This window comes from Anomaloglossus baeobatrachus, chromosome 3, assembly GCF_048569485.1.
Source record: "Anomaloglossus baeobatrachus isolate aAnoBae1 chromosome 3, aAnoBae1.hap1, whole genome shotgun sequence".
Classification (NCBI taxonomy): domain Eukaryota; kingdom Metazoa; phylum Chordata; class Amphibia; order Anura; family Aromobatidae; genus Anomaloglossus; species Anomaloglossus baeobatrachus.
In genome coordinates this window covers 318,721,281-319,195,127 of record NC_134355.1, presented here as the reverse complement: position 1 = coordinate 319,195,127, position 473,847 = coordinate 318,721,281, and the positions used below count along the sequence as shown (strand labels likewise).

Below are 473,847 nucleotides of genomic sequence, written 5' to 3'. Positions count from 1 at the left end.
ACCACTGCCCCTGCCTTCTGCAATAGGTGGCCACTGCAGAGCATCTCCCAATGGCCCTCACCACTGCCCCTGCAATAGGTGGCCACTGCAGAGCATCTCCCCATGGGCCCTCACCACTGCCCCTGCAATAGGTGGCCACTGCAGAGCATCTCCACATGGGCCCTCACCACTGCCCCTGCAATAGGGGGCCACTGCAGAGCATCTCCCCATGGGCCCTCATCACTGCCCCTGCAATAGGGGGCCACTGCAGAGCATCTCCCCATGGGCCCTCACCACTGCCCCCGCAATAGGGGGCCACTGCAGAGCATCTCCCCATGGGCCCTCACCACTGCCCCCGCAATAGGGGGCCACTGCAGAGCATCTCCCCATGGGCCCTCACCACTGCCCCTGCAATAGGTGGCCACTGCAGAGCATCTCCCCATGGGCCCTCACCACTGCTCCTGCAATAGGGGGCCACTGCAGAGCATCTCCCCATGGGCCCTCACCACTGCCCCTGCAATAGGGGGCCACTGCAGAGCATCTCCCCATGGGCCCTCACCACTGCCCCTGCAATAGGTGGCCACTGCAGAGCATCTCCCCATGGGCCCTCACCACTGCCCCTGCAATAGGGGGCCACTGCAGAGCATCTCCCCATGGGCTCTCACCCCTGCCCCTGCCTTCTGCAATAGGGGGCCACTGCAGAGCATCTCCCCATGGGCCCTCACCACTGCCCCTGCAATAGGGGGCCACTGCAGAGCATCTCCCCATGGGCTCTCACCACTGCCCCTGCCTTCTGCAATAGGGGGCCACTGCAGAGCATCTCCCCATGGGCCCTCACCACTGCCCCTGCCTTCTGCAATAGGGGGCCACTGCAGAGCATCTCCCCATGGGCTCTCACCCCTGCCCCTGCCTTCTGCAATAGGGGGCCACTGCAGAGCATCTCCCCATGGGCCCTCACCACTGCCCCTGCCTTCTGCAATAGGGGGCCACTGCAGAGCATCTCCCCATGGGCTCTCACCCCTGCCCCTGCCTTCTGCAATAGGGGGCCACTGCAGAGCATCTCCCCATGGGCCTTCACCACTGCCCCTGCCTCCTGCAATAGGGGGCCACTGCAGAGCATCTCCCCATGGGCCCTCACCACTGCCCCTGCTTTCTGCAATAGGCAGCCACTGCAGAGCATCTCCCCATGGGCCCGCACCACCGCCCCTGCAATAGGTGGCCACTGCAGAGCATCTCCCCATGGCCCCTCACCACTGCCCCTGCCTTCTGCAATAGGTGGCCACTGCAGAGCATCTCCCCATGGGCCCTCACCATGCCCCTGCAATAGGGGGCCACTGGAGAGCATCTCCCCATGAGGCCATTCACAATTGCCGCCTGCCTTCTGGAACAGATGGCCAGTGTGTGACCGCCACAACCAACTTCTTCCCATTGGGCCCTCAGCACTGCTGCCTGCCTTCTGGAATAGGTGGCCAGTGTGTGACTGGCAGAGCTTCTCTTCATGGGGCTCACACCCTGGCCACCCCCACCTCCATATAATCCTGTGATGCTGCGTATTCTTTAGCATGATGGCACACCCACAGATTATTTCACTCATCTCTCCGCCGCCATTGCGGCCCAACGGGGGATTTTGGCTCATAGCACATGACCCCAGAGTTTGTCATGCGCACTATGAAGCCGGGTGTACGCGTCCTGGCTTCAAACTGAAGTAGTGCACATGACCCAAACTCCGGGGTCATGGGCAGTGAACTGAAATCCCGTCGGACGCGTTGGCAGCGGAGAGGTGAGTGAGATCATCCTGTGACGCTGCGCATTTATTAGCATGATAGCATGCCCACAGGAACGTACTAACATGCTAATGGGGGCGACTGGCTGGTGAACTAACGCCCAGGGGACTAGTGCCCTCGTTCATTAGCAAACGATAAAAGATGTTAAGAAATGCTTTTTCTAAAGATCTCTTTATCTATGCTAGTGTATATAGGGACGGTTAGGCAGGGATTAGCAATATGCACCCAGAACTGCTCGTGGCTCTGCATATTGCACCTGACAGGTTCCCTTTAACTCTGCTGCCTGATCCTCCCCTTCACTTGCTCCTCGTTTGCTCCTCCGCTCCGTCAGTCCTTTCGCTGGCTTCCTGAAGGTCCCGTGGGCTGCTATGAATTCTGAACTTTAGTTCCTTTCATAAACTTTCTATTAGATTCAGGTCAGGTGATAGAATGGCCCAGTCTATCAGCTTTATTTTCTTTCTCTGAAACCAGTGGACAGTTCCTTGGCTGAGTGTTTGGGGTCTTTGTCTTGCTGAAATGTCCATTCTTGTTCCATCTTCATCATCCTGATAGACTATATTCTCCCATTATTCTACAGGCTTTGTCTAAATGTTGTTGAGAAAACTTTAAAGTCACTTAAATATGATTTTTATTCAGCCGTGGAGTCTTGCCTGGTGAGTGTGCATAAAGGCCATATATTGTTTTCTTTGAAAGAATTGTACCTGATGATTTCAGGTCTTTCTGTAGCTCTCCACTGGTGGTCCTTGGCTCTTGAATAAGTCTTCTTCTTCTTATAATTCTTTTTACTCTTCTGTCTGAAATCTTTTGGGGAGAAGCTGGTCATGGCCAGTTTATATTACATAGTTACTAAGGTTGAAAAAAGACCTAGGTCCATCTAGTTCAACCTTCCTCCACCAGTTCGATATTGAAATTATGTTCTTTCCACTTTCTGATTATGACCCCAACAGTTCTAAACTACTAAAATGTTCCAGTCAGAAGTTTTCTGTACCCAATTCCATCAGTATGTTTTGCAACAATAAGGTTGTTAAGATCATGAGACAACTCATTGGTTTTACCCATCATAGGATGTTTCTTGTGCTGCACCTTTAGTAATGAGACACCATTTATAGGCCATCAGTTGAACCAGCTAAAATTATCCTCTTCACGACACATGACGTACTAGGTATGTCATGTATCGTGCCTTGTGAGATTAATCCCAGTGGGCTGCCGTGGGCAGTCCGCTGCGATCCGCGCACATCTCAGCTGATTTCAACAGATAAGATGTGTGCCTGCCAGGCGCGAGTGGAATCGCGTTCCACCCGCGCCTATTAACCCTTACATCTCTCTGCCAAAATCTGACAACGAGATGTATCAGCACGCTGCCATTAGCATAACTTACCCACCCCCATCGGAAGTCACATGACGTGATCACATGACTTCCAGTGGTTGCTGTGGTAGCACAGGGTCATGCAAAAAACAAGCTCTCATATGGGAAGATTGACTGAAAAATAAAAAAGTTACGACTCCCGGAAGAAGGGGAGCAAAAAAAAAAGGAAAATTGCCTGGGGGTGAAGGGGTTATTTTTCACTAAGGCTACTTTCACACATCCGGATTTTTGCTCTGCGGCACAATACGGCGTTCTGCAGAAAAACCGCAACCGGCTTTTGTAACGCCGGTTGCGTTTTTTTTTGCATAGACTTACATTTGTGCCGTAGGGGCTTGCGTTCGGTCCGGTTTTTGCCGCATGCGGCAGATTTAGCCGATGCCGCGGCCGGATCGAACGTTCCCTGCAATGTTTTTTGCTCCGGCAAAAAACACCGCGCCGCATCCGGCCGCTGCGGCGCATTTTTCAATGCATACCTATGGAGGCCGGATGCGGCGCGATGCGGAAAAAAACGCATCCGGTCGCCGCATGCATTGTTTTCCACTGCGCATGCTCAGTAGCATGCCGCAACCGGCAAAAAACGGACGGGCCGCATGTAAAAACTTATGCAACGGATGCAGTGTTTTCGTCGCATCCGTTGCATAGTTTTCACAGCCGGATTGAGCCGCAGTGCTAAAGCCGAAGGTGTGAAAGTAGCCTAAGTGGCAGGATTGCTTACCGTACTAATTAGTGATAGATTTCAGCTGGTGTCATGACTTTCAATGGCTTTTTGCACCTCGTGTTCAATACTTTTTTTTTCCTGTCATTTCTCATTATTACACCTTTATGGACAACTATTGTTTGATTTCTTTGCCTGTGTTAATTGGATGGATTGTTTCTGACATCTGGTGGGAAATTCATGTCAATAGCACCTTTTATAAACATATTTACTTAGAAAATTGGGGACTTGTTTTAATACTTTTCACCCGCTGGATGTATTATATCTACAGTACCAGGGGATTAATGGTGCCTTAAATTAAATATTAACAGTCGCATTCTATAATTTTGCCACTTGTAATTTAGTAGTAAATGGAGAAATGTAGGGAACTCCGAAGAGTTACCTTTTACTTTGCAGTTGCTGTACTCAGTAGTCAGCTCGCGTTAGTTTGTATGTGGAGAATTAGCGATTCTGTGTGATTTCTATATTTTTTTTTTTTTTTTTTTATTTACTTCATAGTCCATTGTAATACAAAGATGCAGTGTGTGTGTGTATATATATATATATATATGTATGTATATAATATGTATGTATGTATGTGTGTATATATATGTATGTGTATATATATATATATATATATATATATATATATATATATATATATATATATATATATATATATATATATATATATATATATATTATACCACATAGACATATATATTATTATTATGTCTATGTAGTATAATATATATATTATACCACATATATATAATCAGTGCCTACAAGTAGTATTCAACCCCCTGCAGATTTACCAGGTTTACACATTCGGAATTAACTTGGCATTGTGACATTTTGACTGTAGATCAGCCCGGAAGTGTGAAATGCACTGCAGCAAAAAAGAATGTTGTTTTTTTTTTTTTTTTTTTTTTTAAATTGTGAAAAGTTTATTCAGAGGGTCATTTATTATTCAACCCCTCAAACCAACAGAATTCTGTTTGGTTCCCCTAAAGTATTGAGGTATTTCAGGCACAAAGAACAATGAGCTTCACATGTTTGGATTAATTATCTCTTTTTCCAGCCTTTTCTGACTAATTAAGACCCTCCCCAAACTTGTGAACAGCACTCATACTTGGTCAACATGGGAAAGACAAAGGAGCATTCCAAGGCCATCAGAGACAAGATCGTGGGGGGTCACAAGGCTGGCAAGGGGTACAAAACCCTTTCCAAGGAGTTGGGCCTACCTGTCTCCACTGTTGGGAGCATCATCTGGAAGTGGAAGGCTTATGGAACTACTGTTAGCCTTCCACGGCCTGGACAGCCTTTGAAAGTTTCCACCCGTGCCGATGCCAGGCTTGTCCGAAGAGTCAAGGCTAACCCAAGGACAACAAGGAAGGAGCTCCGGGAAGATCTCATGGCAGTGGGGACATTGGTTTCAGTCAATACCATAAGTAACGTACTCCACCGCAATGGTCTCCGTTCCAGACGAGCCCGTAAGGTACCTTTACTTTCAAAGCGTCATGTCAAGGCTCGTCTACAGTTTGCTCATGATCACTTGGAGGACTCTGAGACAGACTGGTTCAAGGTTCTCTGGTCTGATGAGACCAAGATCGAGATCTTTGGTGCCAATCACACACGTGACGTTTGGAGACTGGATGGCACTGCATACGACCCCAAAAATACCATCCCTACAGTCAAGCATGGTAGTGGCAGCATCATGCTGTGGGGCTGTTTCTCAGCCAAGGGGCCTGGCCATCTGGTCCGCATCCATGGGAAGATGGATAGCACGGCCTACCTGGAGATTTTGGCGAAGAACCTCCGCTCCTCCATCAAGGATCTTAAGATGGGTCGTCATTTCATCTTCCAACAAGACAATGACCCAAAGCACACAGCCAAGAAAACCAAGGCCTGGTTCAAGAGGGAAAAAATCAAGGTGTTGCAGTGGCCTAGTCAGTCTCCTGACCTTAACCCAATTGAAAACTTGTGGAAGGAGCTCAAGATTAAAGTCCTCATGAGACACCCAAAGAACCTAGATAACTTGGAGAAGATCTGCATGGAGGAGTGGGCCAAGATAACTCCAGAGACCTGTGCCGGCCTGATCAGGTCTTATAAAAGACGATTATTAGCTGTAATTGCAAACAAGGGTTATTCCACAAAATATTAAACCTAGGGGTTGAATAATAATTGACCCACACTTTTATGTTGAAAATTTATTAAAATTTAACTGAGCAACATAACTTGTTGGTTTGTAAGATTTATGCATCTGTTAATAAATCCTGCTCTTGTTTGAAGTTTGCAGGCTCTAACTTATTTGCATCTTATCAAACCTGCTAAATCTGCAGGGGGTTGAAGACTACTTGTAGGCATTGTATGTATGTATGTATGTATGTATGTATATGTATATATGTATATGTGTATGTATATATGTATATATATATCGTATATTATATTTAATGATTTATATATGATGTATAGATGCATGATTTATTACATTTATTTCTTTTTTCTTTTCATTATAAAAACCATGTGAACTATACCCATATTATAGTAGTACCTTTTTGCTGTGCCTATGGTTTTTTGTGTGTGTATATACAGTATATATAATAGTTTATTTTGCGTTCTGAAATGCTCCTGTCTCTGCAATGTCCGTTTCTTCTATGATCAGATCCCTGTGTGACTCTTGTAGGTTACTAAGCTGTGTCCGGCGTTCTTCACCAGTACAGTGAAATGGAAGCTAATGGGAATCCAGCTAATGGAAATGCAGTCAGTGCAGAGGATAATGGAAACCCACCTCTTCCTCCAGTAAGACTTCCTTCAGCACATATGGCTCTCCTAGTACTATTGGCAAGGAGAAGAAAACTGAGGAGACAAGTAAGTTTTGGACCACTTTTATACTAGCAAATGTAGAATTGGTGTTAATTTATTTGCATGTTCCATTCCATTTACCACAAATGTGGTCTGTGACTGCTGCATGGAAGTGGGAGTACCACCTCTTACCTGCCATCATCCGTGGTTTTTCTTTTGATTAGCTGGCCTGGCATGATGTCACACATGAATCAACCTTGACATTGTGCCAGGCCATCTAATCAGAAGATTTACTAACATCAACTGGTAAGGCCCCTTTCACACATCAGTTACTTGCTATCATCTCACAATCCGTTTTCTCCACAGATCCGTTGGTTATTGTGGCAGAACTGATGCGACATATTTGTTTTTTCGATGGATCAGACTAACTGGGGGCGAAATAATAATTGGAGCATGCTCAGTTAAAAAAAAAAAAAAACTGAATCCGTCGCTGGATTCTGTCATGTGACGGATGTCGACATATCCTGGCCCATAGGCTTCCATTCTACCAAACGACAAACTAAAGTTTTTTGACTGCGGCGAAAAAACGGACAGCGACGGATCCGTCGCTGTCCGTTTTTTCGCCGCAGTCAAACATTAGTTTGTCCGTTGGATCCGTCGAACATTTTTTGTCCGTTGGACGGAGACAACGACCTACGGATGAAACGTGAGGCCATCCGTCTCTAATACAAATCTAACAGGTGAAGAAGCTGTTAAAAAAGCGCAATAATGGTCTTACCCCAGTATGTACGGGGTGAGATCAATGAGCAGTACTACTCACCAGATGGAGTTGTGAAAGTCACAACTACTGTAAAGGCATGAAAATCCTGATCACAGCAGCAGCAACCCAAGCGGCAGATAGCAGAGAGAGGTAGAGACGGGTTTTCATATGCCGCGCCAATGATCACCGATCAGAATGATAGCATTAATGTATCTTTATTTTGCACAGGTCTATGCGTTTCTGGAGACTCAGCTCCCTTCCTCAGGACCGTCAGGCACAAGAAAACATCAAATCACATAAATCACATTTGAGATTTGATGTTGTCTTGTGCCTGACGGTCCTGAGGAAGGGAGCGGAGTCTCCAGAAACGCGTAGACCTGGGCAAAATAAAGATACATTAATGCTATCATTCTGATCGGTGATCATTGGCGCGGCATATGAAAACCCGTCTCTACCTCTCTCTATCTAATACAAATCTATGAGAAAAAACACAGATCCAGCGGCATCAGTCGCCGGATCGATGTTGTGTTTTTTTGTTTTTTGTTTCCAAAAGTCGACGGATTGTGACTGATAGCAAAAAACTGATGTGTGAGAGGGGCCTAAGGCTAAGTTCACACATCCTGTGTTTTGCATCAGTCACAATCCGTAGCCTTGAGGAATTACGGAATCCTGCAAAATATTTTGCAGGAATCCTGTATTTCCCCATAGACTTCTATTAGTGACGGATTGCGACTGATGACCCTGCGTTGCATCCGCTGCGTCGCGGTCCGTCGTTTTTGACTGACCGCCGAGCGGGGAGCAACGCAGAATGTAACGTTTTTCGGGCCGTCAAAATTAACGCGCCGCGCAGGAATCCGTCGCCATCCGCCACACTTGCAATGTATGTCTATGGTGCTGGATTCCGTCGTAATCCGTCTTACGACGGAATCCAGCGCTGGATTCCGCCATGCTCTACTGAGCATGCCCAGAATGTTTGGCACGCCCACTGGGCTGTCCCAAACACAGACGGATCATGACTGATCCGTCAAAAAACGGATGCACAGCGGATGTAACGGACGCAACTGATCAGTTTTTTCACAGGATTCCTGTGAAAGGAATCCTGTGAAAAACACATCAGTTGCATCAGTTGACATCTAAAAAACAACTGATCCGTTGCTGACGGACCTGACTGATTGAAAACAACTGAAGTGTGAACTTAGCCTAAGAAGCCTTACTGGCGCTTCTGGGCAGCGGCTGCAAACCAAGTTGAGACTGATAGAATGGAACAAGATTTGTACCTAAAATTTAGGTCAGTAATTTGCATTGGATCAAGAATATACTTACGCACATCTTTCAAATCTGGCTTGGTAATCTCCTAAATTGTGTATCTACAGGAGGCTTCTAGGCAGAAGCGACTGTGGATTCATCCAGAAATCAGAATGAAGCAGGAGAAGGGTCATTTTGCAATGTTGTATGCAGATCTTCGCAGGTAAGGTGACCTTTTAGAATAAGCTGCAAGTGTGTGTACATGTACATAACGACAATATATCTGACTTTATTACTTTGATCCTACATTTATAACCAACTTTCCCCTTTTGTAGGTTTTATCTGTCACTGACTTTTTTAAAAACTCAGCTCCGACTTCACTTCCTTGATTGTTGGTGGCTCAGTACTTGGGCTAGTGCTCTCTGGACTTAAACTACAGTATTTGCTCATGTTTAGAAGATGGCCAGCTTCAGGAAAAAGGATGTTCTGTGTATGTCCCAACACTTATAATCCATGCATCAGTGTTTCATTCCAGCCACTGCTGATCGAAGCAAAGCCTGCCCTGTCAATCAGAGGCAGGCATACTGGGGGCTACCTGGGGATAACCCTTGACTCTGCTCTCTTCTTCAAGCCACATATCTCAGCTATTTCAACCTCCTGCCGATTCCAAATCAAAACTGTTTCCTGGATCCGTACATTTCTTGACCAAGAATCTGCAAAAACACTAGTGCATGCTCTTATGATCTCCCAACTCAACTATTTCAACCTCTTGCTTTATGCCCTCACTTCTAACACTCTTGCACCCCTACAATCTATCCCACACTCTGCTGCCCAACTAATCCACCTCTTCCCCCTACTATTCCCCAGCCTCTCCTCTCTGCCAGTCCCTTCACTGGCTTCCCATTGCCCAAAGAAACCAGTTTAAAAACACTAACCATGACATATAAAGTCATCCACAACCTGTCTCCTCTATATTTCTGTGACCTAGTTTCCAGGTACTTACCTGCACGTAACCTCTGATCTTCACAAGATCTTATTCTCTACTCCCCTCTTATCTCCTCCCACAATCGCATACAAGATTTCTCCCGTGCCTCCCCCCCATACTCTAGAACGCTCTACTCCAACATATCAGACTCTCGCCTACCGTGGAAGCCTTCAAAAGGAACCTGAAGACCCAACTATTTAGACAAACCTACAACCTGCAGTAACTTTCAGTCCACTATACTGCTGCACAACCACCTCTACCCTCACCTACTGTATCCTCATCTATCCCTTGTGGACGAGATAACTGTGGAAAGATAAGGCGCAAATAGGGTCTTACCCGGTATACACGTGGAAGTGAATACTGGCAGGTACACTCACCTGGTTCGGTTGTGCCAGTCACAACCCCTTTCAAAGCATGTAAATCACAATGTGATGGTGTGGGAGGCAGCGGTCCCGCGGTGATGAGACAATTCAAAAAAGTGTAGGAAAGCAGGTTAATATACCGCGCCACACCACAGAAGTCAAAAACTGTTAAAAGTAAATCCCTTTTTCTTTATTTTCACAGGTCTACGCGTTTCAGGGACATATCCGTCCCCTTCCTCAGGACAATGTACAGAAAATACTATATCCTAATACTATATAGTATTTTCTGTACATTGTCCTGAGGAAGGGGATGGATATGTCCCTGAAACGCGTAGACCTGTGAAAATAAAGAAAAAGGGATTTACTTTTAACAGTTTTTGACTTCTGTGGTGTGGCGCGGTATATTAACCTGCTTTCCTACACTTTTTTGAATTATCCCTTGTGGACGGTGAGCCCTTGCGGGCAGGGTCCTGTCTCCTCCTGTATCAATCTATGCCTTGTATTGTTCATGATTATTGTGCTTGTCTATGTATGTTCCCCCCCTTTCAAATGTAAAGCGCCATGGCATAAATGGCGATATAATAATACTGCTTGAAGGACTGTACCTTGAACCACATGGCCCTGTGCAATGTGCAGAGATCTGTGTGCTGCTTTAACCACTTTACCCCTGGGTGATAATCAATTTTTCATTTTAGTTTTTTCTCCCCTTCTTCCGAGAGCCATAACTTTATTTTTCTGTCAATATTACCATATCAGCTCTTACCTGTTACGCGACGAGTTGTACTTTTAAAAGAAATCATTAGTTTTACCATTCAGTGTACTGGAAAATGGGAAAAAATTCCTAGTGCGGTGAAATTGCAAAAAAAAAGTGCAATTGCACTATAGTTTTTGGGATATTTTATTCAGTGTTCACTATATGGTAAAACTGAGGTGTCTGTATGATGCCTCACTTTGGTATGAGTTCATAGATACCAAATGTGTGTTTTACTTATTTTGTGCATAGCACAAAATTGTTGGCACCCTGAACTTTAATATATGATTGCACACCCTTTGATTACCAGTTATGTATTCCCGTTACTTCCTATAACCATCAACAAACTTCTTAAGGCCGCTTTACATGCTACAATAAATCTTACGATGTGTCTTCGAGGTTACGTCGTAAGTGACGCACATCCGGCATCGTAAGTGTGATTGTAGCGTGTAAAACCTCCGTGCAATTGCGATTGAATGAAAATCCGTTCATCGCATGCACGTCGTTCATTCCTCAAAGATTGAACGTGCGGTTGTGCAATGTTCCCGAGGCAGCAAACATCGCAGTGTGTGACACCCCGGGAACGTTGAGCGACAGCTTACCTCCGTCCGCAGCTCCCGCCGACAATGCGGAAGGGAGGAGGTGGGCGGGATGTTTACGTCCCGCTCATCTCCGCTTCTATTGGCCGGCTGCCGCGTGACGACGATGTGACGCCGAACATCCCTCCCACTCCAGGAAGTGGATGTTCGCCGCCCACATCGAGGTTGTATGGACGGGTAAGTACGTGTGACGGGGGTTAATCGTTTGTGCAGCACGTTCAACAAATTGAACATGCCACACATACGATGGGGGCGTTGCAAATCGCATACGAAATCGTATGCGAAATTGCAACGTGTAAAGCAGGCTTTACACAACTCAACTGGAATTTTGGGCCACTCTCCTTTTGCAAACTGCTCCAGGTCTTTCATACTTGAAGGGTGCCTTCTTCCAACAGCAATATACAGGTGTTCAATGGGATTTAGATCCATTGGCCACTTCAGATCTCTCAAGCGCTTTGTTTTCAACCATTTATGGGTTCTTCATGAAGTATGTTTGGGATCATTGTCCTGCTAGAAAAGCCATTATCTAGGATGCAAACCGAGATTTCTGACACTGGGCACTACATTGTGACCCAAATTCCTTTGGTAAAGTCCAGATTTCATTATGCCTTGCACAGAGTCAAAGCAACCAGTGCCAGAGGCAGCAAAACATCACCATATTTTACTGTAGGTACTGTATTCTTTTCTTTTGTAAGCCTCATTCTGTTTTTGATTACCGTAACTATAGAATGATGTGCTTTTATCAAAAATCTCTGTCTTGATCTCATCAGTCCACAAGATGCTTTTCCAGATGGATTTTGGCTTGCATACATTTTGGCAAACTGTAGTCTAGCTTTGTTTCTGTGGCAGCAGTGGGGTTCTACTGGGTCTCCTGCCATAGCGTTTCATTTCATCTAAATGTGGACTGACACTGATGCACCCTGAGCCTGCAGGACAGCTTTAATTTCTTTGGAACTTGATTGGGGCTGCTTATCCACTGTCGGGATTATTCTGTGTTGCAACCTTTCACCAATTTTTCTCTGCTGTCCACGTCTAGGAAAACTGGCTACAGTGCAATGGGCTGTAAACTTCTGGATTGTGTTGCATACTGTTGACAAAGGAATATCCGATCTCTAAACGTTTTTTGATATTTTGGTTCTCAAGTCCTTAGACAATTATTTTCTCCTTTCTGTTCTCCATGCTTCATGTGGCACACACACACACACACACACATTGTAAAGATTGAGTCAATTTCTTACCTGAAAATTGTAGATTTACATTGAAGGCATCAAAACTATGAATTAACCAGGGCTGTGGAGTCGGTAAACCAAACCTTCGACTCCGACTCCTCAATTTGTCTTGCACCGACTCCGACTCCTACATATATTGCTTATAGTTAGGTGAAAAATTTATTGTAATACATGAACATGTGTATGTGAACATCAGACATTTAATAATTTTTATGATACAATAATCAAGATATTTGGATAGAACATAAAATGTATTTATTGGAATACAACTTTAGAACACAAACTGTAATAAATTGTAAATATGTAATCCACTATGTAATATACAGCAGATTACATATATATCTGGTGTGTGTGTGTGTATGTGTGTGTATGTATGTATGATATATATATGTATGTATATATATATATATATATATATATATATATATATATATATATATATATATATATATATATATATATATATATATATATATATATATATATATATATATATATACAATTATGTGTATTACATATTTACAATTTTAGTTTTTTTTGTGCTCTAAAGTTGTATTGCAATAAATATATTTTATGTTCTATCTAAATATCTTGATTATTGTATCATAAAAATAATTACATGTCTAATGTTCACAGTGTGCTACAATACATGTTTCACTTAAATATAAGCATTATACTAAATGTTATTATTTAGTAAAATATTCAGCATATTCTGCATTGCACTACTGTCCCCAATTTATTATATATTTTAGGAGTCGGAGTCGGTACATTTTATACCGACTCCACCAAAATGAGCTCTGACTCCACGACTCCGACTCAACAACCCTGGAATTAACACATGTGGAATGAAATGCTTAACAAAAAAGTGTGAAACAACTGAAAATGTCTTTATATTCTAGGTTCTTCAAAGTAGCCACCTTTTGCTTTGATTACTGCTTTGCATACTCTTGGCATGCTCTTGATGAGCTTCAAGAGGTAGTCACTGAAAATGGTCTTCCAACAGTCTTGATGGAGTTCCCAGAGATGCTTATCACTTGTTGGCCCTTTTGCCTTCACTCTGCGGTCCAGCTCACCCCAAACCATCTCGATTGGGTTCAGGTCTGGTGACTGTGTAGGCCAGGTCATCTGGTGTAGAACCCCATCACTCTCCTTCTTAGTCAAATAGGCCTTACACAGCCTGGAGGTGTGTTTGGGGTCCTGTTAAAAAATAACTGATGGTCCAACTAAACGCAAACCGGATGGAATACCATGCTGCTGCAAGATGCTGTGGTAGCCTGCTGGTTCAGTATGCCTTCAATTTTGACTAAATCCCCAACAGTATCACCAGCAAAGCACCCCCACTCCATCACACCTCCTCCTCCTCCATGCTTCATGGTGGGAACCAGCCATGTAGAGTCCATCCGTTCACCTTTTCTACAAAGAAACCTTAGTTTGATCCAAAGATCTCAAATTTGGACTCCTCAGACCAAAGCACAGATTTCCACTGGTCTAATGTCCATATCTTGTGTTCTTTTGCCCAAACAAGTCTCTTCTGCTTGTTGCCTGTCCTTAGCATTGGTTTCCTAGCAGCTATTTTACCATGAAGGCCTGCTGCACAAAGTCTCCTCTTGTTGTTCTAGAGATGTGTCTGCTGCTAGAACGCTGTGTGGCATTGACCTGGTCTCTAATCTGAGCTGCTGTTAACCTGTGATTTCTGAGTTTGGTGACTCGGATAAACTTATACTCCGCAGCAGAGGTGACTCTTGGTCTTTTTTTCCTGGAGCGGTCCTCATGTAAGCCAGTTTCTTTGTAGAGTTTGATGGTTTTTGCCACTGCACTTGGGGACACTTTAAAAGTTTTCCCAATTTTTCGGACTGACTAACCTTAATTTCTTAAAGTAATGATGGCCACTCGTTTTTCTTTACTTAGCTGCTTTATTCTTGCCATAATACAAATTCTAACAGTCTATTCAGTAGGGCTATCAGCAGACTTCTGCACAACGCAACTGATAGTCCCAATCCCATTTATAAGGCAAGAAATCCCACTTATTAAACCTGATAGGGCACACCTGTGAAGTGAAAATCATTTTCGGTGACTGCCTCTTGAAGCTCATCAAGGGGATGCTAAGAGTGTGCAAAGCAGAAATCAAAGCAAAAGGTGGCTACTTTGAAGAACCTAGAATATAAGACATATTTTCAGTTGTTTCACACTTTTTTTGTTAAGTATTTCATTTCACATGTGTTAATTCATAGTTTTGATGCCTTCAATGTGAATCTACAATTTTCATGAAAATAAAGCAAACTCTTTGAGGTGTGTCCAAACTTTTGGTCTGTACTGTATATCCAATTAGCTTTTTTTCTTTTCTATTTATTACAATACACACAAACTAAGCGTGTTAAATGAAATATGTTTAATTGCAATAATTTTCTGGGAGATATACTTCTTTATTTTCTGGAACAATTTCAGTGGCGCCAACACTTTCGGCCATAGCTGTAATTGTACACATAATGCGAAATGTAATCTTTCCTCACTCAGTCTGACAGAATTTGAGAGCATTTTGCAAGTGAATGGAGGGAGAGAAATCTCCCACTTAGTGACATGCTCTTATTCCTTTAATGAACCATGACTTGAGACTGACACTATGGCCGGGGCCACACGGGGGACTACTGCGATCCTCGCATGACACTCTGCTCACGCTGGCAGCACAGCGGGAGCCAAGTGTCATGCGAGTGTCACTGCGACTGAGGTCCGATCATGTGATCGGATCTCCGCTGCGGGAGGCGGGATGGCTCTGAGGATGGGTGGGCCAGTGCTGAGGATGTGAGAGGTATTTATCTCCTCCGTTGCTGGCTATTGCCATTCTTGCCCTGCACTCACGGTATATGGGTGTACTGCGAGTGCAGTGCAATTTTTTATTTTTTTTTCTCCTCCACCCGCCCCATAGACTTAAATGAGTGCGAAAGACCAAGGAACACATTAGTCGCCACATGATGCGATTTTGTTTTTTCGGTCTGATTAGGGCTGAGAAAATAATACGCTAATATTGATCCGAGTGGAATGCAAAGTTTTATCGCATTCCACTCTCTCCGATTTTCATGCCATGTGTCTTAAGCGGGCTTTACACTCTACGATATTTCTAGCAATTTGTAGCGATATCGTACGCAAAAGCACCCGCCCCCATCGTTAATGCGATATCGTGTGATCGCTGCCGCAGCGAACATTATTGCTACAGCAGCGTCACATGCACTTACCTGGTCGGCGGCGTCGCTGTGACTGCCGAACAATCCCTTCCTCAAGGGGGAGGTGCGTTTGGCGTTATGGCGACGTCACCGCGACGTCACTAAGCGGCCGCTTAATCAAACCGGAGGGGCGGAGATGAGCGGGACTATCATCCCGCCCACCTCCTTCCTTCCTCATTGCGGGCGGGACGCAGGTAAGGTGAAGTTCCTCGCTCCTCCGGTGTCACACACAGCGATGTGTGCTGCCGCAGGAACGAGGAACAACATCTATAAACAACCATTACATAGTTCCATAGTTACTAAGGTTGAAAAAAGACCTAGGTCCATCTAGTTCAACCTTCCTCCACCAGTTCTACATTTGGTCAGTCATTTATAACCAACAATGTTGTGTGTACTGAGGAAATCATCCAGCCCTTTTTTGAAAGCTGTTATAGTATCTGCCATTACTACCTCTTGTGGTAGGGCGTTCCACAGTCTGACTGCTCTAACTGTAAAGAACCCTTTCCTATTTAGCTGCTGGAATCGCTTTTCTTCCACTCGCAGTGTATGCCCCCTGGTCCTTAGTATTGTCTTTGGAAGAATTAAGTCATGTGCCAGTCCTTTATATTGACCACACATGTATTTATACATATAAATGAGATCTCCTCTGAGACGTCTTTTTTCTAAGCTAAACATATCTAACTTTTTCAACCTGTCATCATATGGGAGGCCTTCCATTCCTTGTAGTAGTCTAGTCGCCCGCCTTTGAACTGACTCTAACTTTTGAATGTCCTTTTTAAAACAATTTTTGGTTTTAGGACGACCTCTCCATGGTGAACGAATTTCACCACTTTGGAGGACGTTTAAGGTCACTGGTAAGTGTTACACGCTGCGATACCGTTAATGACGCCGGATGTGCGTCACTAACGACGTGACCCCGACGATAAAACATTAACGATATCATAGCGTGTAAAGCCCCCTTTAGGCCTATAAGCTAGAAAAAATAAAAGTTGGCTCCTCCTCTGTAGTATAGACCCCCTGACCGGAGACGAGATGATCAGTTTAACCTTAGTGTTCGTAGGAGGCTGACACGGGGCTGCACTCAGCCCCGTCTCTACCTTAGGTTTGTATTGTGTGTTACTTAATAATTGCACTTTATTTTTCAGATACAGCTGTGTGGAAGACAGGGTTTAACTGCTCCACCTGCTCCCCCCCCCCCCAAAAAATGTATTTTTAGCTTAAAGTATAGTCGTTTTTCTCTGTGATACGCTCCGCCATCAATAGAAATTGGCACATTCTAGAGGGCGATTGGGATTTAAAAGAAATTAGTGTCAAAGCCCTTGATCACCTACCGTAGATGTAATAGTATAGAAGACATTCTGGTTTGAAATCGCCTACATAAAGGAAGAAGTTGGTTTAATTCTGCCAGTCCGGTAGGCAATTTTAAATGGGGGAACTGCAGTTACTGAAAATCCAATTATGATGTTGACTCTATCCGTATCGGCAACCAAGTTCATCTCATGCAGAACGAAAACTGCAGTGTATGTAGGTTGTTTTTTTTTTTTTTTTGTTTTTTTTTTATTTGTCCTTGTGGGAAGTATTACTTAGGCAAACAATTACACCCATGTATATAAGATTTAAAGAGCATTTTAAATCTATAAAATCTGGTATAGGGTCTCCTCGCTTAATAACTCATTTGAGGAAAATGCATGATGGTAATCCAGAGCTTTTATCTATCACTGGTTTAGTTAAAATTCGGCAGTTTGCACAAACTCCTGCTGAGAGCAGAAGCTAAACTAATTATTAAATACTAGAAGGTGGCCCGATTCTAACGCATCGGGTATTGTGGAGCGTTGTGTGTCTGCAGCGTTCTGTGTGTGTGGTGCTGTGTGTGTTGCGCGGTTTGTGTGGGTGTGGAGTGCGTGTGTGTGTTTTGGGGGAGATATGTTTTGTGCAGTGTGTGTGTTGCGCGGTATGTGCGTATATTTATGTATGCTGTGGTGTTTGTGTGTTGGGTGTTGTGTGTGTGTGTGTGTGTGTGTGTGCGGCATTGTCTGTGTATGGGTGCCTGTGTAGGGCGGGGTTTGTGGTTCCCAGTGTGTGTGTGGTGTGTTGTGCAGTGCGCGTGTGGCGCTGTGTGTGTGTTTTGGGGGGAGGTGTGCACCCCCATCGTGCTCCATCCCCCATGCTGCGCACCCCCCCATCGTGCTCCATCCCCCATGCTGCGCACCCCCCCATGGTGCTCCATCCCCCATGCTGCGCACTCCCCATCGTGCTCCAACCCCCATGCTGCACACCCCCCATCGTGCTCCATCCCCCATGCTGCACACCCCCCCCCCCCCCATCGTGCTCCAGTCACACATCAGACAGTATACACGCACACATCTGATCGCATACACTCACACCCCACTTCTCCCTGTGCCCTCCGGTGGGCGGTCCCAGCAGCTGTGCTGCACGCCGTGCTCCTCTGCCTTCTGCCGACACTCACAGATCCGATCGCATACACTCACACATCAGAACACAGGCACACATCCGATCGCATACACGCGCACACACACACACGGACGATATCGCACATACGCGCTCACACACTCACAACATCAGGAGATACCACATGCTTCTGGCCATGTGATCCTCCGGCAGGTCCTGGAAGGTCACTGCACGCACAGTATCGCCGCCGAGAAGTAAGCGATATCACTGGATGTTGAGTGTGTGGATGCGATCTGATGTGTGTGTGAGGTGTGTGTGTGTCTGTTCTTATGTGTGTGTGTGTGTGTGTTCCGCCTCTGCAGGACCTTGATGCGCTCACCTGCTCCCGGTCGGCGTCTGGTGAGTATGACTGCGGGGTCTTCTCTCTTCTGTCTTCTCTCTTCTGGGGGTGCCCGCTGCCTATAATGAAGTGTCTTGCAGTGTCTTTAACTCTTTCACCGCTGCATGACACTTCATTATTGACCGCAGCGTATGCTGGCTCCCTGCACATGTGTACCGGGAGCCGGTGTTCGCTGGTAACCATGATATACATCGGGTAACTAAGGGAAGCGCTTCCTATAGTTACGCGATGTCTATTATGGTTACCAGCGTACACCGGCTCCGTCACGATCCCAGCATCGCAAGGGGGCCGAGTGTGCCAACGTGTGGTGGGGGTGAGCGAGCGAGGCGTCAGAGTATGCCGGCTCCCTGCACATGTGTACCGGGAGCCAGTGTACGCTGGAGCGGGGCTGAGCGGGCGAGGCGTCAGCGTATGCCGGCTCCCTGCACATGTGTACCGGGAGCCAGTGTACGCTGGAGCGGGGCTGAGCGGGCGAGGCGTCAGCGTATGCCGGCTCCCTGCACATGTGTACCGGGAGCCGGTGTACGCTGGAGCGGGCGATGCGTGTGGAGGGCCGGGGCGAGCGGCTAATCCATGCGGGAGGCGGGGCCAGGCCGAGGCGAGCGGCGGGGCCAGGGCGAGCCCAGCGGCCAATCTGACAGTTGTCACTTTTATGACACTGTCACGGTGACACAATTTTGGAGCAAGACAGACAGACAGACAGAATAAGGCAATTATATATCTAGATAAGCGCAAGGAGGGTTAGGTCTCAACGAAAAAAATGATCATTATCTCTGGTTGATTGCACTGATTGAATCACGTGATTCACTTCAAAGGAATTGAAATTTTGTCATCAGGGGAAGGACCCATTGAAGCCATTGTTCGCTTGGTGCCTGCACAGCTATACCACCTGTCATTTACATGAAGAATTGTACCCCGCTTATTTCTTCCTTTCAGACTTTGCAAAAGTGAAAGCCCACACACAGCTGTAGATCCCAAAAATGTCAAATGTTATGGCTTCTGGAAAGTTGTGAAACAAGGAATTTTTTTTTCTTTTTTTCAGAATCCTTTTTTTTTTTTTTTTTTTTTTTTTAAACCATCACTTACTTTAACAAAAACTATACATGTCTGGTATCTCAACATGTGATATTAAAACTTAACCTTTAATTGGGTTATTTAAAATAGATATAGAAACTGTGATCCAAACACCATTAAAAACCTGGAAATGATGGGACCAATATGTACTGTGTGTATCTATGGCACCATCATTTACAGAAAAGGGGGGAACGAGTAACGTTCACCTAAATGAACAGCACCGGAGACGTGCTGAGTTTTGCAACACACAAATAGCTGATGTGGTATCACTGATTAGACGGATGCTGTGTAAGTGCAGCCTTCAAAGATGAGTGTATATACAGGAAGTAGCATGCCACTCAACAGACAGAATATTGTCACTCAGCGTCATCAACACCAGACCAAAAAGTAATGTGAATGTCCCACTATAGAGCTAAACTAGTGAGATATGCTCCAACAGGGGACAACCAATACTCATGCACCATGACAAACAATGCCCAAGAAATAAAGACCTCATAATATATATACCCTGCTCGATACCGACAGCGGCAGGGGGTCAGGGACAATAGGATGTCATATACAGTGTAATATTAGGACCACTTGAAGTGGAACCATCTCACCCAGTCCTTTTGTCGGTGAGGTGTCGTCCTTCTCCAGTGCTGCTTGGTCCAAATACCGGCACGGGGGGAGCAGTGGCTTGGTCACTGGCCCTATCTAGGATACCACTGACCCTTAGATAATCCACAATAACTCCCGCCCTTACAAGGGCAGTCCACAGCTGGCCCTGTTGTGGCTGACCCTAATAACCATCAAGCAGGTGACTCCCGACGCGTTTCACAACAACTGCTCATCAGGGGAGGCTTGGAACACCTGAAAATCGTGGTTTTGGCTCAAACTTGGAGCTCAAACCTGTGTGGCCTGGTATCATTGAAGGTGTACGGTGTACTGAGGTAACTCCCCCAAACACACCCCCCCCCCTTTTTTCATCAAGGTGATTGAGGTGCGATTATGCATTTCCCTTTATGATATAGGAGTATTGCAACTTGTCTGAGTATCCCGTAATGTGTATCCATACGGGTTTTTCCCAATCATTTAATGCGGCCTACAGTGCTGACAATGCGCGCCCTATTTTGCGACCTAATACGCACTGTTAAACATGTAGTTTCGTGCTTTATCTGTCCGGCCGCTATCACGTGATGAGCACTTTGTGCGTCACGAAGTGGGCCGGGAGACCGATATCCTGTAGACGCCCCCTTCCTCTGTTGGTGACGTCACCGGCCGCGTGACTGATCATGTGACCGGCGAACCAGGAAGTCCTGCGTTCCATAGGCCGCCGCATATTGATGACGAGCGGTCGGGTTCTGCATGACGCGACCGATCTCTATTGGTCCTCACATCTCCGATCACGTGACTACTCACGTGATCGGACTACCAGGAAGCACAGCGTCCTTCAACTGGATTATCAAATGAGAGGGAAATAAACGTGTGTCCTTTCTGGTAAGAGCTATGTCTCTTTATACTTAACGGATTGCATCTTACTGCATCTTATTTTGGTTAGCGATCATCATATCGCCCTCACGATTTGGGGTTGAGTTGTTATATATCATCCAGGTTTTCATTTTTGCCGCCGCATCATTTACATAATCATGCTGGGCGGTTCCTTCAATTTGGGGAAGGGAGGTGGGACTACGGTCCCCTTTAATTACCTCAGTACACCGTACACCTTCAATGATACCAGGCCACACAGGTTTGAGCTCCAAGTTTGAGCCAAAACCACGATTTTCAGGTGTTCCAAGCCTCCCCTGATGAGCAGTTGTTGTGAAACGCGTCGGGAGTCACCTGCTTGATGGTTATTAGGGTCAGCCACAACAGGGCCAGCTGTGGACTGCCCTTGTAAGGGCGGGAGTTATTGTGGATTATCTAAGGGTCAGTGGTATCCTAGATAGGGCCAGTGACCAAGCCACTGCTCCCCCCGTGCCGGTATTTGGACCAAGCAGCAGTGGAGAAGGACGACACCTCACCGACAAAAGGACTGGGTGAGATGGTTCCACTTCAAGTGGTCCTAATATTACACTGTATATGACATCCTATTGTCCCTGACCCCCTGCCGCTGTCGGTATCGAGCAGGGTATATATATTATGAGGTCTTTATTTCTTGGGCATTGTTTGTCATGGTGCATGAGTATTGGTTGTCCCCTGTTGGAGCATATCTCACTAGTTTAGCTCTATAGTGGGACAGTCACATTACTTTTTGGTCTGGTGTTGATGACGCTGAGTGACAATATTCTGTCTGTTGAGTGGCATGCTACTTCCTGTATATACACTCATCTTTGAAGGCTGCACTTACACAGCATCCGTCTAATCAGTGATACCACATCAGCTATTTGTGTGTTGCAAAACTCAGCACGTCTCCGGTGCTGTTCATTTAGGTGAACGTTACTCGTTCCCCCCTTTTCTGTAAATGATGGTGCCATAGATACACACAGTACATATTGGTCCCATCATTTCCAGGTTTTTAATGGTGTTTGGATCACAGTTTCTATATCTATTTTAAATAACCCAATTAAAGGTTAAGTTTTAATATCACATGTTGCTATATCTATACTAATTGTACATGTTGGAATTCTTTTCTAATACCTATTGGTTTTGAATTGGTGCTATATTCATACATGTCTGGTATCTACGTAATCATACTGACCTGGAGAATCATACTGCCAGGTCAGTTTTAAGTTTGAAATGAAACATTTCTGGTATGAGATTATCGTGTGTTATTGTGGTTTCAAGCAACTATCTGGTTGCTTCTCGAGTTCAGATCTTTTACTAGGTATATAGGCACTTCATTGGTGGAGAACCTGCACTTCAGGACCCTGGTGTCTGTGAGATCAAGACAAACAGATAAGACTGCACAAGACATGCAAAGCTTTCTTTGAAAGTCTGATGATTTTCTTTAAACTTTTCGTTTAGGTGCCCTGAGAAATTCCAAGAGTTTATCCAAATGTCCACATCTGCATTTGATGGATTGCTCGACCTCCTAAGACCTCAGCTTACTATGCAGCAGACTTTACTAAGAAGGTGCATCAGTCCTGAGCAGCGGCTGCTCATCACTTTGAGGTACTTTGACGACTATATTTTATGACCATATGAATATTTGTCCTTTTCTGTTAAAAATTCATCCATATAGCTGAAGTGTAAGATGCGGTACTGAAAAGAACACATGACTGCAAATCTCCAAGTGGCAACTCTTGACTTATTTTACTGTTAATTTTCTCCAACATATTCACAGCACTTAATTCTGAGTGTACAAGTATAGAATTGGTGCTATGATACTGCTCTACCTTGTAGAAAAGACAATTCTGATCATATACAGTATATGTCTGAAGTATAAAATAAAAAAAAACAAAAACATAACTCTCAAGGGGGTCGTGGTGGCTTACAATTGAAGTCACCAAAGCTGAATTAATAATAAGTGACTTCTAATGCTGTTGTGTGCATGCTTCTCAAAATTAAGATAAAGCTACAGTCCCTTGTGAGAACTTTCATTTTTTTGCAGGTGTCCACCTCAAACCATGCTCTGACGTTTGCAGATACAGTGGAACCTTGGTTATCGAGAACAATCTGTTCTGGGAGTGTGCTTGTAAACCAAGTTACTCATCTAGCAAAGCAAAATTTCCCATAGGAAATAATGCAAGCTCAGACAATTCGTTCCACAACTTGATCAATGTCCCATCCTGGTCCCCTATTGTGCCATTCCACACACACACACACACACATTATGCTCACCTTACCTTCCGTTCCATCGCCGGCCTCCCGGTTCTTGTAGTTTGCCGATACAGGATGTGTATCAGGTAACCATCGCGACCGATGCAGGAGTGGTAACCTATGGGTTTAGTGAAAAGGGCTGCCAGTACTGTAAAATAACAAATTGTGTAATACGTCCCTACTGTCTTCCCCTGGGAATCATCACTGACCCACCTGTAGTGTTCAGTCTCTGATACCATATCTTCATCTGAAATGTAATGCATTCTGTTGTAGCGTGTAGACCTATTTGGCAGCCCTTTTTTGGCTTTGTACGTGTCTGACCCATAATACAACCATGTAAACTGGTATTTCTTGTACTGCAGTGAAATCCTATGTCAGAAGTCTCCGTCCTCATTTTGTTCTTCTACTTTTACAGCAGGTGAAATAAGTATTGATCAAGTCATCAATATTCTAAGTAAATATATTTCTAAGGTGCTATTGACAAGAAATTCTCACCACATGTCTGTAACAACTCAACCAATCCACACAGGTAGAGAACTAAAACCATAGATGTCCATAAATTAAGTTGTGTAGTAATGAGAAATGACATGGGGAAAAAGTATTGAACTTATGCAGAAAGAGAGCTGAAAAAATCCATGGAAAGTCAGGATACCAGATAAACTCTATCAGTAATTACAAAGCAATCCTGCCACTTGGTGAAAACATCAGCTGGTTCAACTGATGGCCAATAAAAAGGGGTCTTATTATCAAGGTGCCACACAACAAACCTCTCATGATGGGTAAAACTAATGAAAGCTGAAGGAAGAAGAGTACCAGTAGGGTGTTACCAGATATTATAGGGATATGTACGTAGAGAGACACTCACCTGAAGAGGTTGTGTAAGTCACAACTCCTATGCAAACCTGAGATAAAGGCGGCTGCTGCAGCCCCTCATAGGTAAAACTTCAATGCCGGAGAGGAGAAACAAGGTTAATGCCGCACTGCTGTCGAAGTATTGGACTGTTGATTTTTATCAATTCTTCTTTATTTTACAGGTCTACACGTTTCAGAGATCAGAGCCTCCTTCGTCAGGACAAACGAATGTCAAATACAAGAACCGCCCAAAAAAAAAAAAAAAAGAACCAGTGACCAATTATAGAGAAAAAAACACTTAATACATGCACATACAGAAAATAACATGCTTGGGTATCAAAAAACATAATTCTTTCTTTTACAAAAATTTAAAGACTGTAAAAAAAAAAAAGTGCTGGAATTTTCTGGAAGAAAAACAGGAAGAAATTTAAAAAATGTGGGAAAGTAGGATTCAAACCCAGAAATTTATTTTTTATTTTATTTTTTTTTTTTTTAATTTTGGTCAGTTCCTGTATTTGACACATGTGCATAAATAGATGTTCTGAGATGTATGTCTATACATTGTTTTTTCCTTTGTCCTGATGAAGGAGGCTCTGATCTCTGAAACGTGTAGACCTGTAAAATAAAGAAGTATTTATTAAATCAACAGTCCATTACTTCGGCAGCAGAGCGGCATTAACCCCGTTTCTCCTCTCCAGCATTGATGGTTAAAACTAGTGAGCTGTCCCAAGACCTTCGCAACCTTATTGTTGAAAAACCTACTGCTTGCCTTGGTTTATAGAAGAATTTCTACTCTACTGAAAGTTCCAGTGACCACTGTAAGGGCCATAATCCAGTAGTGGAAAGAACATAATTTCATCATAAATAGTCTGCAATCAGGTGCCCTCTATAAGCTTTTAGACAGAGGAGTCAAAAGAATTGTCAGAAGAGTTGTCCAAGAGCCAAGGACCACCTGAGGAGAGCTACAGAAAGACCTGGAATCAGCAGGTACAATTGTTTCAAAGAAAACAATAAGTAATGCACTAAACATCCATGGCCTGTATGCACCACATAAGACTCCATTGCTGAACTCCAAGCATGTTCAATCACATATCAAATGAACTCAACAACATTTAGATAAGCCTGAAAATTGAGGCCTTAAACATAGATTTGATCGAGTACCTCACTATTCATACTCACTATACTCATAACGAATACTGTCTAATACTCGCGTATTCATTCCAAATAGCGTGTGCAATGCAAGTCAGTGGGTAAAAACTCTCAAAGTAACGAATAACTCGAATGCCGCACTATTTACTACTCGCACGAATAGTGCGGCATTCAGGTTACTCGTTACATTGCGAGTATGCCCCATTGACTTGCATTGCACATGCTATTCGGAATGAATGCACAAGTTTTAGACTGTACTCGTTATGAGTATAGCGAGTACGAGTAGTTAGGTACTCACCCAAAGCTACTTAAAACACCATACCAACAGTGAAGTGTGGAGGTGTGAACATCATGCTGTGGGGCTGTTTACAGCACTGGCAAACTTCATATAATTGGAAGGATGAATGGACAAATGTACTGAAACATTCTTGGTAAAAATCTGCTGACAGCTATAAGAAGGATGAAAATGAAACCGGGACATTTTAGCAAGACAATGATCCCAAACACACAGCCAAGGAAACTCAATTGGTTTCAAAGAAAAAGCTTCTAGTATGGCCCAGCCAAACACCAGACCTGAGTCTAATAGACAATTTATGGAAGGAACTAAAGCGGAGTTCATAGGAGCTCACGGGACCAACAGGATTTGAAGAGTGTTTGATTGCATCAATGGTCCAATATCACGCCTGAGCAATGCATGCAATAAGTTTCTCCATACAAGAGGCGTTTTGAAGCTGTCATCACTAACAAAGGACCTTATAAAAATTAAGTACATTTCTGTAGTATTATTCAATACTTTGGGGTTTTGTTTTTTTTTTTTTTTGGGGGGGGGGGGGGGTTTCCCTGTGTAATTTCTTATAATTGCACACAACTTAATTTATGGACATCTGTGTTTTAAGTCTTTGCCTATGTGGATTGGATGGGTTGTTAGCACCTTTTTAGAAATAAATTTACTTAAAGGTAATATGTCGCGTTTTTTATTTTTGTATTAATAGTGATTATGGCATCAAGTATTCTTAATACGAAATTAAATTCACTGTTTTAGTTTTTATTTAATTTAAATTTTACTGAAACACTGGGGGCTGCCATCTTGGTTTTGGTGTGTTTAACGACCGCTACCTCAAATACGGCAACACCTGTGTAAAAGAGACAGTTTTCGCGCTGCAACTGTATTCTCTAACACTGACACTACTTCTGGTGTGAGCTGAATGCATCCCCTTGGCTGTCCAGATCACAGCAGAGGTAGGAGATCAGCGCCATCTTTGTGGCGCTCACATCGTATGCTGTGGGCTGTACTTTCCCCCTGTCACTCATTAGGGCCGCCACGACTCCCTTCCCATCCCCCCCCTCTCTCTCTCGGGCCTCCACTCCTAGCAGCTCAGCAGAGCATAGTATACTGAGTGCGGTATACAGTGGAGCACGAAATACAGCTGGGCGCGATATACAGCGGACCACAGTATACATTGGGGCGTAGTATACAGTGGCACACTATGCCAGCGGTCCTCGGTGATGCTTTAGAAATTAGGTTCACTTTGCGGTCACCAACAAAATGGCTCCGCACTGTGTCCCTAAACTTCATTTTCCTCTATCCTTTTGGAAACGCCCAGATTGGGAGGCGGAGGTGTGATATCACACAGGAGAGCAGATTCCACCAACATTTACTACAGCTGTAATGTGAGCTAGTTCTACACTAGGATTTTAGCAGCTGTTCCCCCTAGTGTTTGAGTGGAAAATAACAAACTCTTTTTTTAAAAATGTTTCTATATTCTGCTCAATTAAAAACAAATATTTAAACAAATCATTAACAGTTTTTTACATTGTTTTCAGTTTGATTTTGTTTTTTTGTTTTTTTTTTTTGGGTTTTTACATCTTCCCTTTTAAAATCAGTGACGTGTTGAATACTTGTTTCACCTGCTGTATGGGTATAATGTCAGCTGTTGGTAAACCCTGTTATATTGCATTCATTTTTAACATTCTTTGTCATTAATGTGCTTAAAATTCTACTGCTTTCCCTTGTTAGGTTCTTGTCAACCGGGGAGACGTATTCTTCACTCCATCAGCTATTCCATGTGGGAAAATCTACAATCTCTGGCATTGTAAGGACCACGTGTGAACTGATCTTTCAGAATTTGCGGACTTCTGTGATGGCTGCTCCCACCCAGGAGACGTGGCTGCAGGTTGCTGAAGGTTTTGAAAGTTTAGCTTCGTTCCCCAACTGCATAGGGGCGGTAGATGGAATACATTTCTGTGTGCACCAACCACCACACTCTGGATCAAAAAGCTTCAACAATAAGAAGTTCTTTTCAGTGGTTCTAATGGCTGTGGCAGATACAAAGTATAGGTTTCTTGCAATTGATATTGGTGCCTATGATAGTTCTGGAGATGCCAGGGTGATCGAGGCGTCACAGATTACACAGAAAATGCTGCATGATGAGATGTCTTTGCCATCCCCAAGAATTCTTCCAGGTACAGATCAACTAGTGCCCTTTGTTATGGTTTCAGATGAAGCCTTCAGTGTGACACCTTGCCAGCTGCGACCATTTCCGAGAAAAGGCCTGGACACGAGGAGGAGGGTCTTTAATTATCGCCTAAGTCGGGCAAGAAGGTACACTGAGTGCACCTTTGGAATATTGATTAAAAAGTGGAGGATCCTTGGCTCTTCCATACAGTTGGATGTAGCCACAGTTGATGCAGTTGTGAAGGCATGCTGCATTTTGCATAACTACGTACTAGATCGTGATGGTCCTTGTGTGGATGCAGAGGCCAGCATACCTTCTCTTGGCACTGCCATTAACTGGCAGACATCTAGGCCTGATGATTCTGGGTTAGATGTCAGGGATCTCTTTGCTGATTATTTTATGACACCCGAAGGATCTGTGCCATGGCAAATGGCATGTGTTAGTGCTAAGTAGGAATGATACACTTTGTTTTTGTTTGTGTAACCTTTTTTTCATTTGTAAGTATACATAAGGCACATATTGTGCAAATACTGTTCTCTATCAAAGAAAACTGTTTAAGTCTAGTGATGAACGAGCAGTACCATGCACGGCTGCTTGGTACTCGTAATGAGCAGTTGGATGCTCAGATGGGTGTGACTTGAGTACCCGCATATAATGGCAGTCAATGGGGAACTCTAGCAGTTTACTGGATGATTTTCTAAGAAAAACGCTCGAGTTCCTATTGACTTCCATTCTACTCAAGTTGGCCCATCTAGGCATCCAGCTGCTTGTTAAGAGTGCCGAGCACCCGTGCATGATAGTGCTCACATCACTATTTAGGACCAATACACCTGGCAGTATTTGAAATGTAACATGTTTGTGCTTTTTATTAAAGAAGGTGCTGTTCAAATTCATTGTCAATATTGTTTATTTTATGTATGTATTTTTATAAATGTTAAATATGTCTGTCAATATAAGTAGGTGACACACTTCAGATGAATTTCCAGATTTGCTTAGTAATTAAGAGACCATCCATTTAATTTGGTGCCTTAGCATAAGAGTAATAATCATATGTAGTTGTTTAACCCCTTAGATGCTGCAGTCAAGAGACCATGGCATCTAGATAGCTAAATAAAAAAAAGTGACCTAACATGATGTTCCAATGGTGGCTAGTTTGCCCTGTACCATGGATTGATTTCTGGTGGTCACATTCTGTGTCTAAAAACTTTCTTCACCCAGGTATAGTTTTTCAGAATGGTATCATATATTGGGGGATTACTTACGGTTTCTCCCCTCCACCCATGATGGTACCTGTTATATGGTTTTTTTTTTGTAGCTGCTTAATTTACAGGAGCAATGTACAGTACAGAATTGTAGTGTATCTGTTAAAATCAAATGCCAAATTGTGGCATGAGATTTTTTTTTTCTCTTGCACCCATGAATGAATGAGTCTTATCCGATTTGAGTCAAATTGCCGCATTCCTAAATAAATAAATAAATTAAATATCTTTTAAATATATGGTATGTAAGTATGTTTTGAGATTATGCCAGAAATCTCACTCCAGTATCTGACTGTAGTGAGATTTCTGGTGCACACCACTCCTCAGACGCTTGAGTTTTTTAGAGGGGTGTGCACCTCTTCATGAATCGGGAGCGTCTGACTACAAGAGAAGCATGAACCTGATGAATCAGGCCATAATCTCTTAATGACCTCTACATAAATGTAGTTCTCTACCATTCTATCTTGGTTGAGAGGCTTTGTGTATACTCGCCATTCATGTCAGTATACCAGCTATATCGGTGGCCTCTACTGTGGCTCTCTGTCCTAGAGAGCAATAATGGATTTATTATTGAAAGTATTCTGGTTTTCCATGGTTTTCAAGTTTTCTTTTACATGAATCTTGTAGGAAGAGATTTGGGGAGCTCGCTGGCTGACACCCTGCTCATGGCTGGATGCAGAGGCTACCCTGCTGCGACTGCCTGTATTGAGAGAGCGGGACATGCACTCTCTTTCTTGGGTGCAGTACATCTGTTGGGCCTGTGGGGCATACTGTCCTTGGAGAGCTGCACCCAGTGGTAGGAGTGAGTGAAGGTCCCACTGCTTTCGGAGAGTTTGGGGCAGGACATACTGGTGGAGAGGAGACCGCGGGAGAGAGCTCTTGACTGGGAGATCTCTACTGCTATGGGATCAGGTGGTCGCCCAGGATAACCGAGGACTGAAGATGGGCATGGGTGCTTGTACTGGCTGCAGGCTCTCCTTTCCCCACTGGCATCCTTTTCTTAAGATGCCAATTGGCCCCATTAATGATAATGGCATCTCTATGAGCTGGGGAAAGAGACGGCTGAGGTACTCACTTGTCTCCCCCCGCCTCACTCACTTGCAGAAGTGATCAAAATATAAACACAACATAAAAACCTGACCGTGCATAATAAGTTACATCTGTTAGAAAATAAATGAAAGAATCTGCGCAGCATTGTAGATATTTTATTTATTTATTTAACCGTGCCATCAATCTGTGTTTCTTAGCTGCTGAAATATATTGGCTGCTGTGCAACATAGCCTTATTAGACTTGTCATTTATCACCTAATAACTCCTCCTGTGCTGAGATTATTCCCGGATTTCACAGCCTGTGTGCTACACTAGACCTCAAATTTCCTGGGCGATTTCTACTATCCTAATGACAATTTGTAATATTTAGAGATCACCTGCCACCTTGTGGCTAAGACAGATATTGCAACTGTTTCTTATACTTGCATCTTTACTTGCACCCTGACATCAACTAAGTTAGTAGCGAATTGAAGAGTAAATGATGATCTTGTGAACTATGGGCTCTGAATGCCTGGCAACAAAATAGGCTACCATTCAATCCTGTACTAAACCGGATGGGGGGGGTGTTAGGGTCTGTGGAAGAAAAGCTCGCTCCATTTAATCTTCTATATCTGGCTCCAAGACACTTGCTAGGTTTTTGTTTTTTTTTTTTCCTAAAGACCTCTGGGGCGATATCTTGGATTCTACCCTCTCTGCTATTACTCGATCACCACGATCATCTATACCTGAAGAACTACATTCCTATCTTCAGCGTTACCAACAAGAGATGATTTTAAAGCATTCATCTCAGAAGTTAAAACCTCCTGCAGATCTGAGATCACTCTGATGTGTCAAGACATCAAATCCATTGCAGACTGAGTGGACTCATTGGAAAAGACCCATGATGATGCACCTAAACATGTGCCTCTCATACAGGTAAAAAAAAAAAATAATAAAGTTTTGGTACCGTGACATACAGGAAGCTTGAGGATCTGTAACAGGGGTAAACATTATAAAAGTGCATCTCAATAAATTAGAATATCAAAGTTTATTTCAGTTATTCAATACAAAAAGGAAACGTATATATTACATAGTCCTTACAAACTTAGGGAACTATTTCAAGTGTTCATTTCTGTTAATGTTGATGATTATGGCTTACAGCCAATGAAAACCCAAAAGTCATTATCTCAGAAAATTAGAATTATTACCACAAAACACCTGCTAAGTCTTCCTAAGCATTTAAAATGGTCCCTTAGTCTGGTTCAGTAGGCTGTACAATCATGGGGAAGACTGCTGACTTGACAGATGTCCAGAAGGCAGTCATTGACAAACTCCACGTAGGGTAAACCACAAAAGGTCATTGTTCAAGAAGCTGGCTGTTCACAGCATTTTAATGGAAACTTGAGTGGAAGGAAAGTGTGGTAGGCAAAGGTGCACAAGCAACGAGGATAATCGCAGCCTTGATAGGATTGTGACAGCAGTGCCACAGGCTGATCGCCTTCATGCCACACCGCATTGATGCAGTAATTCATGCAAAAGGAGCCCCGACCAAGTATTGAGTGCATTTACTATACATACTTTTCAGTAGGCCAACATTTCTGAGTTTAAAATAATTATTTCAATTAGTCTTATATTCTAATTTGAGATAATGATTTTGAGTTTTCATTGGCTGTAAGTCATAATCATCAACATTAACAGAAAGAAAAAAATAAAAGCATTTCCCTTTTTATATTAAATTACTAAAATAAATTAACTTTTTGATGATTTTCTGAGTTATTGAGATGCAATTGTAAGACACCACAGAGGCCTTCCTGAACCTGAGGGAAGTGAAAATCTCCAAAATATCCTGGTATCCATTTTTAATAAAATCCTAGACTTGCCCCATTCCAAATTAATGCAACTCAAAAGAGCTCACCGTGCTCTTTCGCCAAAGGGGTCCTCAGCTCTTCACCAAGATTTTATATGTTGTGTTCATCACTTCACAATCAAAGAAGCAATTATGTCTAAATTGTGTACAATGAAGAACCTGGAGTGTAAAGGAGCGCCCTTCCAGCTCTTCCTAGATCAACTTACAGAAGGGACACCATCTACGTCCCCTCCTCTCTGCCCTGAAGGACCAACAAATTACATATAGTTGGGGTTTCCCTTTCTTTCACTTTCAGAATTTAGGGAAAATTGGGTTCCCGAAGATCTTTTGAGGACCTCTGAAATTTTAGCAAGATTTTAGCCATCTCAGATTGGGAATTTGAGTCCTTACCACCTGCCCAGTCCCTCCAATGTGGCAGTCAAACAAACAAGAAACGCCAAACTCTACCCAAGCTACCACTGCCTATGGGAAAAACCACCCCCCACCCTCTATTAAAAACTTCCAATGCAGTACATTTTTCTTGTTGATCTTTGTGTTTCATTACTTTTGTAGAGTTATTAATAATTATAAAATGCTGTACAATAGCCTTTCTACATATATTAGCAGCTGAATTGTGGCAAGGGCACTTAACCCCTGCCGTTGGATTCTTCGTTAAGACTACTGATTATTTGTTGCTCCTACTTGATTGTAGTATACTTATAACCCCAACTCTCCCATGGAGACCCTCCTAATTATTTTGGTCCTCAGAGCCCACCAGGAGTTGGTTATCCTACCTCAAAGATTATGTCTATGTAAAGTTGATTTAATATGCCTGATTTAAACGTGACCACTGTCATTATATGCTCCTCATATCCTTGTGTTTTATCCACTCTCTGCCTTTAGACCTTGTAACCTCAATAAGGTCCCAAGACGTTCTTCCAAACCTCTGACACTGCATCTACAACAGCTATTGTGCTCCTTTTACAGCTAATATGATTTTGTGTATCTTATTAAATGTAAAGGGGCTCAACTCAAACGTCAAGAGACATTTACCATAGCGCTCCCTGAAATCCCTTAAAGCAGAAGTAGTGTTTTTACAGGAAACCCAGTTAAATAATTCCGGCTCCTTTCACTTTGCTCTTAACTACTTTCCTAACGTATTTTCGGCCACACAAGACAGTAAGAAGGCTGGTTGTATCTTTTTTTTTTTTTTTAACCACTTCACGGTACCCATACTCAAATAGACTACTTCTTTGGGAATACCACTGTGTTGCATATTTTGGCAGGTGCAGAGATGGGCCCTGTGACGTGGGATGATCATGCCACAATGGAGATCTCAATCAAGGACCCCTTAATATTTACTTGATCTTGTTCCTGTCATTGGAGACTTATTGAGACTCTTACGAAAACCGTTCCTAAGGGAAGAACTTCGCTCACATCTAAATTATTGCTTTGAACTTAATAAGGGCACAGTCTCTTCTGAAGCAAAACTATGGTAAGTCCACAAGGCAGTATTCCATGGACCATATATAGCCTGGAGTACTAGACTCAAAAGGGATTATAATGTAAAGTATGACACCCTAACCACTGAACTAAAATCCCTAGAAACCAGTATGCTCTCTAATCCCTCCCAGAGGATCCTACAAAAACTTATAGAAGTTAGAGCCCAATTAAATTACATGGCTTTGAAATGAGTAGACAAACAACTCCTTTATACATGTCAGCAATACTATGAAAAAACCCATAAACCCAACACACGACGAGTATTAGCTAAACATCTTAAAGATCATAAGGAACAGTTCTCTCCTCTCCTTATGCTTTGCACAATAAAAAAACATAACCTACTATGCAGAAGAGCGGATTTCTTCCACGAATATTTTTCGCAGCTTTATTGTCTTCCTAGTACTTCTGCGTCTAACCTCCCAGCGAGCATTAATCTCATCATCTCCTTTTTGGAGTCTTGCCACAATCCCTCTCTGTATACAGCAGCCATTACGCTGTTGAATTTTCCAGTCACGGATGAGGAGATCAAAGATATAATACAACATCTTCCTAACAGGAAAGGACAGCCCAGCCAGTCCTGGTGTTATTTAGATTCTAAAACCTTTCAAGAACGCTTTTCTACTGTAACTTCTCTTTTTTTAATTCTTCTTTAAAAGGGTCTCCACTACCAGAATCTATGCTGATCTTTTACATACCTTTAATTCCTAAACCAGGTAAGAACAGGCTAGACTTCAAGAATTAAAGACCAATAGCCCTTCTTATATCTCAAAATCTTTATTAGGCACTTTGCTTCATGTTTATTTCAGAGTTTTCTCTGTCTCAACACACTTTGAAAGACTATGTAGGACTGGCCCTTCAATGAAGGGCTTCATTTCTTATGTCTATACCATTTCACAAAATCCTGATGGAGACTCCCTGAGTAGACCACTATACATGCTCAGTTGGGAGAGCTATCTGGGTACAACTTTAGGTGATGCTGACTGGAGGGTTGTGTGGCCGAGAGCAGCTGCTTCAGCATCTTGTATAACCTATAAAGAAAACCAGTACAAGATCCTCCATTTTTGTTATCACACTCCTGAGTTTTTACATAAGTTGAATCCTTCTGGCTCTCCCTTATGTTGGAGATGTGTGTCATTGGGGGATCAATCTTCCATGTTTTTGGAGTTTGCTCTTTGATATGACCATTCTGGACAAATCTTCAAGCTGTGGTCAAACAGATCTTTGAATTAGGCCCTACCCCTAAAACCCAGTCTTCACAGAATTTTTCTGAGAAGACGATTAAGCTTTTGTTATATGGTATATTTTGACGTCTGCGCGATGCTTGATAGCTACTCATTAGAAGCAAACCTCTCCTCAGCTCTGTCCATATATGACCTCTATACAAGAATTAAAGATATTAGAAACTTTGAATATCGCGCTGCTATAAATGATGAAAATGTGGAGCGATTTAACCTTATCTGGTCCCCTTGGGATTCTTTCTGGACACTTCTGTGTACTTGGGGCCTAGTTCACTAGGTCATACATCCTCTCTCTCTTCCCCTGGCACACTTGTTCATCCCTTCCCTCCCCCTGTCTACATGTCTGTGTTATAGGTCGTCCAATTCTTTTTGGAGATTTTATCTGTGTATAGGACATTTGGATATTGTATTATTAATTTCATTTTTTTACATGAAACTGTTATTGCATTTCTATTGAAATTTATTGTTATCTTTGGCATATGAAGCATATTTTTCTCAAAAAAAGTACAATCTAAGTTAAGACTACTAGTTGGAGATATAACATGGCCAAATCAGGATAAATTCTCTTTAAAATTCTTTGGTTTCGCTTCTGTTAAAATGAGAAGTTTAACAAGACATGGCCTTGTCTCTTAAAGAGAATCTGTCAGCAGGTTTTTACTATGCGATCTGAGAGTACTATGATGAGTACCATGAGGTAGGGAAAGAGACCCTGATGGCAGCAATGGGTCACTTAATAGGCTGTTTTGGTGTTCAATACAATCCAGTGTTTTATCAACAGGAGAATATCACTATAGGTACTCCAACCATGCCGCCAGCACTAATTAGCAGCTTTCTGTCAATGGGCAGCTTTCTGTGTACTGTGTATTGTAATAGCTGTCAATTCGTGGTGTGGGTGGGGTTATTTACAGCTCAGCATTTAAAGCTCTACTCGATCTGCAGCAGAGAAAACTTTAATTTTAAGTGATATACATTGTTGGAATTAGGGTTTCTGTCCCTATATCATGCTGGTGTTAGAGTACCTAGCAAAAACCTGCTGACATTCCCTTTAAGGCTAATCCCAGAATTTTGGCATGCTTCTTAATGAATCGGGAGCATTGCACAAGTGGCATGCACCTCTGTGTGCGCCTCTCCACATATCATACTCCAGTCCCTGCTGGAGTCAGATTTGTGGTATAGACAATGTCGTTGCTCGCCACACAACTACTTCTTACCCAGCTCCGCACACTTCTGCACAGCTTAGTTTGCGCCAGAGTTGGGACAAAGCTTCTTTCGCCGGAATACTGGTGTAAAAGTTAATGAATCCAGTCTGCAGCATTTGGTTCAGAAATGGCATTTTCTAATTTCTGGAAACCACACTTCTCATTACATTCTCAGGCCAAATTCAGATGTTCATGATATACGTGACATTGTTGAGTTTGGGTCTGAAGGTCAATAAATTGTGGCTTGTAGAAGTACCATGAATCACGGATATCTAAATTGGCCCTTTGATGTATTAAGGGGTGTAATTACCCAATGGGTCAGTTTTTGAAGACTTCCACTGTACTAATACCTCATGGGCTCTGCAGTGCCTGAAAACTGTTCAAGATAAGACAATCTGTGGGGTCTAAATGATAACTAAACCCCAATATATACTCCTAGAGGAGGTGCAGCCTAAAATAGTCATTAATACAAAAGAGGCCCCAAATCCAGTGTGCCTTCATTTCTTAGTCAAGTAGCACTTATAGGATATTTCTGAAAATTGCACAATCAGCATAATAAATATTGAGTTGCATTTTCCTGATTTAAACTGCTGCATAATAACAAAAAACTAAAAATGGCCTAACTTTTTTTTTTTTTTTTTTTATTATTATAACATTTTATCCACATTGCTTTTGACTTCTGTGAAATACCTAAAGGATTAATAAAATCTCCTTAACACTTTTTTTTTTATATTTTTGAAAATGATAGTTTTTGGATGGTTTTTTATATATACACTACAAAAACAATGAAATTAGAAAACGAAGAAGAAAAAAAAGCAAGTACTGTCATGTCATTATACACACAATGATGACCATGCAAACACACTCTGAAAAACGATGGGGAAATTGCAGTTGTTCACAATTTTACTCCACTTGGATTTTTTTTTCCAGTACATAAATAAGTCTCGAAAGTCACAATTTACCCCAAGTCTGATATTAGCTGGGTAAAAAACTCAAACTTAAGTTTTAATATTTAAGGTAAAAGGGCCAAACACAAAAACAAAGTCTAAAGTGGCACAACCGCAACACTAAACAGACACACATAAAGGACACATATTGGGCCCCCTGGATTAGACGAAAAAATGTGTCAATGAAACAAAACCAAAGTTCCATACAATTGATGTGGCAAAAAAGACTAGATAACTAGAATAACCACAGAAAAACAATTGAGGGTGGCATTGAGTGACAACATACAAAATCCCTAGGCTTGGAGCACGCTAGTTGCGGATCATCTTTGAGGGATACTATGTAGCTGATTGATATGGCTTCTCCCTGGTGATCCTGCACCTCCTATTGAACCATCTCCCCTTGATCTACTAATACGACTGGTGAAACCGTTCCAATTTTTTCCCCAGACACTTTATTACAATTAGATGGGGTAATTCTGAGTATCCATCCATGTGGGATTTTGTATGTTGTCACTCAATGCCACCCTCAATTGTTTTTCTGTGGTTATTCTAGTTATCTACTTTTTTTGCCACATCAATTGTATGGAACTTTGGTTTGGTTTCATTGATACATTTTTTTTCTATGCACATTTTGAATTTATTAATAATTTTGATACAGCTGTGGTCAATTATTGCCTATTTGCACATTGGATAGTATGACTGGGAGTACTTGGTGGTAAAATAATTTTTATTTCCCTGGTTACCCATGTTAACCCCTTAAGGACGGAGCCAGTTTTGTCCTTAATGCCCAGGCCATTTTTTTGCAATTCTGACCAGTGTCACTTTATGAGGTTATAACTCTGGAACGCTTCAACGGATCCCGGTGATTCTGACATTGTTTTTTCGTGACATATTGTACTTCATGATAGTTATAAATTTAGAACGATATTTTTTGCTTTTATTTGTGAAAAAATCGGAAATTTGATGAAAAGTTTGAAAATTTTGCAATTTTCAAACTTTTAATTTTTATGCCCTTAACCCAGAGAGTTATGTCACACAAAACAGTTAATAAATAACATTTCCCACATGTCTACTTTACATTAGCGCAATTTCTGAAACAAAATGTTTTGGGGTTAGGAAGTTAGAAGGGGTCAAAGTTCATCTGCAATTTCCCATTTTTTCAACAAAATTCACAAAACCATTTTTTTAGGTACCACTTCACATTTGAAGTGACTTTGAGAGGCCTAAGTGACAGAAAATACCTAAAAGTGACACCATTCTCAAAACAGCACCCCTCAAAGTACTCAAAACCACATCCAAGAAGTTTATTAACCCTTCAGGTGCTTCACAGGAACTAAAGCAAAGTGGAATGAAAAAAAGCAAAAAATAAAATTTTACCTAAAATGTTGCTCTACCCCAAATTTATTCACTTTTAGAAGAAATAACACAACAAAATGAACCCCAAAACTTGTTACCCACTTTCTTATGAACGCGCCAACACCCCACATGTGGTCAGAAACCTTTGTTTGGACAAATGGGAGGGCTCGGAACAGGAGCAGCAATATTTGAATTTTGGAAAGCAAATTTGGCTGAAATAGATTGCGGGCACCATGTTGCATTTACAGGTCCGCTAAGGTACCTAAACAGAAGAAACCCCTCACAAGTGACGCCATTTTGGAAACTAGACCCCTCAAGGCTTCTATCTAGGGGTATAGTGAGCATTTTGGATCCACAGGTACTTCACAGATTTTGATAACGTTACATTGTCACATTGAAAATTTTCATTTTTTTCTCAAAAATGTTGCTTTAGCATCAATTTTTTCACTTTTTCAAGAGGTAATTCCAAAAATTTCACCCCAAGGTTTGTTACCCACTTTTTTATGAGCGCGGTGATACCTCACTTGTGGTCTGAAACCTTTGTTTGGAGAATTGAGAGGGCTTGGAACGGAAGGAGCAATATTTGAATTTTGGAAAGGAAATTTGGCTGAAAAAGATTGCGGGCACCATGTCGCATTTGGAGGACCCCTAAGGTATGTAAACAGCAAAAAACCACCACAAGTGACCCCATATTGGAAACTAGGCCCCTCAAGGAATTTATCTAGATGTTTGGTGAGTACCCTGAACCTCCAGGTGCTTTACAGAAGTTTATAATGTTGAGCCATGAAAATAAAAAAATAAAATTTTACCACAAAATTGTTACTTCAACCAGGTAGCTTTTTTTTCACAAGGGTAACAGGAAAAAAATCACCATGAAATTTATTGCGCAATTTCTCCTGAGTTTGGTGATATCTTGTACGTGGTGGAAATCAACTGTTTGGGCACACTGCAGGGCTCGGAAGAGAAGGAGTGCAACTTGACTGCAAAATTGGCTGGAATCAATAGTGGACGCCATGTTGCATTAGGAGAGCCCCTGAGGTGCCTAAGCAGTGGAGGTCCCCCACAAGTGACCCCATTCTGGAAAATAGACCCCACAAGGAATTTATCTAGATGTTTGGCGAGTACCCTGAACCCCCAGGTGCTTCACAAAAGTTTATAATGTTGAGCTGTGAAAATAAAAAAAATATATTTTTACCACAAAATTGTTACTTCAACCAGATAGTTTTCCGTGTACTCTTGTTAAAAAAAAGCTATCTGGTTGAAGTAACAATTTTGTGGTAAAAATATATTTTTTTTTATTTTCACAGCTCAACATTATAAACTTTTGTGAAGCACCTGGGGGTTCAGGGTACTCGCCAAACATCTAGATAAATTCCTTGTGGGGTCTATTTTCCAGAATGGGGTCACTTGTGGGGGACCTCCACTGCTTAGGCACCTCAGGGGCTCTCCTAATGCAACATGGCGTCCACTATTGATTCCAGCCAATTTTGCAGTCAAGTTGCACTCCTTCTCTTCCGAGCCCTGCAGTGTGCCCAAACAGTTGATTTCCACCACACAAGGTATCAGCATACTCAGGAGAAATTGCACAATAAATTTTATGCTGATAGTTTTCCGTGTACTCTTGTTAAAAAAAAAGCTATCAGCATAAAATTTATTGTGCAATTTCTCCTGAGTATGCTGATACCTTGTGTGGTGGAAATCAACTGTTTGGGTGCACAGCAGGGCTCGGAAGGGAAAAAGTGCCATTTGACTGAACAATTGGCTGGAATAATTAGCGGACGCTATGTCACATTTGGAAAGCCCCTAAGGTGACTAAACAGTGGAGGTCCCCCACAAGTGACCCCATTCTGGAAACAAGACACCTCAAGGCTTTTATCGAGGTGTATATTGAGCATTTTGAATCCACGAATACTTCACAGAATTTGATAAGCTTAGGTTGCCATATTGAAATTTTCATTTTTTTCACAAAAATGTTGATTTAGCGACACATTTCTCACTTTTTCAAGAGGCAACAACAAAACGTGTACTCCACAGGTTGTTATCCAATTTCTTGTGAGCGCAGGGATACCCCACATGTGGCCAAAAACCTTTTGTTTGGATAAATGGGAGGGCTTGGAATGGAAGGAGCACCATTTGAATTTTGGAAAAGTTGAAGTAAATTGCGCGCACCATGTCACATTTGCAGGGTCCCTTGGGTACCTATACATCAGAAACCCCCCACAAGTGACCTCATTTTGGAAACTAGACCCCTCAAGGATTTTATTCAGGAGTATAGTAAGCATTTTGAATCCACAGGTACTTCACAAAAATGTTGCTAGTACACAGTGTCAGCCTTCCTGCAGAGATGTGAGTGTTGTCCACGGGAGAACGCAGCTGCCCATGCCCACGATTTGGGTTCAGGCTGCTGTGGACTTTGGCTCTATTCTACCTGCAGAAAACACTCATCTCCGCAGCATAAATTGACATGCTGAGGCTCGGGAAGCTGCGCCACAGGTCGGTTTATGCTGCAGAGAAAAGAAACACAGTGGGCACGGGATTTCTAAAAATCCTTCCACTGTGCTTCCACTGCACAACGCAGCGTTATGGGCGCAGGGAAAACACTCTGCGCCCAAAACGCTGCAAACCCTGATTGTGGGCACACAGCGTAAAATGCTACAATGGATGAATGGATAGATGTCAAACATATATATAATGTCCACCCCCTCTGCAGATTCTAAGCTGGCGCCCTTTAGTGCCTTTCATGTGACACTAAAGGGTGCCTAGCCTTGTATTTAGCCCAAAAGAAAAAAAAATAATTAAAATAAATGACGTGGGGTCCCCCCTATTTTTGATAGCCAGCTAGGGTAAAGCAGACAGCTGTAGCCTGCAAACCACAGCTGACAGCTTCATCTTGTCTGGTGGTCAATTTGGAGGGCTCCCCAAGCTGTTTTTTTTTTTTAATTATTTATAAATAAATAATTAAAAAAAACAAAACAAACGTGGGGTCCCCCCAAATTAGATCACCAGCCAAGGTGAAGCTGACAGCTGGGGTCTGGTATTTTCAGGATGGGAAGAGCCATGGTTATTGGACTCTTCCCAGCCTAAAAATAGCAGGCCGCAGCCGCCCCAGAAATGGCGCATCCATTAGATGCGCCAATTCTGGCGCTTCGCCCCAGCTCATCCCGCGCCCTGGTGTGTTGGCTAACGGGGTAATAAATGGGGTTGATACCAGATGTGTAATGTCACCTGGCATCAAGCCCAGCAATTAGTTATGTCACGGCGTCTATCAGATACCCGACATAACTAATTGACAGTAATAAAAAAAAAAATTGACAACAAAAAAAAATTTATTTGAAAAAACACTCCCCAAAACATTCCCTGATTAGCCAATTTATTGAAAAGAAAAAAAAAAAAATCTGCTGTAATCCATTTGGACGTCCCACGTCGACTCTGGACCTTCTAGAATATGGGGGACACGTTCAGGGAACGTATCCCCCATTTTCTAGGTGTGAGGACCCTCCATTTGAGGAGAGTGGGTGCAATGAATCTGCACCCACCCTCCCTGGGTCACAGCTGCACACACAGTGCCGAGCAGCAGCAGCAGCCAGCGTCCTGAAAACAGGAAGCTGTCAGCTGCTCGGCACATGTGACCGGCGTCTGCTGAGAAGGAGCCGGAGGAGGGGGCCGCGGGGGATCAGAGCTGCGACAGGTATGTATGACACCGGGGGGGATAGGGGGGGACCCGGCAGGGCCTGGGGAGCAGGTTTCTGTCGCATGTGTTATGGCACATGCGACAGAAACCATAGGAACAGTGTGAATGTGGCCGGTGCGCTGCTGTGATCGGCGGTGCGCGCGGCCATCTTGGATTTTCGGGAGGGGGTTGGGGGTCGGGGGGGCACTTTGGGGATACCGAGGGGACCGGAGGGAACCGGGAAAAAGATTTATCTCCCATCTGGCATGTTTGATCATGCCAGATGGGAGATAAATCATTTTTTACCGGCGCGGTCATTTACTATAACTTGATGATCGGTATACGGTGTATACCGGTCATCACGTGACTGGGGACCGGAAAAACCAGCCCGAATCATGATCTCCAGGGTCTCAGCTACCCCCGGTAGCTGAAACCCCGGAGATTTTCTGACGCTGGGGGGCGCTATACACTTTTTTTCTGCCTGCCGTTTTAAAACGGCAGAAAGGAATAAGTACCCTTTTTTGGTGCCGTTTTAAAACGTAACGCGGTCGTAATGGGGTTAAGTTGACTCTGGGTTATTTACACTCCTTCTGCGCCTCTGTGTAGCAAGATATCTCTATATTACTATAAAAAGTTTTGATGTGAATGACTGCAGGGCTGCCCCTCTGGTTATTAGGATCTCAGGTTGGATATAGTAAAACTCACCAGGGGAATGTTTTTCTTCTAATCTGCCCCTGGTTACCCCCACTATGTGTCATTTTTTTTTTATCTGTTTAGCAGTTATGCCACTTTACATCATGTTCCAAATTATTATGCAAATTGGATTTAAGTGTCATAGAGATTATTTTTTATTTATTTTTTTCAGTAAAACTCATTGATGGTATTGTGTCTCAGGGTTCTTTGGATCACTGAAATCAATTTCAGATACCTGTGATAATTAGTTTGCCAAGTGAGCCCAATAAAAGGAAAACTGGATCTTCCATAATATTAAGCAGGCCACAGTTTTCAAGTAACATGGGAAAGAAAAAGGATCTCTCTGCTGCCGAAAACCATCAAATAGTGCAATGCCTTGGACAAGGGATGAAAACATTAGATATTTCACAAAAACCTAAGCGTGATCATCGCACGGTGAAGAGATTTGTGGCTGATTCAGAGCACATACGTGTTCGTGCTGATAAAGGCAGAATGAGGAAGCTTTCTGCCAGGCAAGTCCATCGGATTAAGAGAGCAGCTGCTAAAAAGCCATTACAAACCAGCAAACAGATATTTGAAGCTGCTGGTGCATATGGAGTCCCTCGAACCTCAAGGTGTAGGATCCTTGAAAGGCTTGCTGTGGTGCATAAACCTAATATTCGGCCACACCTAACCAGTGCTCACAAGCAGAAACTGTTGCAGTGGGCCCAGACATACATGCAGACTAATTCTCAAACAGTCTTGTTTGCTGATGAGTGTCGAGCAACCCTGGAAAGTCCAGATGGATGGGAGTAGTGGATGGTTGGTGGATGGCCACCATGTCCCAACAAGGCTGCGACATAAGCAAGGAGGTGGAAGAGTCATGTTTTGGGCCGGAATGGGGAGAAATCTGGTAGGCCCCTTTAGGGTTCCTGAAGGTGTGAAAATTTACTTCTGATAAGTATTTAGAGTTTCTGACTGACAACTTTCTTCCATGGTCCAAAATTGTTTAAAAGAACTGAAGTCCTCAGTGGTTGATACCTTTTTAATGGCTAAAGGAAAAGATGGTAATAATAGCAAGCTTTCGAGGCTACTCAGGTCTCTTCTTCAGGCGCTCAGTATAACACAAAATCTGAAGAGTCACATATTTATACACAACAGGACATAGAATGGACCAGTAAAAAGACAAGTTATGTGAAGCAGAACTATCAGTATGGCAAGAGGACAAATTATTGTGGCCATAAATACTGCTGTAGTTCATAGATAAGCAGTGTGAAAGTTTTATTGTCCTCTGATTGGTGTCTGGTCCGGGCTGTGATGCTCCCAGATGCTCTGAGGAACACATTTCTTAATTGTTGTAAAAAAGCAGAAACGTGCCTTCAGAAGCAAAATCATCTTCATGCATGACATTGCACCATCTCATGCTACAAATAATACCTCTGTGTCATTGGCTGCTACGGGCATAAAAGGAGATAAACTCATGGTGTGGCCACCATATTCCCCTGACCTCAACCCTATAGAGAACCTTTGGAGTATCATCAAGCAAAAGATCTATGAGGGTGGGAGGCAGTTCACATCAAAACAGCTGTTCTGGGAGGCTATTCTGACATCATGGAAAGAAATTCAAGCAGAAACTCTTCAAAAACTCACGTTCAATGGATGCAAGAATTGTGAAGGGGATATCAAAGAAGGGCTCCTATGTTAACATGTAACTTGTCCTGTTAGGATGTTTTGGATTTAAATAGCTTTTTATTTCAGTGAACGTGACCTCCTAATGCTGCAAATTCCACAAATGAGCATTTTCAGTTCTTTAAAACATGTAAAATGTTTAGAAACTCTACTGTGCCTAATAATTTGGAACAGTGCATTTTGAGTTTTTTTAAATTTTGAAGATTATACTGTTATCATTGGAAGGTTTCTTCAATAAAATTCAATGTATACTCTAACGGGTGATGACTTTTATTAGACTGACTGTCATTTGCACCGACCATTTAGGAAATTCAAAGAAAAATATAATTTGCATAATAATTTGGAACATCGTGTACACTCTGTTTTTTGTGTGTTTGTTCCTTTTCACTTCAATATTAAAAGTTAAGATTTTGTTTTTTACCCAGCTAATTTCAGTCCCTTTTTTCAGTACATAACAACATTACAAAATAATGGTATCATTTAAAACTTTATAGGTTATGATTAAAACCATATAATGTGTGAAAACAGGGGTGATGAGGGATACACGAGTGTTTTGGTATACCCAAATTCTTTTTATCTGCAATGTCATAAAGAAAATTTTTTTTATATATTTTTTTTTTTTTTACCTAGTTCTGAACTGCGCATGTTTGGCTATATATTTCTATCAAAACTACAACACATCCTGCAAACCCAAACCTTTATGTGACTGTCGATGGAAAAATTAAACTGTTATAGTCATGGCTCTTTTTTATTTAAAAAAAAACAAAACTGTCTGGCCCCAAGGGTATTTAAAATCCTAAATCTGTTAAAAAAAAAAACACAAACAAAAAACAAAACAAACCTTTACATGGCTATATTAGCAGGATATTAAAAAAAAGTATATATTTTTAAAGAAAAGGCTATAAAAAAAGAAAAAAAAGCAGCACTGTGTTAACTGAGTCTTTGAAGAATTAAACTTTCTTATTTTGACTATTATTTTACATTACTATTTGACTGGAGCTGAAACCAGGATTGGAGCACACAAAAGTGGGATGTTCACTTTTCTCCTATGTATTTTAGGTCTACTTTTGATTTTAGTTTACCAATATTGATCCAAAATACTGCCTTGGGAAAGTGGCCCGTCAGGCTGACTCTGGTTCCTACAAAATAGCGAGAACTTTTTCTTCTGAAAAACTGTCATGCCAGCATACTAGGGATGCCGGCATCTCTCTGTACCTTGAGAAGTGTACCTGCTTCCCTCTTCTTTGCCGTCCACGTGTAAGTGCATTCTCCGGCTGATGCCCCCGTGGATGCCCATGTGATTGTCAGCTCTGCTCCCATCAGGCTCTGCACATGTTGTGTGGGGTTTCTTGCTTTCCAGCCTAGGGGGGCGTGGCCGCACACTTCCTCTTCTTTTATAGAGAAATGTGCGTACCTTGCAAAGGTGTCCCCTTCCCCACCAATAAGAGGCATTTTGTATAATTTTTGTATGTGACGTGATCTGTGTTTCCTTAGTCCAGTTAAGTCCCGGAGCCTGGTCACCTGTTTGAAGCTGGTATCTTGTTTGCAGTCCAGTTAACCATTGTCCCGGGTCTTCAGGTATCTCATACCTCCCAACCGTCCCAGATACAGCAGACCTGTACCGGTTTTGAGCGGGTGTCCCGGTGTCATGGCCGTGAGCCATGTGTCCCGTGGCTCCGCCCACCCACTCACTCCCCGTCTCGATTTCTCCCCATCTCGCCTTCTCCCCCTCCTATCCACATGAGCAGAGCCGAGCGCTGGATTTTCTAGATAAATCCGCAGGTTTTAGCAAGTACAGATACTCCCCATGTTATCCTGTGGGATTTGGGGAGTGCTGTGTCCATGCTGTGGTATGTGCGGCTGCGGAATATGCTGTGGATGTCCCGCAGCCGCACCTAACTGAATGTCCATTATTCCTGCGGAAATACCTGCGGATGTCCCGGCCCTCCACTATGGAGGTAGAAGCTGGGACTTCCGCAGGTAAGTCGCATGAATATCCGCAGGTTTACCGCAGATATTTTGCTGCAATCCCGCAGCAATGGATAGCTGCGGATTCAGGGGAGCAGCTTCGGTGAACCTGCGGATAAATCCACAGGTACATAGTCCCGTGGGCACATAGGCACTGACAGGGCGATTTACTATAAGGCTATGTTCAAAACTCGTTCCGCGGGGGGTTCAGACCAAAGCCCCTAAGGGACCACTGACCGGAGATCAGAACGCAGTGTGAAAGCGCATCTCATGATTTCAGCAACCTAGCAGAACAATAAGTGTACAGTATTCTCTAATTGCTTCTATTAACCAGAAGTACAATATTATTAAAGATATTTTATCTAACAGAGTAGACCAGAAAAGTAATGCACAGCCTTTACACAGTGCAGATTTAGGGGTCAGATCTGATTTAAAATAGAATTTTGTAGTTTTAAAATATTCAAATTTAAAAGAAATACAAGAAATACTACAAAGTTTGCATTAAGAATATAATTCAGTATTGTAGATATTTTTTCTGTTTACATTTATTGTTTATAAGGGTATGTGCCCACGATCAGGACTCATCGGGTCCTGACCTGCGGGGGTTGTAAGTCTCCGGCGCAGGAGACCTCAGCTGCCTGTGCCCACGATCAGGACTCACTGTGTCCTAGACGCATCGGGTCCTGACCTGCGGGGCTGTAAGTCTCCTCCGCAGGAGACCTCAGCTGCCTGTGCCCACGATCAGGACTCACTGTGTCCTAGACGCATCGGGTCCTGACCTGCGGGGCTGTAAGTCTCCTCCGCAGGAGATCACAGCTGCCCGTGTCCACGATCAGGGTTCAGTGTGCTGCGGTCTCCTGCTTGTTTTCTCCCTACGGAGGACGTATGCGACTGCAGCAAACAATTGACATGCTGCAGTCTGGAAAGACGCACCGCAGGTCAGTGTTTGTTGCAGAAAAAACAAGCAAAGTGGGCACAGGATTTTTAGAACTCCTTCCACTGTGTTTGTACAGTACAACGCAGCGTTTTGGACACCGCAAAAACACGCCACATCCAAAATGCTGCAAACACTGGTCGTGGGCATTCAGCCTTAAACAATGTGATCAGCAGTGCTGAAAAGGATTGCATGTGGGCGTGACAGATTGCAAAATGGGTGTTGTTAGGGCGTGGCCTAAAATTGGTGCGGCGTGCGCAGACTTTGTCCATCTTTCTCATCTGTAAAAGTTGGGAGGTATGGGTATCTGCGTATTCAGGGATCGACGTATCTGGTTACTGGCATTCCCGCTGGACTCCAGCCTGGTCCGGTGTCCTCTATTTGTGTTCCTGCCTTGTGATGTACCCTGATATCCTGCTTTATGTTCACTGGTATCCTGCCATGTTACCTGTTATCCTGCTGTGTGATGTACCCTAATATCCTGCTATGGGATGTACCTGAAGTCCGTCCGTGTCCTGTGAATAAAGTCGTGTTTTATGTAACCTGAAGTCTGGATGTACCTGCTGTGCTGATATTACTCGGCTGTGGTCCACGCCTGTGCCTGGACTGTCCTGTTTTAGTCCGTGCTGCTGTACCCGATGTTCGGTGACTGAGATGAACTCTGCTCAATGTCTGGAGCCGAACCCGATATCTGGTGTCTGATGACTTCGACCCAATGTCCATGACCTATGTCTGGGTCCTACTCCTGGTGTCTCGTGCCTTATGTGTGCTGGTGCTTACCCTGCCCGTTCCTGTTCAAGTTCCTGCTCTTTATTTCTGGTTCCCTGGCCCGCTCAACTGCCAGAGTTCAGGTTGCTTGCCCTGGGAGTGGAACCTGGTGTCCCGCCTTGCAGCGGGGGCTTGGTCCAGCCCTTCCTTATGCTAAATGGTTGGTCTGGGTTTCCCCCTGTGGTCCAGTGGGTCCACTCTACTCTCAGACACTTGCTGCCTTCCTGGGTCCGCAGGCAGTGAGGTCGTGACAAAAACCTACATGTATTGTACATTTGTGATCAAAAGGATTTTTTTTTTTCACGGGGAAGAAAAAGCCATTTGGATAGTCTTGTTACAATACTGCAACTCCTATTGAACTGATTGAAAGATTAATAATAAAGTTTTGAAAATATTATTTCTAAAAATGGACTGGCCATATATATTTGAAATGTTGATAAACCTTTGAAATTGCTTTAAGAATAAATGCTAAGGCCTCATTCACACGCCTGTGCTTCATGTATATCTAGTTCATGTTCTCTTCAGTGCAACGGCATGTTCACATCCTGACTGAGTCCTGTCCCATTATGATCCATTTTGCTGATTGCTATCAATCTGTTTGTTTTTATTAGAAACAAAACTTTATATATATATATATATATATATATATATATATATATATATATATATATATATATATATATATATATATATAAATTATACACACACAGTAGAGACCAGAAGTTTACATATGCTATCTAAATAGACACATATGCATATTTGTCTGAATGTCTGACTTGAAATCGGCATAAACCTTTCCCATTTTAGGTCAATTAGGATTACTAAAATTATTTATATTTGCCAAACACCAGAATAATATGAGAGAAAAAATGTTTTACAACATTATTACCTTCTGCAAAGTCAAAAGTTCACATATACTAAAGGGTACTTTACAAGCGATCGCACCTGCCCCCGTCTGTTGTGTAACACGGGCAAATCGCTGTCCGTGGCGCACAACCTCGCTTACCCCCGTCACACTCATTTACCTGCCCTGCGACGTTGCTCTGGCCTGGCGATCCGCCTCCTTTCTAATGGGGTGGTTCGTGCGGTGTCATAGCGACGTCACACGGCAGCTGTCCAATAGAAGCGGAGGGGTGGAGATGAGCGGGACGTAACATGTCGCCCACCACCTTCCTTCCGCATTGCCGGTGGAGGTGATTGTCGCTCCTGCGGTGTCACACACAGCGATGTGTGGTGCCGCAGGAACGAGGAACAACATCGCTAATAAGCAGAGAACGAATTTTAGTTTCAGGACGACCTCTCCGCGGCAAACTATTTTGACCGCTTTTGCGATCGTTTAAGGTTGCTCTTACTTGTCACACTCTGCGATATCGTTAATGACGCCGGATGTGCGTCACACACACTGTGACCCCGACAATAATTCATTAATGATATTGCAGCGTGTAAAGCCCCCTTAAGAGTACTATGCATTTAAACAATATGGGACAGCCCAGATGATGATGTCATGTCTTTGGAAGCGGACCCGTGGATGTATTTGATTTCACACCTGAAACACACTGCTTCTGTGTGTAGCATCATGAGAAAGTCAAAAAAATCAGCCAAGATCTCCTAATATATAATGAAAAATGAATGAAAACAGGGGTTCCCTTGCAGTTTGAACTCAGGTTTGTACCAGCATGGGGTACCGGCAAGGGAACCCCTGTTTTCATTTTTTTTTCATTATATATTACATGTAACAGGGAGGGATGCTCTGTTTTGCTGGATTAGCACACCAGCCCCCGCCAGTTTCATAAGCCTTTTGTGGTCACCTGCTGATCTTGTGTAGGTTTTTAAGAAGCCCAAAAAAGGATGCAGTTTAGAGTAGGACCCAGCAAAGGAGGGTGCCGTGAAGAGGGGCGCTGGGCTAGTATTACAATGGCCATTATAGTAGTCTAAATACCTCCAAAAAATTTTTAGAGTATTTTTGTCGTTTTGCAGTGTGCGACTGATTTTTCTTTTTCACACACACATCTATACTCTGTGTGTGTGTGTGCGTGCGTGTATGTGTGTGTGTGTGTGTGTGTATATATATATATATATATATATATATATATATATATATATATATATATATATATATATATATATATATATATATATATATATATATATATATATACACACACACACTGTGTGCAGAGAATTATTAGGAAAATGAGTATTTTGATCACATGATAATTTTTATACATGTTGTCCTACTCCAAGCTTTACCAATTAAGTAAATCAGGTGATGTGCATCTCTGTAGTGAGGAAAGGGTGTGGTGTAATGACATCAACACACTATATAAGGTGTGCTTAATTATTAGCAACTTCCTTTCCTTTGGCAAAATGGGTCAGAAGAGACATTTGATGAGCTCTGAAAAGTCCAAAATTGTGAGATGTGTTGCAGAGGTATGCAGCAGTCTTTAAATTGCCAAACTTTTGAAGCATGATCACCGATCAAGCGTTTCATGGCAAATAGCCAACAGGGTCGCAAGAAGAGTGTTGGGCAAAAAAGGCACAAAAATAACTGCCCATGAATTGAGCAAAATCCAAGCGTGAAGCTGCTAAGATGCCATTTGCCACCAGTTTGGCCATATTTCAGAGCTGCAACGTTACTGGAGTATCATAAAGCACAAGGTGTGCCATACTCAGGGACATGGCCAAGGTAAGGAAGGCTGAAAAACGAGCACCTTTGAACAAAAAACATAAGATAAAACATCAAGACTGGGCCAAGAAATATGTTAAGACTGATTTTTCAAATGTTTTATGGACTGATGAAATGAGAGTGGCTCTTGATGGGCGAGTTGGATGGGCCAGAGGCTGGATCAGTAAAGGGCAGAGAGCTCCACTCCGACTCTAGCAAGGTGGAGGTTTGGTACTGGTATGGGCTGGTATCATCAAAGCTAAAACTTGTGAGACCTTTTCGGGTTGAGGATGGAGTGAAGCTCAACTCCCAGACCTACTACCAGTTTCTGGAAGACAACTTCAAGCAGTGGTACAGGAAGAAGTCAGTATCGTTCAAGAAAAACATGATTTTAATGCAGGACAATGCTCCAGCACATGCATCCAACTACTCCACAGCGTGGCTGGCCAGTAAAGGTCTAAAAGATAAAAAAATAATGACATGGCCTCCTTGTTCACCAGATCTACAGGGAGGGAAAACAGTACACCTCTCGGAACAGTGTCTGGGAGGCTGTGGTAGCTGCTGCCCGCAATGTTGATCGTAAGCAGATCAAGCAACTGACAGAATCTATGGATGGTAGGCTGTTGAGTGTCATCAGAAAGAAAGGTGGCTATATTGGTCACTAATTTTTTGGGTTGTTTTTTTTTGCATGTCAGAAATGTTTATTTCTAAATTTTGTGCAGTTATATTGGTTTACCTGGTGAAAATAAACAAGTGAGAGGGGAATATATTTGGTTTTTATTAAGTTGCCTAATAATTCTGCACAGTAATAGTTACCTTCACAAACAGATATCCTCCTAAGATAGCGAAATCTAAAAAAAATCTAAAAAAAAACACCCCAACTTCCAAAAATTTTAAGCTTTGATATTTGAGTCTTTTGGGTTGAGTGAGAACATAGTTGTTGATCAATAATAAAAAAAATCCTCAAACACAACTTGCCTAATAATTCTGCACACAGTGTATGTCTGTGTTTGTAGACATAAATATATCTGTGTTTAATGGAATCTCCGGGTATGTTCACATGGCCAAAAAAAGTATTTTATTACCAACATCGTGGAAGAAGTTTTTTTTAAAGCTCATCCCCACACTGCAGGGATAATCCACAACATATACTGAGTGATTCTATGGATTAGACATCTTCAACCTGAAAATAGTTCCTGCAGATTTTTGGTTCCCCATTGACTTCCATTAGAGCCCATCCCAGCGTTTGACATCTCATTACGAAGGCCAACACCCGAGCATGACATACTATTTCTTTGTTAATTAAGTCAAGGGATATGAGCCATTGTTTCATGCAAGACTGTCCAGTGCCCCTTTTTGTATGCTAACTTCTGTTATGATTATGGATTACATCAGCCCATTGCGGTGCATTAGTCTGCATCATTTGGAGGACAATTATGCAGTCTAATTGAACTAGAATCTGTTTTAGGGGGATTCAGGCAGAAATGCTGGAATTTTTTTAGCACTTTTTACCACACAAACCACAGAATTAAATGTGCAAAAAGGCTGCAATTCTAATGTTTTCCATTCTTCGACTGAGAGTGGTGTTGTTTAAATATTTCAGGATTGGGGCACCACTAAGAATTTGGGCTCCAGTCTTTCTAAAACCGGCTCTGATTGCACATTAATCACATGTCGTTAATTCACTGGGTATCACCCTACAGTAGCCACCAGGTAAGCCATTATCTGAAGGCTACCTTATAGAAAAATTAGAAAAATGACCAGTACTTGCAGTACCGAGTGAGTTTTCCATTTAATGACAAGTAGCAGAGACACCATAAAACACCATAAATAACTGATCGAGAAAGAATGTTGTAAAATTATGCATCGGTTCCTTTAACCCCTTAAAGACAAAGCATATTTTGACCTTCACAACCAGCAAAATGGCATGGCTATTACCAATAAATACTAAAAAAAAATGTTAATGATCAATTTGAAAGCTGCAATGACTTGCATGTCTACCTTTTAACTTTTTTGGGGCACAATTGTGAATTTTTAGATGTAAATTTACTCAAAGTCCAGTATACTCCCTGCTGTTTAGAATATGGGTTCATTGATATGGTAAGCTGTGTTAGTTTCCACATGTGTCCATACTGCCATGTGTAGCCGTACCGTGTTTCTCCTAAAGCATGTCACTAAAACATGTCATCTGATGGAATGGGGAACAAGTTTTCGATTAGATCACGATAGAACCACAAGTGCAAGAAATGTACATTGAGTGATTTTAATTCATTCCATGTTAAGTTACCACAATAAAACTTCTCACAATAATTTAAAGAGTCATACTCAGTTTTACAAAATATAATTACTTAATGTGAAACAGTATGTACAATAAAATATACATTATTTACAGTAGGTCTTTTCGGACAAACACGCAGTGAGGGGGATGGTCAGGCCTCTGTTTCCTATTGTCAACATGCTACAAGTGAACGGTACCGGTACAAGAAATTATAGTGCAAATCCACCACAGTAACTTTGGAACAAGAATAAAACGAGCACTGGTTTTCTTTATATGAAAATAGGTGAATCTCTTCACAGCGGGGGTTGTCTGTCCATTTAAAAAAAAAAAAAAACACTCACAATGGAGTAAAATAATTACTGTCTTTTTTTGTTTATAAGACACACCGGATTATAAGACACACCCAAATTTTAAGGAAAAAAGGTACAAAAAAAAATGGCATTCGTCTGACAAGCCGGTGGTGTCTGACAAGGAGGGGGCGGCAGCAGTGGTGAAGCGGGGTTACAGTAGGCAAGTAGCGATGGTGGAATAGGGCAATGCTGCAGAGGGCTGTGCTGGAGCTGCAGGTGATGTGCTAGAGCTGCGGACAATGTGCTGGAGTAGCGCTGTGATGGGGCTGCAGGCCGAGGGCGCTGTGCTGTGCTGGGGCTCCGGGTGCCATCCTGAAAATGTCGGTGGTGCAGACTTCAAATAATGGTGCAGATGGAGTCACCTCTGGGCGCCATTTTCTTTAATTCCGCTGCCGGGAGAGCAATGGGACAGAGGCGGCACGTGTGCAGATGAGATCTTGAGCTGAGAGCTCCATCTGCACACTCGCCAACTCTAGGTATCATTATTTTTAAGTCTGCACCTCCATTTTTAGAATGGCTCTCGCAGCCCCAGCACAGCAAAGCGCCCTCATCCTGCAGCCCCAGCACAGCAAAGCACCCTCAGTCCGCAGCCCCAGAACACCAATGCATCCGCGGCATTGCTCCTGCGACCCCTCTCCATCATCCTCGGTAAGCAACATTTGGATAAGACGCACCCCTCATTTTCCTCCCAAATTTTTTAAAGGAAAATTGCGTCTTATAATCAGAAAAATATGGTACCTTATTAACACCCCACTAGTTCCATTCCAGCAGTTCCTGTGTCCCCCACTAGTCTCTGCACTCCCTGCTCCATTTGAATGAACATGTGACCTCTGCAGCCAATTACTGACTTTAGCAGTGATGCGTTGTTTAGTGATTGGGCACAGCAGTCACATGTCTATCCACATGCAGCAGCAAGAACAGAAGGGAACCCAGGAAGTGCCTTACGGGTAGTGGAGGGCACTGCTAAAGGCCAGTTCTACATTTATTATTATTTTACTCTATGATTAGTATTTTTTTTAATTTAGTGGTAGACCTCCCCTTTAATGAAAGAGACAATAAATTATTTTAATCTCCAACTTATGTATAGCTTTCATGGGCACATCTGACAGTGTCACCTATATGCAGATAGAAAATGTATATCTAATGGATGCCGCTGATGTGTGTATTACAGTTACACAACATTCATTATTTTGTAAAACTTTTTCTATTATACAGTTTTGCATTTACATTGCATACTTTCTGGGAAGATTTGTGTTTGCATTAGTTTGGGAAGCATTCTTATCCACATTAGTCACAAATCCCTAAATGATTCTAGTGTGTTCTGCCAACAGCAAACCCAATTTGTGCTTTCTGATATAATGTCTTTAAAAAAGAGATGCAAAGCTAATGGGCATGTACATTTGGTCTTAAAGGGTACTCCCACCTTTGTTACCATTTTTACTTCTTCAGTGCATCTAAAATGTGACTATAAACCTGCAATTTCGTATCTTCAGTTCCTGTACAGATCCATGTGACTTTAAATTACCTTGTGAAGTCTGATCCTGCCGTCATGCTTCCTTTAATCAGTCCATCAAGTTTGCAAGTGGTAGGACAGATGTGAGCATCATTGAAGGATCAGACTTCAAAACAAATAGGTCTGCAGAAAAGCTGTATGCACAAAATCAGAAGGATATGTTTAATCAAGACTATTTGCAAAGTTGATTCATTTTTCATTTTAACATCTTACATTTCATTCCTAATAAAATTTGCAGAAAGACCGCCAAAGACAAAACACACTAAGGGGGGCTTTACACATTGCGACATCGCTACCGATATATCGTCGGGGTCACGTCGTTAGTGACGCACATCCGGCGCCAGTAGCGACATCGCAACGTGTAAATCCTAGGTGCGACGATGAACGAGCACAGAAGTGTACAATATCGCTGCTCTGTGTAACGTCGTTCATTTTCATAATGTCGGTTCGACCGCAGGTACGATGTTGTTTGTCGTTCCTGCAGCTCCACACATCGCTGTGTGTAAACCCGCAGGAGCGACAAACATCTCCTTACCTGCGTTCCGACGGCAATGCGGAAGGGAGAAGGTGGGCGGAATGTTATGTCCCGCTCATCTCCGCCCCTCCGCTTCTATTGGCCGGCCGATTAGTGACGTCGCTGTGACGCTGAACGCACCTCCCCCTTGAAGGAGGGATTGTTCGGCAGTCACAGCGACGTCGCCGAGCAGGTATGTGTGTGTGAAGCTGCCTTAGCGATAATGTTCGATACGTCAGCAATCACCACATATCGCATGTGCGACGGGGGCAGGTGCTATCGCGCTGGACATTGCTGGCAATTGCTAGCGATGTCGCAACGTGTAAATCCCGCCTAAGGGTGGCTTTACACACTACGACATCGCTATAGCGATCTCGTTGGGGTCATGGAATTTGTGACACACATCCGGGCCACTTTAGCGATGTCGTTGTGTGTGACACCTATGAGCGATTTTGAATCGTCGCAAAAACGTTCAAAATCGCTCATCGGTGGCATGCCCCCCTATTCCCACTTATCGTTGCTGCTGCAGTAATGATGTTGTTTGTCGTTCCTGCGGCAGCACACATCGCTGTGTGTGACGCCGCTGCAACGAAAACATCTCCTTACCTGCATCCACCAGAAAATGAGGAAGGAAGGAGGTGGGCAGCATGTTTCGGCTGCTCATCTCCTCCCCTCCTTTTCTATTGGGCGGCGGTTCAGTGACGCTGCTGTGACGTCGCTGTGACGCTGAACGAACCGTCCCCTTAGAAAGGAGGCAGTTCGTCGGTCACAACGACGTCGCAGAGCAGGTATGTGCGTGTGATGCTGCCGTAGCGATTATGTTCGCTACGGCAGCCATCACCACATATCGGGCGTGCGACGGGGGCGGGTGCAATCGCGCTCGACATCGCTAGCAAATGCTAGCGATGTCACAGCGGGTTAAGCATCCCTAAGACTAGAGGAGCACACCATTTAGACATATATTGAGTCTGTGCTAGTAAAGTATGCTTGGTTTGTGGAGAATCCTATCAATGAAAAAAGGATAAAGCTGAATAAAAGTACCCATAGGCATAAGATAAGGTTTATTTAGCCAATTTTCATTCTTTGGGTCCCATATACACCGGTATATTGGCAGGCTTTATGGGGGCCTCCTCACTCTCCCTTGAAAGATAAAAATTAAGCATGTTCGGTTACAGGGGACAGAGCCTTTTTGTCAGAGATGTCTTATAGAGCAGTGTTCCCCAACTCCAGGCCTGAAAGTCCACCAGGTAATCATGTTTTCAGGATTTCCTTAGTATTGCACAGTTGATAATTTCGTCACCTGTGCAATACTAACGAAATCCTGAAAACATGATCTCTTGGTGGGCCTTCAGGACAAGAGTAGATGAAAACTGTTGCATAGAATACAGGAGCACTCAGCAGAGTTAGTGTTCCTGTGTATTAAGAAGTGGAGGAGATTGCTGTAGGCCCATATCCATCTATTGTTTATGAAGGGGGCTTTATGTCTATGGAAACTGATAATGAGGAGCATCAAACCAAATACTTATGAATTTGCTTTATAATGACCTATCATCAGAGAAGTTTAGCTATAGTCTTTCTTGTGTCTACTTGGATATACACAGTATGTTTAATTGGAACTTCACTGCATTGTTGTAGGCACATTTTCTATTTTAAGTCATACTTTAGAAAGCTTATGTTCTTGTGAAACAAAACTATCCAAATTGTTGTTTCCAGTTATTCAACTAGGGACTCAAATGCCCCAAACATCTGCTGTTAGGATGATTAGTGGCACAGACTTGTGACAGCACCCATAGATGTATGCTAGACGCTCTTGAGTTCGGTTGAATTAGGAGATACTTATATAATGGCTGTAGATATGTAAATGACATACATGATTTCTTGAGGCATCTGTGGATAAAGTAGTATAGTAATGACATTTCGTTTTTATTAGAATGCTAATCATACTTTTAGGATTTTGGAGGAGTCTCTGCTTCATTTTCAGTAAAGATCTCCCCTTAAATATTTGGTCACATACATAATTTATTTTTTTTTTACAAGAAATTAAACATTTTCTCTATTAAAGGTGTCCATGAAAGTGCATAATTGTCCTATTATAGACTTTACAGAAACCAATGTGCAACACACGGTGTTGTAGACAATAGTAGCAGTTAGGGCCAGTTAAATGTCCTCCCGGTGATCTGGTAAAACTTCTGATTGAAAGGATGAAAAAACTTGTGCAATTTGGTAATGACTGAGGGGTCAACCTCAGGATGTATGCGCCCCTTGCTACCCGCCAGGCACTTGTTAAAGACAATGTTAAACCGCAAGCAATAGAAGCCTCTTGTAGCATTAAAGTATAGGTTGTATTGACTGATCCTGGGTGGTAGGTTGAGAAATTTTTCCACCAGTTGCAACTCTGGCAATGGTTCGGTTATTAGCCGATCCCCGTCAACAATGTGAAACTGTTCAATGGGGAAGTACTTTAACCACCTTTCCAGATGCTTGGTATAGATACTGGTCCTCACAGCCTTGTACTTAGTGTTCACCTCACAGGTATTTGAGTCCATAGCCATTTTTTCAAACTTGTAGTAGGTCTTGTTTTTCCTTTCCTTGCCCTCCAAGACCTGTGTATAGTCAGAAATGGCTCTGGTCGTTGGCTCTCTAACAATTATGAGTAATTTAATAGAGGAGTTCATTTTATAAATCCTTTCAGGGACCTCATCTGTAATAAAGTAGGCAGGGCTTTTTTCTATAGTGATTTGGTGGGGGTGGGAAAAGGGCATCTTTTTTCTGTACCACTCAATACCCTTTGCGTAGTTTTCATCATTGTCAAAAAAATGGATTTCTTGAGAGGCCTTCACCACAGCAGGATGGAGATTTAACATTTCAAGTAAGGCTCTAGTTCCTCCTTTTCTCACACCAATAATAATCGCCTTTGGTAGCTGCTGGACCAAGTTATGAAGGAGAATTTGCTCTTTAGTTGCATTTCCTTTCCGAAATTCATGTAAGAGTCCTCTTTTGTACTGCATAGCACGAAGAGTGATTTCATCCTGATTTTGTGGACTGAATCTACCTTCGACTGAACATATTGGCGGCAGTCTGCAATGACAAAGGTTTAAAAAAATCAAATCATACTTCTATATAATAAGAATAGCGAAATAGACAGGAGGAAGTGACCTCTCTATGTCAGACAAAATGTAATAAACTAGTACCAATAACAATGTCTGATTTGGATCCTGGACCATTTTTGTGCAACTGATATGTCAGAAATGGTCTTACAGAAAACAGATCATTGACTGTGTTTCTATATCACACTGGAGTAAAAAAACACAGATCGTCCACATATATGTGACTCCACCCTTAGAGCACATGGAAAAAATTACAAAGAAGGTGGATCTTTAAAGGCCTTGTTCCTTTTCACTTAATCAATCATTGGGCCTAGCTGCCATTGATTGAAAAATAACAAACCATGCTGTACTTACCTTCCCTGGTTCCACCGGTCAGTCTTCGCTGCTGCTCCCAGTGTCTTGCATTGGTTGATGAGTTGATGTCACGTCGATAGTGTAGCAGCCAATCAGTGAGCTCAGTGGCCCTGAATGGGGCATTCCATCTTCAATAGCAGAGCCACTGAGCTCATTGATTGGCTGCTGCATTGCCAACGTGATGTCAGTGTCGCAGCCTATGCCAGACACTCGGAGTGGATGCGGGGAATGACCGGTGGACCTGGGAAAATGAGTCTAATGCAGCTTGGTTTTTTTTGTTTTTTTTTTACCAAATTTGCAGGGGGAGCTGAAAATTGTCTGAATGGAAACAACCCTTTTAACTGGAAATAGCCCAGCTAGGGTTTTTTTGTCTAGCCAAGCAATCTATATATATAATTGCCTTATTCTGTCTGTCTGTCTGTCATGCTCCAAAATTGTGTCACCGTGACATGTCCTTACGGTGACACAAAGCTGATTGGCCGCTGGGTTCGCCATGGCCCCGCCCCCCCACACGGATTGGCCTCTTGCCCCGGCTGCGCCCCCACACGGATTGGCCAGCCGCTCGCTCAGGCTCTGCCCCCCCCCACAGATTGGCCTCTCGCCCCGGCACCCTGCAGGCATTGGCAACTCGCCCACCACACGCCCCGCCCCCCTCACGCAATAGACGTTAGCTCTCGCCCCCCCCCCCCCCGCATTGCCCGAACTGACACGGTCACGGAGCCACGAATCCCAGGTGAGTACTGTACTCCCCCCCCTTTCCCTCCTCACCAACGGGAGCCCACATCAGCGTACGCCGCCGCCGTATGCTGGTGTTGGCTCCCGTGCGAGCGGGGGACGTGTTGCGCTGGTAACCATGCTTGCATAGTTACCAGTAAATCAAGGTCCTGCAGCGGCGGGACTTCCACACGCACAAACATAACAGCACACGCACACGCATACACACACACATCAGATCGCACTCACTCTCACAAACACCTCACACACACCTCACACACACCTCACACACACATCGCATCCACATACTCACAGCATCCGGCGATATCGCTTGCTTCTCGGCCTCGATACTGTGCTGTTGTGATCTTCCAGGACCTGACGGAGGATCACATGGCCAGAGGCATGTGGTATGTCCGGATGTTGTGAGTATCAGCGCGTATGTGCGATATCGTCAGTGTCTGTGTGTGTGAGTGGATGCGATCGGGTGTGTGTGAGTGGATGCGATCGGGTGTGTGTGAGTGGATGCGATCGGGTGTGTGTGAGTGGATGCGATCGGGTGTGTGTGAGTGGATGCGATCGGGTGTGTGTGAGTGGATGCGATCGGGTGTGTGTGAGTGGATGCGATCGGGTGTGTGAGTGTCGGCAGAGGAGCACGGCGTGCTGGAGGAGGCTGGGAGCAGAGAGGCTGATCATGGGGAAGGCTGGGAGGAGAGAGGCTGATGATGGGGGAGGCTGGGAGGGGGAGGCTGATGCTGGGGGAGGCTGGGACGAGGGAGGCTGATGCTGGTGGAGGCTGATGCTTGGGGAGGCTGATGCTGGGGGAGGCTGGAAGGAGAGAGGCTAATGCTGGTGGAGGCTGATGCTTGGGGAGGCTGATGCTGGGGGAGACTGGGAGAGGAAGGCTGATGCTGAGGGAGGCTGGGAGGAAGGAGGCTGGGAGGAGAGAGGCTGATCCTGGGGAAGGCTGGGAACGGGAGGCTGATGCTGATGGAGGCTGGAAGGAGTGAGGCTGATGCTGGGGGAGGCTGGAAGGAAAGAGGCTGATGCTGGTGGAGGCTGATGCTTGGGGAGGCTGATGCTGGGGGAGACTGGGAGCGGAAGGCTGATGCTGAGGGAGGCTGGGAGGAAGGAGGCTGGGAGGAAGGAGGCTGGGAGGAGAGAGGCTGAACCTGGGGAAGGCTGGGAAGGGGAGGCTGATGCTGGGGGAGGCTGGAAGGAGAGAGGCTGATGCTGGTGGAGGCTGATGCTTGGGGAGGCTGATGCTGGGGGAGACTGGGAGCGGAAGGCTGATGCTGAGGGAGGCTGGGAGGAGAGAGGCTGATCCTCGGGAAGGCTGGGAAGGGGAGGCTGATGCTGAGGGAAGCTGGAAGGAGAGAGGCTGATGCTGGGGGAGGCTGGAAGGAGAGAGGCTGAGGCTGGGAGGAGAGAGGCTGATGCTGGGGAAGGCTGATGCTGAGGAAGGCTGGGAGGGGAAAGCTGATGCTGGGGAAGGCTGGGAGGACGGAGGCTGGGAGGAGAGAGGCTGATCCTGGGGAAGGCTGGGAGAGGGAGGCTGATGCTGGAGGAGGCTGGAAGGAAAGAGGCTGATGCTGGCGGAGGCTGATGCTGGGGGAGGCTGGAAGGAGAGAGTCTGATGCTGGTGGAGGCTGATGCTTGGGGAGGCTGGGAGAGGGAGGCTGATGCTGAGGGAGGCTGGGAGGAGGGAGGCTGGGAGAGGTAGGCTGAGAGAAGAGAAGCTGATGCTGGGGGAGGCTGATGCTGGGGGAGGCTGGGAGAGGGAGGCTGATGCTGGGGGAGGGTGGGAGGAGGGAGGCTGGGAGGAGAGAGGCTGATGCTGGGGAAGGCTGGGAGGAGAGAGGCTGATGCTGGGGACAGAGAGGAGAGGCTGATGCTGGGAGGAGAGAGGCTCATGCTAGGATGAGAGAGGCTGATGCTGGGAGGAGAGAGGCTGATGCTGGGAGGAGAGAGGCTGATGCTGGGGGCAGAGAAGCTGATGCTGGGGGCAGAGAGGCTGATGCTGGTGCAGCATGGGGGATGGAGCACAATGGGGGGTGCGCAGCATCGGGGATGGAGCATGATGGGGGGGTGCGCAGCATCGGGGATGGAGCACGATGGGGAGTTCACAGCATGGGGGATGGAGCACGTTTGGGAGTGCGCAGCATGGCGGGTGGAGCACGTTTGGGAGTGCGCAGCATGGGAGATGGAGCACGATAGGGGGTGCGCAGCATAGGGGATGGAGCATGATGGGGAGTGCGCTGCATGGGGGATGGAGCACGATGGGGAGTGCGGAGTATGGCGGATGGAGCACGTTTGGGAGTGCGCAGCATGGCGGATGGAGCACGTTTGGGAGTGCGCAGCATGGCGGATGGAGCACGTTTGGGAGTGCGCAGCATGGGAGATGGAGCACGATGGGGGGTGCGCAGCATAGGGGATGGAGCACGATGGGGAGTGCGCTGCATGGGGGATGGAGCACGATGGGGAGTGCGCTGCATGGGGGATGGAGCACGTTTGGGAGTGCGCACCTCCCCCCAAAACACACACACACACACACGCGCGCGCGCACTGCACAACACACCACACACCACACATCACACACACACACACACACACTGGGAACCACAAACAACTGCCCTACACAGACACCCACACACACAGACAACGCTGCGCACACACAGCACCCAACACACAAACACCGCGGCACACACAAATATACGCACATACCGCACAACACACACATTGCACAAAACATACCTCCCCCCAAAACACACCACACACACACAAACCGCGCAACACACACACAACGCTACAGACACACAGCGCTCCACAAACAACGCAACACACGCAACACACATACAACACCGCTCTCACCCCCCGTCACACCCAGACAACACCCAGAACATGTACAGCCCCTACACAAACACTTGGTAACTACACACAACAACATCTATATATATATATATAACAAAAATCATACATGAACTACACAATACGTAAATTCTAGAATACCCGATGCGTAGAATCGGGCCACCTTCTAGTCTATAATATCTTCTTTGGATGCTGGTCATGTCAATAGAAACAGGAAATATCAGCATTCAAAGAAGGACAAAGCTCCAATATCTATTGGGGAGTTTTCAGTTTTATGAATAATGCTCTTTTAATTGACAATACGCAAAAAGAAATTACATGAATAAGCTAGGTTGCATTTTATAGATTAGGCCTTGTTTCCATTTTTCTGGCTATGCAGTAAACTGATGGGAGTACAAAACCATAGCTTGCTATGGGTGTTGTTCACACACGTCTGATGCATCAGTTGTGCCAGATCCTTAAAAAAAAGCAATATGTTGCATTTTTTGATCTGCCTCATGGGTTTTGCAGTAGAAAGTAATAAAAAGCACACAAAACTTTAATCAAATGGCCTAGAGACAGTCATGGCATAACGTGTTGGCACCCTTGAAACTGTTCCATAAAATGAAGTATTTCTCCCAAAATTATTGATATTATATATTTTTCATAAACAGCTTTAGTACCTTTGTGTGTTTTGGAACAACACACAAAAAAATAGAAAATGAGGCAATCTGGACAGAATTTCACACAAAACTGACACCGCGCAGTACATTGCAACACCAAATTCTTTGGTAATCTTCAGATTTCCTGATGCCTTGCACATAGTCAAGGCACCCAGTGCTAGAAGTAGAAAAATAACCCCAAAACATCTTTGAACCTCCACCATATCTGTCTGTGTTATTTATTTTGTAGGCCTCATTCTGTTTTCAGTAAACAGTAGAATGTTGTGCTTAACCAAAAGATCTATCTTGGTCTCATCTGTTCACAAGATGTTTTCCCAGAAGGATTTTGGTTTACGCATGTCATTTTTGGCAAGCTGCAGTCTAGCTTTTTTTATGTGTCAGCAATGAGGTCCTCCTGGGTCTCCTGCCATAGCATTTCATTGCACTCAAATGTCAACAGATAGATTGCACTGACAATAATGCACCCTGAGCCTGCAGGACAGCTTGAATTTCTTTGGAACTTTATTGGTGTTGCTTATCCACCATCCGGACTATCCTATGTTGCAACCTTTCATCAGTTCCTCTTTCCATGTTCAGTGACATTAGCTACAGTACCATGGGTTATAAACTTCTTAATTATGTTTTGCATCATGAACAAAGTAATATCAAGATCTCTAGAGATGGACTTATAATCAGGAGATAGTTGATATTTTTGAGTAATTTTGGTTCTCAAGTCCTGAGACAGTTCTCTTCTCCTCTTTCTGTTCTCCATGCTTAGTGTGGCACACACATACACACAATGGAAAGATTGAGTCAACTTCTCCACTTTTTAACTGGTTTCAGGTGTGATTTTCATATTGCCCACACCAGTTACTTGCCACAGGTGAGTTTGAACGAGTGTCATATGTTTGGAACAAAGTTAACCCACAATTTTGGAAAGTGGCCAACAATTTTGTCTGGGCCATTTTTGGGGTTTTGTGTTAAATTGTTTCCAACTTGCCTTTTTTTCTCTTTTTTTTTGTGTTGTTCCAATATACACATTTATTTACTTTGTGTAAAACTAAACATGCGTAAATGCAATAATTTTCTGGGAGAAATACTTCATTTTCTAGAACAATTTCATGGGTGCCAACACTTTCGGCCATGACTGTATATGAAAATCAGGCTTTAGATACTTAGAAAAAAATTGTCATAAGAGTTGTATATTGCAAGTTATACCTGCACCAAGCATACACTTTCAAGTAATTATTCATCATTTAGTTTGCAGGAGGTACTATACTAGTAAAATCCATGTGATTATGAAAAGATCTAAAAAGGCAATTAATGGTTTACAAATTCAATATAATTGACCTGAGTTTACTTCAATTTCCATAAATATTGCTAATTCCCCATAAACAGGGATTATTTTCTAATTCCCTTTTAGTAACCAGTCTCATGTTTATCCTGGTATTTAAATGCATGAGTGTTTCATCATCTACGGTGAGTACTTGGTGTCTCCAGGGATAATCAATGTAAAATAGTATTGTCATGGCTGGCTGAGAAGTCTATATAATCCCGAGCCTAACATGATACATTCACACTGTGGTTAAAATACAGTGATTTGCATTTATATGTCAGATCGAGGCTTATTTTTAGAAGAAAGGAGCACAATGAAGGACACATTGTTGATGTCAAGAGATTTTTACAAAATGCTGGAAGGGACTTCTTTGCCTGTTTAAATTATTCATGTAGGCTAATAAATGCATTGTAATGCAGCCTCGCAGTATGGATTGTGAACACTGAGGGAACAGTCTGTAATCCTACATAAGATGATGAACACCATGTCGTATTTTATAGCTTGAGCAGCCAAGGATGCTGCCTATTCTACAGAGCAAATCAAAAAGAAATGTGAGGCCCGAAAGCATCAATACCTTCAGAAACGACCATCTACCATTAGACCTCAGTTACTAATGTGGTTTTTAAATGTTACTACAGATCTTATATATTGGGGTCTTATACTTTAAAGGGAAGGTGTCATCCAAAAAAAAAAGTTTCAATAACTGAAAAAAAATGTAAAGTATTATTGTTTTAATATTTTTTTAAAATATTATTATTTGTTTTTAATTGATCAAAATATAAAAAAAAATTAAAAAGTTTGATATTTTCCATTCTTAAACACTAGGGGGAGCAGCTTCTGAAATCCTACAGAAATCCTACTGTAGAACTAGCTCACATTACAGCTGCAGTAAAGTGGGCAGAATCTGCTCTCCTGTGTATGATGTCACAGCTCCCCCTCCCAATCTGGGTGTTTCCAAAAGGATATGGGATGAGGAAGTCTAGGATCACAGGGCGGAGCCACTTTGTTGGTGGTCACAAATGTCTAAAGTGTCACCAAGGACAGCTGCATAGTGCTCTCCACATAGTGCTCTGCAAGCCCCGGTCCAGCAATGCTCTGTGGTATGCACGCACACACACAATGCTCTGCCATGCCACATGCACGCCTGCAATGCTCTGCCCCACGCACGCACACAATGCTCTGCCAGACGCATGCCTGCCTGCAATGCTCTGCCACATGCGCGCACATACACAGTGCACGCACACCCGCAATGCTCTGCATGTGCACACGCTCGCACACAATATTCTACATACACACACGCAATGCTCTGCATCCACGCACACAATGCTCTGCATGCACGCACTTCTGCACGCAATGTTCTGCATGCACGCCCGCATGCAATGCTCTGCATGCATGCCCACACGCAATGCTCTGCATGTACGCAATGCTCTGCATGCACACCCTCCACGCAATGTTCTGCATGCACACACGCAGTGCTCTGGATGCACGCATACCACACGCAATGCTCTGCATGCATGCCCGCATGCATGCATGCCCCCATGCAAATGCTCTGCATGCATGCCCACACGCAATGCTCTGTATGCACACCTACAGCCAATGGCATAGCTAGAGTTTGATGGGCCCCGGTGCAAAGTTCAGACCTGGACCCCCCTCTCCACATACACCAACACTTGGGGTATGGGATAAAGACACTGACACTCGGGCTGTGGGATAATTACACTGACACTTGGCTCTTACCCTCAGCACGCAGGTATCCATGATCTGAAATGCCTCTATCAGCACTCAGCTTTCCTATGTTCTGATATCCATCTTGTCCTCGGCACTCAACTTCCCCATGTTCCCCATACATCTTTCCCTTAGCACCCAGCTTTCCCATATTTCATGGGAAAGCTGGGTGCTGAGAGATGTATAGGAGAGCATGGGAAAGCTGGATGCTGAGGGAAAGAGCCTTTTTCCTTCAGCACAAAACGTTCCCATCCCCTGCTTGTATCTTTGTCTCCCCTTGTATATAGTTCTCCAAATACTATAATGGCCCCCACATAACCTTCCATATAGTATAAAGGGTCCCACATAACCTTTCATATATTAGAATGCACCTCCATAGTCCTCCATGTATTATAATGCATTTCCCATAGTTTTCCATGTATTATAATTCACCCCATAGTCCTTCATATATTATACTGCACCATAGTCCTCCATATTTTATAATGCACCCCCATAGTCCTCCATGTATAAAGTAGCCCTCATAGCCCTCTAATTATTATAATGAATTTCTCATAGTTTTCCATGTATTATAATTCACCCCATAATTCTCCATATATTATAATTCACCCTATAGTACTCCATATATTATACTACACCACATAGTCCTCCATGTTTTATAATGTACCCCCATAGTCCATGTATAAGGTAGGCTCCATAGTCCTCCATATATTATAATGTAGCCCCCATAGTCCTATATGTATTATAACGCAATGTATTAAAACTTCATATTGTATTATGCAGCCCCATACTGCTCCATGTATAATGCACCCCTATATTCCATGTATAAGGTGTCCTTCATTTTGTATTATGCAGTCCCATACTCCTCCATGTATAATGCACCCCTAGTCCATGTATAAGGTATTCTTCATGTTGTATAATGCATCCCCATAGAACTCCATGTATAATGCAGCCCCCTAGAACTCCATGTATAATGTACCCCTATAGTCCATGTATAAGGTGGCCTTCATGTTTATTAAACAGCCCCATAGACCTCCATATATAATGCAGCACCCCCAGACCTCCATGTATAACTAGACCTCCATGTATAATGCAGCCTCCCCAGGCCTCCATGTATAATAATGCAGCCAGCCCCCCCAGGCCTCCATGGCGACCTCTGCGACTGCGGTCATTACGACCCTGCCTCCAGCGGCTGTGGCAAGTAGAGTGGGGGGAGGGTAGCTTTGGCGGTTGGGGGGAGAGAGGGAGAGGGTAGCGGTGGCGCGGTGGGGAGAGCAGGGGGATGTCATTGGAGACGGTAGCAGCGGCGGCAGGGGGAGGGACGCTGGTACTCACACAGGCCAAACGGATGACAGGGGGAAAGGGCAGCACACAGCATAAGCTGTGAGCTGCACAAAGATGGCGCCGATCTCCTCCCTCTGCTGTGATCTGGACAGCCCAGGGCGCGCATCCAGGTCACAGCAGGAAGCTCTCCTGTATTAAGTATAGGGTCGCAGCGCGACTATCAGAGTGAATGCATAGAGGGCTGCCATAAAGGAGGTAACGGTCGTTACACACAGCAAATCCAAGATGGCAGCCCCCAGTGCTTCAGTAACACTAAAATTAAATAAAAACTATATAGCGAGTTTAATTTTATATTAAAAGTACTTGATTTCATAATCACTATTATTAATAAAAAAAAATAACTCAACACCTTCCCTTTAAATAAAGTGTAGCAAAAATTCAAGCAAAAATGTTAGAGAACACATTCTATGACACTTAGAAGAGGTGGAGTGCACGGCACATTCCTCATATATTATTGAGACACTTTTTGTGTGGTGTAGACTTCATACCAAGACATTCCTTTACAGGAAAATTAACAGATATTTATTTAGTATAGGACACCCCTCTCTCAATTTTAGACATAGAACATACCCAACCTTAATTACAAACCATAGAACTTTAAGGCACTTACCTATCCAAGCTCCCAACTCTGGCAACTAGATATAGGAGACTTCCAACAGCAAGGCTGCCTAGCACTAGGAGCTTTTGTCTCAGCAACGCCTGCTGTTTGAATAGCATGGCCCTCCATCAATCTTCAGGACTTCTTCAGTCTGAGGAAAACAGCACACAGAAAACATTTATCAGCAAGTGTACCGGGCCGGCTGATGTTTATTAACAGGCACTCAATCAATGCTCCGCTACAAGGGATTAAGACACGAGGAAGAAATCCTGGCTGATCATTATTTCCCTTCACATAGGCACCTGTGGAATTGACTAAACCATGTTAAAAAAACATTAAAAAAAAATATATACACACAGTACAGACCAAAAGTTTGGACACACCTTCTCATCTCTAGAACAACTGTTAAGAGGAGACTTTGTGCAGCAGGCTTTCATGGTAAAATAAAATAGCTACTAGGAAACCACTGCTAAGGACAGGCAACAAGCAGAAGAGACTTGTTTGGGCTAAAGAACACAAGGAATGGACATTAGACCAGTGGAAATCTGTGCTTTGGTTTGATGAGTCCAAATTTGAGATCTTTGGATCCAACCATTGTGTCTTTGTAGAAAAGGTGAATGGATGGACTCCACATGGCCGGTTCCCACCGTGAAGCATGGAGGAAGAGGTGTGATGGTGTGGGGGTGCTTTGCTGGTGACAGTATTGGATATGTATTCAAAATTGAAGGCATACAGAACCAGCATGGCTACCACAGCATCTTGCAGCAGCATACTATTACATCCGGTTTGCGTTTAGTTGGACCATCACTTATTTTTCAACAGGACAATGACCCCAAACACACCTCCAGGCTGTGTAAGGGCTATTTGGCTAAGAAGGAGAGTGATGGGGTGCTATGCCAGATGACCTGGTCTCCACAGTGACCAGACCTGAACCCAATCGAGATGGTTTGGGGTGAGCTGGACTGCAGAATGAAGGCAAAAGGGCCAAAAAGTGCTAAGCATCTCTGGGAACTCCTTCAAGACTGTTGGAAGACCATTTCCGGTGACTACCTCTTGAAGCTCATCAAGAAAATGCCAAGAGTGTGCAAAGTAGTAATGAAAGCAAAAGGTGGCTACTTTGAAGAACCTAGAATATAAGACATATTTTCAGTTGTTTCACACTTTTGTAAGTATTTCAGTCCACACCTTTTAATTCATAGTTTTTATGCCTTCAAGGTGAATCTACAATTTTCAGAGTCCTGAAAGGCGTGTCCAAACTTTTGGTCGGTACTAATATATATATATATATATACTAGAAGGTGGCCCGATTCTACGCATCGGGTATTCTAGAATTTACGTATTGTGTAGTTCATGTATGATTTTTGTTTTATATATATATATGTATATATATATATATATATATATAGATGTTGTTGTGTGTAGTTACCAAGTGTTTGTGTAGGGCGCCGTACATGTTCTGGGTGTTGTCTGGGTGTGGCGGGGGGTGAGAGCAGTGTTGTATGTGTGTTGCGTGTGTTGCGTTGTTTGTGGAGCGCTGTGTGTCTGTAGCGTTGTGTGTGTGTGTTGCACGGTTTGTGTGGGTGTGTGGTGTGTTTTGGGGAGGTATGTTTTGTGCAATGTGTGTGTTGTGCGGTATGTGCGTATATTTGTGTGTGCCGCGGTGTTTGTGTGTTGGGTGTTGTGTGTGTGCAGCATTGTCTGTGTGTGTGGGTGTCTGTGTAGGGCAGTTGTTTGTGTTCCCAGCGTATCTCGTCCCCCGCTCACACGGGAGCCCACACCAGCATACGCCAGCCAGCCCCAGCAATGCGAGGGTATGTGTCGGCTGGTTTGGCGGCGTACGCTGATGTGGGCTCCCGGGGGTACAGGACTCACCTGTGAGTCGTGGCTCCATGACCGTGTTGATTCGGGGAATGCGTGGGGGGGCGGGGCCAGAGCTAGCGTGCATTGCGTGAGGGGGCGGGGCGTGGCCGAGTTGCCAATGCCTGCAGGGTGCCGGGGCGAGAGGCCAATCTGTGGGGGGGGAGGAGCCTGGGCGAGCGGCCGGCCAATCCGTGTGGGGGCGCAGCCTGGGCGAGCGGCCAATCCGTGCGGGGGGAGGGGCCATGGCGAGCCCAGCGGCCAATCAGCTTTGTGTCACCGTAAGGACACAATTTTGGAGCAAGACAGACAGACAGACAGACAGATAGACAGACAGACAGAATAAGGCAATTATATATATAGATATATATATAATATATATGTTCTACAGCTAAAGATATCGTTGGTTATGGAAGCAGTTACCATTCTAAATATTATTGGTAATTTGTATTGTTTGCTACAAGAAAATCCATAAAGAAGCATTCCTTTCCTTAGTACCTATGGCATTAGACTGGGTTACATTGTAGTATTTTACTGATGTGGAGAAATCAAGGTATCCCAATGCACAACACAAATGTTTAAATAGTGACCAAGATAAAGGGGTGGCTTTACACACTGCAACATCGCAAACGACATCGCTGTAATGTCACCGGTTTTGTGACGTTACAGCGACCTCCCCAGCGACATTGCAGTGTGTGAAACCTATCAGCGACCTGGCCCCTGCTGTGAAGTTGTGATTGCTACAAATCGTTCAGGACCATTCTTAGGTCCTTTGTTTCCCGCTGTGCAGCATGCATCGCTAGAAAGTTTCAGTGTGTAAAGGGGACTTTACAGTGACTTCCCTTTCAAAAAGCTGCTTTACAACGTCCCCAACAACCAGCTAGGTCGCTCTGCAGGTCCGGATCGCTGTTGCGTCGTTGGCCAGATCTGCCTGTTTGACAGCTCACCAGCGACTCAACAGAGACTTGGGAGGTCGCTATAACGTCACAAAACCGGTGACGTTACAGCGATGTCCTTTGCGATGTTGCAGTGTGTAAACCCAGCTTAAGTGACAGAGCTGCTAATCAGTGCTGGAGTGTGATTGGACTAGGAGGCATTATGGCAGCAAGTCCAGTGGTGAGAATCTTCCCTTGTTGATAAAGCATCGATTGTATTGAAACAGCAAAACACAGCCCAGTAAGTGACACATCACTGTAATCAGGCTCTCTACTGCTACATTATGGTGCTCTCAGATTACATATGAGTATTGAAACCAAGCAAAGCTGCTTGGTTCACACTTGACATAGCAGATCAGTGCAGTGTACCTTCCCACATACTGTTCTTCCTATCTATATCTGCAGTCCTCTGGCTTCTGTGAAGCCAAAACTTTCAATCAAGGAAGAGGATGGTGGTAATAGATGGAAAACAAGTAAGTGGAAGGTGCAATGTGTTGTTTAGGCCATGCCAAAGTTTTGGCCATGTTTTGTCATGCTTTTTCTTGGTTGAATTGTCATTTTGTGTTGTCAAATTACCCTTTACAGCAAATGGGTTCAATATTTAGGTTGTCAATAGTGATGGGTGGACCCACAGATGCCTGGGATCAACGGGTCCAACCAGGTTTAAAAAAAAAAAAACAAAAAACCCTCAGTTCGGGCCCAGGATTAATCCCAAATATCTAGCTGGACGCTGATCGCCATATACGTCTATGGGGACCCAAATCAGGTGCTTAAAAATGTTGGTAGAATGGATATGGGGCAAGCGCTTTATACTTACCACGTCTCTCGCGAGGCTGTACACTGCTTCCATGCCGCTTACTCTACTACCAGGGCTGCTCATTATCTTCTTGCATATGCACTGGTTCCCTTGCCCACCAGCAGTCCCGGCGTTTCTGATTGGTTGCAGTCAGACAGCACCCCCAGCCTATGTGACAAAGTGCCTGACTGCTATGAATCACAGATGCTGTGTGTGAGTCTAGCTTGGTGTAATTGGCATAAGGTACCCCTGTATTATGATGCACAGATAAAGCATACGGCTACAGGCTGCAGCCCTAGCTGTGGAATTATTTTGGCTGTGTATCAAAATAACAGGAACGTCATGTAGTTTTAAAAAAATAAAATAAAATAATAATTAAAAAAATAACTAAAAAAAAAAACAGCATACAGTCCCCCAATTTTGATATGCAGACATAATAAAGCCGACAGCTGGAGCTGGAAATCTTAGGTTGGGTTCGGACCATGGTTATTGGGACTCCTGCAGCTGCCCAGGATTGTCGCATCCATTAGATGTGACTGACCTCTGTCAACTGTCACTCACTCTGACTGAAAGGTCTCATTGACCAGGCTGGTTCAAACTGGTTCTCCAACTACCTCACTGACTCCTCCACACTCCCTCACTCCTGCCAGGCTCCACCCCTCTAGGACAGTGAATGGGACTAAGGCTCCATAACCAGGTATACTGGTCGCTGCTTTTCAGCATTAATGGAGTACCTGCCTTAAACCCTGACCCGGTATGTGACCTAACAATTGGTGTGTGCAGGTTTTGTCTGTGAACCGGTGGATGACCCCTTTCTTACCCAGGATGGGATACCACACCTCTGGCTGAGGTGCAGTACCTCTGTGACGACGGAAGCCTCAGGGGCACCACACAACGTAGCAGTAGCACCTGTCATGCCATGTCAATATACATGGTGGAACGTTTATCCTTCCATGAAATAATCCGTGATGCCGTCCACTTACATATAAAGCAGTAATGTTGCATCAACTTTAGTCACTTGATATTTATTGCCTGTACTTCATTTTAAGATTTAACATAAAATATTTTTTAAAGAATTTTGCATGTGAGTAAAGTAATAATTCCAGATGAAACAACAGAAATGGTGTAGATCTGAAGCAGAATGAGATGAAGTACCACCAGCAGGTGTCACTAGCTGACTGCGGTATAGCCAGCTACATTATAGCACCGCGGGATTAAAGGCATGGCTTGTAGCTTGTGTTTGATAGATCGTACACTTGGTAAAATCTGCTTTACTGTTTGGATAATTTCTCCATTTATTCCAAAAATCAGATTTCATACAAAAATATCTGACTAAATGTCTATGTTGGTATGTGGAGCTGATGTCAGTAACATTATGCTGACAAACGGTATAGATGGGCAATGAAATGTGCATAATTTGACATTGAATGTAATATTTTACGGATACCAAGGGACATTATTACTTGTGACTACAGAATGAAGATATATTATTGACTTCATTTTCTGCAGTTCAGGACTTTTATCCAAACTGCCAGGATCAGTACAGGATAAGTATATTTTCTTAAGTATTTACTTCATCTATTAAGCTGTAAGTAAGTACCTATCATGATTTTAGAAATTACATTTATTTTAATCAAATAATGGCATCTCTGTATTTAAGGGGTTGTCCATTACCGGACAATCCTAGGTCAATCAAATCAGGACTGAGAATAGAAGCAAAGGATACTCACCTCCTGCAGCTGCGCCGTAAGGGGAATGTTGGCACCATTGTAGGGTGCAGCCAATGAGTGGCCACTTGTCATCTGTAGCCTTTACTATGTCAGAGTGGCCATTCACCCTGAGTGGCCTCTTATTGGCAGTAGCCGGCACACGGTAGAGCAATGTCACGTCACCACCAAGAACAACGGTGCTGACATTGCTGCAACAGCTCTCTTAAACATTTTCATTGATAAGAACATTCTATAATATTTCATGAACAACCATTGTACCTTTAACTCACAGCTACATTTTTAATATAGTGAATCTCAAGACTACACAAGCTCACAAGATTATTTACAGTACATCTGGTGCTGGCCTTCCATAAAACTTAAAGGGAACCTGTCATCAGAAATTTAGCTATAAAGCTAAAAGTTCCCCCCTCTGCAGCTCCTGGGCTGCATTCTAGGAAGCTTCCTATAGTTTTTGTGTCACCTTTTATCCCAAAATAAACACTTTGTAAACTGGTACCTTTTCGTATGTAAATTTCTTAAATTTTCCATGTGGGCGGGCTGCCTGACGTACGTTGCTGTTCCTCCATCATATTTACGCCGCCCCCGAACGCTGAATTTGAAAGTTCAGGACACCGCCCCTGGGTGCCCGTGGTCCAGCGCATGCACTGTTCCACTGTAGCGGTGCCGTGCACTGTGTGCACGTGCGACCGCTGTGACGCTTTGCGCGGGCACGAGGTTATGGGCGGCGCTGTTAGTGTCATCAGTAAGTGCCGCCCATAACCTCGTGACCGCACTTTCCCCTATTCCTCCAGCGTTATGCGCAAGCGCTGGAGGAATGATGCCCGGACGTCCCCTCCTTCCCATCATGCTCAGCAGCAGGAAATAGATGGGAGGAGCGGACGGAGCAGGAGAGCTTAGGTTACGGGGAGGAATAGGGGAAAGTGCGGTCACGAGGTTATGGGCGGCACTTACTGATGACACTAACAGCGCCGCCCATAACCTCGTGCCCGCGCAAAGCGTCACAGTGGTCGCACGTGCACACAGTGCACGGCACCACTACAGTGGAACAGCGCATGCGCTGGACCACGGGCACCCAGGGGCGGTGTCCTGAACTTTCAAATTCAGCGTTCGGGGGCGGCGTAAATATGATGGAGGAACAGCAACGTACATCAGGCAGCCCGCCCACATGGAAAATTTAAGAAATTTACATACGAAAAGGTACCAGTTTACAAAGTGTTTATTTTGGGATAAAAGGTGACACAAAAACTATAGGAAGCTTCCTAGAATGCAGCCCAGGAGCTGCAGAGGGGGGAACTTTTAGCTTTATAGCTAAATTTCTGATGACAGGTTCCCTTTAAATTAGATTCCTGTGAACTTTAGCTTCAGCCCACTGTACTTCAGAAGACGATGTTTGTGCAAATGAAATTATTTTTTGGACACTGAAAAAAATACAACATAGAGATAAATATTGGAGAATATTTCATTTTTAAAAGGAACTTGTCATCAGGTTATGTTCCCTTTAGAGCAAAGATGCCAGACTCTCAACAGGCAAGACTTCCCTGTCACCACCAGGAGGATGACTCCACATCTCCTCATCCCTCTACTTCTCCTCCTCCTCTGCAGCCCATCCACTCTGAACAGCCGGGATGAAGCCGGCGTGCTTAGTACCTTCTGTAGGGAAGGCAACCATCTCATGTTCCTTCTTCTCCTCAGCCTTTTCCTCCTCCTTATCACGCAATCCAACTTGCTGATAAGATGAGATGAAGCTGGGTTGTGTAGTATCACCCTGTGTACTGTCTTCCTCTGCTTATGGCGTCATCGCCATTCACCATATTGATTGATTCTTCAAAGTTTTGTAGAACCTCACAGATGTCAGACATCCATGCCCAATTGTCGGTTCTTTTATGCGGAGGCTGATCTGAATACCTACGGGCATGTTGTAGCTGGTATTCAACTACTGCCCTCTGCTGCTCACAAAATCTTGCTAACATTTGTAATGGGGAGTTGCAGTGTGTGGGCACATCGCACACCAGTTGGTGAGTTGGCATTTGCAAGTGCTGCTGTAGCACTGCCAGACTGGCAGCAGCTGTCGCTGACTTGCGGGAAAAATGAGCACACACACGACGTACCTTCACAAGAAGCTCAGGAAAATCTGGGTAGGTTTTTAGAAACTGCTGAACCACTACGTTGAGCACATAGACCAGGCATGGTACATGTGCGAGATAGCCAGCCTTCAGAGCTGCCACCAGGTTACAGCCATTATCACAGATGACTATGCCTGGTTGTAGGTTCAGCAACGAGAGTCAAAGGTCTTTCTGGTCTGTTAGAGCTTTTCACAACTCTACAGGGGTGTGCTGTTTGGCACTTAAAGAAATTAATTTCAGCAGAGCCTGTTGCTGCTTCAGTAAGGCAGTGCTGCAGTGCTTCCAGCTTGTGACTGATATGCATGGCAATTTGAAGATGGAGGATGAGGAGGAAGAGGGGATGCAGAAACTAGTGTAGGAGGTGGAGGAAACCCTGTTGGAACTAGGACCCGCAATCCTAGGCACTGGTAGCATGTGTGATGTTATGGGACACGTGCTTCTGTAAGGCGGGGACAGCACACCCAGTGAAATAGTGGCAGCTGGGGATGGTTGCCGCCATAAGTTTGCGGAAAGCTTCAGTGTCCAAAAGGTTAAAAGGCATCATTTCCAGGGCTTGTAGTCTGGAAATGTGCTCATTCGGTGTTTGGAGTGTTTGAGTCTGTTGGTGGGTGGCTAGTATTTCCGTTTGCGTTCCAAGGTCTAGGGTAGGGACAGCTGAGCGTTGAGCTGAGAAAAGGAGGTGGACATGGTTGCTGATGGTGGTTGCAAATGTGTAATGACAGGTGAAGGGTGAAAGGCATCCATACCTGCAGCCTGGACAGACTATTGGCAAGGACGTAGCACAGGGGTGAGATAGTGGTATCACCCGCAGACACCACTGTTGGCGGGTGACACCCCGATGGCCTCCCGAGGAATCCCAACACGAAACGCGTGTCGGGGCCAGTATTTGTTTACATTCCTGAGGCAGGATAACATGGGTAAGTTGGATCATATCATCTATTGAATTTATATTTTTGTGGTACTGGACTGCCCCCTAGTGACCGTGGGTAGTTACTACAGGCCTTATCACTACTAATTGTGTCCTATTGGGTTTTGTGCAATATTGATATTTATTATATATTTAATCTATTATTGCTGCACATGTAACCAGTCTCAGTACAACATTTTTTGAGATATATATATATATATATATATACTCTTTTTCTGATCCATACTTTACACCCCATCCGTACCATGCCCTCAAGGTTTTGTTTACAATTCCTTTCTGCACTTCATACTCCCCCATTTTGTTATACATAGTATTTGATGTTTTTATATATGTAAATTTTTTATATTTGCTTAATAAAATTATTCTTGATCAATAAGAATTTTGACTCCATTTTTTCTGAGGTTAAATTATATAGGAGTTTTCCATTATTTTGTTGAATATGTTTTTTTGGATGATTCTGATTACACATATTAAATTAGGTACTGATGTAGGTCTACAAACCTTATGGTGTTGATTGGGAATAGAATAGATGTAGCACTGACAAGGGACTTTTGGCTTTAGGCTGCAGGGCTTATGGTGAGGGCATTGTGGTCTAGTAACCAACTGGTCGGCTGCAAAAGGTTGTTGTTTCCAATCCCAGATGTGACTGAAATGCCTTTTTTGAAGGAGAAACCCGGGTGTTCTAATTTTTGGTTTTACCTCTCTCTGAGCCCTCTGGGGTTAAGTGAAGCACCTTATGCTTTGTCTTCTATTTCCCCTTGTTGGTCTTGGGGTATGATTCTCTCCCTGGGTATGAGAAGTCCCAGGTTCAAATTCAAAACGAGCTCTTGTAGCTGAGAGCTTTGCTGTAGGGCTTCTCTCGGTGGGAACATTGTGCTCTGGGATCAACTGGTAGGCTGTAGGAGGTCATTGGTTCAAATCCCAGATGAGCCCGAAATGCCCTCTTTAGAGGACAAATCTGGGTGTTCTATTTTTTGTTTTTTCCTCTGTCCGAGCCCTCTGGAGTTAAGTGAAGCACCTTCCACTTCCACTTCCCCTCGGTTTTCTCGGGGTTTGATTCTCGCCTGGGGTGCAAGAGGTCCCAAGTTTGGATCATGAATGAGCCCTTGCAGTGGGGAGCTTTGCTGTAGCGCTTCTCATGTTGAGTACATTATGGGAGCATTGTGGTCTGGGAACTGACTGGTGGGCTGTGAGAGGTCATCAGTTTGAATCCTGGACGAGCCCAAAATGCTTTCTTTGGAGGAGAAAAGTGTGTTATTTTGTGTTTTTTTCCTCTTGTCCAAGCCCTCTGGGGTTAAGTGAAGAATCTCTAGGTTATGTACACATAGCATCTTTTAACCCCAGAGCGTTCGGACAGAGGGAAAACAAAAAATATAACACCCAGGTTTCTCCTCCAAACAAGACCTTTCCATGCAGGATTCAATCCCACAACCTCATGCAGCCTATGAGTTGGTTCTAAGACCACAATGTGCTCACCAAGAGAGGCCCTGCAGCAAAACTCTCCACCTCAAGGGCTCATCCAGGATTCAAACCCGGGACCTCTCACACATGGGGCAAGAATCATACCTCAAGACCAACGAAGGGAAGTGGAAGAGAAAGGGAGAGGCGCTTCACTTAATGCCAGAGGGCAATAATGCCTTTTAATTGCTCCCTTAATAAGTAGTAATATCCAGAGTATACCCTAATTAAGTACGGTAATAATACTCATAGTGCCTTAACTGAATAATAATGCCCAGAGGCCCTCTTCTTATGTAATATTATCCTGACTGCCCCATAAAAAGTAAGTATGCACCCTGACTACCCCATTAATATTTAATAATGGTACTAAGTACCCCCAAATTTTGTGCCCTAAAATGTAATAATGCCCCAAGTGACTTTTTAAAAGTAATGCTCCAGAAAAGAAAATATTCTCACCCAAGCACCTGAAGAGGTTGTGTACGTGCCTCTGCTGGTCTGTAAATCAACTTGTGGCCTACGAGACGGAGAGTAGTAGTACATAGACCCCATGGCTCACTGCTCTACCACAAGTTTACTGTATTGGCATTCTGTGAACACTGGTACAGATGAAAGAGGCACCCACCTGGGGATTCATTTGTGCTCCACCACGTGAATGGGCCCGAGGCGATCACCCTCCAGCCACCCTGCACCAGTACACTACTGCTCTTGATGAATGCTCTCAGGCAGATGTGAAAAGAGCCTAAAGGCTGCTTTACACCAGACAATCTATCGTGCAATAGATTGTCGGGGTCACGGTTTTTGTGACGCACATCCGCCATCGCTGGCGATGCCGGCCTGTGTGACACCTCCTAGCGACGCAGTATCGCTCACAAATCGTGAGTCGTGTACTGGTCGCTAGGTTCCATAATATCGTTTAATTTAGTTGTTCATCGTTTCCGTGGTAGCACACGCTGCTCCGTGTGACACCCCGGGAACGATGAACAGCAGCTCACCTGCGTCACGCGGCTGCCACCGGCTATGTGAAGGAAGGAGGTAGGCGGGATGTTTACGTCCCGTTCATCTCCGCCCCTCCGCTTCCATTGGCCGGCGGCCGTGTGACGTCGCTGTGACGCCAAACGTCCCTCCCACTCAAGGAAGTGGACGTTCGCCGCCCACAGCGTGGTCGCACGAGAGATAAGTATGTGTGATGGGGGTTACCGACTTTGTGCGACACGGGCAGCGATTTGCCCGTGACGCAAAAAGGACGGGGGCGGGTACGATCGATTGTGAAATTGCATAATCGGTCATACCGTGTAAAGCAGCCTTTAGGTCTAGCTTTTCACTTGCCACCCCAGGCAACAGAGAAATTAGAACAGTCCTTCTGAAAATGAACAATTTAATAATATCTGTTGATGTATCATTAAAATGAGAAAATATGATATTTGCTGCACTTTAGTGACAAAATGCATCCTTTAGCTTTACACATACAGCGCCAGAGCAGATTGTGTTTCTATGATAGCGTGCCATATGCGGGAGGCAGAATCCAAAACTCCCATTTAAATACCATCTTACTGATATATCTTTGCTAATCTTATTCATTACATTAGCATAGGGAATGCTTTAAGATTTATTCCGAGCAATTTTCCCAATATACCATATGTATAGAGCAAATCCTTCTTTTGATTCTGTGTATAAAATATTTATCATTTGGCGCAGTCGTCCTCTGGCGCAGTATTTGCAGATTCATTTCCATTTATTCTGCGAACATGCTAAATTGGATAGAAATGAGGGCCATTACATCTGCAATAGCTGATTACCAGGTTCTGTTTTTGATGCCGGATCTACAAATTGATGAAAGTCAGTGCTAAGATTACTAGGCACTACATTGTATACCCTACCTGTAGTACTGAGGCCATACACTGACTGATCGGAATAGTCTGACCAAATCCGTAATATAGTTACACTAGGTGTCACTTGAAGCTGCCAATGACAAACTGGTGCATAAAATGCTAGAAAAGTATCTGGAATTAATCTACTGTGCATCTTCAGGAATGTCATTGAAATGTGTCAGAAGATAGCCCTGGAGGGGTCTGCGAGTTGGGATTGACACTCATATCCACAATAGAGGGACAACTAATACTCTATGGCTTTTAACATTCACATTACAATTCCATTGAAGTTACTGGAGCTGCAGTCAACATTACAGAAGATACAGAAACTTACAGTTAAATGCCGAAGGGAAGCAGTGCTTGACAAAGAATTCCTTGCTCCTTTAGTAACAATCTCTAGGGGTCCCAGCTCATATGAACCCCCACCGATACTGGCTTCTTACATATCTCAAAGATATAGAACAGCAGAGGTACTCCAATGTGAAGTCCAATACCTTAATATATCTTAAAAGCATTAAAAACATAGAAAATAGGCACACTTTTTTTTCAGATTATTCATAGAAATACATAAAGGTGCACTTTATGGCTATACATTATGTGATGCACAGCCTTCTTTATCGTATGCACACAGAATTTTTATTTGCCACAATACAGCAAACCCTAGCCATGATAAATTGCATATTTCTAGGTCTCTTAGAATTGAAATGATCTAAGGGAGAAAGATGTTTATTCGCTGGACAGAAATCTTGGTGTAAATTTAGCTTTTTTAAATTCACGGCTGTTGGTCTTATGGCCCCATTACACGCAACTAAAACATGTAATGTAGACAAGATCCTGTACCCACAAGTTTATGATAATTATAATAATACAACATTTGCAGTAATATAGCCCCGCCACAAGGGGAGAATGAATTGCAGCCTGGTGTACCACCTGCAGAAAACAATCCAGGGATATCGCATATAATAAGTGTATGAACAATGGCAATAATGAACAACTGGAGGTCAACAACCAGGTACCAAGCAAATTAGATAGCTCTATATGAGACCAAGGAGAGTCGTAGTGCCCCTGAGCACGCAGTGTAGGTCACTATGTACTCCTAGGGGCATCATAGCCCTGCTGAACAAAAGGACACAACCTCCACTAGGTCCCTGGCAATCCAGGAATATGGCCAATTCCCAAGTGAGGGAGGAAGGCTCACCTGAAATAAAGCAAAGGGAATCGGTTGTAGAGAACCTGTGTATGCCCTATAGGGCAGCAAGGAGATGTGAAAAAAAAGAATACACTGCAGAGTCCAATGAAGAGCGTATCCACAATGTGGCAGGGGCACACACCCGGGGTACAAGGATAACCCCACGCGTATCGCCGCCGCTGCGGCTTCGTCAGCGGCGGCTATATTACTGCAAATGTTGTATTATTATAATTATCATAAACTTGTGGGTACAGGATCTTGTCTACATTACATGTTTTAACTGGTTTTAAATCTTATTAGTGCACTGTTAATAAAGGTTTGTTTTCATATTGTACTATGGGTTGTGCGTTATATGCAATGTCTTTTCTCCTTTTTTAACCCCTCACGTGCTCCATTGCATTATCAGCACCCCTTTGTTTTGTTTATCTGGCTATTGTGGTGCATTCTCCTCCCCTTGCTGCCCATTACACGCAACAACATCATTAACGAGATATCGCTGGGATCACGGAATTCGTGACGCACATCCGGCGTCGTTAGCGACGTCGTTGCGTGTAACACCTAACTATGCGAAGAAGGGCAAATATCATTGATTGTTGACACATCGTTCCTTTGTCAAATATCGTTGATCTTTGTGGACGCAGGTTGTTCACCATTCCTGAGGCAGCACAAATCGCTACGTGTGACACCCCGGAAATGTTGAACAACAGCGTTCCTGTGTCCTTCGGCAACGAGGTGGGAGTGACATTAATGCCGCTCCTCTCCGCCCTTCAGCTTCTATTGGCGGGCCGCTGTGTGACGTCACTGTGATGCCGCACAAACCTCCCCCTTAAAAAAGAGTTTGTTCACCGGCCACAGCGACGTCATTCTGAAGGTAAGTATGTGAGATGCGTATTACCGATATTGTTCGCCACGGGCAGCCATTTGCCCGTGACGCACGCATGATGGGGGCGGGTGCGATCGCTAGCGATGTCGCAGCTTGTAAAGCGTCCTTCAGGCTTTAACCCTAGGCTATTGCAAATTTAGTGTGTGGGTTAAAGCTCCTACTCCAGAAGTATAGCAAGAGCAGATCAAGTCTCTAGCTATCAGACATAGGTAGGATCCTAGAGAAAAGACAGAAGCAGTTTATTACCACTTCTGCCTTTTATGTGCTACATAGCACTCAGTGAGTTCTATATTGTGTACAGAAGCACTGGCATTGCTGATGATTCTGTAGGACTTGGCATTGCTGGAATAGAAGAGCTGCTGGATCTTATATGAGAGTAATACCACTGCACAGATGGCTCTCCTGCTGAGGTCAGGCACAAATCATATGAATTAACAAACAGTGGAGCACCTTAGAGAGTTGTATCAAAGTAAACACGTATATTTCTCAGCCAAGGGAACACTCACTGTGACCATACGTAACCGGAGGTACAGATCAGGAGGGCTCCATATTAAGGCTGGTTGCAAGTCGTTTACTCGCAGGAATTCAATTCTAGAACTATGTCTGAGTGATCTCCAGTTCCGGAGTGCTCAGAATAAAGTAGATCTCCTTAAACTTGCGCTAACCTCAGTATGGCTCCTAGGTGTGGAGTACTGTGAGAGTCTATCCCAGCACAGTAGAGCAATCCCCAGATCTGCTGGGCGCGATGCCGCTGCTGGACGCCTCGGCCGTCGGCGTCCCAAACACAGCAAGGTACTCTACACAGAACGCACAGAAGCAGGTGGGGTGATGTGTTTCAAAGCTACTTGTTTCTTCCTCAGGGATCCATCAGTATAGCAGGAGCAGATCAACTCTCTGGCTGTCAGACATAGCTAGGTTCCTTGAGAAAAGACAGAAGCAGTTTTTTACCACTTCTGTTTTCTATCTGCTACATAGCACTCAGTGAGTTCTATATTGTGTACAGAAGCATTGGCACTGCTGATGATTCTGTAAAACATGGCATTTGCTGGAATAGAAGAGCTGCTGGATCCTAGTACATAGGATGTCTGCAGATTTTCTTTGAACATTGCCGTAAACAATGTGAAAGCCCTTCATAGATTCAGCTGTATCAGAAATCCTTGGTATGACTAGTCAGTTATTTCCTATCCCTAAAGCTATCCAATTTTCTAAATTTACAGAATAGGTATTCGCAAGTGTTTCTATGATAAGGATTACTATTTTGCTATTATTAAAGTGGTCTGTCACAGATTCTGACCCTTTATTGGTCAATTGATCACAGATTACAGATATGTCAGGATGTGAAGCTTTAGAATTCAGATATGTCACAGTCTCCACAGCGGGAGTATCATTCTAACGCTGATAATACTTAAGAATTAATGGAGATGAGGTATATTGCAGTGACGGATCTGGAGGGTAACATCTGACAGATAGATGATAAATGGTGCACTTGAGCTTTAGAGCGGTGATCAATTGAAAAGAGATTATGTCAGTCTGAGAGAAGGCTACATACATTCAAGCCAAATTTCTTGGCAGATGGCATACTAAAATACTCGTTCGGTAGACCCTTGTACAAGAAATGACAAATAGCTGTCTTTGTCCCGTGTTACTTTGTATAGTAAAATATTTGCAGAACTTTCTTCCGGTATGAAATCAGATGATGAAATGTGGAGGCACCTGGTGTCATTGCCAGGTATTGTACACGCTGTTGGCTCATTAGATTTGCATTATCATCTATCATAGCAGCATCGTCACCTCTTCTCTGAAATAGATTTCGGATTCCCTTTCATCGCATTAGAAATGTATCCCTTATAAAGTAAAGCACTTCAATAAATGGATTTAACTCTTACAGCCAAGTATCAGTATATGTCAGGAAATATCATTGAGGCCAATACCAGACCCCATAGGTTTGTACTGAATTATTTTAGTGATCTAAGTTTAGTTCAGAAATGCATTGCTGGCATTAATCATTCCCTCTGCAGCCAATTGTCATTTTTGCGCTTTTGTTTTTTCCTCCTTTTTCCAAGAGTTATGTTTTTTTATTTTTCCTTCCACATATCTGTATGAAAGCTTGTTGTTTGTAGTAATATTGTAAAAACATGTAATTCCGTTATGTTTTTATGTTTACTGCATATAGTTGAGCTTCTTAGAAGTACCAAAATTGTAGCCCATGGCTGCCATTGTAACCCACTGGCACCAGGGCACTGGGGGGAGTCGGTAAGCTTGAGCAGTGGCGTGCTTTCCATTTAACACTAGAACTACTGAGGTAGTCATTTTGACTACTTTGCACCATGTATTTCTATATAGGTGTCACGAGTCCAGTAGTTCTAGTGTTAAATGCCACTGTCAGTGGTGTTTAAATGGTTAACAGCCGAAGCCAGAGCTCATCTCCAACCGCATCTGCTGGATATGTAATATAGCCGATATATGGGCATGGAGAGAGCTCAGCAACTGAGTCCTCCTCACACACAATCAACTCTACAATCACATAGGAATTCTCACTATAATGCTGCGCTCACATGTTGCAGCCACAGCCCATTTTATTCTCCCATTGGAACAGAAATGCACCATTTTGAGACTTTTTTTTTTTTAATTGCTGCAAAAACATTGGGGTTTACTGTATTTTCATAAAAAAAACACAGTGCAGCTGTAACATGTAGGAACAGCTTTAATGTAATAAAAAATATCTTCAATTAGCAAATCAAACTTGTTTTGTTTAGGGAGGTAATCGCTATAGAACTAAAATGACTTCTTACTCTGACTGAAAATTCTCCTATAATGTGAATAGAACAAATGTCTCTGAGCATGTGTGGTAAGACATGTATTGTAAAGCTCACAGTAGCCACTTAACATTCAGAAAAATAGGGTGGACAGAAATGTGAGCAGCTTCTTCTTACCCCAGCAACCCTGGTATCTCCAGTATTAGATCAGAAAGAGAGTATGGACTGCAGAGTGAGCAGCCTCTTTTTAGCTCAGCATCATTTAGCTCCGTATCTCCAGTGTTAGACCAGATAGACATGATGAACCGCAGTGTGAGTGCATTCTTTTTATGCAGGAGTCACATTAGCATATGGCATCTTAGTTGAGAGCATCGGATGTGATATGCTAACGACCCTCGCCTCAGGCTCTGCTGTGAGCGTGAGCCGAGTGTCATGCAACTGTGATCCGATCTTGCAATCGGATCACAGCTGCAGAGGAGAGGGAGAGAGTAATCTCTCCATTTCCTCCATTGCCAGCTTTTGCATATATGGCACTGCACGTGGATGACATCCGAGTGCAGTCTGATGATTCAATCAAACTCATAGACTTATAGATGCAATTGATGAGGGGATCGCAGAAAATCGCAGCATACTGTGATTTTTTTCCTCATTCCGATTAGGGCTGAGGAAAAACTCACAGATCTGAGCTGCAGCATTGTCCTACATGGGGCTGAGTACAATGCAAAATTTTCTCACATTGCACTTGCGCGAGGCATATGCCAGTGTGACTCTACCCTTACCTTAGCACTCCTGGTATCTCCAGTCAGAGAGAAAGAGTTAACAGCAGTGTGAGCAGCTTATTCTTACCTCAGCAGCTCTTGTATTTCCAGAATTAGATCAGAAAGGCAGCGTGACAGTATTTTCGTACCTTAGCACCACTGATAGCTCCAGTAGTAGATCAAAATGACATGGTGGAAAGCAGTGTGAGCAGCATTTTCTTAGATAAGTACTCCTGATATAGCCAGTGTTATATCAGAAAGACAGGCTGCACAGCAGTATGAGCAGCCTTTTCTGACCTCATCACTTTCTGATATCTACAGTAATAGATAAGAAAGATAGGGTGTCGAGGAATGTGAGCAACGTCTTCTTAGCTCAGCACACCTGCTATATTTAGCATAAGATCAGATAGACAGAGAGGACAGCTGTGTGAGCAGCCTCTTCTTACCTTAACACTTTTGGTGTCTCCAGTAATAGATCAGATAGGCAGGGTGGAAAGTAGTGGAAGAGGCCTTTTCTTACCTCAGCACCTCTGTGGCCTAACTTCCTACTGCATATGCCTATAGGCATATGACCTACTAACATTCTCAGACAGGTTTCTGTCAATGTAATAAAAGACCATTTTAGTTTTGTAATAATTACCTCTTTAGCAGTGACGGGCAGACCCGGACTGTAGAAGTCTGGATCCGCAGGGGGTTCACAAGTATTCATGCACTGGCCTTGAGTTCTCCGGGTGAACTCCGGGTACCTATACAGATCTGGTAACTCAGATAATTAAAAAAAAAAAAAATGAAAAAAAAAATAAAATAGGGAAAATCAGGCGTGTTATACTTACCAGTCTCTCACGCAGATGTAACACTACTTCCAGTGCCACTCATACTACTTCCGGGGCCACTGATTATCCTTCATACATATGCACTGCTTCCACCGCTCACCAGTCAGACTGTGCCACCCTGTGTAACAGCATGTCTGACTGTCGTGGTGTAAAAATAAATAAATGATTTTTTTTATACCCAGCCATGACAAAGCCGATAGCTGGGGGCCGGTATTCTCAGGTTGGGGAGGCGCATGTTGTTAGACCTTCCCAGCCTAAAAATAGCAGCCTGCATCTGCACAGAATTGTAGCATCCATTAGATGTGACAATTCTGGAACTTTACCCGGCTCATCTCGATTGCCATGAGGATGCTGGCAGTTGGGGTAGTGAGGGGTTCTCACAGCTGCCACTAAGCCCTAAATTAGTAATGGGAGGCATCTATGAGACCCCCCAATTACTAATCTGTAAGTTAAAAAAACTAAAAAACAAACGTCTAAAAAATCCTTTACTTGAAATAAAATACAAAAAACACCCATTTCCACCCATTTATTAACTCCAAACTCCCAGATCCGACGTAAACCACATGACAATTCCAGCTCTGCTACATACTGAAGTGACAGTGCGCTGGCACAGAATGTGTCAAAACGCTGTGGGCTTCAAGCAGATAATGATTGAGCCGCAGCGATGAGCGGTGACATCACTCAGTTTATTTGCTACTTTCTGAGAGTCGTAACATTTTCAATTTTTGGGATACGGAGTTGTGTAAGGGCTTGTTTTTTGTGCCCCGAGCCATTATTTTTATTGCTAATATGTTGGGGTATATAATATTAATTTGGGGTGTATACTATGTTTTGATTGCCTAGTATTACATATTTTCTATTGTTGCGGTGGGCGATAAACTGCAATTCTAGCATTTTGATATTTGTCTCCTTATGCTGTTTACAAAACGGATTAATTTATTTTATATTTTGATAGATTGGACTTTTACAAATGCTGTAATGTTAGATATATGTATTTATTTATTAATTTTCATGTGGTAAATGGAGGATGATTTTAACGTTGACAATTTTAAATATTTAACATTTTTTTCTACTTTTTAGTGTATTTACTAGTCCCCTTACGGAACTAGAACCTGCAGTTGTCTGATCACTTGTACTATATACAGAAATGCCACAGCAGCGATTTCACAGGAGTAATGTGATTCCAGACATGGGGGTCTTCAGCAGAAAGTCTATAAACAATAGTTGATCAGCTCACCAGATCCAAAGTTCATTCAACATCCTGCAGGATAAAGTGTTGTGCTCGGACAAAGATCTCTGGGCCGACAACCAGGTAACAGAGAGTAGTATACTTAACTCCCAAGTGTCCGGCATCCAACAAGAATATAGAACGAAGAGGACTGTTCACACCAAAAGGATATTTTCCGTAGCTTTTATTCACATTAAAAGCATTGCTGACGCGTTTCGAGCTGACAGTAGCTCTTAGTCGTAGCATGCTACAACTAACAGCTCCTGTCAGCTCGAAACGCATCCACTATGGTTTGCCTTGGTGGAAGGAAGCTGTTACAGATTGTCCTGAAGTCGTATCCTCTCCATTTTGGTTATTTATCCCCTGTTTGTCTCTCTTACCCTCTTGTTTCTTTAGTGCAGTGGTGGGTCTAGTGAACCTCACCCAACTCTCACTAGTCAGGGCCTCTATAGGGTTTCTCAGGGACCCAGGGTGCAGCTTCGCGACAGTTGCGAAGACTGTATAGGGACTGGCTAGGAAAGTAGGGACAGCTGCAGGTGAGGTTAGGAGGTGGCCATCTACCCTCTCACTAGTACCAGAGCCCACCGTTGTTATTATGGCCCGGTGTTCTCCCCTTGTCCGTGGTATTTTTTAGGTGTGTTTTTGTTGTGCATCAGACCTCGGTTGGTTGGAACATACACACCACGCGCATTGCGTGACAGTAACACACTGAGTTATTAGGGAATATGAGAACAGGTTGTAATTTGTAATATACAGGAAGAATTTATTTTTCCAAACACCAGGATCAAAACTGTAACAATGCAGTGACATGACAAGTCAAATTTATTTATGAGATGGCCAAGATGATTGTCTATAAAATGAAGGTAGTCTCATGCTCAAACCTGTAGTGGATGGTGAGATATGGAGCCTGAAAGTCAAAAGTTCAAAACATAGTTATCATTTTTCTTGTCACTGTAGATAACTGAGCACTGTCCCTAAATATAACATATACAGACTACTAAATTATAACTGTATACATTTGTGAGCTAAAATATCTGCAAGTGTTTTTATTTCACTTATCTAATATTTCATTAGCGGGAGATCTTCTTTATCAAAAGCTTCATGCTAATTTTTATCCTATTATCTAGCTTGATTCAATTTAGATTCCATGCCTGTATTTGATTAATTTTAGTAATATAACTGCAGTCAGGGATTAATTGTATTGAGAACTACTATGTATGTATATCTGCCTATTCATATATCCATTTACTAAATATTCAAAGACTAAATTGAGTTTTATCTAAATGCAGAATAGTCACTATTGTTCCATTAAATTTTTCTGTCTGGATGCTCTGTCTCTGCCCCTTTCACCCCGAGACCTAAATCTTGGACTTTGTAAATTCAAAACTAAATTTGGTAGCTGCATATTTGAAGAGCGGTGCAACTAATTGTTCCATTAAAGTGATTTAGCACGTAGTTTTCTGGCTAATAAAAGCATATTCCCCAGGCTTCATTTTACAGAAGATGATTAAGACCAAAAGATACAAAGTACAAGAGATCTAACATATTACAAGAAACTATATTAGATAACCTAAGCACTGAGACTCAGTGATAGCCTGCTATTTTAGTGAGAACAGGCTATGCTGTAAGTGATGGTACTCACTGAAATCAATGGCCATTCACTGCATTCAAAGAATGCCAAAAGTCTCAAAGAGTGAAGATAAGATTGGAGGACCCTTCTGTTACATTAAAATTTCCCAAAACTGCATGGTCAGGAAAAAAAAGACTTTAACCCCTTCACCACAAGCCCATTTTCACCTTCCTGACCTGGCCAATTTTTACCATTCTGACCAGTGTCACTTTATAAGGTAATAACTCTGGAACACTTCATTTCCCAGTGATTCTGATTTTTCATGATCCATTGTACGTCATGTTAGTGGTAAGTCTTGGTAGAAAATTTAGCAATTTTCGAAGTTTGAATTTTTATACCTAATACAATATGTGTTGGAAATCAATTGTTGGGGCACACGACAGGGCTCGGAAGGTAAGGAGCGCCATTCAAATTTTTGAAAGCAAAATTAGCTTAACTCATTAGCGGACGCCATGTCACGTTTGCAGACCCCCTCAGGTGCCTAAACTATGGAGTTCCCCCACAAGTTACTCCATTTTGAAAACTAGACCTCTCAAGGAATTTATCTAGATGTTTGGTGAACACCTTGAACCCCTGGGGGCCTCACAGAGTTGATAACGTTGAGCTGTGAAAATAAAATTATTTTGTTTTACCACAAAATTGTTACTTCAATCAGGTAGCCTTTTCTTTCACAAGGGTATCAAGAAAAAGTGCACCATACAGTTTAAAGTGCAATTTCTCCTGAGTACCCAGATACCTCATATGTGGTGGAAATCAACTGTTTAGGCACATGGCAGGGCTCAGAAGGCAAGGAGCGCCATTTGACTTTTCACATGCACGGATGCCAATCAGGGATGTGCATCACTGATCAGCCACTGCAGGATGCAGACATCGATGTGGTGCAAAAAGCGACAGGGTGTCCGAAAAAAAAAAAAAAAGTCCTGCCCAAAATTGAGCACAGATGCCGGTGCGTGATTTACATCACTGATCAGTGCTCGGCCACTGCAGGATGCACACACAGATGTGGTGCAATAAGCAATGAGGGATACGGACAAAAAAAGTCCTGCCCAAAATGTGCATCACGGATCGCCACTCGCAGGATGTACGGACGGATAAGTTGCAAAAAGGGACAGGAGATGAGGGACAAAACAACAAATTATGCTCACGGGACCAGAGATGCAGCAGAAAAAACACTGACAAGAGCAATGGCAGATGGAAATGCAGGTAGAAAGATGGATGGCTTATTACAGGACGCAGCAGGAGGCAGTAAGATGGATGGCTCAAGTGCGAGAACTCAGGAAGGACTCAGCGATAGAGGCAGATGGAATTGGACCAATGAAGACCTCGGGCGACCGAGTGGAAGCAGATAGGGGATGTCAGAGGGTACAGCAGATGCCGAAGGGGAGACAGGGGAAGATAGAGAAATCACAGATCGGGGGGAGAGAGATCGCAGATCGGGGGGATTTAGAAAGCTTGCAGATTGCTGGGGGGGATAGAGAGATTGCAGATCAGCAGGTGGGAGATAGAGAAATCACAGATCGACGGGGCAGCAGGATGTAGGAGTAGCAATAGGACAGCAGCGGTGGTGTGGTACTACAAATACCAGCAGGGGCACGGCACACTGGTGGGGCAGATAGCGAGAATGAGATTGGGCAGATAGATTGCAGATCGGCAGGGGGCATCACGGGAGAGTGAAGGGGCAGCACAGGAGCGCGGAGGGGCAGCACACAATACTTTCAGTGGCATCAGGATGCATGAGTGCTGGTCGGACAGCGGCAGTGGCGTGGTACTACAAGTACCAGCAGGGGCACGGCGCAGACATGCTGGGGGAGGGCTCTCCAGGTCAAAACAAGCCTGAGGAGGGTGATCACTGCCAGGTGAGACAGCTCCCCCTGGAGTAATTGCGCGTCATGGCACGATCGCTCCAACCAGTACAGGAGGGAGGGGCGCCATGTTAGCTGGCCTCAAGCCTATGGTTTGCTGCAAGAAATCATAGCTGGATCTCACCAGATCGCACTGTTTGGGGCATTTTTTTAGCTGAAAACAATGTGATCGCTATGATTGGTGGTTCAGATTTGAACAGCCAATCCCAGAAAATGTGGATAAGGGGTGGCGATGCCACCCTCCTGGGGTCAAGCAAAGGTTCCCTGCTTTAAGAAATAGCAGAGGGCATCATTTGAAAGCCGTTCCTATAGCTACGGCAATCAAATGAATCAAATGAATTTTAGACTTCATCACTCACTCAGCCAGTAATTTTTCATAACGGACAATTCCACCTGTCACACAGCAAATTGGGTAAAGCAGTTCCTTTAAACAGAATACATGGAAGCAATGAAATGACCAGCCCAGAATCCTGATCTAAACCCAATAGAAAACCTCTGGAAAATCCTTGATGACAAAGTTATGACCAAAAAAAACCCCAACAGTCAAGGAATTGTGGAAGAGACTGGAAGAATAATGGACCAAAATCACACCAGAGCAGTGTGAGAGACTAATATATAGTATTCTGTTACCTTCAGAAAATTTAGTTATAATTATTCTCTGTGCTACAGGCATTGTTGTTCTCTAATTATGATCACGTTTTAGGCAAAATAAAGGTTTTGTGTTGATAAACTTTGTATCTTTTGTAAAACACTGTTCAAATAGCATAGTGTACCCCTTACAAAAAAACTTTAAATGTTGATCAATGTAGATTACATTATTTCTGAAAAAAGCAAGTGATCATACATTGTTCTCTAATTTTGATCTCCAGTGTGTATATGTCTTTCTTCTTACACTAAAGGGTGCTTTACACGCTGTGACATCGCTAATGATATATCGTCAAGGTCACGTTGTTAGTGACGCACATGCGGCGCCATTAGCGACATCGAAGCGTGTGACACCAATGAGTGACGATCAACGAGCGCAAAAACATGAAAAATCGTTGCTTGTTGATACGTCGTTCATTTCCTTAATATCGTGCTGCTGCAGGTACGATGTTGTTCGTCGTTCCTGCGGCAGCACACATCGCTATGTGTGACACCGCAGGAACGACGAACATCTCCTTACCTGCGTCCACCGGCAATGTGGAAGGAAGGAGGTGGGCGGAATGTTCCGGCCGCTCATCTCCGCCCCTCCTCTGCTATTGGACGGCTGCCGTGTGATGTCGCTGTGACGCCACACGAACTGCCCCCTTAGAAAGGAGGCGGATCGCCGGCCAGAGCGACGTCGCAGGGAAGGTAAGTCCGTGTGACGGGTGTTAGCGATGTTGTGCGCCACGGGCAGCGATTTACCCGTGACGCACAACCAACGGGGGCAGGTACGCTCGCTAGCGATATTATAGCGTGTAAAGTACCCTTTACTCTCCATTCTCTTGGTCACTTTTAACATACTGCACAGAATCATAATAGACACTAAATTGTCTATCTTCCTTTTCAATGCTCTAATATTTCTCCCCAGCATTTTTCTTATTTTCCTTTTTCTTATTTTATTCAATTAGCTCATCCTTATATTTATAAATTCTACTTTAATAATGTTGTAATACTTTATTTGTTGTAATGTTATTCAACCTGACAATTGTTTCGTCACATGACGCTTTCACTCTCCAATTCAAATGGATCCGCTATTTAATAGTCGTTTATTCCTTCATTTACTATACGTAGTTTTATGTTCTGAAGAAGATGTTATTACTTTGAAATGTGTAGACCTAATAAACTACTTGGCTTACAGTTACCTGGCTTGTCCTCCTTGTACGTGTTCCAACATGGATTATTAACCCCTTACCTCCTGTTAAACTCTCCTTCAATTTGAGGAGCCGCAGCAACCGCACATCAGGTAGTTTTCCCATAGTGGGCAAACAACCCTAACCAGGTAAGCACACTCTCTTCCAGCACCATTGTTTTTCTTATGAAATTCTCAATAAGTTTGATGTGTTACATGACCCTTTTCCCATTAGAAAAAAACATTGGATCCAAAATGTCTGACTTCAAAATGGCCGCCATGGTCACCACCCATCTTGAAAAGTTTCCCCTCTCCCATATACTAATGAGCCACAAACAAGAAGTTGATATCACCATCCATTCCCATTTTATTTAGGTGTATCCATATAAATAGCCCACCCTGTGTAATATCCTGCTTGCAGATCAGATACAATTTCCAACATGACAAGTTTTCTTTAGGTGCAACTGTCAGTCTAAAATAAATTGAAGAAACGACCTTTGACTATAATTACAATGGTGGCTATTGTTTTAAATGATTGTCCTGGTAAAGCTGCTACACAATGAGGAAGCATGACACAGGCGGAAATAAAACAATTCTGGGAACATGCTCAACATTTTTTGTATTTGGCTAACCATACCTTCCTCCTTTCTACACTAGCTCTCACTCCATTTATGTTACTTTCACATAAAAATCATCTATCATCTGTTATGATTTATGCCTATATTGATTCTGTCATAACTGCCACTAAACATCTGCATATATTACATTTTCATTTTTGACGTTACAAAATTCAATATATCCAATATATAATTTCATGCTTAATAACCTCAAACGTAAAGTGTAGCAATATCCCTGCAGATGCAAAATGAGCTGAATACGTTTTGTTCTTGAACTATATATTTTTGTGACACATATTTTGTATTTTCACATACACATAAAGCGTACATATGTTTATACTGTATATATACACATATACGGTGTATATATATATATATACACACATATATGTGTATATATACAGTATATATACACTGAACAAAAATATAACTGCATCACTTTTGTTTTTGCTCCTATTTTTCATTAGCGGAACTTTAAGAGCTAAGACTTTTTCAATGTACACAAAAGGCCTCTTTCTCTCAATAATTGCTCGCAAATTTGTCTGAATCTGTGTTATTGAGCACTTCTCCTTTGCCGAGATAATCTATCCACCTCACAGGTGTGGCATATGGAGAAGTTGATGCACAGGCACACCTGTGCAATAATCATGCTGTCTAGTCAGTGTGTCGCCCACGCGTGAGCAGCCGGGCTGCTCGGATCCGGATCCGCGGTGGCTCGAGAGGGCTCCGGGGGGTCGCACGGCTCCTCAAACCAAGGGGGGTTATGTACAGGGAATTGTGTGAAAAGTTCGTGACGCCACCCATGGCGCGTGGTAAGATGGAGTACCACCACTGCTATTGGGAGTACCTGGTGGCGATGGTGTGGGCAGCCAGGTGTTTAAGCCCTCCACGGGTAGGGGGGAATGCCCCGGGGACTCGGTGATGGTGACGGGGGTAAGCCGTTGGAACGGTAAGGGTCACTTGCGTACTCACTCAGTCCAATGATGCTGACACCGACAACTGTAGTAAATCAAAGTTCTGGACACCGCTGCCGCTGAGAGGGAGCACGCCTGGGTCCCGTGCCCATTGGTGTTGCCTGTTGGCCTGTGACCTTTTCCCGTGGCACTTTGTCTTCTAGTTGGACCCTTTAGTCTGAAACTAATCGGGTCCCGCTCCCCAGTGTGGCTAACTGAGGGAGCTTGCTCTCAGGGTTTACTCTTGGGATTTTCTGGACCATGTAGTGGAAAGTCCTATCCCCCTCGTTGCGCTAGTACCCCGATTTTAGAGCGGGTGGAGAACGGATCTTGAAGGCTCCGTCCTCGTCAGGTAAATTGTCAGGATGCCTGAAGCTGCTCCCTGACCTAGGGTCCATGTACCCCGTCATGCCCTGGCCCCTGCCCAGTGATAGCACAAGGCCACCAGCTGTCCTCCTTGACAGTCCGTGCCCCTTGTCACGATCCCTTGTGACTGGGGTCCAACTCCTACCAGGCCCAGACCAACGTCTGCCATCTAGTAGTTCACGGAGCCCTGACACTATGACCCCCCCTCAACCAACCCCCCCAAGTGGCCGACCCTATTCCATTGCAGTCCTGCGCAGGCACACATTGATCTGCCCTGCTGAGGGCAGATCAAAGTATTGTAATGTGCAGACACAAGGAAAAGTTAAAGACCGCTCGTGCATATGCACTACAATACTTGGATCTGCCCTAAGCACGGCAGATCAAAGTGCGCCTGTGCAGGACTTCAATTCCGGCCAGTGTGAATGACATAGGACGTGTCATGCACACGGGCCTTAGAAGAAGGAGGACTGAGATCACCACAGAGACAAGGCACAAGACCGGAGAGCACAGACACTCATAGAACCAGACCGCCCCTCCATGTGAGTTTTATAAAAGTGCTTTTTGCTTTCTACACAGCCGCCAGGGTTCTTATATATAGTATTCTGGAATGCTGTATCTAAGAGCTGAGTGGTGGTGGCCGCAGCTTATAGTTGTCAAATCTGGTGACAGGTTCCCTTTAAGAATATTTGAAGATCATAGCTTAAAAGTCCGATTCATAATCATGTATCCTGCACATGTAACAATACAGTCACATCTACAAGGTAAACACTGGAAGAAAATACATGAGTGATCTCTTGGTATTTCACTCTTATCTAGGTGCAGATAATCCTATAAATATCAGTTTCAACAGTATACAACCATGCTGAACATAACTCACTTGGGATTTGGCAAAGGCAAGCGACAAATGACTCTATTAATGGTCAGAGTTTTGATGTTTGCTATAGAGCACTAATATACAGTTCCTCCCAGATGCTGAAAATCTCAGCGTACCACAGTCATTACTAAGTTATCTGATCATGTACAGATGTGTGAGGTCAATAGCAGCCATGCATAGCCGTACACACATCTAACACCATTGAGGCAGCAGGGGAACCCCAACATTTTTGCAAGAAAGCATCTGGGAGATCTGTTGTGAATATAGAAAATATACAGAGCATAAATCCTAACAGAGTATGCAATCAAAGGAAAGTTTAGAAACATTAAAATTCTGTTTTCTTTTTTTAAAAAGTCTAATTCTTTCTCATTACAACTGTAAAAAAAGGCAACATGTGCTTTTAGCCCCACTTTTCAACAGCTACAACTCATATGTCTTTATAACAAGCTAGCTTTCGTACCCAACGTTGCCCGGGATAGTAATTAAGTGTCTCTCTGTCTATCACACTCTCCCTCTCTGTCTGTCTCCCCCTCTGTCTGCCTCTCTCTCTCTGGGTCTGTGTGTGTGCTTCTCTCTGTGTCTGTGTGTCTCTGTGTGTACAGTATTTGTGTGTGTGTGTCTGTGTGTGCCTCTGTGTGTGTCTGTCTCTATGTGTCTGTCTGTGTGTCTGTCTGTGTGTCTCTGTGTATCTTTGTGTGTGTCTATTTTTGTGTGTCTGTCTTTGTGTATCTGTGTGTTTCTGAGTGTCTCTGTCTGTCTCTGTCTCTGTGTGTGTATTTGTCTCTGTATGTGTCTGTCTCTGTGTGTCTCTGTGTGTCTGTCTCTGTCTCTCTGTATCTCTCTGTCTCTCTGTGTCTCTCTTTCTCTCTGTGTATCTCTCTCTCTCTGTGTCTCTGTCTCTTTGTGTCTCTGTGTGTCTGTCACTAATAAAATCATATATTACCTCACACATAAGCTTCTTATACTAAGAATGTCCTTTGTTGCCTATAGCAACCAATTACAGCTCCTATTAATGACCTGTAGATCCCAGTTCCATTGACTTTAATGTACGCAGGTTTTTTGGTGAATAACTGTAAAGCGTGGGGTTAAATTTTCCTCTCAAAACATAGTCTATGACATTCTCTGAGTCAAATTAGGTGTCTGTGAAAAATTGTGCGATTGTAAATGCAACAGTGCAAATTCCTTTAGCACACACACACACACACACACTCAGCTTTATGTATTAGATTATCTTTGTGTTGTCTCACAAACCATCAGACAAATAACTTGATTATGCAATGAAACTATTATAGGCATTGGCTAAAATGAAGTGACATTGGTGTGGTGCCATGCCTCTTTGGTTCCTGTTACTACCAGATGGCTTTTCACAGGCAACATATTTGGCCTATTATAATTAATGTTAGTATCCTGTTTTCTAAATGTTTTTCATCCATAATTTTATAATTCTTCAAACTAACGTAATAGCAAATTATGCAAAGTAATACATTCCTATTAACAAGAAGTGACAATCTTTGCATTGTGACAGTAAACTGAAATAATCAGTCTCATAGTAGAAAACGTGGCTTGGTATATAGAGATACATGGCAGTAATCAGGACATATATTCTCTAGTAATATCCTTACAGGAGTTGTCCGGGACTTTAACATTGATGACCTATCCTTACGAGAAATCATCAATGTCTTAGGGGGGCTTTGCACACTACGACATCGCAGGTGCGATGTCGGTGGGGTCAAATCGAAAGTGACGCACATCCGGCGTCACAGTTGATATAGTAGTGTGCAAATCCTTTTTGATACGATTAACGAGCGCAAAAGCGTCGTTATCGTATCATTGGTGTAGGGTCCGACATTTCCATAATGCCGGTGCAGCGACGGTACGATGTTGTTTCTCGTTCCTGCGGCTGCACACATCGCTGTGTATGAAGCCGCAGGAGCGAGGAACATCTCCTACCGGCGTCCCGGCTGCAATGAGAAGGAAGGAGGTGGGCGGGATGTTTACATCCTGCTCATCTCCGCCCCTCCGCTGCTATTGGCCACCTGCCGCGTGACGTCGCTGTGACGCCGCACGACCCGCCCCCTTAAGAAGGAGGCGGTTTGCCGGCCAGACTGACATCGCAGGGCAGGTAAGTGCATGTGAAGCTGCCGTAGCGATAATGTTCGCTACGGCAGCTATCACAAGATATCGCTGCTGCGACGGGGGCGGGGACTATCGCGCTCGACATCGCAGCATCGGCTTGCGATGTCGCAGCGTGCAAAGTACCCCTTACACTCAGCACCCCGGCCGATCAGCTGTTCCGGTTGCTGCTGGAACTGCTCTGTTGCGGCGTTGCACAGTACCGGTCCGTCAACTGTATAATGGCTGCGGCAGTGTACTTAATATCCGTTCCTATTAGAATCAATAGGGAACTGATGGATGTGCAGTTCCTGGCTGCCGCCACTAGTCCATTTGGTGTGTCCCTCAGCAACTGAGCAATTCTGACTGGCAGCGGCGTCACTGGGAAACTGGGAGTGTAGGATCCCCACTAATCAGACACTGAAGACCTTTCCAAAGTCCCGGACAACCCCTTTAAATGTGTTTGCTATAAACTACAACATACAAAAAAAAATTGTTAAACCAACTATATTAGATTATAGAGAGAAAGAGAAAAAAGTATTTTATTCCCATTTCTTTAGAAGGTGACATTCCAAAAGCTGAATTATTTTTTAGTCACTATCAAGTTCAAAAGAATCCACTAATGAAAGGGTAGAAAAGGTAATTATATAATGAAACAAGATAAGTAGAAATAAATGAAATATTTTCATTACATTCAGATAGTTGTGATTTAAAGGGAAGCTATCATCAGAAAATCACCTATTGATTAAATCACGTTTTGGTGTTAAATATACATTTTTATGTTGATTGTTTTTCTTTTTACATATTACAATCTATTAAAAATAGAAATCTTGCAGTTTTGACACTGGCCACAGACTTTTATAAACACATGCCTTTGTTTCAGGAAATAACACATGCACACAGCCGCAATCGTTAGATCTAATGAGCTAATGGGAAGGTAATTGTGATGGGAGTGGGATTAGCGAGGTCAGGTGTAAGGGTCCCGTCACACGGAACGATGCACCAACGATCCCACCAGCGATCGAACCTGGTAGGGATCGTTGGTGCGTCGCTACATGGTCGCTGGTGAACTGTCAATCAGGCAGATCTCACCAGCAACCAGAGACTAGCCACCAGCGACTCGTGTACCGATGCTGCGCTTGGTAACCAGGGTAAATATCAGGTAACTAAGCAAAGCGCTTTGCTTGGTTACCCGATATTTACCCTGGTTACCAGCGTACACCGTTTACAGGCTGCCAGCGCTGGCTCCCTGTATACATAGCTAGGGTACACATTGAGTTACTAAGCAAAGCGCTTTGCTTAGTTACCTGATATTTACCCTGGCTACGTGTGCAGGGAGCCAGCGCTGGCAGCCTGTAAGTGGTGTACGCTGGAAACCAGGGTAAATATCAGGTAACTGCGCTTTGCTTACTTACCTGATAGTTACCCTGGTTACCAGCGTACGCTGCTTACACAGAGTCGGTGCTCGTTGGTCTCCCGCCGTTAAACACGCTGATGTGTGCTGCACAGCAGGAGACCAACGAGCAAAAAATGAACCAGAACAGTGTGTAACAATCAGCGATTTCACAGCAGGGGCCAGGTCGCTGCTTATTGTCACACACAGTGAGATCGCTGATGAGGTCACTGGTATGTCACAAAAATCGGTGACTCAGCAGCGATCTCGCTATGTGAGATGTACCCCTAAGGGGTGCTTCACACACAGCGAGCTCGCTGCCGAGATCGCTGCTGAGTCACGCTTTTTGTGACGCAGCAGTGACCTCATTAGCGACCTCGCTGTGTGTGACAATGAGCAGCGATCTGGCCCCTGCTGCGAGATCGCTGCTCGTTACACACAGCCCTGGTTCGTTTTCTTCAAAGCCGCTCTCCTGCTGTGACACACAGATCGCTGTGTGTGACAGCAAGAGAGCGACAAATGAAGCGAGCAGGGAGCAGGAGCCGGCGTCTGACAGCTGAGGTAAGCTGTATCCAAGATAAACATCGGGTAACCAAGGTGGTTACCCGATATTTACCTTAGTTACCAGCCTCCGCAGCTCTCACGCTGCCTGTGCTGCCGGCTCCGGCTCTCTGCACATGTAGCTGCTGTACACATCGGGTTAATTAACCCGATGTGTACAGCAGCTAGGAGAGCAAGGAGCCAGCGCTCAGTGTGCGCGGCTCCCTGCTCTCTGCACATGTAGCTGCATTACACATCGGGTTAATTAACCCGATGTGTAATGCAGCTAGGAGAGCAAGGAGCCAGCGCTCAGTGTGCGCGGCTCCCTGCTCCCTGCTCACACTGGTAACTAATGTAAACATCGGGTAACCATACCCGATGTTTACCTTAGTTACCAGTCGCCGCAGCTTCCAGACGGCGGCTCCGTGCAAGCGCAGCGTCGCTTGCACGTCGCTGCTGGCTGGGGGCTGTTCACTGGTCGCTGGTGAGATCTGCCTGTTTGACAGCTCACCAGCGACCATGTAGCGATGCAGCAGCGATCCTGACCAGGTCAGATCGCTGGTCGGATCGCTGCTGCATCGCTAAAGTGTGAAGGTACCCTAACACCATCCATTGTGTGTTATCAGCATTGTAGAGAGGTGTTATCTCTCATTGTACTTCTGCCTCTACTGATAAAAAAAACCCTGCAAACTCTTCCATTAAGGGCGGGAAGTATGATTATAAAAGAGCCCTATTGGGTAGTGTGAAAATTGCAACATTACTATGTTTCTTTTTTGTTAAATAAAGATCGTGATAGGTAAAAAACATTGCCACTTTAAAATAAATAAAGAAATAAATCAATGAATAAAAAAAAATATATATATATATATATACATACACCTTCATATATATATATATATATATATATATATATATATATATATATATATATATATATATATATATATATATATATACAGTGCCTACAAGCAGTATTCAACCCCCTGCAGATTTAGCAGGTTTACACATTCGGAATTAACTTGGCATTGTGACATTTGGACTGTAGATCAGCCTGGAAGTGTGAAATGCACTGCAGCAAAAAAGAATGTTATTTCTTTTTTTCTTTTTTTTTTTAAATTGTGAAAAGTTTATTCAGAGGGTCATTTATTATTCAACCCCTCAAACCACAAGAATTCTGTTTGGTTTCCCCTAAATTATTAAGAAGTATTTCAGGCACAAAGAACAATGAGCTTCACATGTTTGGATTAATTATCTCTTTTTCCAGCCTTTTCTGACTAATTAAGACCCTCCCCAAACTTGTGAACAGCACTCATACTTGGTCAACATGGGAAAGACAAAGGAGCATTCCAAGGCCATCAGAGACAAGATCGTGGAGGGTCACAAGGCTGGCAAGGGGTACAAAACCCTTTCCAAGGAGTTGGGCCTACCTGTCTCCACTGTTGGGAGCATCATCCGGAAGTGGAAGGCTTATGGAACTACTGTTAGCCTTCCACGGCCTGGACAGCCTTTGAAAGTTTCCACCCGTGCCGAGGCCAGGCTTGTCCGAAGAGTCAAGGCTAACCCAAGGACAACAAGGAAGGAGCTCCGGGAAGATCTCATGGCAGTGGGGACATTGGTTTCAGTCAATACCATAAGTAACGTACTCCACCGCAATGGTCTCCGTTCCAGACGAGCCCATAAGGTACCTTTACTTTCAAAGCGTCATGTCAAGGCTCGACTACAGTTTGCTCATGATCACTTGGAGGACTCTGAGACAGACTGGTTCAAGGTTCTCTGGTCTGATGAGACCAAGATTGAGATCTTTGGTGCCAACCATACACGTGACGTTTGGAGACTGGATGGCACTGCATACGAGCCCAAGAATACCATCCCTACAGTCAAGCATGGTGGTGGCAGCATCATGCTGTGGGGCTGTTTCTCAGCCAAGGGGCCTGGCCATCTGGTCCGCATCCATGGGAAGATGGATGGCACGGCCTACCTGGAGATTTTGGCCAAGAACCTCCGCTCCTCCATCAAGGATCTTAAGATGGGTCATCATTTCATCTTCCAACAAGACAACGACCAAAAGCACACAGCCAAGAAAACCAAGGCCTGGTTCAAGAGGGAAAAAAATCAAGGTGTTGCAGTGGCCTAGTCAGTCTCCTGACCTTAACCCAATTGAAAACTTGTGGAAGGAGCTCAAGATTAAAGTCCACATGAGACACCCAAAGAACCTAGATAACTTGGAGAAGATCTGCATGGAGGAGTGGGCCAAGATAACTCCAGAGACCTGTGCCGGCCTGATCAGGTCTTATAAAAGACGATTATTAGCTGTAATTGCAAACAAGGGTTATTCCACAAAATATTAAACCTAGGGGTTGAATAATAATTGACCCACACTTTTATGTTGAAAATTTATTAAAATGTAACTGAGCAACATAACTTGTTGGTTTGTAAGATTTATGCATCTGTTAATAAATCCAGCTCTTGTTTGAAGTTTGCAGGCTCTAACTTATTTGCATCTTATCAAACCTGCTAAATCTGCAGGGGGTTGAATACTACTTGTAGGCACTGTATGTATATATATATATATATATATATATATATTATATATATATATATATATATATATATATATATATATATGTAAAACACAAAAACCTGATGTTAACAATAGTTCATTTTCCAATCATAGGTTCCCTTTAGTTCTATTTGGACCATTCTCCTACTGTCGTATTACAAAGATTCCCTTTAGTGGACGTTTTGTTCAGTAAAATGCAATTAAGTAGCTCTAGCAGATTTAAATATTAATGACGCCTCCTAATGCATTTTGTCCTCTGAGGCAGATGGCAGGACTATTGCTCTTCTAAGTTTAATGTAGGCTTCATTGTGTAGGGAGAGGGTTTAAACACAATTCAATCTACATTTTCATTCAAAATAATGCAAGCATTACTATTCTGATAGAGAGTGTGATATTATTTTTGCACCAAGATCATGTACTATAAAAGCATATAGTCGAAAATGGGGAAAAACTAACAAAGTAACGAGTAACTGGAATGCCGTACTATTTGTGTGAATAGTGCAGAATTCGGGTTACTTGTTACTTTGCAAGTTTTTCCCCATTGACTTGCATTGCACACGCTATTCGGAATGAATACGCGAGTATTAGACAGTACTCGTTATGAACATAGTGTGTACAAATAGTTAGGTACTCGCTCAACTCTAGTCATAATCCTAATTTAATAAAAGGCCAAATTAATTCACTGTCTCACGCAAAACTCTAAATTGGCATAACTATTAAGGTAAAAGACGAACTATACCATGAGTCACTTACGTAGAAAAAAGTAAAAGAAAAAAAGAGCTAAATGCGTGGGAAAAATCCCTGTGCCCCCGGATTCTGCCGCTTTAATCCATTTTGTTCGGTTTCATTCCATTGCAAAGACAGTAACATTTATTCCTTTAGGATGTAATATGTGAGACCTCTGCTTTGATGTGGAACTCGGTGTCTCTTCAGACTCTTCTCTGAGTGCACTTTTACTCCAACAACCACTGAGCAGCATCTGAGAGTTAACCACTGCTAGAATTGCTGTTGATCTGTGATTGGCAGCCCCGGGGTGGGAGGGGGGAAAATGCATGAAGTGCAGAGAAGACTGAAGAATCGCTAAGATGCACTGCAAAGTAGAAATTTCACATAATCCGCTATAGAAGAAACCAATGTGAACATCTCTGCAATGCAGAAATACAGAGCAAAATGGAGAAGACGTGCAGAATCAGGGGAGCTCAGGGACTTTTACAAGACATTTAACATCATTTTTGGATCAAGTGACAGTTTCTACTCAAGGCCCACTTAGGCAGGTAATTTGCTTGTAATAAGCAATATTGTAGCATAATAGCAAGTCAACCAGTGCTTCTGTGCTAAAATTATGGTGCTTTTATATGATCAACTGATTGCTTGAGTAAACAGATGAGCTGCCAACAAACAGTGATTTTTTTTTCTTGTCCAGATAAAAGATGCAATCAATGACAAATGAGGGTTTTGTTATTTGATAAGAGAAGAAAAAGAGTATACCTATCAAGGGATCACCAGGAGATTATATCATGTAAAAGTGAAATCTTTATTACAAAAGGACAATACACGGATCTCCACACTGGGAGTGAAGGCACACAAAGTGACAATTAAAAACACTAAAAACAGACATGCATCCCCAAGCCAAAAAAACCTAGATAGTAGATACACAAATAGATCAATATTATTCAACACCCCTCTTATAGGTACCAAATAAAGAAATAATGCGGCCTGCTATGCAACATGCACAGTAATATTATCAAAAATGCGGTTAAGGTACCGTAAAATGTGCACATTTAATCAACATCCGATGGTAAATAGGACAAGAGAGAAGGCTGTAAGGCCCCTTAGGTCACAGGATTAAAGTCACAGGTATATAGGGCACTCTTAAAGCATCAGTAAATTAGACAGAGCCAGGAAGTATAAACCTTACCCAGGGCTAGCGTGTTGTAGTATACACACAAGGTGCGACAATGGATAGCAAATATAGACCCCCTGATTCTGCCACAGTTTATAAGTGAGATAAGCACAAATGTAACAGACCCCTAAATGGGGGAATCACTCAAATTAAAAGGACACCAAAAGGCATCCTCGGCTCCAGAATATACAGGGCTATTCTAGATGAATGTAAACCGCCAGAGGGCTCTACAAGCCTATTTCTTGTCCACTGGTGTACACATAGGCAAGGGATCAAGGGGGAGGGGTCAAGTCGTAAAAATAATAATACAATCCCACAGTTAGGGTCATTGTAGCTCCAGATGGTGCTTAAGGTTATATCCGACACAATAGGTCCCCACAAAAACTCCACTGGCCTATTTTTTGAAGATTCAAGGTCAAGGTAAGTTTGTACAAAAGTACTATACGTGTAGGGTCGGCGTAGAACAAAACTTTTTATCTCCCCAGAAGACACCGCTGCTCCTGTCAGCTCCACGCAGCTAATGAAGGGAATAGCGTGATCAGCTGTATCCAGCGGTGGCCGCGAGTAACCTCAGTGACAGCTCAGCTGATCGCGCTATTCCCTTCATTAGCTGCGTGGAGCTGACAGAAGCGGCGGTGTCTTCTGCAGCTCCGGTCACCTTCATGCAGCAGAGCTGGAAGCGACGCTGGACCATCCTGGATTATGCCGGACATGGAGGGCTTTTTTGGGCTTATAAAATTGGTAAACAAGGCAATTTGTTAGTGTTTTTTTTTCTAATAAAGGATTGTTCGGGTGTGTGTGTTTATTTACTGTAATTTACAGATTAATCATGGAAGGTATCTCGGGGAGACGCCTGACATGATTAATCTAGGATTTAGTGGCAGCTATGGGCTGCCAAAAACTCCTTATTACCCCGAATGCGAATGCACCAGGGCAAATCGGGAAGAGCTGGGTACAGTTCCAGAACTGTCGCATATAATGTATGCGGCAATTCTGGGCGGCTGCTGACTGACATTGTTAGGCTGGGGGGCTCCCCATAACGTGGGGCTCCCCATCCTGAGAATACCAGCCTTCAGCCGTATGGCTTTATCTGGCTGGTATTAAAATTGGGGGGACCGCACGCCGGTTTTTTAAATTATTTATTTATTTATTTTACTGCACAGTATAGACACGCCCACCGGCTGCTGTGATTGGGTGCAGTGAGACACCTGTCACTCAGCGTGGGGGCATGTCTGACTGCAACCAATCATAGGCGTCTGTGGGTGGGGAAAGCAGGGAATACGAGATTGATTAATGAGCGGCCGGCATATTCAAAGTAATTGTTGCCGCGTATTCTCTGCACAGCTGTTCCTCGCCGCGCTGGTGATCGGGGGACGGTGAGTATGAGAGAGGGCTGCTCACTTCAGTCACTCGGGGAATTAGCGGTCACTGGTGAATCCTTCACAGTAATCAGTACGCGGCACACAGACAGAGCCGCGGCATGACAATGAAGTCGGGTGAAGTTCACCCAAGTTCATTCTCATCGCGCAACTCTGTCTGCTGTCAGCCGACATGTATCAACGACATTGTGCAACACACAAGCGGACATTCCACACGGACATTCCACGTACACATACACGGCATTTTACACACAAACACGGACATTTTACACGTACACACGGCTCGCATACGCCATCACACGGATGCCATACGTACCGGAGAAACGCCCCAAAAAAATGGAACACGGACCCAAAAAACAGACCGTGTCACACGGACGTTTTTTATGCAGAAGTGTATTTTAGGCCTGAGAGGGAGTAATGAAAGCGTCGCCAAAGAAAACTGAGGAAATGCCTAGTTGCATTACAGCAGAAATTTCACATACTGAGCTCTAAAAGCATCCAATAGAAATGGATTATTACAAGTTATTTAACCTAATTTTTCTTAGCAAATGATTGGTCCTCTTTAAATAAGATGAAAATATGCATTTATTGCATGGCTGGAGTGGTACTTTAAATCTTAATCAACTGCCCCGTGTCTCAAATTTACCCTTGGCAGCTTCATCTTCTATCACCACCGCTCCTGTTGTGTTCCAGAGATTTGTGACTTGCCGGATGCTCCAATGTTTGCTACAGCGCTCCAGAGGTCACAAATCAATACAACTCTGAGAGCCTTGTTCTGGCCTCGTTCTGGTTCTCAGAGATACATTGGGAGCTTGTAACGTAACATATGACTTCCGGACAATCAAAAGTTACAGACACAACAAAGCATAGCAGGAACCAAGCGGAGCCAAAAAAGCATGAAAACACCTGAGGGTAAGAATAATACAGTAGGCAGGGGACTTTCATTTAAAGCCAGGGGAAAACATAGAAATCATGGGGCCTCACAGCCAAAGTCTGCATGCCTCCTACACCCCAAAATAAAGTTAAATAATCAACAGGTGTTCTTAAATCCAGTCATGCATGTATTAGTTAAAGGACAAACACTGTCCAAGAAAGACATTGCCCTGAAATAGAAGTTCCATAATACATCGTACCATGTGCCAATATATATCAAGCCGTAATACATCCTGCCATGTGCCATAATACAAGGTGCCATGTGGCATTATATATCATGTAATAATACATTGTACTATAATAGATTGTGGCATGTGCCATTATACATCCGCCATAATTAATCATGACATAAAACATTGTGCCATCTGCCATAATACACTGTGATAATACATTGTGCCATAATACATTGTGCCATGTGGCATAATACATTATGCTCTAATACATCATGTCATAAAACATTGTGCCATAACAGATCGTGCCAAATGCAATTACACATCAAGCCATAATATATCGTATCATAAAACATTGTGCCATGTGCCATAATACACAGTTAATTATACATTGTGCCATAGTACATTTTACCATGTGCCATAATACAAGGTGCCATGTGCTATAATAATACATGGTGTCATAATACATGGTGCCATAAATTATTGTGTCATATTAAATTGTACCATATGCCATTATACATCATGCCATAATACATTGTGCTATAAAACATAGTTTCATATGCCATAATACATGGTGCAGCTTGCCATGCCCTCCAGACAAAGTAAGCAGCTGGCTGTCAATTATTATTATTATTATTATTAATAAGATTTATTTCTAAAGGGAACCTGTTACCCGATGTCACTACTACCATCCGATGGGCCCCGGTGCAAAGTTTCGGCCTGCACTCCTCCACATGTTGATCAGATGTATGGGCCACAGCATTCTAAAGGCCGCTTTACATGGGACGATTTATCGTGCGTTCGCATGTGCGATTGCACCTGCCCCCATCGTTTCTGCGTTACGGGCAATTTGTTGGCCGTGTCGCACAAAGTCGGTAACCCCCGTCACATGTACTTACCTCCCGAACGACCTCGCTGTGGGCGGCGAACATCCTCTTCCTGAAGGGGGAGGGACGTTCGGCGTCACAGCGACGTCACACAGCAGCCGCTCAATAGAAGCGGAGGGGCGGAGATGAGCGGGACATAACATCCCGCCCACCTCCTTCCTTCTGCATTGCTGGCGGAACGCAGGTAAGCTGCAGTTCATCGTTCCCGGGGTGTCACACGGAGCGATGTGTGCTGCCTCAGGAACGATGAACAACCGGCGCGCAGAAGGAAGATCGTTTTTTTGAAAAAGAGTGACGTGTCAACGAGCAATGATAAGGTGAGTATTTTTGCTCGTTCACAGTCGCTCGTAGCTGTCACACGCTACGATATGTCAAACGATGCCGGATGTGCATCACTAACGACGTGACCCCGACGACATATCGTTAGATATATCGTAGCGTGTAACGGGCCCTTAAATCCTATAAAGATACCCTTCTCCATTCATTATATCCCCCATCTTGTACTCATGTCCCCCTTCCAAGACCAGTTTCTTTTAAAATGTCCCCCAACCTTGAATATGAGCCCATCATGGCCCCATCCTGGCATATGTCCATATCCTGGCCCCATCCTGGAATATATTCACATTGTGGCACCATCCTGGAGTATAGCAGTATCATAGTCCCATATTGGTATATATCCCCATTCTGGACCAATCTTTGTATATGTCCCCATCCTAGTATATGTCACCATCCTGAGCCCATCCTGGTGTATGTCCCCATCTTTGAGGCCATCCTAGTATATTTTCCCATCCTGGTATATGTCACCATCCTGGTATAGGTCCACATTATGGTCTGATAATGGTATATGTCCCCATCCTGGATCCATTCAGGTATATGTACACTTCATGGTCACATCCTGATATATACCTCCATCCTGATATATGTCCTCATCCTGGTACATATCCACATCATGGCCACATCCTGGTATATGGCTCCATTCTGGCATATGGCCTCATCCTGATATATGTCCACATCATGGCCACATCCTGGTCTATGTCCCCATTCTAGTACGTGTCTACATCATGGTGTATGGCCCCATGTTGGTATATATCCCCATCTTGGTACATAAGATCCCCATCATGCCACACAGTAAAAAAAAATAAAAGATTATACTTACCTTCCCGCCTCTCCCTGGGTGCGGGACGTCCTCCTCTGATGTCGGCAACTGACTTGATCATGTAAGTGGCACAGCACCTGATGTCACTGCCATGCACTCTCACTTACACAGGTGTCTGTTGCTGGCATATTAGTTGCTCCCCAAGTCCAGAATTTGGGGCATGGGGAGCAGTGAATATTCATTCTCTTTAAAAGCAGCACATGTGATTGAGAATTAGCTGCAATAAGCCAGCTGCTGGGTAATCACGTGTGCTACTATTAAAGAGAATGAATATTCACTGCTCTAGATGCCCACAATCCCGCCCACCTCTCAGCAGTGGCTTCAGTACGAAGAGGTGGACGGGATTATACATTTGAAGTGCAGGAACCCGACGGTCTCTGTACTGCAATGTATTTCAGCTGGATGAATGTCCTAGGATGCACATCCAGCTGAAGTAGGCACTAGGGTTCAAAGGCCCCCTTAGCTCACAGGCCCCATAGCCGCTTGGCCCACCGCTGTTGGTGGTATGCCACTGGTTAAAGCGCCACTCCAGTGCTTATAAAAAAAAACTAATGCATCTACTGCCTAACAGGTAATGGTGAGAGGCGGAGGAGCCAGAGAAGTGAGCGGTGATGTGAGCATAAAGATACTATCATGGCTCTGCTGTGTGGAGCATTTTGCATTTGAAAATGCTCTGCTATGTGTCTTGTGCACTTGCTGACAGGTTGTCTTTCAGCACTAGGGTCCACGCTAGTTTTGTAAGGTGCCTTCACAGATGCATCTGATTCCTGGTAATTACTCTGTTTCTTTACTGGACTTGCTCTGTCTGAACTTTGCCAGTTGTACTTCCTGTTTGTTCAGTGTGCTCTTGGCTTCTGTCTGGTGTAAGTGTCCTGATCTTAGCTTCTGACCTTGAACCTCTTCCAGGTCACGTCTCTCTCTGCTCCCTGAACCTTATACGTTACCTCCCAGCTTCTGACCTCAGACCTCTTTCTGACTACATCTCTGTCTGCTCCCTGAACCTTATACGTTATCCCCCGGCATCTGGCCTCGGACCTCTTTCTGACCACATCTCTATCTGCTCCCTTAACCTTATACAGTACGTTACCTCCCGGCTTCTGACCTCAGACCTCTTTCTGACCACATCTCTGTCTGCTCTCTGAACCTTATACGTTACCTCCCGGATTCTGGCCTCAGACCTCTTCCTGACCACGTCTCTGTCTGCTCCCTGACTCCTATACATTACCTCCTGGCTTCTGACCTCGGACCTCTTTCTGACCACATCTCTATCTGCTCACTGGACCTTATACGTTACCTCCCGGCTTCTGACCTCGGACCTCTTTCTGACCTCTGTCTGCTCCCTGAATCTTATACGTTACCTCCTGACTTATGATCCTGGCTTGTCTGACTACCCTTCTATTCATACTGCTTGTAGTGTCTAGCATCACAAATACTTAATATTTTTTAAGTTTATGGAGAATAACTTCTCCCAGAATCAAATTTCCCAGGAAAAACCATGCGAACAGGCAAATTGGAATGTTGCCAAATCTGCTTATCACTTGTATTGCCGCATCTGTTAAAGTCCAGTCTACTGAATTATAAAGTCAATCAACCTGATTTATTAACGTCGTAAAAGAAAAAAAAAATCAAAACTTTTGAATTTATTTATTTTTTTACAAAATAGAAAAAAAACAAAAATACAATAATGAAAAATCGCCCAGTCCTAAAGGGTTGTAATAAATAGATCGTGACAAAGATGGACATATACTTGGCTGTTAAGATTAAAAAATAAAATATTGGCAGAAAGTAAAAAAACTAGTAAAAGAAAGTTCATGTATGCGCTATAATCTTCTGAAATACAAGCGCCATAAAAAAGGTTTGTCTGCAAGCCACCTATGATGGATGTGAGCCATTTTCTTAGCTTCTCTGACAGAAAGGAGTAATTATTCTGCATAGTTTAACAGGAGCAGGAAAAAAAAAATCAGGAGGAAAAGTTCATGTATGGACATGTGTAGCCTCGTGGAAAAAGTCTTTTTTCATTCACTGACAAGCACTGCTACTGTGGTCAGCAGTATTTCCCATAGGGCAGCCATGTTAAGGAAAAAAAATCAATATTGACTCTTGACACATTTTCATTTACATGAGAGCGAGGCTTTCAGTCCGAGTACAAATCAATACCCGGCTTTTAATGCTACTCAGATGGTTGTACTCTGGAAATACAAAAGTCTTTTCCTTAACAAAGTTTAGAGTCTTGGAATATACTCTGGGTACATATTGTCCTTATCAAACATGAAGACAATACTAAGGATGGATCGTGATCAGAAAAGTTTAGACATAACAGAAGTCACTTGATATTTTTACATTGCAACTAATAGATTTTGTCCTTAATATAGCATTCCCTTCAAAATTTTTATCCTCTTAATATATTGCAGTCATCATATTCTATAGCACTGTGTACTTACAATTGCTCATTCTATACAGTTAGTTTTTCTTTTTTTCATTAGCCCTATGAAATTGTGTGATTAAAAACAGACTAGCTGAATCCTTCCAAGCTCTATGTAGAAATAGGAAGTCTCTTTTCCCTGCATGAATCATCATTAGAACTACAAATATACTTCACTGCAAAGTCCCTGGCAGCTCAGTTCCACCTCCTCGTCCCCTCATGACCCAGCTGCTACTGCCCCCTTTGCTTTTATCTCTCTTTCTTGTTTTGGTTTTCCCACCCATCATTTTGTGCCAGTAGTGATGGGCAGTACGGCTCTTTTTGGTGATCCAGCTCACATCATAATAATAATAATAATAATATTTATTCATTTATATAGCGCTATTAATTCTGCAGCACTTTACATACATTAGCAACACTGTCCTGGGGGGCTCACAATCTAAACTTCCTATCTGTATGTCTTTGAAGTGTGGGAGGAAAACGGAGAACACAGAGGAAACCCACGCAAACACGGGGAGAACATACAAACTCCTCACATGGCTCTGTTCACCAAAAAGAGCCCGATCTTTCAGCTCCTAAATGGATCCCTATTAAATATGTGTTCAACCTAGGTGATCACATATTTAAGCTGGTGTTATTGCAGCCAAAAACCCGCCCACCCACTTCCAAAACCACACCCTCTTGCAACTGACCAATTAAATTGTTGAGTGGGCAGTGTTTTGTTTAGGTGGGCGGGGTTTCATCTACTGAACGCCCAAATTTGACACCCAATAAAAAGCCATTAAGAGGATTTAGCAGGGAGCCGCCTCTTTGTGTTGGATCGGTTGCGACCAACACATCACTAGGTGCCAGAAAGAACAGTCTCCTGGTCAGTGAATGTCACCGTCACTGTGTCAGCCTCTAGTTGCCTCCTTAAAGCTAAACCCAATACTCTTCTCACTGTGGTGTAAACTAGGTATTAGGTCTAGTAAGTGCACATCTGCATATCTACCTGGACTTTTAATTCAAATAATAGTTTTTTTGGAAGAGAATAAGTTTGTCCCCAGATCAGCCGATTTTATATGTTCATGTATCATCTTATTTTATATGAAATCTTGCAAATGTATTTTGATCTTCTGGGTCAATGTGTGTATTAATATAATATATCCTAATATGTTAAAACATACAATTCTTTATTCTGACTGACATCTAGCAGTGCTGAACATGTTAGATACAGCAGAGTTTTATGCATCACAGCCCTACTTCATCAATAGTAACACATTCAGCTGTGCTTTGTCCAAACTAACATACTATAGATGAAGCCGAGCTGTATGCTTTAGGCTTGAGTCACACTTGCGTATTGCTTCTGATGTGAGAGCATCGGATGTGATATACTAATGACTCTTGGCTCCTGCTCTGCTGCAAGTGGGATCCGAGTGTCATGCCACTGTGGTCCGTTCCTGAGATCGGATCACAGCTTCAGAAAAGAGGGCAGCATATATCACACTGCACTTGGATGATATCCGAGTGCAGTCCGATGTTTCTCTCGCACTCATAGACTTGTATGGGTGTGAGTGACATGGCTCTCACACACAATGGCGGCATGCTGCAATTTTTTCCTCTGTCCAATTAGGGCTGAGGAAAAACTCGCAAATGTGAGCTGCAGCATTGTCTTACATTGGGCCGAGTGCAATGCTAGATTTTCTCACATTGCACTCACGTGAGTTATACGCAAGTGTGACTCTACCCTTAATATGGATGAAGCAGAGTCTATGTGTTTGTTTGAGTCTAGCAGAGTTGTATGTTTTACTATGGATGAAGCAGGATTGTATGTGTTACTTTTGATGAAATAGAGCTCTAATGCATAAAGCTCTACTAAATCCATACTAACACATTCAGCACTACTACATGTCAGTCAGGATAAAGATTGTATGTACTATTACAAAAATGGAATCGCAATATTCTCACAGGGACGTCCACAGAAGTTAACACTTATACAAGAGCATCTTCTGAAGAGAAAGGCTGAAAAAAAAAAAATCGACATGCAAAGTCACTGCAGTTATCTAAAGAAGTGGAAAGCCAAAACGGGGTGTTTCATGTGACACAGGACATCATATAGTGCAGTAAAATAGCATGCATTGGTGCTTTTAACAACGGCTGTTTCCTAAAGCCCATGCACAAAAAAGCAAAAAAATTACAATTTGCCAAGGCCCACGCTGAAAATTTTCAATACTACTGGCACCTATATTCTGTAGTCATGAGACCATAAATGTTTTTTAATCTGATTTTTTAAAAAATGTATAAACTGTATGGGGTTGCAAAAGTTAAGAGTACAAAGAAAAATGCATGGTGCCTACAGTGAAACATGGTGGGGACAATGTCCTTATGTGAGGCTGCATGAGTGCTGCTGGTGAGCTACTTTTCATTACTGGTATAATGAATTCACAGGTATACTGCTTTATATTGAAATTGTACTGCTCTATCTCTTGGTGGACATGGCAGTTCCAACATAACAATGATCCAAAACACATATATATTACATTTCTGAAGAAGAACAGGGTGAAGGTGATTTAATAGCCAAGTATATCTCCTCCCCTGAACCCCACCAAAACAGCTAATGGAGAATTTTGAAGAAACAAGTTGAACATCACTCTCTTTCCAGCCTCCAGGGCCTAAGAGGTCGTTCTTACAGGATGGAAAAAATAGATCTTGCAATATGTCACCAAGTTGTTCATACCATGTCTAGAAGATTTGATGTTGCCCTTGAAAATTATGGAGGTCATACAAAATACTAGATGTAGTAGTTTTTGATGTTGGGTGTATTAATTTATTCAACTAATTTGAGTAAAACTGAAGATTTTGTAATGAAAATTATATTATTAACCTTACTTTCATGTTAGGCCCCTTTCACACATCAGTTTTTTGCTATCAGTCCCAATCCGTTTTCTCGACAGATCGATGGATCCGTTGCAGCTTGTGGAAAAACTGATGCGACGGATCTATTTTTTGACGGATCTAACTAGCTGAGGGCTAAATAATATTTGGAGCATGCTCAGTTAAAAAAAACGGAATTCGTCAACGGATTCCTTCATTTGACGGATGACGACGGATCCTGCGCCCAAAGGCTTCCATTCCATCAAACGACAGATGGCGATGGATCCGTTGCTCTCCGTTTTTTTGACGTACACAAAAAATGTTACTGTGGACATCATCTCTGTCCGACGAACAAACATTTCTCGACGGATGCGTCAAACGACTGATGAAACGTGAGGCCATCTGTCACAATACGTCGCTAATACAAGTCAATGAGAAAAAAACAGATCCAGAGGCATCAGTCGCTGGATCCGTTTTTTTCAAAATTCGACGGATTGTGACTGATGGCAAAAAACTGATGTGTGAAAGGGGCCATATGGGTTAAAAAAAGGTTTTATGAAACTCAGTCTTGTTGTAACACTAGTCACTACATGGCTAATCATAAGGCATTCCTGGTTAGGTACCAGGAGACCACATCAAGTTAAAGGGGATAGGCAGAGGCGTATTCATGTCATAGTCTGGAGTCAGAATTCATGGAGGGTAGCAGATCAGAGCAGAGGGAAAAGGTAAACACATTGTCAAATAAAGTCAATGGTCAGTTTCATTTTTGCTCCTCTTCTTCCGCAAGCCTTTTTTTATTTTTCAGTCAATTTTGCCATATGAGGGCTAGTTTTTGCGGGACGAGTTGTACTTTTGAAAGAAATTATTAGTTTTACCATATAGTGTACTGGAAAACAGGAAGAAAAATCCAAGTGCGGTGAAATTGCAAAAAAGTGGAATTACATGATTATTTTTGGTATATTTTATTCACAGTGTTCACTATATGGTAAAATTGATGTATCGATATGATGCCTCACATCGGTAAGAGTTCATAGATACCAAACATGTACACTCTTACTTTTGTCTAAGGGGTTAAAAAGAATTCTGAAGTTTGTTAAAAAAAAATAAAAAGATTGCACACTTGGCCCCATAGCGTTCTCATTTTTCGGGACTTTTTTAATAATACATTTTTGTGTAGATCCTATGTGTTGATCGCCTATTATTGCATTTTTAAAAAACTTTACGACCACTAAAAAAAGTAATTTTGGCGTTTGGAATTTTTTTCTTGCCACGCAGTGTACCGATCAGATTAATTGATTATATATTTTGATAAATCGGGCATTTCTAAACATGGCAATACAAAATATGTGTATATTTTTAATTTTTTGAACTGTTTTATTTTCAATAGGGCAAATGGGGCGTGATTTGAACTTTTATTTTTTAATTTTTTCATATTTTTTAATACTTATTTATACTTTTTTTAAACTTATTCTACCAGTTCCCCAAGGGGACTTTACCACTGCAGTGTCTGATTACCTGTGCTCTTGCTGCACAGCTCTGATCAGCAGAAATGCTCCTTTCCTGTCAGTGCCGGCGCTCTGTTGGCTCTGATAGGAAATATATCATGATAGCGACAGGGGTCATCATGACCTATCACTAGCATGGCAACCATCAACTCCCCGTGGATGTGTCATGGAGCCTCTGATGGAGGTGGGGAACGGCACATTCCCTGTTGTGGCCATTTAAATTGCACTGTCACATTTTGACAGCGCGATCTAAAGCCTGCTTTACACGTTGCAATTTCGCATACGATTTCGTATGCGATTTGCAACGCCCCCATCTTATGTGTGGCACATTCAATTTGTTGAACGTGCCGCACAAACGATTAACCCCCGTCACACGTACTTACCTGTCCATACGACCTCGATGTGGGCGGCGAACGTCCACTTCCTGGAGTAGGAGGGACGTTCCGTGTCACATCGACGTCACGCGGCAGCCGGCCAATAGAAAAGGAGGGACGGAGCTGAGCGGGACGTAAACATCCCGCCCACCTCCTTCCTTCCGCATTGTGGGCCGGGAGCCGCAGGACGCTGGTAAGATCTAAAGATCTGTTCATCGTTCCCGGGGTGTCACACACTGCAATGTGTGCTACCCCGGGTACGATGAACAATCTGACGTGCAATTCTAGAGAAAGGTACGATGTGTATGCGATGAACGTTTTACCGTTCAATCGCAATCGCACGTACCTGTCACACACTGCAATGTAACTTACAATGCTGGATGTGCGTCACTTACGACGTGACCCCGCCGACACATTGTAAGATATATTGCAGCGTGTAAAGCGGGCTTTAGGAGTAAACAGGGGAGGGAGGATGGCAGATCAATCTGCACCTGTAAGCCACACATGTCTGCTGTTCAAATCAGCAGACATATGCAGGGATCACCGCTGGCTCCCTGTAGCAGCCGGCGGTGATTACCCTGACATGACCAATGTTGCACCAGCACATCTTTGGTCATAGAGGGGTTAATAACATAACTTGCATTACAATATCTTCAGTTTTACTCAAAATTAGTTGATGAAAAAATGAACACACCCCACATCAAAAACTACTACATCTAGTATTTTGTATGACCTCCATGATTTTGAAGGATACCATCAAGTTTTCTAGTCATAAAATTAACAAAGTGTTGTTATATTGCAACATGTATAAAATAAGTTAGGTCTCTAGTTTCGGCTCTGTATTGCGCTGCCCACAGATCAGGCATTATGAGCGTAGCTCAGCTTTGGAGAACTGGTGGTGAAGGACCTATGGTGATTTCATGATCAAGTGACCGTAATGGGTAGAGCTCAGAATTGGAGAATTGGAGAACTGGTGATGACGGACTTGTGGTGATGGCAATGAATTACAATTGGGGGGCATGAGTAAGTTAAAAAAAGATAGTGACTGAACTTGAGTGACAGTGACTGAACCAAGCAAATGTGTCACCCTCATGACGGAAACCTAAGGTATTTACTGCCTTCACCTAAGCATATAAAGTCTTTTTTTTTTTTTTTTTGTTAAGAAAACCATATTAGTGATGCACATCTCATTACTTAAAACACATTGGTGGTGGTTTGACATCGAAAAATGACATGACCGGTTCCCTTTAAATATCTCAGGCACCAAATTTCTTGTTCCCTAGATCATGGTTGGAGTTTGGATATTACTCGGATAAGAGTTTGATATTCTTGAGGTTCACTGTCTCTTTCGTCCATGCTAGTAATGAACGTTTTAAATGTTAATCTTTGCATCTTTCTCTCCATGTGTTGAACTGAATATTTCAACTGCAATGTGTTGAAAGCAGCAAGTAAATTCTCCAGCTTTGCCTTTATTTAAATTATTCATTTCGTTATATAACAACTCATTTATTTAACATGATGCTTGCCATCTGTGTTCATTCTCACACTAGACATGACTTTTCGGGCACCACTACATAAGATTAAAATCTGGGATTCTATATGGGTTAAACGGTGCATACTTTCTGTTACTGTACAGAAACATGAAAAACTACTTAGTTTATATAATCATGAACTAGAAAAAATACACTCATTCTTCAGATCTTTAATTATAGCTGATCACTTTGAATGTATTGTTGAGAAACAAAATCGAAAACACTGATACAACACATACGTGATACACAGATGTCTGAATGAGGCCTTAAGGCCCAGTAACACACAACGACTTACCAGCGATCCCGACAACGATTCGACCTGATAAGGATCGCTGCTAAGTCACTGGGAGGTCGCTGGTGAGATGTCACACAGTCAGGCCTTACCAACGACGCAATAACGATACAGGTCGCAGTAGCGACCTGTATAACGATCTCAGCAGTCACTGTGACCCTGTCACACAGCATCAAATACAGCGATGTGTCTTGCCCAGCAGGACATAGCCTTTGAAGAAAATGGTCCGGACCATTCTGCAATGACTAGCGATCTCACAGCAGGGGCCTGATCGCTGGTAGGTGTAACACATAACAAGAACGCTGGCGAGATCGTTACTGTGTCACAGAAACTGTGACTTAGCAACAATCTCGTTAGCGATCTTGTTGTGTGTGTTGGGGCCTTAATGGTGGTGTGCAATAACAGTACAGATTATGGCCTCCCTCACGTCCCCGGAATCCGACTTTCCCTCTTGCAAGACTCCGGAAAAGTCGGATTCTGATTGTGCCGAGGGGATGCCTTTATATATTTCATTGTTTACAATGAATATTTTTGTAGTTCCTCTTTGACAAGACTCAAAAATACATTTTGTGGTATGGCCTGCAGGAGCGCTAATCATCAGGCTCATCAGGCTCAGTATAACACAAAATCTGAAGAGTCATATATTTATACACAACAGGACATAGAATGGAGGAGTAAATAAGACATGTTATGTGAAGCAGAACTATCACTATGGCAAGGGGGCAAACTGTTGTGGCCATAAATATTGCAGCAGTTCATATATAAGGAGTGTGAAAGTTTTATTGTCCTCTGATTGGGGTCTGGTCCGGGCTGTGATGCCCCCAGATGCTCTGAGGAGCACATTTCTTAATTGATTTGAAAAGACATAAATCCATGTGACACATTCATTCCTCCTCTGAATGTGTCAAAGGTCATCATAAGTTTGTATTCTCATAGTCTCCTGTCTCTCTGGGATTTGATATTTCCTTTCAATACCAGCAATTTCATGTCCATGATGCTGTGGTTTGGGATACAAAAATGTTTGGCCACAGGTAGATCTATCCTTTTTTTCTCTAATTGTATGGCAATGAAAATTCAACCTTGTTCTGAGCTGTTGTCCTGTCTCCCCTACATACAGGCCCCCAGTTGGATATTTGGTACATATAATTAAGTACACCCCATTAGTTGTGGTGCAGCTAAAAGTACTTGGATTCTTGAAGTCTTGATGTGATCTGGGAATCTTTAAATCTTTATCTTGTCAGTATAAAACTAAAGAAGAAAACAACTGGGTACCTCTTTGTGATCACCTACAATCCAAATCTGGAGGTGTTAAGAGCAGCTGCACAGAACCTACAACCATTACTGCAAAAAGATGCCCGATTAAAATCTATTTTTCCAGATCCCCCACTTCTGTGTTTTAGGCAGCTCCCTATCCTCTCCAACAACAACAGGAATATTTCCCTGCAACCAGAAAAAATGTAAGACCTGTCCATTTATATTGACAATGGACAAGATAAAGATTCACAGTTCACATCAGGACTACAAGATCCCAGGTATTGGCCATCAGTTGAACCAGTTGATACAATTTTTCACTAAATGGCAGGATTGCTTTCGAATTACTGATAAATTTCAGGTGGTGTCATGACTTTCCATGGCTTTTTGCACCTGTCTTTCTTCATGTGTTCAATAGTTTTCCCTGTGTAATTTCTCATTATTACTCATTACTAACTTAATTTATGGACATCTAAGGTTTGATGTCTTTGCCTTTGTGAATTGGGTTTTTACCAACATCTGGTGAGAAATTCATGTCAATAGCACCTTTAGAAATATATTTACTTTGAAAATTGGTGATGTGTTCAATACATAATATGGCAAAGAACAGGAAACTGAACAAGGCTTTTTCTTCATTAGCAATTAGATGGTCTACCGAGATCAGCGAGTTTGCTCTGCATAAGTCCAATGTGTAAATCAGTGTATTATATCTATATTATCTCCTATGTAAAATGTCGCATTCCTACAGCTAACACTATTGATTCATCTCTCTGAACTGTGTGATGTGACATCACAAAAAAGGAAACTATGAAAAGAAGCTCTGCAAAGTTACATCTTAATTAAAATAACCTACAAACGTTTTCTGGGACAGTTACTTGAAATTATTTCACTGCGAGCATCAATCATATTACAAACATCATCTTATCTCTTGAGCCAAAAAGTCTAATTAGTAGCAATCATTAATCTTGCTATAAGCACAGTATAAAAAGTGCATATGAAGCAGCAGCTGAAAAATATCTTATCTAAGGGAATCTAAATTATGTATGTAAATTTAGAACCTCTTCTGTTTACTCAGGGGAAACTAAAAAATACTTAAACTTCAAGCACTTAAAATTACCTTTTTTTTTCTTATTTGACTGTTGTTGGTTTTACGTCACTTGCTCTTTTTGTCTTTTTTTAATGAATTTTTGCTGCCATATGATTCAATTAGCAAAAATGCATGTAGTAGATGTTTATCAGTTTTGTACCAACCTCAACATTTTTCCGAAAGTGGGTGAGGCCATGTAGAGAGAGAGGGACTATTGGGGCAGCTCTAAATAATAAGACTTCAATGGACAGATTTTTGCCCTAGTCACTCCATTTAGAAGGTGCCAGAGGCACCATGGCTTTCACCAAGTTAACCTCTAAATAGGAAATTGTACTTAAAATATGTCCCCTTGGGTTTCATTCAGTGAAGCAATTTGGAGTAAAATTGTCAACTACCCAGGTCAGTAACAGAGGAACAAACCAATTTCAAAAAAATATTTAGGGACCTAATGAAATGTGAATCCAAGATAAGAATCACAAAAATTGAATCAGAGCAGAAGTCGAGGGGCAAGCAAAGGGTTATCTTAGTGTACGGTCAGCAACAGGTACAATCCTAAGAATCAGAGTTAAGTCAGGCATCAGAATTTGTACGACAGAATATAGATCACCGGAGTGGTATAGTACCTTTAACTAGCAAGGACAGAGTGACAGGGGAAGATTAAAATAGTGTGCTATGATCTCGATGGCGTAAGAGGCCCTTAATATAGTGAAGAGTCCGCATTCCCTACCAAATGTGAAAAATTGGGAAAAAGACTTAGATACACATTACATGGAGGAACAATGGTCACATGCTTTCCAACTACATAAGAAAATGTCGCATTGCATTAACCATTTAGAGATTTCTAGGAAAATCCTTTACAGGTGGTAATATATGCCAGTAAGACTCAATAACATTTTCCACACTCCTCAATCATGTGCTGGAGGTGCAATAGATTTCCAGGCTCTATGTGTCACATATGGTGGGAGTGCGGGATAACACAGCAAGTATGGAAAGAGGTGCAACAAATGTTGAGCAAAATTCTGGGGTATGAGTGGGTCTTGGGATGGGGAGCAGCTCTATTGTCTTTAGGGCTAGAAACAATGACTCATGATGATTCAATCATCACAGCTCATCTGCTAACGGTTGTGAGAGCAAGCATTGCGAACAAGTGGAAACAAACACTAGTACCGACCATCCAAGAAATCATTAAGAAAATGCAACATAATTGAACTATGGAACGCATGGTCACAAGTAGAATAAATAAAGGCTTTCAGTTTAAAATTAATTGGGGGAAGCGGCTGGCCTTTTTCAGACTTTCATGTTAATGAGTGACCAACGATACACCGTGTGCAGAATTATTAGGCAAGTTGTGTTTTAGAGGATTTTTTTTTCATTATTGATCAACAACTATGTTCTCAATCAACCCAAAAGACTCATAAATATCAAAGCTTAATATCTTTGGCAGTTGGAGTGGGTTTTTTTTTAGATTTGGCTATCTTAGGAGGATATCTGTTTGTGCAGGTAACTATTACTGTGCAGAATTATTAGGCAACTTAATAAAAACCAAATATATTTCCATCTCACTTGTTTATTTTTACCAGGTAAACCAATATAACTGCACAAAATTTTGAAATAAACATTTCTGATATGCAAAAACAAAACCCAAAAAAATTTGTGACCAATATAGCCACCTTTCTTTATGATGACGCTCAACAGCCTACCATCCATAGATTCTCTCAGTTGCTTGATCTGTTTATGATCAACATTGCATGCAGCAGCCACCACAGCCTCCCAGACACTGTTCCGAGAGGTGCACTGTTTTCCCTCCCTGTAGATCTCACATTTTATGAGAGACCACAGGTTCTCTATGGGCTTCAGATCAGGTGAACAAGGGAGCCATATCATTATTTTTTCATCTTTTAGACCTTTACTGGCCAGCCACACTGTGGAGTAGTTGTATGCATGTGATGGAGCATTGTTCTGCATGAAAATCATGTTTTTCTTGAACGATACCGACATCTTCCTGTACCACTGCTTGAAGAAGTTGTCTTCCAGAAACTGGCAGTAGGTCTGGGAGTTGAGCTTCACTCCATCCTCAACCCGAAAAGGTCCCACAAGTTCATCTTTGATGATGCCAGCCCATACCAGTACCCCACCTCCATCTTGCTGGCATCTGAGTCGAAGTGGAGCTCTCTGCCCTTTATTAATCCAGCCTCTGGCCCATCAAGAGTCACTCTCATTTCATCAGTCCATAAAACCTTTGAAAAATCAGTCTTGACATTTTATCTTATGTTTCTTGTTCAAAGGTCATTGTTTTTCAGCCTTCCTTACCTTGGCCATGTCCCTAAATATAGCACACCTTGTGCTTTTTGATACTCCAGTAAGGTTACAGCTCTGAAATATAGCCAAACTGGTGGAAAATGGCATCTTGGCAGTTTCACGCTTGATTTTCCTTAATTCATGGGCAGTTATTTTGCACCTTTTTTGCCCAACACGCTTCTTGCGACCCTGTTGGCTTTTTGCCATGAAACTCTTGATTGTTCGGTGATCACGCTTCAAAAGTTTGGCAATTTCAAGACTGCTGCATCTCTCTGCAAGACATCACAATTTTGGACTTTTCAGAGCCCGTCAAATCTCTCTTCTGACCCATTTTGCCAAAGGAAAGGAAGTTGCCTAATAAGTATGCCCCCCTTATATAGGGTGTTGATGTCATTACACCACACCCCTCCTCATTACAGAGATACACATCACCTGATTTACTTATTTAGTAGTTGGCTCTCAAGCCTATACAACTTGGAATAGGACAAAATGTATAAAAAGTATCATGTGATCAAAATACTCATTTGCCTATTAATTCTGCACACAGTGTATAGACATCCTAAAAAATAATAAAATAATAAATGGATTAACGTTTGGTAGAATGCAAGAAGGTTTGGAAGAGAGGCTGCAGGAGGGAAGAGGCCTAGACATAAATGTGAATGGTAACAACCGGGAGTGTGGAGGAAATATCCACATTTATTATGATCACGAGTGTGAGTGACCCTTGTTGATGGGGTTCGTGGGTTTTGAGTGCACACGTCCATCCATCCAAATATCCAAGTTTACTTTATAGTTTGTCTATTTTTATTCATAGCTATAATTAATTGCTAGTGTTTGCAAATGATTTAGATTTCTACATTCTTTATAAATGTGTCAATTACTGTTTGGCAATAAGAGATGACAGAACATGTACTTTTCTCTGTATAAACAATACCAATAAAATATTTGTTACAAAAAAAAAAAAAATAGTGTGCTATGGAATTGGTTTATTGACCTACTCTTCAATTGGCTAATCAACAAACGCTAATGTGCATAAAGGGTAATTGAGATAAGCGTATAAAATAAGGGCGTGTGCTGTTCAAGTAAAAATGGGACCACCATCTGGCCAATGTAACTTAATATGGCTGTTCAGATGAAACCTCTGGAGACAGAGATGGCACATGGATAATATGAATGAAAATCGAAAATCATCTTGAAAACTCAGACTATTTTTCATATACTTGTCCCTAGCCTAATGAAAAGCCAAAACAGCTGAGCAACAGCAAATGCTGTACAGCAGAAAATGCCAAACCAGCTTCTAACTTTTTGCTGGCCGCTGTGTGTGTTGCTCTGCAGAAAAGTATGCTGCACAAATTTACTAAAATTTACACCATAAAATTGACATAAGTTATGTAAGGAATTTATGATAGCTCATAGCTGGTCTGGATTTGATTTTTTTGCTGCATGGACATGGATGTGCTAAACTAGGGCCTAGTGTTTACATCAGTATTCTGCAGTAAAAAGCCTTGAAAAATTGTGAAATTTTGGCTCAAAGGTAGGGTTCGCTTAAATTTTCCGATCTTTCCATTTATCTTGCTATTTTTGAACAGCTGGGACAAAGAAGACAGAGCTATGGAGGGATGAGGTGTAGGAATCCCTGTTTATCAAAGTAATGACTAACATTGCATTCCTTATGCCATAAATGTTACTTTAGTTACCGACTGGAGTAAGATTTGTAGCAATGTGCATGCCAATTGTCAGACAGGCTGGAATCATTAAGAAGTGTGCATCTGGAAAAGAATCAGTAGCGTGTGACTCCATCATGCCCTCTTGTCGTCACCCATCTTGATGAGTCGGGCCTTAAATGTTTTGTGTCATGAAAAAGTACTGTCAACTAAAAAAGTTTCTTGCTAATCTTCGCTTGCTTTTATATTAGATAATTCTCATCATAATTGCTGGAAAATAAGCAAATCATGATTAATTGGTTCCAGGTGGTTAACTTAAAGCTCCTGGGCCCCATTATTATTTCTAATACTGGTGTTTTCTTATGTGTGCTTTGTCATTCTGCATCCTGGCTGCTTGCACATGCGCATAGGAAGCTGATACAAGTATACTTTACTGCGCATAGTCGGAAAGGAGTATTTTTAGATCTAGTCTTGTGGTTTTGGACAATTGTTTGCATGTTAAAGAGGTGGTTCACTACTTTGCAATAGTGGCCACATCTTTGTGAAACTGATAGGGAAGGCTTTTTCTAAATACCTTGTTCAGCCAATTTTGCCTCTGAGCGGCACTATTGTGGTCCGCTCATCTCCATAAAGTGACCCCTGGGGCTCCGTGACATCTGAGATTTGGTGATGTCACATCAACTTCCAGTTGACCTGACATCACCGAGGCAGGCCCCAGTCTTCCTGAATGACTGGGCTGCGGGCAAAGTTTAACTGCTCGTCACAGCCCAGCATGGCTCCTGCTTGTGGTGCTCTGCAGTGAAGGAGAGTGCACGCAAGATGCTGGGCTGTGATACTGGGCTGTGATGAGAGGTGAAACGTCGCCCACAGCCCAGTCACTCAGGAAGAATGGGGTCGGCCTCGGTGATGTCAGGTCAACTGGAAGTTGACGTGACGTGACATCACTGGATCCCAGAGGTTGCAGAGCCCAGAGGGTCAATTTATGGGGATGAGCGGACCGCAATAGCACCACTCAGAGGCAGAATTAGCAGAAAAGGTATTTAGAAAAAGCCTTCCCTATCAGTTTTACAGGGATGTGGCCACTATTGCATAATCGTGACCCACCCGTTTAATCATGGCCACATTTTCTGTGGTTGCAGCCCTGGCAGTGTGACTATCCTAAGGACAATCCATACCTTGGTATGACTAAAAGAGGGTTTTAAATCATTACTTTTTTACACTGTACCTTTTCATACAATTTATAAGAAGAAAATAGAAGTCAGATTCGCTACACAGAAATAGTTCTAGCAACAGAAATTAGTGAGGAGTGGACGAATAGCTAAAACCAATGTATTGTAAAGAAACCTACAAGGTTTTATACCAGGCATACAACTTTCACACAGATTATATTTTGTCTAAAAGTAATTTATTTTCTTGCTACAAGTCCTCACATTAAGACATTTAACCGTAAGGTCATAGGGCAGGCTTCCTCATGTAACCCAGTATTCGTTATTTTTCAAACTGACAGACACATTAATCACAACTGGGACATTTTCAGCACATTTGTCTTAGTCCTAAAGGTTTGCAAGATCCAGTTTCCAGTGTAATAGTTGGATCGTATTAGTAAAGTAATAATTTTGCACTGTTAAGATAATTTACCGTTACATTTTGTATCTTCTTGCTCATTTTGCACTTTGTTAGCTATATTTTCTTAACCAGTTCAGGATTGGGCCATTTTCTCCTTTCCTGACCAGGAACATTTTCGTGTTTTATTGTAAATGCACTTTTAACAGCTCTAAAAAAAATTCTTTTTTGGAGATTTTTTCTTGAAACATTGAGCTTAATTTTTATGACGTTTTCATATTCCTTTTTTTTTGCTAATATTGGAGAAAAATGTAAAGAAAAACAGGAAATACATAACTATTTTTGAAATTTTTTTTCATGACTACAAAGGACGAATAAATGCATTTTAAATTGTGATCCGATATCCATAGAAATTATTTTATATATTGGACATTTTTTTTTTTATGTGGACAAAGCTAGAAACAGATTCAAACAGGCAGTGTCTCTTTTTTAATTTATTTATACTTATTTTATTTTAGAAGCACAAAATCCCTCAAATGCATAGCATTATATTTGGGTCAATTTGCCATGCAGTTATGGAAAAATGCTACAAAATACATGGCCAAGCACAAACTCCTGAAACATAATGGACCGGATGAAAAAAGGAGCAAAATCCAATTTCTGCAAAATTAGACAAATGTTATTAGTACAATTAAAAGAACATACAGTGATGGATCCACAGAGGGTTAAAAACAACAATGGCCACCCAAAAAATATTTTTAAAAAAGCACCCAGAAAAAAAAGTGTAGATCTAAGTTCATAATAACCTCTGGGGCAACTGTTAAACGTTCATTATAATAAATACTGACTGGCAAAACAGTCACATATGGTGGCAGTTGGTGAAAAAGAGGAAGTAGAAAAAAGGGGGGGAAGGGAAAGAAAGAAATAAGGAAAACACTGGGCCCCAGTCAGCTGCACCGTCAAAAGCAATACTGCAAAGAATTGTGTAATTAGGCCATCACAGGAAATGCAATAAATATCAAAAGAAAGGGAATTTAACAGGAAGATGGTGTAAATAGTTATAGATAATAAACAGGAAAATCTCAACTAATATGAAAGAAAAAAAGACCATCTAATTCCCAACAGAAGACCCACAATGCTTACAACTGACAAGGTGGCACAGGTGGGGAGGGGAACCCAAAGTACGTTTCACAAAGAAAGTGTTTGTAGCTTTATCAATGGAAAGGAATCAAGGACCTACTAGTTGAAAGACCTTAAATAGTGATGTCAGTGTATCACATGACCGGGGAATCCCATCACCTGACCGCTTGTACAGGAACATGCGTACATGGACTTTATCCCTACGAGACAGGCGCCCTGATAGAATGGAATAACATAGAGGAGATCACAATTAACTAACCGGCATTTGAAATGAGGCAATACATCATAATTATCAAAATATACCACTATATAGAGTGTTCCAGAAGAAGGTGTACATAAATATATACCCAATATGGGCAAAGAAAACAATTTTTTATTACATCACATACAAAATCGATCTTAAAGATGTAGTACTCCCAAGTACATTAATACATAGCAATATAGTAAATAGCAATCAAAAGCCAGCATTGAATTAATACATTTTATATAAATGATGGCCATTGACCGCTATATAAAAACCTAACAGACACCATAATTATACCTAGATCAAATAATAATACATCTCAATAAGATATATATCAAATATAAGCATAAATATATAAAACATGCTAGATATAATTGTCAGCTGAATAAATGTGGCGGAAGTTGATGGAAATGATGATTAGAGATTTTCAATGGCATATCAAATTAATCACTTTCCCGGTCTTTGAACAATACAAATAAAATTGCAATAAGTATTAAAGTCTAGACATCACCAGGAAAGGTGGGTAAACAAAGAAACAAGGGAAAAAAGAAAAAAAAATCCATTAATCCACAAAACATCCGTGGACTACTGTCGGAACTCTATACTCTAGTACTCAGCGTGTAGCCTCACTGTATTGGGTCAATGATCTTTGCCCCACCACTTGGATTTTGTCAGGTTCATCATAGATTAGGCCTGAGGCATCAAAAAGGTGTCAATTGATGACAGTTCTAGGGCTTGAGAGGATAAAGGAAACACCTAAGGCTGGTTTCAGACGTTCGTGTTTAATCAGGTACCAGTCACACGCATGGTTATGGTCATACGTGTGTCATACGTGTGACATCCGTGTTTGTATACGTGTGACACGTACCGGGTAAAACATGTGTCTCTGTAATGAAAAGATTTTCTATATTTACCTGTATCCAGTGATGTTGTCTCCGGCTCTGCTGCGTCCCGCTCCTGATCCCCGCTCATTATTTTCATTGATTATTCACTGCCTGAGGATCTGGAAGCCGGAACATCGCGAGGACAGGCTGGGTACAGCACAACAGAGGACAGCACCGCCAGGGACATCACCGGGGCCATCGCCGGTGACAGGTGAGTATAGAGCAGTTTGTGCAGAGACATCCTGGGACTCATCAGGGTTCCGAATGAACTCTCATAAACCCCTGGAAGTCACCATCGTGACACTCGCTGTAACGCAGTTGTCGCAGGGGTGTCATCAGGAGGTCATCAGAGTTCATTGGGAAATCCGATGACCTCCTGGACGTCCCTGAACACACACTGCTGGCAGGATACTCACCTGTCACTAGCGATGTCGCCAGCCATGCTGTCCTCGGCGATGCTATCTCCAGTGCTGTCACCACGATGTCCCTGCTCTCAGCTGCTCAACGCGGTGAATAATCAATGAAAATAATGAGTGGGGGTCAGGAGCGGGACGCAGCAGAGACGGAGACATAATCACTGGGGAGAGGTAAATATAGAAACTCTTTTTATTTAATAACCCGTGTTTTCTCCGGTACGTGTCACACTGATATCACACGGATCACATCAGTGTGCGGTCCGTGTGACATCCGTGCTGCTGGAGAAAAACCGGGCACGTATCCATGTGAAATAGCGGGGCCACACAGTCCATGTGAAAACACGGCCGTGTGAGAGTGCACAATAGGGTAACATGGGTACGTGTGACATCCGTGTTAAAAATGGATGTCACACGTACCTAAAACACGGACGTCTGAAACCAGCCTAAGTCTGAGGAGCCCCTAGCAGCAGGGACATGATTATTCAAGATTGCTGGGACTCATTCAATGGTGACTGGGGTTGCAAAATAAAAAATAGCCTGCAGCTTTCCCTGAAAACTCTAAACTGACTTTTCTCCCCAGAAAACTTGTCTGGAAGAGCCATTACTGGTTTGAGAGAAACCAACAACTGCACATCAGAAAATACATGTGTCAAAGCTGCTGCCGGCAGTCAAGGGCTCAGAGAGGCACCCATCGCACTAGATAACTTACCCTGCAACTGGGGCTGTGATGTCTCTAGTTTCTGGTATTCCATGGCCAGATCCCAATTCACCTAGGTTAAATATGTCACGTAATTGCACAGTGTATGAATAGGATTCATACTGGTGGGGGAAAAAAAATGGGCCAGTCTTAATGTGACACTAGTCACTATACAAACAAATCAAGAGACAGGATAGCTAAACGTTCCAGAGTCGGGGACCAGGAGAGCACATCAAAATTAAGGGAATAGACCGAGGATAGTCCGGATACCTGGAGGGCAGAAGATCAGAGGTCTGGAAACAATGATCAGAACACCAAGCATAGATACAGGCCTGAAAGCACCACAGAACTGAATGCTAAGACTGGCAGTAATCAAGGATAAACTGCTAAACTGGGCAATTACCAGAAACAAGAAACACCTGTAGAAACCCAGCATCTCCCAGTATGAGATTGGATGCCTGAGCTGTCACCACCAAGCTTGACAGCTCAGCACACTTTGATCACAGAGCGGAGGAATCGTGACAGTTATCCTGGACTTAGGGTTTCTTTTCCTATTGGGCTGAGAAGATACATGCAGGTATTTGCTAACTACCTGCCTAGTCTGCCCTACGACGATCTGTTAAAAATGGTCATGGACCTCCACTCCTGGTGATTCGCCTTCATTGGGTGATGTCACATCAACACAGCAGCTTCTTCTCTGTTCATATAACCTCTCTGTTGATGTCATGCTGATTGACAGCGGACTCCCTGCAATAAGGCAGGAGGGAGCCAGGTGTTAATCAGTATTACATAGGCAGTAATGCCCAAATGATAGATCTCAGTGGGAGAGGAAGAATTGCTCAGTTGTTGGGAGGTCAAAAGAAGCAGAAGAATCATCATTGAGTAGGGAGAAATATCTGCAGGGCAGAACAGGTACCTACCTGTTAGTAACTATCTACCTGTATGTTCTTAATCTCATAGGAAAAAAAAAACAAGTGAAAATAACCTCTTTAATATCCAAGTCTGGGACTTAAAGGGAGTGTGTTGCCAGAAAATAACATTATTATCCCAAGGTTATTCTGTTAAGTTAATTTTTAAAAGACTGTGCAGAGAGCTGCCCATTCACTGAATTAGTGCTTTTCTTAAAGGGCTAATCTGGTCTTATGCTACGAGTCTGCAGTCACTTGGACGTGTCTTGTGACCTTCTATCAGAGCTGAATGTGGCTCTCAAGGTCAGAAAGTTTGGGGACCTCTGCTTTAGGTTAACTGCAATGGGACAATCAAAAAGACTAGCAGAAAAAAAAGAATTTTCTTTTAATAAATCCACATTGAGGAGAAGTATGCTAGCTTTCTGTAGGCTGCATTCTTCAGTAATTTAATCAATTTTTATACAGAATATGTGACAGTCACTTATTAGAAATTAATGACAAAAAACACAGCGATTTGAAGCCTGTGCCTTGATTAACTCTGTGCCACTAACATGACAGTTCTGCATTTTCTACTTTGGTAACAATAATAGCAGAATGTGGGATTTCAATTATGCAAAAGAAAAAAGCAGTCTCTGCTGAGATAATTTGGGACATTTACATTCTAGTCTTATCGGGCAGGATTATTCACAATATCATCCTGCAGCTATTTGATAATCATCAAAGGACTGTGGAGGTCATTTGGGCATGGTCACATAATCATATCTCTAAAATCTTTAGTCATTTTGAAAATTGTACACTCCATGATTAGAGAATGATTTTACAATGATTTCTTGATTACTTTAGAACTTCATAGTCACCTCATTTCAATAATTTGGTCCATGACATACATATTAGGGTTGTTTTGGATGATGCACTTTTTTCAACTAGACTTAATTCACGACCGGCCGATTTTTCGCTTTCCGTTTTTTTTTTTTCGCCATTCTTTTTCTGAGACGTAACTTTTTTATTTTTCAGTCAATATGGTCATGTGAGGGCTCATTTTTTGCGGAACGAGCTGTACTTTTAAATGAAACCATCAGTTTTACCATATAGTGTACTGGAAAACGGCAAAAAAATTCCAAATGCAGAAAAATTGCAAAAAAAGTGCGATAGCACTATTGTTTGTGAGATATTTTATTCACTGTGTTCACTATATGGTAAAACTGATGTGTGGGTGTGATGCCTCAGGTCAGTGCGAGTTCATAGACACCAAACATGTATAGGTTTACTTTTATATAAGGGGTTAAAAAAAATCGGAAGTTTGTCCGAAAAAAGTGGCGCACGTTTTACGCCATATTCCGTGACCCGTAGCGTTCTCATTTTTCAGGATCTATGGCTCAGTGAAGGCTTATTTTTTGCGTCTTGAGCTGACGTTTTTAACGGTACCATTTTTGCGCAGATGCTACGTTTTGATCGCCTCTTATTACATTTTGCGCAAAAGTTGTGGCAACAAAAAACCGTCGTTTTGGCATTTGGGATTTTTTTGCCGCTACACCGTATACTGATCAGATTAATTGATTTTATACTTTGATAGATCGGGCGTTTCTGAACGCGTCGATACCAAATGTGTGTATATTTTTTTAACCCTTTAATTTTCAATGGGGCAAATGGGGGGTGATTTGAACTTTTAGTTTTTTTTTAATTTTTTAAAACTTTTTTTAACTTTTAATTTTTATTTTACTAGTCCCCCTAGGGGGCTATTGCGATCAGCAGTCCGATCGCTCTGCACTATCTGCTGATCACAGCTACATAGCTGTAAGCAGCAGATACGCTCACTTTCTTTTTCACTGTGCCGCGGGCACAGCAAAAGTGAAAGCAATTTATGTGTAGTACAGGAGTCATCACATGACCCTGTGCTACCATGACAACTACCGAAAGTCACGTGATCTCGTCATGTGACTTCCGGTATCGGGCGGTAAGTAAAAGTTTACCGCGATCGCGCTTATAATGGCGCTGTCACATATTGACCGCGCCATTTAAGGGGTTAAACGGCACAAGCAGATAACGATTCTGCTCGTGCCTAGCAGGCACACATCTCAGCTGTGAAAATCAGCTGAGATGTGCGCCGATCGCAGCATGGTGCCGCCGGCAGACCGCGGGCAGTAACGTTATGACCGCTAGGACGTAATTTTACTGCCCGCGGTCGTTATACTCATCTTGATACTCATCTCTGCGACCGTCCATGCCGTCATGTCACATCTCTGGCTTGGTGTGTTCACCAAGTAGGCACAATGACTTCTGGGGAGTGAGTGTAGAAATTCACTCAAGGCAGGATTTCCGGCACCGGAGATGCAATGCAACGGAAGTGACAAGGACCAGACAGCTGGCAAGGAGCAGCTTGAGAGGCTGGAGAGGTCAGCAGTGATGTGAGTATTTTTTTCTCTTTTTTTACCTTTAGGTAGAACTTTACTCTTCAGGAAGATATTTATGTGTTGGTGCCAGGTAGTAGATAGTTTTATTTAAGTCTTACCCAAGTTTATTTTATTTACCATTACATAACATTACTTTATATAAAGTGATTACAATGTTTTTGCCGTATTTTTTTTTTGTAAAAATGAACCGTTTTCCAGTGCTTGATTCATTGTATAAGAAGACATTTCTGTATATGTAACGATTTGCTTAGCCTTTAACTGAACAGTTTCCTCCGGCAAACAATATGAAAAAATGTATTCATGTTAAAGATATAGAAGTAGAATAAAAAGGACACTTCTATTTTTAAAAGGAATCAATACAGTATAAATCTCAAAATCTCAATCGCATTGGCAATCAATGGCTAACCTCCTCATTATCACAAGATTTTTCTTTTCATTTAATAACAAGTGTTGTGTATTCTCTAAGAGAAGGAAAACCAGAACAGAAGGAAAATAATAAATATGAGTGAACAAATGTATGTAGCTGATATTGAGAAAGAAGGTGGCATAAAAGACACTGCAAATAATCAAGCTTGAAATACCCTTGTTCACACAGTCTGTATGGCAGCACAATTTTAGAGCTGTAGGCGGACCATATGTTGACCTATATTGTCTTGCAATGCACAGTGTTGTTGTACTATGATATTACCTTAGAAGAAAATCTGTTGTTTCAGCTTCATTCAATGAAACAAACAGAAGGTCCTATAACCTACTATGAGCGTCATATGGGAAATTGTGCGGATCTGAACTATTGCTGTATACATAAAGCGGGCTTTACACACAGTGACATCGCTAGCGATGTCGCTGGTGAAAGCACCCGCCACCGTCAGTTGTGCGTCACGGGCAAATCGCTGCCCATGGCGCACAACATCGCTCAGACCCATCACACATACTTACCTGCCTAGCAACATTGCTGTGGCTGGCAAACCTCCTCCTTTCTAAGGGGGCGGTTCATTCGGCATCACAGGGCGTCACTAAGCGGCCACCCAATAGAAGCGGAGGGGCGGAGATGTGCGGGCCGAACATCCCGCCCATCTCCTTCCTTCCTCATTGCGGGCGGCCGCAGGGACGGTGATGTTCCTCGTTCCTGCGGTGTCACACATAGTGATGTGTGCTACCGCAGGAATGACGAACAATCTGCGACAGCAATGATAATCGAGATAAGAATGACCGGTCAACGATCAATGATTAGGTGAGGAATTTTGATCATTTAACGGTCGTTCGTGCGTTTGACACGCAACGACGTCGCTAACGAGGCGACACGAATTCCGTGACCCCGACGACATCTCGTTAACGATGTCGTTGCGTGTAAAGCCCGCTTAAGTCTTAAACAGGTTTTCCACTACCTGGACAACTCCCTTTTAAATGAAGTAATCCCCCTTGTGAAATAAACATAACATATACTCACCTCCTGCAGCGGCGCTGTTCCAGCGGTCAGTCCCGCGGAGCTCACGTGACAATAATATGCCACATAAGCCTTGCAGCCAATCTGTGGCAGCTATTGGGCTGCTGCACTTTCATTTCCCTCAAATAAACCTCAGACAAATGGAAGAAGTGAGAGCAAATATTAATGTTAGGATATTTTGTAGGGACCACAAAGTTATACAGAAGTGCTGCTGTCTATGTGTAGGATATAACTTAGGGAAAAATGGGCTCAGATGCTTTTTTAAAAAAAACCCACACCTTTATTTGTTGCTTTTCAATGGCATTTGTGCCATGCAGCTCTGTACTAAATCTTTGAGAAACTGAACTAATAGCTAAATATTGGCTAATTATATATCAATAGTGTGGTGCATATTTGTATTCAGTGGCCCGTAACATGAAAACATGGGGTGTGTGGACTGTCACTAATAGTGAGCTATGCCCTTGCAGGCTGCATGACGCCTACATTTTTGGCTTTGCCAGGGCATGATGTTAACCTATTCAAGAAGAGAAACTATCAGCTCCTTAAAAACAACTAAGTAATTTTACTTAGCAGTCCTTTTCTGACAACTATGTACACAAGATAATGGGCACACGACTTCTCGGACATTTCATTGTCACAGAGAAATTTCAAACACACTTTCTTTACTTCCAGCTTGATCATTCTTGTCGCCAAAGGTCTGGTTCGTTTCACCACTACCCAGCCTAGCATCACAAAACAGTTCCACGTCTGATTCTCCTCATATAGGAGAAAATTTGCTAATATGGCAGGACTTAGGCTTCCAAGCAGTCTGACACCTAGGCAACTCCCGCCCAGGGCACTGTCATGTTCAAGTTTGTCTTGGCCCATTAGCTTTAGAAGCCGTAAGCTATGTGGAGCCTTACTACTAAACGTCCCTTATCTGAACCCTCCCAAATATGTTTCTCTGTGCTATGGTCAGTCTTTGGACCTGACACTGTCCTTCACACTGTGTCTCTACCACTCTCCTTCAGTCTCGATTGGTGCTTCAGAATGACGCCATTATTTTCCCAGTCTCCTTTCTCTTTCTTGCCATAGAACACTCATTTATTACAGTTCTATTGTACTCTCTGCCCAATGGTTTCTTCAAGCTGCAAGCTAAGCCCGGTGTGAGCATCCAGAAGGACACTGTCTCTGTCCCTAGACCTAAACTCCTCCAATTATAGGCTAGTCCTAACAGTTAACTGTTTCCTACCTTGTTAACTCCTTGTTGCTGAGCAGAACATATTTCTACCTAACAACATTTATATACAATACAGTTTACATGACACATTACCGTGACAATAGCACACAACATAATTCAAATTACACTTGACATTATATATCACATATCATCACAACAATATTGGTGTCTTCAGGGGGAAACACGACCATAATTCCACCTCCTTACAGCCTGTTTACACAGCCAGACTGCTGAAAACGATGAGCAGTGTGCAATTTATGATAGGTTGCATAGTGTACATAGGCTGCCATAGTTTTTACACACTTGCTGTGTAAATGATCATTTTACTTTATGAATGAGTACGATCAGCAGCCTGTTTACACTGACAAATTATTGTGAAACAAAAGGTCTCAAGAACGATCATTCATTATCGTCCAATGTAAATGCAACTTTACTCCACATTAATGATGGCAGTATGAGTTTTGTTTGTAAAAGAAACTGCCTTATATTGTATAGCACTGTCACTTAGTATATAGTATTCTCTCTTATGTATAGTGCCATATCCTTAGTTTATAGTGTCCCAATTCTTTTGTATGTCCCTTATGACATACCATCCCCTCTTGTCTTGTATAGTGATGTCCTTTATTAAACAGCATTCTATCTTGTGTATAATGACGTCCCTTATTATATAGCATTTATATAGCATTCCCTACTATTATGTATAGCACTGTCTCTTATTACATAGCATCCCTTTTTGATATATATAGCATCATCCCTTATTATGTACTATCCTCTGTTGTTATGTATAGCACTAACCTTTATAAAATAGCATCCTCTCTTGTTATGAGTAGCGCTGTTCCTTTTTACACAGTGCTACTTTTTGTTATTTATAGTGCTGTCCCTTATTACAACGTATCCTGATATTCCGCATAACATGGTACATAAGGGAAAAAACTGTGCAGTGTGCTATGTGCTGCTTTCTCTGTCTCCGTATTTTACAAGTGTGCACCAGAGCACCCATATATCACTAAACGTCCCAAAAATTACATATGACATATCACTTGATATGAGTTATGGGGGCTCCACACACTCTTAACTCCCCCTGGCCCTGTCTACCCTTAATCCGCCACTGGGCGCATACTACAACAGGTGTGCGCCTTTGTCAGAAATTTTAGGTGCTAGAGTACATTTTTTACAAAATTTACTCTCCGCTATGCACACCCTGCCACACTACTGCTCTGCCTATTTTGGCAAAGTTATCCAGGATAGCCATTAAAAATCCAAAAGGTTTTGGAAAAAGTTTGCAACATTTGAGACTGTACTACGCCAGAAAACTGGTGAAAAAAATCAGTCATTGAGACCCTTCAAGATTACTTAAAAAAATGTTTAGCTGCAATAGATGACTTTATAAACTAGAAGCCAGCTAATAGTGGGGCTACACAACAATTTGACACCTGTCTTTGGACCAAAGTTGGCTAGGTGTCACTCTGCTACATTGCATAATACACCCAAAGACGGAGAAAGATACACACATAGAATACATTTATGAAGACTATCCAACAACAAACATCTAAAAACAATTAAAAACAGCCATGTGGTAAAAAAAAAAAACAACCATATAGCAAATAACTTAAACTTCTGATCTAGACAGATATAGACCAGAAGGATCCCCCATATGAGTAAAATATATAACAAGGATGTCAAGAATATAAAGAGAAAGCAATACCCAGAAAAAAATATACGGTACTAGCTGCTGATAACTATAAAAAAAAATAACCATGTAAATACCAGGAAGTATAAAAAAAAGCAGTTTTTATCTAGAAACAAAAAACACAAAAAGTCAAAAAGACGATAAACATGCATGTAAAAACCACATGTAACAAAACTCACTTAAAAATCTAATGAAAAAAACACAAGTAACCTAATTCCACTAATTAAAAATGACATTCTGCAACATCAAAAAGGCACCAAATACTCATTGCGGAATGCAGAATTAAGTTTTATTTCTCTGGAGGGTTAATTTTTCATTCTTTTCTGTGTACAAGAAAAAACATCCAGTGATGATTATTAGTAGGGATGATCGAATACCTAAATATCTGCCTTCGCGAATATCCGACGAATAGGTCGGCACTAGTCGACTATTCGCGCATATTTGTTGTGCAATGTAAGTCTGTAGGAAACTCAAATTATTTCACGTTGGACCTAACGGCGAGCTGTGGTGATGGAGGAAAAGGCTGAAATGGATGGGAAAAGGCAGAAACAGTATGGGTACATCCTGTAGAAGGTGCGTGATCCCCCTCTCTCTCTCTCTCGCTCTCTCCCCTAGCGGCGTGTACATTTCCAGGCTGTTAGATCGCCTTCCTCTGACTCCCGATCACATGACTCCAATGCCCACCCATAGCCTGTTATCCGTCGGATACCGAATAGTGGCGAATACATTCGCTCATCCCTAATTATTAGATATTCAAAAATCTTCATTTTTTATTATGTTTGGCCCAAATGTTTGGGAAACAAGAAGCCTATGTAAGAGTAATGTGCACATAAGGTCTTTTTCGAATTTGCCACAAAACCACCACGAAATTTGAACATAGTGCGCCGCAATGTTATCACATTACTGAGCCTATGCTCAGTCTTCTGTTACTCCTTTTCCTTCAGGCGGCATCCACTGGGAGACTCGCCACTATAGAAGAAAGTACAGAGAAAAGACGCCAATGAAGCCGCTTCAGGAAAAAGACCGTTGGCATTTTTCCTGTAGCGGCTACACCTAGAAAAAGTCAGGGGCTCTGCAGAAAAATAACGTTGTGTGTATATATGCTAGTTTTTTGGCAGAGATATATGAACATTTTATGTGGCTGGTATAGAATTGGAACACGACGCCTTCCCCCTGCCAACCACAGTTACTAATTCATAAGCATTGAAGTTGCTTCCAGTTTGATATGGAGCGTATAGTGAGCTAACATGGAAAAACAACATGATGGAAGTGAAATCATCATCTTTTAACAGGTGCATCTCAGCGGGAGACCAGCCGAATAAAAACAAAGGTCGTGTGGAAGACTTTTTCATGCACATGTTCTCATTAACAAACAGCGTGACCTTTAGATAATCTTTTCCACTCTCTCTTTCTGTTTATATTATCAAAGGCAGACACTAAGAAGACAAGATAAAAGACTACTTCACATTTTCACTTTAATTATTTTACTTGAATTCTGTTTTGATTCATCATCCTGATAGGAAGAAGAACTGTCTGCAATTTATTAAGAGCAGAGATATAACCAGAAAAGTCTGATGCTCTGCTGAAGCAGTGAATTTATGCGATACATATCAATTCATAGCGCTGAATTGTAATACTCTTAGATAAGAAAAAGTCCTCAATATTCTGATGGGTGTAGTATTAGGAAAAAAAGTCAGATGTTTCATTAGAGCCATGTCTAGTTGCAGTCCTCGGAATCTGTCAGTAGAATCAACCCTCCTAAGCCTTCTATATGGGGTCATAGGAAGTGGAATAAAATGATACCTTGATATCTGTGATCTGATGTCTAATTCCACATTTTTCTTAACATGTAAATTTCCTTAAGGCCCCCTTCACACTCACGTGCCTCTGGTACGTCCTAGGTCCATTCCCGCATGTACCGGAGACATGGGCACACGTATACTCATTAAAATCAATGGGTTTATGTGCACGCACGTGTTCAGCCATTGGCCCGTGCCTCCATGTGGAGCAGACGTGTGCCCGTGTGCTCCATACGGAGGCATGTCCGTATTTCTCTGGCAGCACGGGTGTCACGCGGCCCACGCCCATACCACACGGATGTAGTGTGGATGCGGTCCCACGTGACACGTGCCGGAGAAACACATGTGTCATTGTAAAAATAAAAAAACACAAACTCACCTCCACCAGCCCTGCAGTATCTGCCGTGGCTGTCACCTGCATCCGACCGCCAGTGAATTTGAACACCGCATCTTCTTCACTGGGGGCCGGAAGCAGCATCAGCGGGGCGTGGCCTGAGCCGGACACTGTCATTCAGCACCACAGACAGCTCCGGAAGAATCAGGTAAGGCGGGACTATCCATTCTCTGTGTTTTATTACATATAACACACGGAGAACACGCATGTGCCACAAACACGGCACACAGGAAGCAAACCACCCCTTTAATACGTCCATAAAAAAACGGTACATTTTTTTCACATGCGTGTGAAGGGGGCCTAAAGGGTATATCCGGAACTTTTTCTTAAAAAAAAAAAAATGTGCCTTAGCAATATCAGGTAGGTAGTTGATAGCCATCTACCAATTGTGCCCGGTTGCCATTCACCACCGGCATAGAGCAGTCACAGACTGCAAAACAGTGGATTCGTCAACAGAGTGGAGGCTTTTTTCCCGCTCTGTTCTGTAGTTGTGATGGGACAGCCGACATCAGACTGATTGACAAAATACTCCACACTGCCTGTCATTCAGCGTGATGTTGGTTGTCCCGCCCCATCTACAGATGAGTAGATAAGAAGCCACTGCTCTGTTGTCGTGACATCAGCAGAAGTAGCTGAATTGCCGGTAGGAGTGGTCTGTGACGGTGAAGAACGGTGCTATGCAGAACAGGCAGGTATGTAGCAAGTACCTACCTGCCTGTTAGTAATTAGGCACATTTTTTTTTGTAATGTCCTGCATTTACCCTTTAAATCTGACCAAATGTCATTCCTTGCAGAACAAGCTTTAACTTAAAAGCCAAGATCTTTTAGTGTATCTATGGCCGGGTTCACAAGATTGTATGCAAAATGGTCCAGATGTGTTTCCATCTATATTGCTCTCTTAATGTCCATTTTTCATATTGGTGTTTCATTCATATTTTTGTTTTACACATGGCATACTGTTTCCTATCTATAATTGTAATGGAAGAGTGAAAATACATGACATACGGATGGTAACCAGGACTTATAATGGTTGAGTCTGATCTGGAATACAGATCAATTTAGTGCATTCTTAGATACCGTGGGTCTGAGTGTACAAGCCACATTGACTTGTATTGGTTAGTATATTGTCTGTATGCTACCCTTTTTGCATACGGACATTCAATACGTTCGTCTGAATAAGTTCTAACGGTGAATATACACCCGTCAGAATTTTTGTTTGCAGATATTTTAGCGATTGTCCCATGCAATTTGTTTATTAGCAGATATCCAAGTGGTTCCTGCTCAAACAATCCCAAGGAAGGAAGTACGTATCTTTATTTGCCGAAATTGATGCATGTGAGATTGAGGCTGCCATGCTTTTCAATAGGAGCCAGCATGGTGGTATAGAATTGTTGTTGTATTGGTTCATCAGAATGTATTCTCCAGTGTCAGCACTGTTTTTGTGTTTCAAGTGCTCATCTGCCAGGGGCACAGCTAATAACAGCTGATTGAAGACCTATTGTAGGTCTTCATTATGTTGTGATTGGACAACCCCTTTAAGAAGAGGTGTTAAGTATTAAAACCTGAACTTCTTTGTGATTTCTGATTTTCTAGGTGCTGGGTAAATTTATTTTCCTTTCTTTCTAGTTTGCTTTATAAGCAATATAGAATAGATATATTTTCACCTTGAAATAATGTATTGATTTCTTGCTACGTAGGTCCATAAAACATAGCAAATGGCAATGTCTTGCTGGAATAAATTTCGGTAAAGCATCGCATGGTTAGAATTGATGCTAACTATACTTTGCAAGTTGTTGGTGTGCACTTACAAGTAAACAGGAAAACTAATGGCCTGATGGGTAAATCACCACTACATTACATTGGCTAAATCACTTTGCAGGCAATTTAAAGGCTCCTTCTCAGTCTAATCACCTTGCTCAGATGGACTTTGCTGATAATGCACTTGGGGTTTAACTGCCTCGTGTCAAAGCAATAGTTGCTTCTACGGACCAGGGGCCACGGTGTCATCCATTATTTAATGCACCAAACCGAGACTCTATGCGCTATTTTATGTGTATTAATATATCCAGATTATGAAAACATGTGATACAATCCAATTTGGCACAGGGATAAACTGTTTTTCCCTATGTCTAGTTTCCAAAACTAGAGGTGAGTGCCCATCATTGAAGCTGAAAGCTGCAGCATTTCCCTAGGACACTACAGGACAAATGTATTACATATATTCCGGCACTCAATTTGATAGAAGACTATGACCTCTATTCATCATTGGAGTTTCTATAGTTTTCTGGAACAATTGCCCTTTTTTAGTGGTGGTAATTTGTGTACCTAATTCTTTAGACGTTTTGTGCTATATTGTTACATTGTCTTTATGTTTTTAGGCCTTTTTTTATCTTTTCTTGAGGCCTGAAACACACACCCGTTAAAAACATGCACGTGCCGCGAGACACGTATTTACCCTGCGTGTTGCGTGTGCTAAGTACGTGTCTCGGGTACGTGCGGGCCACGTGTGTTCTACGTGTGTTATCCGCGATAGCACACGTAGAACCGGTAATTTGCATACTCACGTGGTCCGAGCTGCTGTCCGTGGTGCTGATCTTTGGTCTCCAGCCCTGCCGTCTCCCCGCTGCTGCAAGTGACAGCAGCGGCAGAGACAGAAGGGCTGGAGAAGGTGAGTAAATGTTTTTTTTTTTTCACTGACACGTGTGTTTTCTCAGGCACGTGTCACACGGGACCGCATCCACACTACATCCGTGTGGTACGGGTGCGGGCCGTGTAACACCCGTGCTACCGGAGAAAACGTGGACATGTCAGCGTGTAGAAAAACGCACACACGTACAAACACACACGGACACACGTTCCATGTGGTTTTACGTGTGTGTGCCTGCTACAATAGGGTAGCATTGCTGAACGTGTCTCTGTGCCGCCGGTACGTGCAAAAAATGGCAAACACGTACCGGCGGCACGGATGTGTGTTGGGGCCTGAGACATATTCACTACAGTCCCTGCCTAGAGTAAGGATTCTGGTGGAGTTTTCAATTCGGCACATGTCTTAAGACAAACGTACAATTTTGCAAAGGATTTGTAACTTTTGGTGCTAAAAAAGTCATAAAAAATGGAAACAAAAATAAATTGTATGACAAATTCATGAAACACATGCGCAATTTTAAAGAATTTGGTGCAAAAACAATATAAAATACCACAAGACACAAAAAGAAAAGGGACTTCAACTAATCGCAACTGATGCATTGGGACCTTTGGGATTACAATTTGATACAAATGAAATCCTCACCAGGTTTGGATGCAGCACTGTTTTAACCCCTTCACTTCCGGAAGATTTTTCGTTTTTCGTTTTCTTTTTTGCTTCCCTTGTCTTCCAAGAGCCATAATTTTATTTTTCTGCCACTATAGCCATATGAGAGCTTGTTTTTTGCGGGACGAGTTGTACTTTTGAACAACACCATTAGTTCTGCCCCATATTGTATTGGTAAATAGAAAATATCCAAGTGCTGTATGGGTGGCATGGTGGCTCAGTGGTTAGCACTGCAGTCTTGCAGCGCTGGGGTCCTGGGTTCAAATCCCAACATGGACAACATCTGCAAAGTGCTTGTATGGTCTCCCCATGTTTGTGTGGGTTTCCTCCCACACTCCAAAAACATACAGATAGGGAATTTAGATTGTGAGCCCCAATGGTGACAGTGTGGCCAATGTATGTAAAGCGCTGTGGAATCAAAAGTGCTATTTAAATTAATAAATATTAATATTATTATAGAAATTGCAAAAAAAAGTGCAATTGCATGATTGTTTCGGGTTTTTTTTATTTACTGTGTTCACTATTTAGTAAAACTGACCTGGCCAGTGCGCGTTTGTACACACCAAACATGTATACTTTTACTTTTATCTAAGTGGTAAAAATAAAATTCTGAAGTTTGTCAAAAAGAAAAAAATTGCGCTTTTGTCACCATTTTTTAAGACCCGTAGTTTTCTCATTTTTCGGGATCTGGGGTCAGTGATGGCTTTATTTTTGCGTCTTGAGCTGGCATTTGTAATTATACCATATTTGGGTACATGAGATGTTTTGATCGCCAGTTATTGCATTTTAATGTAATGTTGTGGCAACCAAAAAAAAGTGCAGTTTTGACGTTTGGAATTTTTTTCATACTACACCCTTTATCGATCAAATTAATTGATTTTATATTTTGGTAGATCAAACATTTCTGAATGCAGTGATACCAAATATGTTTTTCTTATTGTTTTATTCTCAATGGATTAAAAAGGGGGTAATATAAACTTTTCTTTTCTAAACTCTTTTTTTTTTTACATATTTTATTGAATTTACTATTCCTCCTATGGAACTCTCTGCTTGCACACACGATCTCTGAAGCATCGCTCTGATCAGCAGAAATGCTGTGTTGCTGTGAGTGTCAGGGCTCTGCCGGCATTCACAGGAAGTGATTCATGACAGCGATAGAGGTCATTATCTGACCCCACACTGCCATGACAACCCATTGGTGCCCAAAGATCGCGTCACGTGGCCACTGATGGTGCCGAGGAATAGAACGATCCCCGGGAGTGCGTTAGATTGCGCTATCGAGTTTGACAGTGCAATCTAAGTGGTTAGCAGGCATAGGTGAATCTCCGATCCATCTGCGCCTAATAGTCGCACATGTCTGCTGATCAGATCAGCATACATGTGCGGGGGGTCTGCGGTAACCAGAGGGAGGCAACCTAGGATGTATATTTACATCCTAGGTCGTAAAGGGGTTAAAGAGGACATTTCACAGGTTTTTATGTTTATAAACTGGGTAACTCCTCCAATTGGTGATTTTCACTCATTCTGGAACAGTTTTTCTTTTTCTAATGTGCCAATCTGTTCCAAAGGTATGTCCCACAGTAATAATGATGCAAATTTTCTTTTTTCTCAAATGTATGCATGCCACAAAACTTCTCTGTGGGTGCAGCCATGTTTTGATTAGCCAGCAGAAGAGGCGAGAAAGCAAAGACACGTAGAGAAGTTCTGTGGTATACTCTCAGGTGGATGAAGTGAAAATTTGCATCACTATTAGGCTATGTGCGCATGTTGCGTAAATTCATGCAGTTACGCTGCGCTTTGCAGCGCAGCGTAACTGCATGCGTCCTGCGTCCCCTGCACAGTCTATGGAGATTGTGCAGGGGCCGTGCGCACGTGGCGTCTCAGAGCGCAGCGCTTCGGCTACTGCCGAAGCGCTGCGCAAAAAGAAGTGACATGTCACTTCTTTCCTGCGCTTTGCCGGCAGCTCCTGCTCTGTCTATGGCAGGAGCTGCAGGCAGAGCGCATGGAATCGGCGCTCACTACGGACATTTCTGCAGCGATCTAAAGCGCACATGTGCTCTTCAGATCGCTGCAGAAATATCTGCAGGGCTAGTACGCAACGTGCGCACATAGCCTTACAAGGAGATCACAACTTTGAATTGAAGGGGCACAAAACAAAAAGAAAAACTTTTCCATAATACTCCCTTTGCCTTTGTGTCTAGGTGGGTAGAAGGGGAAGGCATATGAAAAGCCCAGTGATATTAAAGACCCATGATATCTGGGAGCCCTAGTGGAGATTTTGCATTGTGGCCTACAAGATTCAAATTATATCATTACCCAAATTAAATGGGTCATTTTAGGTAACCCAGAACATGAGTGGTAAAGACTAGTGATGAGCGCGTGTACTTGATAGAGAATAAAGGTGCTCGAGATGCTCAATACTCAATCTAGTATTGTGTGAGTGCTCGATATGCACAATTTGCTAGCCAGCACATTCTCTTTCACAATCATTTTTCTGGAAATCCCTAACCGGAGGGTCAGTCTGGGGAGAGAGAGAAATCATAGATGGGCCTCCTGTTAGGAGTTTCCCATTGACCTCCATTATATTCGAGACGAGCAACTGAGAGGTCCGATTTGCTCGATTTGAGTAACGTGCACTCAAGCATTTTAGTGCTCTCTCATCACTGGTAATGACCATTCTATATAATGCAGTCCAAACATGCACAATTAAAGTAAGTTCATTTAGAAATTGAATGAAGTGAACTACATTTGGTTTTGACGGCATAGAATATGAGTGACGCATATGCGAAGCCCTGGCAAAACGAGGTAGTTACAGATGACTGTACCCCCCACCAAGGGTACAGGAATCGCCTCCTCCTTGGGAATTAACAACACACATCCCACACATTGGAACATCAGCCACAAATATTCCTAGTCGCCCCCCCCATGACAGCCAGGACACACCAGTGGGTGGGACCAGGCAGATGGGAACGCCCACCTAGGGGTCGTGAGGTGACAGGGGGTGGGAACAGTTAAGTTTTGTCTAGAGGAGAGTTCATTCCAGTCTGGAGTGGAGTGGAGTCAGTGAGGAGCTGAAGTGCAGCGTGGTCAGGGTTGGAGCCTTTGGACCACGGGAGGACCGACAAGGTGGCAGACAGCTTTGTAGGGCTACAGGCGACGGAGATCCGGTCGCGGGAGACCTGAAGTGGACCGGGGCAGGGTTGTAGCCCGCCGGTACCGACGATGGGAATCCGGTCCGGAGGCCGTGCACAGGCAGGGTACCTGGACCCTAGGACGAGGCAAGCTCCAAGCCCCTTGTTAATTGACAAGCGGGAGAAGGTACCAGGCCTTGTTCCCGAAGAGAGAAGCCCAGATAGAGCAGACCAGCAGCCCAACGCGGGGGGCAGGGTGTCCGCCAAGAACCCATTGAAGTCCCACGGGTCAGCGTCTGCGGGCATCGGCTCCCTCTGCGTCCAAAACTGCAGGGAAGCGGATTTCTCCCATTCCACGTGGGGTTAATCCATACACCACAAAACACGAGTTCAGGAGGAAGGGCCCCTACACTGCCAACCCGTGTGCGGGCCCATCACACCCCTCCAGAGGCAACCGGCATCCGGCCTTGGTTTACAATACAGACTTGGTGTGATTTCTTCCTAATTGTGAGTACACCGGTGTCATCCGGTCCAACCTGCCAACAGCACCCCAGCTCTGCTCCTTACCTACACCCGGGCCCCGGGACTACACCTTTCCCCTACGCCGGCCCCGAGAGCCAGCGTCGGTGCCACCATCCCATCATCGCAACCCACGGGTGGCGTCACAGACAATCTCCCCTGTAAATACCTCCCTTTTTCACTGTGTGCGAGGATGGGTGGTTGCACGAGCCCCAGGTCTGGCCACCACTCGAGCCCAGGACACGATCCCGGATCCGAGCGCCACTCAAGCAGCCCCGGTTGCCGCAGTGGAGGCAGCCCCCTTCAGTGACACATACTGTATATCAGAGTGTACAAAATACTATAGTAGGAGAGTTCTTACAGGAACATTCTGAAGAGAAACATTTGTGGGATATCCACAGTATAAAGGGGGAGGGATGTCAGCAATGTCCCCAATACACCTCTAAAGATCTAATGAGAGGAAAGGACTGAAGAGTCTTCACTATAGTCTATGGAAAATAGCCAAGTCTCGACACTCTGCTGTTTGTGTCTCTTGACCCGGACTGGAACCATTTTAGTGCATTTTTATTCAATCAATAGCTGTGCAATTCAACACATCAGGAGACATGCAATCAAAATAAGTTCAAACCAACACATTCGATGTCTAGAGCCTTAGATCTCCCCATCAGACAGAGCATTTGCTTGGCACACAATGACAATTATTTTTTTTCTGAGACAAAACAAAATTAAAATGATATTGATTGAAGGAATTCCACCATTAGATTTTGTGACCTGCAGGTCTGGAATTGCTATTCTGAGATTGAGCTATAACAAAAGGTGTAATGGGCCTTTGTCCACAAGTAGCAGGTCACTGTGTAACTATGTTACATTGAGTAGCAGCTGGCCATCACTTACATGTATGGAGTAATTGAATACATCCATCATGTGATGCCTCCGTTCAGCTTTAGCAATGTACACATCAGCTTATCAACCTCTTTAACCCCCAACAAATGCTTTCATTAGCTCTGGAGTTTAGGACTAGTCATTTCTTTTGTATGTCACTTAGTATAGCGTCCCCGCCGGATTGGAGTCAAGATTGCCATCCATTACGTTTGTTTGTGTGACATTCTGGTAGCCGCTGGTAAGTCACTAAATGCATTTTACACAGATGACCATCATGTTACCCTGCCTGATACCTTATGAGCAGTTCCATCAGCATCCTTCCAGTGCCATATTGCCTTCATTATAAAATTGCACAATTATTTAGCTGTAGCATATTTAGCAAGCCATATAAAAAAAATCCCTTTTATGCCACGGGTGGAATTTATGACTTATCGTATTGAGTGTGCAATATGTAGGAGATATAAAGACAGTAAAGCAATGTGCTAATACATTATTAATTATTGACTTAACCACTAGATGGCTCTGCAGTCCGCTGCCATCAATATATTAATTTTACTTCCGCTGTCTGAACAATGTGGCATTAAATGTTCATATGAATAAACATGTTGCTATTTGTAAAAACCTCTGCTTTTTTATTAGCTTTAATAATTTGAGGAATGACATGAAATAAAATGGAAACACAGATATACTATCACTGAGCATGGAAACATCACTAACATTTTTTTATTGTTATTGCACTATACAGCTAAATGTATTTACATGCATAATTTGTTTCATCAGCCGATGTTTGCATTATCTGTATGAAATTTCTGAAAGGGGTTGTCCACTAACGGGAAAAACTCCTTAAAGAGAAGGTGTCAGTAGGTTTTTGCCATGTAATCTGAGGGCAGCATGATGGTGGGGTTAAAACACTGAATTCAGGGATGTGTCACTTATTATGCTGTATACTGTTGTTTCCACACAATGAAAGTTTTATCACCAGGTGATTATCACTGCCAGGAGTACAGGGCTCATGAGCAGTTGTCTGACCTTGTTGCCTCCTGTGATAAGCAGCTCACTCTTAATAGACATTGTACAAAGAAATATCAAATATCTTAAAATCTGTCACACTGTAGAGGGATCAGCCTTATTCTCATTTTCACAAGGAAAGACTAGAAGAAATGGGATGAAACTGATGGGGAGGAGACACAGATTAGATGTTAGAAAAAAAACGTTTTGACAGTGAGGGTGATCAAGGAGTGGAACAGGCTGCCACAAGAGGTTGTGAGTTCTCCTTCTATGGAAGTCTTTAAAAATGGTTGGACGGACATCTGTCTGGGATGATTTAGTGAATCCTGCTTTGAACAGGGGGTTGGACCAGATGACCCAGGAGGTCCATTTTAACTCTACCATTCTATGAAAGTAAGCTGTGGTGTGTGAGGGGATAGCTATATGAGTTCTACTACATCTAAGATCTCTAATATTGCCACAACTGGTACATCCAGTAAACTAAGTGATACATCATTGGAATCAGCGTCTCTTTTTCTACATTATGCTGTTCTCAGATCAGGTAGCAAAAATTTAGTAACAGATTCCCTTTAATAATGATTGGGAGAAAGGTGGGGGGGGGCTAAAAAAAATATAATAACCATGCTCACCTCCCGGACCAGTGCCGCTTCTTTGTACTCAGCGATGAGCTCCCTGCTGCTCTCCTAGGATCAACATCTGATGGGGGCTTCACATTTTGTCTGCAGCACTGAATATGGAGGAGGGGCACTTATCTAGGAGATATTTTTTACCTCACTGGGGCCCATTTATAAAGGGCTGTCCAGTAGACTGCTTAGGGGCTGTATGTGGGCCGCATCTTTATTGCATCTGTAGGAGAGGATTTCTCGCTATACACTATATATTCATTAGTCACCACAAATGCATTCCTACACTTAGAAGCTCATTAGAGAAATCTTGTTCCTATATAACATGTTACTCTTATTTTCCAAAGCATTTTTTTCTTTGTTTAGAGTAAATGTCAAAACAAGACTGCAAAAACCAATTAGGTAGAGAACAAACAAGATTAGAGCTGTGCCTTGAATTATGTATGGCTGAGCTGTGCTGCGGAGCCCTAAATAAGCACTTCCTGTGCCATTCCCTAACTCTGTTAGCCGGCCACTTATTTGTTTTGCTTTTCGGCTAAGTTGATTTCAGCTCTAAATGTGTAATGTCTTTGTGTTATGTCTGGGATATTTTTAAAATGAGCCATGCTGGATTCAAAATAAAGACCAAAAAACAAAGAAAAGGATTGACTTTTATTGATTGAGTAACAGAGTATTAACATAATAGACTTACATGTTGACCATTTAAAGGGGTTTTCTATTACATTGATATTGATGACCTATCTGTTAGATGGGTCATCAATAGCAGATCGTTGGCGGCCATCTCTAGTGTACGGAGCAATATTCCGCTACTGTGACCTGTAGATTAGCTCCCGCCATTTGAAGCTCATGCGCAACCCCCGGCAGCAACCACCGAACGGTGTGACGGAGAGGCAATATTTAGTTCTGCAAACTGTTTACATCTGGCTGATTGATGGGAATGTTTGTTGTCAGTCTCCACCAATAGTCTGATATATATGAAATGGAAATAATATAAGTACGGAAACCCCTCATAGCAAATTATCAATTTAGAGGAAATAGATTACTGTCAAACATGTTCCATTTTTCAATTATATGTGCATTATTTTTCTGTCTTGTTTTCCAGTAATAACAAGAATAAAATTATAAGTAATTATAGTTGTGATAAAAATAAAGGTGGCCATATGAAAAACATAAATTACATGTATATCTTGTACTTTTGATGTTAGTATAATAAAATACTTACTTAATATATTACAAAGATTGTGTTTCCATGGCATAGCTTATAGCATTGTACTATACCTGTTCTTTCTGTAATAACTTATTTTTTTTACATTAAAGCAGTTAATCAGACTGTGATTGGCTGTCAATGGTTGTTAAGAACTGACGGCCGCCATACAGTATCTCTTAAGGCTATGTGCCCACGGGGACAGTGTCCCGCGGATATATCCGCAGGACATTCCGCAGGTGCTCCCAGGAAACAGCACCACAACTTCTGTCTGTTTCCATGCTGCGGAATGTCGTGCGGATATGGTGCGGGCATTCTGCATTGAGGATACAGTACCATGGCTCCGGCACTGCATCCTCAATGCAGAACAAGTGCTGCAGTGATCGGGGGAGTTCATACTTACCTCCATCATGCAGCACCTCGCTTTCCGGCAGCCGGGTCACTCTCTCAGCGTCTGCAGGAGAAGGTGGGCGGGCCTGAACTAGCTCCGGCTGTCACATGACCGGAGCTCGTGCAGGCTCCGCCCACCGCTTTCTTCCTGTACCTGGATTCACCGCGTTCCTGTACACCGGACAGAGAAAGTGACTCCAGTGAGGCAGGTAAGTATATGGGACCCTGCAGAGAAATCCGCAACAATAATTGACATGCTGCGGATTTTTCCGCACGAAAATCCGCACGATTTCCGCTGCGGAAAAATCCGCAGCCCAAATGCCATAGATATGGCTGGGGAGTAGCTGTGCTGCAGATTTCTAAAAAATCCGCGGCTTTTCCGCGAGAAATCCGCGGCAAAATCCTCCCATTTTCCACAGCGTGGGCACATAGCCTTATACATTTCTATGAGTGATGTGATTACAGGTTAAAGATATGATGTGATCTATCAATATACATACTCAAATTCCACCATGCAGTGCCAAAATTATACTCCCATAATATACCCCAAAACACTGCCATTCAAAAATAACAATGCTACAATACAGTCCTCATATTATATTACTCATATAATTCTTTATATTACAGATCTCATGTTATATTACTCACAATACTGCCATTTAACCCCCCCCCCCCAAATGTCCAGTCTATACTGTTTACAGATATCACCACAATGTAGTGACCTAATACTACCATACATTCATAGAAATAATGTTCTGGTAATTTTAGTATTAATGATGACCTAAAGTAATTTAAAGGCTAATAGAAATATTTCTAAGGTCATCCCTGAATTGAAGAGGTTATTGGTAAGTATCTTTGTCAGGCCCCTTTCACACGTCAGTGATTCTGGTACGTATGTTGCTATTTTTATACATACCAGAATCACGGACATATGCAAACCCATTATAATCAATGGGTCTGCTCCCACATCAGTGATTTCTCACTGACCATGTCTCTGTGCGGCATACACGTGTATCCGTAATTTCCACACAGAAACATGTCAGTTATTTTTCTGGCATCACTGATGTCCCACGGATCACACAGTGGTGTGATCCACGAAACACGTAACAGAAAAATACATACATTTAAAATAAAAGCTTTTTAAACTCAACTTCTCCAGCGATGCTGTCTTCAGCCGCTGCTGTCTCCTGCTTCCAGGCCAACTAATTATGCTCATACATATGCACTGCACAGCCGATCCGGAAGTAGCTGCAGAGGGGAGACAGCGGCGGCCGGACACAGCAGCTCGGGAGACTTCAGCACCACAGAGAGCAGCGGCGTGGACAGGTGAGTATAAGTGCCTGATCTCTGTGTATTATCACCGATAGCACACGGAGATCACACGTGTGCCCAAATCACGGCACATGGAGGGCCATACGTGCCTTTATCACGTCAGTAAAAACGTGTGTTTTTCACTGACGTGTGAAGGAGGCCTTACCTAGAGTCGTCAAAAAAATGTGTTCCCTGCTGGGCTAGGGGAGATTTTTAAACATCTAAAGGTTTGCTCACTCTGGCCTATAACTTAGACAAATGTAATGTGAGAAAAAAGGGACTACACTTGGACCCTTGTAATTCATTGAGGCAGTGGAGATCATTGTTTTTTTTCTCAGTTGTATTTGGCCTCAGAAAAAAAAAAATGCAGCATGCTGCGAATGGACCCATGAATCAGATGAATCTCACCTATTCAAGTCTATGGGTGAGAGAAAAAAAAACATGTCACAAGGACCATCCTAGTGGTTGCCATCTTTTATGGATACATTACCATTTTGGAGTGTAGGACACTGTAAGTGATTGTAAATGAACAATAGTTGCTGAGAAAAAAAAAACATAGCACTCAGATGCTAGGCTATGACTTGTATCAGTCCAAAGCTATTAATAACTACACTTAGGCAAATCTGTTACCAGGTTGCTATGTAAACACACCATAATGATGGAGCAGAGACTCGGATTACAGCAATGTGTTACTTACTAGGCTATGTTTTGCCGTTTCAATATAATCAGTGTTTTATCAATAGGTGAATATGTTAACACGACAAAGTCCAACTATACCCCCAGTACTGATATGCAGCTCTCGGTCATTATATAATATACTCAGAAAGCTGCAGTGTGAGCCTAAGAACTGAGCTCTGCGACATCGGCAACAGGCAAAAAACTGTGATTCTATCAGAACTGCTGCACCCAGTAAACTAAGCAATACATCAATCAAATCAGGGTCTCGGTCTCTACCTCATGGTGCTGGGAGATTACAAAGCAAAATCTGACAAATTCCCTTTAAAGGGAATCAGTCACCAGGTTTTTTGCTCCCCCATCTGAGAGAAGCATAATGAAGAAACAGAGACCCTGATTCCAGTGATGTGTCACTTACTGAGCTGTTTGCTGTCATTTTGATAAAATCATTGTTTTCTCTGCTGCAGATCTAGCAGTTATTTGAATATGGAGCAGGGTTATAACAAGATCATGAATATGCTGGACTACCTGGCAGCACGCCAAGTAATTTTCTAAGGGTACCCTCACATGAGCATATGACTCGCACAAGTGCAATGTTAGAAAATCTCACATTGCACTCGATCCAATGTTAATCCATGAGGCAGCTCAGATCTCAGAGTTTTTCCTCAGCCCTAATCAAACTGAGGAAAAAAAATAAAAATCGCAGCATGCGGCAATTGTCTGTGATTCTCAGATAACTCGCACCCATACAAGTCTATGGGTGTGAGTGAAACATCAGACTGCACTGATGTCATGTGAGTGCAGTGCGATATAAGCATCAGCTGACAATGGAGCAGATGGGGAGCTTAGTCCCTCTCTTTTCTCCGTAGCTGTGATCTGATCGCAGGATCACATCACATTATAATGACACTCGGCTCACGCTTGCAGCAGAAAGAGGGCCGGGGGTCATTAGCATATCACATCCGATGCTCTTACTTCCGATGCCATACACTGATGTGACTCCAGCCTAATGGTAATCTCCTGCTACTTAAATAGTGGTTTTATAAAAGCTACTCTAAATAGCCCAGTAAGTGACACATTGCTGGAATCAGGGTCTCTGTCTCTACATTGTGCTGCACTCAGATTAGGTGGCAAAAACCTGGTGACAGATTCCCTTTAACCCCTTCAGCCCCCGCCTTTTTTCACCTTAAAGACCCGGCCATTTTTTGCAATTTTGACCAGTGTCACTTTGACAGGTTATAACTCTGGAACGCTTCAACGGATCCTGGCGATTCTGACATTGTTTTTTCATGACATATTGTACTTCATGTCAGTGGTAAATTTAGCCGATATGTTTTGCGTTTATTTGTGAAAATTTTGGAAATTTGGCGAAGATTTAAAATTTTATGCCCATAAATCTGAGAGATATGTCACACAAAATAGTTACTAAATAAAATTTCCCACTTGTCTGCTTTACACCAGCGCAATTTGTGAAACAATTTTTTTTTCCGTTAGGAAGTTAGAAGGGGTCAAAGTTCATCAGCAATTTCTAATTTTTACAACAAAATTTACAAAAAAAATTTTTTTTAGGTACCACATCACATTTGGAGTGATTTGAGAAACCTAGGCAACAGAAAATACCCAAAAGTGACCCCATTCTAAAATCTGCACCCCTCACTCTGCTCAAAACCACATCCAAGAAGTTTATTAACCCTTCAGGAGCTTCACAGCAACCAAAGCAATGTAGGAGGAAAAAATGAAAATTTTACTTTTTTACACAAAAGTTACTTTAGCCATAAAATTTAGCATTTTCACAAGGGTATCAGGAAAAATGCACCATGAAATGTATTGTGCATTTTCTCCTGAGTACGCAGATACCTCATATGTGGTGGAAATCAAATGTTTGGGCACACGGCAGGACTCGGAAGGCAAGGAGCGCCATTTGAATTTTTGAGTGCAAAATTAGCTGCACTCATTAGCGGACGCCATGTCAGGTTTGAAGACCCCCTGAGGTGCCTAAACAATGGAGCTCCCCCACAAGTGACCCCATTTTGGAAACTAGAGCCCTCAAATATTTTTTCTAGATGTTTGATGTGCACTTTGAACCCCTGGGGGCTTCACAGAAGTTTATAACGTTGAGCCGTGAAAAGAAAAAAACATTTTTTTACCACAAAACTGTTGCTTCAACTAGGTAGCTTTTTTTTCCACAAGGGTATCAGGAAAAAATGCACCATAAAATGTATTGTCCATTTTCTCCTGAGTATGCAGATACCTCATATGTGGTGGAAATCAATTGTTTGGGCGCACTGCAGGGCTCAGAAGAGAAGGAGTGCCATTTCACAGCAAAATTGGTTGGAATTATTAGTGGATGCCATGTTGCGTTTGGAGACCCCCTGAGGTGCCTAAACAATGGAGCTCCCCCACAATTGACATTTTGGAAACTAGACCCCTCATGGAAATTATCTAGCTGTTTAGTGAGCACTTTGAACCCCTGGAGGCTTCACAAACGTTTGTAATGTTCAGCCGTGAAAACATATATTTTTTTTTACCACAAAATTGTTTTTTCAAACAGGTAGCTTTTTTTTCACAAGGGTATCAGGAAAAAATGCACCATAAAACGTATTGTGCAATTTCTCCTGAGTGCGCAGATACCTCATATGTGGTGGAAATCAATTGTTTGGGCGCACTGCAGGGCTCAGAAGAGAAGGAGTGCCATTTCACAGCAAAATTGGTTGGAATTATTAGTGGACGCCATGCTGCGTTTGGAGACCCCCTGAGGTGCCTAAACAATAAAGCTCCCCCACAGTTGACCCCATTTTGGAAACTAGACCCCTCATGGAATTTATCTAGCTGTTTAGTGAGCACTTTGAACCCCTGGAGGCTTCACAAACGTTTGAAATGTTCAGTTATGAAAATATTTTTTTTTTTTGCCACAAAATTGTTTTTTCAAACAGGTAGCTTTGTTTTCACAAGGGTATCAGGAAAAAATGCACCATAAAACGCATTGTGCAATTTCTGCAGGGCTCAGAAGAGAAGGAGTGCCATTTCACAGCAAAATTGGTTGGAATTATTAGTGGATGCCATGTTGCGTTTGGAGACCCCCTGAGGTGCCTAAACAATGGAGCTCCCCCACAATTGACATTTTGGAAACTAGACCCCTCATGGAAATTATCTAGCTGTTTAGTGAGCACTTTGAACCCCTGGAGGCTTCACAAACGTTTGTAATGTTCAGCCGTGAAAACATATATTTTTTTTTACCACAAAATTGTTTTTTCAAACAGGTAGCTTTTTTTTCACAAGGGTATCAGGAAAAAATGCACCATAAAACGTATTGTGCAATTTCTCCTGAGTGCGCAGATACCTCATATATATGTGGTGGAAATCAATTGTTTGGGCGCACGGCGGGGCTCAGAAGAGAAGGAGCGCCATTTCACAGGAAAATTGGTTGGAATTATTAGCGGACGCCATGTTGCATTTGGAGACCCCCTGAGGTGCCTAAACAATGGAGCTCCCCCACATGTGACCTCATTTTGGAAACTAGACCCCCCCATACAAAAAAATTTGTTTGGCGAAATAAAAAATACGGACGTCAGTAAAAAACAAATATGAGCGCCTGCAACTGACACTAAAGGCAGCTTTACATGCTGCGATATCGATACCGATATCACTAGCGTGCATTCCCGCCCCCATAGTTTGTGCGACACAGGCATATCGCTGCCCGTCGCGCACAAAATCGCGCGGACCCGTCACACTACTTACCTGCATAGCAACATCACTGTGACCGGCGTACCGCCTCCTTTCTAAGGGGGAGGTCCGTTTGGAGTCACAGCGACGTCACTAAGCGGCTACCCAATCAAAGCGGAGGAGCAGAGATGAGCGGGACGAACATCCCGCCCACCTCCTTCCTTCCGCATTGCTGGCGGGACGCTGGTAAGTAAGTGGAGGTTCCTTGTTCCTGCGGTGTCACACGTAGTGATGTGTGCTGCCGCAGGAATGAGGAACAACATTGTTACTGCAGCAGCAACGATAATCGAGATTAGAGGGGCATGTCACCGATGAGCGATTTTGAACATTTTTGCAACAATTCAAAATCGCTAATAAGTTTCACATGCAATGACATCGCTAATGCGGCCGGATGTGCATCACATATCTGTGACCCCCAACGATATCGCATTAGCGATGTCGTAGCGTGTAAAGCGGTCTTTAGGCAAGTGCCACATGTCAGAGCGATGCACGAATCTCGCATCGCATCATCCGGCACAGCCGCACACTCCTGTCTGGAAGAGAGCGACCGTGCCGGATGATGAGATGTGAGACTCGTGCATCGCTTTCGTGTGTGGCACTGGGCTGACCCTTACAATATTCAGTAAAAAATACTGGAGTTGAAGATTACTACAGTATAATTTTACTGGCCCTAAACTAAGTTTATTTGTATTTCTTACTTAGTTTACAGAAAAAAAAAACCAGGACACACGCATGGATGTGCTGCAAAAAGGGTGGGGACTAGGTGGGATGGAAAAAAATCTGGATTGAGGTTGGGAGAGTGCACGGCGGAGGATGGGAGAGTGCGCGGCGGAGGATGGGAGAGTGCGCGGCGGAGGATGGGAGAGGGCGGCGGAGGATGGGAGAGGGCGGCAGAGGATGGGAGAGGGCGGCAGAGGATGGGAGAGGGCGGCAGAGGATGGGAGAGGGCGGCAGAGGATGGGAGAGGGTGGCAAAGGATGGGAGAGGGCGGCAGAGGATGGAAGAGGGCGGCAGAGGAAGGGAGAGGGCGGAAGAGGAAGGGAGAGGGCACGGTGGATGGAGGAGCGGCGGAGGATGGGAGAGGGCAAGCAGAAGATCAGGGTGAGAGCTTGTGGAGAGGGCAGCAGATCAGAAAGGTGAGATGGGGGAGGGGGCAGCAGATCGAGAAGGTGAGATGGGGAGGGGGCAGCAGATCGGGAAGGTGAAATGGGGGAGAGGGAAGCAGATTGGGAAGGTGAGATGGGGGAGGGGGCAGCAGATCGGGAAGGTGAGAAGGGTGAAGGGCGCAGCAGATCGGGGGGTGGGAGACGGTGGAGGGGGCAGCAGATGAGTATGGGAGAGAGCGCGCAGCAGCTCACGGAGGGTGGCCAGCAGATCGGGAAGGTGAGATGGGGGAGGGGGGCAGCAGATCAGGGGGGTGGGAGATGGTGGAGGGGGCAGCAGATAAGCATGAGAGAGAGCGTGCAGCAGCTCACGGAGGGCGGGCAGCAGATCGGGGGGGTGGGAGATGGTGGAAGGGGCAGCAGATGAGCATAGGAGAGAGTGCGCAGCAGCTCACGGAGGGCAGACAGCAGATCGGGGGTGGGAGATGGTGGAGGGGGCAGCAGATGAGCATAGGAGAGAGCATGCAGCAGCTCACGGAGGGGGGCAGCGGCTGATGGGGGAGAGCGGTGGCAGATGGAGGCGGCTGCAGGAGATCGGCGGTGGATCGGCAGCGGTGGCAATGGATCGAGGGATCGGGGGCAGGGGCGGCCGATTGGAGGGTCAGAGACTTACCAGGGCACTTGCAGAGATCGCTCCCCTCGGCTTCCACGGACGGAGTAAAGCTGAGGGGAGTGGTCTGAGGTCCCAGATCCACGGTGATTGGAGAGATCGGTCACAAGGCCGATCTCTCCAATCAGAGCTGGGGGCGGGTGAAGACTGATCACCCAGCTCCAGCCAATGATCAGAGCTACAGCTGCTCTGATCAGGGCTGGAATTCAATGTTTCAGCTATTTTCAATAGCTGAAACATTACAGTGGCTGTGATTGGCTGAGCGGCGTTCGTCAGCTAATCACAGCCTCCGTAGGTCCGGGGAGGAGGCACCACCCCTCCTGAGGTCAGGCAGAGGTCCCCTCCTCCCCGAATCTAAGGTTTGTGTGCACCGATTGCACTCACCGTGCACCGGGGCTCCGGGACCGCGATTTCGTCATGACGTACTGGGTACGTCATGGGTCGTTTAGCACCATATCACCATGATGTACCCAGTACGTCAAGGGTCGTTAAGGGGTTAAACCTTTAAGGCTACTTTCCCATGATCAGTATGTATTCAGATGTTGAAGATGCAGAATTTCTAAACCTTATAGTTTACTTGTGTTTCTTCATTGTGTTTTTGTGTATTTTTGTAACGTGCGTTTTTATCATATTTTTTGATGCTGTGTTTTTTGTCTTTCTTGTATGTCATGATTTATATAACATTTCTTTATTTTTGAAACCTCCTGGTGTTGACCTTCTTAGGAGCAGATTATATGGGTTTTGATGCATTTCCGCAGCAGAAACGCACTAAAAACGTGTGCGTTTTTTACCTGATTTTCCGCAACCAGTACAAGTCTATGAGGAAAGTCCGTACAGAAAACTGAGCATACCAAGAAGAGAAAATGGCATGCTGTGGATTGGAAAAATGCACTGCAGGTCATTTTACGCAGTGGAAAAAAAAGCACAGTGGAAATGAGATTTCTATTAATCCCATCCACTTTGCTGGAACTGTAAAACGCTAATGAAGAGTCAAAAATGCGAGTAAATCTCATCATGTAAACATACCCTTAAACATTTCTTTGGCATCCATGTGCTTAGATATTAGGGGGCCTCCTCTGTCATTGAATTGGACCCCTCCCTACAATGTGATCACAAGATGGCAGCTGGAGGCCTATTGAAGGCACTGTATTTGCCAGGTTGGGGCTCCTAAAAGCTCTGCAGAGGGAAGTGGTTAATATAAGTATGAAATGTAATTAATTGTAATTTGCCTACAGCCATACCAGCTTTCACCTTCTAACATTGGCTTATGGTCAATGTGGCTTTTCATATTTGCATTCATTATAAATCCAGCATTATGTCTTCCACAAATAAGACCCAAGCACACCCTGTGCGCACAGACCGCTCAATGTCACGTTTTACTAAATAATGCTGAAAAAGATCATCCGCTGACTAACGCTGCTAAATGAGCTGTATTAGCTCGCGGTACAGAGGAAGCCCATCAATCAGTCTGCCGTGTGTGATATGTATCTATCAGCAAATGCAGCAAACATTGTAGCACGGAAATCTGTCAGCCATCCAGCAGAAACTGGCACAAAAAATGTAATCTGATTTCCACGCGCTGCTTGTTTTCTCAAATAATCAAATTGAATGACTGTAATGTCTTGGTGCACGCTACTTGGTGAGAATATAATGTCATTACTTAAAGCTATTCCAAACTGAAAGTTATTTCTATACATTTTTAGAGAAACAAATTCCTTTTTTTTAAGTATCATGAAAATGTTATGCATTTTATCTAGGGCAAAGAAAGAATATGAAAAATTATAAAGCAGAAAGCGCCATATTGTTGGATCAGGATCGCTGCCCCTACGTTATGCTGCTCTCAGATTAGGTGGCAAAAACCCAATGACAGATTCCCTCTAAGCCTAGAGTCACACTTGTGATTGACCCGCACATGACTCATGTGAGTCTCGCAGTGCATCACCCAACACGTCAGCTGCTCTCTGGACAGGAGCGGGTTACCTTCATGTATTTCTATGCAGCTGAGACACTCCTGTCCAAATGGTAGGCGGCCGTGCCAGGTGATGCAATGAGAGACTCGTGTGATTCATACGTGAGTCAATCGCAAGTGTGACTCCAGCCTAAAGGCCCCATCACACACAGAGATAAATCTTTGGCAGATCTGTGGTTGCAGTGAAATCATGGATATATTGTTCCATTTGTACACAGCCACAAACCTGGCACTGATTGTCCACAATTTCACTGCAACCACAGATCTGCCGCAGATTTCTCTCTGTGTGTGACAGGACCTTAAGACATAGAATTACTTCCTTTTTGCTAGGCACTCAGAGAGGAAAAATAGGACTAGACACCTTCAGATATTTTAGTACTTGGTATAATCAAATATTACGAGCAGATAACATAAGTCAATATCTTTAATGTTGGGTACTTGCTGACGCATATAAGTCCCCTATACACATTAAACTAATATTGACCAAACCTGCTTAATGGATGGGTTCAGTTAACAGTCTATAGTGTATAGGGGTGTCACGCTAGGTACGGGGAAGTACCAAGTGCACGGCAAAACGGAAGGGAAAACCTGTGTCTATGTAGAGGGAAGATGGTGACCCCTGACCGAATCTACTGCTGGTCCCTGGGGTTCCTCACCACCCTAGATAGTTTCCACATCTATGAGCTGAGCCAAATACCTGACCCTAGGTATCCCTAATGCTGGGCCCTAAAGAAGGAACAAATGGGATGACCTCTTCGTTAACCCCACTAAACAACTATAGAACATGCAAGGGAAAGAGCATGAGCTACTTATCATTACATGACTCAGGTAGACGTTCAGCAGAGCTTTCAGCAACGATACCACAGAGGAGTACAAACCATCTGCTTGCAACCTCAACTTGAAGGAACTGAAAATATCACTAGCACAGTCCAAAGAAAAGTAGGGGTATATGGGTATATAAACACCACGTGAATACTGACAATCAACAACTGGGTGGGAATCGAGTTCCTGCTGGGTCCAAAAGGGGGAGAAATGAATCCAGCAGGAAAGCTATCTACATCAATGAATAATGACAGCAGGAACAATGGAAAGTCAGGGAGCAGACGCTGTGACCTTTTTGATGGCCAGAAACCACATGACCGTCTGTCACACGTGACACACCCGTTACACATCCGTGACAGGGGGCCTCCTGACTGTCCCTGACAGATGATATATGGGGACAAGTGATCTGGCATTTCCAAATTTAGTGATCCTTTTGTTGTCTAAAACAGTTTTCCTCAACTCCATTCCTCAACCACTACGAACAGATCATATTTTTAGGATTTCCTTAGTTTTGCACAGGTGATGAAAATCCTGAAAACATGGTCTGTTGGTAACCCTTGGACAGTGGAGTTGAGGAACACAGATCCAAGAATAAGCCACCACCAGAGATGTCCAGAAGCATCTCTCCCCTAGAGAACACTGTAGAGCTTGGCCAGTTGAGTGCTGATGTGTATAGGAAAGTTGGGGAAGATGGAAGCCAGTCAAACCAATGTTTGGCCGACTGCTATCTAAACTGAGCAGTGAGCTTTAGTTATTCTCTAGATCCCAGTTTGAGAGCAGTTGAATAGTTTTCCATAGTTTACTTGTGACCATGAAACCATCAAGCCATTGAAATCTTTTCATAAGCACGACGTTATTGAGATTTTCTATCAGAGTCACCAAAGAGGTGTCCATTTCTTATGTGCTACAATACCTTTTAGGGATCTCAATTCCCAGATGTAATTTTCTGACACCTCATGAAAAGTGGAAAACTCTTTTAGTTACTCTACTTTCTGACAATATTCAATTGTCATATTATAATGCAAATAGCACAAGAATATAAAAATAACTAGAAATGAGCAGATCAGACACATTTCAAATTCACCTATTTGCACAGATTTTATCGGGAAATTTAATTCCCTTAATATACCCTGGAATGTAAAATGTAAAAATTAAAAATGCTTATGTCACGTGCACACATTGAGTATTTGGTGAGGTTTTCTTACCTCAGTATTTGGGGGGAGCCAGCACGATCAGCATGAAAGTGGCATGCATCATATAAAAACTGCAAATTCCTAGATTTATTCTAACTGTACAATAATACAAAATGAGATTGTTAGCAAATAATTAATTGTGAAGGTCAGTTCTTACATTGTCCTGGTGTGTGTGGTGTCTGCTGCACATGCTGGGACCTGGGCTGCCTTTTATCTGCAGTTGAGTCTTTTTGCGACATGGAAGTGGTTATATATAAGTTACAGGTATGTGTTGCACTTATATGGTTCTGCTTTTTAATTTATCTAGGAGGCCACATGGCACATGAAATACAGAATATAGAGTAGGACCTCCCTATTGAGATTTGCTGTGACGTGGCAGGGGTGGCTCAAAAAATTGATCAAATATTTGCTAAAAATCTCATTTTGTATTATAGTACAGTTGGAATAAATCTGTGAATTTGCACTTTTTATATGATGCATGCCACTTTCAGATCGTGCTAGCTCCCCTCTCTTTTACCCCAGTATTTGTAAGGCCATGTGCACACATTGCATATTGGGTGAGTTTTTTACCTCAGTATTTGTAAAGCCATGTGCACACATTGAGTATTTGGTGAGGTTTTCTTACCTTAATATTTGTAAGGCCACGTACTCACATTTAGTATTTGGTGAGTTTTGTACTTCAGTATTTGTAAGACCACGTGCACACATTTAGTATTTGGAGTTTTTTACCTCAGTATTTATAAGACCACGTGCACACGTTGAGTATTTGGTGAGTGTTTTACCTCAGTATCTATAAAGCCACGTGCACACATTGAGTATCTGGTAAGTTTTTTACTTTTTACCTCAGTATTTGTAAGTCAAAACCAGGAGTGAGTAAATAAATAAATGGTGACATGTTTTTATTATACTTTTCCTCTGATTGTTCAACAACTGGATTTGGCTACAAATATTGAGGTAAGAAACTCACCAAATATTCAACGGGTGCATGTGTCTTCATAGTCACCTTTTGCAGACACTCCTACAGCTCTCTGCCCTCTGGTCCTCTGTGTCTCGTGGCATCTCCAGCCTGGTATTCACTCTAGGCTGAGTCTTTCCTCTGTGAGTAGGGCCCCTAGCATGTGTGGTGGACTCCAGGGCCTGCTCTGTGGCGGTAAGGCTATGTTCACATTTTCGTTTTTTTGCATCAGTCACCTGCGTTGCTTGACGCTTGTGACTGATGCGTTGTACAACGGGTGATAAGAAATGGAATTCATTGTAATGAGAAAGTGGATTCCTTTGGTAGAAAGAGAGAAAGAATGATCAGCTGATCGTTCTCAAAAGCCGGAGGACGGCAGATCAGCTGATCGCTCTGTAAAGCTGTCCGCCGGCCGATCGCTCTCAAAAGCTGGCTGCCGGCTTTTCAGAGCGATCAGCTGATCTCCCTGCAGTCGGCTTTTCAGAGCGATCATCTTGATCTCCCGGCAGCCGGCTTTTCAGAGCGATCAGCTTGATCTCCCGGCGACCAGCTTTACAGAGCGATCAACTGATCTCCCGGCGGTTGGCTTTTGAAAGCGATCAGCTGAAAAGCCCGCTGCTGGGAGATCAGCTGATCGCTCTGTAAAGACGGCCGCCGGGCAATCAGCTGATCGCTCTGTAAAGCCTGCCGCCGGGAGATCAAGCTGATCGCTCTGAAAAGCCGGCCACCGGGAGATCAGCTAATTGCTCTGAAAAGCCGGCGGCCGGCTTTTGAAAGTGATCAGCTGAAAAGCCAGCCGCCAGGCGAAGCTGAGCATGCTCAGTAAAATGTGATGGATTCCTGCACTGGAATTTGTCGCGTGAGGCAGGATAACGTAATTCTGCACCGTAGACTTACATTATGCCTCCTGACGGATTCCAACGGAATCCCGTGGGGTGTGTTTTTTTGCCGCAACAAAAAACGTTGCATGCTGCGTCCCTCTCGCCCGACAGTCAGTCAGTAAATGACTGATGCGCCGCACGGCGGATGCAACACAGGGTCATCAGTCACAATTCGCCGCTCATACAAGTCTATGGGAAACAACAGAATCCGCCAAACGGATTGCGTTGTTTATCAGAGCAGCGGATTGTGACTGATCCTAAACAACGGAAATGAACATAGCCTAAGCTCTAGCCTAGAGTGAACACTAGGCTGGAAACACAACACTCTGGAGGTGCAGATGACTGGAAAGCCATGAGGGAGCAGCAGGGGCAGCCAAAGATCTAATCAGTGAGGTGAGTATTGTTTTTTCTTTTTAAACTTTTTTTAACCCTTCAGCAACAACTTTACAATAATGCAATATTATGATGATACCAGGCTTATTTCCAGAAATGAATAACTAACATGCAGTACATGCACCTCAGTGGAGCACAAACTGCACAATCTGTTGACATTCTCAAGAATACACAGTGTATGGTTTATAATGAAGGAGCGAAAGCTGAAGGCATATACCCGCGGGGTGAATCGGTTGTATATTAGAGTACCAGCATTATGAATGAAATTCTAAGAAATTGTCATTCATACACTGCATAATTGACCACAAATCCACTGCAAAAGGCTTGTTCATTGGAAAATCATGAAATCATAATATAAACTTGTTAATTACTAAGGTCTAAGAGTCCACAAAACCATTTACTCTTACAAAAAAGTCATATCATCATGATCATGACTAAAGTGACCAAGTGACCTAGTAAAAGAAATGACCATTACCGGTTCTAAAGAATAAAGCTCCCCATTCTGAGAGGGATATAACAACTCCATTGTGAAATAATCTATCTCCCATTCTCCTCGGTGCTTCGGCATTATGCTGTGCTGAAACGCTGACACGGAAAATAAGGGCCTAATAAACTAATTCATCATAATGCATAAAGTAAAAGCAATGGAATCCCCTGCAATAACCTCTCAAAAGCAGCAGCTTTTAAAAGTATTAATTTCTACTTGGGATAATTGGGTCGGACTCCTCGGCGGACAGGCAATATTTTTATGGGATTGCTCTGTCAGCAGCTTAAAATTGTCTTTGGAGTTGGGAACAATTTCTTAGCACTGAATGACAGTGAATCTTGTAAATAGTTCATCGATGACAGAAGTCACCATAAATTCCCAAACCAAACTCTCCTCACAAGGTCAATCATAAAAGCAGGTATCACATGGCCTTCACCGGATCCTAAGGAGACAAGAAGGCTTCAGAAAATGGCCACTGCTCGTGTTAGATGCCATAAAATCAACCGAATAGACTGCCACAATAAATTTCAATCACGCCTTGTTGCTGTCATTTTCCCCTGACCAAGGCCTTAGAAATGTAATTTCTGCATTTCTTTGAGTGCTGCGATGATACACAGCTCGGGAATCGCAGGCTTGTGGTTTCAGTACACAGCGTTTCTGAGATAAGCTTATGGGTGAACGTTAGAGTAATTTAAATGGGATCTGAAATCACTGTTGTGGCAAATGGAAACAGTGGTCATCTGTGAAAGCGTATCTGCCATGTAACATGCAATCATATGAAATGCACAAAGAAAAGCTTGTTCTACACGCAGTAAAATGAACGGACCCATCCTGATATTTATTTCATTGGCATTTTGACAAGAGAATATATTTTTATTGATTAAGTAGAAACAGCTGGATCAATACTTATACAAATGCATTCAAAGAAATGCGATAATTGGATATCAGATCTTAAGATTAAAGGAAAAGTGGGAAGCCTTAGGCCATGTGCGCACTAGAAATGGACTTTTTCTTAAGGAAAATCCGGACCCTCTGAAAAAATCCCACACCTGCGGTAAAAAACCGCACCAAAACAACAACGAAATCCACATGCGGTTTTGCTGTGGTTTGATGCGGATTTGCCGCGGATTTTCCGCAGGTTGGTCCCTGTGGATTTATACCATTATCTATGGCAAAAACCGCAGGTACCTGCGGAAAAGAAGTGACATGCTCATTAATTCTGCAGCGGGAATTCCGCGGGTAAGTCCGCAGGTAAAAAAAATACGCAGTGTGCGCACAGCATTTTTTTATACCCATAGGTTTTGCTGGGGAATGACTGCAGAAATGTTAGACACATTTTCCGCAGCAAATCCGCAGTAAGTCCGCAGCATGCGCACATAGCCTTAGAACTCAAAGGGTATGTCCACATGTTGAGGGTTTGCCGCAATTTTCCCACATTTTTGCGGCAAAAAATGCATTTTACACTTTACCAGCAAAGTGATTAAGATTTCTACTGTTTATTTTTTCCTTTTCTGTTGCAAGTACTGAATGTGCGCACATATACTACATTTATGTTCCCATGCAGCATTTTTTCAGTTTTTTCTTTCCTGCTATTTTATGCACATAAGGTCTCTTTCACATGTCTGTGATTCCGGTACGTATTCACATGTACTGGAGACACGGACATACGCAGAACCATTAACATAAATAGGTTAACACATTTCAGTTTGCTCCACACAGCGACATGTCCGTTTTTATTCGGCAGCACGGGTGACACATGGCCTGCACACTGTTTTGATCCATGTGACATCAGTGTGACATGTACCGGAGAAAACTTGTGTCTTTGAAATAAAATGATTTTCTACACTCACCTATTTCCAGCCCTGCTGTCTCTTGCTTCTGGGCCCGCTCATTATGCTCATGAATATTCACTGACCGTGGACCCGGAAGCAGTAGCAGCACCGGAGACAGCCGGGGATAGGTGAGTATGTGAGTATAGAAGTTCCTGCTGTCCATGTGCTATCACAGATAGCACACCGACAACACACACTGAACACGCACACACATATGCACCCACAACACGGACCGTACAAAACATGCATTTTGTCTACACACGGACGTGTGAGGGGGCCTCAGAGGCTGCTTTCTATACTACGAGCAAAAGCTGTGAGATTTCAGAAACCTCATTCACAAGCTTGCTTCTGACTGAATTTGAGCACTGCAGCATTTTTTAAAATCTGTAGCATATTATTTCTTTCATTATTTTTGCAGTGGTTTTTTTCACCCAGAAAAAGCAATAAGAAAGTAAAGAAATGCTGCAAAAAAAAAAATTGCAGCAAACAGGTTTTTCTGTGTTTTTGCAGCATTTGTGCTACGTTTTTGGTGAATGAAACTAACATTAAACATGTACTGTGAACAAACCACACATGTAATCCACTAAAAAAGCAGCAAAACCTGTGTTTTAAATGCAGTGTTTTTTATTTTCTAGAGAGCAGGTTTTTCCAGCAAAAATGCTGTGATAACATAGCAGAAGAATCTCTCCACCAGGGTAAGACATGGTAAATAAGTGTTGCTGCAATATTTACAATGAGGAGATTGTGCAATTATTGTCTGACAACTAATCATTGGCTGACTATACTGGTTATTGGCTGACTATACTGGTCATTGGTTGACTATATTGGGCATTGGCTGACTATATTGGGCATTGGCTGACTATATTGGGCATTGGCTAATTTTTGGGCATTGGCTGATTTCTGGGCATTGGCTGACAATACTGGGTATTGCCTAACTACTGGGCATTGATTGACTACTGGTCATTGTCTGACTATGAGTCATTTGCTGACTACTGATCACTGGCTGACTACTGGTTATTGTGTGACTACTGATCATTTGCGGACTACTGATCGTTGGCTGACTACTGGGCATTGGCTAACTACTAATCGTTGGCTGACTACTAATCATTGTCTGACTACTTATCATTGGCTGGCTACTGATCATTGGCTGACTACTGATCATTGGCTGACTACTGGTTATTGTCTGACTACTGGTCATTGTCTGACTATGAGTCATTTGCTGACTACTGATCTCTGGCTGACTACTGATTATTGTGTGACTACTGATCATTTGCGGACTACTGTTTGTTGGCTGACTACTGATCGTTAGCTAACTACTAATCGTTGGCTGACTACTAATCATTGGCTGACTACTAATGATTGCCTGACTACTGGTCATTGGCTGACTACTTATCATTGGCTGGCTACTGATCATTGGCTGACTACTGATGATTGGCTGACTACTGGTTATTTTCTGACAACTGGTCATTGACTGATTACTGGTCATTGCCTAACTACTGATCATTGTCTGACTACTGATCATTGTCTGACTACTGATCATTGTATGACTACTGATCATTTACTGGCTACTGATACAATGGATAGAAAAATATTCTAAGTGCTAGAATGTATTGAATTCCCATCTAGAGGCGTTAACATAAACCATTATTGCTATAGGAGAAAAAGAAAAGTGAGAGCTAGAAGTCATCCTTATTAATGAAACTCCTATCTATGACACATACAGAATCATGTCATTAATACTTGTTTTATACAAACAATAAAGCAAAACAAATTTTGAATGAAAAAGGTGATACAAATTAAGTGAATGCGTAAATTGTGCTCTACGGCTAATGAAAGAAGAATGTAATTAACAGGTATTATTATCTCTGGAACCCACAATAGTCATTTGATTGGTCATTGACCCCAAGGTGAAGATTGATTTTTGAGAGCTCCCAAGAAAGCGCATTTCCAGCAGAAGTTGGAGTTGCAATCTGCATAATTACATTAATATTCTGATGTATCCTCCCACTGCTCGAGGAATATTGTCTTGATTAATTCCTTCTACATATACCACATGTGTTCTATTTAAAGGGTATAAACAAAACATGGCATCAGAATTATTTTTTTAAGGAAGTGACAATGACTTGTCAATCTATAGCTGGGGTTACATGGAGACTTGTCCTGCAACAACAATTCTCTGATGAGTCGAGGGGCAAAAAACATTTGTACTCCTTGTTGCCGCGTGACTATCTTAGAGCTCTGGCAGATAAGTGGCACACAAGACGCATGCTGCTTTTATTCACGTCTATGGCAAGTGTGTTGCGTGTGCCTTGGACAGTGATAGAAAATCCAACACATTTGGAAACATTTATGACTCTGTGTCGTAATAAATTAGAGGTCACAATAGGAATTAATTGCATCCAATTTTGCCATCCAATCCCAGTGTCGAACAACATGTGTAGACCTAACTAATGTTTACTATATTTTTGAGGGGTCTCTTGGCTTTGGAGAATAATTAAGAAACACATGGACATAACATATAGAGGAAGAGTTGAGCAGGCAATCTATTTTGTTAAATGAAATGAATGTGGATTCTTCCGCAGCCTTCCTAATCTTCTTATGTTAGTCTGGGCAAATGTAATCCACTATAATACAGACTAGAATTTGTTAGTTCATTGCCCGAAGAGACAACGCGGACACATGTTGCCTAAATTTTGACAAATCTGATTAAGCAGATTTCCATTAGTCAGACACAAGCATTGTGTTATTCTAGATGCCCAGATTACTAACGTGAATGCTGATTGCATGTGGAATCGCTTAAATAACTTATAGCTGGCTTTATTTCCCATGGAATTGACATTTCGGGCATGTTGACAGCAGCGTATGGCAGGACTAGGCCTCTTCTGAGGTTATTAGAGCTAATGTGAAACCTTAGATCACAACAAAATCAAGGTTTTATAAGGCCAAATGCACCCGTTGAGTATTTGCTGAATTTGTTTTACCTCAGTATTTGTAAGGTCACGTGCACACGTTGAGTATTTGGAGAGGTTTTTTTTACCTCAGTATAGCCAAAACCAGGAGTGGAACAATCAGACAAAAAGTGTAATAGAAACACAGGCACCACTCCTGTATTATTTTACTCACTCCCAGTTTTAGATTACATATACTGAGGTAAGAAACTTTCCAAATACTCAACGTGTGCACGTGGCCTTACATATACTGAGGTAAAAAACTCATCAAATACTCAATGTATGCACGTGGTCTTACATATACTGAGGTAAGAAACTTTAAAAATACTCAACATGTGCACGTGGCCTTATATATACTGAGGTAAGAAACTCACCAAATACTCAACATGTGCACGTGGCCTTACGTATACTGAGGTAAGAAACTCACCAAATACCGTGTGCACGTGGCCTTATATATACTGAAGTAAGAAACTCACCAAATACTCAATGTGTGCACATGGCCTTACATATACTGAGATTAGAAACTCACCAAATACTCAATGTGTGCACGTGACCTTACATACTGTATACTGAGGTAAGAAACTAACCAAATACTCAATGTGTGCACGTGACCTTACAAATACTGAGATAAGAAACTCCCCAAATACTCAATGTGTGTACGTGGCCTTACATATACTGAGGTAAGAAACTCACCAAATACTCAATGTGTGCACGTGACCTTACAAATACTGAGATAAGAAACTCACTTAATAGTCAAGGTGGCCTAATAGTTTACTTTTTTCACACAATATTTATACAAATAAACAAACAAATGAACCTCAGTAAGATAGTACAAAGAGACTAATCAAAAACCTGAAACGAGTAGAAAATGCCTTTTCATATAAATGGTTAACCCCATATAAACAAAATGAACCAATAGCTCTAAATACAATCCCAGGGCACACCATGAATATTTTATCGATGAAGTCCAACTCTTGGGTCCCCAGGGATCAGCTGAATAAAGGGGACTGGTACCTCTCTCACTGTTTATACTGGTGTAGCCCAGTAGATAATTGTGGCTGTGCATTGTACACTAGATCAGTGCCATTCAGTTAGGACATGCTACACTGTAAACAATGTTGAGGCTTTTGCACTAATTTGAAGGGGTCCGGAAGTTTGGACCCCAATGATCAACTATTTATGGCCTATCCAAAGCATAGGTGATCAATGTTTAAAGGCCTCTATACACATTAGTCAAGATGTCAGTCAATATCGGCGACTTCGGCTTAAGATCTAATATGTATGGGGGTGCCCCCTGACTGTCGGGGAAGATGGCATTTGGGCATGTCCAATATTGGTGTCATGCATGGACTTGGGGAAGGTCTGGCATGAGGCAAGACACACAACCAACTGCGGTTTCACCATAACAATTAAGGGATTCGCCGGGGACACTTAAACAACGGTGGACCCTGGTGCAAAGGAGGGGGGTGAGGGGACACCTACTGCACTCACCTGCAGCTGCACCTTGGACTCCTAGCCAGTCCCTATACTAGTTCCACACCTGTTGCCAAGCCAGATACCTGAGGCCTTAAGAGACCCTATGGTAGCCCTGGCTAGTGAGCTGGTATTTAAAGATCACTAGTCCCAACGCTGCACTAAAACAACATGAAGGGAAGGTACAACAGACAGGGAAAACAAAAAGGAATAAAGCCCAACTTCGCGGCTGCAGTCAGACACCAGGCCTGCAGCCAACACTGCTTCACTGGAACAAGAGGCTCCAGCAGTGCCTTCCACCTTGAGGCCTAGCTACAGAATGGAGTGGTTACCAACCGGAAACACTTGAGGCCAGGAGTTAGAAGCTGCTGGAAAGTAAATCTGACATTAACTTTTTCAGCCCCAAATGAAAGAGAATATGTTTAATGTGAGTAGTCACAGATGGCAAAGAGAAACTTTGGCCCAAATCCTGTCACAAGTCTCTACTAACAGAGAAATGGCTGTGACAATTGGACTGCCAATCATAGTTTTCTTCTGAAGATAAGCCAAGAGCCAGTATTCAGTCAGCAACTTTCTCCTAGAGAACACAGGAGTGCTCAGCAAGATGGCTGAATGATCAGCCTAAACATCATACAGCCAACAGCCTCATAATGTCTATGGGGGCCTTATACCTTGAAACCCCTTTAATGGTTTAGTTATGTACAGAATAAACAATGTATAGAACTACATAACTAAAATTGCTTTTTTCAATAATATTATTGCTCCCTGCTCTCCAAAAAATTGTTTTTTTGTTTTTACTATAGAAGTCAGACTTTGTTCACATGTCTAGTGTCTTCTGGTTGTAATGGATCCAGTATTAAAAAAGACAGATTAAATGTTTAACAGTGCAAAAATGAATGCTTACGCTGCTTTCCGTTTTCCATCCATTTTTGTCTTGTTTGTAATGTATGATTTTACTAGTTGTCTCTGAATACATCCAGTGTTCTGGCTATGTGCTGTGCTGAAAGGGAATCTGTCAGCGACCTTTTGATACATCATGTCATAACAACATAATGTAGGCAAAGAGATTCTGAATCTAACGGTGTATCACATAGATTACTGGGTGCAGCCGTTCTTACACAATCAAAAAACTGAGTTTTAAGCATGCAGCTGATCTGGAAGAGCTGTCCCGCCCACATCAGGCTCTCAATAGAGACTGCACACCAGGGGGCGTGTTGGACTGCAGTGCGCCGGACTTTCTAGTCCTGTAATGTTAATCACAGGGTAATAAAGCCATTAGATTACGTAAACAATAGCTCACACACAGGAGAGAAGCACAGTTGCTTTTTGTTTTTTAACAACTACATCATTCGGTCCTCAGCTTACATAGCAAAAACCTGCTGACAGATTCCCTTAAAAAATAGATCCATTAAAGGATGACCAAACATAGGAGGATCTGTTATGATCTGCTACCGATAGAATTCAATGTTAAAAAAGATCCATTTGCCATCTGTTTTTCTTTTTTCTTTTTAGACAGTTGTGGAGATTATGTTTTTTGATGCAGCTGAAAAGCATCTGGATTGCAGTCAAATTAAAAAAAAAAACTAAAAAAAAACCATTTTAAAACATTTCCCTTTTTCCTTGTTCATTTTATTTTAGTTTTTGTCATCCCAAAAGAGACTCAAAAAATAACTACTGAACAACATGTAAAAAGTCCCCATAAGGTGAACATCACTATGAACTCCGCAACCAACAATCCAGGATATTTTCTGATTATAATTATTAATAAGTAGGGATGATCGAATACCTCAAATATTCGGCTTCGCGAATATTTTCCAAATAGGTCGCTGCTATGCGAATATTCGATGCGCAATGTAGGTCTATAGGAAGCCCGAATAGTTCTGAATAGTTATTTGGGTTTCCCATAGACTTACATTGCGCATCGAATATTCGCGAATAGTCGAATAGCGGCGACCTATTCGGCAAATATTCGCAAAGCCCAATATTTGAGGTATTAGATCATCCCTAATAATAAGGAATATTGTGGATATGTTCCTTATGACGGAATACAGCCTAACCTAAATCTGTACAAATATGTTGTGTCCTCACGACAATGTGTAGTTTGTGTAGGTTCCCCGTATACCATGGCACTGAACCGTGCATGCGTTAATGATGACACCTATACTTATATTACTACCACTGTATGTTGTTAAATTATACTAGCCTTTTGTAATCTAGAATGAGACTTTTAGAAATCCATGTTCCAATGTCTTGTGTTCCAATGATTAAGCCTGCTGTAGCAGACTCACAGGGGATAAATAGCGTGGTGCTGAATTGGATCATTTTCTCCTGCTACTGTAGGTCACACTAGAGCCTACAAGATTGAAAGCCCGCAGAGCCATGTAGCAGTTCACTTAACTCCTTTCAGTGGCATTTATTTGTCATCTTAACTCTAATCCAAAGGAGGAGTGACCCGGAACAGTAGAAAGGTAATTTTGTCTAGCACATCTTGATATGTCCCATGCCAGCTCTCTCAGTTGGCAATGATTGCCCTGATTGCCGCCAGTGTAGCTAAATAAAACCTGGCTCGCGAGGTGGATGAAATTGGAAGAAGTTATAAGTTAAAGACATTATTGTAGATATTCTGTAATTAAAGAAAAGGCCTTGTATCATCAGAATGAGAAGTGACACTGAGTATTTGTAAAATGGCTTTTATCGGGAAATCTACAATATAGACAAGTGATTCACAGATAGGACTGGTTACTATTATACTGGTACACAATATGGAGAGCATTCTAGTGGCTACTTTATCTGCCAAGGTGAATGCTGATGACTAACTGCACTGGGAAAACTATCTGTTTCACCATTATACAATAGTATGAGAATAGCATGAGAATATGGTATTCTGTGAAGTCATCGTGGTGACACCCGCTGTAGCACGGGTGTCGCGGGGGTGTCATCAGGATGTCATCAGAGTTCATTGGGAACACCAATGACCTCCTGAGCATCACTACACACACACTGGTTGCTAGCTGGATACGCACCTGCCCCCGCGATGCTTTCCCTGGTGCTGTCCCCAGCGCTGTACTCAGCGATGCTGTCCTCAGCGGTTCCAGCTTCCAGCTCCTCAGTGCAGTGAATAATCAATGAGTATAATGAGCAGGGGTCAGAAGCAGGAGGCAGCAGAGCCGAAGACAGCACCGCTGGATACAGATAAATATAGAAAATCTTTTTTTTTTAAAGACCCGTGTTTTCTCTGGTACGTGTCACGCTGATGTCACACGGATCACATCAGTGTGCGATACGTGTGACACCCGTGCTGCTGGAGCAAAAATTACTGCGTGTGTACGTGCGGGGCCATGAGGAGTCACACAGTCCGTGTGAAAACAAGGCCGTGTGAGTAACAGCAGAGAATAACATGGGTACGTGTGGCATCCCTGTTAAAAACAGATGTCACACGTACCTGAAATACGGACGTCTGAAAGGGGCGTTAAAGGGAGTTTTCGCACACAGTATGTCCATTATCAGAAATAAGCTACATTTGTAGCACTTGTCAGTACTTGTAACACAGACATGAATAAAGCAAATGATTTACGGATAAGTTCCCAAACACCCCAAAGTTAGCTTATATTCTCATGCTATTTTTCTACTTTCCCCAAAGAGAACCCTAACACTTTTCCATAGAGAATAAATGACATATTGTCTAAATCACTAACTCCAGACATTAGGTGTAATAATCACATGCTCTATGATGCCCTCCACAGATGTGAAATATATAGATGAATCCAAATTGTGAGCAGATTACTACACAGATGCAGGTCTAAGGGACAGCAGCATGGACGTCATACCTATACAAAAGGAGTATGTTGCTAAGCCATAATGTGTCCAACACAAAGTATACATCCTTCTTAGGCCCCCTTCACACGTATGTGCCTTTGGTACGTGTTTGGTAGTTTTCTCACGTACCGTAGACACGTACACACGTAAACCTAGGTATTCCTATGGTTTTGGACACACGTAAGTATTTGCGCACGGAATGTGTGTCCGTTCTGTACTTACGTGTGTCCGTGTGTTTCTCATGCCGACATGTCCGTTTTCTCTCCGGCATCACGGGTGTCACAAGGAACGCAAACGTGTCACACGTAACACACACAGACCACACAGACGTGTCTGTGAGAAAAAAACCCCAAAACTTTACACACCTTCTCCAGCCCTCCTGTCTCTGCCGCTGCTGTCACTTGCTGCCGACCGCCGCTCATTATGCTCATTGCATATTCACTTCACTGCGGCCGGAAGCAGAAGCAGCAAAAAGTCGGCAGGACCGGAGACCGAAGATCAACACCACGGACAGCGACGCCAGGGACAGGTGAGCAGAAAGTTCCCGTTCTCCATGTGTTATCACGGATAACACATGGAGAACACACGTAGCCCATAAACATGGGTCACGGAGGGCAAAACGCACCTCTGACACGTCCGTGAAAAACTTTATCAGCAGGAGATTATATTTAGGTGACTAGTTGTCATGCTGCCATATTGTCCTCCATATTAATGAGCTTTGTATAACTCAGTTTACAAGACTAATTGGCAGCTTTCTGCCTATGTACAGTATACACAGACAAGTATCAATCAGTGAATTATAAAAAAGGTATATCGGCAATAATAATAATCTTTATTTCTATAGCACCAAGATATTCCGCAGTGCTTTACAATTCAGAGGCTCATATACAAGCAAGTAACAGTTAGGCTATGTGCGCACGTTGCGTACTGTCCCTGCAGAATTTTCTGCAGCGATTTGAACAGCACACGTGCGCTTCAAATCGCTGCAGAAAGAGTCCGTAATGAAAAAAAAAAAAGCTGATTCCATGCGCTCTGAGTGCAGCCCCTCCCATAGACAGAGCGGGCGCTGCATGCAGAGCGCACGGAATAAGTGACATGTCACTTCTTAGAACGCAGTGATTCGGGCAGCAGCCGAAGCGCTGCGCTCTAAGACGACACATGCGCACGTCTCCTGCACAACCTCCATAGATTGTGCTGGGGACGCAGGACACATGCAGTTATGCTGCGGTGCAGATCGCAGCGTAACTGCATGCAATTACGCAACGTGCGCACATAGCCTTATAGAAAATAATATAATTATAGCAAAAAAGACAACCTCTACAATGAGGTGGGGGGGACAAGGTACAAGTGCACTGCTTATTTACAATGACAATCCAGCTATCTCAAAGAAATGGGGGATAGATAAAGGCTGCTTGAACTAGTCAGACAATCTTTGAGATGCTTTTGGGTGCGGTGGAGTTTGATGGAGAGTTATGTTCTGAGAAGTCATGGAGGGTCAATGTGAATTCAATGCGATTTGGAGTGTGATACGCCACCCTAAAAAGATGTGTTTTTAGGGAGCATCTGAAGCTATGTAAGTTGTGGACCGTTCTCGTTTCTTGGGGTGGAGCGTTCCAGCGGATTGGTGCAGCTCGGGAGAAGTCTTGAAGCTGGGTTTGGGAGGTTCAGATTAGTGTGGATGTTAGCAACAGATAAAACAGTGATTTTCTCAAAACTGCAGCAAGCAGCTAAGTAAGTGAAATATCGTTGGAATACAGATATCTGCCCCTACATAATGCTGCTCTGAGATGGGGTAGCAAAAGTCTGGTGATGGATTCCAGTTAACAGTGTTGTGGTGCAATAACCCAAACACATTTTGCTAAATATACCTTAAAGGGGTAAATTCTTCTGTGTCCATATTGGGTGACACTTATATTTTCCAACTCAACCCAAATGAATCTATGAGAAATAATCCTGATTGTTGAAACACATGAAGTATTATGTCCTTTTTCTCATTAGAAGCATTGCTTTTATGAGCGAGTATGTCATCTTTTGAAAGCACAGGAGTGTTGTAAAAGCCTGCGAGTCCCCATTACAATGCTGAACAGAGGGAATGGCATGAAGTAGAAACCCTTATTTTAATACAATTTATGAAGTACGGGTAACAAATCCCTGAATAAATCATTTACACAGACAACATATCTTTTGGCAACTGAGAAGTAAAGTATATTGTCAAAATAGGTTACAGACGACTCTACAGAGATATCAGTGGAAAGTTGTGTTCATTTTATGCTTTACTGCTTCTTTAAATAACCAGGGAGAGACAGAAACTGTTACATAAACGTCCAACACATTGTATGCAGAAACTCCCATTATAACTGGCTTCAGAGACTGAACCTGCCATTGGGTACAATGATGGCACAATTAATCCCTTATTGATAATTCACCTCATTTTATAAGAGAACAATTTGGGGTAAATTTGCTTTTAGGAAATAGGAATTCACGAGAGGGAGTCAATTGTATGACACTATAGAGACATTGAATCTCTGAAAGCCAATTCAGCCAAAATGATGCAATTACAGACTCTTGCTCTCACCCATTGATTGCCGTTTGCTTCGAAATACTCTTTTCTCCAGCAAAGTAACATAATTTATTGACCAAACAGACTTGAGGATCAGCAGTACAATGGCTGTTAGATTTCTATTTGGACAGAGAAAGGGCAGATGTTATTAAAGTAAACTGATGGTTTGCAGACACAGCAAATAGCTAGTACTGTTACTATCCAGGTTTGGGTACTCACACCTTAGGCTGCATTCATATATCTGTGTATTATGGCCATGTTTCACAAACTCTCTGTGTATCACCTGACCTGAACTTAACAGCCTCATATATGAGGCTGTCAAGTTCAGGTCAGAAGACAGAAGACCTGAGGCTGGGTCAGAAGACCTGAGGCTGGTTCGCGAATTATGGACCATGCTTGGACTGTGACACGTGGATGGGTACATGAACTAAAGGGAGTCTGTCTCCTTCTAAACTCAATTTAAACTATTTATACAATCCTTTATGGAACTTAGCCCTTAAACAAACTTCATACTGGCAGTATAGCTTTCCCTTCTTTTGTTGTACAGACAGGGTATTATATTTCTTGTGCACATGAGGTCCCCTCACTGGTATGGCCAAGAGCTCAGTTCAACTGTTCTTTATTACTATATGCCAAAGGCAACTAAACCCCTCAACTAAAGACCTAAAAATAAAACTTAACTTTTATTCATTCTATTGTTAACTAACTTCATAAAGTGAACTGTACACACATTTAAGAACACAGTGCAGGAACAACTCATCCAATCTCTTTAGAAAGATACCCAGTCTTATCTCACATGTCCCCTGATGAAGCCTGCATAGGTGAAACAGCACCCTATTTTCTCCTTGGGAGACAAGCGATCCAATTATGCTAATCAGACTTTGAATTGAGTCTGATAAGGGTAAGATATATTTTTTAAGAGGTGGAGAATTAAAAAAAAAAGTTTCTCCATCTTCTACATTTTGTCAATCCGTAAAAATCAGGCCACGCTCAGATGTCATTCACACAATTACAGTAATACATTATTTAAGGAAATTTCTATGCATATAATTTCCTATGACATATTTCCACCAAATCTGGAGCTTGAGGTTCAGTTTAAAGATATTTGCTGTGTATCGACAGCCCACGTTTATATAATACCACTTTTCTAAATGCATCCTCACGCCTATAATAAAAAGTGCAGCCGATTCAGACATCCATTAAGACGAGAGTTAGTTTCAGGGATAGTGATCTAAGACACACACGGGGAACCATTCCCTTCTTATTTTGTGATGAGGCAGGCTTTTTTCTAAAAACCACAGAACAGCAATTACAGCTACTTTAACAGCCACTGCAATGTGGCAATTATAACAACATTACTGGCTCATTAAGGTTCCTTAATGTTATGGTGACAGTTCATTCTATCTTCTAGAAGCTATTGTCTAGCAGGAGGAGAACACCCGTTAACGTGATCTCTTAGAGCTCCTACACAAAACACATTTGTACATTAGGAGACACATTAGTAAATAGAGTTACTTTATAATGGGGGAATGGTAATTAGAGTCTTATCAGCTTCCATAGGAAACAATCAAAAATCCCCACATATATAAATTCAGCAATCTTGCCTTTATTTACTATCGTCAGAAAAGGATAAACAACATAAAAAAAAGTTTTGTAGGAAGTATTCATTATTCCAGACAATCCTGCTAATAAACCAGAGTTAAAGGGGTGGTCTGAAGGCGAAAGTAAATTTAATTGTAAACCCCTATTTATTTGATGCTATATTCTAATATACTTGCATAAAATATTCCCTACTGTTTCCTAACTACATTATTTAACTTTTTTTCTACTTCCTGTCTGAGGACGTTTTGTTTGAAAATTTCTGTGCATGCTGGGATACTGAAACAAATTGTCATCAGGGAACAGAGTCTGTGGGAGTGACCACAGCCTCTGTCCCGTCCCTGAAACAAAGCGTCATCAGTGATGCTCATTTCAGGGGCTGCTCTGTCCCTGCTGTATCCCTGCTTTGTCCCTCCCTGCGCTGTGCACTGAGGAACATGCACGAGGACAGCGCCTGCTCTGCTGTTAGCCACCATCAGTAATAATCAGCAAGCAACAGAGGTGTGTCGATACTCAATATATAGAATATAGAAGACTAATATTGCCGTAGTCACTGGCCTCCTGCATGCTGAGTATGGATTGAAGAATAGAACGAGAGACAAACTATGTAGTGCACTGCGGTAAATTTTAGCCACGCCCCAGCCACCCCCCCAAGCCACACCCATTTGGCAGTGAGGGACATTCAGCAGATGCCCCAGACTGTTTATTCATGCATTCATTCATTCACTTCATTCACTACATTCGCTTCACTACATGACATCTTCATTTCAAGTGCAGAATCAAAGCTTTTCTCTGGTATTAAAAAAGCATTAAAAATCTGGATTTACATCATACATTAAACAAAGGTTAAATGCATAAAACAACCAGAAAAATCAGAGAAGATTGTTATTGTGCTGTGTGGTGTGGACATCTGCAGAATAAAGGCAGTAGAAAAAAAGCAGCATTTACGCTATGTGAGAACAGGGCCTCAGCGTTACATTTTTGTTACATTTTTTAATGGATGTAATAGAGAAAAATAATCAAGCCATGTTTTACGCCATTTACATTTACCGATCACCATAAATAAGCTGATTGCTGTGTTGCTCAGGTTGTTACGATTACAGGGACTCCAAATGTGTATGTAATGTGCTGACTTGTGATGTTTACTACTTTTTTAAAAAGTGTTTTAAAATGTCATTATTATAATTGTTTTTTTTATTATTATTTTTTAGGCATTTTATAGGAATAAAATATCTCTTTTATTCTTGCTCTAGAATACAGGGACATAGAAATGTACTATGTACAGATGTATCTCTATATTCAGTATAATCTACCTGTGCAGGCAGATCCTGCAACGCAGCTTCAAGTATACAAAATTGTCGCTATCACATCAACTGAAGGTGGAAGGGATTAATATTCATTTGCCAGTAACACACGTTCCAATCACTGACGTTGGTGCAGGGAAGGGGTGAATATTAATTTTTCAATAACTATTGACTATAAATATCACTATCACTCAAGACGCTTCATTTCAGGCCTGAAACACACTTCCATTAAAAACATGCACGTGCCGCGAGACACGTATTTACCCTGCATGTTGCGTGTGGTAAGTACGTGTCTTGGGTACGTGCGGTCCACATGTGTTCTACGTGTGCTATCCGTGATAGCACACGTAGAACCGGTAATTTGCATACTCACGTGGTCCGCGCTGCTGCACGTGGTGCTGATCTTTGATCTCCAGCCCTGCAGTCTCCCCGCTGCTGCCGGCCGCAGTGAAGTGAATATTAAATGAGCATAATGAGCGGCGGTCGGCAGCAAGTGGCAGCAGCGGCAGAGACAGGAGGGCTGGAGAAAGTGAGTAAATATTTATTTTTTTTTTTCACTGACACATGTGTTTTCTCCGGCGCATGTCACACGGGAGCGCATCCACACTACATCCGTGTGGTACGGGTGCGGGCCGTGTGACACCCGTGCTGCTGGAGAAAACGTGGACATGTCAGGGTGTAGAAAAACGCACACACGTACAAATGCACACAGACACATGTTCCGTGTGATTTTACGTGTGTGTGCCTGCTACAATAGGGTAGCATTGCTGAACGTGTCTCCATGCCGCCAGTACATGCAAAAAATGGCAAACACGTACCGGCGGCACGGATGTGTGTCAGAGGCCTCAGAGAAGAAACACAGACTCTGCCCCCTGTTGACACTTTGTTTGAGTATCCCAGCATCAACTGGGACTTTTAAATAAAGCGTCATCAGACAGGAAGTAGAAAAAAGTAGAAAAAAGTAGAAAAAAACAATAGAATACCAGAATTAAATTTACTTTCACCTTCGAACCACCCCTTTAAGATATAGAAAATGGATTCTTACGTATCGTAAATATGTGTAGCTGTTATAAAGGCACAGAATGAAACACTGCAGTCCTGTGCTACACATTAAAAAAATATGTAATGGTATACTAATAATTTTTTTTCTATGATCCTGTTATTTTATGTGTCCTCCCAAAGTTCCACACACTGCGCCACACTCCTTTTTAACAGGGCTTTCTTACACTTCTCATACTGTTCTTCCTGGTTCATAAATATAATGCAGGGACTAATAACATTCATTAAAGAGGTTGTCTGGTCTAAATCCATAAATCTGCAGTCACGCTAGGTTGGATTTGGGCCAGGAGTATTCATATTGCATACTCGTGATCACATGACCTCCGTTCCCAGCTCCAAAACCGAGTAATCCTCATAGTGCACAGTGTGACTTATGGATTTAGACCGGGCAACCAATGTAATGAAAGCCCCTGCATAGACTATGCTTCAAACATATAGCTGTATTACCCCCTTTTTAATTCATCCAGATTGTGGGGAAGGCCTTCAACTAATAGAACAGTTGTGAATCATTGGAAAAAGACGGTAGAAATGTTGAATAGGTTTTATATTGGGTCATTCTTACACGCACAGACTTCAGCACCTATGGCAAAAGGGGAAGAGCTGTATTATAACTTTCTATTATCTAAGTTATATTTAAGAACTTCACATAGGACAACAAAGGGACATGCTTTTTATATAAAGTTATCAGTGCAACCAAGAAGAAATACTTAAGTTTTAATAATTAATTATCCTAATTAATACAAGACATATAATTCCCACCACGTAGATGCCTTCGTAACAATCATTTTCTGATCAAGTAATATATTGTAATGACTCCTTGAGTCATCTAGAATATGATGCCCCAGTGGAGCATTTAAAAAAGGTCTAATATCAATTAAGTAAATGACTGCCAGGTGCAAATAATCGAATGGGCCATGAATACTGAGATCTAATAAATACTAATGTGTTAAATATGATGAAAGTAAAATATAATCATTAACTGTCCTTTAATAGTTTCTCTCTGCTAAACTGTCTACTGGCAGAGGGCCACGAGCCATTAACATGAGAATGTTTTTCAGTGTTAGTGTTTGTGAATCTACTTTTTAGGATCCAAAGTGTAAAGAAATAAAAAGGTGTACATTTACATAACTAAGATGTGTTAAAGGCCTAGCAGACATGGAAAAAACATGCATGGAACTATATAAGGTACAGTGTTCCCATAAAGTACAGTATTCCACCCTAGAACAATACTCTATAATATATACATCAAGTCCATATAAAGCTGTAAAGAAAACAGCTATATGCCTCTGTATGAAATTAAAGGCACCCAAGATGTGTTATGAGCGCAAAGATTTCCAAAGAGATGGTATGCATGGGCTTGTGTGGTCATTGACATGCAATATGTTTGGTTCAAATTGTAACTGGAAATTTATGACTAAGAATATACAAGGAAAATTATATAAAATATAGCCACATGAATTATGTTTAGAAAGTCTCTTCCTGAAACAACCAGTATGTATATCTACACACATATATATATATATATATATATATATATATATATATACAGTGCCTACAAGTAGTCTTCAACCCCCTGCAGATTTAGCAGGTTTGATAAGATGCAAATAAGTTAGAGCCTGCAAACTTCAAACAAGAGCAGGATTTATTAACAGATGCATAAATCTTACAAACCAACAAGTTATGTTGCTCAGTTAAATTTTAATAAATTTTCAACATAAAAGTGTGGGTCAATTATTATTCAACCCCTAGGTTTAATATTTTGTGGAATAACCCTTGTTTTCAATTACAGCTAATAATCGTCTTTTATAAGACCTGATCAGGCCGGCACAGGTCTCTGGAGTTATCTTGGCCCACTCCTCCATGCAGATCTTCTCCAAGTTATCTAGGTTCTTTGGGTGTCTCATGTGGACTTTAATCTTGAGCTCCTTCCACAAGTTTTCAATTGGGTTAAGGTCAGGAGACTGACTAGGCCACTGCAACACCTTGATTTTTTCCCTCTTGAACCAGGCCTTGGTTTTCTTGGCTGTAGGCTTTGGGTCGTTGTCTTGTTGGAAGATGAAATGACGACCCATCTTAAGATCCTTGATGGGGGAGCGGAGGTTCTTGGCCAAAATCTCCAGGTAGGCCGTGCTATCCATCTTCCCATGGATGCGGACCAGATGGCCAGGCCCCTTGGCTGAGAAACAGCCCCACAGCATGATGCTGCCACCACCATGCTTGACTGTAGGGATGGTATTCTTGGGGTCGTATGCAGTGCCATCCAGTCTCCAAACGTCACATGTGTGGTTGGCACCAAAGATCTCGATCTTGGTCTCATCAGACCAGAGAACCTTGAACCAGTCTGTCTCAGAGTCCTCCAAGTGATCATGAGCAAACTGTAGACGAGCCTTGACATGACGCTTTGAAAGTAAAGGTACCTTACGTGCTCGTCTGGAATGGAGACCATTGCGGTGGAGTACGTTACTTATGGTATTGACTGAAACCAATGTCCCCACTGCCATGAGATCTTCCCGGAGCTCCTTCCTTGTTGTCCTTGGGTTAGCCTTGACTCTTCGGACAAGCCTGGCCTCGGCACGGGTGGAAACTTTCAAAGGCTGTCCAGGCCGTGGAAGGCTAACAGTAGTTCCATAAGCCTTCCACTTCCGGATGATGCTCCCAACAATGGAGACAGGTAGGCCCAACTCCTTGGAAAGGGTTTTGTACCCCTTGCCAGCCTTGTCACCCTCCACGATCTTGTCTCTGATGGCCTTGGAATGCTCCTTTGTCTTTCCCATGTTGACCAAGTTTGAGTGCTGTTCACAAGTTTGGGGAGGGTCTTAATTAGTCAGAAAAGGCTGGAAAAATAGATAATTAATCCAAACATTCATTGCTCTTTGTGCCTGAAATACTTCTTAATACTTTAGGGGAACCAAACAGAATTCTGGTGGATTGAGGGGTTGAATAATAAATGACCCTCTGAATGAACTTTTCACAATTTAAAAAAAAAAAAAAAAAAAAAAAAGAAATAACATTCTTTTTTGCTGCAGTGCATTTCACACTTCCAGGCTGATCTACAGTCCAAATGTCACAATGCCAAGTTAATTCCGAATGTGTAAACCTGCTAAATCTGAAGGGGGTTGCATACTACTTGTAGGCACTGTATATATATGTATATATATATATATATATATATATATATATATATATATGTATATATATATATATATATATATATATAAATATATATACAGTTAGGTCCAGAAATATTTGGACAGTGACACAATTTTCGCGAGTTGGGCTCTGCATGCCACCACATTGGATTTGAAATGAAACCTCTACAACAGAATTCAAGTGCAGATTGTAACGTTTAATTTGAAGGTTTGAACAAAAATATCTGATAGAAATTGTAGGAATTGTACACATTTCTTTACAAACACTCCACATTTTAGGAGGTCAAAAGTAATTGGACAAATAAACAAATATTTTTATTTTCATTATTTTGTTGCGAATCCTTTGGAGGCAATCACTGCCTTAAGTCTGGAACCCATGGACATCACCAAACGCTGGGTTTCCTCCTTCTTAATGCTTTGCCAGGCCTTTACAGCCGCAGCCTTCAGGTCTTGCTTGTTTGTGAGTCTTTCCGTCTTAAGTCTGGATTTGAGCAAGTGAAATGCATGCTCAATTGGGTTAAGATCTGGTGATTGACTTGGCCATTGCAGAATGTTCCACTTTTTTGCACTCATGAACTCCTGGGTAGCTTTGGCTGTATGCTTGGGGTCATTGTCCATCTGTACTATGAAGCGCCGTCCGATCAACTTTGCGGCATTTGGCTGAATCTGGGCTGAAAGTATATCCCGGTACATTTCAGAATTCATCCGGCTACTCTTGTCTGCTGTTATGTCATCAATAAACACAAGTGACCCAGTTCCATTGAAAGCCATGCATGCCCATGCCATCACGTTGCCTCCACCATGTTTTACAGAGGATGTGGTGTGCCTTGGATCATGTGCCGTTCCCTTTCTTCTCCAAACTTTTTTCTTCCCATCATTCTGGTACAGGTTGATCTTTGTCTCATCTGTCCATAGAATACTTTTCCAGAACTGAGCTGACTTCATGAGGTGTTTTTCAGCAAATTTAACTCTGGCCTGTCTATTTTTGGAATTGATGAATGGTTTGCATCTAGATGTGAACCCTTTGTATTTACTTTCATGGAGTCTTCTCTTTACTGTTGACTTAGAGACAGATACACCTACTTCACTGAGAGTGTTCTGGACTTCAGTTGATGTTGTGAACGGGTTCTTCTTCACCAAAGAAAGTATGCGGCGATCATCCACCACTGTTGTCATCCGTGGACGCCCAGGCCTTTTTGAGTTCCCAAGCTCACCAGTCAATTCCTTTTTTCTCAGAATGTACCCGACTGTTGATTTTGCTACTCCAAGCATGTCTGCTATCTCTCTGTTGGATTTTTTCTTTTTTTTCAGCCTCAGGATGTTCTGCTTCACCTCAATTGAGAGTTCCTTAGACCGCATGTTGTCTGGTCACAGCAACAGCTTCCAAATGCAAAACCACACACCTGTAATCAACCCCAGACCTTTTAACTACTTCATTGATTACATGTTAACGAGGGAGACGCCTTCAGAGTTAATTGCAGCCCTTGGAGTCCCTTGTCCAATTACTTTTGGTCCCTTTAAAAAGAGGAGGCTATGCATTACAGAGCTATGATTCCTAAACCCTTTCTCCGATTTGGATGTGAAAACTCTCATATTGCAGATGGGAGTGTGCACTTTCAGCCCATATTATATATATATATAATTGTATTTCTGAACATGTTTTTGTAAACAGCTAAAATAACAAAACTTGTGTCACTGTCCAAATATTTCTGGACCTAACTGTATATATATATATATATATATATATATATATATATATATATATACACTAAGGAGCAAAAGGGTAACAATGTTTTGAACTTTTGAGTGACTTTCAGGCTCCATTTCTCACCATCAACTACAGATTTGACGGTTAGACTACCTTCATTTTATACACATCATCTTGGATATCTTGTACATAAATTTGACTTGCAACTATTTAGCATAATAGTTTTGCAGATTCTTGTCATATCACTGCATTGTTACTGTTTTGCTATTAAAAATCAAAATTTTACTTTTTATTATTTTGCAATTATTTTGTAAATCCATCTTTGGCTGAGCAGGGCAGATCATAGTATTGTAGTGTGCATGCGCAGGACCACAGAGTGTGTATGACGTAGAACGCATCATGCACACAGGCTTCAGAAGGAGGACGAAGATGGCCGAAAGAGGCAGCGGCGGCACCAGAGGGCGAAAACGCCCATCTGAGCCACATCCACTGCAGCGCGACTATTAGATAAGTATTATAAAGTGTTTTTTATGTTCTACACAGCGGTCTGGGCTCTTATATACTGCATGTTAGAATGCTGTGTATAAGAGCCCAGTGGTGGTGGCTGCAGCTTATAGGGCAAAAAACTGGTGACAGGTTCCCTTTAAATTCGGTGTCCAATTATTTGCTACTTCATGTGGTTGTAATTACCTATTTATTATTATGATGATGTATTATGCTGCTTTACTTTGTTAAATTTCTATGATCATGCATCCATGTTTGTCCTGAACTCCTTTGTCCATTGTTTAATGTTGGCCTCATCATATGCCCCCCAGAGGTGCGCATTGGTATGTCCTTTCCTGGTCCCTTGGCTCTCTCCGGCATCTCTGATTGCATCTGTGCAGACTCGGGAGCCATGGTGATTTTTCCTTTCTCCAGCGCATGTGCAGAATGCATAGATGGCTGGGCCATGTAATGAGGAGATGGGCACGACTGCGCATGCCCCGCACCACTCCGCCGGGTTTAAGAAGATGGTGTCTTTGATACTTCCGATCTTGGAGCTGTTTGAAGCGTGCTCACAGGATATCTACACCTTACTTAATCCTCCTCCACGATGAAGTGGATCACTTTAAATTCTGCGAAAGGTGCGTTACGGATCCCCCCTGCTGTTTTTTTTGTAAAATTCCTGTGGGCCCTTATAAATACAGGTATAACTTCCCTTGATACTATGTAGTCTTTGTGCTGCTCTTACTCATAGTATTAAGTACTAAAAAGGGTGACACGGTGGCTCAGTGGTTAGCACTGCAGCCTTACAGCTGAGGTTCTGGGTTCAAATCCCACCAAGGACACCATCTGCAAGGAATTTGTATGTTCTCCCCATGTTTGCGTGGGTTTACTCCGGTTTCCTCCCACACTCCAAAAAAACATACTGATAGGGAACCTAGATTGTGAGCCCCAATGGGGACAGTGTTACCATTGTATGTAAAGTGATGTGGAATTAATAGTGCTATATAAATGAAGAAATATTATTATTATTAAATTACTTGGTAGAATCTATATCAATTTGTGAGATACGGTATATCTCTGTTATCTTTGTGTACCATGTTCTTTGTGTTAAACAGCACAAGAATCTAACTTGTGGGCTTTGTCAGGATTTAACCCATATCTACCACTACTTTCCTACTTTTTTTGTATGTTTTTTGTAAGTCTTTATGAATGCACTTTGCACATTGTATACCATAGTTTAATAAAGAATACATTTATAGTCAATCATTAACTGTGTCCTCTGCATTTCTCAAATATGTACAGTTCTTTCAGTCACCTATGAGCATGATTCTAGCTCTATTATGGTATATGTAATTAATTCAGATAGATATAAAATATCTAATGACTGAATGAAATCTGGAAGCCTAGATGTCAACAAATGCTGGGTTTCCTCCTTTGTTATGCCTCACCAGACCTTTACTGCAGCTGACTTCAGTTGTTACTTATTTGTGGGTTTTTCTGCCTTAACATTTGTCTTAGGCATGTGAAATTCATGCTCTAGGGGGTTGAGTTCTGGTGACTGACTAGGTCATTGCAGAATATTCTACTTCTTTGCCTTAAAAAAAACTCCTGGTTGCTTTCGCAGTATGTTTTGGGTCATTGTCCATCTGTACTCTGTAGCAAGCAATATTGCTACATTTCGTTGAATCTGAGCTGAAAGAATAGCCCTATACACTTCAAAATTCATTCATCTGCTTCTGTCTTCAGTCACATCATCAATAAATACTAGTGACCAATTGCTATTGTAATCCATACAAGCCCATGCCATCACACTGCCTCCACCATGATTTACAGAGGATGTGTCATGCTTTGCATCATGAACCATTCCAAGCCTTGTGCATACTTTCATCTTCCCATCATTCTTGTACAGGTTGATCTTAGTTTCATCTGTCCAATGAATGCTTTAACAAAACTTGGATGGCTTCTGAAGACTTTTTTTTGGCAAAGCCTAATCTGGCCTTTCTTTTTTTAAGGGTGAGTAATGGTTTGCACCTTTTGATTAATCCTCTATTTTTGCGCTCATGAAGCCTTCTCTTTATGGTAGACTGAGATGCTGAAATACATACTTTATAGAGAGTGTTCTTCACTTGGGTGGATGTTGTGAAGATGTTTTTCTTCGGCATGGAAATAATTCAGTAATTATCCATTACTGTTGTCCTCAGTTGGACGTCAAGGCTTTTTGTAGTTCCCAAGCCCACCAGTGCTCTCTATTTTTTTTTTTTTTTTTTTTTTAAGAATGTGCCAAACTGTTGATTTGGCCACTCCTAACATTTCTGCTATCTCTCTGATGGATTTCTTCTTTGTCCTTTTTTGTCAGGATAAGCATGGTCTGTTTCTCTTCTGTTGAGAGCTCCATTGACCACATATTGTGGGTTCAAAGCAACAGCTTCCAAATGCAAATGCTACACCTAGAGTCAGCTCCAAACCTTTCATCTGCATAATTGATAATGGATTAAAAAAGAAAATAGCCCATAGAGTCCATTAAAAAGCATTTAAGATAATTGTCCAATTGCATTTGGTCCCTTGAATAAGAGGTTACAGAGCTGTGATTCCTAAACCCTTAGGCGGGCTTTACACGCTGCGACATCGGTAACAATGTGTAACCGATGCTGCAGCGATAGTCCCGCCCCCGTCGCACGTGCAATATCTAGTGAAAGCTGCTGTAGCGATTATTATCGCTACGGCAGTTTCACACGCACATACCTGCCATGCGACGTCCCTCTGGCCGGCGACCCGCCTCCTTCCTAAGGGGGCGGGTCGTGCGGCGTCACAGCGACGTCACACGGCAGGCAGCCAATTGAAGTGGAGTGGCGGAGATGAGCAGGATGTAAACATCCCGCCCACCTCCGTCCTTCTCATTGCAGCCGGCGGCAGGTAAGGTGAAGTTCCTCGCTCCTGCGGCTTTACACACAGCGATGTGTGCTGCTGCAGGAATGAGGAACAACATCGCACCTGTCGCTGCACCGGCATTATGGAAATGTCGGAGGCTGCAGCGATGATACGATAACGACGCTTTTGCGCTCGTTCATCGTATCAAAAAGGATTTACACGTTGCGATATCGACTGCGACGCCGGATGTGCGTCACTTTCGATTTGACCCCATCGACATCGCACGTGCAATGTCGCAACGTGCAAAGCCGCCCTTACTCCGATGAACGTGTGAATATCCTCAAATAAAAGCTGAGTCTGTACTTTAAGGTCAAATTGATTATATATCTTTATCTTTGATATGTTTTGGTAAACAGCTAAAATACCAAAACCTGTGTCACTGTCCAAATATTTCAGGACTTAACTGTATGTCTGCTGATCTGAACCCAAATACCAATGGGGAATTCTGAAGAGACAAGTTGAGCATCACTTTTTCCTCTAGCATTCAGGTTGTAAACATTTAGTTGTTGAAAACTGGAAAAAGGTAGTTGTGGGAATATGCCGCAACTTGATCATTCATTGCCTAGAAGACGTGGTGCTGTCCGTAAAAATGATGGAGGTCATATAAAATACTAAATGTATTAGTTTTGATGTGGGGTGTATTCATTTTTGCATCAACTAATTTGAGAAAAACTGAAGATCTGAAGATCTTGTAATGAAAATGATATATTATTAAGTTTCCTTTCATGTTATGCATTAAAAAATGTTCACTGAAACTACGTTTTGTCAAAAATTTTTAAATTGTTTTTGTGTTCCGTGAGATATTAATTAAAATTTTACTTTTCAAAGTGGCGTATTTATTTATACATACCCGGCAGATTTTTTGCTTTCTTGGCCTTTCTTCAGAGAATATGAAAGATAACACAAAATCTTTTCTTCCACTCATGGTTAGTGGTTGGGTGAACCCATTTATTGTCAAACTACTGTGTTTTCTCTTTTTTCTCTTTTTCAATCATAATGACAATCAAAAACATGTAAATGACCCTGATCTAAATTTCACATACCCATGTCCTTAATACCCTGTATTGACACCTCTAACATCACTGACAGCTTGAAGTCTTTTGTGGTAGTTGTGGATGAGGTTCATTATTTTCTCAAATGGTAAAGCTGCCCATTTTTCTTGGCAAAAAGCCTCTAGTTCCTGTAAATTCCTGGGCTTTCTTGCATGCACTGCGCGCTTGAGTTCTCTCCAGAGTGGCTCAATGATATTGAGGTCAGGAGACTGAGATGGCCACTCCAGAACCTTCACTTTGTTCTGCTGTAGCCAATGACAGGTCGACTTGGCCTTGTGTTTTGGATTGTTGTCATGTTGTAACGTCCAAGTACGTCCTATGCACAACTTCCGGGCTGATGAGTTCAAATTTGCATACAGTATTTGCTGATAACGTGCTGCATTCATTTTTCCTTCAACTTTGACCAAGTTTTTTGTGCCTTTGTAGCTCATACATCCCCACATCATCAGTGATCCACCTTCGTACTTTACAGTAGGAATGGTGTTCCTTTCAAACAAATGCCTTGTTGACACCTCTCAATAAAAATCAGCAGCCAAACCCATTGCATTATGATCATCAAATGTTAATATAAACATAATATATGCTGCCAAAATGACATGCAGGTATTATGGACCTGGGATTAATCGCTGCACAAACGTGACCAAGGAAGGATGGAGAAAAAAATGCGATCTAACACCCATATAATGAAAAAGTGAAATTCTTTATTATGACAGATGAAAGTGACAACGTGTTGAAGTCATTTCTTGGATTATTACATCTACAAGGGAAGTTGTTTATGGCTTTTCTCTTTGTTTATATTCTGATCTTTAGCTCTTGTTTTGCATCCCTTTGATTGGGGGTTCCCACTTTCATCCCTGCTGAGCACTGTGGTGCACACCAGTAGCCCTAGTGGTTTGAATGGGATTTTCATGCTGGATCTATCAGGATTCAGCATGGTATGTTGCTGGTGGATATATTTGTTGTTATCACTTCTTGAGCGTGGTTACTTAAACCCTTGGGCAGACTTAAGGCTGCTTTACACGCTGCAACATCGCTAAAGTGATGTCGTTGGGGTCACGGAATTTGTGACGCACATCCGGCTGCGTTAGCGATGTCGTTGCGTGTGACACCTACGTGCGACTGAAAATCGTCGCAAACACGTGTAAAATCGCTAATCGTTGACATGCTCCCCTATTCCCAATTATCGTTGCTGCTGCAGGTACCATGTTGTTCGTCGTTCCTGCGGCAGCACACATCGCTATGTGTGACACCGCAAGAACGAGGAACCTCCCCTTACCTGCGGCCGCCGGCAATGAGGAAGGAAGGGATTGGGCGGGATGTTCGTCCCACTCATCTCCACCCCTCCGCTTCGATTGGGTGGCCACTTTGTGACGTTGCTGTGACGCCGAACGAACCGCCCCCTTAGAAAGGAGGAGGTTCGCCGGTCAAAGCAACGTCGCTAGGCAGGTAAGTATGTGTGACAGGTCAGCGCGATTTTGTGCACCACGGGCAGCGATTTGCCCGTGACGCACAAACGATGGGGGCGTGTACGAACGCTAGCAATCTCGCTAGCGAGATCGCAGCATGAAAAGCGGCCTTTAGTATTTGTGGATAACATTGTTTGTCAGTAGAACTCAAATTAGGGACTCATTAGAGTCTCCAAGGGCAAGTCTTCAATGAGCGGGTGGCCAAAGCAATGTAAAAAGGTAAAAATCGACAATGCCATAAATAAAAAGACAGATAAAGACAGAATGGAAAAGTCTAAGAGCTTACCTATCTAAAGACAAGGTTGGTTAATGCTAGCAGGAATGGCGTCTGCCCCAACGTCCGTTTCGGCTGCAAAGCCTTGACATCTCTCAAAATGTAACGGTTATGATTGTGGTCAAAAAGTTCGATTTTAGTCTCATCACTCCAAATTACCTTGTTACAGAAGTTTAGAAGCTTGTCTCTTGTTTGTGTGGCATATTATAGATGAGAAACTTTGTGGCATTGGCGACTCGACTATGCAGCTTATTTTTCTTCAAGTGCCTCCTTATTGTGCATCTTGAAACATCCACACTGCTAGTTTTCAGTGAGTCCTGTATTTTAGCTGATGTCATTTGTGGGTTTTTCTTTGAATCCCAAACAATTTTCCTGGCAGTTGTGGCTGAAATTTTTGTTGGTCTGCCTCATCGTGGTTTGGTTTTTACAGAGCCCCTGATTTTCCATTTGTTAATCACAGTTAATCACACTGTTTTATACAGTTCAACTATCTTTTCCCGTAGATCCATTTACAATTCTTTTGCTTTCCCCATGACTCCCAATCCAGAAATGTCAGTGGCTGAATGAAAGATGCAAGAGTCTGCCTGGATGCTAGAAACTCACTCAACTTTTATGCACACACACTGATTACAAGCAAACAGGTCACAGGTGCATGTTATTAGGCCAAAATCACCAGGGTATGTGAACTTTTGATCAGGGTCATTTTGATGTTTTTGGTTGCCATTGTGATTTAAAAAAAGAAAAAACAGTAGTTTGACAACAAATGGCTTTACCCAACCACTAACCATGAGTAGGAAAAAAAGCCAAGAAAGCAAAAATTTGCCAGGGTATGCAAACTTTTTAGCACAACTATATATATATATATATATATATATATATATATATATATATATATATATATATAGCCAAGATGATTGTCTATAAAATAAAGGTAGTCTCACATTCAAATCTGTAGTGTATACTTTTTTACCCTTTTGCTTGTCAATAATATATAAAATGATATAAAAAGTATATATATATATTGTGATATAATCACTGGTACTATGCTGAGAGGGTTAAGGTGTGTTACCTGGGCCGGCTCTGTTGTGGATAGCTAATGAGATAGGTGGGACGGCTGTTCACCATATCTCCACCTCGGGGTGTGGTCCCAGGAATGAAAGTCAGGCCTCTGGACACACCCAGGGCCCTGCACTGAAGTTCCTGTGCTGGAGGAAGTAGCTGGGTGTATTGATGGGTGGAGGTAAGGAAACAGCATCTGATAAGGCTCTGCAGGGACTTGTGGACTGAACATAACCTGAAGGGCTGAGGTTTGGGAATGTACCTGTTTTCCTGCCTGTACATGCCATGTGATGTCCGTACCAGCGCGGTGCTTTATGAAGTGGAATAAAGCAGGCTGTGATCTTAAGAAACTGTGCCTCCTGTGTCTACCTGAAGCCCTCATGCTGAGCGAGTAACCCCCTATGTTGCAAGGTGCAACGTCACATATGGTGGAGAATGCGGGCAGCGTTCCCAGGAGCACGTGGTGGATATACACAGCTGTGGATCGGCGGGTCCACGAACAGTGACAGCGCCCTCAAGCACCTGGCGGCGAAACAGCAGGTGGTGGGGTTCCGTGCTGCAGTGGTGAGAGTCCAGCGACTGGAGGTTCCAGGCCAGCCCGGAATTGCGGGGCCCTGCTTGGTGAGCAGTGATACACCACAAGCTGGAGATCCTGGTTGTACGGGCGGTACAACCCGGAAAGCATGGAGGGGCTCCTGAAACAGCTGCTGCAGAGCCAGCAACACCAACAGCATGTGGCAGGAGGGCCAGTGACAGCAGTGGGGGCTGAAAGCCGAAAAGAGGGAATGGTCCCTGCAGACGTTGTGGAGGAGCTGTACCAGTTCCTGGTGCAGGGACAGCAGGAGCTGTCAGTGTGCAGCGATGTGGCAGCCATGGACCAGTTTGAGCGTTCCCTTCGGGGGCCGGTATGGACACTGGGTGCCCAGGGAGATAAGGGCGAATGCTGTGAACTGGGGGCTAAGGACGTTGCATGGAAACCCCAAAAGGGGGCGGAGTCCCAAAAAGGGGTGGTTGCCCAAAAGGGGGCAGAGTCCCAAAAGGGGTGGTTGCCCAAAAGGGGGCGGAGTCCCAAAAAGGGGTGGTTGCCCAAAAGGGGGCGGAGTCCCAAAAAGGGGTGGTTGCCCAAAAGGGGGCGGAGTCCCAAAAAGGGGTGGTTGCCCAGAAGGGGGCGGAGTCCCAAAAAGGGGTGGTTGCCCTAAAGGGGGCGGAGGCCCGGAACGGGGTGGTTGCCCTAAAGGGGGCGGAGCCTCAGAAAGCGATGGTGACCCACAAGGGGGTGGAGCATTTACAAGCCAAACAGGTAGACTATAGCAAGGGGCAATGGGGTTCACCTTACATATGTCCTACCTGCGGTATAGGCTATCCATCCAGTATGAGGCCACAGAAGTGCTCCGTGGACTTGAATGGGCTACGTGTGTCTGGTCTGTTAGACTCGGGGAGCCGGTTGACCTTAGTTAGACCCATGCCTGATCTCCATGTGATGGTGGGTAGGACTATAGAAGGAAGTTGTGTGCATGGGACCACTAAAGTATATCCTCTGGCCAGGGTGATGATTCAAACGGCCAAACGTTTAGGACGCCCTGATGTGGGTGTAGCACCAGATCTGTTATATCCAGTTATCATAGGACGGGACTTTGAGCTCTTTCAGGATTTATGGAAGACAGAGGCCGGGACCGATTGCACAGGAATGAGTCGGCCCTCGCCTAAGAAAGCCTCTTTTCCGTATGAGGTTATACAGATTCCCTGTGGGATATTGGGGTGCAATGAGGAGATGGTACCTCCACATAAGGACTGTCAAGAGTTAGGGGTGACCATGACGTCTCCAAAAGGAAGTGACAGTGTGACCACTACAGTTATAGTAGCTCCAGAAAAGGGGGCCGACATCTGGTTAAGTGGGGACGTGTTAGTCCAGGACACCAGGGGGAGTGACGATGACTCCAGTAAAGACACTGACTCCAGAAAGGTGACAAGCAAGTACAGTGAGGTACAGAAGTGTGAGAAGGGGAAAACTTCCTCCCGACGCCGAAGACGTAATAAGCGCCGAGAGGTGGCACAGTGTATGTCGCCTGACGGTGCAGAGAAAGTGAAATACCTGGGTAATGACAACACGTTGCCAGTAGCAACTGCTACGGTAGAGTCAGACAGTGATATCCTACAAAAGAAAGAGGAATCAAAGACTGAACTGACACATTGTCACGACAAAAATCAGCAGGGTGAAATTGCAGGGAAGGAACCGACCAAAGAAGTAATGGCGGTGTCTCCTATAATTTCCAAGCATGAAGCTGGTGGTCTGTCGGATGAAAGCACTGTAGGAGATGAAATCCAACAGAGTAATACAGGAGACGGAATCCTGGACAGTATTGGTGGAGTACAAATCCACAAAGGTCCTGGTGAGCAGACCGGTAAGCCACCCAGTGTTGAAGTGATATATGTTGAAAATAGTGCCAAGGTTCTAAGAAGAACGGAGTGCCGTGCTGAAGGGCGTAACACCCTGGTAGAAGGCGATGCTGTAAACTCCCAAGAGAAGGCAGAGGGTGACACTGCAGAGATCCAAGGGGAAGTTGGAGGGAATGCAGTGAAGTCCCAAGACACAGCAGGTGCTGTAAAAGCGGAAAGAGCCTCTGAGGAAGAGGTGAAGTCTGGACATGAGGTCTCATCAGAAGCTGAGAGCCTGACTGACTCAGTGGGTAAGACCAAGATCGCAGACAAGAAGATTGGCTCAGCTAAGAGCCTGAAACCCGAAGGCTCTGAGGCCGGGGCGGAACCTGAGGCGTGTGTAACTCAACAGGTGAAGCCTTTGGCGGAGAATATGGAGGAAGGCAAGAGACCTGAGAAACAGTCTAGTGTCCTTGACAGTGAAGGAAGCAGACCAGTCTTCAAGTGCCGGATAGACGTGCCGGAAGACTTAAGAGAAGCCTGTGCCAGTGAGAAGGTGCATGAGAGATTCCAGAAGGCAGTAGGGGCCTGTAAAGTGTACTTTGCCGCAGAGACTAATCAGTTGGTGGTGTGCTCTTTCAGTGATGTCACAAAGAAGCGAGTGGCAATCCTGAGTGACATGCACCTACGGTGTCTTCGTACGAAGTGGCTCATCACTGCAAAGAAGGATGAAGACACCAGACGCTTGGTGCAGCTGACCACAGGCTTTCAAGAAGTGGTGGTTGTGAAGAAAGCATTAATTGGACTGGCTTTGAGAGCACTAAGAAATAATATTAAGCAAGCCAGGAAGGTTCCAGGTGTCACAGCTGTGCATTTAGATAAAGACAGTGGAACATTTCGTATCTATGGGACAACTGCAGAAGCGGTGAAGACAGCTCGTTGGTTGTTGGAGTTTGTGGAAGAGATCATTCAAGTGCCCAAAGAGATGGTTATGAGGCTTATTGGACGACATGGAAGAGCCATGCAGGAGATGGTTGATAAGACCGGTGTGACGACATTAAGAATTGATATTCATAACGAAGCCAGGAGGCCCTGTGAAGTCGGTATGGTTCCATGTGCCATTGTGGGCACAACTGGATGTGTTGAAGATATACGAGCCCTCCTAGAATACCGTTTGGGATACCTGGAAGAGTTAAAACAATTGAATCGAGAAAGACGGAGGATTGCAAACCAACTTCGCCAAGTTGGTGTGGTTTGGCGACCATATAGGGGCTATGGCCCCGAAGAGAAAGGTGGCCCGCTCGATGAACGTGTTGCTTCAGAGGGCAAAAGCAAGTCCAATGGTAAAAGGAGCCAGGGTCATAGAGGACCCAGGTATTCATCGGGCTATAGCACAGACTCTGAACGGTCTCAGTCCTGTTAGACACAATCCAAAGGACTGAATGAAAGTAGCGATGGGTCGTTAGCCAATGTCGTTGACAAGAGAGTGCACAATCCGAGAAACAGACGACGATGCCCGGGTAGAAGAGCCCACGATAGATTTATACACAGACCCTGCGGAGGGCCTGGATATGGCGCCTCTTCTGGCAGTTCACCGCTGAGGCCCCTCGATAGTGACCCCTCTAGTGGTCGGGATAGCTCAGGGTTAGACAGAACGGTAGTATCGACTGGGAGAGAGACTCTCTCCTACACTGACCGTGGGTGGCAGCTTTGGAGAGCTGGGACTGACCAGGGGGCGTATGAGAGAGTTCGCTGGGGAGGGTCCGGTGACTGTGACGGACGGTACGTCAATGGCTGTAGTCCGGGGCGGACGGAGCGGGTGCTCTTGTCCGCTATGTCAAGGTGCCAAAGCCCCCCGGCTTTGGGCAGAGGGGGAGGATATGTGATATAATCACTGGTACTATGCTGAGAGGGTTAAGGTGTGTTACCTGGGCCGGCTCTGTTGTGGATAGCTAATGAGATAGGTGGGACGGCTGTTCACCATATCTCCACCTCGGGGTGTGGTCCCAGGAATGAAAGTCAGGCCTCTGGACACACCCAGGGCCCTGCACTGAAGTTCCTGTGCTGGAGGAAGTAGCTGGGTGTATTGATGGGTGGAGGTAAGGAAACAGCATCTGAGAAGGCTCTGCAGGGACTTGTGGACTGAACATAACCTGAAGGGCTGAGGTTTGGGAATGTACCTGTTTTCCTGCCTGTACATGCCATGTGATGTCCGTACCAGCGCGGTGCTTTATGAAGTGGAATAAAGCAGGCTGTGATCTTAAGAAACTGTGCCTCCTGTGTCTACCTGAAGCCCTCATGCTGAGCGAGTAACCCCCTATGTTGCAAGGTGCAACGTCACAATATATATATATATACAGTATCGACCAAAGGTTTGGACACACCTTCTCATTCAAAGTGTTTTTCTTTATTTTTATGACTCTTAAAATTGTAGTTTCACATTGAAGGCATCAAAACTATGAATTAAAACATGTGGAATGAAATACTTAAAGTGTGAAACAACTGAAAATATGTCTTATATTCTAGGCTCTTCAAAGTAGCTACCTTTTGCTTTGATTACTGCTCTGCACACTCTTGGCATTTTCTTGATGAGCTTCAAGAGGTAGACACCGGAAATGGTCTTCCAACAGTCTTGAAGGAGTTCCCAGAGATGCTTAGCATTTGTTGGCCCTTTTGCCTTCACTCTGTGGTCCAGCTCACCCCAAACCATCTCAATTGGGTTCAGGTCTGGTGACTGTGGAGGCCAGGTCATCTGGCGTAACACCCTATCACTCTAATTCTTAGTCAAATAGCCCTTACACAGCCTGGAGGTGTGTTTGGGGTCACTGTCCTGTTGAAAAATAAATGATGGTCCAACTAAACGCAAACTGAATGGAATAGCATGCTGCTGCAAGATGCTGTGGTAGTCATGCTGGTTTAGTATACCTTCAATTTTGAATAAATCCCCAACAGTGTCACCAGCAAAGCACCCCCACACCATCACACCTCCTCCTCCATGCTTCACGGTGGGAACCAGGCATGTAGAGTCCATCCGTTCACCTTTTCTACAAAGACACGGTGGTTGGATCCAAAGATCTCAAATTTGGACTCATCAGACCAAAGCACAGATTTCCACTGGTCTAATGTCCATTCCTTGTGTTCTTTAGCCCAAACAAGTCTCTTCTGCTTGTTGCCTGTCTTTAGCAGTGATTTCCTAGCAGCTATTTTACCATGAAGGCCTGCTGCACAAAGTCTCCTCTTAATAGTTGTTCTACAGATAAGGTGTGTCTAAACTTTTGGTCTGTACTTTATGTATATATATATATATATATATATATATATATATATATATATATATATATATATATATATATATATATATATACAGTTATTGACAAGCAAAAGGGTAAAAAGTATACACTACAGATTTGAATGTGAGACTATCTTTAATTTATGGACAATCATCTTGGCTATCTTATATATAAACTTAAGTTGCAACTATTTAGCATATGATTTGTGTTATTAGGTTTTGAAAGTCTGAAAGTAAAAAGTTTAAAACATTGTCCCTTTCGCTCACCAGTATCTATCTATCTATCTATCTATCCATCCATCCATCTAGCTGTGTGTGTGTGTGTGTGTGGGGGGGGGGGTGTATATATATATATATATATATATATATATATATATAAAAAAATGTAATGTAATGTAAAGCAAGAGTGCTTTTTTCAAAGTGTTAATTTATGTTTATCAATTTAAATGCAAAGTGACTGAATATATATCAAATGTCAAATCAATAAATCAATATTTGGTGTGATTGCCATATGCTTTCTAAACTGCATCATTTCTTCTATGTACACATGTATAACGTTTTGAGGAAACTGAACAGGTTGTTCCGAATGTCTTGGTGAAGTAACCATAGATCTTCTGTGGATAGTGGCTTGTGCAATTCCTTCTGTCTCTCCATGTAATCCCAGACAGACTCAATGATGATGGAGTCCATATTATCACTTTCAGGACTCCTTGTTTTTCAGCCCTAGTGACCATTGTGGTCATTAAACCAGGCCTCGTCTACCTATCCTCTTGTACTTATAAACAAAATAATATGAATAAACACTGTATGCCTACATATGAATATATCATTTTTCTATACATATACGTTCACTTAAGTAGAGGATAAGAAGAGACTTTTCAGCTGAAGTACATTGTGATATTTGACATATTGTACTGTGCTTCTTGTCAGGTACAACACCACTCAACAGCCTGTCACAGAATGTTCCTGTGGTGCCTCCAAATGAACGCAGAGCAGAATGACTAAAATAAGCCATGCAATTAAATTATAATATCTGAATAGAGGTAAACTTGCAGAAACTCAATGAAGTGAAGGCATTTCTATTGCTGGAACAATGTTCTCCACGGTGCAATGAATTGTATCTACATCAGTAAAACAGCTAGTAATGTCACCGGGGCACTTTGCGCTAGTGCTGGTCACTGACTAACAGAATATTTCAAAATATAGCCAGCTTTGTCGTGGGGAAGTACACTTCTTGAATGTTATTATTGCCAGAAAGAAAATTATTTTACTTGATTAGATCATTTAATGGGAAAAAAGACTCTAATCAACGGTACTCACGGCTGATAGACTAATGTGAAATGCAGGCTAATGACACAATGTGCAATATAAATGTAAGTGGAGCCGCGAACAAAAGAAAACACACTGACTTTTTGTTGTCTCCTAATTGAATTTCACTTATTAAATTGTTTAGATTAATTGTACGAACCAAGTTTGATAATGGGAAGGGAGAAAATATCCATAATGGCTCTCTAACTTGAAGTACATGTTTTGTAGTGAGGTAATTGGGGTAATTTCCAAAATGCATGAGTTTTGAAACTTTTTATTATGTTAGTCAGAGTAGTCAAAATCATTCATTACAATTTGCACAAAAATAATGTATATTCTACCTGCTAATTCAAACTTTACTACAACTTCTATAGGTAAACCTAAAAGTGCCAGTTTCTAATGAATGTAAAAAGTAAAGCAATGCTAAGGCTAAGGACACACATCCGGCTTTTCTCCAGTTTGTCGGATCCGGCGCGCTCCCATACAGTGTATACAGTACAGTGGCTGCACTGCAACTTCCTGGTCACATGCTCTGGTCACATGACAGCACGTGACTGGAGCTTGTCCCGCAGCCACTGTACTGTATACACTGTACGGGAGCGCGCCAGATCCGACAAACGAGAGAAAAGCCAGATGTGTGTCCTTAGCCTAAGACATGAGTCTTCTCGGTAGGAACCGCCTCACTCACCAAGGTGGTGACCAAATTTCCACATTCTGTAGCAATTCCGTTTCCTTGCTCCAGGCACCAGTTCACAGAATTCTTTAGCAAGTAGAATGTAATCTTCTAATGGTATTCTGTAGATATGCTCATTTATAGAATGATTAAGAATTTCAGCAACAAACTATGTGTAAAGGAAACAGGGCAGCAGAGTTTACTGCTATAATGTGTTAAGAGGCTTTATATCAGCCTGCTAATATCGTTCTTAATGATCGCTGTATTGTCCATAAACATTACGGAGAGTTGTTTAAAAAGGGTGCTTAAAGGGAATTTGTCAGGTGCAATATTGCTAATCCCTGCCTAGCAGCCCCAGCCTGTAGTAGCATAGATAAATGGATCTTTAGAAAAGTATTTAGAAAAAGAGCCATATGATATGCTAATGAGGCCAGCGACTAGTCACAAGGGCGTTAGTTCCTTTGGCTAGTTAGCCCGCTTAACATATAAACACGCCCCTGTGGACATGCTAACATGCTAATAAATGCACAGCGTCAGAGGCATGATCGCGCTTACCTCTTTGCTGCCATTGCGTCAGATGCTGGACTTCATCTCAGTACACATGATCCCGGACTTTCGATCATGCGCACTACACGAGTTTGAAGCCAGGACGCGTACACCCAGCTTCATAGTGCACATGACAGAAAAGAGGGGTTTACACGCTACGATATCGTTATTAAATTATCATCGGGGTCACGGTGTTTGTGACACACATTAACGAGATCGCAGCGTGTGACGCTTTTGAGCGACCTTAAGCGATCGCAAAAGCGGTCAAAATCGTTTGCCGCAGAGAGGTCGTCCTGAAACAAAAAATCGTTTAATGCTTATTAGCGATGTTGTTCCTCATTCCTGCGACACCACACATCGCTGTGTGTGACACCACATGAGCAATGAACATCTCCTTACCTGCCTCCACCGGCAATGCGGAAGGAAGGAGGTGGGCGGGATGTTACATCCCGCTCATCTCCACCCCTCCACTTCTATTGGATGCCTGCCGTGTGACGTCGCTGTGACACCGCACAAACCGCCCTCTTAGAAAGGAGGCAGTTCGCCGGCCTGAGCGATGTCGCAGAGCAGGTATGTCCATGTGATGCTGCCGTAGCGATAATGTTTGCTACGGCAGTGATCACCACATATCGGCCGTACGACGGGGGCGGGTGCTATCGTGCTTGACATCGCTAGCCGATGCTAGCGATGTTGCAGCGTGTAAACCCCCTAAAATCCGGGATCATGCGCTCTGAGCCAAAATCCAGACATCGGACATGATGGCAGCAGAGAGGTGACCACGACCATCGTCTGATGCTGTGCATTCATTAGAAGGTTAGCATGACCAAAGGGGCGTGCTTACATGTTAAGGGGGCCGACTAGGTAAAGGAACTAACACTCTTGTGACTAGTCCCTGGCCAAATTAGCATATCATATGGGATCTTTAGAAATACTTTTTCTAAAGATCTCTTTATCTATGCTACTATATGCTGGGACTGATAGGCAGGGATTAGCAATATGCACCCAGAACTGCTCATGATTCTGGGTGCATATTGCACCTGACAGATTTACTTTAATCTTTCCTGCTCTCCCTGTATTGGCCTAGTCTGGGGCCACAGTCGTTCATTGCAACTGCATACTGGTATCACACATATAGCAGTATGTGCGAGCTCCCCCAGGACTACGGCCGTTTCACACTAACCATGCGCTTCTACGGGTCCAAGTGCATGGTTAAGCACAAAACAGCTGTAGTCCTGGGGAGCTCGCACCCAACTCTGCCATTGCCTTTTTTATGCACACTTTTTTGTACCAATAAATCCTTTTTATGGACCTTGGAGTGGAGACACTTTTTCTTCTTTTCTGGATTATATATTATTTTTGTTCATCAGTAAAACTCTAAACTATAAAAATGATTAAAATCATTGTACAGGGCCAGGGTTCCTGGGGGATCTACAAGGTGGAGTGGTTAGGGCCAATTCTGCATGAGGTACATGATTTGGAGCTAATGACCTCTTTTGTGGATTATATATTATTTTTGTTCATCAGTAAAACTATAAAAATCAATAGTACATAAAAGACATGAATATGAGTCCAGACAGTAAGATAAATATGCAGAAGGTTCTACATGAGTATACAGTACTCACCTAAACCAATATACTGACTTCAGAATGAAGTAGGGCAATCAATAATATGGTAGAATAGGTATGCTAGATGGTATAAATACAAACAATATTGTATAGGTGTCTTTTGTGTAAAACCATCACTACAGAAAAATGCAAATATAATAAATGCATAAATTGAATATCCTTACATATACTGTACAAAGGGTTTACCACTTAACCTTATTCAAGTATACCAGAGCAAACACTTTTATAGATGTGGATGGTCCTCTGATGTATTTGCAGTGATGGTTAGGTAATTGATCAGGAAACTAGCCTAATTGTAGTAATAAATCTCCCTAAATACCACTGGTATTTAGGTCTCATTCAGTAATTCATTATCATTGTCCATGTTCTATCCATGTTTTTATAGAAATTGTACTTATTATATTCTTTGGTCATGTTAATATGCCTGGAAGTGTTGTATGGGCCAAGACATGGGGTCATCTGAGTGTGTGTGATTATGGTATTTGCTGTAGATACATTATATCCCACTAATTCAGTATACCCTCAGATGATACAGTAACTCCAGATGTAAAGCAATATCAAAGAAGGATTTAGTTCATTTTATGAAAATAAAGTGAACTTCACTGGTGTAACTTGTGAAACATATATACAGTATACAGGAGGTAGCAGGTACAAAACCAGTTGTCCATATCTTCTATTTTAAACAGACTCACATGCATAATGGTTACATGTAGCAGTACATCACTTTGTCAGAAACATATCCACAATGCGGCATGCCTGACTTTAATAGTCAACTTCCACTAACTGTCCTTCGCTGACCACAGCCCACTTCTATGTGGTTCCCATGCCCCGGCCTGGCAAGTCCACTATTTCGTCACTAAGACTCCCAGGTCTGGTCTACACATTGACTCTTCAGCACCACTTTGCCTGTACTGTTTCAGGGTTACCCACAACCCACAGCTATACATATGGTATTTAAGTTCTCCTTCCTTGTCTGTTTAACTTCCTAGGATCCAGGATATTCTGGCCTTATTAAGATCTAGACTGAATTTTATCCAGTACAGTTACAGCACTTGCTACCTTGGAAAATCTCATCCTTGCACACACACCCAGTATGTGGTCTAGTCTGTCACACATCCTATGACTGGTTTCAACATCTTCACTTCACTATTAACTACTAACAAGTCTGACCAGGAAGAAATTCTCTTCTTATTCCCAAAAATTCATCCCATCTGAAGGACTGGACAAGTGTTAAGTCTCCTGTGGCATCTTCACTGTAACTTTCACACAAATGCATAGAAGGTCATTAATCACACTTTGAACAATTGCATTAAATATCAACATGTGGAAAATCCAGCAATATAACACATATCTGGACTATAAGGTCTTCAAGAGGGTGATTCTTCTCCTTTCACTCTCTTACGTTTTACATTTTTGTGGACCTATTGTTTGTTAAAAAAAAGACATTCATTTTTGATCTGATTTGTGGAGTAAATTTGCCCATTCAAGTGACTAGGTCAGTAAAAAAAACAGATAGCACTCAGATGCCATCAGTGTGTAATTGGAGTCCTGTCTGTTTTTTAGTAGGAATTTTAGGAAGATCTTTGAGGAAAAACACTATACATTTTTAAATACGGACTGTGAAAACTAAAAATGGACCCTGCACACTGACAACGTATAGAAACAAATATAGATGTTTGAATTCCACCTTATTTGTTGCAGCAGAAAGCGGATCCACCCATAATACAGACCTCAAGAAGCGAAATGGTGGTTGGTCATTGCCTACACTGAGTGCAACAGCCAAAGATTTTGTTATATTTTCAAAAAGTCCATATTTATGTGGATTTATTATGTAATGTTAAAAAGCATAGTTTCCTAGCACACCACCAACAAAGATATGTATATATGTACTACATAAATACCGGGAAATTCATATATGTATAATGTGCAAAACAACATATATCGTATAATGTATATCATATATCATTTACATAATAGTGAGATTGTATCCAATACAGAAGAATGAAATGCCTGCACTTATCATTTACAGTATATATGGATTGTTTATGGGTCTAATTTCTCAACATAATGACTACCTTTTTGACAGACTAAGTGTAATGGCTTACAGTGTGGGTGTATGCATGGACATATACTACAATCTATTGTGATTTATCTCACATAAGCTGTGGATTCCTACAATCTCTTGCTTTTTACCTTTGTACCTATAACATGATACTATAAAATTCGCCGAAATACACCATTTTAGTAATGTCAGCACTTGGTCTCCTCAGCCATTGGTCTCCTTATGCTCGCTTGACAATGTTATACTATGCGAACCCTGCAATCATGCACACTTCGGATGAACCGGTGGTAAGAAATAGAAGCACACCAGTCCAATAGCCGCTGCCAATTGACTGTAGGATTCAGATGGCAAAACAATGTCATGCAAGCCCCAGAAGGCCTGGTACCAGCATCGCTAACGCTAAAAGGACACAGGTTTGGGTGAATTACATTATTTAATGAGGGGTTGTCCAGGTAGTGCAAGTGCTTATTATAGATCTACACATCACACAATATCACACAATGCTGTACATGATCTATGTATGCCATTAGCAATAAATATGGGGGTTAATGATAGTATTAACAGGTTTGTATTCAAGTTTTCCTCTATCTGAGCAGTGTCTGTATGTCTATATCAGGCATACTTAAAGGGGATTTTCTGCAGACGCTGCACCTCACCTATATATATAGTCTTAAAAGCGGGTTAAATATTTAGTACATTTTATGTTAATGACTACATTCTTCATTTTATGGGTCCATCTCTGTTTTGTACATTGGTGGCTTCAATAAGGATTGGATTAGCTCTATCTTTGCAAACCATTTCATCCAGTATGCCTCTGACCTCTCCCTCTTCTACTTACTGTCAAGTTATATAGGAATTGCTAAAATGGCTAAATAACTAAACATTGGCTTGTCCAACAGCTACTTCTCCTAACCCTACAGAGAAATATGTTCTCAATGGGGATCGAAGAATAAGCTGCTGTCAGACACCTTTACTCCTCCGGACTACACTTGCAGCAGGTCTTTTTCGGTGAGAACAAATCCATCATGCCCGATCCCTTTATCCTCTAAAAATCCTGTTTTCAAAACAAAAAAAAATGTAATATAAATCATGAGTGGGAAAAAAAGCCAAGAAAGCAAAAATTTGCCAGGGTATGTAAACTTTTTAGCAGAACTGTGTATGTATATATATATATATATATATATATATATATATATATAGCCAAGATGATTGTCTATAAAATAAAGGTAGTCTCACATTCAAATCTGTAGTGTATACTATTTTACCCTTTTGCTTGTCAATATATAAATATGTCTATCTATCTATCTATCTAGCTATCCATCTATATATATATCTATATATATATATCTCTATCTATCTATCTATCTATCTATCTATCTATATATATATATATATATATATATATATATATACACCAAACATTTGGTCTGTACTGTGTATATATGTGTGTATATATATATATATATATATATATATATATATATATATATCCATATATATATATATACTAGCTGTACTACCCGGCTTAGCCTGGGTTAATAACTGCTGTTAACAAAATAGAATGTATTAACAAAAATGTATTCTGCACACAAAGACCACAAAACAAATAGATATAGATGTAATTATAATGTCTGTCTTCCCCTCTGTATATATCTCTCTGTCTCTCTCTCTATCTCTTTCCCTGTCTGTCTCTTTCCCTGTCTGTCTCTGACTGTCTCTGTCTCTTTCTCCGTCTGTCTCAATCTCTTTCCCTGTCTGTCTATCTATCTCTTTCCCTGTCTGTCTATCTCTGTCACTTTCCCTGTCTGTCTCTTTCCCTCTCTTTCCCTGTATGTCTCTTTCCCTGTGTCTGTCTCTTTACCTGTCTTTGTCTGTCTCTTACCCTGTCTTTTTCTTTCCCTTTGTTTCCCTGTCTGTCTGTTTCCCTGTGTCTGTCTCTGTTTCTTTATCTGTGTCTGTCTCTTAACCTGTCTCTCTCTTTCCCTCTCTTTCCCTGTCTGTCTCTTTCCCTGTCAGTCTGTCTCTTTGTGTCTGTCTCTTAACCTGTCTATGTCTGTTTCTTACCCTATCTATGTCTGCCTCTTTCCCTGTCTGTGTCTCAAAAGTTTTCTTCATTTTCATGACTCTGAAAATTGTAGATTCACATTGAAGGCATGAAAACTATAGGCCCTGTCACACACAGAGATAAATATGCGGCAGATCTGTGGTTGCAGTGAAATTGTGGACAATCAGTGCCAGGTTTGTGGCTGTGTATAAATGGAACAATATGTCCATGATTTCACTGCAACCACAGATCTGCCAAAGATTTATCTCTATGTGTGATGGGGCCTTTAGAATTAACACATGTAGAATGAAATACTTAACAAAAAAGTTCCAAGAGGTAGTCACCGGAAATGGTCTTCTAACAGTCTTGAAGGAGTTCCCAGACATGCTTAGCACTTGCTGGCCCTTTTGCCTTCACTCTGCTGTCCAGCTCACCCCAAACCATCTCGATTGGGTTCAGGTCTGGTGACTGTGGAAACCAGGTCATCTGGCATAGCACCCCATCACTCTCCTTCTTAGTCAAATAGCCCTTAAACAGCCTGTAGGTGTGTTTAGTGTCATTGTCCTGTTGAAAAATAAATGATGGTCCAACTAAACGCAAACCGGATGGAATAGCATGCCGCTGCAAGATGCTGTGGTAGCCATGCTGGTTCAGTATGCCTTCAATTTTGAATAAATCCCCAACAGAGTAACCAGCAAAGCACCTCCACACCATCACACCTCCTCCTCCAGGCTTCACGTGTGGGAACCTGGCATGTAGAGTCCATCCGTTCACCTTTTCTGCGTCGCACAAAGACACGGTGGTTGGATCCAAAAATCTCAAATTTGGACTCATCAGACCAAAGCACAGATTTCCACTGGTCTAATGTCCATTCCTTGTGTTCTTAAGCCCAAACAAGTCTCTTCTGCTTGTTGCCTGTCCTTAGCAGTGGTTTCCTAGCAGCTATTTTACCATGAAGTCCTGCTGCACAAAGTCTCCTCTTAACAGTTGTTCTAGAGATGTGTGTGCTGCTAGAACTCTCTGTAGCATTGACCTGGTCTCTAATCTGAGCTGCTGTTAACCTGTAATTTCTGAGGCTGGTAACTTGGATAAACTTATCCTCCGCAGCAGAGGTGACTCTTGGTCTTCCTTTCTTGGGGTGGTCCTCATGGGAGCCAGTTTCTTTGTAGCATTTGATGGTTTTTGCCACTGCTCTTGGGGACACTTTTGAAGTTTTCCCAATTTTTCGGACTGACTGACTTTCATTTCTTAAAGTAATGATGGCCACTCGTTTTTCTTTACTTAGCTGCTTTTTTCTTGCCATAATACAAATTATAACAGTCTATTCAGTAGTACTATCAGCTGTGTATCCAGCAGACTTCTGCACAACACAACTGATGGTTCCAACCCCATTTTATAAGGCAAGAAATCCCACTTATTAAACCTGACAGGGCACACCTGTGAAGTGAAAACCATTTTCGGTGACTACCTCTTGAAGCTCATCAAGGGAATGCCAAGAGTGTGCAAAGCAGTAATCAAAGCAAAAGGTGGCTACTTTGAAGAACCGAGAATATAAGACATATTTTCAGTTGTTTCGCAATTTTTTGTTAAGTATTTCATTCCACATGTGTTAATTCATAGTTTTGATGCCTTCAATGTGAATCTACAATTTTCAGAGTCATGAAAATAAAGAAAACTCTTTGAATGAGAAGGTGTGTCCAAACTATTGGTCTGTACTGTATATATATATATATATATATATTATTTATTTTTTTGTGTGCTGCTTACTAGGAAATATACATAGCGTCTGCAGTAGCATGTCAGTAGAGGTGACACTTTTTCCGTAGGTTAAGTTAGAACGGACTATATTGTTAGGAGGTAGAAGGAAAATTAGCACAACCATCCAATTATAAAAAGTATTCCTTTATTCTTGCATATTAAAAAATGTCTTCAATTACATTGATAAAACAACAGAAATGGATCCATGCCTGCAGTCAAAAGTCTGATGCGTTTCAGGCAATTGCCCTTAGTCGTAGCCTGAGTCGTAGTCAGGCTACGACTAAGGGCAACTGCCCGAAATGCATCAGACTTTTGACTGCAGGTATGGATCCATTTCTGTTGTTTTATCAACATAATTGAAGAAATTTTTCAATATGCAAGAATAAAGGAAGACTTTTTATAATTGGACGGTTGTGCTAATTTTCCTTCTACCTTCTATATTCTGCTACACCATTAGTGCTGGAATACTTGCACCCGCCCTAATGAATTCTATAGCTGGCAATCCTATGGACTGGTGAGCTCCCTCTCTCTCTTTGGACTATATTTTTAGCTGCCAGAGGGTGAAGGATATCGATTCTATGCAGAGGATATCCCCAATAGTAAAAATTGACAACACCAAGGCAAACTGGAAGCAAAAATTGACAAACACAATAATGCTTTAGCAATCTTGAAAAAGGGAAAATTACTTAAAACAACCTTTCGAGATTTTTCTATGAATATGAAACATGAGATATGTTTTTTTTTAAATCCAAAATGAAGAAATGTGACTTAAATAAATTGAGTATAAAGGCTTTTCTACTTTTGTACTGAAAACACTGTAGTCAGTATTCATGAACGGCTTTATTGCTTTTGTTTCTTCAGTGGCACCGCAGGTTGATATCAATATATAGCAGATTAATAGTAATATCTAGTTATAAAGGAAGCACTGAAAGTTCTCTGTGTCACCACCTTTACTATTATTGACAGCTCTCTTTTTTATTTACCTGATCCCAATGCCTCAAATACAGTAGCTAAAATAATAATTTCTATATAAACTAATAGCTTTGTATGACACTACAAAAGAAACACTGCTTTATAAAAAAAATAACCACACTGGAAATCCAATTTTCGGTACATTGCCTTTAGGCACATTTCCTAATAAAACATGAAACTCAATCAACCTTGTAGTTCACACTACAGAAAAAAACCCATAATCTAATATATAGCTATGATAAAGAATGCATAAAATATTTATATACCCTGTTAATTACAAATATAAATTGTATCTGCGCTGAAGTGATTAGAAAACATAGCTAGGCTCAATAGCCTCCAGATATTGTTTTGCATTTCATTGCAATGCTATGTCTTAAAAAAAATGGACTTTAATTATGTAGGCAATAGCTGGCAATTTTCTAAACTGTGATCTTACATGGTTCCTTCAGGGGTTCCGGTTTTAATTTGAATGATCAGAACATCTGCTAACGTTAAGGATAGCTTGCTTGGAAGATGCACAAAACAACGCCAGTATTAACCAGATGGAAATGGCCACGTGATTAATAACATATATGAGTGGATCTAGTGGCAGTCGGCCTCATTGAAGCAATATCATTCGTCAGGACCCTTATTGAAAATAGTAATTGTAAGAAAATATTCTTCGAATGGCTACAAGCCTCTCTAGAAATGACATTCACACTTCAGCAACCAAGCTTCCATGGATCAAAACTCAAACAAAACTGTTTCTTTACTGCCTGAAGATAAAAACAGCGTGTTCTTTCCAGTGTAATTCTATAGTGCGAAACTAGAGCTGCATGTAACATTTAAGGTCATTATTGATAGCAACACAATGTCAAAAGTATTAATCCTAAGATTTCTTACGTTCCCAAAATTGACAGTAGGTTGGACATGCTCACATGAAACTTAAATATACACTTAATATTTAAGAAGAAACCTAAGTAAAGGTTAGTCGCAAATTGAAAATCCAGTGTTGATTGGATATACAGTATTTGAGGGATAACTATTTTACGGGATTTTCCCACTAAGTTCATTTTACTCAATACACCTTGGAATAAAAATAAGTTCCACAATTGGATGTGATTAAAAAATGTTCCCATGCTGAGATAATCTTATATATGTGCCCACTATGTACTGTGTAATGGCCGTGCCTGATCATTCAGGGACATGGTCTGGTCATAGAACATCTACTGGGCAGGTGGGGATGCAAAAGAAGTACAGATAGCATACCTTGGGATCACCACTAATTTTTTTTGTAAGATAAAGTATTTCCCTGCCTCTTTGTAAGCAATGTTCTACCTCAAAGAAAGAATTAGCTGTAATCTCATGCTGTAATGTTTGCATACTTTTTTACCGTATTTTTTTGGATTATAAGATGCAGTTTTGCTCCCAAAAATTTGAGATGAAATGAGGGGAGCGTCTTATAATCTGAATGTAGCTTACCAGGGTGGTGGAGAGGGGTCACAGGAAGCAGGGGAGATGCCGCTGACCACAGGTGCTGTCCAGCGGGCCTACTACGGTGCGGTGCGCTGTGCTGCGGCCTGTGAGGTAGGGGCCACCTTTCTGAAGCGTTGTGGGCTTCAAATAATAGCATTAAGAGTCAGCGCATGCAGAGATGGAGATCTATGCTCTCTCTGGATCTCTCTGCAGCAGACTTAAGGAAAATGGCGCTCAGAGAAGGAACATGCGCAGATGAGATCTTGGCTTGTCAGTGAGCCGAGAGCTCCATCTACGCACGCGACGATTACAGGCACAATTTCTTTGAAGCCTGCACCGCTGACAGTTTCTTGATGTCTCACAGTGTCCGCAGCGAGCATCTGAAATACCCAATGCACCGCCTGCATTATCGCCCTACTCCACCACCGCCCCTGCCTCCTGTGACCACGCTCCACCATCGCTGCTGCTCCCCACTCTGGTAAGACAGCACCAAATTATAACACGGACCCCATATATTTTTCTTCCATTTTTTTCCCCTCTAAATTTGGGGTGCGTCTGATAATCTGGTGCGTCTTATAAAATGAAAAGCATGGTACATCCTCCCTGGCCCGGGGGATGTGGTATGATCAGACCATGTCTCTGTACAGTCAGACACGCCCATTACACAGTACACACATTGTACATTGCAGGGCGACATATATAAGATTATTTCGGTACAGGAAAAAAATGTTTAATCCCATCCACTTGTGGAAATTATTTCTATTCCAAGATATAGTGATTAAAATGAACTTTGAGGGAAAACTCTTTAATAATATAGAATATATTGTAGGGGCACTTTCTTTTCTATAGCCAATAATCATGATTGCTTGGCTTAAAAGAAATCATCTGTTTGGGAATTCGGCACTTATAATATAATTGTATCTAATCTACATTGTAATGAGGTTCAGCGCTTTGTAGTGTTATAGCCTCTTGTCATCAACAGTGTTTTTATTCTGATGTGTGAGTGACAGTCTGACACATGTGGGGCTGTTAATTTATGTAGTTGAAACACAAAAGAAGACAAGCTCACCAGATTACACCTGGCTTGTAAAAGTCTTCAGAAGATCTTTAATAATATGCTTCCCTATACTATATAATGTTATATTATGCTTAGACATGATTGAATCTTAAAAATTCAATTCTCCAATTGACCCTCAGAAATGAAGATTGCTTTGATTTTCTTAAACTCTTGAAGTAGTAAAACATACAGTAATGCGTGCATAATATAATTTCATTGGCTTGCTATGGTATTTTATGCTAAATCTATGTATTTCTGCAAGGAACTTTTGGATTTCTTTTGGTAATATTCAGACCTAAGGCCTCCAAACACACCATTAGGCAGTTTCAATTTTTCTGACCAATAATTTTGTTCTGCAGACAGATAAGCCAATGATACATGACTTTAGAAGCAGCTTACTGAGCTCTCCACATAGAGAACACATAATATGAGATAGCTATTAGGTGAACAGTTATCTAAGGTTACATTCAGACTTCTGTCTTTTTGCATCAGTCACAATCAGTTGTGTGACTGATGTAGCGGATGCGTTGCAGATAGTGGCACAACTGATGTGACTGATGCTGCAAAAAAAACTGATCCATTTTTTTTAAATTACTGTTTGAAAGGGTATCAGCTGATCATTCACAAAGCCGGCCACTGGTTGATCAGCTGATCGTTCACAATAGCCGGCCACCGGGCAATCAGCTGATCGTTCACAAAAGCCGGCCTCCGGGCGATCAGCTGATCGTTCACAAAAGCCGTACCCCGTCCAATCAGCTGATCATTCACGAAAACCAGCCGCCAGCTGATCAGCTGATCATTCCGGCCACTGTAACTGGAAGTGAATTTACAGTTGATCATGGTTTTTTACTGTGAACATGCTCACAGTAAAAAACCGATCCACCGCACACAAAAAATGTTGCATTGTGTGTTGCTCCTGCCTGACTGTCAGTCACTCCGTGACGGATCTGTCGCGGGATGGATGCAACACAATGCCATCAGTCGCAATCTGTCGGTAATAAAAGTCTAAGGGGAAAAACCGTATTCCTGCAAAATATATTGCAGGATACCGTATTTCCTCAAGGCGACGGATTGCAACTGATGCAAAAAGACGGAAGTATGAATGTAGCCTAAGTTTTATGGACACCTATAGACCAACAAGGTCCATGCAATATCATATAGTGGGGGTCAACAGCCTGCACCACTTTAGCTGTCCCATGTCACAAACATCGCACACGTAGATGAAAATTTGGTTATAAGAATATCATTTAGTTCTTTAGGTTAATCATTGGGATCATTTTCTTGGCTTTCTGAAGTAAATGATAATGTTTCATTTGAATAGGTGTGGATCTATAGTACTTTGATAGTGGCCACTACGATGTTGATTGAGCTGTGCAATTCAGTTCCAGAACTGTCAACATCCCGCTGCCACCAGCACTGAGAATAGCTATTTGTTGAGCGTGTCGGGTGTCCAAACCCCCAAGATCGCATATTGATATCCTCTGTATAAGTCAATAAGTCATTAATATGAAAATCACATATCTAAGTCATCAATATCCAAGCTCTTTAACTTGAAAATGTGCAATATTAAGAACTCAAAAGGGGGAGCAAATTTCTAAAATGTTTACTCATACTCGATTCTAGCAAATCCCAATTTCTGTTTGTCATATAAAAGGATGGCTGCAAGTTTACTGGATTCCTGTGGGCCTGAAAATATTTAAAGAACAATAAAATCCATACTCATCTACCTCCTCACCTGTCACTATATCTCCCCTCCCATCACCAGCTGTCTTCCTGGGCTCCAACACCTATTAACTCTTAAAACTTCACTGGAGCTGGCTAGGCCTAGGCGAGTATTCTGACATCCTGACACAATCATGTTACATGTGCCACCGTTTGTGACCATGGTTTGTGTCAGGACAACATAAAATCAAAATGCCTGTTGAGACTTAGCCGATGCTAGAAACACTGATGCAGAGTGAGGAGGAGACCTGCACCAAAGCACCAGGTGGAGGATCTGGACAGCGATGGAGGGCTAACAGGGAGCTGCAGAGGTAGTGATAAATAAGGGGATGAGTACAAATTTTTGTTTTTTTAACACCTTCCAGGCCCATCCATTTATTATGCTTTGGAGTTTGGAATCCTTAGAGCATAATAACAAGCTTATTTTAATGACAGTTGGAACACATTCAATGCAAATCGAATTTCTCATTTGAACTTTAGCTGATTCACTCATCAGTCATCTCTACTAACTAAGCTGCCAATAAGATTAAAGAAGATTATCAAGAGTGACTTTAACTAAAAATATGTAATAGATTCTGTCACTAAATTGCCCAAATGCTGACCCATGTTAACCATACCTTAAATATTAATGTTGGATCATCTGCACTACAATGTTATAAGCTTCCTGCTAGCATTGAAGTAATTAAAAAGGTTTCCACTACTAATGTGACCACCTTTCTTTTATCCTAACTATTCCTAAAGGTGGCTTTACCCACTGCAACATCACAAACGACATCGCTGTAACGTCACCGGTTTTGTGACGTAATAGCGACCTCCCCAGCGACATTGCAGTGTGTGAAACACATCAGCGACCTGGCCCCTGCTGTGAAGTTGCTGATCGCTACAAATCGTTCAGGACCATTCTTTGGTCCTTTGTTTCCCGCTGTGCAGCATGATCGCTAGAAAGTCTCAGTGTGTAAAGGGGACTTTACAGCGACTTCGTTAGCGACTTCCCTTTCAAAAAGCTGCTTTACAACGTCCCCAATGACTAGCTAGGTCGTTCTGCAGGTCCGGATCACTGTTGCGTCGTTGGCCAGGTCTGCCTGTTTGACAGCTCACCAGCGACTCACCAGAGACTTTGTAGCGATCCCGGCCAGGTTGGGATTGCTGGTGGGACCGCTAGAAAGTCTCAGTGTGTAAAGGGGCCTTAACACTTTCCTAATATACTTCTGCTATCTACTCTGTTCCTGTAAGCTCATTACTAAGAGGCTCGTAAATACCTTTATTTTACTTGCAGCTTTGATCCTTCTGGCTGCAGACCAGTATTGAACTAACTGAGCAGGGCACGTGACTGGTGGGGGCTGAGAAAACAGTGAAGTATGATCTAGGCATGCAAACCCAGACTGCTATCACTGACAGAAAGGCAGCCCTGTCCTCACTAGTGATGCACCCTGCCCAGTTGGTCAAACTCCAATCTGCAGCCAGAGGGTCAAAGCTACAACAATAATAAAGGCATTTACAAACGTCTTTGAGAACAAAAAGCAAAAGTATATTAGGAAACTGTTAGTTAGGAAGAGTTAGGATAAAAGAAAGGGGGTCACCTTAGTAGTGGAAAACCTCTTTAAGTGGCCAGAGGAGGAGTCTGGAAGAAGCAGTACATTTCTGACTACATTTTTGGCAATGCCTAAAATCTACGTGCCTTTAAGAGCATTGTCATTGCCTATGCTGATATTTTTTGCAGATTCAGTTTTCTTCAGTCTTTACAAAATGTCTGTGTAAAAACACAAAGTGAATCTATCTATTTGCCTGATCAGTGGGCCAAAAAAAGAAAGCTCTCTGGACTACGTGCATTACAATAAACACTGTATATTGCTGGGGATTTTTAAGCATCGCTAGGTATAATTTATATCCAATTTCAGTTATATTTAAAGGCTACATGTAACAGACAAAGACATTACTAGAGCCCTGTGGTACAGACTCGGCCAATATTCTATTCTGCTGATTACTGCTCAAACCAATACACATTAAATAAAAGAGAGCATTGCTTTAAATTCTACAGTTGATATTTCCTTACCTGCCATACAGCTACAGATGCTGCCTGCCTATGTCAAAAGGTGCAGACTGGAGTGGATGCTGGTAGCAAATGTTGCATACCTTATGTGCATTTAACCATTTGGTGTGTGAAATAATCATACTGCATAATTCATGTAGGTATCTACCAAGGTGAGGGCACAAGACATTTATAAAGTAAACCCCGGCATTTTATGGCATGTGTCAGCAGCCGTGTGCCTCATGCATTCATTAAACACTGTTATTTTGTCCAGTGGAACAATATTAAATGTGGAATGGAAATGCAATTGATCCAGTAGGATATGAAGAAATTGTCTGACTCTAAGCCAGCAGTCGTAGACAGAGCAATGCATCAAACTCAGGAATATGTGAAACTCAATTACAATCTAACTGAAAGTAAATGCTGATGATTGTTGAAATGAATCAAATTTTAATTTTAAATCCAGATTATGAAGTTGTTATATGAGGCTCTGGGGAAGTTCTGTGTTTATGGGAAGATGGCATTTATCAAAAAAAGATTTTCAACAGAAATGTTCAATGCAGCTTTATCTCTGATATACACCTGAACAAATAGAGTTATGTATATAATATAGGTAGAACGGTGACTGTATACAGGCATTCAAATGATTGTTGATTAAAAAGCTTACAGACCGGGGGTCCTTTTGTGCTGCCGGTCAGTCTGTGCAAACGGACCCTTAAACTTCCCTACGGAGGGGAAAGTGATGAAACGAATTTGAAAAGTACAGACATGCACTTATATTCCAAAATGTGAAAAAATCGAGCATCAAAGTCCAGAAAATATAAAAATCAGTAAATATTTATTGTAAAATTATTAAAAAGTCCATTGTGAAAAAAATAAAGTCCATAATAGGAGCAGAGTACGCGTTTCGAACTTTGGCATCCTTACTCTATCTCTGTCCTTTTTCAGTATGAGATTAAGTTCAAGAGTGTATAAAAATCAACCACTTGTCATCCAGAAAAAAAGATGATTTTTCATCCATATTGTCAACCATATGGCATTCACTTTTCTACTTTAACAGTCAATATAACTTACTAGACCAATTACAGTATCCTATGTTAATACCTGCGATGTGACGGGAAAAATCGGACACTATATCGATGAATATAGACTTGAATATGTGATTCTCATCTGAAATACAGAAAAGAATAGTGTACACTGCAATTTATTTTATGTGGACATGCAGATATTGGAAAAAAAAAAATCTACGGAACAGCCCAATTAAATAATATTGGCCCGAGTGCTCCTAGCTTTTTTTTAGTGCATAGAACTTGGACCAAAAATATGGTAGAAAATTCAGAGTCTAGGGATGAGGAAAATAAGTGGTCAGTATCTGCTCCCTTAGGTCAATTTATTCAGTCTATGTATCTATAAAATAATAAAAACATAATTTGTTAAATTAACCCCTTCACAACCTAGGACGTATATGTAAGTCCTAGGTCACCTCTCCCTAGTTACTGCGAGCCTGTGGTAATTCATGCACATGTCTACTGAACAGATTACCAGACATGTGCGCGTGTTAACTCCTTACGCGCTGTTGCCCTTTGCCATTGTTGGCCCCCGGACGGAATCACAGGGTTGCCATGGCAGCGCGAGGTCAGATGATGACCCCTGTTGCTGCCATGAAGTGTTTCCTGTGAATGCTGGCAAAGCACCAGCACTCACAGGAGAGCAGCTTTTCTGCTGATCAGCACAAGCGATCAGGCTGTGCAGTCATAAAGTAGTAAAATCTGTGTAAGGCCCCTTTCACACGTCAGTGATTCTGGTACGTTTGTGCTTTTTTTTAAACATACCAGAATCACTGACATACGCAGACCCATTCTAATGAATGGGTCTGCTCACACGTCAGTGATTTGTCACTGCACGTGTCTCCGTGCAGCGTACCCGCGTGTGCGTGATTGCTGCACGGAGACATGTCCATTTTTTTCTGGCATCACTGATGTTCCACGGACCACGCAGTGGTGTGGTCCATGAAACACGTGCCAGAAAAAAACGTGCTTTTAAAATAATAAACATTTTAACTCACCCGGCGTCCAGCAATGTCCTCTGCAGCCCGTCCTCCCTGCTCCTTCTGTGCCGGCTGATTACTGTCGCGCATATTCATTATGCGCGACACAGCCGACCCGGAAGCAGCTCCTGCAGGGGTCACCGCCGGCCGGATGCTGCGTCGCGGAGGATTCAGCACCAAGGACAGCGGGAGCGGGCGCAGGTGAGTGAATCTCTAAGTGCAATCACGGGCCACGGAGAACGGAGCCCGGATTGCACTTAGACAACCCACGTGTGCCGTGATTTTTGGCACATGCAGGGACATGTGCGTGTTTTACACGCCAGTGAAAAACGTCTGTGTTTTTCACTGACGTGTGAAACGGGCCTAAAAAGGTAAAAAAGAAAAAGCTTTAAAAAATATAAAAAAATAAAAAAACGTAAAAGTTAAAATCACCCCTTTTTTGCTCCATTGAGAATAAAACAATAATTATAGAGAAATACACATATTTGGTATCGCCGCATTTTGGAAATGGCCGATTTATTAAAATATAAACTAAATTAATCTGATCTGTACAAGGGCATAGCGAGAAAAAAATTCAAAACAAGAAAATTACGGATTTTGATTGCTACAACATTGCCTTAAAATGCAATGCCACGTGATCAAAACATCACATCTAAGCAAATATAGAATAATTAAAAACACCAGTTCAGGACTCAAAAAATAAGCTATCACTGAGCCCCAGAACCCAAAAAATGAGAATGCTATGGGTCTTGGAAAATGGTGATAAAAGCGCAATTCTTTTTTTGGACAAACTTCTGAACTGTTTTTCACCCTTAGATAAAAGTAAAACTAGACATGTTTGGTACTTTCCTGGGGAATTATACTGCCAGGTCAGTTTTACCATATGGTGAAAACAGGAAGTCAATAAAAACCCCAAATAATTGTGCAATTGCACTTTTTTTCACCGCACTTGGACTTTTTTTTCTAATTTTTCAGTACACTATGTGGTTGATTCAAAAGTACAACTCACCAAACAAAAAAAGAGAAAAATACTAAAGTTATGGCTCTTGAAAGAAGGGGAGGAAAAAATGAAACCGAAAAACACCGAGGGTTGAAAGGCTTAATGATAGCATCTTGTACACTGCTTCAGTTTATATATACTGCATCAAGATACATGTAATGCATGAGCTAAATAGCTAAACACTGGGTAGCGCTGGCACAAAAAAAAGGATTTGGGTGTATTGGTGCACATCAAACTCTTTTAGCAACTAATGCCAGGAAGCTGCTGTGAACAGTCATATTTGATCATGACAAGAACATAGTTTTACTTCTATATAAATCACTAATGCAATCAAACAGAATACTCGCGCACTAGGGGTAACAATAGCGTCATGACATGTAGTGAGCAACAAGCAAAAAAAATTTGAAGAAGCCTCCCCATCCTCCCTTGGAAGTGATTTGCTTACAGCTGGCTATATGTAGGCGGAAACTCAAACTGCCAATCAGTGTTTTCGAACTGCACTCGGGCCGAGTTTGAACCAGTGGAGGATTGGTTCGATGTCTGCTAGGAAACCGAACCACCAAAAGTTTGCTCATCTCTAATCTAGAGAGGGTGGAGAGAAGTAACCAAGGTTAAGGGAATGGGTGGTCTACTAATCAGTTGGCTATGCCTGAAATCAGAAAGGAATCTTTCCCTTAATATTCAGCAAATAGTATGTTTTACATTGGGGTATTTGTCTCATAATAGGTTGTATGCTGAACTCGAAAGTTTAGGCTGAACTTTTAAAACTATAAAGCTAGTAAATGTTCTCTTTCAAGCACTTTTTAGAAAGCGTGGTGGGGCCCAATTCTTCACAGAGGCCCTCCCTTAAGGGAATTCCTTAGGTCCTGGTCCTACAGTCATGGTTGAAATGTTGGCACCCTTGAGATTGTTCCAGAAAAGTATTTGTCCCAGAAAATTATTGCAATTACACGTTTTGTTTTACACACGTTTGTGTCCTTTGTGTGTGTTGGAACAACCCACAAAAAAAAAACAGAGAAAGAAGCCAAATTTAACAGTTTCACACAACATTAAAAAAATGGGACAGACAAAATTGTTGCCACCCTCAACTAAAGATTTGGAATAAATAACTTTATTCAATCGTTTACTATAACCATCAACAATCTTCTTACACTTCTCAGCTGAAATTCTCCCAACTGCAATTTCAAGATCTCGACACAGATGTTCAATGGGATTCAGATCCAGACTCACTGCTGGCCACTTCAGAACTCTCCAGAGCTTTATTTTCATCCATTTCTGGATGCTTCTTGAAGTATGTTTGGGGTCATTGTCCTGTAGGAAGACCCATGACCTAGGCCGCAAACTCAGCTCTCTGACACTGGACACTTCATTGTAACCCAAAATCCTTTGGTAATCTTCATATTTCATGATGCCTTTAACACAGTCAAGGAGCCCAGTGCCAGAGGCAGCAAAACAACACACCTTTGAACCACTTTTTTTGACTGTAGATACTGTGTTCTTTTCTTTGTAGGTCTCATTCCATTTTCAGTAAACAGTACAATGATGTGCTTTACCAAAAAGCTCTACCTTGGTCTCATCTGTCCACAAGACGCTTTCCCAGAAGGATTTTGGATAAGGTACATTTTGGCAAACTGCAGTCTAGCTTTTTATATCTTGTGTCAGCAGTGGGGTCCTCCTGGGTCTCCTATTATAGCATTTCATTTCATTCAAATGTCGATGGATATTTCACAATGACACTGATGCACCTTCAGCCTGCAGGACAACTTGAATTTCTTTGGACACTGATTGGGGCTGCTTATCCACCATCCAGACTATCCTTTATTGCAACCTGTCATCAATTGCTCTGCCATCCATATCCAGGAAAATTAGCAGTGACATGGGGTGTAAACGTCTTGATTATGTTGTGCACCATGGACAAAGGAACATTAAGATCTCTGGAGATGGACTTGTAATCTTGAGATTGTTGATATTTTTCCACGATTTCGGTTTTCAAGTCCTTAGACTGTTCTCTTCTCCTCTTTCTGTTCTTCATGCTTAATTTAGCACACACAGATACACAATGCAAAGATTGAGTTAACTTCTCCCCTTTTTTCTGGTTTCAGTTGTGATTTTTGTATGTCCCACTCTTTTTACTTGCCACAAGTGAGTTTGAATGAACATCACATACTTGAAACAAATTAGTTTACCCTCAATTTTGGAAAGGTGCTAACAATTTTGTCCAGCCCAATTTTGGGGTTTTGTGTAAAATTATGTCTAATTTGCCTTTTTTCCCTCTGTTTTTCTCGTGCTGTTCCAATACACAGGAAGTAAATAAATGTGTATAACCAAACGTGTAATTGCAATAATTTTCTGGGAGAAATACTTCAATTTCTGAAACAATTTGAAGGGTACCAACATTTTCGGCCATGACTGTATGTGAATCAGTCCAAGCCTAGTAGTGGATAAATATTTTATCTACCCCTTAATTTTGTAAGATTTGGTGCTCTCATTGAGTTCTTAAATCTGTACATTACAAGTTAGATGTCACATGGAGATTTGCACAAACTTCGCCGACTGTCATGGTGGCGTTGTGCCCTGTTCAGATTGCAGATTCTGACACTCTGACTGATGGTTTCTCTGGTGTCTGGGATCAACACAGGCAGAATCAGGCATTGACCTTCTGTGTGCTGATTCATAGGCAGGCTAACAGTTGTAAATATCTGTGGGTCTGCTTGCTCCTTTGGTCACATAATGTGGGGAGGCCTATCACATCTGCTCCCCTCCTATTTGTGCTGGTGGAAACCTTCCACCCATGCCAGCTATAGTTTATTCTTTGGTGGTCTCTGAGGTGTGGTGTTCCAGAATAACTGGTGAAAGTTGTGCTCATTATTTGGTGCGATTATGGAGTTTACCCCTGTTGTTTTGTAGCTTCCTTCCTGATCCTGTTTTTCCTCCTGAACCTTTTAATGTCTTTACGATTGTGTGTGCGTGACAGAGTTTTGGTTTCCTCCACTCTGTCTTTATCTGTTTGTTTCATCAGATTCCTGTCCCGTCCCTCCCTGGAGGGAGGGGGAATCAGATCAGGACTGGTGAGGAGCAGGGCCAGGAAGTAGACTCAGGCTACTCCACCATCAGGAGTATCTCTGAGGTTAAGGATAGCATAGGGCCCCCTTAGCTTGAGGGACAGCCTAAGAGCCGCGGTTCCCCGCTGTGCCATAGGCATTGTGACAATAGAGTACAGCAGGAACATGAAGACTACAGGATGCAGCTGGTAATTTTTGAAAGGCATGTGTTCGCCTGCACTTGGAGGCAGCATCCTATATCTGATGTTCTTGGCTATCCCAAACAAAAGTATTGACTTATTTGTTTTATTGCTTTGTAAATATGGCAAGCCACAGATGTTGCTGTAGTTCATACAGCAATATTTTCACTCCAAATTTTTCATGGAGACATGGCCTACATTTCAACAGATATATTTTTCTTTACATAAGTAAAGTCATTTTTTTTAACTGGTCTAATGTTGCAACAAAATAAAACATCTTTTTGTGGTTTATTACAATACTGATGTAAAAAACCTCACCAAATACTCATTGTGTGCATGTGGCCTTACAAATACTGATATAAAAAAAAATCACCAAATACTCAACGTGTACATGTAGCCGTGCATACACTGAGGTAAAAAATGCACAAAATACTCAATGTGTGCGCATGGCCTTACATATACTGAGGTAAAAAACTCACCAAACACTCAGTGTGTGCAGGTGACCTTACATACACTGAGGTTAAAAATTCACAAACTACTTAATGTGTGCACGGGGCCTTACATATACTGAGGTAAAAAATTCACCTAATACTCAATGTGTGCATGTGGCCTTACATATACTGAGATAAAAACTCACCAAATACTCAACATGTGCACGTGGCCTTACATATACTGAGGTAAAAACTCACCAAATACTCAATGTGTGCACATGGCCTTACATATACTGAGATAAAAACTCACCAAATACTCAACGTGTGCACGTGGCCTTACAAATACTAAGGTAAAAAACTCCCTAAATACTCAACGTGTGCACATAGCCTTACAAATACTGAGGTAAAAAAACCTCATCTGGCTTTAACAGGAACTTTGTCATGACAGCGACCACTTTAAAACGACAACAGATCAGTACCCCATGATCACGGGGCTGCCAATGGGCAAGGGGAATAATGCGCTCCCCGCCGGAGCATGTGTTAGATCATGCTGTCAGAGATTGACAACACAATCTATCTAGTTAACAGGCATGAGAGGATCTCTGATTCATTGGCACCTGTTAGCTGCACCTGTTGGCTGATCAGATCCACTGACACATGCATGGAAAGATGCAAGCTCAGTGAGTGAGCTCGCAACAAAGTAAGGGACACCACCAAGGATGTAACGGTACATCCTTAGTTGTGAAAGGGTGAAAGAATCATTACGTGTCCCCCTGAGTAAAATGCTCTGGGGGTCCTTGGCGTTCTTCCTCCCTATTCTACCTTTTTGAATGGTTTCCTGTATTCCGTCATATAGACACTCAAATTTAAGAATATTTACACTATTTATACAATTAATAAAGTAAAATTTCTATTCGGGCTTGTGGGTTATATGCATGCCGTAAAATAAACCGGGACACCTGCAACCAATACATACACTCATGAGCAGAGAATTCTCAGTGTAATTAACATTTATGTGCAGACAAAATGAACATTCTCTGCCTTTTAAAATGCAAAATAACAAAATTGAGATAATCTGAATCAATTCTATGACAAAAAGCAGAAATAATATCTTCTCTGACAACATAATTCACTGACGGCGTCAACTGGAAATAAAATGGAATATTAGAAAGTCACCTGAAATGTTAGTTGTATGTAACAAAGAGAGGTAATAGTCTCCCTTACATTGTAATTATATTATTCTCTGCAAACCCAGCTCCAGTAGCTGCAGCTGAAATGTAGCATATTACCAGCTAATAGCTGCAGTACAAACCTCTGGCATCCTTGGCAGGGGAATGTATTCAGAAATAATGCAGTCACTGAACCAGGAACCTGTCATTTCGAGGCCATTTTCTACCCTAATAAAGCTCAATGGGCAAATCTTGGTGCCACACTGTAAGCACAACACTAAGTATTTGGAATCCTTCCAGGCTAGAGGAGAATATATAAACATATGAAGTGTAGTTATACAGGCATTAACATAACATGAATACATAATACATGGCAAACATAAACATAAATACAGAATAAATAGCTTCAATGTAACACGAGTAGCAAGGCACAATGGAATTTATTAGGACAAAAGGCATCAGTAAATCTCCATAACAGAGATAGACAATGCTATTCAGGCATTCTCTACGTATGCTTTGTGATTTCCATTATAAACACAAACATTGATGCAGTGCCTGATCATTCACCCGAGGAACCCCGGAACTGACCGTCTGAACCCATGGCTTATTATGTGGCCTAACGTGTTTCTCTGAAGTGTTCATCATTTTCATGCAGTTTGTTAGGGTTTTTTTGTGTCAAAAAGGAAGGAATCTGTAATGCAAATGTGAACAGAGCCTTTCATGGTCATCCAGTCTACACACCTATTCCTTTTATGGCCTCACTTCCACTTGCGTTTTGCACGGACGAGTGCAATCCGATAAAATTTTGGATTGCACTCGCACCAGTGCAAAAATATGGGGCAGAGTCCATCTGTCATTGATTTGTCATGCCATATCGGCTTGAGAAATGAATCGTAGCATGCTGTGTTTGGCAGCGAATCTCAGCTCATGCACCCCCATACAAGTCTATAGATGTGTGTGAAATATCGCACTGCACTCACATGTCATCCGACTGCAGTGCGATATACACAGACACAGGCAGTGGAGGAGAGGGAGAAAGTGTACCCTCCCTCTTCTCCACAGCAGTGATCCGATCGAAAGATTGCACCACAGTCACATGACCCTCGGCTCACACCTGCAGCAGAGGGTCATTAGCATATCGCTTCCGATGCTCTCACATCGGAAGCCCTGCCTAACTGGTATTGAGGCCTATATCAACTACTGAACATAGCACACAAAAACTGCATCAAAAATGGATGTGTTAATCCATCGTAAGGCACATTCACACATTTTGGCACCAATTCATCAAAGCTTTTACACTATAAAATTTACAATAACGCTTAAAACATTTTCAAAAGTTTTTGCGCAAAGATTTTGATTTTTTGGGTGTTTTCAAGAAAGTTTGAAGCAACTTTACCAAAACGGGTGGATCTGTGACGGAGACGTGGTGTGGATATGCCCGACCATTAAATTCAATAAAAGTGACAGCATTTCTTACCCCAGAAATGCTACTTCAGCCTCATGAGCTCTTAATGAATTCATACTCCAGCAAGCCCTTCATTAAGACTGGGATGCGCAACCCCAGTCTTGATGTATCTGACCCTTTCTTGTAATTTTTGCAAATAATAAGAAATTATTATTGTCTAATTAGTACTGAATATCAGTATTTACTACAAAAAATGCATTTTGGAGACTGTACATTTTTTTGTAGCACAATTTTAATAAATGGCATATTACAATATACTGGTAATTTATAATACAATTACGTTTTCCAAGGAACAAAAACTAATCATTGATCTTTGACAAGGACAATTGTATCTAATCCAGAGAATACATTATCAGCATCTGTAAATATATTAATATAAAGCTGTCACTGAAAGCCTCATTAACTTCCCAACATTTAGCCTGCACTGAGTCCCTTTTCCCAATCTACATTCATTTAATCAGATAGGTTTATCATTGAGACAGTTGCAATTTCCAGTTTCCATCAAGTGGTGAAAATTAGAAGAAAATGCTATAATTACAAAGATACTATTTTAGTTTTAAATAATGTGCTGTCAGTACGTGAAATAATTAGAAGACTTGTCTAAGTAACTCAGCCAACAGGACACTGTCTGATCTTTACAAATGTGACGCTGGCTAGAGCTGGAGCAAACTCTTTCAGTAATTTCCAACTTCTGCCGTTAGATGTAGATTGAACGCCCCAAGCTTGTCCTTTTACGCCAATTTTAGATTTCAGTTTTCTACTAACAAATCCTAAGAGTTCTTTTCTTTTTGGCCATAGGCAAGACCTTAACATTCGAAAAGAACATTATGCTAATGATCCTCAGGAAGAAAAATCTTCTAAATCTCATATTGTGTGCTTGAGTCATTATGTACCTTTGTATTTATTGCATTTGTTTGGCTAATAAGAGTATAATAAATTGTCAACATTTTTTGTATAAACTTGTGTCACTGAACCATTTATCTGATCCAGACCTGAATGGGTTTTTCTTCCAAACATCCTCATTCAAATGAATGTAACATAAATTTCAGTCTAAACAATTTTTGAGACAAATTTGCCTTAAGCGGGCTTTACACGCTACAATATAGTTAATGAATTATTGTCGGGGTCACGGTGTTTGTGACGCACATCCGGCGTCATTAACGAGATTGCAGTGTGTGATATGTATGAGCGACCTTAAACGATCGCAAAAGCGGTCAAAATCGTTTGCCGTGGAGAGGTCGTCCTGAAACAAAAAATCGTTTTCTGCTTATTAGCGATGTTGTTCGTCGTTCCTGGGGCAGCATACATCGCTGTGTGTGACACTGCAGGAGCGACGAACATCTCCTTACCTGCGTCCACCGGCAATGCAGAAGGAAGGAGGTGGGCGGGATGTTATGTCCTGCTCATCTCCGCCCCTCCGCTTCTATTGGACGACTGCTGTGTGATGTCACTGTGACGCCGCATGAACCACCCCCTTAAAAAGGAGGCGGTTCGCTGGCCAGAGCGACGTCGCAGGACAGGTAAGTCCGTGTGACGGGGTTAAGCGAGGTTGTGCGGCACGGCCAGTGATTTGCCAGTGTTGCACAACCGACAAGGGTGGGTACGATCACTTGCGATCTCGCTAGCGACATCGCAGCGTATAAAGCCCGCTTTAGTTTTAAAGAGGTTTTCTAGGGAATAAATATTGTTTTGGCATCCATTTGCTGATGTCAGGACATGGCTACTTCAAGAGGTAGCCTGTAGTGATGGGGAACATATATACCAAGATGGGAACATATATACCAAGATGGGGACCTGTATACCAGGATAAGAAACTAGCGATGAGCGAGCACTACCATGCTCGGATGCTCTATAGTCAAAACGAGCAGCTGTATGGTCGGATTGACACAACTCAAGTACTTGAGTATAATGGAAGTCTATTGGAGACTTGAGCCTTTTCCGGAAGATTTCCGAAAAAATGCTCGAGTCTCCGATTGATTTCCTGTCAAAGTCTCCACCAGAGCATGCGGCTGTGATTTCTGCTCCGGCCAACAGGCGCCATTGCATTCCCATGGTGGGTGGTGGCGGTGATAGAGGCGGAGTCAGAACCAGCAGCTCTGGTGAGCGCAGTCTCCGCCCATCCACCAAGCTTGATAGGTCTCGGACTTGCAGTACCACTGGCTAACTGTGGTGGTGTGTGCCTTCCAGGTGAAGTTATCAGCTTCCATCTCCAGCCTATTGAAGACACAACACTCTTCCTATACCTTAGGGGTCTGTGCTGCTCCTTGCCAGATATAATCTAGTTATTAATGCTTGCCTCTGGTTCACACCCTGCTCTGTATATTTGATCCCTGTGTTTTGACCTCTACCTGCTCAATAATGACTCTCCTACCTGCCGTGTTTTGTACTTCGCTGCCATCTTTGGTTTGACCCTAGCCTGATTTCCTGACTATGCGCTTGCCTGCTGAATTTGTCTCTTTTCTATACCTTCTGCTTGACCCTGCTTGACAACTATTCTTCTCGGGATTTCAGCCTTCCATAGGCAGCAACCTCCTGGGCCCTGTAGTAATTTCAGATCACTGTATAGGGGTTAAAAGGTTTCAGGGTTCTCGGACTCCTGCTTAGTGAGTGAGTGGGTGGCCAGCTTCTAGTCTGTCCATGACAGCTATCATGAGACTGTGGTCCCGGGCAAACATTACACTTCCATTATACTTGGGTGCACAGGTCGCGCTTATCTGAGCATCCAACTGCTCTTAACGAGTACCGAGCTCACAAGCTTGGCATTGCTCGGTCATCACTAGTAGCCTCTTAACATGTATGCATAAATTATGCATAAATGGAAAAGGCAATCAATCAGCAGAATGTATTAAGTACTATGTAGGTATGTCCACAACGTACTGACCATGTGGCCTGTTATAGAAAGTTTGAACATGATATTGCGGGAAGGGATGCCTCCTCACAGTACACAGAACAATGCAGCAAAGGAGACCAGAGAGCTACGGGGGCTGGGTTCCATGCTCCTTTGATGTCTCAACACAGATTTATTTCCTCTTGTGTTCAGACAGAAGAAATTACAGAACATATGGCACTCAGATAAGGGTACAGAAAGTGCTAACAAATTGTGAATTTTTAATGGAGGTAAATTACAAAATTGATTTTTTAATAATTCTTTGGAAAGCCCTTTAGGTCAAATGATCTATTATGTCCAGCTGTTGGCTGGGTACATTTACATTCACCAGTGATAGCTGGTGAGCATATGAATGCAATGTAATCTGAAGACATTGGTGATTTGTATTTTAGATAGTGGTGCCAAAAATAAGAACATTTTTCCATAAGCAAAATTCTAAGCTATTGACTGTCAAGTGAGAGAGCAGTTCATGTCTATTATTGAGTTTTCATTCATTGCTCAAGAAGATGAATGTGTGACCAACCCTTATGAATAGTATATGATGACCACTACTCAAGTCTACAGTAAATTGGTTGCAATTCAAAATGGTAGCTTTGGAGATCATTAATGTTCGGATAGGTTCAAATCCACAACCTGACCTGCTCTTCAGGATATATATTCTGTATATTCAATAAGAATCAATCATATGATCACATCTAAGTGGTTTTTAGCTCAGCAGAAGTCATTCCTTCTCTTGGTATTGAAGAAGGGAAGAAGGGAAGAAATGTAACTTAGACAAACAAATGTAAGCAGCAACATACTCCTTGGGCTCATAAAAAATTGCTAATATAAAAAATACAGTTTTTGTTCTTTAAAGGGAACCTGTCATTAGTTTTTCCCTATTGAACCAAAAATATCACCTTCTGCAGCTCCTGGGCTGCATTCTAGGAATGTGCACCTTATTGCTGGCCCCCCTTGCAGACCCCTAAAAGAACTTTATAAAATCTTACCGTTTCCCATGCAAATGAGTTTGGTTGGCCAGATGGGCAGGCTCTAATTTGGCTCCTGTCCTCCCTCCTGCTGCTGTTCACCGTCCCCCAGTCATGATTTACATGGATGGTGCCGCATTTCACTGTGCCCCTATCACAGGGCTGATCATAAAGTTTCCCTTGCGTGAGCACCGGTGATGTAGTTGCGCAGGCGCGAGATTATGGGCTGCGCTGTGTATGACCTCACCAGCATCAACCTCGTATCTGCAATAATCTCGAACCTGCGCAACTACATCACTGGCGCTCACATGAGGGAAACTTTATGCTCAGCCCCGCGATAGGGGCACAGCGAAATGCGCCTGCGCGAGACTCCAGCAGCATGGATGATGATGGGGCGGCATCACCCATGTAAATCATGACTGGGGGACAGTCAACAGCGGCAGGAGGGGGGACAGAAGTCGAATTAGAGCCCGCTCATCTGGCTAACCAAACTCATTTGCATAGGAAACGGTAAGATTTTATAAAGTTCTTTTAGGTGTCTGCAAGGGGGGCCAGAATCAAGGTGCACCTTCAGCCCAGGAGCTGAGAAGGTGATATTTTGTGTTTAATAGGGGAAAAATGGTGACAGATTCCCTTTAAAAGAGATAATAGTATAAAAAACAACCACAGAAAGAAATAAAATCTTACCAAAATAGCTACATTGGAGAATGCATCCTATGAGCGCTCTAAAATATTCAGTTTGCATCTTAAATTAGTTTGAACTATTTTACTGTCTGCACACTGATGGCAAGACACCTGCTGAGGGTAAGACTAGAAAATTATTGTAATCTGCATTCCCAAACTGATTAAGCGATAGGCACAGTCGAAATCCGCAGACTACAAACATACTTAAATTACTTCCTGCTGCTTTAAATTCCTGTTTTGTTTCTGCTCCTATGTATAAGACCACCCTCGTTTGACTCTCGTAATGCTTAAAGTCATACATGAATAAAATTATCAAGATGAACTTCAGAATAATAGAACATCAAGATACAATCAGTGGATAACTTACAGTGAACTCCAACACAAAAAGGGCAGTTTGATAAAATTAGACTACTGAGAGGAAAATGCACCTAATTTTCTTCAGGACTGGATTAAAAGAGCAATTTATTGTAAAACACAATACGGTACAGCAAATCATGTCATTTATAACGCAGCACTTACTGGGAAAATACAAGCAGGACTAATACAAAGTGAGGAAAGTGCTAAATGATCATTTATTATATTAACCAGCCTAACCCATACAAACCTCCTACTCAAACAAAACTGTAAATGTATTTTTTGCATTTTCCTCTTACAAGTTTAACATTTTAAACACCTTAAAGTGTCATTGTCATTTAAATTTTTATTTCAGAAATCAATAGTACACATAAAGATAAGTAACTTTGTAATATATCTTATCAGAGATATCTCCATTTTTTTCTCCTGGTGGATTGATCATTCCCTCTAAATTCATGGGTAGAAACTGTAAAATCTGTCTTCAGTGAATATAAACTTTCACATTACTGAGAAAGAAGATGGCAGTCACTGTTGATTAAATTGTATGGAAAGGAAAAGAGGAAAAGAAAGGAGCTGAAGGAAGACACAGGCATTTTGTCATGGGGTATGAAATGACAAAACAGGGGCTCCTAGTCTGGCCCTCAGACTTGAGACCCTGTTCTGTCCCTTATCTCAGAGGTAGGCTTGATGGTAGCCAGGTATGAGCCCCCAGCGTGATCCTCACTCCTGTCCAAGCCCTGAACTCCCTCCCCCTCTCCCCCATCCTTGGGCGGACCAGAAAAACAGTAAAAAAAACTTCACAGAAATTATACAGACAAGGGAGAACGAAAACTCGTACACACTGCACTCAAACACACTGCACTCAAACACAAAGAAGACAATACATGTACAGCGGAATAAAGAAAAATGAAGAAAGCAAACGCACGACAGGGAAACATCCACACCACTCTAAATCGCAACTACAGATCACCAAGGACTGGATCACCACAAAGACCGGAATCGCTAGAGCTAATCTGAAGCTAATATCAACTCTGAGTAGCACACTCCAGACTCTTATATAGGAAGGATACGGCAGTGATTGATAATTAGCAACCTAAGCTCCAAGCAGAGTTTCCTAGGTCATTAGGAACTAACTCTTGCAGAACTGAGGGACAGGGCACATGAAACAGCTGACGCCCAGCTTTGTCTGAACAACTAGAAGACATCAGGTTGCCTGTCAGGCTCAGCAGTGTGAACAGAGCCTGAAGCCACCATGACACCTAATGAGTCTGGAACCGATGGAACATCGCATGACACATTCTGCTTGTCGTAAAATGACAGTTACACTTTAAAACTATGGTAAAAAATAAAAAAGGTCAAGTGTAATGCCTGCTTTACACGAGTCGATCTATTGTGTGATAGCATGAGCGATCGTACCCACCCCTGTAGTTTTTGCGTCACGGGCAAATCGCTGCCCGTGGCGCACAAACTCGTTTAACCCCCGTCACACGCACTTATCTTCCGGACGACCTTGCTGTGGGCGACGAACGTCCACTTCCTGAAGTGGAAGGAACATTCGGCGTCACAGCGACGTCACACAGCAGCCGGCTAATAGAAGCGGAGGGGCGGAGATGAGCGGAATGTAAACATCCCACCCACCTCCTTCCTTCCACATAGCCGGCGGGTGCCGCGGGACGCAGGTAAGCTGTGTTCATCGTTCCCATGGTGTCATACGGAGCAACGTGTGATGCCACGGAAACGGTGAACAACCGGCGCCATTTTAATTAAACAATTTTATGAAACCTAGCGACGAGTACACGACTCACGATTTGTGAGCGATACTACGTCGCTCGGAGGTGTCACACGAGACGACATCGTGTACGATGCCGGATGTGCGTCACGAAAACCGTGACCCCGGCGATGCATCACACGATCGGTCGTCTCGTGTAAAGCCCACATTACTGTCATTGTAGGAGAATCTGCAGCAGAATGTATGTGTCTGCTTTCAGCTCCTCCCTATTTCTTCCCTCTCCAATCTCCATTGGATCTTATAAGCACCAAATGTCATCAACTGTATACTTGTATAACTGAATATGTAAGTTAGGGTGCACAAATATCAGAACTTATTGTGTATTTCACAAAAATCAAACAACATGACCAGATCATACAACGAACAAGCAAAACATTGGGAGAAATGATCTTTTCAGCAGCACATCATTCTGTGTAAACAGGACAACTGCAGCCTATGCACAGAATGATCTCTATTGATTATCCTGTGAAAATATTATTATGATCTCTCTTTCTAAACAGGCTACTAAAAACACTGGCAACAGGCAAATACATACCGATGGGCGGTGATTTAAGGCAGCAGATGGGATAATGTAAAACACCTCTAGTTCCCTGGTATTCGTAGCATAGCTCTGGGTTTGTATCGAGTATGTTTAGACTTTATGTCAGATATAAAAAGTAGCTGCATTAATGCAGTCCATTATAGACAACAATGCAATGCTTCACTCGATTCCATTAACTAACCTTTGTGTTCTTCTGTGCATCCAGACAGCCCAGCTCATCTGAATAAGATCAACGGAAATCAGTTTTCATTCATCTGAAAATCTCCTGTTATTTCAAGCCGCTTTTGCTCACAATGGTTTTCATAGGGCCATCTTGTAGGTCGTTCATGCTTGCTTTGAAGCTCTTATATTTGGGAAATCTGGAAAAGAAGTACAATTTAATTGTATTTTCATCTATTGCAAACGCTGGAAGTTTAATAATGTTTTGCAATGTACTGAAAAATGAAACATTTCAGTACTGTTAGGACGTAGTCACAATTGCATTTGTCTGGCACATATTTTTCAAAACCCCCCACATAAGGATGGAACCATTGTCAGACCCCATTCATTTCTAAAGGATGCCAGATCTTAAAAAACATTCTTAAAACACGTGACGTGTGAAAAATCTGAAACATTATTATTGTTTTATAGTATGAATCACATATATGATCAGATTAGATTTTCCCTGGAATTCTATTACTGAAATATTTGTAAATACACCTTAATAACATAAAAGAACCTACTCCGGTGGCTACTGAAGCGACAAGCTGTAATACAAGGCCCAGCCCGTGAAAACAAAAAGAACTATTTATAAAAAAAACAACTTTTTCTAATGTCATACAACCTCTTTAAGAGTTAATGCTTAAGCTTTATCTATCAAAGTAGGTAAACCTTCAAATGAATCCTATATAATCTGTATGATATGGCTGCTACATGCATACCCCCAACTTTTGAAGAACAGAAAGAGGGTGAAACCATGAGGCATGTCCATAACGCCATTGTAAATATTGTCCACACCGCTAGCCACACTCCAAGCCAAACCCATTTGCAAGTGATGGACATTCAACAGATGCCCAGGACTGCAGGGTATAGACCCACAGCCGGGACTGTCCTGTTGTATCCAAGGTGATTGGGATTAGAGATGAGCTGATTCATTGATTAAATGGAAGTAAACTTGGGACTACAGAACAGGAGAAGCACTTGGGTATTCTGGTTACAAATAAGCTGCGCAGCAGCACACAATGTCAAGCAGCAGCTGCAAAAGCAAACAAGATTTCAGGGTGTATAAAAAGAGAGATTAGATCCTGTGATTCCATGTGAAGGGAGGTAGAATAAAGCAGAGCTGAATGCCATTACAAACATGTCTGCAGCTGCAGCTCTCTTATCACAGCTCCGTCAGCTTTGCCCCTCACCCAACATTAATATTGTTCAGAGAGGAGATCTAAAAGTGTTTATAATCACACTCAACACTGATCTACAATACACAGTAGCTAGCGAGATCAGGGCTGAGAGCAGGGCTATCATTATATGAATAAGGTAGAACATGGATTCTAGCACTCTTGAAATAAAAGTGTATCTTTTTATTATTACATATTAAAAATCAAAGATGATGATAAAATAGGGAGCAAAGGAAAACTCAATGCATTTTAAACACACTGGTTCTTATTAAGGATTTTTAATATGGGATAATAAAGACATGTTTTTTTTTATTTTGAAAGTGCTGGAATATGTTTTCTACCTTTTCCATTTGTTTGCCACTTCCTGCTTTGATGACAAGAGGATCTTTTGCACTCAACTATAAGGTATTGAAGAGGTTACATTGATTTGATGAACCAGGATTGTGGATGGGGAGAAATGTCTCTACGTTCTTCTGTCTACCATTACATCACACAGGAAAAGATGGTCTTCTTTTGTTTTTACCCTGCATGATGCCTCCTGTTTAGGATTGGTCAACGTTATACAGGAGGAAAAGTAAACGCCTACAAAGAAAAATTTCTAGTAATACCCAGTTGGGTTTATCAAAAAATATAACCTAAACTCTGCAAACTAATATCTTCACAATAGATAAGAAAAAAATAAAAAAGTAAAAACTTTGTTTTGCTCAGATATGCAGGCACCATTCCGATTTACATTCTAAAATTGGTGAAAGGTGCTTTAATAAAATGAGAATTTATCTTCTAAAATGGACTGTAGTGCAGAAAACCTTGCTCCACTTGGCAAACTTTGCCTTTAAAACTCTGGAACCTGTAATTGAATATTACATAAGCTACAGAAATATTTTATATTGAGCTTACATTGCTGCTAAATGTTTTGACACCTGTCTATGAAGAGCTTGTCTGGGCAGGCAGGTAGTTGATTGTCTACATAATCATAATAATTAGTGCTCCGCAGTCAAAGAAATGCACTGCATGGTAAACAGGAAGACAGAACGGCTAAACCTTAGATTCTAGAATCAACAAGTCATGAAAGAAGCCTTAAGAAAATAAAAAAAGAAAAACAATGCTATGGATCTAAATGTTTAATAGAAGTCTGAATGAAATTATTAGCAAGCCACTGATGTTGTAATGTAGACATTGGTGTTGCCTTCATAATCTCAGCACAACTCTATCTGTAACTGAATACAATGATACATGGGTCAGTGCATATCAGCAGATCTTATACTCAATATAATAACTCTGCTTAATGAACACATAATCGACAAGTCAACAACCTTTAATGGAGTAATTTAGGAGTACAAAATAAAAGTCTATTTTATCCAGAATCAGCACCACTCTGGTCTATAGGGTGTGACTGGTATTGCAACCTAATCCCATTTAGTGAACTAGTCTGACCTGTAATACTAACTACAAATTATAGCCATAAATAGCACTTTAAAAATGATTCTTAGAAAAGCAATTAGGTGTAATCCACAACACTCAGAGTTGAGTGATTTTTTATTCAAATTTGCCATCTTCAGCAAATGTTTTCATATACAAATACTCCAACTGCATTTTTCTGGAAAGATGATAATTGCACTCTGAGGTCTCCTATGATTGTTTACAACCCCTTTCAATGCAAACACAACCTCAAAATTCCTCAACCAGAACTGCTTTTCTAACTACAGACCTGTCTCTTACCTCTCCTTCATCTCTAAATTATAATACTTGGTCTACAGCTGTCTAATTTGCGGTATTTGAGATAACTCTCTTCAAGAACCTTTACAATGTTATTTTTGCTCTTTATAGATTCTACAGAATCTATCCTTACTAAAGTCTCTAATGATCCACTAACAGCTTAATGTAATGATCACTACTTCCTGCTAATTTTCCTAGATCATTCTGATGCATTTGATACTTTTGATCAAGAGATCCTCTTCGCTTTGCTCCACTCCACTAATCTCAAAGATACCACTCTCTCTTGGTTCTCTTACCTCTCTAACAGCTCTTTCAGTGTTTCTAGTGTTAGTTATTGACAGTCCTCAGGGTCCAGACCTAGGTCCTCAGTTCTTTTCTCTATACACCCCCCTATTGGACAAACCATCAGCTTGTTTGGTTTCCCATACCATTTGTATGCTGATGACACCAAATTATAACTATATTTTCCAGACATCACCCTTACATTAATACAAAATACCAGTGACTGTCTTTCTGTTGTCGTTAATATTATGTCCTCTCTTTGTCTGAAATTAACTCTTTCTAAAACTGAACTTCTCGTGTTTCCTCCCTTATTAACCTATCTAAACCAGATATTGGTGTTCCATGAGAGGTTCTACCATAACTCCCAAGAAGCGCCCCCTTTGCCTTTGGGGTAATATTTTGGTCAGATTTTTCCTTCACTCCTTATATCCAATCACTTGTTTATGTCGCCTTCACCTCAAAAACATCTCCAGTCCTTTGACACTGCAAAAACTCTTATTGTTGCTTTGATTTACTCTGGTCTGGACTACTGCAACTGTATTAATTGGTCCATTTTACTAAACTCTCTACTCTATTCTGAATGCAGCACCCAGGGTCATATTTCTGTCCAGCTGCTACACCAATGCTTCCACCCTGTGCCAGTCATTGAACTAGTTACCCATCTACTACAAGGTCCAATATAAAGTTATCACTGTTACCAACAAAGCTTTCCACAATGCTACACCACCAAAGATCTCCTTCCTCTTCTCAGTCTATCATCATGCAGTACCTATGCTCTTCTTTCTTCTAATGACCATGAACTAAAAATCTCTATCATGATGGTTGCTTCTATTTTAGGTGATTTGCCTGATTCAAATCACAAATTGTTTTAATTTGCTAGAGTAAGGGATCTCCCAAAAAATTGACACAAATTTGAATTGTATCAAATTGGTTCACTCATCTGTAAGAAGAACCTCTCCAAGCATCAAATAAACAATAGACACAAAACATGAGATTTGACAATCATCTAAAATGAATGAGAGAATACAAGAAATCCTTGTGTTTACTATATCAGAAAATCTGCTGTTCACTGTTCCACTTTTGACTTTTCTATCCACCGGACATGTAAGAAACAGCTTGGGAAGAGATGAGATAAACATTGATGATATTACTGGATGGAGTTTCTGAGATCTGGTCCTCAGGAACCCTTAAAAAGGTCATGAATTGAACATTTTCTTAAGATTGAACAGGTGATATAATTGCTTTCAGTGCATTAGTATTTTCAATGTGTGTTCAGTCTATATGCAATTCTGAAATCTGACCTGTTGGGGTTACCTGAGGACCAGAGTTTAGAAACTGTCACTAAGACAGAAATATATTTTCCAATTCATAATCTTCCATGCATTACATTTTTGACCAACCTCTTTTGATTTGTACAATGAAGGTCAGACTGGCTTATATGAACTTTAGATGTTCTTATGTCGTGTGTCTATTACAAAAATGCTATAATTTTATTTAGAATTTTACAAGAAAAAGATTTGGAATTTAAAAATTGCTCTTTTTACATCAAATACATTGAAATGTTTTCTTTCTAATACATATTGTAGGAAATGTTCAATTTCCTATTGAGTAGGAAAATTATGTAGAGTTAACTAAAGCACCCAAAGGCAATTGACCCATGATGTGACAAACTCTCCACATTTCTATATTCTGCTACCACAGTTAATTGAGTTTCACATAAAAAACATTAACTCTGCATGTATTTGACTACTATATAAAGAATCAATATTAAATCTTAAATTTAAATATGAATCCTGCCCATATAGACAATTATACATGTTGATATAGATATAGATAATTATACATGTATAGTATGTTGAGTTATGTTTTTACACAATTTTGGGTTTCACTAAATCTTTTATGTCTGTGTTATGAATGGTCTCTCCAAACCTATATACACACATGTGGATATTTATGTCTATACAGTTACATGTATCTGAAACATAGAGGGCTCATAAATAAAGAGACTACTACATGGTATATACTTTTTTATAGTTATCTATATATATAATTGCCTTATTCTGTCTGTCTGTCTGTCTTGCTCCAAAATTGTGTCCTTACGGTGACACAAAGCTGATTGGCCGCTGGGCTCGCCATGGCCCCGCCCCCCCCGCACAGATTGGCCGCTCGCCCAGGCAACTCGCCTACGCCCCGCCCCCCTCACGCAATGCACGCTCGCTCTGGCCCCGCCCCCTGCACGCATTCCCCGAACCGACCAACACGGAGCCACGACTCCTAGGTGAGTACTGTACCCCCGGGAGCCCACATCAGCGTACGCCGCCAACCCAGCCGACACATACTCTCGCATTGCTGGGGTTGCCGCCGTATGCTGGTGTGGGCTCCCGTGCGAGCGGGGGACGGGATACGCTGGTAACCATGGTAGCATAGTTACCAGCGCATCAAGGTCCTGCAGCGGTGGAACATACACACACGCACGCACACGCACACACATCAGATCACACTCACTCTCACACACACCTCACACACACATCACAGCGCATCCACACACTCACAACATCCTGGGATATAGCTTGCTTCTCGGCGGCAATACTGTGCAGTGAACCTTCAGGACCTGCCGGAGGATCACATGGCCAGAAGCATGTGGTATCTCCGGATGTTGTGAGTGTGAGCGTGTATGTGCGATATCTTCAGTGTGTGTGTGAGTGTATGCGATCAGGTGTGTGTGAGTGTATGCGATCGGGTGTGTGTGAGTGTATGCGATCGGGTGTGTGTGTGTGTGTGTGTGTGCGATCGGATCTGTGTCGGCAGAGGAGCACGGCGTGCTGGAGGAGGCTGGGAGGAGAGAGGCTGATCCTGGGGAAGGCTGGGAGGGGGAGGCTGAGAGAAGAGAGGCTGATGCTGGGGGAGGCTGATGCTGGGGTAGGCTGGGAGGAGAGAGGCTGATGCTGGGGACAGAAAAGGCTGATGCTGGGAGGAGAGAGGCTGATGCTGGGAGGAGAGAGGCTGATGCTGGGAGGAGAGAGGCTGATCCTGGGGAAGGCTGGGAGGGGGAGGCTGAGAGAAGAGAGGCTGATGCTGGGAGGAGAGAGGCTGATGCTGGGAGGAGAGAGGCTGATGCTGGGAGGAGAGAGGCTGATGCTGGGAGGAGAGAGGCTGATCCTGGGGAAGGCTGGGAGGGGGAGGCTGAGAGAAGAGAGGCTGATGCTGGGAGGAGAGAGGCTGATGCTTGGAGGAGAAAGTCTGATGCTGGGAGGAGAGAGGCTGATGCTGGGAGGAGAGAGGCTGATGCTGGGAGGAGAGAGGCTGATCCTGGGGAAGGCTGGGAGGGGGAGGCTGAGAGAAGAGAGGCTGATGCTGGGGGAGGCTGAGGCTGGGGTAGGCTGGGAGGAGAGAGGCTGATGCTAGGGACAGAAAAGGCTGATGCTGGGAGGAGAGAGGCTGATGCTGGGAGGAGAGAGGCTGATGCTGCGGGCAGAGAGGCTGATGCTGCGGGCAGAGAGGCTGATGCTGGTGCAGCATGGGGGATGGAGCACGATGGGGGGTGCGCAGCATGGGGGATGGAGCACGTTTGGGAGTGCGCAGCATGGCTGATGGAGCACGTTTGGGAGTGCGCAGCATGGCGGATGGAGCACGATGGGGGGTGCGCAGCATGGCAGATGGAGCACGTTTGGGAGTGCGCAGCATGGCAGATGGAGCACGTTTGGGAGTGCGCAGCATGGCGGATGGAGCACGATGGGGAGTGCGCAGCATGGCGGATGGAGCACGTTTGTGCGCAGCATGGCGGATGGAGCACGTTTGGGAGTGCGCAGCATGGGGGATGCAGCACGATGGGGAGTGCGCAGTATGGCGGATGGAGCACGTTTGGGAGTGCGCAGCATGGCGGATGGACCACGTTTGGGAGTGCGCAGCATAGTGGATGGACCACGTTTAGGAGTGCGCAGCATGGCGGATGGACCACGTTTGGGAGTGCGCAGCATGGCGGATGGAGCACGTTTGGGAGTGCGCAGCATGGCGGATGGAGCACGTTTGGGAGTGCGCAGCATGGTGGATGGAGCACAATGGGGAGTGCGCAGCTTGGCGGATGGAGCACGTTTGGGAGTGCGCAGTATGGCGGATGGAGCACGTTGGGGAGTGCGCAGCATGGCGGATGGAGCACGTTTGGGAGTGCGCAGCATGGCGGATGGACCACGTTTGGGAGTGCGCAGCATGGCGGATGGAGCACGTTTGGGAGTGCGCAGCATGGCGGATGGAGCACGTTTGGGAGTGCGCAGCATGGCGGATGGAGCACGTTTGGGAGTGCGCAGCATGGCGGATGGAGCACGTTTGGGAGTGCGCAGCATGACGGATGGAGCACGTTTGGGAGTGCGCAGCATGGCGGATGGAGCACGATGGGGGGTGCGCAGAATGGCGGATGGAGCACGTTTGGGAGTGCGCAGCATGGCGGATGGAGCACGTTTGGGAGTACGCAGCATGGCGGATGGAGCACGATGGGGAGTGCGCAGCATGGCGGATGGAGCACGTTTGGGAGTGCGCAGCATGGCGGATGGAGCACGTTTGGGAGTGCGCAGCATGGCGGATGGAGCACGATGGGGAGTGCGCAGCATGGGGGATGGAGCACGATGGGGGGTGCGCAGCATGGGGGATGGAGCACGATGGGAGGTGCACACCTCCCCCCAGGTTTAGGTTATATAGGGAAATCTTGGTGATTGGTGCACTTGAACTAGTGCTTCTTCTAGGCTTACAGACAACTGTTTTGTAACCCATGCACTAGTAAACCTCCCATATAATTAAGAGCAAAAGGATAGCAATGTTTTGAACTTTTCACTTTAAGGCTCCATATCTTTCCATCCACTACATCTTTGAGAGGGAGACTATCATTATTTTATAGACAATCAGTTTGGCTATGTTGTACATGAATTTGACTTGGAACTATTTAATTGTGCATATTCTTGTCATGTTATTGCATTGTTACTGTTTGGTTCCTTGTTTGTTACTGATTAGCTCCTTGTGGTGTAAAATCGTTTTCTTTTTGTATACTAAAAATTACAACCTGTTTTCACATTTCCTAAAAGTTCAGTGTTTTATTAGGTTGATTCCCAAGCAAGAGGTCACTGATTCAAATTGAGAAACAGCCACAAATAAATGTAATTAGAAGACTGGAAACAGGTGATTTGGAATGAAAACACAAAAGTCAATAGACTAGGTTCTGATGGGTGCAAATGGTTCTGGAAAAAGCAAGGGAGGCACTGTTAAGTTTGTTGGAGGAAACCTGATGATATGGGGTTGTTTCATAACCAAAGGCATTGGATACTTGACCAGGATTGATGGTGGTCTCAATGCTGAGCTATATGTGAGTAGCCTACAAGATGAGTTACTTCATATACTCAAGTACTATGGATAAGAAAAGGATGACATAGTGTTCCAGCAGGACAAAGACCTAAAGTATATGTCGAGATTGAATGAAGTAGAGGTGCTGGGTTGGCCCCCACAGTCCCCAGACCTCATCCCAATTGAACACTTGTGGGTACAGTTGAAGAAAAAGCTGTATACATAACAAAGTGAGTCGATTAGTATGCACCAACATTGGGAACTTGTAAAAGAGACCTGCGATCAGATTTTGGTGAAAACACGCTTGAGTCTGTTTGAAAGCATGACTAGAAGGATTCAGACAGTGTTGAAAGCCAAAAGGTGAATTTACAAAATACTAGCAAAATAATAAAAATTAAATTTTAGATTTTTAGGAGCAAAACAGTAACAATGTAGTGACTTGAAAAGAATCTACATACAGTAACTAATCATATGGTAAATAGGTGAAAGTCAAATTTAAGTATTGGATAGCAAAGATGATTGTCTATAAAATCAAGGTAGTCTCACACTGAAAGCTGTAGTGAATGGTGAGATATGGGACCTGAAAGTCAAAAGTTCAAAAATTGTTACCCTTTTGCTTGTCAGTGTATATTAAGTGTCTGCTATGAGTAGTGCTGATCCAATTTCTGAACTAAGGGCAAAACCTTTCAACATTCTGTTTTGCTGTTACATTTAGAGATGAGTGAACCTGAAAAGTAAAATTTCCTGTTCGTACCAAACACGAACTTTACTAAAAAATCAGTGTTTGAGTTCGGAGTTCGTGCACTTTACGTATGCTGACCACTCAAGTGAGCATTGCTGTGCTCATGTACGCTTGGTGCTCAGCCCAGTGCGAGCCACTTGCAGTGTTTGAACGTCGCACACTGGGAGTAACAACAGCATTATCAGATGAAGTGTGTACCCAACAAAAAAAAAATGGAAATACCACGCCCACCATGCCCCTTGAAGCATTCTAATTATTGCTGGCTGTATGTGAGAGGAGACCCAAAGTGCCCAATTAGTGACTTTCATTGGTGTTTAGGTCAAGTCCGGGTCCCAAACTGAACTTTATCTAAAGAATGGATGAAACCGCCGAACCAAACTTCCACAGGTCAACTCATTTCTAGTAACATTGTCTTAAGCTAGCTTTTTAGAATAAGATGTCCTATGCGTATGTCATATGAGGATTAAAACTATTGTTTTGACATTGTAAGACATGTGTACTGCTTTTTCACCAGTTTTCCCCCCTACATGCTCTATTTCAATTTTGCAATCTACTCTGAGATGACGGGAGGAGATCAGTGCTATGATGTTTCCCATACACAGCATATCACGTAGGGATTGGTTTCTGCTATTCATTCCTTAGTTATCACATAGAAAGCAGCAGCAGCATTGAGGTCATTATGCAAAATTGATTATCAGTGTAAATATGAATCCAGCACCATAGTGAGATAAAAGACTTGTTAGAAAGCTCAATACAATCTTTCTATATCTCCTATTGCTTGTTTCCTCATTCTGGTTCTCTTTGCTCCTTACCATCCACACTCCACTAAGTATAATAGCTGTCACATGACACTGCCGTGAGCTAGCTATCCATCTTGTCTAAGATGTTCTTTTAAACTGGTTGGTGAGTTTAAGAGCTGGGGGGAAACAGAGGACATGACTTAAAAGTAAGGACAGAAGCAGATTTCTCTGATATATTACGAAGTTTTTTCTTTTTGCCTGTAGGCAAAGTTTGTTGAACGTACAGTTCCCATATAAGGTTTCTAAAATTCTGCACATTTCAGTTACAGTTCACTTGTTAGTCCAGCGTACATTTTTGCAGCATGTACTGGGCTGAAGTGTTTTGAGCATTGTTAAAAGTGTTTTTTTAATGATGTTTTTCATCCAAAAGAAACATAACTTGCCTTTTAAATTGCCTGTGCCGCACTCATGCTAATTAATGGTCATTTCTTATTGTGTTACACTAATGATATTCCAGACATATGTAACAGCTGTAGCCAGTCCCTGGGCTCAGCAAGGTGACCACTGTGGCCAGTAACTGCCTGCAGTGGTCATTTGTATAGCCACGTCACTTCTGCAGTACTGTAAACTGAGATCATCATAAAGGGGCGTTAACAGATAAGTACTGTTTATTTTATTATTATTATTATTATTATATAGCCAGGTTCCTTGTGGCCATATTTTATGGATCCTAAAGGCCGCTTTACACACTACGATATCGGTACCGATATCGCCAGCATGCGTACCCGCCCCCATCGGTTGTGCAACACGGGCAAATCTCTGCCCGTGTCGCACAACATCGCCCGGACCCTTCACACTACTTACCTTCCCTGCGACGTCGCTGTGACCGGCGAACCACCTCCTTTCTAAGGGGACGGTTCGTTCAGCGTCACAGCAACGTCACTGCAGCGTCACTGAACTGCCGCCCAAAAAAAACGGAGGGGCGGAGATGAGCGGGACGTAAAATCCCGCCCACCTCCTTCCTTCAGCATTGTGGCCGGGAGGCAGGTAAGGAGAGGTTCCTCGTTCCTGCGGTGTCACACGGAGCGAAGTGTGCTGCCGCAGGAACGAGGAACAACTTCGATACTGCTGCAGTAACGATATTTGAGAATGGACCCCCATGTCGCCGATGAGCGATTTTGGACGTTTTTGCGACGATGCAAAATCGCTCATAGGTGTCACACGCAACGGCATCGCTAATGCGGCCGGATGTGCGTCACAAATTCCGTGACCCCAACGAGATCGCTGTAGCGATCTCGTAGCATGTAAAGCCCGCTTAAGTCTTAACAGTTATTTGGTATGGTATAAAGTCTGTTCTTATTTACCAAATCAAGAAATGGATCCTAAAAGGAGGAAAAGGGTAAAGGATTGATTGTTTTGTCTTAAAAAACACTGCATCAACAACCAAGTGCATCTATATAAGGGTTGGCTCACCTTTGTGTATAAATATGCCAAGTGCAATGGGATATAAAATCGGATTGCACTTGCACAAATATAAATCAATGAGTCAGTGCTTTTCTGTAAGTTTTTCCTCAGCTGGAATCTGGCAGGAAATAAGGGGAAAAAAAATCGCAGCATGCTGCATATTGTTGCGTAAAGTGGCGAGACTCACCAATGCAAGTGTAGGGATATGAGAAAAAAATTGGATGGCACATGGACCATCCGTATGCCATCCGCTTATTACGGATACATTACCATTCTGTAGCATAGAACACTGTAAATGGTCTTGTAAATGAGTAATAGTTGCTGAGAAAAAAATGAATGTCGTATGGATGTGATATTAATGGTAGGTGAGAAAATGGCACTTGCATGACATCTGGAATGCTAAAAGGATTTCACTCGTCTAAAGCCTGCATTACACGGGACGACCGATTGTGCGATTTCACAATCGATCATACCCGCCCCCATCATTTTTGTGTCACGGGCAAATCGCTGCCCGTGGCGCACAAACTCGTTTAACCCCCGTCACATGCACTTACCTTCCGGATGACCTCGCTGTGGGCGACGAACATCCACTTCCTGAAGTGGGAAGGATGTTCGGCGCAATAGCGACGTCACACGGCAGCCGGCCAATAGAAGCGGAGGGGCGGAGATGAGCGGGACATAAACATCACTCCCACCTCCTTCCTTCCACATGGCTGGCAGGTGCCGCGGGACGCAGGTACGCTGTGTTCATCGTTCCCGTGGTGTCACAAGGAGCAATGTGTGATGCCACGGTAACGATGAACAACCTGCACCCATGAAAATAAACGAGATTATGAAAGCTAACAACGAGTACACGACTCACGATTTGTGAGCGATACTGCGTTGTTCAGAGGTGTCACACGAGACGACGTCGTGCGCTATGCCGGATGTGCGTCACGAAAACCGTGACCCCGACGACATATCGCACAATCTATTGTCTCGTGCGATCTCGTTAGCGATGTGAAATTCTAGATCGCAAGTGCGATCTTTCGAGAGCGCACATGCGTAAAATGACCTATGTGCGCTCTCGAAAGATTGCACTTGCAATCTAGAATTGATGCATTTTTTTATGTTGTTGCATGCAGCTTTTGTCACAAATCTGCAAGCCTATCCTTATGCCAGCAAAGTCAATGAGAATTCTGTGTAGTGGACGTGTTGCTTATTTTTCCCTTGCATATTTGGTGCAGAAAATAAACTGCAGCATGCAATTTTTTTTTAGGAATTTGCTGGGATTTTTCCACCCCAAATGCATGAAAAACGTATGGAAAAACCTCATGCAAAAAAGCACCAAAAACGCTGCAAAAATGCACTACAGAGACCAGTGATTCTTCTGCCAGGAAATGCAGATTTGGTGCCGAACTTTCTGCAACCAAATACTTTGTGTGTGGACATAGCCTAAAGGGTACTTTACACACTGCAACATCGCTAGCGACGTGAAATTCTAGATTGCAAGTGCGATCCTTCGAGAGCGCACATGCGTAAAAAGACCTATGTGCGATATCGAAAGATCGCACTTGCGATCTAGAATTTCACATCGCTAATGAGATCTCTAGCGATGTCGCAGTGTGTAAAGTACCCTTAAGGCTATGTGCCCACGCTGCAGAAAATGCGCGGATTTTGCCGCGCATTTCTCGCGGAAAAGCCGCAGATTTTCCAGAAATCTGCAGCACAGCTACTCCCCAGCCATTTCTATGGCATTTGGGAAATGCTGTGCCCACGCTGCGGATTTTTCCGCAGCGGAAATCATGCAGATTTTCGTGCGGAAAAATCTGCAGCATGTCAATTATTGTTGCGGATTTTCGTGCGGATTTTGCCTATTCAATTGAATTAAAAAAAATCGCAAAATCCACAACAAAATACGCGTCAAATCTGCATCAAATCCGCGTCAAATCCGCACCTATGAAAAGGTGCGGATTCCGGGGGAAAGCTGCGGATTTTGATGCAGAAAAATCCGCAGATACAGAGTCCCATGGGCAAATAGCCTAAGGCTATGTGCACACGTTGCTTTTTTGCTGCTTTTTTTCATGCATTTTTCCTTGCAGAATTTAATCAATACTGCAAGGAAAAACACATGCCAGGAAAGTCTATGAGAATCTTAACTTGCTGTACACAGCGTGTCAATTGTTTCTGCTTTTTTCTGTATTTTTATAATCCACTGCAATGCTTTATCACTATAGTTGATTATATCTGTCAGTGTTGCACTGACACTTCACCTCCCACACTATGCAGCCGACATGATCTGTGAGGTGATCTGTACCTCAGTAACCCAGGGTCGCCATGATGATTTCCCAGGGATGACATGGCAGCAATCGGGTCCCTTTGATCAAATTACAAGGACCTGATCACCAAGGAAAGGTAAGCGATTCCTCTCCCTGCTTGCTGAATGCTGCCATCACATTGATGGCAACTTTCAGGGGGTTAAAGCCCATTGATTTTAATGGGTCTACGTGGGTCCCTGTTTCAGGTACATGTGAAAACTGACGTGACATGTACCGGAGATACAGTTGTGTGAAGGAGGCCTAACATGGTATAATATCTCCTATTGGAAGGATAGATGATAACTTACAATTGCAGTCTGAATTTGACATCCTGAGAACAGGGCTCTGAAACCCTCAAATGTTAGTCAATGAGTTGGAGCAGATGCTCAGTTTTTTCTCATTCAGATTTGAGTGGATGCCGAAATCGCGCGAGGCTATCCAATGCAATTCCATGGTTGTGAGAAAAACAATGGACACTACAGGGAGAGCACACAGACCATCCTAGTGACGTCCGTTGTTGTGGATACAAAACTATTCTGTAACACTATAAATGGCCCTGTAAATGACTGTAAATGAATAATTGTTACTGAGAAAAAAACGGATTGCACACTGACAGCATACTAATGACAAGTGTGAAAAAATAGTCCTAATTATGTGGATGAAAGTGGGACAATTTTTTCATATGCACATGTGACCCCAGCCCAAGTCTAAGGATGCCAGAACATCGGAAGCGATAAGCTAATGACCCTCGGCTCGGGCTCTGCTGCGAGCGTGAGGTGAGTGTCATGCAACTGTGATGTGATCTTGTGATCGGATCACAGCTGCAGAGAGGAGGGAGGGAGCACTTCCCCTCTCTCCTTTGTTGCCTGTCTCGCCATATGGGCTCTTTTCCACATGCGTACTGCTCCCAATACGGGAGAATCAGAGCAATATGCTAATGACCCTCTGCTGCAGGTGTCATGTGTGGAGAAGATGGAGAGAGCAATTTCTCCCATCTCCTCCGTTGTCTGTCTCTGCGTGCACTGCAGTGCAGTTGCAAAACATGCGAGTGCAGTGCGATTTTACACACGCGTGAGTCGAGACTCGGTGCAAAACGCAGCATGCTGCGATTGTACCGAGAGTAAGATTCGTGTGGAGAAAAAACAGGACAGAGGAAACTGTCTCATTGATTAACACTGGTGCAAGTGCAATCCGATTTTTTATCAGATTGCCCTCGTGCATGAAAATCGCAGATGGAAAAGAGCCCTATATATCACACTGCACTCAGATGACATGTGAGTGCAGTGCGATGATTCACACACTCCCATAGACTTGTATGGGTGTGTGTGAGCTGAGACTTGATGTCAAACATAGCATGCTGCCATTCTTTTTTCATGCTGATATGGCATGAGAAATCAATCACAAATGGACACTGCTTCATAGTTTTGTACTGGTGTGAATGCAATCTGATGTTTTATCGGATTGCACTCATCCATGCATAATGCAAGTGGAACCGAGGCCTAAGAATGGGAATGGCCTTCACACCTTCTCCATTCATTTCTATGGGCAAGCTTTAAATAACCAAATACACCTCCACTCCACTTATTGTCTATGGGACTGCTGGCCACAAGTGATGATCAGATTTCCCCATTACCAGCAATCAGCAAGTTGTCTACTATTCTGTAGATAAGTGATAGCTTGTCAAGTTCGGAATTACCTTTTAACAATTTTTGTGGTCTCTGTTCATTATCACTATGGTACTTTGGTTTAAAAATGGGAATCTATCCATTTGGGAGCAAAATAGCGTAAGGGCAAAGACCCTGATTCCAGTAATGTATCACTTACTCTGGTGCTTGCTACCTTTTTGATAAAATTCCAGTTTTATCTGCTACATTTACCTATGCTGAACTTTGCCTACACCAATGACTGGCAGCTTTCTGTGTACAATGTGCATAGGAAGATAAGTGCCAATGAATATGGGAGACTACATGGCAGAAAGGTTACCAGTAGAGTTGAGCGCGGTTCGTGGTTCGAGGTTCTCCAGTTCTAGGCTCGAGTGATTTTGGGGCCTGTTCTAGATCGAACTAGAACTCGAGCTTTTTGAAAAAGCTCGATAGTTCTAGAAACGTTCGAGAACGGTTCTAGCAGCAAAAAAACAGCTAATTCCTAGCTTGGTTTCCGCTGTAATAGTGTAAGTCACTCTGTGAATCACACTATTATGACATTTCAGTGTATAGTGTGCGTGAACAGCGCCTTCAGATCACTGCTGTTTCTATAATGGCGATCGCCATTTTTTTTTTTTCCTTGTCTTCCTTCCTTAAGCGCGCGCGTGTAGTGGGGCGGGCCAGCATGTCAGCCAATCCCAGACACACACACAGCTAAGTGGACGTTTAGCCACAGAAGCAACGGCATGTGTGATAGGATGTCCATGTCACATGTCCCTGCATTATAAAACCGGACATTTTCCTCCAGGACGCCATTATCTCTTCTGCGTCTTTGGTGTCAGACATCACTGTCGCAGCTCCGTCCTCCTGAGTCCTATCGCCGATACAGCTGTATGCGCTCCATACACAGCGTTAGACAGCATAGGGATAGCACTTTCTATCAGTCCTTTTAAGGGCTCAAACCGTTAGGGTCAGAGCCATAGGTGACAGGTCCTGAAAACAGCGACAGCGTCTGTGTAGCCAAGGTCAGGGATTTCCTCCCTGCATTTCCCTATTAGGAGGGAATAGAAAGGCAGGCTTCCATTCCTCTACCCAGAGCCCCACAATCCTGGCACTGTACCCTTCTGTCCTCTGCACACTCCAACTCATTATAACTAAGCCATTATACTAGCAAACACTCAGTGTACCTAGTGGCATCCTAAACGTGGCTATTGGACTTTGCTATAGTCACACTAGTGCAAAGACATTTGCAGAGCACGTCAGCCTGCATTGCACACTCCAACTCATTATAACTAAGCCATTATACTAGCAAACACTCAGTGTACCTAGTGGCATCCTAAACGTGGCTATTGGACTGTTGTCTAGTCACACTAGTGCAAAGACATTTGCAGAGCACCTCTGCCTGCATTGCACACTCCAACTAATTATAACTAAGCCATTATACTAGCAAACACTCAGTGTACCTAGTGGCATCCTAAACGTGGCTATTGGACTTTGCTATAGTCCCACTAGTGCAAAGACATTTGCAGAGCACCTCTGCCTGCATTGCACACTCCAACTCATTATAACTAAGCCATTATACTAGCAAACACTCAGTGTACCTAGTGGCATCCTAAACGTGGCTATTGGACTTTGCTATAGTCCCACTAGTGCAAAGACATTTGCAGAGCACGTCTGCCTGCATTGCACACTCCAACTCATTATAACTAAGCCATTATACTAGCAAACACTCAGTGTACCTAGTGGCATCCTAAACGTGGCTATTGGACTTTGCTATAGTCACACTAGTACAAAGACATTTGCAGAGCACGTCTGCCTGCATTGCACACTCCAACTCATTTTAACTAAGCCATTATACTAGCAAACACTCAGAGTACCTAGTGGCATCCTAAACGTGGCTATTGGACTGTTGTCTAGTCACACTAGTGCAAAGACATTTGCAGAGCACCTCTGCCTGCATTGCACACTCCAACTCATTATAACTAAGCCATTATACTAGCAATTTTTGCTGCCAGTTTAAGGGCCGTAGTTGCATTGTCAGGGATATTTATTCTTTATTATTCTGCTGTTAATAAAGCTAGACCACCACTGCAATCTACACCACCTCTCAATTTTTACTACCACATTTTCAGTCCACAATCTTGTCACAATCAACATGAGTGGCAAAATGACAGATGCTGGTGGAAAGGGGAAGAGGCGTGGTGGAAAAGGCAAAAAAGGTTTTGTCCGTGGGGAAGGTGGCAAAGCTCCATTATCATCTGCTGAAGATAGACCATCTACCAGCAAAAGTAAGATGTCTACTACTTACCGTGGACAATCCGATGTGCTCCCTTTTTTACGGACACGAACAACAGGAACAAAGGTAGATGATGGGCAAAAAAGGAAAATGCTTGAATGGATCTCAAGTGGTCCAACAAGTGCCCTCTCAGCCACTTCAAGTACCGCATCCAAAAAACACCAGTCCTCTGAGTTGTCATCCCAATCAAACTTGATTTCTCCCAGCTCTGAAGTCTGCATCAGCCCTGCACAGTATGGTGGAACTGAGATGGCTGAGTCTGCAGAGCTGTTCAGTCACACTATAGCCTGGGAATCAGAGGTCTGCTCCCAAGCTACAGTGAGTACAGAACAGGAAATGGTCTGCAGTGATGCCCAGAACCTTTGTGACTCTGATTCAGGCCGTGAGGACCAAGTTTCGGAGCATAATGTTGACCCTTTGTCACAAACTGTAACACCTGTGGTTATAGACAATGAGGAACATACTGATGAAGATGAGACTCAGATACCCGATTGGGATGACAACTTAAATATTTGGTCAGGGCAAGAAGAGGCTCGGTCAGAGGGGGAGGGGAGTGCAAACACAACAATTGATGATGAAGTTCTAGATCCCACCTACTGTCAACCCACAGTCAGGCGCTCGAGGAGGTCAACAGAGGTGGTGGAGGAGGATGCAACTGATGACGAAGTTACCTTGCGCCTTCCTGGACAGAGTCGGAGTACTGGTAGCACGTCTACAACTGCATCCTCAGCCACCACTCTGCCTCTGAGCATTATTCGGGGTGGATCATCAGGTCGCATGGCCTCTAAGCCTTGCCTAGCCTGGTCCTTTTTTGACATAGAAAAAGATCGCCCAAATTATGTGATCTGTAAAATTTGTCATGGTTCTCTTAGTAGAGGTCAAAACCCCAGCAGTTTGACAACTTCTTCCATGAATCGTCACATGAATAAATATCATATGGCCCGGTGGGAAGCTCACCGTGCTGTAATGCGGCCTAGCGGAGCGAACCATCCACCGCCTGCCCCTTCCAGTGCATCCGCGCGCTCGTCATCTTCTAGGACTGTGGGGACAGCTGTCACACCTGTTTTTCCACCCACAACTTCCACCACTGTAACCGCAACAGGCAGTTTGCTTGGTAGGTCGTCAGTTGTTTTGGAAGGGGAAACAAGTGAGTGTGTACAGCTGTCTCAGACATCGATAGCACCAACTTTGGATGAAGGCAACATCATGTCACCGCCTGCACTTTCCTCACAAACCTGCATTTTTCCAGGGACACCCTACTCAACACCGTCTACACACAGCAGCCAGATCTCTGTCCCTCAGATGTGGACAAATAAAAGGCCATTTCCTGCGACCCATGACAAAGCTAAGAGGTTGACTCTATCCCTCTGTAAGCTGTTGGCTACAGAAATGCTGCCTTTCCGCCTAGTGGACACACAGGATTTTAGAGACCTTATGTCTGTCGCTGTGCCCCAGTACCAGATGCCTAGTCGCCACTACTTCTCTAAGAAAGGTGTGCCCGCGCTACACCAGCATGTCGCACACAACATCACCGCTTCCTTGAGAAACTCTGTGTGTGAACGGGTGCATTTCACCACCGATACTTGGACCAGTAAGCATGGACAGGGACGTTACATGTCGCTGACTGGGCACTGGGTAACTATGGTGATAGATGGTGAAGGGTCTGCTGCACAAGTCTTGCCGTCCCCACGACTTGTGTGTCAATCCTCTGTCTGTCCAAGTTCCGCCACTGCTTCTGCATCCTCCACCTCATCTGGGTCCTCCACCTCCGCCCCAAGCCTGCCTGGTCAGGCCACCAGCGTTCTCACTGCGCAGAAGGAATCACGCACCCCTCATTACTATGCTGGCAGCAGAGCGCAACGGCATCAGGCGGTCTTTAGCTTGACATGTCTTGGGAATAAGAGTCACACAGCTGAGGAGTTGTGGTCAGCTCTGCGGTCCGAGTTTAATAAATGGTTGTCTCCACTCAACCTGCAGCCTGGTAAGGCCGTGTGCGACAATGCTGCAAACCTGGGTGCGGCCCTTCGCCTGGGCAAGGTGACACACGTACCTTGTATGGCTCACGTGTTGAACCTTGTCGTGCAGCAATTTTTAACACAGTATCCCGGCCTAGATGGCCTTCTGAACAGGGCACGAAAACTGTCTGCTCACTTCCGCCGTTCAAGCGCCGCAGCTGAGCGACTTGCATCGCTCCAGAAGTCTTTCGGCCTGCCGGTTCATCGCCTGAAATGCGATGTGGCGACACGCTGGAATTCAACTCTCCACATGTTACAGCGACTGTGGCAGCACCGCCGTGCCCTGGTGCAATACGTCATGACGTATAGCCTGGGCCAACGAGATGCAGAGGTGGGGCAGATCACCCTGATGGAGTGGTCTCAGATCAAGGACCTATGCACCCTTCTGCACAGTTTCGACATGGCGACGAATATGTTTAGGGCTGACAATGCCATTATCAGCATGACGATTCCAGTCATTTACATGCTGGAGCACACGCTAAACACTATTCGGAGTCAGGGGGTGGGACAACAGGAAGGGGATGAACTACAGGAGGATTCATATGCGCAAGACACAACAACATCACCAAGGTCCAGACGTTCATCATCACCAAGGCGCCAGGCATGGGAGCATGGGGGACAGGGATCAACAAGGGCGCATGGTAGCAGGCGAGATGTTGAGGAAGGTGCAGGAGGACATGAAGAAATGGAGGACGAACTGTCCATGGACATGGAAGACTCAGCAGATGAGGGAGACCTTGGTCAAATTTCAGTTGAAAGAGGTTGGGGGGAGATGTTAGAGGAAGAAAGAACGGTTAGCACCTCTATGCCACAAACACAGCGTGGACTTGGTCCGCATGGCTGCGCAAGACACATGAGTGCCTTCTTGTTGCACTACCTCCAACATGACCCTCGTATTGTCAAAATTAGAAGTGATGATGACTACTGGCTTGCCACACTATTAGATCCCCGGTACAAGTCCAAATTTTGTGACATAATTCCAGCCATAGAAAGGGACGCACGTATGCAGGAGTATCAGCAGAAGCTGTTACTCGATCTTAGATCCGCTTTTCCACCAAACAACCGTGCAGGTGCAGGGAGTGAATCTCCCAGTTGTAACTTGACAAACATGGGACGGTCTCGTCATCTTCAACAGTCTACCCGTACCAGTAGGACCGTATCTGGTGCTGGTAACAGCAATTTTATGGAATCTTTTCATAATTGTTTTAGACCCTCCTTTGCAAGGCCACCAGAGACAACAAGTCTGACACATAATCAACGGCTGGAGAGGATGATACAGGAGTATCTCCAAATGAACATCGATGCCATGACTGTGCAACTGGAGCCTTGCTCCTTTTGGGCTTCAAACCTAGAAAAATGGCCAGAGCTCTCAACTTACGCCTTGGAGATTTTGTCGTGTCCAGCTGCCAGCGTTGTCTCTGAACGTGCCTTCAGTGCTGCTGGGTGTGTGCTGACAGATAAGCGCACGCGTCTGTCCAGTGACAATGTGGACAGACTGACGTTCATCAAAATGAACAAGTCATGGATCCAGAAGGAATTTACAACCCCTGTGTCATCCTGGGGAGAGTAAATGCTTGTGGATTTGGAATGTGCTTGATGCAAATCTAGCTGTGAAGTGTACAACTGGGGCCCAAGTGCTGCCACTGATGGGGTGGGTGTCTGTGTGGCCCAATTTTTGGAAAAAAGGGAGACTCCGCTTGGAGTAACCCTTGCTTACATTGTTTTTAAAAGAAGCCAAGATGAACAAGTCATGGTTCAGCAAAGACTTTATCTACCTACCCCGGTGTCATGCTGGGGACGGTTAATTATGGCGTATTTTTGAATGTGCTTGATGCAAATCAAGCTGTGAAGTGTACAACTGGGGCACAAGTGCTGCCACTGAATGGGTGGGTGTGTGTGGGGCACAATTTTTGGAAAAAAAGGGAGACTCCGCTTGGAGTAACCCTTGCTTACATTGTTTTTAAAAGAAGCCAAGATGAACAAGTCATGGTTCAGCAAAGACTTCATCTACCTACCCCGGTGTCATGCTGGGGACGGTTAATTATGGCGTATTTTTGAATGTGCTTGATGCAAATCAAGCTGTGAAGTGTACAACTGGGGCACAAGTGCTGCCACTGAATGGGTGGGTGTGTGTGGGGCACAATTTTTGGAAAAAAAAGGGAGACTCCGCTTGGAGTAACCCTTGCTTACATTGTTTTTAAAAGAAGCCAAGATGAACAAGTCATGGTTCAGCAAAGACTTTATCTACCTACCCCGGTGTCATGCTGGGGACGGTTAATTATGGCGTATTTTTGAATGTGCTCGATGCAAAATCAAAACATCCTGTTTGCAACTAGGGCCCAAGTGCTGCCACTGATGGGGTGGGTGTCTGTGTGGCCCAATTTTTGGAAAAAAGGGAGGCTCCGCTTGGAGTAACCCTTGCTTACATTGTTTTTAAAAGAAGCCAAGATGAACAGAGCTGGGATCAGGAAAGACTTTGCTACCTACCCTGGTGTCATCCTGGGGACGGTTAATTATGGCGTATTTTTGAATGTGCTTGATGCAAATCTAGCTGTGAATTGTACAACTGGGGCACAACTGCTGCCACTGAATGGGTGGGTGTGTGTGGGGCCCAATTTTTGGAAAAAAAGGGAGACTACGCTTGGAGTCACCTTGCGGTGTTTTACATGATTTTAGAAGGGCGTGCCATGCCTATATCTGTGTGTCCTCCTCTTTTTCCTTGTCCAGCTGTTTTGTTTTCGCATGAGTATATGTCCTTGTCACTTTCTCATGTGTTTGTGTTGTTTGTCACCTTTTGGACACCTTTGAGGGTGTTTTCTAGGTGTTTTTATGTGTTTGTGATTGCCTGCCATTGTTTCCTATGCAGTTCGAGTTCGGTTCGTCGAACGTTCGACGAGCCGAACTCGAACGGGAGCTCCGTTTGGCGAACCGACCTCGAGCCGAACCGGGACCGGTTCGCTCATCTCTAGTTACCAGTCCTCTATTAATAATATCCTGCTGATAAAACATTGATTTTTATAAAATGACAGCTAGCAGCCCAGTAAGTAAGACATGAGTGGAATCAGGGTCTCTATCTCTATGCTGCTTTCAGATTGGGTGGCAAAAACCTGATGACATATCAAAATATGTGTAAACATTTCTATAATAGCAAAATCCTTAAAAATGCAGTTTTATTGTTATTCTTTTTAAATCATATATAATGGTATGTACATACTTTCCAATATAGCTTTTGATGATGTAAATGTTGTAATGATTTTTCATTCTAGCTTTTCCAGTATAGGTTATACAAGTTTTAATGTCACATAAATCATATCTAGCATAACCCGTTACTAGACTGACTGCTCGACTTGAGGATTTCTACCCTTCCACATCGTCCAAAGCATTCAGATTTCATTTTTGACGGAAAGCTGTTTAGACGCTTGCATCTTCACCACAATTTCACGCTGAGTGTTTCTGGGTCTCGGTAATGATGGTGTGAAGGCTAGCAGCTTGCTTCTTGGTTGCTGCGTCTCCCTATTATCCTAAAGCCTAATACTAAGCAATGAATCATTGTTCTCATAAGAAATTCAAAATCAATTGCGCTGTAAATCTACAGCTATATTCAGGTGCAAAGTACAGCACCCATTATTTCTTGGATTTACTCCACCGCTATTGTGAGATCAAATTTAGAGCGGATTTAGCTTGTCAATCATGGAACCATAAGCCAAACTTTTTTTTTTTCGTGTGTTCTGTTCTGGACAACAGATGGAAACGTTAACCGTATGCTGAAAATCCCCAAACCTCTTTGAATATTTATGTGAGTGAACATGAATACCCAATTTTAAAAGACCCACTGAGCAAAATTAAACTATGTACATCTCCATGATAACATGTCAGCCATACAGGTGGTGATTTCATAGTCTACAGCGTCAAATATAAGAAAAGGGGGGACACAAAGAAAAGGAAATCGAAAAATCCACCTGTAAAGCTACCATGAAATCAGCAGGCTTTCTGCCACTTGCAATTACAGATATTTTCTAAAGTGCTCACAACACAAACGCAGAAACACAATTGTATATTTCCGCATTCACTGCCGAACAGTATTTTACAGCGTGGCCAGAAAGAAAATAATAGACATGGCCATGAATAGACTTTATTATTGCCATCCATTGGTGTGGGCTTCCAATATATAGAAGTTTTTAATGCACAAAATGTATCCACTATATAGAAAACCATTAAATATCTAGCAACTAATATTAAGTAGAAAAAATGTTTGGTATGGTATATGGTATATATACAGTATATATATATATATATATATATATATATATATATATATATACAGTGCTGGCCAAAAGTATTGGCACCCCTGCAATTCTGTCAGATAATACTCAGTTTCTTCTTGAAAATGATTGCAATCACAAATTCTTTGGTATTATTAACTTCATTTATTTTGCTTGCAATGAAAAAAACACAAAAGAGAATGAAACATAAAACAAATCATTGATCATTTCACACAAAACTCCAAAAATGGACCAGACAAAAGTATTGGCACCCTTAGCCTAAGGGGTTCTTGCACACTACGACATCGCAGGTGCAATGTCGGTGGGGTCAAATTGAAAGTGACGCACATCCGGCATCGCAGGCGACATCGTAGTGTGTAAAGTCTAGATGATACGATTAACGAGCGCAAAAGTGTCGTAATCGTATCATCCGTGTAGCGTCGGCGTAATCCATAATTACGCTGACGCGATGGTCCGATGTTGTTCCTCGCTACAGCAGCAGCACACATCGCTGTGTGTGAAGCCGCAGGAGCGAGGAACATCTCCTAACGGCGTCACCGCGGCTCCCGTAGGATATGCGGAAGGGAGAAGGTGGGTGGGATGTTTACATCCCGCTCATCTCCGCCCCTCCGTTCCTATTGGCCGCCTGCCGTGTGATGTCGCAGTGACGCAGTACGACCCGTCCCCTTAATAAGGAGGCGGGTCGCCGGCCAGAGCGATGTCGCAGGACAGGTGAAGCTGCCGTAGCTATCACAAGATATTGCTGCTGCGACGGGGGCGGGGCCCATCGCGCTCGGCATCGCAGCATCGGCTTGCGATGTTGCAGCGTGCAAAGTACCCCTTATACTTGGTTGCACAACCTTTAGCCAAAATAACTGCGAACAACCGCTTCCGGTAACCATCAATGAGTTTCTTACAATGCTCTGCTGGAATTTTAGACTATATATATATAGTGCTGGCCAAAAGTATTGGCACCCCTGCAGTTCTGTCAGATAATACTCAGTTTCTTCTTGAAAATGATTGCAATCACAAATTCTTTGGTATTATTAACTTCATTTATTTTGCTTGCAATGAAAAAAACACAAAAGAGAATGAAACAAAAAACAAATCATTGATCATTTCACACAAAACTCCAAAAATGGGCCAGACAAAAGTATTGGCACCCTTAGCCTAAGGGGTTCTTGCACACTACGACATCGCAGGTGCGATGTCGGTGGGGTCAAATTGAAAGTGACGCACATCCGGCATCGCAGGCGACATCGTAGTGTGTAAAGTCTAGATGATACGATTAACGAGCGCAAAAGTGTCGTAATCGTATCATCGGTGCAGCGTCGGCGTAATCCATAATTACGCTGATGCGATGGTCCGATGTTGTTCCTCGCTACAGCAGCAGCACACATCGCTGTGTGTGAAGCCGCAGGAGCGAGGAACATCTCCTACCGGCGTCACCGCGGCTCCCGTAGGATATGCGGAAGGGAGAAGGTGGGTGGGATGTTTACATCCCACTCATCTCCGCCCCTCCGTTCCTATTGGCCGCCTGCCGTGTGACGTCGCAGTGACGCCGTACGACCCGTCCCCTTAATAAGGAGGCGGGTCGCCGGCCAGAGCGATGTCGCAGGACAGGTGAAGCTGCCGTAGCTATCACAAGATATTGCTGCTGCGACGGGGGCGGGGCCCATCGCGCTCGGCATCGCAGCATCGGCTTGCGATGTTGCAGCGTGCAAAGTACCCCTTATACTTGGTTGCACAACCTTTAGCCAAAATAACTGCGAACAACCGCTTCCGGTAACCATCAATGAGTTTCTTACAATGCTCTGCTGGAATTTTAGACCATTCTTCTTTAGCAAACTGCTCCAGGTCCCTGAGATGTGAAGGGTGCCTTCTCCAAACTGCCATTTTGAGATCTCTCCAGAGGTGTTCTATGGGATTCAGGTCTGGACTCATTGCTGGTCACTTTAGTAGTCTCCAGTGCTTTCTATCAAACCATTTTCTAGTGCTTTTTGAAGTGTGTTTTGGGTCATTGTCCTGCTGGAAGACCCATGACCTCTGAGGAAGACCCAGCTTTCTCACACTGGGCCCTACATAATGCTGCAAAAATTTGTTGGTAGTTTTCAGACTTCATAATGCCATGCACACGGTCAAACAGTCCAGTGCCAAAGGCAGCAAAGCAACCCCAAAGCATGAGGGAACCTCCACCATGTTTGACTGTAGGGACCGTGTTCTTTTCTTTGAATGCCTCTTTTTATTCCTGTAAACTCTATGTTGATAGCTTTTCCCAAAAAGCTCTACTTTTGTCTCATCTGACCAGAGAACATTCTTCTAAAACGTTTTAGGCTTTCTCAGGTAAGTTTCGGCAAACTCCAGCCTGGCTTTTTTATGTCTCGGGGTAAGAAGTGGGTATCCTGAGTATTCTACCATACAGTCCCTTTTCATTCAGATGCCGATGGATAGTACGGGTTGACACTGTTGTACCCTCGGACTGCAGGGCAGCTTGAACTTGTTTGGATGTTAGTCGAGGTTCTTTATCCACCATCCGCACAATCTTGCGTTGAAATCTCTCGTCAATTTTTCTATTCCTTCCACATCTAGGGAGGTTAGCCACAGTGTCATGGGCTTTAAACTTCTTGATGACACTGCGCTCCATAGACATAGGAACTTTCAGGTCTTTGGAGATGGACTTGTAGCCTTGAGATTGCTCATGCTTTCTCACAATTTGGATTCTCAAGTCCTCAGACAGTTCTTTGGTCTTCTTTCTTTTCTCCATGCTCAATGTGGTACACACAAGGACACAGGACAGAGGTTGAGTCAACTTTAATCCATGTCAACTGGCTGCAAGTGTGATTTAGTTATTGCCAACACCTGTTAGGTGCCACAGGTAAGTTACAGGTCCTGTTAATTACACAAATTAGAGAGGCATCACATGATTTTTCAGAACAGTGCCAATACTTTTGTCCACCCCCTTTTTTATGTTTGGTGTGGAATTATATCCAATTTGGCTTTATGACAATTTTTTTTTTCATTGAAGACAAATTAAATGAAGATAATAATCCCAAAGAATTTGTGATTGCAATCATTTTCAAGAAGAAACTGAGTATTATTTGACAGAATTGCAGGGGTGCCAATACTTTTGGCCAGCACTGTATATATATATATATATACATTTAGCATTTGCAGCAGTGTTGGCAGAAAAAATGTATAAAATGTGAATGTTTTTGCAACTTTCTGCATTTGTTCTTGATACAGTTTTACTTTTTTAGGTAGCTTCTAATGCTGTGTATATTTGTTGCATCAAAAATGTGGTGTCTTAAGCCGGCGTTACATGCTACGATTTATCTGACAATATGTCGTCGGGTCCGCGACGCACATCTGGCATCGTTAGCGACGTTGTTGCGTGTGACACCTACGAGCAACTCCGAACAATCGCAAATAGGTTGAAAATCGTTGATCGTTGACACGTCGTTCAGTTTCAAAATATTGTTCGTCGTTTGGATCGTAGCAGACATATTGGTATGTTTGACACCCTGCCAACGACGAACAACATCCATACGACCGCTTTGGTCAAACAATATAACGATGTTGCATCATTTTTGAGATCGTTACGTGTGACCGCTAATAAACGACCTATGTGTGATCTCGGCAAAACGTAACAATGATCTGAGCGTGTCACATCGTTTAAGACATCGTCAGATAAATCGTAGCATGTAACGCCGGCTTTACAGTGCCAGCAAAGTGGATGGATTTACAGGAATCCCCTGCCTTCTGTGCTGTTTTTCACTCAGTATAAACTGACCTGGGGTGTGTGTTTGAAATTTGCAACACGTCAATTTCTCCTGCGGATATTCTGAGCTTAAGGGTACACTCACACGAGTGTATAAATCGGACTAATGCAATGTGAGAAAATCTGGCATTGCTCTCTGACTAATGTTAGTCAATGAGGGAAAGCAGTTGGTCAGCTTTCTCGCATCCAGATTCTGGATGCGAGAAAAGCCGGAACATGCTGCGATTTCATCTGGAAAACGTCCGAGACTCGCCAATACAAGTCAATGGATGGACCATCCTAATAACGTCTGTTTTTATGGATGCAATTCTATCATGTAGCACAGAACACTGTAAATGCTCCTGTACATGACTGTAAAGGACTAATAGCTGCTGAGAAAATAACGGATTGCACACTGACAGCATACTGACAGGACACGGATGACAAGTGAGAAAAAATCGTCCTACACTCCTGGACAAGAATGGGACCATTTTTACATACGTTCGTGTGAGTCCAGCCTTATGTGCAGATTTTTCTCATAGACTTGTAATAGATGCGGAAAAAAATGCATATGTGTTATTAGTGCATTTCCATTGTGCAAACGCATATAAAAGCATGTAATCCACACATAAGTACTTCAATAAGGTTTTGTCAAAGGAAAATACCGGGAAATATCAAAAACAAAGAAGCTTTATTTAAAACATGACATATGAAAAATAGGCAAAAAAACGCAGCATCAAAAACGCGGAAAAAAGGTATGTAAAAAATGCAGAAATTCTGCAACATCAAAAACTCACCAAAATCTCATCCTGGTAAAGTAGTGAGAAGATTCAAATCTGCAAGGAAAAAATAAGCAGCATACGAATGAGATTTCAGAAATCTTATTCACTTCGCTGGTACTGTAAAACGCTGTGTTTTTCGCATGAGCGGACAAAAAAAATCAACATGTCAAGTCTTATTGCATTTTCCTGGTGGAAACTATAACCAATTTGATATTAAAAAGGAAAAAAAGGTACAAGAAACTACTGAGACACAAAAATGTGTACAAATAAAAAAAAAGAAAAAAATGCTTTCTTTTTTTGTGTGGATTTTTAATCCTAAAAAGTCCAGATCAAAATCTCTATACTATCCTTAAGGCCTGAAACACACTTCCGTTAAAAACACGCACGTGCCGTGAGACACGTATTTACCCTGCATGTTGCGTGTGGTAAGTACGTGTCTCGGGTACATGCGGTCCTTGTGTGTTCTACGTGTGCTATCCGCGATAACACACGTAGAACCAATAATTTGCATACTCACGTGGTCCGCGCTGCTGTCCGTGGTGCTGATCTTCGGTCTCCAGCCCTGCCGTCTCCCCGCTGCTGCTGCTGCCGGCAGCAGTGAAGTGAATATTAAATGAGCATAATGAGCGGCGGTCGGCAGCAAGTGGCAGCAGCGGCAGAGACAGGAGGGCTGGAGAAGGTGAGTAAATGTTTTGTATTTTTTTCACTGACACGTGTGTTTTCTCCAGCGCGTTCTCCATGCTGCCGGAGAAAATGTGGACATGTCAGCGTGTAGAAAAACGCACACACGTACAAACGCACACGGACACACGTTCCGTGTGGTTTTACGTGTGTGTGCCTGCTACAATAGGGTAGCATTGCTGAACGTGTCTCCATGCTGCCAGTACGTGCAAAAAATGGCAAACACGTATCGGCGGCACGGATGTGTGTCAGAGGCCTAAGCATTTCTCATACCTTCCACTTAAGGCCTCCTTCACACGTCAGTGATTCTGGTACGTATGTGCTAGCTTTTATACGTACCAGAATCACTGACATACGCAAACCCATTATAATCAATGGGTCTGCACACAAATCAGTGATTTTTCACTGACCATGTCTCCGTGCGGCGTACATGCGTGTCCGTGATTGCTGCACGGAGACAAGTCCATTTTTTTCTGGCATCACTAATGTCCCACTGACCACACTATGGTGTGATCCGTGAAACACGTACCAGAAGAACACAGACATTAAAAATAAAAAACATTTTATACTCACCTTCTCCAATGATGCTGTCTCTGGCCTCTGCTGGCTGCTGCTTCAGAGCCAGCTAATTACTGTCATACATATTCAGTTATGCACAACACTGCAACCCGGAAGTAGCTGCAGCGGGGGCAGAAACACAGCAGTGCCGAAGAGTTCAGCACCACGGACAGCAAGAGTAGGGACAGGTGAGTATACCTCCATGTGCTATCACGGATGATGGATAACATATCACGGATTGCACATGGACAACCCACGTGTGCCGTGAATCACGGCACATGGAAGAGCATATGCATTTTTAACACGTCCGTGAAAAACATATGTGTTTTTCACTGACGTGTGAAACAGGCCTAACATGTACATTAAAGGGGTGGTCCGATGCTTATAATTCCATTTTCTTTTAATATTCTTTACCATTCTCCATATCCGGTTAGTCGCCATACTTCTTTGTTTTCTTTTCTTTCTATGACATGTCATTTGAGGGGAGTCTCTAACAGGATGTCCAGGTAGGATAGTCCTGTAATCACTTCTCTGCAGCTTCTATTTTAACTCCTGAAACAGGACCTCATTGGGAGCGGTGCTGTCATCACCTGCTTCTGTCACCACTGTACCATTCAGTAAAAATTATGGAGAAGTGACTGCATCTTCTGTCCTCACAGTCATGTTCACTGAAATGAGACATCATCAGGGAGTGGTGATAGAAGCAGGGTGAGTGAAAGCCTTACAGCATCAGTCACCACACTAAAATGAATCGTCATCCATGGGCAGCATTAGATTGACATCTCGTTTCAGTGAACAAAGTCGTGGGGAATGAAGATACGGACGGTATGGAGAGGAGCAGGGGTCACTTCTTTACCTAACTTTGATAAAACTTTATTGATAATGACAAGTGTGGATGTCATGCATTTTTAGTGCATTTCCACTGTGGACACCACTAAAAACGCGTTTGCATTTTTCACCTGAGAATATATCCTCACCCATCCCCTGTAGGCTGTGAGCCTTCATGGGCAGGGTCCTCTCTCCTCCTGTACCAGTCTGTGGTTTGTATTGTTCATGAGTATTGTACTTGTTTTTATTATACAGCATATAGCCCTTTTCATATGTAAAGTGACATGGAATAAATGGCGCTGTAATAATAAATACTACTAATAATAATAATAATTGTACTGCATCCATTAAAAATAGGTACCATAGCATTCCTTTAGCATCCATCTTTTTTGTGCACCCGTTGAGCTTTAAAATTGGGTCCCATATGGAAAATGGATCAATATTGCAAGTTACCATTTATATTGAGCCCATGAAAGTAAAACAATAGCACATAAAAAACCTTAAAAGTAGCCAAAGCTAATGTTTGATCAGACACAAGACCAAATATTAGGATGACTCTTCTTTTACATAAACAAGTCCTATTGCATATTTCTGTGTTATCAGCAATATCAAGCTATACCTAACTGCCAATATCTTATGCTATGTCACCTATAAGTAAATTAAACTGACAGTTAATCCTTACATTTTCCAAGCAAAAGATGTAAATATCTAAATTGGTAAATGGGGAAACATATCAACTGGTCTCCTGCCGGCAATTGGAAAAGAATCCAATAGTTCTAGAAGTGGTAGCAGAGTGTAATGTGTATGTAATTGGATTCATGTACACAAACTTCATTCCATCTTCAATACCAGCCAATACATTTCCTCTGAACCCTTGTACATGCTATTGAAATTATTGAATGAAAAAAGCGAGCTCTTCCCTCCTACGCCTTCCACTTGTATAATCAGCTCCGAGTCAATAAACCATCACTGATGAAAAGCACTTCCACTTTGTCTCTGGCTTCCCAATAACATCCATGCATCCAGCCTAATTACGTATTCCGCACACAAACATCAATATTTGTAAAGAGCCGATAAGAGGCGCTGACGAGAAGTACTGCGTTTTTCTTCCAGCGCAGCACTTTGCACTAGTTATGACACAAATCTGTAATCATTCAGACGGCCACCTCTTTATTTCCACAGCCCGAGTGACATTTGCTGTAACGCTCCTCAGAACTGCGGATGTTATGTAATGATTCAATGTCGCTAAATTGATAAGCAACGTTCTCGCTCATGTCAGCCGAGCCTGAAGTTAAGTAATTCAGGCTAAACATATTGAAGATGAGACTATGTGGAATCTGTGTATGGGGAAGCAGCGATGAGAATAAAATATACATAGAAGGCTTACAAGATGAACGTTAAGGAGATAACCTGAGCGCTGAAAAATATGGACAGTCATAAGGTGCCATTTTAACTTTCCAGTCTATGCCGCTATCCTTATAATTTTCTGTAATAAATTTGGCCGCGTAAGCAGGATAAAGCGTTACGATGCTTCCTCTATCATAAAACACATGATTTTCTCTATAAATGGGGCAATATTTTCTCTGAATTCACTGCACATCCCTTCTATTTTTCTTCTGGGATGAGTTTTATGTTATGAAGAAGCTGCAGCTTAGAGTCACTTATAAGATAGCTTTGCGTGCCTCTCTCAGTGTCTAGAAGTTACCTACTGGCTATTGCAAATGTCTTTTTGGATGATTGAATACCGCAAATATTCGGCAACGCCCATATTCGCCGAATAGGTCGCCGCTATTCAACTATTTGCGAATATTCGATGCGCAATGTAAGTCTATGGCAAACCCGAATAGTTGCCGAATAGCAACTATTCGGGCTTCCCATAGACTTACATTCGCATAGCGGCGACCTATTCGTCGGATATTTGCGAAGCCAAATATTGCCAAATATTTGTGATATTCAATCATCCCTAGTCTTTACCCACTTGCAATAATGAAACTGGCACAGGAGAGCTAACCGGCCTTACAATGCTTAATTAGTCACTGAGCACCACATACCATACAACCTCCTGAACTATCATTTAAACCTCACTCACACGACCATATGAACTGGACGAGTGCAATACAAGAAAATCTCTCATTGCACTCTGACCAATGTTAGTCAATGAGTTGGAGCAGATGGTCAGTTATTTTCTCTTCCAGATTCCGGATGAGAAAAAAGTTGCAACATGCTGTGAGTGTATGCCGAAATCATGTGACACTCTCCAATACAAGTCAATGGTGGCAAGAAGAAAAACTGACACCACACAGACAGCACACAGACCATCCTAGTGATGTCCAGTTTTTTTGGATACATTACCATTTTGTACCATAGAACAATGTAAATGACTGTAAGTGAATAATAATTACTAACAAAAAAAAAAAGGATTGTGTATGGACACCACATGGACAGCACACAGATGACAAGTGAGAAAAAAATCGTCCTACTTTTCTGGATGAAAATGGGACAGATTTTTAATATACTCGTGTGACCCCAGCCTTAGGGGCCATATTGCGGACTCTCTAAACTGCCAATTTGGCATTTTATAATTAATTATATAGCTCCCTTCCCTTGACATGCCAACTCCAGTAAACCAAACTTTTAACAAATTAAATTATTTTGGAGAATCTTTTCTTCATCATGTTATTAATCGTCTGTAGTAATGAGCGGACTGTGGATGATTGGCAGAGTTCCCCCACAGAGCAACACGTTTAACAAACATCCCCTACAGAGCCTGTTTTCCCAGTCCACCCTAAAGAGCCTAAAATTCAGCTCCAGTAGCTTACACCTCAATTGATCTAGTTAAAAAGCTCATAGTTGGATTTGTGACCGACCTAGTAGTCTGCCACGAGGCTTCCAATAGTTCCCCCACAGAGCAACAATCTTACAAGTGCCCATACAGACCCTGTTCACAGCTCCTGTGTGGGCTGTGATTTTCCCCCGAAACAGAAGAGTCTCAGAACAGCCTGCTGTGGTTTCTTCCTGGCTGTGCTGAAGTGGATTGTGCCGGTGTAATGCTGACCAGATGACGAGGAGGTGGAGGAAGTAGGATCAGGTAACATGGACAGAGAAATGTTCAGCAATCCTCGGTGGTGGTAGCACACATGCCAAAACGCTTTGACCTCAGGCGCAGCTGACACTATGTTAAGCCTAACAGAGCCTGTTTTAAGTGTTTTTTAACACAGTCAAGATTGTTAGAATTTCCTTACAGAACAACAATTCTCACAAAGGCCACTACAGAGCCTGTTTTCCCAGTTCACTTATACAGTCGATTATTAGGCTATGTGCCCATGCTGCAGAAAATTTGTGGAATTTGCCGCAATTTTTTTGCGGAAACTCTGCGGATTTCTCAAAAATCCGCAGTACAGCGAGTCCTCGGCCATTGCTATGACATTTTGGAAGTGCTCTGCACATGCTGCATTTTTTTCCGCAGCGGATATAATGCGATCAAGTCACAGCTGCGAAGGAGGGGGCGGGGGCTGCGGAAGAGAGGGAGGGGTTAATCTCCTTATCTCCTCCATTGTCAGCCTGTGCGTATATCGCACTGCACTTAGATAACATCCGAGTGCAGTACGATGTTTCTCTGGGACCCATAGACTTGTATGGGTGCTAGTGATACGGCTCTCGCAGACAATCGTAGCATGCTGCGATTTTTTTATGCAGCACATTTAGGGCTGGGGAAAAAGTCTCAGATCTGAGCTGCAGCATTGTCTTAAATGGGGCTGAGTACAATCCGAAATTTTCTCACATTGCACTCGTGCGAGTCATACGCAAGTGTGACTCCAACCTTAGTAAGTTTTTCATCAGAGTTTAATGAGATTTTTTATACAGTTTAGTCCGACTTTTTTCAGAGTTTGGTCAGAGTTTCATCAGATCTTTTTGCTGATGAGAAACGTTTCTCCACTTTCCCCTATCTATCAGTCGGTGAAAAATGGACTGCACACAGATGGCATTTGAGTGCTAAACGATTTTTTTTAATGAGCTATGGATTTTCGTTGCCGAAACTGATCTGAGACTCAGATCAATATCGGACTTGTCTCCGTGGTTTTGCATGGACCACTCTGTCCGGGGTAAAAAGTCGTGGACATGTGAAAGACCCCATAGACTATCAAAAGTACAAGTGCTATCTGTGAAAAACACTGATAGCAGTGAAAAACTGAGGTATGAATGAGCCTTAACTACAGAAACTTGAGAGAAGGTTTTGGAGGGGTATTTTCTTAAAGGCTGCTTACAATTAATCGTGCGATCGCATTTGCAATCGCACCCGCCCCATCGTTTGTGCGGCACGGGCAATTTCTTGCCCGTGTCGCACAATGCTGTAACCCCCTGTCACACGTACTTATCTTCCAAACGACCTCGCTGTGGGCGGCGAACATCCACTTCCTGAATGGGGAGGGACGTTCAGCGTCACATCGACGTCACACAGCGGCCGGACAATAGAAGTGGAGGGGCGGAGATGAGCGGGACGTAAACATCCCGCCCGGCTCCTTCCTTCCGCATTGCCAGCGGGACGCAGGTAAGCTGCAGTTCATCGTTCCCGGGGTGTCACACGGAGCGATGTGTGCTGCCTCGGGAACAATGAACAACAGGACGTTCGATTTTTAGAAAATGAGCGACATGTCAATGATGAACGAGAAGGTGAGCATTTCTGCTCATTCATAGCTGTCACTCGCTATGATATCACTAACGATGCCGGATGTGCTTCACTTATGACGTGACCCCGCCGACATCTCGTTAGATATATCGTAGCGTGTAAAGCCCGCTTTAGGCCGGAATCACACTTGCGATTGAGTCGCGTGTGACTTGTGCAAGTCTCGCATCGCATCACCCGGCAAGGCTACCTACTATCTGGATAGCCGTGTCTCAGATGCATAGAAATACATGAAGCTGATCTGCTCCTGTCTGAAGAGTGTGCAGCCGTGCCGGATGATGCACTGCGACACTCACGGGTGATGCACTGCGACACTCACGAGTCATGCGCGGGTCAATCGCAAGTGTGACTCCAGCCTTATAGAATTGATCACATGTTCACATTTCACAGCACATCTTAAAGGCTTCAAAAAACTTAATAAAATGTAAATTCTATATTATATAGGACTAGACTTGGCTAAGCAGTGATTTGTACAATCATAAGACCTGTTAAATTACAAATTACTAAGGATTTTGTCTGAAGTAGAAGTCAATGAAATTACCCGAGTTGTTCCCATAACAGAAATGAACATGGCATTACAATGGTGTAGTGGAAATGACTGATTGACACGAGACGCTGGCACAGCGTTAGGACATGCACACTGAATTATTCATCCGCTAAAAATTCTCACAATATCAGGAACAGACTGGCTTCTACACATACTTTACGCTGACATGATATTGTGTCTCTTCTGCTCAACTTTGTCAGTTCCTGCTGAGCGAATTGATAGGAAGTTGGAGGTGATCCTTATTTTAGCAGCTGAGAATTTGAAACCACAACAAAATGGAAACTGTGCCATATAAGATGAATACACAAGGTCAAAACTTTCAAGCTCTTCGTCTCTTGTTCTTCTCAGCGCTACGTTGTCTCTGCAGAGACAGACTAGAATTATTAATGAGACAGTCTATTATTCATAAATGTTTACATGGCTTTTATACCAAACCGTCATTATCCAAGATGTCAGGAAAATTCTGCTAACATGACGTAAATGGAGCAAGTGGGGATATGGCGAATCAGCAGGAGGTGCTGATTAATGGAGGGTATTTACAGTATAACAGCCTGGACCCTCTTTAAGAAGTGTGTACGCCCCGTCTAGACAAAGTCATCATTCCGCTCATAATCTGTAGTAAGATATGGAAATGTTAACCAGCTGAGAAGGAAATGGATATAGCAAACATCTCCCGTTATTCTATCATGTCAATTTCCTTTTATCATTCTTTTTTCAGTAACTGCCTATTAGTTTATTCTACCATGCATGCAAAAAGCATGAGCAATAATTAGACCAAATGGTAAATAGCGTGCAACATAGTGCTATCATCATCTCCATTCATTGCATGCAGCATTGTCATTACTCCAACCCGTCCAGAGCTTTTGTCCCCGGGGAGCTCTAATGCAATGTTTATTTTCGGTCATAATGCAGCTAAGATCTATTATAGCCGTGTATACAGACTGTAAGGCTCCTGTAAATAATGCACAAACAGATCAATACTAATTGTGATTGGACTTTTAAAAGGACCCTGTTCTTATAATCACAGCTGTTCTTTCTCCATGCCTAGGGCTGACATAATATCAGGTGCTCAAAAATGTTCTTTAAATATTTTTAAATACATGTTTTTATGTATCGTAAAGGGGTTGACCTTCTTTAACTTGTAATTTGTCATAGGTTTGAAATGAAAAAGACACCAATGTTCCTCCTCCTCAGGTCCAGCACTGCCTCTCTGCTTCTGCTCCAGTGTTTGTTGATAGGCTTCAGCTGTAACATCCCAACTACAATGCTTGTGCTCATTAGCAATGACACAGTTGACAGCATGAGCCACTGAGCTAAGCTTTCAGATGGGAAGTAACGGGCCGGAACCGCAACCATGGTTGTGGGTGGAGGCTGGCATGATTTTAGTTAGGAGGGAGGGGATAGTGTCTGAGGGTGGGGTTATAGGCTGTATGGCATTTATTTAGGGCAGCTTGGAGGTGGGGCCCCCATTTTGGCCTACGCTTTCCAAGCACAGTCCCGCCCGCCTTTCCTTAGTGGTTGTAACAGGGTCATGGTGGCATATGCCGGCTGGGATGGGTCCTTCAAGTTGGTGCAAATTGTACCAGGGATTCATCGAAATATAGATCCCTAAATTAGTCTGATTGGTCTAGTGATTTGGGGGACCACCAGCAATGGAATGTTGAGTCCCGTTATTTGTTAGTTAATTATAACCTTCCCCCCCTTTTGTATTGGTGCTCCGAAAACGGTGGTTACGGCTGGGAGTAAGTGTGGTTAAGAGGGAGGTTACTGTTATTATTATGGGTAATCACCAGATTTATGAGCTTCGATAACCCCATCCAATATAAGTTATTACTGAATGTTGTATTTTGTTAAATAAAAGGCTGCTGTGGCCATTTTATCCACTGTGGTGTCAGTGTCTTTTCTTTGACTGACGGGGAATTGTGACAGAAGTTGGGTTCATAAAAGGGTATATAGGTTGAGAGATCCTGGAGCTTCGGCTATACCAAAGGCAACTGTTTTGCACCTGGTAAAGGCTAACCTCATGCCATTTTGTGGCAGTGTGCAAGGAAGGATCGGAGTGACCTTTGACTCTGCCTTATCCTTCATACCACACATCCAGTCCCTCACCACCTCCTGCCGTCTTCAACTCAAAAATATTTCCAGAATCCGCCCTTTCCTCAATTTGCAATCTACTAAAATGCTAGTGCATGCCCTCATAATCTCCCGCCTCGACTACTGTAACATCCTCCTCTGTGGCCTCCCTGCCAACACGCTCGCCCCTCTCCAGTCCATCCTTAACTCTGCTGCCCGACTTATCCACCTCTCTCCTCAATACCACCCCGCTTCTCCCCTCTGCATGTCCCTCCACTGGCTTCCAATCTTCCACCGTATCCAATTCAAACTTCTAACACTGACCTACAAAGCTGTGCATAATCTTTCCCCTCCGTACATCTCCGAACTACTCTCCCACTACACTCCAACACGTCACCTCCGGTCCTCCCAAGATCTCCTCCTCTCCTCCTCTCTCATTCGCTCCTCACGCAACCGACTCCAAGACTTCTCCCGAGCATCCCCAGTCTCCTGGAACTCGCTGCCTCAACACGTCAGACTATCCCCTACCCTTGCAAACTTCAAACGGAACCTGAAAACTCATCTGTTCAGAAATGCCTACAATCTACAATGAACTCGCTGCCGCCCGACCACCGTGCGGAGCTGCCGCCCGACCACGGTGCGGAGCTGCCGCCCGACCACCGTGCGGAGCTGCCGCCCGACCACCGTGCGGAGCCGCCGCCTGACCTACACCCCACCTATTGTCTCCTCCCCATAATCCTATAGAATGTAAGCCCGCAAGGGTAGGGCCCTCTTCCCTCTGTACTAGTCTGTCTACTGTAACTTGTATACGTATTTTGTATGTAACCCCCTTCTCATGTACAGCACCATGGAATTAATGGTGCTCTATAAATAAATAATAATAATAATAATAATAATTAACAAATGCATAAAGAGAACATCCTCCTAAGTATTTTATTTGTTAGTAAGTGTCTAAAAATAATGACTCCAATACATTTGTTAAAATGAATATAAAGTGAACAACCCCTTTAAGTGTATCTAAAATACAGAATAAAGCAACTTTATTAATAATGAAGAAAAATGAATTAAAATCTGATTATTTTGTGTTTACAGCTTCTATACAGACTTAGGTTTCTCCAAAGTTAGTGACAACAAGCGAACTATGTGTAATGTAATCTCATCCAGCGTCTTTAGCAATGGGCATACAGTGCCTACAAGTAGTATTCAACCCCCTGCAGATTTAGCAGGTTTGATAAGATGCAAATAAGTTAGAGCCCGCAAACTTCAAACAAGAGCAGGATTTATTAACAGATGCATAAATCTTACAAACCAACAAGTTATGTTGCTCAGTTAAATTTTAATACATTTTCAACATAAAAGTGTGGGTCAATTATTATTCAACCCCTAGGTTTAATATTTTGTGGAATAACCCTTGTTTGCAATTACAGCTAATAATCGTCTTTTATAAGACCTGATCAGGCCGGCACAGGTCTCTGGAGTTATCTTGGCCCACTCCTCCATGCAGATCTTCTCCAAGTTATCTAGGTTCTTTGGGTGTCTCATGTGGACTTTAATCTTGAGCTCCTTCCACAAGTTTTCAATTGGGTTAAGGTCAGGAGACTGACTAGGCCACTGCAACACCTTGATTTTTTCCCTCTTGAACCAGGCCTTGGTTTTCTTGGCTGTGTGCTTTGCGTCGTTGTCTTGTTGGAAGATGAAATGACGATTGACGACCCATCTTAAGATCCTTGATGGAGGAGCAGAGGTTCTTGGTCAAAATCTCCAGGTAGGTTGTGCTATCCATCTTCCCATGGATGCGGACCAGATGGCCAGGTCCCTTGGCTGAGAAACAGCGCCACAGCATGATGCTGCCACCACCATGCTTGACTGTAGGGATGGTATTCTTGGGGTCGTATGCAGTGCCATCCAGTCTCCAAACGTCACGTGTGTGGTTGGCACCAAAGATCTCGATCTTGGTCTCATCAGACCAGAGAACCTTGAACCAGTCTGTCTCAGAGTCCTCCAAGTGATCATGAGCAAACTGTAGACGAGCCTTGACATGACGCTTTGAAAGTAAAGGTACCTTACGGGCTCGTCTGGAACGGAGACCATTGCGGTGGAGTACGTTACTTATGGTATTGACTGAAACCAATGTCCCCACTGCCATGAAATCTTCCCGGAGCTCCTTCCTTGTTGTCCTTGGGTTAGCCTTGACTCTTCGGACAAGCCTGGCCTCGGCACGGGTGGAAACTTTCAAAGGCTGTCCAGTTCGTGGAAGGCTAACAGTAGTTCCATAAGCCTTCCACTTCCGGATGATGCTCCCAACAGTGGAGACAGGTAGGCCCAACTCCTTGGAAAAGGTTTTGTACCCCTTGCCAGCCTTGTGACCCTCCACGATCTTGTCTCTGATGGCCTTGGAATGCTCCTTTGTCTTTCCCATGTTGACCAAAGGCCCCGTCACACTAAGCAACATCGCTAGCAACATCGCTGCTAACGAACAACTTTTGTGACGTTGCTAGCGATGTTGCTGTGTGTGACATCCAGCAACAACCTGGCCCCTGCTGTGAGGTCGTTGGTTGTTGCTGAATGTCCTGGGCCATTTTTTAGTTGTTGCTGTCCTGCTGTGAAGCACAGATCGCTGTGTGTGACAGCGAGACAGCAACAACTAAATGTGCAGGCAGCAGGAGCCGGCTTCTGCGGAGGCTGGTAACCAATGTAAACATCGGGTAACCAAGAAGCCCTGTCCTTGGTTACCCGATATTTACCTTCGTTACCAGCCTCCGCCGCTCTCACTGTCAGTGCCGGCTCCTGCTCTGTGCACATGTAGCTGCAGGACACATCGGGTTAATTAACCCGATGTGTGCTGTAGCTAGGAGAGCAGGGAGCCAGCGCTATGCAGTGTGCGCTGCTCCCTGCTCTGTGCACATTTAGCTGCAGCACACATCGGGTAATTAACCCGATGTGTGCTGTAACTAGGAGAGCAAGGAGTCAGCGCTCAGTGTGCGCTGCTCCCTGTTCTCTGCGCACGTGTAGCTCCGTGCACTGGTAACCAAGGTAAATATCGGGTTGGTTACCCGATATTTACCTTAGTTACCAAGCGCAGCATCTTCCACGCGGCGCTGGGGGCTGGTCACTGGTTGCTGGTGAGCTCACCAGCAACTCGTGTAGCGACGCTCCAGCGATCCCTGCCAGGTCAGGTTGCTGGTGGGATCGCTGGAGTGTCGCAGTGTGACATCTCACCAGCAACCTCCTAGCAACTTACCAGCGATCCCTATCGTTGTTGGGATCGCTGGTAAGTTGCTTAGTGTGACTGGACCTCAAGTATGAGTGCTGTTCACAAGTTTGGGGAGGGTCTTAATTAGACAGAAAAGGCTGGAAAAAGAGATAATTAATCCAAACATGTGAAGCTCATTGTTCTTTGTGCCTGAAATACTTCTTAATACTTTAGGGGAACCAACAGAATTCTTGTGGTTTGAGGGCTTGAATAATAAATGACCCTCTGAATAAACTTTTCACAATTTAAAAAAAAAATAAAAAAAGAAATAACATTTTTTTTTGCTGCAGTGCATTTCACACTTCCAGGCTGATCTACAGTCCAAATGTCACAATGCCAAGTTAATTCCAAACGTGTAAACCTGCTAAATCTGCAGGGGGTTGAATACTACTTGTAGGCACTGTATGTGTCAGACTGAAAGTTTAATCGTACAACAGCTTCTTCTCCTGAGCCCTCTCCTTCCCATAAAGATGCACACACAGTTTGATTGATCATGCAATGTTAAAGTCGCAAATCATTAATCTGACGTAAATCTTATGTGCAAGGCTATATAATATAAAAAGTATTATAAGCTTATACAAAGTATTGAGTGTAGAGTAAAATTGCTAATTTTTGCATAAAAACAGCATACATTTGCAGCTTCTTGATCCAGAAGACTGGTAGAAGAGCCCCCATACATATCCAACATTAACCTAACGTGTATGGCCAGAGGGAACAGACAAACACATAAAATATATGGCTGTAGGATCACACTACACACTGGATTTATACTACCTATACAGAAGGGACTCACACAAGTCAAATATAATGCGTAAATATACTTTATTTTTACATAAATAGATAAAATACATACAAAATGGAGGTAACCTAATATTGCTCTAATTGTACGGAAAACATACTAAAGTTCACAAGCTTATAAAATAACAATTATATTGAGATGAAGAACACTTAAATGCTGCTAAACTGCAAGTATCAGAGGCCTTACAATAATAATGTGCCACCAAAGAATAAACTATAAAGTGACAGAAAGTGCATGCAGACCGCAGGACGTGACGGTGCAGATGCTCGATGTATGTTTCGCCATCGCTTCTTCTGGGGCGAGTCTTGCATCAGCAAATATAAAGTAGAAATAAAGCACATAAACTGCATACAGACCACAGTTGGAAACCGTTCGGATGCCTGATGTATGTTTAGATGTTGCTTCTTCTCAGGCAGGTCCAGAAGGAATCAACGGCAAAACTGACATCAATAGCCATATGGTTGCCACATGTGGACTGTGTGCTTTGCTTATGTAATGGGATCAACAATTCAGACTGCATCATTAATGTAGAAATGGATTTGAATACTGTTTCAGCAATTGCCCACAAGGGGGCAGTGTCAGACTGTACAATCACAAACACAGAGCTGGGAAATCCCCTACTAATGCAGCTTGTGTGTGAAAACCAGGAAGAAAAAAAGTGCGGGAAGGTTGTTCAGCTCCAGAGCTCAGCCAGAGGAGAGCTGCGTGTGGTTTCCCTGAACAGAGGGCTCTTTTGCCACCGGAGTCTTGGAGAAATCACCCTGTGGAAGTGGTTTCTGCCATTCCCGGTCTGCAGGACTTTGTTTTCACCAAGGATCTAACCGGACTGCAGAGCATCGCAACCAGAGTGTAAGTGCAGGGGCTGTGACCTCCCTTCTTCTGCTCGGCGTGCCCCGGGACTAAAAGACTGATTAGAATCCGTTACCAGCGGGAGAAGATCAAAGGAAAAGACCGAGGAGCTGCATCCCTTCAGCGCTGCACCGGGACCCATCATCGTGAGACTCCAGGCCTGCGACGTGGGAGCGGCATCTTCTTCCGGGATAGACTGGTACGTGATTGTAGGGAAAGTTAGGGAAAGTTGCCGCCATTTTTTTGTTGTTGTTTTTCCTTTCTTCTTGCTGCGTACCCGGAAGGAGTGAAAATCCAGGGACTCCACTATACTCATGTGCGCAGATAGTTCGGTTGATTGTATTATAAATATGTTTCCTAGTAAAGAAATGTTACTACCGGTAAAATCTGAGTATGGGGATTTTGTTGGAATAGAGCATACACACACACCCGCGGCCCTACCACCGGTCGCTTCATGTGGCGTAGTCGGCAGGATATCTAGGGAGAGATTGTGTGTGTGTGGGGAGAAGGATCCGGGACAGCAGGCAGTGAACATCTGCAGCGGCAAGTGTGAGTGTGTGAGCGGAACATCAAGGGACACCGGAGTGAAGGAGGTGGACGCAACCTCAGAGTCTATTCCGCTGGTGTGGGTCCAGTGTGTGCTTGACCGGAGAGTGGGAGCCCAGAGAAGAGGAGTATCTAGGGCATATCCCCACCAGAGGGCGCATTTGGGCAGGTTGTCCCCAGCTCCACCAAGATTGCCGGAACCTGCTGTCCGGAGTGTTGTTTTTATGTGTGAATAAATGTCAGTTTTTATGCATCTCAACTTTTGCCTGAAGACTCTTTGTGCATCGGCCGATGAAGATACTGACACACACTGTCCCAGCATTGAAGAAGTGATGAAGTCAGGGATGTGCCTTGAATACAGAGCTGCCACGACTACACAGCCAGAGGCCTCCCTGCCCACTCACTTCATGTGGCGTAGTCGGCAGGATGTGTGACCAACAAAATCATCCCCCGGTAGTAACTTATAACCGGACGGCTCCCCCGCCGTCTATTGTCAATCAGGTGAGAAAGTTTGACGGACGGAACTATCCTGTAACTGAATGGACTGAACAACTTAAGATAGTGGGGGAAATGTATAACACTGATCCTAAGACCTTAGCAGAAATGGCCATGCTAACATTAGAGGGGGAAGCGTGGACGACAGTCAGGCTGGAGACGGTTAGGGGCCAGCGTACGTTGGATGACTTGGTGCGGGTGCTGGAGAACACCTATGGGCCGACCACATATGCGGGAACATTGCGCTATATGTTCTTCCAGCGTACTCAGCTCGAGTCGGAAGACATTCCTCAATATGCCAATGCCCTTCAAGTGCTGCTAGAACAAGCCTGTAGAAAAGAAGAACAGATAGCTAGTACGGGTGCTCGTGACCTGGTGTTGAGAGATCAGTTCGTGACCGGATTGAGAGACCCGTACCTTAACCGCTCATTGCAAGATCTACTCCGGATAAATCCGGCCTTTACGTTCGCTGAGGTCAAACAAGAAGCTATAGAACGTTCAAGGGGACCTGTCGTGGAGACACAGACATATACCGCGGCTTGCAGGTCCATACCTGGTATCGGGACTCTGAACAGCGACACGGAAGAACTGAAGCAGATGGTGGCAGAGTTGCAGAAACAGGTGTTACAGCTCACCCTAGACCAACAGGCGGGCCGACAAGCGAGACAACAACCCAGCCGGCCGATGGGAAGATGCTGGACATGCGGCGACCCCCGCCATAGAGCAACCCGTTGCCCCCAGAACTTTCAAGTTCATCCACGGTCCGATCTACCAGAACCAGCAAGTCATGTCTCACAACAGCGGCCGCCTTTAAACTAGACGCCCCTGCCAAAGAGGCTCACTCGGCACGGGATGCCAAAGAGAGGGGTATAGGAAAACAGAGCCAGCCACGGAACAAACTTGCATCAAATAGCCCCACCCTGGAAGTATTACTGGAAGGGATCGCCGTACAAGGGTTAATGGATACTGGGTCTCAGGTATCCACCATCTCCGAGCAGTTCTACGAAGAATGTCTAAAGCCGCGGGTTGCCTATGACCCTGACACCGCCATCAAGATCAAAGCAGCCAATAATCTACCCATTCCGGTGACGGGAGTTGCCTGGATGAACACCGAAATCTGTGGCCAAGATCTCGGGAAGAGAGGGATAATCGTGGTCAGGGAAGGCTTTGGATCAGAAACGCCCATGATTATTGGGATGAACATCTTGAAAGACCTGAATCTGGTGTTGTTTACCAAGAAGGGGCCCAAGTACTGGCAAGAAGTGACCGCACATAGGGCCACCCGCCGTGCCTTTCAGCAAGTGGTCCGGACCTGCAACCTCCAGCGAATGACGGAAGGACAACTGCCGGTGGCCACGGTCACCGTACCACGCCATACTAGGATCACCTTACCAGCTGGGAAAGAGACAGTTATCTCACTACCCCTTAGCACCACGAGACAGCTTGAAGGCGTGGAGGTGCTGATTGAGCCGCGCACCCCGAAGGAAGGGAAGCTGAATCCACTAGTCGCTCGAACTCTAGCAGTAGTGAAAAAGGGAAGAATTCCTGTCAGACTGGGCAACACGGCTAACGTGAGCGTTGACCTAGAAGCCGGGACACAGCTCGCCCGAGTCTACGCTCTAACCGAAGAGGTGAACCCTATGAGCTCCCTCCAGTTTGTACCATCTACAGAGGGAGATTGGACAGTGACGGTCTCTGCCATGGCCGCTGTCGCGGGTGACACCAACGCGGGGCGAGAACTACGAGAGAAGTGTCAGCTGGACGTATCCCAATACTCCAAACGGGAGGTGTCCCAGGTGGAAGAGCTACTTCAAGAGCATCAGGCGTCCTTTGCCCGGCATGACACCGACTTTGGGTGCACCACCAGTATCAAGCACGAAATCCCCACAGGTGACACTGCTCCTATCCGTGAAAGGTACCGCCAAATACCTCCCCAGCAATACCAAGAAGTGAAAAATCTCCTGAATTCCATGCTACACGCTGGAGTGGTACGAGAAAGCCAGAGCCCCTGGGCTGCACCGGTGGTGTTAGTCAAGAAGAAGGACGGGTCCCTGAGATTCTGTGTGGACTACCGCCGTTTGAATGCTTGCACCATCCGGGACTCATACCCTTTGCCAAGGATCGAAGAATCCCTGACAGCCCTGAAGAAAGCCAAATACTTCTCTTCGTTGGATCTGGCCAGCGGATATTGGCAGGTACCTATGCATGAGAAAGATAGAGAGAAGACTGCTTTCATCTTACCCATGGGCCTGTACGAGTTCGACCGGATGCCCTTTGGTCTGAACAACGCGCCGGGGACTTTCCAGCGGCTGATGGAGCGCTGCTTGGGAGACTTCAACTTCGACTTCACCCTCATCTACCTGGACGACATTGTAGTCTATTCGGCCACATTTGAAGAACACCTGCAGCAGCTGGGCCGTGTGTTCAGTAGGTTGAGAGAACATGGCCTGAAGTTGAAACCCAGCAAGTGCCGTCTTCTGCAGCCCGAGATCAATTACCTGGGCCACCGGATCTCAGCCGAAGGTGTCCAGCCATCTTCAGAGAAGATAGCCGCCGTACGGGATTGGCCGCAGCCCACAAACGTCAAGGAGGTCAGGGCTTTCCTGGGGTTGGCCGGCTACTACCGCCGGTTCGTCAAAAACTTCGCCCGACTTGCTGCACCCTTGCATGACCTGCTTCGAGGGACCACCAACAGCCCCAGAGGTCGACCCATCAGCTGGGGACCCAGCCAGGAAGAGTCCTTCCAAGCCCTAAAGGGTGCCTTAACGTCTCCCCCCATCCTGGCATATGCGGACTACAACCTGCCCTTCCAACTACACACCGATGCCAGCCTACAGGGTCTAGGGGCAGTACTCTCACAGGTACAAGAAGGCAAGGAACGGGTCATAGCCTATGCCAGTCGGTCCCTACATGAGGGCGAGAAGAACCCCACCAATTATAGCTCGTTCCGGCTGGAGCTGTTGGCCCTAATGTGGGCTATGGCGGAGAAATTTGCAGGGTACCTCACGGGGACCGAAGTACTAGTCCTGACCGATAACAACCCGTTGGCCCACTTAGAAAATGCGAAGCTCGGAGTCATGGAGCAGCGTTGGATGGCTCGGCTCTCCAAGTTCAATTACAAGATCAAATATAGGGCTGGAGCTGAGAATCAAAATGCGGACAGCCTGTCTAGAGTGTCATACCCCTTACTCAACCGAGACCGGGATGAAGAATTAGAAGGGGACGAGACGCCTGACTTTGCAAAGCTCGCCCAACAGATGGTGGATTACCGTCAGTTCGTTGTGGGCGAAGCTGGAACTCCAGTGGGAGTCGCCTTGCCACCCCAGGAGTGGTGCAGGATCCAGGACCAGAACCCTGAATGGGCTCTACTCAAACAATGGGTGAAGCGGCAGCAGAAGCCTCCCGCCGATATACGGGCACGACTGTCTACCGGGACCTTGACCCTGCTCAGTCAGTGGGACCGGCTGATTCTGAGAGAAGGAGTGCTATACCGGAAGGTTCTCTTGTCGCACATGCTGGAGGAATGCACACAAGTTGTGGTGCCTGATCAATTGGCCCGTGAGATGGTGGCCCAAGCCCACAAAAGGAATGGACACTTCGGAATAGACAAGACCTTTCGGTGGATTCAACAGTCCATCTATTGTCCGGGGCTCCGCAAGCTGGTTGAAGACGTCTGCCAGACCTGTCGCACCTGCGAACTACACAAGTCCCCTGAGCAGCGTGCACCTGTTCAGACAATTAAAACATCCAGGCCCCTTGAGCTGTTGATGGTGGACTATCTGCTGATTGGGACGGCGAGCAGTGGCTATCAGTACTGTCTAGTCATGGTGGATCACTTCACAAAATTCGCTGTCGCTGTCGCTACCAAAGACCAGACGGCTGAATCGGCTGCTCGGGCCATCTGTCGACAGTTCATCCACGTCTACGGGTGCCCGGAGAGGTTGCACTCCGACCAGGGGGCTTGTTTCGAAGGCCGAGTCATCGAAGAGCTGCATCGCATGTATGGGATCCAGAAGTCGAGGACCACTCCTTACCACCCACAAGGGAACGGTGCATGTGAACGCTTCAACCGGACCCTACTCCAGCTGATCCACACCTTGGCCGATGATAAGAAAGACCAATGGCCTCAATTCCTTCCTGATCTAGTATGGGCCTACAACAACCAGGTCCACTCCGTGACTGGTTACACCCCACACACCCTTCTCTTTGGCCGCCCCGGAAAAGGGGTCCATGACCTGAACCTATTCCGCCCTGGAGATGATGTCTGCCATAACTACCCCTCCTGGCTAAATGTTCACCGACAGAAGATGGAGACTGTACACCGGCTGGTGAGCCAACAAATCCGGGGCCAGATACATGCTGACCCACTCCCCGTGCAAGAGCAACCCTTGAAGTTGGGACAGCTAGTCCTGCTCCGTATCAAGAAGCCACAAGGGAAACTTCGACCCAAGTGGGAGACTGAAGTCTACCGGGTAATCGAACGCCCCTACCCCAACGGGCATGTATACCGAGTGCAGGGTGAAGACAGTCGCAGCATTCGCACTGTGCACCGAAATATGTTGCGTCCCTGCCGATCCCAGCCTGACTCCCCTACCACAGTACCCGGAGGGGGTGACGCTGCTAACACGACTGACGTCACGGACGTTTCCCAGCGTAGTGATCACGTCGACTCTGATGCCGGTGACTCACCTACACAACCCAGTTCTTCCCCCGAAGTGCTGACTGAAGTGGGGCGTAAAGACAGGGACAGGGAGGGGAACAACCGACCCTTGAGACGCACTGACCGCACCACTGCTGGGATCCCGCCCGGGCGGTCTTACAGGGACCAGTATGTATGGCCCACTTCTCAACCAACCCCTGTGACATCTGCAGTCATCGCTGCCTGGGAACCGACGGTAGTTGACAGGGACTGCCAACCTTTAAGTGGGGGGGTATGTAATGGGATCAACAATTCAGACTGCATCATTAATGTAGAAATGGATTTGAATACTGTTTCAGCAATTGCCCACAAGGGGGCAGTGTCAGACTGTACAATCACAAACACAGAGCTGGGAAATCCCCTACTAATGCAGCTTGTGTGTGAAAACCAGGAAGAAAAAAAGTGCGGGAAGGTTGTTCAGCTCCAGAGCTCAGCCAGAGGAGAGCTGCGTGTGGTCTCCCTGAACAGAGGGCTCTTTTGCCACCGGAGTCTTGGAGAAATCACCCTGTGGAAGTGGTTTCTGCCATTCCCGGTCTGCAGGACTTTGTTTTCACCAAGGATCTAACCGGACTGCAGAGCATCGCAACCAGAGTGTAAGTGCAGGGGCTGTGACCTCCCTTCTTCTGCTCGGCGTGCCCCGGGACTAAAAGACTGATTAGAATCCGTTACCAGTGGGGGAAGATCAAAGGAAAAGACCGAGGAGCTGCATCCCTTCAGCGCTGCACCGGGACCCATCATCGTGAGACTCCAGGCCTGCGACGTGGGAGCGGTATCTTCTTCCGGGATAGACTGGTACGTGATTGTAGGGAAAGTTAGGGAAAGTTGCCGCCATTTTTTTGTTGTTGTTTTTCCTTTCTTCTTGCTGCGTACCCGGAAGGAGTGAAAATCCAGGGACTCCACTATACTCATGTGCGCAGATAGTTCGGTTGATTGTATTATAAATATGTTTCCTAGTAAAGAAATGTTACTACCGGTAAAATCTGAGTATGGGGATTTTGTTGGAATAGAGCATACACACACACCCGCGGCCCTACCACCGGTCGCTTCACTTGCACTTTACAATTTTTGGCTACTATTAAGGCCCCGTCACACTAAGCAACATCGCTAGCAACATCGCTGCTAACGAACAACTTTTGTGACGTTGCTAGCGATGTTGCTGTGTGTGACATCCAGCAACAACCTGGCCCCTGCTGTGAGGTCGTTGGTTGTTGCTGAATGTCCTGGGCCATTTTTTAGTTGTTGCTGTCCTGCTGTGAAGCACAGATCGCTGTGTGTGACAGCGAGACAGCAACAACTAAATGTGCAGGCAGCAGGAGCCGGCTTCTGCAGAGGCTGGTAACCAATGTAAACATCGGGTAACCAAGAAGCCCTGTCCTTGGTTACCCGATATTTACCTTCGATACCAGCCTCTCTCACTGCCTGTGCTGCCGGCTCCTGCTCTGTGCACATGTAGCTAGCTGCAGGACACATCGGGTTAATTAACCTGATGTGTCCTGCAGCTAGGAGAGCAAGGAGCCAGCGCTAAGCATTGTGCGCTGCTCCCTGCTCTGTGCACATGTAGCTGCAGCACACATCAGGTAATTAACCTGATGTGTGCTGTAAGTAGGAGAGCAGGGAGCCAGCGCTAAGCATTGTGCGCTGCTCCCTGCTCTGTGCACATTTAGCTGCAGCATACATCGGGTAATTAACCCGATGTGTGCTGTACTAGGAGAGCAGGGAGCAGCGCACAGTGTGCGCTGCTCCCTGCTCTCTGCACGTGTAGCTCCGTGCAGTGGTAACCAAGGTAAATATCGGGTTGGTTACCGATATTTACCTTAGTTACCAAGCGCAGCATCTTCCACGCGAATTCCCTGCCAGGAACCCAAGAAACTGGGGATCAGGTCGTGCCTGGAGCACAGGATCCCGACTACGGGAGAAGATTTCCAGTCCACTGGTGGGAAGAGAACACAGTGCCCGCAGCGTTGGACCGGGCCGTTATCTGGAAAGATGAAGAAAAGGCGCGAAAAGTCGGCGCCAAAAGAAGAGCCTGGGGCTGGCCCAAAGAGGGGAGGCGCCAGCTCCAGGGCATTGAGGAAGACATACGAAGTGGGCGGTGCTCGGAAGAAAAAGAAGTACCGCCGCGGAGGAGTCAAGATTATGCGTGAGGCTGGGGGAGGATTCTGTTTAAGAGCGGGAAACAAAGGCCCGCCTCCTCTTTCCTCAGTCTCAGCTTTGACGCCGCCACTATTAACAGTACAGCGATCAGAGATGGAGACTTCTGGACAACCTGAAGAACTTGCCACCACCATGGCTCTGGTCAGCCTAGGCCGGGGGCGCCCCAAGTTTGCTCCCGCAAGTGAGGCATCCCTTGCAGATCTTCCGACCGGACCGGGAGGTTCCACGCGTCCTGAGAAGGTGTCCTGGAAAACCACTTGGGATGCGAAGACCGGAGGTACCATTACAGAAGTACGGGCAACGTATGCCACGCCGCCACCAGGGAGCCGGCCTTTGGGGATTACGGACTTCCCTTGGGAGACCCCACAGCTTGGCGCCGCCGCCACACCATCTGCCCCCGTGCGGGAGCCGGCTGAAGTGGCTGCCGAGCGGCTGGAGGAAGACCACCTGGGCTTCGTCTGGGACCCGGTAATCGTCCCGTCCACCGTACCGCACCCCAGAGCTCCGTCCCCGGTACCCGACCCTGTCCGGGAACGCCTCCTTGCCGAAACCATTGTCCGGGAAATGCTGTCCGGTCCCGGCGGTGAGGAGCTGGCCCTGCAATTCACCACCGGAGTGGTGGTGAAGTTTAATCAGCAGGAGGGCTACGGGTTCATCCGCGAAGTAAACACCGGGGACGACTACTTCTATAATAGAGTCCACCTGGATGTGGAGGGGCTGCCTAAACGTCTCCACACGCTGTATCCGGGCGAGAAGGTCCAATTTTTGCCCGATGCCGGTAGCCGCGGCCTGTTTGCGGTGGGGGTCACGCGGATGCCGACCGCCCGAGAAGCGGCCCAGTGGCAGCAAGAGCTGGAGTGGGAGGAACAACAGGAACGGCGCCGGAACCATCCAAAGCCGGTGCCGACCGCGGCCCCTCACTCCAGGCGCACCTCGGCAGTTCCACCGGAAGCACCATCTGGCACGATCACCGACCCGGAAGGAGCTGCACCGGTGATAGCGGTGAGTCAGAATGTGACCAACAGACCGGTCATAATCCTGGACGCGCCGCCACCCGCGCCACCACCTCCCGGGTAGCGACACCATCACCCCCGCCGGGAGAGGAAGAAGCTGTGCCAGCAGAGCCACCTTTTGCCCCCGTGTCCTTCCGGAGAGTACGCCGCCAGCCGGGGCAGTCTCTGGGAGCCTACATACAGGCACAGGCGGAGGAGTGGAAGCGGTCCTGGCCTCCAGAATAGAGCTCCGCAGCTGATCTGTTTGAAGACCGGTATCGTTCTTAGACCGGCAGAAGTTTTTGTTAAAAGTCCTACGGGCCTGTTGCCCGCCAACTAAGACCGGGAGCGCTGTCGAGCCTCCGGGCGCCATCTAAGACCGGGAGCGCTGTTGAGCCTCCGGGCGCCATTTAAGACCGGGAGCGCTGCTGTGCCTCCGGGCGCCACCTAAAGATCGGGTGCGCTGCTGAACTGGTGCCGCTGTTGCTGTGAACTGGTCTAAAGGTTTTTCTATGTTATGTGTGCTTTTAGAGAAGAGCCGTGCCGGGAGGCTCGGATTTTAAGAGGGGAGGCATGTAGTGGGTGCTCATGACCCCTACTAAAGGACCGGAAATGTTGTTAATAAAAGTGTTGTATTTTTAATATTGTATTGTATTCTAGTGTTAGGGCACCCCCTAGTGGCCGGGTGGGACGGCTGTTGCCACCGGGGAAGGAGGAGTCGGCTGGATGTCTAGGGAAGGTCTGTGTGTGTGGAAGGGAGTCGGATCCGGGACAGCAGTGTGTGACCATCGGTGGCAGTGTGTATGAGCGGAACATCAGGGGACGCCGGAGTTACGGTGGAGGACGCAATCTCAAGGTCTGAATCCGCTGGTGTGGGTCCAGTGTGTGCTTGACTTAGGAGTGGGAGCCCGGAGAAGCGGAGTACCCAGGGCATATCCCCACCAGAGGGCGCGTTTGGGCTGGTTGTCCCCAGCTCCACAGAAAGTGCCAAATTCTGCTGACCGGATTGTATTGTGCCAATAAATGTCATCTTTTATGTTCACCAACTTTTGCCTGAGGACTATTTGTGCACCATCCGACGAAGACACCGTCACACACTGTCTCATCAAGCTAGTCCCCAACATTGAAGGAGTGATGGAGTCAGGGGCGTGCTTTGAACTCCCTGGTGCCACGACTACACAGCCAGAGGCGCCCCTGGGCCATCACTTCACAATCACAGGGACCCGGTAGCTGTCATTGCAACCCTGGGTCAGACTCATCACAATGACGACCCCGGATTACTGAGCTATTGAAAGCCTCACACACTATGCTATATGCATGGTGTGTGAGGCGAAGTGCTGCGCAATAATGCACTGCAGTGATAAAGCATTGCAATGGATTATAGAAACACAGAAACAATTGACACGCTGCTTTTTTTACAGCAACAAAATCTGCAAGGAAAAAAGAATCAATGTGGGCAAAGCAAGTCACAATTCTCATAGACTTTGCTGGGATGCTTCTTCCTTGCTTTTATTGATTAAAATAAGAAAAATGCATGAAAAAAAACTACAAAAAAGCCACGTGTGCACATAGCCTAATACAACTATATAACATATAGTCACAGCTGCGTCCAGTATTACAGCTCAGTCCTACTAATTGTTGTTAGTTGGAGGACCTGGTAAAGCTGCTATTTTAGGCCTCTACCACACTCACGTGCCTCCGGTACGCGTTTGACAGTTTGTTCACGTACCGGAGGCATGTACACACGTGGACATATGATTTCATAATTGTTTGGACACACGTAAGTATTTTGGAACGAAACGTGTGTCCGTGAGTTTCTCACGCTGACATGTCCTCGTATTCTCCGGCAGCACGGGTATCACACGGCCCGCAACCGTACCACATGGATGTAGTGTGGATGCGGTCCCGTGTGACATGCGCCAGAGCAACACATGTGTCATGTTAAAAATAAAAAAAAAACATACTCACCTCCACGAGCCCTGCAGTCTCTGCCACGGCTGTCACCTACATCCGTCCCCCAGTGAATTTGAACAACGCATCTTCTTCACTGGGGGCCGGAAGCAGCGTCAGCGGGGCGTGGCCTGTGCCGGACACTGTCGTTCAGCCCCGCAGACAGCTCCGGAAGAAGCAGGTAAGGCGGGGCTTTCCGTTCTCCATGTGTTATTACGTATGACACACGGAGAACACGTACGTGCCACAAACACGGCACACGGGGAGCAAACCACCCCTTTAACACGTACGTGAAAAAATGGTTCGTTTTTTTCACGTGCGTGTGACAGGGGCCTTACATACAGAGCTGGGTATCGCAGATAGTGACGTGGATGCTGGACTCTTCATATAGGTGATGAGCAGGGATGCAAAGGGCCTGAAATGTTTTTTTTTTATTTTACCGCTAGAGTGGTTACATTAATCTAAGATCCCTGACCCTAGTGTTATATTTACCGGCCGCTGTCTTCATCTGTTATTTGAGCCGCTCTGGTTGGTCTGCAGCAGTTTCTGACCTGTTGGATCGCTCCACTGTTTGATGGGTGAGCCGGAGCTCAATACTTAATGTAAGTCTATGAGAAGCAGAACAAGGCCAGAACGAGGCTCTCATAGACTTACACTAAGATCTGGTGACCGTTATCTTTAACTTACATTCAGTCAGAAGACGGCGCTGCAGAAAAGAAGCGGCACCGGGAAGAGCTAAAAACAGCAGCTGGTAAATAATACTAGAAGGGAACTAAGGTTAGGGGCACCACTCCAGTGCTGAAATAGAAAAAAAATATGCTGGAGTGGTGCTTTAATACAGCTTACTAATAGATTTAACTGACATGCCATTTTTGTTCAGCCAATACCAAATGTATATGCTACAATTATTTAGTACAATTTAAAAAAAAAAAAATTCTCACCGATTTCTGAGACTCATGACTTTGCTTTTTTTAGGTGGAGGGATGGGGTAAGCAAACTGTAATTCTCATACTACTTAAAGTATGTGCAAATGACATTTTTGTTGAGCAGATCCCATCACTATGACAAATACTCAAGTGAATGATCATATGAATTTATATAAAAGAGACAACTTGTTGTGCACAGTTTAAGGCTTTTGATCATCTTTTAACCAATCAGGTTTCTAAAAACACCAAGTGGGTAAAAGAAGTGAATGGTCCATTCTTCTGTTGCCGCCAACTCAGAAAACTATCTGTACTTTATAATGCATGTTAATAGGAAGTTTTTTGTTGCATTTTACCTTCAATTTTGCTTAAAAACACAGTCCAGAAAGACATGACAAAAGCAACGGCAAAAACTTAAAAAACCAAACCAAAGGTGACTAAAACCATAGGAAACATGCCCAGGAAATGACTTTAAAACTACACAGAACATGGTTCAGGGAAAATATATCCATGGTGGTCTGCATCTTCTGCTTGAAAAACTTGGTGGTCTTGCTAGACTTTAAAATACCTTGTGTGGTTTTATAGTTTTGGAAACACATTTCCCAGATCGTGTTTTTGAAAACAAACACAAACTGCTTTAATCCCTCTCCTAAGGACTGCTACATCACCAGGAGTTTTAAGTTTTAACATGACCATGAACCTTGTTTTGGATCGCTGAGTGTGTTCAAGATCAAAACCACCATCATCAGTACATGAATAGAATGCCAGAACCACCATCAGTACATGAATGCAGCAACAGAACCACTGTCAGTACATGAATGCAGTGGCAGAACCACCGTCAGCACATGAATGCAGCACTAGGACTACTGTCATTACATGAATGCAGCGTCAAAACCACCATCAGACATGAATGCTACTCCAAAACAACTGTCAGTACATTAATACAGCATCAGTACCTCTGTCAGTTCATTAATGCAGCACCAGATCCACTATCAATTCAAGAATTCAGCTTTGACAAATGACCGTGTGTCTGAAACACGTAGATGTTTACATACATCTTCATTGTTTTACCCCTTGGGGTCATGTAATTTTATAACTTTTTTGCTATTTTGCCATTTTGATTTTAATACCGCAAGGTTGCAATAAAGCCTTTAAATTGTATCCAAATTTTTGGGAGCTGGATTTTCTTCTTCTTCTTTTGCTGTGTTTCGCAAATGCCCATCATGCACGCGATGATGAAATAAAGAGGCAATTAAACCATCCTGGGTGAGTACCAGGTCCCTTTTAGTATATGACACTTATTTGTTATTTAAGCTAAACATTTGTAGCCATAACTATATTTTAGTTAAATTGCAATTTTAATATATTCAAGCAAGCTTTTACTCTGATTGGCATATTACATATCGGCTGCTTTTTTAAACTTTTCTAAAATGCACATCACTGGGTTGTGTTTCTGCCAGCCAACAGGTACCAGACATACTCTCGAACAGTTTAGCATATTTCTCCATGAGAATATAATTACTACCTGTACAATATAAAGCATAAGTCACTTTTTACATAGCTTCTTAGAATGAATAATGTAACTTTGGCATTGTGTGGGCAGCATATGGCACATAGACTGGCGGATAGCATCCCAACAGGTTTATACTGATCTTACCTTGCCTCCATACACACATCTTTGACTTTTATATGTGTAACATAGTACTGTATTTTACATATGTGTAAAATAATTTACAGTCAATAGGAGAATTGTTGAAGCTAAAAAGAAAAATCGATATCTTTTCATTTTCCACTTTTTCGAATGAGTTAAATGTAAGCACATGAGAAAATCTAGACGTCTAAGAAGCAATTGTTGCGTAAGCTGATTTCATGCTGGTATTAAATTGTTTGTAGGCTTTTAGCTATAATTTTGCTGTTGTAATGCCATCAGAGTTCATTCATTTCATCTTATTACATTAAAAATGCCTTTCTTTAAAGAGGCACAAAGGCAGAGAAAATATATGTAACAGTAAATCTTATCTTCAAAAAGAGCACTACTAAAATTACAATCTATTTTTCACATAAAATGTACTGATGAAAAACTTCTTCATCGAATGAAAGCTGTAAACTTGCACAACAAAAGAGGTGCAATTGCTTCTGTAACCACATATTTTTGCATTTTCCTTCTGAATTGTCTCCTATAAACATTCTGGGCTCGAGTCATAAAATGTGCTTTGCATCTTTATAAAGATCTGAGTTAAGGGCGCTTTACACGCTGCGATATCGCTAGCGAGATCGCTAGCGTGCGTACCCGCCTCAATCGTTTGTGCGTCACGGGCAAATCGCTGCCCGTGGCACACAAAATCGCGTGGACCCGTCACACATACTTACCTGCATAGTGACGGCGCTGTGACCGGCGAACCGCCTCCTTTCTAAGGGGGTGGTTCGTTCGGCGTCACAGAGACATCACTAAGCGGCCGCCCAATCAAAGTGGAGGGGCGGAGATGAGTGGGACGAACATCCCGCCCACCTCCTTCCTTCCTCATTCGTGGCACGCAGGTTAGGCCTCTGCCACACATACGTGAAAATCACGCACAAGCCAAGAGACACGTATTTTCCTTGCGTGTTGCGTTAGGTAAGTATGTGTCTCCGCTACGTGCGGGCCACGTGTGTTCTCCATGTGCTATCCGCGATAACACACGAAGAACCAGTAATTTACATACTCATGTGGTCCTTGCTGCTGTCCAGGGTACTGATCTTCGGTTCCAGCCCTCCCATCTCCCCGCTGCTGCTGCTTCCGGCCGAGCGGAGGGGCGGAGATCAGCGCCTGTGACATCACGCCCACCTCCTGAACACGCTCATAATGAGCGCCGGCCGGCAGCAACTGCTTACAGCGGAGGATTCTGCAGGGCTGGTGGAGGTGAGTATTTGTTTTTTTTTTATTTTAAAATAATGACACGTGTTTCTCCGGCGCGTGTCACACGGGACCGCATCCACACCACATCCGTGTGGTACGGGTGCGGGCCGTGTGACACCCGTGATGCCGGAGAAAAACATACATGTCGGCGTTTTTTAAACGCGTACAAAACGTACAATCCACATGGACACACGTTCCGTGTGGATTTACGTTAATGTGCCTGTTACCATAGGGTAACATAGGTCCACATGTGTACGTGTCTCCGGTACGTGAAAAAACTGCAAAACACGTACCGGAGGCCCGAACGTGTGACAGAGGCCTAAGGTGAGGTTCCTCATTCCTGCGGTGTCACACGTAGCGATGCGTGCTGCCGTAGGAACGACGAACAACATCGTAACTGCAGCAGCAACGATAATTGAGATTGGGGGGGATGTCACTGATTAGCGATTTTGAACATTTTTGCAAGGATTCAAAATCGCTAATAGGTGTCACACGCAATGACATCGCTAACGCGGCCGGATGTGCGTCACAAAATCCATGACCCCAACGACATCTCTTTAGCGATATCGTACCATGTAAAACTGCCTTTAGTGTAGCAATTTTATACTTGGAAACTTTTTGTCATCACCTTATAGTAAGCTAATTATAATACTGATCCTAAAATAATCCAGCTTGAATTGATAGGTGTGATTTTTTTTCAGCACCTGAGTTAATTAAATAAAAATACAAAATATTAATTTAGTGTTCAGAATAGAGAGTAAATACTTTGTACGTCTGCTCTGTGTTGTGTATATTCAGCTAGATGAACGCAGCACAAATAACAAATGATCAAAATGGTAATTTTGATGCCAAATTTCTGAGTCAGCCTAAAGATCACAGTTATGCTTTCCGAGCAACTAATTACAAGTCTAACAGTTTCTAATACTGTAGGTGAAATTGCTGAAATCTATTATTATATAGTCATGGGAAATTCTAATTATTCTGTTTATCAGCATAATCTTAGTAGTACACTGCTGGTTAAGCAATACTTTACCGTTACCGACAAAACATCAACATAATCCTAAGGGAATAACATGTTCTTAAAGCTATCAGTAATTTCTTAAAAATAATTGTATTTAATTAATGAAGGTAATTAGCAAAACTAGAAAACTTTTTTGAATTGTTGGCGAAATATACATTTCTTTTGAATATAAAGAAATTTAATTTACTGTTTAAATAAAGTTTGTATGCTAAATATATTTTATTAACATTCAATATTTAATAAAAAAAATACTGAAATACTGCAGTTTTCATTGAATCTTATAATGGGCTCACACTCCTGATTTTGTAGAGATTACTTTTCATCTGTCGTCACCCTCACAATGTGGTTTTATGATGAAAGGTTCCACTTTTACAGTATATAAGTCTAAAGGCAAATAACACAGGTTCCTATACTGACAATGGTCACAGCTCACCTCCTCCTGACACAATGACCTCTGTACATCACAACACATAACGCTCAATAATACAAGTGACTAAGATGTTTTCTGACATTTCTATGCCAGGTGCCTGTTGGCCTGTTGCAAAGAAAAACTCATCTACAGCTTTTCCACTCAAAAAATAATAAAGAAAAAAATACAGAAACAAAAAAAAAATACAGAAAAAAAAAATCTAGTTTGATAGATTAATTTGTAAAAAAAGTTAATCTATGTAAATACCTGACATGATCTGGAGTTTAGGACTCCAACACCATTTGAAAGAGTCTATGATTCTGCCCTTTCTATAAAAAATATTTGCGCTACTAAAGACTTCAATGAAACATGAACCAAATTATCCCCAAGAAAATACAGCAGTCAGTCAAGGATATTTCCCTTTTATACGAATATTTGAGGTTAGAGGGCTGGTGCTCCATTTTGAAGTAACCTGATCATTGTTGTCTAATTAAATTTACTGCAGACTAACTAGATGTCATGTCTCAGATTTGATCTTACGGCCTCTTGTGCTGTGATCCACAGCCCTCTCCACTGGACTACAGTCAGGTTTGGTCACTGTCCAGGTTCTGAACTATTTGCGTCTGTCTAGACATTTTGTAGTGTTTCCTATGATGTAAATTAGTTTGCCCTATCATGTAGTTTCCCAGTGGCAGTCATGTGTGCTCCTCGAGATCTGTGCCCAAGATTCTGCACCAACTGTAGAGATTATGCTCACTAGGCTGCAGTTTGAGGTAGGCACAAGGAGCGGTTTGAGTAAAATGTTAAGGCTGGTTTATTTAGATTTTATAAACCATTCAGGATAACAGAACAGCTTTTTTCAGCACAAAGTGAAAATACAGCACCGGTAGATCATACAACAGTGTGGATTCGCCAGCTACAAGTTAACGTCCAGCTTTGATTCCTTAGCAAGGAAAACAACACTAGAGATCTGCACACCTCCACACACAGACAGAATAAGGAACCCACCAGGACGTTCTAATGTCCACATAACACACTCTGGGGAAGGGATATGTGAGCAGCCAGTCTCACCCATCTCTTTGACTTCCAGAGATATGGCCCTTATCAGCCTTATTAACCCTCTCAGTACTTTTTGTACTGAAGCTAGCTTTATGACTTTATTGCAGAGGATAACTACCTATGTATCACATACTGTATCTCCCTCTATAACATGTCCTGCTGCCCTTGTACAATGTATATATGCAATGTGCTCCTCCTTCATCCACATGTTACAACAATCTCAACATTCTGACCCAGGAGACTTAACGATGTTCCATGTAATATAAAAATAGTTGATTTGTATGGCTTTTGGCATAAGGGTGGCCATTGTTCTATAGTCTGAGTGAGACAGAGAGAAAACTCCTTAAGTCTGAAGAGTGTAGCTAAAGCTAGTGGTCCTACAAGAAGGAGTCAAAGTGTTGAAGAGTAAAGCAGAGCAAAACTGTTAGAAAGACGAGCAGGACATAACACTGCTGATATCAGACAAGTAGGGTGAAGTCTGATAAAAATGATTCTCAGGTAGACTTTTAAATACAGGACTGAAATCACTGTATCAGTGGTGGAATCCAATAGATTGCTAGAGTACATTGCCCCATTCAGTTAGCAAGACAACCATAGTCATGGTTTCCCACTATTTACTAATCATGCTTAATTTTTGTGTATTATAGTCTTGCAATAGCTAACAGTCTGTGGCCTCCATTTATCAAGTCTAGGGGTTTTTACACCAGTCTTGATAAGGGGATGTGGTGGAGTCAAATGCTCCTGATTCAGCAAGCAAGTGCCTATTCATGAATCAGGAGGTGTCATGCCTCTGTTACTCTCCTGTCCTGCCCCACTTTGGGTAAGTTGAGCAAAGCTTTTGTAAAAACTTAAAGATTCCCAAAATTTTTCTGACAAAGCAATTTGTACCCCGTAAAAGTTTTGATGAATCAGGGTCTGTATCTTTATTGCAACTGACAAGAATATTGCTTTATAGAGTTACCATAATGCTATTGCCTATTCAGAGTCACATTGTGATCTTCATCTGTATGTGTGAATGTTTAGGTGTTGATAAGCAATTTTTCTGCTGAAGTAACCACCATTTAAGTCCCAAAAGTACCATTATAAATATAGAAAAAAAAAATCCATAACCTGTGCACACTGTGATTTCTACATCATTTCTTTGACCATTGGAAATTCTTCAATACATAATTAATAAAAAAAAAATCTTTTAACAGCTATCATGATGGACAACTGTTCTTGATGCTAACAGTTTTCTAGCTACTTTTAAGAGTAAAACTTTTTGGTGGAGTATGTAGTATTAATTTTCTTACAATACAGAAAATCTATGGCGGTCAGATTAAAAAAAAATACATTATTTAAATGTACTTTATTAATCTGAGCATGTTAAACTGGCCACACTGCATAGCAGAGTAAAAAGTAGTTTTTATTTTTTTATTTCTCCTTTCCATTGCTGAGATATTAGCTTGTAAAGGTTAGGTTATAATTTATGATATAGTTCAACTAAGTGTTACCAGAGATTTGTCTCTGGGGGCGTGTACTTCTTCCACTGAATGAAGTTAGCCAATCATAACCAGGAAGCATCAAACATGTGAAAAAAAAGACACTCTCTTCTTCTCACTGTACTCTGCAGCTACTGTGTAGAGATACATTACCAATCCTTCCAGATCTCATCTCACAAGTCAGTGTGGGAGGAGGGTGACAGCTGACAGCACTCGGAGATGAGATTTGGAAAAATTTGTAATGACACATACTGTAATTCAGTTCTGCTGCATCTCTGCATAGAAACTGTAGGGAGCAATGAGGAGAGGAGGACATGTTATTTTCTCCCCTGCATGAAGCTACCTGCTTATGATTGGTCAACATTATACAGGGAACGAAGTGCATGACCCCAGAGACAAATCTCTGCCAATGGCCAGTAGAGTTATAATAACCTAAATTATACTGTAAATTTTACAAACTAATTTCTCCACAACAGAGAGGAGAAATTAAAGGCAATCTGTCACCAGGTTCTTAGGTTTTTGCTACTTTATCTGAGTGGTTTATCCATTTTAACATGCATTAATAAATTTGTGATTTTATGAGTTTGTACTTTTGATTTGTTTGCTAGCACTCTTATTCTTTATCTTTTCTAAACATAATTTCTATCTTCTGCAGATCCAGCAGTTATTTGAATGCTGAGCTCTGTATAACCCCTACCGCAGCACTGATTGGCAGCTTTCTGTCCATGTACAGTATATGCAGAAAACTGCCAATCAGATGTGTGGGCGGGGTTATATAGAATTCATAAATATACTTCACTACCTGGCATGTATGTTAGTCCTCTAATGATAACAACAAGCTTTCTCAGCAGGAGATTATCAAAACTACAGTAAGCAGCCCAGTTAGTGAATCAGGGACTCTCTACATTATGCTGCTCTCAGATTAGATAGCAAAATTCTGTTGAGAGATTCCCTTTAAAAAGTAAAACTACATATTACTCAGCTTTGAAAGGCAGTATTCCATGATGTGACAAGTTTCGCATGCTCAGATTGGTGAAAGGTCCTCTTTAACGATTCGATTTCCTGATTTTTGCTAGTTAAATGCAATCCCTGTTCAGCGACAGCAGAAATTCCACAATGCTATTTGAGGAGGAACAGTTTATGCTACATTCATTTTACAGTGTTAAGCTACTTACAGAACAAAAGAAACATATTAAACAGTTGAATGCATTGTCATTATAAAATGAGTTTAATCTATTTGTATTACATGAAAAACTGCTGTGAAAATTACTGCCCTGAAACTGTATTAAATATGTTCTTGGTGTCTTACATTTTCTACTCCCTATGTCTATCCTTTCTTATACCTGTATACCAGTGGAGTTGGAATTATCTTACATAGCGATATCATCGCCTAGGTTAAAGGGAATCTGTCAGCAGGTTTTTGCTATGTAAGGCCTCTTTCAGACGTCAGTGAAAAACACACACGTTATTCGCTGATGTGTTAAGGGTGCGTATGTCTGTGTGCTGTGATTTTGGCACACGTGTTCTCCGTGTGCTATCCATGATAATACACAGAGAGCAAGAATTTTATACTCCTCTGTCCCTGGTGTTGCTGTCTGTGGTGCTGATGTCTTCGACTCTGCTGTGTCCCACGCTGCTGTCTCCCTACTGTTGTTACTTCCGTGTCACGGTGCAGTAAATATTCATGAGCATAATTAGCCGGCCTGAAACAGGGGACAGCATCACCAATAACAGCAGCGCTGGAGACAGGTGAGTATAGAAAGTCATTTTATTTCATAGGCACGTGTTTTTTCTGGTACATGTCACATAGATCACATCACTGTGTGGTCTGTGTGACATGAGTGGTGCTGGAGAAAAACGGACTTGTCTCCATGTGGAACACCCAGATACGCATGTGCTCTGCATGGACACTGATGTGTGCGCAGAGGCATTGATTTTAATCAGTCTGCGTATGTTAGTGATTCCGGTACATATAAAAATGGTGACATATGTACCGGAATCACTGGCGTGTGAAAGAGGCTTAAGCTGAAGCCAGCATGCTATAAGGGTTAAGCTGGGTTCACACATAGCGACAGCGACAACGACGTCGCTGTTACGTCACCATTTTCTGTGACGTAACAGCGACCTTGTATGTCGCTGTTATGATCGCTGCTTAGCTGTCAAACACAGCGACGCAGCAGCGATCATAACGTCACTACATGTGCAGAGAGCAGGGAGCCGCACACACTGCTTAGCGCTGGCTCCCTGCTCTCCTAGCTACAGTACACATTGGGTTAGTTACCCGATGTGTACTGCAGCTACATGTGCAGAGACCAGGGAGCCGCGCACACTGCTTAGCGCTGGCTCCCTGCTCTCCTAGATACAGTATACAGTTAGGTCCAGAAATATTTGGACAGTGACACAATTTTCGCGAGTTGGGCTCTGCATGCCACCACATTGGATTTGAAATGAAATCTCTACAACAGAATTCAAGTGCAGATTGTAACGTTTAATTTGAAGGTTTGAACAAAAATATCTGATAGAAATTGAAGGAATTGTACACATTTCTTTACAAACACTCCACATTTTAGGAGGTCAAAAGTAATTGGACAAATAAACCAAACCCAAACAAAATATTTTTATTTTCAATATTTTGTTGCGAATCCTTTGGAGGCAATCACTGCCTTAAGTCTGGAACCCATGGACATCACCAAACGCTGGGTTTCCTCCTTCTTAATGCTTTGCCAGGCCTTTACAGCCGCAGCCTTCAGGTCTTGCTTGTTTGTGGGTCTTTCCGTCTTAAGTCTGGATTTGAGCAAGTGAAATGCATGCTCAATTGGGTTAAGATCTGGTGATTGACTTGGCCATTGCAGAATGTTCCACTTTTTTGCACTCATGAACTCCTGGGTAGCTTTGTCTGTATGCTCGGGGTCATTGTCCATCTGTACTATGAAGCGAAGTCCAATCAACTTTGCGGCATTTGGCTGAATCTGGGCTGAAAGTATATCCCGGTACACTTCAGAATTCATCCGGCTACTCTTGTCTGCTGTTATGTCATCAATAAACACAAGTGATCCAGTGCCATTGAAAGCCATGCATGCCCATGCCATCACGTTGCCTCCACCATGTTTTACAGAGGATGTGGTGTGCCTTGGATCATGTGCCGTTCCCTTTCTTCTCCAAACTTTTTTCTTCCCATCATTCTGGTACAGGTTGATCTTTGTCTCATCTGTCCATAGAATACTTTTCCAGAACTAAGCTGGCTTCATGAGGTGTTTTTCAGCAAATTTAACTCTGGCCTGTCTATTTTTGGAATTGATGAATGGTTTGCATCTAGATGTGAACCCTTTGGATTTACTTTCATGGAGTCTTCTCTTTACTGTTGACTTAGAGACAGATACACCTACTTCACTGAGAGTGTTCTGGACTTCAGTTGATGTTGTGAACGGGTTCTTCTTCACCAAAGAAAGTATGCGGCGATCATCCACCACTGTTGTCATCCGTGGACGCCCAGGCCTTTTTGAGTTCCCAAGCTCACCAGTCAATTCTTTTTTTCTCAGAATGTACCCGACTGTTGATTTTGCTACTCCAAGCATGTCTGCTATCTCTCTGATGGATTTTTTCTTTTTTTTCAGCCTCAGGATGTTCTGCTTCACCTCAATTGAGAGTTCCTTAGACCGCATGTTGTCTGGTCACAGCAACAACTTCCAAATGCAAAACCACACACCTGTAATCAACCCCAGACCTTTTAACTACTTCATTGATTACAGGTTAATGAGGGAGACGCCTTCAGAGTTAATTGCAGCCCTTAGAGTCCCTTGTCCAATTACTTTTGGTCCCCTGAAAAAGAGGAGGCTATGCATTACAGAGCTATGATTCCTAAACCCTTTCTCCGATTTGGATGTGAAAACTCTCATATTGCAGCTGGGAGTGTGCACTTTCAGCCCATATTATATATATAATTGTATTTCTGAACATGTTTTTGTAAACAGCTAAAATAACAAAACTTGTGTCACTGTCCAAATATTTCTGGCCCTGACTGTACATTGGGTTAATTACCCAATGTGTACTGCAGCTACATGTGCAGAGAGCAGGGAGCCGCGCACACTGCTTAGCGCTGGCTCCCTGCACTCCTAGCTACAGTACACATCGGCTTAATTAACCCAATGTGTACTGCAGCTACATGTGAGAGAGCAGGGAGCCGGTAGCACAGGCAGCGTGAGAGTGGCGGAGGCTGGTAGCGAAGGTAAATATCGGGTAACCACCTTGGTTACCCGATGTTTACCCTGGTTACAGCTTACCGCAGATGCCAGATGCAGGCTCCTGCTCTCTGCTCGCTTCATTTCGTCACTCTCTCGCTGTCACACACAGCGATCTGTGCGTCACAGCGGGAGAGCAACAATAAAAAAACGAACCAGGGCTGTGTGTAACGAGCAGCGAACTCACAGCAGGGGCCAGATCGCTGCTCAGTGTCACACACAGCGAGATCGCTAATGAGGTCACTGCTGCGTCACAAAAACCGTGACTCAGCAGCGATCTCAGCAGCGATCTCAGCAGCAATCTCGCTGTGTGTGAAGCACCCCTTAACAGAGAGAATTCAGATATGCCCGTCTTGTCACAGTCCAATCTGTTGTTTATTTGTTGTTTGTTTAAGCAGCATGACCCTTACTATTGCTCAGACAACATTGCCAAGCTCATTGCAGTCTGGCACGCCCCTCCTCTGACACCTCACTGTCAATGTACAATTTCTATAGGCAGCTTAGAGTGGGAAAGGGCAGCTCTACTAAAGCTCTGACTAAAGCTAAAAATTCTGATTGTGTTGGCTGCACCTATTAATCCAAGTGATACATCTTTGGATTCAGGATCTCTTTGCCTACATCATTCTGCTCTCAGATGAGGTAGCAAAAACCTGCTGACAGATTCCCTTTAAGAATCTACCACCAACCTGGAGGGAGCATACAGATCTTCGTTCATCTAATGATAAATTTCTTGGCCAAGGAAAACTGTATTTTCCATCTTCAAATTGAAAGGCACTACTTTATCCTGGAGCATAGTTCACCCAGACAGTCCTCAATAATTACACCTTTGTTCTCACAAACTTTTATAAAGCTATACAATTAGAAAGCCATAAATAAACTTTTTACAGAAAAATCCTCTTTAAGATGTTTCGCATTAATGTTCTGTGTGTTACTGAACAATACCGCACTTCAATCTAGCGTTGGCATAGCAAATGCAAAACATTTTAGCTTGCAAAGACAATTTCTGGCCGTTCAGTTTAATCACAAAACACTTGAACATTTTCATAACTCTCCACAGGTTTCTGATTACTATTTCCAGGTGGAATGATCTCACGTTTTAACCAATTTTACCTTCTATTTTACATATTCTAGTCACGTAGAAGGCCTTCTACTGCATAATATATATGCTCTATAAATGTATGTTACTTATATAGCGCAAACATATTTTGTAGTGCGTTGTAAAATATATTACAAATATCCTACTTTTGATTAAAGGGGTTGTCTTACAAAGCAAAAGTATGATCATCTATTTTTCGATAAAATAATTGTGTAAACAGCTTTGTCCTCAACTCTTATATCTAAGAGGATAATTTTGTTCGCTCTATAGACAATAAATCAAACATGCGTGTTGATCTCTTCTCTACTCAAACTGCTCCTAACTTCCATGTAGTGAAGAAGAATGGGGACTTAGGATCTTATTCTACTCATTCTGCGGTTATTAGTGGAAGGGTATTGCTGAGTGGAAGGTCAAAGATTTGAGGCATCACTAGTTTTTGGCATGTCTCCTAAAAGTTTATGTGCACTTGGTTGGAGATGAGATGGCTGGTCATGGGTCGGAGTGCAGTCATCCTAGAATTCGTTCTCACACCCATGATAATATCTCATGAAAAGAAAGAGTCCACCAATAAAGGTCATGCACACAAATGGTACAGAATGGCATAGTAAGATGGAATGTCGGGAAAATGCCAGTGCCATAGATAGCTAGTACTCACTTCTAAAGTGTATCAAACTGGGATTTAGAGGGGGCCACAAAAAGTAAAACGTTGCAGTCTGCAATGGTGTAGAGGTTGTGCGAGATAAAGAGACCAGCCCATGAAAAGTGTTATATCCAAGGGGAGCAGTGAGGGTAAAAATTGTTTCTGAAGAGTATTCTCATTGAAAGAAAGAAGAGACAACCTACTAAGGAGGATAAGGAGATTACATAGAAGCTGATGTGAAGCAGAGGTCCACAACAGAGGTGACTTGAAGATTGATTTGAGGGACTGTGGTGCTGTGGATGTGAGAGGTAGACCACAAGAATGTATAATGTCCCCAGGCCAATGTTACTAGGATCTTATTGTAGCCATCACAGTGACATTTGTGGAGTAACAGACATTCTGCTGCAAGAGTCATGTGTAATATATCTGTGTAAGTCAACCTGTTGCCTCATGTGGGACTGTTGAAGCCATCAAGCTTGTTGCCTCATTTAAGATGATGTAACACCAAGTTTAATGTCTCTCTGTTAATAAAATTTAACTGACATTGGTGTACACCTGCATATTTTTGCTATTCAAGTTAGTTATTCAAGTTAAAATTAAGTTAGAAGCCACCTCTACCAACCAGAAAGGCTACATCAAAAAACAACCATCCTACACTTTTTTGCGTGTATGGTAGTTGATATGTTCTCCCCATAATTGAGTGGGTTTCCTTCATATACACTGGTTTCGCTCACACAGTATTACCATACTGGAAATCTCCTATGTGTGCTAAGAACATCACATGGTGGGCTATATTGCAATAGTGCTTAAAACCTGGAATAGCTGTGTATTAACCCTTTAGTTTTGTCATGATTGTCACTACGTGTCTTATGACTAGGGACAAGCTCAGGGACAGCTTTTCTTTACCATCTAAGACCATGCACATTAAACGTGTTTTTTCTTTGGGCACTTGAGGGATTAACTGCTGCTTCAGGAGTAGCAGCAGACACAGCTCTTAGCGGTTGTTCGCTTCTGGCCTGGATATAAGCCGTCTGCTTCCTGCAGAGGGTGCTGGTTATTGAGTTCAGTCTAAAGCTGGGCCTGGAGCTGTGAGTAGATGCTTTCCACTGCTGCTGTCTGTGGCATTGATGTGTGTGAAGGTAGCTTGATTTGTTACTTTCTCCTCTCTGTGTTTCCCCTCCCTGTACACCGTTTGTTGTTCCCTATTGCTGGTAATAGGTGTGAGTATTTTTTTTTTCTACCCCGTCTGTCAGTATCATCAGTGGAGTTTTCAACTTCTGTCCTTGTCATTTCCCCTGGGTGGTGGGTTCTAGAGGGGGGGGTCTTACCATCAGGTACAAGGACAGTAGATAGGGAGACGTTGGGGCCCCAGACCTTGCTACCTTTAAGTGTACCTGTGGGTTGAGGGAAAGCCTAGAGTACGCTTAGTCTGAGGGTCAGTGCAGGGGGCTCCCTTTCAGTCACCCCCTTTTTTCTGAAAAATATTAAAAGGAGTTTGTCAACATAAAATGACTGTTCAAACCAAGCACAGGATCTCTCATCCTACTCTTGGTGTGGCTTAACAGTTCAGCGCACCTTCCCAGCTTCAAGCTGATCATGTATCTCTACCACCTGTCTTCCTTGAAAGACAGCATTGGTTATACAGGAGAAGGGTGGAGATAGAAGACAAACAAGTTGGCTGGATGGTTTACTGAACTGTTTGACCACACCAAGGATGTGCTTGGTTTGAACAGTAAATTTCTGCTGACAGTCTGCCTTCCCTTTAAATCTAATATAGAATAGAAATCCTAACTCTTCATCGTTAAAGGTAAACAGGAACTTTACATTGTAATTATTAATTATTATGTCTTACAGATTGTGACAGACAACTCAGGATCAACTGTATCGTTATTATGCGATAACATAAGTGCTAATAGTACATATTCATAAGTAGTGCCAGCACTGCCATAAGGAGTTAAAGAGGGACAGAATCTACAACTTGATTATCATGATTCCAGCTTTGGTGAAAAGCAACACCTTTGATACATTTTTAACATTAAAATAAAATAAAACTGACTCAAACTTTGACAAAAAATGCAAACTACGTACTGATCTTTCATTCACTCAATGTAGTGTTAAAAGAAAGAACAAATGAGTATTTTTTTTGGACTGAGCAGGACAGCATGCGGCGTCTTTCAGCACATAGAAATTAGTGTTCTGACAGCAAAGATTGAAAGTGATGACAAAACGACCATCTTGTCATCACTTCAATTCAATTGAAATCATTTGGATCAGTCAACCGGTCCATTAATATATTTTTTTTTCAAGGAAAGTAATACAATGGAAAGAACAGTTCAAATGTAATAAGCAGGACATAAGTATGAGCTACTAATACACTTACGGGGCTTCGTCTATTTTTTTTGTGTGGTTTGTATGTGCAGCATGGTGGCTCCATGGTTATCGTTACTGCTTTGCACTGGCGCATTTGAACTTAACCAAGGCGGCCAATAGTTGCATGGATTTTGTATGTTTTTCCTATTTCACTTTGGGCTTCCTCAAAAATGCCAGTGTTTCCTCACACAAAATACGTGTTAACTGTTTTTTTTCCTTACCAAAATTCTAATTTGTGTGTATACATGTCTGAGTATGCCTGCATCTAAGATCTTCATCGAGGACGAAGACTTCATGTGAATTGTAACAGAGCTATGGAGTATGTTGGTCCTTCATCAAAAACAAGAGTGCTGACGAATCATTTCCTATCAGAATTCAATGGTATATTGTGATTATGTATGCTATGCTGCCTATACTCTTACAAAAATCTTATTCATATACCCCGGATTCTGAGTTTTCCTGGTGTTTGGCTTTTATTGTATTCTGATGCAGCTCTTGTGGTTAGATATAAGGAGGGTGAGAGAAGTATTGAACATGTCACCAGTTTTCTTTGTAAATATATTTCTAGAGGTGCTATTGACATGACTTTCTCACCAGATATTAGTAACAACCCATCTAATCCACACAGGCAGATAAATCAAACCATAGCTGTCCATAAATTTAGTGGTGTGAAATAGGGAGAAATGAAACATGGAAATAGTATTGAACACATGAAGAAAGATAGGTGCAAAAAGTCATGATAAGTCAAAACACCAGCTAAAATGTAGCAGTATTTAATAGGCAATCCTGCCACTTAGCAAAAAATAGCATGAGCTGGTTCTCATTACCAAGATGCCACACAAGAAACATCTTATTATAGGCAAAACCAGTGAGCGGTCTCAAGACCTTTGTCACCTTATTGTTGCAAAACATACAGATGGCATTGGTTACAGAAAAATGTCTAAACTACTAAATATTCCAGTGAGCACTATTGGAGCTATAATCCAGAAGAAGAAATAACATCTTTTCACCATAAACCGGCCACAACCTGTTCAAGGACCACATTTTAGATGGAGGCATAATTATCAGTTATCAGTATAGTTGTTCACAAACCAAGAACCAACTATCGAGAGCTACAGAAAGACCTGGAATCAGCAAGTACAATTCTTTCAAAGAAAACAATAATGCACTCAACCTCCATGATCTGTATGCACGCTCACCAGGCATGACTACATTTCTGAAAAAAAGCATGTTCAAGGTTGGATAAGGTTTGCTCAACAACATTTAGGCACGACTGTGAAATACTAGGAGAAAACAGTTTGGTCAGATGAGGCCAACATTGAAGTCTTTGGATACAATAATTTACATCATGTTTGGAAGACAAAAGGCAATGCATATCAGTGGATGATAGGATGATAAAGTGAAGGAGGACATTTCAGCAAGACAATGATCCCAAACACTCAGCCAAGGAAACTGTTAATTAGTTTCAGAGAAAGAAAATAAAGCTGTTAGTATGGCCCAGCCATTCACTTGTCCTGACTGCATTAGAAAATTTATGGAAGGAACTAAAGCTCCTAGTATATAGAAGGTGCCCATGGGACCTTCAGGATTTGAAGAGTGTTTGTGTTAAAGAATGGGCAAAATCACACCTGAGCAATGCATTTGACTAGCTTCTCCATACAGGAGCCATCTTGAAGTTGCCATCACCAACAAAGGCTTTTGTACAACATATTAAATACATTTCAGTAAGGGTGTTTAATACTTTTTTCCTCTGTAATTTCTCATTATTACACATCAATACATTTATGACATCTATGGTTGACTTCTTTGCTTGTGTAGCTGTGATGCATTGTTTTAGCCAACTAGTGAGAAATTCATATCAATTGCATATTTAGAAATATATTTACTTAGAAAATTGTTGACATGTTCAATACTTATTTCACCCATTGTATACCTAGCCAACAATTTAAATCTGATTATAGATTTTACTATATCATTAGTGATGTTATTCTGATTACCGCACCATTTTCCCTGATCCCATTTTTGTTCTATGATTCCAACTCAACGTGTGTATGAGTCTTCAGGATTCTTATTTACTTTGCTGACATCAGGAAACCCTTCAGATTTTGAGACAAATAAAAAAACATCAGAAAGAGAAAAGTCTGCAATGTGTGTACACAGCCTAAAGCGGGCTTTACACGCTATGATATCGCTAGCAAAATCACCCGCCCCCGTCGTGCATGCAATTTCGTGTGATCGCTGCCGCAGTGAACATTATCGCTACGGCAGCGTCACACGTACCTACCTGGTCGTCGTCGTCGCTGTGACTGCCGAACAATCCCTCCCTCAAGGGAGAGGGACGTTCGGCATCACAGCCACATCACCACGATGTCACTAAGCGGCCGACCAATCAAAGCGGAGGGGCGGAGATGAGCGGGACGTAACATCCCGCCCACCTCCTTCCTTCCGCATTGTGGCCGGCGGCAGGTAAGGAGACGTTTCTCGCTCCTGCGGTGTCACACACAGCGATGTGTGCTGCCGCAGGAGCGACGAACCACATCGATAATCAACCATTACCGATTTTTGGTTTTGGGGCGACCTCTCCATGGTGAACGATTTTCGCCATTTTTGAGGTCGCTTAAGGTCGCTGGTAAGTATCACACGCTGCGATATCGTTAATGACGCCGGATGTGAGTCACTAACAACGTGACCCCGACGATAAAACATTAACGATATCGTAGCATGTAAAGCCCCCTTTCGCCTCATCTTTTCATAATATTTTGTATATTTATGTTTACATTAATAAAGACTATTTGTTTTGGCTCATAATTATTAACCATGCCTCACCATTCATATATAGTTTATTTTGGTATTTTTGATTGTCTAAGAGTAAAAGAATTGTAGCTAAAATAATGTTTGATACAGTGATATGAAGCAATGGTATACATTACTATAAAATGATATACACCAGTTCCCAGAAAAAATTTAAAGAAGCATTCCCATTTTTTTTTTTAATTAAATGTGTGTATATGTTCCTATAATGTAGGGTAAGTGTATTAATATACTCACCTATCACTGCTCGTTCCGGTGTCCAGCGCCTTTCTGCTTCACTTCAAAATGACATTGCTGCAATTATGACTGTCCATCTCACTCTAGGCTCCATGTGTGAGCTGGAAGTCTCTTCTACAATGTAAGTCTATAGAACCTTGTTCTGATGCTTCATAGACTAACATTTAAAAGTCACTTCTGGGTCATGCAGAGTGCAGTGTGACCCAGAGAGTCTACAGAGGGGTGATGTCACTGAGAAGAGCAGTAGAACGGCGCTGGACACCAGATAGAGCAGTAGTAGGTGAGAATATTAATACACTCACACTACATTACATGCATATATACATACATTTAATAAAAAAAATAGACTGGAGTGCTTCTTTTATAAAATATATAGAAGGAAAGGCGACAATCTCACCATGTGTTGATCAGAATTTAGATCACCATAGAACCCTTTACTATCTAAGGTTAAAGAGGTTGTCTGAGATTGACATATTACTGGCCTATTTATAGGATAAGCCATCAATTTGAAATCGGTTATGGTAAGGGTCCGATACCTGTCATATTCACTGAACAACTGAAATGACCTATGACAGCAGACAAACCTAAGTGATGTATAGGGTGGAATACACTCCCTGATAGAAGTTCTGTCGCTTATCCATGTTATGTAAATAAAAGCTTATAACCTGACTTTAAATTCATCCATTGGTTTTATAAATTACTCTTTTGAAAGCTGAAATCCTCCCAAATTTGGTTTAGGTTATGAAAATAAAGTTGCTGCAAAGCTGAAATATTGATCATTTAATGAACACAGAAAGGTCAGATTTTGGCAAGACAAAAGTTTTGTCGCCTTGTCATATAATGCACCCAATCCTAGTTTACATCCTCATCTGTGCTCACTAAATGATTGCTTAATTAGTGGGTGTGTATAAAAAGAAACCCAGCACCCCAGACCTTCACTTCAACTGCAACCTGACCTCTGACAACATGCCAAAAATCCACCCTGCGATCAAAGCCTTGATTATCAAGAGGCTGAAGACCAGATCCACTGCAGAGGTGGCTGGCACCTTTAATGTGTCTCAGCGTCAAGTACAAAGAATTAAAAGATTTGAAGAGACTGGAGATGTTTTTGACAAGCCCAGGTCTGGCAGACCCCGCAAGACAACTGCTCAGGAGGAACGTTTGTTAGTTATAAAATCCAAAGCCAGACCCTCTTCCAGTGCAGTAGAGCACCAACAGGCCTGGTCACCTCTAGTACCTGTGTCAACTAGAACAGTTTGTAGGATTCTGTCTCGAAATGGCCTCCATGGTCGAATCAGTGCCCAGAAGCTAGCACTAAACAAAAGGCAATTAAAAGTCCCACAGCCTGCTATACAGATGGATGCTGGAAAAGTGGCAGAAGGTGGCTTTCTCTGATCAATCTTGTTTTGAATTGTTGAATTACACCACAGCTGCTGCAAATACTGCAGGAGACCTACTGGAGCCTGTATGTATCCAAAATACAACCAGAAAACAGTTAAGTTTAGTGGTGGAAAGATTATGGTCTGGGGTTACATTCAGTATGGGGGTGTGCGAACCATTTGCAAGGTGGAAGGCAATACCAATAGCCTAAAATATCAAGAAGTATTAGCTACTTCTTACATTCCCAATCATAAAAGGGGTCAAATTCTGCAGCAGGATGGTGCTCCATCTCATATATCCATCTCTACAACAAAGTTCCCCCTGGCAAAGAAGAACAAGGTGCTCAAGAACTGGCCAGCCCAGTCACCAGACATGAACATCATTGAGCATGTTTGGGGTAGGATGAAAGAGGAAGCTTGGAAGACAAAACAAAAGAATCTTGATGAACTCTGGGAGGCATGTAAGACTGCATTCTTTGCTATTCCTTATGACTTCAATAAATTGTATGAATCATTGTTGAACCGCATGGATGCAGTCCATCAAGCTCATGGAAGTCATACAAAATATTAAATATGGCTCTAATAGCACCACAGCTTCATTCACCAATGTTATGCAACTTATCTTTGTATTAGAAGTTAATTATTTGTTTGAATTTCACATTACGTTCTGTGGGCGACAAAACTTTTGTCTTGCCAAAATCTGACCTTTCTGTGTTCATTAAATGATCAATACTTCAGCTTTGCAGCAACTTTATTTTCATAACCTAAACCAAATTTGGGAGGATTTCAGCTTTCAAAAGAGTAATTTATAAAACCAATGGATGAATTTAAAGTCAGGTTATAAGCTTTTATTTACATAACATGGATAAGCGACAGAACTTCTGTCAGGGACTGTATAGAAACCCCATACAAAGAGACAGACAGGGAAAGAGAGAGAGACAGACAGACACAGACAGAGTGAGAGAGACGGGCAGAGACTGGGAGAGAGACAGTTACTATCCCGGGCAATGCCGGGTGCTACAGCTAGTGAGAGATACACTTCAGTATTTGGCAGCAATCACTTATAAACATACATTTATTTTATTATTTTTATTCGCTATTTTTGCCTAGATATGACTATCTGCCTAACTCCATCCACTTCCAGAGAATTGTTTTACTGACCAGTGGAGTGCTAGAACCCCACCAATCTCATAGTAATGACTTGAGATGGTGTGAATCGAGTCATAGGACCCTTTCGAGCAGCTAGGTCAGTAATCTCTGGCATCCCATAGAACCGCATGTTATCTCTGACATCTTCGTCTCTTCTATTGATTAGCCAGTCTGGTGCCACGTTATATTTACGTCATAATATTGATGTAAGGCCAGGCTGGCTAATCAATAGAAGAGCTCCAATTATTTCTGCTTTAAAATATTTTCACAAAATAACGATCATATGTTTAATGAAGTTCAAAAGGATTTGCCACTCCGTCTTAGCTGTATAAATTTACTCTATTTTTTACATTTCAACCCTAATTATTATGGCAAAACTGAAACCCTAAAATAAATCCCCATTTTCGAACTTTTGATTTTAGTTTACAGATTCAGTAAGCTTTCTTAAAGTATCGGACACCTTCAGAGAAACTGTGGAAAGCTTCAACAGCTACTTCTCATACAGAATAAGCTTTAAAATCTCATTTCGTAAGAGTGATGTGTCAGAATGAAAAGGACAAAACCAAGTTTGATCTCAGCGCTCGCAAGAGTTTTTTTTAACTAAAATGTAATTTGAATGTAATTTTTTAAAGCCGTTTTACACTAAATCCCAAATATACTTGAAATGTTGGCAGCAGGATTACTTCAGAGAATACAGCTTTTCATGTGCTATAATCTGACTTCAAAACAATCCCAGCATTACAATTGCCTAAAAGGCGCGAGCATCTGTTCTGCTGCATATTGTGAATACCTTGCTTACGAGCCGCAGTTTAGGGTTTGATACGTGTTCAGAACAGCTATCAACAGTGGAGCTGGCATCACTTTCCTGAAAGCTTTACTGCTGGAAAAGAAGTCATGGACATGAAAGATGTTCTGCTTTATACGGGAGTAGGGAAAAGAATAGTGATGAGTCAGGAAGCTCTTCTGCTTTAAAACCACACAGATGGGTATTTCTTACATGTTTACTGCGAATATCCCCGGATTTTTGAAATGTTACAATTTATTATTTATTTCATTCTGGGAAATCTGGCTTACTCTTTATATTAAAAATATTGCAATGAATTCAATTTGTATCCCTGTAGCATTGAAATCCAGACTTTCCTATGGTGCAGGCATATGTTTATGCAAATGCAACACTTATTAAGCCATGGTAGCACCAAAAAGACTAGAACTAGATGAAAACAAAATGTTAATATACAGCACAAGAATAAAATAAATATATATTTTATGAAGTTTATACTTTTCATATCTTAAATGGAACTTGAAAGAAAACATACTTTATAAGTCGTCCAGGACTATGCCACTCGGCAGACTTGTCCAAGGCCAGCTCATGCTCCAGTTGACCGACAGGTCTTTGCCCATGTAAGCACTGTGCACAATTATTAGGCAATTTGTATATTTGGTGATTCGTTTTAGTGCTATGAGGTCAATCCAAAATTTTAATAAGTCTACATTTTTAAGAAAGTAAAAGTGAGGTTTCGTCTTTATTATGAGAAAGTCTATGTGTGCAGAATTATTGGGAAACTCTTAGTGTACAGAATTGTTATGTAACTAAATGAGAAAAGTAAATTTTCCCATCTCAGTTGTTTACTTTTATCTATATACTGTAAGTAAGCATAATAACTAAATAACTCAAAATATATTTTTGATATTTAAAAAAATAAATAAATAAATCTGGGACAATATAGCTACCCTTCTTTTCAATAACGGGCATAAGCCTTCCATCCAAGGAGCCTGTCAGTCTCTTTGTCCGTTGTTGATCAATTTTTAGAGCAGCACCAACCACAGACACTGTTCAGACAGATGACTGTTTTCCTTCACCATAAATCTCCCATTTAAAAGGGCCCACAAGTTCTCAATAGGGTTCAGGTCAGGTGAGGAAGGGCCCATGTAATTATTCTTTCATCTTTAAGGCATTTACTGGCTAAGCAGTGGAGGTCTTCGATGCATGCGATGGAGCTCATCTTTAATAATACCCGCCCATAGCAGTACTCCACCTCCACCTTCCTGGCATGTAAGTTGAAGAGGGAGTCTGTGCCCATTGCTGATCCCGCCATGGGCCCATAGATCTGGTCTGTCAAGAGTCACTCTCATCTTATCAGTCCATGAAACCTTTGAAAAATCATTTTTCGATATTTCTAAAGGCCGCTTTTCACGCTATGACATTGCTCAAGCGATTTCGTTGGGGTCACGGAATTTGTGACGCACATCCGGCCGCTTTAGCAATGTCGTTGCGTGTGACACCTATGAGCAATTTTGCATCTTCGCAAAAACGTGCAAAATCGCTAATCAGTGACATGCCCCCCTATTCCCAATTATCGTTGCTGCTGCGTGTACGATGTAGTTCATCGTTCCTGCGGCAGCACACATCGCTATGTGTGACCCCGCAGGAACCTCACCATACCTGCGTCCACCGGCAATGCGGAAGGAAGGAGGTGGGCGGGATCCCGCTCATCTCCGCCCCTCCACTTCTATTGGGCGACCGCTTAGTGATTAGAAAGGAGGCGGTTTGCCGGTCACAGCGATGTTGCTAGGCAGGTAAGTAGTGTGACGGGTCTCAGTGATGTTGTGCGCCACGGGTAGCGATTTGCCCGTGTTGTATAACCGATGGGGGCGGGTACGCACGCTATCGATATCGGTAACGATATCGCAGCGTGTAAAGCGGTCTTTAGCCCAATCTTGATGTTTTAATTTCTGCACCTTGAGCAGTAATGGTCATGTTTTAGCCTCCCTTACCTTGGCCATGTCTCTGAGCACTGAACACCTTGTACTTCTGGGTTCTTCAGGGAGGTTGCAGTTCTGGAATATGACCGCACTGGAGGATAATGGGTTCCTGGTCACTTCACGTTTGACTCTTCTCAAATCTTTGGCAGTTAATGTGTCATTTATTCTCAACACGTTTCTGTAAACCTGTTGACTATTTACAAGAAAACTTTTGATGATTTTGTGATCATGTCCCAAAATCTCAACAACTTCAAGGGTCCTGCATCCCTTTTGAAAGCTTTGAACATTTTTGACTTTTCAGAGTTCACAGTTCAATCTCTTTTTTTTGTCCCAATTTGCCTGAGGAAAACAAACTGTGTAATAATTCTGCACACCCGTCCCCCAACTTAGAACACCTAATATGCTTTAAACCAGTAAGCATTCAAGTTTTTACAGCTTGCATTAACGAAAAAGAAATGATGATATAGTCATAATACTCAGTTGCCTAATAATTATGCACATAGTGTATGTACATAGTAAAAAAGCTGTTAAAAGGATCAAAACAGGAAGAAGCTGGCCAGGTAGGTACTTTGGAATGGTTAGCCGAAACGCATCGTCCACTACGACCTGTCAACATATGTTTTCTCTCAGATGACTCAGCGTAAAACATTCATGGATGCAATTGTGCAGCCATTGTCTGATTCATGCTGCCTGTAGTTAGTGCAGCATGAATGTGATGACGGTTTTACATAACAAGGTATACATGAATTTTATTTATTTATTTTTTTTTTTATAAAACTATATTGTAAATGAGATAGATGATTTAGAAATATATTGGCTTGCATTTATGTACTTAGCAACCCTGTATCATGAGTACAATTGCCAAACAGCAAAACATCTGCTTGGAATTTGCAATTTGCGCACGCTAGCTCTTCTTGAATTGCCTCTGGGTACTTTGGCTTTCACATCAAGAACGTATTGGAAGAATTCTATGACAAGAGACATTAAACTCCAGAAAAAGAAAGATGGAACATACTAAATAATGCATACAGACACAGTATTTTCTTATTATGTCTAATTAATTAACATTTGAATGTATGGAAAAATGTTTAAAGGGAATCTGTCAGCAGGTTTTCACTATGTAATCTGAGAACAGCATGATGTACAGGCAGAGAGACTTATTCCAGGATGTATCACTTAGTGGACTACCTGGTGTAGTTTGGATACAATCCCTGTTTTCTCTGTTGTAGATGTACCAGTACTCAAAATGATGAACTGTGTATAACCCCCCCCACACCCCTGATTGGCAGCTTCTTGTGTACACTGTACATTGTCAGCAAGCCGCCAATAAGTGATGTGGTGTGGTTACACAGACCCTTGATTGGCAGTTTTCTGTGTACACCGTACATCCTCAGCAAGCTGCCAATAAGTGATGGGGTGGGGTTACACAGATTAGAAGGACTGGCCTGCTAGTGAGACCTAATCCTCCAGTGATAATCTATTGCTAATAAAATACTTATTGTAGTATAAGTGACACATCCGAGGAATCAGGGTCTCTGCTAATATATTATGATGCTCTCAGATTTAACAGCAAAAAGCTGCTGACAGATTCCCTTTTACAATTTTTTTGTGGAATGGAAAAAAAGTTTTGGGGATTTTTTGGGAGCCTTTTTATGATATTTATTGTGTTGCAAAAATGGCATGTTAACTTTATTCTGTATATCTGTACAATAACAGTGATATCGACTTTATTTATTTTTATGTCTTACTGAGTGCAAACATGTTTTTATTCTTACAGTGATGGAGCAGTGTGAAAACTTGTCTTTGTGGAATGTATTTTATTTTTTTTTTAAAGTATGAGCATACATGTTTTCTGATCTATTTTTTCTATTTTTCATTTCTTTAATTCTTTTGACTACATTTATTATGCTAGTTAAAAAAAAGTGATATTTTAATAGTTATGCTCATGAGGGCTCGGCAACATGGCAAATAGCACCAGGAGCTTGACTCACACTTAAAGGGAATCTGTCAGTAGGTTTTTACTATATAAGCTAAGGACAGCATGCTGCAAGGGTTAACACAGGGAATTCAGGGATGCCTGTATTGTCATGGTCCAATCTTGTTTTTTTGCTATGTTTATTTAAGCAGCAGGACTTATCATTGCTCAGACTACATTGTCACGTGCAAGGTAGTCTGACATGCATCCCCTCTAATTGACACCTCCCTGTCAATGTATAATCTCTACTAAGAGCCTGGTGAGGGCGGAACAGCTCTTTCAGCTCTGCTACATGTCAAAACCTAAAAATTCTGATTGGATCAGATCGCATGCACCCAGATATCTAAGTGATACATAGTTGGATTCAGGATCTCTTTGCCTACATCATGCTGCTCTCAGATGCGGTAGCAAAAACCTGATGTCACCAGTTTTTTTTAACCTAATCTTAGTGGAGCATAATGTTTAGATCGAGATCCAGATTCCAGCAATTTGTCACTTACTGAGCTGCTTAGTGTAGCTTTTATAAAATCACTGACTTATCAGAAAGAGATTATCACTAGAGGACTAGTAAACCTGCGGCCATATTCATGACTTCTTTATATACCACAACGCCACCACGGATTGCTATGTTTCTGCCTAAAAGTGTACAAAGAAAGCTGTGAATCCAATGCGTGGATGGGGTTATACAGAGGTCAGCATTCAGAGAACTAGTAGATCTGTAGCAGATGAAACAGTGATTTATCAAAACTGCAGAAACCAGTAAAGTAAATGAGACATTGGTGGCATCAGGGTCTCTGTCCCACATCTTACAGCTCTTTGATGGAGTAGCAAAAACCTGGTTATAGATTTCCTTTAAGTGTCATCACATTGTTCGGCTGATCTTTGTAGATGCCCTGCGATTCTGCTGAGAAATAGACAATTTTCCTAGTCATGTACAGTGCCTTGCGAAAGTATTTGGCCCCTTTGAATTTTTCAACCTTTTCCCACATTTCAGGCTTCAAACATAAAAATAAAAATTTTAATGTTATGGTGAAGAATCAACAACAAGTGGGACACAATTGTGAAGTTGAACGATATTTATTGCTTATTTTAAACTTTTATAAAAAATAATAATCTGAAAATTGGGGTGTGCAATATTATTCAGCCCCTTTAAGTTAATACTTTGTAGTGCCACCTTTTGCTGCGATAACAACTGCAAGTCGCTTGGGGTATGTCTCTATCAATTCTTGCCCATTCTTCCTTTGCAAACAGCTCGAGCTGAGTGAGGTTGGATGGAGAGCGTTTGTGAACAGCAGTTTTTCAGCTCTTTCCACAGATTCTCGATTGGATTCAGGTCTGGACTTTGACTTGGCCATTCTAACACCTGGATAAGTTTATTTGTGAACCATTCCATTGTAGATTTTGGTTTATTTTTTGGATCATTGTCTTGTTGGAAGACAAATCTCCATCCCAGTCTCAGGTCTTTTGAAGACTCTAAGAGGTTTTCTTCAAGAATGGTCCTGTATTTGGCTCCATCCATCTTCCCATCAATTTTAACCATCTTCCCTGTCCCTGCTAAAGGAAAGCAGGCCCAAACCATGATGCTGCCACCACCATGTTTGACAGTGGGGATGGTGTGTTCAGGGTGATGAGCTGTGTTGCTTTAACACCAAACATATCGTTTGGCATTGTGACCAAATAGTTTGATTTTGGTTTCATCTGACCAGAGCACCTTCTTCCACATGTTTGGTGTGTCTCCCAGGTGGCTTGTGGCAAACTTTAGACACTTTTTATGGATATCTTTGAGAAATGGCTTTCTTTTTGCCACTCTTCGAGACTTGTGCAGTGTACAACTGATTGTTGTCCTATGGACAGACTCTCCCGCCTCAGCTGTAGATCTCTGCAGTTCATCCAGAGTGATGATGGGCCTCTTGGCTGCATCTCTGATCAGTCTTCTCCTTGTTTGAGATGTGCAATACAGGGTAATATTGTGGTACTGTGTTAGCCAGAAAAATCAATTGAAATACTATGTGCCAAGAATGACAAAAGTATTTTAGGAGTGATACCTTTATAGGCTAACCATAATATTTATGGTTAGCCTATAAAGGTATCACTCCTAAAATACTTTTGTCATTCTTGGGACATAGTATTTCCTTGTTTGACATGAAATGTTTGAGGGATGGCCAGGTCTTGGTAGACTTACAGTGCTATGATAATCCTTCCATTTCAATATGATCACTTGCACAGTGCTTCTTGGGATGTTTAAAGTTTTGGAAATCTTTTTGTAACCAAATCCAGCTTTAACACTAGAACTACTGGACTCGTGACAGCTATATAGAAATACATAGTGCAAAGTAGTCAAAATGACTACCTCAGTAGTTCTAGTGTTAAACTTCTCCACAACAGTATCACGGACCTGCCTGTTGTGTTCCTTGGTCTTCATGATGCTCTCTGTGCTTTAAACAGAACACTGAGACTATCACAGAGCAGATGCATTTATATGGAGACTTGATTACACACAGGTGGCTTATATTTATCATCATCAGTCATTTAGGACAACATTGGATCATTCAGAGATCCTCGATGAACTTCTAGAGTGAGTTTGCTGCACTGAAAGTAAAGGGGCCGAATAATATTGCACGCCCCAATTTTCAGTTTATTATTTTTTACAAAAGGTTAAACTAAGCAATAAATTTCGTTCAACTTCACAATTGTGTCCCACTTGTTGTTGATTGTTCACTATAACATTATAATTTTTATCTTTATGTTTGAAGCCTGAAATGTGGGAAAAGGTTGAAAAATTCAAGGGGGTTGAATACTTTTGCAAGGCCCTGTATCAATCACATTTTCTTTGCATTGATAATAAATAGCCATTCTTGGACCACACAACCCTTGTTAGCTTTTTGTAGTTCCGTGCAAGAAGAATTATAGATGTATTTAGCAAATCTTTCACCGAGGATTGTTTAATTCTTAAAGTGTTATTCCCAAAATATGAAGCTACTGTGTATCCATAGGAGAGGGGATAACTTACTGATTGCTTAGGGTCTGACCACTGGGACCCCCAGCAATCCCCAAGGCAGGGCTCTGGAACCCAAGATGTTAGCTCTGCAGAACCCCACCTTGATGGAGTGGAGGTGCACATGTTCCACCACCGCCCCATTCATCGTCTTTGAGACTGCCAGAGAACAATGAGTGCAGTTAGTTTGTGAAAAACCCTTTATTCCTTTTCTGCCTGCTTACTTATATTTTTTCAAACTTGCACAACCATGCTCTTTTACAGTTATATGATTAATTACAGAGCCTTTCATCTTAGCAGTAATTGATGCCACCAATATAAATCAAGTCTGCCACTTGTTTGAATCCGATGTCCTTCAGAAGTCTGATGCACATTTACAGATCTATAGCCGTATTTCAACACAGCAAATAGCGGGTAATCCAGATCATTAAGAAGTAATCCTTGGCAAACACTGCACTCACCCTAGCCAATATAGTTGTAATTATTGTACACATTGGTCACAATGGTGATTATACTTCATCCCCTTATTGTGAAATAGTTTACTAATACAAACAAATATCTACATGTAGCAACAGGGCTGTCACTTGAGATTAAGGGTATGTGCACACGTTGCTTTTTTTTCAGCGCGGAAAAAAACGCACCCTCTGGCAGAGGGGAGAATTGTAAACAATGCTTTTTTGAGAAAAAGGCATCGAAAACGCATGCGTTTTTCATGCTTTTTTCATGCGTTTTTCATGCGTTTTTTAGGTGCGTTTTTTAAGACTTGTCAGTGTTAATAAAGTTGGTTGAACACAGACCTTTGGAAAAAAAAACCTGTGATGTCATTTCCTTCTCCACATTCTGTTTGGATAAATGGGAGGGCTTGGAATGGAAGGAGCACCATTTGAATTTTGGAAAAGTTGAAATAAACTTAGCGCACCATGTCACATTAGCAGAGCCCCTTGGGTACCTATACGTCAGAAAACCCCCACAAGTGACCCCATTTTGGAATCTGCACCCCTCAAGGATTTTATTCAGGAGTATATTAAGCATTTTGAATCTACAGCTACTTCACCCAAAATGTTGCTGTAGCAACAATATTCTCACTTTTAGGCCCGTTTCACACGTCAGTGAAAAACAGTGACGTTTTTCACTGGCGTGTAAAACATGCACATGTCCCTCCGTGTGCCGTGAATCACGGCACACATGGGTTGTCTAAGTGCAATCCGGGCTCCGTTCTCCGTGGCCCGTGATTGCACTTAGAGATTAACTCACCTGTGCCCGCTCCCGCTCTCCATGGTGCTGATCGCTCCCGCGGTGCAGCATCCGGCTGGCGCTGACCCCCGCAGCAGCTGCTTCCGGGTCGGCTGTGTCGCACATCATGAATATGCACGACAATAATGAGCCGGCTCAGAAGCAGCCGGCAGAATGGGCTGCAGAGGACATCGCTGGACGCCGGGAGAGTAAAAATGATTTTTATTTTAAAAGCACTTTTTTTCTGGCACGTGTTTCACGGACCACACCACTGCGTGGTCCGTGGAACATCAGTGATGCCAGAAAAAAATGGACATGTCTCCGTGCGGCAATCACGCACACGCGGGTACGCTGCACGGAGACACGTGCAGTGAAAAATCACTGATGTGTGAGCAGACCCATTCATTATAATGGGTCTGCGTATGTCAGTGATTCTGGTACATAGAAAAAAAAGCATAAACGTCCCAGAATCACTGACGTGTGAAACAGGCCTAAGGCTATGTGGCCATGATCCAGCGACACAGCGTCCAGTACACAGTGTCAGCCTCCTGCAGAGATTTGAGTGTTGTCCACGGGAGAACGCAGCTGGCCATGCCCACGATTTGGGTTCAGGCTGCTGTGGAGCTCTATGCTACCTGCAGAGAACACTCTCGTCTCCGCAGCATAAATTGACATGCTGAGGCTCAGGAAGCCACGCCACCGGTCAGTTTATGCTGCGGAGAAAAGAAGCACAGTGGGCATGAGATTTCTAAAAATCCTTCCACTGTGCTTCTACTGCACAACGCAGCGTCATGGACGCAGGGAAAACAATCTGCGCCCAAAACGCTGCAAACCCCGATTGTGGGCATCCAGCCTAAAAAGCGTCAATGGAGGTCAAATATATATACAACGTCCCACCCCCCCCTGCATATTCTAAGCTGGCACCTTTAGTACCTTTCATGTGGCACTAAAGGGTGCCTAGCCTAGTTTTTATCACAAAAACAAAACAAAAAAATGGCGAGGGGTCCCCCCTATTTTTGATAGCCAGTCAGGGTAAAGCAGACAGCTGTAGCCTGCAAACCACAGCTGGCAGCTTCATCTTGTCTGGTGATCAATTTGGAGGGCTCCCCAGGTTTTTTTTTTTATTTATAAATAAAAATAATAAAAAAAAAATAACATGGGGTCCCCCCAAATTAGATCACCAGCCAAGGTGAAGCTGACAGCTGAGGTCTGGTATTCTCAGGGTGGGAAGAGCCATGGTTATTGGACTCTTCCCAGCCTAAAAATAGCAGGCCACAGCCGCCCCAGAAGTGGCGCATCCATTAGATGCGCCAATCCTGGCGCTTCGCCCCAACTCATCCCGCGCCCTGGTGCGTTGGCTAACGGGGTAATAAATGGGGTTGATACCAGATGTGTAATGTCACCTGGCATCAAGCCCAGCAATTAGTGATGTCACGGCGTCTATCAGACACCCGACATAACTAATTGACAGTAAACAAAAGCAAAAAAAGACAACAAAAATTTTTTTATTAGAAAAAACACTCCCCAAATCATTCCCTTGTTCTCCAATTTAATAAAAAAAAATGGGTCCGCAGAACTCCATTTGGATGTCCCACGTCGGCTCTGGACCTTCTAGAATATGGGGGCACGTTCAGGGAACGTATCCCCCATTTTCTAGGAGGGCAGACCCTCCATTTGAGGAGAGTGGGTGCCAAAAATCTGCACCCACTCTCCCCGGGTCACAGCCACAGAGTGCCGAGCAGCCAGCACAGCTCACACTGAACACAGTGCTGGCTGTCAGCTGCTCTGCACATGTGACCGGCCAGCGTGCACTGTGAAGGAGGAGGGGGCCGCGGGGGATCAGCGCTGCGACCGGACAGGTATGTATGACACCGGGGGGAATTGGGGTGAACGGGCAGGGCCTGGGTGCATTTTTCTGTCGCATGTCTCAAGGCACATGCGACAGATAACATAGGAGCTGGGCGGCCGGTGCGCTACTGTGCGCGCGGCCATGTTGGATTTTCGGGAGGGGGGTCGGGGGTCGGGGCGGGCACTTTGGCGACACCGGGGGCTTTGCCAGGAAGTGAGGTCAACAGGAAACCTCTTGACCTCACTTCCAGGTAAATGCCTGCGTTCTGGCGTGCCGACAAAGGCCGCGGACCGCAACAAAAAAGCAGGTCCATGCGGTGTAGCTGCGTTCTGACCCCACATCATTGATTTCAATGGGGGAGAGAACGCAGCCACAACGCACAAAAGAAGTGACATGTTGCTTTTCTTTCCGCACCGATTTTTGGCATCCAAAACGCTGCGGAAAGAAACGCCACTGAAATGCTGCGGTTCAAAACGCAGCGTTTCCGCGGTAAAAAACGCAACGTGTGCACACAGCCTAAGGCATCTGAAGTTCAGAGGAAACTCGTCACATTGACAATGTTGTCTAATTTGATGGAGGCATATTATAAATCAATATGAACTGAGCAGATTAATATATTTTTGTAAAAACAGATTCAATTTAACTCAGAGATTGGTGTCAAGCAGTGGCTAAAACCAAACAACGGACTTTTAAACCCAGAAAAATCTGAAAAAAACACCTCTTCAATGTCACAGGTTTGCAGTAATGAAAATTCTCTGTATGGTTTCAAGGGAGAGAAAAATGACTTTAGTGTGGTATAATCTGCTATTATATTAACCTTTATGGTCCTAAGACATAATGGTCTAAAGCTGGTGTCACACTAAACGACAGCGACAACGACGTCGCTGTTACGTCACCATTTTCGGTGACGTAACAGCGACCTTGTAAGTCGCTGTTATGATCGCTGCTTAGCTGTCAAACACAGCAGAAGCAGCGATCACAACGACGCTGTGTTACATGTTCAGAGAGCAGGGAGCCGCGCTTAGCGCTGGCTCCTTGCTCTCCTGCAGCACACATCGGGTTAATTAACCCGATGTGTGCTGCAGCTACATGTCACAGTTCAGAGAGCAGGGAGCCGCGCTTAGCGCTGGCTCCTTGCTCTCCTGCAGCACACATCGGGTTAATTACCCGATGCGTACTGCAGCCACATGTCACAGTGCAGGAGCCGGCACTGGCAGCAAGAGCGGAGGCTGGTAACCAGCGTAAACATCGGGTAACCAGGGAAAGGTCTTCCCTTGGTTACCCGATGTTTACGCTGGTTACAGCTTACCGCAGCTGCCAGTGCCGGCTCCTGATCGCTTCATTTCGTCGCTCTCTCGCTGTCACACACAGCGATGTGTGTGTCACAGCGGGAGAGTGACGACCAAAAAATGAAGCTGGACATTCAGCAACGACCGGCGACCTCACAGCAGGGGCCAGGTCGTTGCTGGATGTCACACACAGCGACAGCGACGGGACGTCGCTGCAACGTCACAGAAAATGGTGACGTAGCAGCGACGTCGTTGTCGTCGTCGTTATGTGTGACACCAGCTTTAGTATCTTCTTGAGTGTTGGACATACCACAGTGTTAAAATTTAAAAGGAAACTGTCAGGTGATTTTGTAGTACAATACTAATGTTATCTTTAAATAGGGCTTAAGAAGACCTTTCAGGATCAGTAACTTTTATAGTTGTACATTATCTTTTTGTAAGCTTCTGAGAATTCAGTGTGACTTAACTTAGGTTAGGTTCACATTTCCATTGTTTTAAATCTGTCAGGTCCGCCATTGTGAGTGAGCGACGGATCCGTCGTATGTTAGATGTCAACTGACGCAATGGATTTGTTATTTCACAGGATTCTGTTCACAGGAATCCTGTGAAAAAACTGATCCGTCGTGTCCGTTACATCCGCTGTGCGTTCGTTTTTTGATGGATCCGTCGTGATCCGTTTGTGTTTGGGACAGCCCAATGGGTGTGCCAAACATGCTGGGCATGCTCAGTAAAGCATGACAGAATCCAGCACTGGATCCGTCGTAAGACAGATTACGACGGAATCCAACACCATAGACAAACATTACAAGCTTGACGGATTGCGACGGATTCCTGCACGGTGCGTTAATTATGACGACCTAAAAAACGTTACATTCTGCGTTGTTTCCCCCTCGGCGGTCAGTCCAAAAACGACTGATGCGCTGAGCAACGGATGCAACGCAAGGTCATTAGTCGCAATCCGCCACTCATACAAGTCTATGGGAAACAACAGAATCCGCCAAATGGATTCTGTTGTTTACCAGAGCCGCGGATTGTGACTGATACAAATTGATGGAAATGTGAACCTAGCCTTAGTAGCTCGTCAGACATATATAAATACACAGCATATTCACACCTCCTAGTGTATTCACTATCACTGTTGAGAGGTGGGAGGGAGTATGGGTGGGGACAGCAGTGCAAATTCAGTACAGATTTACTACCACTGATGCCTGCACTGAGAGGTAGGAGGACGGAGCAGTGAATATGCAGTTTGTATTGACATATACCTAACTAGCTACTACATCATACTGAACTTTAGGAGCTTAAAACAAGATAACAAGATTAAGTACAGCTATAAAGGTCACTGATTCTGAAAGGTCTACTTAAACCCTATTTAATGATAACATTAGTATTGAACTAAAAAAATCACCTGACAGAATCCCTTTAATAGCATAGTGCACTGCACAGTACTACGTAATTTGTCGCAACAGGGTCGGATTAAAGGCTTTTTTCCAAAAATCAAGTATTTCCCTCTCCATGGTCCTATCTTGTATGAAACTGAAATGCACAAGCAGAGCGTCCACTCAGGGTCGGCATCACCAACCGGCGCACCCGGGCAAGTGCTAGGTCCCTGGACAAATGAGAGGGCCCACTTGCCGTCAAGAAATCATCCGCGCTGCTTTGCAGACAGTGTCACCAGAACTTACTGGTGTGTGACGCCAAGGGTAATTGTCTTCATAGTTGTCATGATTGACTCCTGGCTCAGCTGGAGCTGAGCCTTTTTTTTAGTTTCACTTCTGATGCAAGTCACGTTAGGGGTTAATCCTTTCTGCCTCGTTCTGGAGGTCAGGCTGCTTTATTAGGGCACTGTTTCTCTTGGACTTCGCCAGTGATACTTCTGGCTCTGCTGTGTTCTGCTCTTGAGTGACCTGTTGTCTGCCCTGCCCCCTCCTGACCTCCGTGTTCACCTGACCTGTTAACCTCCTCTGCTGTCTGTTTCCATCAGTGTCTCTCCCGCTGTCTCCCTGTTCGTTCCTTATCTGTTTACCTTAATTCTGTCTTGTCTTCCCACTCCCCCTTGCTTCAAGGCTCTGATTTCCCGGCTACTGACTATTTGCTTCCCTCTGACTACGTTTAGACTTTTCCCTTGTGTACTTCCAAGACCTCATGTTGTGACATGGCTTTCTGACGATTCTACTGCCATCTGGTGGGCTTCACTAGTATTACCTCTGCTAGGGAATTCACTGCTCATACGTTTTCTCCACTTTTACGCCCCCTAGTGGTTTACCAGCTAACTACCTTCTCAGATAGTTTCAGGAATCCTCTCAGTCCCACATTACTGCGCTGTACTGCTATTGTACATCTTAGAGTACAGCGTGACAATAGTGCGATGTCTCTCTCTGTGCCCCATGAGATGAGCAGTGTCCAGAGCTAGACTGTTGTCAGCTTATGAATAGTAATAAGCTGGTAGCAGAGCATTGTCACTATCCCTGGCAGAGACCAGTGACATCACCTGAAGAGCAGTGCTGATCTACTGAGCTCTGCTGCCAACAGCGCATGGGGTGAGACACCGCACGAGTGGGGGTAGACAGCACACAGAGGAGGAGAACGTGCACAGGGTGGGAAAGAGCACACAGAGGGGAAGGCAACACATGGTGGGTGGCGAGACACTGCACAATTATGACAGCACATGGGGGAGACAGTGCACATTGGAGGAGGCAGTGCACAGGGGGGATAGACAGCGCTCCCCTCCGTGCTATGTGTTTAAGGGGTCCACTAAAACTCTTTCCCCAGGGGCCCAGAAAACCCTGATGCCGACCCCGCTTTTACTCCATTCATTGACTATGGTACTGAGAATGATGTACTTGTTTGCTACATTCTATGAATTCAATAGAGGTTCTGTGCCTTGACTCTTGCAGGTGAGCAGTCTTTTCATTCATTTTACTTCCTTCTATTCCTTCCTTCTGACCTAAACTAAATATATCTTTACAGCACAGTTAGTTATAACCTTAGTAATATGTTTTTTTATAAGGTGTATGAATTTTATTTTACATATTTTTTTCTAAAAAAAAGTACTTGGTGTCACTTTTCACATTTATTCATGCATTTATTTAAATAACTTTTTCTACATTTTTTTTACATGCTACATGTGATATATTGTCCAAACAGAAAACTTATGGCACATTTTGATGTAATGTGGGTACAGCCATGCAATTAAGTGAAAGCTTAGGGCCCACAACCAACTCCATCTACAATATGGAACACGAGAATACGGAGTTTTTTAATCGTACAAACAGATAAACAATTTTATTTATATAGAAAAGTTAAAAGACAAAAAATATTGTGTGCTGAAAAACATCTGCGATACAAAAATACACAGATAATCAATATACACAATACATGATTATATGATTAGCAAGACCTGAAATGAGAGCAATTACATACAGGACAACTTTCAAAGGTACAGTGGGTGAGCTTTAGATACCGCTGTGGGTGCACCGCCTCATACAGTATCTGTTCACACTCTACCCTCCCTGTAGTCAGAAAAGCAGCCATGGCTATAGTATATATCTCAACGAGAAGGGAGGAAAACAGTGAGGAATATTAGTGATCAGGATGTCAGCGCTAGGAAAAGCAAGCCAGTAGGAGAGACTCCCGTGGAGAAGCCGACGTACATTTCGCAGTATTTATGGTGGCTTAATCATGGGTGGATGAATAGAGATGTCCTGGCAGGACCTTTTTATGGGCGTATACGCGGTCACATGACTGCCGTCTAAACCAATACACTGGGCTTATATGGAACATGTGCGGTTACGTCACTCATCACAAATGCCCACCGCCGGCTACCTCAAATACTGTGAAACGTACGTCGGTTTCTCCACGGGAGTCTCTCCTACCGGCTTGCTTTTCCTAGTGCTGACTTCCTGATCAGTAATATGCCTCACCGTTTTCCTCCCTTCTCGATGAGATATATAATATAGCCAAGGCTGCTTTTCTGACTTCAGGGAGGGTAGAGTGTGAATGGGTATGAGGCGGTGCACCCACAGCGCTATCTAAAGCTCACCCACTGCACCTCTGAAAGTTGTCCTCTATGTAACTGTTCTCATTTCAGGTGCTGCTGTGTGATCATATAATCATGTATGGTGTATATTGATTATCTATGTATTTATATATCGCAGATATTTTTCAGCACACAATATTTTTTCTCTTAACTATTCTAGATAAATAAAATTGTTTTTATATTTGCACCTTTAAAAAACTCAGTATTCTCTTGTGTTCTATGTGATAAATTGTGCCTTTGCATAATTAACTGCACAGTACCTATTAGGGCTACTATTAGTTTTTCTAATATGATTTTAGTAGAAAAACCCCTGGGAACCTTTATCAAGGCTTTGTTTTCTGTTACTGCCAGCAGGTCTGTCGATCACCGAGACACCACACTTTATTGTACCAATACAACTGTGTACCACCAGAACAATGACCATATAACAAGACTGATACTATTTAAGGTACTTGGGGGCTCTGTGAGATTTTTGATTGAGGCCCACTAACTTAAGATACACCACTAGGAGTAAAGGGGGCTTTACACGCTACGATATTGTTAATGTTTTATCGTCGGGGTCACCTTGTTAGTGACGCACATCCGGCGTCATTAACGATATCGCAGCGTGTGATACTGACCAGCGACCTTAAGCAACCTCAAAAATGGTGAAAATCGTTCACCATGGAGAGGTCGTCCCAAACTCAAAAATTGGTAAGGGTTGTTTTTCATTGTGGTTCGTCGCTCCTGTGGCAGCACACATCGCTGTGTGTGACACCACAGAAGCAAGGGACGTCTCCTTACCTGCCGCCGGCCACAATGCGAAAGGAAGAGGTGGGCGGGATGTTTACATCATGCTCAGCTCCGCCCCTCCGATTTGATTGGCCGGCCGCTTAGTGACATCGCGGTGACGTCGCTGTGATGCCGAATGTCCCTCCCCCTTGAGGGAGGGATTGTTCGGCAGTCACAGCGACGCCGCCGACCAGGTAAGTGCGTGTGACGCTGCTGTAGCGATGATGTTCGCTACGGCAGCGATCACACGATTTCGCTTGCACGACGGGGGCGAGTACTTACATGCTCGATATCGCTAGCAATTGCTAGCAATATCGTAGCGTGTAAAGCCCGCTTAAGGCTCTTAATAAGGTTGAAGTGGCTGCAAGACTGTTATGAGGGATATTAGTGCAGTACAGGAATTAGCCACCACCAATAATGGATATAACCATCCCAAGGGCTTAAATAAAAAGGGTCATTTGGTTATGAAACTTTTTTCTTAAAGGGGTTCTCCACTTTTGTGGACATTTTTTTTCTTACTCAAATGTATGCATTTAGGGCTAAAAATCATTTTTGCTATTGGGTTTTATTAAAACTTTTGCACCATTTGCCTCCTACAGCCTTTGTATTACACAGTGTATTGCTGGCTGCAGAATGAATTAACAGGGTCAGCCAAATCACCTTAATTTTCACAGATATGTTGGGGACATGATTTTGTGGCACTTACTATTTATCAGTTTGCAGGTTCTCCTCCTGCTCTTTTACTGCAGCTTTCCTCATCGACTGCACAGCTCTCCAATCCATAAAATGGCTGCTTATGGAGGAGCATGTGACCAGAACTGTCCAATAGACAGAAGGACAGGTCTGGTCACATGCTCCTCCACTAGAAGCCATTTTATGGACATATTTGCTGTGAAGTCTGTGAGAAAAGCTGCAGTAACATGTGCAGAGGGAGAACCTGTCACCGATAATATACCAAAGCGGGCTTTACACGCTGCGATCTCGTACCTGCCCCGTCGGTTGTGCGACACGGGCAAATCGCTGCCCGTTGCGCACAAAATCACTTACCCCCGTCACACGGACTTACCTGCCCTGTGACGTCGCTCTGGCCGGCGAACCGCCTCTTTTCTAAGGGGGCGGGTCATACGGCGTCACAACGACACCACACGGCAGCTGTCCAATAGAAGCGGAGGGGCGGAGATGAGCTTGACGTAACATCCCGCCCACCTCCTCCCTTCCACATAGCCGGTGGAGGCAGGTAAGAAGATGTTCCTCGCTCCTGCAGTGTCACACACAGCGATGTGTGATGCCACAGGAACGAGGAACAACATCGCTAATTAGAAGAAAACGATTTTTTGTTTTAGGACGACCTCTCCGCGGCAAACAATTTTTGCCGCTTTTGCGATTGTTTTAGGTCACACATAAGTGTCACACACTGCGATATCATTAACACTAGAAGTCCCAGAGAGGGGTCATTTAACATTTCTACCATTGGAACCCTATGGAGCTCGAAATTTCTGGGACTTCTAGTGTTAATGAAACCGGATGTGCGTCACAAAAAACGTGACCCCCGACGATTCATTAATGATATCGTAGCGTGTAAAGCTCACTTAAGTGTTAGAAAATCATGTCCCAACACATCTGTTAAAATATCGGGGCTGGCCACATTATCTATATCTCATTCTGCTGCCAGTAATGAATCGTGCAGTACAAGTGTTATAGGAGGCTAACGGTACATAATTTTAAATTAAACCCAATTGCAAAAATTATTTTTAGCCTCTACTGCATGCATTTAAGTAATATAAAAAAAATAGCCCAAAGGTGGAGGACCCCTTTAAACTAATGTTCACATATGGAGCCTACTGTATTATCATATTGGCAGATAGAACTATAATGTTGTAAAAATTCAGAGCATTAGTAAAGGAAAACCTTTCCGCTATCTATAAGGCCTCCATAGCTTCACAATAAAACATATATTTTCAACAAAGGGTGAAATTGAATGTTGCCTGTAAAAAGCAGAATTCATAGAAAAAGTAGAGATATATTAGGCCGGAGTGACATGAATCAGAGCCTACTAGTTCCCTTACTGCTCCACACTGACAAGTTGGACTAATGACCCTCATTTTCCGAGCTGGATTCTAATCCCGATATATGTTCCTCTTCTCACTATGGCCATTGTTAATACACCTGCAGGTACTCTCTCAATTTATATTCCTGACAACAATTATTATGGCTGGATCCTATATTATCCCTGCCTATCTAGATAACCTAAATTTGCAGCTAGTCTTAAGTCTCATAATATTTTGCATGTAATTATTATACTGTAGATATATTTCAAGTGTGCTGGGTCTGTAAATAATACACATTTAATGGCTTTCAAGCTGCACAGATAGAAACAAGGTATTCCAAGCCGTATCCTGCAAGGTGAACATATGGGAATATAAGCAAGTAGAACGAAAAATACTAGGGGTGACCTTGCTTGGAGGTCATTTCCTAATTAGTAAAAAGGAAACTCTTGTATAAGCATTAGTTATGTCAATGGGGATTTCTTTTTCACCATGTTGTAGGCTTATGCAACACATATAACAAACTATTTTTTCCACAGACTTAATTACTTATTACTCAAATGGGAATTTCCATCTGCGATAATCATGGCTATGCTTTAAATACATAATAGATGCAGATCCCACCTATCTCAAGAATGAGGCTGTCATATTGTTTTCAATGGAGAGGTGGACGCTAGTGATGAGCGAGCATGCTCGCCACTACTTGATACTCGATCGAGCATCTGAGTGCTTGGGTACACTTGTTACTCGGTTAAGTATCGGAGTTCTCAAGTATGCTTGTTACTCGATTAAGTATCGGAGTGCCCGGGTACGATTGTTACTCGATTAAGTATCGGAGTTCTCGAGTATGCTTGTTACTTGATTAAGTATCGGAGAGCTCAGGTAAGCTTGTTACTCGATCGAGCATCGGAGTGCTCAGGTACGCTTGTTACTTGATTAAGTATTGGAATGCTAGGGTACGCTTTTTACTCGATTAAGTATCGGAATGCTTGAGTACGTTTATTACTTGATTAAGTATCGGAGTGCTAAGGTACACTTGTTACTCGATTTAGTATCGAAGTGCTCGAATACGCTTGTTACTCGATTAAGTATCGGAGTGCTCGGGTACACTTGTTACTCGATTAAGTATCGGAGTGCTCCAGTGCACTTGTTACTCGATTAAGTATCAAAGTGCTTGGATATGCTTGTTACTCGATTAAGTATCGGAGTGCTCAGGTACGCTTGTTACTCGATTGAGTATCACAGGTGCTCGAGCGCCATGCTCAAGTCCCCGCCCAGCATGTTTTGCACCTGTTAGCCAATTAACATGTGGGAATTAATTGCCTGCTATAGACAGTATCGCAGAGTGCAGCCTGTCCGAGAATGACCTATGAATCGTCCTTCTAAGAATGATGCTCCATAGGTTGTACTACAGAATTGGTGGATGCTGTGGGAATGCAATGGATTAAGTTGGAGCTGCGAGGATTATTTTTTAATAATAAATTGGTAAATGAGGGACAGTATGTTGTCTTTCTTTCAGTCTTTTTATGTCTTCCAGGCTTCCATTCATGGACTATGTTAGAGTCAGTGGACTACTTCGGATCAGCATGGCTTTTTTTTTTTTTTAATAAATTGGTTTACCAAAGCTAGAGTTGGTGTGTGTGTTTTTTAAAATAAAGCATGCTTTTTTTTTTAACTTACTGGATTAGTAATGACACCTCTGCATTACTGACCCGTAGTGCAAGGTATGCAGAGACATGCCGCGGAAGAGAGGGAAAAGTGCTTCCCCCCTCTTTTCCGCAGCTGTAATCTGATCCCAAGATCTGATCACAGTCACATGACCTTCGGCTCACACTCGCAGCAGAGGGTCATTAGCATATCGGTTCTGATGCTCTCACATTGGAAGCTATGTGCAAGTGGAACCGAGGCCTTAAATCTTAGTTTCGTCAAAGTTTCCCTCGTTTACTCTGATGGCTGCTTAATACCCCCTTGGCATTCTTTCAAACAGCTTTATTAGGTAAGTACCTGGAATGCCTTCCCAACAGTCTTGAAGGCACTTCCATATTTTTAGCTGCTTTGCCTTCACTCTGAATACCAACTTATTCCTAACCATCTGGATTGGGTTGAGGTTGTGTGTTTGTGGAGTACATGTGTGACGCCCTGGGCAAGCCAGGGGTCACAGGTCACAACATCACATGCACCCCACATTCCTTGCAGGTACACCAAGCTAACCTAAAATCCTTGTTGCCTTCCTCCAGGGGCTGATGTCCACACCAGGGGGTGGGCCAGGCGGTTGGCTCCGCCCACCGAGGAGTACACAGCCCTGGAGGCGGGAGAACCAGGCAGATAGAGTTTGGAGGAGGAAGTGAGAGGAGTTGAAGTCTAGCTGAGGGCTAGTTAAAGTGGAAGACTAAGTAAGAGTAGTGACAGAAAAAGGAACAGTAGTAAAGCCTGAAGTAGGTCCGGGTGTGTGCCCCGGACTGTGACAGCAAGGTCAGCAGACGGCGGTGATAGTCTGCAGTGGGACTGCTTGGAGGTTGCTGGAAGGACCGCGGATGGGTGGTGACCCGGCGGTACCGGAGCAGTATAAGAAGAACAGTCAGCACCAGGGCAGGGGCCTTTCGGATCCCGGCAAGGCTAGGATTCGCCATAATTTGCCAAATCCGTCAGTGAAGGGGACCTCTGTCTCCTAAGAACCAAGTCCCGATTGAAGGCAACAGCCCGACCGTGAAGGGGAGACACCGCCACCGCCAATGCACCAGTTTCCCAGGGCCAGCGCCTGCGGGCAAAGTAGGGCTCCTTCGGCCCAGCTTGAAGCCGAGGAGTGGGTAACCGGTGGGGACCCATCGCTACCAAGAGACTTACATAGGTGCAGGGAAGAGACCGTCGCCGCTAACTGCAGGGAACCGCAGCACCGTAACCGTCCGAGGGACCCGTCCAACCAGCCGTTTGTTTACCGAGAACTGTGTCGTGTTTACTGGCTGAGTGAGTGCCTCCGTGCCGTGCGGCACAGCGCTGCCCCTGCGCCCCTGCACCCCTGCACCTCCACAGGCCCCAGACCCGCCTGTCCACCATTCCAATCCCATCACTGGGCCCCGGGAGCACCACAACCCCTACCCACGGAGGGGCAAATCAACAACTGGCTGCTCCGTACCATCACTCCCGGGCTCCCCAGAAAGAGCAGCGGTGGTGTCCACTTAATCACCACAACCGTGGGTGGCGTCACGGACAATAAACTATCCCAAAACCCAATCCCCTTTCACTCACGGGCGAGGAGCGCCGCTTGAGTCCCCGGGATCCGGCCCATCGCTCGAGCCACCGAGCAGCAGCAGGCCGCAGCAGCCGCGGCAGCCGGACCTGAGCAGAGGGAGAGAGCGGCGTCCCCTCCTCCGCCCGCGACACATGTAATTAAGAAAGTACTCCATCCCTCTCTTTCTTAGTAACATAGCCCTTACATAGACTTCAGATATGCTTTTGGTCATTGTTTTATAAAATAATTCTTCTCCCTGTTTGAAGCACTCCTCTTTCTTTAATTCTATTATTCCAAGGATGGAAGGCTAGCTTCCTGGCTTGTACAGTGGAACGCATTATGCTCCCTTGGCTACGATACATATGACGTTACTGTCATGGAACGCATTTCCACTTTCTGTTGGCGGAATGCATGACTTTTCCAGTTGAAAGTTATTGCGCATGAGCTGTCATTTTTCCAGCGGCTCCATTGTGTTTCTCCACATATGCCGCACACATGGGGCAGAACTTTTTTGTAAGCACACTTACTATAAATACTTGAAACACTTGACTTATTACTCATTGGACAAGACTACCCTGACGAAGCTACGCTAGATAGTGATACATGTTTACGCATTGGGTACAGATTCTTTCTCACCAGGCTTGCTTTGTATTTAATTTATATTTGTATGTTCCTTGGTATATATTTACAGTCTTATATTTTTATCGTGTAAACAATATTTACTATATAACTATCTTGTTTTACTGATATTTCTTGACATTATCGATATTGACTTACCATTTGCATATCCTATATGCTCCTAGATATATATAGACAGTCTAATAACCTCACTTTTCAGGCTACATTCATCATTCATTTTGTTTGACTGCTTAATCTTAATAATCTCATATAATTCTTAACTTAGAAATGCATTTCTTTGTTTAATTGCAGATATATATTACATATATATATATATATATATATATATATATATATATATATATATATATATATATATATCTACAGCATTTATACATATATATATGTCTATTTATATGTGTGTGTATATATATATATTATATATATACAGTATGTGTATATATAATTTTTTTTCTGTATTATCATATATTGAAACACTGTTTGCATAATGCACTGCATATATTGATCTCTGAGTGTCATTATTTCTAATTGTATTTAATTAAAGTCACAAATAATCCATATCAGTATATGCCTATTGCTCTTTGCATGGGATGTTAATTGTTATTGAATTACCTATTTATTATTACATGTGCCTACTGGGGATTTATTATATTTTTTCCCTGTTGTGTCTGTAATATTTTTATGTTTTTAACTCATTGTAAGTTTGTCAGTACCAATTTTAATGGATCAATGAAAACCATGTTTTGTTGGGGTTTTTTTTTTACATCATATTTAGGTAGGGTGTGCACTATTCTTTACTGTGCAGCTTTTTTCTTATCAAATTCACAGATTCTTTTTGCATAGTATCTTGTTGACACCTTTCAATCTTTTTGCATTATTATATTTGCAGTCCCCCTACACACTTTCTAGGTCTACATTTAAGTCATTGTCTCTTTGCAACATAAATGATGGTTCCAATAAGTAGAAACTAGATGGGATACATGTAGTTGCAAGCTGCTGTGATAGCCAATTGGGTAAGTGTGCCTTTAATTTGGAGTTGATCCACAACATTGTGACCAGCAAAGCACCCCCACATTATCATACAGCTACCTATGTAGTGACCAGAAAAGCCACTACTAATGTGTGTTCTGTATTATCTATGTGGTTACATTTGTGACACCTATTCCCCACCTTGGGAGGAGGTAAATTATTTAGCGTTGCGCTGCCCTCTACTGCCTTGCTTTGGTATTGCAATTGATTTGAAAGCAAGGAAGTGGCTGTTGGGGGCGGAGCTTGAGAAGCCAGTTTAAAAAGAAAAAACGGTTAGATGCGGTTGAGTTGCTGTGATGCAGCAGAAAAAAAAACAAAAAAAACAACAAAAAAACCTCCATTGAGATATGCGGGGAGTGTAATTATCACACTATTCAGAGCGCCCCGTTTCTGCAACAACAGAGTACTGAAAAACGCAGTTAATCCAATTGATAGTGACATCCATCCTCCTAAGGCCGGGATAGGAAAAACGCTTGAACTAGTCCACTGTGTAAGAGATCTCTTTATTTATTGCTATGAAATGACTGTGTATTGGAAATGAAAAAAACAACTTTGATTGACTAAAGATTGATTACAAGATTTAAGTAAAGTTCCTCATTTACGTTTTCACAGAATCCTTGGTGTCTGTCTTCCTTCAGCGGCCTTATACCTGGCAGATATCACCACAACTCAGTCTCCTATCTCTGTTATTTTTCTCTTTATAATTTGCCACCTAACCTAGGGATTTGCTGGAGCCATCGGAGACACCGTGACCTGAACATCCTCTGAGGTAGTAGGCCCGGCTTCTCACAAGGCGGTACGGCAAATTAAACCTACATGCTTCACGAGCTGCCATACACATGTAAAAACATCGCTTTACCTTTCCTGGATCTCAGAAAAACATGATGACTGGTACAAATATTCTTAAATTTTCACTCATCAGACCACAGTATAGATTTCCACTCATCTAATGTTGAGGCCTTGTGTTGCTTGGCCTCATAAAATCTCTTTTTGTTTGCGGGACACAGTAGTGGCTTCTTGGCAGCAATTTAAGCATAAAGTTCTGCTTCTCACTGTCTCCTCTGTTCTGTTCCCACTTAAAACCCTTTAGTGACGGAGCTAATTTTCACCTTAATGACCAGACCAAATTTTGCAATTCTGACCAGTGTCACTTCATGAGGTTATAACTCTAGAACGCTTCAACGGATCCCGGTGATTCTGAGATTGTTTTTTCGTCACATATTGGACTTCATGTTAGTACCAAATTTAGGACAATATTTTTTGCGTTTATTTATGAAAAAAAATGAATATTGGCAAAAATTTTGAAAATTTAGCAATTTTCAACTTTTGAATTTTTATACCGTTAAACCAGAGATTTCTGTGACACAAAATAGTTAATAAATAACATTTCCCACTTATCTACTTTACATCAGCACAATTTTTGAAACAAAATTTTTTTTCGTTAGGAAGTTAGAGGGGTTCAAAGTTTATCAGCGATTTCTCATTTTTACATCAAAATTTACAAAACCATTTTTTTAGGGACCACATCACATTTGAAGTGACTTTGAGAGGCCTAGATGACAGAAAATACCCAAAAGTGACACCATTATAAAAACTGCACCCCCCAAAGTACTCAAAACCACATTCAAGAAGTTTATTGACCCTTCAGGTGCTTCACATGAACAAAAGCAATGTGGAATGAAAAAAAGCAAAAATTAAATTTTACCTAAAAATGTTGCTCTAACCCAAATTTATTCACTTTTAGAAGAAATAACACAACAAAATGGACCCCAAAACTTGTTCCCCACTTTCTTATGAGCGCGGTGATACCTCACTTGTGGTCAGAAACCTCTGTTTGGACAAATGGGAGGGCTCGGAACAGAAGGAGCAATATTTGAATTTTGGAAAGCAAATTTGGCTGAAATAGATTGCGGGCACCATGTTGCATTTACAGGTCCGCTAAGGTACCTAAACAGAAGAAATCCCTCACAAGTGACACCATTTTGGAAACTAGACCCCTCAAGGCTTCTATCTAGGGGTATAGTGAGCATTTTAGATCCACAGGTACTTCACAGATTTTGTTAACGTTACGTTGTCATATTGAAAATTTTAATAATTTTCTCAAAAAATGTTGCTTTAGCATCAATTTTCTCACTTTTTCAAGAGGTAATTCCAAAAATTTGACCTCAAGGTTTGTTAACCACTTTTTTATGAGCGCGGTGATACCTCACATATGGTCTGAAACCTTTGTTTGGACAAATGGGAGGGCTTGGAACGAAAGGAGCAATATTTGAATTTTGGAAAGGAAATTTGGCTGAAAAAGATTGCGGGCACCATGTCACATTTGGAGGACCCCTAAGGTACCTAAACAGCAGAAACCCCGCACAAGTGACCCCATTTTGGAAACTAGGCCCCTCAAGGAATTTATCTAGATGTTTGGTGAGTACCCTGAACCCCCAGGTGCTTCACAGAATTTTATAATGTTGAGCCATGAAAAAAAAAAAATAAAATTTTACCACAAAATTGTTATTTCAACCAGGTATCTTTTTTTTTAACAAGAGTAAAAGGAAAAAATTCAGCATAACATTTATTGTGCAATTTCTCCTGAGTATGCTGATACCTTATATGTGGTGGAAATCAACTGTTTGGGCGCATGGCAGGGCTCGGAAGGGAAGGAGTGCCATTTGACTGCAAAATTGGCTGGAATCAATAGCGGACGCCAGGTTGCATTTGGAGAGCCCCTGAGGTGCCTAAACAGTGGCGGTCCCCCACAAGTGACCCCATTCTGGAAACAAGACACCTCAAGGCTTTTATCTAGGTGTATAGTGAGCAGTTTGAATCCACGAATACTTCACAGAATTTGATAAGCTTAGGTTGCCATATTGAAAATTTTCATTTTTTTCACAAAAATGTTGCTTCAGCATCAAATTTCTCACTTTTTCAAGAGACAACAACAAACCGTGGACCCAACAGGTTGTTATCCAATGTCTTATGAGCACAGGGATACCCCACATGTGGCCAAAAACCTCTGTTTGGATAAATGGGAGGGCTTGGAATGGAAGGAGTACCATTTGAATTCTGGAAAAGTTGAGATAAATTGCGGGCACCATGTCACATTTGCAGGGCCCCTTGGGTACCTATACAGCAGAAACCCCCCACAAGTGACCCCATTTTGGAAACTGGATTTTATTCAGGAGTATAGTAAGCATTTTGAATCCACAGGTACTTCACAAAAATGTTGCTGTAGCAACAAATGTCTCACTTTTAGGCTATGTGGCCATGATCCAGCGACACGGCGTCTAGTACACAGTGTCAGCCTTCCTGCAGAGATATGAGTGTTGTCCACGGGAGAACGCAGCTGCCCATGCCCACGATTTGGGTTCAGGCCGCTGTGGAGCTCTATGCTACCTGCGGAGAACACTCATCTCCGCAGCATAAATTGACATGCTGAGGCTCGGGAAGCTGCGCCACACGTCAGTGTATGCTGCGGAGAAAAGAAGCACAGTGGGCACGGGATTTCTAAAAATCCTTCCACTGTGCTTCTACTGCACAACGCAGCGCTATGGACGCAGGGAAAACACTCTGCGCCCAAAACGCTGCAAATCCCGATTGTGGGCGCACAGCCTAAAATGCTACAATGGATGAATGGATAGATGTCAAACAAATATAACGTCCCACCCCCCTTCATATTCTAAGCTGGCGCCCTTTAGTGCCTTTCATGTGGCACTAAAGGGTGCCTAGCCTTGTATTTAGCCCCCCAAAATATAAATAATTAAAATAAACGACGTGGGGTCACCCCTATTTTTGATAGCCAGCTAGGGTAAAGCAGACAGCTGTAGCCTGCAAACCACAGCTGACAGCTTCACCTTGGCTGGTGATTAATTTGGAGGGCTCCCCAGGCGTTTTTTTAAAAAAAACAAAAACGTGGGGTCCCCCCCAAATTAGATCACCAGCCAAGGTGAAGCGGACAGCTGGGTTCTGATATTCTCAGGGTGGGAAGAGCCATGGTTATTGGACTCTTCCCAGCCTAAAAATAGCAGGCCGCAGCCGCCCCAGAAGTGGCGCATCCATTAGATGCGCCAATCCTGGCGCTTCGCTCCAGCTCATCCCGCGCCCTGGTGCGGTGGCAGACGGGGTAATATATGGGTTTGATACCAGCTGTAATGTCACCTGGCATCAAGCCCTGGGGTTAGTGATGTCACAGCATCTGAACAGATACCCGACATTACTAACCCAGTCAAGTAATAGAAAAAAATAAAGACAAAAAAAAATTTTATTTGAAAAAAAAAAAACTCCCCGAAACATTCCTCTTTTACCAATTTATTGAAAATAAATAAATTTCGGTCGCTGTAATCCATTTTGGAGGTCCCACGCCGACTCTGGATCTTCTAGAATATGGGGGGCACGTTCAGGGAACTTATCCCCCATTTTCTGGAAGAGCAAGCTCTCCATGAGCAGTGTGGGTGCAGTAATCTGAGAATACTGCACTCACACTGCCCCGGTCCAACCTAGGGCAGAGTGACCTGCAGTAACCTTATTCTAGAATATGAGGGGCACGCTCACAGAACGTACCCACCATTTTCTAGAACAGCAGTCTCTCCATGTGAGGAGTGTGGCTGCAGATTACCATACTCACCCTCCCCCGGTCCACAGTGCAGCAGCCTGTGTAGCAGCGACGTCAGAGTCCCTGCTTGCAGGGATCCAGCTGACAGCCGCTGTCTGCGCATGCGCCGCCAGCTTTCAAGAAGCAGGCGGCGTGATCGCAGGGACGGATCACCAGCAGACAGGTTACGTAAGACCGGGGGCTGGGGGGGGCTGGGCTGGGTGACGGGGGTGACGGGGGGTGACGGCGGGACAACTTTCTACCACATGTGACGTGTCACATGCGGCAGAAAAAGCAGGATGGATGCGGCCGCCATCTTCCACGCTCCGGAGGGGGGAGGGGGGAGGGGGGAGGCGGCTCTGCAGACCGGAGGGGGCTCCGGGGACCAGAGATCTCCGGTGGCCCGGAGGAGGGGTCAGGGGGAGGACATTTCCCTCCGATCTGAAATGTTTGATCATTTCAGATCGGAGGGAAATGAATGCAGAGCCGGCGGCGGCTGCAGTTTTCAGCGCGCGTCGGCGCCATCTTGGATTTTCCGGAGGGGGGGTAGGGGTGGTGGGGGGACTCTCCGGTACCGGGGGCTTTGGGGGCACTAAGGGCTCATATTTATTTCTCATCTGACATGTTTGATCACGTCAGATGAGAAATAAATCAATTTTACCGGCCATTTTTTTTTTTTTAATGTTGTCGCATTAACGGGGTCCAAAAAAAACACCCCGATTCATAATCTTGGGGGTCTCAGCTACCTCCGGTAGCTGAAACCCCCGAGATTTTTCGTCACTGGGGGGCGCTACAAGCTTTTTCCGGCCTGACATCTCAAGACGTCGGAACAGAATAAGTACCCTGTTTTTCCGACGTCTTGAGACGTTAGGCCGTCGCTATGGGGTTAAGGCGATTGAAGGTATGCAGTTAAGACAATGATGTGAGAAGTCGTACCTTAGTGTCAAAGAAGTAGGGAAGACAGGACCAGAGTTGCTCCTGGGTGGATGGATTTAAATGTGCACAGGGTGAGATGAAACAACGGTGGTTTGTTTGATCCATAGGCCAAAGACATGCAGCAGTACAATACTGGAGTGGTCCGAGTAGCTGGTACTGTAGTTGTCCGGTAGGTGTTTAGTTTACACCTGGAGCCACTACTGGTCAAAAAAGATTGGCCTTCTGTAGCCCAAAAGAGAGATGTGTATGCCTCACACGGTGACTGGATCTAAAATGGATGCCAGGAAGTGACGTCATACACAGGGCTTCAAAACACTCCCACAAGACTAGAAAAATCTAGGGTGCAGCAAGGCCTCCAGGCAGTAGGTGGCAGCAACAGACAAGCATACATAACATGTTAATGATAACAACAGTTATAGGAAAGAGATGAAGGGAACAGCACATCCTCCTCATTTCAAATAGTGGGTTTCATGACTGCACTTGAGGATACCCTTAAGGTTCAAGATATTTTCCAGATTGAGTGTTGTGTACTAGGGCTCAGCACTATATAGAACTATGTACGAACACTGCAAGACACACCTGATGGTCGCAAACACTTTCTGAAGGCAGGTGATTCCACAAATGAGCTTTTCAAAGGCACTCTAATTCATTTGAAGCCATTCCAGTACTACCTGATGAAATTGCTTGGGAAAACGCCAAAGGAGTGTAAAGCTGCTATCAGAGCTAAATGTTGAATCTAAGGTTTTATATATTTCTTTAATCCATGTTTCCATATGTGTCCCACTGTGGATTTTGCTGCCTTTAGTCTGAATTTACAATGTGCACATTCTAATAAACACAAGGAAAACCATTGCATGAACAACTGTCCACACCTTTGACTGATACTGTATACGAACACTGCACATGAGTTGGTAAGTAATTAATAATCCTGCCTAATATGGAAAATCTTTAGGAATTGATCATTCTTGGCTAAGTTAAAATATTGACATAATGTGCAGATGTTTTCTGACCTCTATAGCCAAGTAATGACATATAAGAACAGAGATTTGCTATTTATGATTGTAGTGGGATTTTGCTTCATAACCAGTGAGCTTGAGGAATGTGCCTCCAGCTTCTTAATAACAAGAAAAAAAACTTTGTTACCAACTGCTTTTTTGCCATATAAATTTTGGATGAAAGTATGCATTACTCTATCAAGAAAAGCCTCTATGGTCGTATTTGGGTTAATGAGAACCTGTCACTAGTTTTGTATAATATAAACCACTGCACCCCTTAAGCCATATTGTGAATAAGTTTAGTCTAGTATCTATATATATAATTGCCTTATTCTGTCTGTCTGTCTGTCTTGCTCCAAAATTGTGTCACTGTGACAGTGTCGTTACAGTGACAACTGTCGGATTGGCCACGGGGCTCGGCCTGGCCATGCCCCCCCACGGATTGGCCGCTCGCCTCGGCCTGGCCCCGCCCCCTGAATGGATTAGCCACTCGTCCCCGGCTCTCCGCACGCATCGCCCACTCCAGCGTACGCCGACTCCCGGTACACATGTTCATGGAGCCGGCATACGCTGACACCTCGCCCGCTCGCCCCCGCCACACGTTGGCACACTTGGCCCCGCCCCCGGCAAACATAATCTTGCGATGCTGGGATAGTGACGGAGCCGGTGTACGCCGGTAACCATGATACACATCGTGTAACTATAGGAAGCGCTTCCCTTAGTTACCCGATGTGTATCATGGTTACCAGCGTACACCGGCTCCCGGTACACATGTGCAGGGAGCCGGCATACGCTGACGCCTCGCCCGCTCTCAGCCCCGCTCCAGCATACACCGGCTCCCGGTGCACCGGCTCCCGGTACACATGTGCAGGGAGCCGGCATACGCTGACGCCTCGCCCGCTCAGCCCCGCCCCCGACACACGTTGCCACGCTCGGACCCGCCCCCAGCAGCCTCAAAATGGGAGATGGAGCATGATGGAAGGGGTGTGCAGCATGGAGGATGGAGCACGATGGGGGGTGCGCAGCATGGAGGATGGAGCATGATGGGGGGTGTGCAGCATGGGGGATGGAGCACGATGGGGGGTGTGCAGCATGGGAGATGGAGCACGATGGGGGGTGCGCAGCATGGGGGATGGAGCACGATGAGGGGTGTGCAGCATGGGGGATGGAGCACGATGGTGGGTGCACAGCATGGAGGATAGAGCACAATGGGGGGGTGTGCAGCATGGAGGATGGAGCACGATGGGGGGTGTGCAGAATGGGGGATGGAGCACGATGGGGGGTGCGCAGCATGGGGGATGGAGCACGATGGGGGTTGCGCAGCATGGGGGATGGAGTACAATAGGGGGTGCGCAGCATGGGGGATGGAGCACGATGAGGGGTGCGCAGCATGGGGATGGAGCACGATGGGGGGTGCGCAGCATGGGGGATGAAGCACGATGGGGGTGCACAACATGGGGGATGGAGCATGATGGGGGGTGCTCAGCATGGGGATGGAACACGATGAGGGGTGCGCAGCATGGGGGATGGAGCACGATGAGGGGTGCACACCTCCCCCCAAAACACACACACACCGCCACACGCGCACCGCACAACACACCACACACACACTGGGAACCACAAACACCGCCCTACACAGACACCCACACACACACAGACAACGCCGCACACACACAACACCCAACACACAAACACCGTGGCATACATAAATATACGCACATACCGCGCAACACACACACTGCACAAAACATACCTCCCCCCAAAACACACACACGCACTCCACACCCACACAAACCGCGCAACACACACAGCACCACACACACAGAACGCTGCAGACACACAGCGCTCCACAAACAACGCAACACACACAACGCAACACACATACAAAACCGCTCTCACACACCCTCACACCCAGACAACACCCAGAACATTTACAGCGCCCTACACAAACACTGGCAACTACCCACAACAACATCTATATATATAGATAAATTCTAGAATACCTGATGCGTTAGAATCGGGTCACCTTCTAGTAGTCTATAAAACTGTCCAGCTTGCACCTGTTCACATTTGTCTTACTTTGCCAGGAGGTGCCAGTCAGTTTTGGTTTTTGTAGCATACATTTTGGGGTAATGACTTCCTCCATATTTGGCTGAGCACTCCTTATATCATTTTGAGGTTGTTTTTAATTAGTGCTGGATTCAAGCTACCCTTTAAATTTGTAGGCTTTGGCCCAGAAGAGATAACGTTAACGCTAGAGTTACATGGTGTATTTGGCCTTGATACCTGTCCCTGACCACAGTTTGCTAGGTGTCACTTCTACATCACAGTGCAATACATTTGAATTGTTGCTGCTCCATAAAGATGCGAAGCCGAAATGTGTGTCGGGCATCACAAGGTCATATATATTCACATTATAGCATTAACGTGTAAAATATGTTTAATTACAATAAGGATTTGTATTATACAAGGCTATTATCTACTAAAACCTTAGAATATTTAAACACTCCCTATTACGTAGCATGTTGCATATGATTATATAGGATATAATTGTTGCCTTCTTTGGTTTCCTTCTTTGAATACCATGGATATATTATACTGGTTATGAATAATAATGCCCTTGGATATTTAATGTGTTATGTTATATTTCTTTTCTTGCAAAATTATCAACAAATTAATTTTATTTTATATTTATATTTTAAATCATGAATAAATTAAAATCATTGTTTCCATGAATGTGTGGTCATATTTGTATCACGATTGAATCGAGTTAACTTGTGACCTCAAGGGTACTTTATGACAAGTCGCATATATTCTGACGGGGTCGAATCTTTTACAACTTGCTTATCACAGTTGTGTTACCTTCGTGGTTGTAATGCAACAACATTCACTAGAATTGCGCTACGATGTAGCAACAACATTCACTAGAATTGCGCTACGATGTAGCAACAACATTCACTTGATTTGTGCTACGATGTAGCAACAACATTCACTTCTATTGCGCCAAGATGTAGCAACAAAAACTGTGAGGGCAGTCAGGGAGTGGAACAGGCTACCACGGGAGATGGTGAGCTCTCCATCAATGGAAATCTTCAAGCGGAAACTGGATAAACATATAGCTGGGATGATTTAGGAAAGCCTGCACTCACAGGGGGTTGGACACCATTGCCCTTGAGGTCCCTTCCAACTCTACTATTCTATGATTCTAATGAACTTTCGTTGAATAGTAGGTGTCATGGCCAACATTGCAGTGCAGGTTCCCATCCACTCTGGGGTTGACTTGTCATGTCAGATGAATACACAAATAAGGCTATGTTCACGAGTCCAGTAATCATCCATTACAACGGATCAAGCAGCAATCCAATGGCAAAAAAGTTCTGCAGACACAACCTTTTTTGTCTATTTTTTTTAATACTGAAGTCTATGGAAAATGGATCTATTACTTAGCCATCCATTTTTCTTTTATTTGAAAAGTCTCCATTTTTTTGCTTACTGGATTAGTTTCGTATGGATTAGTTTTCCATAGACTTCAATGTTTAAAAAAACCCATATAGCTGAAATCATGTTTTTTAAAAAATGGACAAAAAAGTTGTGTCTGCACATATTTTTAGCCAATGGATTTCTGCTGGATCCGTTCCAATGGATGATTACGGGCCATGTGAACTTAGCCTTAGCCACGAAGCTCTATATTATAAGAATTGTATATATAGCAGTAACTGAGGAAAGGGAGCCATGGTGTCTTTCTTAATATGGCATACAAGTCACTTAAATCCCAGATGTACACACAGTGATGTACAACATTGTTAGAAGAAAATAATGCAAAATTAACCTTCATAATAATAATAATAAGTTTTATTTCTATAGCGCCAACATATTCCGCAGTGCTTTACAATTAAGAGGGGACATGTACAGACAATATGAGACAATACAAAATAACAAAATTCAGATACTAAGAGGAGTGAGGGCCCTGCTCGTAAGCTTACAGAGAGGCACAAAAGGTGACTGGGGGGAGAAAAGCTTGTCATATATGGTCCAGCCATCGATTTAATAGGGGATTCAAAACCAGCTGCATGGACCAGTCGCCAGCTAGAATTTATGCGTTATGGAGAAAATCCTTACGCACACTTTAGGTGTTTGGTAACTACATTTTACGTTGGTTATGTACTTCCTTTGGCGAAACAATCTCCCAGGCACTGACCTATATGACAAGTGTCTAAACTGTTTAAATGGTACGAGGATTAAATAAACGACAATGTGTGCTCCAGAAGACACGAGCGAGCAGACCTGCCCCTGTTTACTTCCCATAGGCCATCTTTGAAGGAAGCTTTGTTTTGCCTTCGAGTAGTAAATAAAGGACGTTCAGCAGGGGCCTGTGTACCTTTGCTTCCAAGGGAAAGAGCAGGATGCAGGGAAAGAAGTCATTTGTGCTCCGTTACCTCCGATCGTCTGCCTGACAAATACAACTCTCCGGGGGATGCAGCAATATGTTGCAGATTCTCTAGTGTATATTGTTTTTGCAATTAGACATGTGTCACTTGTGCATATATTCATATGTGCTTTAAATAGCTCATCTATATATTCAATATAGACATTTATGGCTTAAATCTAAATGGAAATGTACTACTTTTTTAAGTTATTTCTATTTGTCTACTTAATAGTATAAATCAAACGAGAAGTGGGTGTGCACCACCGCCTTGTGCCATATTCTGGTGCCAGGGAGGAGTGAGTCCGATCCGGACAGCAGACCACTGCACTGGTCCTGGGTGCTCGTGGAAACAGGAAGGAGATCCAGATAGTTCACAATAAGAAAGAAAGCCGCGGCACTCACAGTAAAAATCCAAATCTGTTCTTTATTCGTTCCATAAAGCACGGTAAAAGAGCGGTAAGAGAGCCGGGTGCAGGCTCCTTGGGGACGACGGCCATTTCGTGGACCCGAAGAAGTACCAGGAGGTACGAAACGGCCGTCGTCCCCAAGGAGCCTGCACCCGGCTCTCTTACCGCTTTTTTTACCCTGCTTTATGAAAGAAATAAAGAACGGATTTGGATTTTTACTGTGAGTGCGATGGCTTTCTTTCTTATTGGGGTATACTTAATAGTATTATTACTGTTATACAGAAATACATACATATTCACCTATCTATAGATCTATCATGTATCTATCTATCTATCCACACAATATATCACAAAAGTGAGTACACCCCTCTAATGTTTGTAAATATTTTATTATATCTTTCCATGGGACAACACTGAAGATATGACACTTTGATACAATGTAAAGTAGTCAGTGTACAGCTTGTATAACATTGTAAATTGGGTGTGCCCTCTAAATAGCTCAACACTCAGCCATTAATGTCAAAACTGCTGGCAACAAAAGTAAGTACACCCCTAAGTGAAAATGGCCAAATAGTGCCCAATTGGCCATTTTCCCTCCTCGGTGTCTTGTGACTCATTAGTGTTCCCAGGTCTCAGGTGTCTAAGGCTATAAGAAGATTGCCAAAACTGTGAAACTGAGTTGCAGCACAGTGGCCAAGACCATACAGCAGTTTAACAAGACAGGTTCCACTCTGAACAGAGATCACCTTTGTTGACCAAAGGAGTTTACACAGTTGCACGTGCTCAGTGTCATATCCCGAGGTTGTCTTTTAAAATATATCTATGAGTGCTGCCATCATTGCTGCAGAGGTTAAAGGGGGTGGGAAATCATCCTTTTAGTGTTTAGACCATACATCGCACACTTCATCAAATTGGTCTGCATGGCTGTCATCCCAAAAGGATACCTTTTCTAAAGATGAAGCACAAGAAAGCCTGCAAGCAGACTAAGGACATGGATTACTGGAGCTATGTTTTGTGGACTGACAAATCAAAGATAACCTTATTTGGTTCAGATGGTGTTGATTGTGTGCGGTGGCAACCAGATGAGGAGTACAAAGACGAGTGTGTTTTGACTGTCAAGTATGGTTTTTGAAATGTCATTGTTTGGGTCTTCATGAGTGCTGCCGGCTGTGGAGAGCTACAGTACATTAAGAGAACCATGAATGGCAACATGTACTGTGACATACTGAAGCAGAGCATGATTTCTCCCCCTCTTTGGAAATTGGGCCATGTCTGTGCAGGTGTCTCTGAGCAGTAGAATAATGTACCACAATTCCAGAGTCTGTTAAATCTTCCAAAAGGTCTTTTGCAGTCATGCAGGGGTCCTGATTTGCCTTTATAGCAATCCATCGAGCAGCACTCACAGAAATATTGCTTGGTCTTCCGACCTTATCTTGACCTCTACTGTTTTTGTTAACTGCCATTTTTTAATTATGTTTAAAACTGAGGACAGGGCAATCGGAAAACGCTTTCCTATCTTCATATAGCCGTCTTCTGCTTTGTAAGCCTCCACCATTTTCATTTTCAGAGTGCTAGGCAGCTGCTTAGAAGAGCCCATGGCTGCTGTTTTTTGGCACAAGGTTAGAGAAGGCTGGGATTTATAAAAGTGTGAAATTTGCATCACTTGGCCTATCCTAACGATGATAGCAAGCAAGCCATAACCCCCTAATAGGCAAATTAAGGTCTGAAGCATTGGTCAAAGTTATCTGAGCCCACAAATCTCCAAGGGTGCCAACATTTTTGCATCAGCCCATTTTCCTTTTTGTAATTTTTCAAATGTGAAAGAGGAAATTAGTTTTTTACCCTAAAATACAAAATGTGTCATCTTTGGCTTTTATGCCTTTTAGAGATGATTTCATCTTCAATTACTTAATGACATAATTTTGACCAGGGGTATCCAAACTTTTACAGGCCACTTAATAAATATATATATATATACATATATATATATATATATTATGCGTATATATAACCACATATACATATATACAGTATATACTGTATATACACACACACATACACATTTAGACATACTTTTAATAGTTATTTTCCTTATGAGAGACTATTTCCATAAAGATGGTTGCATCAAAGTTCTTTAATAAGCTAAAGTACTGAAATAGTATAGTATGAAAATATCAGTCCACACTGCTTATGGCTATTGAACACAATATTCAGGGACAGATGGCGGCTCCCTTTAGTGTTATAGATTTGTAATGGATATGATGCTCTAATCATTGCACATAGGGCATCATCACAGATTTCTCGAGAATAAGGTGTCACATTTTATTGTAACCCAAGTCAATGCAAAAGTTAATGAATTTCCCAAGCAAATCATGCCTTTCTATTTAAGGAATAAATATGCTGATCCCCTGGCTGTATTTAAAGCCTACCATCAGTGTATGTGATGTGAATTATTCAAACCCCCATTAACAAACTGTTCTCTTCTGCTTGGCTTACTGCAGTGCACCTGGGTCTGATCTGTACTCTCTCTCTTTTCTCTTGGGCAGTTACAGAAAAAAACTCCTAAGTCCTCTATTTTTTTGCACGTTGGCTGCAAGTGGAAGAACAAGCTGCAGCTGATTTGTCACGCATCCGTTAGAAGGGTACAAATGAATCACGAGTGGCCTGTACATTTCTCTTCTCTCTAGTCATTACAGAAGATCACATGCTATTGAAAGTACAGACCTCCACAATTAAATATTCAGACTTGTTGTACCAACTCTAGCCTCTTATTAAATCTTTCATGATGTGAAATATGTTGCGCTGGCACCCCAGAGGATTCTATGGCACATCAGAGGTTAGCCACGTGACAAGCTATTGTTGGAATATCTATTTCTGTTGCAAATCTGTGATTATTTGCCCATGAACACAATCTGTAATGTACATTGAAAATGCTGGATCTATGATTCTAGCCTAAATTTATCACACACAAAAAAATAATTTTACATACAATATATTCAGCATAGGACCATAGTCAATGCTTACACCTTCATTGTATAAAGATTTGAATAATGTACATTTTTTAAGGCATTTTTTTTTATTGGTAAACAAGGAAAAAAACTTAAAAGGGGTATTCCCATCTCCAAGATCCAATCCCAGTATATAGTATGTGTAATAATAATAATAATAATAATAACAACAATAATAATAATAATAATAATATTAGCAAATACCTCCAATTAGATATGTAGGATAGTAATCCTGATTAACTGTGTTGCTTACCTCATGTGCAGGGCATTGCAGCTATCTACTCATATTCATGGTCATAACCTAAGCTACTGTAATGTACTGCACATGATGTAAGCAACACAGCTAATCAGGAGAACTATATGATATTTCTGATTGGAAGTATTTGTAATATTTTTATTATTACACCTCCTACATATTGGGATTAGATTTTAAAAATGGGAAACCCTTTTAAGGTCTCATGTAAATGGCAAAACTGTGTCCACATAAACTGTATACTGGAAAACCAAGAGCATAGTGTCCATATTAGGGTTCCATATTAGCCAAAATGTCCTGTATTTAAAGTATTTAGGTAGAAAAATAAATAGCAAAAATACAAAATGAATGGGGTAGGTATAAGACGTATAGTAATGCTAATAGAATCATAACTTATTAATCAATTTAAAAGAACATAATATCGAGACAATAAAACATATAAAGCAGAAACACAATAAGCAAAATCAGGAAAAATGCAGATGTAAAAGAGAAAATGTAGATAACTTGCCTATCGAGGGTATAGTACAAATAGATAATATACAGATAAATAGCTTGATGTCAGTTGAATTATTCTCTCTGATGAAGCCTCCTTCAGACTGAGACATCTGGAAGAATGATTGTCCGGAGAAGAAAAGGTGAGCGCTACTATTCGTCCTGTGTCAGGCCAGCAGAAAAACATCTTGAGACAGTTCATGTGTGGGGTTACTTTTCATCTAAGAAAGTGGACTCAATCACAATATTGCCTAAGCACACTGCCATGAATAAAGCAATTTTATGATGAACAATTCTCTTGGCGCATGATAGAGAACCAGGTCACAAAGCCAAAGTGGGTTGATGAACAAAATCTTGATATTTTGGGTCCATGGCCAGGAAACTACCCAGATCTCAATCCCATTGAGAATTGGTGGCCAATCCTTACAAGAACGAATGGACAAACATAAACACAGTCATTGCAATAATACTCATTGGCCAAGAATGGGTTTCCCATGGAGATGAGTACATTGATCCGTTGAGCACTGAATTCTAGTCAAATTTACTGAACTTCGGAATTCCACACAATTATGAACATTCTGCAATTTGATACAATAGAATCGACAAAAAAACAGCACAATGCAATGTCACACAGGCAGCACAGATGTCAGGCATAGCAGAACAGGCTTCCCCATAGTGCCCTGCAGCAATCTGATCACATGGTGTAGCACAATCATGGAGGCTATTACAGAGAGTATAAAACATAGTGGGCCGGCCAAGGGCCACCATTTTAAGCTTGTATTGTATAAGACCGCTCAGAGCACACAGCAAAAGCATAGAAAAAGGCCAACTTTGGTGTACTAATTCAGTGGTGAGTTACTAGACTGAAAGTAGAAGAGAAAGTCTCAGTCTGACTGTCATATACACTAATCTGCTGCCCCCAGTGCTGGTGGACCACACACTGCCAGGCATCAACTTGTTGTCTATCTTATTATCTATCCTGCAGTAATACTGCTGCTTTCGCTGCTGTTGCTGGCTTTAACCCTAGAACGCATACCTGGGGCCTCGCAGGCCTGCTAGGTTACTTGTTTTCTATGGTTGATTTCTATGGTTGCGTGTTCTAGGGTTAAACTGCTAAGCATCTCCTTGCCTGCCCCGTATTAACTCTCTACCGTGCTGCTCCTGCCACAGTTACTACACTGCCACGCCAACCACACACTCCCTGACTGCCACTGTGTTTCAAAGTACTAGACTGTACTGCAGGACTGCTACTACCAGGACTGCCATTGCTGGCCCTAAACTGCCACGCATTTCCTTTCCTTCCACATTTTAACGCTCTACAAAGATGCTCCTGCCACAGCCACTGCAAACGCATGCCAGTCACTTATCTTCTGTTTGCCCACTGCAGTATTGCTATACTGTACTACTGTACTCCTATGTTTTTGTATTTTCAAGAAACCGGCCTCAAAATTGGGTTAATTTTTTAAAGGGCCTATGCAAACAAGCCATAATTTCTTCATGTGCAAATCAGAACTCTTATTTCGGTGGCTTGATAAAAAGCCTGTGTAACTTCCTAATCATTGCATAATTAGTAGGGATGATCGAATACTTCGATTATTCGGCTTCTCAAATATTTTCCGAATATCTCGCCGCTATTTGAACATTCGATGCGCAATGTAAGGGGCACTTTGCACACTGCGACATCGCAGGTGCGATGTCGGTGGGGTCAAATTGAAAATGACGCACTTCCGGCATCGCATGCGACATCGCAGTGTGTAAAGGCTGGATGATACGATTAACGAGCGCAAAAGCGTCGTAATCGTATCATCGGTGCAGCGTCGGCGTAATCCATGATTACGCTGACGCGACGGTCCGATGTTGTTCCTCGCTCCTGCGGCTGCACACATCGCTGTGTGTGAAGTCGCAGGAGCGAGGAACGTCTCCTACCGGCGTCACTGCGGCTTCCGTAGGATATGCGGAAGGAAGGAGGTGGGCAGGATGTTGACATCCTGCTCATCTCCGCCCCTCCGCTCCGATTGGCCGCCTGCCGTGTGACGTCGCAGTGACGCCGCACGACCCGCCCCCTTAACAAGGAGGCGGGTCGCCGGCCACAGGGACGTCGCACGGCAGGTGAGTGTGTGTGTGAAGCTGGCGTAGCGATAACTTTCGCTACGCCAGCTATCACCACATATCGCTGCTGCGACGGTGGCGGGGACTATCGCACTCGGCATCGCAGCATCGGGCTGCGATGTCGCAGTGTGCAAAGTGCCCCTAAGTCTATGGGAAGCCCGAATAGTTCCAAATAGTTGTTATTCGGGTTTCCCATAGACTTACATTGCGCATCGAATATTCGCGAATAGTCGAATAGCCATGAGGTATTCGGAAAATATTTGCAAAGCCGAAGAATCGAAGTATTCGATCACCCCTAATGATTAGCCAACCAGTTTTGAACCCCCAAAAAGAGATTTTTGTTTTCAATTCTACTGGAGAGACCTTTACTTCTTCACTTTCAAAACAGTCCATCTGTTTTGTCTCACTAATTAAAGAGATCATTTTTTTGACAGTTTATGAAAAAGCTATTGTGATTCCATGTAGCAAAGTGCAAAGGTCTTAACACCCCCAAACAGGGATAATTGTTGCATGCAACCATCTAAAACGCCACAGCTTTTTCTGTTGCATAACCTGCCTATAATCCACAGGAAAGATTTAATCTCTCCTCCTAAAAAGGATCATTTTTAGACATTTATACAATGTAAGTAGCCTAAAAATTAGCAGTGTATTTTTAGTATATGCTGTTGGCTACCTCTGCTAACTATATGTTTTACCCTAGTCAGGACGGTTGATGTCATTTGAACATTAAAAAAGGCTGTGTGTTTGCATTACAGAACTAAAAACAGGTTTAATTGACTCAAAGGGGAATTCACATATATTTTACAAGCAATTAGAAGCTTTTTAATTATGTGATTCATACAAATTTATTCGCCACAAATCAATTTTTTGGAAACATAAGGCCAATAAATTCAAATTTCAAAAGATCCGCTCATATCTAATTACCATCAGTCAGGGTTTGGTCCAAAGGCTAATCTACTCTCCAGAATCCCAGAGTGAATAGCAGAATTCTTGAAAAATAAGGCAAAATTTGCATAAACTTCATGTACTTGTCAATAAAAGTTTAAAATCTGATGAAGTTATTCTAATTGTACTCCAGTAATAATAGAAACATCTGACTAACATATCTGAAAACACTGAAGCCGCAAACCACGTGAAAACTAAAACTTGTGTCAGTCTCAGAACTTCTGGCCACGACTATACACCATTGCAGGTATAGAGATTTAATAGCTCTAGAGTTCAGGATGTTTAGCTGACATATGATTTCTTACATGGATTCAAGAATGTACCCATTGAGTGCAACAATCAGAGCCCTTAAGGCTATGTGCCCACGCTGTGGAAAATTGCGGAATTTGCCGCAATTTTTTTCGCGGAAATTCCGTAGATTTTTTAAAAATCCGCAGTACAGCGAGTCCCCAGCCATTTCTATGGCATTTGGGGAGTTCTGTGCTCATGCTGCATTTATTTCCGCAGCAAAAATAATGCGGATTTCCCTGCAGAAAAATCTGCAGCATGTCAATTATTCCTGCGTTTTTTTCCGCACGATCCCATACTTACCTGCCTTGATAGAAGACACTGGAGTCACTTACTCCAGTGCAGAGGAGCACGGTGAAGCCAGGAGCAGGAGGTGGGCCTGGCCTGCATGAGTTCCGCTCATGTGACATCCGGAGCTAGTTCAGGCCCGCCCACCTTCTCCTGCAGAGTGTAGACAGACACGGCTGGAGAGAGAAGTGCTGCGTGATGGCGGTAAGTATGAACTCCCCGATCACTCAGCACTTGTTCTGCATTGAGGATGCAGTGCCGAAGCCATGGTACTGTATCCTCAATGCAGAATGCCCCCAGCATATCCGCAGGACATTCCGCAATACAACCGCAGCATGGAAACAGACAAAGTTGTGCTGTGGTTTTCTGGGAGCTCCTGCGGAATGTCCTGCAGATATATCCGCAGGACACTTTCCCCGTGGGCACATAGCCTAAAAGTTGTTAAAAGTTGAATAAAATTATATAATAAAGTTTCAGAAAGTTTTATAGTACAATAATTTTAGGGTTATTTTGGAACAAAAACATTGACACTGACTGCTAAATAAAAGGCTAGAGACGCTATATGGTCACTTTATCTTTTCATATGGGTACAGCATGACATCTTTACATGCAGCTGTGACTGGCACTACAACTGACTCCAACTCAAGGGAGTGTGATTTACCTACTGTACTTGGCACTGCCAGATTGTATAAATGAGGGTATATATAAATGAGGATACATATAAGTAAGGGTACATACCATGTTTCCCTGAAAATAAATCAGTGTCTCATATTATTTTTTGCTCCAAAAGTTGCGCTAGTGCTTATTTTCAGGGGATGTCTTATATTTTGCATTGGTTTAAGTGATTGGGTTGCTTGTTAATGCAAAATAAATATTCACCCCTTCCCCTGCTCATAAAACTTAGTTGCATAGTTACATAGGTTGAAAAAAGACCTAGGTCCATCTAGTTTAACCTTCCTCCACCAGTTCTACATTTTGTCCTTAAGTCACTTATAACCAACAATGTTGTGTGTACTGAGGAAATCATCCAGCCCTTTTTTAAAAGCTGTTATAGTATCAGCCATTACTACCTCTTGTGGTAGGGCATTCCACAGTCTGACTACTCTAACTGTAAAGAACCCTTTCCTATTTAGCTGCCGGAATCGCTTTTCTTCCATTTGCAGTGAGTGCCCCCTGGTCCTTAGTATTGTCTTTGGAAGGAACAAGTCATGTGCCAGTCCTTTATATTGACCACACATGTATTTATACATATAATTGAGATCTCCTTTGAGACGTCTTTTTTCTATGCTAAACAAATCTAACATTTTCAACCTGTCATCATATGTGAGGCCTTCCATTCCTTGTAGGAGTCTAGTTAACCGCCTTTGAACTGACTCTAACTTCTGAATGTCCTTTTTAAAATGTGGAGCCTAAAACTGGATCCCATAATCTAGATGTGGCCTTACAAGTGATTTATAGGGGGGTAACAATACGTTGGGATCACGGGATCTAATCTCTCTTTTTATACACCTTAGAATCTTGTTTGCTTTAGCAGCTGCTGCTTGACATTGAGTGCTGCTGCTCAGCTAAAGGGTGCTTTACACGCTGCGACATCGCTAACGATATATCGTCGGGGTCACGTCGTTAGTGACGCACATCCGGCGCCGTTAGCGACATTGCAGCGTGTGACACCAAGGAGCGACGATCAACAATCGCAAAAATGTCAAAAATCGTTGATCGTTGACACGTCGCTCCTTTCCTTAATATCGTTGCTGCTGCAGGTACGATGTTGTTCGTCGTTCCTGCGGCACCACACATCGCTATGTGTGACACCGCAGGAACGACGAACATCTCCTACCTGCATCCACCGAAAAAGAAGGAAGGAAGGAGGTGGGCGGGATATTCCGCCCGCTCATCTCCGCCCCTCCGCTTCTATTGGACGGCTGCCGTGTAATGTCGCTGTGAGGCCGCACGAACCGCCCCCTTAGAAAGGAGGCGGTTCGCCGGCCAGAGCGACGTCGAAGGGAAGATAAGTCCGTGTGATGGGTGTAAGCGATGTGCGCCACGGGCAGAGATTTGCCCATGTCACACAACCAAGAGGGGCGGGTACGCTCGCTAGCGATATCGATACCGATATCGCAGCGTGTAAAGTACCCTTAACTTGTAACCAGAATACCCAATTCCTTCTCCTGTTCTGTAGTCCTGAGTTTACTTCCATTTAACGTATACGCAGTTATAGGATTACTCCGTCGTAGGTGCATTATTTTACATTTATCAACATTAAATCTCATTTGCCAAGTATCTGCCCATTCTGACATCTTATCCAGAATGTTTGTAATATTGTACTTATGTTGCTGTAGGTTTCTAGCCACATGCTGGGTAGTAAACTGAGTGAATTTTCACCCCTTCTCTCACCCATAATCCTGCTCTCCCCTCTGCCAGTGTCAGTTATTGGAACTTGTGTTAATGAAATAATGAATATTCACCCCCTTCCTCATTCATCCTTCTATGCCTGGTGTCAGTGATTCACTCAGACTATCATCACAGGGTCGCAGTGCATTGCTTTCACTGGCCAGCGGCTCAACTCATCGGAACAAGATAGCTACATAGAAATCCACTAGGGTCAGAAGTGTCCCCTACCAGTGCGAGCATTGAGCTGCGATCCTGTGATGACAGTCTGAGTGAATTAATGACACCTGGTACAGAGGGGTGGGCAGGGAAGGGGGTGAATATTTATTATTTCATTAACATAAGTTCTACTGACTGACTCTGACAGAGAGGTGGGCGGCATTATAGGCAGAAAGAGGGGTGAATATTCATTCCATTAACTAGCCGACATGTGACTATAAACTTCCTGGGGCTTACAGCAACGTACACCATTAAGAGTTACATATTATGAAACTCTCGCACAAGCCCTGTTTCAGGATACTGTTATTATGTTGATCTGCAACAAGGGTTTATTTTTAGAGTAGGGCTTCTATTTTAAGAATACTCCAAAAAGACCAAACATTTTTGGGGTAGGTCTTATTTGGTATGTGTAAACTAAAATGGGGACATAGAACACCACTACAAAACATTGATGGCTATCTTAAAAATAGATAATCAATCCTCAAGTACCGGAGCAAAATTGATAACTTTATGCAAACCCTAAAAAAATATATCAGTATATTTTGAAAACCACAAATATTCTTATAAGTTCATTTGTGGCATACTATCTCTACATCTATCTTTGTACCACTGAGAAATTTGCCATTTTAAATGTTCCAAAGTATGTGTGATCTTAAAAAGAGAGAATATTGTTCTGAAGTGTTAGGATGGAACGCACATTAGATAAATGTATCTAGATTCTGTCAATAAAATAAGGTGTTTTTTTTATGTTACCCAACCGTCCTTTAGGAAAAGGTCAGAAAATAATGTCTCTTCTGCCAGGAGATAAGTCGCTGTGAGAAGTGTCTGACAGTGGCTTGTCTCCTTCCTTATGTAATAAACATGCATGTTCCGCTGGGCTGAGCATGCATGTTTATGGGAAGGTCGAAGGCGATACATTAGCTGTCTGCAGAACAAACATTCAGCTGACAGCTTTCTTATTTGTATTGCCAACCTCAGACTACCAGCTACTAAATGACGCCTGGACAATAGTATTCTAAATATTGTTAAGCCAAGCAAATGTAATGTATGAACTATGGTAACAATTAAAATATAACCTTTATTGGTTAATAATTAAAAATATCAAACCACACAACAGTTACAACTTGTTGATTGTTGTCTTCTATTCTATCACCGCGGTGGGAGGAGTCCTTTCCCCCCTCCCCCCGTGTGAAATTTGTCCTTCCTTGGTGATTCTAGGAGCTTTACATCTGCTTCTTTTTTTATTGGGTTGTTTTCTACAACTGTAACTGTTGTGTGGTTTGATATTTTTAATTATTAACCAATAAAGGTTATATTTTAGTTGTTACCACAGTTCATACATTACATTTGCTTGGCTATACATACATATATTTTGTGAAGCAAACGACACTTCTTAACTTATATATTGTTAACCCTATGGATCACTAAAATTTGGACTAAAGTTTGCTAGTTACATTAATTACTTCTATAATTTATTTGGATTGTTTTAGGTTGTATAAACAAAGGAATTCGCCATAAGAATTGGCAAAATATCATATTGCTCACTCACATTACATTCTCATTTTTGTAAACTAGTTTCATTACATGGTGGCTCACTGGTTAGCACTGCAGCCTTGCAGCGCTGAGGTCCTGGGTTCGAAACCCACCAAGGACAACATCTGCAAGGAGTTTGTATGTTCTCCCTGTGTTTGTGTGGGTTTCCTCCGGGGTCTCCGGTTTCCTCCCACACTCCAAAGACATACAGATAGGGAATTTAGATTGTGAGCCCCAATGGGGACAGTGCTCCTGATGTATGTAAAGCGCTGCGGAATATGTTAGCGCTATATAAAAATAAAGATTTATTTATTTCATCTCACTTTTCCCTTATGAGTTGAGAAGCTGATAAGAAGCAACAACGTCCATTAAGCTCCCTCTCTTTTTTAACAAATTTCTAAATTCTCTGCATATTCCTGTAGGAGGCACCAGAAAATCCATAGGACTCCCATAACATTTGATAAGTGGCTTCAGGAATAGAGCTCTTAAAAATCAATTTGGGATCACAGACTTTACCAAAATTAATGGAACATCAGAAAAATCATATCTCAACTATGGGATTCTGTGTTAGGCTCCAAATGATGAAAAGGATATAGGAAAGTGAGGGAGGTTTCCAATGCTGGCGACCATTAGCAAATAGAATGGGAGATCCCTCTTACAACGAGGAACTCGAACAAACAAAATAGATCTTTATAATGTGTACATATATTGCTGGTCAATACAAAGACTGGGCACATGATTTATCTAAACAACTGTAAAAACAACTAGGAAACATTCATTATATGTGGAGGACAGTTGATTTTGACAACATTATAGGAAATGGTTCTTTACAGTTCAGTAGACAGACAACAGAATACCTTTCTACAAGAGGCCTGGTACTGCATATTTGCCCTTATTCCAGTGTATAGGGGTGAATCTGTAGTACCCTGCTGTGGCAACAATACAGTTGATAAAGCGGTGCTGTTCTTTTACGGCCACCACCTGCAATGGGAACAGTTGATGTCGGACCTACACCGATCTGATATAATTGACCTTTCCTCCAGATAGGCCATCAATAGAGATGAGAAAACCCGAGGTTCAGTGTTCGTACCTAACACAGACTTTACAAAACACTTTACAAAAAAACAGAGTTTGGGTTCGGAGTCTGGGTGCTTTACGTGCGCAAACCACTCGTGTGAGCATCACTATGCTCGGGTACACTTGGTGCTCAGCCCAGTGTGAGCCTCTTACTATGCTTGAACGGTGCGCACTGGGGGTAATAACAGCCTTATTGGCTTTAGTGGGCACCAAACAAAAAAAAATGGAAAAACTACACCACCAACCCCTGGAAGTGATCTGTTTATGGCCGGCTGTATGTGGGCAGAGGCCTGCACTGCCAATCAGTGACTTTCATTGGGGTTCAGGTCAAGTCCTGGTCCCAAACAAAACTTTATCGGAACTACAAACTTCCACAGGTCCACTCATCTGTAGCCATCAATATAAAAATATTGGACAACCAATTTAACTCAAAAGAAATTATATTGAACCTAGAAAACATATATCTTTTTTTCCATTTTTTTTACCTATATAACTAGATTTCCCTTATAGCATTCAATGTTTGAAAACTTATCATCGAAAAAGGAATACAAAATTATTTTTCCTCAGTCAGAATAATTAAGCCAATTTTTTTTCTACTCTAAGCAAAAATCAAATATAAAAATACAATGTTTACACTACTACTATGGACTGAAAAAATTAGATCTTTAAGAGTAACCTCACACGAGCATATAAATCGGACAAGTGCTTGTGAGAAAATCTTGCATTGTACTCTTCCCCATGTTAGACAAAGCTGCAGCTCAGATCAGTGTGTTTTTCCTCAGCCCTAAACAGACTGAGGTAAAAATGGCAGCATGCTACGATTGTCTGCGAGAGCCGTATCACTTGCACCCATTCAAGTGTATGGGTGCGAGGGAAACATTGGACTGCACTCGGATAGTATCAAAGTGCAGTGCAATAAACGCACTGACAATGGAGGAGATAGGGGGATTAACTCCTCCCTCTCCTCTGCAACGCCTGCCCTCTCCTCCACAGCTGTGACCCGATCGCAAGATCAGGTCACAGTCACATGACACTCGGCTCACGTTCGCAGCAGAGCCTGAGCCGGAGGTCATTAACATATTACATCTGATGCTCTCGCATCAGATGCCATACGCTAATGTGTCTGCAGTCTAAAGAGTATTTCAGCTTATACAATTTTCATGCTTTATATACTTGATATACTATTCAGTATTATATACTTGCTTTAAACCAAAGCCTAAAACCCCTTATAAACCTAATACTTATCACAGCTGACATATATCCAGGTCACTTATTATTAATTTCTGTGCTAAATAAAGCAGTAGAAAAAGTATATATATCTTTTGTAACCCTATGTTTTGCTACATTGTTTTAATGTAGGTAAAATTAGTTTAGTTATGTCAGCAAGATGAAGTCAGCATGTGTCTTCAGCCTCTGTATTTTCATATCTTACCGCATAGTATGAATATCGCATACTTGTAGCCATGTGATCCGTCATTGCCGGCTTCACACAATGTGAGGATTCATAGGTCTGCAGTCACATAGAGTGACTGCAGACTTATGGATTTAGACCAGACAACTCCTTTAAAACTATAGCCCAGATTAATCAAGCTGTTTTCAGCACCTGGCATAAAACTACTTGAAATATCACAAATTTTAGAACAATTTGTATTTGTGCAAAATTTTCCAACTTTAGGTGTTTTGATGGCAGTTCTGGACAAGTTCACCAACATGTTGAAAAGTGGGTGAAACTCAACTGGAAAGGCACAGTGCCAAGTGTATGTAGAAAATTCATCAAAGTTTTTGTCACAAAAGAGGTGTGAATTACAACAGAAATGTACTCTAGACTCTAACTACAGTATACTTTATGTGGTGACGCATTACAGTTGAAAGATACTTTTAATCAATTTTGTGTATCATCTCCCTCCACTACACTGTTCACCAAGACTAGACTAGACTAATGAAAATTAACAATCTTAATATATCAAGGCTTCTGAGTGTAGCAATAATGATGATAGTCCCCAGGGAAAATAAGTCATTCCAAAAAGATAGACAGCACTCCAAGTTTCCCAATTCATCAAACAGTTTTCCCTAAAGTTCTGTTGTAAAACTGTTTGAAAAGTCACAAGATTTTTCGCAACTTGTAGATTTTGTGACATTTGGAGTTAGAATGCCAGTTTTGGCCAACTACCACCACTTTTAAAAAAATAGGTGGCACTCAGCTGAGTGTGCCATGACTTAGCACATAATAGCTTAATAATGACATAAATGTACTTTAATCCCTGCCTTTAGTACATTTTTAGTGGTGGCAAACAGCAGCTAAAAAAAATACCTAAATTCATTAAAAGGTGCATGCCTCTTTATGAATTTGGCATGCCTTACTTTAGCTCCCTGTTTATTAAAGGGAATCTGTCAGGTGATTTTCCAATACAAAACTAAAGGCCGCTTTACACGCTACGACATCGCTAGCAATTGCTAGCGATGTTGAGAGCGATAGTACCCACCCCCGTTGTTGTAACGATATGTGGTGGTCGCTGCCGTAGCGAACATTATCGCTATGGCAGCGTCACACCCACATACCTGCTCAGCGACGTCGCTGTGACCGGCGATCCGCCTCCTTTCTAAGGGGACGGTTCGTTCAGCGTCACAGCGATGTCACAGCAGCGTCACTGAACGCTGCCCAATAGAAAAGGAGGGGAGGAGATGAGCGGCCGGAACATGCCGCCCACCTCCTTCCTTTCTCCTTTTCCGGTGGACGCAGGTAAGGAGATGTTTGTCGTTCCAGCGGCGTCACACATAGTGATGTGTGCTGCTGCAGGAACGACAAACAACATCGTTACTGCAGCAGCAACAATATTTGGAAAGGATCCCCATGTCACCGATGAGCGATTTTGAACATTTTTGCGACGATTCAAAATCGCTAATAGGTGTCACACGCAATAACATCACTAAAGCGGCCGGATGTGCATCCCAAATTCTGTGACCCCAACGAGATCGCTTTAGCGATCTCGTAGTGTGTAAAGAGGCCTTAACAGTATCTTGGAATAAGGCTTCGTCAGCCCTTTCAGGATCAGTAACTTTTATTGCTCTACCTTCTTCTGTTATCTTGATGTAAGCCCTGGAAAATTCAGTGTCACATGCTGCCTAGTCAAGCATATGTAAATCGAAACTGATTAAGCACTGCTCCCCATGCCCACTTCTCCTGTGCTGGCATCAATGATAAATAAAATCTTCATTCTTATTTACTATCACTGTTGAGAGGTGGGCATGGGGAGCAGTACATAATCAGTTTGAATTTACATATGCTTGACTAACCAGCATGCACCACTGAATCATTTGGGGTTTACAGCAATACAACAAGAGAAGGTAAAGCAATAAAAGTTACTGATCCAGAAAGTGCTGCCTAAGCCCTATTCCAGGATATTATTATTTTTTTGCTAGAAATTAACCTGACAGATTACCATTAAGTCTGGATTATAAAGTGCCAGTCTTGATGAAAATTACAATTTTGTTAACATAGACCAAATGATCATTAAAAGCCATATTAAAGTGATGCCAAAAGACTTTCTAGCTAAATAACTTTTTACCCTGTGAGCATTTCCTCACCTTCTCTGGGTACAATCTCTCCTCCATTGCTCTGGTCTTTGCAAGCAGGCTGCAACCATGATGTTACAAATAAAGCACACATGATTACTGCAGCCAATCACACAGGTCATCAGCTTGCAGGTGCTGAGCTAAGTGACTGTGTTTTGTAGCCATGTCATCATCGCTGCAGCCTATCAGCAAAGATCTGAGAAAATGCAGAGATACAATACTTCACCTGGTAAGGGCGAGTAAAAGCTGAATTATTTTTTACATGGGCAAGGCAATAGAGTGAAACAAATTATAGCTGGAAAAAAAAATTAATTTTCATGTTAAAATACTAATTAAATTTGCTGATTTATATTAAACATGACAAACAAGATTTTTTGGATGATTTCCACCTAAATATCCATGTCTCACAGCCATTGACTTCAAGATGCCCAAGAAAAAGTGAAAATCAGGACTCTCGCCACCAAGCATTACATCACTTATTGTAGCAGGAACATAAGAACATGGACAATGTTTAGCAACCAATTCATGTGATTTCATGCCCTGTCAAGGCCCTGACACGATGTCAAAACTGAAGACAATTACAGACAGTGGTACCAGTGGCAAGGGCTCAGCATGAGAACCAGGGAGGGTGAGTAAAGCAGAGTTTGTAAGTTTTGTTTATTGATGTGGTACAGATCAGAGTATGGAATAATTTGTGGACTTGTGTAATGCTTGCGGCTGCTGTAGGGGTAGCGAGCAGTATTAGTGCACCCCGTGGACCATAGGGTGACCCATGCTGACTCTTTAGTGGAAGGGGCTCAGCTAAGTGTCTATCGCAAGGCGGATACCAGGTACCATTCCCAGGGCAGTAACAGGGGACTGTGGCAGTTGACCCACAAGAGATGGACTTAGGTATGGACATAGATGCCGGCAAGTACAGGAGAGATGACCTGGGTAGACAGGCAGGTGGCTACAGACAGGTATAATGGGCACAGTAGGGACAGATAGGTATGAAAAGGCAGACTCAGGTACAGCTAAATAGACTGAAAGGACACTGACTAACTCAAGGTGTTGCGCAGGCACCTCCCCTAATGGGAGGGTGCCTTAAATGCATAGTGCATCTCAGTCATGGGCTGAGAGGCATTTCCTGGAAATAGCACATCGGCCTTTTAAGAGGAGGGCCGGTGCATATGTGCGTGCCCTAAGTACACTCCTGGAAGACCTGGGCTGCGTGCACAGGCCCTGGGAGAGGTAGGAGGCAACAGCACACATGGATAACTGGCAGTGTGCGGGGGAGGACGTCCACTGGCCTGCGCAGTAATTTGGCGTCCCTTCAGGTGCTACACTTTGCCATAAACTCCCTCAGTTTTAGTAGTAGTTAAGGACAACTACACATATTAGAACTGTCACATCACCTTGTAAGCACACATACTCTTAAAAGAGTTCTCTGAGAATTGTTCTAAAATAATTAAATTAAATAAATAATACATATTTAAATAATATTTTTTCTAAATACTTGTATTTAGTAAAAGGTATTCTTATCTAGTGCATGCTGTCAGGATTTTAAAAAAGGCAACTGCCATAAATTTGTTAAATGTTGGGTCACAGCAGCGATCTGTCAGACATCTTGAACTCGCATTTCTCTGTTCAGTCAGCCTTACAGGACACTGAGCGGAGTGGACTAAAGGAGAAGATAAACACATTTCTTTAGTTATTTGAAAATGAACATCCATCTCTTACAGCCTGACAGTTCTAGTGCAGTGCAGGGAATACGTTTAATCTCCCAGATGATATTGATGCAGCCCATCCTAGGATGGGCTGCACACTGCTAGATGGAAGTTGCTTTCTTACAAATGCTGACAGAGTTCACTAGATATAGCATACTTCTTTGCTAAATAAAGGTAATAAAAAAAGTGTTTAAGATTTTAAATTATTTTAATTATTTGTTTGTTTTATCACATTTCTCAGTGAACCCCTGCAATCACACATATGTGTGACACTTCCTAGTACTTTTTTTATTTTTTATTGGACTGCATTCAGATTTATACAGTAATCATGGATCCGAGAGTGAAATTTGCAAGACTCAGAGCATTTACTATTTTGATCCGATTTTGCAGATCAGATTCGGCAATTAAAGTCTTTGGGGATGCGTATAAAATGGATTAAACAGGGAACACATAAGTTCTACTTCAGTGTTCCACCGGTTTTTAACTGGTACATTGCTAAGAGTCAATAGGTAAAAAAGTTCAGACAGTTTACCTGTTTTAATAAAAGAAAATGAATGAGAAAAAAAATGGATGCAAATAGGATCGATCTACGAAGCAATTAAGAAGCAACCAGGATGACATCTGAGAAAAGAAGTGAACACTCACAATAACGTTTAACAACATTGTTCTGTACTGTTATCTGTATTGCATTTGGCTTTATACATCAGTAATCAGGAATAATATATACAAGACCGAAAACAGTTTCCTATGTAAATAATAACAATATATCTGTAAGAACTGGATGCTATATACGGTAGTTGATCAACATGATTTTTTTTCAGCATCAATTACGTTGAATAGTGTGAGGGCCGGGGAGGACTGGTAGGCCCAGGAGGTGGATCCACTGGACCGAGCACGTCACCTGGAGGGCAGGGTACACAGTAGCTGGAGCACTAGTGTGGCAGGAACGGGAAGAACCAGGTCACCAGGGTCATGGAGTCCCATAGGACAGTACAGGAACAGGTGCAGGTATCAGGAAGCAAAGACAGGACCAGGTCACTAGGGTTACAGCGTACTTTAAGGCAGTAATACAGGAAACAGGAACAAAAGGACCTGAGCACCTAACCCACAAGACAAAGCAAAGAAACACAAGAGATGATCAGGCCCCGCCCACATGGAAAGGCCAGTCTCATATACCCAGCACAGCCTCAGGTCATTTCCTGTTGCAGCAGTGCTGGGCCTATAAGACCAGGTGAGTGGGTGCGGCCCGGTCCTATACAGAGGCATCAGTCAGAGTCGGAGTCCTGAGACCTGGAACAGGACTCAGGGGAGCAAGAGCGGGAGCGGCAGGCGTGACCGGTGGACGCATGGACTGGACCAGTGAGCAAGGAGCGGTGGTGCGATGGCGAGACTGGATCAGTGAGCATGGAGCGGTGCAATGCAGGTGCGACCGGATCAGTGGGTACGGAACGTACCTGGATGGTGAAACCGGCTCAGTAGGTAAGGAGCGCTGCTGGGACACCGGGAGCGTGACAAATAGGCAAGTCTCATTTAAAATACGGATAAAACTAGTGCATGATGGAATTATTTTTTCAATCAGGCATTCAGCCTTTGTAAAAGATAGTCTTCTGAAAAGCCCTACTGAATAACATGGGTCTAGGTACTATAAGTTTTTACCATGTACAATTTGGGTCCAAAAATACTGTCATGTGACTGTAGACTCACTGAAACCAATGTTTACTGATGAAAACGCCTGTTTCACTACCCTGTGGAATTCTCCAGAACCATTAACCCTACAATTGTTTGCAATCAAATGTAAATATGGATCAGCTCAAAATTTCAGGAACCTGACATGCTTCCATAGATAGTATATGTGGTTTTACTTGACTCAATTCACTTGTTTACAATTACTCCAAATTGCTTATTACATAATAAGACAGGGTCTTATATTACTTTTTGTTCCGAAAGATGTGCTAGAACTTATTGTCAGGGGATGTCTTATATTTTCCCATGAGCAACAATCCACATTTATTCTTGAACAGAAACTAAACATTTATTCAAAACTAATCATGTAATCACATTTTAGAACATCAACATTTTGTGTTAATCCTATCAGATGTTCAGATTCAGGTTCAGGTTCAGATGCATATTTTTCTTATCTAATCTGCTATTCTCATGGTGCAGAACCAGTCTGGTGGATACAAAACATATTTACAAAGGTTTAAGCTACCTGCTTAAATGTATTATTCTCTATGTATTGTAAGCTTACCCCCAAAAGAAAGCAGACACCCCCTAAAAGAATGGCACTTACCAGACCCCAAACAATGAGAGTTGACAAATGAATGGGCACTCACATACAAATCTGCGTCACTGTTAGGTCCCCCTGTGTTCTAGAGTGGATGGTTCCACTGGTGACTGGAAGCAGTATCACTCGCGCAGAATGATACCGGTACCCGATTTGTCTGTGAGAGCTGCAGTGCAATGCACATGGAACAGTGAGGGACCTGACAGCGACACAGATCTCTGTGTGAGAGCCCTTCTACCATCGGCACTTGCCAACTGTAATTGTTTGGGGTCTAGGGAGTGCTGTTTTTTTTGGCGAGGGTGATGGGGTGTCTGTTTTTTTAGGCGGCGTCTGCTTTCTTTTGGAGATCTCTACTTTCTTTGATGAAGAGTCTTGTTGTATTGTTTAACTTTTTTAGCTGCTCAGACACTTCCTTATGCATCCACAATTGGGGCTTATTTTTGGAGTAGACCTTATATTTTACGCATAGTCAAAAAAGCCCAAAAAAAATCCTACTAGGGCTTATTTTCAGGGAAACAGGGTAACTAACTTCCTTCAAATTTGTACCTAATTAGAAACTATTGCATGGAACTTTTTTCTTATTTCCATTTTTAAATTCTTTTGCTTTTCTAGATTTTACTTACATCCATTCAAAGACTGATTGGTACATTCTTCCATTAGGCTACCTATATTCTGCTCTTTTTTTCTGCAGTTAATCAATATTTTATCATATAGAGAGCGGCGTCCCTTCATTTGAATGTATATATCTCCATTGTTTCCTTTCCTATGCTCCTGCTTTATGTGCTTGTACACTTGTCTGGCTCATTGGAATAATAAAAAACTCTAAAAACCCGATAGTATTTGGAATGCAAATAAAGCCATAGCATAGTTGTCCATAGCATTGAACGGATCACTGGGTTTAATTTCTAACTTGTACACTAAAAATGACATGTGGAATTTTACAGGTTCCATTATTTGTTAGGCTATAGTACATTAGTTATTGCAAGTGAGCACATATTGCATTATGCAACTCAGATTTAATTAAAGCAGCACTGTGATTGTATCATGGAGATAAAGTCTAATCAGGAAAGCGGGCATATACTAGATGTATAAGATAGCTGTTGTAAACGGATCTGTTCATTGATTCCCCAGCACAGTCATTTTTGCATAAATTCCCCATCAGTGGATGCTTTGTAAAGTAACCATCTGCCTAACTGAAGTGGTTTAATGGTCCGCATCTCATTATAGTGCTTGTGGTACTTTAACAAAAAAAGAAAATCTAAAAGTACATTTAGTGCATTTCTCTGAATTTAGAAAATGCACTTTCATAAGTTACTGAATGTACCTTCAGTTATTTCCAATTCCTAGCTCCATGCAATACTTTTATCTGTAAAACCATTTATAGAATATCATCTGTGCTTCTTATGTATCCTGAGAAAAAGAAATACTTATAAGCAAATGTACAGTATAATGGAAATTGTGCCTTACATATAGTACATTGTATAAGAATAACAGGCTCCTGGACAAAGAAAATGATATTGGCCCTCTGCAGTAACAGTATTGCTGTCATATAGGCCAACCGTATACTTGGTGCTATGTTGAAAGGATCCACCAACAATCTAATGTATGCAGGTAAGTCTATTTGCATCCTGCTATTGAATCTGGCAAATTTGATTTGCAGCCAAAATCCTATTGCCCTAAAAAGATGTGTACAGCACTCTGATTTATCCCATCCTATTCAATCTCTGTAGCAATACAGCCTTAGTAATGACTTCACCAGAAGTTTATGATAACACAGTAGTAACAAACAGCTCACTTAATAATACAGTGCACAGACAGGTTTTCATGGTTTTGAAAATTAAAAAAGTACAATAATTATCACTTTTAGTCATTTGTCAACAGGCAAACCATACTGTGCAGAACACTGACTCCAACTGATGGTGTCGCTATCAGAAGTAATATCATGCCACTAAGACTGTGATGAGTGATGTGCCATATGTTCTATAAATACCAAAGGCAATCTCAGAAAATTAGACGATCAATGTAGGGTTAAATTAACTATAAACACAGATTGCTCCTAAGAACAACTAGAGGTACCCTAACTCAAGATCATTAAAACAACTTTTATTAATCGAATAGTTGGCTAAGATTAAAAGAACAGAATTAAAATTCCTAGCTGAGAGCCTGCACGACATGTTTCAAAATTGCTGGCTTCATCAGGAACCACTGTAGACTTAAGGCCCCGTCACACGCAACGATGTAGCTAACGATATATCGCCGGGGTCACGGATTCCGTGACGCACATCCGGCATCGTTAGCGATGTCGTTGCGTGTGACACCAACAAACGGCCGTTAACGATCAAAAATACTCACCTTATCGTTGATCGTTGACACGTCGTTCATTTTCATAAAATCGTTGATTGTTGAGGATGCAGGTTGTTCGTCGTTCCCGAGGCAGAACACATCGCTATGTGTGACACCTCGGGAACGACGAACTACAGCTTACTTGCAGCCGCCGGCAATGAGGAAGCAAGGAGGTGGGCGGTATGTTACGGCCGCTCATCTCCGCCCCTCCGCTTCTATTGGGCGGCCGCTTAGTGACGCCGCTGTGACACCGCACGAACTGCCCCCTTAGAAAGGAGGCGGTTTGCCGGCTAAAGTGACGTCGCTAGGCAGGTAAGTCCGTGTGACGGCTCCTAACCATATTGTGCACCACGGGCAGTGATTTGCCAGTGACGCACAAACGACGTTCAGGTCTTAAATTGACAGCTATTGAAAAGGTTAGCAAGTCGGATAGAGGAGGAGATTTTCAAGGAAAGATCTTCAATCGTGAATCCTTTTGGATTTTTAAACTTGATACAAAAGGGTCCCAAAGGGGCTAAATATCCGCCAAGACTTAATTGTTCAATATAATTAATTTTGCATGAAATAGTAATGTTTTTTCATGTGTATAGGTTTTTATTATATTGCTTATGTATTGTTATTATTTTATTATGTGTGCATTTATTTATGAGTGATTTTTCCCTGTGCACAGGTGCACCTGTCAGGTGTTTGAGGGACCCAATTTGGACCTGGTGCATGTTGGGATACAGCATACTATATAGGGGTATTGCCAATCACTGTTAGTATCCATGAATAAGACAGCGATATTTTTATGTCGAAACGCGTTGGTCATATGTCTTGTTTTCTGTTGGATGCCATCTTGTTTTCTGTTGAATGCCATCTGATATGGACTTTTAAAGAAAAATAAATGGTGTTTTTATTTATTCCTGCCTGAGATCCGCTGGATTTGTTTCTTGCCTTGGATTTTAAATTCATTGCATCATACTCTTCTGAATCATTGACAGCGCTGAAATAAAAACACGCTTATCTGCAAGTATTAAAACGTACTTTACAACGGAGCTTAAAGTTGGTTAGGTTCAGCAGGTGGAGCAGTAGCCATAGTCATTGATTGTTCAGATCAAAAGTGCTACCCAGAGTTGTACCTGCTGACGCACAACCTGTGAAGATGGGTGGTTTTCCTACAGTTCAATCTAGCACTGTTTAATCCCACTACATTCTATAGAGTGCTCCTTTGTGTTTTTGACAACACCTTCCCAACACCCCGATTCTTACTCAAGGCCATAACTAAGAAATGGGTTGTTCAAAATGTGATTGAAGACAATTATGTCACCTTGTTACATTTTAATTATGGTTTTATTGTTGGATAATACATAAATATAATATTTTGAAGAGTACTGGAGCACTTTTATGGACTTTGCAACTGTGTCATCATTAAATTTCCGACCATTTTGCCTCCGTAGAGTCTGTGTAACTCCTTTAATTAGCTGGTCAAGCTGCTGATTATGACATCCATCTGATGGCTCGCTGCTTGCTTTCTCTGCACTCCCACTCCATTCTCTAATTTTGTAAAATATATAACCATCTATATTATCTTCAAGTAACCCCTTAGTACGGTAGTCATTGCAAGAAAACTTTGAGATGTTTTTATGAAAAAAAAAAACAAAAATTAAAAAAAAAAACTACTTATAAAAATGTTTAGAAATGTTTTTTTTTCTACATCTTCATCTGGATAAATTGAAAGAAACTAGGAGTAACCATCTCCTTCCCACTACCCACTTCACCTCCTTCTGCAGGCTGGACTTTTGTCAGGAAAGTCTGTAGTTTCTCAATGAGTTGTTAATCCTCATAGTGTGCATTGTATGCACTGCCAGGATATTCTGGACCAGGGGGTCATGTGAACACAAGTATGCAATATGCATACTCCCTGCCACGCACTGACTAGACATGTGCGGCATCATTCAATTTCAGTGAATTGAAGGAGGCTGCACACGTCTAGTCGGAATGTGGCCAGAAGAATGCATATCGCATTGGTCTCGCCGCCGGTGCTGGGGAATCCAGACAGCGTGTGCTGTGAGGAGTCGCCAGTCTGCAATCACACAGACTGACTGAAAACTTTATGGTTAAACCTGGACAACCTCTTTAAGAAAACATAAGATGCAATCTGATTACTTCAAACTTTACAATATCACTTGGATCAGCCGCCATTACTGCCTTGCCAGACTGAGGGCAGAGGTTCTTCTAATCAAAGAAGTCTCCATTGAGTACTTTCTCCTTATTCATATCAATTTGTCTATTTTACAACATTTCCCTAAGTTAACTGCTGTCATCTTCCATTTTTTTTGTGGCAAAGGACAGCTTTACTGACGACCTTTAATACATCCTACGTTTCATTGTTTAATTATATTTTCCAGAACACTTACAACAGCTGCCATCATGAAGGACCGTATAATAACCCAAGCAGCCATATAAACAAGTAGCACACTAACTCTACAGTGTGACTAGAGCCGAGCTATCAATAAAATATATAACAAACACTGACACTGATGTGTCCCGCAGGATAAAGTAAAGCCTATGAAATGCACTTAAAAAGAAGGATATCCCGAGACAGCCCTACTCGTATTAAAAGAAGACACGTAATATTCATTTTGGAGGTTATCCGCCAAAGCATTATTTGAAATATTATGGCACAGGAAATATAAGTAATAACATATTGAGTTTGAGAAAATGAATATTTGATTTTCATATTGATTCATCACAAAAACATTATCCATTAGAATGAAAAGTTGCCTAAATGGGTTACAATATAAAGATGCCAAACTATTTCATTGAAGCTATGTAAATTTGCCAAACATCCTCATGAATAAGTTACAATAATGCATAATCATAGCAGCTAATGTCTTTTCTTACACCGTTCATTTAGCTGCTGTCTATAAGATTAAAATTGTCCATAAAAATAATATTGTGCACTTTTTTTCAACTCTCCCCTCCATCTAATTCTTCACTGGAGAATGCATCATGTCTACTGAGCTACAATTGTACTTCTAAACTCTTAGAAATGGACACTATTTCAGGGATTAGATAAAACTACTATAGTGCACAAATTTTCACACCTGGTGTGTAACGCCTGCCTGGAGCCACAGACTCAGACTAGCTGTAAAGGGAGGCTAGAGGAAAGCCGCTCACAAAGCAGGATCCCGAGAACTCTGCAACCCTTTAACCCCTATACAGGGATTTGGAATTATACAGAGCCCCAGATATCTCCACTTATGGTAGGCTGTAGTCCGTGGTATTCAGGCAGGGTCTTAAACCAGGAAATGCAATACAGGAACAGAATCAGCAGGCAAGGGTATAGTAAGGACACAAAGCAGAGGTCAAATCCGGAACTGGCAGCAAGGCACAAAAACGACAAGCAGGAGGGTAGTCAGAAAACAAGCAGAGGTCAGCACACAGGAATCACTATACAAACAGAACAGGAACCAGGAATACATAACTATCTCTGGCAGTGGTCAGCAGACAGGAGGGGGAATATGAAGGGTTTGGTGTCTTCCAATTGGTTGTAGCTAAATGATGGTAACTTCAGCTGGAAGACACATACCACTTACAGTCAGCCAGTGGTACTGTAGATCCCATGGAAACCAAACCCAGTAGATGAGCAGAGCCTGCACCCACCAGCGCCACTGGTATCGACTCCTCTCCCACCACCAGCACTATCCACGGCAGGAACATGGTGTCACCCGGTGATTGAAGCAGAAGTTGATGGAGGGGACATAACATGGTGTCTCTATGTCACTGCAACAATACATGTTGCAATAGGAAAAATGTATTACTTAAAGGGATTGTCCAGGCAACATCAACATTTTGTCATTGGCTTGGTATGTTAATAAACAACAAACAAAGCTATATTCTCCTATTGGCACTCATTGGGATCCAGCGCAGGCCGCTCCATTGTCTACATGTATACCCTGAATAAGTGTTTATACCAATCAAAGTGGTTCAATTACAGCAAACTGTGATTGGCTGCTATTGGCTGCCATGCAAGTTGTGTTTGTTTGCCATTGTCAGGTGTCTTTAGCAGTGCAACTTCACTAACATCACTGATGACGTACTGCTGAAGACACCTGATCATGGCAGCCAATCATACATCGCAGGAGTCCTGCTTTATTTATTGTTTTTCAACTTTCCAAGCCAACAGTAGAATTTTAATTTTTCTGGGACCACCCCACTAATTTATATAGCTCTTATTTTTTATGTTCCCATGGCAAATTGGAACCAAAATGGGGCCGGCGTGGGTGTAACTGTTTGGAGACCCAGAGGTTAAGGGGACAACTTAGAAATAAGAATAGGGAATAACAAGTTAGTAGATTGTTTATCTATCACTATGTGAGTTCTTAGATATATAGAGTTATTATCCATACCTTGCATTATTGCTACTTGTGCAGCTGTTTCAATTTAAAGGGAACCTGTCAAATAAAAAAAAAATATTAATTTCCATATGGTGTTAATCTGTTAGTTCATAGTGTTCTAAAGCTGTGCGGTTCTGCACTAATGCACTGCAGAACCAGCTGTCAATCAGTGTTGGGGGCGTGGTTACAGCTGCCACTCACTATGCACAGATGGTGACTGTAGCTGCACCGGCCACTCCCCTATGACTGAATAAAGATCATTTTCTCCTGACAGTGGGGCTTTCAATGTGGCAGCTAGACAGCTATAGAACGCTATTAACCAGCAGATTAACCATATATCTGCAAGTTTCTTGTGGGCTTTTTTTTACAAGCATTTTAGACTGAAGATTGTTCTGATTAAGCTCATTAATCCAGTATTATAGGGGACAGATGTATGTCAGGATGGATCCACAATGGTTCCAAAGTCAGACATATTCAAAAATGTATTAAAAATATTATTTTATGCTTTTCTGATAATTATACAGTTTGCTTTCACTAGCTGAAAGAGACCCACTTCATTTTGCAACCTGGCCCTAACTTTTCTACTGATGCCCCTGATCACAGAGGGCAAAGGAGCAGCTGAAGGCTAACACATCTTTATACTCCTGCGTCCTGCGACAATTCATTCTGTCTGCCCTGGATCTGGATATTGTACTTTAACTGAGCTATGTTAATAAAAGTAAGAAAAATATATGGATAATGATATTGATCTACATCAATAATAAGTCTGAATACGACTGCAGCAAAGACAGGAAAATAACAAATAATATGATGATGAACAGAAAAGGGAGCTACAAATTTTGCGACTATAATTTAATGCATTTGAAACATAGAGTTTAACAAATATGTAAGGTATACTCAATGTCATTAATTTAAAGGGGTTGTCCACTACTTTTACATGAATGGCCAATCCTTAGGATAGGTTATCAATATCTGATCAGCCGGGTATGACCCCCCGCACCCTTGCCGATCAGCTGTTCTTGCTCCCGGCGGCAGCAGGCAGTCAGAAATGCTCAACTCGCCGGAGTTCTCCGTCTTCTCATAGTGGCCACTCCGGTGTACTGTACATCTGCCTCCTATTGATATGAATGGGAGGAAGATGTGCAGTACCTGGCCGCGGCCACTATCAGATGGGTAGGCAGCTCTGAAACTGAGTATTTCCGGCTGCCTGCTGCCGCCAGGACCGAGAACAGTTGATCGGCGGGGGTTCTGGGTGTCGGACCCCAGTTAATCAGACATTGATGATCTATCCTAAGGATAGGCCATCAATGTAAAAGTAGTGTGCAACCCTTTCAACACTTCTATAATGTCTAGTGTAATTTTGAAGCCCCCGATTACAATCTAATGTGTGGCTGCATGAGAAGACAATTGGACATGTTGGATTTTAACATGTCTGATCCTGTCTGTGTTTAGATTATGTGAAAAAATATGAGCTGTAGATTTCATATGTACTTTACAATTTAACCTGTCAGAATTAAGTAAAAACTGATAGTATGATAAATGTATAGATTTTATACGTTGTTCTATGCCATGCATATATCATATTTATGCCATTATTTCCCGTTACTTGCCCCGTAATCTCAGTACTTTCACTGTCTTTACTTCAAATGATTTCTCATTATGAGCTTCTTCACTACTTATCCTGAAAGCCCGTTCTGAAGGTTTTAACTCTCCAGATTGTTCTCGGTGCTGCTATATTTATAAAATGCTTGTATCACATATTTCTCTCTATTGACTAGAAAGCTAGACAGACAGTCTGAACTGTTCCAATTCCCTAAGATTCCCAAATCGTTGACTCGTGCTAGTTCTGAAGCCTGGAGAACTGAGATACGTTATTGTTTGTCATTTTATTTCTTGTATTTTTTTTTTATATTACACAGGAATTTAATCCCAGTCTAGTACAAGCAACCTTTCTTATTTCATTCCTTTGTTGGAATTTACGCTTTACCTGTATATTATTTTATCTGGCATTCATAAAGAGCCTATACTATGAATCTTTGCCAATAGAGCTAATTATGGATCTGTGCTGTGATAACACTAAGGGGTACTTTGTACACTACGACAACGCAAGCCGATTGCAGCGATGTCGCACGCGATAGTCCCCGCCCCCGTCGCAGCAGCGATATCTTGTGATAGCTGCCGTAGTGAACATTATCCCTACGGCAGCTTCACATGCACTTACCTGCCCTGCGACGTCACTCTGGCCGGCGACCCGCCTCCTTCCTAAGGGGGCGGGTCGTGCGGCATCACAGCGACGTCACACGGCAGGCGGCCAATAGAAGCAGAGGGGCGGAGATAAACGGGATGTAAACATCCCGCCCACCTCCTTCCTTCCGCATAGCTGGTAGAGGCAGGTAAGGAGATGTTCCTCGCTCCTGCGGCTTCACACACAGCAATGTGTGCTGCCGCAGGAACGAGGATCAACATCGTACCTGTCGCTGCAGCAACATTATGGAAATGCCTGACACTACACCGATGATACAATTTTGACACTTTTGCGCTCGTTAATCGTAGTAAAAATGATTCACATACTCCGATGTCGACAACGACGCCGGATGTGTGTCACTTTCGATTTGACCCCCACCGACATCGTAGCTGCGATGTCGTAGTATGCAAAGTACCCCTAAGTCTTTATTTTATCAGCAGCAATGAGATTTTAGAATAAAATGTACATTATTGTAGTAAAAAGATTTTTCAGTGAAGGAATGTTTTTTTTTTATAAATGCAGAATAAAAAAAATACAATAATAATCATAACTTACTTCCCCATACTTGCTAAGCTGTCCTTTATGACACGCCACCACTGTAGCCAATCACTGACCTGTAAAGGTGATCCATTACAACAAGTGATTGACTGCAGCAGTAATATGCCCTTGTCAGTAGATCACTGATGCAGCAAGACATAAAGAAACCAGTAAAGGAATGAGAGGCTTTTGAAAGGGAACAGTGGAAGATTAGTATGGTGAGTGTGACCTATTTTACTATTTTCACTAATTCCAAGACGTAAAATTTTTTGGCTGGGCAACTCCTTTAAGTAAAAAAATAATTTAATTATGTAAATTGTAAATCTAGAAAGACAGAGAATTGCATTTGTTGTTATTGCATTTCAGAAACAATTCATTGAAAATTTAATTCATATTATCTATCTATCTATCTATCTATCTATCTATCTGTCTGTCTGTCTGTCTGTCTGTCTATCTAGATATGGTTACACTTAAACTGTGACAGACAGGATAAAAAGAAAATCATGAAAGTCACATTGTATGATTTTTAAATAATTATTATTTTATTGCATGAAATAAGTATTTGATCACCAACCAACCACCAAAAATTCTGGCTCTCACAGACGTGTTATTTTTTCTTTAAAGTGAACCTGTCAGGTGCAATATGCACCCAGGACCACGAGCAGTTCTGGGTGCATATTGCTAATCCCTGCCTAACTGCTCCAGCCTATAGTAGCATAGATAAAGAGATCTTTAGAAAAAGTATTTCTAAAGATTTTTAATAAAATGATAATGAGGCCAGGGACTAGTCCCAAGGGTGTTATATCCCCTGACTAGTCCGCCCTCTTAACATGGTAGCACGCCCACAGGGGCATGCTAAGATGCTACTGAATGCAGCATCACCAGCGGTGACGTGCGTACCTATGCCAGGGACTTCTAAACAGTGTTGATAGCGGACGCAAGTACACACGTGCTACCATGCTAAGAGGGCGGACTAGTCAGTGCAAGCAATGCCCTTGCGACTAGTCACTGGCCTCATTAGCATATGATAAAAGCTCTTTAGAAATGCTTATTCTAAAGATCTCTTTATCTATGCTACTAGATGCTGGGATGGTGAGGCAAAGGTTAGCAATATGCACTCAGAAATGCTTGTGGTTCTGGGTGCATATTGCACCGGATAGGTTCCCTTTAAGAGGCCCTCCACCATTGCCAAGACCAAAGAGCTGTCAAGGACACCAGGGACAAAATTGTACACCTGCACAAGGCTGGGATAGGCTACAGGACAATAGGCAAGTCGCTTGGTGAAAAGGCAACAATTGTTGGTGCAATTATTAGAAGATGGAAGAAACACAAGATTACTGTCAATCTGACTCGGTCTGGGGCTTCATGCAAGATCTCACCTTGTGGGGTAAGGATGATTCTGAATCAGCCCAAAACTACACAGGAGAACCTGGTCAAAGACTTGAAGAGAGCTGGGACCAAAGTCTCAAAGTTTACCATTAGAAACACAATACACCATCAAGAATTAAAATACTGCAGGACACACAAGGTCCCCCTGCTCCCGCCAGCACATGTCCAGGCCCATTTGAAGTTCACCAATGACTAACTGAGGAGGCATTAGAGAAGGTCATGTGGTCAAATGAGACCAAAGTAGAACTTTTTGGTATCAACTCCACTCGCTGTGTTTGGAAGAAGAGGACGGATGAGTACAACCCCAAGAACATTTTCCCAACCATGAAGGTGGAAACATCATACTTTGGGGGTGCTTTTATGCAAAGGGGACAGAACAACTGCACCCTATTGATGGGAGGATGGATGGGGTCATGTATCATCGGATTTTGGCCAACAACCTCCTTTACTGAGTAAGCGCTTAGAAGATAGGTCATGGGTGAGTCTTCCAGCGTGACAATGACCTGAAATTCACAACCATAGAAAGCTTTTGGGGGAGATGAAACTCAATGTTGCCCAGCGACAGCCCCGAAACCTGAAAGATCTAGAGAAGATCTGTATGGAGGAGGCCAAAATCCCTGCTTCAGTGTTTGAAACTTTGTCAAGAACTAAAGGAAACATCTATTAAAAAAAGATCTTATCTGCCATAGCAGACAAGCAGAACAACAAACCTCCCCTCCCCATGTAGTCACAAACCTGCCCACCCACACATACATAATCGGGAAAAGGCTTGTCAATGGCAGCCAATGTAAGAAGACTATGCACTGCTACATCTGACACGTTGGGTCAATTACCTGCAACAGGATGAGAAACTGAAAGAGACATACATGGCATACCTCAAAACCAGACACAGTCAATCAAAATATTGATATACCATACCAACCACCAAGAACACTCTGAAATGATAGTATCAAGATGTCTAATTTATTGGTAACAAGATAGAAGTCTGCCGGGCGTCTGATGTAGTGACAGTGGACACAGGTACGCGCATCACCACTGATGACGCTAGACAATGGGCATTGAATAGCATGTTAGTATGCCTTTGTGGGCGTGCTAACATGCTAAGAGGACCGAGAGAGTGCAGGAACTAACGCCCTTGGGACTAGTCCCTGCGCTCATTAGCATATCATAAGGGATCTTTAGAAATACTTATTCTAAAGATCTCTATATGTATGTTACTAGATACAGGGACGATTAGGCAGGGATTAGCAATATGCACCCAGAATTGCTCGTGGTTCTGGATGCATATTGCACGTGACAGGTTCCCTTTAAAATTCTGTCTACATAGATATTGATATTCAAAGTGAAGCTGTTGACATTTTACATAGTTGGACAACTCTTCAAAGGTGACATGTGTGGCGCCCTGGACTAGCCAGGTCGTCACAGGTACTGCAACAACACATCTCACACCCCGAGATAGGCACATCAGCCAGACACCAAATCCTTGTTGCCTCCCTCCAGGGGCTGATGTCTACACTAGGTGGGGTGGAGCCAGGCGGTTGGCCCCACCCACTGAGGAGTTCACAGTCCTGGAGGCGGGAAAGGAAGGCAGTTGAGTAAGGGAGGTCAAAGAGTGAGGAGTAAAGTGGTAGTAGAGGAGCAGACTGACCGTGTCCGGGTACGTGGCCCGGGCACCATGAGCAAGGTTGGCAGACGGTGGTGGCCGTCTGCAGGAGAGGCAGATCAACGCGGAACCGTAGGACCGGGGACGGGCGGTGGCCCGCCGGTACCGAACCGGGGAGCGAAGTGAAGCCAGCACAAACCGGCAGGGCCTGCGGACCCCGACCAGGCTTGCAGTCGCCGTTAAACAGGTCAAATCCGTTAGTGACCGGAACCCCAGGGGTTTCCAAACAGCCAAGACCCGATTGAAGGCAACCGCCCAAACAGCGAAAGGGAAATATAGCTACCGCCACAGCTAGAGTTCCCAGGGCCGGAGCCTGCGGACAAAAGGGCTCCTCCGGCATATATCCAAGCGGGGAGTGGGTTACTGGTGGGAAGCCATCGGGACCGAAGTTACACAAGAGGTGCAGGGAAAGGGAGCCACCACCAACCGTCCGGGAGAAACCACAGCAGCTGGCTGCGGGACCCGTCCATCCAGCCGTTTGTTTTACCAGAGACTCTGCATCCATTCTTGGCTGAGTGAGTACCACCGTGCCATCTGGCACCGCGCTGCCCCCGCGACCCTGCACCTCACCAACCGCGCCCTCCCCGCCTCACCCTACCGGGCCCCGGGACAACCAACCCCTACCCACGGAGGGGGAAACAACATCCCAGCTGCTCCCTGCCGTCACTCCCGGGATCCCCGTCACCAGCAGCGGTGGTGCCCCAACCTCACCACAATCCGTGGGTGGCATCACGGACCAAATCCCCAAACCACCCCTTTCACTCACGGGCGAGGAGCGCCGCTCGAGTCCCCGGATCCGGCCCACCGCTCGAGCCACCGAGCAGCAGCAGCGCCGGACCTGAGCGTGGTGAGTGCAGCGCCCTCCCCGCCCGCGACACATGTCTTTATGATTCATGGGAACACTATAAAAAGAGGGTGTCTGGGGATATTCAATGAATAGATAGCCAAATTAATTTTTACTGATCAGAACTGACATTTTGATCTCTACCAATATACTTTTCAATTACAACATAAAATAAACAAGTGGGCAATTTTGTATCATATTTAAGATTTTTTAGATTATGAAGACACGTCTTTGTATTGACACTTATTTATAATAATGAGATTGCCTCCTTTGTTTGCCGATGTAATTACTATGCCAGTATTAGTCAAGCAATACGATCAGGGAGCCATCCAAATAGCTCCAATTTTTTTCTGAAGCAGGTCAATGATGCTAAACATACACACAATGTCATTGTGAACTATCTTCAATGAAAAGAAGAAAAACAAGTCCTAGAAGTGATGGACACAGAATCTTAGTCTTAAAATCATAGAGTTTGTCTGGGACTCATACAAAGAGACAGAAGGAATTGCCCAAGCCTAAATCTACAGAAGACCTATGGTTAGTTCTCCAAGATGTTTGATACAACCTACCTATTAAGTGTATGTAGAAGAATTGATGCTGTTTTGAAGGCTAAGGGGCACTTTGCACGCTGCGACATCGCAGGCCGATGCTGCGATGCCGAGCGCGATAGTCCCCGCCCCCGTCGCAGCGGTGATATCCTTGTGATAGCTGCCGTAGCGAACATTATCGCTACGGCAGCTTCACATGGACTCACCTGTCCTGCGACCGTCGCTCTGGCCGGCGACCCGCCTCCTTATTAAGGGGGCGGGTCGTATGGCGTCACTGCGACGTCACACGGCAGGCGGCCAATAGGAGCGGAGGGGCGGAGATGAGTGGGATGTAAACATCCCGCCCACCTCCTTCCTTCCGCATATCCTACGGAAGCCGCAGTGACGCCGGTAGGAGATGTTCCTCGCTCCTGCGGCTTCACACACAGCGATGTGTGCTGCCACAGGAACGAGGAACAACATCGGACTGCCGCGTCAGCGTAATCATGGATTACGCCGACGCTGCACCGATGATACGATTACGACGCTTTTGCGCTCGTTAATCGTATCATCGAGCCTTTACACACTACGATGTCACATGCGATGCCGGAAGTACGTCATTTTCAATTTGACCCCATCGACATCGCACCTGCGATGTCGTAGTGTGCAAAGTACCCCTAAGGATGGTCACACCAAATATTGAATTGTTCTAGATTTCTATCTTATTTATTTACTTTGTATTTTGGTAATTCATAAAAATAAACTATTAGCACTTGTATTTTGTAAAGCATTTTTACTTTGCAGCATTTTTTCCACATCTGCCTTAAAATTTTACATTATACTGTACTTCTTACAACACTTTAACATTAATTTATCATTGATAGATGCTAAGTTTAGACAAATGCATTAATAACAAGATCTTGGCATAAGGTAAGCTGTAAAGTATTCTTCATACAATTTACTCTTTCTTTTTACATTCAAAAGCCTTTTAAGATTATGAAGAGTATATATATGACCATTTATTATTCCTCCTGTATTACAGGAGCTGTGTCATCACAGACAATGCATTTCTTCTGACAGCTGCCCATCAATGTCCTTAGTTCTCTAACATTACCTGACATCAAACATTAATATTTCAAGTTCAGAAAAAAAATCATGTAAAACCTTAACATCTATAACACCTTTGACATACTGGTACATCAAAGATCATGTCCCTGCCTTTGCATGCCCGCATCTTTCCTTGCACATAATGGCTGATTTAATAGCCATGGGTGGATCCGAGATCTGCTCGCATCTGTTAACCAATTAAATCCCACTTTCAATCTCTGACAGTGGCATTTAACATGCGTTCCCCTGCTGACGGCACCCCCATGATGTGATCATGTGGCACCAATAGGTTGTCACGATAGCCAGGGGTCAACTGATGACCCCTGTGTCTATCATTACGAGCTGGCATTCATAAGAGATTGTCATTTCTGCTCTGTATTGCACAGGCAATTGGATGATCACAGCTTCAAGGCCCCTTGGGACTAGTAAATACAATAAAAAGTGGAAAAAAGTTTAAGAAAATATAAAAAAATAAAAAACAAAAGTTTAAATCACCCACATTTTGCCCCATTAAAAACAGAATAACATTTGTTAAAAGACACATGATTGGTATTGCTGCATTCATAAAAGTCCGATCTATCAAAATATAAAATAAATTAATCCGATCAGTAAACAACATACCGAGAAAAATGTAAATGCCAGAATTAACTTTTTTTGGTTACCACAACATTAGAATAAAATCAAATAAAAAGCGATTTAAACATTGTATTTACCAGAAAATGTTATCAGTATTAGTGATGGGTGGAATTGCAGATACCCGGTTCGGGCCCGGAATTGATACTAGATACGTGGCCGGATGCCAATCCCCAAATAAATCTATGGGGATCCAAATCAGGAGCTTAAAAATTGGAACAGGAGCGTTATACTTATCAAGTCTCCCGCGGCTTTAACACTATTTCCTGAGGTGCTCATTAACATCATACATATGCACTGCATGTCCCGCCCACTGGCAGTCCCTATGTCTCTGATTGTTTGCAGTGAGACAGTGTGTTTGACTGCTTTCAATCAGAGACACATTACATATGTGTGTGTGTGTGTGTGTGTGTGTGTGTGCATCTCTATTGCAGTAAAAATAAATAAATGAAATAATTAGCATAGAGTCCCCCCATGTTATGATACCCAGCACAGATAAAGCCTACAGCTACAGACTGCAACCCTGCAACCCTCTGTGCTTATCTTGGCTGTGTATCAAAATAAGAAGAACTGCATGCAGCTTTTTTTTTAATTATTTAAATAAATATTTTTTTAAAAAAATGGCATTCAAACTTGAATGCTTCACAGGGGCGTGATACCATGGAAGCCATGCCAACGCCAACAAGGCAATGAGACGCCCAGGGGGCTAGAGCCTCTAATCATTTACATAGGGAACATATAAGTAATAAAACATATTTTTATACATTCATATTACCGACTATTACAACACAGGGATGGGTAGGAAGGGGTTACAAGGCCACACATCACCCTGCTTGCAGGTTAGAATGCATAAGGGATCTGACAGGTTTCCTTTAATGAAAAATAGGTAACTAAAAAACCCGATATGATCTATTTAGCAAAAAAAAACTGAAGACGGTTTGAGATCTATGTCTTCCAATTGTGATTTGTAAACTAAAACGCACCTGTATTACAAAATTGTCTTTAGACCTTAATCAATTTTTTATTCCACCATTTGCTGTAGTTTCTTTGTTCACCCAAATCTAAGAAATGTTGGAATATATCTTAGAAATAGCAATAACCAAATGAACGTCCCCCTTGGTAAGAGAGCAGTAAATAGCAATCGGGGTATTGTAGAAAAACAAATAACTCCTAAAACATAGCATTTAATAAATATGCATTAAAAAGTGGACTGCCACCATAAAAGAATAAAGAGTGTTTATCATGGGCTGTAGAACCAAAATACCAGCCTCAGACAGATACACTCAGGCACCAAATGCAGGGGGTATGAAAGGACAAGTCATACACATACCTGCATCCTTGTCACATACAAAATGGTTGCTATGTTAGGACAGCAAATGCCATAAATCAACCGCAACCATACAGATAAAGTAGAAAAAAACGGTCTTACCGTATTTTCAAGGGCATAAGATCATAGAGCTCAACCTCAGGCGACCTCACCAAGGTCATACACATAATACCTTATGTTGGCTCAACCAAATAATGTACCTCCCGACGCGTTTCAATAAATGATCATCATGGCGGCACATGCAGCTAGGGGTTCCTCCTTGCTGGACGTCTATCGGTCTGTCCATGGGGCAAATCTACTGTCTGCCAGACCTGATGTTATTGCTGGTATGACGATTAGTACCGTATCAAGACTCCCCTGATGATCATTTATTGAAACGCGTCGGGAGGTACATTATTTGGTTGAGCCAACATAAGGTATTATGTGTATGACCTTGGTGAGGTCGCCTGAGGTTGAGCTCTATGATCTTATGCCCTTGAAAATACGGTAAGACCGTTTTTTTCTACTTTATCTGTATGGTTGCGGTTGATTTATGGCATTTGCTGTCCTAACATAGCAACCATTTTGTATGTGACAAGGATGCAGGTATGTGTATGACTTGTCCTTTCATACCCCCTGCATTTGGTGCCTGAGTGTATCTGTCTGAGGCTGGTATTTTGGTTCTACAGCCCATGATAAACACTCTTTATTCTTTTATGGTGGCAGTCCACTTTTTAATGCATATTTATTAAATGCTATGTTTTAGGAGTTATTTGTTTTTCTACAATACCCCGATTGCTATTTACTGGAATATATCTTATCAGATAATTCTGCCTCTTTATCCATTTATGAACCATTTCTTCACCTATTCCTGCCTATAAGTCCATCTTGGTCAAAGATAGACTCACTAACAGCACAATGAGGTGTCAGCTTAGACAGCATATTTTACTCTATGAAAAAGGGCAGGGGAGGAGTAGTGTGGAGCAGAGTGAGAAAACAGGCAGAGGCAGAGGAGACAGACAGTGCTGTAGTTAGTTAGAGATTCACCTTAAACCAATGGTCGATTCATAACTCGGTGCTGCTACATAATCTCCTCCATACTGCTGCCTAACCCACAGGGCTGAAAACTAGTGGAAATGCAGATACAAGTCATAAAATTATGTTTTTCCTCATGTATATGCTCATTCAGCTTATCCTGAAAATCTCAACGAGTGGGCACCACCTTGGTAAAAAATGTCACAAGATTATGTATAAATGATATTTAGCAAACAGAGAAACATAAGTAGTATTAAAGAAATTACTGTGAGGTATTGAGTTGTCTGGATATTAATCTAGCTTTGACATGAGGTAAAAGACTTGTCAGAAAGCTCAGAACTATGGTTCTATGTATCCTTCTGCTGGATTTCTCTCCCTGCTCCTCATTCTCCCCTCTTCCCTTGCGTTAGACTAAAATAGGTTGTGTCAAAGAAGAATGCAATGAACCGACTGTCGCTCTTGCTTGAGCATGAAATATTTGAGCTGTTTTATCAGAGTAGATGAAGACTTTAGGAGACAGGAATTATTTTAGTTTATAACACTATTGATCATTTTTGAAAGAGTAACATATCAAGAAATTACAATAGAATTTAAGGCAAAATGACACATATGAGGTCCGTTATAAAATATATAAAGAACTGAAATAAAAAAATGAAATCAAATGAAAAAACAACAGGTTACAGTGAACAGACATTCTGCGTTAAGTGTGCAAACAATAATAGCAATCACAGATAGCACATAAGGTAAGATAGCTTATTTGCATAGCAAAGCATTATGTTTATACTGTTGACATATGCTCTGTTCTTTTCATGCATTATTTCCTTGCTGTCAGCATCTACAGCATTTTTAAGACAGTAATAAATACTGGAAATCCCAATGAAACCGATTATAAGTCAATGTGGCTAATCAGGATTCATTAGCATCAGTATGAAATGGATTTGATAAAGCTGCTGCAGAAATATGTTAAATAGAAATCACTATAAATTGTGTTAGAATTTAAAAGCAATATATAATCCAATACTCTTAGATCAGCATACATTAGTTAAATTAATGTAGTCGCTAACAGACTGGATTGTCTACTAAAGAAAATACGCAAACATTACTTTCAATATGGTATTACATATAAGTTACATTTTTTTGGCCAGTAGCCACAATTAACAAGCCAGCACTATGGGACCAAATTACAGAAAAAGAAATATTACACACATACATTGTTAGAGTCATGCTATTTATGCAAAGTGGTGGAACCCTTTAATCTTTGTTGATTTTAGTGAAATTTGAAGGAAAGGAAATGTTTGTTTCTGGCAGAAAACTGCTTGAAATATCATGACATTTTTGCAATCTGTAGCTGTGGAAAAAAAAATTATGACTTTTGGCATTTGTACACCATTATTGGCCAGCTCTGATTACTTTTTAACAAGTAGGCGGGGCTTAGTTGGTAGGAGATTGTGGTGAACACTTCTTAAAAAATCATCAAAATTTATTCTGCAAAGTTGGTGTAAATTACTACAGGAATTTAATGCAGCCTTAGAGTGGAGAACATTCCTTGCAATAGCCCACGGCAAAAAAAAGGTGTGACAAATGAATTTATAGCAAGACAAAACAAACCTAGCCAGAATCCTACTCCACACTGATGAGGGGCAATACCCCGAAACAGCTGTCTGGATGGATACCTGGGCTTGGTATTTCCCTTGTCATATCTTTAAACTCGTCAAGAGCTGGATATTGACTAAAAGGGCTACTTAATATGGTGGTTATAGTGGTTTCCTAAAGAGAGCCACTCCTTGGCTAGATCCTTCCTGAAGGAATATCTGGCTATTTTTCCGTGTCGAGACGCCTAACAGAGGCTCCATAGACTTTTTTGATTCAAATGAATTAATAGTCGCACGTCTCTTAATAAATTAGTACATCTTACTCCAGCGCATTAGATCGGGTCTAAAAGTCAAGTCAACATATGAAAGGGAACAATTACTATTATTATTTATGCACTTCTATGCCAATGTTTCTGGAGCTTTTTAACACTGTACTCTTAAACTAGTGATCATGGAGGCAGGGATTTTTCCAGTGACTTCCTTAAGTAATATCTAAAACTACTGCTCCTGAAAAAAATACATATCATTCACCTGCACAATAAAGATAGCAGAAGGATGGCGAATTGACCCTTTCACATTAGATTTACATTGGAGTGAGAACATATTTTCAATTAAGGTGGATCCAGACATTTTTGGCAATTATATTAGTAGTTTTTAGGCTGCTGCATTTGGAATGATAGGTGAAAGAACTCTAAAGGGTGCTTTACACGCTGCGACATCAGTAACGATTTATCGTCGAGGTCACAGTGTTTGTAACGCAAATCCGGCGTCGTTAGCGACATCGCAGCGTATGACACGTACGAGTGACCTACAACGATTGCAAAATTGGTAAAAATCACTGCTGTTGGAGAGGTCGTCCAAACACCAAATATCGTCTGGTGAGTAGTGATGTTGTTGCTCGTTCCTGCGGCATCACACATTGCTATGTGTGACACCGCAGGAGCGACGAACATCTCCTAACCTCCGTCCACCGAAAAGAAGGAAAGAAGGAGGTGGGCGGCATGTTCCAGCCGCTAATTTCCGCCCCTCCGCTTCTTTTGGACGGCTGCCGTGTGACGTCGCTGTGACGCCACACAAACCACCCCTTAGAAAGGAGGCGGTTCACAGGGAACAGCGACGTCACAGGTAAGGTAAGTAGTGTGATGGGTGTTAGCGATTTTGTGCGCCACGGGCAGTGATTTGCCCGTGACACACAACCAACGGGAGCGGGTACGCTTGCTAGCGATATCGGTACTGATATCGCAGCGTGTAAAGCGGCCTTTACTTAAATACTTATCAATTGGCACAATATCTTCCTGTCAACCATTAAACATATTATACTTCTTATATTTCTTCAAATCAGATGCAAACATCCAGTATCACATCCAAAAATACATTCAGTTTGAAACAACATATTTATAAGATATTAAAAGAAACATGATGGAAAAACAAATTCCTGGAAGCTTTTTGGAGCACAAAAATTCCTAGAATAAGTTTCTAAGCTCTATTTGCAGAGCACCTAAGACCTAGAACAGAAGAAATCCCCTCAAAGATTAAATTTCGGAAATTACACCTCTCTGGGAATTCATCTATGGCTATAGTGATGATTTAGTTTCTGGAAAACATCCATGGTGACAAATGCAATGAATGTTGCAGAATTAAAAATTGCAAATAAGTCCTTGTTGTGCCCTGTGCATTGCAGTACCTGTACATTGTGTCCAGCTCGTGTGTCTGGAGACCTGCACCTCGTACATTTAGGCCATGTGCCCACGGGGAAAGTGTCCTGCCGATATATCCGCAGGACATTTCGCAGGAGCTCCCAGAAATATGCAGCACAGCTTTGTCTGAGTTGTGCTGCGTTTTTGGTGCGGAAGTTCAACAGAATGTCTTGCGGATATGCTGCGGGCATTTTGCATTGAGGATACAGTACCATGGCTTGGGCACTGCATCCTCAATGCAGAACAAGTGATGGAGGGATCGGTGAGTTCATATTTACTGTATTGCACAGCAACTTGGTTTCTGGCCAGCTCCTGGAGAAGATGGGCAGGGCCTGGATGAGCTCCGGCTGTCACATGACCAAAGCTCGGGCGGTCACATGACTGCAGCTACTGCAGGCTCCGCCCACCTCTTGCAGCCCGCTCCTGGCTACGTCCCGTTCTTCTACACCAAAGGAAGAGTCTCTGGTGTCTCCAATCAAGGCAGGTAAGTATAGAGATCGCGCGGAACAATCCGCATTGACATGCAGTTCTCTGCGGCTGCAGGAAATCCGCAGCATTTCCTGCAGGTGCAAATTCCACAGCATTGATACAGCACTCCTCAAATACCATGGGATAACATGGGGAGTGTCTGTACTTGTGCAAACCTGTGGATTTGTCTGGAAAATATAAAAAATCTGCAGGTTTTCTGCAGCAAAATTCGCATGAATTTTGTCCCGTGGACACAGGGCCTTAAGCGGGATCTCCTCACTACAATAATGCCAAAGATGTGGACATTAACCATGGTTTAGGCACATTATGGGGCTCAGAAGAGAGGGTGCATTTGGATTTTAGAGAGCAGATTTTACTGAATTTCTTTTTTGAGAGACAAAACCATAGCATTTTCCAGAAACTTTGTGCTACCAGTAATGTGGAAGCCTCCTATATTTCTGTTAACCGATGATGGATCTGAGTGGGGACTTGTGTTTCTGTGGGTTGAGTTGATATTTTTTGTTTATTTTTTTTACTCAATAACTCTGATTGCAGCTGCAAAGTTCTTCAGTGCTCGATCACTGCAGAACATTGCAGCTGTGCGAGCGGCACCGAAAAAGCCTGAGTAATCATGCTGCTACATCGCGGAGGTCCCGATCGGAGGTAGGTAAGAGGTAGTGCGATCTCTATCCCAATCATCTATGTACCGCAATTGATATAAATAATTTTGGTTCCTAATTGACCTAAAACTGGAAAGTTTTATTCTGATTTTATGTCAGATAGTCAGAAAAACATGCAGATGTGTATTTTTAGATAGTGTATGTAAACTTCTAGTTTCAAGTGTAAATATATTGCTTTTAGCAGGACGTGACACTGGATGTTTGAGTCTGATTCTGCTATCGATATGGAGCATTAGTCTATGCACCTCCCGTAATTAGAATTTGGTAATCTGGAATCATTGCTGAGGGTGAGCATAAAAAAATATTGCTACGCTTTCCTTTTATCCTTTACAAAACCATTTCTGAGTCTCTTTTTTATTATTTATTTCCTTCTGTATTTTGTAACCAAGGACAAACATCAGCAGCTTTTATTTCCAGTGACTAGTGCCAAAAAAGCCAGATTTTAATCTCTCTCCTGCTCAGTATAAGTGACTAAGTAAAATGTCCTTAATGCGTTGAAGCTGGCTTGCGCTCTATATGAAAAACTCTTTAAGTGAACCATTAACAGCAACCCATTATGTTACTTCTAGAGTGCACTTTTATTTTTAAGCAAGTTGTAACAACAAATGTTCCGTATTACTCACATAGATGCCACCTGTAGATATAATCCTGTAGCCAACCTCTCTACGAAGATATTAGATATTAAGGTAAGATCGGAAATGACAGTGAGTGAAGGGCATATAGTTTTACGGGCTCAATATGTTTGTCCTCCATTTAATTGTTCGTAAAGTCAAACAGTCAATCATCGTGGAGCAATTATGCTAAAAGCATCCTAGCATTTATTCTGCAATTATTTTTGAGCAGATTAGTAGATTTCAATAAATAATTTCTTTAATTATAGACATCGCTCACAATTCCCATTAGTTATTTTGTACATTGAAATGTGTCTCGTGCTTTTTAGAAAACTGTGTTTACCGTGGAAGGTAGCCGACTAATTAAATAGGGAAGTTCGTTCTATTTATTGTTTCCAGTTTACAATAAGTTGTTTTCAGAGTTAGTTTAATTGCTTATTAGATAATTATAATAATAGTAATAATTATAATGTGTTCTTTCAATCATTACATCTAATTAAAATGTTTTAATGCGGATTGTCAATGAAAATATGTGGCTGACACGAGTGAACTAAAGATAATAAAATATAACATGATTTCTTTTTAAAATGCCAGATTTAAAATCTCCCCGTACTATGTGTAAGTCTATCCAGCAATATATTCCTACAATACAGACTAATAAAATAGTGGCATTGTTCATAGTCTGTAGCTAATAGTTATTACATGATGTTGCAATGTCTAAAGGCGTAGATATAGTCCCTAGATGGAATCAATAGTGATTACTCCAATCTCTTTAAGCTCTGACCTAAACCAATTCAACTGTCTAGTAATTGCTATTGATATAAAACACTCTAATCTGAGTCACTGGATATTAATATTTGTTTGCTCCTGTTTCATCTTGACGCACATCCAGAGACTTTGACAATTTTTGACATCAGAGTCTATGTGTCACTGCCATTCCTCTGTTACTAGAGACTTGTGACAGGACCTGTGCCAGAGAGTCTCATTGCCATCGGAGACTACTCAAATTAAACGTATTCCCTTTCCTTTGGTGCTGAAAGGGTTAATGTAAGTTTTGCTTTCCAGCAGCTTCTGACTTCTGGTCTCAGGTGTTTGCGGTTGGTCACCACTCTCTTCCCCTATACATGGTCCCATCTCCCAGTAGAGAACACCGGTTATTCTGATTCGTTCTGTAGCTAGGCCATGAATTGGAAGTAACTGCTTGAGCCCTTGTTGTTTGAAGCAGTGTAGGCTTCAGTCCTGGTGTCTGACTGCAGCCGTGAAGCTGGGATTTAATCTTTTTTGTTTCCCTATCTGTTGTACCTTCTCTTCATGTTGTATTAGTGCAGCAGTGGGACTAGTGATCCTTGCCTGTCAACTCACTAGCCAGGTTTATTAAAGGGTCTCTCAGGGTTTCAGGTATCCTGCTCGGCAACAAGTGCGAAACCTGTATAGGGACTAGTTAGGAGTGCAGGGTGCAGCTGCAGGTGAGTAAAGGAGGTGTCCCATTTTCCCCCTCACAAGCACCAGGGTCCATCGTTGTTAAGGGGTACCCTTTCTTGTTGGTGAACCCTTTATTGTCATGTGTCTTGCCCCATGCCAGCCCTTCCACAAGTCTATGCGTGACACTATGATGTTTGACTTTGGAGGTCCTGATAAGAGCAGTGTTTTAAATAGTAACAATAAAAAGCAATATAAAATAAGGTTTTCAAAGTTGAAAAAAAACAAAGATCCAGGGTGTAAGCTCCCAACCCTGTAATTTTAAGTTACGTTTTTAAGCCAAATTATATTGCCATAAAGTGTCAAAAGCATCAGACTTAAGTATATCTAAAAGTATCATAAAGTGCCCAATTAAGACTGTCGCACAGAGAGGAAACAATACCAACAGTTTTAAAAGGAAGGAACTCCAGCAGCAAAGTCCAAGGATAATAAAACCAAATTCTTTATTGATTCATATTAAAAATTAGATAAAAATATCCAGACAGGGTCCTATGCAAACAGAGGACGCGTTTCGAACCGGATGGTTCTTAGTCAGTCTCTGGGGAATGAATGAAAACTGGACTGATTCAAATAAGCTGAGAACCCAGTGAGGACGAGGTGGGCGGAGAGTAAGCACCAGGAGGAAAGGGAGGGGTAGAGGAAGAGAGAAAAAAAAAAATTAAAAAAATTAAAAAAAAAATAAAATAAAAAAAAAAACAAAAAACAAAAAAGAGAGAGCCGCCAGGATTTTTTCTATTAATTGAATTGATATCTCATCGGAGGCACAAAGTGACTTAAATAAATTAATGTGGGAGCTGGAGAAAACGATATCAGCCCGCATTAGAACATGGTGGGATAGCCATACCTTGCAAGCTTATGTTGATCATGGGATGATTCCCAGAGGCTTACGCTTGCACAAACGCCCTACAACTGAATTTAATCAAGAATTTGTCTTACAATGGAATAATACTCTTTCGGAATGCTCTAAAAAACTTCTTTTGCTTATAATTGAATATGAACAAACCAAGTTAACATGTCTTGATACTAAAACCAAAGAAGTGGAGGAGTTATTAAATAAATACTCCACTAGTGACACTTACAAATCCATGAGGGAACAAATGAATATCAAAATTTCCAAATTAGAGGATTCTATTACAGCCCTCAAGGAAGGTAAATTTAAAAGAGATTCCAGGGATTATGAGACTGACAGAGTCTATAATTGGCATCAATTCAGACGGAATCTGGCTAATAGACCAAAATCCATCTTGAAAAAAAAGAAGTCTAGTTCCTTTTCTAACAGAGTTAATTTTTCCTCTACGGATTTAGAATCCACGGACCTAGATTCCTCGGATTATAACACAGATACCTCTGAACGAAATATTACAACTGCCTCTACATCGGCCCAGGATCCAAAAAACTTGCCTATTACGAAACAGCAAAGAAAAAAACAAGACGGGCCGGCATTAAACACTCCAGCAGCAGAAAATCCCTTTCAGCACGGTCACTTTACGAGGAGAAAGAAGTATTAGCTTCAGGTCATCATTTTTTTTCTGTTATCAATATGTCTGCTAGTATCCTTAATCAGTATGAGATCCAGGTCTTGGAGAAGGGTTTGAACTTTGTCCCTTCTGTGGACTTTAATCTCTATGAAACTATCCTGGATGTGAACCGATTCATACGTAAAATAACTGTTAAGAAACATTTTTTTCAGGAAACTGATGTTAATGACAATTTTGATGCAGAATCTGAACAGACCCCCCTTTTTTGTCATCTTTCCAGGAACAAATGATATTGCAGAATCTACGGGATCTTTCACAAAATACATGTAAATTGCTTGATGACTCATCTATTTCCAGAAGGATTCCCAACCCTTCCTTCTACCCTATGCAATCTCGTTGTGAACAAATGTTTGATTTTCAAATGGTGGTAGAGAAGGAGCTAACTAAACTGCAGCAGCAGCCGAAAAGTTATTCTACTAATCTTTCTAAGCAGGAGAAAATTGCTATACAGTCATTAAAGAGCAATCCCAACATTATTATCAGAAATGCGGATAAGGGGGGCGCTGTGGTGGTGTTAGATGTTGGTTTATATGAGTCGGAATTGTGTCAAATGCTCAATGATGAGAACGTATATAAAAGGCTTCATAAGGATCCTGTACAGGACATCAGGAATTCCTTAGAGCAATTGATACAGGAAGGTTTATATATGGGATTTTTCAATGAAAAACAGCAAGAGTATTTTCTTCCATCTTGTCCACTGACTCCGCTACTACATGCGCTCCCCAAGTCCCACAAAAATTCTTTTCCCCCAAAATTTCGTCCCATTGTTTCTGGTATTGGGTCGATCACAGAACATCTATCAGAATGGCTGGATGATCACCTGCAGGAACTGGCCAAGGCTTCTCCTAGCCATGTAATTGACAGCAAACATGTTTTGAATATCATTTCTGGTATTAGATGGTGTAATGAGTACAGCTGGATTTCCTGCGATGTGCAGAATTTATACACCAGTATTCCACATCATCTGGCTCTTTTGGCCCTTAGGAGCCTCCTTGAGAAATATACTGGTTACTCATCGGATTTACAGCTGTTTATCCTTGAGGTGACAGGGCTCCTTTTGGAAAATAATTGCTTTTCATTTTTAGGGGTTTTTTATCTCCAGTTGCAAGGATGCTCGATGGGTGCAAAATTTTCACCCTCATTAGCATGTATATTTATGCATTGGTGGGAGGAACAATATGTATTCTGTTCTTCCAACCCCTTTTTGTCTGACACTGCCATATATCTGAGATATCTGGATGATATCTTGGTTATATGGCGGGGAACCCAGGAGACAGCGGTGGATTTCGTTGATTATATCAGCAACAATGCACATAACCTTTCATTTACATACCAGTATCATATTGCGGAGATCAGTTTCCTTGACATGTCACTATACGGTAATCCCATCACGGGTGTTATTGAGAGTAAATTATATCGCAAATCTTGTTCTGTCAACTCATTATTACATGCTAAAAGCTGCCATCCTCGTCATGTAGTACGTAACATACCATCAGGTGAATATGTCAGGGCTATTAGATGCTGTAATACTGCTGTTGGTTTGGCTGATGAATTCACCACTATTGATGAGAGATTCAGGGCAAGGGGTTACTCCCAAGCCCATTTGGATCAATCTAAGGATAAGGTTATCCTCAAAGATAGAGAACAATATCTCAAAATGCCAGCAAAAGGGAGTAAAAACCCTTCTGCCTTTGATAGGAAATCCGCAGTGGTTTTTTCTACCAAATACAGCAGAAATTACCATCAGGTGATAGGTGTGATTAAAAGATTTCTCCCTATCCTTTTTTCAGATGAGACATTGCATAAAATTCTTGACCAGGGTGTAAAGTTTGTGCCAAAGAAAAATGCATCCTTAGGCAACCAATTGTCCCCTAGCGATCATACCATCCCAATTCGGAAAAATATTACTCTTAGTGGGGGTTCAAATTGGCTCCCTACATGTGGTTCATATAAATGTGGTAGTAAATCCTGCGTTCTTTGTAAATTCATGATTGGTGCGCAAGAATTTTCTTCTTGTGTTAATGGAAAAGTTTTTAAAATCAAAGATATGATTAATTGTGGCACCGACCATGTAATTTACTGTATCTCTTGCAGGGAATGTTGTCTCCAATATATCGGTAGCACGACCCGCCCTTTAAGACGGAGGATATCGGAACATGTGTATGATTCTAGTCACACCGCAACCACTAGGAACTTATCTGGGGCATCCCAACATTTCTTTTCTAAACATGCCGGTAATACGGATACACTGCAGGTTGTTGCACTAGAAAAAGTCAGATTGCCTAAAAGAGGGGGAAATTTGAAAGAACTATTGTTACATAGAGAGACTTTTTGGATTTTTACCATGAGTACCAGATTTCCATTAGGTATGAATCGTAAGAGTGATTTGTATTTTATTTATTGAATATATATGTATGAAATCTGGTGTTTCTCTTTTTTGTTTTTTGTTTTTTTTTTTTTACTCTGAAACTCGTTGACAATAAATCACATAGCCAGGCTATTTCTGTGACTTGTCCTGATGAAGGAGTTTGGTGTACTCTGAAACACATTGGAAACAAATCACATAACCAGGATTCCAGATTCAACTGTAATTTCTATACGACAGCGCAGATTAACCTCTTCTCTGCCACTTTAGCCATTATTCCAATAAATCACATAGCCAGACTATTTCTGCCATTTGTCCTGATGAAGGAGTTTGGTGTATTTTGAAACATGTTGATAATAAATGACATAGCCAGGCTATTTATGTCATTTTTCCTGATGAAGGAGTCTGGGGTACTCTGAAACACAATGATAAATCACATGGCCAGGCTATTTCTGTGACTTGTTCTGATGAAGGTGTTTGGTGTACTCTGAAACGCATTGGAAATAAATCTCATAACCAGGATTCCAGATTCAACTGTAATTTCTATACGACAGCGCATATTAACCTCTTCTCTGCCACTTCATCCATTATTCCAAGTGGGGCTGCTGCAGCCATTTTTGCACTTCTACAGTGGTTGTGTCCAGCACAACCCAAAAAGGTGAGCACACCACTTTGTTTTCTGTGTACTCTGCATTGACAATAAATAACAAAGCCAGGCTATTTCTGTGATTTGTCCTGATGAAGGAACGTGTTATACTCTGAAACGCGTTGGCAATAAATCCTATATCCAGGATTCCAGATTCAACTGTAATTTCTATACGGCAGCGCGGATTAACCTCTTCTTTGTCTTATTTCAGCCATTTCTCCAAGTGGGGCTGCTGCAGACATTTTTGCACTTCTACAGTAGTTGTGTCTAACAACCCAAAAATGTGAGCACACCTCTTTATTTTCTCTGTACTTTGAATTGACAATAAATCACCCCTGGACGAAGTCATAGCCGAAACGCATTTAGGGCAGTCTGTATGGTCAGCTGACCTCCTCACCATATTATTACAGGTATTGTCCTTTTTTATTATCTAAATTGGCTGCTTTTTAACAGCCCTCCGATGTAGGTGGCCGTACCCGGGCTTATGTGTACGCATTATACTGCCATTGCTGCAGCTGGCATTGACATGTATTGTTCCCATCTCCCGTTTGTTTTTTATTACTAGGCCCCGCTAGGATATACATTTAGCACACTGTTTTGAATGGCTATTTATTTACCCACTTTATTTAACTCTGTCAATTTGAGATCTTTTTGCTATTGATACGCAGAGAGCTTTTTCATTAATGGGTTTTGATTTCTATCAAACTTGGAACCAACAGTGTATATACCAATTGTGTATTCAATCAACTGTTCGGAGGATCATGCACGGGCACTTTAGTTTTTGTATACGTTTTTAATAATTACACAGTGGTGGATTTCTCCTATTTACCTGTTCAAATAAAACTACTAGATTTGCATTCATTGAGGCTATTTCTGTGATTTGTCCTGATGAAGGAGCTTGGTGTACTCTCAAACGCGTTGGAAATAAATCACATATCCAGGATTCCAGACTCAACGGTAATTTCTATACGGCAGTGAGGATTAACCTACTTCAGCCATAAAGTAATAGTGAGTTGATACACACGGCACTTCTGGGGTGGTGCTCAAGTAGGGTCCACAACCTTCTCAAGTAGATGTGGAAACTTGGCACTCAAGATAAATGTCTTTTTATTGCGTTGGCAATAAATCACATATCCAGGATTCCAGACTCAACTGTAATTTCTATACGGCAGTGAGGATTAACCTACTTTGGCCATAAAGGAATAGTGAGTTGATACACACGGCACTTCTGGGGTGGTGCTCAAGTAGGGTCCACAACCGTCTCAAGTAGATGTAGAAACTTGGCACTCATGATAAATGTCTTGAGTGCCAATTTTCTACATCTATAAAGGAATAGTGGACATTGTCAAAATGACATTGGAAGCTTCTACCATACATACAAAGTCATGTAGCAGGAATGCACAGAGGTATAGAGAGAACAGTTTGGGGAAACTGAAATAAGTAAAAGGAACAGGCCAGCAAGAGAGATAGGAGCTGTCAAAAACATTATGAGCCATAGTCGAGCTCAAGGAGAACAAGAAGTAACATCTGACATATAAAGCCATTCTGCCTGTTCAGCTGCAAATCATAGCTAACTTAACGTAAAAAGAAGGGCACAATATTTCTGGTGACTTTACAAGCCTCTTTATTTAGAAATGTCTCTATTTTGGTTCTACGGTATTCAGATACTTGTCACTTTTGCATCCGTTCTAAAACCTATCACAATGGGCGACCAGCAGGATCACTTGGCTTTATAAAAGAAAAATAAATTCGGTTTGCTCAAAAACAATTTGCTCATCATCCCAAACAGCAGGAACACAGAAAATAAAAGCGTTATTATTTTATAGCAATAAGAAGACAAACAATAAAATTGATTATGCCATCGCTCAGAACACATAGCAACAATTGTGGGTCTTGTGGGTCTTCTATCACTAGATATGAAAGTAACAATATTTACTCCCCAGGTGCAACAAAACATTTCCTGCCGAGCAGGACATTAGCTGCCACTTCAAGAGACATCAAGTAAAAGTGTGCCCAAGAGCGCTGCCATAAGGACCTCGCAGTTAATTGCAGCATCCATTATGGTACTCTCCTTGGCACAAACATCTGCCTTCGCTTGTTCAAATATTAATGCTTGGGGCCTACTTTCGAATTACTCTTTCTTTTATATTGCCATGTAGTCAGAGTGCATAAAACAGATATATCCCACAACAGTTAAATATTGATGTGCTCATAATTCTAAAATAGCATGAGTAACAAGAATGAATGTTGTAGAAAGGGAATATTCATATATTGTGGTGTCAAGTGTCTTTCATTTCAACAGAACGTGTCACAGCATTACGGCTTCTGACACTTAATTGTTCAATGCTAATTACTGGGTACTGTAGATTAATGTAATCTTGGGCAGATTTCCAATGGAAGATCTCCACTTTTGTGCCCCATTACAAATACAGTTAGGTCCGGAAATATCTGGACAGTGACCAAATCTTCGTGATTTCAGCTCTGCAGGCCAATATTTATTTTTTTAAAATGAAACAACTGAGAGGTAATTGAAGTGGAGACTTTCAGGTTTAATTAAAGGGGTTAAAACAATATCCTGTGAATAGTTTAGGAATTGTACCCATTTTTCTACAATGCCTCCTCATTTCAGGGGCTCAGAAGTGATTGGACAAATTTACTTTACCTAAATACAATGCTCTTTTTGAATACTTTGTAGAGAATGGGGCAGCATGGTGGCTCAGTGGTTAGCACTGCAGTCTTGCAGCGCTGGGGTCCAGGGTTCAAATCCTACCAAGGACAACATCTGCAAGGAGTTTGTATGTTCTCCCCATGTTTGTGTGGGGTTTCTCCAGGTACTCCGGCTTCCTCCCACACTCAAAAGACATACAGATAGGGACACTAGATTGTGAGCCCCAATGGGGACAGTGATGCCAATGTATGTAAAGCGCTGTGGAATTAATAGCGCTATATAAATGAATAAAAATTTAAAATTAAATTAGAGAATATTATGCAGGCAATGACTGCCTGATGTTTGGAAGCCATGAACATTACCAAATTGTGGCTTTCCTCCTTTGTAATGCTTTGCCAGGTCTTTACTGCAGCTGACTTCAGTTGTTGCATGTTTGTGGGTCTTTCTGCCTTACATTTTCTCTTAAGTCTGTGAATGCAGCTCAATGTGGTTCAGATCTGGTGACAGACTTGGACATTGCAGAATATTCCACTTCATTGTCTTAAAAATTCCTGGGTTGCTCCCACAGTATATTTTGGGTCTCTCTCCATCTGTCTGTGAGGCGCCATCCAATCAACCTTCCTGCATTTGGTTGAATCTGAGCCAAATGTACAGCCCTGTGTCACATCAGTAACCCACAAGCTTTCTCAGCACCCGGATACTCACTACACTGCTCTGCTGGGCCTCAGTCTGCAAACTAAAACCTCATCTGATTCTGCAGAAATTTAATCTTGAAGGGTTTAGCTTCCCGATCCTATCTTTTAGCCAGCTCCTCCTTCTATATGGTGCATTAATTTAGAATTCTAGTGGTTTCCTGTCTCTAGTATTCCATCCAGATGTGTGTCTGTATCACGTCTTCAGTTTTTAACCAGTTTGTATCCTCGTTTCGTGTGACCTCTGTCTCCTAAACTGGGCTTTGTATTCTGACCCTATGCTGCTTGCCCCGACCTCAACATGTTTGACTACATCTTTGTCTGCGTCTCATACACCTGTCTGGATCCGTCAGTCAGATGCTGTGGTTCTGCGGACTGCTCTGAGAGTGGTACCTGGTGATTTTCTGCCCAGTTTATCCTCAGAATCTGAGACTCTTGTGAAAACCAGATATTCGCTTAGTCACGCACCTCTAGGGAACGCTTGGCCCATGGCGCAGTGAGTCCATACCTCGTACACTTCAGAATTTCCTGGACCAGCTTCCCTACGCACTTGCTGTGAAGTTGAAAACTCTAGTCCTCTATGCAAGCGGCTCTCTGTGATGCTTTCTTAACTAACTGTCTCTCACGGCAGTAAGGGAGATCCTTTCTGTCCCACCTGTACTATTCCTTGGTGTCCCTGCAACCTCAACAGGATTTCCATCTACACCTGAACACCGTGTTCTTCATCAGTCACTTTGGAAATTAGGGACTGCTCTTTATTTCCTTCCTGCCACTTCAGATCTGTGCTTCCACTCAAGCCAGATCTTGATTCTGGCCCATTTGGGCCTTTGCATTTTCCACACTCCAGCAGGATGTAATAGCAGATAACTAATGACAATATCTTTTTGCCCTACAGATAGTCTACATAATATTATATTTTTTCTCATACAGTGGACAGTTTTAAATGGATGTGAAGAAGTGTAATAAAACTGTCAAGAAATTCACTCAAAAGCATCCTATCTGAACTACAGCCAATGCGTCACTGTCAGTAGTAACCAGCACCAAGTGGCATTATGTAACAGTACATTAATTATCTAAAGATCCTCACCAGGTTTTCAGCATTGTCAATGGTAGTTCCCACATGTTCTGTTTACCAGTGTGTATGTTTTTTTGGACAGATATCTTTATTGACACAATCCTATACCTCCATGCTACTACCATGTTTTTCCAAAAGTAAGACCTCCCCCATTTTTGGGGCTTAAATAAAAGCCCTACCCCGAAAATAAGCACTAGTCGGGGTTCAATAATGAGGTGTCCATGCAGGTAAAAAAGTTAAAGAATACTGCAGGACACTTCATTATAGACAGTGGGCACCCCGTAATCATACTCCCTGGACGCTGAGCAGGAGGCCGTGCAGTGGATCGCACACCAACACACATCAGACCGCACACCCGCACCCTTCAGATCACACACACAATCACCCATCAGATCACACACTCACCACATCCAGCGCTACTGATTTCTTCTGGGCGGCAGCATCCTGAACTGCAGTGCGTTGTAACGCAAGGACCAGCAACTGCGGATGGAATGCTTACAGGACCTGTGATTCGTAACTTCCTCCCATCTTTCCCTGTGGCTGGAGGAATTATGTAAGGCCGGATATGGTGAGTGACTAGTGAGAGTGTGAGTGCGATCTGATCGGTGATTGTGTGTGTGTGTGTGTGTGTGTGTGCATGAGTGTGTGTCCACAATGTGATGTATGTGAGTGTGTTGGCTAGAAGCAGTGGAGTATGGCATGCAGCATACCTGTTGAGAAGGCCCGCCAGAGATCACTGGGAGGATATGGGAGCCACGTAGATGCCCGGTGTCTGGTAAGTATGAGTCTTCTGGGAAGGGGGGGGCTGCTTTTTTGGGGGTAAACGTACTCCCCACCATGTTTCTCCAAGAATAAGACCTACTCCAAAAATAAGCCCTAGCGCTTTTTGGGGAACAAAAAAATGTATAAGACAGTGTCTTATTTTTGGAAAAGCAGGGTAATAACCTAGAGTAAGCAGCCCTAATATATAAGTAAATACAAAGTGAAGTAGTTAATGTAATGAATATATTAATAATTATTATTCAATACTTAGTGCTATTTCTACAGAGGCAGATATACCACTGGCGCAATCTGTGTACAGGGGCCCCAGAGATAAGGGGGCAATTTTCATCTCCAAGGTAGGTGGAATTGTGCATTAAAATGGTCTATGAGACTGCAAAGGGCTCATATTTTGTTCCTACACAGGGGCTCCTTCTGTCTGTGACCACTCCCGATTATCTGTAATGTCATTTCCTAACTGAATTCCAAGAATGGTCACCTAACGCCATATGTAGTCCTCCTACTCAGTTGGCTCATGGGGCATTTCATAGGACTGTTCATTCTACTGTGCAGATATGGGTTAATTGCACTGACATAAAAAGTGTATTGGAACAGAAAGCTAAATAAATGTCTACTATAAAATTGTATGATTGTAAATTTTATTTTATAAATATATAACAACAAGAAGAAAAACCCATACTATCCGTAAAGTATCATTTGGAAATACATTATGAGTTAACAGAATCTATGGCAAACAGGACTTAGTTACTTTTTTCTTACTCTGTTTTGGCCAGAAATAAAGTTTTAGATATTTTTCCAATTGTTATATTAATTGCACTGTAAACAATTTTAGGAAATTGTTATACTGTATTGGCTTTCTAACTGTAAACTATTTGACAAGTTATTATCCCTATCTGCATCAGCAAGGAAAAAGAAAATTTGTTCAGCTCACCTTGCCCCCATGAAGATCTATTGCTCGGATTCTGCAATGCCGGACAGAAGGTTAATGGTGGAATAGAAGGATTTCCAGCAACTGATCTTCTAAAACTTCAATTTTTTATTTGTAGAATTAAAAAGTCACAAGAATGGTAGTACAAAAAAATACCAAGCAGCCATAGTGTCACAAAACAGACGCGTTTCGGAAGATTCTAGTCCTTAATCATTGTTTCTTAAACAATGATTAAGGACTAGAATCTTCCGAAACGCATATGTTTTGTGACAGTCTGGCTGTCTGGTATTTCTTTGCACTACCATTTCTGTGAATTTTTAATTCTACAAATAAAAAATTGAACTTTTAGAAGATCAGTTGCTGGAAATCCTTCTATTCCACCATTAGCCTTCTATCTGCATCAGCACACCAAAGCACTGCTCAATAAATAGAGTTCTACTTGACTTAGAATACTACTGTGATTATATTGTAATGGAACACATTTTTTAAGTTTAGTTGCTAGTTTCAATCCAATAAGTTTAATCATATGTTTCTATGGGGTGTTGGTAGGGGAAGCTGGGGTGGGAGCAGTAAGTGCATGCATTAAAATCCATAATCTGCCTTCTTCCTTGGCACTGATCAGGTCCTCTTCTGTGACTTGTGACCGGACTAGCCTGCTCACATGGAACTTTTGCCTGGAACAGAAGTCACTTTCTAAACGTAAGCCTATAAATCTCAGATTGAGCTACTTATAGAGCAACATTGAGAAAGCAACTGCTGTGTGAGCTAGCTACAATACCTTGTGAAAATATTCACCCCCTTGGGATTTTTTTATGTTTTGCTACCTCACAACCTGGAATGCCACTGTTTTTTGAGTGTTTGCATCAGTCATGTAAAGAACATGACTACAACTGTGAACATTTGATTTTCATATTATAGTGAAGCATAGAACAAATAGGACAAAATAACTGAAAACTTCAGAGTGCATAACTATTCATCCCCCTAAAGTTAGTACTTTGTAGAGCCTCTTTTTGCAAAAATTACAGCTGCAACTCACTTTGGATAAATCTGTGAGCTTCCACATCTTCCTAATGGGATTTTTGCCCATTCCTCAAGGCAGAACTGCTCAAGCTCCTTCAAGTTAGATGATTTCCTCTGGTAAACAGCACTCTTCAAGTCTGAACAAAGATTCTCAAATGGATTAAGATCTGTGCATTAATTAGGCCACCCCAACACATTTAGGGTATCGTCACACTTTAGCGACGCACCAGCGATCCCACCAGCGATCTGACCTGGTCAGGATCGCTGGTGCGTCGCTACATGGTCGCTGGTGAGCTGTCAATCAGGCAGATCTCACCAGCGACCAGTGACCAGCCCCCAGCCAACAGCAACGCGTGGAAGCGACGCTGCACTTGGTAACTAAGGTAAATATCGGGTAACGAAGGGCTTGGTTACCCGATATTTACGTTGGTTACCAGCGCTCACCGCTTAGCGCTGGCTCCCTGCACTCCTAGCCACAGTACACATCGGGTTAATAAGCAAACATTTGCTTATTTACCTAATGTGTAACTCCGGCTACATGTGCAGGGAGCGGGGAGCCAGCACTGGCAGCGTGAGAGCGGCGAACGCTGGTAACGAAGGTAAATATCGGGTAACCAAGGAAAGGGCTTCCCTTGGTTACCCGATATTTACGTTGGTTACAGCTTACCGCAGGCTGCCAGACGCCGGCTCCATGCTCTCTGCACATTCAGATCGTTGCTCTCTCGCTGTCACACACAGCGATCTGTGCTTCACAGCGGGAGAGCAGCGTCAAAAAAATGAACCAGAGCAGTGTGTAACGAGCAGCGATCTCACAGCAGGGGCCAGATCGCTGCTCAGTGTCACACAGAGCGAGATCGCTAATGAGGTCACTGCTGCGTCACAATAACCGTGACTCAGCAGCGATCTCGATTGCGATCTCGCTATGTGTGAAGCACCCTTTACATGTTTCCCCTTAAACCACTCGAGTGTTGCTTTAGCAGTTTGCTTTGGGTCATTGTCTTGTTGGAAGGTGGACCTCCATTCCAGTCTCAAATCACTGTCAGACTGAAGCAAGTTTTGCACGAGAAAATCCCAGTATTTCGCATGACTCATCTTCCCCTCAACTCAGACCATTTTCCATGACTCTGCTGCCAGAAGACATACTCGCAGCATAATGCTGCTATCAACATGCTTCATTGAGGGAATCGTGTTCTTGAAGTGATGAGCTATGTTCGTTTGGAGTTAGACATAGAGTTTACCTTGGTGGCCAAAATGTTTAATTTTGGTCTCACCTGAACCCATACATTTGGGGAGTTTCTCACATGTCTTTTGGTAAAATCAAAACGAGCATTCTAATTTTTAGCTGTAAGTAAAGGCTTTTTTCTTCCCACTCATCCATAAAGGCCAGCTCTATGGAGTGTACAGCTTATTGTGGTGATATGGACAGAGACTCCAGTCTTTGTTTGGGAACTCTGCAGCTCCTTCAGGGTTATCTTTGGTCTCATTGCTGCCTCAATGATTAATGCCCTTCTTGCCTGGGTTGAGAGTTTTAGTGGTTGGCCCACTCTTGGCAGGTTTGTTGTGGTACCATGTTCTTTCCATTTGATGATAATGCATGGATGTGATGGAGATCTGGGAGATCATCAGAGGTTGGGATATTTTTTTTTAAAACCCAACAAAGACTTGTACTTCTCAACAACTTTGTCTCTGACTTGTTTGGAGATCTCATTGGTCTTCATGGTCTTGTTTGCTTAGTAGTGCCTGTTGTTTAATGTTGCAGCGTCTGTGGCCTTTCAGAAAAGATGTGTATATACTGACATATAATGTGACACTTAAGGCTGCTTTACATGCAGCGACATTGCTAGCAATGTCACTAGCGATAACAACCGCCCCCGTCGTTTGTGCATTACGGGCAAATCGCTGCCTGACAAACAATACCATAGGTACGCATCACACGAACTTACCTTCCTAATGATGTTGCTGTGGCCAGTGAACAACCTCTTTTTTAAAGGGGCGGTTCGTGCAGTGTAACAGCAACGTCCCACAGCAGGTCACCAATAGAAGCGGAGGGGCAGAGAGCAGCCGCAAGAATGACACTCCCACCTCGTTGCCGGAGGACGCAGGAACGCTATTGTTCGTCATTCCCGGAGTGTCACACGTAGCGATGCATGCTGCCTCAGGAACGACGAACAACCTTCATCCCAAACGAGCAACGATATTTTGAAAATGAACGACGTGTCAACAATCAACAATTTTGTGAGATTTGGGATTGTTAGCGGTCGCTTGTAAGTGTCACACGCAACGACGTTGCTAACGAGGCCGGATGTGCGTCATGCATTCCGTGACCCCAGCGATATCTCGTTAGCGATGTCGTTGCGTGTAACGGGGCCTTTAGATTGCACACAGGTGTACTTTTTATACATTACATATTTACATATGCACATGGGAATTTGTATTTATTTTATCCCATCAATGTATTTTTGGCCTATATTTTTCTCACTTCATTTGCCCAACTTAGATTATTTAGTGCTGATGCGTCACACATAAATCAGATTACAAAAATATTTAAACACAGAATGGGTAAAAATCTAAGGGGGTGAATAATTTTGCAAGGCATTGTATTCAAAGCTGCGATCATGTGATGAAGAAAAGGAGTGGAACGCCGCTGGGAATGGGATATTCATACATACTTTAATGCATGCACTACACACATTACAGATGGCTAAAAAAAGAGTTAATAAAAACAATCTGGAGTGGTCCTTTAATCATCCTATGAATTTGGACTTAAATGATCATAAGGAAACATTTTCTTTTACATATTGAAATTCAAAAATGAGAACAAACGCCCTTGATTTATAATTCTATGTATCATTTATTAGTGTTTTATCTCTCCCGCACAGTGTAACTCTGACGGAATGGGTCTTTTATATTTATGGCTTCATGAGCATGAAATGACATCAAAATTTAGCATATTCGCACAAGGAAACAAGGAAATACCCAAATGTACTTATCACTCAGAGAAATGCAATGTCTCTGCCAAGAGCTAACTACTATATTATTTTCCAAATACCTGTTCAGTGGAGCTAAGAGAATATAGCAAGAACACAAAATAGGAAAATCTGGATTGCATTGAGCTACTTTTACAGTATGTAGTTGATTCCCTAGTGAAATGCTGTCATCCGCTTTTCCCTTCACTTTGATAGGCACACAGAAATTTACAAATGTCAAGTTCATTATGAAATTCTAGTTACAAAAATACTGTTACAATTATCGTAATTTTCCTTGTGCTTTATCAGAATGTGTTTTAACCCCTTTTTTCCATGGCCAATTTTATTTTAGATTTTGCTTTTTCATTTTTTTACTCCCTTTGTTCCAGGAATCATAACTTTTTTTCATTTTTCTGTTAACATAGCCGTACGAGGGATTGTTACTTTTCGTGTATGAGGAGTTTTAGTTTTCAATGTCATTATTAATTTTTCATTTTATCATATAATGTACAGGAAAAGGGAAAGAAAAAATTCCAAGTATGATGAAATGGTGAAAAAATGCCATTCTGCCATTGTTTTTTTGTTTTTTCTTTTTATGGTCTTCATTGTACAGAAAAAATAATTTAGCAACACAATCTACATTAGAGTAATTTTGGTGATGCCAAATTGTGTAGTTCTTTTAAAATGATGAAATTTTTGTGGAAATTTGTAAAAAAAAACAAGAAAAATTTTTCTGTTTGACAGCATTCCCGCAACATTTTGCCACATGTTTGTTTGTATTGTTGCTATTGTTGCTATGTCACCACAGCTTCTGGGCACGAACTGCACATTTGCAAGTAGCGGTGACGTCACCGCTCTTCTCACGCAGGCGTAGTACGAGCCGCAGCTGCTACTGCACGTGATGTCATCGCTACCTGCACACATGCAGTTCGCGCCCAGAGGACGCGGTGATATGTATGTCACTTGCACAGGCGCAGTTCGAGCTGCGCCTGCGCAACTGACAGTGCCGGAATAGGGTTACAGAAACTGGTGATTATGTATGTAGATTGCATGCTCTCATTGACTGCACAGCTCTGCTGTCCGCAAAATAGTGAAAGATGATGTGACCTGACCTGTCCCTCGACTTCCTTCAATCAAAAAACATCAGTTATTTTAACATGAGGAAGCTAATGGACAGGTTTGGTCACATGCCCCTCCATAGATTGGAGATTATCAAGTGCTACCAAATCATGACCTAACACATTTGATCATATAGAGATAATTAGAGAACCCTTTTAGGTTAAGCTTCCTTTGCAGTACACCATCTACTTGACCAATTTACATTGAAGAAGGGAGCAGAGAATAGAAGTTTGGAGAATCTGTAGAGGACTTGACATGCATAGTATTTTACTACTTTGATTAAAAGTGATATTTCTGTAGAGGTTTCCTTCCCGTATTTTTCCCAACATATAGATTTGATATTACTCTAAGTCAATGGAACAAATCCTACTTGTATCTTGTAGTAAGTGTTGGCTTATGTAAAAATGAACAAACGATTCAAGAGCTGCTGTCACTGGATTTGCCCATGACAAGACAAAAACTTAGCTTATTGATGGTCTTCATGCCAAATACTAAAATCATCATTCTGAAACATTGACCAGTGAAAAAAAACCCATTTTGGTTGGCCCTTCAGAGCCACTATTTTATTAGTGAAAGGAAATGACTAATCATGGAGTTTTCTTCTTGTTACAGGCAGATACTTAATGATCTTTAAAGAAGCACTCCCACTAACCTGTTTCTCTAAATCTGTGTAAACATTAGGGTAGTGTACAGTTAGTGATGATCGATCACTCTTAGTGACCCCAGGACATGGTCCAGTTATGTACTGTATTGCTATAGACTGGGTCTGCTTGAATTTCCTTACCCTCTGGGATCTAAGGCTTAGCTTATGAATAGCCACACGGCAGATGTCATCTGTGTGACATGGGGCACAAAGATAATACCTTGCCAGCCATGCTAATCATAATCTGAGCCCTTGGATCCCAAAGGGTAAAGTAATTTATGCAGCTTCTGTTCACAATCAGAGGCAACTAGGTTGAACCGATTCATTCATCTTTAGCTAATGTGTTAATAAACTGACCGACTGCCATCTTTCCAGTGTCCAGTGCCATTCCAATTCTCTTCTGAACTACATGATGACAATTTTGATTGTGCTCCATGTAACTTGAAGTGGCTTTTACAATGTAAGCCTATGGATCGTCTGAATGAGGTACCGTAGGCTTACACTTTCGTCTCTCGCATAGAGGGGCATGTGATGAGGAGAGTATAAACTGCCATCACATCATGGTGCTGGAAACCAGAACAGATGGTGATTGGTGAGTATTAGAAGAAATGAGCTGGTCAGGCAAAATTCAAATTCAAATATTAGATTTTTTCAATTGCTATGCAAATTATGTTTTCAGAGAGGAAGACCACGTGAACTCTAGTGCCAAATATTGAAAGCACCAATCCTAAAAGTCAACATCAACCCTTTAACAAGCCTTGCACTATGACAAGATAAATGCCAAACCAGAATCTTAATTTGCAGTTTCAGTTTTTGTGTTTGGGGGTGTTGCCACTTGTCAGCGCAAAGCATGGGATCTGATTTGGCTGCATGACAGGCTTTTGATGGCCTTTGGTAGTGCAGACAAATGGCAGCCCGCCAGGAAAAACTCTGAATAAGCTAAATATTTTACCCTTAATGTACCTAAATGTTAAACGTTGGTTAAAGCTTTTAAAAATGAACTTAATAACTTGTAAATTATTTCATTTTTGCATAATTTATTGATTTTTAACACTCATTTTGAAAAGTTGTAGAACTGAGATACTGATACCACTCCAATTGTAAGACTCTAATAGACATGTTCTCAAATTCACTTGTTATATTCATGTCTAGGTTGGATCCCTCTGTTTCTATCAATGGGTAGTGCTGGACTTTTGCTGAGTGTGCTGCCATGCTTCATATTCTGGGATCTGTGATGCCATCCAGGCAGAGAACTTGGAGGTTATTTCCTTACTTAGGGTACCTTCACACTTAGCGATGCAGCAGCGATCCGACCAGCGATCTGACCTGGTCAGGATCGCTGCTGCATCGCTACATGGTCGCTGGTGAGCTGTCAAACAGGCAGATCTCACCAGCGACCACTGAACAGCCCCCAGCCAGCAGCGACGTGCAAGCGACGCTGCGCTTGCACGGAGCCGCCGACTGGAAGCTGCGGAGACTGGTAACTAAGGTAAACATCGGGTATGGTTACCCGATGTTTACATTAGTTACCAGCGCTGTGTGCAGAGAGCAGGGAGCCGCGCACACTGAGCGCTGGCTCCTTGCTCTCCTAGCTGCTGTACACATCGGGTTAATTAACCCGATGTGTAATGCAGCTACATGTGCAGAGAGCAAGGAGCCGCGCACACTGCTTAGCGCTGGATCCTTGCTCTCCTAGCTGCTATACACATCGGGTTAATTAACCCGATGTGTACAGCAGCTACATGTGCAGAGAGCCGGAGCCGGCAGCACAGGCAGCGTGAGAGCTGCGGAGGCTGGTAACTAAGGTAAATATCGGGTAACCACCTTGGTTACCCGATGTTTATCTTGGTTACAAGCTTACCTCAGCTGTCAGACGCCGGCTCCTGCTCCCTGCTCGCTTCATTTGTCGCTCTCTCGCTGTCACACACAGCGATCTGTGTGTCACAGCGGGAGAGCGGCTTTGAAGAAAACGAACCAGGGCTGTGTGTAACGAGCAGCGATCTCGCAGCAGGGGCCAGATCGCTGCTCAGTGTCACACACAGCGAGATCGCTAATGAGGTCACTGCTGCGTCACAAAAAGCGTGACTCAGCAGCGATCTCGGCAGCGAGCTCGCTGTGTGTGAAGCACCCCTTAGTCTTCTCATTGTCTCCATTCTGTGAGCCTTTGGTGGGGCTAACACAAAATAAATCCTTTGGGTAATCCCTTATTATTGATAGGTTACACCTTACCCTAGTTCTGTCCCTATACCTCTGAAGTACTGATAATCTGTGTTATTCAGTGCCTGACCTTGGATTGTCTGATGTTTGCCTTTACCTGATGATTCTGACTTGGTTTCTGATTTCTCTGGTTCTGACTTGGCTTATATAACACTTTTCTGCAAGCCTGCTCCATCAGCCAGCAGCTACTCTGTGGACCCAATCCAGGGATCCCTAAGTAAGTCCATCACTGTAGAAAGGTTAAAGTGTAAAGATCAAGATTCCTCCTGAACCTGATAGATGAATGTCCACTGCAAATCCTGTCTATGGAGGACATGTTAGGAACTGCCAGGCTTTCACGAGCAGAACTACACTCCAGTACTGTATAGAAGCAAATTATAATTAGTTCACAGGAGGTAATGGAAACTACAGCACTTGCTTATCTAAAATGGTAGCTGCTACATATTCTATCCAAGATACTGCACTAGTTTCTCCTTTCCCTTTGGGGTCTAGATATTATTCTAACATTACTCATGGGACTCTTAATCCAGTGCTTAATTCCAGTTCACTGATAGAACACACAAGTAAGCAATGGATGTCCCCTGTTGTCAATTAGAAGTGGTGTCACCACAGGCAAGCTGTATAGAGAGATTTCTCGTCTACTAATATAATATTAGACAGTTGAGTGAGTGTACCTAGGAGCTTCTTCCAAAGCATTAGATAAGGTTTAGGGTTACAAATAATGAGCCGTGTGCTCTAAACCTGTATTGTGACTAATGTTTTCTGCTCTTCCACAACATTTCATTTAATTAGTTCTACAACGAGAATTCTACTTTAACCATGCACCCGGGAATGCTGTTTTTATTTATTCCTCATGGTTTCCAAGCCATCAGACCTGAAAAAGAACTTGTGCAGTCTTTACTCAGTTACATTGTTACAAATAGTTTTTTTTTTTGCAAACCACTAAGCTGTGTCACTAATAGGAAACAAGTACATTACAAATTACACTGCTGATAAATGGGCTTCAAGCACAGGACCCTGTGCTGCTGATGTGTGTAAATGCAGTTTCCTTGGATAAGTGAAGTTAATTACCAGCTTAACTCTTCTTTTCTCTGTCAGCCCTGCATCACGGAGCGTGACAACACATTAAAGTGTTTCAAGCTAAGAAACACCTGCAAATCTAAAGCAAAAAAAATCATATATGGATATCTATCTATCCATCCATCCATCCATCTATCTATCCATCCATCTATCTATCCATCTATCTATATCCCTCTATCTATCTATCCCTCTATCTATCTATCCATCCATCTATCTATCTATCTGTCTGTCTGTCTGTCTATCTATCTATCCCTCTATCTATCTATCCATCCATCCATCCATCTATCTATCCATCCATCTATCTATCCATCCCTCTATCTATCCATCCATCTATCTATCTATCTATCTGTCTGTCTGTCTGTCTGTCTATCTATCTATCCCTCTATCTATCTATCCATCCATCCATCCATCTATCTATCCATCCATCTATCTATCCATCTATCTATATCCCTCTATCTATCTATCCCTCTATCTATCCATCCATCTATCTATCTATCTGTCTGTCTGTCTGTCTGTCTGTCTATCTATCTATCCCTCTATCTATCTATCTATCTATCTATATCCCTCTATCTATCCCTCTATCTATCCATCCATCTATCTATCCATCTATCTATATCCCTCTATCTATCTATCCCTCTATCCATCCATCTATCTATCCATCTATCTATATCCCTCTATCTATCTATCCCTCTATCTATCCATCCATCTATCTATCCATCTATCTATATCCCTCTATCTATCTATCCATCCATCCATCCATCTATCTATCCATCCATCTATCTATCCATCTATCTATATCCCTCTATCTATCTATCCCTCTATCTATCCATCCATCTATCTATCTATCTATCTGTCTGTCTGTCTGTCTGTCTATCTATCTATCCCTCTATCTATCTATCTATCTATCTATATCCCTCTATCTATCTATCCCTCTATCTATCCATCCATCTATCTATCCATCTATCTATATCCCTCTATCTATCTATCCCTCTATCCATCCATCTATCTATCCATCTATCTATATCCCTCTATCTATCTATCCCTCTATCCATCCATCTATCTATCCATCTATCTATATCCCTCTATCTATCTATCCCTCTATCTATCCATCCATCTATCTATCCATCTATCTATATCCCTCTATCTATCTATCCATCTATCCAACCATCTATCCATCCATCTATCTATCTATCTATCTATCTATCTGTCTGTCTGTCTGTCTGTCTGTCTATCTATCTATCCCTCTATCTATCCATTATCTATCTATCCCTCTATCTATCCATTATCTATCTATCTATCTATCTATCTATCCATCCATCCATCCATCTATCCATCTATCTATGCATCTATCTATCCATCTATTTATCTATCTATCTATTATCTATCTATCTATCTATCTAACTTGTGTTTGGGCTTCCTATCCATCAGGTCTTGAAAAAAAACCCAATAATCCTGCAATTTACCAATCCCCAAAACTAATCTGTTCACCATATTGTATATATGGATACAATTATAGGGATACCAAATAAGTTGATGTTTTTTACTGGTTTGTCATGTTTATTGCTAAAAATATTATAAAAAAATGTGTTTATTGCAATTGTTTTCCATTAGTTTTAAAATGTTGTTAAAACAAAAAAATCTTTTGACTTTTATTTTATCTTTAATATACAAGTATATAGAAATGCACTGTTTAATTGAGATGTCTCTCTATGTACCAGTACAATGTGCCTGAGAAGAAGATTAATACCTTTTAATGGTTTAGACATAAAAAAAATCTATTCTTAGCAGTGCAGCCTGTGGATCACAGCTATAGCTGCTGCCTGTAATGCAATAGGTTGTGAGTTAAATTCTGGGACAGACCACATTTCAAAAAAGATAAATTACTTTTAGGGATGATCGAATACTTCAATTATTCGACTCCGCAAATATTTTCCGAATACCTCGCCGCTATTCGATTATTCATGAATATTCGATGCACAATGTAAGTCTATGGGAAACCCGAATAACAACTATTCGGAACTATTCGGGCTTCCCTTAGATTTACATTGCGCATCGAATTGTTGAACAGCGGCGAGGTATTCGGAAAATATTCGCGAAGCCGAATAATCAAAGTATTTGATCATCCCTAATTACTTTAATTTGAAACCATCCACTGAGCAGAGAGCAAAACAGGGGGCCACTTTTCTCCAAGGGCCTGAGAAGGAGAATCTATACATGGAGAAAGTAGAATGATCACAGCATAGTGTGATATTGCCCTGTACCTGCAAACGGGGCTCTTTGCAGTTGAACTAGCGGCACTCGCTGTATGTCAGCCCCCATATCTGTCTCTGCAATACACATCTGTCTGTCTATCAATCTGATCTAGCTATATTTTCTCACATATATGGGCATTTATCTAGTGTTGTTTGTCCCACAAAGAGAAAAATACCAGACCAGCCATGCATAAACATACAGAGGGTTAGTAACTTTTCTGCCACCAGACAAAATAAAGAAAACACATTCTTTACTACATATTTGTTTGGAAGCAGCTCTACAATCCTTGACAAGCTGCAGGGAGGCTCTTCCCTGCTGCCCTTAAAGTCCTAATTTAGACTGTGAATAGACGTAAAAGGTCACGGACAGCTAAAAATCAGATATATGATTTTCGGATATGACAGCCAGAAAGCTCATGTGGAATCTATAATAATGGCTGACAGTAAGACTGAAGAGTGACATCTCCTACAATGTTTAGTTTCTATGAAGAAATCAGTCCTGAGTGCAGAACAGAAGAAAATGGTGTTAAATGTGTTTATGTCTACGTTTATATACTCACATTTGTAAGTAACAGACACACTGTGTGCAAAGTTATTAGGTATGATGACTATATCTGCATTTTTATTAAGATTTTCCAACTTCAACATAAACTTGAATGCTTATTGGATTAGGTGAGATGTATTTATGTACTGTAACAAGGAAGGGTGTGACATATGGATATCAACACTATTTATCAAAGTGTGAAAATAGTTAGATAATATGCAGAATTATTAGGCAGCTTGTTTCAAAATAGGTCAAAAAGTGATTTCATTGATCCTAAAAAGTTCAAAATATTAGAAGCCTTACAGAGGAATCCAACAGTCTTGAAATTCCTGATATTGAAGTTGTAATTACAGAACCATCAAATGTTTTGTTGCAAATAGTCATAAGAGTCACAAAAAAGGTATCGTAAAAAAAGCACACATTAACTGCCAAAGATTTGAGAAGAATCACACGTGAAGCAACCGGGAACCCCTTGTCCTCCAGTGTGGTCATATTCCAAAACTGTAACATTCCTGGAGTGCCGAGAAGTACAAGGTGTTCAGTGCTCAGACACGGCCAAGGTAAGGGAGGCTGACACCCAAACACCACTTGAACAAGACACAGAAGTTGAAACCTCAAGATTGGGCAAAGAAGTATCTGAAGACAGATGTTTCAAAGGTTTTATGGACTGATGGATGGATCAGTGTCCAGATCAATTGCGACAGCAGACCTCCACTGCAACTCAGAAGCCAGCAAGGTGGGCTTCTGCTATGGGTTAGAATTATTAAAGATAAGCTAGTTGGACTTTTTCAGGGTGGTGATAGACTCAAAATAAACTCCCAAAGCTACTGCCAGTTTTTAGAAGACACTTTCTTCAAACAGTGGTACAATGCATGCATTTTGGTACTCCATTGCTTAGATATCCAGCCTTAAAGATAAATGAATAATGAGATGGACTCTTCCTCACCTGTCCTAAACTTTTCAGAGACCCTGTGGCCCGTTCTTAATTGGTATATTTGCAATGAAAGAAAACAGAACACCTCTCTGAACAGTGTCTGGGAGACTGTGGATGTTACTGCCCAAAAAGTCGATCATCACCAGATTAAAGGGAATATGTCAGCAAGTTTTTGCTACCTCATCTGAGAGCAGCAAAATGTTGGAAAAGAGACCAAGATTACAAACAAGGATCACTTAGCTTACTGGGTGCAGCAGTTAAGACACAGAGTTCTTACATGCATGAAGCAGAGCTCAGAAAGTTCTGCCCGCCTACACCATAGCTTTCTGTGTAAATTTTGAAAACCTGCTAATACTTTCCCTTTAAGAAACTAACAGACTCCATGGGTGGAAGGCTTATGTCTGTTACTGAAAAAAAGGGTGGTCACTGATATATATTGATATATTTTTTATGCCAGAAATATATTTTTGTACATTTTGACTTGTTTCGTTACTATTCTCATCTTATCAGACGAAAACAAACAATTGAGATGGAAAAATGTACATATTTCATTTAGTTGAAAAATTATTCTACAAACTTCTAGTTTCACAATAATTCTGCACACATATTATCCTTAGAAAGATATAACTGCACTTTTACTTTTTTTTAGAACTTCAGGTTTCAAGTTTATTAACCTTTTGCATTGATTGACAAGCACTGTAGTTGTTTTATAAAAAAATAAAAAGTGTCATACAGTATATCTTCCAGGTCCATATGATTCCAGGTTACTTTATCTTTTGCAGTATGCCAAAGGACAACGGTGACATGGGTCGCTGAGTAAATTTACAAGAATATTTGGTGTTTGTGCTACTAATCATCCCATACTTAAAGGACATGTCTTATTTTAATTTTAATGTAGTAAACTTAAAGAGGTTTTAAAATACAAAAGTGATCCCCTTTCCTTTATTCCAAATCTTCCTAACACTTTCCTAATATGCTTCTGCTATCTACTAAGCTGATCTGTAAGACGTTTGTAAATACCTTTATTATTGATGCAGCTTTGATCCTTCTAGCTGCAGACTGGAGTTGGACTAACTAAGTAGAGCACGTCACTAGTGGAGTTAGAGCTGCCTCTTTATGAGTGACAGCAGTCTGAGCATGCATGCCCAGATCACACTTCACTCTCCTGTCAGCCCCCACTAGTGACATGCCCTGCTCAGTTGGTCCAATTCCAGTCTGCAGCTGGAAGGATCAAAATTACAACAACAATAAAGCTATTTACAAACCTTTTAGAGATAAGGTTAGAGAAGCAAAATAGATATCAGAAGTATAATACAAACGTGTTAATTAGGAAACGTTAAGATAAAAGAAAGGGGATCACATTAGCAATGGATAACCTCTTTAAGGCCCCCATATACCTGAAAAAAAATATTAGCCAAAAAGCTGATTCATGGATATCATCTGTCAGGCATAAAGTATCGTCACACATAACGAGATCGCTAGCGGCAGGACACATCGCTGTGTTTGACACTGTGTGACAGGGTCACAGTGACTGCTGAGATCGTTATACAGGTCGCTACTGCGACCTGTATTGTTCCTGCATCGCTGGTAAGATCTGACTGTGTGACATCTCACCTGCGACCTCCCAGCGACTTTCCTGCGATCCCTATCAGGTCGCATCATTTATGGGATCGCTGGTAAGTCGTTGTGTGTGACTGGGCCTTTAATTTGGAGGCCCCCCAGAGATGACTGGCTCACCCAGACAAATGAACGGGTTTTACCAACTTTGATCTAATGTGTAGTGTATGGGGGGGGGTTTAGTCCTCATTGGTTGTGTGAACTTCTGAATCATTTCAAGGACACATTGAATTAGAGTTTTACATACAATTTATTTCTTTCCTCCCACTTACACATCATATTAGGTCAAAGGTAAAAAAGAGGGAATATCTACTATCTGGCAGGCAAAAATTTGTAAAGATAATTGGCACAATCCAAATTTTGCCCCATTACACTACATTGCATTGAAATTGTACAACACAAAAAGACAGCCTAGCCTAAAAGAATAGTCCTGAAGTGTCTCCACCAAACATATGCTATCAGCATATAAACTCAATGGGCAGCTCAGACATGGTGTGGATTCAATGTTGTCGAAATAGGAGACGCATACATATATATCTCAATGAAATTAGAGAAATATCATTGTCTGACTACTTTAAACTATAATACAAATTAGCAATAAAGGATGATATACACTAGATGTATTGCATTTTTCTTTTTTTTGGAAACCACAAGAGAAAAATTAAATTAGTAAGAAGTTACAGCATTTAAAGAAGATACAATTCTGAGTAATATTCTTCCATATCCCTAAGGTTTTTACTAATATAGAGCCAAATAAAAAAAAGAAATAGATTGCATCACCTGTGCTAAGACATTTTAAGCAAAGTTGCCAATATGTTTAGAAATGTTTCGCAGGTTGACTAGCTGTGTCATCATCCTCCATTATTTGGCCTTGACAGCATGGCAATAATGTATCACATTAGATGATGACATAGATGTTAATTAGTAATCTGCTTTGTAGTATATTAAAAAAAGTCCTTGGAGGTGAAAGCTAATAAACACTGATGCTATTAACTGTACATATAAATAAGATCCTAATGCAATCATTGTACTAAATTTGCTTCATCCGAGTAATTGAAAAGGAAGAGACTTCACCATAATTCCAGGAGAGTGTGATATTGTACAGATTCTACCACCAATTTAGATGTTGTGATCTTTTTAAAGCTAATTATGGTGGTGGACAAAGTAAATGTGCAGCTTTAGGTTTGAAGCCAGATCGATCATTTCAGCCTTGATAGCATGTTTTTGACATTAGTGACCATAGCAATGATAATTGCCTGGTGACTGAAGCTAAGAAAATCAGTCTAAAGAGCTGTTTCATGCTGAACTTCTGCTCTGTTTTAGTATATGTTGTTGAACTGCATACTATTATTGTACTATTATTGTACATCTTGGAGCATTCAATGGGTGTCCCTTTATACATCAATATGTGTTTATGTATGGTTCCTACAAGTACCTTGTCTTGATTTTTCCCAAATGGTTATAATATTGATCTCAGAATATGCATGGCCTTGACATAGGAAATTAGATTGTAAGTCCACTGGGGTCAATATCAGAAATAAGGAGTTTTCATTATATGCATAATCCATATTTGAGCAGTGTGGATGGATTAAAGGGAATCTGTCAGCAGGTTTTTGCTAACTTACTTAAGAGCAGCATGATATAGGCAAATAGATCCTGAATCCAAAGATGTATCACTTAGATTACTGGGTCAGCTACCCTGCCACAATCAGAATTTGTAGCTTTAGTCATGTAGCAAACCTGAGACCTGTCCTGCCCACACCAGGCTATCTATAGAGATTGTACATTGACAGTGAGGTGTCAATCAGAGGAAGGGGTGTGATGGATTGCCGTGCATGTGACATTGTAGTCCAAGTAATGTAAAGTCTTGCTTCTTAAACAAACAGCAAATAAACAACAGATCGGACCTTGACAAGACAGGCATCCCCAAATTCACTGTTATCCCTTGCAGCATGCTGTCTTCAGCTAACATGGCAAAAGCCTGCTGACAGATTTCCTTTACGAACAATAGTCTTGTCCAAAATGAAGATTCTGACTACCTACAGTAACCTTACTATTAAAGTCTCCCATACATATTAGATCAAAGTGGTCTAAACCCACCGAATTTGTTGGGACCATATGGCCATTTGATGGGGATGGTGGTCTCCCAGCTGAATCTTTTGTTTTGGGGGGAAATAAGCTACACTAAGAGGAATCTGGTAACTGCTTCCCTTTCTACCCATTGAAAACACATAGGGACAATGGAAAGGGGTTGTGCAGGAGAAACACAACAGTAGATTTCCTCACTATATTGTTTGTATCTTACTATATGCTGCCTGTATGGCATTTCAGTTATTGTTACAGCTTTATAAAGCTGGGGGGCAATGTAAAAGAGATATTTTCACACACTAATAATGAAGGCAAAGCTATATATCTGGGTCACTGCATGCAAAGATAGCATTACAAGTTACTAGTGAAATCAATGTGGAACCATTGTTTTCAGTAATATATGGATCCTCTAAATGAAGAGTAATATGCCTGACATGGCTCATAGCAGTAGGTAATAAAAGGGATGGTCAGGAATGAAATCTCCTCACAGCTTGTCACCCCCTAACCCAAATACCAGTGTTTAACAAGATGAGTTAGACAGCATTTTTAATAGTGTGAGCCACAAATGAAAAGTAGCCCAAATGTTTCTACCATTTAAAAGTGTTGTCCACTACTAGGACAACCCCTTTTCATTCCAAATTTTTCCCCATTTAAAATAAAAAAGCCTATATTCACTTCCGGAGGTGGCGTTGTTCCTGGGCAGTTTTGGGACTCGCATTCCCGGGGCTCATGTATGGTTGTGACATCATGAGGGCCCTGAGCCCAATCAGCGCCAACTTCTATCTCTCCACCTTCAGAGGCAAGAGCAATCAAAAGGAATTGAGCTCCAGCTGCAGCGCTCAGTTCTATTGATTAACTAATTTGTCCAAAAGTAGAAGACAGGAAGTGGCGGTGATTGAACGCAGGGGTCTTGTGATGTCACAACCTCACATGAGCCCCGGGAATGCGCGTCCCAATACCGGAGGAGTGGCACCACCCCCATGAATGCAAGTCACAACACCTCAGGAATGGCGCCACCACCGAAGGGGAGTATAAGCTTTTTTATGTTAAATGGGTAAAATATTTGGAATGAGAAGGGGTTGTCCTAGTAGTGGAGAACCCCTTTAAGCCTGCAAGTTATAAAATACAGAGTAACAGCGGTTTGATACATAGGAAACCTAATAATACAATGATAAAGCAATGTTATTGTGGAAATATATTACACTGTAGCAATGTGACATATAAAAAAAGCTGACAAATATATAATAAGCCTTTTGCAATTCACACGGAAAGAACATTTTTCTGGTACAGCAAATGTCATGTCCGCAGAGCATATGGAAGGGAAAGGAAAGTGTATGCCGTACTGGTCTGAGGACTTCGAGCCCCGATATTGGCTTAGCACAGTGACTCCTCATAACTCAGCATGACAGATTATTATGACCTTCTATGAAAGTCACTCATTTTATGTATTTGCCCAGGTGACAGGCTGAAAAACACATTGTACTGGGTTTTTCATTAGCTCAGAAAGTCATGCTTAAATAGTTTTAAGAAGACAATTTAGTAGTTTTGAAGAAAACGGGTCTGTAGTAGAATGGGAATATGTTTTTAATAAAGTGGAAAAAAACCTTTTGTATCTCATATTTATGGAAACAGATTCTGTTCTCTAAATGGACCTTAAATAATATATTGCACATTAATACATTCAAAGACAGTTGGAAGTTTCATCAAAACAGATGCCAGAGAAAAATAGATTGACAGAAGCCAGTTAGGTGGCTTTTTTCAAAGACCCTTTAAAATCTGAGCAGTATAATCTGATTAGTTGGTGGCACTGGGACAGGTATATGTTTCTAGCACTATCTGTAGTACTTCTATGAGGCTTCCAGTGACCGCCACTGTTAGGAGGCCACTGTAGTGGACTCACCTACAGGGATATTGTACCTTACAGTAATACTTTGAGGACACTGTTGTTGGCTTTTTAAAGGGGTATTATGGCCTGTAAATGGCACATTGGTGGGGCACGGTAACTGATGCTGTTATGGGGCAATGTAGCTGGCATTGTTATAGTCTTATTAAGTATACTACTGCAAGTAAAGGTCCATTTACACAGACCGACCGGCAGCACAATACAAATGCCAATCAGTAAACATTTACATTGGCAGACGAAAAGCAAACGATGTGCAGTTAGCAATCCATACTAGATACTGAGTGTGCATACCCTGCCATTGTTCTCGGCATTGCAAGTCCTGTTCACAAGAACAAATATCTTATACACTGTACAAAATATCATTTCATTGAATGAACAAGTGCATTATTTATTCACTGGATGATCTACATAATATTCATGAAATCAGAATATTAATCAATAATCTTGTAGCGCAAATCCCCATTAGGCAAAATGGCTGTCAACAAACATTCAATAGTAGCACTGGATCTGGTATGATAATGGTGGTTAGTATCAATAACGTGTTGCTAATAATAGCAGACCATGAGTCAGGGGGCCCAGTACTGGCACTAGGCCTCCATACCGGCATCACACACTCAATGGGTAAATTCGTCATGGATGCAGATAAAGATGAAAACAATCATGTAAGAGGATTTTGTGGAGTCTATTATACTATATGAGGAGGCTAAATAGAGGCATCATACTATTTGATGGTGCTTTTTGGGGACATCAAAACGCGTGAGGCAACTGTTTGGGCATCATACTGTGTGGCCATCATACTGTGTGTGGGTTGTGGGGGCCATGATAATGTCTAGATGGCTGTGGGGGCCATCATTCTGTGTGAAGGGATTGTAGGGGCCATCATACTGTGTGGGGGCTGTGAGGCCATCATATTGTGTGTGGGCAATGATAATGTATTGAGGGAAGTGGTGGCTATCATACTGCATGGGAGGCTATAAGGGCCATCATGTCGTGTGGATGCGCGAGCTATCATACTGCATTGAAGACTTTAAGGACTACTATACTGTGTGAAGGGCTGGAAGGCTACAACAGTGTGTAGAGTTCTGTGGGGATATTATAATAAGTATAGAGCTTTGGTGCTATCATACTGAGTTGGGGTCACTGGTGGCCTCATTGAGTGTTTGGAGCATTATACTTTGCTGGGGATACTGTGGGGTCATCATACTGTAAAGAGGGCATTATTCTTTGCAGGGGGTACTATGAGTGATAATACTGTATGTGCAGGGTACTGTGGAAGAATTCACTATGGGGTTATTATACTGTGTTTGGGGGACATCATACCTTATGGGGTATCATAGTGGATGAGAATACTAAGGGGCTGTAATAGGGGTAAAACTTACTTTATAAGCGCAGTATATGTCCCTCTCACTTGAAAGGTATGCCCTTATGGGACCATGCAAATGTGCCATGGCTCTGCTTAGAGTTAGGATTTCAGCTTCGGGCCCTATGATTTAAATGTATGCTCCTGGATACCACAGGCATTGGCTCACTGCATGTGTGACTTTTAGGAGGTCAATGAGAACACTTAACTGCAGTTGGTATACCATATATGTTATATGTCCTATTTTCCATTTTCTAAAAGTTAGGTTGTGTTCAAAACAAATTTAGCAATTAGTTGGGATAACAGATGAAATAGAATAGCAAATAGATCTAGTTAAAACTTAGAATATAGCTGATGCATAGACAACCAGTAAGTCATTAATGGACTATTTTAGATTTTGCACACCGCATGCATGACTTCAGGCATTAAATCTTATATCTGAACTCTGTATTTCCTATACATGCTATAAATGTATCAAGAGGGGAATAAAGAATCAGATTAATTCCCAATACCCAGTTCACTGCCCCAGATGACTTTGTTCCATTGCAATGAATCTGAATCCCCTCTAGCTCTGTAGCTCTATGGCCTAGATTTATCAAAGAGATAAATATTTAAAGTATGCTATATTGTACCGTACTTTCTAAAACTGGCTTTTTTATTCTGCTACCACTTACAGTTATAGAAGCACACCTAACCCAAAATAATGGAGTCACACAGGTAAAAATTACCTCAAAACTCGACACAATTCAAGTCACAAAATCAATTTACTTAAAATAACACATTTCTAGTACAATAATAATAAATATATAGTACAATTATATTGTATTCTATATTAGCACTAATAAAATAATGTTTATAATGTAAAATAAGTAATAACTGAACCTCATTAAAGAGGTCTAAACAATTTTTTTTTTCTATTTAATGTCAGTTTCTAATCTTTTCTAATATTCTTAAATTAAAAAATCCCTATCCTTCCCTAATTGCACTAACTGCTTTATTGTTTTACACTACCTCCTCTTTGATGACACTTTGCTTGAGAATCCCCAGTGCATGCTGGGATACTTCAACAAAGCATCATCAGTGGTAGTGGCTGTGGTCACTGTCACTGCCCACCTTCTGAAATGAAGCATCATCAGTGACGCTAATTTAAGGGGCTGGGCTAGTCCCTGCTCTCCTGCGCATACATCGCTTTCGAATTCCAACAGATGCCCAGTAGATTCCTGTCACTATACACTGTTCTTCTCCGTGCACAGTCACAAAGCTCATTCTTGCCATCTGTGATCAGAAGTGACGAAGCAGTAACAGAGTGCACTGTCATTGTATAGTATAGGTAGATAACAGAATCCAGCGCTGCCCCTGTAAGTGATGCCACTAGGCCAGCCCTTGAAATGGAGGTCACTGATGATAGGAGGGAGCAGAGTCCCCTGATGATGCTTAGTTTAAATATCCCAGCATACTCTGGGATTCTCAAACAAAGTGTCATCAAAGAGGAAGTAGTAAAAAGCTATTAGATAGTATAGTTTGGTAAGAATAGGGAATTTTTGATTCTAACATATTAGAAAAAAGATTAGATTATGAGATTAAAAAGATAGCGTTTAGGATGAAAATTACAATTTATTTCAGATCACCTTTTGAAGAGTAACTAAACTTTATTTTTTATTTTTTATAGATTTTATATGGCCTTGGTAATTATGTACCTTTCAAGGCAGAACACTCAGAGGAAGACACATGTGCTAACCCTTTCAATACCAGCATTAGTACTCCATATGAGTATATTCGGAGAGCAACGCAGTTAACAGTAGAGAAATAAACTGGAGAAAAGCAGATCTTGGGAAGGCACGAAGAGCTAAAGTAGAAAGTAAACAACTAGCCAAGAAAAGAAAAGCACAGTCCAAGAACTATTTAAAATATATAAATACAAAAAAAAACAAGGTCCGCACAGGTGGGACCCCTAAATAATGGTAATGAGAAGTTGGTCATTGAGTATTAAGAGAAGGAAGAAATGCTAAATGTATTCTTTAGCTCTGTATACAGAAAAGAAGAGATTGCAGCCGATGTAGTCAATCCCAGTTCTCTTAATATGTCATCTAATATACTCAGATGGTAAGGTTGGGGACACAAGGGCTTTATTGCGAATGCATCGCATGGCACTTGGCGCCCGCTCTGCTGGAGTGTAAGCTGAGTGTCATACGACTGTGATGCGATCCTGCTATCAAAGCATGGCCACGGAGGAGGGGTTGGGTGCTGCAGAGGAGAAGAAGGGATTTATATCCCCATCTCCTCCTCTGTCCCCTAATGCGATTCTCACACTGCACTCACATTACACTCGTATAATGCGAGTGCAGTGCAATGTTTCTCTTGCACCCATAGAATTGCATGGGTGCGAGTGAAAACAAATCGGATTCCACCTGCAGTATGCAACGATTGTTTTCTCCGTCCTATTAGGGCTGAGGAAAAAAATCGCTCTTGGAGTGACCCTATAAAGTAACGTGTGTCCTGGTGGAATGCAATTTTTTTATTGCATTCCACTCGCCATGTGTGCTAATCCTATAACACAAATAGCGTTCAAGCTATAATAAATAAAATCAATGTGAACAAGATCCTTGGCCCAGATGGTTGCATCCAAAAGTTCTAAAGGTACTCAGCTCAGTTATTGTTGGGCCCCTATACATAATCTATAAAGACTCTCTAGTGACTGGTACTATGGCACAAAGCTAATGTGGTGCGCATTTTTAAAAACGGCTTGTAAGGGATAATACATAACAGTATATGGCAGAAAATAACTTTATAAGCGATAAACAGCACAGTTTTCTTGAGGATAGATATTGTCAAACTAACGTGGTAAGTTTTTATAAAGAAATCTTTCTCCAGATGAAGAGAGTGCCCTCTTGTCTTTTTGGAGGGTTAAAACATCTTTTGACTATATTTTTTGTATGGGCCAGTTAAGTTCTTGTACAAGTTAATCATGTCCCCTTAGACATTTGTATTCTAAAATTAATATAGATTTTTTTTAATCTTTCCAGTTCAGATCCTCCATCCTCTATCCTATCAGTTTTGTGGCTCTTTGTATATATTCTATCTCCAGGGCATCCCTTTTATGATCTGACGTCCAGAACTGAACTGTGTATTCCAGATGGGGATTACACTAACTCTCTTTGTAAAGTGATAATATAACATCCCTGTCCTGCAAGTAAATGCTTTAGCTAATAAATGACAAAATCCTGCTGATTGAGATTGCATACATTATTTGGTCTGTGATGTACAAATACACCCAGATACTTCTGTACAAGTGACTCTCCTAGTTGTACACCTCCAAGAACATATGATACTCGAATATTATAAGTGCTCAGCTACATATCTTTTTAGCCAGACCATTTTTTTCTGAAACAAAGCACTGAACCTGCTGCATAGATAGCTACTTGATACATTTCTGGTTCCTAGCAGTTAACACCAGAGGGAGCTCCAGAGCTCTCTGCACAGTATTATATAATAATTCTAATACAAATATTTACTCATTTATATAGTGTCATTAATTCCAGAGCACTTTACACACAGCAACACTGTCCCCATTGGGGCTCACAATCTAAATAATTTCCCTATCAGTATGTCTTTGGAGTGTGGGAAGAAACCAGAGAACCCAGAGGAAACCCACACAAACACAGGGAGAACATAGAATATTAAATTATATGTACAAATGTTACTCATCCTGGTTACAATGTGCGCCCTGACATATCCGAATGTGCAACCCATCCACTGTGAACCACTTGACCTACCAATTCTGCTGCATCGCTGGGCTCTGCGTCATTTCTAGTCACCTACTCAATTCTGCTACATATTTGGGCACTGTTCATTGCTGCAGTGAAGTCTCTTGACCTACTCAGCTCTACTATAATGAAATAACAAAATCTCCTGAGATATCTAGCTCTGCTACATCACTATAGTAAAAGCTCCTGAGATACCCGCTACACTGCATCTCCTGATGGTTACTAATGTGTTGAGAAAAACTTCTAGTTGAAATGGAACTACACTCACCTGAGACCGTGCACCTTAAATGCCACTGTCAGAAATTGACAGAATTTAGGGAGTTTACAGTTACACTTGGATGTTATACATCTATCCCATTATAGTGCAAGCTTAGCTTAGCCCACATGATACACTGGCATACAGCTTGTGATGTACAAGTATTTCATATTTCTAGAAGAGATTAAGATAACATTCTGGCTTCCTGCAACTGCCACTACATGGAGCTCAAGAGCATACTGCAGTCACTCTGAACTCAATAGTAAAAGAAGAATTATATGTTTTACCTTTATGTATTTTTATGTATTCAATTAAAATCACATTTTGGACCTAAAATAAAATAGGGTTCACAAGTGGACATTCTCTTAACCCCTTTAAAACATATGACATATATTTACATCATATGCTGTGTCTCTGCCTTTGATGTGGGCTTGCATGCCGAACCTGCATCTTTCCCCGCATATGTGTTTCTAAGAGCCGTGGGTAGACCGGTGTTCTGCCCGTGGCTGTTATCTAGTGAAATCCTGCTGTCAATCTCTGGCAACAGGTGGTAACATACGCCGGCAGGGGGCACGTCATTCCCTGCTCCCATTAGAGCGCCTATGACATGAGGCACTAATTGTTTGCCATTACAGAGAGAGGTCAGATGATGATCCCTGTGTCTGTCATGACGATCCTCCCGTGAACGCCGGCTCAAATAAGATTGTGATTTCTGCTGTACAGAGCAGGGCTGATGAGCCGAAGAAATCGGACGATTGCAGCTTCAAGTCCCCTAAGGGGACTAGTAAAAACAATAAGAAGTAAAAAAACGTTTTAAAAATAGGAAAACCCCCAAATAAATGTTCAATTCACCTCCCTTCTGACCCACTGAAAATAAAATAAGTAAAAAAAAATACACATATTTGGTATTGATGCATTCAGAACTGTTCAGAATCTATCAAAATAAAAAAATAAATTAATCCGGTCGATAAACAGTGTAATGAAAAAATTTAAAAGGCAACATAATTAAAGCTTTTTTGGTTGCCGCAATATTGTAATAAAATATAATAACAGGCGATCAAAACATTATAACTACCTAAAAATGGTATCAGTAAAAGGACCCCCTTCGGGCGCAAAAAATAAGCCATCACTTAGCCCCAAATCCCGATCAATAAAAAAAATTACTGTATGTTTTTCGAAAATGGCGCCAAAAACAAAATTATTTTTAAAAACCTCAGAATTTTTTTCACACTTAAATTTAAAAAAACTATGCATGTTTGGTATCTATCTGCTCATACTGACCTGGGAAATCATATTAACAGGTCACTATTACCATATAGTGAACATGATGAATAAAAAACATTTGTGGAATTGCCCTTTTTTTGCAATTTCACCGCACTTTGAATCTTTTCCCCGTTTTCCAGTACGCTATATGGTAAATCGGTGTCATTCAAAAGTACAATTCGTCCCGCAAAAACAAGCCATCATACGGCTATATTGATAGAAAGTTAAAAAGTTATGGCTCTTGGAAGAAGAAGGGGAGGAAAAATAAAAATGAAAAAATGGAAGATGGCCATGGCAAAGGGTTAAGCCTACTGATTTAACTAATTAAATACTGACTTACTGTATTATAACTCCTCAGCAAATAAATCTAAACTATTCTGAAATTCTCCGCAGTTTTACTGTTAACAAAACTTTACTCCTAGAAAAACGTGGCTGCACTTTAGAATTGGCTTCTTACAATGAAGGTCAGGTCTAAGTGTTGGGGACTGTCACAACGGCAATGATAAACGCAGCATTTTTCATACAATTAGATGACTAATGCCAGGCAAGATCATGGGCAGTTTGCTCATCAAACCAAGAGGTGACATCGCAATGTTTTCTGAGTTATGGATACAGTCAGGAGCAATGGTGACCTCTTTACAAGTAGCAAAAAAAGCAATTATAAATTGCAAATTAAGAGATCATCTTCATAGCAGTTCACCTTTTCATTAGCTCCACATGTCAAAACATACAAAACTCTTGCCATTATATCCAAGTTAGACTGATAAGTGATAGGATTTCCATTTACTAGAAGCTTGGACACCAAAGCTGTATAATGGGGGACCATTAAGCACAGATTCAGCCAACAAAATCATATTATATGATCATGGTTCTTCCCTACATGATTGGTACTTATTTTATGTGTGTATCTATGACTATAGATATTATACGTAATGATTCAATTGTACTACCATATATTTCATAGTATGAAGTCTTTAACTTTTGTAGACCTAAGTAATATTGTAAGCACTGTGTATAAGTTTATCCTTAAGATTGCAATATCTAGTGGCCAGTGTCGTCTGTGCTACCATCTGGAGCATATAATGTTCTCTGACAGTAAAGAGCTAGGAAATATGGAGCCATAAAAATGAAGGCTAATAAGGGATTGGCAAAATATTTACGGAAAATGCCATAAAAATCTATCCAGCAGAGGTCTGAGATTCCTACCATCACTTCTGTCATTATTGAGGCACTTGTTCGTCTGTTGTGACCACATACTTGCTGCCTTTTTTTTGCCATTGACTCAAAAAGGACATCTTCACTTTTTGGACCATTGGCTGGATGCACACCGATCTGATTGATGGAACATCCAGTAGATACATCATAAACAATTATGGATGTAAATTTATACCATATGTACTAAGCCCCCTTCACACATGCGTGTAAAATACATATATGAAACACCGATACCAGTGTCATCAGTGTTTTCTACCAGTGTGCCATCCATGTGTTATCCATGTTTTTCCAGTATGGCTGAAGAACTAAAGATGTAACAAAGCTTCTCCTATACTTCAATGTTAGACACCTACAGCATAAATAGATTTAGCCAAATAAATAGATAATTAAATGAAAAAGTTAGGTGGGGTCCCCAATTTTTGATAACCCACAAAGGTAAAGCAGGCAGTTGTGAGCTGGTATTAGCAGGTCATCCATGTTTTTCCGATATGGCTAAAGAAATAACGATATTACGAAGCTTCTCTTATACTTCAATGATAGACACATACAGCATAGATAGATAGATTTAGCCGAATAAATAGATAATTAAATGAAAAAAATAGGAGAGGTTCCCCTATTTTTAATAACCAGCAAAGGAAAGCAGACAGTTGTGGGCTGCTGTTATCAGGCTGGGAAGCTCCATGGTTATTTAGTCCTTCCCAGCCTAAAAGTAGCAGCCCGCAGACGCCCAAGAAGTGTAGCATCACGAGATTCTACAATTCTGGTGCTTAACTAGGTTCATCTCGATGCCCTGGTACAGTGGCAATTAGGATAATGGTTTGGGGGGCTAATGTCAACTGTGTAGAGTCCAAAAAACACAGTTGGCACCAAGTCCTGCTGTTAGTAATGGAGAGGTATCAAACAGAAACCCTAATTGCTAACCAAATATTAAAATAATACACACAAAAAAAACTTTATTGAAATATAAACACTTATTTTCCCTCCCCTTGTTTACCACTTCATTAAAAACACACATACAAGCTGGTTCACTGTAGTCCAGGAAATCCGCCATAGTCAATTCAATACATCTTTGTCCACAATCGGAAATCTTCAAAAAAATTGAAAGATAAAAAACAGAGAAATAAACAAGACACTTTCCATCATTCACCACTTTATTAAAAAAATAATCCGCTGCAGGTCTGACGTAGTCCAGAGCGAATCCGAAGAACAAAGTCTTTGGAGCATCGTTGTGACACTCCATAGACTTTGCTAACAGGCACTTCGGGATCATGCTATGCTACATGAGACCCAGCGACTCTGAAGGGCAGTGACATCAGGAATGATACCACTCTTCAGTCATGAGTCAATAACAGCGCAGCATCACCTGTAACATCTGAAGAGCAGTAACGCTACTGATGACACTGCTCATCAGAGGCCCTGGGGTCTCATGAGCACAGTTTGACCTGGAAATGCCTCTTAGCAAAGTCTGTAGTGTATCAGAACGTCATTCCATAGACTTGCTTTGTCGGATTCTCTCTGGACTACGTCAGACCTGCTGGGATTTTTTTTTCATTAAGTCGTGAATGAGGGAAAGTGTTTTGTTTTATCTCTTTGTGTTTTTATGTTTCTGTGTTTTTTTTTGCAGGTTTCTATTTGTGGACTAAGACGACTTTGGTGGACTACGGTGGAATTGCAGGACAATGGCATTTTTTTTCTTAATAAAGTGTTGAACTAGGGGAGGGAAAGTGTTGGGGGAATGTTTCTTTCAATAAAGTATTTTTTTTGTGTGGCTTTTTTTAATATTTATCACTGGGTTGGTAATGGCGTTGTGTGATAAACACCCCTCCATTACTAACACCAGGGCTTGATACCAGCTGTGTTTTTGGACACTACACAGCCGACATCAATCCCAAAAACCATTACCCTGATTGCTACCTCACCAGGGCAATTAGGGAGAGAAGACGCAAAGTGCCAGAATTGGAGCATCCCATGATGTGCCATTTCTGGGGTGGCCGCAGGCTGGTATTTTTAGGCTTGGTGAGGCCCAACAACCATGGACTTTCCCAGCCTGGTAATATCTGCCCCCAGCTGTCTACTTTACCTTTGCTGGTTATCAGAAATAGGGGGGACCCCATGTCATTTTTTTAATTTAATTTTTTATTAATTTGGTTTCTAGCTGTAAATCTATTTATCTATCTATATATTGATCTATCTATCTGTCTATCTATCTATCTATCTATCTATCTATTTATCTATCTATATATCTATTCTCCATAGATTTATTATCTATCTATCTATCTATCTATCTAGCTATCTAGCTATCAATCTGTCTATCTATTTATCATCTTTGAACATCTTTAACACATTAAAATCTGTACCTTTTAATGCATTTAATTCTGGTGCATGTCACATGGACAGCGCACAGATAGCACACGGATGGCAAATAGATGCCATCCATGTGCTGTACATGTTTTTCACGGACCCATTGACTTGGGTCTGTTTGATTGCTACTGCTGGGAAAAAATGGACATGTCTCCATGTGTTTCTCCTGGACACACGTGAGGATTACACAGACACACAGACCATGTGAAAAAACACGGACATGTAAAGCGCACCATAGATTAGAAATGCTAATTGTGGCATCTGTGAAGAAAACGGATGCCACATGCACTGGAAATGCTGACATATGAAGTCAGCCTTAAGTTCTAGGAGTACTAGTAGTATATTATAAGTATTCTTTCCTAGACAATATTGATTTTGCAGGCAGCATACACCCAATCAAAAACATGTGAAAACTCTATTAAACATCATCTGTAGAACCTTTATATAATATATGAAAATCACCTTTCACATGTAACTCACATTATACAGATGGCGTTATTAATGCCATAAATATCTGCCGTGCTGTGAAGGGTTACTACACAAGCAGTGGTTAAAATAACTTTCCTAAGACCTAAATCAGCACAGCCTGTGAGGAGCTTATGAAATATTTAGCAGGCAGGAAAGGCTTGTTTCTCAGTTTAATGCACGTTATCACTTAATTCATTAATATATTTTTATAAATAGCAGAGTTTCCAATCCATTGCTTCAGCATCAAAGTGTAAGGACAATGAAAGAACAACAAAGGGAATTTCAAGATTTATCCCGCAATGTGACCAGTTGTGTGAGGGGCGATACTAGATAATACATTAGATTCACAAATTATTATTATTATTATTATCATCATGTTTTTCCAAAAATAAGCCCTCCCTCTAAAATAAGCCCTAGCAGGGATTTTCAGAATTTTCGGAGCAAAGCTTAAATATAAGTCCCACCCCGAAAATAAGCCCTAGTCGCAGTCCAATATTGAAGTGTCCATGGAAATAAAAAAAGTTAAAGGTACTGCAGGACACTTCATTATTGACAGCGAACACCCGCAATCACAATCACCAGACGCCAAGTGGGAGGCCCTGCAGGGGATAGCACACACACATCAGATCTCACATCCGCACACTTCAGATCTCACATCCGCACACATCAGATTGCACACACATACACTCACCACATCCAGTGCTACCAATTTCTTCTCGCCGGCGGAATCCTGAGATGCAGTGCTGTGGAACACAAGGACCTGCCACGATGCTCACTTACAGGACCTGCGATGTGCAACTTCCTCCCATCTCTCCCTGCGGCCAGAGACATTCTGTACCGCCGGATATGGGGAGTGACTAGTGAGTGTATATGTGTGTGTGTGTTTGTGTGTGATCTAATGTATCTGAGTTTGCTGGCAAAAGCAGGGGAAGACGGCGTGCAGCATACCTACTGGGAGCGCGTGCCAGAGATCACAGAGAGGATCTAGGAGCCCCGCAGACACCCGGGGTCTGGTACGTATGAGTCTTCTGGGAAGTGGGGGGGGGTGGTCTGCTTTTTTGGGGGGTAAACTTACCCCCAACCATGTTTCTCCAAGAATAATTCCTACTCCAAAAATAAGTCCTTGAACTTTTTTGGGGGCAAAAAAAAAGTATAAGACAGTGTCTTATTTTTTGGAAAAAACATGGTATTATTATTATTATTATTTCTATTATTATAATTCCTATTATTGTTATTATTCCTATTAATATTGTTATTATTACTATTATAATTAGTTTTATTATTGTTATTATTAATATTATTACATTATTATTATTATTATTATTATTATTATTATTATTATTAGATGCTTCCATCTGATCTTCCTGGCCAATGGCAGGCATCTGACTGACGTCCTCCTGCCTAGTGATTATTTTGTGTGTACTGTACTGCCTTCTGGGATGTGGCTCACCATAATATTGTTTCTTCTGGATGAATCGTGGTGGGTCAGGCATTAGTACCTGTCATCAGACATTACTTATTACGAGACGATTGTCGGTACCCCCACATATGTGATGTTACAGGCACATATAATATAACATCTGGTTAGCAGCCTTCTGTCAGTTCCTAATTCTGCAGCGCAAGGTGCTATGTTTGCAATTGAATAATAGATTCCATTGTGCTGTACAAATGGCTCCTAATAATAATACAGTATTCGGCGCACATAAACACTCCACCTACTCAATAGTACAGTCAGGTGGTCATTTAGAGAACTGAAACAATGACAGATTTTCCCCAATACTTGTTCGTAATTTGTTGCAATTTGCTAAATTAACCATTCTTCATAGCTAACATAGGCTTATTTACATGATGTATTATGGAAAATCATTCATGTTGTGTTACTACAATGACTTCTCCAGATGATACTCTCTGCTGCATTAGCAAAACCACTTCTGCTACATCTGCATCTATATAACCTTTGGTTGAGCCATGTGGTTTCTAACATATGCTTCTATTAGTATGGGAGATATCATCGAGATGTACTTTACTTCATGGCTCTTTAATACAAGGTCCTTATGTCTTTAAAGCATATAGTACTTGTTGGTCAATACTAATACTGTATGTGTGTATCTGACAGTTGTGTACTATGGCCGTACATGTGCCGTCTTTTTAAAAAGGATTTTTTACATTTGCAAACCAGAGGACAATGACTCACATGTGAATCATTCTGTTTAATATAAAATATATGTCACATTCAGCGCTTTGCCTGCATCCCAACAATCACACATACAATACAGCCTAAATGGAGCCTGCCACAGTCACAACACAGTCTTGTCTGCAGCACACAACAAACAGAATAATTAAAGTGGGCTCAGACACAGGAGAAATGTAAAATCTATTCCCATATTAATGTGCTATAGTTCTAATTGCATCAGTCAGCATAATGTATGCTTCCAAAACACATCCAGAAGGAACCATAAATCATATAGTCACATGTGTAGTCCCTGCAGGCACCTGAGCACCTGAGTTTTACTTATACCAGCCATTTATGTGTGAACTGAGCAGCAGAGCCGGGAGGGGAAATACATTCTGATCCCATCTAATATCAGTGATCCGCTATAATACCAGTGATCTGCCCTAATACCAGTGATCTGCCCTAATACAGTGATCTGAGCTAATACAGTGATCTGCTCTAATACCAGTGATGTGCTCTAACACCAGTGATCTGCCCTAATATCAGTGATCTGCTCTAATACCAGTGATCTGCTCTAATACCAGTGATCTGCTCTAATACAGTGATCTGAGCTAATACAGTGATCTTCTCTAATACTAGTGATCTGCCCTAATACCAGTGATCTGCCCTAATACCAGTGATCTGCCCTAATACCAGTGATCTGCTCTAATACAGTGATCTGAGCTAATACAGTGATCTGCTCTAATACCAGTGATGTGCTCTAACACCAGTGATCTGCCCTAATACCAGTGATCTGCTCTAATACCAGTGATGTGCTCTAACACCAGTGATCTGCCCTAATACCAGTGATCTGCTCTAATACCAGTGATCTGCTCTAATACAGTGATCTGAGCTAATACAGTGATCTTCTCTAATACTAGTGATCTGCCCTAATACAGTGATCTGCTCTAATACCAGTGATCTGCTCTAATACCAGTGATCTGCTCTAATACCAGTGATCTGCCCTAATATCAGTGATCTGACCTAAAACAGTGATCTGCGCTAATACCAGTGATCTGCTCTAATACCAGTGATGTGCTCAAATACCAGTGATCTGCTCTAATACAGTGATCTGAGCTAATACAGTGATCTGCTCTAATACCAGTGATGTGCTCTAACACCAGTGATCTGCCCTAATACCAGTGATGTGCTCTAACACCAGTGATCTGCTCTAATACCAGTGATGTGCTCTAATACCAGTGATGTGCTCTAATACCAGTGATCTGCTCTAATACCAGTGATGTGCTCTAATACCAGTGACCTGCCCTAATACAGTGATCTAAGCTAATACAGTGATCTGCTCTAATACCAGTGATGTGCTCTAACACCAGTGATCTGCCCTAATACCAGTGATCTGCTCTAATACCAGTGATGTGCTCTAATACCAGTGATGTGCTCTAATACCAGTGATGTGCTCTAATACCAGTGACCTGCCCTAATACAGTGATCTGAGCTAATACAGTGATCTGCTCTAATACCAGTGATGTGCTCTAACACCAGTGATCTGCCCTAATACCAGTGATCTGCTCTAATACCAGTGATCTGCTCTAACACAGTGATCTGAGCTAATACAGTGATCTGCTCTAATACTAGTGATCTGCCCTAATACAGTGATCTGCTCTAATACCATTGATCTGCCCTAATACCAGTGATCTGCACTAATACTAGTGATCTGCCCTAATACAGTAATCTGCTCTAATACCAGTGATCTGCTCTAATACCAGTGATCTGCTCTAATACCAGTGATCTGCCCTAATACCAGTGATCTGCCCTAATACCAGTGATCTGCCCTAATACCAGTGATCTGCCCTAATACCAGTGATCTGCTCTAATACCAGTGATCTGCCCTAATACCAGTGATCTGCCCTAATACCAGTGATCTGCTCTAATACCAGTGATCTGCCCTAATACCAGTGATCTGCTCTAATACCAGTGATCTGCCCTAATACCAGTGATCTGCCCTAATACCAGTGATCTGACCTAATACAGTGATCTGCTATAATATCAGTGATCTGCCCTAATACCAGTGATCTGCCCTAATATCAGTAATCTGACCTAAAACAGTGATCTGCTCTAATACCAGTGATCTGCCCTAATACCAGTGATCTGCCCTAATACCAGTGATCTGACCTAATACAGTGATCTGCTATAATATCAGTGATCTGCCCTAATACCAGTGATCTGCCCTAATATCAGTAATCTGACCTAAAACAGTGATCTGCTCTAATACCAGGGATCTGCCCTAATACCAGTGATCTGCCCTAATACCAGTGATCTGACCTAATACAGTGATCTGCTATAATATCAGTGATCTGCCCTAATATCAGTAATCTGACCTAAAACAGTGATCTGCTCTAATACCAGTGATCTGCCCTAATACCAGTGATCTGCTCTAATACCAGTCTGCCCTAATACCAGTGATCTACTCTAATACCAGTGATCTGCTCTAACACCAGTGATCTGCCCTAACACCAGTGATCTGCTCTAATACCAGTGATCTGCCCTAATACCAGTGATCTGCTCTAAGGGGCACTTTGCACACTGCGACATCGCAGGTGCGATGTCGGTGGGGTCAAATTGAAAATGACGCACTTCCGGCATCGCATGCGACATCGCAGTGTGTAAAGGCTGGATGATACGATTAACGAGCGCAAAAGCGTCGTAATCGTATCATCGGTACAGCGTCGGCGTAATCCATAATTACGCTGACGCAATGGTCCGATGTTGTTCCTCGCTCCTGCGGCAGCACACATCGCTGTGTGTGAAGTCGCAGGAGCGAGGAACGTCTCCTACCGGCCTCACTGCGGCTTCCGTAGGATATGCGGAAGGAAGGAGGTGGGCAGGATGTTTACATCCTGCTCATCTCCGCCCCTCCGCTCTGATTGGCCGCCTGCCGTGTGACGTCGCAGTGACGCCGCACGACCCGCCCCCTTAACAAGGAGGCGGGTCGCCGGCCACAGGGACGTCGCACGGCAGGTGAGTGTGTGTGTGAAGCTGGCGTAGCGATAACTTTCGCTACGCCAGCTATCAACACATATCGCTGCTGCGACGGGGGCGGGCACTATCGCACTCGGCATCGCAGCATCGGCCTGCGATGTCGTAGTGTGCAAAGCCCGCCTAATACCAGTGATCTGCCCTAATACAGTGATCTGCTCTAATACCAGTGACCTGCCCTAATACAGTGATCTGAGCTAATACAGTGATCTGCTCTAATACCAGTGATGTGCTCCAACACCAGTGATCTGCCCTAATACCAGTGATCTGTTCTAATACCAGTGATCTGCCCTAATACAGTGATCTGAGCTAATACAGTGATCTGCTCTAATACCAGTGATGTGCTCTAACACCAGTGATCTTCCCTAATACCAGTGATCTGCTCTAATACCAGTGATGTGCTCTAACACCAGTGATCTGCTCTAACACCAGTGATCTGCCCTAACACCAGTGATCTGCTCTAATACCAGTGATCTGCCCTAATACCAGTGATCTGCTCTAATACCAGTGATCTGCCCTAATACAGTGATCTGCTCTAATACCAGTGACCTGCCCTAATACAGTGATCTGAGCTAATACAGTGATCTGCTCTAATACCAGTGATGTGCTCCAACACCAGTGATCTGCCCTAATACCAGTGATCTGTTCTAATACCAGTGATCTGCCCTAATACAGTGATCTGAGCTAATACAGTGATCTGCTCTAATACCAGTGATGTGCTCTAACACCAGTGATCTTCCCTAATACCAGTGATCTGCTCTAATACCAGTGATCTGCTCTAATACAGTGATCTGAGCTAATACAGTGATCTGCTCTAATACTAGTGATCTGCCCTAATACAGTGATCTGCTCTAATAACAGTGATCTGCCCTAATACCAGTGATCTGTACTAATACTAGTGATCTGCTCTAATACCAGTGATCTGCCCTAATACCAGTGATCTGCCCTAATACCAGTGATCTTACCTAATACAGTGATCTGCTATAATATCAGTGATCTGCCCTAATACCAGTGATCTGCCCTAATATCAGTGATCTGACCTAAAACAGTGATCTGCTCTAATACCAGTGATCTGCCCTAATACCAGTGATCTGCTCTAATACCAGTCTGCCCTAATACCAGTGATCTGCTCTAACACCAGTGATCTGCTCTAACACCAGTGATCTGCCCTAATACCAGTGATCTGCTCTAATACCAGTCTGCCCTAATACCAGTGATCTGCTCTAACACCAGTGATCTGCCCTAATACCAGTGATCTGCTCTAATACCAGTGATCTGCCCTAATACAGTGATCTACTCTAATACCAGTGATCTTCCCTAATACCAGTGATCTGTCCTAATACCAGTGATCTGCCCTAATACAGTGATCTGCTCTAATACCAGTGATCTGCCCTAATACCAGTGATCTGCCCTAATACCAGTGATCTGTCCTAATATCAGTTATCTGCCCTAATATCAGTGACCTGCCCTACTACCTGTGATCTGCCCTAATACCAGTGATCTGCTCTAATACCAGTGATCTGCCCTAATACCAGTAATCTGTTCTAATACCAGTGATCTGCCCTAATATCATCAGTGATCTGCTCTAATACCAGTGATCTGCAATAATACCAGTGATCTGCAATAATACCAGTGATCTGCAATAATACAGTGATCTGCCCTTATACAGTAATCTGCTATAATATCAGTGATCTGCTTGAATACCAGTGATCTACCCTAATACAGTGATCTGCTCTAATACCATTGGTTTACCCTAATACAAGTGATCTGCCCTAATACCAGTGATCTACCCATATACCACTGATCTACCATAAAACCAGTGATCTGTCCTAATATCAGTTATCTGCCCTAATATCAGTGACCTGCCCTACTACCAGTGATCTGCCCTAATACCAGTGATCTACTCTAACATAGTCATCTGCCCTAATGCCAGTGATCTGTCATAATACCAGTAATTTGCCCTAATACCGTGATCTGTCTTAATACCGTGATCTTCTCTAATATAGTGATCTGCTCTATTACCAGTAATCTGCTATAATACAGTGATCTACCCTAATATATTGATCTGCCCCAATATAGTGATCTCCCCCAATACCAGTGGTCTACACTAATGCAAGTGATCTACCCTAATACCAGTGATCTACCCAAACACTACCGATCTACCATAAAAACAGTGATCTGTCCTAATATCAGTTATCTGCCCTAATATCAGTGACCTCTACCATAAAACCAGTGATCTGTCCTAATATCAGTTATCTGCCCTAATATCAGTGACCTGCCCTACTACCAGTGATCTGCCCTAATACCAGTGATCTGCCCTAATACCAGTGATCTACTCTAACATAGTCATCTGCCCTAATGCCAGTGATCTGTCATAATACCAGTGATTTGCCCTAATACCGTGATCTGTCTTAATACCGTGATCTTCTCTAATATAGTGATCTGCTCTATTACCAGTAATCTGCTATAATACAGTGATCTACCCTAATATATTGATCTGCCCCAATATAGTGATCTCCCCCAATACCAGTGGTCTACACTAATGCAAGTGATCTACCCTAATACCAGTTATCTACCCAAACACTACCGATCTACCATAAAAACAGTGATCTGTCCTAATATCAGTGATCTGCCCTAATACCAGTCATCTGCCCAACTACCAGTGATCTGATTTAATACCAGTGATCTTCCCTAATACCAGTGATCTACTCTAACATAGTGATCTGCCCTACTACCAGTGATCTGCCTTAATACAGTGATCTGTCTTAATACCAGTGATCTATTCTAACATAGTGATTTGCTCTAATACCAGTGATCTGTCCTATTACCAGTGATCTGCTCTAATACCAGTGACATGCACCAATACCACTAATCTACTCTAATTTATTGATCTGCTCTATTACCAGTAGTCTGTTGTAATACAGTGATCTAGCCTAATATAGTGATGCACCCTTATAAAGTGATCTGCCCCAATATAGTGATCTGCCCCAATATAGTCATCTGCCACAATACCAGTGATCTACCCTACTATCAGTGATCTGGCATAATACCAGTGATCTGCCCTAACTCCAGTGATCTGCCCTAATACCAGTGATCTACTCTAACATAGTCATCTGCCCTAATGCCAGTGATCTGTCATAATACCAGTGATTTGCCCTAATACCGTGATCTGTCCTAATACCGTGATCTTCTCTAATATAGTGATCTGCTCTATTACCAGTAATCTGCTATAATACAGTGATCTACCCTAATATATTGATCTGCCCCAATACCAGTGGTCTACACTAATGCAAGTGATCTACCCTAATACCAGTGATCTACCCAAACACTACCGATCTACCATAAAAACAGTGATCTGTCCTAATATCAGTGATCTGCCCTAATACCAGTCATCTGCCCAACTACCAGTGATCTGATTTAATACCAGTGATCTGCCCTAATACCAGTGATCTACTCTAATTTATTGATCTGCTCTATTACCAGTAGTCTGTTGTAATACAGTGATCTAGCCTAATATAGTGATGCACCCTTATAAAGTGATCTGCCCCAATATAGTGATCTGCCCCAATATAGTCATCTGCCCCAATACCAGTGATCTACCCTACTATCAGTGATCTGGCATAATACCAGTGATCTGCCCTAACTCCAGTGATCTGCCCTAATACCAGTTATCTACTCTAACATAGTGATCTGTCCTAATACAGTGATCTGCCCTAATACCAGTGATCTACTCTAACATAGTCATCTGCCCTAATGCCAGTGATCTGTCATAATACCAGTGATTTGCCCTAATACCGTGATCTGTCTTAATACCGTGATCTTCTCTAATATAGTGATCTGCTCTATTACCAGTAATCTGCTATAATACAGTGATCTACCCTAATATATTGATCTGCCCCAATATAGTGATCTCCCCCAATACCAGTGGTCTACACTAATGCAAGTGATCTACCCTAATACCAGTTATCTACCCAAACACTACCGATCTACCATAAAAACAGTGATCTGTCCTAATATCAGTGATCTGCCCTAATACCAGTCATCTGCCCAACTACCAGTGATCTGATTTAATACCAGTGATCTTCCCTAATACCAGTGATCTACTCTAACATAGTGATCTGCCCTACTACCAGTGATCTGCCTTAATACAGTGATCTGTCTTAATACCAGTGATCTATTCTAACATAGTGATTTGCTCTAATACCAGTGATCTGTCCTATTACCAGTGATCTGCTCTAATACCAGTGACATGCACCAATACCACTAATCTACTCTAATTTATTGATCTGCTCTATTACCAGTAGTCTGTTGTAATACAGTGATCTAGCCTAATATAGTGATGCACCCTTATAAAGTGATCTGCCCCAATATAGTGATCTGCCCCAATATAGTCATCTGCCACAATACCAGTGATCTACCCTACTATCAGTGATCTGGCATAATACCAGTGATCTGCCCTAACTCCAGTGATCTGCCCTAATACCAGTGATCTACTCTAACATAGTCATCTGCCCTAATGCCAGTGATCTGTCATAATACCAGTGATTTGCCCTAATACCGTGATCTGTCCTAATACCGTGATCTTCTCTAATATAGTGATCTGCTCTATTACCAGTAATCTGCTATAATACAGTGATCTACCCTAATATATTGATCTGCCCCAATACCAGTGGTCTACACTAATGCAAGTGATCTACCCTAATACCAGTGATCTACCCAAACACTACCGATCTACCATAAAAACAGTGATCTGTCCTAATATCAGTGATCTGCCCTAATACCAGTCATCTGCCCAACTACCAGTGATCTGATTTAATACCAGTGATCTGCCCTAATACCAGTGATCTACTCTAATTTATTGATCTGCTCTATTACCAGTAGTCTGTTGTAATACAGTGATCTAGCCTAATATAGTGATGCACCCTTATAAAGTGATCTGCCCCAATATAGTGATCTGCCCCAATATAGTCATCTGCCCCAATACCAGTGATCTACCCTACTATCAGTGATCTGGCATAATACCAGTGATCTGCCCTAACTCCAGTGATCTGCCCTAATACCAGTTATCTACTCTAACATAGTGATCTGTCCTAATACAGTGATCTGCCCTAATACCAGTGATCTACTCTAACATAGTCATCTGCCCTAATGCCAGTGATCTGTCATAATACCAGTGATTTGCCCTAATACCGTGATCTGTCTTAATACCGTGATCTTCTCTAATATAGTGATCTGCTCTATTACCAGTAATCTGCTATAATACAGTGATCTACCCTAATATATTGATCTGCCCCAATATAGTGATCTCCCCCAATACCAGTGGTCTACACTAATGCAAGTGATCTACCCTAATACCAGTTATCTACCCAAACACTACCGATCTACCATAAAAACAGTGATCTGTCCTAATATCAGTGATCTGCCCTAATACCAGTCATCTGCCCAACTACCAGTGATCTGATTTAATACCAGTGATCTTCCCTAATACCAGTGATCTACTCTAACATAGTGATCTGCCCTACTACCAGTGATCTGCCTTAATACAGTGATCTGTCTTAATACCAGTGATCTATTCTAACATAGTGATTTGCTCTAATACCAGTGATCTGTCCTATTACCAGTGATCTGCTCTAATACCAGTGACATGCACCAATACCACTAATCTACTCTAATTTATTGATCTGCTCTATTACCAGTAGTCTGTTGTAATACAGTGATCTAGCCTAATATAGTGATGCACCCTTATAAAGTGATCTGCCCCAATATAGTGATCTGCCCCAATATAGTCATCTGCCACAATACCAGTGATCTACCCTACTATCAGTGATCTGGCATAATACCAGTGATCTGCCCTAACTCCAGTGATCTGCCCTAATACCAGTGATCTACTCTAACATAGTCATCTGCCCTAATGCCAGTGATCTGTCATAATACCAGTGATTTGCCCTAATACCGTGATCTGTCCTAATACCGTGATCTTCTCTAATATAGTGATCTGCTCTATTACCAGTAATCTGCTATAATACAGTGATCTACCCTAATATATTGATCTGCCCCAATACCAGTGGTCTACACTAATGCAAGTGATCTACCCTAATACCAGTGATCTACCCAAACACTACCGATCTACCATAAAAACAGTGATCTGTCCTAATATCAGTGATCTGCCCTAATACCAGTCATCTGCCCAACTACCAGTGATCTGATTTAATACCAGTGATCTGCCCTAATACCAGTGATCTACTCTAATTTATTGATCTGCTCTATTACCAGTAGTCTGTTGTAATACAGTGATCTAGCCTAATATAGTGATGCACCCTTATAAAGTGATCTGCCCCAATATAGTGATCTGCCCCAATATAGTCATCTGCCCCAATACCAGTGATCTACCCTACTATCAGTGATCTGGCATAATACCAGTGATCTGCCCTAACTCCAGTGATCTGCCCTAATACCAGTTATCTACTCTAACATAGTGATCTGTCCTAATACAGTGATTTGCCCTAATACCAGTGATCTATCCTAATACAGTGATCTGCCCTAATACCAGTGATTTGCCCTAATATCAGTGATCGACCCTGACATAGTGATCTGCCGTAATACCAGTGATCTACCCTAATACAGTGATCTGCTCTAATACCAGTCATCTACCATAATACCAGTGATCTACCCTAACATAGTGATTTGTCCTAATAGCAGTGATCTGCCCCAATACCAGTGATCTGCAATAATATAGTGATCTGCCCTAATATATTGATCTGCTTTAATTCCATTTATCTGACCCAATGCGAATGATCTACCCTAATATACTAATCTGCCCTAATATAATGATCTGCTCAAATTCCATTGATCTGCCCCAATACCAGTAATCTGCAATAATATAGTGATCTGCCCTCATATATTGATCTGCTTTAATTCCATTTATCTGCCCCAATGCCAATGATCTACCCTAATATAGTAATCTGCCCTCATATAGTTATCTACCCTAATTCTATTGCTCTACCGCAATACCAATGGTCTGACCTAACAGTGATCTGCCCCAATACTAGTGATCTATCCTAATATAGATATGCTCCAGTGCCAGTGATCTGCCTTAATATAGTGATTGATCTGCCACAATACCAGTGATCTACCCTAATATAGTTTTGTGCCCTAATTCTATTGATCAACCCCAATACCAGAGATCTGCCCTAATATGTGATCTGAACCAATACCAGTGATCTACGCTAATACCAGTGATCTGCCCTAATACAGTGGCCAGCCTCAATATAGTGATCTGACCCACTACCAGTATCCTAATACTAGTGATCTGCCCTAATATAGTGCTTTGCCCCAATATAGTAATTTGCCCCAACAGCAGTGATCTGTCCTAATACTAGTGATCTGACCCAACAGCAGTGATCTGCCCTAATACTAGTGATCTGACCCAACAGCAGTGATCTGTCCTAATACTAGTGATCTGACCCAACAGCAGTGATCTGTCCTAATACTAGTGATCTGACCCAACAGCAGTGATCTGTCCTAATACTAGTGATCTGACCCAACAGCAGTGATCTGTCCTAATACTAGTGATCTGACCCAACAGCAGTGATATGCCTCAATACCAGTGACATTTATCAGCATTTTGTATATATCATCCCATGGATATCATTGGATATCATTTTTATGACAGGTACAAACATAACATGCTGCAAACCCCAAATATTATACCACTCTTAGTCCCCTGCAACTAAAATATTCAAATTATGCAATATTTATAATTTTACATAAACAGTTGATTTTTATAGACCAAAATCACTTTTCTATTCAATTATAACACAATTACATATATATAAAGCATAGTATCATTTATTGGAATAAACTATCACAGCACCAGCACAACCTTAATCCATCTGAAAATAAGTATCTATCATCTATCTATCCATCAATCTATCTATGTACTGATCATATATCTATCAATCATATATCTATTGTATATCTCATCTTAATTAAATGAAATAAGAAAGCTTTATTGCCAGGGCTAAATATGCATTAGTTTTGCCAAAGCAAGTGTATAGAAATAGGGATAAGGGCTGTAGGAAGGGTGGATGGGGGGCACATCCAGAGAGGGAGCTATGGAAGTCCATGGCTTATCATAGTTCTCTTTCTCAAAGTCTATGACATTCGCTCATCTATCTATCTATCTATTATCCCTCTATATATTTATTATGTATCTATCTATCCCTCTATCTATCTATCATCTATTTACCATTGTATCTATCCATTAACTATTTATCTATCTATATATCCCTCTCTCTAGCTCTCTCTCTCTATCTATCTATCTATCCATCTATCCATCTATCCATTATCTATCTATCCATCCATCTATCCATCTATCCATTATCTATCTATCTATCCATCTATCCATCCATCTATCCATCTATCCATTATCTATCTATCTATCTATCTATCCATCTATCCATCCATCTATCCATCTATCCATTATCTATCTATCTATCCATCTATCCATCCATCTATCCATCTATCCATTATCTATCTATCTATCTATCTATCTATCCATCTATCCATCCATCTATCCATCTATCCATTATCTATCTATCTATCCATCTATCCATCCATCTATCCATCTATCCATTATCTATCTATCTATCCATCTATCCATCCATCTATCCATCTATCCATTATCTATCTATCTATCTATCATGTATCGATCTATCTATCTATCTATCTATCTATCTATCTATCTATCTATCTATCTATCATGTATCGATCTATCTATCTATCTACTATACAGAATTGTGTTAACACTTTGTAAGCAGGAGAGATTCATGTCCCAAATATTCCTAACAGAAAACTGCAACTTTCATAGACACCATGATATCTGCACAGTTCTACTAAAAGGCCAGCAAAGAAAAAAGAGGATGTCAAAATTGTAACCTGACCTTAATAGCAGCAATGTATATGTTATTGTTATACTTTGTACAATGCATGCTCCACATAAGAGAAATACAGAAATAGGAAATAAATCAATGCAAGTAAAACATTCATTCAAACCTATACACATTACATTTCATTATACTATATTACATGGCACAGCATTATACTATCTATCTATCTATCCATCTATCCCTCTATCTATCTATCTATCCCTCTATTCATCTATCTATCCCTCTATCTATCCATTATCTATCTATCTATCTATCTATCCATCTATCTATCCATTATCTATCTATCCATCCATCTATCTATCTATCCCTCTATTCATCTATCTATCCCTCTATCTATCCATTATCTATCTATCTATCTATCTATCCATCTATCTATCCATTATCTATCTATCCATCCATCTATCTATCTATCCCTCTATCCATCCATCTATCTATCCATTATCTATCTATGCATCTATCTATCTATCTATCTATCCATCTGTCTATCCATTATCTATCTATCTATCTATCCAGCTATCTATCCATCTATCTATCTATCTATCCATCTGTCTATCCATTATCTATCTATCTATCTATCTATCTATCTATCTATATATCCATTATCTATCTATCTATCTATCTATCCAGCTATCTATCCATCTATCTATCTATCTATCCATCTGTCTATCCATTATCTATCTATCTATCTATCTATCCCTCTATCTATCCAGCTATCTATCTATCTATCTATCTATCTATCTATCTATCTATCCCTCTATCTATCCATCTATCTATCTATCTATCTATCTATCTATCTATCTATCTATCTATCTATCTATCTATCTATCCATTATCCATCTATCATCACTTGTCACAGGACAGACAATAGCATAGTATTCAGATTCCGGACCAATGTACTGTATGCCTGATGCCTCCACAGTGCCAGTAATGCATTTTTGGGGCAGGTAGGGCTGGCAGTGACAATCCGAGGCTCTCTGCCCCGGCTCTGGCATGGCACGGGAGGATTCGTCCAAACTTCCCGTGTCTCATCCCCGACTTCCCTCCAGTAGCTCGGGCACGGCAGCAGCATGCAGTCACTTACCAGCAATCCTGAGGCTCCATCACTCGCCTGATGCTGCGGCAGCTCCTGCGTCCTAGGAAGATGCTGCTGACAGGAGAGGGCAGGAGGAGCTGAGACACACAGGAGCCTGGGCACATCCCTGGGAGACTGGAGCCAGGTGCAGGGCACACTCCCGCAGAGAGCCAGGCAGGCACGTCACTACCCAGCACTGCACAGAGCAGGGAGGAGGAGGAGGTGTCTGCACACTGCCTGCCTGGCTTCAGCTTTACCTGCTCCGTCATTCAATTGCAAAGCAAACTTTTTAGCAGCTCAGTCAGTGAGAAGTGAGCACATAATACGGGAGCTCTGCTTTATGAGCTGTGCACCCTAGAAATGTAGACAATGCAGTGACCATAGTGTAAAGATGGGTGGATTTTCTCATTGAGCATAAGTCATCCTTAGAAAATGTTTTCTGTAATTTTTTACATATGACAGCAGATCAGCCTACTACTTTTCATGGCACCCCCAAATTATACTCGTCAGTGAAACACCTCCTTTTTCTATATACAGATGCTGAGGGTCCAGCAACTAAGGGGCACTTTGCACACTGCGACATCGCAGGTGCGATGTCGGTGGGGTCAAATTGAAAATGACGCACTTCCGGCATCGCATGCGACATCGCAGTGTGTAAAGGCTGGATGATACGATTAACGAGCGCAAAAGCGTCGTAATCGTATCATCGGTACAGCGTCGGCGTAATCCATAATTACGCTGACGCAATGGTCCGATGTTGTTCCTCGCTCCTGCGGCAGCACACATCGCTGTGTGTGAAGTCGCAGGAGCGAGGAACGTCTCCTACCGGCCTCACTGCGGCTTCCGTAGGATATGCGGAAGGAAGGAGGTGGGCAGGATGTTTACATCCTGCTCATCTCCGCCCCTCCGCTCTGATTGGCCGCCTGCCGTGTGACGTCGCAGTGACGCCGCACGACCCGCCCCCTTAACAAGGAGGCGGGTCGCCGGCCACAGGGACGTCGCACGGCAGGTGAGTGTGTGTGTGAAGCTGGCGTAGCGATAACTTTCGCTACGCCAGCTATCAACACATATCGCTGCTGCGACGGAGGCGGGCACTATCGCACTCGGCATCGCAGCATCGGCCTGCGATGTCGTAGTGTGCAAAGCCCGCCTTAAATCCCACAGCAGCTAAAATCCTACTGATCAGCTGTATTAGCAGGAAAAACTGGGCTGCCAGGCATTTCTGCTGTAGTCCACTGTAAAACAGGGTCATGTCAAGCTCCACCCGAGCAATACCTGCTCTTATCAGTAATACAAAGCGTCACCAGAGCAATACCTGCTCTTATCAGTAATACAAAGCGTCACCAGAGCAATACCTGCTCTTATAAGTAATACAAAGCGTCACCAGAGCAATACCTGCTCTTATCAGTAATACAAAGCGTCACCAGAGCAATACCTGCTCTTATAAGTAATACAAAGCGTCGCCAGAGCAATACCTGCTCTTATAAGTAATGCAAAGCGTCACCAGAGCAATACCTGCTCTTATAAGTAATACAAAGCGTTACCAGAGCAATACCTGCTCTTATCAGTAATACAAAGCGTCACCAGAGCAATACCTGCTCTTATCAGTAATACAAAGCGTCACCAGAGCAATACCTGCTCTTATAAGTAATACAAAGCGTCGCCAGAGCAATACCTGCTCTTATAAGTAATACAAAGCGTCACCAGAGCAATACCTGCTCATATACAGTTAGGTCCAGAAATATTTGGACAGTGACACAAGTTTTGTTATTTTAGCTGTTTACAAAAACATGTTCAGAAATACAATATATATATAATATGGGCTGAAAGTGCACACTCCCAGCTGCAATATGAGAGTTTTCACATCCAAATCGGAGAAAGGGTTTAGGAATCATAGCTCTGTAATGCATAGCCTCCTCTTTTTCAAGGGACCAAAAGTAATTGGACAAGGGACTCTAAGGGCTGCAATTAACTCTGAAGGCGTCTCCCTCGTTAACCTGTAATCAATGAAGTAGTTAAAAGGTCTGGGGTTGATTACAGGTGTGTGATTTTGGATTTGGAAGCTGTTGCTGTGACCAGACAACATGCGGTCTAAGGAACTCTCAATTGAGGTGAAGCAGAACATCCTGCGGCTGAAAAAAAAGAAAAAATCCATCAGAGAGATAGCAGACATGCTTGGAGTAGCAAAATCAACAGTCAGGTACATTCTGAGAAAAAAGGAATTGACTGGTGAGCTTGGGAACTCAAAAAGGCCTGGGCGTCCACGGATGACAACAGTGGTGGATGATCGCCGCATACTTTCTTTGGTGAAGAAGAACCCGTTCACAACATCAACTGAAGTCCAGAACACTCTCAGTGAAGTAGGTGTATCTGTCTCTAAGTCAACAGTAAAGAGAAGACTCCATGAAAGTAAATACAAAGGGTTCACATCTAGATGCAAACCATTCATCAATTCCAAAAATAGACAGGCCAGAGTTAAATTTGCTGAAAAACACCTCATGAAGCCAGCTCAGTTCTGGAAAAGTATTCTATGGACAGATGAGACAAAGATCAACCTGTACCAGAATGATGGGAAGAAAAAAGTTTGGAGAAGAAAGGGAACGGCACACGATCCAAGGCACACCACATCCTCTGTAAAACATGGTGGAGGCAACGTGATGGCATGGGCATGCATGGCTTTCAATGGCACTGGGTCACTTGTGTTTATTGATGACATACCAGCAGACAAGAGTAGCCGGATGAATTCTGAAGTGTACCGGGATATACTTTCAGCCCAGATTCAGCCAAATGCCGCAAAGTTGATCGGACGGCGCTTCATAGTACAGATGGACAATGACCCCAAGCATACAGCCAAAGCTACCCAGGAGTTCATGAGTGCAAAAAAGTGGAACATTCTGCAATGGCCAAGTCAATCACCAGATCTTAACCCAATTGAGCATGCATTTCACTTGCTCAAATCCAGACTTAAGACGGAAAGACCCACAAACAAGCAAGACCTGAAGGCTGCGGCTGTAAAGGCCTGGCAAACCATTAAGAAGGAGGAAACCCAGCATTTGGTGATGTCCATGGGTTCCAGACTTAAGGCAGTGATTGCCTCCAAAGGATTCGCAACAAAATATTGAAAATAAAAATATTTTGTTTGGGTTTGGTTTATTTGTCCAATTACTTTTGACCTCCTAAAATGTGGAGTGTTTGTAAAGAAATCTGTACAATTCCTACAATTTCTATCAGATATTTTTGTTCAAACCTTCAAATTAAACGTTACAATCTGCACTTGAATTCTGTTGTAGAGATTTCATTTGAAATCCAATGTGGTGGCATGCAGAGCCCAACTCGCGAAAATTGTGTCACTGTCCAAATATTTCTGGACCTAACTGTAAGTAATACAAAGCGTCACAAGAGCAATGCCTGCTCTTATAAGTAATACAAAGCATCACCAGAGCAATACCTGCTCTTATAAGTAATACAAAGTGTCACCAGAGCAATACCTGCTCTTATAAGTAATACAAAGTGTCACCAGAGCAATACCTGCTCTTATAAGTAATACAAAGTGTCACCAGAGCAATACCTGCTCTTATAAATAATACAAAGCGTCACCAGAGCAATACCTGCTCTTATAAGTAATACAAAGCATCACCAGAGCAATACCTGCTCTTATAAGTAATACAAAGCGCCACCAGAGCAATACCTGCTCTTATAAGTAATACAAAGCGTCACCAGAGCAATACCTGCTCTTATAATACAAAGCGTTACCAGAGCAATACCTGCTCTTATAAGTAATACAAAGCATCACCAGAGCAATACCTGCTCTTATAAGTAATACAAAGCATCACCAGAGCAATACCTGCTCTTATAAATAATACAAAGCATCACCAGAGCAATACCTGCTCTTATAATTAATACAAAGCGCCACCCAAGCAATACCTGCTCTTATAAGTAATACAAAGCGCCACCCAAGCAATACCTGCTCTTATAAGTAATACAAAGCGTCACCAGAGCAATACCTGCTCTTATAAGTAATACAAAGCGTCACCAGAGCAATACCTGCTCTTATAAGTAATACAAAGCGTCACCAGAGCAATACCTGCTCTTATAAGTAATAGAAAGCGTCACCAGAGCAATACCTGCTCTTATAAGTAATACAAAGCATCACCAGAGCAATACCTGCTCTTATAAGTAATATAAAGTGTCACCAGAGCAATACCTGCTCTTATAAGTGATACAAAGCGTCCCCAGAGCAATACCTGCTCTTATAAGTAATACAAAGCTTCACCAGAGCAATACCTGCTCTAATACAAAGCGTCACCAGAGCAATACCTGCTCTTATAAGTAATACAAAGCGTCACCAGAGCAATACCTGCTCTTATAAGTAATACAAAGCGTCACCAGAGGAAAAACCTGCTCTTATAAGTAATACAAAGCATCACCAGAGCAATACCTGCTCTTATAAATAATACAAAGCGTCACCAAAGCAATACCTGCTCTTATAAGTAATACAAAGTGTCACCAGAGCAACACCTACTCTTATAAGTAATACAAAGTGTCACCAGAGCAATACCTGCTCTTATAAGTAATACAAAGCGTCACCAGAGCAATACCTGCTCTTATAAGTAATACAAAAGTCACCCAAGCAATACCTGCCCTTATAAGTAATACAAAGCGTTACCAGAGCAATACCTGCTCTTAGAAGTAATACAAAGTGCCACCAGAGCAATACCTGCTCTTATAAGTACTACAAAGCATCACCAGAGCAATACCTGCTCTTATAAGTAATACAAAGCGTCGCCAGAGCAATACCTGCTCTTATAAGTAATACAAAGCGCCACTCGAGCAATACCTGCTCATATAAGTAATACAAAGCGTTACCAGAACAATACCTGCTCTTATAAGCAATATAAAAGCTTCACCAGAGCAATACCTGCTCTTATAAGTAATACAAAGCGTCACCAGAGCAATGCCTGCTATTATAAGTAATACAAAGCGCCACCCGAGCAATACCTGCTATTATAAGTAATACAAAGCATCACTAGACCAATACCTGCTCTTATAAGTAATACAAAGCGTCACCAGAGCAATACCTGCTCTTATAAGTAAAGCAAAGCGTCACCAGAGCAATACCTGCTCTTATAAGTAATACAAAGCGTCACCAGAGCAATACCTGCTCTTATAAGTAATACAAAGCGTCGCCAGAGCAATACCTGCCCTTATAATACAAAGCGTCACCAGAGCAATACCTGCCCTTATAATACAAAGCGTTACCAGAGCAATACCTGCTCTTATAAGTAATACAAAGCATCACCAGAGCAATACCTGCTCTTATAAGTAATACAAAGCGTTACCAGAGCAATACCTGCTCTTATAAGTAATACAAAGCGCCACCCAAGCAATACCTGCTCTTGTAAGTAATGTAAAGCATCACCATAATTGTGATAATGTCGTGGGTGGAGGAGGGGACGCTGCGCTTTCCCACTGCTCGGGTCCGGCTGCTGCTGCTGCTGCTCAGTGGTGGCTCGAGCGGTGGGCCGGATCCCGGGGACTCGAGCGGCGTTCCTCACCCGTGAGTGAAAAGGGGTTTGGTTTTGGGGATTTATTGTCCGTGACGCCACCCACGGTTGTGGTGAGATTGGTGACACCACCGCTGGTTGATGGTGACTGCCTTTCCCTGCACCTGTGTAGTGTAAACGGTTCCAATGGGTTCCCACCGGTAACCCGCTCCCCAGCTTGAAGGTTGCTGAAGGAGCCCCTTTTGCCTGCAGGCTCTGGCCCTGGGAACTTTAGCCTTGGCGGTGACTGTGTTTCCCTTTAACGGTTGGACTGTTGCCTTCTGTCGGGACTTGGCTGCTGGGAAACCCAGGAGGTTCCCTTCGCTAACGGATTTGACAAATTGCACGGCGACTCCTAGCCTTGTCGGGGTCCTTAAGCCCCTGCCGGATGGTACTGACTTCTCTTTGCGTACCGGTCCGGTACCGCCAGGCCACCGCCCGTCCACGGTCCTTACGGCTAGCTCCAATAGGCCTCTCCTGCACACGGTCACCACCGTCTGCCAACCCTGCTGTTCCATCCGGGCCACACACCCGGACCACTTTCTGTCTGCTCCTCTACCACTTCACTTCCAAACTCTATCTGCTTACTCACTGCTTCCTTTTCCCGCCTCCAGAACTGTGAACTCCTCGGTGGGCGGGACCAACCGCCTGGCCCACCCCCTGGTGTGGACATCAGCCCCTGGAGGAAGGCAACAAGGATTTTGTTTGACTTCGGTGTGCCTGACCGGGAGTGTGGGGTGTGTTGGTGTAGTGCTTGTGACGTCCTGGCTTGTCCAGGGCGCCACAATAAGAAAATCCAGATCCCTGTTGTAACATCTCTCTGCAGTGTGGAGCATGGACAGCGTCTCCGCCAAAACACAAATAATATCAAGGAAGGGCACAGTGAATCCAGCGCCACAAACATGTAATCTTCTTTGTTGAGTGAATCAATGCATGACATAGCTGAAATCTTCATGCTAATAATATCTACGCGTTTCAGGTGCTCATGACTAAGGGTGCCATCAGCAACTGAAACGCATAGATGTTACTAGCATAAAGATTTTAGCTATGTTGTATACAGTACTTTGTATTTACTCACTCAGTAAAGAAGATTGCATGTTCCTGGAGCTGGATTCACGTTTTCCTTCCTTGTCACTATAATTGCCATTTATCCTAAGGATGTCCAATATCTAATCCAGTTTTTAAGAGAACAGCTGCCCTGCTACATCTATCTGTATAGATGATAGCCACAAATGAATACTGCAGCACTGTATCATAATTGTTCATGAACCGTGAATTCTATAGTGAAATTAGGTTTTAATGAAGGTCCATGGAAAAATAACCACAAATAAGCAGTGATTGGTTGCCGCGATTTTGTGAAATCACCTGTGCATCCACACTGAAACGGAGACAGTACAGATCCTGTAGAAAGAAGATTAATGAAAGCAGGCAATTAGTGATGAGCGTGCAGTACCATGCTCGAGTGCTCGGTACTTGTACTTGAAGAGCTTGTGAAAAAATGCTCAATTTTCCCATTGACTATCATTATATTCAGTATACGAGTTGAGCCTGTTTAAGTATCCAACTGTTCATTACAAGTACCAACCACTCAATAATGGTAGTGTTCGTCAATCACTATTCGTTACGTGTACCAAACACTCGAGCTTGGCAGTGCTCGCTCATCACTACTCGTTACGAGCACCAAGTATTCCAGCATGGTAGTGCTGTCACTAATATTTGTTACAAGCACCAAGCACGCAATCATGGTAGTACTCGCTCATCACTACTCATCACGTCTATCGAACACGCAAACATGGCACTGCTCGCTCATCACTACTTGTTGTGAGTACCAATTACCTGAGCATGGTAGTGCTCGCTCATTACTACTCATTAAGAGCACTAAGTAGCAGAGCATAGTAGTGCTTGCTTATCATTTCTTGTTACGAGTTCCAAGCACCTGAGCATGGCAGTGCTTGCTCATCACTACTCGTTACGAGCATTGAGCAATCGAGCATGTTAGTGCTCACTCATCACCACTCGTTACGGGTACTGAGCATTCAACATGGCAGTGCTCACTCATCACTACTAGTTACGAGTACCGAGCACCCAAGAATGGCAGTGCTCGCTCATCACTACTCGTTACGAGCATTGAACAACCGAGCATGGTAGTGCTCACTCATCACTACTCGTTATGAGTACTGAGCATACAACATGGCAGTGCTCGCTCATCAGTACTTGCTACGAGCACCGAGCACCTGAGCATGGCAGTGCTCACTCATCACTACTTGCTACGAGTACTGAGCACCTGAGCATGGCAGTGCTCGCTCATCACTACTTGCTACGAGTACCGAGCACCCGACCCTGGCACTGCTTGCTCATCACTACTCACTATGAGTACCGAGCACCCAAGCATGGTAATGCTCGCTCCTCACTACTCGTTCCAATCATTGAGCAACCATGCAGCCAAGCATGGTAGTAGTCGCTCATCACTACTCGTTACGAGTACCGAGCACCTGAGCATGGTAGTGTTCGCTCATCACTAGTTACGAGTACTGAGCACCTGAGCATGGCAGTGCTCGCTCATCACTACTTGCTAGGGTACCGAGCACCCGACCATGGCAGTGCTTGCCCATCACTACTCACTATGTGTGCCGAGCACCCAAGCATGGTAATGCTCGCTCCTCACTACTCGTTCCGATCATCTAGCAGCCATGCAGCCAAGCATGGTAGTAGTCGCTCATCACTACTCGTTACGAGTACCGAGCACCTGAGCATGGTAGTGTTCGCTCATCACTAGTTACGAGTACTGAGCACCTGAGCATGGCAGTGCTTGCTCATCACTACTTGCTACGAGTACTGAGCACCTGAGCATGGTAGTGCTCGCTCATCACTAGTTACGATTACTGAGCACCCAAGCATGGCAGTGCTCGCTCATCACTACTTGCTAGGGTACCGAGCACCCGACCATGGCAGTGCTTGCCCATCACTACTCACTATGTGTGCCGAGCACCCAAGCATGGTAATGCTCGCTCCTCACTACTCGTTCCGATCATCTAGCAGCCATGCAGCCAAGCATGGTAGTAGTCGCTCATCACTACTCGTTACGAGTACCGAGCACCTGAGCATGGTAGTGTTCGCTCATCACTAGTTACGAGTACTGAGCACCTGAGCATGGCAGTGCTTGCTCATCACTACTTGCTACGAGTACTGAGCACCTGAGCATGGTAGTGCTCGCTCATCACTAGTTACGATTACTGAGCACCCAAGCATGGCAGTGCTCGCTCATCACTACTTGCTAGGAGTACCGAGCACCCAACCATGGCAGTGCTTGCCCATCACTACTCACTATGAGTGCCGAGCACCCAAGCATGGTAATGCTCGCTCCTCACTACTCGTTCCGATCATCTAGCAGCCATGCAGCCAAGCATGGTAGTACTCGCTCATCACTACTCGTTATGAGTACCGAGCACCCGACCATGCCAGTGCTTGCCCATCACTACTCACTATGAGTACCGAGCACCCAAGCATGGTAATGCTCGCTCCTCACTACTCGTTCCGATCATCGAGCAGCCATGCAGCCAAGCATGGTAGTACTCGCTCATCACTACTTGTTATGAGTACCGAGCACCTGAGCATGGTAGTGCTCACTCATCACTACAGACATCCCCTTTAGGAGAATTTATCAACCCTGTAAATGTGGCATTATATAAAGTATTTACTTGTACTTTAATATTGCTCCAATTAATGCAGCATATTGTGATATGAAAAAGTAGAATGTCAGTAAGCTAAGCATCATGGCCTTTTTTTTACTGAATGGCACACTTTGAAGGTAAATGTAATTTCTTGTTTTTGGGGGGGTTTGTTTGTTTTCTATTATGTCAGATTTGGGAATTTATCCTTATGTGAAATGAAAAGCTTAGTTATAAATGTTCCTTCATCATTAAGCTATGTAAAGCAATTAGCAGAACACAATCTATAGACAAACCACTGCTAATGGCCAGTGTTAGCAGCAATTACAGCTGACAGTACAGGGAGAGGGAGTGCTGTATTCGCCCCCTAGTGTCTGGCGAGACAACAGTATAATCACTAATGATATTAAACATGATCGAAGCTCTCAGATTTTTCTTCACAATAATTACATTCTGCTTGTTGCATTTGTCTTCAAAATTGGTAAATATAATTCAGTGTGTACAACTGAAAGGATAATATTCTTTAAGAGTTTCTCTCTTCTTCATAAATGGGTAATATTGTGAAATGTTTGCAAAAACTGCAATTTACTTTGTATGAAAAATCCTCTTTATTTTCAAGATTGGGGAGATTTTTACTTTTATAGTTTACAGTTTGTTGCCCAGATTATATTAGCCACTTCTACAGTGGCAGGTTTCCTAAGCAAGAAGCATGCACATGCAATCTGTTTGCTATAAAGCTTGGAAGCGCTGCTCTGATTTTGTAGATTTATAGAGTCTGCTAGCTTAAAGGGAATCTATATTTAGCATCAGCCTTCCTAAGCTGTTATATGAGCATTTAGGTAATAGGAAGATGAATAAAATGATACCTTGATATCAGCGATCCAATGTCATATTCCACACTTATATGTAAACTAGATGGTGGCCCGATTCTAGCGCATCGGGTATTCTAGAATATGTATGTAGTAATATGTGTGCGATGGTGTCTGTGTGCGGAGGTGTCTGTGTGCGGAGGTGTCTGTGTGTGACCAATCAGCGAAGCGTGGTTCAAATCCCGTTCAATTCGCGGCCGGATTGCGCCTGTTGCTGATTGGTCGCGGGCGGCTGGCGCAACCAATCAGCGACGTGGGATTTCCGTTACAGACAGACAGAATTAGATAATTATACATATAGATGAGCTCTTCCAGGCTTCTACACTGATCTGAATGAGAATATGCCTTCAGGGCTTATTTTTAATAAAAGGAGTCATTACCAGTGTGTGACATGTAACGTACACAGAACGATAGAACTGAACTTTTTGTTTCCTACAAACACATTTTGCTGCAGCTCTCACAGCTCTGCTGTATTGCAACAATATTGCAGCACTGTCTGCCTGTGAGAAGGAGGCTGAAGCTGAGAGTAACCTGCAGATGTGTCAGTTATTGACACGCTAGGTACGATGAAATGGAAGGAAAACCCTGTGTCTAGGGAAGGGGGTTATGGTGACCCCTGACCAAGCCTACTGCTGTGCCGTGGCTTTCCTCACCACCCTAGATAGGTTCCGCACACTTGCGGACATACTGCGGGTGCAGCCGATGCAGCTGTACTGGGGCCCAGAGGTGAATGGGGCACATGCAAAGCAGTTAGTAATGAGGGCAATTTGGCCTGTTATTCAGTGCCCGAGGCTCCGAAGGGCCCATGGTCAGATTATCCTCATCCATCATAAGCGGTGGGCTGGGCAGGGAGTGATCCTTCTGCTCCTCTGCACAGTGCAGACAGTAGAGTCACAGGAATCCAGCCCCTGGTTAGAATGTAGTTGATCCTGTCGGGTGATGATGTCACCCAAAGGGGTGGGGCTTCCTTGTCCAGTGCAGAGCTGCTGCCATCATCCCAGTGCTTGGCACTGGGCTGTAGCTGCTGGAGATGATGATGACAGTGGAGAGGTAACACAGAGGACTGAAGGTCTACACCAAGGAGCAAGGGGCTAAGCATGAGTAATGGGAGGTGGTCTTTGTTTTTTGGGGGGCACAGGATTACTGAATGCTCCTAAATGGGGGGCTACATATTGGGGGATTGTACAGAGAAAGGGGTGATTTTACATGTGTGGGGGGATGGGGAACGGGGTGATCTTGTATATATGGGACTGTGCACTGGGATGCTGTGTAGGACAGGGGGTGATGGTACTCACTTGGGGAAGGGGGATGATATCACAGTTAAAGTTGTAGGGGGGCTGTGTGCTGGGGGCCACCTGCTGGGGGACTAATTTGGGAAGAGTTAGATTTGCTTGCATGAGGCTGCAAGCTGGGGTGGCTGCATGGGAAAAGGGGTTATATTGTATGATGTGGGGCTACGTGGTGAAGGGGGTGTTTCTTACATGCAGGGGGCTGCATAGGGAAGGGGGTTATGTTATACATGGGGGCTGCGTGCTGGGGGGCTGTATGGGGAAGGGTTACAGTTACTTGTGTGAGGCTTCATGGGGAAGTGGGTAATGTTACATATGTTGTGAAGGGGGTGATATTACGCATCTGGGGAAGGGGGTGATGTTACGTATGTGGGGAAGTCCTCCCCACCTCACAAATCATTATATAATACTCAGTGTCCTTCCCATTCCACAATTCATATTATGGCCCTGATACCATCCTTTCCACAATTCATTATATGGCCCTGATAGACTCCTCCCTACCCCACAATTTATTATATGTCCTCAGTATTCATCCCACAATTCATTATATGGTCCTCAGTGTCTGCCCCACCCAACAATTTATTTTATCACCCTCATAGCGTTCTCCCCATCCCAGAATTCAATTTATTGCTCTTGATGTTCTCCCCATCCCACAACTATTATATGGTCCTCAGTGTGCTCCCCACAATTCATTATATGGCTCTAATACTGTCCTCCCCACCCCACAATTCATCATATGGCCCTGATAGTGTTCTCCCCATCCCATAATTCATTATATGGCCCTGATAGTGTCCGCCCCACTCGAAAATTCGAAAATTCATTATATGACGAGGATGGTGTCCTCCCCACCCCAAAATTCCTTATATGGTTCTGATAGTGTCTTCCCCACCCCACAATTCATTTTATGGTGCTCAGTGTGCTCCCCACCATGCAATTTATTATATGGTTCTCAGTGTTCTCCCCACCCCACAATTCATTATATGGTCCTCAGTGTCCTCCCCACCCCATAATTCATTACATGGCCCTCATAGTGTCCTCCCCACCCCACAATTCATTGTATGGTCCTCTGTACCCTCCCCACCCTACAATTCATTATTTGGCTGTGATAGTGTCCTCACTACCTCACAATTCATTATATGGCCCTGATAATGCCCTTCCCACCCCACAAGTCACTATATGATCCTCAGTGTCTGCCTCACCTCACAATTAATTATATGGCCCTGATAGTATTCTCCCCACTTCACAATTCATTATATGGTCCTCAGTGTCCTCCGCACACCACAATTCATTATATGGTCCTCAGTGTCCTCCCCACCACACAATTCATTATATGGTCCTCAATGTCCTCCCCACCCCAGTATTCATTATATGTTTCTCACTGTCCTCCACACCCCACAATTCATTATATGGCCCTGATAGTGTCCTCCCTACCTCACAATTCATTATATGGTCCTTAGTGTCCTTCCCACACCACAATTTATTATGCGGTCCTCAGTTTCCTCCCCACTACACAATTCATTATATGGTCCTCAGTGTCCTTCCCACACCACAATTCATTATATGGTCCTCAGTGTCCTTCCCATCTCACTATTCATTTTATGGTCCTCAGTGTCCTCCCCACCCCACAATTCATTATCTGGCCCTGATAGTGTCCTCCCTACCTCACAATTCATTATACGGTCCTCAGTGTCCTCCCCACCACACAATTACTTATTTGGTTTTGTGTTATGATCTGGTCACCATGGACGATCACAAAAATCACATCAGCAGAAAAACACAAGAGTAGTTGGGACCTGAGCTGACCATATTCCCCTATGTGTCACACCACACTAGATGTAGCCGTGGAGCGTTCCTAAACAAACCTAGATGCCTTGTCACAGCCGGTGAAACTTACTACACCTCACAGATAGAAATGAGGAAACCTATCTTGCCTCAGAGTAGTCCCCAAAGGAATAGCAAGTGTCCAACATATAAAGCCAACAGTGATGTAAGAAAACACAATACACAGATAGGAAACATAAATTAGCAAAGGCAAGGACCGACTTTTTAGATAGAACAGGACAGGACAGATAACTGATTGCGGCCAGCAAAAAACCCTGCAAAAAATACCAATCTCCTGATAATAAAAATACTGAGACCATACGAACTCTCCCCCACTATATCAGTTACTCTTGTAAATAATGGGAGAAACAAAAAACAAAAAAATACATAAGAAATACAAAAGTGCAAATAATCAAATAGAACAGGGAGGGTCTCCCTTTTCTTGCAGTGGGGCCTGCAGAGGGGGAACCCCCATGCTCATCAAAACAGAAAGACGATTCCTCTTCTGCAAGAAAACAGACTTTAAGCAAAATGAAAAGAAACACAACTACCCTTAGATGTGGATCAGGCAATAAAGCAAAGAGCTTGCAACTTATCTGGAATGGTACAGGCACAGGATAAATTGAAGGACAAACTCCACGCCAATTCAGAGACTGAGGAAAAACATCTATCACTGGCCCCAACCAGCAGATATTGCTCTACTATATAGCCCAGTCTAATCTTCAATTGGGCTTCCCAAACTCCCAATTAACTCCCACAACTGTTGAGTCACAGTCAGCTTCACCCCCATTCCTGACCACCAGAGGGAGCTCCAAACCATCACCCCCTCGGATGACATTCACAACAGTCATGATAGTGTCCTCCCCACCCCTTAAATCATTATATGGTCCTCAGTGTCCTCCCCCAAATTAATTTTTTTGCTGTGATAGTGTCCTCTCCACCCCACGATTCATTATATGGCCCTGATAGTGTCCTCCCAAACCCACTATTCATTATATGGTCTTCTGTGTCCTCCCCACCCCAATATTCATTATATGGTCCTCAGTGACCTCCTCACCCCACAATTCATTATTTGGCCCTCATACTGTCCTCCCCACCCAACAATTCATTACATGGCCCTCACTGTGTCCTCCCCACCCCACAAGTCATCATATGTCCCTGATATTGTCTTTCCAACCCCACAATCATTATTTGGCCCTGATAGTGTCCTCCCCATCGCACAATTCATTATATGGTCCTCAGTGTCTTCCCCACCCTAATATTCATTATATGATCTTCAGTGTCTTCCTCATCCCACAATTTATTATATGACCCTAATACTGTCCTCCCCACCCCACAATTCCTTACATGGCCCTCATATTGTCCTTCCTACCCCACAACTCATCATACGGCCCTGATAGTGTTCTCCCCACTCCACAATTCACACAATTCATTATATGGCCCTGATAGTGTCCTCCAAACCCCACAAATCATTATATGGTCCTCAGTGTCCCTCCCACCCCACAATTTTTAAACCGGACATTTTTATCTTAAAACGTTGCTTTTTATGGCCCAAATTCAGTTTTTTGTAGTATAAATCCTGTCATTTTTGTCAACTTTTTGATTTGCTAATAAACTAATCAAAATATATATTTTTTCCAATTGGCTTTTGTGGTTTGACTATTTTCCAGATTTTTACGACAATGTATACTCTTCCAAATGTTTTAGAAAGATTCATAAAATATGACTTTTTATAAAAGTGGCTATATTTTGTACAACTTATTTTATGTGCAAAGAAACCCAGCAAAAACCAGAAAGTTAAAAAAAATGACTTAAAAATGCAATTGATGAATCTGAATCTATATTGGCGCAGATACTCTCTGGTGATCAGTTTATGCTGCTTTACTTAAAATCACATGATAAAGGTTGCCATATATTAAAGAAATGTCAACTGAACCTGCCAATGTAGTAAGTATCGTACTACAGTCTAATGTGGATGGGGGTCTCTTGCCCCAAAAGAAAAATCTGGTATGTCTGATTTTGGAAGACCAATCCTTTTGTTCTCCCTGTGCCTGACAGGTGCTGTCTCACAGGGAACACAGTGCTCTGCTCTGTAGAGTATTTCTGTATATGGGATAGGAAGAAAAGATAGCTATCAGGTAAAGATCTATCTATTGTAAATAAGGGGCATTACATATGGAGTTAATCATGTGAACTAAATTAGCACCATGTACTATTTGTGTTATTTCTCCCTCTCCATTTAGATTTGGAGTTTTTTTAGACAGGGATTTCTATCCTTTTATCCCATTGTTATTTACACTGTTGGAGTATCCATATCATGCATATTAAACTCCAATTATTACAAGAGTTGTCTGAGGACTTGAAAACAAAAATTGTTGAAAAATATTAACAATCTCAAGGTTACAAGTCAATCTCCAAAAGATCTTGATGTTCCTTTCTCGACAGTGTGCAAAATAATCAAGAAGTTTATAACCCATGGCCCTGTAGCTAATCCTTCTGGTCATGGACAGTTAGATACTACTTTTCAGCCACTGGGAAAAAGCTCAGAAGGGAAGAAGCACCAGATTAGAGAACAGATTTTTGCTTCTACGGTTTGTGGGTTCCATGTCACATTGGCAGAGCCTCTGAGGTGCTAGAACAGCAGAACTCTCTCATAACTGACCTCAGTTTGCAAACTACACTTTTCAATCAATTTGTCTAGGGGTCCATTGAGAATATTATTGACCTCACAAGTTATTGACCTCATAGAATTTTATACTATTGGGTGGTAAACAAAATATAATTACATTTTTACCTCTACAATTTTGTTTTAGACCAAGAGTTTACATTTTCACAAGAGAGAATAGGTAAAAATGGCACCAAATGTCTTACCAAATTTCTCCTCAATGTGGCAAAATCCCATATGTGGCTGTACAGTACTGTTTGGCCACACTGTAGGGCTCAGGAAGGAAGGAGCACTATTTGACTTTTGTGCACCGATTTTCCTAGAATAGTTTTCAGACTCCATACACAGAGCCCCAAAGTGCCAGGAAAAAAGAATACCCCTTCAAGTATCCCCATAAAAAAAATATATAAAAAATTACACCCCTTTGGGAATTTATCTACAGGTGTAGCAACAACTTTGACACCATGGGTAATTTCCAGAAAGGTGAAGAGGAGGTTGCAAAATGAAAATTGCAAATATGCCATTGTAGTGCCTGTACATTGTAATGCCAGAATACTGTAGTGCCCAGGTTGTGTGTCTGGAGACCTGCACCCAGAATTTATGTGATTTCTTCTCACTACTGTACTAAGGAACATGTAGATGTTAACTGCATCATAGGCACACTGTGGGGTCAGAAGGGATGGGACATTTTGGATTTGAGAGCACAGATTTGGCTGGATTTCTTTTGGGGGCTGGAGGATGAGGAGCCATGGTACTCTTCTAAATCTCTGAATGATGTGATTCAGATGAAACCTCTGATTAATCCATTTTCTATAATGAGGCAGGCAGAGATACTTTGGACCCTGTCTCACCTTTATTCTGCAGTATCATTCTTTTAAGGTGTTAAGAAAACTGTGTCTGCCCTTGCTTTTATGACCACTTAAAAAGATGGATACCACTGGACCACAGGCCAGTCACAGTCCAAAGTGACTCCCATTGCCTCATTATAAAAATTTTTTTGATTTGCATATTTCCCAGGGGACAATGCATCTAGGATTTCACTATGTTGAGCGCCCTCATTGGCTGCCGGAAGTGTTTTCTCTGGCTGGTCTTCCCGAGATCAGTGATTGTTTTGTCTTGTTGGTCTACTAGGCATTGCTCCCACCCGGCCAGAAACCTATTCCATACTGATGAGGGGCAATACCCCGAAACAGCTGTCTGTGGATGGATACCTGGCCTTGGCATTTCCCTTATCATATCTTTGAACTTGTCAAAAAGTTGGATATTGACGAAAAGGGCCACTTAATATGGTGGTTATGGTGGTCTCCTAAAAAGAGCCACTCCTTGGCTAGGTCCTTCCCCGAGGGATATCTGGCTAGTTTCTGTGACAAGACTCCAGTCCTAACAGAGGCTCCACGGACTTTTTTGATATTCATTAAAATAAATGTTCCATTGGGGCATTGTCTGAATCAGAGATTTACATGTAAACATTGTTGTAAGCACTCAGCGTAGATCACAAGATAAATGTGAGTCAAGCCTTACTGCAAGAGTTACAATTTGTTTATTGTAATTTGTTTTAGTTTTTTACTTAGTTCCTCTATAGGTCTTTAACTTTATTAGTCTGATCACTTGTCTAATGCATTGCAATGCATTGGACCTGCAAGTGTTACACTAACAGAACGTTTTTTAGACCATGCTCTTGGCATGGACTAACAGGCCACTGTAGTTGACAGACTAGGAGGTCATTATTTCACCTCCCGATCGGGTGAGAAGGGGAACCCACTCGCTATCTCAATCATCTAAATACTGTGATCACTATTGATTACAGGATATAAAGGGTTTAATAGTCAGAGCTTGGGTATCACTTAAGCTCAGTGGCGATCATGCATGCACAACCTCTGTGCCCACATGATCGCCAGGATGTATCAGTACATCTAATTGTGGGATGGCAGTGCAAAATAGGACAAACCAGTACATCCAATGTTGAGAAGGGGTTAAAGTAAGTTTATATTATTTGTCTAAATTTATTTTTCTAAATGTATGGTGTCTACAGTGAAAGTTGGTGGTGGCAGTGTCTTTATGTGGGGCTGCATGAGTGGTTCTGCATTCAAGGGGATACATTTCATTGATGGTATCATGAATTCACAGATGTAATGTTCTATATTGAAAGTGAAGATGCTACCATCATTTTGTGCCCGTGGTAGATGTGCACACTAAAATATCACAGTGCACCCTGGTCTGGCACTGTGAGGGTTAGTTCTGACATTGTCCTGGTGTGTGTGACATTTGGTAAATATGCTGGGACCTGGGCTACCATTATTTGCGGTTGCCTCTCCTTCCAAACATGAAAGCGGTTTCTGAAATGTTTCAAGTAAATGTGTTGCTTTAATATGGTTCTACTTTTAATGAATTTTTGAGGCCGCATGGCACAATGGAAATATTAAATATAGAGTAGGACCCCCTCGATTGAGATTTGCCGTGACGTGGCAGGGGTGGCTCAAAAGGTTGATCAATTTTTTGCTAAAAATCTCATTTTGCATTATAGTACAGTTGGAATTATTTGTGAATTTACACTTTTAATTTTTCGCTTGCCATTTTTCAATCAGTGCTGGCTCCCCCCCCCTTCCCACCCTAAAATATGACAATCATCCAAAACACATTTATGAGGAACAGAGTGAAAATTATTCAGTAGTCAAGTGTGTCTTCTGATCTGAACCCAACTGAAACACCTATGGGGAATTCTGAAGACATATCTTGAGAATCACTCTCCATTCATCGTTCAGGCTCTTAAAGAGGTAATTCTTAAAAAAATTGAAAAAGATAGATTTGCAATATGTCGCCAACTTGTTTATTCCATACCTACTTGGTGCTAACCTTAACCTTTTCCTATCCTGAGTCCCCCCGGGGATAATATCAGCCCCCAGCAACCTGCTTTATCTTGGTTGGTTATCAAAAATGGGGGGGATCCCACGTTATTTTTTTAAATCATTTATTTAGTTAAACAAGGCCAAAAACACCCTTTATTGCCACATGAAAGGCATTTTGCCCGCCTCTTCTTGATTGCCCTGAGGCAGTGGCAATTGGGGTAATAGTTTTTGGGTTTGATGTCAGTTGTGAACTGTCAGCTGGCATCAAGCCCTGGTGTTAGTAATGGAGAGATGTCTATGAGACATCCCCTTTACTAGCCCAGTAAGAGAAATGAAAAAAAAAACACACAAAAATAGTTTATTTGGAAAAAAACACTCCCCAAATTTTTCCCTGGTTCACCCATTTATTATCAAAAATGTTCCCACGAAGTTCCGTTATAGTCTATGATCCACGAATTCAGCTCCAGCAACTGAATAGCAATAAATTATAGTTAGTCATAGGAGCCAGGTAGTGACTACAATACTCATCAGCATGGCCAGGTCTTCTGAGCCCAGTGTTGAGCAGGTGGCTCTGATGAGAGTTGTCATCACTACTCAGCGCCTGTCAGAAATAAAATGTAGCCACCGAATCTGATGTAGTCCACAAATGGTTATCTCAAAGACATAAAAAGAGAGAAGAAAATAATTAAAACATGGGACTGTCCCTTGTTCACCAAATTATTAAAAAAATTCTTGACGCTTCAACATAGTCCATGGTGTTCCCATGATGTCTACCGATTCTGTAGCTCAACCTATGGAACCTCGTTATGAGAATGATGATCCATAGGTCATTCTTGATCAGGCTGCATTTTTTACAGTTGCTGACTATCACAGAGACGCAGGCTGACCGGGAGTGACCTATGAATTGTAGATCTCAGAACGCAGCTACATAGGATATGCTTTTGAATTGGTGAATGTTGTGGGAACGCCATGGACTGTGTTGGAGGTGTGGTGATTTTTTTAATAATAAATTGGTGAATGAGGGACTGGCTCTTGTATTTCTTTCTCTCTTTTTATGTGTTTCAGGTTCCCATTTTTCGACTATGTCAGATTCAGTAGACTACTTTAGAGCTTAATGGTTTTTTTTTTAAATAAATTGGTGAACAAGGGAAAGAGTTGGGAAGTGTTATTTAACATAAAAAAAGTTTTTTTGTGTCTGTTCTTTGCTCTTTTTACTAACTGGCTTGGTAATGGGGTGTCTAATAATCCCTGGACTTAATGCCAGCTGACATTACACAGCTGATATCAATCCCAAAAATATTACCACAATTGCCAGCAGGGACATCAGGAAGAGCCGGGGTGAAGCTTCAAAATTGACATATCTAATGTGATGCGCCAATTCTGGGGTGGCTGAGGGCTGATATTTTTAGACTGGAAATGGCCAAAAAAACATGGATATTCCCAGCATAACACCAGTCCACAGCTATCTGCTTTACATTGGCTGATTATCAAAAATATGGGGGACTCCACATTGTTTTTTTAAAACACCCTTTAGCGTCACATGAAAGTTACTGAAGGGTGCAAGTGTACAAATCCTACTCTAATCTAAGCTCTATCTATAATATCAACTCTCCCTGAACTGCTTCCAGAAGACATTATGCTGAGCATGGGGTCCTATATAAGACCCGATAATGCTATGTGGCCAGCCAATCACAGTAATTCCAGCAGCCAATATGGCTACAGCATTACCGTGTATGGCCACCAATCCCCGCATGTTTATTAGCCGTATAACAGCCATGAAACATGAGGGACGGGGACTCAAACATGGCTCTCCAGCACCTACGATATTCGATTGAGTAATGAGCATCTCGAGTATGCCAATGCTTGATTGAACATCAAGCAGTGACTAGCACTTATCACTACTAATTACTTAAACTATAATGTAGGCATAGCAGTTTGCACCTGCACATGTGTGCACTATTGTGTTAGAAAGTGCTAACCAGTCTGTTTTTTTGAAAAAGCATTAATATAATTCTTAAAGTCCTCAGTGTAAACATTGGCATACGAAGATTTTTGTGGATCCATCATACTGTGTGGAGGCTATGATACTGTTTGGATGGCTAATGGGGGACTTTATACAGTGTAAGGAGGTGTGAAAGCATATAATGTATGTAGGTCCATTATACTGCATGGAGGGATGTGTGGGTCATAGTTGGGTATTATAATTAGAGTTGAGCGCGGTTCGCGGTTCTCCAGTTCGCGGCTCGAGTGATTTTGGGGCTGTTCTAGATAGAACTAGAACTCGAGCTTTTTGCTAAAGCTCGATAGTTCTAGATACGTTCGAGAACGGTTCTAGCAGCAAAAAGACCAGCTAATTAGTAGCTGGCTTTCCGCTGTAATAGTGTAAGTCACTCTGTGACTCACACTATTATGAAATTTCAGTGTATAGTGTGCGGGAACAGCGCATTCAGATCACTGCTGTATGGATAATGGCGATCGCCATTTTTTTTTTTTTCCTTGTCTTCCTTTCCAAAGCGCGCGCGTGTAGTGGGGCGGGCCAGCAAGTCAGCCAATCCCAGACACACACACAGCTAAGTGTACTTTTAGCCTGAGAAGCAACGGCATGTGTGATAGGATGTCCATGTCACATGTCCCTGCATTATAAAACCGGACATTTTCCTCCAGCACGCCATTATCTGCCTTCTGCGTCCTTGGTGTCAGACATCACTGGCGCAGCTCCTATCGCCGATATTTCTGTATACGCTCCATACACAGCGCTGGACAGCTTAGGGATAGCACTTTCTATCAGTCCTTTTAAGGGCTCGTACCGGCAGGGTCAGAGCCATAGGTGACAGAGTTTAAAACAGAGTTTAACAGCTACACAAGATGACAGCGTCTGTGTAGCTAAGGTCAGGGATTTCCTCGCTGCATTTCCCCATTAGGAGGGATAGAAAGGCAGGCTTCCTTTCCTCTACCCAGAGACCCACAACCCTGCCACTGTACCCTCCTGCCCTTTTCACACTCAAACTCATTGATACTAAGCCATTATACTAGCAAACACTGAGTGAACTTAGTGGCATCCTAAACGTGGCTGTTGGACTGCTGTATTGCCCCAGTAGTGCAAAGATATTTGCAGCACGTCTGCCTGCATTGCACACTCAAACTGATAGTTACTAAGCCATTATACTAGCAAACACTGAGTGAACTTAGTGGCATCCTAAACGTGGCTGTTGGACTGCTGTATTGCCCCAGTAGTGCAAAGATATTTGCAGCACATCTGCCTGCATTGCACACTAAAACTCATTGTTACTAAGCCATTATACTAGCAACCACTGAGTGAACTTAGTGGCATCCTAAACGTGGCTGTTGGACTGCTGTATCGCCCCAGTAGTGCAAAGATATTTGCAGCACGTCTGCCTGCATTGCACACTAAAACTCATTGTTACTAAGCTATTATACTAGCAAACACTGAGTGAACTTAGTGGCATCCTAAACGTGGCTCTTGGACTTCTGTATTGTCCCACTAGTGCAAAGATATTTGAAGCACGTCTGCCTGCATTGCACACTCAAACTGATAGTTACTAAGCCATTATACTAGCAAACACTGAGTGAACTTAGTGGCATCCTAAACGTGGCTGTTGGACTGCTGTATTGCCCCAGTAGTGCAAAGATATTTGCAGCACGTCTGCCTGCATTGCACACTAAAACTAATTGTTACTAAGCCATTATAATAGCAAACACTGAGTGAACTTAGTGGCATCCTAAACGTGGCTCTTGGACTTCTGTATTGTCCCACTAGTGCAAAGATATTTGCAGCACGTCTGCCTGCATTGCACACTCAAACTGATAGTTACTAAGCCATTATACTAGCAAACACTGAGTGAACTTAGTGGCATCCTAAAAGTGGCTGTTGGACTTCTGTATTGTCCCACTAGTGCAAAGATATTTGCAGCACGTCTGCCTGCATTGCACACTCAAACTGATAGTTACTAAGCCTTTATACTAGCAAACACTGAGTGAACTTAGTGGCATCCTAAACGTGGCTCTTGGACTTCTGTATTGTCCCACTAGTGCAAAGATATTTGCAGCACGTCTGCCTGCATTGCACACTCAAACTGATAGTTACTAACTCTAAGCCATTATACTAGCAAACACTGCTGCCAGTTTAAGGGCCGTAGTTGCATTGTCAGGAATAATTATTGTTGTTTATTCTCCTGTTAATAAAGCTAGACCACCGCTGAAATCTACACCACCTCTCAATTTTTACCACCACATTTTAAGTGCACAATCTTGTCGCAATCAAAATGAGTGGCAAAATTACAGATGCTGGTGGAAAGGGGAAGAGGCGTGTTGGAAAAGGAAAAAAAGGGTTTGTCTGTGGGGAAGGTGACAAAGCTCCATTAACATCTGCTGAAGATAGACCATCTTCCAGCAAAAGTAAGATGTCTACTACTTACCGTGGACAATCCGATGTGCTCCCTTTTTTACGGACATGGACAACTGGAACAAAGGTAGATGATGGCCAAAAAAGGAAAATGCTTGAATGGATCTCAAGTGGTCCAACAAGTGCCCTCTCCGCCACCTCAACTACCGCATCCAAAAAACACCAGTCCTCTGAGTTGTCATCCCAATCAAACTTGCTTTCTCCCAGCTCTGAAGTCTCCATCCGCCCTGCACAGTATGGTGGAACTGAGATGGCTGAGTCTGCAGAGCTGTTCAGTCACACTATAGCCTGGGAATCAGAGGTCTGCTCCCAAGCTACAGTGAGTACAGACCAGGAAATGGTCTGCAGTGATGCCCAGAACCTTTGTCACTCTGATTTAGGCCGTGAGGACCAAGTTTCTGAGCATAATGTTGACCCTTTTTCACAAACTGTAACACCTGTTGTTATAGACAATGAGGAACATACTGATGACGATGAGACGCAGATACCAGATTGGGATGACAACTTAAATATTCGGTCAGGGCAAGAACAGGCTCGGTCTGAGGGTGAGGGGAGTGCAAACACAACAATTGATGAGGAAATTCTAGATCCCACCTACTGTCAACCCACTGTCAGGCACTCGAGGAGGTCAACAGAGACGGTGGAGGAGGATGCAACTGACGATGAAGTTACCTTGCGCCTTCCTGGACAGAGTAGGAGTACTGGTAGCACGTCTACAACTGCATCCTCAGCCACCACTGTGCCTCTGAGCACTAGTCGGGGTGGATCAGCAGGTCGCATGCCCTCTAAGCCTTGCCTAGCCTGGTCCTTTCTTGACATAGCAAAAGATCGCCCAAATTATGTGATCTGTAAAATTTGTCATGATTCTGTTAGTAGAGGGCAAAACCTCAGCAGTTTGACAACTTCTTCCATGAATCGTCACATGAATAAATATCATATGTCCTGGTGGGAAGCTCACCGTGCTGCAATGCGGCCTAGCGGAGCGAACCATCCTCCGCCTGCCCCTTCTAGTGCATCCGCGCGCTCTTCATCTTCTAGGACTGTGGGGACAGCTGTCACACCTGGTTTTCCACGCACGACTTCCACAACTGTAACCGCAACAGGCAGTTTGCTTGGTAGGTCGTCAGTTGGTTTGGAAGGGGAAACAAGTACGTGTGTACAGCTCTCTCAGACATCGATAGCACCAACGTTTGATGAAGGCGACATCATGTCTACGCCTGCACTTTCCTCACAAAGCTGCATTTTTCCAGGGACACCCTACTCAACACCGTCTACACACAGCAGCCAGATCTCTGTCCCTCAGATGTGGACAAATAAAAGGCCATTTCCTCCGACCCATGAAAAAGCTAAGAGGTTGACTTTATCCCTCTGTAAGCTCTTGGCTACCGAAATGCTGCCTTTCCGCCTGGTGGACACACAGGATTTTAGAGACCTTATGTCTCTCGCTGTGCCCCAGTACCAGATGCCCAGTCGCCACTACTTCTCTAAGAAAGGTGTGCCCGCGCTACACCAGCATGTCGCACACAACATCACCGATTCCTTGAGAAACTCTGTGTGTGAACGGGTGCATTTCACCACCGATACTTGGACCAGTAAGCATGGACAGGGACGTTACATGTCGCTGACTGGGCACTGGGTAACTATGGTGATAGATGGTGAAGGGTCTGCTGCACAAGTCTTGCCGTCCCCACGACTTGTGTGTCAATCCTCTGTCTGTCCAAGTTCCGCCACTGCTTCTGCCTCCTCCACCTCATCTGGGTCCTCCACCTCCGCCCCAAGCCTGCCTGGTCAGGCCACCAGCGTTCTCACTGTGCAGAAGGAATCACGCACCCCTCATTACTATGCTGGCAGCAGAGCGCAATGGCATCAGGCGGTCTTTAGCTTGACATGTCTTGGAAATAGGAGTCACACAGCGGCTGAGTTGTGGGCAGCTCTGGAGACTGAGTTTAATAAATGGTTGTCTCCACTCAACCTACAGCCTGGTAAGGCCGTGTGCGACAATGCTGCAAACCTGGGTGCGGCCCTTCGCCTGGGCAAGGTGACACACGTGTCTTGTATGGCTCACGTGTTGAAACTTGTTGTCCAGCAATTTTTAACACACTATCCCGGCCTAGATGGCTTTCTGACCAGGGCACGAAAACTGTCTGCTCACTTCCGCCGTTCAACCGCCGCAGCTGAGCGACTTGCATCGCTCCAGAAGTCTTTCGGCCTGCCGGTTCATCGCCTGAAATGCGATGTGCCGACACGCTGGAATTCGACTCTCCACATGTTACAGCGACTGTGGCAGCACCGCCGAGCCCTGGTGCAATACGTCATGACATGTAGCCTGGGCCAACGAGATGCAGAGGTGGGGCAGATCACCCTGATGGAGTGGTCTCAGATCAAGGACCTATGCACCCTTCTGCACAGTTTCGACATGGCGACGAATATGTTTAGCGCTGACAATGCCATTATCAGCATGACAATTCCAGTCATTTACATGCTGGAGCACACGCTAAACACTATTCGGAGTCAGGGGGTGAGACAACAGGAAGGGGAGGAACTACAGGAGGATTCATATGCGCAAGACACAACATCACCAATGTCCAGACGTTCATCATCACCAACGCGTCAGGCATGGGACCATGGGGGACAGGGATCAACAAGGGCGCATGGTAGCAGGTGAAATGTTGAGGAAGGTGCAGGAGAACATGAAGAAATGGAGGACGAACTGTCCATGGACATGGAAGACTCAGCGGATGAGGGAGACCTTGGTCAAATTTCAGTTGAAAGAGGTTGGGGGGAGATGTCAGAGGAAGAAAGAACGGTTAGCACCTCTATGCCACAAACACAGCGTGGACTTGGTCTGTATGGCTGCGCAAGACACATGAGCGGCTTCTTGCTGCACTACCTACAACATGACACTCGTATTGTCAAAATTAGAAGTGATGATGACTACTGGCTTGCCACACTATTAGATCCCCGGTACAAGTCCAAATTTTGTGACATAATTCCAGCCATAGAAAGGGACGCACGTATGCAGGAGTATCAGCAGAAGCTGTTACTCGATCTTAGCTCGGCTTTTCCACCAAACAACCGTGCAGGTGCAGGGAGTGAATCTCCCAGTTGTAACTTGACAAACATGGGACGGTCTCGTCATCTTCAACAGTCTACCCATCCCAGTATTTTCATAATTTTTTTAGACCGTCCTTTGCAAGGCCACCAGAGACAACAAGTCTGACACATAGTCAACGGCTGGAGAGGATAATACAGGAGTATCTCCAAATGAACATCGATGCCATGACTTTGCAAATGGAGCCTTGCTCATTTTGGGCTTCAAATCTTGAAAAATGGCCAGAGCTCTCAACTTACGCCTTGGAGATTTTGTCGTGTCCAGCTGCCAGCGTTGTCTCTGAACGTGTCTTAAGTGCTGCTGGGTGTGTGCTGACAGATAAGCGTACTCGTCTATCCAGTGACAATGTGGATAGACTAACGTTCATCAAAATGAACAAGTCATGGATCCACAAGAAATTTACTACCCCTGTGTCATCCTGGGGAGAGTAAATGCTTGTGGATTTGGAATGTGCTTGATGCAAATCTAGCTGTGAAGTGTACAACTGGGGCACAACTGCTGCCACTGATGGGGTGTGTGTGTGGCCCAATTTTTGGAAAAAAGGGAGACTCCGCTTGGAGTAACCCTTGCTTGCTGTGTTTTTGAAAAGGAGCCAAGATGAACAGATCTGGGATCAGGAAAGACTTTGCTACCTACCCCGGGGTCATCCTGGAAACGGTTAAGTATGGCGTATTTTTGAATGTGCTTGATGCAAATCTAGCTGTGAAGTGTACAACTGGGGCACAACTGCTGCCACTGATGGGGTGTTTGTGTGGCCCAATTTTTGGAAAAAAGGGAGACTCCGCTTGGAGTAACCCTTGCTTGCTGTGTTTTTTTAAAAGGAGCCAAGATGAACAAGTCATGGTTCAGCAAAGACTTAGCTACCTACCCCGGTGTCATCCTGGGGACGGTTAAGAATGGCGTATTTTTGAATGTGCTTGATGCAAATCTAGCTGTGAAGTGTACAACTGGGGCACAACTGCTGCCACTGATGGGGTGTCTGTGTGGCCCAATTTTTGGAAAAAAGGGAGACTCCGCTTTGAGTAACTCTTGCTTACATTGTTTTTAAAAATGATCCAAGATGAACAGAGCTGGGATCAGGAAAGACTTAGCTACCTACCCCGGTGTCATCCTGGGGACGGTTAAGAATGGCGTATTTTTGAATGTGCTTGATGCAAATCTAGCTGTGAAGTGTACAACTGGGGCACAAGTGCTGCCACTGAAGGGGTGGGTGTGTTTGTGGCCCAATTTTTGGAAAAAAGGGAGAACTCCGTTTGGAGTCACCTTGCGGTGTTTTACATGATTTTAGAAGGGCGTGCCATGCCTATATCTGTGTGTCCTCCTCTTTTTCCTTGTCCAGCTGTTTTGTTTTCGCATGAGTATATGTCCTTGTCACTTCCCCATGTGTTTGTGTTGTGTTGTGAGTTGTTTGTCACCTTTTGGACACCTTTGAGGGTGTTTTCTAGATGTTTTTTTGTGTTTGTGATTGCCTGCCATTGTTTCCTATGCGGTTCGAGTTCGGTTCGTCGAACGTTTGACGAACCGAACTCGAACGGGACCTCCGTTCGACGAACCGAACTCGAGCCGAACCGCGGCCGGTTCGCTCATCTCTAATTATAATGTGTTGGGGGGGTCACTATCCTTTGCCGGGATAGTTGAGGGTGGGTACAGTAGGGTCATTATACTGTGCGTTGTGGAGGGTACGATAGAGGAATTCTGTGTGGGGGTATCATGCAGTATTCGAGGGGCACTTTTGTTTGGCATCATACTTTATGGGTGAAATAAAAGAAAAAGTTAATGGCATCAATAGGAGGAAAATTACTTTGTAAGGGCTATAAAGCTGTGACATATGTTCTTATGACCCAGCCAAATACTAGTTATTTTTTTGGGAAGAGGAGCCCAATTTGAACTTCTGCTATGGAGCCCAAGATTTCTATGTACAGACCTGAGTGTAAACATTTAGGCATTACCATTACCTTAGCAATTTTTGGGGATAATTTTGTGACTTTTGCCTTTTTTACACAAGGTTCATTAATTTTGTGAAAATAGGTAAAGATTACTGGATATATGGTGTGGCCAAGTGCAGCTTACAAATTTAATTTTTGCCATAAAAGTGGTGCAGTTAGAAAATAACTGTGCGCTAGTCCTAAACTGCAATACATTTCTTACGCTGGTGCGGACTAATTCATTTAGAGGTGCATCTTACTCCAGCAGACCCGTCATCAAAACTATTGTACAAAATGCCAGTCTTGATGAATTGGGCCAAAGTATCAAACTGAAGCTTCAGAAGTAATTAAAAATTACACACATATTTTATTCCGTTAGGACATTTCTTTCTAACACAAAATAGAAATAGAATAGTTATTCAGGAGAGGATGAAGATTCTCCAACAACCAGACGTCAACATTTTATAATAGGAGTAAACAATTCTACTTTTACCTACAATAAATATTTGGAGTCCTAGACTGTTCAAAAACTAATCACAAAATATCTATTTTAATTAATGGTAGAATTCAATTATAGACTCTAAAAAGAGGTAGATTATAGAGATATTCAATTTTCAGTGAGCATAAGATACAGTGGATATAAAAAGTCTACACACCTCTGTTAAAATGCTAGGTTTTTGTCATGTAAAAAAACCTCTTATTAAGAGTAATCATTTCAGACATTTTTCCTACCTGTATTGTCATGCATAAATTGTACAATTAACTGAAAATAAATACATAAATCAAATTTTAAAATAATTCAAATAATGTTGTTGCATAAATATTAATATTTATATTTATGAAATGATTCAGTCTTTTTGGGTTGGAGTCTATCAGCATGGCGCCTCAAGATTTGGGAATCTGTGCCCACTCTTCGGGGTACTTTGCACACTGCGACATCGCTAGTCGATTTTAGCGATGCCGAGCGCGATAGTCCCCGCCCCCGTCGCAGATGCAATATCTTGTGATAGCTGCCGTAGAAAACATTATCGCTACGGCAGCTTCACACGCACTTACCTGCCCTGCCACGTCGCTCTGGCCAGCGACCCGCCTCCTTCCTAAGGGGGCAGGTCGTGCGGCATCGCAGCAGGGTCACACGGCAGGTGGCCAATAGAAGAGGAGGGGCGGAGATGAGCGGGACATAAACATCCCGCCCACCTCCTTCCTTCCTCATTGCAGGCAGGATGCAGGTAAGGAGAAGTTCCTCATTCCTGCGGCTTCATACACAGCGTTGTGTGCTGCCGCAGGAACGAGGAACAACATCGTACCTGTTGCTGTAGCGAAATTATAAAAATGACCGACACTACACAGATCACTGATTTTCGACACTTTTGCGATCGTTTATCGGTGCTTCTAGGCTTTACACGTTGCGACGTCGTTACCGGCGCAAGATGTGCGTCACTTTCAATTTGACCCCGACGAGATCGCAGTAGCGATGTCGCAATGTGCAAAGTACCCCTTCCTTGTAGTAGCTCCAAATCTGTCAGATTACAGGGGCATCCCCCATGTACAGCCATTTTCAGAGCATACACACTGATTTTTGTTTGAATTCAGGTCTGAGTCTGACGGAGCCATTACAAATCTTTGATGTTCTTCTGGCGAAACGATTCTTTTGCTGATTTGGAAGAATACTTAAGGTTGTTATCGAGCTGAAGGGTGAAAGGAGAGGCCTGTAGATTTTTTAACAAAAATTGATGGTATTCTTTTGGTGATGCACAGTGCGAGAAAACATCTTTTGGAATTGTGGCCAGAAAGTTCAACTTTTGCCTCCTAACACATTTTCCACATGCTTTTGGCAGGCTTGTTGCAAGGTCTCACAAAACATAGCTGAGCTTGGATGTTTTTCTTCGTAACAATAGGCTTCCGTCTTACCACTCTACCCCACAGACAAGACATATGAAGAATACTGGACAATGTTATCACATGCAGTACATAACCAATACTTGACAAATATTCCTGCAGCTCCTGTAATATTGTTCTTTGCCGCTTCCTTAACACATTTTCTTCTTGTCTTTTCATCAATTTTTAAGATATATAATGGAAGTGTTTCTTTAAAGTTAGAAAAAGTTATGAAATTACACTTGGTATTTTAGCAGGGGTATTTAGACTTTTTTATTTACTGTATATATAGTACAGTGTGTATACAGTCATATGAAAAAGTTTGGGCACCCCTATTAATGTTGACCTTTTTTCTTTATAACAATTTTTTTTTTGCAACAGCTATTTCAGTTTCATATATCTAATAACTGATGGACTGAGTAATATTTATGGATTGAAATGAGGTTTATTGTACTAACAGAAAATGTGCAATCCGCATTTAAACAAAATTTGATCGGTGTAAAAGTATGGGCACCCTTATCAATTTCTTGATTTGAACACTCCTAACTACTTTTTACTGACTTACTAAAGCATAAATTGGTTTTGTAACCTCATTGAGTTTTGAACTTCATAGGCAGGTGTATCCAATCATGAGAAAGGGTATTTAAGGTAGTCACTTGCAAGTTGTTCTCCTATTTGAATCTCCTATGAAGAGTGGCATCATGTGCTCCTCAAAACAACTCTCAATTGATCTGAAAACAAAGATTATTCAACATAGTTGTTCAGGGGAAGGATACAAAAAGTTTTCTCAGAGATTTAAACTGTTAGTTTCCACTGTGAGGAACATAGTAAGGAAATGGAAGAACACAGACACAGTTCTTGTTAAGCCCAGAAGTGGCAGGCCAAGAAAAATATCAGAAAGGCAGAGAAGAAGAATGGTGAGATCAGTCAAGGACAATCCACAGACCACCTCCAAAGACCTGCAGCATCATCTTGCTGCAGATGGTGTCAATGTACATCGGTCAACAATACAGCACATGTTGCACAAGGAGAAGCTGTATGGGAGAGTGATGCGAAAGAAGCTGTTTCTGCAAGCACGCCACAAACAGACTCACCTCAAGTATGCAAAAGCACATTTGGACAAGCCAGTTACATTTTGGAAGAAGGTCCTGTGGACTGATGAAACAAAGATTGAGTTGTTTGGTCATACAAAAAGGTGTTATGCATGGAGGCAAAAAAACATGGCATTCCAAGAAAAGCACTTGCTACCCACAGTAAAATTTGGTGGAGGTTTCATCATGCTTTGGGGCTGTGTGGCCAATGCTGGCACTGGGAATCTTGTTAAAGTTGAGGGTCGCATGGATTCAAATCAGTATCAGCAGATTCTTGACAATAATGTGCAAGAATCAGTGACAAAGTTGAAGTTACACAACGGATGGATATTTCAGCAAGA

General features: G+C 42.6%; 1 protein-coding gene across 2 annotated transcripts; it reads right to left on the bottom strand.

Annotated features, from left to right (window-relative positions):
* Window positions 1–52,845: 52,845 nt before the first annotated feature.
* On the bottom strand, window positions 52,846–442,691 carry HS3ST5 (heparan sulfate-glucosamine 3-sulfotransferase 5). 2 transcript variants are annotated; one of them, XM_075340038.1, is made up of 5 exons: window positions 442,386–442,691; window positions 369,588–369,632; window positions 232,150–232,327; window positions 67,947–68,085; window positions 52,846–58,331 (listed from the first exon to the last, which is right to left on the bottom strand). In XM_075340038.1, exons 4-5 carry the CDS (start codon window positions 68,051–68,053, stop codon window positions 57,401–57,403), a joined length of 1,038 nt encoding a protein of 345 aa, XP_075196153.1. In that variant the 5' UTR covers window positions 68,054–68,085; window positions 232,150–232,327; window positions 369,588–369,632; window positions 442,386–442,691; the 3' UTR covers window positions 52,846–57,400. The 2 variants fall into 2 exon arrangements, with proteins under 2 accessions (XP_075196153.1, XP_075196152.1); XM_075340037.1 differs by lacking the exon at window positions 369,588–369,632.
* Between the last annotated feature and the right edge of the window lie 31,156 nt (window positions 442,692–473,847).

Bases quoted from the DNA above. Each gene is read 5' to 3' on its own strand.
- HS3ST5 (XM_075340038.1), bottom strand. From the start codon at position 68,053: ATGCTATTCAAACAGCAGGCGTTGCTGAGACAAAAGCTCCTAGTGCTA. The intron at 58,332-67,946 runs GTAAGTGCCTTA...TTGTCATTGCAG, and splicing joins AGAGTTGGGAGCTTGGATAG to ACTGCCGCCAATATGTTCAG.